At 44.6% G+C, this 487,267-nt stretch overlaps 2 protein-coding genes across 7 annotated transcripts; both read right to left on the bottom strand.

Annotated features, from left to right (window-relative positions):
• Positions 1-15,605: 15,605 nt before the first annotated feature.
• Positions 15,606-430,168, bottom strand: WDR33 (WD repeat domain 33). 6 transcript variants are annotated; one of them, XM_029615295.1, is made up of 23 exons: positions 429,955-430,166; positions 347,394-347,620; positions 307,685-307,753; positions 285,882-285,986; positions 285,417-285,512; positions 259,674-259,825; positions 257,982-258,079; positions 113,491-113,617; positions 112,751-112,905; positions 111,901-111,979; positions 111,315-111,425; positions 102,652-102,746; positions 101,160-101,246; positions 100,652-100,791; positions 79,663-79,815; positions 64,745-65,938; positions 59,412-59,523; positions 49,514-49,955; positions 48,963-49,064; positions 36,123-36,289; positions 35,937-36,029; positions 35,290-35,508; positions 15,610-17,948 (listed from the first exon to the last, which is right to left on the bottom strand). In XM_029615295.1, the coding sequence occupies exons 2-23, from the start codon at positions 347,595-347,597 to the stop codon at positions 17,719-17,721; spliced, it is 4,230 nt and encodes a 1,409-aa protein (XP_029471155.1). In that variant the 5' UTR covers positions 347,598-347,620; positions 429,955-430,166; the 3' UTR covers positions 15,610-17,718. The 6 variants fall into 6 exon arrangements, with proteins under 6 accessions (XP_029471157.1, XP_029471156.1, XP_029471155.1 ...); XM_029615296.1 differs by lacking the exon at positions 35,290-35,508 and having other exon boundaries at positions 15,608-17,948; positions 429,955-430,168; XM_029615297.1 differs by lacking the exons at positions 285,882-285,986; positions 307,685-307,753; positions 347,394-347,620; positions 429,955-430,166 and adding an exon at positions 269,735-269,935 and having other exon boundaries at positions 15,606-17,948.
• Positions 430,169-463,381: 33,213 nt separating this feature from the next.
• On the bottom strand, positions 463,382-486,629 carry POLR2D (RNA polymerase II subunit D). Its single transcript, XM_029616326.1, has 4 exons — positions 486,413-486,629; positions 485,473-485,653; positions 473,944-474,039; positions 463,382-464,416 (listed from the first exon to the last, which is right to left on the bottom strand). Exons 1-4 carry the CDS (start codon positions 486,483-486,485, stop codon positions 464,338-464,340), a joined length of 429 nt encoding a protein of 142 aa, XP_029472186.1. The 5' UTR covers positions 486,486-486,629; the 3' UTR covers positions 463,382-464,337.
• Positions 486,630-487,267: the final 638 nt, after the last annotated feature.

Raw genomic sequence — 487,267 nt, 5'->3', positions numbered from 1 at the left:
TAAGGAGGAACACATACTTGGTGAGCAAAGCTGCTGCCTAAAGTTGAAAAACATTGGCTATCTATGTGACTTATGAGTTTTTAAACTGAAAAGGAAATACAATGCAGCAATCAAAGTACGATGGCCTAGAATACTTTTTTTTTAAATAGAACTTTTTTTGTGGGAGTATCTGGGGTAACAGGACCCTGCCAACTCCCATAAATAATGGAAGTAGGGTTCCAGAACTTTTTTCTTGCATTTAGAATTTGCAAAATAACTTTTTAATACTTTAAAATGCTGATATTTGCTATTTTTAATGTAGGAAATTATTGCATGGACACTTAACATACAATTACAAGCATGAGAATGTCCCCAAGTTTGGATACACTAATTTATAAAGGGCATTTGGGGTTTAAAAGTCCAAACGCTCTTAACCCTTAAGCAGATTTAGCAAATCAATTCTTCAGGGATTGGCTAAAGAAAACACTCTTTTCAAACAAACCCTGGTTTTCCTGAATTAGCCAATATGTATTGATGAAAAAGTGGAGTAGAAACTGCACCATCCCAGAATTTTTCTGTATGGTACCATTCCTTTTTTATAGGCACTTTGTTTAACTTTATGCAGTGGTCAAACTCAAAGCTAACAGAGTAGTTAACTGCATGCCCACACACTCAGCCTGATTCAGGACTCTACCCCATCCCATTTTATATGAAAAAGTGGAGTAGAACAGGTAATCTGAAAAAATGTCTGAGTAAGGCCATGTGATGTGGGCCAGGCAAACATGAAAATTTGGGTGCATTAACAGATTCATCCTGAGGATAAGTATTACTACAATTTTGTCTTTTTTTAATTTTCTTTATTGAGAAGGCAAAGAACACAAGCCGTCTGTTTTATGGGCAGTGAAAAGGTGTTTAGAATAGAGAGTGTGTACTTTTGGAAGAAGCAGAGGTTAAGGGGCTTAATGTTTAGTTTTTCACTGACACTGTCAGAGGGGCAGGGCTTCTTTTGTCTGGCTGATGAACAGAGTATTCTATCTTAAACTTCCCAGGACAAAACTAGTTTCTAATCTCAAATGAGATTTTTGTACAGGTAGTACATAGAGCATAGCATATTAAGCAATTGTATGAGCTGCCTGTTTAGGACAGTAGCAAAAGCTTTGCTGAAACTGAAGCATATTCAGTCTGGCACATGTCCTTCATCTAATTCTTTGGTTGTCTAATTACAGAAATTAGGTTTGTTTGACACAAACTCCCTTTGGTAAAACCGGTGCTGCCTTAGATCCTGTAACCTACGAGATTCAAGATGCTTCATTATACTTTCCTTGCGTAGAGTCTCAATTAATTTATCCACCAAAAAGGAAAGGCTAATTGGTCTCTAGTTTCCAACCCCTTCCCTATTCCCAGTTCTGGGAAGAGGGAGAACCTCTGCACTTCTCCCCTCTCCAAAGATAATCGAAGAGATCCGTCAGCAGCCCCACCAGAACTTAGAAACAGAGAGAAAAAAAAATAGGATAGCACACAAAGCCCTTCTAGTCTGCCCAATTTCATGCCTGGTGCAGTTTCACAAATGCCACATGCTCTGTGGCTTTCAGCTCATGTCTTCTGGAATGTTTTACTCTTTTTGCCTCACCACTTTATCAGGGAGGCTATTCCATGCATCTACCACTCATTACGTGAAGAAATATTTCCTGATGTTGCTCCTCAGTCTAGCCTGTTAGAGACTTATACAGTGACCCCTTGTCCTAGAGCTTCTTAGATCACATCTCATTGTGCCTGCTGTGCTGCAGATCATTTGCAAAAAGGCAAGCCTAACCCCCTCCACAATATTCATCACAAACAGATTGAACTGAACCCGCTCCAGAAGATCCCTGAAGCACTCCACTAATCTCATGCTGTTTTTCTTTAGAGTAAATTTCATTTACAAACACCCTCTTTGTATCACTCAACCATTTACCAATTGAATTTACTAACCTGGGCCCACTCCCAGGCTGCACAGAATCCAAAGCTTTGCAGAAAGCCAAGAGTACCACACGACATGCCCCTGATGTAATCCTCTGGAACCAAATCAAAGAAATTGATTAGATTTGGCTAATATGATTTCTCTTTGTAAAACTATGCTGCATCTGATTCTGTTGGCTTAAAGATTATGGGATCTTATTGAACTAGCATTCAAATAATGTAAGCCACGTTGACCACAATCAATGATAAGTCTTTTCCGTTGGAAAGAAATCTGTTATGAAATGAAACTCCAGGGAGGACAATTCAGAATCATCGTCAGGAAATATTTCTTCACGGAGAGGGTGGTGGATGCCTAGAATACCCTTCCAGAGACGGTGGTGAAGACAAAACCAGTAAAAGATTTCAAAGGGGCATGGGATAAACACTGTGGATCCCTTAAGGCTAGAGGATGGGAATGAAGAAAAGTGCATGGGGGTAACTTGTTGCTGTGGTGGTTGCTACCCTTTACCAATAAGCCTTTATGCTGTTTCTGCAACTCCATTATTGCTCTCTGCTTTAATGGCAGTGGTAAAAGTGGAAAAGGGAAAATTTAGATTCAGACAGCAACAAACAAGGATATTGAATTGCACAGTCTGTGAAAACAAATAAGCATGGGAGTACCTTACTGATAGGGCAGTTCCCTGTACGTACCCGGATCAGTCCAGACTCCTGGGTTTTGCCTCCCCTCCAGCAGATGGAGACAGAGAAGTTTTGACAGACTCTGTCTTATATGCCAGGGTGCCACCTACAGTCCGTCAGTATTTCTCTGTCTCCAGCAGATGGTGGAGGTGCAAAACCTACAGTCTGTTATGGTTACTTAGCTTTATAATAGGTTACTTAAAAAAATAAATAAAAGAGAAGGATTAAAAGAAGATACTGGTCAGCCTCCCAGGGGGTTGCCAGGTTCTGAGAGGACCATCCCCCCTGGTTGCAGAGGCAGCTGCGACTAGGAGCTGAGAGCTCTATTAGTCTGTCAGTAGCAGCACTAGGAGTGAAACCGGGGAGCCCGGTTCACTCACCCCAGTCGGTTCAGGACCCTCAAGAGACCGGGCAAGTGTCATTTTCATCAATTTAATTACATTTATTTGTCTATTTAAAAAAAAAAAAAATAGTTTTATTCTTCTTTTGGACTCTCCTATGCCTTACGGTTTGGCAGGCTCGGGCCGCTTTCATTTTCGTTTTCGCCAGTGTTTTTAGCTTTTTTCTGGTTTATTGGAAAGGCATTTCATTTTTCTATTATTAAACATGACGCGGAGGTCAGCTTGCCGCGCGTGCGCGCCTCTCTAATGGCGGTTTGTGTTCAGTCTGCCTCCCGGGGGGGGGGGGGGGGGGGGGGGAAGGAACCTTCACTGCCCCCGGGAGGGTCGTCGTTTGGGTGCAGGCGTTCGCAGGAGCTCTCAGTCAGCTGGAGCCTATTTTGGTCCGTTCCCACTGAGCGTGGATACGGGCGCCATTTTGAATCCTGGCGCGCGCTGGCTGGGAACTCATTGGTGTTAGCTGCAGCGGGGGAGGGGAATCTCCTGCCACCTTTATCTCCCCAGTCTATAGTCCCTGAGGGGGACAAATCACTCATGCTACAGGGGACAGCTCCGAGGGGGATACGGACTCCTCAACTTCCTCCTCTTTGTTACATAAGGCTTTTAAAGCCAGAAGAGCGGGAAAAAAAGAGGGCAGCTGCTCCAGCATTGTTTCCGGGGCCCCTCACAAAAAGAAGAAGCGGTCTCGATGGGAGGGAAGCATTAAGCCCGATAAAGGAGGGCGTCCATTAAGATCAGAGGCACCTCTCCCAGGCACGGATTCATCTTCAAAGGCTTCTGACCTTGATGATCCAGAGCCTCCATCCCAGCCTCCGCAGGGGGTGGAATGGGATGAGGACCAGTCACATGGTGCTGAGCGGGGTCTCATGCAGTGCATGGCGATGACCCCAAGGTGGTGCATCTCTTCCTGAGGGAGGAGTTGGGGCCCCTTATTCCGGCTATCTTGGAAGAGTTGGGCATTGAAACCCCTCAGGTGAAGTGCTGGTTGGGGCATAGGATCCCTGTTATTGGGCCTGCGGGGCCCGCCTACTTTTTTTCCATTTCATTTTTCAGCCACGGATTTGTTGGTCCGGGAATGGGACATTCCGGATTTGGCACTGAAAGTCACTAAGTCAATGGACAAGCTATATCCTCTGCCAGAGGAGGCTTTGGAACTTCTTAGGGTTCCCAAGGTGTACGCAGCGATGTCAGCTGTTACTAAGACCATGATCCCGGTTACCGGATCAATAGCTCTCTAGGAGCTTCAGCTCAAAAAGATTTTTGAGGTCTCGGCTCTAAGAGTCAGAGCCGCGATGTGTCGCAATTTCTCGTTGAGAGTGGGACTTCATTGGGTTCAGCAACTACAGGCCAACGAGTCCCTATCTCAAGAGGAGATTCTTCAGGCAGGGCGCCTTGAAGCGTCGATCGCCTACAGTACCGATGCTCTGTATGATCTGTTGCGCACTTCTGCCAGGTCCATGGTTTCCATGGTGTCCACTCCGACTTTTATGGTTGAGCAACTGGGCTGCAGCTGTCTCCTCTAAGTCTCAGCTCGGTTTGTTACCTTTTCAAGGACATATTGCTGTTTGGAAAAGAGCTGGAGCACCTGATTCAGTCTCTCGGAGAAAATAAGGTGCACTGGCTACCGGAGGGGAAGACAGGCCAAGGCAAAGTGGAGCGTTTTCTGCTAGATCTTGTTTTCAGGGCAGTCGTAGATCTCGAGCGCTCCGTTCATCCGCTATCGCCTATAGACAAAATACTGGCAGACAACAGTATTGGTCTCAGTCCTTTCATGGCGACGGTTCTCCAGGTCTGGAACATCCCAGTCCGAGCAGGATGTTAAGCCTTCACAATGATTTATTTATTTTTATTTATTTAAAGTTTTTATATACCGGCAATCATGAGAACATATCTTGCTGGTTTACATGAAACGGGAGTGCATTAAATACATCAAACTAGAACTGAGGTGACCGAAGGTACAGTTACAATTAACAAGGGTAGCAAAACTTGGTGAAGAGGAAGAAATAGGAAAGAATAAATGGTTAAACGATATACAAGTCAAATTACAAGTTATGTGCAAATAGCATGATTAAGTCAATGATGTGGGGCCGGTCCTTTCCTCAGTTCCGATCATAGGGGGAAGTGTGTCTTTTTTGAGAGGAATGGACCAAAGTGACACCGGACTAGTGGGTCCTTTCAGTGATAAATAGTTACGCTTTTGATTTTGCATGTCGTCTCTGGCATAGTTTCTTTTTTCTAGTCTCGACGTGCGCCTGTGACACGAAGCGTCGGGTGGTACGAGAGACATTGCAGTGCCTCTTCGATCTCGGTGCAATCACACCTGTTCCCCAGGCAGAGCAGAGAAAGGGTCGTTACTCAAGTTATTATGTGGTGCCAAAGAAAGAAGGAACCTTCCGGCCCATTCTCGACCTAAAACGGGTCAACAGATATCTTCACATACCCCGCTTCCGCATGGAGACTTTGCGATCCCTCATTGCTTCCATTCGAAGCGGAGAGTTATTTAGTGTCGCTAGATCTGACAAGCATACCTGCACATCGGAGTTCGGGACGACCATCAGAAGTTCCTGAGGTTTGCCATTCTGGGACAGCATTACCAGTTTCCAGCTCTACTATTCAGGCTCGGTACTGCTCCCAAGACCTTCACTAAGATAATGGTGGTTGTGGCAGCACTGCTCTAGAGGGAAGGTTTGTTGGTGCATCCCTACCTGGACGACTGGCTGATTCAAGCAAAATCGGAGTCGCTTTGCCATATGTCGGTTAACCATGTGCTTCAGCTTTTGCGAGCGCTTGGCTGTGTGGTTAACCTTTCCAAGAGTCATCTCATGCCAATTCAGTCATTGGAATTCCTGGGAGCCCAGGTCAACCCACAGCAGGGCAGAGTGTTTCTTACAGCAGAATGCATTCTAAAGCTGCAGGGCCGGATTCAAGTGTTGTTGTCCAAACATCCTCCTCGAGTTTGGGATTACTTGAGAGTCCTCTGTTCTAGGATGTCTCCACTAGAGCTGGTCCAGTAGTCATTTTTAAAGATGGCGTCGGACATGGCCTGTTTTCTGAAAGGGGTGAAGCGCCTTCAACCACCCCTACGGTGGCAGATTCCCTTGTGGAATCTTAATCTACTATTAGAATTTTTGGCAGGGCCCTACTTTTGGCCGCTGTGCAATCTTTCCTTACTCAGTCTCATGAGCCAACAGGCAAGTTCCGTTCACCTCGCCCTTTAAACAGGAGAGCCACTACCTGGTCCTTCAAGGAGTTAAGGGTCAAACCTTTATTCAAGCTGTCCTGCAAAAATTCCAGGACCGCCCGAGGGGGGATGCTGCGTTCCTCGCACCAGGCCTCAAATACTCTCCAGACCCGCACATATGCTAGGGATGTAAAGAACTTCCAAGCGCGGAGTAAGGTTTTAATTATTGCCGCAGAATAGCTTCACTTCATCAGGTGAGCCCTCTCAAGGGCCAGACTGTAAAACAGAATCGAGTCAGATCATTGTGAAGGACCGGTCCCTGCTGTAACAGTCCCTATGTGGTGGGAGGCAGAGGAGGGGTCTCCACCAGGAGTCTCCGCATGTCCACATACCTCAGACGCCTGGGCCAATCTGGAGCAACTAGTAGGACTAATCCCCTATGTGAAAGACTCTGCCCAGCAGGGGCCACAAAGTGAAGGCGTATAGCAACTCTTCTTCCAGCCAGGTCTGAACAAAAGCATCGATCGCCAGGGCCACTGATCTTTTCTGTGACTGAAGAATCGGGGAACCTTCACATTGTGAGATGCGGCCAGCAGATCGATGGATGGGAGACCCCAGCAATCTACTATCAGCTGAAAGGCTTTGGCCAAACAACACCCTCTCTCCTGGATCCAGACTTTTACTGAGAAAGTCTGCTCTGACGTTGTCAGAGATCATCTGTAGATGTATTTCTGCCCATTCCATAAGGAGATCCATTTCCTGTGACACTTGCTGGCTCTTGGTTCCACCCTGGCGGTTGATGTAGGCTACTGTCATTGCGTTGTCAGACATTACACGGACTGCTTGATCATGGAGTCTGTGGCTGAATTGTAGACACGCCAATCTGACTGCCCGGGCTTTTAGGCAGTTGATGTTCCAGAGGGCCTCTTCCTCGGTTCAACGTCCTTGGACCATCAGTTCTAGACAGTGAGCTCCCCAGCCCCAGAGACTCACATCTGTTGTGAGGACCTTCCAGTTTGGAGAGGACAGGGGTACACCACTGCTCAAATGCACTTCCTGTATCCACCACTAGAGCCGAGAGCATACTCCCATCGATAAGTGGAGGCAAATCGAATAGTTTTGAGACTGTGGGTTCCAACTTGACAGTAGTGAGTGTTGAAGTGGTTGCATGTGTGCTTTCACCCAAGGCACTACCTCCAGGGTTGCGCCATCAAACTGAGAATTTGGAAATAGCTCCAAACTGTTGGACATATCATGCTCATCAACTTGGGACATCAACTTCCTTATCCGCATGGTTGGAAGGAAGGCCTTGCCCTACTTGGTGTTGAACCGGACTCCCAGATATTCCAAGGCCTGGGAGGGCTTGAGGCTGATTTTGTCCAGGTTTACGACCCAACTGAGTTCCTTAAGCAAGGTCACCCAGAGACTCTTTTCCATGGACTTGGCCCAGATTAACCAGTCGTCCAAGTACGGGTGCACCAGGATTCCCTCTTCTTTCAATACTGCCGCTACGACCACCATAATCTTGGAAAATGTCTGGGGGCAGTGGCTAAGCCAAAGAGCAGTGACTGGAACTGATAATGGCGACCCAGTACCGCAAAGCGTAGGAAACGTTGGTGTTCTTGATGGATTGGAATATGCAGGTAGGCCTTGGATAGGTCCAGGGAGGTTAAGAACTCTCCCGATTTGTAAGGCCATTATCATGGAGCATAGGGTTTCCATGCAGAAATGAATCAGTCATAAATGTTGGTTGATGCTCTTGAGGTCCAGGATGGGGCAGAAAGGAACCTTCCTTCTTGGGTATGATGAAATAGACTGAATAACTCTCCAAATTTTACTGGGGCACAGGTACTGGGATTATAGCCTTCATCCTGAGGAGCCTTAAAAAAAGTAGTCTCCACTGCCTGCTTCTTGTGCTGGGAGTGGCTAGGAGACATCATGAATATGTCCCGAGGAGTGCTGTGAAATTTCAGAGCATATCCTTCTCGTATGACCTCCATTACCCATTTGTCTGAAGTGATCTCAATCCACCTCTGGTAGAAGGACAGTCGACCCTCTATCTCCTCGTTCCAAGGGTGGGTTGGCAAATTTTCCTTAAGAGGTTTGGGATTAAGCTGAACCCGAGCCTGCCCCTCTCTTGGGCTGTCGACTACAAAAGGACTGAGCGCTCCCAAAGAGCCAAGACCTCTGAAATGTCGAGTTTCTGTAGAGGCAAAAGCGCTGGGAGCCCCTGGATCGACCTCTCATAGGCGAGAGGTGCTGTAACTGCTTTCTTTTATCTTCTTGTAGCCGGGAAAAGGAGATTCGCCCCATTAACTGGCCAGTTTTCCAATTCGTTTCCGAAAAGGAGTGATCCTTTAAAGGGTATCTTTGTAAGATTTTCCTTGGAGGTTGCATCTGCTGACCAATTCCGCAGCCATAGCTGTGTTCTGACCACCACCACTGAGGCCACTCCTCTGGCCGAAGTACGGACTAGATCCAAGTCCGCGTCAGCTACAAAGGTGGCGGCAGGTTCTATAACCACTCTGGAATTCATCCCCGAGTCATCCACCTCCTGAGAGAGAAGTAGGCATGAATGAGCTACCAGGGCACAACATAAGCAATCTGTAAGGTCATTGCTACTGTGTCGAAGGCCTGTTTAAGGATGGACTCCATCTGTCTATAGTGCGCATCTTTTAAGGCCGCTCCTCCTTCCACTGGGATAGTTTTCACTTAGAGACGGCACAGACCGGCACATTCACTTTAAGGAAATACAAATATTCTCTCACTGCCGGATCCAGTGGGTATAGAGCTTCTAACACTCATCCCCCTTTAAAGCTTGCTTCTGGAGCATCCCATTCCAGGTCAATCAACTCCTGGATGGCTTCCAGTACTGGAAAATATCAAGAGTCTTTCTGTAGGGAAATCAGAATAGGGTTCTTCTTTGGTTCCATTATAGAGTCTGACCCAGGAATTCCCAGCATCTTCAGGGTCAGGGAAACCAGGGCCGGCAATTCATCTCTATGGAAAAACTGTAATATGGTCCAATACAGTTCTAAACCAGGGGGAATTTCCCCATCTTCCAAGGAATCTGTATCCTCCTCTTTGTCCGTGCCATCCGGGTCACTGCCAGGGATACCCTTGGTGAGTCGAGGCATGCCTTGAGGTCTGCCGATAGGACAGGGAGAGAGAGGGCTTATCAGCTGAGGTTCCATCCAGACAGGGGAAAGTGAGGTAGCAGACTGCACTTGTACGAAGGTTTGAAGGACCTGAAAAAATTCCACCCAAGAGATGGCAGCCGGGTCCATGCCTAGCCCAGGAGGTATTTAGGATAGGTGCCTCTGAATTTCCCTCTCCCATGGATGACCCAGTCCCGGGGATACTCAAATCCAGGGTATTTCCAGTTAAGGCTATGGCTAACCCATCCTCTGAATGGGAGGAGCCGGGCTTAGCAACTCTCCCTGAGCTTCCTTACAGTGCTGACATAAGTTGGACTGTGAAGCCCTAATACAACAAGCAGCACAGAGAGAAAGGCACTAATGTTTCTTGGCTGCCGGAACCATTGGCGGCAGTAACTGTGTGTTCTGTTGGCTCGCACTTAAAATTTTATGCACACAGATTTCAGGCACATAGGCAGGACGCGGTGAGGTGCGCGCACAGCCCCCCATGTGCCTGGCTTTACCTGTATTCTGCGCTTAGTAGGTTATACGTGTATGTATGCATGTGACGTTATGTGTACAGTGCGTGCACAGAGCTGACGCACTGCGTGTATCGACATTCTATGGGGGGCAAAACGGCAAGCACAAAGACGTGCAAAATGGCGCTGCTGTGGCCTACCATGTGGTGTGCCGACTAAGCCTAAAGAGGGGCCTAGCCACCAGGAGGGGGCCGCCCAACCCACTCAGAAGTCCACTTCCCCTTACTCCAACGGGATTGGGAACAAAGTCTGTATGGCACGCCAAGCTAGGAGACCAGAGGAAGTCTTACTGAAACCCCTCCAAATGTCTATGAATCAGGAAGTAAATCTTCTTCTTTTTTTTTTTTCTTACCTGGGCTCAGTGCTTACTGGCTGAGTACATCACCACCGTGCTTGGCTTCCTGCACCCGCTGCCTTTCAGCTGCTTAGGCAGCAAAGTCCACACCAGAAACCGGCTAACGGACCAATGCACACTTCTGAGGATCTCGGAAATCGTCTCAGGAATTCTCAACTGGGGGAGGGACCTTTAGGAGGAGAGCAGGGCTCAATTTTTTCTCCAATTTAAACGTAGAATTTCTCCTTTCAAAAGTACAGCAATTCCCATAGGGAGAAGTATGTCCACCATCTGCTGGAGAAGGTGAAATACTGAAGGGCTGAGGTCACTACAGGGGTATATCTAGGGTGACATCAGCTTTGAAAACTGTCTCTATCTTCTGGCAGGGGAGCATAACCCATTGGTCCTGAGTCCATCTGGCTACATCCTAGGAAAGGGTCAATGTTATCCCTAATTTATGTAAATATACTCAAGCGGAGAGGAAAACCTTTCTAGAATAAAGGGTGCAGGGTGTAAGTGTGTGGTGGTGCTTCAGGGGAACAAATATGTTTTCTATGAGGCATCTCAATTAAAGGGATTTCTTTCTGAAAAATTACCTAAAGGTTTTCCAGGGAGTTAAATTGAATGCATACACATATAGAGTGTTAATTCAAATGAATCATTATTTTTGTTAACTTCTCAGTCTTTTGTCATTTTCCCCTCCAGTTCTGGATTTAAATCACATAGGGTGACCTCATTACATGCTTAAATTTGTTTCCTTACACTATTTCTAGTGTATGTATAGTAGTGTAATAACTATAAAAATGTTGTAGTTTTAAAACTTCATAAATAAAAGTTAAAAAAAACCCCAAACTTATAGTGTCACACCCAAAATCAAGCAACCTATCAAAAGTTTGTACATGATGTTACATATTACTTATAGGCTCTGAACAAACCTTGTCCATCTGTTTTTTTTTTGTATGGCTTTCCTGAGCAGGTCACCTTTATACAAGAGTTCATATTGTGCAAACCAAACAACTCAACAGGCAGTAAGCAAAGTTGCTTAGCAGTAAGAGATGTTCTCCATGAACATCAGGACAAACTAGCCACACACATGGGTGACATCACTGTATGGCGCTGTAACAGAATGTGCTCTCTCCAGAGCTCAGAAAGACCTAGAAGTCTTTGTGAGAATACATGGGTATTCTTGTGCAGATGCTGTTGCCCGAGCCTCCTCAGTCCCTTCACTAGCTAAGCTTCAACTCTAGGGGGAAGAAAGTGGGATTATGTAGCTGGATTGTGTTCTACGGTCCATGGCGAACACCTGTTACAGGTAAGCATCATTGCTTTCTCCTTAGACAAGTAGGCCAAATCCAATCACATAAGTGAGGCATACCAAGCTAAAGTCTGCAATGAAATATTTGAATTTTTGCTGGATACAGAGGAATTGCAGCCCCATAAAAAAAGAGAAAGGAGGGAGAGCTTAAGTTCTTAAAGAGGTTCTTTTAAAACTGCTGGGCCAAAACATTGCAACAATCTTCTTCAAGGCAGTAGTGTTTGGTGAAAGCATGTAGAGAGGACCAAGTGGCTGTTTTGCAGATATCGTGAACTGTGGCAGAACAGAAATGAGCTGTTGAAGTTGATGTTGCTCTCACTTGATAAGCTTTAACTTTGGCAGAAAGATGCTTTCCAGACTGTGCACAGCAACAGGAAATGCAGTCCGAGCCATGCATATAAGGTTTGCTTCTTAACCAGTAAGAGACAAATAGTTCTGGAGATTTTCTGAAAGGCTTGGATCTTTCTAAGTAAAACAACAAAACTCTTCTATAATTCTAAGGCATGAAGAATGAGTTTGGCTTTGCTGGAATGAGATTTCAGAAAAAAATGTGGGTAGTACAATTAAACAATTTTGGCAAAAATTTAGGGTGAGTCATCAAGACTACTTTATTTTAAAAAAATATATGTGTAAAGAATATGGATTACTACATCCTAAAAGCTCACTCACTTTACTTCATTGTCCATCTGAATTTGAATTACTGTTCAGTCATTTCTGGAAATGAGCAGAGCTTTAAGTATTGCTCTCAGCTGGACAAAGATTTATGTGGCAATGTTTCTCTTGAATAGTCCAAGTGCCTTATGAGCATGTTGCAATGAGAGGGAACCCTCGCTCTTTGTAGAAGCATCTGTTAACATCTGTTGCATCTGCAAAGGATGAAAATTCTGACCACAAAGAAGATTTGGTCCCAGGAACATAGGCATCAAATAAACAGTTTGGTGATCTTTATTCTGAAAGCCATTGGTTGGGTATGCCACTCGGCTTGTCTCACATGTAAGTGGACAAGGAGAACAACATAAACAGTGGATAACATATGTCCTAACATTTTCATGAAGATTTTGGCTGTCACTGACAGCTGGTTGGATAACTTGTGAACTATGTGATATAGGTTCTTCCTCTTTTATAGAGGAAGAACATTTTTCCCTTCTTTTGTGTTCAAGTAAGCTCCTATGAATTCCAGTTAATATACTAACGTTTACTAGAAATCCCAATGAGAAGGATATTGTGTGTAGGATGTGCTGGATATTAACCAATCATCTAGATATGGAAAGACTAATATATTGTTTTTTCTAACATGTGCTGCTACTACTGCTAGGCACTTGGTGAGTACTCTTAAAGCTGCTGCCGGCCAAATGGTAGGACTGATAGTGTTCTTCGTTTACTATGAAGCGTAGGTACCTCCTGTGATTCTTGTAAATGGTTATGTGCAGGTAAGCCTTCTTTAAAACTAGGGCTGTCTGCCAATCCCTAATTTCTAGATGAGGGAAAATTGTGCAAAGTGAATTCATCTTGGTTTGTTTTTTTTTGATGATTTTGTTTAGGTTCTGTAGATCTAGAATGGGATAAAGACCTCCTGACATTTTGGGGATCAGAAAGAATCTGGAATAGAATCCTTTTCCTCTTTCTGAGATTGGAACTAGTTTTATTTCATGTGCTGTAAACAGTGAGGCAAGTTCTTCTTTTGGTATTTGAACTTGATCTAGGGGTAGTGGATGATGATGTGGGGAATTGATTGGTGGTTGTTCTAGAAAATTTAGGTGCTAACTCTTGCAAATTGTCTTTAGAACGCAATGGTCTATGGCGATGAGTAACCATTAAACGTGAAAATGTTGCATTCTTCCCCCCACTGGACGAGACTGCAAAGAAAAAGAATGGTCATGACTAATAGACAAAACTAAAGACCATATTTTTGCGTGGACTGTTGGATAGGTTTCTACTGAGTCCTATCCTTGGGATGAGGTCTTGTTTGTCATTGTCGTATCTTTAGTTATTACGTACAATATATGTTAGGTTGATATCTTCTGCAAGATTAGTAATAGTGTTTTCTAAAAGGTTGATGTTAGAATTTTGTTTTGTGAAGATTGTTGCATAGTAGCTGCTGTTAATGTTTGCAAAGTGGAGCAATGGTCTTTAATTATATCTAAAGCTTCTTTTACTTTGTCACCGAAAAGTTTCCCTCCTATGTATGGGGCATCTGCTAATCTGCCATATACATCTTGTCTTAGGCCTGATATATTTAGACATGCAAGTCTTCTGGGTCCTATTGTTATGGCTAACGATCTGGATGAGATATCAAAGGCATCATAGATAAACTTATTTAAATGCTTTGTACACTCTTCGGCATCATTATGAAAGGTGTAAATCTATCTTGAATGTCAGACAACAGAGTTGCTAACATATCTTTCATTTTTTGTAAAATACTGTACAAATACTGAACCATCTGAAACTGATTTGCTGAAATCCAAGATTGCAACATCACTGATGGAACATCTTTTAACCTGCAATGTCCAATAATTTTGCATCTTTCCTAGGAGGTGTGCTGGAATGTTTTAGTCTTGTATGCTTTCTTTAAGGTCACTTAACATGACTACTGAGCCTATGTCCTGGAAGTACAGAACTTTATCCCTTAAGTCTTTTTTCTTATCTGTTGGTGTCATGTTGAGAGGGGCTTGTCAGTCTTTTGATTGAGGGTCTTGAAGTGTTTTGTATATGGGATTGGTAACTGTTTGTTTAGAAAGTTATATACATTTCAGCAGACCAGAAAACTCCTCCCTGGAGGCCTTTTCTTTTCCCAGTTAAATGGTATGGAATTTACCATCGTTTGAATACATGCTGTGTAAGACTTCATCTGGTGGAGTAGTATTTCTTATTGGCTCCAGTGATGGAGAAGATGGTAATTCTAAATAATTATGTATGTCTATTATTGTGTAAGGTTATTACAGCCTTCTGAATTTTGTACTTTTGGATTTTTATATTTGTACAGTTTTGATTGTTTTTGGAAATATGGTATATTAAAAAAATAATCTAATTTAAAAACCTTCAAGTATTGGAAGGAGTGTGCTTCAAATTATGAAACTGATTCTTTGACAGAATCCAGGATTAATACTGGAGCTTCTTTGGAAGACAGTTTGTCCTTTGATGTTGAACTATGAGGTTTCTTCTCCTGTATCTTTAAAGGCTTTTAGTAGAGAGGAACGGTTGACCAAGACTATATTTCAGTTGCAGACTTTTCCAAAATAGCCTCCATTAAAAAACATGTGAAAATGCAAAAAATACAATGGCAGCTGAGAGAGAGCAAAAAATGTTATTTTGCTTTGGTGGAAGAAAAAGGATTGAAGAGGTTTGAATGGCGGCGGCTGCACAGGAATATCTGAGCTCTAGAAAGAGTGCATTCCATGTTAGCACTGTGTGGTGATGTCACCAACTCTTGTGGCTGGATTCATCCTGCTTCTTGAAACACAAAACAGCACTCAACATCATGCATGTAAAATGCCAAATGAGTCCAGTGTTACCTTTTTTTGTCTTAAAAAAATGGGTATTACAGTTAATTTTGTAACCAAATGACAAAGTTGAGAAAGTTGACCACACGTTTTTGTGCAGGAGCCAAGACAGTCACATCCAAGTTCAAAGATTATCTATGACAACCAGCAAGGAAAAGAATCAGAGCAAGAAAATGTTGCTTTGGAAACGTTACTTCCTCCTAATATAAGCCATCTATGCCACATCCAAACTCACAGCAACCTTCAAAGGTTTATAGTACATTATTTTTCTTTTTTTGGCCTGGCAGTTTCCTCCTGCGCCTTTGATCTTCCAGCTCAATTGGAACCAGCCTGTTTTGGGCTATGGTGCCATGAGCCTTCATTCACAACTATCCAGGGATTTTTCCCCCTATTTCATATCCTCCCCCTATCAATTCACTTACGTCTAGTCACTGCAGTGACAAACCTTGGCCGGGGACCACACAGAGGACTCCTTCTGGAATTTTTCCATTACTGTCCCTAAGTTCATATATGATTGGGACTCCCTCCACCCTCCCTCCCTCTTGAAGTATCTTCATCGACCAGCCCAGGGAAGAGAAGATCTTCTGTATGGTAGCACACAGCTCTGCCACTAAGCTACCATGCCGGTCCAAAAAAGTTCATACTGTACTTTAACAAATAATTAAAATGGGGATTAAAATGTATCAAATTCCTGTGTAGAACTGTGAAGTCACCTTCTCTTATGATCAAAAATATTAGCAATTTTCATGATCTCCATCCCAGAGAATCAAAACCTGCTCAAGGTAAGTGGGGGTGTGATCACCTACTAATGGAAACTGGTGGCCAAATCGCTTTATATGGTTGTCAATGTCACAGGATTTCTGCCACACTGCTCCAATAACAATTTGCACGTCCCACATTCTCTTGCCAAATTTCTCTCACAAGAACATTCAGTTGTTGGCGTGAATGTCTAGAGATGGAGAGCCAAAGAAGTGAAAGAATTACTGTATTCACTGCAGTCCCCACCGCACCCATAAAAGCAAGTGCTTAATAGCACATATTTTCTACCAGTTTGAAATCTTGCATTTTATTGCTTCTACTATTCATTTTGGCACTTTATTTTGAATCCTCCTGCACCCATCAAATTCATTTTTAAAGAGAAATAGTGCAGGAACAGTTTGTTCAGTAAAACAGCCAAAGGCCCAGAGTTCCTGGCCACGTTTGAACAAAGGGCATAAACAACAACACAACTTTAAAAAAAGATTCAACACAACAAGACTATTCTAGCCAGAACAAAACTTACCCCTGAAATTTTCCCTTAGATCTCTAGGCTATGATCCTGCAAGTAGAATTGCTGAGATTGTGCCAGAAACAAACTTATTTAAGTATATCTTAGTTGACTATTGTTATGAAAAGTTTAAAATAAATTAATACACCTCAATGTTACAAAGATATAGAGAGAGAGAGTAGTACATGCCATGGTCAAAAATCTTACTGATATCGCAAACCTTACAATCAGAAAACAATAGCCCATGAAAGGTTTACTAGTTTTTCTTGTTTCAATCGTAAACTGGCATGGCATTAGAAGAGCCTGCTAAAATGTGCCATGTTAGGAAAAAGTCCATCATATGAAGCATTTTTCTCATACATTCAAAACATTTTAGTAACTCAGGGCAATTGTGTTTTAGGCAAATAGGTGGGAAAGGAAAATGTACCTGAGCTCGTATCTGCCTGCAATTTTATGCAAAGTCTGAAAGGTTCTCACCTCTCTGTCCAAGAGCTAGTCAAAGGCAAAAGAAGAAATAAAGACCTGAAGTGAACATAGGATTGGCTCATATTTACATGCCTGGTGAAAAATAAAAATTGTGGAGAGAGAGTCGGGACGCGGGCAGCTTTTTTGTTGTTTTTGTTAATTCTTACGCAAATTACATTCTGCATTTCATACAAAAACAAATAGAACATTTGACAACTGTACATAGAGAAAGCTCTCTCCCTCTGGAAACAAACTGAAATCTGTGAAGGTGTCAAGGTCTCATAACACTTATACCAAAAAAAAAAAAAAATCCAGACCCCCAAAAAAAATTCCAGCTTGCTCTCCACGAAACATAGTAATTGGAGAAAAATGACAGACACAAAAGCAGCCTGGATGTGGCAGCTAACAGCAGTCTCTTATCCTAGGAGATGACCTTATTATTAGGGCCACACCGGAAAAGCTCTGTAAAATTGCAAATTCCACAATTTTTAGCCTTCATGAAGATTTTCAGACTCTCTCAGTTTCTTGCAGTTTTCCATTTCTCTTTGTTGTTGTTTGCTAAGTTACATTTTTTGCTGCACGTGGCTCTGTTTGGCAGGTTCATAATATGTGACTAGTCCAGGTTGCAGTCACCTGCCCTCAGTATATAATGGGGTCAAACCCATGGCTATGAGGCCGCAGGAAGGAATGATTCTAGCCTTAAAGCAACAAAATTCCAGAAAAATACTGCAAGAAATGGGCCTGTATAAATCCTTGTAATTTTTATGAAAATTCTTCACAATTCCCTGGTGGCTCTGCTCACTAGTAATGTTATATGTTCACATTGCTGTTGGCCAGAGTCTAACATTGCAGTGTCACTGACTTCTTCTGTTTCTAGGAAGTTCTTCTCATTTTATGAGTTCACAATAGATATTCATTTAAATACTGTCCAATATGGACTGGAGTGAGGCCCAGTCCATACCTCTTCTATCGGCCTCTAGCAGTTCCACGGGCAGCTCCACGTCTTGGTTGGCCAGAGTTCATGTTGCCTCCCCTTCCCCAGTTGCCTCCACTCCTGCCTCCTCTAGAAGCATTACTATTCCCTGCATGTCCCCCATATCCTTCCTCTCGATGGGATCCGTCTTGGGGGTCTCCCTCCTGGGAACTGGAGCGGCTGGTCTTGGGTGGCCTTTGTGAGGATCCTGGACCTGTCCGACCTAACAAAACAAGAGTTGCAAGTTTGTATTAAAACCGTGTTCCAATCAATTAAAAACTAGCTCTAGAGACATCACAGTATAAATATGAACTGATGATTGGAATAGGGTTCTCACATGAGATGATATATTTAAAATAGATCAAAGGATGTTCCCTTGACAGGGCATGGATTTTCAGGACCTATTACATAAGCCAAGAAAGAATTTACATTTGCTAGATTTGTTCACCCTGACATTAAGGGTGGGAGTAACACTGACTTTTATAATGAATCCTTTAGATTGAGAGGGCATGCAGAGAGGAACCTTTTTAACTCTTCCTAATGCTACTTCATGGATTAGTTGTTTGTGAGAACTGATCCTCAACACAACAGCAGATACATGCAGCAAAGTTGCTTACCTGTGACAGGTGTTCTCTGAGGTCAGCAGAATGTCAGTCCTCACACACTGGATCCATAATCATGGAGTGGAGGAGTAGGAGTAGCCTAGTAGTTAGAGCAGTGGGCTATGAACCAGGAGACCAGGGTTCAAGTCCCACTGTTGCTCCTTGTGACCTTGGGCAAGTCACTTTACCCTCCACTGCCTCAGGTACAAACTTAGATTGTAGGGAAATACAGCAAAATTGCTTACCTGGGGGGTCACGGGGCTCAAATCGGGGGGTGGCTGTTAAAAAAATCAGCCCCCCAGCCCCAGCTGTTCCCGGGCTTTCCCAACCAGGGAACGGCCTGGCCAAGCTCTGGGGACTCGATCCCCGGGCTAAATTTGCCTGCCCTGCCGAGAAGGGACCTTCCCCACCCGGCAGGGAGGCAGAGCAGAGGCCCCCTCGCAAAAAACATGAAGGGGGCTGACACAGAAGAGGCAGGCGTCTGCAGAAAAAAAAAAAGAGGCAGGCTTCTGCAGAAAAATAAAGGTTGACAGACAGCCTACAGGCCCGGAGTGAAGCAGGGGAGAAACCTGCTGACTCCTGCCTGTCTGGCTGCCGGTTCAAGCCCTGAGAGAACCAAAAATAAAGAATATGGGTCTGCTGCTGTAGGTAAGTAATAAAAGTACTGGAAATACTTTTAAACTTAACCTGATTCCTTTGGCACTATGATGTAATTTTTTTTTTTTTTTACCAGACAACACAGCAGCGAAAAACTACGACCCCTCAGCAGCCAGAGGAGGGGGAGACGAGAACTGGACTACCAGACTCGGTCCCCACACCTGGAAGCGATAACTGACACAGGCTATGCACTGCACAAGGGGCAAAGCCCCCCTGAGTCCGGCAAGAGCTAGGAGACTGAGCCGTCTCCTGAAGAAAAATTCAAAATCTACAAACTTCCTGACTAACTTTTACTTTTATTTTGACAGGAAGAAAAACACAATATCCCTAAGGAATAAGTACTTGCTTGATCCCGGAAGAAATGAAGAAAGGAAGGCTGACTAGCCTAGAACAGGATACCGAAGGAAGACCTGCTGCACCTGCTGGAGACAGACAAATACTGAAGGGTTATAGGATAGGCTCTGTCCTCGTATAGGATATCCTTTCAGTTTTAGTCTGTCTCCACCTGCTGGAAAGGAGGCTCAACCCACACTCTGGACTGATCCGGGTATGTACAGGGAATAGGTGTTATCCCAGGACAGCAGCTTGTAGTCCTCACATATGGGTGACATCATCAGATGGAGCCCTGATACGGAAAACTTCTGTCAAAGTTTCTAGAAACTTTTGACTGGCACAGTGAGGCCACTGAGCATGCCCAGCATGCCATGATATTCTCAGCCACAGGGGTCTCCCTTCAGTCTCGTTTGTAGCAGTAAGCGGGAGCGAAAAAATAAGAAAAACGTATCGGACCCAACTCCGCGGGGTGGTGGGTGGGTTTCGTGAGGACTACATCCTGCTGTCCTGGGATAACACCTATTACAAGGTAAGCAATTTTGCTTTATCCCAGGACAAGCAGGATGATAGTCCTAACATACCGGTGATTAGCGAGCTACAGGCTGAGTCACTCTTGTATTGGACCAACAGCATACAACGTGTGCAACAAGTTGGAAAAAATGAGGCAGCCTGAAATCACAGTAGGATGGATGTAGAAGGAGTTGGTATTATATTGGAAATAAATTCTTTAAGACAGATTGTCCAAAGGCTGAATCTTGTCGTCCTTCCTTGTCCAAACAGTAATGTGCTGCAAAGGTGTGAAGTGATCTCCGTTGCAGCTTTACAGATATTAGCAATAGGCACAGAATGGTAGTGTGCTACTGAAGTAGACATAGCCCTTACTGAGTGCGCTTTTAATCGCCCCTGGAGAGGAATGCCTGCTTTTTTTATAGCAGTTGGAGAGAGTTTGTTTTCCCATTGCAACTCCTGGTTTACTTTTGTCAAAAGAAACAAAGAGTTGGGTGGATTTTCTATGGACAGCAGTGCGGTTCAGGTACAAGGCTAGCACACATTTACAATCTAAGGTGTGCAAAACTCTCGCCCTGGTGAGAGTGTGGTCTTGGAAAGAAAGTAGGCAAGGCTATGGATTGATTGAGGTGAAATTCCATTACCACTTTTGGTAGGAATTTGGGGTGAGTGCGAAGGACTACCTGGTTATGTAAGAATCTTGTGTAGGGTGAGTATGTGACAAGAGCTTGTAACTCACTGACCCTTCTAGCAGATGTAATGGCTACTAGGAAAAATACTTTCCATGTAAGAAATTTTTCATCACAGGAGTGCATAGGCTCAAAAGGGGATCGCATGAGTCTTGCTAGCACTAAATTTAGATCCCATTCAGTAACCGGTGGTTGAATGGGAGGCTGAAGGTGGAGTAAGCCTCTCATAAATTGACTTACTAGGGGTTGCGCTGGTATTGGTGCATCCCCTACTCCCTTGTGGTATACTGCTATGGCACTTAGGTGCACCCTTACAGAAGATGTCTGTAGACCAGAATCCGAAAGATGGCACAGGTAATCCAATAAAGCGGGAGTGGGGCAAGAAAAAGGGGCAAAACCATTTTGCGTGCACCACTTGGTAAATCTTGTCCATTTAAAGTGGTAAGATTTATATGTGGAAGGTTTTCGTGAAGCTACAATAACTTTAGAGGCTTGAGTTGAAAGATTAAGTGGTTGCAGAATTAAGCTTTCAACATCCAAGCCATTAGAGCAAGAGTTGGCAGGTTGGGATGAAGCAACGTGCCCTGATTCTGAGTTATGAGAGTGGGTGCTGTGCCCAGGCGAAAGTGTGATGGGTGATGAATGCAGGGGTATTGTGTTGAATTCCCGATTCAGTAAGGTTAATACCCATTGATCTTTGATGATAAGACTCCATTGATGTTTGAAATGGTGGAGTTGACCTCCTACTGGTAAGTGGGGTATAGGATTGGTGGAGAGGCTTCTGTTCTCTTGATGTATTTCAAAAACCAGCTGCTGGACCAGTTTGTGGAGGTGACTGGGTTTTTGTCTGCTTTGGTTGGCGTGTACATCCTCTTTGCGGTGGACAGTAAGAATGCGCTGAAGTAGCAGGTGGATAGTACTTTCCAGGTCTATAGAAAGGCCTCCTGGTATCTCTTCTGTTAGCTTTTCAGATGGAGGAAGGCTGATCAGATGGTAACTTGGAGAGCTGACGGGAGTGTCTCATGATGATCTTTGAGTTGTGAGACAGCATCCTGAATTTTTTCTCCGAAGAGATTGTCTCCATTACATGGGAGATCTGCCAGTCTCTCTTGGACTTCTAATCTGAGCTCCGAGGCCTTGAGCCAAGCCCACCTTCGTGCATTGATTCCAGCTGCTGATAGACAGGCGGATGTCTCAAATGAGTGGTAAGCTGCCCATACCTCGTGTTTGCCACATTCAAGGCCTTTGGCAATAAGAGTATTTAGTGCCTGTTGTTGTTGTTGTTGAGGAAGGTTATCAGCAATATCGAACTTGTTTCCACAAGTTTTTTTGATATTGCGTCATGTAAAGCTGGTATGCCGCAATTCTAGATACCAGGATGGATCCTTGAAAAAGCTTTTTTCCTAAGCCATCTAAGAACTACTGTTCTTTTCCTGGTGGGGTAGAAGAGTGTGGTTTTTGTTTCCTGGCGTTTTCTGAGCCGATTCAATGACCACTGAGTGGTGTGTCAATTGCCATTTTTGGAAACCTGGGGTATGTTGTACCAGGTATGTTGCGTCTGTTCTTCTGTTTACAGTCGGTACAGAGCAAGGATGTTCCCATAATCGATGCTGAAGTTCCAGAAGCACTTCATGAATGGGTATTGCCATCACCTCCTTTGGTGCATCCACAAATTGCAACACTTCAAGAGTCTTGTCTTGTATCCTCTTTGGTAAACAATTCAAAAGGAATTGTATCTGCCATTTCCTTTAAGAAATTTGCAATTGACAAATCCTCAGGAGGAGACTTCCTCCTCCCTTCTGGTGGAGAAGGCTCTGACTGTAAATCATCTGTGTCAGTGTCTACATCCTCCCAAGGACTGTATTGAGGTTGATAATGTGCCTCAGAAGGATCTGGTTTATGTTTTTGAAGGTGATGTTTTGTTTTAGAAGCAGACTTTGATGGTTGAGATGGAATCTGCTTTGGTATCAGAGGAGGCAGTAAAGGCATCGATGGGGAATTGAAAAGTCTCGATGGCATCGATGGCCAGCATCGCCCGATGGACAAGGTCGTGATGGTATCGATGGGTCCGGAAATGACATCAAAGGTAATGTCAGTGCCCGGAAGTGTTGAAGGCCCAATGGCCCCAGGACGGAATTAGTGTCTCTCCTGTCTTCCTCCGATGAGCCTGGGATTGGAATCGAAGGAATCATCGGTGGATGTTTTAGCATCGATGGTGTCTATGGACGCATCGGGGGAGCTGTCGGCGTAATCGGCGTCGGTGCAGGAAAAGCTCCGATTAATGCATCAATTTTATTCAGTAGGGGTTGAAAAATCGACGGTTCTGGTGTCGATGCCAGTGTCGGGATCGGTACCGGTGTTGGCATGGAAGGAGGCTGGAATTTTTGGAATGCCTCGACGATCGCTTGCTGGACCATGGAAGTCACTTCTTCCCTGGAGACTGGGACTGGGTCCACTGTCACAGGAGAAGGTAAAACTGGCACTCCTGGCTCTTCCATGACTGAACGTGGTGGCACAGTCTCTAACACCGATCCCAGTGGAGAGCGCCTCGGTATCTCGGGTACAGAGGGACGTGGTGGCTCTAGTACCGGGATACGCTTCGGCATCGGCTCTATGTCCTTCGGTGCCGATGTGGATGTCATTCCCTCCGATGGATTGGAGACGGAACGGTGTCGATGGCATCTTTTTTCACAATGTTCTCTAGTAGATGTCGATGAATATCCAGATGGGGTCGGTGACGGACGGTCATCGGCCCTTTTCTTACTTCGATGTTTTTCAACAGAGGCTGATAATTTCTTCGGTGACGATGTCAAAGATGACTATGGAGTGAGCTTTTTAAACAGCTCCTCCATTTTATCCAATCGGGCATGCCTGCCCTTCGGTGTCATCTGGGCACAAGATGTACAAGCCCGGACATTGTGGCCTGATCCCAGGCATAAAATGCAAACATTGTGCGGGTCAGTTATCGACATAGTTCGGTTACAATTTGGGCATTTTTTTAAGCCATGGTGAAAATAGGCCAGGTAACGGTCGATGGCCTGCGGGTACCGAATGAAGGTGACAGGAATTGACCAAAAAAATGATTCAAAAAAAGTACTCACCAATTACTATGTCGAAGGGAGACCCGAGTGATAAGTTTTTTGACTGAAAAGTTATATTTTCCGTGAGGAAAAAGTGAGGGAAAATGTCACAGAGCTCCTATTACGCGAGGCTTACAGCACCGCGGAAAAAAAGAGACTGAAGGGAGACTCCTGTGGCTGAGAATATCATGGCATGCTGGGCATGCTCAGTGGCCTTACTGTGCCAGTCAGCAAATGTTGCTTACCTGTAACAGATGTTCTCACAGGACAGCAGGATGTTAGTACTCACATATGGGTGACATCACAGGATGGAGCCCAATCACGGAAAACTTCTGTCAAAGTTTCCAAAACTTTGACTGGCCCCTACTGGGCATGCCCAGCATGGCACTAACCCTGCAGCCAGCAGGGGTTCCCCTTCAGTCTTATTTGAAAGCTACAGGCAGTGCCGAAAATAAAATAACAAAACGTTACGAACCCAACACCGCGGGGCGGCGGGCGGGTTTCATGAGGACTAACATCCTGCTGTCCTGTGAGAACACCTGTTACAGGTAAGCAACATTTGCTTTCTCACAGGACAAGCAGGATGGTAGTCCTCACATATCGGTGAGTACCGAGCTGAGGATGTCCGAACATGCACCAAATGTACCCAAAGGTGTGCAACAGGCACAATAACTGGGGTGGAATTTGGTAGAGGGCATCCTGAACCCCACCGGGCAGGCGGAAGGGTGTAGGTACGTCACGTTGTAAATAAATTACAAAGGACAGACTGACCGAAGATGGAATCTTGTCTTCCAGCTTTGTCTAAGCAATAGTGGGCTGCAAAGGTGTGGAGAGAACTCTAGGTTGCAGCCCTGCAAATGTCAGGAAGCGGCATCGATCATAGGTGTGCTACTGAAGTCACCATGGCCCTCACAGAGTATGCTTTAAAACGGTCTTGAAATGGAATGCCCGCTTGATGATAGCAGAAGGATATGCAGTCCGCCAACCAGGAGGAAAGAGTCTGCTTACCCACAGGCTTCCTCAAATTGTTAGGGTGAAAAGAAACAAACAATTGAGTGTTTTCCCTGTGGCAGCTGTACGGTCTAGGTAAAACGCTAGAGCCCGTTTACAGTCAAGGGTATGCAGAGCCTGGGAAAAAAGGTAGGTAGTATGATGGACTGATTGAGGTGAAAATCCGAAACTACCTTAGGCAAGAATTTAGGGTGAGTGCGGAGTACCGCCCGTCCTGCAGAAGTTTAGTGTAAGGCGGATAGGTAACTAGAGCCTGCAATTCACTAACTCTGCTAGCTGACGTGATAGCCAAAAGAAAAATCACTTTCATGTGAGATATCTAAGTTCACAAGAGTGAAGAGGCTCAAAAGGCGGTTTCATGAGCCGACCTAGAACCAGATTAAGGTCCCAAGAAGGGGCTGGAGGATGTAGTGGAGGCTTGATATGGAGCAAGCCCTTCAAAAAGCGTGTTACAAGGGGTTGTACTGATATAGGGACATCCCCGACACCTTTATGGAAGGCGGCTACCGCACTGACATGGATTCTGATGGAAGAAGTTTTTAGACCTGACTCTGATAAATGCCAGAGATACTCTAAAAACTTGGTAACTGGACAGGTAAAGGGGTCAAGGGACTGAGAAGAGCACCATGACTTAAACCTGTTCCATTTGTAAGAGTAGGCTTTTCTCGTGGAAGGCTTCCATGAAGCAATCAAGACACGGGAAACTGGTTCAGAAAGGTTAAGTGGTTGAAGGATTAACCTTTCAACATCCATGCCATCAGGGATAAGGCGTGAAGATTGGGATGGCGTAGGCTCCCGTCGTTCTGAGTGATCAGAAGCGGGTCCTTTCCCAAGGGAATGTGCCTGCGGTTGGAGAGATCCTGAAGTATTGGAAACCACACTTGGCGTGGCCAGTGAGGTGCTATCAGGATCATGGTTCCCTTGTCCTGAAGTAACTTCACGAGAGTCTTCGAGAGAAGTGGAAGTGGAGGGAATGCATAGAGCAGACCAGTTGTCCATGAAAGGGAGAATGCGTCTCTGGGTTGAGAGAGTGTGCTGCGAATGAGAGAGCAGTAGTTCTCCACTTTGCGGTTTTGTGGGGATGCAAAGAGGTCTATACGAGGATATCCCCATTGCTGAAAGAAGGAGTTTGCTACAGAGGGGTTGAGAGATCACTCGTGCGGTTGAAAGACGCGACTCAGCTTGTCTGACAGCACATTGTCCACTCCTGGCAACCAGGTTGCCCTGAGGTACATCAAATGGGAGAGAACTTCTTCCCAAATCTGCGCAGCTTCTTGACACAGAAGGAAGGAGCCTGTGCCTCCCTGCTTGTTGATGTACCACATTGCCACCTGGTTGTCCGTCTGAATCGGGATGACTTGATCTGAGAGGCGATCCTGAAAAGCCCTGAGAGCATATCTAATTGCTTGAAGCTCCAGGAAATTTATTTGGTGTTTGGCTTCCTCTGGAGACCAAGATCCTTGAGTCTGCAGATCGGCTACGTGGGCTCCCCAACCGAGATTGGAAGCATCGGTGGTGAGAGTGATTTGAAGATTTGGTACCTGGAAGGGCAAGCCTTGGAGGAGATTGGTCTGATTTTTCCACCAGGCGAGAGACAGACGGAGTGAGTCAGTGACGTGGACAACGGTCGACAGAGGCTGAATAGCTTGAGTCCATTGAGACCTCAGAGTCCAGTGCATGAGTCTCATGGCCAAGCGGGCCATTGGTGTGACATGGACTGAAGACGCCATGTGTCCCAGAAGGACGAGAAATTGGCGTGCAGTCGCGGAGTGCTGAGACTGCAGCTGGTGAGCAAGAGACACAAGAGTTAGTGCTCGTTGTCGAGGCAGGAAAGCCTTTGCCTGTAAGGTGTCCAAGTCTGCCCCAATGAACGATAAGGTTTGAGATGGGACTAAATAGGATTTGTCGTAATTGACGAGAAACCCTAACGAAATTAGCATGTGTAAGGTTAGATTGAGGAACGACAGAGCAGTTTGCTGAGTGGGAGCCCTTATTAACCAATCATCCAGATAGGGGTAGACGTGAACACCTTGCGTCCTGAGGAAGGCTGCGACAACTATGAGGCATTTTGTAAAGACTCGTGGTGCAGATGCTAGGCCGAATGGAAGTACTCGGTATTGATAGTGCTTGGGGCCTACTAGAAACCTCAGGTTCTTGCGATGAGCTGGAGTTATCGCAAAGTGGGCATATGCATCCTGGAGGTCCAGAGAGCAGAGCCAGTCTCCTCTTTGTAGAAGAGGTAGAAGCGATCCCAAGGTGACCATCTTGAACTTTTCTTGCTGGAGGTACTTGTTGAGGGCCCGTAGGTCTAGAATAGGACGGACGCCTCCCGATTTTTTGGGGATTAGAAAGTACCAGGAATAGAACCCTAGGCCTTGCTGAGAATATGGTACGGGTTTTATTGCTCTTGACTGGAGAAGGAGGGAAACCTCTTGATCCAGAAGAATGGAATGATCAGATGTTCTCCACGTCTGTAGAGGTGGGGAGTCCGTTGGCAGGGCGAGAAAATTGAGATGGTAACCCTGAGCAATGATTGCCAATACCCATTGGTCAGATGTGATTGAATGCCACATGTTGTGGAAGTGGCACAATCGACCTCCCACTGGGATGTGCGACAGAGGAATCTGGCTGCTGCTCTCTAAGTGGAAGTCAAAAACCAGAAGCAGGTCCTGGTTGAGGAACTGCCTGTGGTTTTGTTTACGGGCTTGACGAGACTGCGGTTTTTGATAAGGTCTCGTGGCACGGAATCTGGTTGGTGGCGGGTAAGACTTCTTCGGGCGGAAGAAAGACTTCTTAGAGTCTTTTCTGAAGGGTTGTTTTGAGGAGAAGTCGGAAGGCATCAAAGAGAGCTGTCTTAGGATCTCATGATGATCCTTTAATTCTGCCACTGTCCGTTGAATCTGTTCACCGAACAGATTATCTCCGATACAAGGCAGGTCGGATAACCGGTCTTGTACTTCTGGGCGTAGTCAGAAGACTTGAGCCAGGCCCACTGTCTCGCCAAAATAGCAGCTGCAGACACTCTAGTAGAGGTGTCAAAAATGTCATAAGATGTTCTAATCTCATGCTTGCCTGCCTCAAATCCCTTGTTTACTAGGGGTTGTAATTGTTCCTGAAATTGTTGCGGCAAGAGTCTGACAAGTCCTGCATCTGCTTAAAAATGACCCTGTTATATTGGGTCATATAAAGCTGATAGGCAGCAATTCGGGAGATAAGCATGGCTCCTTGGAATACTTGGCAACCAATGTTATCTAGGAACTTCAGTTCCTTTCCAGGAGGAACAGACGAGTGAGGCTTTGACCTTTTCGCCCTCTTTTGTGCAGACTCTACCACAACCGAGTGGTGATCAAGCTGTGATTTTTGAAAACCTGGGGCTGACTGTACCAAATAGGTAGTGTCAACTTTCCTATGTACTGGAGCAATTGATCCAGGATGTTCCCAGTTCTTCTTGAGGAGATCGAGAAGGACCTGATGAATGGGAATAGAGGTGATTACCTTAAGGGCATCCAGGAATTGGAGCAACTCCATCATCTGGTGCCTATCATCCTTTTCTGTCTGTAATTGGAAAGGAACCAATTCAGACATTTCCTTTACAAAATTTATAAAGGAAAGGTCCTTTGGGGAAGAACGCATTTTACTCTCAGTAGGTGAAGGTGGTGAAGGTAAATCATCGGTGTCTGTTGAAGTATCAACACCCCAGGTATCATAAGGATCCGCAGCCGTCCTTCTAGGAACTAGAGGGGGACAGGGTGGTTGTATACCTGAAGGACCCGGTCCAGGCTCCGAAGGAATCGGAGGAATTATCGGAGGCACCGATGATGGCATCGAAGGCACTGGTGCAGGCATTGAAGGCATCGATGGATGACTCGGTGGCGCCGACGGACGTATCGGCACCGATGGATGGGTCGGTGGCGAGGGGATGTATTGGCATCGATGGCTGAGGGAGAACCCCCGATGGAGGGATGCGAAACGGTGTTTCTCCTCCCGATGATGCTGTCAGTGGGGAGGGCATCGGAGCCATTGGAGACCCGGGATCCATCGATGGAAAAGCGGCCATAAGCGCTTCCATCCTGGATAGCAGCGGTGCCAGCGCTGCCGGAATCGGGTCGATGGTCGGTTCCAGAGGCGGTGCCGGTGTCGGAGGAACCTGAACACGTTGCATCACCTTCTCGATGGCCTCCTGAACCATTCGGTCCAGTTCTTTTTGGTGACCTGGAGCAAGGAGCCCCGGCTCCGGAACAAAAGGAGGAGGCAGAGGCATAGCCGGAGGGACCACCGTTAAAGGCGGAGTCATGGCTCCCGATCCCCGATCGGGTGAGGGTTGCCTCAGTGACCCGGTCGCAGGAATGGTCGGTGCCTTTCCTGGATGGGGTTTTTTCGACAGCGGCTCGGACGATGGCGAAATCGATGATTTCGCTCCCTCGATGGTCCGAGTCTTACGGTGTCGATGGCGATGTTTTTCCCTGCGATCCCCTCGATCCTGAGGGGGAGTAGAGGGTGTCGATGGCCATGAAGTCGTCGATGCCGGTCGGTCACCGGTCGGTGGTCGATGCTGGCGGGAAGTTGATGGTGCCGGTTCTGATGACGTTGATGCAATGGACGGAGTCTGGGTTTGAGCACGGAAGAGAAGTTCCATCTTCTCCATTCTGGCCTTGCGACCCTTCAGTGTAATTAAGGCACATTTGGTGCAGGTCAAGACATCCTGCTCACGTCCTAGACACATTACACAGACTTTATGGGGGTCTGTGATAGACATGGTGTGAGTACAGTCCGGGCACGACGAAACCCCGATGCCATAGCCATGGAAAAAATCGAGTTGCGGTACGGTCGACGGCCAGTAGGCTGCGAGGGCCAAACTCGACAGTAATTGACGGGAAACGGGTAAAAACTTACCGGAGTACCGCGGACTAAGAAAAGGTAGAGGAGGGACCCCTGTGGGGCAATTTAACTTTAAGTAATTCCGTGAGGAAAATTCCTGTCAGGAATCTCTGCAGAGCTCTTTTACCGCGAGGCTACTGCTGCGCAGAAAAAAGAAGACTGAAGGGGGACCCCTGCTGGCTGCAGGGTTAGTGCCATGCTGGGCCAGTCAAAGTTCTGGAAACTTTGACAGAAGTTTTCTGTGACTGGGCTCCATCCTGTGATGTCACCCATATGTGAGGACTACCATCCTGCTTGTCCTGTGAGAAACTTACAGTTCCTGTATGTAATCCGTTTTGAAGTTCCCAAAAATGCAGACTTGCATCGATATTCAAATGCCATTTAGACGGATAACTGAATATAGTTATCCGTCTAAATGGCTTACCCAGCTATATTCAACCTTTATCTGGCTAAATTCTAGCCAGCTAATAAAGGTAGGTGGCTAGAATTTAGCTGGTTAAGTTGGGGGCATTCCGGGGGTGTAATTGTGAGGAGTTGAGTTAGCTGGCTAAGTTAATCGGCCAACTTTAATAATCAGAGTTAGCCAGTTAACTTAGCCGGCTAAGTCTGGTCTGGGTCAAAGAGCTGTCCTAAAGTTAGCTGGCTAACTACTTAAGAGAGCCGGCTATTTCAATTGTCCGGCTGCACTATTGAATATGCCTCCAAAGTTAGCCAGATATGTTTATCCAGCTAACTTTGGAATCTGAACTGTTTCTGAATAAAGACTTCCAAATAAATAAATAAAACACTAGGGCCTGGAGTTCTCTGACCCTGTATGCTGAAGTGATGACCACCAAATATACAACCTTCCAGGTCAGGTACTTCAGCTCACAAAAGTCCAGTGACAAAGGGAGCTTTCAACAGCTGTGACCCATGTCATAGCAGGAAGCTTGGAGGGAGGCCTTCAATTGAAGCAAGCCTTGTGTGAAACTGACAACAAAATGCTGTACATGGTTTACCTTCCACATGGTGGTGATAGATGCCAATAGCACTGAAATGAACCCTAACTGAATTGCTCTTCAAACCAAACTCAGATAGATGTAGCAGGTAGTCAAATGGTTTTTGTATAGAACAGGAGAAAGTATCTAGGGTCTTTCCCTCATACACTTGTCAAACCTCTTCCACTTTAAACCATAGGATTTGCTTGAGGAATCCTTCCTGGAAGCTAGAAGACTATGAGACAAATCCTCAGATTGATTCAAGGGTTGCAGGGTTATCCTTTCAACATCTAGGCTGTGAAGGCTACAGACCTACTGTTAGGGTGATGCAACCTGATTGGATTCTGATGGACATCTCCTACAGAAGTGGAAACCGAATCTGATTCGGCCAAGAGGGAGCTATGAGGATCATAATTTCCCTGTCTCTTCTGAGTTTCAGCAAGGTCTTTGCCACTAAAGGATGCAAGTACCTTGCCCCCAATCTTATCCCTCCATCTAGAGCAAAGGCATTCAAGGCAGCCTTCTCCTGGGACAGAAATTTGGGACCTTTCTATTCAGAGGAGACACAGAATATTTGGTATGCTGCTCAAGGACCATTTGTGGCATTCCAGAACCCGACTCAGTCTGTCTACCAGGTCAGTCTGTCTATCAGGACAGTCTTCTCACCTGCCAAATATGTAGCTCTGAGAACCATTCCATGAAAAATGGCCCAGTACCCTATCTGGACATTTTCCTGATACAGGAACTATAATCCCGTTTCTTCCTGCATACTGATGTAGAATATAGCTACCTGATTGTCTGTTTGGATGAGGACAATTTTGTTGGAGAACCAATCCCTGAAAGTCTTTAGGGCATAGCGTTCTGCCCTTAGCTCAAGAAAATTTATCTGATGAAACTTTTCCTGAGTAGACCGGAGAACCTGTGTGCAGAGCTCCTCTATGAGATCGATTTTAAAAGTGTTGCAAAAATGCTCACATACACACATATGTAGAATGCACGCAAGCAACATGGATTTTAAAAATCCACAAATTATTCACGTATATGCCCATGCATGCGTGAAAAATAAGGGGGGTGAAAAAGAGGTGAGGCATTATGGGTGTATGCACACTCGTTTATATGTACTCTCCAGCCCAAGTTGGACACATTTATGGTTAGGATAATTTGCACCAAAGGAATTTGGAAGGGAATTCCCTGGGCCAGATTAGAATGATTAAGCCACCAGGACAGAGAGTCCCTTAGAAGCTGGTGGATGCTGTCCCAAAGACCCTGAATAGTTTGATTCGACTGAGATTTAAGGGTCCATTAGGCTTTTCTCATATGAAGATATGTCATAAGACTAATGTACACTGCTGAAGTAAGGAGGCCTAACAACATCAACATGTCCCAAGCTGACTTTTGCTGACTCGTTATCCTTTCCACAGCGAAAAGCAATGTGGCAATCCTTTCTCATGGAAGAAAGGCCTTTGCCCAAGTCGTATCTTTGCGGAATTCTTATAAATGACAATTGAGATAATGTGCTCAGGTATTTGGGAAACCTAAGGATGAACTCTAGTAACTCCAACATCCAGTTTTGTTCATTGATTCTGCAGCATCTCCTTGAGATGTGCTCTTGACCAGCCAATTGTCCAGGTAAGGAAATACATACATTCCCAATTTGGGTATATGTGCAGACATCAGTGCCACGCCAAAGGGCAAGACACAATATTGGAGGTGGTGTTTCCTTACTACAAATCTGAGATATCTTCTGTGTGCTGGAAATACCTCTATATACGTATAAGAACACTTTAGATTTACACAGCATAGCCAGCCCCCTTTTTCTAGAAAAGTGAAAGAGAAACCATTTTGAATTTTTCCCTTATCAGCTATCTGTTCAAAGCCCAGAGGTCTAGAATGTGATAGAGTTGAATCCCTACCCTCTTTCCTTTGGTGGAACAGGTTTGACTGCATTGGTCTCAAAAAGGGAGAAGATCTCCTTTCATAGTTAAGAGGCTGCCCAAGCGGTTCTTTGTGGGTGATTTGGAGGGGTCTCTAATAGATAATCAGTACTTTTGATTATGCTGAGAACCCAACTTCTGAATTTACAACAGGCCAATGGTTTACCGTAAAATCTCAGTCTCCCTTCAACAGGCAGGTTCTCTGGTGAGGATACTGGGATTCTGGCTATATTCGCACTGATCCAGAAACCCTATTCCAGATATTAGCTGGGATGCTGGTTGTGGCTTCTGGGCCCTCTGATGTCTGGGATGAGAGCAAGGTCCGTGTTGCTGATAGGGACAAAGGGGCAGGAGAAAGTGTCTCCTCTGAGAATAGATATGGTTCCTTGGCATCCCATCTGGGTACCTTTTGGATGAAGAGGACGGGTCTGGACTGGCAGTGAAGATAGTCTGAAGAGTTGCACAGTGGTCTTTTATTTAGGCCACCACTTCCTTGACCTTAACTCCAAATAGATTCTTCCCATTGTATGGACATCAACGAACCTATCCTGGATATCCTGTTACAGGAATGAGGTCCACAAGCATCAATACCTACTGCAGAAACTCTCAATGCTGTCTCACAAACATCAAAGATCGAACACACCATGTATTTTCTGCACTCTATTCCCTTGTCTAGCAGTGACTCCAGAGTGTTTTGCTGCTCGGGGGAGCTACTCTGACAATCTCTTGACATCCTTCAGAATGTCTTGCAAGTATTGGTACATAAAGAACTGGTAGAAGGTATATGAGTATTTACCTTAGCCTCTTGATAACCCTTCCTTTCAAGAAAGTCAAGGGTATGAGAATCCTTTCCCTGGGTCACTGAGGAATGGGTCCTATACCTCTTGGCCTTTTTGAGAGTGGCTTCAACTATCACTAACTGGTGCAGTAGCTGTTGCTTTCTGAATCTGGGCACAATAAATTGAATCAGACTTCTTGTTTACAAGATCCACAGAGAGAGAGGAACTCCCACATTCTAATCTGATTCTCCTAAAGGATTTCATGGACGGAAACTACCACACTATCTTTAGGGAGTCCACAAATTGGAGGATGTCATGCATTTTGGCCCTGGACTTCTGCAACTCCAATGGAATGGCATCCATCATTATTTTCATAAACTTGACAAAGGAGAAGACCTTGGGAGGAAATCTTCTCCTTTCCTGTGAAGAAGAAGGGTTAGATGGGAGCACCCTCCTGATTAAAGAAGTCTTTAGGCCCACAGTCATACCTCCAGGAATACTTCGAGTCCAATCCTGCTGGATTATTCAGGGGGGGGGGGTGTGGATTGAGATCTCACTAAACTAGCAGACAAAGCCTCAGAAAGGGGAGTACTTGTCTGTTGGGCCCTTGACCCTAATGAAATTCCTGTGCATCTGTGTTGCTTCCTCCCCTGATGTACTGAAATTGGGAACCACCACCACACCAATCCTAATGTCGATTCCCTTCTGGGAACCAGCAGTGGGTCTTTCCGCTGGGTGCTATCGTTTTCCAGTAGAGGCTGAATGCCAGTCTGCCAAAACACTAATAATGTTGATGTCCGTACACTGATTCTTCACATCTTACATTCCAAGTCTTCCTGGATCTTTCAATCCAGTCCTTCGTCAAAGATTGCCAATGCCAGCACAGACTGGGAGGGAGAAGGGGAGGCCATATGTTTCTGGGATACCAGAAATAACTTGATGGCTGACATTTGGATTCCTACAGACTGTCACAATTAGTTCTCCCTTGGATGATTTAAGGCAGCTGCCAAAATGTCCCTACTCCCAGCATTGCAAATTGACAGAGACCAATGTCAATACATCTTGACCTACATATGAGCTCCATGATGCCAGCACTGAAAAAGCAGAACCCTGTACTTTCTTCAAGTGGGAGAAGGTAAAGGACAGTCTATCTTTTTGTCTATCCTGATTCTTGATGTTGAAGGGTGGGGGGCGGGGGTCGATGCCTCCCTGATGTTGATGCACCACCAGTGCTTGGTGCAGTCCCTGGGGGTCCCTTGATGTTGTTGCTTCCAGTGCTGATGGGCTGAGCTTAAATCTCCTGAAGAGCTTTCCAATGAGCTCCAACCGAGAATGACATCCTCCTAGGGGGTCATAAATCCTGTCCAGGAAGCAGCTCAAAATATTGTGGTTAACCCCAGGCAAAAGATACATCTATCATGGAGATACATGATAGACATCATCCTTTCACACAGGGGTCACTTGTTGAGGTCACTGACCTTCTCCTTTAGGGGCATTGTGTGAAAAATTAATGCGGCAAAATCAAATTATTCTATATTTGACCAAAACTCCAAGTGATGCACTACTTGGCTGTTTAAAAATAAGAAAACGGAGGGTGAAATATAAGCACAAAGATCCACAAGAAGCAGCTCCTGTGAAAAAAAATGCATTCAACTGCAGCAACTGAGACAACCGCAACCTGCAGGCTCAGTGGAAAAGATGAGACTGGGACATGGTGATGTGGATTGGGCTGCACATGCCCAGTGGGGCATGACTAAAGCTTCTAGAAGCTTTGAAGTAGAATTTACATCCTGGACTCTATCTGATAATGTCACTCATGTGTAAAGACTGCTATCCTGCTTGACCTTGGAGAATAGCACCAACAGCTCCACAATACTTCTAATCCCCAGCACACAGCAGATACATCCCACTTCCCATCCTAGCACTGAAAGCAATACTCCACAGTATTCCCAGACCAAACCACAACAGGAGCTACCTCATTTCCCTATATCTGAAATCACTTCATGCCTTCATGTCTTTCCCTGCAAATGTCTGCTTTTATCTTCCTAAATGTGTTTTTCTTGCTGACACTAGAGTTTCTTGATGAAAATGTATCCAAAATTCAGGAATTCTCTTACTTTGCCCTCTCTCTTCAGGGGGTCCCCCAGGGGCATCCATTTCCCTTTGGTCTGGAGTCCCAGGTCCATCATGCCATGGTCTCTTGCGAGGTGGCAGAGAAGCCATGTCCATACCCTGTAAGGAAGAGGAGCGCTCTCTGCTGGCAGGAGAGTGACTATCATGAGGAGGTGGTGGTGGAGGGTGATCTGGACGAGGTCCATCACGGAAATGCTCTTGACCTAAAAAGGACGAGGCAAAAAGGCAGACTCAAACAATCTGCCCTGCTAACACTGTATGAGTGGTCCTTAACCTGGTCCTTGGGGATCCCCCAACCAGTCTCGTTTTAAGCATATCTACAATGAATCTGCATGATATATTTGCATACAACCATTAAGAAATTAATTTGTCATTATCTCATAGGTTTAACTTACAAGGCATATGGCTTGTCAAGGTCCTGTAAATTTTATCTTTATGGATCTGAGCTAGCCAGGATTCTATAGGATAAAAATGCACATTATTCATCACCTATAATTCTATAGGATTTACCCAAGAAGTATTAGATTAGCCAAAATCAGGCAAGTTTTGCCCATGGATCACTAGGCTGGCCAAGATTTTGTATATTTTATTGGAAAGACCAGTGGGTTTGTTTTAGCTTCTTGCTCCTCACCTGGTTCTTTCCCTCCGTCCCAAGAATCTGGTTTCCTTCCTCCTTCAAAGCGAGAGAATTCATCTGGAGTGGGAAGAAGGCCTTTCCGTCCCCCTGCAAGACCAGCAATATGGGGATTAACACATTTTGCTCACGAAAATAAATACTTTCCTAACATTGTCAATTACACAAAGAAAGGTATCTTACCTCGAGATGTACCTCGACTTCGCCCCCTTCCACCCACATCTCTTCCTCTTTTGCTCTCATCTTTTTGGTCAAACTTCTCCTCTGTCCCGAACTCTTCAGTATTAGGAAAACTGTCCCTTCCCCTGCGTCCCCGGCCGTCATGCCTCTGGGGGCCACCTCTTCTGAAACTACAAAGAAAAAACAAAGTGAGAATATGTGATCACTAGAGACACAGCTTTCCATTAACAATCTGATAAATCCTGGGAGAGCACATGCACTTAGCACATAGTGTCCCATGTGATATTGGAATTCTCTCCCTATGCAGCCTCAGCATCCTATTCAGTCCCTGCATATTAGGATGCTAAATGGAAAATTTGACTTAACTATCAATTCCTGTTCTATTAGTTCTCCATATTAATCTGAACAATAGGGTAATCTTCCCTCACCTCAAGTTCAAGCACAACAGAAGGTGTGAGATTTCAGTCAGGCACCACATTGTGGTCAACCTCTATTGCACTTCCAAGATTTAATACACTTCTATTGGAAACTAGCAGAAAAATTAATTATTAACCACGCTCAGCAAAAAGAATTGATAAATTATCCATTATCATCAAAGGGTGGGTTGATAGTCCAGGCTGGTTTGGAGAATTAACAGAACAGAAATTGACGGAGTTAAGTCAAAATTCTGTAGCTTTCTCCCCACCAGTGTGTACAACAGCGATCTAGCAAAGCAAGACCATATTAGGTGGGAAACAATGCAGCTTATATTACTCATTGCCCAAAGATTTCATCCACCTATGCTCATGTGTATATACTGTAATGCTTTGAGAATATAAGTAAGCTTCATGTTACCACTTTAGATTCACTTGACTGACACCACACCTTCTGTGCAAAAGAATTACATAATGCACTTGTAAAATGTGTTCTAATAAACTAAGAAATCCTCTTGTTCATAGCCTTTATTTAGATATGCAAAAATATTCTCTTTAGTTCTTTCTTGGGGATAATTTTCAAAACCATTTACGTGTGTAAAAGGGCTTTTTGAAAACTGCCATGAGGGCTGTATCCGTAAAAGTAATTTAGCGTGCACTTTAATGTATATTTGAAAGTGGCATTCACAGGAGCGGAGTTGGAGTGAGGAAACTATTTGTATGCATATTCTTGATTTAAAAAAATTATGCATGTAAATGTATGTGCACACATTTACAATTGTTCCCAAGCAGGTGTACACGTGTACCTGCTAATTTTCAAAGCGGACTTAAGTGTTCAAGTCTGCTTTGAAAATTAGGGCTGAAGTCTGTGTGCACTTTCTACATGCAGACTTCAGCTCCTCGTGGGTAGTTAAAAAATTATCCTCTTCAGGCCAGTACAGTAAAAATCGCGGGAGAGCTGGCATTCAGTGTTGAGCGCCCGCTCTTCCGACGCAAGCCCAGCCACTTCTCCTGGGCGTGTGATTCTTTATGTAAATGAGGGGTCACGCTAAGGAGGCACTAGGGACAATAGTGCGTCCCTAGCGCCTCCTTATTAGTGAAGAGGTGGCTGTCAGCGAGTCCCGACAACCAACGCTCTATTTTACCAGCGTTTGTTTTCAAACCCACTGACAGCCACGGGTTAGGAAAATGGACGCCGGTAAAATTGGGTGTCTGTTTTTCTCTGAGGATAAGCAGGATGGCAGTCCTCACAAGTGGGGAATCCCTAACTACAAGACTGCCATGAATGAATAAAAGGGAAGACAAGTCCCAATGACACAAAAACAATAGTTTTTGTTGGCAAAGGCCTTTTTATATTTTTCTTGTAAAGGGGCAGTCTGGAACAAAAACAATAGGTCTTAAAAGGGAGTGGAGTAGGGTTCTCTACCTCAGAGATTCCGCAGGACAGACCGGCCGAATCTACTATTGCATCAAGAGTCCCTGTACAAACAGTGTGTTGTGAATATCTGGAGCAAACTCGACATCACAGCTATGCAGATGATCTCAATAGAAACTGATCTTAGGTGGGCCACCGACACTGCCTGACACTAAGCCTTGACATGACCCAGTAGATTCAAGCCCATCTGGGCATAACAGAAGACAATGCAATCTGCTAGCCAACTAGATAAAGGCTGTTTGGCAACGGCAATCTCCAGTTTGTTAATGTCAACAGAAACAAAAAGCTGGGTGGACTTTCTGTAGCCTTCAGTCCGCTCCAGGTAGAAAACCAAGGCTCCTTTGCAGTACAAACTGTGCATTGCTTGTCACTTTAGTGGATATGTGGCCTGGGAAAAAAATGTTGGAAGGATAATTGACTAGTAAAGATTGAATTTCAGCACCATCTTAGGCAGAAACGTAAGATAGGTAGGCAGAACTACCCTATCATGATAAAATTTAGGGTAAGGTGGATTAGTTACTAGAGACTGGAGTTCACTGACCATGCATGCTGAAGTCATCTCCACCAAAAATATGATCTTCCTAATCCCATGGCCTTTAATATAGCAAATCTTTATATGGCTGAAATCAAAGAGAGGATTATTTATACCTCTCATTGGTGGCAACTGATTTCTAGATGGTAAAGATATAGAGAAGATGTCTTCACATTGTGGATAGGCACTATTGGGCAGCTTGACCAATTCCATCATTGGATACATTTGCAAGATTCAAATCTGAAATTTACTATTTCATGGCATCATGAACAAATTTTATTTTTGTATGTACTAGTGAAAAATTGCCATCTGAGATTTCAGACCACCACTTATAATAATTTTTTGCGATTTGAGAATCATAATCTGCATTTGTTCAAGGCATCATTGCCGGTAAATCAATTTTTCTGGTTTGAGAGAATCTGCTCTGATATTAATGAATTCAAATTACAAGCAGGTATACCCTTTCTCGGTGCTCAGAAAGGCATATAAAAGGGCATTGGTCTGAGAGACAAGCATTGTTGTAATATAAATCCAAGCCGATACTACAGAACACAGTGGTGTGTTTCAAAATACCAGACAAGGTGCCTGAGAATGCTACATCCATAAGGAGACACCAGCATGTACTAACCTTGTACCCAATTTTTAAAGAGATGCCAGTTATAGCTTTTTCTCTTGGCTTGTATATTTGCGATAAGGTTTACACGCAGTTACACTATTTAGATCCAGTTTGGAATCTAACATCATTCTCACATCGTGCCTGCCTGAATTGTGAATTTTGTGATAGTAACATCACGAGACTCATTTGGACACATCCAGTAACTAATTACAAGATTGTTTGTAGAGCTTTGACTGATTGTTCCTTGACATTTGTAGTATATGCTATTATTTGTTCCTGCTTTAAAATATATGTAGGCCGGACCAAGCTCAGGATCCGCACATGGCTTGCTGAACATAAAAATTGTCATAAAACAGGCAAAACTAGTGGCTAAACAATATACAGAATATCATCATGATTTTTCACAATTGCGATGGACAATTTTAGAGTGGATTTCCCCTCCTTTACATGGGAGGTGATAGGGAGACCCGCCTGAATGATCAGGAACGGTATTGGATATTCAAGCTATATACAATGTCACCTGATGGCTTCAATGATGAACCAGAATGGCATATGTTATGTTGAAGTTTCTTGTTATGGTCATATGACATGACATCATTAGCATACCTTTTCAGTGATTGCTTGTTTTTGGATCAGTAACCAGTGATTGGCTCCTCTATTTGTAGAGACTTATAAAGAACCAGAAGTTTGCTTGTGCCAACGCAAAAAAGATCATGAGCCAGCAGAGCAGTCCAAGGAGAAGCACTAATCCCTGATGTAGATTCATTAGCAAAACTCAGTCCATGTTGGGACTCTTTTGTACTATCAGTGGATGCATGCCGCCTACATAAGTTCACAACGTCAAATATATTTATTTATTTATTTTGGTTTTTTATATACCAGTCTTCTTGCATTAGATGCAAATCAAATCGGTTTACATTGAACAATTAAACTTGCTTGAAAGCATTATATGAACATAAAAACCTGTAGGAACAATAATAAAACATGGAGTTTGAAGTATTCATCTTAAACAGATGCCTTGCAGAAAACCAATGAGGAATTAAAAGTTAAAAATTAAATAACAGATGGATGTATCGAGAGAAATAGGGCTTGGGAGCAATGAGAGGATAATTAGAAGGGAGGATGTGGGGGTGAAAGGGAAGGGGGAAAAAGAAAAACAGAGGGACCAGAAAGGTGGATAAAAAAGGAGGGATTAGAGGGAGGAATTATACAAAAAGAACAAACAAATCATATTTGCCATGGTAAGTCTACTGTAAGTAATCAGGGAAATGCTAGACTAAATAGCCAAGTTTTCAGTTTTTTCTTGAAGGATTGCTGGCAGGGATCCTGTCTAAGGTCTGGTGGAAGTGAGTTCCAATGAGAAGGACCTGCCATGGAAAGATATATGATTTATAGTCACTGAGACTGAGCAACAAAAATATTTAAAAAACACGAACTGGAGGGTTGGAGGTAAATGATGACAATGTGATTCCTTATATACATCCAAGCTGCCTCCCAGCCAGCTAGTATTCTCTGACTCCAGCAGATGTAGACAGCATCCCATGCTATGGGCTGAGATTTGGACAGATGTTAAGGAATTTGAGAAAGGGATCCTCCCGAAGTGAAAGCCTAGCACTCTCCCTCAATTAAGCTTTTTCCTGAGTTTGGATTGATCTTCTGAAGTGAAAGACAAGTTCCTTCCTCCTTCAGTGGAGCAGTGCCACAACCGGGGGCTTTTGGATTTGGTTGTTGCCTTGGGGGTAAAGGAAAATTAGTTTCTTACCTGATAATTTTCGTTCCTGTAGTACCACGGATCAGTCCAGACACCTGAGTTGTGACTCCGCACCAGCAGGTGGAGACAGAGCAAAACTTGTCGGGCTTCCCTACATATAGTAAGGTGCCACCCACAGCCCCTCAGTCTTACGTAATGTCAAAGCAAATTTAACAACCAAGCTATCTAACTAGACCGCCCTAACCAGGGCCGGTTCAATAAACCCCCAGCTGGAACAGAACGTCCGTAACCAAGGGACAAGCGAACAATAACCCAACCTTAACAATTGAATCCACCGTGCGGACTCTCCGTTACTTCAGAACAAAACAGCTTCTCGGGCGGGATCCTGGACTGATCCGTGGTACTACAAGAACGAAAATTATCAGGTAAGAAACTAATTTTCCTTTCCCTGTACGTACCCGGATCAGTCCAGACACCTGGGATGTACCAGAGCCAAATTACTGAGGGTGGGAACCAGAGAGTCCCGCTCGGAGTACTCTCTCTCCAAAACCCCCCGAATCCGTCGCCCGGACATCCAACCGATAATGTCTAGTGAAAGTGTGTAATGACTTCCAAGTCGCCGCTCTGCAGATTTCCTGAGGCGACACTTGAGAGGACTCTGCCCAAGAGGCGGCAAGAGACCTTGTTGAGTGAGCCCAAAGGCCCACCGGGACCGGCTTCCCTCGTAGAATGTACGCCGAAGCAATAGCCTCCTTGAGCCAACGCGCAATAGTTGTCCGGGAAGCCGCACCACCCCTCTTTGGACCAGAACACAACACAAAGAGGTGGTCGGAGACTCGGAATGGATTCGTGACCTCCAGGTAACGAAGGAGGACCCTATGCACATCGAGTTTCCGTAGTTCCCTCATCTCTGGACTGCTCTCATGCGGGAAAGCGGGGAGCTCCACAGACTGATTTAAATGAAAGGCTGATACTACCTTAGGCAAAAAGGAGGGAACCGTCCTTAGAGAAACTCCTGAATCTGAGATCCGTAAGAACGGCTCCCTACATGATAGAGCCTGTAACTCTGAAACTCGTCTCGCCGACGCTATGGCCACGAGGAAGACCGCCTTCAGCGTAAGATCCTTTAGCGTCGTCCGCCTTATTGGTTCAAACGGTGACGAACATAAGGCGGAGAGAACCCAACTGAGGTTCCATGACGGACAAGGATGACGTAACGGAGGACGTAAATGCTTAGCTCCTCGAAGAAAACGAGCTATATCCGGGTGAAGGGCCAGGGACACCCCCTGCACCTTACCCCTGAGACAACCGAGAGCTGCCACCTGAACCCGAAGGGTACTACAAGATAGACCCTTAGAAAGGCCCATCTGAAGAAAGGCAAGCACATCAGACACGGATGCTAACATAGTGTCCACCCTACGATTTCTGCACCAGTCCTCAAACACCGCCCAAACCCGCACATAGGCTAAGGACGTAGACTGTTTCCTAGATCTCAACAAGGTGGCCACCACCGCATCCGAGTAGCCCTTTTTTAGCAAGGGCCTCCTCTCAAACGCCATGCCGCGAGACAGAAGTGATCCGCGTCCTCCAAACAAACGGGGCCTTGATGAAGGAGAGCCGCAGACCCCTGAAACCGCAGGGGAGGCTCCACCGCTAAGTGGAGCAGGTCCGCAAACCAAGGCCTCCGTGGCCAATCCGGCGCTACCATAATCACGTCCACCGGATGCAACTCTATCCGAAGGACCTTGCCTATTAGGGGCCAAGGAGGGAACACGTACAGCAAGACGTCTGTGGGCCAGGGGAGCACCAGCGCATCGACTCCTTCGGCCCTCGTTCTCTCCGTCGACTGTAAAAACGTGAAGCCTTCGTGTTCTGAGCGGTGGCCATCAGATCCATGTGTGGCAGACCCCACCTCTTGCAGATGAGGCAATATGCGACGTCCGCCAACTCCCATTCTCCGGGATCCAGATGATGGCGACTGAGGAAGTCCGCCTGGACATTGTCCACTCCGGCGATGTGAGACGCCGCAATGCTGCTGAGGTTCTGCTCCGCCTAGCCCATCAAGCGGTGCGCCTCCTCCGCCACTAGCTGGCTCCTTGTCCCTCCTTGGCAGTTGATGTACGCAACGGTTGTCGCATTGTCAGACAACACCCTGACCGTCTTCCCCCGGATCAGGGGAAGGAAGGATTGCAGCGCCAGCATTACTGCCCTGGTCTCCAGACGATTGATGGACCACCGTGACTGAGCTCTGGACCACTGTCCTTGTACCGAGCGGCCCAGGCAGATCGCTCCCCAGCCGGAGAGACTGGCATCCGTCGTGACCACCGTCCAGTTGGGCACGAGTAAGGAAATTCCACACGTCAGATGGTCGGGATGGAGCCACCAGTGAAGACTGTCCCTTGCCTTGTCCGTGAGCGGAAGCGGGAGATGAAATTCCTCTGACACCGGCTTCCAATGGGAGAGCAATGCTGATTGCAACGGACGCAGATGCGCAAACGCCCAAGGCACCAAAGCTAGCGTCGATGCCATAGAGCCTATCACCATCAGGTAATCGCGGACCAGGGGCATACGGAGGGACAGCAAATGTCTCACTTGACTCTGCAGCTTGTACACACGCTCCGTGGAAAGAGACACCTTGCCCTGTTTGGTATCGAACAGCGCCCCCAGATACTCCAAGGACTGAGTGGGGACCAACCGACTCTTGGCCAGATTGACCACCCATCCGAGGGAGCGCAAGAGCTGTAGGACTCTGCCGACCGCCTGCCGACACTGTACTTCGGACTTTGCTCGGATGAGCCAGTCGTCCAGATAAGGATGCTCTAGCAATCCTTCCCTCCGGAGCTGGGCTGCCACCACCACCATAACCTTGGTAAAGGTACGGGGAGCGGTGGCGAGACCGAAGGGGAGAGCTCTGAATTGGTAGTGCCTGCCCAACACACAAAACCTGAGGAACCTCTGATAGAACGGCTGAATGCCTATATGAAGATATGCTTCGGTGAGATCCAACGCCAGGAATTCCCCCGGTCGCACCGAGGCCACCACCGACCGGATCGTCTCCATTTTGAAACGTGGAATGCGAAGACACCTGTTCACCCCTTTCAAATCTAAAATTGGTCTGAACATGCTCTCTTTCTTTGGTACGATGAAATAAATGGAGTACTGGCCCTTTCGTTGCTGCTTGGGAGGCACGGGAGTTATTGCGCCCAGGGCATCCAGCCGCCGAAGAATTTCCCATACCGCTGCGCGCTTGATGTAGCCTTTGCACGGGGACACGAGAAACTTGTCTACAGGAACTCTTACAAAATCTAAGGCGTAACCTTGACTTATCACGCTGAGGACCCTCTGGTCCGATGTTATTTTGGTCCACTCCTCGGAAAACAATGCCAACCTGGCTCCTACATTCGGCACATTCGCCCGAATCTGGGCCGAGGAATGGACCGCCCTCGCTTCATTGGGGCCCCTTGGACCCTGCTCCCGCCGAGTGTCCACTCTGCCTCCCAAACTTTCTATTCTGAAAGGACTGAGGCCAAGAAGACGTTCTGGAGGAGGCGGGCCTGTAGGACGGACCGGACTATCTCTGCGGCCGCGATCTTCTATTCCCCCGAAATCGGGTCCGATTGGCAAAGGAAGTGCGAGCCCTGGGCCTGTCCTCCGGTAGTCGAAACGCCTTGTTTTCTCCGAGCGACTGCATCAGGTCATCTAGCTGTTTACCAAACAATAATCTTCCTTTAAAAGGCAGCGCGCCCAGGTGAGCTTTTGAAGAGCCATCCGCCGCCCAATTGCGAAACCAGAGGAATCGGCGAGCAGCAACCGCTGAAACCATGGACCTGGCCGAAGTGCGCAGCAGGTCATACAGAGCATCCGCACTGTACGCGATCACCGCCTCCAGGTGATCCGCCTGCGCCGATTCCTCTTCCGAGAGCCCCGCATTGGCCTGTAGTACCTGGGCCCAGCGAAGTTCCGCCCGCAGGGCAAAATTACTACAAATAGCCGCACAGACTCCCAGAGCCGAGACCTCAAAGACCTTTTTAAGCTGCAGTTCCAGCTTCCTGTCCTGGATATCCTTGAGTGCCGTGGCCCCTGTGACAGGAATCGTTGATCTCTTCGTCACCGCCGACACCGCTGCGTCCACTCTAAGAAGACGGAGGAGCTCCAACGTATCCTCTGGTAGTGGATACAGTCTGTCCATGGCTTTGCTCACCTTAAGGCCCAACTCTGGGGTATCCCATTCTCTGAAAAGAATATCGGATGCCGAAAAATGGAATGGAAAAGCCACTGCCGGACCTGATAGGCCCAACAGCACTGGGTCCATATTGGCCCCCTGCCGGGTCTCTACCGGCGGAGCCTCCACCCCCAGCTCCTGGAGAAGGGCCGGAATGAGCGGTGCTAGTTCCTCTTTTCGAAATAACCGGACCACCTTAGGATCGTCGCCGTCCACTGCCAGAGTTCCCTTTCCGGTGCCCGGCTGGCCTGGACCCTCTGCATCCGGTTCATCTGCCGCCCCCCCCCAGGGGCTGATCCGACGGATCCACTTCCTCCGAATCCGTAGACTCGCTGTCCGGGTCCTGAGGTGCGCCCCTCACCGGGCGCTTCCCCTTCGGTGGGTCCGATGTTCCTCTGGGTCTATCTCCAGCCTTCCTCTTCCGGGGCCCTGGATGGTCCTCCGAACCCCTCGACGCCTTCCTTCTGGAATGCTTACATTTTAAAACCTTGCGCAAGAGAAGCGCAAAATCCTCTGAAAAGGAAGCCTCCGACCCAGAGGACCCCTCGTCCGCACTGTCCTCCGCCGGCGATGCGGCCCCTCCTGGGGAGCCACCCCCGGATGGCCGCTGCTGCGGGGAAAGCGTAGGAGGCATGCTGCCATTACCGGCAGCTCTCCGCGTGGCTTCCTGTACTGCCCCCAAAATGGCCGCCGTTCCCGCGCTAAGCGGGAACGGTCAGCACTGCCTTCACCGCGCTGGATCCCTCGCGATGGCGATCGCGCCCTCCGAGATCGGCCCCCCGACCGACCTCGGACGGTCACTCGCCGCCCGAAACGCAGGAAGAGCACACCCCATTGCGCGACAAGAAGAGCCCCTAGGCATCCCCCCTGACACGCCAAAAACGAAAGAACGGCAGAAAAATTCAAATTAAAATTAAATTGAAACAAGACCTGCGACCCGCGGCGGGGATGGAAGGAACGGAGAGCCGGCGAGGTCAGAAAACGAAAATAAACTTTACACTTTTTTTTTTTTTTTTTTTTTACTTGCGCTGTCCCCGGTCCTGATGTCCTGCTCCCACGGGGGTGAGTGAACCGGGCTCCCCGGTGTCACCCCCGACGCTGCTGCCTGCAAAAGGCCGGGCCCTCGACCCTCAGCAGCGGCCTCGACCAGGGGAGGATGGTCCCCTCAGGACCTTACAACCCCCCTGGGAGGCGTCCAGGACGAGGGAGACTTCTGATCAATCTTCTGCCTTCTTTTTTTTTTCTAAGTTTCCAACAAAACCAAACAAAAAATCCCTGACTATCTAACTTCACCCAGGGATCCCAGAGGCTGTGAGTGACCCTGCCCCAACTGCTGGAGACAGAGAAAGACTGAGGGGCTGTGGGTGGCACCTTACTATATGTAGGGAAGCCCGACAAGTTTTGCTCTGTCTCCACCTGCTGGTGCGGAGTCACAACCCAGGTGTCTGGACTGATCCGGGTACGTACAGGGAAGGGTTATTTCCCTGCTTCTTTCCTCTCTTTGCCCCCCCCCACCCCACTCCCCTCCTGTATCTTTCAGCCTGGGAAGAACTTCTGCAAAACAAAATAAAAAGAAGTGTTTCTTTTGGCTCAGCTCACCTCAGCATTAATGTTATGTTCAAATTTTATTGAAATGTAAAACATACAATAACAAAACAGAGAGAGTGCAACAGTATTAATGTTAAAAAACAAACAAACAAACAAAACCCCAAAACAAAAGGACAAGCAGCTCGTCCAAAGCAGAAAACTCGAGTACAGGGCAGGACAGAGGAAGGCAGCCACTATTCTTGGATCCATTTTGTTGGATTCCTGAGTACTGCATGGTTGGGACCACAGTATGGCCTCTTCAGCCGACTGTAGGAAAGTCAAATCATGCGCTCTGCTCCTTTCATGGAACTAAGAGACTGCACAGGGGTATGGGGGGAAGCAGACAGGCTGTACTGCACTGTTGGCTGCAATGAGGAGTCCATTGGAGAGAGTCTACCGATGCTCCAGGGGAGAGGGGGTGCTGCAGGGAGCCCAGCCAAGTGTCCTTTCCTCAGTGGAGTCATGCCTTCCATGGAGATTCTGGTGGCCATTTTAGACAGCAGTGCTGTGCAATGGTAGCAGGGCCTCTTGCTGATCCCGCAGTCTGGGAGTCAGTGGGATATGAACGGGGTAGGATTTTAACAGCCCTGGGGTGGCACCACATTGGCTGACTGGATGAAGAGGAAACCTAAATTGCAGTCTCTCCTTTTGGAGGTATGGAGTTCCTGCTTAAGAGTATTTCCAGATGACAACCGTGCAGGATACAATTTAAAAAAAGTGATTCTAGTGTAAATGTTGATTAATACAGGACTAACAAACCCTTCTTTTCTTTTAAATTATACATTTCGTTGTGAGAATTTTATTGTATACTGTAGCCTGGCAATGAATGCTAATTCCAGTCCTGATCTATTTTGAGTGTATTTGTTTGTATGACTGGGGGAGAAAATGGGGGTAGAAGGTGATACCAGTGATTTCTTTGTATTTCTTTTTTATGTAATGTTTATTGCATATATTTGAACCAATATAACGGTATACATATGTCTACAAGAAGAATACGTCATAATCAACAACACATCAAACAAAGCATGCAAAGCAATGTACCATGAGCAGCTGTTAAATACAGATGGATAAATAAAGCAGGATGCACATCAAAATCGTTCACGTCGTCAGTGTGCATTTCCTATCACTGTTGTCCATTTCTTATATTAATTTCCTATATTAGGTTTTATATAGAAGTCATAGGGGCAATGCAAGAGTCTCTCTCCCTCCATTGAATGTATGGGTGCCATATCTGTTGGAATCTGAGTATATGTTGATGTTTTTGGGCTGTGATCTTGTACAAGGTGCACGATATCCAACTTATGAAGCAGTTCTTCCTTTGTTGACACCAGCACCTGTTTCCACGTTAGCGCTATTAAGCACCTTGCTCCTAATTGATTAATCAACAAATATTCATTTTTGGGGCCGTCCACTGGGACATTCAGAAGAACCTGTTCCGGGGATAACTCAATAGATCTGTGCAGCGTACATTGTATAATATCAGATACGTCCTTCCATATTCTCCTTACTTTTGGGCACTCCCACCACATGTGCATTAAGGTCCCAGATTGTCCACAGCCCTTCCAGCATAAATCATCATTACTAAGTTTGGCTCTATGTAGCATGTATGGCATGAGATGCCAGCATAATAGCACTTTATAACCATTTTCAGTGAGAGAGGCGTAAGATTTGTTTGTATTTTGAGCAGTTTGCTATGAAAATTGTTAATAAGGTTTGTTTTAAAGTTCTCTTGCTAGAGGGCAGTAGCCTGCCAGTCAGTGCAGGGATACTGAAGAGAAATTTAGTAGAAAAACCAGACAGATTAAAGTTAATTCTTGAGGGAATCTCACAACTAAATGTTCAAAGCACTGCACTACTCCATTTTAGAATAATTATTATCCATTCTATGAAAGATGTGTATGGTCATCAATATTTTTTAGATGTCATCTACTGATATAGCAACAGTGAAATGTACAGCAAGGGTGTTCTGCAGCACAGCAATACTTTGCTCCTGATCTCTTTTGCACCAAAAACGATTCTAATTTATTGCATCAGCATTTCTACCCCTCTGTACAAGCTGCTAGTCTGCATTATGGCCCTGATTCTTTCACTCTAAGGCTCCCTGAGATCTCAGCACTTCCATGGTTCTATGTAGATTCGCACTAAAGGAATACTTCAGAGTCAACTTTATCGGGTTAATGATTTTCTGTTAGATTTACTAAATATCTTCCTTGAATAAAATAAACTATCATTTTTTCCCCCAAAGGTGCAGGCATTGACATGGACATAGGCCGGATGACACTTCCAAAGCAATTAGAAACAGACAGGGAGAAGAAAATAAGACTCACGATGTTTCTTCAGTCTGTTCAAACTCCTGAGTCTGACGTCCGGCTGAACCACGACGAGTCTCCCTAGCCCGATCCCCTGGTGGCTCAAAGCCTCCCTCAAACCTAAAAGATTCAGAACAAAGGGAAATTTAAGCTGTAGAGGTATACATAACAAAATGACAATGCAGACGCGAATCACTAATAATCTGATCCCATAGCAATCTATTCCATTTAAATTCCTTTAATCATTATATGTGATATGTTGTGATGTTGTGCAACATTACCACTAAAACATAATAACTCAAGCTGCTGTAACAGTCTTGGAAATAACTAGACTCTTTGCAGGTCGAGATATCTTTTATTGGACCATGATAAGAATTATATAAAAATGATACTATCTGATATAAGAAGACAGGCAGGGACTGGTATGATCTCGAAAGCTATGTACATCATCATCTCTGGATACTTTTTCTGCTGGTCCAATAAAGGGTATGTGCCAAGGACTACTACTTTCTTTCGTCCTCTTTCATGTTCTCTGTCTACCATCTGATAAAAGAAAAATCAGTCTATACCTCTCTTCTGGTCGTCCCCGGAATCTCGCATCTTCGGAGTCTCGTGGATATCTCTCTTCAGAGTGTCGTCGTCCTTCCCAGCGGTTTGAGTTCCGGTTCTCACCTTCACTAAACTGATGATCAGGAGGAAAGGGAGGCCCAGGGCCACCTCGTCTCCATTTTTCGTCTTGTGGGGGAAGGCCCCCATGCCCCTCAAAGTCTCGCATGCGATGACCAAATCGGTCATCTGCATGAAAGTCATCTGGTCGCTCACAGTTTTCATTGAACTCTGCAGGCCGTCCTCGTCTGTCAGGGGGCCCTCGGTTTTCTCGTGAGTCACCCCACTCCTGGTTGTTCCGGAATGGTCTTCTTTCAGCATTGTGATCTGGACCCCTGGGACTCTGGTCATGTCTTCGTTCATGTGGAGGGCCCAGCTGATGGTTTGATGGCCCACGAGAGTCCCCTGTAAAACCATATTATGCATCAGGAAAAAAATTAATTTTAATTAAAATGAAGTATCCAATTTCAGTCATCTATTAATTAGGCATCAGAGTTGCTGGAATCAATAAGATGTTTTTAAATAAAAACAAAGGAAGCACTGGTGGGAAAAAAGAGTTTAATATTGGGGAGGCTACCCCCCCAAAAATAAATGTTTTCTAATCATTTGTTACAGCTTACTTGTCTTGGTTTATTAGCATTACAGATGGATTACTGAAGTGATCTGTAATATGGAGTAAAAGGAGACTATAAGCTGCATCTGTGACTTCTAGATCATAGCAGCTCAGTTCACAAATTAAAATTCAACTCTCTCTATGTAGAGGAATTGCACTAAACTAAAATCCAAATCTACATTTTTTTGTGACTAACAACAATGGGGTCCATTTTCAGCCTCCTGCCCACCTCCAGAATGCCCCAGATTTATGCAGCTAAATTCTAGCCACATAATTCATTTTGTGGCTAGAATTTAGCTGCATATGGCGAGGAATATCATCAGTAGCCATCCATCTAAATGGCTTTTGAATATCAACCTCATTATATTAAGGGCTTCTGATTTTCTATTTTATAAATTGTAAATTTAGTTTATTTTCCAGCTAATTAAGGGTTCTTTGAGGGCACTAAAAATCAGTGTTTAATCAGTGTTTTGTAGTGCAGGAACGTATTTTTCCAGTTGAATCAAATACATATATTTGTGCAACTGAGGCACCCATAGTGCGGAAAAGGCACAAAAACACAGTGGAGGATCTAGAGCAAGCAAGTAGAGAAGTGAGTGGGTACTAGGGGAATGGTTGGTTTTTTCATTGTTTTATCCAATAAACACCTATTTTATTTTGTTTTATTGCATTGGGGAAGGTGTGCAGGGATATCTCTGTTTTTGGGTTAAAACCTAAAATCGGAAGCTCTAATTATACTGTACAAGCAAATATGAACCTTTTAGAGAAAAGCAAAGACACTAATCCACAGTCCTCACTGTCATCATGCCTTTGCTCCATAGGAGTCACTTCCAAGGGCAGCCATTAAAACTTATGCACTTCTGCAGAATGTCAGCTAGTTGAGTGTGTGCTTGGTAATACTGTGAGAAGGGGAATTTTTCTTACTAATAAATCCTGTTCTATTAAATTCTATTGCTATCAGGACCTATGGGCACTACTACTTGGGCAGTGTAATGGAACCTAATAAGCTTCAAAATGGAAGTTACATTATGCCAGTTCCTATTCCACTTACCCATTCCTCTCTTCTTGCAGTAGTGCTTCTCTAGTAAATCATGATTTGAAATGTACATCTCAATAGTGTTGCTTAATGCCATGTATATATTAATCTATAATCAGAGGTGGGCAAACCTCTGCAGTGGTAATTTGAATCCTGACTCATGGTGGCAACAGCATATTACTTCTGCCCAGAAGTCACATCCACAAGGCTGGAAGTGATGTCATCACCACAGGCCAGATGAAACCAGTCCTACAAACCCTCCTCTCTTCTCAGACCTTCATAGGCATTCCCTCCAGGCAAGGCCATTAATATGCCTCTTGTGCAAAAATGTTTGTCCACATCTGATCTATATAACAAATCAACAGGTTCTGCATAGGTAAGTAGCACACAGAAAACGTTCATGGGAGGATCAAAATAGCAGTAAGAGTTAGTAAAACAAGAACTGACAACATATTGGGTGAAATTTAAATTTACTTGTCAGTTTCTTTCCTTTAATCCTGCCACATCAGTCCAGATAAGTGGGTTATGTCCCCATGGAGACAGAGAAAAAAAAGCTCAAAGCTGACCTCCCTATAGGGGTCTGGTGCTGCTTTCAACTCTTCAGTATCATACGTCAAAGACAAACAACTGAAGGCAATTGCTTGTTATAGTTTCCAAATCATTACCACAACCAAAACCTGATGCAGCCAAAAAAGTCATTCTATGGTCATTAACCCAGGAATAAGATAATCTCTACACCAAGGTCACGATTAGACCAGCTACCTTCCAAGTGGGCAACAATGTACTTGCTGTTAGTTTTCTGAACTTGTAAGACCAAGACCCTTTGATCTCAGTGGCTTCCCTAGGTGGGTTATGGACTGGTCTGGCAAGACTAAAGGAAAGGAAATTAACAGGTAAGTTTAATTTTCACCTTCAATATTATCCGTACCAAATCAGTCCAGACAAGTGGGATGTACCGAAGCTCCACACAGATTGGTTGGGAGGAAGCCTCTTCCCCTGTGAGGACTCCTGCCTGCTTGTCAAATGGGTTCACCAATCCTCTGGAACCTAAAAATTCCTACTGGTTTGGGCAGATTCCTCCAGAAATTGATGTCTTAGAAGTGATCACTTCAGACCCCCTGATCAAGTCCAAATCCAACATAGTACTTTTTAAATTATTTATTCATTTAGGCGTTTTATATACCGTCAATCCAAAAGCACAAATACACTATAGGAGACCAGGAGGCAATGCAGGGAAGAGCCTGTGCTACACTTTTTTAAAATTAAATTTACTGCCTCCCCATTGATCTCCACAATAGATGGAGAGAGTGCTGTCAGTAGCTCCTACTACCAGACCCATCAAGGGAACAAGGTCTCCAGGAACTACCTGGTACCTGACCCATAGGTGTAGAAACTCAGACTGCAACTGAGCCGGTTTCCAAGGGGAAAGGGAGACAAGTTCCATCAGGAATGTTGCCAGAGCACTCCCAAGACTCAGCCTGTGCTCCACGGGGAACCTGAGCCTACAGCCTTCCCAGGAGCAACTTACTCCTACCAATCCACATGTGTGCACCATCTGCTGGAGCCAGAGAAATATTGAAGCGTGGAAAGCAGAACCAGGTCCCTGGAGGGAGAGTGAAATCAGTTTTGAGCTTTTTTCTCTGTCTCCATCTGCTGGCAAGGGGGACATAACTCAATTGTGTGGACTGATCTGGCATGCACGAAAAGAAATTCCCATGTCAATCATTCACCTTAATGAGTAAAGGAGGACTTTTTAAAGACATTTTATAAATGCAAATAAAATTATTTAACGAAAAACAACAGTCTCAATGTCTTTGCAAAAAGCCCAACATGGCTGATGTTTTGCAAAAAATTGCTTCATCAGGGGCAATAGTGGTGGCCGAGGGGTAAGTGGCTGCCTCATTTGTGGTCTACCTGGTGCACGGTGAGGGGTCGCCCTACTAGCTGGAGGATAATACTTCCTCAGGTGGTAAAAGGGGCGCTTTGAGCTCTGCCGTGATGACTTTTTGCCAGTGGACTGAGGGTCCAAGGTGGTGGCAGACGGATGTTGGAGGCTTTCATGGTAATCCTTAAGCTGTGCTACCACCTCTTTGATCTTGTCTCCAAAGAGATTTTTGTACCTTTGGCCAGAGGTCCGAAGCCAGGCTTGCTGCAGTCACCCTCGCTGCCATTTCAAAGATATCATAGGCTAAACTGACCTCATGCTTGTCACATTTCAATCCTTGTGGGATGACTTTCAGGAAGTCTTCCTAAAACTGTTGGGGGAGGCGCTCCACCAGATCTTGAACTTGTTTTCAGAGGTTCCTGGAGTATTGGCTCATACAGAGCTGGTAACATGAAATTCAGGCTGCCAGCATGGACTCCTGGAAGACTTTCCTTCCTAAAGCATCCAGGGCCCTGTGATCACGACCTGGAGGAGCCGAAGCATGGGTCTGCGACCTCTTCACCTTCTTTAAGGCGGCTTCCACCACTACCGATTGGTGCAGAAGCTGTCGGTGTTCAAATCCCGTGGCAGGTTGTACCAGGTAGACCGCATCCGTTTTTTAGGTTACTGGAGGGATGTAAAGGGGATGCTCCCACAACCAGACGAACAGATCTTTGAAAATGTCGTGTACCAGATGACACCATGGGAAAGAGAGCGCAGCACGCGGTCGATACCTGACAGCTACCGGGGAATGGCACCTTCGGCAATAGACTACGAACAATGAAGCACTTACCGCGATGCTCAAAAAGTACCCTGAAGCGCAGAGGGACCCGACGGATCTCGGGATGGAAACAAAATGTTTTTCACAAACAGCAACGTGAGTTCCACAATTGACGCATTACCTTCACGGAAAAAGAGACTGAGGAGGGACCCCCACGTGAAAGCGTGGATAGTGGCATGCTGGACCGGGCTCCATCTGATGATGTCACCCATGTGTGAGAACTACCATCCTGCTTGTCCTAGGAGAAGCAGAGCTGCTTACCTGGAGTCAAGGGCAGCCACATGGCTTTGATTTGTAAATGTATATATGTGTATGTGTGTGTCTGTGTGTGTCTATGAGAGAAAGAAAGTTCACACCTGGCCCAGGTCTTGCCCCTTTACACAAGTCAAACCTGGCCTTGGCCCTGCCCATCTCACACCTTCCACAGTTCCACTTCCTTTCTATCTACAAATTAATTCCTGCTTTATGTAATGGACCTGTTGTTCTCTGTTTCCATATACGGGTAGAGGAGCATAAACCCATGCATCTGGAGTGGTCAGATGAAGAGGAATGAAAAAATTACTTACCTGATAATTTCGTTTTCCTTAGTGTAGACAGATGGACTCAGGACCAGTGGGTTATGTGCTCCTCTGCTAGCAGATGGGAGACAGAGTCAGATTTCAAAGCTGACATCACCCTAGATATACCCCTGCCGTCTTTGAAAATCCATTGTGGACATTTATATTGGCTAATTAAAACAGATTGATTAAAAACTGATTAAAACTTAATTAAAACTGGAGACCGCCAGTGCACTCAACCAACATAACACTGACACCCATTCTAATGTGGGCGCCCTGAACTATGGGTAGGGTAATGGCTTACCCGTATTTGGATAGCATCGAGGTTCACTTTCCAGGCTGTTCTTTGGTGCCGCTCCTGGGCAGCCGTGGGCGGGATGCTGAGTCCATCTGTCTACACTAAGGAAAATGAAATTATCAGCTAAGTAATTTCTCCATTTCCTAGCATGTAGCCAGATAGACTCAGGACCAGTGGGATGTACAAAAGCTACTCCCGGACGGGGCGGGAGGCTGCCCGTGGCCCACTTAATACAGCCCTTGCATAGGCTGTGTCTTCTCGAGCCTGGACATCCAGGTGGTAGAATCTGGAGAAGGTGTATAGGGAAGACCACGTCCACTTGACAGATGTCGGCCGGCGACAGTAGTTTGGCCTCTGCCCAGGATACTGCCTGGGCCCTAGTAGATTGAGCCTTAACCTGCAGGGGGTAAAGGCTTCCCTGCCTCTATATAAACTGCCTTGATTACTTCCTTGATACAGTGAGCTATAGTTGCTCGTGAGGCTGCTTTGCCTTGTTTCTTCCCGCTGTGAAGAACAAACAAGCGATCCATTTTGCGCACCAGTTCTGATTGTTCTAGGTATCGTACTAGGAGTTTGCCTACGTTTAGGTGGTGAAGAAGTCAGGAGAATTCTGAATCCTTATGTCCCTCTGGTGATGGTATGGAGATGGATTGATTCAAGTGAAACCCCGAGACCACTTTCGGTAGGAAGGAGAGGATGGTGCGAAGCTGTATCGCTCCTGGAGTAAAGCTGAGGAATGGGTCCCGCCAGGATAGTGCCTGTAGTTCCGAGATGCGACTGGCTGAGCATACTGTCACCAAGAAGACCGTCTTTAGCATTAAAAGGCATAGTGACAGACTGTGCATTGGCCTGAAGGAAGGTCCTGCTAAAAAGTCCAATACTAGGCTGAGTTTCCATAGGGGGATCGGCCACTTTAGGGGTGGTCGGAGTTGCTTAACCCCTTTTAGGAAACGGGCCAAGTCTGGGTGTGCTGACAGACGGTTTCTGTTTATTTCAGCTCTGAAGCAGGCGAGAGCTGCTGCCTGAACCTTGAGGGAGTTGAGTGACAACCCTTTCGTCATACCGTCCTGTAGGAATTCCAGAATCATGGAGATCTTGGCCGTTCGTGGGGGCACCCCGCGGTCCTCGCACCAGGCTTCAAATATTCTCCAGATCCTTATGTATGCCAGGGACGTTGAGACTTCCGCGTGTGGAGCAATGTGGCAATCACAGCCTTCAAGTAACCACGCTTCTTCAGGTGAGTCCTCTCAAGGGCCAGACTGTAAGAGAGAATCAAGACGGATCTTCGTGAAGGATCGGGCCCTGCTGGAGAAGGTCCCTGTGTGGAGGGAGGTGCAGAAGGCTCCCCGCAAGGAGTCTTTGCATGTCTGCCTACCACGGGCATCTGGGCCAGTCTGGAGCGACTAGTAGGATTAGCCCTTTGTGGTGTTCTATATTGCGAATGATCTTGCCCAGTAGAGGTCATGGAGGGAAGGCGTATAGTAAGTCCTTCTCTGGCCAGTTCTGGACGAAGGCATCGATCCCTTGGGAGTGCTGTAGTTGTCTGAGGCTGAAGAACTGGGGAACTTTGGCATTGCGAGATGTGGCCAGTAGGTCCATGGTTGGTCGGCCCCAGCGATTTACTATTAGCTGGAAGCCTCTGGTCGACAGCGTCCACTCCCCCGTGTCCAGACTCTCTCTGCTGAGGAAGTCCGCTGAGACGTTGTCTTTTCCTACAATGTGGGAGGCCGAGATCCCTTGTAGGTTTACCTCTGCCCATTCCATGAGGGGGTCTATCTCCAGAGACACCTGCTAGCTCCTGGTTCCTCCCTGGCGGTCGATCTAGGCGACTGTTATTGCGTTGTCTGACATCACTTGAATCGCTTGCCCTTGGAGCCTGTAGCTGAACTGCAGTCTGACTGTTCGAGCTTCCAAGTGGTTTATGTTCCATTTCGCCTCTTCCTTGGTCCATTTGTCCCTGGGCCGTCAGTTCCTGGTAGTGGGCTTCCCAGCCTCGGATGCTTGTGTCTGTAGTGAGTACGATCCAGCTCGGTGGGGATAGGCTTATGCCTCTGCTTAGGTGGTTCTCCTGCAGCCACCACTGGAGCCGGGAGCATACCTCCGTTGGTAGATGGAGACGAATCGAGTAATCCTGGGACAGTGGGGTCCAACGGGACAGTAAGGAGCATTGGAGTGGCCTCTTGTGAGCCCTTGCCTACGGTACTACTTCCAGAGTTGATGCCATGAGGCCTATACCTTGGGGCGTGTTCTGGTTATCAGTCGGCACACTTGTTCCATCAGTTTCCTCCTCCTCGGGGGGGGGGGGGGGGAGACCATGTTCTGCTTGGTGTCGAACCAGGCCCCCAGGTACTCTAAGGACTGAGAGGGCCGTAGGCTGCTCTTGTCCATGTTCACGACCCAACTGAGTTCCTGAAGGAGGGTCCTGACTCTGTTGGTCACCCGAAGGCTTTCTTCCGGTGACTTCGCCCGTATCAGTCAGTCGTCCAAGTAGGGGTGTATTAGGATCCCTTCTTTTCTCAGTGTTGCCACCACAACCACCATAATTTTGGAGAATGTTCTGGGGGTGGTTGCCAGGCCGAAAGGTAGAGCCCGGAACTGGTAATGGCGGCCCAGTACCGCAAAACGTAGACAACTCTGGTGGTCTTGATGGACTGGAATGTGAAGGTAGGATTTGGAGAGGTCCAGGGAGGTTAGGAACTCTCCCGGTTGCACTGCCATTATTATGGAACGGATAGTTTCCATGCAGAAGTGTAGTAATCGTAGATGACGATGCTCTTGAGGTCCAGGATGGGTCGGAACGACCCCTCCTTCTTGGGCACGATAAAATAGATGGAATAACACCCCGTATTTAGCTGGGGTGTAGGCACCGGTGATATAGCCTTCAGACTGAATAATCTTATCAGTGTGGATTCCACTGCCAGTCTCTTGAGGTGAGAGAGGCAGGGTGATATAAACTTGTCTCGAGGAACGCTGTGAAACTCCTTCTCGTATGATGTTTAGAACCCATTTGTCCGACGTGATCTCGACCCATCGTTGGTAGAAGAGGGCGAGTCGACCCCCTATTTCCTCTTCCTGTGGATGGGTCTGCCCATTCTCATTGGAAAGTTCGGGTTGAGCCCGCACCCGGAAACGTTCCTCTTTTGGGTTGTCGGTTGCAAAAAGACTGAGACCTCCCGGACGATCATGCTATCTGGAAGGACGGATTTCTCTAGGGCCGGAAGCGTTGGGAACCTCTGCCCCGTGTTCTACTGGGAGAGGGACGCTGGGATCTCTTTCCTGTCTTCTGTTAGAGGAGGCACTGGAGATTCGCCCCACTTACTGGCTAGTTTCTCCAATTCGCTTCCGAATAGGAGAGATCCCTTAAATGGCATTCTTGTGAGGTTCGCCTTAGAGGTCGCGTCTGCTGACCAGTTGCGCAACCATAATTGTCTTCTGGCCGCAACTACCAAGGCTACTCCTCTGGCTGAGGTACGCACTATGTCTGAGCTTGCATCTGCCAGGAAGGCTGCGGCCAGCTCGATCGCCTCTCCGGAACTCTCTGTCTCTCTCTCGAGAAGCAAGAAGGAGCGGGTCACCAGAACGCAGCAGGAAGCGATTTGCAGTGTCATTGCAGTCGAATGCTTGCTTAAGGATGGATTCTAATCATCTATCTTGAGCATCCTTTAATGCTGCCTCTCCCTCAATGGGAATGGTTGTTCGCTTCGAGATGGCACAGACCATGGCGCCCACTTTTGGGAAATGCAGGCATTCGTTGGTCGCGGGTTCCAGAGGGTACAAGGCTTCCAAGGCCTGTACTCTTTAAAGTTCGCCTCCGGGGCATTGGATGGCTTCCAGCATCGGAAAATAGCAAGAGGCCTTACGAAGGGATACCAGGATGGGGGTTCTTCTTTGGTTCCGCCATAGGGTCCGTGCCTGGGATCCCCAGAGTCTTCAGAGTCTGGGAGACAAGGGCTGGCAATTCATCCCTAAGGAAGAAGCAAAGCATGGTTCTTTATGGTTCCAGACCTGGAGGGATTTCCCCTTCTTCCAGTGAGCCCTCATCGTCATCTGTGATGTCTGAGTCCCTGTCAAGGATACTTTTGGTGAGAGGAGGCATATCTCGAGGCCCCCGGACAGGGCCAGGGGGATCAGGTGCCCCCGGCTGGGATCCCACCCGGGTCGTGACTGGGGTTGACTGCACCTGAACAAAGCGGGACTTGAACCCTGGTCTCCTGGTTCATAGCCCACTGTTCTAACCACTAGGCTACTCCTTCACTCTGCTTCTCTATACGTATCCCTTCAGCTGTTGTACTATAATTACCCATACTCTGAATTGTACCCCTACTGTGCTTTTCATATATTGTAGAAATATCTGCTATATGCTTGCAACATGCTTTGGACTCTTCTTTGAAGTGTGCCATAAACAATGATTGATTTGACAGGAAATGCTAAAATGCATTTTCCAGTTTAAAACTGCTGAACTCAATTACACTCCTCAAACAGTATTTATTTAAGCATTTAGTTTCTTGACTGTTGAGAAGTGTAATAGAACATGTTCAATGTCTCATCTTCACTGAAAGGTGTACCTGGTTATTTAATAAGAATGTTTCATGCCTGCTCTTTCATTGAGTTTTATCTGACAACATACTGCAGAAGTTGAATTCTTTAATTACCTTTATTTGGACCAGGTCCCTGCTGATTTTGGCTGAGCGGAGGGATGCGTCCTTGTGAGCCCTGCTGCCCTAGTCCTGGAAGCAGAGGTGGAGGACCCTGGTTTTGTCCTCCCTGCAAACAACAGATCAAGTGTTTGAGTTAGTCTGATTTCCTCAGCTCCTGCATTCAAGTCTAGGCATAGACATTTTGTCTACACAGATTCAAAATCTTGAACTTAAAGAGGAATATAACAGGCCCGACATATCCCAAAACCAATCACTTCCCTCTAATATTCAACTCATAAATGTAGATTTAAGGGAGTAATACAGTTAATAATACAACAGTATCAGTGAAAGACAGACAGCATAGTGTTCTGTAACAATAGGAAAACAAACATGATTACCTTGGTATAATGCAATTTACTATTGCTACTACTGAACACAATTCTTTGAGGCTGATGAAAATGTAAAACCAAATTTTAAAGTGTCTTTGAATGCATCTGTTGATATCTTCACATTGCTAACCTAGCTAGAAGAGCAGTCTGTTTGCCAACACTAATCTCCACAAATATGGCGTAAAAAGGCGAGGTAATGTGATGGGACAAAGATTTTTTTTTTCTCATTGATGGAAAAATGCCATAACGTAGTCATGTCGAACATCTGAATATAAAATCTGTTTTTTTCAACTACCCAATTCTATATGTAATATATGTAATAATCCAAAACATCCCATAAACTGTAATCAGCTTTGAGGCCATTCTTGGTAAAAGGCAATGTCTATAAATATATATCAAACAGAATAATTTGCCCCAAGTCATAATCCATATATAAAACTATACACCTACGGGTAGATTTTCAAAGGGGTACGCGCGTAGGATACGCGCGTACCCCCTGAAAACCTACCCCAAACCCCCCCCTGCGCGCGCCGAGTCTATTTTGCATAGGCTCGGCGGCACGCGCAAGCCCCGGGACGCGTGTAAGTCCCGGGGCTTGCATGGAGAGGTGTGCTGGGGGGGCGTGTCGGGGGGCGTGGCAGTCGTGACGCAGCGTTTCGGGGTGTGGCGCGGGTGACGCGATGTTTCGGGGGTGGCACCGCGGGCATGGTTTCGGCCCGGGGGCGTTCCAGGGGTGTGGCCGCGCCCTCCAGAACAGCCCCTGGGTCGGGTGATGGCGCGCCAGCAGCCTGCTGGCGTGCGCAGATTTACGTCTGCCTCCGGCAGGCGTAAATCCGGCGATAAAGGTAGGGGGGGGGGGTTTAGATAGGGCCGGGGGGGTGGGTTAGGTAGGGGAAGGGAGGGGAAGGTGAGGGGAGGGCGAAAGAAAGTTCCCTCCGAGGCCGCTCCGATTTCGGAGCGGCCTCGGAGGGAACGGAGGCAGGCTGCGCAGCTCGGCGCGTGCAGGCTGCCCAAAATCGGCAGCCTTGCGCGCGCCGATCCCGGATTTTAATGGATACGCGCATATCTATTGAAATCCCGCGTACTCTTGTTCGCGCCTGGTGCGCGAACAAAAGTACACGCTCGCACAAAATTATAAAATCTACCCCCTAGTGAACAAGGCTCTAATATGTATGCAAAATTATCTTATTCACAAAACAGTAACAGTTTTCTTTAACTGCAATTTATCTGATACTGTGAGACTGAATGTCAACAAATGATTATATTTTTAGTTCAACTTAGAGGCATTGCTAGATATTTAAAAGATTCAGGGCACTGGCCCAGAGATCCTTCCCATCCATATAACCCCCTCCATCCCCATCTCCCCAAAGTTTGATAATTAAACTGAAGATACAGTAAGTGGAATATAGGCTTTCTACTTCCTTACCCGACCCCCTCAATATCACTACTTTGTGACTCTTCCCTACCTTTCTTACATCTATCTTCCAGCCCAACTAACACATACCTCCCCAATCACCCAGTTCCCTCTGACCCCCCCAATGTTCACTCAAAGTTCCTGCTCTCCCCCCATTCTACTGCCCAAACCCCTGTTCTGTTTCTACTGGTGCACTTCTTATTTCAAAGCAGGAGGTGGCGTGGGGAGCAGCAGCAGTGGGCATGCTCAGAGTCCCGCCACCTGCACTGCAGTTACTGCTCCATGTCTGCGCTGCTGATAGAGCTGGAAAGTAGGCATCACAGAGTGCCTCTACCACTCTCTACCAAGCCAACCCTCCCCCCAGGGAAAGGAGGGGATCTGGTTCTGAGTGCAGTGCAGGTGACTCAGAGGAAAATCCTTTTTTTTTAGCCTGCGGCAGAAGAAAAATGGGGCACTGATCATCAAACTCCGGGCAGAGGCCCTGTAGCTCATAATTATTAACTTGTTATATGTACAACGTTACTTCTTCCCTTAGTTATCTTATACTAGTTCATAATTATTACTACCTTGTTCTATGTACAACGCTCTGACGCTTTGTTTTGTTTTCCTGTAAACCGACGCGATGTCCTAGGATGAACGGCGGTATATAAAAACCAATAAATAAATAAATAAATATCCCCAGATCTAACAATGCCTCTGGTTCAACTACTCATGGCTTATGAAATCTGCCATAACTTATGTAACGGATCATTTTTTAAAATTACAATGTAATGTATCTGGATTCTGTGTTAATAATCACTATTCTAAAATTTTAGATGTCAATATTCAAAGGTTTTGTCCAGTTAACTTTTGGAGTTGCCCAGACAATTCCTGAGATTTGAATTTACATCCCCACCCCCGCCACCAGTGAAATTTTACCAGGCTAAAATTTGTCTGGATGAAAAGAAGCACGACGTGGCTAAAATGTATCTGGTTAGTGCCCATTTTCAACATTAGTTGGATAAACAGGCAGGTCTGCCTGGTTGGAAAAAAATCAGCATCCTAGCATTGACTGGACAGCTTTAGCCAGGTAACTTTAGCTGGGTATATTCAGCGGCAGACTTACCCAGCTAAGTCCCACTGAATATCCAGGTATGTTTACTAGGGATGTGAATCGTTTTAGGACGATTAAAATTATCGTCCGATAATTTTAATATCGTCTTAAACCGTTATGGAACACAATACAATAGAGATTCTAACGATTATCGTTATAAATCGTTAGAATCGTGAGCCGGCACACTAAAACCCCCTAAAACCCACCCCCGACTCTTTAAATTAAATCCCCCACCCTCCCGAACCCCCCCCAAATGACTTAAATAACCTGCGGGTCCAGCGGCGGTCCGGAACGGCAGCGGTCCGGAACGGGCTCCTGCTCCTGAATCTTGTTGTCTTCAGCCGGCGCCATTTTCCAAAATGGCGCCGAAAAATGGCGGCGGCCATAGACGAACACGATTGGACGGCAGGAGGTCCTTCCGGACCCCCGCTGGACTTTTGGCAAGTCTCGTGGGGGTCAGGAGGCCCCCCACAAGCTGGCCAAAAGTTCCTGGAGGTCCAGCGGGGGTCAGGGAGCGATTTCCCGCCGCGAATCGTTTTCGTACGGAAAATGGCGCCGGCAGGAGATCGACTGCAGGAGGTTGTTCAGCGAGGCGCCGGAACCCTCGCTGAACGACCTCCTGCAGTCGATCTCCTGCCGGCGCCATTTTCCGTACGAAAACGATTCGCGGCGGGAAATCGCTCCCTGACCCCCGCTGGACCTCCAGGAACTTTTGGCCAGCTTGTGGGGGGCCTCCTGACCCCCACGAGACTTGCCAAAAGTCCAGCGGGGGTCCGGAAGGACCTCCTGCCGTCCAATCGTGTTCGTCTATGGCCGCCGCCATTTTTCGGCGCCATTTTGGAAAATGGCGCCGGCTGAAGACAACAAGATTCAGAAGCAGGAGCCCGTTCCGGACCGCTGCCGTTCCGGACCGCCGCTGGACCCGCAGGTTATTTAAGTCATTTGGGGGGGGTTCGGGAGGGTGGGGGATTTAATTTAAAGGGTCGGGGGTGGGTTTTAGGGGGTTTTAATGTGCCGGTTTTGCGATTTTTCACGATTTTTCACGATTTTTCACGATATTTTACCCCCCCAAACGGCAACAATACGATTCCCTCCCCCTCCCAGCCGAAATCGATCGTTAAGACGATCGAGGACACGATTCACATCCCTAATGTTTACTGCTTATCAGACCAATGAATATTGATCTCATATTGATCATCATCATCATCATCAATACAGTTTGTTTTGATTATTATGAGGGCAATCTCCGAAGCCAGTTACATGAATAAATAGCGATTTACAAATAAAAACTGGCTGCCCGAAAACCATCCTCCTTCAATACAGATAAAATTACTTTAGCTGAATTTAAGGGAGGCATTCCCAAGGGTTTAACACACACAGACTGAATTTTCAAGTCTAGATGTGTTATTTTCCATAAAAAATCTACCCACAATCAAAGCAAGTGCAAATATCCACAAGTATTTGGTACCAGCAGCAAGTTTCAAAGTGAAATGTACTCCCAAGGCATACAATTTGAAAACTGACCATGGACCCAGGACAGCATCACTCCCTGCCAACCAGGACATAAACTGCTCCAAAACAATGTTATATCCTGTCCAGTACCAAAACAGTGTCATACTGCCCAATACCACAGCAAGCAAATCCAAGGAAGTTTCATTGCCTATACTCATTGATTCAACTATATTTATATAACTGCCATGCTGCCTGTTATTAATAACATTTAAATCTAAAATACTGTTACTCCTGCTCATTAATTATATGGAGATCAAAATTCAAAAAATTGGTTTTTGTCCATATAACTCTTCCCCTTTAAAAATATGATTTCTTCCTCCAGTTAACTTTGTTTGTACAAAACGTTTATGCAGATAAAGCTACCCAGACAAAAAAAAAAGGGGGGCGGGCTTAAGGAGGTATGAGCTAACATATTTAGCTAGTTAGCACCATATTGAGAGCTAGCCAGCTAAATTTGTACAGGTAAGTTGGCTTGCACATATAGAAGGTGTAAAGTTATCCAGATGATGTTATCCGGATGGTTGGCAGAAAACCTATCTGGATAAATTCTGCCTGTCATTTGGATATTATCTGAATATCTTACCCACTTGCTCGCTCATTGAATCTAGACCTTATTAACTATAATTAGGATTCTCAACTTTATCCTCAAGAGTCACCAAATAAGTCCAATTTTCTGAGTAACCAAAATATGCAAATTAATCTAATTCTTAGAACAAGTGCATGTAAATACATCTGATGAATATTTATTCCAGACATCTGAAAACTAGGCCCACCTGTTCAGGACCAGAGTTGAGGACCACCCTCCCCATCGGATTCAGGTATCAGCTTATGTAATCAAAGCAAGTGTACCAAGTACCAATGAATGCCCCATATGCAAAAACTGCCCAGAAGAGCATCACTGCCTATCTGTTTTTGGAACAACAATTATACCCATACTCACCTGATTGAAAGGTGCTCGAGGTCCATCACCCAGCAAGGATGCTTTCTGTGGTTGAAAAGGAGCTGGACCTTGAGGAGGATGTGGCCCTCTTGGTGGATTCTGTTGTCCCTGAGGTCCTGTTGGCCCTTGCATGCTTCCTTGAGGAGGGGGTCCTGGTTGTCCCTGTGAACCTGGTGGTCCACGTATTTCCTGAGGGGGCCCTAAATTTGATCCTTGGGCAGGGGGTCCCTGATGCCCTCTCATGTCCTGTGGACCTTTTGTCTCCCCCCTCATTTCTTGAGGTCCTCTCATATCCTGTGGGGCCCTCATGCCTTGGGGGCCTCTCATATCTTGGGGTCCCCTCATGCCCTGTGGGCCTCTCATGTCCTGGGGACCCCTCATATCCTGGGGACCCCTCATATCCTGGGGACCTCTCATGTCCTGGGGACCCCTCATGTCCTGGGGACCCCTCATGTCCTGTGGGCCCCTCATGTCCTGGGGTCCATGCACCATCATTCCACCCTGGGGATGGGGTCCTCTCATGTCGGGTGCTGGGTGACCCATCATCATTCCTTGTGGAACAGGTCCCTGATTATCTCTGGGACCCATAGGCCCCTGCATCCCTCTAGGATTCATTCCCATTAAAGGTCCCTGAGATCCCATTGCACCCTGCATTCCATGAGGAGGAAATCCTTGCATCCCTCTAGGACCAGGTGGACCCTGTAGACCTTGGGGGCCAGGAGGCCCTTGAGGACCTAAGGGACCTTGGGGGCCAGAATTACCTTGGGGGCCTGGTGGCCCTTGAGGACCCATTGGTCCATGTGGTCCAGGGTGCCTCTGCATATTCTGATGCATATCTTGAGGCCTTTGCATGCCTTGTGGAGGCCCTTGTGGACCTGGTCCCATGAATCCCTGCGGTCCTGCAGAACCCTGAAGCATCGGAGGACCCTGAGGGCCCATCTGTCCTTGAGGTCTGAACTGTCCTTGTGGGCCTAGTGGCCCCATCTGTGGTATATTCATTGGCATCTGCTGTGGTGGAAGGGGCTGCTGAAATCCTTGAGGGTGTTGTGAAAGCGGTCCCTGCCCTGGAAAAGCTTGTGGTCCAAGATGAGGGCCTCCTTGCGGTGGGGGTTGAGACTGAGGCTGTTGTGGTGGTGCCTGCTGCTGTTGAACCTGTTCTGCTTGCTTCTGTGCAAGCCTCTCAATCTTCAGTTGCTGGAAAAATAAAGGATGTTTTGTAAGTGGGCTACACCTGAAATAATCTGAAACCAACAAGTGGTCAATGGCAGTTCAGCTCAGGATTTAGAGAACCAAACTAGGGTTCGGTTTCAATCTTCATATTCACTCACTGTGTGCCTTGGGCAAATTATTTAACCTTCCTAGGCTCAAATGGATTTTATACTCATTGTAACCAAACCAATTAACTCTTACAGTGCTGTATGGACAAATGGAACAATGTAAAAATATACAGTGAAAAAATAGGTTGGAGTGAAAAACTAAATGCTGTTATATTTATGTGTTTAGGGATTGTCCCATGATCATAGGACAATACAATATATTTACACTGGAGAAATTCTCAGTAGAATAAATTATACCTGTAAATCAAAAGGTATGTTTGTAATGCTTGTTATGCCAGTGTGGAAGTATAACTAAAGTTAAATATATGATAAGATTTATGGACATACACTTTTTAGCAATGATTAGTGTTATCAATGAATTGGAAATTAAAACATCTGATATCTACATATCAATGGATTATTGTAATGAGAAATAGATTGTGAATGGAGAAAACCGTGCACCATGATAAAAGTCAATCCAGCCTTTGCTAGAATATTTGAATATTCAAACACCTATTTGACAGGTATCCTAGGGCAGAGTTTCCCAACCAGTATGCATAGAAAAGTTACCACAATCTTATGCTCATGTCCAGACCAGCACCTGGGCTCCACTTTCAGCATCTTGCAAAAATAAGAGACACCAGCAGAGGTCCTTAAATGTGCAGGAACTCCTTTCTGAATACCCGTGTAGTCACGTATACCTCTTCTTCCTTAAGCTCTTAAGTATGGGAATTAACTAGCAGCATGCAGGGCACGGATAGCAAAAGCCCTGTTTTGTACAGCATACATTGCATACAGCACCTCTACCTTTGAATGTTCCACCCTCTGTCTTAACTCCAGACTGAATGAGATAGAAAGATCAGGCACTAAACACTAGATTGACTTGCTCTGAATGTTGGAAGCAGCAGCATTGGAGTAGCTCTGGCAGTCCTATGCAGCAGCCAAGGTAACTACCTGAGCCAACTGTCTGCACCATAAAAATTTCTGCTTTTTCCTGTATATAGAGGGACCTGGAGTTTGAGAGTGGGGAGATCTGTTCATGACGCAAAACTGAGGGGACAGGATAGAAAGAGGAGTTTGTGTGTAGTGAGGAACTTGGGGTAGGAAAGTAGCAGGAGACGACACTGTAGAGTAGAGGGAGCAGGAGCATCTGTAGGGTGAGGAGCTAGGATAGGTGAGTGATGTGCCTGGGCTTAAAGGCAGCTGAGGGTGGAGTGTGAAATAGCGAGCCCCAAGGCAAGACTCTTCTCTGCACAATGATGAAACCAAATTGTGGCTGAAGCCCAAGGAAGTGTTACTAAAAAATCCGCTGAAGAGATGAATAACCCATAAATGCTACTTGGACATCATCCTCCAAGTGCCAGAGGAGCCATGAAGATGGTGGAGAAAATTCAAGGATAATGACTGCAGAAACAAAACCAGCATCTTTTGAAAATTACTACAATATATGCCATTGAATTGTCTGCAGAATTTACTTGCTTATATGCACTTTACTCGAGGAAATGACTTTTGAAAATTGCTATGATAGAATGTAACATTTACATGCGTAACTCCTCAAAATTGACTTCCCTAGTGAAGTTAAATGAAGTTAAGCATATTCATATTCAAAAATTTTTAACAGGCATCTTTGTTTTTTAAATACTGTACAATCAACCCAGCACTCCTTGCAACATACAGTTGTTCTCATAAGTTTACATACCCCTGGTAGAATTTGTAAGATGTATAGCATTTTAAGAAAACATGAGTGAAGAGACAAAACACATCTGTTATTTTTAATGTGTTTTAAATTAAACTATTATGAATCACAGAAGAGTACAATCAGTAAACAAACCATAGCAATAAAGGAAATAATAAAGTGGTCCTGTTCAGAAGAAACACAGACACTTAGTGGTGAGTTGTGAATAATTTGGGACACCTTTTTTCATGACAAAATCACAGAGATTCACGATCATTATCCAGCTGAATTAAGTTTAATATCATTGGGAGAAGGAGATGACTGTGAAAAATGGGAGGTCCTGTATAGCCTGCATGGAGACCTCTTTTAAAATGGCATGAGGTCTCGTTACCCCCTCCCCTCTCGGCCAGAGCATCATCCTCAGCATCGGGATTTCTACTGGGCAATGGCCCTTCCCAATGATGTGGTTGATGGGGGGGAGGAGAGGGAATCGCCCCATGACATGATGGAAGGGTATCACGAGGGTTGACTCGTGCGACAGGGGATTTAAATTGCTAGGTGGTGGCAGCCGCCATATTTTCAGGTTTACTGCGATCCCACCCGCCTGCCCTGGATTAGCAGCAAGGTGTACCCAGGGTGGTAGGGACACGAGGACACATCTGTTGCAAGCGATATTGGTTAGTTAGTTAAATAGGTTAGTGAATTATCTCTGTTGTGTTCTGGGTATATGCTTTTGTCGCAGCTGGAGGGGAGCAGGGGTACTCGAGCCGGTAGGCATCTTAGGCGTGGGTTGGTGCCAAGGATTTCGGTGAACAACATGTCCTTTGGGGCAGTAGGGGCAGTTCCAGTTGGGCATAACTAGCCCGGATGTCAAGGCGTCATTGCATGGATTCTTGGGGTAGGGGTTTGTCAGTGGGCAGAGGCTGTCTTGCTTTGCCAAGGCAGATGGTGGTTCGATGCCGGTGTCATACAGTAATCATGGGTGGCTTGGGTACTGGGGGAGCAGTCTATGTCACTGGTCAATAAAGCTGCAGCCTGTTTTTTCCAACACAGTTTTCCTGGTATTATTGACTGTATTCCTGTGTTTACGGGGGTTGCATTAATGGCTAGGTAGGGGCATGGGGGAGCAAGGTTATGTGAGCTGCCAGTGTTAATGGGGAAACTTTACTGTGGTTACATGCAGCGAGATAACTCAGTTTATTGCTGCAATGAACAGCTCTTCCTGTCTGCTGCACCATTGTCTCACAGGAATCTTAAAAGCTATTAAGGATTGTTCTGGTTCAGACAAACATCCGAGTTTGCCATCCAGGCAGATAAACTTTCTTTCCAATCAGTCCTCAAGACAAAGATTCTTTAAGTTTGAAATTATTTATTGTACAGGTAGATTCTACTTACAATTGTTGCATCTCAAACGTAAGCCCCAAGGCAAAGCTCTTTGGTAACTGGGGACAGGGTAGCAGGAGGGAGAAGGAAGTCTCTTGAGTTGCAGGAGTTAGTTTATGGTGGAGGTAGGGAGCTTGAGGGATATGAGGCTGATTTAGTCTTCAGAAGAAGGCAGTAAAAAAGAAGGTAAAAACTCGATCGTTTCAGGAGTTTTACAGAGCGCTGCTGGCTCGGAAAGAAGTGTGGGGTGAACTGAACTCTCGTCGAGAGCTGCTGAAGGAAACGCCTCCACAAGCTGGGGGCAGGGAGCAAGGTCCAATGGCAGCGAGCCTAAGAACCATGTGATACAGGGGGGGGGGCATGAAGGGCAGTCTCTTGAGCCTATAAGGCACCTAGGAAGACTCAAGTTAGATTGAGGGGCATTCAAGCTCTTCCGATAGTGAGAGAAAGTGGAGGGGGGAGGGAGCTTCTCTTAAGGGCAAAGGCTCCTCTTAAAGGCAAGGCTCACAGACTTATCATGGGTTACAAAAAGTGTTTCAGTATCAAGAATCCTCAGAAGGGAAGACTGCACTAAACACAGTTAAACTATAGTATATACAGATACAAACATGTACCCACTGCTGGGGACAGAACAGGGATGATGTTGGTTTGTTCATCTCCAGAATTGTCACTTTATCACGCTCAAGGAGATGCCTTCCAGCCCAATTAAAATGCATAGTTGTTTGCCCAATCTTGAAAATTTAGATCGAGCACTTCCCTCTAATTATTGTCCAGTTTCCTCAATACCATTTCTAACAAAGGTAATTGAGGAAATGGTGCTAAAAAAGCTGCAGGAGTTTATAGACAACCTTGAAGTTTAAGATTGATATCAATTTGGCTTCCATCCAGCCCATAATACAGAGACTTTACTGTTGTCCAGTCTAGATGTATTTCAAAAAGGCTTTGATGAAGGAACGAGATAAGTATCAGTATTTCTAGATATTTCTGCTGCTTTCGATACTCTAAATCTTGATTTATTGTTGGCACCATTATCAGAATTGGGGATATATGATGCTGTGTTAAAGTGGTTTAAATTGAATTTGAGTGACTGCCTTCAGCAAGTAACGGTTCAAAATTCCACCTCCTTATGGATCCTCTTAGAAACAGGTGTCCCATAGATATCTACCTTGTGAGCGACCCTATTTAATATTCCTCTATGTCCCACCTGTAGACTGTTTAGCTGAATTAGAAATAGAATATATGTTATATATGAATTACATACAATAATTGATCTCTATGAAAACTACCCTCTCAGAGACAATAAGTAAGTGGCAAAATGCACCACAGTAATCAGGCAACGCATATGTGCAAATAAACTGGCTGTGAATGTGGAAAAAACTAAATTATTAGTGCTGGCCAGGACCATCAATACAGACATTCCTCCTTTATGGGTGGATGAATGGTGAGGACTCTAGGAATCATTTTTGATTCTGTGCCAATGCCCCTGCAAGTGAAAGCTGCAGTGAAGAGCAACTTTTCTCTACGGACAAGCACAACAAACAGCCACAGAAGATGGTGAGGTCACCCAACAGTGCCATTTTTATCTCAAAGCACAGAAAGTTTTACTTTGCCTTCTGAGAATGTACGGGTCTTTCAAAGCTAGCATCCTCATGTGTGATTGTTCCTCAGTCTACTTTCGCCTGCACAGTGAACGATCAGAAAAACGTTTTCTCACAGCATCACTATGTCAAGCTTCAGGAAAAGACATTTCTTATCAGAACGACTGGAGTCCTTTTAAGGAATGTAAAAAATTTGGATATAAAGTGTCCATATTGGATTTTCATTCACTTTGCCTTAAATGCTTTGGGCCAGACCATGATATAGCAAACTGTGGCATCTTTGGACGAATGTCCCTGAAAGCATTTAATTACAAGGAACGCCATTTAAAATATGAGCAACTGCGCTCATCTGACTGGAGTAAGCCAGAAAAAAAAAGTCAAAATTGACTGATCGTGAAACTCAACATAGGCGCTAGCCATCACCAATGCCAAAAGGTGATAAAACCTCAGCTCTGAAGCTGGGAATCTTCAGTACCAAAGAGGTACAGAGCCATTCTGTTGGTGGAAAAATCTAGGAGTCAATAACTACCGGTACCAAGGACACACAGCACTGAACCATCAGTGCCAAAACATCCTCGGAGCCAAGAATCACCTGCACTGAAAGAACAGAAGCATCAGCACTGAAACTTTGGTGCTGACATTCACAGTTGCCAAAAAGACAGCACTTAGAGCTGGAAACATAGCACCAACATGCCAGGAGAAAGCTCTTCAGAGCTGAGCTCTTTCTCAGAGCGAGTTAAGATGGGGAAAAACACCAACAAAACAAAGCATACACATTCAACAAATGGCATGTCTTCACCTCTGATATTAGAGCCTCAAATGGAATTGACAAAACATATCCTACTGCAACAACTAATACAGGAATGTCATGCATTCGTATAAATATAGACAAATTTCTTAAACACATATATGAAGGAAAAGCCTGCTAAACAGACGTGTTTCACAAAACCTATATTAAAAAGGTTCTAGCTTCTTGTTTTGCAAAAAAAAAAAAAAAAGGATGATGATAACGGAAGAAAAACAAGGAACAAAATAGCTTCTTTTATGCAGAGCATATAAGACGATTCACAGAGTTCATGTGATTCCATATTAATAGAATTATATATACCATCTCCAGATCTACTATCAGACTCGATACCAGAACAACCCATGAGTATAACTCCACCAGAGGATTTTACGTACCCATATTTCCTACAGAAAATGTCAGAAGCAATATCATTCAGCTTAGAAGACGATGCAGAAGAAATAAGCAATTTTCAAGGAGTCCTAAAAATCATCCAATCACTGAAACAATACAAAACGCTACCAATGCATGTCACTCCAATGAAAGTACAAACAAAAATCTGGAACACTCCATCCACCATACCATAGCAGCAAAAACATTAATACCCAGGACATAAAAAGGTACAATTACCTCATGACACCATTATTATTGAATTAGCAATGAAGAAAGCCAAGAAAAACAAAAACCTACTCAGATTCACCTGCAGAAAAGAAGCAAGAAATAATTTATTTATTTCAAATGGATTGAATTCAGGCACTATAGGTATTTCCCTATCCCACAGAGCTTAAAATCTAACCAGGAAATTTACTAAGCCACAATATCTTATCGCGAGAGGTGCAAAATATCATGTTTGCCCCTCCCCAAGAAATTGTCACAGCATTCACACAGCATGATTTTTTATCACAGGATAAAAGCACACTAAAAAAACTGCGTTGCAAGAGGGAGGAAGGGACGTCACCTTCAGAGATGGCAGCCTAATAGCAGAGTTCCTGACCTAATTTTATAATCAGCCGCCATCCCGACACTGAATTTGTTAACCTTGGCAGTACAGATACAGGAATGTTTAAGTATGAACTCCGTCAAGTCGCAACTGAAGAAAAAAATGGATTTGAAGGTTTTCCTTCGTCAGCTAGGATGTTTCTCAGGTTCTTGGCTCCGGCGAGGAGGAAGACATGACCGCTGTCGCACATGAGCCAGATGCAACAGAAGATGAGATCTGCCCTGGAGACGAGGCAGAGGGAATACCCTCGCGGGTGGACTTCCACTGATGGTTTGCTGAAATATGCCAGGACATGGTGCGTATTAAATAGGAGTTTGGCAACATGTTTGCAGAGCTGTGGTACGAAGTTGCAGACTTAGGTAATCACGTGGCGAAGATGGAATCGCGGGCGGAAGAGCAGGTCGCTGAAGTAGTTTGTGCCGGAAAGAAGTTGCAGGTCTTTCAAATTCATTGGTGGAGATGGAATAGCGTATGGAGGACCTAGAGAGAACAGGTCCAGGAGGTTGAACTTGCACTTTCGGGGTGTCCCTGAACTGCCTGCATTCAAAGATTGCTTTAAGGTAGTGAGCAGTATTTACACTGAAGTGCTGGACTCGGAAGATGTGGTTGCGCCTCTGCCTGATACCAAGCTTGAGAAAGCACACAGAGCTCTTGGCAAGCCCAGAGGTAACCTCCCTCGTGATACAATAGTCTGTTTTCATGACTTTATTCTGAAGGAGAAGGTGGCCATGATGGCCAGGAAAAAAGGCCAAATTACATGGAATGATCATCAGGTGGATATTTTTCAAGACCTCTCTCTAATTTCCATTCGTAAACGTAGAACCTTTTCGGACATTCTCACCATTTTGAAGCATGAGGACATCCATTACAGATGGACTTTTCCTTTTGACCTTCAGTTTATTGTTACAGACCAATCAGCTAAAGTGAAAACAGTGGAAGCTGCAGCGGATTTTTTTGTGTAAGGCTGGTATCTCTGTTCCTTGGGAAAGTCCACAGTGGCCGCTGGGCCTCATTTGGAAAAGAATGATCGGCCTAAATGGTAGAGGGTTCAAAGGTCTAGTCGGCATCTCAGGAGGCAGCCGGAATCACACTTGTCACCTGGAACTGAGATGTTGGATGAACATTCTTTATCAGGGACTTTTCATGTGTTTGGCCTAGTATCTATCTTACATCTTATGCTATGTTCTTTCTTATTCACAGGGGTGGGTGTAAGGTTATCATAGTAAGGGTGATATTTGGGGTGCACTGTTTTCAGTTTGAGTTCTTTAGCTCTGAATTGGGGTCTGGGGGCTAATGCCATGTTTGGCAGTGTCTTTCCTTCCAGGGAGGACTATGCACCTCATGGGGGTGAAGTGTAGAATAAGGTTTGGGGTTGGGTCTTCTTCCGGTGTTAGGATCCTCTTGTGTATCTAATGTCTTTGATCATCAGGTTATGCCTGTGGGTGTGTCTGGTGGCTGGTTTGGCAGTTGGTGGGGAAGTTTGGGGGTTGTCTTTTCGAAGCCTGTTGTTTATTTTCTTACTGATGGGGACTCTTAAGATTATGTCTTTAAATACTAAGGGTCTCAACTCTCCCATTAAACGAAAATTGTTGTTCAAGGAGGCGGAAGGTCTGGGAGCAAATGTGATTTTTTGCCAAGAAACTTATCTTAAGGCCAGATTTCTGTATCTCATGGTTTCCAAAAGATAGCCTTCAATTTTTTGCTCCAGCAACCAAAGATAATAAATATTGTGGGTTGAGGATCTTGTTCGCTCATAATTTAATTGTGGATGTGAAATCTGTTCTTCAAGATGTCAATGGTAGGTTATTGATTTTAAAGGTATCCATTAATAGGGAGCTGCTTACTTTGGAGAAGTATATGCCCCGAACGCTCAACAGGGAACCTTTTTTCGGAATCTAGTGGATACCTTACATGGCTGGGCAGAAGGTCACATTTTATTAGGGGGGGAGGGCGAGGATTTTAATCTCACTCGCTACCCTTTTTTGGATAACTCTCTGGTACTGGGGGTATCTCTCATTCTCAGCAATGCTATCTAAAATATTTGATCAATATTTGGGGATTACAAGACATTTGGAGGTTGAGGAACCCTTCTTCAAGAGATTATACTTTCTATTCGATGCCCTATGGATGGATTATACTTTCTATTCGGTGATCTATGTCAAAAAGACCCACAGAGAGCAGGAGTAACCCTGGGGATTTTGGTAATTTAATGTTGGTTATTTCAACCACGAGCTCTAATACCGTATCCCAATACCCAGAAACTTTAGGACAGGTCCACCAAACATGGAAAAAACTACCACAGTTTCCATATTTGCACCAACAGAGAGCAGAGGTCTCAGGATATATTTTAGCTAATTTAGCCAGGGTGAGGTACCACCTGTATAGTAATTTATAACCATTTTCCAAAATCAAAAAAGATACAGCGCTTTTCCCCAGCACCTTATAGCACATATCCCATTCCGCATCTTCCAAGGTTTCAGAAAGATTGTTCTCCCAAAGCAGAACATGTTTTAGTTTGGAATGAAGGTCCCCAATAAGTAAATTATAGCATTTAGAAATCATCTTTTCTAATTTAACTGCTCTAGCACGGAAGACTTCAAACATTAATTTATTACTACTACTGCAGTAATCCTCTTGGACCGGACAAAAGAGGCTAGTTGCAAATAATGGAATCTATTTTTCTCCTCCAGGGGAAAGGATTGACTCAATACAAGAAAAGAAATGATGGACCCAGCTCCCCAGACATGCTCCGGTCTCTCAATACCTAAGCACTTCCAGTAGGCTGCTGCAGAAAGTGATTCCCCTGGTGGAAAGTCCTTAGTATACAGGAAAGATGTAGTATGCCAGTAATGCTTGTCCACCACCAGCTGTGTGCGATACCTGCTCCAGACTCTCAGGGAGGGTGTAGTAAAAGGAGAACCCCTGCTATACTTCAGTTCTGATGTCCCTGCGCGCCACACAACTGTGTCTAATGGTGGCAGCCCGAATATACCTACCTTAAATCTACCCAAACCTTACTCTTACTTTTATAATGCCATTCCCAAATCGTTTTTAACTGAGCAGCTGCATATTGCGACTCCCAACCCGCCCTGGCTTTTAGGTCTAAACAATACTGCTCTTGTCACCCTAGGTGGCCTTCTCTTCCAGATGAAACACAGCAAAGCTTTCTGCCAATCTTTAAGTACCTGGAAGGGGACTGCCACTGCAATGTTTGAAAGAAATAACACAGACGCAGAAAAACATTCATAACAGCGGAAATTCTGCCAAACCAAGACAGCAAAAAATGATCCCACTTCTCCAAGTCTTGAAGGATTTTCTGAAATAGGGGAGAATAATTTAAGGCAAACAAAGTCGACAGGTCAGACCCCAGTCAGACCCTCAAATATGTTACATATCTGAATGTCCATTTAAAGGGGAGCAACTGACGTAAGCACTCTACCAGAACACCAGCTAGAAAGAGAGATTTAAAATCTCAGACTTGTCATTTACTTTAAACTCTGACACAGAACCAAAATGCCTCATGTCCCCAAGAAGGACCAAAAGGGAATTTTCAGGGTCTGTTAAAGTGAACAACAGATCATCGGCAAATAGAGTAATTTTATACTACTTCCCGACTACATTTACCCCTTGAACAGAGTAAGAAGTCATAACTTTCCACGCAAAAGGTTCCAGAGATAATGCAAACAAAAGAGGAGACAGTGGGCAGGTACCTGTCAGGTACCTCTGCCCACATCAAATAATCCTGAATATCTCCCATTAACCCTAACACAGGCTTTCAGTTGGTCATAAAGTGCACTAACCCACGTCAAAAAGGAGGATTCAGCCCAAACTTCTCAAGGACCTGGAAAAGATAAGCCCAATGTAACCGATCAAAGGCTTTCTCAGCATCTACCACTAAGACAGCAGCTGGGATATTAAGATGTTGAACCAACCAACTAAGATTTAGGAGCCTCCTAATATTTTCTGCGGCTAGCCTTCCTGGTACAAAACCCGACTGGTTCCCATGAATGAGTAAAGGAGCAATAAATCCCAAGCATGTAGCTAATAACTTCGCTAAGATCTTTAGATCCAAATTTATAAGGGGAATGAGTCAATAGGAACCGCAAAGTGCATGTTGCGCTGGAGGTGGACCCTTGGCCTTGTGCAGGATTGGTACAGCCCTCTGGTCGGACCCAGAGAGCGCCTGCCACCAGGAGGTGGAGCACACAAGGAAACAGAGGCTAGCTGGAGCTTCGCCAATAAGAGTCCGGGGTTTCCGCAGGTTGAGCCCTTGGGTACCCGGACCGCCTGGACTTAGGTGGGCCTCAGAGGGTCTCCCGGAGAGGTAGCGGATAGATGTGCCCACCACGAGCAAGGGTGCGTGGCTGATGCAGAGAGGATGGACCAGACCTGAACTGGAGACTCCAGAGACCTTAGGGAGGTAGTTCAGGAAGGCTCTCTGGATGGAACAGGCAGGGCCTGTAGGTCTGGTCAGATGAAGGCCGCGGTCAGAATCCAAGCAGGTCAATCTGGTGGTCACGGAAGGCAAGAAGAGAGTGTCCGAGTGAAGCGCAAGGGTCAAAGCCAGGGTATCCATCCAGAAGTGGTCAGTCAAAGCAGGGGTCAAATCCAAGGTCAGTCCAAGTGTAGTCAAGGCAAGCGAAGGTCAGTTCCAGGCAGCGGTCAATGTGGTCAGTCGGCAGGCAAAGGTCAGGTCCAGGCAGCAGTCAGTCTTAGTCAGGCAAGCAGAGGTCAGTACCAAGAATCAGTCCGAAGGGTACTACCAGGGAACATGAAGCAGGAACAAGACAGACGCTGAAGACACGGAGGACCACGGGAACACTGAAACTCTGGAACAAGGAGTCGCTGGAACAAGGAGTCACTGGAATACAGGATCAGGCATAGGAGCAAGGAACAGGCAAACTAGAAACACCGAGGTGACGACCCTCACCTTATATACTGTGGCTGTGTGATGTCATCAGCGTGCATCTGACCCGGGTTTCCCGCGCTTGGCCCTTTAAAGGGCGAGACGTCGGCCGCGTGCGTGCCTAGGGGTGGGGCTGAGGAGATGGAAGATGTGGAGTCCCTACGGGAGCTCTGCTGAGAGGTCTGTGGTGTGGAAGAGTCCGAGGACGCCTGGGGAGAGTGTCAGGGACGTCGGGAGCCAGCAGCTGTGGCAAGACCGGAACTGGTGGAGGGCAGCGCGAGGTGAGCAGGTCTGACCGCGGCACCAGCGCGGCCAGGACGTGCAACAGTGTAGGGTCTCGCCCACCTTTTGCCAGGACAGTAATACCTGTCACATTCGCCCCCATCGCCAAAGAGCCCCCTTCTCTAAGGAAATTAAACATACAAGTCAGGAGTCACAATAGCTGACTCGCAGACTTTATAAAACATGGCAGAATAACCATCAAGGCCAGGTGCCTTGTCTGGTTTCAGATTCAAAATAACATTGAATATCTCCTCCTCCAGTATAGGGGTGTTTAGGAGATCCTAGCATTATTCGGTAGACAAGGTAGAGATACAGACATAAGATATTTCAAGATGTCTGAATCAAGTATACCGCTATCAGATGCACAGCATTCCCCATAAAACTGAGCAAAGTAATGAGAAATCTGTTTATTATCATAGATCATATTGCATGCATTATCTTTGATTTTAAGGATCTGATTCTGCATGGATTGGGATTTAAGATGCCTGGCCAAGAGACATCCAGCCTTGTTAGAAATTCAAACAAATCGCTTCACTCTCAGCATTTGAGAAGCAATCTCTGCCAAGTCCAAAGCCTGCAACTTCGGTTGAGACATGGCTAGGGCCGTCTTAATATGAGTTTCCCTACTATGTTTATGTTGGACTTCCAGCTTACCTATATGGAGCATCAGATGCAACCTCCACTCTGCCTTCAGTTTTTTTTAAGGAAAGAGGCATGAGAGATAATTTTCCCCTTAATTACAGCTTTCATACTTTCCCATAGGGTTGCCGGGCTAACATCCCCTGTATCATTAAGTAAGAAATAATCCTCAATATCCGTTATAAAAGCTGCATTAAACTCCTTATTAGAAAGTAAGGAATCATTTAACCTCCAAAAATTGCTACCAAACTGCAATCGGTCCACCTGAATCTCTACCCAAATCAGTGCGAGATTGGACCACGTGATGTGTCAAATACCAGTAGCGTGAATATCTCCCACCAACCTTTTATCCAATAAAAGAATAATCAACCTGCTTGATGACCCTTCATTACATTTGATAGGTCTTTGTTAGTCACAGGAAAGCATATTCACTGTAGTGGGCCCAGTAATGTGGAATTTTTTTCCAGAGGCCCAAGGAGCAGAGACATGTGTCAAGAAATTTAGCAGCCAGTTAAAAGCAATGATGTTTTTGTAAATCAGCCTGGAGTCCTTATGATTGGACTGTATATAGGTTGAACATATAAATAAATAAATAAAAATGTCATTCAAGCATTTGTGTCATGATGGTACAGAGTTAATGTGTGTGGACGATTTTAGTTGCATTGGTGTTCGCAAAACACAGACATGTGTTTCCACTGGATCGTTTGCAGGTTTGTTTGGTTTTATGTGCATTAACATATTTATGTTTTATGAATGTTAATTTGTAATCCATGTGCTTTCTGTTCACAGGAGTTGCCCGAACTCCCTCTTTGCGCCTTTTATAACTGTTTTCAGCAATAATTAATTGTTAATTGTTTTTAAGTGTTTAAATTGTTTTAATTGTTCTATCTGTTCAATGTAAACCGCCATCTAGGCGATAGTTAGTTATTTCCTTGTAAACCGGAGTGATATGTATTTTATACAGGAACTTCCGGTATAGAAAAATCAAAAAATAAATAAATAAATAAATAATCCGCCTAGAATGGAAGATAATGTGGAAAATTATTTTTTCAAAATAAATAAAATAAGCAATAGTGTTCAGTTTTTTTTTAGTATCAGATAGTTTTTTTCTGTGTGTATTTAATATTGTGTAGTTGGTTATGCCTGATCCTTCCTTTTGCAGGTTGTTTTTTAGGTAACAGAAACAAACACAAAAATGTTCTCAGTCACTCAACCATGGACACTTATTTTGATTTCTAAATTTTCTCTGACAGGCAGAGTGAGGCCTATAGGTTCTTCTAATCTCTAAATATCATAAGATGTTGTGCTACAGTACATGTTCTCATCTCCTCTTACCTCTAGAAGCTGGGGATTGGTGTACTGCAGTGCTGCCATTTCCTGCTCAATCTCAGCCTGCGTCTTTTTCTTCTCATCCATTTTAATATCATCTTTCCGTTCAATCATTGGCTCAGGAGGGGGCATCATGGGAACCTTATTCTGCATCCAAGCCTGTAAGACAGAAAGATATCCTTTTCTCATTCTGAATGAGATTCTGATGTTCTAGGATAATCTTACGAGCAAAAATAATATATTTAGTTAAAAAAAATAAGATGGGAGAGAGAGATTATATGGTACTAGATGAAGATATTGACATAATAGGCATCTCACAGACCTAGTAAAAAAAGGACAATAAATGGGACATGGTGATACCAAGGTACAAAACATATCAAAATAACAGAGCACATAGAAGTGGTGGTGGCATGGCACTACATCAGGGATGGCCAAATCTGGTCCTCAAGAGCCGCAAACAGGTCCGGTTTTCAGGCTATCCACAATTAATATGCAAGAGATAGGATGCACTGCCTCCATTGTATGCCAATATATCTTATACATATTCATTATGGGCCAATTTGTGGCTCTTGAGGTTGGAGTTGGCTACCCCTGCATTATATGCTAAAGATTCCATAAAGTCAAATAAGATAAAAATGTCACTCTGCAATCTCTATGGATAGAAATTTCATGCATAACAGGGAGGAATTTACTATTGTCCACTGGACCAGGATTGTGAAACATAATGTGAATTGCTAACAGATATTAGGCAAGCTACTAAGTGTTGAAACACGATAATAATAGAAGATTTCAATTATCTCAATATTGACTGAGTGAACGTCTCCTCAGGGCATGTCCAGTAAGTTAAGTTTCTAGACACCATTCATGATCGCTTCATACAATCAATCAGGCCGATACAGTAAAATGTGCAGCCAAGCCGCACATTTTACTTTAAGAAAAGGTCAGTTTTACAAGCCATTATATTTTCCAAAATTGACTATTGTAATTCACTTCTTCACGGCCTGCCTGATGTCTCACTCAGGCCTCTCCAGCTTCTACAAAACGCCACTGCCAGGATCCTTACAAAATCCAAAAAGATGGACCATATAACTCCAATTTTAAAGAATCTACATTGGTTACCAATAAAGTTTAGAATCCTTCACAAACTACTAACAGTCACCCACAAAGCCATACACAACATCACTCCTCTAGATCTTTCAATACCTTTGCAACTCCACACCTCGGTCCGTCCAATCAGACTTGCCCAGAGAGGATCTCTTAAAACACCCACCATCAAGACCTCCTTCAGTAAGAGAGCTATATCCGCCTCAGGCCCCAAGCAATGGAACCTGCTCCCTCCTGATCTGAGGCTGGAACAATGTCCAATCTCCTTTAAGAAGAGACTGAAGACTTTGTTGTTTGAACAAGCCTTCCCATAACCACTCACTTCAGCCTTGGCTTTATCCGCACCTTAAGGACACTATCCAATTTTAGACCTTCATAGTGCTCCCCTATTTATTTCTACCCTGTTCACTGAGTTATCCAGGTTACTTCTACCCTGTTTATTGTAAAACAAGACTTTGTCTCTGTTATTTTTGCTGGTTGTAATGTAAACCGAAGTGATAATTAACTTTGTTAGTTGAACTCCGGTATATAAAAGTTATAAATAAATAAATAAAGAAAGAAATTAGCGCCTACCCAAAGGTAGGCATTAATTTCTGCCGGCGCCGGGGCGATATTAAGTCAGAGGCCCCAAAAGTTAAAAAAAAAGTTAAAAATTTAAAAAAAAAAATTTAAATGGGCCCGCGGGTTGAAAACCAGACGCTCAATTTTGCTGGCGTCCGGTTTCCGAACCCGTGGCTGTCAGCGGGTTTGAGAACCGACGCCAGCAAAATTGAGCGTCAGCTGTCAAACTCGCTGATAGCCACCGCTTCCGTCAAAAAAGAGGCGCTAGGGACGCGCTAGTGTCCCTAGTGCCTCTTTTTACCATGGGCCCTAATTTAAATAAATTAAGTTACTGAATCGCGCGCACAGGAAAGTGGCCTGGGAGAGCGTGCTGGGAGAGCGGGCTGGGCGCTCGCCCGCTCTCCCGCGTGGTTTACTGTATGAGAGGAGAGGGGATTACTTTAGATTTTATTCTTATTTGAATGCAGGATCTAGTGCAAAGGTGTAATTGTGGTAGATCTTTCTCAATAGTGATCATGGTGAAATCAAATTTGAGATAATCACTGGAGGGAAAATAATAAATAAAGCTACTGCAACAACATCTAACTTTAAAATTAGAGACTATGATAAGATGAGGAATCTATTATTTATTTATTTTTTAAAATCTTTCATTCTGCAACTTCCATGAAAAATGCTGTCCAGTGCGGATTACAGTTAAACAGTCATAAAATACAAAATTAAACAACATACAAACATTTACAAACAATAAAACTGAGCCATCACCCATATGCCTCTTTAAAAAACAAGGTCTTCGTCTGCTTCCTAAAAACTTTTAGGTCACTCTTTTCCCTTAGATGCACTGACAATAGGTTCTACAATGTTGGTGCCACTATTGAAAATGTTCTGGCTCATATTTGCTTATACTTGTAGGTTGAGTAGAAGGAACCTGCAAGAGCCTTGATCCTGCTAATCGTAAACATCTTGAAGGTATGTACCTGTCTATTTTACTCCTAACTGAACAATAATCCTCCAAATTCAGTAGTTTGATCACTGGGAGCCAGTATAATTGCTGAAGAGCCAGAGTGACATTATCTTGTCTAAACAACCCAAACAAAAATCAAGCAGTAGCATGTTGAACTAGTTACAAACCTCACAGTAACCTATTAGGAAGGCCTACACATAACAGGCCATCTTGATTATTGTGGTACAAGTTCTAAACAAGGTAGCAGGCAACAGTGGTCGTAATGGTTTTAGCATTTTCAGTTTATAAAATGTTATCTTTGAAACCTCACATCTGATATTTGGCTAAGTCAAAGTAGAGTCCAAAATTACTCCCAAGCTACTTACTTCCGATAAAATCGGTATTATAATACTCTCATAAAAAATTGAATCATTAGCTCCTCTTAAAAGACTCCTTCCTACCCTAAGAATTTTAGTTTTCTGGATGTTCAAAGATAACCCATGTTTATTCAACCAATTTTTAATCTGTGTTATACTATCACTAAAATGCTTTTCAGATAACACTCCAGTCTCATCACTATGAATATACAACTGGATATCTGCATATATAAAATATGACACACCCAATGCCTGGAGGACCACACTTAATGGAGCCAAATACAAATTAAATGGTGCAGAGGACAGCATGGATCCTTGAGGAACTCCTGAAGTCAAGCAAAACTAAGTACCAGCCTGGACCTGCTGCCCTCTGCCCTGTAGAACAACTCCTACTACCCCAATATATCAAAACTGTATCGGCCCGCTTGTTAGCACATTCAAAATATTTCTGGTGTGTCAGGTTCAACTGATGAGTGATTTCCTCAACATACAAGAAACACAATTTAGTCCTTTCTACCTCCAATTGTTTTGAATGGCTGGATCTAAAGATACTTTGTGTTGAAGTCAACAGTTGCGCCCTGATCTTTTTTCTTGTTCTTTCTTTTCACAGATCATGCTATCAGCTTATCTCTGACTACCACCTTAAGGTAGTCCAATCAGCTGAGGCATCATTTCTCCAGAGTCATTCAACTGCAAATATTTCATGATATCCCTCTCCATTTGTTGGCATATTTCATCGTCATTCAATAAATTGTTATTAATCCTCCAAAAATGTCTCCCTCTATCATTTTATTTAGGGTGAAAATCTATCCAAACAGGTGCATAATCAGATCATGTTATATTGTCTATTTCTCCATCTATCACATCTGAAACAAAAGATTTATCCACCAAGAAAAAATCAATTCTATAAGTATGAATTATGGGGTTTAGAGAAAAATGTGTAGTTATGATAAGAAGGGTTAAGCATCCACCAAATATTTACTAACTCCAATTTGGCCAGTAAATTTTTAAGTTTATCTATGCTGCCTGATCGCTAATTCTTCCCCAGAAGAATTATCTAGTGGTGGGGATCTAGTGATGTTGAAATCATCCCTTATAATCACATGGCCCTCCAAACACAAAATGTATTACTTTATATAATAAATAAAAAATGTAGCCCTAACTATAGTTCAGAACATACACATTCACAACTGTAAAATTTCAAAATTAATCTTCATTTTAACCACAATATATCTACTCATATAGTCCTTTCTAATTTTCCAAACATCCACTTTCAAATCCTTAGAGACTAGAACTCCTGCTCCCCCATATTTGCTTTTTTACAGTATTTGATGCAAAGCATATTATGGGAAAGAATTTACTCTTTAATAATCTTTCATCCTGTTTTTTTAGATATGTTTCTTGAAGCAAAAATAGAGGCTTTCATCTGTTGCTTTGCAGGCCTGCTGCACCACTACTCAGGTTTTTGGTTCTTCCTCCTCCTATCTCAGCCCTCAAGGTACACCTTAGGAGTTTTCAGCTACTCTTCTTGCTGCCTTGCTCTGCTCATATTGTTTCAGTTTTTAATCACCAGTGCCACTGCTGCCGCCGCCAAGTACTTCAGGGTGCCTTCCTCCTCTGTTCCAGTTGTCTTCGAAGTTCTTTCCAAATCTTTTTCCTATATGGTACTTGTCAACTTTTGCTCTTGCCCTGAGGAATAGTGCACATTTGCTGCACTACTCCTCAGGCTTTTGATATAATTCTCTCTCTACAGTGCTTGCCATCTCTTGGTCTTACCCTGGCTATCTGTTGCTTTGCATGCTTGCTGCACCACTTCTCGGGCCACTGTTGCCACCGCCACTCCAAGCCAGTCTTGGTACATTATGGTGTTTCTTCCACTGCTCTGAGCATGTGCAAGAAGCACTGTATTCTCATGAGGGCTTTGGTGAAAAGTAATTCATACTTGTCTATTCCCCTTGTTGAACATAGTTAGCTAAGATACCTAATCACTTCTTGTTCAACATTTATGTTTATATGATATGATATGATATGTTTAATGGAACAAAGTCAGCATGGCTTTACCCAGGGCAAGTCTTGCCTCACAAATCTGCTTCACTTTTTTGAAGGAGTTAATAAACATGTGGATAAAGGTGAACCGGTAGATATAGTATACTTGGATTTTCAGAAGGCGTTTGACAAAGTTCCTCATGAGAGGCTTCTAGGAAAAGTAAAAAGTCATGGGATAGGTGGCGATGTCCTTTTGTGGATTGCAAACTGGCTAAAAGACAGGAAACAAAGAGTAGGATTAAATGGGCAATTTTCTCAGTGGAAGGGAGTGGACAGTGGAGTGCCTCAGGGATCTGTATTGGGACCCTTACTGTTCAATATATTTATAAATGATCTGGAAAGAAATACGACGAGTGAGATAATCAAATTTGCAGATGACACAAAATTGTTCAGAGTAGTTAAATCACAAGCAGATTGTGATAAATTGCAGGAAGACCTTGTGAGACTGGAAAATTGGGCATCCAAATGGCAGATGAAATTTAATGTGGATAAGTGCAAGGTGATGCATATAGGGAAAAATAACCCATGCTATAAATACACGATGTTGGGTTCCATATTAGGTGCTACAACCCAAGAAAGAGATCTAGGTGTCATAGTGGATAACACATTGAAATCGTCGGTTCAGTGTGCTGCGGCAGTCAAAAAAGCAAACAGAATGTTGGGAATTATTAGAAAAGGAATGATGAATAAAACGGAAAATGTCATAATGCCTCTGTATCGCTCCATGGTGAGACCGCACCTTGAATACTGTGTACAATTCTGGTCGCCGCATCTCAAAAAAGATATAATTGCGATGGAGAAGGTACAGAGAAGGGCTACCAAAATGATAAGGGGAATGGAACAACTCCCCTATGAGGAAAGACTAAAGAGGTTAGGACTTTTCAGCTTGGAGAAGAGACGACTGAGGGGGGATATGATAGAGGTGTTTAAAATCATGAGAGGTCTAGAACGGGTAGATGTGAATCGGTTATTTACTCTTTCGGATAGTAGAAAGACTATGTGCCCCATGCTAACTCCATGAAGTTAGCATGGGGCACATTTAAAACTATTCGGAGAAAGTTCTTTTTTACTCAACGCACAATTAAACTCTGGAATTTGTTGCCAGAGAATGTGGTTCGTGCAGTTAGTATAGCTGTGTTTAAAAAAGGATTGGATAAGTTCTTGGAGGAGAAGTCCATTATCTGCTATTAAGTTCACTTAGAGAATAGCCACTGCCATTAGCAATGGTTACATGGAATAGACTTAGTTTTTGGGTACTTGCCAGGTTCTTATGGCCTGGATTGGCCACTGTTGGAAACAGGATGCTGGGCTTGATGGACCCTTGGTCTGACCCAGTATGGCATTTTCTTATGTTCTTATGTTCTTATGATACTCAGGGGCAATATGTTATGATTTTACGAACTCAGATTTCTGTCTGTTATCAGTGATCTCTTTCATCTAAGATTTTCAGAGGCATTATGTTATGATTATATTAGCCTTCTGCATTATGTTAATCTACTCAGATCTCTGTCTTGTTACCCATTAGCTTAGGTTATTTATTTTATGCATTGTTTGTTTTTATTTTGTGAATGTTTAATTGTACCGTGCCTCATTCATAATTTGTAAAGGTGAGTAAGAAATCAAATCAAATCAAATTCCCTTCTTTTATGGTACGCTCCAGTGTCAACCATTTTCAAGGCTAGTTGATTTGGCAGTTGAGTTAATACATACTCCTTAGTGGATTCAGATTTCAATGGCCACTGTTCTGCTGCCTATATTAACCAATACCTTTTCTGGGATCTAATGAGCGTCAGCATTGGGCGCCTTAACATAGCATTTGATTCATCCTGCAGCACCAGTGATGCTTACCAAAAGTGGACCACTAGGCACTCACATTCCATGCCCATTTTCAGGCCAACAAATTGGGCATCTTACAACTTTAGAGATCATTTCAGCCCCAAGACCTTTAATCATTCATTTTATCAGATAAAAATGGGACTTTCCGAGTGCCAGCTATCCTGAGAGAAACTTTGGACAGGACTAGTTATTAGATGATTCGCTTAGTCTTTTGCTTCTATACCTAGGCCAGATGACTGTTTTTCATGTCTGAACCATTACAGACCTCCATCAGTTTTCTCTGGCTTTGCCCTGCTCAGGCATAGTTTGCCATCTTTTGGGTCATATCATGCACACTCATGCTCCACCTGCTTGAAGGGATGGGCAAGATGGTCCAGTAGTGCGCCTGCAGCCAGAAGAGGCATGCTGGGCCTCACCTTCATTATGCCACAGGATTTTGGGAGGCCCTCCAACTAGCATGTGTGTTAGATTCGTTGGTCAGTGTTGGTCAGAGAGTTAGAGTTACTGCATACCCCTGACACCTAGCTCAGTCCACTTTGGTTAACAGTCACACCGGGAGTGGTGGGTACCATCCCTCTTAACCTTTGCCCCAGCCCCCTTACAAGGGGGATTCCAGAGGAGGGTGCAGTAGTGGACATCTTTCCCGGTCCCAGGGAAAATGACGATATTGCTGCACTAATCCTTGGGCTTTTGATGCCATTTTTCTTGAGCCTCAGACCTTGAGGTACACCTTAGGGGCTCTATGGCTATTCTTCCTACTGCATTGCTCTGCTCCTACCATTTCAATTTTTAACAATTGTCAGCGTGACTGCTGCCACCGCTGCCACTCCAAGCCAGTTTTAGTACCTTAGCATGCTTCCTCTGCTGCTGTTGCAATCTTCTTTCCAAATCCCTTTCCTGTACAGTACTTATTGACTTTTGTTCCTGCCCTGGACATCCATTGCTATGTATGCTTGCTGCACTATTCCATAGAATAATAACAGATTTCATGAGCCATTCGCAGTTTCACTGTACCAGCCAGATCTACTTAAAAAAGTGCATGGCTTGATCTTTAACAGAGGCATGTGCTACTGGATTAATAGATCAACGGAATAGGCATCCTCTGCTTCGGCTGCCTATGAGTTTCTTTCCTAATACTCTTCTCCTATGGTATGTGGTGGACTCTTGCTCTTACCCTGGCTAGGTGTTGCTTTACACACTTGCTGTACCCCTCATCAGGCCCTTCTTGCCACTCCAGATACCACTCGACCTTTACTATTTGACAGAAACATATGCTACTGGTAGATCAGCAAGGTAGCCACAGCTCTGACCAAGACAGGTATTCCGCACTCCAGCTGTCTATGAGGTACCTTCCCAATCCCCTTACTGACATTTGCCCTTGCCCTGGTCATCTTTTGCCCTATGTACTTGCTGTACCACTCCTTAGAACCATAACTGATTTCAAGAGCCATTTGCAGTTTCACTGTGCCAGCCGTGTGTACTTAAAGAAGCTATTTTAGCCAAAAGATCTTCATTCAAAAATTGGAAGAAGGATCCAACAGAAGAAAATAGGATAAAGCATAAACGTTGGCAAGTTAAATGTAAGACATTGATAAGACAGGCTAAGAGAGAATTTGAAAAGAAGTTGGCTGTAGAGGCAAAAACTCACAGTAAAAACTTTTTAAAATATATCCGAAGCAGAAAGCCTGTGAGGGAGTCAGTTGGACCGTTAGATGATCGAGGGGTTAAAGGGGCACTTAGAGAAGATAAGGCCATCGCGGAAAGATTAAATGATTTCTTTGCTTCGATGTTTACTGAAGAGGATGTTGGGGAGGTACCCATAATCGAGAAGGTTTTCATGGGCAATGATTCAGATGGACGGAATCAAGTCACGGTGAACCTAGAAGATGTGGTAGGCCTGATTGACAAACTGAAGAGTAGTAAATCACCTGGACCGGATGGTATACACCCCAGAGTTCTGAAGGAACTAAAAAATGAAATTTCAGACCTATTAGTAAAAATTTGTAACTTATCATTAAAATCATCCATTGTACCTGAAGACTGGAGGATAGCAAATGTAACCCCAATATTTAAAAAGGGCTCCAGGGGCGATCCGGGAAACTACAGACCGGTTAGCCTGACTTCAGTGCCAGGAAAAATAGTGGAAAGTGTTCTAAACATCAAAATCACAGAACATATAGAAAGACATGGTTTAATGGAACAAAGTCAGCATGGTTTTACCCAGGGCAAGTCTTGCCTCACAAATCTGCTTCACTTTTTTGAAGGAGTTAATAAACATGTGGATAAAGGTGAACCGGTAGATATAGTATACTTGGATTTTCAGAAGGCGTTTGACAAAATTCCTCATGAGAGGCTTCTAGGAAAAGTAAAAAGTCATGGGATAGGTGGCGATGTCCTTTCGTGGATTGCAAACTGGCTAAAAGACAGGAAACAGAGAGTAGGATTAAATGGGCAATTTTCTCAGTGGAAGGGAGTGGACAGTGGAGTGCCTCAGGGATCTGTATTGGGACCCTTACTTTTCAATATATTTATAAATGATCTGGAAAGAAATACGAGTATTCAGAGTAGTTAAATCACAAGCAGATTGTGATAAATTGCAGGAAGACCTTGTGAGACTGGAAAATTGGGCATCCAAATGGCAGATGAAATTTAATGTGGATAAGTGCAAGGTGATGCATATAGGGAAAAATAACCCATGCTATAATTACACAATGTTGGGTTCCATATTAGGTGCTACAACCCAAGGAAGAGATCTAGGTGTCATAGTGGATAACACATTGAAATCGTCGGTACAGTGTGCTGCGGCAGTCAAAAAAGCAAACAGAATGTTGGGAATTATTAGAAAGGGAATGGTGAATAAAATGGAAAATGTCATAATGCCTCTGTATCGCTCCATGGTGAGACCGCACCTTGAATACTGTGTACAATTCTGGTCGCCGCATCTCAAAAAAGATATAATTGCGATGGAGAAGGTACAGAAAAGGGCTACCAAAATGATAAGGGGAATGGAACAGCTCCCCTATGAGGAAAGACTAATATGGAACCCAACATTGTGTAATTATAGCATGGGTTATTTTTCCCTATATGCATCACCTTGCACTTATCCACATTAAATTTCATCTGCCATTTGGATGCCCAATTTTCCAGTCTCACAAGGTCTTCCTGCAATTTATCACAATCTGCTTGTAATTTAACTACTCTGAACAATTTTGTGTCATCTGCACTTTTGGTGCCACTATGTCTCTTGTGCTACATTTGAAGGTTTATGCCCCTGTTGTTGGTGCCTTCTTCTGAAGCCTTGGGATGCTCTCCTCTTGCTGCTTTTTGCTCATCTGCCAATGGCTTGGAGAGATCTTGCCACTGCTGGTACTCCTTTGCCCCTTTACAGTACCTTAGGCTATTCATGCCACTTTTGGTGCCAGTTTGCCACAGTCTAAGCACCTTGGAGTCCTTCCCCTTTGTGATAATGTCTTCTTTAGAACAGATGAGAAAGCCCCAATTTTGGAGCCCAAAAAAGGCTGCAGTCCTTCCCCCATTGACTTTAATGGCAAATGAATGAATAAATAAACCCAATGTTTTAGATTTTGAAACTATTTATTTATTTATTTAACACTTTTCTATACCGACCTTCATGGTGGAGACCATATCAAGTCTCCACTAGTGAAACAAATGAATGAAACAAACCAAGTTTTTTTCTTCTGTACATCCCTATCAGAAACCTCTCTGATTCTTATATTGTTCCTACAAGATCTGTTCTCTAAATCTTCCAATTTGTTAGACAAGTCAGCATTAGATTTTTCTAGCTCCTGAAACAATTTCTGCACATGCACCACTGTTTTGGCTTGCTCACCTATTTTTAGTTCGGCCTGTACACCTTTTGCCAACCTCAGTGATATCACATCTCAGGTCATTTACCATAACCAAGATCTCTTCCTTCACCGCCACTATATCTGGTTTCAATTACTGAACCAGGACTTAAGTTCAGCTGTAAGATATTTTCAACTTTACTCACAGCCACATTTTCCCCCATTACGTCAGGGCATACTCCTTTCTATTCCACTGGGCTCTCAGACACCATGCTCTTTTGGTCTGCACTAGAACACTGCTCCCCGCGAAAAAGGACTGTTTTAAATCAACTATCTTGCATCTTGTGGACATGGATAGATTCCAGAGGGAGGTAAATGTCTAATTATAAAATCAGAAGAAGAAGAAGAGGACCGGAAGGCTCATCTGCATACTGCTCCCAGCATCCCCCAGGAGAGGACTTCAGAGGTCACAGCGAGCGATCCAGGTTTCAAACTCTACAGCCCCAGCTTCCAGAGGTCCCGCAAACTTTGCAGTAGAAGAGGACCGGAAGGCTCATCTGCATACTGCTCCCAGCATTCCCCGGGAGAAGACTCCAGAGGTCACAGCGAGCAATCCAGGTTTTGAACTCTACAGCTCCAGCTTCCAGAGGCCCCATACCTTTGCAGTAGAAGAGGACCGGAAGCACATGCCTAGTAGCACGCGAATCTCAAACCTGTCAATCCTTTGAATGAAGATCAACTTAATGGTGGTTGAAAAGGATTGATAAGTACAGCCTTGGAAATTCTTAGGACTTGAAAAAGTTTGGAGAGAGGTTTAATAGTGGGATATATTTGTGTGTTTCTGAGATAATAAGCAAGCCAGAGGGAGTTAATTCTAGTGTCTGTCTTTCCCTCCCACCCACCCCTAGCTCAACCCTTGATTTTTAGGCAAAATCAAGTAAAAATCAATCAGGCTTTTTTTTAATCATATGCTTTGAACACCATCCAATCCACTAGTTGGCAACAGGACACTTATCAGCTGCTGAAAGAGCCAGCACGTACTCTCTGAAACAACAGCAGCAGGATAAAGCGCAACAGCAATCTTCATGTGCCACTGAGGTGGGCTATACATCTTTTCCTAAAAAGAGTCTTCTTTGAAATGTGATTGAGCTTTTCAATCTTATAATCCTGGACTTGAAATTCAGTAGCCTTCCTTTGCTGTGAGAACAGGTGGTTGATCAAGACATCTGACTGGAGATTATTTTTGCATGAGGTACTGCAGACCACCGCCCTAACGCAAAGCGCCGAGACCTCAAAAATCCTCTTAAGAAGGACTTCCAGCTTCCTATCCTAAACATCCTTAAGAGCGGCAGCCCCTGCAATCGGAATGGTCGTCCGCTTAGTGATGGCTGAAATGGCCGCGTCCACATTTGGGACCCTAAGGGCGGCCAAGGACTCATCTGGCAGTGGGTAGAGCTTCTCCATGGCTCGCCCCACCCAAAGGCTGGCCTCAGGAGCCTCCCATTCTCAGGTCACAAGCTGTAGTAGCATAGGGTGAAAAGGAAAAGCTTTAGGAGGGGCCCGAAGCCCCAAGAGAACGGGGTCCCCCCTTGGTAGCCTCCGAGCTCAGCTGCAGCGCCTCAATATCGAGCTCCATCAGAACATGAGGAATTAAATGATCAAGCTCCTCCCTCTGAAATAATCTGAGGTCATCCCCCTCAACTGGGGTGGGCTCATCAATATCCCCATCAATATCCATAAGGAGAGAGTCCAGCAAAGGGGGAACCGGTGGATCGGAGGCCGGGATCCCGGAGAGATCCAAATCCGCACGGCCCGTCCTCCCCCTGGAGGAATCGGAATCCCCAGAAAGCCTAGCCACCTTCGCAGGCGGAGGCTCCTCAGCCTGCAACTCAGCCTCGGCCTCCAAAAACACTTTGTACATTAAAAGCACAAATTTGGAAGAAAAGGGGTGCTGCCCCGTTAAGGCCCCCCAGTGGGGGTGTCAGAGCTCAGAAGGGAGGCAGGCACTGGGAGCCGCTATCTAACAGGGCTCAAATTTGGTGGGGAGAGCGGAGGAGGGATCTCCCCTCCCCCAGCATCCAGCCCTACACTGGAGCGTGGCGGAGGCAAAATGGCCGCCGTTCCCGCGCTAGACGGGGATGGGGCAGACCTAGGCCGGCAGAGGCACAAATTCCTCTCTGTGCCATGGGAGCATGCTGAAAATGACCCGCTGCGGCTCCCCGACGGTCCTTCCCCTCCTGGGAGGCACGGTGCACAAAGGCCATCAAGGGAGAGCCGCGCCACCGGCTCTCCGCATGCTAAACACGCCGAACCCCGCAGCATACCAGCAGAGAGGGAGTGAGCACGAGGGCGAAAAAACTGGCGAAAATCGCCCCTCCGGAGCTCCAGGAAACCTGTGCGCATGGTAGAAAAATAACTTTTTTTTTTTTTTTTTTTTTAAAGCTGACATGCAGCCACCCAGGGGAAAAAAAACGCCCCTGGGACCTCAATTGCGGCACAGGCAGCCCCCAAAGAATTATGCCGTCTCAGGGTGCAAGGGGGAGGGACCGGCCCACCAGTATATCCCCCTACTCACCGGTAGAAGAAGCGGCTCCGGGAAAACGGCTAAAGGAAAATTAGTTTCTTACCTGATAATTTTCGTTCCTGTAGTACCAAGGATCAGTCCAGGACACCTGGGTTGTGACTCCGCACCAGTAGATGGAGACAGAGCAAAACTTGTGGGCGGAGCATATATGCCCCTGTGCCAGTCACAGCCCCTCAGTCATACGTAATGTCAAAGTAGAAAATCCATAAGGCAACCATAGCTACCTACACAAACTTGCCAATGAAACGGAAATTCCAACACCCCTACAAGAACCAGACTCCCCAACCGAGAGAGCAAAGAAACAAGGGGCAGCTTACTAAAACCAACGATGAGCGGACTCTCTGTTACTTTAGCGTAGCACTGCGGGCGGGATCCTGGACTGATCCTTGGTACTACAGGAACGAAAATTATCAGGTAAGAAACTAATTTTCCTTTCCCTGTACGTACCAGGATCAGTCCAGGACACCTGGGATGTACCAGAGCTAACTTACCGAGGGTGGGAAGCAGAGAGTCCCGCTCGGAGTACCCTCTCTCCAAACCCTCCGGCCTCGGCAGCCTGAACATCCAACCGGTAATGTTGAATGAAGGTATGTAACGACTTCCAAGTAGCTGTCCTGCAAATCTCCTGAGGCGAAACCAGAGACGATTCCGCCCAAGACGCAGTGTGGGATCGTGACGAGTGAGCCCTGAGACCCACGGGAACAGGCTTTCCCTGCACTAAGTATGCTGAGCCAATGGCCTCCTTGAGGCAACGGGCGATCGGCGCCCGGGAAGCTGCGGCCCCTCTCTTGGGACCGGCGAACAGAACAAAGATGATCTGTCACTCGAAAAGGATTGGTACCCTCCAGATAGCGAAGGAGGGACCTCCGCACATCCTGCTTCCATAAGTCCTTCACTTTCGGGTCCGAGGAATCGCCTACCGGGAACTCGGGAAGCTCAATTGACTGATTTAAATGAAACGCCGACCCCACATTTGGCAAAAAAAAGAAAGGACTGTGCGCAAGGAGACTCCCGAGTCGGAAGTGCGCAAGAATGGCTCCCTACAGGCCAACGCCTGCAACTTCGAAACCCGCCGTGCCGAAGAAATGGCGACAAGGAATACAGTCTTCAACGTGAGATCGATAAGAGTCGACCGCTTCAAGGGCTCAAACGGTGCCGCGCAGCGGCAGAGGGAGGAGAAAACCCAAGTCCGATTCCAAGACGGGCACGGATGACGGAATGGAGGACGGAGATGTTTCGCCCCCCGAAGAAAAACGGGAGATATCCGGATGCAGGGCGAGGGAGGATCCATGAACCTTACCTCGCAAGCAAGGGCCGCAACCTGGACTCGGAGGGAACTGCACGCAAGTCCTGTGGCAAGACCAGCCGGAAGAAACGCCAGGATCTCGGGGATGGAAGCGGAAGAAGGGTCAGACTCGGACAAAACCAAGGACGTAGACTGCTTTCTGGACCTCCACAGCGTGGACCCGAGGAACCGGTTTTCTACAACCGATTTCTCTCAAAAGCCATGTCGCGAGACAAAAGTGATCCGCATCCTCCAAACAGACGGGGCCTTGGCGGAGGAGCCCCGCCAACCCCCGAAGGCGGAGTGGAGCATCCACTGATAACTGAATGAGGACCGCGAACCACGGCCGCCGCGGCCACTCCGGCGCCACCATGAACACGTTGGACGGGTGCAACTCCATGCGCCGAAGGACCTTGCCTAACATCGGCCATGAGGGAAAAACACGTAGAGCAACACCTCCGTCGGCCAGGGGAGCAATAACGCGTCGACTCCCTCGGCTCTCCTCTCCTGACGCCGACTGTAAAATCGCGGAGACTTCGCGTTGTGCCATGTGGCCATCAGATCCATTTGAGGCACTCCCCACGCGTCGCAGATGAGGAGAAACGCCTCGTCCGCCAGCTCCCACGCTCCGGGGTCCAGATGATGACGGCTGAGCAAACGTGCCTGGACTTTGTCGACCCCGGCAATGCGAGACGCTGCAATGTCGCTGAGATGTTGTACCGCCCAGGATACCAAGAGTTGCGCCTCTTCCGCCAGCAGTAGACTCTGTGTCCCGCCTTGGCGATTGATGTAGGCCATGGATGTCGCTTTGTCCAACAACACTCGGTCCGCCTTTCCCCGCATCAGCGGCAGAAAAAGACAGTAGCGCCAGGCGAGCCGCTCTGGACTCTAGCCTGGTGACGGACCATTGTGATTGAGCGTAAGACCACCGGGGTTACCACCGTCCAGTTGGGAACCAGGAGGGACCCTCCACAAATCAGGTGGTCCGGATCCAACCACCAGTGAAGACTGGACCTGGCCTGGGCCGTGAGTGGAAGCGGTAGGTGGAACTCTTCAGACACCAGCTGCCATCGGGAAAAGTAAGGCTGATTGTAATGGTCGTAGAAGCACAAAAAGCCCAGGGAACCACCTCGATCGTTGATGCCAGAGAGCCCAGAACAGGCAGAGAATCGCAAAACAGCGGCAGTCGAAGAGATAGGAACCGTCTCACTTGACACTGCCGCCTGCGCACACGGACTCCGGACCGGACCACTTCGCCCTGTTTTGTGTCGAACAGGGCTCCCAGGTACTCCAAGGACTGGGTGAAGACTCGCTGACTCATGTTGAAGTTGACGACCAAGCCCAGGGACTGCAAAAAAATGGAGGACTCTGGCGACCGCCTGACGACATCGATCCTCGGACTTGACCCGGATCAGCCAATCGTCCAGGGCGGGGTGCACCAGGAAACCCCGCTCGTCAAAGCCGAGCCGCCACTACCCCCATCACCTTCGTGAACATGCGAGGAGCCGTTGCGAGGCCGAAAAGGAGAGCTCGGAATTAATAATATCTGCTCAGAATGCAGGATGCCCACGTGGAAGTACGCTTCCGTGAGATCCAGAGAGGCCAGAAAATCGCCTGAAGCACCGAGGCAATCACAGACCGGATTGTTTCCATTGTGAAGTGTGAGATGCGAAGACATCTGTTTACCCCCTCCAGATCCAAAACTGGCCTTGACGTGCCGTCCTCCTTTGGCACGATGAAGCAAATGGAGTAACGGCCCTTGCCTCGCTGATCGGAAGGGACGGAGGAGATTGCTCCCAAGCTTTCCAGGCGTCGTAGGGTTTCTTGCACTGCCGTCCCTTTCTTTGGGCACTGGCAGGGTGACATCAGAAATATGTCTGCCGGACCGTAGCCGTGTCATATGACGCTGAGGACTCACCGATCCGACGTTATTTTGGCCCATTCCTTGAAGAACAACGTCAACCGCGCCTCTACGTTTGGGACGATGGCCTGAGGTTGATGCGAGGGATGAACCAACTGTATTTCAAAGGGAAGCCTTGGGCCCCGAGCCCGACAGGGCACCCCCTTGTCTACCGAATCTCTTCCCACAAAAGGACTGCTGCCACTGCGACCGGGAAGACGAGGACCGGTAGGAAGGCCCAGTAAACCCCTGGGGTGCGATCTTCCGTTTCCCCGAAAACGCGCCCTGCTAAGGAAAAAAAAAAAAAAGACAGAGTTCTGGGCATGTCCTTAGGCAGTTTAAAAACCCTGTTCTCCCCCAGGGACATCATTAAATCATCGAACTCCTTGCCAAACTGCCTCTAGAACGGCAGCGCTCCGAGGTGAGCCTTGAAGGATCCATTCGCCGCCCAATTGCGAAGCCAAAGAAGGCGGCGTGCGACCTAGCAGATGTACGAAGGAGATCGTGGAGGGCAACTGCTCCATAGGCTATCGCCGCCTCCAGCCGGTCTGCCTGCGTGGCTTCCTCCACTGCCAGATCTGCATTTGCTTGGAGGACCTGGGCCCAGCGTGGACTAACCCTCATGGCGAAGTTGCTACAGACGGGAGTACGGACCCCCAAGGCTGACACCTCAAAATCTTCGTAAGCTGTACCTCCAGCTTCCTATCCTGAATGTCTCTGAGAGCCGTGGCTCCCGCGACCGGGATCGTCGACCGCTTCGTCAATGCTGACACCGCCGCGTCCACCTTGGGGAGCCGTAGGAGCTCCAGGACGTCCTCCGGCAGCGGGTAGAGCTTATCCCTGGCCTTGCTGACCTTCAGACCTAACTCCAGTGAATCCCATTCGCGAAAACAGGATATCCAATGACGAAAAAATGGAATGGGAAGGCCACTGCTGGGTCAGTGAGACTTAAGAACACTGGGTCCATGTTGGTTCCTGGCTGGGAAATTACTGGTAGGGGCTCCACCCCCAGATCCTGAAGGATGGCCGGGATAAGAGGGGACAGCTCCTCTCCCCGGAACAGCCGAACACTTTCGGGGCATCCCCGTTGACGGCTTGTGTTCCTTCGCCCGCTCCGGGCTGGGCGGAACCATCCCCTGCTGTTCCTTTGGCCCCCCCCGGGGGCTCCTCGGTCGAATCCACCTCCTCCTGCGAGGAGGACTCTGTGTCCGTCCCCTGAGGGACTCCTCTCGGCGGCTGGGGAAAAGCCTGGGGCCTCCTTGTTTTCCTCTTCTTAGGTTTGCCTGCCACTTCCGCAGGAAAAAATTTTCTCCGCCCTGCGCCTGCGTCTCTTAGGCTTAAGAGCTTTGCGCAGCAACAGGGCAAAGTCAGAGGAAAATGAGGACCCAGAGTCCGAAGAAAGCTTCACCCGCACTGGCCTGCACAGGGAACTCAGCCCCCTTCTGGACCTCCACAGTCCCGGGGCGCCCCTTCTCGATGCCCTTCTCTGTGGAGAAAACGCGGGAGACATGGCGCTAGGCCCGGCGGCCTCCCGCGCGATTTCGCGGGCTGTCCTAAAATGGCCGCCACTCCTGCGCTACTCGGGAAGGGGTCAGCAGGCCTCTCAGAAACTGCAGCAACACGCGGCGGCGATCGAGCTGAGCGGGAACGGCACCCCCGACTCGTCCCGGACGGTCCCTCTCCGCCCGAGACACAGGAAGAATAGATGCAGTCCATAGAAAACCGCGCACGCGCCGAGCCGCATGACCGGCCGACCGACCCCCGCGGCATCTCGCACAAACGCGGCAAGAACACAGAAAATAAAACTGAAGAAAAAAATTAGATTCGGTCCCCCCGTCCAGCCGCTCCCCCCGAGAAACCCCTGAGACGGAGCGCAAAGAAAACGGAGAGCCGACAGAAATAAAATAAACACACTTTTTTTTTTTTTTTTTGTACTTGCCGTTGTCCTCGGTCCTGAGGTCCTACTCCAGCGGGGGTGAGTGAACCGGGCTCCCCGGTGTCACCCCCGACGCTGCCACTAGTTCAGCCGGGCCCTCAGCCCTGGCAGCGGCCTCAACCAGGGGGGGATAGTCCCCTCAGAACCTTCAAACCCCCCTGGGAGGCAGGACGGACCGGATTCCTTCAAACTTTCCAGACTAAAATAAAACTAACCAGCACTAAGAAAAAATCAACAACCACCCTGACTGACTAAAAAAAGAACCCAGGGCGGGAAGAGGCTGTGACCGCACCTGCACCACCTACTGGAGACAGAGTAAGACTGAGGGGCTGTGACTGGCACAGGGGCATATATGCTCCGCCCACAAGTTTTGCTCTGTCTCCATCTACTGGTGCGGAGTCACAACCCAGGTGTCCTGGACTGATCCTGGTACGTACAGGGAACAGGGTATCTAACCCCAGCCGTGCCTCAACCAAGGCACCAGGCTCGGGAGGACTGAGTCTGCTCACCTCCAGAAAAAAACTAACTACTTTATTTTTTTAAACAGCTTGATTTAGCCACTGGAAGAAACAAACACCCTTAGGTCTGATAATTTCTAGTTTGCTTTGTTTTCTTTTTAAAGGATCAGGACCGCAGGTTCTGTCACCCTCATCTGCTGGAGTCAGAGAAACACTGAAGGATCGCAGGTGGCACACCAGTGTAGGAGGGGGTGCCTTTCAGCTTTTTTCTCTGACTCCATCTGCTGGAAGGGAGACACAACCCAGCGTACCTGGACTGATCCTGGTACGTACAGGGAATGTGTATTAGTGACCTAGGGTACTGATTGATAGTTTGTAACTAAATGAAGATGGATGTATCCTAATGTTACTTACTGGGACTAGGTCATGACAGGTTTATCTTAAAATTACAAGATATGGTGCAGATCTAGATTTAACCATGTTAATGTAATGCATGGTTATTAATTATTATTATTAAAAACATTACTTGCTTGCTCCTCGGTTTGCAGTGGATTACATAAAAACATCCATAATAAAAGCAATCAAACAAAATTAAAAGCATAAAATAATTTGAAAATTAGGGCCATTTTTCCATTTTGACCTATTCATTATCCATTAAAACTGTTACATTCCCTTCGTCCACCCTTATCTAAAAGAAAAACTTCCAAATGTGCAGGCTCAAGAAAGACAAACTTATTCTTTTGGTAAATAATAATACATTTGCAAGGAAATTTGAGAAAGAAGGTGGCTCCAAGAGAAACCACCCTCTGTCTCATTGTTAGGAATTGTTTTCTTCTTGACTGCGTTGCCCTTGAGACGTCCGGAAAAACCTGTACTATTTGGCCACAAAATTTAAAGCCTCTATTTTTAAAATATTTCTGCATAACCAGATTTTTCTCTTGTTCCAACCCAAAAGCCACAATCAAAGTGGCTCTTGTTTGGATATCATCCTCAGATGTCTCCAAAAATTGTTTGAATTTTCCTAAGTTTTTTCTTATATTGGCTTCCCAGTTTGTGGACTTAAAAGTTGGTAAAACATATAATGAAAAATTTTCTTTATTGATTTGTAAAAGTTTTTGGTTTGTTTTCCAAAAATATTTCCTGTTATTTCTTTTTCATTGAAAATGTATTAAGAAATTGAATAAAGTATAAATTGAGAAAAAAAAAAGCATAAAATAATCATGATCAATCCAAAAGTATCTTATTTGATATAAACAAAGCAATAAAAACAAAAGCTGGTCAAATGTTTGTCCTATAAATTCGAATGCCAATCTATAAAAAATAATTAATATAACTACTAGCCTGATCAACTAAATTACCCTGCAATTCAAACACCTGCTTGAATACATCTTGTTTCTTATTTATCGCATTCAATGGCATTCAAATGGGCCGGAAGATAGTTCCAAAGAACTGGACCTGTGACTGAGAATGCCGTCTCATGAGCCTTGGTAAAATGCACTCATTTGGGTAGTACAGCCTCAAGAAGGTCTTGATTACTGGATCGAAATGTACAATAGGACCGGAAGAAATTTAAAACAGTGCTACAATATTAAGGGCTTTGTGTACAATAATCGTGATCTTGAATTTTATCCACCACACAATCGGGAGCAAATGAAGTGATTGCCTACGGGAGCTATGTGACCCTTGAGCCAGGCACCGGTCAAGATTCTAGCAGTCATATTCTGCACAATCTGAAGTGCCCTGACAGTACTTGCTGGAAAACCAATATAAATAGAATTACAATAATCCATACCCAACAGCACCAAGGACTGCAATACAATCCGGAAGTCATCAGGTTGTAAAAATGGTTTTAATCTGCCCAGGAGACAACTTGTAAAAAGAGATCTTCAGAATACTGCATGGTGACCTGTTGTAGCTAAGCTATAATGAGTCTGCCTTATGTTATTGGTTATATAACAGACCTGGCTTACAGTTGTGTGACCTGCAAAATCTAGATTGAAATAAACCTATCCTTATGTAACATGTAGTATGGATCTTTATTTATCCCCATGTTATTTTGTGCATGTTGCTGACCTGTCAGAACTAGGCTAGGATGGGTTTATCTTAGTGTTACTGGATGTGACATGCATTTAGCTATATGTTATTGTGTATATGTTCCTGACCTGCTGGAACTGGACTGGAATTGGCTTCGCATAGGGGACTTTTTTCTGGGGAACTTTCTTCTGGTCTTTTTGCATCACTTCCTCCATTCCCCAGTCTAGACCTGGAATGGTCATCTCCACTTCATTCACTTCCTCTTTGCCTGGAAATATGAAAACGAAAGTCATAAACATCAGGTGCTGCACTCAAAAATGAGTCGAGATAGGGCTTACACAGCACATATTCTACACATACTGGGAAAAAGAGTTGAGGGACCGTGCTCACAGAATGTGCTCTGCATATGAAAACTAGGGCTGAAAAACAGGACACAACTATCACATAAATCATCCATTTAGAGAATGTACTCAGCATGCACTCTGTTTTAAAGGCATGGACTGAAATGCAATACTCTATAGGCACAAACCCTCATATTTTCCTCTCTTGATCACAGATGCTGTTGTGAAGATTATCAGAAAACTATCACATATTTGTGGGTGTGGCTTCTATGTATGTACTCTCTTGCCCTCTTACCCATCTGCTCCTGCTCCATGGCTATCTTCAGCTGCTCAGGAATTCCCATACCAGGAATCACTGCTAAACTATTGGGTTCAAGGTCATCTGGGAAGAGAAAAACAATAACACAGATTGGTACTAGAGTAGCACAGATGCACAACCTGAGGAAAAAGGGTCAGGGATATTAAAATACTTGACCTAACTGTGAACCTTCAAGCTTTTATTTTTTACAGTGAATATTATTGCTGGTAAGTCATGCAGGACTTAAAAACATTGGAATATTAAGTGTTCTTTTACTGAAGTAGGAGAATTCAGTACATTTATTTTTTAATTTTACCTCCATATGGGAGTCCTGCAACAGTTATTTCTGCATTTTCAGGCATAATGTGGCCCCTTTGGTAGGAAGGCTGGATCCCTTCCTTTCTGACATAGGGCAGAATTGGATGGTTTTGTCCACATATAAACCAAATTTCACTCTTTTCCATTTATAGGGGCCAATTTTAAATCTGCCCACACTGGGACAAAGTCTGCGGGTACTTTTAATCCCATGGGCTTTGAAACCAGTTTTCAAAGGAAAAGTATACGTGTACTTTCCATGAATACAAAATATCCACAGACACTTGCAGTAGATTTTTGTACTGAGGCTTTTAATTTTTAATAGAAAATGCTATCTATGCATGCTATTTTCCTCCCCAGAAGTAAACACCTGTTTATAATGTAGATAAAAATTTATGACCATTTGTTGTCAAGAGGGACCATTGCACTTTATCCACTAACATTCTTGCTCAAGAATTTAGCAGTGATAAGAAATCAAAGATAATCTAATAGCCCTAAACCTAAGAGACTGAATAGTGTTATACTGTATGAACACTGCTTTACAGACAGAATCACAGAAGATATATACATTAGGGTACAAAAATGCATTTTATGGTCCAGTGCCATGACTTAGACCCAGCATTTCTCAAATGCAGTCACCCTAGATAAAGGAGGTGGCTAACCGAGTATTTTATGAAAAATGTTAATATGGCCCAACTAAGAGCTGGTGGCCACACTCAGACCACCAAAAAGTTTGTTGTGACAATGCCCAACTTAGGTCATAGCAGCTTTTGAGTGAACTGTTGGACACCGACACTAGGGCTCATTGCATACTGTGAAGGTTGATACACCTGAGCTCAAGGAGAGGGAAGACAGCTGTTGCTACTATGGCAGCCCCTGCTGGACCACAGAGTGATGCTGAGGGATGGACTCAAAAGAGACTTCCCTCCAGATTTCAGGGTAGCAAGTGTTTGTGAAAAAACTGGACATGTTGTCTGGGATGAGAGATGCAAATATAAGGGAAAAATAGTGGCAGTGATGATGGGTTAAGACATTTCATTTCAAACTCATGATTCCTTTCTCTTAAATTTTGAGCCAAACAAATAATATTAAAACAAATCAGAATGTAGGACTGTGAAATCAGAATCCTGCATGAAGGGAATTTTCCCAGAAAGTTTTACTCTTCAGGTCTCACCATATTCAACTCCATCTTCAGACATCCCTGGCAACAGATTCAAGTTGTAGCGGTCACGCATTTTATCTCCTGGTCGATTCCGAGTCCAGAATTTGCTTTCAAAATAAAAGAAAAGATTGGTATCACCTCCAACTTGCAGATCTCTAGCCAATAATATATATTCAAAATACCATCCAATTCCCAATTCCACAAGTACTGCAAGCTTTAGAAATGTTTGTGCCAGCACATATTCAACATCTTTGTTTAATTTAATTTTAGATTTATATTTCATCTTTCATGACTGGCCAGCCACTTCAAAGCAGATTACCATGTTTATTATCTTGTTTTTTCTATTGATTTTATTTGACATATATCACCTGGAGCCTTTAGGAAAGGCAGTTCAAAATGAAAATATATGAAGGCTGCAGAGTGAAAGTCTATTCTATTGCGTATAACTATTCCAACTGCTACATACAAAATCTATCATCTATAAAGAATCAAATCATGCACTATAATTATTGATATATCGTCCCTTCATAAATCCAACCTTGTCAGAATGAATTAAACTCTCCAACATTAAAGAGTGAAATAGGCCTATAATTTTGTACCAATAATGAGAAATTACTATTTAACAATTAATTTCCTTTTCTTTAGGACAGTCAGATGAATCCAGAACAAGTGGGTTATGCACCTCTACCAGCAGATGGAAATGGAGCAAACTGATGTCACAGGATATATACCCCTGCAGTGACATCAGTCTGCCAGTATTCTCTTCAAAAGCAACTGTGGACAAACTAGCAAAAAACTTCATTAAAAACAGATAACTATTTCAATACTCAGCCAACAGGCAACACTGAGCTCAGACAAGAATGTAATGACATTAGTCTAGGGACTGGACTAACATTTACCAGTAATCCCTGTAGTACGTAGGTACACAGGAGGATCATTATGCAATCATTTGGCAGCTAAGAGAGGGAAGCTGGATTCATTTGACTGTCCTAAAGAAAAGGTAATTATCAGGTAATTAGTAATTTCTCATTTCTTAGCGTCCAGTCAGATGAATCCAAAACAAGTGGGACATACACAAGCTACTCCCGAATAGAGCGGAAGGCTGCCCGCGGTCCAATCAAAACCAAACGTGCAAAGGCCTCATCCTCCTGGGCCTGAACATCCAGACGATAATACCTGGAAAAGGTGTGTAAGGAGGACCATGTCACAGCTCGACAAATGTCAACAGGAGACAACAATCTAACTTCTGCCCATGACATTGCCTGAGCCCTAGTGGAATGAGCCCTAACCTGACTATGTAATGGCTTCCCAGCATCCACGTATGCAACCTTTGACTACCTCCTTACTCCAGAGAGCTATTGTAGACCGTGAGACTGGCTCTCCCTGTCTAACACCACTGTGAAGGACAAACAGGTGATCCGACTTCCGCAAAGGCTCAGTAGCCTTTAGATACCTGACAATATGTCTCTTGACATCCAAGGGTCGAAACAAACGATACTCCTCTACATCACTCTCTCTGTCCAGAGACGGCAGGGAGATGGACCGATTCAAGAGAAACTCAGTGACCACCTTCGGGAAAAAGGAAGGAACAGTATGCAGCTGTAACACCCCTGGAGTCACCTGGAGGAAAGGCTCCCGGCAAGACAAGGCCTGCAGCTCAGAAACTCTCCACGCAGAACAAATTGCCACAAGGAACACCGTTTTCAAGGTCAGCAACCACAAGGACAGAGTACATAGTGGTCTAAACATAGGGCTGCCCAAAAAATCCAAAATCAAATTAAGAATCCATAGGGGCACCGCAAACCACAAAGCAGGATGAAGATATGTCACTCCTTTCAGAAAACAGGCCACATCAGGATCAGCTGGCAAGGATCCACCATTTACCTGACCCCTGAATCAGGCAAGAGCCGCTGCCTATACCTTTAAGGAATTGAGAGCCAAGCATTTATTCAATCCATCCTGCAAAAATTCCAAAATAAGCAGAATCATGACCAGGGAAGGAAAAGTAACCTGATCCTCACACCAGGCCTCAACACTCTCCAAACCTGCACACAGGCCAAGGAAGTAGAGAACTTTCTAGCTCTTAGCAAGGTGGAAATCACTACTGCAGAGTATCCATGTTTCAGAAAACAAGCCCTTTCAAGGGCCATACCATAAGACCAAATAAAGTTGGATCTTTGTGAAGAATAGGTCCCTGCTGCAACAAGTTCCTAAGCGCTGGAAGTCGAAGAGGAGAACCCATCAGGTACCTTCACATATCTCCATACCACAGTCTCCTGGGCCAATCTGGAGCAACTAAGAGCACCATCCCTCTGTGGCGTTCGATCCTTTGAATCAATGGAGGAAAGGTAAACAGCAACTTGTCTTCCAGCCACTCCTACACTAGGGGCATCGGATCTCTCCTGCAGCTGAGGAATCATGGAACATTCGCATTGCGCAAAGTCACCAACAGGTCTAGGAATGAGAGACCCAGTGATCCCAAATCAGCTGAAAAGCTTCCTCTGACAACGTCCACTCTCCTGGGTCCAGACTCTCCCTGCTGAGAAAGTCTGCTCTTACGTTGTCTTTGCCTGCAATGTGTGAGGCTGAGATCATCTGGAGATGCAACTCTGCCTATTCCATAAACTGATCTATTTCCTGTGACACTTGTTGGCTCTTGGTACCTCCCTGCCAATTGATGTAAGCTACAGTCGTTGCGTTGTCCAACATTATTTGCCCTGATCAACCCTGCAACCTGTCGCCAAACTGTAAACATGCCAACCGGACCACCCTGGCTTCCAGCCAATTGGTGTTCCAGAGAGACTCTTCTGCACTCCAATGCCCTTGTGCTGTCAGCTCCTGACAGAAAGCTCCTTAACCAAGGAGACTCGCATCTGTTGTCAGTACTAGCCAGTCTGGTGGGGTTAGGGAAACTCCCTTCTGTAGATGATCTAACAGCAGCCACCACTGCAGTTGGGAGGAGACCTCCATCGGCAGGTGGAGCCGAATCAAATAGTCCTGAGACTGCAGGTTCCACCGAGACAGCAGGGTGTGCTGAAGAGGACACATATGCAGCCTTGCCCATGGTACCTCTTCCAGGGTCACCACCATTAAGCCAAGTATCTGTAGGTAAGACCATATGGTCAAGCACAGAGTGTTCAACAATAGATGGAGTTGAGCTAGCAACTTCTGAATTCAAGCTTCTGTCAGAAACACCTTGTCCTGCTTCATGTCAAATTGAACCCCAAGGTATTCCAGCAACTGAGTAGGCTGAAGACTGCTCTTGGCTAGGTTCACCACCCAGCCGAGCTCCTGCAATAGGGAAATCATCTTGTGAATCACCAGGCGGCTCTCTTCCGGCAACTTGGCTTGAATCAGCCAGTCATTCAAATACGGGTGTATTAGGATTCCATCCTCTCTCAACTCTGCTGCAGCTACTCCCATTATCATCAAGCGCAGTTTCCATGCGAAAAAGTTTCACCCGCAGATAACAGTTGACACTTTTGAGGTCCAGAATCTCCATTGCCTGCTTCTTCTGCGGGGAGTGGCAGGGAGACTCCATGAACACGTCCCAAGGAACACTGAGAAACTCCATCGCATATCCTTCTCGCATCACTTCCAAGACCCACTGATCTGATGAGATTTCAACCCACCTTTGATAAAAGAGAGAGCGGCATCCCCTATCTCCTGTTTCCGGGAGTGGGTCAGCAAACATTCATTGGAAGGCTCGGGAAGTTGTACTACCTGAGCCTGCACCCCTTCTGGGTTGTCTAGGAGGAAAGGACTGAGACCTATCGAAAGGTCGAGTCCTCTGAAGGTCATTCCTCTATAGAGTCAAAAACACCTGGATCCTCAAGCACAACTTCTCATGTTAAAGGAACACTGTCTGCTTCTTATTCTCCAGTAAACGAGGAATCGAAAATTCGCCCCACTTACTGGCCAGTTTCTCCAACTCTCTCCCAAATAAAAATGAGCCGTTAAAGGTCAGTTTGATGAGATTAGCCTTGGAGGTCGCATTGGCCGACCATGCCTGGCTGCTACTGTAGAAGCCACTCCTCTGGCTGAAGTGAGGACCAAATCACAGCCCGCATCTGCCAAGAAGGCAGCAGCTGGTTCCATAACTGCCTTGGAGCTTAACCCAGAGTCATCAACCTCCTGGGAGAGAAGCAAACAAGAGTTAGCCACCAAGGAACAACAAGTAGCGATCAGCAAGGTCATTTGCACAGCTTCACATGCTTTCTTAAGGACAGACTCAATCTTTTTTATCATGAGCATTCTTCAAGGCCGCTCCTCCTTCCATGGGAATAGTCGTCCGCTTGGAGACTGCCCACATAAGTGTATCTATCTTCGGAAAATGTAAGCTCTCTCTTACCACTGGATCCAGAGGGGACAGGCCTTCCAAAACCCCTTTGAAATTAGCCTACTCAAGATCAATCAATTCTTGAATGGCCTCCATGTAAGCACTCTCTTACCACTGGATCCAGAGGGGACAGGCCTTCCAAAAACCCTTTGAAATTAGCCTACTCAAGATCAATCAATTCTTGAATGGCCTCCATCACAGGGAAAAAAAAAGAGGCTTTATGCAAGGAAACCAAAATTGTATTTCTCTTCGGCTAAGACCTGGAATCTGCCCCAGGAACCCCGAGCATTTCCAGGGTCTGAGAGATCAGAGCTGGCAGTTCATCTCTAGGAAAAAACTGTAGCATAGTTCTATATGGTTCTAATCCTGGAGGAATTTCACCATCAGGATCGGCATCATCATCCGTGCCATCCCGATCTCTATTAGATCCTACTGCCGGCACTTAGCAGAAGGTCCAGGCAAGGTTCCTATCTGCGCCTCTGCTCTGGGATCATTGGACAGGGTTGAAGACTGAGCCTGAAGAAAACATTGCAACCCCTGGAAAAATTCTACCCATGAAAAAGTAGAGGTGTCCAAACCAGGAGGCACCTGAAGCATACTCACTGAGCTACCATCCCCTGCTGAGGAACCAGATAGGGGAGTTCCAAATTCAGGCGCCCCACCTGAGTTATCTTTACTCAAACCTACGACCGGCTGGGAAGAACTAGGTTTAGTGAAATCAGAGGAAGATAATTCTCCCTGAGCCTCCAAATAGCGCTGGCACATGTTAGCAGGCACTCCTGGCTGAGATGCCCTAATATGACAGGCAGTGCAAAGAGAAAGGTGCTTAGGCTTCTTAGGTATAGGCAGCATTATGGCTGACAGTGCACTGAGCGGCTGGAGGCGTGCGTCTAGCTATTTTTTATATATATATATATATATATATATATATATATATATATATGTGTGTGTGTCCAACTTAGGCGCCCAAAAATTAGGTGCCTAACTTGGCGTCCAAGACTTAGGTGTCCCAAAGATAAACGCCGCCAAAGCAACTTAAGCGCACAGTACAACTTTTGCATGCAGGTAAGCATGTGGTCACTACAGCGCCATTTAACTTGGAAGTACAGACTATAAGACCTGACTGTGCATCCAAAAACAGGGGACAACCTGGATGCACAGCTAGATGCACATACCGAACTGACAATCCTGTAGAGGGCAGCCTGAGAAAGCATGCAAAATGCCATTGCAGCCTACCATGTGGCATGCAGCGAAAAAGCTTCAGAGCAGGTCCTAGCCTAAGGAGGCTGCTCAACCCACAAGGTTGCCCATGTCCCTTGACCTCCCATGGAGCGGAACGAATGGCGCAACAGTGCTCTGAGCATGGAGACCAGGGGAAGGAGGAAGCCCTACACAACAAAAGCCTTCTAAGTCTCTGTATATATATATTTTTTTAAACTTACCGGAGCTCAGCCTTTCCTGGCTAAGCACCAGTCTCCAGCTGCAGGGGGAGAGGGCATGTGCCATCACTGCCGTGCTCGGCTTCCTGCACCTGCTGCCTTTCAGCTGCTTAAGCAGCTAAGTCCACGCCAGCTGAAAACCAGCTACTGGACCAAGGCACTCATCTGAGGGACCACAGAATTCTCCTCAGGAATTCTCAGCTGTGGGAGGGACCATTTGGTATCACTGCAGGAGAGTGGGGCAAATTTATTTCCTTAATTCTCCATTCTCAAAATGAAGCAATCACTAGTAGAGAGATGCATGTCCACATCTGCTGGAGATGGAGAATACTGGCAAGCTGATATCAATGCAGGGGTATATATACTGAGATGTCAGTTTGCTCAGTCTCTATCTGCTGGTAGAGGTGCATAACCCACATGTTCTGGATTCATCTGACTGGACGCTAAGAAAAGTCTTTACCAGGTTTTTCCAATAACACCAGAAGTGCCTCAAAGAAATTACCATTAGCCATACTTAAATCATAAAAGGATTGATATACATCACTAAGTTTAGGAGCCAATAATGAATTAAAAGATCTATAGAATTCAACTGGAAATCCATCAGGCCCAGGGGCCTTGTGTTTAGGAAATTCAATCTCTTTCTCTGATAGGAGGAAATTAAAAAATCTTAATGCCCTCTGACAGAGCTTGATATTGCAGCTGCACTAGAAAGGCATCTCTAGCCACAAATGCATCTGGAATTTCAGAGGAGTATTCTCCTAACTGATGCAAAATTTCAGAATCCTGAGTAATAGTTAATGTTGGAATAACTTTAATAGCAGGGATCCAGGATCTATTTTTCTGCACAGCTAAGTATTTTGTCAACAACTTTTAAAGCATCTTGCCAGGTACTTGTGACCTGGATTGGCCCCTGTTGGAAACAGGATACTGAGCTTGATGGATCTTTGGTCTGACCCAGTGTGGCAAATCTTAACAACCTGCCAGATTTATTATTCTCAGAATAACAGCAAGCTTTTTCATAAAAATACTCTTTTCAGCCCTCTGACTTAGCAATGTGCTATACTGATATTTCAATTAATGAAGTTCCATGAGAATCATGCAAGAACAATCCCGGATATGCTCCAATTCCAAAAAAGCAATTTCTTTCTCAAGCTGATTTACTTATTGTAATATGCCATATAACCAATAATCTTTCCATGGCTAGTGGCTTTGAAAGCATCCCAAACAGGTGATGTAGACAAAGATGCAGATTCATTAATAGAGAAATATTCAGAAATAAGGACAGACATCCAAAAGTCTGATCGTCCAACAGGGATGAACTGAACCTCCATAAAAGAGAAATTGACTGGGGTTACCATAAGGAAATTGAAAGAGTAATGACAGCATGATCAGACACTAAAACGGGCAAAACTTCAGCCCTGTCTATCCTAGATAATAAAGATTTAGAAGTAAAAAAAAAAAATCCTGGAATAAGATTGGTGAGGGAAGGAAAAAAAAGTATATTCTTTCTCTGTGGGATGTAAAAGATGCCAAGAGCTACCAGGCCCTGTTCTGCCTGCAGTACTTTAAGAATAGTCAGTGCTTTGGTCAGCACAGGTTTACAAGTAGATTGCCAATCAAGTATGAAGTCTAAGGGCTGATTAGTCACTCCCCATTACAAGAGGGATATCCCCTTGCTCCAACTTTAGCTATCGCTTCAAAAAAGGCAGGAGAATCAACATTTAGTGCATAAACATCAAAGAACAGTTGCTATACCCCCTAATAACCTTACTGTCAATATGCACCTGCCCTCCAAATCAAATAACTGAGATAATATTTGATCCATCTGCTCTTTGGACTCCTACTACTGAAAAGGGGGGTACATATACCACTATAATTGCACAGGGAGGGCAATTTTGAAAAGGAATTTGTCTGGGTAACTATGCAATTATCTATGTAAATTCCCTAGACTACACAGTTTCACATTGAGTGTATTTTTAGCTGTGCAGAAAAGAGACGAGGCAGGGGAAGGAAAGTATACACAAGGATTTTATTTCGAAACTCCTGCATGTATTTTTTCACACCAAATTTGCTCCGGCAGGAAAGGAGGAGCAAAATCCATGGGTACAATTTTGCCAAACCCAATTTTCAAAGAAATGTAGTTTCCCTTTGAAAACTAGCTTGAAAAGTGTCCATAGACCTGCAAACTACCTACAGCATTGAAAAATTTCCCATGTTGTAGCAATTTCTAATGTAATGTTGACAACAATGGAGCAAATTCCACTAACCAAAGTAAATTGCTGCAGTGTTATGTCTATATATAGAGAGGGCAGTGTGGGAGAAAGTGGAAAATATAGGAGATCACACATAGTATCTTCCTAATGAGTCAGAGGAGATGGTCTGGAAGGATGAAAAGAAAGGGTTAAACATGTCACAAAGCTTCACACAATAAATGGAGTATGCAAGCAAAAAAAGAATGCAGGATACTGGTTAGTAGGTACCTCATCAGGCACTCTACGTACAGCAGACCAACAAAAAAGTGAACAGTAATCTTGGAATCGGAAAGAATTTCATGAAAGACATCATATTTCATTTGTATAGGAAACGTAAAAAGGTGGTTATAGTTATTCACAGGTGGCTTTTGAGTTTCAACAGGAACAGAAACTGCTGTACTGACAGGTCAAGGAAGGAACAGAAAAGGGTTAGGTACATACCAAAGAGTATTTGATGCACTCACCATACAGCATTAGAGATACTGGAATGGGCATGCATCAATCTGCCAGCAGCATTTCCCATAATACATCTGCACTGTTGTTGGGGGGTTTTTTTTTTTGGGGGGGGGTGTTTAGGAAGAATGGTACGCACTTGACTCAGTGGTCTCTAGCTTTGTTCTCCCTGTTCAATACAAGCTCTTATACCTGGTGTGATCGTTGGAGCCTGAACAAAGGATGTGCCCAAGAGGATGCCATGCCAGACTCCAAATCATTCCCTCGTGGGCTATCTCCATCCCACCAACCTCCTTCTCCACTCTGCAATATAACAGATAGAACTTATGAATTATGATTTACTGAGAATCACTGTGCACATAATACTACACATGATAAACCACATGGTTACATGACATCAGCTGTAAAAAATTTAAGTTTCAGTATAGAGGTTTACAGTGGAGATGAGACTGGAATCCAGGTCTCCATGTATTCCTGTGCTCCTACCTCTATCTTACAGGACTGGCACGAGTGTTTTGACACAAAGAAACCTTATCTATGTAATAGTATCAGTTATGTGTATGATGTTTTTAGTCCGGTATCATGGACTATTTTATGTTATGAATGTAGAGTGAATGAGTTTGATTTTATATAGTATTATGGTTGTTTTGCAAATTGTTAGAGACTCTCAATTAGTGTATTTGATATGATGCTCAGTAGCCTTTACTGATTCTACCTTTCCCTTTTTAGGTCGATATATGTGACAGGCTGATCTGAAAAAAAAGAAAATAGTGCTTACCCAACCTGCCAAAATAACAAAGACCCATCAGACCCTCCACTAGCGAACAGGCCTTCATGGACAGGATGCCAGGCCACAGCTGTAAGAACAAGACATACAAACTGTAAAGCTAATATGCTCATCTTCCCACACAGAGAGATAGGAAAACCAAACGATGCCAACATTTTTAACTACACACACTGAAACCAAAGTTCTCCACAGACACCAACAAGCTTACCCACCCAATGGCAAGATCCATAGCATCACACAATTAAACTAAACAATAAGGGGCGGATTTTCAGAGCCCTGCTCGCCTAAATCCGCCTAAATCCGGGCGGATTTAGGCAAGCAGGGCCCTGCGCGCCGGTGCGCCTATGTTCAAAAGGCCTACCGGCGCGCGCAGACCCCGGGACTCGCGTAAGTCCCGGGGTTTTCCGAGGGGGGCGTGTCGGGGGCGGGCCCAATCCGCGCGGCGTTTTCGGGGCGGGCCGTAGCTTTTCGGGGGCGGGCCCGGGGGCGTGGCCACGCCCTCCGGACCCGCTGGCGCGCGGGGATTTACGTCTCCCTCCGGGAGGCGTAAATCCCCCGACAAAGGTAAGGGGCGGCCTCGGAGGGAACAGAGGTAGGCTGCGCGGCTCGGCGCGCGCCGGCTATACAGAATCGATAGCCTTGCGCGCGCCGATCCTGGATTTTAGCGGATACGCGCGTATCTACTAAAATCCAGCGTACTTTGTTGGCGCCTGATGCGCCAACAAAAGTACGCCAAATCGCGCTATTTGAAAATCTACCCCTAAGATAGTAGCAGTGGGGCAGCACCGTGCCTCACAGTTCTGGTTATGTATGAGAAAAGAGTTGTGATGTGATCTTTCACCTGTGGCCTCTTTCTTGTGACCCCTAAAAACTTGGAGCTCCTCTTTTAGATTTCGAATGTCAAAAAGTTTGCAGAGGTGGTCCCGTGATGCTGTGAGAAGCCAATTGCCATTAAGGTTCCACTTGACCTCCATCACTGTGTTTTTGTGAGCATGTCTAAAAATATGGGATAAACAGAATAAGCAGCAAAACAAATCTTTAAGCAAAATATAAGGATTATATAACAAATAAGATAACAAACAAGATAATTATGAACTGTTTTGATGTTATGCTTAAATTAATCTTATTTGACTCCCTCTTGTACATTTATCCATCCTATTCAACAAACGTAAAAACCAAAATACTACAAACTGTTCACCAAATGCAAAACCAAAATGTTCAATATTACCCAAACACAATAGCAAACTATACAATCCTACTTGCAAAGTATTTGATCTTTCCTGTTAAAAATGTAGGACCATAATACTACAGCAAGCAAAAAATATGAACTATAGGCATTTTGGGTTGAATAAATGGTTTGAAATGTCACATTTACTTTATGCATGGTTAGCTGGAAAATAGCCTAGGTAAGGTAACGGTGTGAAGCTCCTCTTGTTCTGGAACTGGATGCTCTACCCTGACACACTCTCAATATCAACCAAAGAAATATACAAACTACAAGTCCAACCTGCGCACAGACCTCCATGAACGCCACTATATTAGCCCAGTATCAACAAGTGTTTTTAAATTACCAATACTTACAATGTTGCAAGACTTTGTCCTGTCTTCGGATCCCAGAACTTGATAGGCTGTTGACTGTCTTTGCTTCCGGAAACTACCAACCCTTTAGTTGGATGCCAATCCACACATTTCACATCAGCACCATGTCCTATTAGGTAAGATTACACTATACTGGTTACACAGGTTTCTGCTCTCTAAAGCAACAAACTAGAAAAATACAATTTACCTCTTTTTATTTATTGAATTTTAAATTTAAAAGCTTAAGACTTAACATCTCAATCAGAAAACAAACAGGACTAGACCATAATAAAATAAGAATAAAACATGAAAAAAAGGAAAAAATACTATTCTTCCAAATATCTTGTAAAGATAAGATCCACAGTTCTTTAAAAGTGGCAAATCACATGATGAGAAGAAAAAAGTTTTATTTATTTATTTATTATTTATTTAAACTCTCTTCTATACCGTCGTTAAGCCAGTAGCCATCACAATGGTTCACAATGAAGCACATAAATTAATGTTGCTTAAATGTGTTTTATTTTAACAACTAACAGGTGCCTGTAAGATACGGTACATAGTTTCGTAATAGATATTAATTGGTAAGTGAGGTAGTTTATGCTTAATTTTATCAGTAACGGCTTTAAAGTATATTAGAGTCTACATGTTATTCCTTACTGTTTGAAAAGAGTAAAACATACTCATATTGAGTAGGTGGAGCGTATTGATGTTCAAACTCATCGCTTTCTGCGTATCCCTGGATTCTATTCTCCATTCTCTTTGTGATATGCTTGTTCAAATAGCCATGTTTTTAGGCTTTTTCTGAATAGTTTAATGTCTCTTTGCAATCTGATTTCTGAGGGCATGGTGTTCCATAATATAGGTCCTGCTAAGGATAGGGCTCTGTCCCTAACTTGGGTTAGTCTTGCTGTTTTGACTGAGGGAGTAGTTAGTAGTGCTTTGTTTGCTGATCTCAGGTTCCTGTTGGGGACTTGTACTCAGAGTGCTGTGTTCAGCCAATCTGTTTTTTCGTCATAAATTAATTTATGTATGGTACATAGTGTTTTGTATTGTATTCTCTGCTCAATGGGTAACCAGTGTATTTCGATTAGGGTGTCCGTGATATGGTCTCTCTTACTTTTTCCAGTCAGAATTCTAGCTGCTGTGTTTTGCAGTATCTGGAGTGGTCTAATTGTTGTGTATGGTAAACCCAGTAGCAGGGCATTACAATAGTCAGTGCTCGCAAAAATTAAGGCTTGTAAAAATAACAGAAAAGAAGCAAAATCATGAAGGGATATATAGCCTAAAGACAACATAGTATTTTCCCCGATATATCAAAAGACAAATGATAAAAGGGATGGAATAGATCCCCCATGAAGAAAGGCTGCAAAGGTTAGGTTGGTTCAGCTTGAAGAAGGAATGGCTGAGTGGGGGATATGATAGAGATCTATAAAATCATGAGTGAAGCAGAAGGGATAAATGTGAATTGGTTATTTATTCTTTCAAATAATACAAAAACTAGGGGACACTCCATGAAGTAGCACATTTAAAACACATCTGAGAAAATATTTTTTCACTCGATGCAATATTAAGCTCTGAAATTTATTGCCAGAGGATGTGGTAAAAGCAGCTAGTGGAGCTGGGTTCAAAAAAGGTTTGGACAAGGTCTTGAAGAAGTCCATAAACTATTATTAACCAGAGAGACTTTGGAAAAGCCACTACTTGCCCCTAGGCATCAGCAGCATGGGCTCTATCTACTGTTTGGGATCCTGCCAGGTACTTTTGACCTGGATTGGCCACTGTTGGAAAAAGGATATTGGGTATGATGGACCCTCAGTATGACCCAGTATAGCAATTCTTATGCTCTAATTTCAGAAGAAAACATGCCCCAAGTTGTACAACTCTAGGTTATAATTTAAGAAAATTTTTCCTACTTTTCTGAGTCATTCATAAAACATCAGGGAAAATCAACACCAACATATTTCATATTTAAAAATAGATTATTCCTTAATTAGCTGTATTCATAAACAAAAGAAGCACAAAATGACTTAATAAGGACTTTGGCTTTCTCAACCTTTATCAGATATAGGCCATTTCAATTGCAAAGTTTTACCGTTTCATCATCTTTGGCATTCTCCTCCTCACCCCCTATTCTTTATTGAACTGTAATGATATATAGACAGCCTAAGACTAAGATAACATTGTACTATTTAAACACTATGTAAATATGATCTTTCTTCACTGACCTGATGAGAGGATAACTCTAGAAAGCTTGTTGCAGATGTATTAAAAGTTATCACTAATTCCATCCATCAAAAATAAAATGAGTTTAAAGCAAACCAACAAAGAAATTGGGTAGAGATGCACTTATTGGCTAACTTTAGCTGGATATTTTATTTGGCTAAAATTGAGCTGAATAATGTTGGAGCATTCCGGAAGCATTTCTTGGAGGAGTTAGCTAACTGGATAAGTTATCCAGCTAACTCTGATATTCAAATATAGCCAGATATCAGATCCAGATAACTCTGGTCGTGCCATAGAGCTATCCTAAAGTCAGCCAGATAAACGTATCCTGCTGTCTTTAAGATAGCCGTCTATATTCAATAGTGCACCATTTAATATCCCTTCAAAGTTAGCCAGATAAGTGTTACAAGGAGCAGTGGCCCCTAGCCGAGACGAGGTTGGTGCTACCTATAGGGGGGAGGCCCCGATAGGTCCTCGTTGTCGGGAGGCAGATGCCGGTGATGGAGACCCAACTGGAGCGTCACCTATACCAGCCCTCGTTCCCTACAGATTGAGTCCTTGGATGCCAGGGCCGGCAGAACTTAGGTGCAGGTCTCCGACAAAAATTATCCTAGAAGGCAGGAGGCAGAGGTGAAGTCAGGCGTTCCAGAGGTTAGGGCCGGTAACAGGCAGGAGAATCCAGGAACAGCCCAGAGATGGAGGCAGTCGGCTAGCAAGAAGAGTCGATGAGCAAGCAGATGGTCAGGGCAGGCGGCAGATGAAGCAGGATCCAGGGACGAATCAAGTCAAAACCAGAAGAACCAACCGAGGGAATGAGGAGCGGAGACCGGAGAGGGACCGGGACCAGACGAAGCAGGATCAGGACCAGACGAGGCAACCAGCAGCTCTGAGGAGCAACAAGACCTGTTGCTGAGGCGTTTACAGTTTGCCAGGGCCAGAATTAAATAGGCCCCTGGCTGACATGTCATCATTGAGGGCTGCAGACATTTCCTGCCGCTGGCCCTTTAATTGTGGGGAAGTGGTGTGCTCACGTGCCAAGGGGGCCCGGCACAGACCGTGCGTTGGACGGCGTCCCTGCCGTGATGTGGGGAGTTGCACGGCAGAAGCGGGACAGGAGGCCTCCAGAGAATGCCGGCAGGGATTCCCCGCCGCAATGAGAGAGCCCCAGGAGGTCCCTGGAATGGCAGTAGGCGGCGCCGGCCATCCGGCAGTGCGGCAGGTAACAATACGTTTATCTGGCTAACTCTGCAGTCTGGCCAGTGACTGAATATGGACCTCTATAAAGCTAACAAATGTTCAGAGATGCAAGCTTTTGGAACTACCTAAGTCCTTTTTCCACAGTCCAACTAATATGCAATAAGCTTTCATTAATATTTGAACTTCTATATATCAAAGTACAGAGAAATACAATATTGAGAAATGTGAATACAAAGAAATGATGATATAAAATGAGAATGCAATAACTGACATAAAAAACAAGTTGGGTTGGATAAAAAATAATATACAAGAAAAATACCAATCTCTGGCTGGGTTCAAATTGAACTTAGACAAAACGGAGGCCTTGGATCTTTCGGGGTCCTTAAAATCCACTTGGGCTGACTTTCTAGTCAAATGGGCGACCTTCACTGTCAAATATTTGGGTATTATTATCCATGCTGATCCTAAACAATGGTATAATCTTAATATACCCCCCACGATTACTAAGATGATGAACAAACTGACGGGCTGGAAGTCTCTACCATTATCTATCCAGGGATGTATAGCTGTGCTCAAAATAGTGACTGCGCTTCAATTGTTATATAAGCTTTTAATGCTGCCCTTCCTTATTCTCAAACAAGACCATCGTACTCTACAGAAAGCAGTGTGACAATTTCTATGGAAGGATAAGAAAGCCCAGCTTTCATACACCACTATGATGGCACCAAAATCCCATGGGGGATATGGTCTTCCAAATTTTCAACTATATTCATGGGCCGCTAATTTACGGTTTCTGGGGGACTGGATTTTAGGAACTTCTGAATACACGGACCCTCAGTTGATACGAGTCATGTGTGCCCCCGGTAGATCCTTGCTATATTCTCCATGCTACAACTCAATCCTACCAGAAGTTAATACTACCCTTCACCTTGTTGAAAACAATTAGGAAAGTGTGGAGGATCACTCGTACTCTCCTAGGCCTGTCCCCACACGTTTCCCCCCAATACCCTATGAGGGGATCGTCTTTAATGTCCTTATCCACACTTCCATCCCATCATCAGTTTACAGTAGTTCCAAACTGGCCCCTTTGTGATCTCATTGATTCTAACACAAGGCAGATCTACTCCTTCGCTCAATGCCAAACTCTCTTGGGTCTTCGCCCCCAACATGTTCTATTATATGGATATCTATGGGCATCTGTCCAGGAAGCATTAAGTGGTGCCGAGGGAAAGTTCGATAATTCCAACTACTCCGCCTTAATTGCATGTTTTCAGGCCCAAAAGGGCTCAATGTCTTGTTTGTATGCCTTCTACAATTCTGTACAATCTTTTCAAATCTTTAAGGGCTTACTTCCTAAGTGGTCTCGGGATTGTCAAGAAGAGCTGGAGGAACATATGCTCAAAAACTCTTATATGTCTATTAATCTAATCACTAACAATGTGGGACTGTGAAAACTGCAACAATGGATATTCCATCGCATCATCTACTCCCCTGCGCGTGCCTACAAGATGGGATTTATAGACTTGGACATCTGCCTCAAATGTTTAGGACCTTCTGCCTCCCTTATCCACTGCCTCTGGGAGTGCCCTGCCATAAACAATTTTTGGGACTCAATACGTCATTACTTAACTGGTCTTTTACATACTGATATTCAATGGTCATGTTCCCTTTGCATTCTAAACAACGATGTTAGGGATATCAGTCTTAATGTAGATAACTTGGGGTTTATGTCTAAAGCTTGCCTGATTGCAAAAAGTATATATCGCTTAAATGGCTTCACGCTGATCCCCCAACAAAGGATATGTGGTTAGCTCTCTTGACAGAATTATACCAATTGGAATACGGTTCTATGTACAAGCATTTTACCCCTCAGAAAAAACGTGTCTTTCATGAGATTTGGGCTTATTACTATGGGGCTCTATCCTAATCGGTTCATGATATTGCCCCTCTAGATGGACTGTAGATGAATCGTCCAAGATTCCGTATCAAGGATAACTGGTACATTCTTTTGCACTACATATGTTATATCTAATCTGGTATGATGGGTTCAGCAGCTGACCAATACTTCTCCTAGAGGTTCTCTACACGGGGAGGGTGGGGGATGGAGGAAAAAAACCTGGTGGTGTGTGTAATGTTTATTGTATCTCATAGTTGGTTTGACCTGTATAATGTTTCATACTCCAATAAAGATATTAGAAACAAAAAAAAAAAGACAGGCAGCTACTTAGCCACATACGTTTTAAAAGTGTTACTTATACAGCCAAGTCAGATAGTTGAATAAGTCTTAAATAGTTCTATCCCAAGCCTAATCCTTAGTATGCTTGACTTCAGCAAAACTCAATGCCTCCCACATGTTGATGCAACACCAGCATCTAGTGCAGCTCCTGGGCCTTTCAATGATGACAGATCAGACCTATCTAACTTGAAAAACTTTTCCAAGCGGGTCCTATGTCCTCTAGGAGTCATCTGTTTGCAGGGGCTGCAACCCGAAATGTTGTGCTTGTTCCTCAGGCATACCACACATATATTATGTGGGTCTGTAATAGACATAATTTGGCCACCTTCTCCTTCTGGGACAATGAACATAAAAAGGCCTAAGCAAAATCAAATGACTGAATTTCAACGAAAAGACAGGCAGATGCTTTTGATGCCCTAGTGCAGACAATTGACAGGCAAAAATTTAAGAAAACATTAAAGATGTTGAAAAGCCTACCCTAGGGGAAAAGCTCCCAACAGAGAGCACCGAAAAAAATCACTTTTCTGAGGAAATTTTCCCTCAAAGGAGGGAAAAAAACAGAGGTCTACAAAAGTTGACCATTGGAGAAAAAAAGAACAGGAGGGACCCCATGTGGACACCAGAGCACCGAAGTACCGCCCATGCTCAGTAGAATATGCTAAAGAGCTTTATATTATCAATTCCGAACCTGAGCTTCATCCGATGTCGTCACTCGTGTGTGAGGGCTATGTATCCTGCTTGTCTTTGGAGAAAATTCTATGTCAAAAATGACAGACTGAGCCATTGCTGGTTTTCCTCCACTATATGCATAAATATGCATTTCCAGTTTCCCTAACACCCCCCCCCCCCCCCCAGACCTCATCTCTATGTATGCTACTCACACTGTCACCACTTGTGACCTAGGGCAAATCGCTTCATCCTCCATTGCCACAAATACAAAATTTAAAGGGCAATATAAAAGTGTATGTTACCTGTGGCAGTGGGGGCTTTGAATATTGCCCAACCTGTCTGCAGATAAAGGTATGCATGTGCATTGTTGATTTCACATATTTTTACCTACAGATTATGGAATCTCTGAATGCTCACTGGAGTTCACAAACAGAGGGTCTAATTTACAAAGACTCTTTTTTTCGATAGTCACAGGATGGAAATCAGACCCAAAATATACCAAAAACTCATTTAATTATACAATCCTGCTCTAAATACAAAAGATGTATTTTCAGATTTACTCAGTAGCATACTATTTTATGTTTGCTTGCTGCCAGATAAAAAACATGGGAAGGACTGTCACCTAGAACCCTACTACTTAGGATGGCCTTCACTGTACTTTATGCTGCATTGACTGCAGTATGCTTTATGGAAGCCAGTCTTCTAAGCCAAAATGCACTAATTAGAGAGTAAATCTAAATTAATTTTGTCTATGGAAAAAATATATTGTGCCTGATAATACAAATGAATGGGTAGATGAGTATCTGATAAAATTGAAACTTCCTCATATATTCTCCATTAGGGTTACCAGAAGGTTCCAGGTCATTGAGAACAGGCTGAGTCAGTCTTGATTTTGCCCAGTTGCATGCATGGACTTGTAGTTCTGATTTTCCACTGCTTGATTTTCTTAAGAAAATCAGTCCTTGAATTTATTACTGTTTGTGGTACTTGGACCCTGTTTTCACTTTGAGAGTGAAATACCACTCTAAAGAGTGATTACTAGTGCTATTCCCTAGAGGTGAAGCAGCAGTGACTGACAGCTGATATGGGGGTAGGGGGGGGGGGGGGGGGGGATTTTAAAAAGTTCTTCCCTTTTTGAGCTTGCGGAAGATCACCAAGCCTTTTAGTCTGTCAGGTCTACTTTTGAGATCTGTTTTGATAAGTGTTCATTGTTTGTGGTTCTCTATGTATGTTGCATTGTAAGTTTGTTTATTTAGCAAAGATCGAGAAGAACAAGTTAATAGTTATGAATGGGATATGGCCATCCTGGGCTATAACCTGTTGAGGAAAGCTAGAGAGGGCAAAAAAGGAGGAGGGGTAGCTCTTTACATCAAAAACAATATCCTGGTAACTGAAATGCAGGGGGATGTGGGGGAAGAAAGAAGGACTGAGGGCTGTCTTAAAATTTTTTGATGGCACTTCCATTTACACTGGTGTGGTCTATAGGCCTCCGAATCAGACAGGACAGAGAACTGGCTGAAGACATCCAAAAGGTGGATAAAAAGGGAGAAGTGTTGCTCATTGGATATTTTAATTTGCCAGATATATTTGGATTGGAGTATCTCTGCTGCAGAATCTGTAAAGAATAGGGAGATTGTGGATGTTTTCAAGGGGCTCTGCTTAGACAAATGATGATAGAACCCACAAGAGGATGGATACTGGAGCTGTTGCTCACAATTTAAGATAGTATCTCTAATGTTCGGACAGGTGCTCACTTGAGCACCAGTGATCATCAGACGGTGTGGTTTGATATAGAAGTCACATAAAGATGAAAGTCATGGATTTATTATTTATTTATTTATTTATTTATAGTTTTTTATATACCGCCGCTCATCAAAGATATCACGTCGGTGTACAATGAACAGGAACTTACGCCGGAGCGTTATACATTTAACAGGATTAAATAAGATTTCAGAAATATAGACTTTGTTAAAATGGGGGATTATCTTAAGAAGGAGCTAGGAGGAGGAGATAAGAGAATTGGAACAACAGTGGGCTAAATTAAAAGGAGATATAACAAAGTCAACAAACCTTTTTGTAAAAAAAGTGAATACAAGTAAGAGGAAAAGGAAACCTACATGGTTCTCTAAAGAGGCGGCTGAAAAAATAAAGGCAAAAAGATCAGCTTTCAAAAAGTACAAAGAAACATTAAAAAAAAGGCTCACAAGAAGAGTGTCTGGTGAAGCTGAAAAAAAGTAATCAGGATGGCAAAAGCTTCAGTAGAAGAAAGGATCGCCAAAGAGGTAAAGCAAGGTGACAAAACATTTTTCAGTTATATCATGAAAGGAGTAAGGCCAGAAGTGATATTGTAATATTGAAACAAGACAAGGGACACTTTGTGGAGAAAGATGAAGAAAAGCAGAAGCATTAAAAAAATCACTTCATTTCAGTGTTTACTAAAGAAGACCTTGAAGAAGAATTGTTGTTGGTTGGTAAGAGCACGAATGAGAGTGCGGTAGATACCACTCTATTTATGGAAGAGAATGTTTGGGTGGAACTAACAAAACTGTAAGTGGACAAGGCCATGTGGCAGATGAGATACATCCCAGGGAACTGTAGAAGTTCAGGGAGGTGCTGGCAGGTCCACTGAAAGACCTATTCAATAGATCCATACAAATGGAAGAGGTGCTGCAATATTAGAGAAGGGCGGTGGTGGTCCTGCTTCACAAAAGTTGTAGCAGAGAGGATCTTCGAACTACAAGACGGTTAGCCTTTCCTTGGTGGTTGGAAAACTAATGGAGACGCTTCTAAAGGGAAGGGAAGGATAGCAAACTATCTGCAATGCAGTGGGTTGAATGATCTGCAACAGCATTGTTTTAACAGAGGGAGAGCAGGTCAGACAAATCTGATTGACTTTTTGATTGAGAAAACTAGAAAATTAGATCAAGGAAGAGCACTTGTGATTTATTTGGATTTCAGCAAAGCCTTTGATACTGTCAAGCAAAGGAGATTCATGAATACACTGAAAAGCCTGGAAGAGTCCTATGGTGGTGGAATGGATCAGAAATTGGTTGAGAGATGACAGCGATTCATCATAAATGAAACCTTCTCTGAGAAGGGAAGAGCAATAAGCAGCATGCCTCAGAGATCGGTTCTGGGACTGGTTCTGTTCACTATCTTTGTGAGTAATATTATAGACGGGTTAGACAGAAACATTTTGTCTTTTTGTGCATGACACTAAGATCTGCAACAAAGTGACCACATTTCAAGAAGTAGAGTGAATGAAAAGTGATCTAAGAAAAATTGAGGTATGGTTGAAGGATTGGCAGTTGAGAATCACCACCAAGAAGTGCAGAATCGTGCATTTTGGGTGCAGAAATCCAAAGGAACTGGAAGTCTGATGTGCATGGACTAGGGGAGAGATCTTGGGGTGATACTGTCTGACATAATATGAAATTCCAAGGGGATCAAGCCAGGACCAAGGTTTGGAAGTATTTCTTCACAGAAAGAGTGGTGGATGCAGGGAATGCCCTCCCAGAAGAGGTAGTGAGGACAAAGACAGTATTGGATTTCAAAAGGGCATGGGATAAACACAAAGGATTCTTATTCTTATTATTTATTGAATTTGATATACTGCAAGTAAAAGCAAATTATCCAAGTAATTTACATTAAAAATAAACATAGAATACATTCAAAATATAACAAATGTGAACAGCCATAAAATAGAGTTAATTAATAAAAATACAAATAAATATAAATAAAAACTGTCTCAATGTAACAAACTAGTGGCTAAATGATGGAGATAAAAAAAGGGTAACCAATGTTGTCTGGGATAACCTGCACAGAGCAACAATTACCCCAAGAATAAACCAAAAAAACAAAACCAAAAGATTGCTGGACAGATCACTTGGATCTTTTTCTGCCAATATTTACTGTTATTATGTAACAATATAGCAGCAGCAAAACTGGAGCTGACAGAAGCATCCTGTTTCCTTGGCTTCCGGGTTGAGAAGTAATGCTGTTTACTGAATAGCTAGGCATAGAAAGACATTGTGTGTGGAACTGGCTTATCATTGTTTCTCATTTTGTGCTCTAAGTATCAGGGTTATAATAAATATTTTAGTACCACTGGTTGGTCTCTTCCGTGTCTATATCCCACATGCTCTTTCTAGTAGTCAAGTTAGTGGCTGTAACAAAATGACATGACAGAAAACTGCCCTCTTCAAATGTAGCTAAACGTATGTGCAGCTTCATTTAGTCATTCCTGTGAATGCGTTTAGGTCGGGAGAATAAAACAGAACATGTATAGGCAGGGCTGGCATGTCCCAATAGGCAAACTAGGCGGTTGCTTAGGGCGCCAGCCATTAGGGGGCAGCAAAGAGCAAGCATATGGGGCCACAAGCAGAGCCCATCCCGCTCAAGGCCATGAGTGGCAGAGACTCGGCAGGCCACAAGTGACACCCATCCTGCTTGCAGCCAAGAAATACATACACTCGGCAGGCCAAGAGCAGCATCCATCCTGCTTGTGGCCCAGAGAAGAAGAGTCTCGGCGGGCCATGAGCGGCGCTTCTGTTTGTGTGTGTGTATGAGTGAGAGGGATTGTGTCTATACGAGAGAGCCATGATGTTAGTGAGAGAGAGAGGGAGGGAGGAAGTCTGTGTAAGGGTGTGAGTATGAATGGGACGAGGAACATAAGTGTGTGTAAGAGAGGGGGCCTTGAGTGAATAAGGTCAAGGCTGAAGCCAGGGCCCGGACAGGAAAGGGGGGGGGGGGGGGGGCAGGCGAAGGTACAAGGTCTGCCTACAACTCCTAATACCCTTGCAGTGGCTCGTGTGTACTATTTTGCTCCTACTTGGCCACTTGCACAAAACGCAGATATAGACTCTTAACATGCATACTTTGTGGCTGCTAATTTTCAAAGGGAAACACAGGTTTTTTTCTCTTTTAAAATCTGCATAAAATGTGTGTGTTAAAAGACCCCATAAAACTGAATTATATTACCATCAGAGGAATCAGGTAAGAAAAAGTGGATTACAAAGAGGAGAATTCTGCTTTTTATATAAACAATTTTGTTCATATATTTTTATTAAATGCACAAGAAGTTTTTATATATAATTTGAAAACAACATATTCAACTAGAAGTAGTCTAATACCCTATGAGGAAAGACTAAAGAGGTTAGGACTTTTCAGCTTGGAGAAGAGACGGCTGAGGGGGGATATAATAGAGGTGTTTAAAATCATGAGAGGTCTAGAAAGGGTAGATGTGAATAGGTTATTTCTCTTTCAGATAATAGAAAGACTAGGGGGCACTCCATGAGGTTAGCATGTGGCACATTTAAAACTAATCGGAGAAAGTTCTATTTCACTCAACGGACAATTAAACTCTGGAATTTGTTGCCAGAGGATGTGGCTAGTGCAGTTAGTATAGCTGTGTTTAAAAAAGGACTGGATAAGTTCTTGGAGAAGACCATTACCTGCTATTAAGTTGACTTAGAAAATAGCCACTGCTATTATTAGCAACAGTAACATAGAATAGACTTAGTTTTTGGGTACTTGCCAGGTTCTTATGGCCTGGATTAGCCACTGTTGGAAACAGGATGCTGGGCTTGATGGACCCTTGGATGACCCAGTATGGCATTATCTTATGTTCTTATCTAGGTAACCTTTTTTAAGTAATGTGAAAGATTTAAATTGGGGGTAGGCAACTCCAGTCTGAGTGCCACAAGCTGGTTGGGTTTTTCAGAATAGCTACAATGAATATGCATGAGATTCATTTAAATGCAGTGAGTGGTGGCAGTGAATGGAAATACATCTCATACATATTCTCTTCTCTTTATGGATATGTGTGACATTGATTCTTTTTAATAAAATTGGTATGGATGGACCTATACCAAAACAGCACTAGCTTCCAGTACTCAAACAGTAACAACCCTACAACACTGAAAATTATTATGCTAGGCCCTAAAAACACCAATACACCTCCTATTCAGAAAACAAAACAGTCAAGCTGCTATAGATCCCTACACAGAAACATCATGCACAGCTAGCTAGCTAGCTTAATACCTCACCTCAGTCTCACATACATACAACACAGACAAACCCTCATTAAATATAGAAAAAGTGACCATAAAGTTTGTGCAAATACTGAACTGAAAACTGCAACAAGCCAGACTGTGTGCACAATGCAACAATTTTAAAAACAAAAATACCACCATTTCTCATAAAACACCAAATGAAATCAATAAATATAAAAACATCAATTATAAAGTAAAACTATACTAATACAAAGAATAAATATTTCAAAACAGCTGATGAATGATTAACATTCAATAATTAAAAACACCAATAAAATATCTTTAAAAAAAGCAAATATCAAACACCCAATAATTAAAAATAAGGATAAAAACATCCCCTCCTCTACCTACCTGCAAGCTTCTGACTTCCAGTCACTGAGACTGTCAGATTTTCGTGTGTGTTTGTGTGTACGCACAAGCTTTCTCTGGCTCATTCACATAAATAGTTAGCCTTTAGTGCATGCCAGTTTCAGCCCCAACACACCTCCCTCCTCCCTTCTCCACATACAAAAAACAACACTCACCACCCCATCAAACTTCCCACTCCTTACACTACTTTACTCCCTTTCTAGCCCTATACCAACCTCCCTCTATTTTTACCCTTCCTGCCCCACCTCCACTCTCAAAATGTCACTTGCAACCCCAACCAATGCTCTCCTCTGCCCCCCCTCCCCTAGGTGCACTCTCCTTCTCAATATTCCCCTACTTCCCCTCAGTTAGGTTGAAGACCAACACTATTTTCCTTCTCCCCTCCTCACTACTAGTCCAAAGCCAGCACACTCTTCCTTTTCACCAGTGCTCTCTCTTCTCCCCACAGGTGTAAGCCCAACACTCTTCTCCTCCTCCTCCTCCCCAACACCCCCAGTCCAAACTCAGCACTCTCCTCTTTCTCCCCAATGCTCCCCCCTCTTCCCCAAAGTTCAATCTTCGGCTCAGCCCCTCTCCCCGCCCCCTCCCTTCATCAGGGAGGGGAAAGGCAGGGAGCATTACCTGCGTTTTCCTCAATTGATGCTGCAGTCAGTAGTGGGAGCAAGATCTGCTAGGGGTAGAGGAGTCCCAGGCTTCTGCTTCCACGTTCAGCGGGGCCTCTGATCGATCCCCTTCAGATTGGGTAGCAGCGGAGCTCTCCTGAAGTCTGCATTACTGGGGACTTACAAGTTCTGCAAACTGCAGCAAAACATGAGTGGGAACTGACCAGCCCAGTCTGGCATGTGTAGCTGGCTGCACACTATTTTAGCCTATCAGCAGGCAGTGTGGTGTGCTGGCAGCAAGCTATTGGTTGTTGGTCACCGGTGGGATGGAATACTACTGTTTGTGACAGGTACGAAATTTATGCTGCCAACATACAATTTTTCATTCGGTAAACCTCAACTTTGAATCTTTGAAACATCTTTACATCTGCATTTCCTCTATTAAACGATGGCTACACCAAAATAAACTATCACCTAATATGTCCAAACTAGAGTTTTTATTAATTCAGAGACGATATTCTACTTTTCATCAGGATTCTATTCTGATTGACAACTTAAGCTTTTCAATTAAAGCCTCCATTAAAAGCATAGGGTTCCTGATTGACTCTTCTCTTTCTTTTTCAGCCTCAAATTGAAACCATAATCAAATCTGGGTTAAGTTACGTGTACTAGCAGGATTAAGACATCTTCTGCATAATCATGATTTCCATACAGTTGTTCAAGCATCGATTTTTCCTCTCATTGAGTACTGTAATGGTCTGTATTTAGCTCTTCCGTTAAAATCCTTATATCCATTACAGCTGCTGCTAAATTCTGGTGCGAGACTGATCACTGGGACTAAGCGGCATGAACACATTACTCCTGCACTTAACAGTCTGCACTGGTTGCCAGTGCAACAGCAAATAGTCTATAATATCGGGATGACAATCTTTAAATTAACTCAAGTTCCTGTCCATGGTCCAATGAACCATCTCATCACTAAAGAAGACCCTGGAGAAGGACCATTGCTAGTTAACAAACTAGAGGGGAATGGAGTAGATGTAACTCCATTTACAGTAGAGAATGTATGGGAAGAGCTGAGGAAACTGAAAGGGGACAAAGCCATGGGGCCTGATGAGGTTCATCCCAGGATACTGAGGGAGCTCAGAGATGTGCTGGTGGGTCCGCTGTGTGATCTGTTCAAAAGATCCCTAGAAACAGGAGTGGTGCCGAGTGACTGGAGAAGAGCGGTGGTGATCCCGCTTCACAAGAGCGGAAACAGAGAAGAGGCTGGTAATTACAGACCGGTTAGCCTCACCTCGGTGGTGGGAAAAGTAATGGAGTTGCTGTTAAAAGAAGGAATAGTGAGCTATCTACAGTCGGAAGAATTGCTGGACCAGAGGCAGCATGGATTCACCAGGGGAAGATCCTGTCAGACAAATCTGATAGAATTTTTTGACTGGGTAATCAAGGAATTGGATCAAGGAAGAGCGCTCGATGTCATCTACTTGGACTTCAGCAAAGCTTTTGATACGGTTCCGCACAGGAGACTGGTGAATAAAATAAGAAGCTTAGGAGTGAGTGCCAAGGTGGTGACCTGGATTGCAAACTGGTTGACGGACAGAAGACAATGTGTGATGGTAAATGGAACTTACTCTGAAGAGAGAGCGGCGTTGAGCGGAGTGCCGCAAGGGTCGGTGTTGGGACCGGTCCTGTTCAATATCTTTGTGAGCGACATTGCGGACGGGATAGAAGGTAAGGTTTGTCTTTTTGCGGATGACACTAAGATCTGCAACAGAGTGGACACGCTGGAAGGAGTGGAGAGAATGAGACGGGATTTAAGGAAACTGGAAGAGTGGTTGAAGATATGGCAGTTGAGATTCAATGCCAAGAAGTGCAGAGTCATGCATATGGGGTGTGGAAATCCGGAAGAACTGTATTCGCTGGGGGGAGAAGGGCTGATGTGCATGGGGCAGGAGAGAGACCTTGGGGTGATAGTGTCTAATGATCTGAAGTCAGCGAAACAATGTGACAAGGCGATAGCTAAAGCCAGAAGAATGCTGGGCTGCATAGAGAGAGGAATATCGAGTAAGAAAAGGGAAGTGATTATCCCCTTGTACAGGTCCTTGGTGAGGCCTCACCTGGAGTACTGTGTTCAGTTCTGGAGACCGTATCTCCTAAGGGACAGAGACAGGATGGAGGCGGTCCAGAGAAGGGCGACCAAAAAGGTGGAGGGTCTTCATCGAATGACTTATGAGGAGAGATTGAAGAATCTAAATATGTACACCCTGGAGGAAAGGAGGAATAGGGGTGATATGATACAGACTTTCAGATACTTGAAAGGTTTTAATGATCCAAAGACATCAAACCTTTTCCATTGCAAAAAAATCAGAAGAACCAGGGGTCACGATTTAAAACTCCAGGGAGAAAGACTCAGAACCAATGTCAGGAAGTATTTCTTCACGGAGAGGGTGGTGGATGCCTGGAACGCCCTTCCAGAGAAAGTGGTGAAGACCAAAACTGTGAAGGATTTCAAAGGGGTGTGGGATAAATGCTGTGGATCCATAAAGTCTATAGGATGTGAATGAAGAGAAGAGGCATGGGGGTGGCTTGAGGGAATGATGGCTACTACCTGGAGATTTTATTTATTTATTTATTTATATGTCTTTTATATACCGAAGTATTGGTAGAGGCCTTCACTCCGGTTTACATTTATAACAACGCATACATTGAAAAATCAGGTGAACAGTTTAAACAGAGTTAAAGTTATAATGAATATATATAATATTTATATAGGTAAGTTAAAGGTCTAAATATTTCAGAATTGTTAAAAAACATAGATAACTTTATCATATTTATAATTACATCAGTAGATAGACAGGGAGAAGTAATAGCTCATGGGAGCAATACTGACGGAGGGTTAGAGATATATTATCAAGAGGAATGAAGGAAATATAAATATAAATATAAATATCCTTATTCAATAATGCAACTCCAAAATTGATCTATGCTTCAACGGCAAGAGGAAATGTGGAAAAAAGAATTTGCAACCACATAAAAGCAGGGAAGTAGCTGGCTTGTTACGGCGGTTACTACCCCAAACCAAAAAATACCTGATACTTCACTTTCAATGCAAATCCAGCATAGCTCTCTGCTTCAACGGCAGGGGAGGAAATTTGACAATTCACAAATGTAAAGCCTGTTGCTAAGTTCTGTTCTCTGTAAACCGATGAGATGTTCCCAACGTTCGTCGGTATATAAAAGATATTAAATAAATAAATAAATAAATATTCAGCATAGCCCTCTGCTTCAACGGCAGGGGAGGAAATTTTGACAATTCACGCATATCCAGCATAGCCCTCTGCTTCAATGGCAGGGGAGCAAGTCTGATATTTCACTTCAATGCAAAGCCAGCATAGCTCTCTGCTTCAACGGCAGGGGAGAATGAAGAAAGGTTGATCTATATTCAGGCAACAATCAACAAGGACTGAATTACACAGTCTGAATAAACAGATAAGCATGGGTGTAGCTTGCTTATTGCGGTGGTTAATACCCCTAACTAAATTAAGCTATTTCACTTAGATGCAGTTCCAACACTGCTCTCTACATTAATGGTGGGGGTGGAAGGGAAATAGAATAAAAAAAGGTTACTAAGAGCCAAGAGAAACAGATAAGTATGTGAGAGAAAAAAAAAAGTGCGAAAGCTTGCTGGGCAGACTGGATGGGCCGTTTGGTCTTCTTCTGCCATCATTTCTATGTTTCTATCAACTGAGATCTTACCAATGAGGACTGCTTGATGTGCTTTCGGTCAGACTTGCTCGCCTTATGACAACAAGGGAGTCTGCATTTTCGGTTGCAGCGCCTATATTTTGAAATTCTCTACCTATGGAGCTCAGAATGTCTGAATGCATAAAAAAAAGTTTTGACTCCTTTTAAAAAGTTTTTTGCTAAAACAGGCATTTGATTAAGAACTTCGGTATTGACCTTCCTGTATAATGTAGTGTCTCGAGATATTGTGATGATTTTATGTTTTTTATATATTTTTTATTATAAATGCTTTACCTTTTTGTACATTGCTTAGGCCATATGTGTTAAGCGATAAATTAATTTTAATAAATGAAAATGAAATGAAATGATCTTGGGATCAGGAAGCTCTAAAGCTCTATTGCACCATTGTTGCCATGCCAGAAAAATTATCTTGCATGTCGCTCATTGCACACATTCCATAGGTTGTTGATCCCTGTTGTATACAAATGTTTTGTAATTGCTAAAACTGAATCTTCCCAGAATAAACTATTAACTGTAAAATTACCCTAGAACAAACAACTGGCCCCAAGAGTTGCATTCAGAAGACCTGCTATTCAACCTTTTCTTCCCATAACCTGCATTACCCAGGAAGGATCTTACTTTCTTTTAATGTCTAAAAATACGGGCGGATTTTAAAAGCCCTGCTCGCGTAAATCCGCCCGGATTTACGCGAGCAGGGCCTTGCGTGCCGGCGCGCGCAGAGCCCCGGGACTCGCGTAGGTCCCAGGGTTTTTCGAAGGGGGCGTGTCGGGGGCGTGTCAGGGGCGGGACCGGATGATGCAGCGTTTCGGGGGCGGGGCCAGGGTGTGGTCCAGGCCTCCGGACCAGCCCCCGGGTCGGAAGACGGCACGCCAGCAGTCCGCTGGCGAGCGTAGATTTACGCCTGCTTCTCGCAGGAGTAAATCTAGGGACAAAGGTAAGGGGGGGTTTAGATAGGGCCGGGGGGGTGGGTTAGGTAGAGGAAGGGAGGGGAAGGTGAGGGGAGGGCGAAAGAGAGTTCCCTCCGAGGCCGCTCCGATTTCGGAGCGGCCTCGGAGGGAACGGAGGCAGGCTGCGCGGCTCGGCGCGCGCAGGCTGCCCAAAATCGGCAGCCTTGCGCGCGCCGATCCAGGATTTTAGAGGATACGCGCGGCTATGCACATATCTCATAAAATCCAGCGTACTTTTGTTTGCGCCTGCTGCGCAAACAAAAGTACGCGATCGCGCTTTTTAAAAAAAATCTACCCATAGTGATCAAACATGTTCGGGCGGATTTTAAAAGCCCTGCTCGCGTAAATCCGCCCAGATTTACGCGAGCAGGGCCTTGTGCGCCGAGCCCCGGGACGCGTGTAGGTCCCAGGGTTTTTCGAAGGGGGCGTGTCGGGGGCGGGACCGGATGACGCGGCGTTTCAGGGGCAGGGCGCTGGCCCGGGGGCGTGGTCCAGGCCTCCGGACCAGCACCCGGGTCGGAAGACGGCGCGCCAGCAGTCCGCTGGCGCGTGTAGATTTACGTCTGCTTCTCGCAGGCGTAAATCTAGGGACAAAGGTAAGGGGGGAGTTTAGATAGGGCCGGGGGGGTGGGTTAGGTAGAGGAAGGGAGGGGAAGGTGAGGGGAGGGCGAAAGAGAGTTCCCTCCGAGGCTGCTCCGATTTCGGAGCGGCCTCGGAGGGAACGGAGGCAGGCTGCGCGGCTCGGCGCGCACAGGCTGCCCAAAATCGGCAGCCTTGTGCGCGCCGATCCAGGATTTTAGAGGCTATGCGCGTATCTTATAAAATCCAGCGTACTTTTGTTTGCGCCTGCTGCGCAAACAAAAGTACGCGATCGCGCTTTTTTTTAAAATCTACCCCGTTATGCTTAACTCACCAAGACTCTTCTTTTAGTCCATGTCTATGGGAATAAATTGTGATAAATCAGGCCCTATATCAGGGGTAGGCAAATTCGGTCTTCAAGTGCTCAAGCTGGCTGGGTTTTCAAGATACCTATATTGAATATTCATGAGATGTGTTTACATGCATTGCCTCCACTGCATGCAAATTCATCTCATGCATATTCACTGTGGATATTCTGAAAACCTGACTGACTTGTCGCACTTGAGGACTAATGTTGCCTGTCCTTCCCCTACATGCTAGAAACAGTCCTTATAAAACTAATCACCTTCCTTTTCTCTTCCACTCATTCACCTTCCAGTTTCACTATCTCAATTATTCCAGACATTTTTTTTATCCCTCCCCTGTAAAATATCCATTCTTTCATTTAATTTTGTTCATTTTAACAAGCATACTATGTACACAGATCATTTCATACATACTTCCCTAAATCAATTCCACATCTTTCTTCACTACAAACTATTGCAAACTTCACACTGAGACTGAAGAACTCCTCTTAGATCCCAGTATTTTGACCCATCTTAGTGACTTACTACATTCAATGAATCCCTGTTAATGTTATAGATTTTTCATTATGTACCTCTAAGAATGTCCTAGATTAAACCTGAAGACTCCCCTATGCTATACCCCTTATATTATCTCTTAAGATCCATGCATATATAAGGTTACACTGGGAACCTATGTCCTTTATAATGGACATATTCTGCAGTGTAGGCCAGAAGTATGTACTATCTGTCCAACAGTTCCACTGGAGGTTGCTGCAATGGTCAAATCCAGTTTCTATATTAGTGAATAACCCCTAGTGGTTTTTATGGATTTTGGAGTTGGAATTTGAGAGAGTAGGAGTTTTTTGCCACCTCCTTCCCTACAAAAGTTTACTGAAAGCCAATTACCTTGATTTTGTATTTTGGCATTCTTTTAGAGAATAGCTGATAGCTCACAGCAAGGGACTAAGTCGCTCTTGTGCATTTTTGTTCTGGAAGGGATATTCCCATCCAATTCTCCCTAGGAGAGCGGAAAGAGATTGCCCAAGTCCTGGACAAAAGCTTCTGGACCTATAGGTTCCTAGTCCCTTGTGGGACAGAGAGCGCTGTTATTGGCGTGGTGAACGGGAAAAGCAACAAAGTGCTAGTCTATTTCATGTTCACCAGAGGGAGGAAGGGTTGTTTGCCTTCTTGCTTCAAGAGAATGAGAAAGAGTCTGCTAGTCCAGTGACCCAGGAGAAATTACTGACATCTGCATTGTCTGAGAAGTTTACACTTTGGAAGGGTATCCGTCTCATTTGGAAGAGGGAAGACTCGTATTTGAAGATCTTCAAAACTGCAGGCATTCAAGGAAAGTCTGTATTGCAAACTCTAATCTTCTCAAACCTAGACTACCATAACTCCTTACTAGTAGGTCTTCTGGCTACAACTTTACAAAATACCACAGCAGGATCCAGGAAATACGATCACATTACACTCTCACTAACGTCACTGCATTGGTGACCAATACAATCCAGAATCTACTATAAAACATTAACGATAATATCCAACATCATTCATGCCAATAACACCAGCTTGTTAGGATTGACACTACAACCGTACAATCCACAACAAACACTAAGATCTCAAAATAAAGGACTATTGACTATTCCAACCATACAGAGCACACACACAAATAAGAGATTGTGTATTTTCCATAGCGGGTCCAAAACTTTGGAATTCCTTGCCTGAGACGTTGCGTATTTTACCAGATAGAAAGAGATTTAAAGGTGAGCTAAAAACATGGCTATTCAAAAAGCATATAAATTAACTTAAAAAAACATCAGAATATACAGAACCACAAAGACAAGAAGGACAAAGGATAATAATCAAATCATGAAGAATAAATTAAACGAGAGAATGTAAGATTCTCAAAACAACTCACTAAGATGTGAAAACTTTCATTTCGTTTTAATTTTTTAAATACCCTTTCCTTAAGTACAAGATCCAGCATTAATATGTACTAGAAAATTTTGCTTGATAAATATTAATCCCTTTCTATGAATAACACATCTGTAACCAATCTCCCAAGCCTGGAGGATGGAAATGAAGAGAAGAGGTATGGGGGTGGCTTGCGGGTATGACGGCTACTACCTGTGATTAATACCCTTATTCAATAAACATTCACACAGTTAATGCAATTCTAACACTGCTCTATGCTTCAATGGCAAGAGGAAATGTGGAAAAGAGGATTTGCATTTAGGCAACAACCAACAAGGTAGCACAGTCTGGGTAAACAAATAAGCGAGGGGGTAGCTTGCTTGTTGCGGCGGATACTACCCTGAACCAATTAAACCTGTCACTTGGAAAGCATATCCAGCACATCTCACTGCTTCAACGGCAGGGGGAATGAAGAAAAGAGGATTTATATTCAGACTACAACCAACAAGGACTTAATTGCACAGTCTGGGTAAACAAATAAGCGTGGGAGTAGGTTGCTTATTGCGGCGGTTACTACCCTAACAAATTAAGCCTGATACTTCACTTTGAATGCATATCCAGCGCAGCTCACTGCTTCAACGGCAGGGGGGTGGGAATGAAGAAATAGGATTCACATCCAGCCAACATCTAACAAGGCATAGATCTGAGCAGTATGAGTATACAAACATCGGGGTAACTTGCTCAATACGATGGATACTACCCTCAAACATTAAGCCTTACACTTCACTTTGATACAGCACCAACACTGCTCTCTGCATCAATGGCAGGAGTGGAAGGAAATTAGAATCAAAAAGCTACCAATAAGGGCCCTGAACTCAGCGGTCAGAGTAACAGATAAGTATGAGAAAATAAGTGTGAAAGCTTGCTGGGAAGACTGGGTGGGCCTATTGTTCTTCTTCTGCCGTCATTTCTCTTTTTCTATGAGTTATAACTATGAATGTCTCTTTGTAAACCGTTGTGATCTATACATGGAACGATGGTATATAAAATGTCTAAATAAATAAATAAAGATATTTCTGGGTTGCCAAAAGAAGGAAGAGACCACAGGGACTCCCCCTTCCCCTACAAGGAGCAATCAGTGCAGATTGCTTTTTGTATATTCTGTTGGAACGTATTTTGTTTTGATGGAAGTTTGGAAGAGCAGATTTTTGTCAGTTTTTTTTACTTCAGTAAAACTTTTGTAAACAGAACAATAAATTTGGTGAGGTCAATTTGGGTTAGATACCTAATTTCGAGACTTAGGCTCCTAAATTGGCTATTTTGAAAATTTAAGATGGGATGTGTACCTAAGTTTAGGCACCTAGTTTGACTAGGTGTCTTAATTTAGGAGCATATAAAATGGGTGGTTACAGGGGTAGAGTTAGGGTGGGGAAAACATGTTAGCAGCTTAGCACTGATTTTCAGTACTAGGCACCTACCTTAGAATCCTAAATTTAAGGTTCTAAGTTTTATGCTTGTAAATTTAGGTGAATTTTCAATAGAAAACAGGGTGCTAAGTTTGGCTGAAAATAGGCACCTATCTTAGGTTCCCAACTTAGGTGCCTGAGTTTAGGAGCACAGAAATTTTTGAATATCAGCCTCAGTGTGTGAAAAGTATCTTTTTACAGGACTGTATCCTGTGTCCCAAGGTCCTGGAGTGATAGCTCCCCCCTCTGGGAGAACTCTACCAGGGCTGTGTTGAGATTTTGTAGGGGCTCAGAAGCACTCAAAGGTGTACCATTTTACCAGGGAAGACCCTATTAAAAGCAGTTATACATTCATTTTTACAAACCCTATAATGCAGAACATACGTTCATTCATATACAATCTCTACTACATCAGGGTTAAGCCCTTTTCTCCATATTCACAAACAACGCCACAGTCATTATTAAAACTCAAAAGCATTACATTGAAATCAAGAGATGTGTTACTAATAGTTGCATGAAACGTTGCTACTTTCTCAGGAATTCTCTGGAAGCCTTTACCCTTTGCATTTGCTTTTACTGTTAAATTCACATATACAGTAGCCCTTCTTAAAACACTGACACAGATTTTCAAGAAACATGAATGCACGAGTCATATTATCGCATACATAGGAAGCACATTTTTCAAATGATTTTCATATTACATAAAATTTAATGTATCTCTTCAGAATTTTCCAAATGCCTTGTTTTTCATTTATATGTGATGGGACTGGCAGGCTACATCTGATGATTTTAAGGAATGGCTTTTCCAATACTTCTTTAGAGTCAGAAGTAATTCCAAAGAACTAGAGACAAGTGGATGTGGTTCCTCTTCACAGAAGTGGAAGTAAGGAGGAGGCTGGGAACCATAGGCAAGTGAAAATAACTTCTGTGGTGAGTAAATTAATGGAATTGTTGCTAAAACAGAAAATAGTGCATTTTCTGGAATTCAATGGATTACAAGATCCAAGGCAGCATAGTTTTACGAGAGGTAGTTTCTGTCAAATCAATCGATCAATTTATTTTATTTATTTTCTAACTTTTGGGACTTCAGAGCAGATTACATTCAGTAACTGTAGGTATTTCCCTATACCCAGAGAGCTTAAAATCTAAGGGGCCTATTTATTAAAGGTCTTCCCCCATTTTGAGTCTATGGGAAAAATGCTTAGTATATAAGGTTCTAAGTTTGTACCTGCGGCACTGGAAAGAAAAGTGACTTGCCCAACCTCACAAGGAGCGTCAGTGGGATTTGACCCCTGGCTTCCCTGGTTTGCTCTAACCACTAGACTCTCTTCCACTCCTGACTGAATGACTAGTGAACTGAATCAGGGGATATTGTTATATGTAGCTTACTTTCAGTAAGGCCTTTGTCACAGGTCTGTATAGGTGACTTACAAATAAACTGAGCATCCTTGGTATAGGCCCTAAAGTGACTGACTGGGTTAGAAACTGGTAAATGCAACTCACTCCGAATGAAGGAGCGTTAAGTTCTTGGAGGAGACGTCCATTACCTGCTATTAATTAAGTAGACTTAGAAAATAGCCACTGCTATTACTAGCAACGGTAACATGGACTAGACTTAGTTTTTGGGTACTTGCCAGGTTCTTATGGCCTGATTGGCCACTGTTGGAAACAGGATGCTGGGCTTGATGGACCCTTGGTCTGACCCAGTATGGCATATTCTTATGTTATTATCGGTGTGCTGCAGGGATCAGTCCTTGGACCTGTTCTTTTCATCATTTTTGTAAATGATACTACAGAAGGACTATCAGGAAAGGTTTGTGTTTTTGTGGATGATACCAAAATCTGCAATAGGAAGACACCCAGGAAGGTGTGGAAAACATGATGAGGGATCTAATGAAGCTTAAGTAATGGTCTAGTGTCTGACAGCTAAGATATAATGCTAAAAAATGCAGACATGCTTTTGGGCTGCAATAACCCAAGAATGGTACAGATTAGGGGGTGAAATTCTACTATGCACGAAACAAAAGCATTATCTGGGGATTACTGTATTTGATGTTCTCAAGGTGGCCAATCAGATAGGTAAGGCAACAGCAAAAGCCAGACAGATGCTTGGCTGCATACAGAGGGGAATGGTCAGCAAAAGAAAGGTGGTGATACTGCCCTCTGTATAAGTCTCTAGTGCAGGGGTCGGGAAACTTTTTGGCTGAGAGAGCCATGAAGGCCACATATTTTAAAATGTAATTCCGTGAGAGCCATACTAACTACAACCCCCCACCCTCCTGACTCCCCCAAGACCTACCAAATTAATTTACTACAACCCCCCATCCTCCTACCCCCCCCCCCCCCAAGACCTGCCAAAAGTCCCTGGTGATCCAGCGGGGGTCCAGGGCTCGCAAACAAATCTTTAATAAAAAAGTAAAAATCTAACAAAACCCCCACCCTCCTGACCCCCCCAAGACCTGCCAAAAGTCCCTGGTGGTCCAGCGGGGATCCAGGAGCGATCTCTTGGACTTGGGCTGTCGGCTGCTAGTAGTCAAAATGGCACCGACGGCCCTTTGCCCTCACTATGTCACTGGGGTCGACCAATGGCGGCGGTAACCCCTGTGACATAGTAAGGGCAAAGGGCCATCGACGCCATTTTGATTACTGGCAGCCGACGACCCTTTGCCCTTACTATGTCACAGGGGCTACCGCCGCCATTGGTCGACCCCAGTGACATAGTGAGGGCAAAGGGCCGTCGGTGCCATTTTGACTACTGGCAGCCGACAGCCCAAGTCCAGGAGATCGCTCCCGGACCGCTCCTGGACCCCCGCTGGACCACCAGGGACTTTTGGCAGGTCTTGGGGGGGTCAGGAGGTCGGGGGTTGTAGTAAATTAATTTTGGAGATCTTGGGGGGCGTCAGGAGGGTGGGGGATTTTGTTAGATTTTTACTTTTTTATTAAAGATTTGTCTGCGAGCCAGATGCAGCCATCAAAAGAGCCATATCTGGCTCCCGAGCCATAGGTTCCTGACCCCTGCTCTAGTGTGATCTAATTTGAAATATTGTGTACAGTTCTGGAGTCTATACCTTCAAAAGGATATAAACCGGATGGAGTCGGTCCAGAGGGTTGCTACTAAAATGGCCAGTGGTCTTCACTGTAAAGCATATAGGGGGACAGACTTAAACATCTAAACATGTAGACTCTAAAGGAAAGCAGAGTTGCTTACCTGTAACAGGTGTTCTCCTAGGACAACAGGATGTTAGTCCTAATACATGGGTGACATCATCGGATGGAGCCCGGCACGGAAAACTTGTTAAAGTTTCTGGAACTTTGACTAGGCACACTGAGCATGCCCAGTATGCCCTAAATCACACTTCCATGTGGGGTCCCCCTTCAGTCGTATAACATAGAATATATATATAAATGAAATACAAGGAGAAACCCAACTCTGTGGGGTGGCGGGCGGATTTCACGAGTACTAACATCCTGCTGTCCTAGGAGAACATCTGTTACAAGTAAGCAGCTCTGCTTTCTCCTACGACAAACAGGAATGTAGTCCTCACACATGGGTGAATCCCTAGCTACAGGCTGTTCCCCCACACAAAAGGGGACCAACATGCACCAAGACCAACATGCACCAACCAGAGGTAACAGAGGAGGAGACAGGCTGAATCCAAACAATGGACCCTAGGCAGGGAGAGTTGGGTTCTATACCTCGAATAGATTCCTGAATCTACTGTCACATCGGCCATCCCTATTCTGACAGTAATGGGATGTGAATGTGTGGAGACAACTTCACATCACAGCCTTGCAGATCTCCTCTATGGGAGGTGGGCAGCCAACGCTGCCATGGCTCTGACAGAATGAGCCTTGACATGACTCAAGATGCAAACCCGCCTGGGCATAACAGAAAGAGATGCAATCTGCTAGTCAATTGGATAGTGTCTGTTTGGCAACGACAACTCCCAACTATTCCTATCAAAAGAAATAAAAAGCTGAGTGGATTGTCTATGGGCTTCTGTCTGCTCCAGATAGAAGGTTAGGGTTCTCTTGCAGTCCAAACTGTGCAGTGCTTGTCGCCTTGATGCGAATTGGGCCTGGGAAAGAATGTTGGCAGGATGATTTGACTAGTTAAGATGGAAATCCATCACCACCTTAGGCAGGAACACAAGACCACCCTGTCATGAAAAAACTTAGTTTAAAATGGATCAGTCACTAAGGCCTGGAACTCGCTGACCCTGCACGCTGAAGTGACCACCACCAAAAATATGACTTTCCAGGTCAGGTACTTCAGGTCACAGGAGTGCAGTAGCTCAACAGGAGCTTTCATCAGCTGAGTACCACATTGAGGTTCCAAGACACAGCAGGAGGCCTTAGGGGAGGCTTCAACTGAAGCAGGTCCCACATCAAACATATAACCATAGGCTTTATAGAGATGGGTGTACCATCTATACCATGGTGGTATGCACCAATTGCACTCAGATGATCTTTAACGGAGTTGGTTTTTAAGCCAGCCTCCGATAGGTGTAGAAGGTAATCAAGCAGTTTTGTTGTGGGCAGGAGAACAGATCTAGGCCTACTGCTCACAGCACACAGAAAACCTCTTCCACTTCAGTCCATAGGACTTTCCAGTGGAAGGCTTTCTGGAAGCCACAAGGATCCGAGACACATCCTCAGAGAGATCAAGGGGTTGCAGAATTAACCTCTGAACATCCAGGCTGTGAGCAACAGAGCCGGAGGGTTGGGATGTCGCAACCTGTCTCAGTCTTGCATGATGAGCTCTGGGGAAGTCCCCAGAGTGATCAGTTTCCAAATGGACAACTCCCGAAGGAGTGGAAACCAGACCTGTGTCGGCCAATGAGGGGCTTTGAGGATCATAGTCCTTCTGTCCTCGTGAAACTTCATGAGAGTCTTCGCCACTAAGTGAATTGGAGGATATGCATACAGAAGACCCTTGCCCCAATGGCAGGCAAAGGCGTTCGAGGCTCATCTGTTCTGTACAGGAAGCAGAACTGAGTCACCTTTCTTTTGCAGGGGGATGCAAACAGATCCACATCTGGGCTCCCCCAGAGGCGGAAGATCCTTTCTGCTATCCCATGATTCACTCATGGGGTCTGAAGGCACGACTCAGTTTGTCCACTATCATGTTCTCCGTTCCAGCAAGATATATGGCCTTGAGCACCATCCTGCAGGACAGGGCCCAGGACCAGGTCTGGACCACTTCCTGGCACAGGAGATACGATTCCATGCCTCCCTGCTTGTTGACATACCACATCGCTACTTGGTTGTCTGTCTGGATCAGGACAATTCTGTTGGACAGCAGATCTCTAAAAGCTCACAGTGTGTACCTGATCTCCTGGAGCTCCAGGGAGTTGATTTGCCATCGTGCTTCCTGGGCGGACCAGAGGCCCTGGGTGCGGAGCCCCTTTATATTAGCTCCCCACCCCAGGGTGGTTAGGGCAATCTGCGTAGGGGTACTTTGGAAGGATATTCTCTGTTTCAAATTGGAGAGTACCAGCAACTAGGACAAAGAGTCCCGGAGAGACGGAGTGATTCAGAAGTGATCTTGGAGGCTGTGTGTGGCCTGGTACCACTGCGACCTCAGGGTCCATTGGCTCTGTGCATGTGCAAATGTGCCAAGCGAGTAACATGGATGGTCGCAGCCATGTGGCCCAACAGCCTCAACACGTGCCGAGCTGGTACCTGCTGGCTCTGTTGAATCACCGCCACTATGGACATCCATCAAGGGGATAGCCCTGGATTGTGGCAGGAAGGCTTTTGCCTGAGCCATGTCTTGCAGGGATCCTATGAAGTCCAACTGAGGTGACGGGCTGAGATGGGACTTCAGGTAGTTGATGACGAACCCTAGTGAGTCCAACTACCTGAATGGACTGATCAAGTGCATGGATGATCAAGTGCATGGACTGAGTGGTCCCTGCCTGAGAAGCGCTCTTGACCAGTCAATCTCAAGGTAAGGGAAAACATGCACCCCCAGTCTGCAGAGGGGCACCCCCACCACAACCAGGCATTTTGTGAAGACATGTGGAGCCATTAGCCCGAATGGCAATACTCTGTACTGAAAGTGCTGTTTTCCCACCACAAATCAGAGATACTTCCTGTGACCTGGGAAGATCTCGATGTGAGTGTATGGGTGCTTCAAATCAAGGGAGCATTGCTAGTCCCTTTTTTGCAAGAGGAGAATCAGGGTGCCCAGGGAAACCATCCTGAATGTTTCCCTTTTTAGAAAATTGTTCAAGGTCTTAGGTCTAGGATGGGATGGAGTCCTCCTGATTTCTTTGGAATCAGGAAGTATCGGGAGTAGAATCCCTGCCCTCTTTGCCATGTTGAAACAGGTTTGACCGCTCTGGCAGTTAAGAGGGTGGAGAGCTCCCTTATCAGTACCTCTTGATGCACTATTGTTCTCCAAAATGGGCACGGAGGGCAATTAGGTGACATCCGACAAATTTAATTGGTACCCTTGACGGATGATGGACAGAGCCCAGTGGTCCAAGGTTATACTGGACCACTGATTCGCAAAGAACCGTAGCCTGCCCCCCAACTGGGGGATCCAACATCTCGGGTACAGGTGGCTGGCTCATGCTCCCTACAATCCAGTCAAAAGCCCGTCCCGTGATTTGACTGGGGCGCTGGCTGGGGCTTGGGAGCTCTCTACTGCCTGGGATAGCCTGGGAGCTCACCCACAGCAAACGGGAGTTAGAGGCCAGAGGAAAGTACTTCCTCTGGCGGTAGAAAAACTGCCTATGACCCTGTCTCACTGACCTTCTTGCTGAGGAGGGAGGGTCTCATGGTGGTCTTGTAACTGAGCCACTGTATCCTTCACCTTATCTCCAAAGAGATTCTCTCCCGAATAGGGCAGGTCAGCGAGCCTTTCCTATACCTCTGATCAGAGATCTGAAGCCTACAGCTATGCCATTCTGTGGGTGCCAATTCCCACTGCAAAGACTCTCGCAGTTTCAAAAATATTGTAGATTGTACAAACCTCATGTTTTCCACACTCCAGGCCCTTATCCACCAGTGGCATGAAGGTGTCTTGCTGCTGTTGAGGCAGCTGCTCGGCCACCTCCTGAACTTGCTTCTAGAACTTCCGTGAGTATTGGCTCATATAGAGCTGGTAGGAGGCAATGGGGGCAATAAGCATGACTTCCTGGAATACTTTTCTCCCAAGAGCGTCCATCACCCTGTGATCCTTCCTCAGGGTGCCAAGGTGTGGGTCCGAGAGCGCTTGGCCCTCTTGAGGACGGATTCGACCTCCAGCAACTGGTGTGACAGCTGACGTTTCTTGAATCCAGTAGCCTTCTGGATGAGGTAAGTCCCATCCACCTTCCTGTTTACACGAGGTACTGTGAGGGGGTGATCCCAGATCCTCAGTAACAACTCCTTAATCTCGTGTACCGGAACCACCACAATCTCCTTAGGAGCCTCCATGAACTGGAGGAATTTCCAGCATCTTGAGCCTGGCATCCTCCTCCATCAACAACTGAAAAGGGATGGCTTTGGCCATCACCCACATAAAACCTGTGAAGGTTAAGTCTTCTGGTAGAGACTTCCTTCTTTCCTCTGGAGGAGAAGGCTCTGAAGGGAGACCCTCCAAGTTCTCGGAGGAGGATTCTGCAGTGTCAACCCTCCACGGGTCATACAGAGCCTCATCCTCACTGTAATCCACAGGGTTATGGCCTTAGGTACTCGTCCTTTGTCCAGAGGCTTGGGCAAAGGTGGCACCAGTGCCGGCACCAGCAAAGCTAGACAATGAGCTGCAGGCCTCGGTGTCCCTGCCACCCTCGATGGAGCTTCCTCCTCAGAAGAACCAGTAATGAGAAACGTATCGGTTGGGGGAAGCAACCGTGCCTTGCTGGGAATCGATGGCCTCCCGGGAAATAACGCCAGTAGGATCGATAAAGCACCGATGAGTACATTGAGCTGTTCCACCAGTGGTTCCAGAACGAAGAGTGTGGGCATCGGCACCGTCAGTGCCACAGGCATGATGTCCTGCAGCGCTCGTTCCACTGCCAGCTGGACTCTCCACTTTAACATCTTCTCAAAAGTTGCTGATGCCAACACTGACTGGGAGGGTGGCCAGATCTTCCTCGGATCCCCGAGGTAGATCAGCAACTGGCACCAGGACTGATGGAGACCATCGTGAACCCCCGGCATTGATGGAGGATGGGCACTTTGGAGCATCACAGCATGAGCCAGTGACTTCCTGAGCCTGGCACCGTGCACTGAAGATTGACTGGTGCTGATGCTTCCTCGGCTTCCCTCTGTGCTCGGCCCGGTCTTTCCCCGGTTGATAACCGACGGTCCCACTAATGCCGATGTCATAGTATCCATCAGTGCGGTTCCAAGGTCCATCAGTACAGCTGCCACTGATGCCAAAGTTGATGGCTCAGACTTCCTCGACCCAAAGAGCTTCTCCATCTTATCGAGTTGAGCGTGATGTCCCTTAAGGGTCATCTGGGCACACATGCAGCAACCCTCGACATCATATGACAAATGAAAAGAAGGGAAAAGAACAAAAGCAGTGACAGCAGGCGGTCGAAGCCAGTGGGCACAGAGGCACCACTGCCACAGAGGAAACAGAAGCAAAAGTAAACTTACTGAAATGCCGAAAAACCTGACTAAGGAGTCTAAGGGAGGGAACAGAGAATGACCCAGCGTCGATGAAATGCGCAAAAACCCGAAAATCATTGGTGGAAGTTTTCTAAAGGCAATTTTCTGAAGAAAAAGCCAAGAGCTCACTTAATCGCGAGGCAAGAGCTCCGTGGAAAAAAAGAAACTGAAGAGGGACCTTGCATGGACACATCGTTTAGGGCATGCTCAGTGTGCCTAGTCAAAGTTCCAGAAACTTTGACATAAGTTTTCCATGCCAGGCTCCATCCGATGATGTCACCCATGTGCGAGGACTACCATCCTGCTTGTCCTAGGAGAGAGGAAAGAAAGGGAAGATATGATAGAGATATTTAAATATCTTAGAGGTATCAATGTACAGGATGCAGGTCTCTTTCAATGGAAAAGAAACTCTTGAACAAGTGGTCATGAGATGATAGTGAAAGATGGTAGACTATTTCTTTATAGAAAGAATGGTGGATGTATGGAACAGCCTATCAGTGGAGGTGGTGGAGGTAAGAATATGTAAATTCAAAAAACATGGGACAAGCACAGGGGATCTCTGAGGAAGTGATAGGGATTGTATAGCTGAGCAATTGTGTGGATGGGCACACTAGCTAGGCCGTATGTTCTTTTGCTGCCATCATGTTTCTATGTAAAACACCAAGCCTCCATAATAGCTGATCCCTATTGTTTGTCACCTTTAGACAGTACCCTCTGTTTCCTGCAGCAGATATTTCAAAATTCCTAGGGAAGTGTTAGCAATTATGTGGCAAAATTCTATAAATTTGCATATGTTTGCATATTGGGGGTTTTGTTTTGTTTTTTTTACATTTTTGTGTCCAGTTATTTGGGTCTTTATTAGAGGAAAAAGAAGCTTAGTGATTTGGGCTTGGGAGAAAGAAGGAAAGGGATCTGGAAATGGAGAGGGGAGGATCTCAGAGGTGGGAAATGAAGACAGGATCTTGGGCAGGAGGTGTAGATAAGAGATGGAGGAAGGCAGAAGCACACAGGGAGGGGAGGATATAGAAAGGGCATGAGAGGAGGCATCAAGAATGGGCAAGAGAAGGGAGGATCGGCATTTAGGTGGGAAAAAATGGAGGAGAGGAAAAAGAGGAGAATGGTATGGGGTGGAGGAAGAAAGATTGGGGATGGGGAGGAGAAGGAAGGAAGGAAGAAAGGTCAGGGATGGAGGCAGGTCCTCAGATCTTGAGGGGAGGGGTAAGGAGAACCAGCAAGAGGAGAACTAAAGTACTTACCCTGGCTCTCCCCTCACATCTCAACCTTGGGTTCCTACCTTCTCTCTCCCCCCCTCTCTATCACCCTTCCCACCCCATACTCTTTCCTCTCCTTCTTTTATAGTACCCCATCCCCCCTACCCATACACACACCAATCCTTCCCCAACTCCTCTTTTATATGAACTGTTTCAGCAGCCCATCACACACCTCATCTTTCCTAGTTGCACACCTTCTCCCAGCCTCTTTCCCATGACCCTCCAACCTCTCTATCACAATCCCCCCCATCTTCCCAGCTTCTTCTTTTTCACACAAACACACCCATCACCTAATTACCTTATCTCACCCTCCTGTGCCATTCCCCCTTTTTCCCTTTTATTTATTTGCATTTGTTACATCAAGTAACATAGTAACATAGAAATTATGGCATAAAAGAACCAAAATGGTCCATACACGTAGAAACTTCAACAAAGGAGATGGCGAGAGAGGTTGTATGTTCCAGAGTTTTCTTCTTTGCCTCACTTCCTTATTTTGTGGTTTCCTATTAAGCCAATGTTTTTTTCCTTGTTAAATTATTATAATTGTGAACCATTGTGATGGCAAAACTGAACGACGGTATATAAAACTCTATAAATAAATAAATGTTATATTATTCTCATTGGGGCGGATTTTCAAAGGGTTACACGCGTAACCCCGAGAATCCACTCATGCGTGCGCCGAGCCTATTTTGCATAGGCTGGGCGATGCGCGCAATCCCCAGGACGCGCGTATGTCCCGGGGCTTGAAAAAGGGGGCGGGGAGTGGGCGGGGCCAGAGCCTCCAGGCACAGCGGCCATTTGCCACTGTGCCCGGGATCGCGGCCGGCGTGCGTAACCTACGCCTGCCCAGAGGCAGGCGCAACTTATCAGATAAAGGTAAGGGAGGGTTTAGGTAGGGCTGGGGGGGGGGGGGGGGCGGAAGGAAAGTTCCCTCTGAGGGCGCTCCAATTTCGGCACAAGTGTGCACCCCTTTGCGAGCGCCGACCCCGGATTTTATAACATGTGCCCCTATATAGATACATGGAATATTGTGTACAATTCTAGAAACCGCACCTTCAAAAGGATATAAACAGGATGGTCAGTGATCTTTGGTCTAAAGCATATGGGGATAGACTTAAAGAGCTAAACATGTATATCCTAGTGGATAGGTGAGATATGATAGAAATATTTAAATATCACAAAGGTTTCCATGCCCAGGTGGGCCATTAACAATGGAAAGGAGGCTTTAGGATGAGGGGTCATGAGATGAGGCTGAACGGAGGTTAGAATCAGGAGTAATCTTAGGAAATTAATTTTTTTTTTTTTACAGAGAGGGTGTTGGATGTGTGGAACAGCCTCCCAGTGGAAGCAGTGGAGACAATAACAGCATCTGAATTCAAGAAAGCATGGGCTAAATACAGGGGATCTCTAAGGAAGTGATAATTATAATGCTAAATTAAATGGATGGATGGGCAGACTGGATACGCTATACAGTATTTTTCTGCTGTCATATTTCTATGTTTCTAAAACACAATTTTAAGCATGTAAATGCTTTTTAAAATCAGGCCCAAAGGTTCTTGGCAAGACTAGTTGGTTGACATTTAAAGTTAAATAATATATTGCACTTATCCGCAAGATTTACCCATAGACCTGGATTATTATGATGTGTTCTCCACATGTGTTCTTCACATTCAGGGCTCCTGGTCCCTCAAGGAACACACACTATATCTAAATCTGGCATTAGAAGCAACTCTTTCAGAAATCAGGTGGCCAACAAACTTGTCCAGATAAATAGTTCTGTTCTACCAGAACAAGCAGGGAGAAATGGGCCTTCACCTACTGTGTCAGAAAACAGGCAAGATATGAAACTGGGCCATCTCTCACAGAAAAACTTTCAAACTGAGAAGTGGTACTACAGGACTCCATTTTGTTTTTATGGTAAACTATTACACTTCACAGTTCCATTTTTTCCCCAAGGGAAGCGGATTGGCAACCAGTGTTACCCTGGCTCTAACACAAAGGGCTTTAACATATCTTTCTAAGGTCAATCCTGCTTGGCATGACAGAAGAAAATACAATCTTCTACCCAACAGGAAATGGTGTGCTTTGTTACAAATTGCCAAGTTTATTCAGGATAAAACAAAAGGTGGCAGGACTTTCTAAGGGCTCAAGTCTGTTCCAAATAGAAGGTGGCAGCTCTTCTGCAATTCAAAGTATGAAGCGTTGCATTATCCTTATGGGAATGTGGCCTATGGAAGAATAGTAGAAGGGCAATTGACTAAGGTGGAAATCTGACATTATCTTACATAGGAATTTGGAATGTATGAGAAGCACCACCCTAATGTAAGATGGTTAAGTCACTAGGGCCTGGTGTAACAGCCACTAAAAATGTAGCCTTCCTGAACAGGTACTTGATTTCATAAGCAGGGGTGTTAGAAGGAGTTGGCAAGATGGGTGACTGCTGGGGCACCAGGCCTAGGGTCACCAACATGCTTAGCCAGGGGGTAGGACACTGGTGCTACATACCACCACTATAGCAGCAAGAGCTCTTCCGAGTAACTGCCTGGGGAACTAACTGGCCTATTGATGGGCTTGCTTACAATTCAAAGGCTCAAAAGGGGGCTTACATCAGCTGGTTTAGAACCATCTTGATGTGGAAAGCTTGTTGAGAAACTTCAACTGAAGCAAATACTAAATAAATCTGACATCTAAAAGCTGTACATATATTTTTTCTTCTACTTGGTGGGGATAAGCACCAATTGCACCCTAACAGAATTGGTTTTGGGGCCAGACTAAGAGAGACATAGACGGTTCTCAATCAGATTTTTTTGTTGGACAAGAGGGATCAAGGACCCTGCCCTCACACCAGATCTCCTCTATTTGAAACTGCAAGACTTCCTAGTGAATCCCTTTCTAGATGCCAGATAGATTCAAGAAACCTCATCCAAAAAACGAGTGACTGAATTGTATCCCCTTGAAAGTTGGAGTACAGCAACACCCCTAGTTTTGGGTAATTAAGATTTTGGAAGGACCCAATATAATCTGTTTCCTGTGGGACAGTTCTTGCAGGAACGGAAACCAAATCAGTTTCTGATAAAAAAAAAAAAAAAAAAGTGCTATGAGTATCAGTGTTTCCTGGAATCTTGTGAGTTTTGTCAAGCTTTTGTTACTAGGAATATCGGAGGATATGCATACAGACTTAACCTGAATAGAATGAAGAAAGCATCTGCAGCTAGTCTGCCTTGTGATCTCTTGAAACAGACAATTAGTGCCCTCTTGTTTAGGACTGTTGCAGACAAATCCACTTCAGGTGTGCTCTACTGGAAGAAGATTTTGCTTGCCAAATCCTTGATTATAAGAACATAAGAACATAAGAAAATGCCATACTGGGTCAGACCAAGAGTCCATCAAGCCCAGCATCCTGTTTCCAACAGTGGCCAATCCAGGCCATAAGAACCTGGCAAGTACCCAAAAACTAAGTCTATTCCATTTTACCATTGCTAATGGCAGTGGCTATTCTCTAAGTGAACTTAATAGCAGGTAATGGACTTCTCCTCCAAGAACTTATCCAATCCTTTTTTAAACACAGCTACACTAACTGCACTAACCACATCCTCTGACAACAAATTCCAGATTTTAATTGTGCGTTGAGTAAAAAAGAACTTTCTCCGATTAGTTTTAAATGTGCCACATGCTAACTTCATGGAGTGCCCCCTAGTCTTTCTACTATCCGAAAGAGTAAATAACCGATTCACATCTACCTGTTCTAGACCTCTCATAATTTTAAACATCTCTATCATATCCCCCCTCCCGCCGTCTCTTCTCCAAGCTGAAAAGTCCTAACCTCTTTAGTTTTTCCTCATAGGGGAGCTGTTCCATTCCCCTTATCATTTTGGTAGCCCTTCTCTGTACCTTCTCCATTGCAATTATATCTTTTTTGAGATGCGGCGACCAGAACTGTACACAGTATTCAAGGTGTGGTCTCACCATGGAGCGATACAGAGGCATTATGACATTTTCAGTTTTATTCACCATTCCCTTTCTAATAATTCCCAACATTCTGTTTGATTTTTGACTGCCGCAGCACACTGGACCGACGATTTCAATGTGTTATCCACTATGACGCCTAGATCTCTTTCTTGGGTTGTAGCACCTAATATGGAACCCAACATTGTGTAATTATAGCATGGGTTATTTTTCCCTATATGCATCACCTTGCACTTATCCACATCCCTGAGGCACTCCACTGTTTACCCTTTTCCACTGAGAAAATTGACCATTTAGTCCTACTCTCTGTTTCCTGTCTTTTAACCAGTTTGTAATCCATGAAAGGACATCGCCTCCTATCCCATGACTTTTTACTTTTCCTAGAAGCCTCTCATGAGGAACTTTGTCAAACGCCTTCTGAAAATCCAAGTATACTACATCTACCGGTTCACCTTTATCCACGTGTTTATTAACTCCTTCAAAAAAGTGAAGCAGATTTGTGAGGCAAGACTTGCCCTGGGTAAAGCCATGCTGACTTTGTTCCATTAAACCATGTCTTTCTATATGTTCTGTGATTTTGATGTTTAGAACACTTTCCACTATTTTTCCTGGCACTGAAGTCAGGCTAACCGGTCTGTAGTTTCCCGGATCGCCCCTGGAGCCCTTTTTAAATATTGGGGTTACATTTGCTATCCTCCAGTCTTCAGGTACAATGGATGATTTTAATGATAGGTTACAAATTTTTACTAAAAGGTCTGAAATTTCATTTTTTAGTTCCTTCAGAACTCTGGGGTGTATACCATCCCGTCCAGGTGATTTACTACTCTTCAGTTTGTCAATCAGGTCTACCACATCTTCTAGGTTGACCGTGATTTGATTCAGTCCATCTGAATCATTACCCATGAAAACCTTCTCCATTACGGGTACCTCCCCAACATCCTCTTCAGTAAACACCGAAGCAAAGAAATCATTTAATCTTTCTGCGATGGCCTTATCTTCTCTAAGTGCCCCTTTAACCCCTCGATTATGGACCAGTCTTGGAATCCAAGTGATAACTTAGTCAGTCTACGAGGATGTATGTAGCTCTCAGGAACATTCTGTGAGAGATAGCCCAGTTTCATATTTTGCCTGTTTCCTGACACAGTAGGCGAAGGCCTATTTCTCCCTGCTTGTTCTGGTAGAACATAACTATTTGTCTGGACAAACTGGCCACCTGATTTCTGAAAGAGTTGCTTCTAATGCCAGATTTAGATATAGTGTTTTTTCCTTGAGGGACCAGGAGCCCTGAATGTGAAGCCTCTTCAAGTGGGCTCCCAGCCCAAGCTAGATGCATCCAGAGTAAAAACAATTTGGTAAGAGAAAATTTGGAAGAATAATCACTTTGTCACATTGAATGGGAAAGATATCAAAACAAAGTCTTTGAGCATCTCTGTAATATGGATGTGATCATAAAGATTTTGTGTAGCTTGATTCTACCAAGACTTTAAAGACCATTAGGCCTATCTCATATGGAGATATAACACAGGAGTAATGTACACTATGGAGAGCAATAGGTCCAGCATTCTCAATATGGACCAAGCTGATGTTTGTTAACTGTTCATTTTCTCTCCCTCTGTAGCCATATATTGTTGGCTCTGCTGGTTGGAAGAAAGGTTATGGCCTGAGTTGTTTCCAGCAGTGACCCAATAAATTCCAAATGAGATTGCAGGCTCTGATTAGACTTGGGGTAGCTAATGACAAAACCAGTGCCTATAACATCAGGATAGTAATTCAATAAATTCCAAATGAGATTGCGGGCTCTGATTAGACTTGGGGTAGCTGATGACAAAACCAGTGCCTAAAACATCTGGATGGAAACTCACACTGATTTTCTTGCCCTGAGGCAAACATTGGGTGAGTTGATTTGTCTATCCAAGGGGAAGAGAGCTTCTAGCAGAGTGAGACACTACCTGAGTGAGTTGCTGAGAGTTGAGCTACTGCAAGAAGTAAATTTGCTTAACATTTTCCCTATTACTAAATTTTATCATTTTACCATCCTATATTTTTGGGAAGAAAAAAAAGGGTATGTAATCTCAAAGGGATTACTTAATCCTATTAAAAAAGGGCTGGGGCCTAGCTGGTTGTATAAATTGAAATTTCCCTGTGAAAGCCCACTACTCGAGCAGCAAGCATTTCTAATATAGTGAGACAATAGTTGAGTAAACTGCTGAAAGTCAGGCTACCATGAGATTTGGGCTATAAGTAGAAGAGGCAGCTCAGGGGGTTAGGTACTAGGTTATTACGCCCAAGGGAGAAGCTAAGTCCTTATTAATAAATTCTTAACCTAAATCTCTAAGACTACACAGTTTACCATTTTAAGGAACTTAAATTTTCTTAAGCATCCCCATTCCTTTTAATAACTATATAAGAAAAATAAAGATGCAAACAGAAGTCTGGCAGCAGGATGAAGGTTATCCAGTCTTTTGCACTGACTAGTGACTACTACATGTACAATTATCTGACTGTTGAGGACAAAACGAGTATGATCTCTGGAGACCAGAGAGGCAGACTTGGAGGAACCTAGGCAGTCAGAGAGGGTATATAGAGGATCTCTTAAGGGACATAATAGTAGTCCCTTGTCCATTCAGGCAGCATCTATGTTTCTTGGGATAAAAAGTCACAAGGATGGAGATCAACACCTTGGAGACACAGAACATGACCTGTAGCTGTGAACTGCCTTCCGGGTGATGCGTTATCATCTTCTCCAAGGTTGCATCTCCAGGGGTTTGTGCCCAGGAAGGTAAGGATAGAATTGCTCTTGTTATTTATTTATAGACATTCAACATACTGCCTTTATCCATGAGTAGCCTCAAGATGGATTACAAAACAAGTTTTAACTCAGTTACAATACATTGCTTGAAGGTCATTTACAATCACAGATGAATCAAATTTACATGGACAGCACGGAGAGCACAGTGTGTATAATTTATAGTCCTTACTTGATAGTTCAGATAGATAGGTCGGAATTGATGATTTGATTAAGAATTTTGATAGCTGAGTGACAAGTGGCCATAAAGATTGCTTGGTAACTTGCCTGCTTGGTGTGAAGGTAGCATCTTCACACCAAGCAGGATTGTAGATAGGATTTTTGCACTTAGATGGGATTTTAGAATGCACTGGGGAGCCAGTTATCACTGGCCCATGTGGGTACCAATGACATAGAAAGATACAGGAGGGCGGTTCTGGAGGCCACATCTAGGCTTCTAGCTAGAAAATGGAAATCCAGAACCACCAGTGTAGCATTCTCAAAAATGTTTGTTGTTCCAGGCACATGACCTCTGAGACAAGCTGAGTTCAGGAGTAACAACATGTGGATGAGACAATGGTGCAGGAAGGAAGGCTTTAGGTTCATTAGGAACTGGGGAACCTTTTGGGAAAAATAATTCTATTCCTTCAGGAGGGGGTCCACCTTAACCAGAAAAGGCTTGGCTGCTGGCAGTAGTAATTAAAAAGGAGATAGTTTTCAAACTACTTCATGGGGGAAAGATGTCAAGTTGCTCAGCAGCAGATGATTCAGAGTGAAGTATCTTCAAAGAATACTGTTAAAACAGGAAAAAAAAAGTATCCTGATAGTAAGGCTGTGGGAAAAGTCAGGGTAGCTCAGGTGGATTTAAATGAACAGCAAACAAATATGAAGGATTCCAAATTATTTGAATCAATTGCTAATAAGTGAATTGTGACTAGGAATAAAAAATACATTTACATACAAATACCAGAGTCTATAAAAATAAAATTGGCACTATGGTGGCACCACCTCCATGGAATGGATTACTTATCTCCTGAAGAATAAGGTCACTCAGTATGATCGGATCTGGGAACCTTATGGACTTGGTGTAGATCTTTTGTGTGATTTATTTGGCTACTATTTAGGATCAACTGAACCAGTAGATCAGTATTTTGGTTTTTGAAATTTGAACACTTTACAGACACAAGTAACCTGGGCATTTTAACAGTTTGGTGGTGCCTGTAATAAAAAGTAAAAAAAAAAACAAAAAACGATCAGAGAGCTACAGAGTATGGTATCAAATAAAGATAAAGATATAATATGCATGCATAGGATCTAGTGAAAAGAGGATAATCAATAAGACACTGGGATACCAGGATACAAATGTATCAACATTGCAGTAGTAGTGGGGGGTTACGTGATTGGGGCTATTTTCAGACAGCCCACAGAGACATTGCCACCATAGGCTTGCAAGATTATTATCAAAGAGAAACTCCATGCAGGATTTCCCTTTAAGTTGAGCTGGTAGCAGGTAAAGGGCACTATTCTCAACACATACATATTCACCTGCTTTGAAGCATATACAAATGAACTCATAGGAAAGCAGGCATAGTGTTTTCAAAATGAAAGCCCTGCACGTAATTTGCCTCCCTTGACCTAGCCCTGCTTCTTTTCAACTATGGGTAGAAGAACCCAAGTTGTCATCAACATAGGCCCTTTTGCCCGCATTAAACAGCTCTTTACCCAGGGAAAAAGTTTGAAAAATTGCCATCCAAATGTTAAGAATGGCACAAAAGTAGGATAAAAGCTCTGCAGAAAGGAAACTGCATTCTGGAATCTCCATAAACAGATATTCTAGATGTCATGGAGAAGGTACAGCAGTGGGGAGTACACTACTGTCCATCTGATCAGGATGGTGAAACAGACTGAAATGAAAACAGATTAGACAAGCTAGTAAAAGTGGAAACAATAGTAATGAGAGATTTATTTTTATTTTACAAAATTCATACAAGCAGCAAGCATTTGCATTGTAATAATCAATTATTCCAAAAGAGAATATATAAGTAAAAAAAAGTAAAAAGAAATAAAAGGTTACCTTCTACTAGATAATTGCAACTAGTCTTCACTTATTGAGAAGGGGAAGAGAAAGAAGTTAATATAGGAAAAAAAGTGTCATTAAACCCTACATACTATAATATATATATCCTACAGAAACCTTATACTATCTAACACTGCCTGCCAAAATAGCAATATAAAGGAAGTTTTATTTAACCTCAATTTTTATCAATTAGAAATGTCTTAAATATAAAGGATCCATGATAACAAATAAGAAATAGCACACTTGTACTGGAACTTAAAAAAAAAAAAAAAAAAGGAAGCCCCAAATGTAATGGGAAAGTTCAATTACTCCAGTATTAATTATTTGGGTAGAAGTCTATGGAGGTAATCTTGATGTCATAAATTACTGCTTCAAGATGTTGTTGGTACTGGAAACAATGAGAGACAGAACTACTTTAGTTCTCAGGGGATTTGTATTTTCAATTTTATTTCTGACCTTTCCAAACCTGAAACCAAGGTGAGTTGCATTCAGGTGTAGTAGGTATTTACTTGCCCCGAGGGCTTACAATCTAAGGGCTTGATTTACTAACCTTTATCTCATAGTTACAGACTGGGAAAAAAAAGGCCTTAGTAAATGATGCCCTATGCTTGTACCTGAGGCACTGGAGAAAAAAAAAGTGACTTGCTCGAGGTCATAAAGAGCATCAATGAGAAGCAGGACTCAAACCCTGGCATCCCTGGTTCTCAGCCTGCTGCTCTAACCACTAGGCTCCTCTTCTGTGTGGGATCTGGTGCAAAGGTTAATGGTGATGAGAGCCAAGTAGCAATATAAATTATAAATTTTACATAATCACCTGAGGGAAAATAATAAAACAACTAAAGTAGCATTTGACTTTAAAAAAAGGACACTATTATCCTTTCCCCTGTGCGTTCTGATATAGTGCTCCTCCACACAGAATGACTCAGATGAGCATGTGTTCTAAATCATGATCATCATTTTTTCCCCTCCAACCAGCAAGAACATATCTTCTTCACAAACCCCCATTTTCCATACCACTACCTACTTCGGTATCTAATCTCTTGCTGCAGGACACTTGAGACTTTCTCACTTATACGTTATAATTTTTATGCTCAATAAGACCTGTCAACTTAATTGTTTAAGTCTTTTTTTTTTTTTTTTCTCCTTTATCTTTTGGTCATCAATGTTACAACGTTATTGTTAAATTTTGAACTTATGTACACTGTTCCAAGTTTCATAACCTTGTTCTATGTAATGCCTTTTGGCAATTTTCATGTTCTGTTTCAATGTAAACCGATGTGATCTTTATTTCATAACACCGGTATATAAAAATATAAAAATAAATAAATAAATAAAATCTACATACTATTTAATTATTCCTTTTACTATTCTTAGGCTTTTATCCTGCTTTTTTTCTTAGGGAACTGTAGGGTAAATTCCATCACCCTAAACAAGGATGTGCATCGTTGAACTTGAGGCCTGCTGCTATCCACACAGACTGAACCAAAACGAAGGATAAGCAACACAAAGATGGAATCTTCAGCCAAATGATAATCTTGGCAACTTCATATGAGACTGTGATTCACACAGAGGAGAATAAACTGTGATTGTTCTTCCATATCAAACATTTGTCAGCACCTCACAATGTGAGAAGAGAACCTTGGACAAGAACTGAATAAGTCCTTGGTGAAAACTTTGTATCTAGCCATGAGACCAGCTATGAATGGGTAATGTTCCACACATGCCTGATGATGAATTTCATGAAAATATTCATATGCATCTGGACTCAGACGACAATTTGCATTCCACCAATCCTGTGTCTACAGAAAGTGGTAATATTCAATCAAGATCAATATTGGATCATATGGAACTGAAAATGCAATGAGGTTCTGAACAGAGAAAATTACACAGACTGTGGATTATCCTGGAATGTTGTCCAAAAAGGATTTTATGCCCTAGAGCTGTGCTTCCAGAGCTTTGAATGCTGCAGTGCATTAGACCTACTAGAGTAAGACCTAAGTTTCATGCTCAGCAGCCTGCTCCATATCCAAGAAGCAAGTATTTTGCCAACTATCCCTTGAAAGGACTAAAGTTAAGAACTTCTTTACCCTATTCCTGCTGATATATCTCACAGAGAAGTCTGTGAGACCTTTGGGTTCTGTCATCCGCCACATGGGTTTGCTGGATTCATCCTGTGTTGTTCAGACATATCCTGGACTGCTATAGGAATTTGACCCACAACGGTTAAGGGTGAGATGAAACTGTCTTAATTACCTTTCAGCTGGGTTAACTGGTTTGGCAATTATGTTATTATCAAATGCAAAGTTGGGTTTGACAATACCGCATAAGTTCTGTTTATCTTTCATTACAGTGCTTTGCTCTGGGAAACTGTAAAACTAAAACCAAAAACAAAGAAGAGAAATATCTGTACCATATTAAACCTTGTATATTTATGCTACTACAATAAAACTGATTGCTTACCTCACAAAATGTATAAGCAACTGCTCCCTTAAAACTAATGAATTTGCATCAGCAGATTTGATGTAATTCTTTTAATCAATTGCAGTTATCCACCAGAGATATTTCTACAGAACTCAGTGGCTTACAAAATTTCAATACAACATACAATTTAAAAAAATACAATGCAAATTTTAAAAAATGAAAAAAAAAAAATAAAATAAAAACCAAACCATCCCAAAAACTGAAAAAATTTCCAATCTATTTCTCTCGCAGGACTGGAAACAGCTTAACCTACCAGGATCCCCAGCTGATGTTAAAAGTCCAGATCAGGCTACCTCAATGATCCCAAAATGGAATGCCCTCTTAGGATGGCCCCTTTGGAATATTACCATTTCTGGTGTTGAGAAACCTGGGGCAAATGTTCCAACAAATTCCTATCTCCTCCTCACCTCTACTTTTTTGCTATCCATGAGGAAGCTATAGCAAAAGCAATGTAGATGTCTTTGATCTAGCCTAAAATCTCTATGATCAACAAACTTGTGGTGAGTTTAAATAAATTAAACTTTCCTTTTATGAAGGTTGTATACACAAACATCTTCAATCCCTGCCCATGGCTGTTTAGTTCATTCTTGTTCTTCATGTTTAATGAGGACACTAAATATTTCTCACTTCTCTGAAATGTACCAGCTCCAATCAGACTTTTCCCTTAACTTTTTCTACTTCCCCATCCACTCTGTCAAATAATCCCAGAATAAATCAGCAGTTCCACATGTCCATATACCCTTCTTACACAGGACCGCAAACATATAATTGATATTTTGACCCACCCTTATATCCACCACATATTTATTCTTTTCAGTATTAAACTGATGGACAGAGAGAGAGAGAGAACAGAAGAAGTGTCATGCTGAGTCAGACCAGGTCCATCGAGCCCAGCATTCTGTCTCAGATAGGAATTAATATGAAAAGTCTTCCTGGATTCAACCTTGTGATCAATAACTAAAATGACTAGGTTATTGTACTGCTCTAATAACTGGAAGTCCTAGATTCCATCTTCAGGGCTACTGCAGTAATTGGCCTGCAATTATATCATTCAGAACCCAGAAATTAAAGTCAGATCAAGTCAGAATTTAATTACACTTTCAAGGGAAATAAGGTGTTAATAGCTCTATAGTGAACAGTAGTGAAACAATCCCCCAGAACAATACCAACTGCACTATTAACACCATTTTCTTTTTTTTTTCTTTTTTTTTTTTTTTAGAGGAAATGTGAAACCAAATTACTAACTGCTCTATGGACTTTACAGCACCATGTTACTTTTCACAAGTATAAAAATACTCCTCTCAATGTTAAGGCTACATTCCAGCATGGGTTGCGAGTTCTGTTCTACAATTTCCCTTGTAAAATTACCCTCACCAGAAAAATAAATCCTGTTTAATATAGTAACCAATGTATCTTTTCATAAATGCCACAGTGCTTTGCATAAAGCACTATGCACAGGACTGGCTCTAGATTAACAGGTGCCCTGTGCAAAAACTGAAATTGGCCCCCTGGCAGCAGCTCCGGGACAGCACTCCCTCCTTTGAAAGTATCAGTGGCTCCAGCACAGTATATCCATACTCCCCCTTACCCTCCTCTGCCAGCAACAGTATCCCCTCTGCCCTACTCTTCACAGTGCCCAACATCCCCCTCTCTCTCTTCCCAGCTTCCTTCTTTGTCCCTTCTCCTGCGCAGCAGAATCCCCCTCTTTTTCTCATTTCTCTTCCTCCCTTGCAAGCTTATCCCTCATCTACCACCACTTATGGAAGCTTCCTTCCTCCTGCAGTGTTCCTGAACCTCTCTGCTTGCAGACATTATATGCAAGGGTACAGGAAGAAGGGGGTGTGGCTGCACAGGTCCATCCCCCCCCCCCCCCCCAAAAAAAAAAAGCTAGCCCTGACTATACAAATTCTTGAACACCAATATAGGTAAAATAAGGGGAAAATGCCCAGGTAGTTATGAAGGCTTATGGTGCTCTGCCTGAAATGAAGACCCAAAGGAACAGAAGGAAAGTGCCATATCAAAAAAAAAAAAATAGTGCTGGAAGCAATTTAATGAAATGTTCAAATTATTTAATGGAATAAATTCTAATTTTTGCATATCAATATTTTAAAAATAAATAAAAGTGTCTATATTATTTCAGTTCTTCAGATTAGGGAATCCTATCCCTGGCAGAAATCAGCACAGTCTATAAGCAATAAATACATCACTTAATCCAAATCATAAATTAGGATAAATACTGAGACTTCCACAATAGAGAGGCTGCCCTCATGTTCCTCCCAGGGGCTCTTCAGAAAGAGGACGGCCTTAGGCCTAACAATAGAAAATAAGATTTTTTTCCCTCCATGCTAAAATGTGTCTCCACTCGTTTCTGTACCAGGAAGCAAATATACAGCTAACAGACAAAAACTGAAGCAAAAGCATACACTCATTGCAAATCTCATCCTTTATAGCCCTAACGGTCACTGCTGACATCACCAAGGCTTAAAGGTACAAGCATACTATACAGTCACCCTCTATTACTAAAACAAATGCAACCTATTGCTTTCTATGGGCAGAGGTTAAGTATGGTGGTAGTTAAGTACAGTTCTATATTTAGATCTGGAGGATCATGCATTTGGGACCAGGGTATACAGGAGAAGCAGCTTGAAATTATTTGCATGCCTTGATTATATTGCTATTTGTGTGGGTATTGTGTCATAAAGAGCATATGAGAAATGGTACAAATGTATGTGTCTGTGTCCTTATCAGTCTCCAACTGTGACTTTCTAATGCTGGTCAATTTTCATTCATGGCATGCTTATGTGGGCTTAAATGTGAGAATGGACATCATTTTGCTGCATCTAATAAAGCTCACATATGTGCATAATTTTCCAAAGCCAAGAAACTGGAAACAAAGTTGTGTGTGTAAATATCTACAGCACCTGAATGGAATCCTTTTTGAAGTGGCAAAAAGGTGAAACTAAATAAATAAATAGAAACAGGGAAGAGATGGAAATTGGCATCGACAGAAGAAATTCTCCACATACTGCAAAGAATGCCAAAAAAGAGGGGGGGGGGGTGGGTAATGGTGATGTCAGTATTACAAGACAGAAAATGGGAACCAGCATACAGATTAGAGTTGCTAAATGTCTAGCACGATGCCAAGTGCATGATGCCAGGATGTACCAGGCACCCCCCGCCGGTTCAGGAGAACGTATGTAGAAATAAAAACTATAATTTTCACCACTGTCCATACAGAAAAATGGATTCTTACATCACATTTGGACACTTGGCCTGTATGTCAGAGATGCTGGACTTCTGACAAAGCTGCAGTATGTGACTGACTTATTTCCTGTGCCAAGCACACTGTTTGTCTAAGCCCCTTTTTTCAGAATGAAATCTTCTCTCAGCAATTAGAAGAGGGACAAGACAATGCAGACCTGCTTTGTGTACATGACAGTAGACAGGCCTGAAGCTTCAGCCAAGCTCAGAAGTACCTGGCAACCCAGCCTCCAATCCAGAGAGGAAACTATCAGATCTAAGTCAACACCTAGGTTAGCTGCCATGCAGCAGAAGACAGGCCTTCTGGAAGGGGGGTAGCCAAGAGATCAAGCAGTCGAAGTGAAGAAAGGACCAAACAGAATTTTACTCTGTCCCTGTTTTTATAAGCATGAAGCTACTGAATATGCATATGCTAGCCCTTAAAATCACCTTGGAAGACGGGCTTGGCTAAGAAGATTCCATCCACACCATCAAAAAGGTATCCGAGGCATCATTTCCAGCCCCGCCCTGCAACTAAACTGCCAGACGAGATTCAGTGTCCTGTAACTCTGCATGTAAGAGCATCTCAAAATATGCTATTTTAGCCACAGTTAAACTTGCCTGATTCTTCTCAAGGAACTAGGTACATCCTCTGCCCTTCATCCAAATACAGAGATGCACATCCTGCTTCCTAATGACAGAGACAGTGTTCGGGACTTCCAGCTTCTCGCACAGCTCAAGGGACAAAAAGCTATAAAGTAGAAAGACTGAAGGGATTCAATTTCTGGGTTTTGTCTAAGGGCTAGTAAGTTAGAACTGTTTATGATTTATAAGCAAGTTCCAGCTAAAGTGATGTGTTATGTTTCTTCTGATTTATTCATACCTACCAAACTAATCACCATAAGTGTTAAGCATGTATTATAAATGTCTAAGATTGCTAAGTTGTTAGTGTTTGTTTTGGTAATCTAATGCCTTGAAATAAATCTTTATTCTGAGACAAACAAGTATGAGCTCCTGAGCTAATCTGATTGTATATAAAGATAAAATAAGTTAATTTCTGTGCACTGATAGTTCCCATAGGAAGAGGGAAGAGGGCAGTATCTAGATTGCAGTTTAGGCTTATAAATCCTTACAGGAAGGAGGAGACACCAAGCCTACCTGCAGGCGACGTTGGCAATCTGAGCTGGCCCATCGCTCCCTTTGATCCCAGCAAATTAAGTCAGGCATGGGGCTGACCACAGCACCAAACTGGCGCTCCATTCTCTGGCCCTCTCAGTCCATGCAGCCAATGTGACTTGCTTCTGGGTTCAGTGGGCCACACACCATGCCGGGAAGGGGCACACAACCAGCAAGATCACTTCCAGTTCATCCAAGTGTAATCCTCCTCCAACATGCCTGCCCCCCCCCCCCCCCCAGACAGACATACTTTGATGGCCCAGGGACTGATTAGGCCATTTTAAATAAAGCAGGGGAAGGTGGAAAATTATAGCATAGGATAAAGGTCAACTCATCGAAGAGACTTAATTGAGAGATTGAAGTATTAGTAATTAAATTTATTTTTTATGAGCTGATTTTCAGTGGAAATTGTGATGTTAACATATAAATCCCTCTGTGCAATGTAACAATTTCAGTGCTTTCGATTATGGGATAAAGGATGACATCCAGCCAGATCTTAGTTGGCCTCTTCCTCCTTGCTCCCACACCATGTTTCTACTCCAGCCTCAGACCGGTAATTTACTGCAGCAGGGCCCCAAATTCTTCCTGCTTGAGCACCAGGTAAGTCCATCCCCTTTTTGACTGCCTCTGCTTCCTTCCAAAAAATAAAAAAAACTTTATTAAATTTAAAACTATTGTACCAGGCCAGTGGGGCACCTTACAAAAAAAAGAGCTTCCCTTTTAAACCTCAGCTTTTACAGACTCTAGTTATCCACAGGCTTCTCAGAAAGGGAAATAAGGCACCCATGCCCAGTCAGTTCAAGCCAGTGACCCCAGCTTGCTGTGCACCTATCGGAGGAGGGGGCTATGTCCATCAGAGGTATTACCAGTGGCAGGATGAGCATGTTGACTCAGTTGCAAACCAGCATTACCCTCCCCTTTGTGTTTTCTGGTGAGATGGATGTGCAGAGCAGAGCTAGGAGTGCTCAGTGAGGAGTTAAGGCTGGATCCTGTACCATGGCAGCAGATGCACCCGGCAGGTGATTAGAGGAGGAATAGGCATACAGGGCAGGGCACTTTTTGCCTGCCCAATGTTTGCCAGTGCTAATAGTGGCTGCAGATATAGGAGCAGAGCATGGGCATGCCCACTTTGGTAGGGGAAGGTGGGGTAAGCCACTCAGTCAGTACATTCCTGCCTTTCAAATGAGGCAGTGAACTGCAGACAAATAAAGTGCATCCCATGGAGGACGATCCACCTATTGAGTTACAGGAAAAGGCTCAGCAGCCCTTTCAGCCCCCACAGGTGCCAGCTTGGGATCATTATGGGACAGGCCAGACTTTGTGGCTTATCCTTCAAGCTTTATGCCCCATCAGGGTGCACATGCAGGGCATGGGTACCTGGGAGCAGCTCAAGCAGGGTGGTTAGGCCCCAGATTCCTACCTCATAACCTATACTAGGGCAAGAGCAACCACTGGGCTTGGGTTATCAGCCTCAAGCGCAGGTTAGTACCTTTACAGAGCAATCACAACAGAATCTTCAAGTAGGTTCCCCAACCAGTCCAGCAGCCCAACCCTCATAGAGTGATGATCACTTCAACAGCAGCGACAACAGGACAGAGTAACTGGGCCATACCCAGTAGGAACCGGTTGATGGTGAGCTGAACACTGTATCTGGAACGCAGCCCTTATATAGGAGTCCATAGGTTGGACATGAGGTACAGGCATTGAAAGAAAGGCATAGTCACAGGAGTAGGAGTAGTTGCCATAGCTCAAGGTCCTTGAATGAGTAGAATTTCTTTTCCAGTGCCACTGGGTCTAGAGCGGGGGGGGGGGGGGGGGGGGGGGCGGGTGAACTCCAGTTCTCAAGAGTCACAAACAAATCTGATTTTCAGGATATCCACAATGCATACACATGAGGTATATTTGTATATAATGGAGGCAGTGTATGATTGTATATTCATTGCGGATATCCTGCAAACCAGATCAGGCTGTGGCTCTTGAGGATCAAAGTTGAACACATCTGCTCTAGAAGATCTTCAGTGACCAGAACGGAGACAGCTGTCACCATGGTGGCATCTGGCCTCCTAGTACAAGGCAGCACAAAGCAGGTTAAAGGAGGGTGGCAGAAACAAAAACAAAAAAGACAGCATCAGCTTCTTTTAAAGGGTAAGAAAGCCGCTAGGAGTATCAATTCATGGGTTAAGTCATTTACAAGGTTGGCACACATCCTCAGCAGGGCAGACCCTTCCCAACAATTGCTATGTGGTCCTAGTTAGATACCATTGTGTGCCCATTCCACTTATGATAAATTTGCTTTGCTCAACTATGAGGAGTGGAAAGAATGGCAGACAGACCAGGTATGTTTTGGGGTTCACATGATGTTGAGTTGTGGCTAACACAGATTTCTACTAGGCTAATAGGATATTGGTACCCCCAAACATGTGCCCAACTCCCGTGAACAGAAGAAAATGCCATGAGAAGCAGCTTGGCCACATTGGACGCATGTTGGTGTATCAAAAGAAGTAGGCACTTGGCCCAAGACTGCAAATACAAGCACATTTATACCTTTTGTACCACCCTTTATCCAGCCTCACAACGCTCCAAAAAAGTAGAAGGTGAAACAGGTAAATAGCAACCTCAGTTGTGGCTGGGATCCCTCTCTACGACAATAAGCAGCAATGAGTCCAGTTTTGCAGCTACTCCCAATAAGGGAGCTACTATTGCAGGAATACAAATATGGTTTCAGGATTCCTTTTACAGGACCCTGGTGTTCACCCCCTACCTTTAATGATCATTCGGCTTTATACTTTGAAAATGTCATTCACCAGAAGATGCTGACTGAGTTAAGATTAGATGTGTGGCACAATATTCATTAGGAAGCCTTTTCCACAGATGATCCTAGCTCTTGCAACAGTGATCCTGAAGAAAGCAGAGTTGCTTACCTGTAACAGGTGTTCTCCCAGGACAGCAGGATGTAGTCCTCACATGTGGGTGACGTCACTGGACAGAGCCCTATCAGGGAAAACTTTTCTGTTAAAGTTTCAAGAACTTTTGACTGGCACATTGAGCATGCCCAGAATGCCATGATCCCTGTAGCCACAGGGGTCTCCCTTCAGTCTTATTTGTAGTAAAAGGTGCGAGCAAAAAAATAAAATAGTAAAATGTTTCAGATCCAACTCCACGGGGTGGCGGGTGGGTTTCTTGAGGACTACATCCTGCTGTCCTGGGAGAACACCTGTTACAGGTAAGCAACTTTGCTTTCTCCCAAGCCAAGCAGACTGATAGTCCTCACATGTGGGTGATTAGCAAGCTACAGGCCGACTCATATTTGTTTGGACCAACAGTGTACAAACTTGTGCAACAGGCACAACAACTGGCATTCTGTTGGAAAAAATGAGGCAGCCTGAAAATCACAACAGATTGATGTGGAAGGAGTTGGGATTATACTAGAAATAAGTTCTTTAAGACGGATTGGCCAAAGGCAGAGGGGTAGATCTTAAAAAAATACGCGCGCGCGAACAAAAGTAAGCCAGATTTTAAAAGATTGTTCACATGAGCTCCCCAATCCAAGTTGGATGCATCTGTGGTTAAAGTTACTTGCGGAACTGGTTGCTGGAAAGGTAGACCTGTTAGCAAGTTGGTTTTGTTTGTCCACCAGAGAAGCAATAACCATAGTTAGTGGGTTACATGAATCTGGGATGAAAGAGGTTGAGTGGCCTTGGAGCTACTGAGATTTCAAAGTCCACTGAGTTATTCTCATGGCCGTCTGGCCATAGGAGTGACGTGGACCATGGAAGTCATGTGGCCCAGCAACGTTAGGAATTGATGGGCTGAGGCCGTTTGTTTTGTGTGCAGAAACGAAGTAAGCTTGGAGAGTGTGACTGCACGGTCGTTGGGCAGGAAGGCCTTTGCGACTGTGGTGTCCAAATCTGCTCCAATGAAGGTAAGGAGGTAAGATGGAGACAGGTGGGATTTTTGGTAGTTGATGAGAAATCTCAATTAGTGTAGCAGATTGATAGTGAGCTTGAGAGCATTGAGAGTCCCTTGCTTGGAATGGCTTTTGATCAGCCAGTCGTCCAGGTAAGGAAAGACGTGCATGCTGTTCTTTCGTAGATGGGCCGCAGCCATTGCTAGGCACTTTGTAAATACATGGGATGCAGAGGAAAGTCCGAAAGGCAGAACTAAAAATGTTGATGTCCCACTATGAAACGCAAGTATTTGCGGTGATGTGGGAATATTGGAATGTGAGCATAAGCATCCTGAAGATTCAGAGAACAGAGCTAATCTCCTGTTTGCAGAAGGGGAAGCATGGTGCCCAGGAATACCATTCTGAATTTTTCCTTCTGTAGAAATTTGTTGAGATTGCAGAGGTCTAGAATGGGGCGGAGACCGCCTGATTTCTTTGGAATGAGAAAGTAGCAGGAGTAGAACCCTCTGCCCTTCTGTGCCCGGTGAACGGCTTCCACAGCCCTGGTGCTCAGAAGGGTGGACAGTTCTGACTCTAGAAGGATAGTGTGATCTTTTTGCATCCACAGGGGACTGGGTGGTGAATCCGGGGATACCATGATGAAGTTTAGATGGTATCCCTGGGTTATGATGGATATAACCCATTGCTCTGTGGTAATGCTGAACCAGTTGGTTATGAAGTGGTTAATGTGACCTCCTACTGGCAAGTCTGGTTTTGGATTTGTGGAATGGCTGCTGTTCCCTGGATAGACTTCAAAATCCAGAGACTTGGAAGGTTTGCGGGGCTGGCTAAGGCCTGGATGGCTTGGGCTGTCGTGGATGCCCTCTCTGAGGTGGTTTGGTTTGTTTCACGCAAGATGTAGGTGGATAGTACCAGCGTGAGCGATAAAACAGTCTCCTGGGGTCCCTTCTTGTGGTTCTTCTTGCAGAGGAGGGAGCATCTGTAGTAACTGTGGACAGCTGACGCAGGATCTCGTGATGGTCTTTCAGTTGAGCCATTGCGTCCTGTATCTTGTCACCGAATAGATTTTTTCCAGTACAAGGCAGGTCAGCAAGTTTGTCTTGGACTTCAGTTCGTAAATCTGATGCTTTAAGCAAAGCCCACCTTCTGGCGCTGATTCCTGGTGCTGATAAACGAGAAGCAGTCTCAAAGGAATCATAAGCAGTCCTTACTTCATGCTTTCCCGCCTCAAGGCCTTTCCTTAGTATGGCATTGAGGTTATCTTGATGCTGTTGGGGAAGAGTATCAGCTATTCCCTGAACTTGCTTCCAGAGATTCCTCTGATATTGTATCATTTAGAGTTGATATGCAGCTATGCATGACACTAGAATAGACCCCTGAAAGATTTCTGACCTAAGATGTCTAGGAATTTTTGGTCTTTTCCAGGGGGAGATGAGGAGTGAGGGCGTAGTCTCCTGGTCTTTTTCTGCACGGATTCAACTACCACTGATTGATGGGGTAGTTGTGGCTTTTGGAATCCTGGAGTATGTTGGACAAGATACGTTGCATCTGTCTTCCTATTCACTGGTGGGACAGTGCAGGGATGCTCCCATAGACGATGTTGGAGGTCCAAGAGTACCTCGTGGATGGGAATAGCCATAATTTCTTTGGGAGCATCCATAAATTGGAGGACTTCCAATGTTTTATGACGTGTGTCTTCTTCTGTGACCAGATCAAAGTGGATTGTCTTTGACATTTCCTTTCTAAAATTTGCAAAGGAGAGGTCTTCTGGAGGAGATGGTTCTGATAGTATGTCCTTCGTAGAACTGTTGGTGTCAACATCCTCCCATGAGTCATATGGGTTCTCTGGCTGAGATCCAGAGGGAGGGAAAAAGGCTGGTACTGTAGGACGTGTTAATCGACGGATCCCTCAATGGAGGAAGCGGTGGCACCGATGAAGGTTTCAGCAGCATCGAAGGTATCGAGGGGAATCATGGGCGTCTCTGTCCCGAGAACCCCGACGAACCAGGAATCTGTTCCGTATCGGTGGATGCGGTGCTGGAAGAGGACTGGAGTCCGAACCTTCGTCTTCCGAGGACCCTGGAATGGGTATAGGGGGTTTCAGAGATTCAACAGGTTGTTTTGGCATCGATGGCCCAGGCTGTGTTGGAAGGGCACCGATGCAGTGTCGGCACTCCCGGTGCCGACACTGCATCGGCCTCGATAGCCATCGAGGCCGATGCAGTGTCGACACCGGGAGTGGAACTGCATCGGTGCCGGTGACTATGTTTCCCTCAGTGCTCGGTCCGGTCTTTCACCGGCACCGAGGAAGACGATGCCGATGCCTTAGATGGTGTCGGTGATGGATGGTCACTGCTGCCCTGGTGCTCCCGGCGAGGTTTATCGATGGATTTTTTCGATGTTCCTGCCAGTGACAAGTGGGTGGATGTCGATGGAGTTATCTTGATTTTAAAAAGGGACTCCATCTTGTCCAGGCGGGCCCGCCTGCCCTTCGGAGTCATTTGGACACAACTTGGGCAGCGATGAACGTCGTGTGATGAGCCGAGGCACAGAACACAGACATCATGCAGTCAGTAATTGACATGGTATGGGGACACTCCGGACATTTTAGAAAATCTGTTGCTATGATGGAGAAAAAATGAGGGCCGCAAAAACGGTCGACGGCCTGCGAACATGGAGGAAAGGGGAGTAGGAACCGACTGGAGATGGTGGATTTTTACTCACCAAGCGATGAAAAACAATATCGCGATGGGAGACCCCTATGAGGGAACTTTTTAATGAAGTAATCTTCAAGTTTTTTCCATGAGGAAATATTGTGAGAGAATTCTCACAGAGTTCCTAACCGCGAGGCAAACTGCAGCCCGGAAAAAAGAGACTGAAGGGAGACCCCTGTGGCTACAGGGATTATGGCATGCTGGGCATGCTCAATGTGCCAGTCAAAAGTTCTAGAAACTTTGACAGAAAAGTTTTCTGTGATAGGGCTCCATCCAGTGATGTCACCCACATGTGAGGACTACTATCCTGCTTGTCCTGGGAGAAAGAGTTGGGTAAGTATATATTGATCCACAATCTCTCTTACCTAGCTAGAATACGATAGATTTCAACAGTCTTAGAAATGAGCATCCCTACATTATATCTGGTGCAATATGAGCAAAACAGCGTTGTTGAGGAGCACACACAACATAGGTGGGATACAACAACCTTATTAAGCAATAACATAGAAACATATAGAAACGATGGCAGAAGACGACCAAATGGCCCATCCAGTCTGCCCAGCAAGCTTTCACACTTTTTTTTCTCTCTCTCTCTCCTTCTCTCATACTTATCTGTTACTCTTGGTATTTAGTAATCTTTTGGTTCTATTTCCCTTCCACCCCCGCCATTAATGTAGAGAGCAGTGCTGGAACTGCTTCTAAGTGAAGTATCTAGCTTAATTGGTTAGGGGTAGTAACTGCCGCAATAAGCAAGCTACTCCCATGCTTATTTGTTTACCCAGCCTTTGCAATTCAGTGAGACATCCTGATATTTTGGCACTATGGACAACATAGGGAGCAATGAAATATTGCTAACAAATTGTCAGTAGATGAAATAATATTGGATATATGCATGAAAAAGCATTTGGTTAAATTCACCTGAAATCTGGAGGAAATATTTGGGTTTTGCTGAACAACTCCCTTACACTAATTTTAAACACAAGCTGAAGCTCCATGCAAACTTTTAAAAGGACCACAGCTTCTTTTTCTGCTGGGGATTGTGGGTCACAGTGTTTAACCATTGCTTTGCCATATCCTAACAGTTATAATCTCATCTACAACATGTATCCCATCTCTCATTATCAAAGCCTACTTTTCTTTATGTTAACATTTTTACTACCTTTCTCTCTCATGCACACATCACACTTGCATTCTACCCTCCTTTTAAATGCAGTAAATTCATATCTTAGTAATGCTTGTAAATACTGGAGAATGCAAGGGATATATAAATCCACAATACTTCAGTTAATATAACCACTACTATATATGCTTGCAGTACTATGATACAAAATAATCCCACCAAGGGGTTCTTCAGGTAAATATTATACTCCTGGCAGCAATCAGTATTACATATCAAACTCAAGATCATCAGCTATCATGAGCACCTCTATCTATCACAATATAACACTCTTGGATTCATTTATAGATACATCATTATAGACTAAAGAACAAAACAAAAAAAAAATCTAACAAGATAATGCATAACAAAACATTTGTTTTTAATTCCAAAAACTCTTCAGAGTGAAAGTAGGAGACATCCTGCATATTGCTCATCTACTTGCTTCTGGTGGTCTAGGCGACTTCTGTTCCATTCTTGCTTCTTCCCTCTTGAACACAAGAATGCTATTCTATATGTGGAAAAGGAAAATAAATTCAGTTTCTACAAAAGAGTACTGAACATTCTTGAAATCAAACTATAATGGTAATTACATAAAATCTTATAATGTAGTAAGATGAGAGTAAGAGGCAGGGAATGGCAGAGAAGCTGAACATATAGTAACATTTTAACTGATAAACTATAAAGTCAAGCAAGAAACCCTGAAGTAAAGACCAAATGGATAGCTACCCTTCTTACAAAATCCTAGTGCATGACCGCCACATGCTGCACTAGAAGAGAACCAAACTTGAGATGCAACTACAAATAATTGTTATATACAAATACAAAGATTTTATGACTGCTATATGCACAATACCAACAAGCCCAGTTTAGTTCTCACCAGCAACGCTACTGTTAAATTCCTATTTGGGCTTACCTTGAGAGGCACTTTCAAAGATTCAAGTCCAGCACGTGCAAGACAGTTTCTTAGTCAAGTTGCACGGTGGTCAGGAGTTCTGGGTATCAATCTGAGAACAGGTGGCACGGGGCTCTGAAAATAGAAGGGATGGACTGTAGGGATTTGGGTGCTCCTGGAAACTTGTATACTAGTTACCAAAACATTGGTTCTGGATTCACAGGAATCAGGTATTCTGCAGTTGATGAGGATGAAAGACTCAGATCAAAGAACAGGTGTTACAGGATGAGGTTCCATGGCAAAGGAATACTTCTTGCTTCCCAGCCTACCTCATAACCATTCCCAAGGCCAATCCACTCTCTCAAGGGCACATTTTCTCTCTGGATGTCTGAATCTGGGTTTTCCCAGGCTTCTCAAGTGGTTCAGTGATTAAGACACAGGTCTCCTCTCAAAAGAAGCCCCCGATTCAAGTTCTGCCAGTGGCTGATCCTGACAGCAGCACAAATTTAGGCATAGAAATTGATCACAGCACTCAATCTTTCACTGAATTAAGTCAGAGAAAGACATAAAACATGAAAACCAAGTAGCATCCATACACATATAAAAAGCATGTAAGTATTTCAGAAAGGATTAAAGAAAAGTATTTGCCACTTTTGTCGACCAAGGGCATGGTGGATCCCAATCTCTCATGCAACCACACAGGTCTTCCAGTTGATTCTCTCTCTCTCTCTAGTGGAGAGAGGAGTTTCTGTTGAAGCCTCATAGTAACACTAGAGTGTTTCTTCATCTGTGTTTGAAAACATATGAAAAAACAAGACAATTTAACATATCATCACATTTATGACGTGACTACAAACAACTCAATTATGCATGTATTATTACTTCTCAAAGATAGGCCAAATCAACTATTTGTAAACTACTACTGCTATATAAAATGTTATGTATACATAAAATTATGGAAAGATGCTACTTACTGGTGTGGATAACAGTAGCTATCAGGAATCCATTCTTTGTTGGAGACAAAGCTGGGATGTGGGCTTTCACTATGGTCAGTCAGGCAATGGGAAAAACCACATGGTGTTTGGTTTTTATTATAGCACCGTGGCAGAAATGAATCAATGATCACAGTCTTGTAAAATACCAGTTCAGACAGCTACTTAGTCATTAAGTGATACTAACTGAAAGGAAGGGCTGTAATGCAAGTGTCACAGGTAGAGGGACATTATGTTTATACTAACTTACTTATTTAAACATTATTACATCTTCTATTTTAGATGTTTATAAATTGCAATTTATTTTCCAGCTAATTAGGAGTTCTTTGAAGGCACAAAAAATTAGTGCCATAACAAGCTGACAAAATAGTTGAAGCATGCTCAGTGTGCCGCCTCTGCCCAAGTTAAGATGCTGGCAAGATCAAGAGAGAGACTGCATTTCTAAAAAGGGATCATGCCTACTGTAATGAAGACTGTAATATATTAAAGGATGCAGCTTGCTGGCTCCTCTAAAAACCCATGTAGATGGGATTTATTGGCTTCCTGAGATATACGTCTCTAAGCTACAATTTTTTCTTTTGTTTTGCTTTAAATCAGTAGTTCCCAGCTAGTTGGGTTTTCAGGATATCCACAATGAATATGCATGAGAGAAAATTTGGGATTATTTTTAATTATCAAACTCACTGAGTATCATCTGGCCATAAGGCTTTCCAAAACCTGAATTTAGGTGAATCAAGTCCTAGATGCACACCTATAGCCACAGATTAATTTCTGGAACACTGAAATTTGCATCCTGTTTATCAATTTAAATTTCTTTGCTCCTGCCCAGACATTTTTTATATTGTATCAGTAAGAAATAATGCCCAGACATTTTTTATATTGTATCAGTAAGAAATATAATCACACCTGTTCTTATGACTGATATTCTAAACTCTTCAATAATTTTCTAGGTGTACAAACCTGGTCCTCAAGGCCCATAAACAGCTCTACTTTTCTGGGTATCATATGCCGACGTTGTGTGTGCAAGATGCTGGAGATGTGCATGCAGGCCTGCGCTTAGGGAGATGCGCGCAGCCGCTGTGTCCACAGGTTTATTTGTGCGCCCGGCACCGTTGGACGTGCCGCTGTACGCCCAGCACCGTTGTGCGCACGGCACAGATGCGCGTCGCTGTGCTCATGGCTCCGTTGTGCGGACAATATGGTAAAGGGGTGGGGGGGGGAGAGAAATGGCACCAACGACCACGAGGGCAAGATGGCAACCCCCTGGCGGGACTCCACGTGGAAGGACCCTCGCACCGGATCGGGGCCTAGCCTGGACGGGGCTGCTCAACCCGATGGAACAGACGCCGATGGCGATCTGTGCGGCTCACCAAGCCTCGGAGACCAGAGACTTAAATAAAGATTTCTACCTTACCTTGATTCGGCACTTCCCGGTTTCGTACCGGGCGGTCTCCGGCTGCGGGGGGAGGGGAATACTTTACTACCGCGCTCGGTATTGCACCCGCTGCCCCTCAGCCACTCCAGCTCCTGGCGGCTAAGTCCACGCTGGGAACAGACTACTGGACCGAGGTTTACCTCTGAGGGAAATCACCTCAGGAATTCTCAACTGGGGGAGGGACCCTTAGGTATCACCGCAGGAGAGTGGGGCTCGTCTTGTAGAGGTAAGATTTTTTTTTCTTTCTTCTTGGTTTGGTTTTTCTAACGCTGTGCAAGCTTGTGTAGAGTCCCAAACTGCTAAGGAAATGGAAAAATACTGAAGAGCAGTGCTTCCTGCACGGGTATATGTAGGCTGACGTCAGATTGAAATCTGACTCAGTCTCCAACTGCTATCAGGAGTACACTATACCCATCGATCCTGAGTCCATCTCCTACACGCTAGGAAATACAATTCGATAGCCAAGCAGAAAGTTTGTCTACTCACCGGATGACCCTGTTGGATACGATTAAGAGAGACATAACTGAGAAGTCTTTCTGTGATGTCTTGTTCTAAGTAGAGCAGCTCTTTCTTCTCCAAGCTGAAGAGTCCTAACCTCTTTAGCCTTTACTGTTAGAGGAATCCTTCCATCACCATTTTGGTCACCCTTCTCTGTAACTTTTCTAATTCTACTATATCTTTTTTGAGATGAGGTGACCAGTACCGCACACAATACTTAAGATAAGGACGCACCATGGAGCAATAAAGAGACATTATGATTATTCTCCGTTTTATTCTCCATTCCTTTCCTGATAATCCCTAGCATTCTATTTGCTTTCTTGACTGCTGCTGCTGCACACTGAGCAGAAGATTTCAATGTATTATCAACGATGACACAGAGTCTTTTCCTGAATGACGACTCCAAATATGGAATCTTGCACTGTGTAACTATAATTTGAGTTATTCTTTCATAAGCCCATCATTTTGAACTTGTCCACATTAAATTTCATTTTCCATTTGTATGCTCAGTTTCCTAGTTTTGCAAGATCCTCTTGTGATTTAACAATTTTAAATAATTTGGTGTCATCAGCAAATCTGATGACCTCACTTGTTCCCATTTCCAGGTCATTTATAAATATATTAAAAAGCAGTGGTCCTAGTAAAGATCCCTGGGGCACTTCACTATTAACCTTTCTCCACTGGGAAAAATCTACCAATTAGCCCTACTCTCAGTTTTCTGTCTTTTAACCAATTTGTAATCCACATAACAGGACACCATCCCCTATTCCATGATTTTTTAATTTCCTAAGTCTTCTTTCATGAGGGACTTTTTCAATGCTTTCTGGAAATACAGACACACTATATCAAATGACTCACCTTTATTCATGTTTATTTATGCCCTCAAAAAAACATAGCAGATTGGTGAGGCAAGATTTCCCTTGGCCAAATCCATGTTGGCTTTGTCCTATTAAACTATGCCAATCTATATGTTCAGCAATTTTCTTCTTTATGATAGTTTCTACCATTTTGCAGGCACAGATGTCAAATTCACTGGTCCATAGTTTCCTGATTGCCCCTTGATCCCTTTTTAAAATTGGTGTTATATTGGCAACTTAATTTTTCAGTTCTTTCAGCACTCTGCAATGTATACAATATGGTCCAGGTGATCTGCCACTCTAGTTTGTCAATTTGACTTAGTACATCTTCCAGATGTACTTAAGATTTGTTTCTGTTCCTCTGAATATCATGTTCCTTTGAATATCATTTTGGCATGGGTATCTCTCTTAACGTCTTCCTCAGTGAAGACTGAAGTGAAAAATTAATTTAGTCTCTCTGCTATAGTTTTGTCATCCCTAAGTGCCCCTTTTACCCCTTGATCATCTAATATTCCAAATGATTTCCTTCCAGGCTTTTTACTTCACATGTACCTGTAAAAGTCTTTATTATGAGTTTTTGCTTCCATGGCAAGCTTCTTTTCAAATTTCCTCTTTGCCTTCCTTATCGATGCTTTGCATCAGACTTATCAGTACTTATGTTTCCTGTTTTCTTCATTAGGCTCCCTTTTCCAATTCTTGAAAGATTTTCTTTTAGCTATTATAGACTCTCTCCCTTCACCATTTAATCATGCCGGTAGTCATTTAGCCTTCCTTCTACCTTTTCTAATGCGGGGAATATATCTGGTCTGAGCTTCCCAGATGGTATTTTTAAACAACATTCATACCTGATCTAAACTCTTAACCTTTGCAGTTGCACCTTGCAGGTTTTTCCTAACCATTTTTCTCATTTTATCAATCACATTTTTGAAAGTAAAATGCTATCACAATAGATTTCTTTTGTGTCCACCCTCCAATTAAGTCAAATTTGATCTCACTGTGATCACTATTGCCAAGTGGCTTTAACACTGCTACTTCTTGCACCAAATCATGTGTTCCAATAAGGACTAGATCTAAAATAGTTTCCCCTCCTGTTGGGTTTTTTTTTTTACCAGCCACTCCATGAAACAGTCATTTATTTCATCCAAGAACTTTACCTCTGTAGCATGTCCTCAGGGCCGGTGCTAGCCTTTTTGCTGCCCTGTGTGAACAATTATTGTGCTGTCCCCCCTCCCACTTTTTCATTTAGTCTCTGTCTTGAGCCCACCAAAAAAAGCCCAGCTGCTTCCAGCAACCTAAACTTTAAAAACCGTCACCCACCACCTCTGGGTCTTCACACCCTCTCCCAGAAACCATTGCCAGTGCAAGAGTATTAGGTGCCCTAGGTGAACCTTATACCCTTGCATCCCACCCCCACCCTCTCCATGCACAGTTAAGAATTATGCATTTATAACAGATTTTACATGAAAGAATATTCAAAGTACAGTCTTCTGAGATAAAAATCACATGTATTTTATATGTACATGCACTGCCATGGTGCCAACCAGATAACCCTACAAAATAAAGACACTTAGAACCCAGAAGGCATTAGGACTACTGTAACAAGTGTTGGGTGTAGGCTTGATCCTCAGAAAACCATTAATAAATTACAATTAAAATAATAAATCTCCCATACCAAAACAGCACTTACTTCCAGCATCTAAAAAGAACCCTATCAATGAAAAGGCAACACTTTAAATATTACACTAGGTTCTAAAACACCAATACACCTCCTATTAGGAAAACAGAACAAACAAAGCTGTTATAAATTCATAAATGCTAACCGAACACCTCTCCTTGGTCACACAGACAAACCCTCACCAAATACAGAAAAAAGAAGCCATAAAGTATAAATAGAAACATGCAGGCAAAAACTGAACTGGAAACCATAACAAATCACACTCTGTATGTAGTGCAACAATGGAAAAACAGAACCATCACCGATCCTCAGTCATTAAAGAATAAAATCAAGAAATATGATAAATACATAAATCATATTAGTATAAACATAATAAAAATAATTTTTCAAAACAGCTGATGAATGGAAGATCCAATAATTAAAAATAATTAAAATTTGTTTTAAATTGCTCAAATACCAATAAAATATTTAAAAACAGCAGACATCAAATAACACCCAAAAATTAAATCTACCATAATAACTAGAAAAGATAAGAATTCATGCTCTCCATACCTGGGAATTTTTTTATTTTCAGTCATCCTGGGATTGTCGTAGATTAGTAGGAGAGGAATGTGCAAGCTTTCTCCTCCCTTTCTCATAGATATAAATATCTATACATACATACATACATACATACTCTCTCATGAACATAATCCCTTCCACACACACACTCCTTCTTACAATCACACACACATACAAGATCTTTCATACCTACATGCTCAGACACACACACACACATGCTTACACATACTCCCTCTCATGTACACATGCTCAGACACACACATGCTCACAAAACATGATCCCTCTCACACACACATCCTCAGACACATACACACCCCCCCCCCCTCTCTCTCACACATATATGCTCAGACACACAGACTAAGAAAAGTGGCAGGCCTGGACTCCCACCCATTCAGAGAACACCTTATGCTTGGATACTACAATCTTTCCTGATATAAACTGCAGAATTTATTGTTCAAAAAGAGCTATTTAGACCTCTTATTCCATCATCCCTAGAGCTTGGTTTCTTCACCTGTCTCAATGCTCCCTTTCACACACAATACAATACACTCACACACACAGGCTCACTCTCACACACACGCCAGGGATTCTCTCGGCAGCCATGGACCCTCCTCTTCTTCACTTCTGCCGCGGGGCAGGTTGTGAATTGCCTCGCAGCTTTTTTTCTTCTGGCTGCTTGGCAGATTGGGACCACAGGGTGATCCTGCAACTCCTTTCTCTCGGCCATGCAGCAGGTTGGGACTGACAGGCAAACCCGCAATTTCTTCCTTTCGACCCTGCAGCTCCTTCCTCTCGGCTGCGTGGTGGGTTGGGAACTGCTGAGTGGCAATGGCCTCTTCCTGATCTTGGCCTCCTGGGTGGGGGGTCCAGTGATGTCGGTGTCAGCAGCATTTCCTCTCAGCCATGCAGTGGGTTGGAAACCACTGTCTTCTTGCCACATGGAAGGTTTGGGTCCGCCAGCTTGGCAGCAGCCTCTTCCTGATCTTGGCCTCCTGGTGGATTGGGGTCCAGTGGTGGTGACATCAATCACATTGCGTTCACCTTTAGGCTGCCTGTGGCTCCCTGGTCGCCTCCCCCTCCAGGCCGCCACCCTGTGCAAATGCACGGCTTGCACAGTGGGTTGCACCAGCCCTTCATGTCCTGATGCAACATTCATCCAGACACTACTGGGGTAATTGAAATCCCCCATTATTACTGTGCTACCCTCTCTAATTTCTTTTTAGAATTTCATTGCCTGTTTGCTCATTCTGTCTAGATGGATGGTAATATGGTAATACCCCCCCCCCCCCCCCCACCGCTATTTTATTCCCCTTTTCACCTGGAATTTCTATCAATAAAGATTCAACATTGCATTTTGTTTCTTGCAGAACTTTTATCCTGTTTGACTCAATGCCTTCTTCGCCAATTTGATCCACCCTATCATTTTGATATAATTTGTACCCTGATATCAGTGTCCCATTGGTTGGCCTCCTTCTACCATGTCTCTGAGATGCCAATTATATTTACCCCTTCATCCAGAACTATACACTCTCCCATTTTAGACTTCTAGCATTTTTGTAGTATGTTTTGTTTGTATTAACACTCTGCTTATCAGTTGACAAGGGTAATTTGGAATCTTTCTGCTCTGTTTACTCTTTACTTAAAGGTACCTGATCCACTTTAAAATTTACTGCAACCTTTTTACTAGGATGCCCTAGTTCCCCTGTTCTTTTAGTCCCCTTCAAAGATACATCATTGCAGTCCATGCACTTCTGAAAGACTGTTTTCCCCAATCACCTAGTTTAAAAGCTGTGCTATCTCCTTTTTAAAAGGTTAGTGCCAGCAACCTGGTTCCACTCTGATTAAGGTGTAAGCCCATCCTTTTGGAAAAGGTTCCCCCCTTGGATCACAACAAATTATCACTAAACATATCAAAAACAGAATTCCTAGTACTCTCCAGTCCTTACTCCCAGATATCACAGACCACTATTTCCATCAATACTGCAGCATTTACCATTAGTAAACAAATTAAAAGTTAAGGTGTTTTTCTAGATAGCACTCTGCCTTTCAAACCGCAAATTAAGTATGTCATCAAACAGGGTTTTTTCAGACTTCGGTTACTTGCTGGCTTAAAAAAACTTCTCTTCACTGCTGAATTTCATATTGTTTTCAAGCTTCTTTATTCCCAATTATTGACTACTGTAATGCTTTATATTGGTCTTCCTGCTGCGAATCTATGACCTATCAGACTCTTAATCAACTCGACTGCACGACCTCTGTCCGACACAAAACGCTCAGATCACATCACACCAACTCTAATTCATCTCCACTGACTATCCATATCTGAACGCATCAAATATAAACTGGGAACGATAATATATAATCTTCTGAATGACGTCTCTTGTCCATGGGCAACTCCTTACTCAAATTTTACCAACCCACTCGTTCTCTACGCTCATCACAACACCTCCTTCTCGAAGCCCCCTCGCCAAAAGCAGCACACGCAAATGCTCCTTCTCCATTGCTGGATCTATGTTCTGGAATCTGCTCCCACTCGAAATACGAAAATGTGACTCTAAAAGTTCAAAGGTCTTCTCAAGACCCATTTGTTGAAATCTGCCTATTTTTTAGTTTTATGATTTGAAACAATATTTTAATTTGCTATTCTTTTATGCTTTTTAATGTAATTTTGTTTTCTTTTTATTGTTAATTATTTTGTGTGTGTTTCATTGTTAATCGCCTAGACCATTCTGTGTTAGGCGGTCTATAAACCTAATAAATATAAATTTCTAACAATCCTAAAACCCTCTTCCTCACAACATCGCCTCATCCATGCATTGAGACTCTTGAGCTCTGCCTGCCTCTGGGGCTCTGCATGTGGAACGGGGAGTACGTCTGAGAATGCTACCTTGGAGGCTCTGGATTTCAACTTTTTACCTAAAATACTAAATTTAGCTTCCAGAACCTCCCTTTTGTACTTTGCTATGTCATTGGTATTCACATGTACCAAGATAGTTGGCTCCTCCCCAGCACTATCTAAAATCCTATGTGATTTATTTATTTTATTTATTTGTTTGTTTTTATATACCGAAGTAATAGTGTTGGCCTTCACTCCGGTTTACATTTGACCAACGTTATACATAAAAATCAGAACATTATACATAAAAATCATGAGAGGGTTGTAGTAACAGTGAACATTAGACTCAGAGGACAGCTGTAACAAGAGTTAACAATCCTAACAGAAATGTCAGATTAACAAAGGGAAAAAAACTGATATTATGAGAGAGAAACAGTTATTCTAGCAAGGTAAAGGTGGTGGCTTGAGTCGCATTGCTGGAGAGAGGGCATAAGTTGGAATTGTACGGTAAATAAAAGGGGGACATTGGGGAGCTTGTTCAGAGGGGAGGGGGGGGGGGCTGTGGTGATAGGTAAGGGAGTGAGTGCTGATGCGTGAGGTCCAAAACGTTTGCACCAGGCAGGCAAGTTACCATGCAACCCTCACATCCACCAGCCACCCACCTTCCTAATAATCAAATCACCAACTATAACGGCCATCCTAACCCTTCCCTCCTGGAGACATATCCTCTGTGTGAGAGGATACAGTTATCACCCTGAGGGCAGGTCCTAACTACAGGATTGTTTCCTGCCTCACTAAGGTGATGCTCTCCAGGTCTGCCACTCTAGCCTCCAGAGATTGGACTCGTTCTCTGAGGGCTAGGAGCTCTTTGCACCTAGTGCACATAGATGCTGACATCTAGTTTTTCTTTCCTTGCTCTCCAGATAATACTACCTCCTTAGGCTTACTAGTCATTTACTTAACCACCATCAAAAGTTGATTATCTTGTAATAAACTTTCCATGAATCTTGAAAAAACAAATTCCACATACTTAAGTAGAAACACTGAAAGTACTTTCACTTCATCATTCAGCTCTCAAGATAATGAAATTCCAATTGCCCAGCAAGTAAAATCTTGGAATCAGATTTATTATTTAAAGTACATATTAAATCTTTATTACAAAATTCATTCTGGAAGCTTAGGATGTTGCATAGGTTGAAACCCTACTTAGATTTACCCAATTTTGGAGGAGACAAAACTCACAACCTTGGGAAATGAGAAAATGTAGTACATATTAATGGAATATTATAAGAGATACAACATGCATGGCACAGCAGTTACAACCCTAAACACAAGGCACAGGGATAACCTGCACAGAACAGCAATTAAAAACCTTGCTGGGCTGACAAGATCCTGAGACAAAGTACCTCATGAGAAAGTACTGAGAAAATTAAAAAGTAATGGGATAGGAGGCAATGTCCTATTGTGGATCATGAATTGGTTAAAAGATAGGATACAGAGCAGGACTAAATGGTCAGTTTTCTCAATGGAGGAAAGTCAATAATGGTTTTCACAGTGGAAAAAGATAAACTGTGGAGTGCCTCATGGATCTGTATTTGGACCAGTGCTTTTTAATCAACCTAATAAATGAAGGTTGACCGACGTGCCGCAAATGCACAGTAGAGAGCAACTCTACTGCGCATGTGCGAGTACGTCGGTCACAGCAGAGCGTCAGCTGCTTGATAACATGGCGGCTGCAGCGGCAAGGTGCAGTGGTGGCGGCGGCATCGGCGAGGGGCAGCGGCGAGGGGCAGCGGCATCGACGAGGGGCAGTAGAGGCGGCGGCATCAGCGAGGAGCGGCGGCATCGGCAAGGTGCAGTGGCGGCGGTGAGGAGCTGTAGCGGCAGCGGTATCAGCGAGGGGCAGCGGCATCGGCGAGGGGCAGTAAGAGGTGGCGGCGAGCAGTAGCAGCGGCGGCGAGAAGCAGCGAACCCGGTGGTGAGGGAGGAGAGAGTGAGGAGGAGGGGAGAGAGTGAGGGGAGGGGTGAGAGTGAGGGGAGGGAGGGTGAGTGAGGGGAGGGGTGAGAGGGGAAGCGAGGGTGAGTGAGGGGGTGGGAGGGAGGAGGGTGAGAGTGAGTGGGGGGTGGGAGGGTCAGAGTAGCCCGTTGTTACGGGCTGTGAGCGTCAGCTGGATATCAACATGGCGGCGACGAGGAGCAGCGGCCAGTAGCGTCCGCGAGGAGCAGCGAACTCTGTGGGGAGGGAGGTGAATAGTGGGAGAGAGGAGAGTGGTGGGAGAGAGGGGAGGTAGGGGTGGGGGAGAGGGGAGAGGTGGGGAGGAGTGAGGGGAGAGGGAGAATGAGAGGGGAGAATGAGGGGGAGGTGAAAGACAGAGAAAAAGGGAGTGGAGGAGGGCTGAGGGAGAGGGGATGGGATTGAGAGAAGGTGGGGAGTGACTGAGGGAAGGGGAGGGAGGTGAGAGTGAGGGGAGGGAGGCAGTGGGAGACAGAGGGTGAGTAAGATTGAGTGGAGGAAAGGGGGTGAGTGAACGAGGGGAAGGGGGAGTGAGGGAGAAAAAGTGTAGAAGGGTGCTGTGTTCGAAAATGGACTGAAAAAAAAATTTAATGTTGCCCGTTTTAACGGGCTTAACGGCTTGTACATTTATAAATGATCTGGAAAGGGGTATGACGAGTGAGGTGATCAAATTTGCAGATTACACAAAATTATGCAGAGTAGTTAAATTTCAAGCGGATTGTGATGAATTGCAGGAGGACCTTGCGAGATTGGAAGATTGGGCTTCCAAATGGCAAATGAAACTTAATGTGGACAAGTGCAAAGTGATGCATATAGGGAAAAATAACCCATGCTATAGTTACACAATATTAGGTTCTATTTTAGGATTATCACCCAGGAAAGAGATCTAGGAGTCACAGCGGGATAATACATTGAAATCATCGGCCCAGTGTACTGTGGCGATCAAAAAAGCAAACAGAATGTTAGGAATTATTAAGATAGGAATAGCAAATAAAATGGTGGATGTCAATGCCTTTGTATCGCTCCATGGTGAGACCGCATCTTGAATCCTGTGTGCAATTCTGGTCGTCGCATCTCAAAAAAGATAAAGTTGTACTGCATAAAGTGCAGAGAAAGGCAACCAAAATAAGGGGCATGGAATGGCTGCCCTATGAGGTAAAGCTAAGGAAGTTAGGGCTGCTCAGTTTGAAGAAGAGATGACTAAGGGGGGGGGGGGGGGGGGATATGATAGAGGTCTACAAAATCATGAAAGGACTTGAAAAAAATGTAAATTTGTTATTTACTCTCTCAAATAATAGGACTAGGGGGCATTCCATGAAGTTAGCAAACAGCTCATTTAAAACAAATCAAAGAAAATTCTTTTTCACTCAGCGCATATTTAAGCTCTGGAATTCATTCCCAGAGGATGTGGTTACAGCAATTAGTGTAACTGAGTTTTAAAAAGGTTTGGATAAGTTCCTAGAGGAAAAATCCATAAAATGTTATTAATTAATAAGCAATGTAGCTTGAGACTTATTTAATGTTTGGGTACTTGCCAGGCACTTGTGACTTGGACTGGCCACTGTTGGACATAGGATTCTGGGTTTGATGGAGCCTTGCTCTGACAGTATGGCAATTCTTATGTTCTTATGTAATCGACTCTATGGAAAATACCACTTACAGTAAGCAAACTTGCTTTTTCTGTTAATAAGCAGGCCAAATTAGCCATACAAGTATGGAGTTCCAAGCTTAGGGTTGCAGCAGAGCATTTACAAAATAAGCAACCTGGATTCCACCATGGAGTGAAAACAGGTTAGCTAAACTGTTTGATTGAATATACTGTCAGTGCTCAAAAGACTATCCAGACAGTCATAGAATCTTAAGGTGTGAACTGATGAACATGCTGCAGCTTTGCAAAGGTCTCTGAAGGTACTTTTCAGAGATGAGCAATGGAAGGGGCCATAGCTCTAACTTGATGAGTTTTTACAGAGTCAGTAATCTGTGGATCTGCTGATGTGTAGCAGTGCTGAAAGCAGTTAGACAATATAAGCTTGATGACTGTTATGCCTAGTTTGTTAGGATCATAAGATATTCAGAACTGTGAAGATTGGCGATGTAGTTGTATTCTTTTCTTGAATTAGGCTGAGGATCTTTTACAATCCAAGGCATGAAGGGCTTTCTCGCCTTCATGTGCATGAGGTCTTGGAAAGTAGGCAATATGATTGACTGATATGTAAAGCTGACAACTTTTACTAGAAGCTTCAGGTGAGTGTGGAGAACCACTGTATTGTGGAAGAATTGCATATATGGTGGATAGTGAGTGAGAGCCTGGAGTTCATTGATTCTCCTGGCTGATGTCACTACTATAAGAAACAGTACATTCCATCTCAAAAATTTAAGGGAAGCTGATTCTAATAGGCCAAATGACTGTTTCATCTATTTAGAAAGGACAAAATTCAAGTCCCATGGTACTAGAGATTTCTGCACTGGCAGTTTAATATGCCAAAAGCCTTTCATAAATCTCGACATCAATAGATGGGTTGAGATGAGTTTATCATCAACTGAACCATGGTAAGCTGCTATGGCGCCAAGATGTACTCTTATTATGTAAGCAAGGAAGAGCAAGTAGGTTAGCAATTGTTTGGGCTCACCAGAAAATGGATCCACAGCATTTTGTTGACCCCACAAGGAAAATCTTTTCCACTTCAAGCTGTATGCTTTCTTAGTTGATGGCTTGCTGACTGAAAACTATTATGTCTTTAATCTTTCTGGGAAAAGAGAGATCAGCAGTTACTCAGTGTTCAACATCCAAGCTGTCAAACCTTCATCCTGAGTTAACAAAGCAGGGTCTGTCCCCAGATGAACTGGAGATCTGCTGGAAAGCTGCACAAGATATGTGAACCACATTTGTCTGGGCCATGCTGGAGCTAAGAGGATCAGCCAAGCTTGATCCTATAGAACTTTCTGCATTGTTTTGGCAATCAACTGTATCAGTGGAAAAAGCATACATGAGACCTGTGTCCAAACTGAGTAGGAAAGTGTTTTGAGCTACCTGGAGTTTGCTGGGCTGAATGGAGCAGAATTTCTCTAGCTTCTGGGTCTGTTCCATTGCAAATAAGCTGACCATTGATAGATCCCATAAGCCAAATAGTGTATCAGCTGTGGACTGTTGTACAGACCATGCATGTGGACAGAAATCTCTAAGATGATCCACCAGTGTGTTACAGATTCCTGTAACATAGATAGCAGCTTGTAGGACAGCTTGATTTCTGCTCGTCTATTGCCAGATCTTTAACACTTCCTTGCAGAAAGTCTATAACCATGTACTTCCCTGTTTTTTGACATAAAACATGGTGACCTAATTGTCTGCTTGAATCAAAATGCTTTTTCCTTGAAGAAGATACATGAAAGCATATCTAATTGCTCTTAGCTCCAGCAGATTAAGTTGAAAGTGGTTTTTTTCAAGGGATCAAATCCCTTGGGTCCAAAAATATTCCCCATTGACACCTCTCGAGGAAATTAAAGCATCATGGGATAAGAGGCAATCTACTGTGAATTGAGAACTGATTAAAAGATAGAAAACAGAAAGTAGGGCTAAATAGTCAATGTTCTTAACATGAAAGGTGAATAATGGAGTGCCTCACAGATCTGTACTAGGAATGCTGCTTTTTAACATATGCTTAAATGAGCTAATAACTCACATACCTTAGTCATTTTATCTTATGTTCTTTTTATTGCAAGTTGTATTGATCATTTAGGGGTTTGTTAATTCTTAACACTGTTAATTGGAACTGTTTCTTCTCTTTCTTTGTATTGTTATGCATTGTCACATCTCTAAATAAAGATATTTTAAAAATTACCTAGCGATGGGAATGAGTGAAGTGATCAAATCTGTTGATGATACAAAATTATTCAAAGTTGATAAATCATAAGAGGATTGTGACAAATGGCAAGAGGACATTGCAAGACTCAGCATTCAAATGTCAGATGGGATTTAATGCAGACAAGTGCAACATGATGCATGTAGGGAAGAGCAACCCAAATTATAGCTACACAATGCAAGGTTCCACACTGGGTATCACCACCTAGCAAAAGGATGTAGGCATCATCGTGAATATGTTGAAATCCTCTCCTCGGTGTCTGGCAGTGGCAGCCAAGAAAGCAAATAGAATGCTAGAAATTATTAGGAAAGGAATGGAGAATAAAACAGAGAATAACATAATGCCTCTGTATCGCTCCATGTTGCAACCACATCTTGAGAACTGTGTACAGTTCTAGTTACCGCATTTCAAAAAATATAGCAGAATTAGAAAAGGTACAGATTAGGGTGACCAAAATGATAAAGGGGATAGAACAATTCCCTTGTGAGGAAAGGCTAAAAAGGTTAGGGCTCTTCAGTCTGATGAAGATATGGCTGAAGGGAGATATGATAAAAGTATATAAAATAATGAGTAAAGTGGAACAGGTAAATGCAAATTGGTTTACTCTTTCAAAAAGTACAAAGACTAGAGGTCATGCAATGAAGTTACTAGGTGAAACATTTAAGACAAACAGAATTTTTTTTACTAAACACATAATTAAACTCTGGAATTCATTACCAGAGGATGTGATGAAAGCTGTTAGCGTAGCTAAGCTTAAACAAGGTTTAGACAAATTCCTGGAAGAAAAGTCCATAAACCATTATTAAGGTGGACTTGGGGAAATCCACTGCTTAACCCTGGAATAACCAGCAATGAAGCTATTGGGTTCCGGCCAGGTACTTGTAACCTGAACTGACCACTGTTCAAAACAGGATACTGGGCTTGATAGACCTTTGGTATGACCCAGAATGGCAAATCTTATGTTCTTGTGAAAGTGAACATTGCTAAGGTAACCTGATGGTGGAGAGCATGAAGCAGAGCTCCTTTGACGTTCACTGGGGCGTAACCACCAGCATATTTCCCTTTTCATTTCTCTGGAGTCTTGTATTGTGATGGTCAAAAGTTGAGTCAATTGGTCCTACTGGCACCACAGAACCCTCTGCAGGTGACAGATATGGAGGCAGATTAATGGAATTATATGAATGGATGCCACCACATAACCTAAGCCAAAATCGCTCAGGCTGTCAAGCGCTGTGGGTTCAGTAGCTTGTGAATGAGTGATCTCATACATTCGGTTGCTCTGACTAAAGAAAAGCCCTCTCCTATAGTGAATCTATCCATGTCCTGTTAAACTTTACTTTCTGGGTCAATTCCAGATTTGACTTGTCAAAATTTACCAGGAAGCCCAATCTCTGCAGATGCTGAATTGTCTTCTGCAGGGAGACTAATACACTATTTCAGGAGCTGACTATGACAAGCCAATCATCCAGGTATGGGAAGACATTGGCCCTCTGATGCTGTAAGTGCACAGCTACTACAGCCAGGCACTGTGATAAAGATTCTTGGAGCCATTGACAGGCCAATGGGAAGAATCCACCCTGAAGTGAAGGTAGCATTTGTAAGTGGGATGAATGGGTATTGTGAGCATAAGCACTCTTCAGGTTGAGAGTGCACATCCATTTCCCCCTCTGGATATAGGGTAGAATCGTGCTGAGGGAATTCATTTTGAATTTTTTCCTGGAGCAAGTGCGTGTTCAGGCCACTGAAATCCAAAATGGGTCTCAATCCCCCCTCCATCCCACGATTTTTAGGATGAGAAAATACTGGGTGTAGAATCCCTGTCCATGTTGGAGCACAGGGACTTTGTTCAATCGCTCGTTGTTGAAGAAACATAGAAGTGATCGCAGAAAAGGACCAAATGATCCATCCAGTCTGCCCAACAAACTTATGGTGGCATCTGCTGTGCCAAACAGGTCACTCCCATACTTCTCAGTTTCCCAGACCATCAAAGTCAGGGCCCTTGTTGATGCTGTCTGAGTCCAATTCCCTGTTACCTCTTGCCATTGAAGCAGAGAGCAATGCTGAAGGTGCATCAAATGTATCAGGCTTATTGGTCAAGGGTAGTAACAGCCATATCAGCAAGTTTCCGGACCCTTAAAGTTTCCTACCATCAAATGCAGCATTACTGAACATTTCCTATTAAACTGAAACAGTCTCTATCTACCAATCATTACAATGTTTTACTTCTCGTTAAACTTTTTATCTTTCCTCTAACTCTAATCCCAGTTAGAATGACCCCCGTTTTATTGTAACTTTTTTCTTCCATGCACTTGTTTTACTTTTTAATGTATACTCTTATGTTATTAGTTATTTACATTATAATGTATTTCTCACCCCTTGTTTTATGTAAACCGACATGATACGAACTCCGTGAATGCCGGTATAGAAAAATACAAATAAAATAAATAAAAGTTACCCCCCATGCTTATTAGTTTCCCAGACCATAAAATTCAATGTCCTTGTTGGTTGCTGTCAGAATCTAATTCCCCTTTGCCTCTTTTTCCCCTGCCATTGAAGCAGAGAGCAATAATAGAGTTGCATCAACAGTATGAAGACTTATTGGTTAAGGGTAGTAACCACCACACCAGTTACCCCTATGCACTTCTTTTCTTCATTTCCATCCTCTAGCTTTTAGGGATACACAGTGTTTATCCCATGCCATTTTGAAATCTTTCACTGTTTTTGTTTTCACCACCTCCTCCGGAAGGGCATTCCAGGCATCCACAACCCTTCTCCGTGAAGAAATATTTCCTGACATTGAGTCTGAGTAGTCCTCCATGGAGTTTCATTAGGTGACCCCTAGTTCTACTGATTTCTTTCCAATGAAAAACGTTTGTCAATTGTGCATCATTGAAACCTTTCAGGTATCTGAAGGTCTGTATCATATCTCCCCTGCACCTCCTCTCCTCCAGGGTATACATATTTAGGTCCTTCAACCTCTTCTCATAAGTCATTTGATGGAGACCCCCCCACCATTTTGGTCGCCCTTCTCTAGACTGCCTCCCTTCCTGTCTTTGTCCCTTTTGAGATATGGTCTCCAGAACTGAACACAGTACTCCAGGTGAGGCCTCACCAAGTGATTCCTTTTCCAGATGGAGCTGCATTAACTGAAGGCTGAACAACAAGGGAGAGATGGTAACCAAAGGAAGGGCAAACGTTATCCACATTCCACAATCTTGAGGATGCAGTGGTCCTTGGTTATATGGCACTACTCCTCCAGGAAGGCCTCCATGGGAAAGGGCAACTGCTAAACATTTGAAAGGATCAAATACTAGATCCAAGCTTTGGTTGGGCCTGTTGCATCGCCTTAGCTTGATGATGTTCACACGGACAAGCTCAAGCCAGAAGTAGCATTTATGTCAAACACAATATCAATGTGACAAAATGCAAGGGATGTGGGATAGGGAAGAATTGTTATTGGCTATCCTAAAAAAAAGGAGACGGTTCTTCCATTTACACTGGTGTGGTCTACAGGCCTCCAACCCAAACTGAAAACCTTTATTAAGATCTGGTCAAAGACATCCAAAATGTGGGAAGGAAGTGTGAAGTGTTGCTTGTTGGAGATTTTAATCTTTTGGATGTGGATTAGCGTATCCCTACTGCTGAATCCTCAAGTAGTAGAGAGACAGTGGATGCCTTTCAAGATGCTCTGCTAACACAAATTGTGATGGAACCCATGAGGAAGGGAATGATATTCGACCTAGTACTCGCAAACTGGGAAAATGTCTCTAATCTCAGAGTAGGTGCTCACTTGAGCACTAGCGATCATTGGAAAGTATAGTTTGATATCACAGCCAGGATAGAAAGAAATTACAAAAAGATGCAAGTTTTGAATTTCAAAAATACAGACTTTGATAAAATGGGGGGGAGGGGGGGGGGGAAGTACCTTGAGGAGGAACTAGAAATCTGCAAGACAATGAAATGGAACAACAGTGTACCAAATTAAAAGAAGCTATTTCAAAGGACACAAATCTCTATGTAAGAAAAGTAAACCAAGAATAAGAGGAAAAAGAAATCGATCCGGTTCTCGGAGTTGGCTAATAAAATAAAAGCAAAAAGAATGACATGCAAGAAGTACAAAGATTCTCAAAAAGGAACACAAGGAAGAATATCTGGTGAAGCTGAGGGAAACAAGAAAAGCAAAAGATCAGGATGTTGAGGAGATACCTATTTTGGAGACTGTTTTCTAGGGTGACAATTCAGATAAATTGACCCAAATCATGGTGAACCTGGATGATGTAGTAGGCCAGATTGTCAAACTGAAGAGTAGCAAATCACCTCTCAGATCTATTACAAGTAATTTATAATCCATCATGAAATCATCTGTTGTACCTGAAGACTGGAATGCGGCCAATGTAACCCTGATATATAAAAAGGGCTCCAGAGGTGATCCAGGAAACTAAAGATCAGTGAGCCTGACTTCAGTGCCGTGAAAAATAGTGGAAACTATTATAAACAATAAAATCACAGAACATATAGAAAGACATAATTTAATGGGAGATAGCCAGCATGGATTTACCCAAGGGAAGTCTTGCCTCACAAATCTGCTACATTTTTTTTGAAGGGAAGAATTAACATGTGGGTAAAGGCTAACTAGTAGATATAGTATATCTGAATTTTTGGAAGGCATTTGACAAAGTACCTCATAAGATGATTCTAAGGCAACTAAAAAGTATTGGGAGAGAAGGAGATGTCCTTTTGTAGATTGCAAAGTGGTTAAAAGACAGGCAACAGAGTAGGATTAAATGGTCTTGTTTTCATAGTGGAAAAAGGTAAAACTGTAGAATGCCTCAGGGATCTGTAATTGAATTGGTGCTTTTTAATATATTTATAAATGATCTAGAAATGGGTACGACGAGTGAGGTGATCAAAGTTGCAGATGACACAATATTATGCATGAAATTAGCAAGTAGCACATTTAAGACTAAGCGAAGAAAATTCTTTTTCACTCAACGCACAATTAAGCTCTGGAATTTGTTGCCAGAGGATGTGGTTAGTGCAGTTAGTGTAGCTGGGTTCAAAAAAGGTTTGGATAAGTTCTTGGAGGAGAAGTCCATTAACTGCTATTAATCAAGTTTACTTAGGGAATAGCCACTGCTATTAATTGCATCAGTAGCATGGGATCTTCTTGGTGTTTGGGTAATTGCCAGGTTCTTGTGGCCTGGTTTGGCCTCGTTTGGAAACAGGATGCTGGGCTTGATGGACCCTTGGTCTGACTCAGCATGGCAATTTCTTATGTTCTTATGCAGAGTAGTTAAATCACAAGCGGATTGAGATAAACTGCAGGAGTATCTTGCAAGACTAGAAGATTGGGCATCCATATGGCAGATGACATATAATGTGAACAAGTGCAAGGTAATGCATGTAGTGAAAAAAAACATGCTGTAGTTACACCAGCACATCTGAGACCATGAGTATGCTGGGATGTATTTATTTATTTTTATTTATTTAGCATTTTTCTATACCGACTTTCCAATAACAGAATTATTGATCAATTCGGTTTACATTCTCAACAATAACAATGACAAGTAAATGTCTTACAATGAACAGGTCGAATTAACTTGTCTTGTCTATTTCCAGTTTTCCTAGTTCCTAGTTCCAGTCAAATTACTTGTTCTTGTCTATTTCCAGTTTTCCTAGTTCTTCCCATACATTCGCTTCTGTTAACGGGGTTGAGTCTACGCCAATCCTCTTTAATGAACACTGAACTGACTTATTTGTTTAATATTTCTACTGTTTCATCATCTTTCTCCACACACAATGCTCCTTGTCTTCTTTCAGTTTTACTATACGACCTTGGATCTTCCTCCTTTCACTAATATATCTGAAAAATATTTTGTCACCTTGCTTTCTCTTCTTAGCAATCCTTTTGCATAAGAACATAGGAACATAAGATATACCATACTGGGTCAGACTAAGGGTCTATCAAGCCCAGTATCCTGTCTAACAGCGGCCAGTCCAAGTTACAAGTACCTGGCAAGTACCCATTCATTAAACAGATCCCATGCTACTAATGCCAGCAACAAGCAGTGGCTATTCCCTATCGATTAATAGCAGTTTATGGCCTTTTTCTCCAGGATCTTATCCAAACCTTTTTTAAACCCAGCTGCACTAACTGCTGTAACCAAATCCTCTGCAATGAATTCCAGAATATGCTAGAGTGAAAAAGAATTTTCTTCAATTTGTTTTAAATGAGCTACTTGTTAACTTCATGGAGTGCCCCCTAGACCTTGACCTGTTCAAGTCCTTTCATGATTTTGTAGACCTCTATCATATCCCCTCCTCAGTCATCTTTTCTCCAAGCTGGACAGCCCTAATCTCTTTAGCCTTTCCTCATAGGGGAGACATTACATCCCCTTTATCATTTTGGTTGCCCTTCTCTGTACTTTCTTCAGATGCAGCGACCAGAAATGCACACAGTATTCAAGGTGTGATCTTCACCATGGAATGATACAGAGACATTATGACATCCACCATTTTATTCGCCACTCCTTTCCTAATAATTCCTAACATTGCTTTTTTGACCATCACAGTACACTGAGCAGATGATTTCAAAGTAATATCCACTATGACACCTAGATCTCTTTCCTGAGTAGTAATTCCTAATGTGGAACCTAACATCGTGTAACCATAGCAAGGGTTATTTTTCCCTACGTGCTCACCTTGCACTTCTCCATATTAAATTTAAATCTGCCATTTGGACTTCCAGTCTCACAAGGTTCTACTGCAATTTATCACAATCCGCTTGAGATTTAACTACTCTGCATAATTTTGTGTCATCTACAAATTTAAGCACCTCGCTTGTAGTGTCCTTTTCCAGATCATTTATAAATATATTAAAAAGCACCGGTCCTAGTACAGATCCTTGAGGCACTCCACTGTTTACCAGACCATTTAACCCTATTCTGTTTCCTGTCTTTTAACCACAAAAGGACATTGCCTCCTCTCCCATGACTTTTTAGTTTTCTTAGAAGCCTTTTATGAGAGACTTTGTCGAACGCCTTCTGAAAATCCAAATACACATCTACCAGTTCACCTCTGTCCACATGTTTATTCATCCCTTCATAATAATGTAGGAGATTTGTGAGGCAAGACTTCCCTTGGGTAAATCCATGCTGGCTGTGCCCCATTAAACCATGGCTATCTAAATGTTTTGTGATTTTATTCTTTATAACAGTTTCCATGATTTTTCCAGGCACTGAAGTCAGACTCACTGGTCTATAGTTTCCTAGATCTCACCTGGAGCACATTTTAAATATCGGGTTACAATGGTCACCCTGCAGTCTTCGGGTACATTGGACGATTTTAATGATAGGTTACAAATATTTACTAATAGGTCTGAAATTTCATGTTTGAGTTCTTTCAGAACCCTAGGGAGTATATCATCTGGTCCAGGTGATTTACTATTCTTCAGTTTGTCAATCTGGCCTACTACATCTTCCAGGTTCACCATAATTTGGTTCAGTTCATCTGAATCATCACCTTTACCAGGTACTTGTGACTTGGATTGTCCACTGTTGGAAACAGGAAACTGAGTTTGATGGACCCTTGGTCTGGCATACCTTATGTTCTTATGTAGGAATAACCAGCAGGAAGAGGGAGGTGATAATTCCCTTGTAGAGGTCCTTGGTGAGGCCTCACCTGGAGTACTGTGTTCAGTTCTGGAGACCATATCTCAAAAAGGATAGAGACAGAATGGAAACAGCCAGAAGAAAGCAACCAGAATGGTGTGTGATCTGTTTTAGAAGACCTACAAGGAGAGGTTGAAAGATCTAAATATATATATATACTCTGGTGGAGAGGAAGTGCAGAGGAGATAAGGACTTTCAGATACCTGACAAGTATTAATGATGCATTTTGCTGGAAAGGAAACAGTAGAACTAAGGATCATAATGTTAAACTCCAAGGGGCAACTCATAACCAATATTAGGAAATACTTCTTCACTGAAAATGTAGTAGATGACTGGAATACCCTCCCAGAAGAGGTGGTGAAGACAAGAACAATAACTGATTTCAAAAGGGAATGGGACAAACACTGCAAATCTCTAAAGGCTTGAGGTTAGAAATGAAGAAAGGGGGTGGTGTAACATTTCTGCATGGGTAACCTGCACGGAGCGAAAATTACTCCCTTAACAGAATACACGAGGGTAATCTGCATGGAACAGCAGTTACTATCCTTAACAGAATGCATAGGGGTATCTTGCATGGAATAACAGTTACTAGAGATGTGAATCGGAACTGAAATCCGAACCGATTCTGGTTCCGATTCACATCTCTAATTGTCAGTTACTACCATAAGCATATTGCTGGGCAGACTGGATGGACCATTTGGTCTTTATCTGCCATCATTACTATGTTACTATATAGTTGTTGCTGAGCCAGAAGAGGACTCTTCAGTTTGGACAAGAGACGGCTGAGGAGAGATATGAATGATGAGTGAAATGGAACGAGTAAATGTTAATGAGTTGTTTATTGGCTCAGGAAGGATAACACCTGTGACCCACAGACACCCGTTCTTGACAGCTGTGCAGCCCACAAGTCTACCCCCCCCCCACCCCCCACTCACACAGGGCATTAAGGAACTAAAAAAACAACAGGATTGCAGTGGGCTCTGGTAGAATTAGACCTGTGATGTGGAGACACAAACTATATCAAGTGCAACAAGTACAAAAAGCCTTCTCTGTATTAAATACTGAAGAAGTTCTTGAGAAAAAGATTAAAGTGTTATCTGAAAAGAAAGAAGAAATCCAATGCATACAGAAATTCCAGATCAGTAATCAAAGGAAAAAGCTCATTGTGATGGATGACTGTCATCAGAGGCACTAATCTTTTCCTTTGTACAAATGCAAAGGGAAAGCTTGAAGTAGATAACAAAACTCAACTAAAGACACAAAAGGAGTCCAGGAAAAGCAGTAACCTGAACGAGAAAAGCTGGAAAGCTATGAGCACAAATGTTCATAGTTTGGGCAATAAAATCCCAGATCTGCAAGCCCTAATAGTGGAGGTGGTCTTGGACATTGTTGCTGTCACAGAGACGTGGTTCACGGAATCTCATGATTGAGATACGGCAATACCGGGCTATAACTTGTTAAGGAAGGACAGAGAGGATAGGAAAGGGGGAGGAGTGGCTCTTTATGTCAGAAACAATATCCAAGCATCTGAGCTGCAAGGAAGATGGGGCAATGAAGAAGCACTATGGGCCGACCTAAAAAAAGATGATGGGGCATCCATTTATATTGGAGTGGTTTACAGGCCTCCAAATCAAAAGGAAGAGCATGACAGAGATCTGGTTGAAGACATCCAAAAGATGGGAAAGAAGGGAGAAGTGGTGATCATTGGAGACTTTAATCTGCCAGATGTAGACTGGAGAATCCCTTTGCAGAATCTAACAATAATAGAGAAATAGTGGATGCCCTGCATGGGGCTTTGTTCAAACAAATGGTAATGGAACCCACGAGAGAGGGAGCTATACTCGATTTAGTGCTCACTAATGGAGATAATGTCTCTGATGTCCAGGTGGGCGCCCACCTCAGAACCAGTTATCATCAAACGGTATGGTTTCATAATCACACAAAAGATACGGAGAAGAAGCACGAAGACCCAAGTTTTGCAGTTCAAAAACACAGACTTTGATGAAATGGGGAAGTACCTGGAGGAAGAACTAGAAGGCTGGGAGAACAAGAGAGATGTGGAACAACAGTGGACCAAACTAAAAGGAGCAATTACCAAGGCAACTAATCTATACGTTAGAAAAGTAAAGAAAAGCAAAAGAAAAATGAAACCTATCTGGTTCTCAAAGGAGGTGGCGGACAAAATAAAGGCTAAAAGAACAGCGCTCAAGAAATATAAAGGATCCCAAAGGGAGGAACACAAAGAGGAATATCTGGTAGAACTGAGGGAGACAAAGAAAGTAATCAAGATGGCAAAAAGTCAAGCAGAAGAAAGGATTGCCAAAGAGGTAAAGAGAGATGACAAACATTTTTCAGATACATTTATTTATTTTATTTATTTAGAAACTTTTATATACCGGTATTTGTGGGGACATCATACCGGTTCACATAATAACTGCAAGCTTGGAATGTACATTTCAACAGGGAGAGTAACTGGGCAAGGGGATACATCAGAGAAAGGAGAAAAGTTCAAAGTGGTATAGTGAAATTGAAAGGTGAAAAGGATCAATGTGTGGAGAGAGACAAAGAAGTGGCAGAAATATTAAACAAATACTTCAGTTCAGTGTTCACTAAAGAGGACCCTGGAGAAGGACCGTCGCTAGTTAACAACAAACTGGAGGGGAGTGGAGTAGATGTAACTCCATTTACAGTAGAGAATGTATGGGAAGAGCTGGGGAAACTGAAAGTGGAAAAAGCCATGGGGCCTGATGAGGTTCATCCCAGGATACTGAGGGAGCTCAGAGATGTGCTGGCGGGTCCTCTGTGTGACCTGTTCAATAGATCCCTGGAAACGGGGGAGTGGTGCAGAGTGATTGGAGAAGAGCGGTGGTGGTCCCGCTTCACAAGAGTGGGAGCAGAGAGGAGGCTGGTAACTACAGACCAGTCAGCCTCACCTCGGTGGTGGGAAAAGTAATGGAGTCGCTGCTGAAAGAAAGAATAGTGAACTATCTACAGTCGGGAGAATTGCTGGACCAGAGGCAGCATGGATTCACCACGGGAAGATCCTGTCAAATCTGATTGACTTTTTTGACTACGTGACTAGGGAATTGGATCGAGGAAGAGTGCTCGATGTCATCTACTTGGATTTCAGCAAAGCTTTTGATACGGTCCTGCACAGGAGGCTGGTAAATAAAATGAGAAGCTTAGGAGTGAGTGCCGAGGTGATGGCCTGGATTGCAAACTGGTTGACGGACAGAAGACAATGTGTGATGGTAAATGGAACTTACTCTGAGCGGTGTTAAGCAGAGTGCCGCAAGGATCAATGTTTGGACTGGTCTTGTTCAATATCTACGTGAGCGACATAGCGGACGAGATAGAAGTTAAGGTTTGTCTTTTTGCGGAGGACACTAAGATCTGCAACAGAGTGGACACACCGGAAGGAGTGGAGAGAATGCGACAGGATTTAAGGAAGCTGGAAGAGTGGTCAAAGATATGGCAGCTGAGATTCAATGCCAAGAAGTGCAGAGTCATGTATATGGGGTGTGGAAATCTGAAAGAACTGTATTCGATAGGGGGTGAAGGGCTGATGTGCACAGAGCAGGAGAGAGACTTTGGGGTGATAGTGTCTAACGATCTGAAGTTGGGGAAACAATGTGACAAGGCGATAGCTAAAGCCAGAAGAATGCTGGGCTGCATAGAGAGAGGAATATCTAGTAAGAAAAGGGAAGTGATTATCCCCTTGTACAGGTCCTTGGTGAGGCCTCACCTGGAGTACTGTGCTCAATTCTGGAGACCGTATCTCCGAAGGGACAGAGACAGGACGGAGGCGGTCCAGAAAAGGGTGACCAAAAAGGTGGATGGTCTTCATCGAATGACTTATGAGGAGAGATTGAAGAATCTAAATATGTATACCCTGGAGGAAAGGAGGAGCAGAGGTGATAAGATACAGACTTTCAGATACATGAAAGGTTTTAATGATCCAAACTCAACGACAAACCTTTTCCGTTGGAAAAAAATCAGCAGAACCAGGGGTCACGATTTGAAGCTCCAGGGAGGAAGACTCAGAACCAATGTCAGGAAGTATTTCTTCACGGAGATGGTGGTGGATGCCTGGAATGCCCTTCCGGAGGAAGTGGTGAAGACCAAAACTGTGAAGTACTTCAAAGAGGCATGGGATAAACACTGTGGATCCATAAAGTCTAGAGGATGTGAATGAAGAAAGGGTGGCTTGCGGGAATGACGGCTACTACCTGGAGATAATACCCGTTTTCAATAAACATACACACGGTTAATGCAACTCCAACATTGCTCTATCCTTCAACGGCAAGAGGAAATGTGGAAAAAAGGGATTTGCATTCACAAAAAAGCGTGGAGTAGCTTGCTTGTTACGGCGGTTACTACCCCAAACCAAATAAGCCTGATACTTCACTTTCAATGCATATCCAGCGTAGCTCTCTGCTTCAACCACGGGGGGATGAAGAAAAGATGATTTATATTCAGATAACAACAAGGAGGACTGAATTACTAGTCTGGTTAACAAATAAGCATGGGTGTTGCTTGCTTATTGCGGAGGTTACTACCCCTAACCAATTAAGCTAGATACTTCACTTAGATGCAGCTCCAGCACTGCTCTCTACATTAATGGTGGGGGTGGAAGGGAAAAAGAACTAAGAGGTTTCTAAGGGCCAAGAGTAACAGATAAGTATGAGAAAAAAACAAGTGTGAAAGCTTGCTGGGCAGACTGGATGGGCCGTTTAGTCTTCTTCTGCTTTCATTTCTATGTTTCTTATTCTTTCAAAAAGTACAAAGACCAGGGGATACACAATGAAGTTATTGGGTAATACATTTAAAACTAATAAGAGAAAATATATATTTTTTTACTCAATGCATAATTAAACTCTGAAATTCATTTCCAGAGGATATGGTGAAAGCTATTAGTATAGCTGTATTTAAAAAAGGTTTGGATAACTTCCTGGAAGAAAAGTCCATTAACAATTATTAAGGTAGAGTAGCAAAAATCCACTGCTTATTCTTGGGATAGGCCGCTTAGAATCCCTCTACCCCTTGGGATCCTGCCAAGGACTTGTGAACTGGCCTGGCCACTGTTAGAAACAGGATACTGGACGTGATAGACTCTTTGTTTGACCCAGAATGGCAAGCCTTATGTTCTTATTTACCTTTGAAAAGGTAAATAAGGCTGTTGCGAAGTACAGCTTCTTGTATGAGCAGGAGCATATGGAAAAAGGCGGCTGCTCAGCTCCCTTTGAGAGAGACTGAACCACCACATTCTGCTCTGAGCTTCTCTCCAAAGACAAGCACCCCCAGACAAGGCAGATCTGCCCACTTTTCATGTTAGCTGTTGCAGATGCTGCTGGTTTGTAACCAGGCCACACGTAGTGCTTCCATGGAGGGAGTCAAGGTATATGAAATGGCTTCAAGCGATTCATAGACTGAGTGAAGGAGATGTTATATGTATTCTTCTACATCTAGGAATGGTTGAGGATAATGTTTCAGTTTTTGTATGCAGAGTCTGGTGAGCAGAGATAAGAATAGTTAGCACTGGGCTCAAATATTTTCATTACAAAGTTGTCAAGTAGCTTGAGATCTTTCCCTAGAGGTGAATGTGAATACCCCTTGTTTTTTTTGCCTTCTTTAGGGCATATTCAACAACTGAATGACAAGGTAATTGGACTAATCCAGGTGATTTCTGTAATCTATATTTGAGAACCAATTTCCTCACCATAGGAGCACAAGATATATGGTTTTTCCCATATTCTCATCTGTCATTGAAGCAGAATGTTGTGAACTAGAAGAGCCTCTGGTTCTGATGAACAATCCAGTATATGAAGACCACCTTGGTCTTTGGGTCTTTGTGCATATCAACTCAGAGTATTCTTCTATAAATTTGAAATGTGAGGTCTTTCAGGGGCGTAGTATGTTCCAAATCAGATGGTATTCCTCTTGAACCTTCTTTAGAATTCTAATCCAGGGCCCCAGTGATGAAGATGGTGAATCGGGGGTTCCTCCTGTCTGAGGGGAATAGCTATGATCTGCAACATCTAAACGGCTCGACTTTACTTCAACTGAGATAAAGAATCTCTTAGCAGAGGTTCCTATGTGTTCATATTAATTGGGAAAATGGGACTCTGACCTGTGGGACTGCCATAGCCTGGAGTGGAGACTATGCTAGGTACCTTCTGTTTCCTTAGTCAAAGAGGTAAAGAAACTTTTCACTCAATCCACTATTTGGTTGAGTGACTATCATGTCCTCTAACCTGGTGAAGGTGGTGAAACATCTTCCTCTAAGACAAAGATGGGCTTCTGCTCTTGAAGATGAGGCCTATTAGAAGTGGTACTATAGAACATATTGGTTCTGGTCTAGTGACAGGAGGGGACAGGGCAACATATAGCAAATGTTGCTTACCTGTAACAGGTGTTCTCACAGGAAAGCAGGATGTTAGTCCTCACATATGGGTGACATCATCAGGATGGAGCCCAATCACGGAAAACTTCTGTCAAAGTTTCCAGAACATTGACTGGCCCCTACTGGGCATGCCCAGCATGGCACTAACACTGCAGCCAGCAGGGGTCCCCGTTCAGTCTTATTTGAAAGCTACAGACAGTGCCGAAAACTAAAATAACAAAACGTTTCGAACCCAACACCGCAGGGCAGCGGGCGGGTTTCGTGAGGACTAACATCCTGCTGTCCTGTGAGAACACCTGTTACAGGTAAGCAACATTTGCTTTCTCACAGGACAAGCAGGATGGTAGTCCTCACATATGGGTGAGTACTGAGCTGAGGATGTCCGAACATGCACCAAATGTACCCAACGGCGTGCAACAGGCACAACAACTGGGGTGGAATTTGGTAGAGGGCATCCTGAACCCCACCGGGCAGGCGGAAGGGTGTAGGTACATTATGTTGGAAATAAGTTACGTAGGACAGACTGGCCAAAGATGGAATCTTGTCTTCCGGCTTTGTCCAAGCAATAGTGGGCTGCGAAAGTGTGGAGAGAACTCCAGGTGGCAGCCCTGCAAATGTCAGGAAGCGGCACCGATCGTAGGTGTGGTACTGAAGTCGCCATGGCCCTCACAGAGTGTGCTTTAGCACGGTATTGAAAAGGAATGTCTGCTTGCTGATAGCAAAAAGATATGCAGTCCGCCAACCAGGAGGAGAGAGTCTGCTTACCCACAGGTTGCCCTAATTTTTTGGGATGGAAAGAGACGAATAACTGAGTGCTCTTCCTGTGGGCAACTGTACGGTCTAGGTAGAACGCTAGAGCCCGTTTACAGTCAAGGGTATGCAGAGCCTGTTCCCCTGGATTGGAATGGGGCCTGGGAAAGAAGGTAGGTAGTGTGATGGATTGATTAATGTGAAACTCCGAAACTACCTTAAGTAAAAATTTAGGGTGAGTGCGGAGTACCGCCCGGTCCTGCAGGAGTTTAGTGTAGGGTGGATAGGTAACTAGGGCCTGTAACTCACTAACCCTGCGAGCTGAAGTGATAGCTAAAAGGAAAATCACTTTCCATGTGAGATATTTTAGGTCACAGGAGTGAAGAGGCTCGAATGGAGTTTTCATGAGCCGAACGAGAACCAATTAAGGTCCCAAGAAGGGGCCAGAGGATGTAAAGGTGGCTTGATATGGAGCAAGCCCTTTAGAAATCGTGTTACGAGGGGACATCCCCGACACCTTTATGGAAGGCGGCTACTGCACTGACATGCATTCTGATGGAAGAGGTTTTTAGACCTACCTCAGACAGATGCCAGAGATAGTCCAAAAACCTTGGGATTGGACAGGAAAAGGGATCAAGGGACTGCGAAGTGCACCATGATGTGTACCTTTTCCATTTAAAGGAATAAGATTTTCTCGTGGAAGGCTTCCGTGAAGCAATCAGAACACGAGAAACCGAATCTGAAAGGTTAAGTGGTTGAAGGATTAACCTTTCAACATCCATGCCAACAGAGACAAGGCCTGAAGATTGGGATGGCGCAGGCATCCGTTGTTTTGAGTGATCAGATGCGGGTCCGTTCCCAAGGGAATGTGCGTGTAGATGGAGAGATCCTGAAGTATTGGAAACCACACGGTGTGGCCAGTGAGGTGCTATCAGGATCATGGTTCCCTTGTCCTGACGTAACTTCACGAATCTTCGAGAGAAGAGGAAGTGGAGGGAATGCATAGAGCAGACCGGTTGCCCACGAGAGGGAGAATGCATCTCTGGGCAGAGAGCGCTCGCTCTGAATGAGGGAGCAGAAATTGTCGACTTTGTGGTTCTGAGGGGACGCAAAGAGGTCTATCTGGAGATAACCCCATTGATGGAAGATGAAATTCGCTACTGAGGGGTTGAGAGATCACTCGTGCGGTTGGAAGACACGACTCAGTTTGTCTGCCAAGACATTGTCCACTCCCAGTAAGTAGGTGGCCCTGAGGTACATCAAGTGGGAGAACGCTTCTGACCAAATCTGCGCAGCTTCCTGACACAGAAGGAAGGAGCCTGTGCCTCCCTGCTTGTTAATGTACCACATGGCCACCTGGTTGCCGTCTGAATCAGGATGACGTGATTTGACAGGTGTTCCTGAAAAGCCCTGAGAACATATCGCATTGCTCGAAGTTCTAGGAAGTTTATTTGATGTTTGGCTTCCCCTGGAGACCAAGACCCTTGTGTCTGTAGATTGTCCACGTGGGCTCCCCACCCGAGGTTGGAAGCGTTGGTGGTGAGAATGAGTTGAGGATCTGGCACTTGAAAGGGTAGTCCCTGGAGGAGATTGTTGTGATCTTTCCACCAGGCGAGAGACAGACTGAGTGAGTCTGTGATGTGGACAATGGTCGACAGAGGCTGAACAGCTTGAATCCATTGTGACCTCAGAGTCCAATGCATGAGCCTCATGGCCAGGCGGGCCATTGGTGTGACATGATCTGAGGACACCATGTGTCCTAAAAGGACAAGGAATTGGCGAGCTATTGCTGTATGCTGAGACTGCAACTGGTGAGCGAGAGACACGAGGGTTTGCGCTCGTTGTTGAGGTAGAAAGGCTTTTGCCTGCAAGGTGTCCAAGTCTGCCCCAATGAATGACAAGGTTTGAGATGGGACTAAATTGAACTTTTCGTAATTGACGGAGAAATCCTAGAGAAATTAGAGTGTGTAGGGTCAAATCGTGGGACGACCGAGCGGCTTGCTGGGTTGGAGCCCTGATTAACCAGTCGTCCAGATAGGGGTAGACGTGAATACCTTCTTTCCTGAGACAAGCTGCGACAACCACGAGACATTTGGTAAAGACTCGTGGTGCCGATGCTAGGCCGAACGGAAGCACGCGGTATTGGTAGTGCTTTGGGCCTACTAAAAACCTGAGGTACTTGCGATGAGCTGGAGCTATTGCAATGTGTGTGTATGCGTCCTGAAGGTCTAGAGAGCAGAGCCAGCCTCCTCTTTGCAGAAAAGGTAGAAGCGAGCCCAAGGTTACCATCTTGAACTTTTCTCGCTGTAGGTACTTGTTGAGAGCACGTAGGTCCAGGATTGGACGAACTCCCCCGGATTTTTTGGGGATCAAAAAGTACCGGGAACAGAACCCTAGGCCTTGCTGCGAGAGAGGGAAAGGTTCTATTGCTCTTAACTGGAGAAGAAGGGAAACCTCCTGCTCTAGAAGGACAGAATGGTCGGATACTCTCCATGTTTGCAGAGGTGGTGAGTCCGGTGGAAGAGCAAGAAAGTTTAGGTGGTAACCCTGAGCAATGATTGCTAGCACCCATTGGTCGGTTGTGATTGATTGCCACATGCTGTGGAAGTGGCACAATCGACCTCCCACTGGTATGCTTGGCAGAGAAATCAGGCTGCTGCTCTCCAAGTGAAAATCAAAAACCTGAAGCAGGCCCCGGCTGGGGAGCTGCTTGCGGCTTTTGTTTTCGGGCCTGGCGAGGCTGAGGTTTTTCAGAAGGTCTCGTAGTTCGGGACCTTGTTGGTGGAGGATAGTACTTCCTTGGACGGAAGAATGACTTCTTAGAGTCCTTCCTAAAGGGCTGTCTGGAGGGGAAGTCTGAAGGTATCGATGAGAGCTGTTTAAGGGTCTCATGATGGTCCTTTAATTCAGCCACTATTTGCTGAATCTGTTCACCGAACAGATTGTCTCCTACACATGGTAGGTCAGATAGCCTGTCTTGTACTTCTGGCCGAAAGTCAGAAGATTTGAGCCAGGCCCATCGTCTTGCTGAAATGGCAGCTGCAGACACTCTAGTAGAGGTGTCGAAGATATCGTAAGCTGTTCTTATCTCATCTTATCTCATGCTTTCCTGCCTCAAACCCTTTGTTGACAAGGATTTGAAGCTGTTGTTGGAATTGGTCAGGCAGGGTTTCAGAGAAGTCCTGTATCTGCTTGAAAATGACCCTATTGCATTGGGTCATATACAGCTGGTAAGCAGCAGTTCTGGAGATGAGCATGGCCCCTTGGAACACTCGTCAACCAATACTGTCTAGGAACTTGTGTTCCTTAACAGGAGGGGTAGATGAGTGAGGCTTCGTCCTTTTTGCTTTCTTTTGAGCCGATTCCACCACCACTGAGTGGTGGTCGAGCTGAGATTTTTGAAAGCCGAGGGCTGACTGTACTAAATAGGTAGTGTCAGCTTTTCTATGGACTGGGGCAATGGATCCTGGGTTTTCCCAGTTCTTTTTGAGGTCAAGAAAAACTCGATGAACGGGAATAGAAGTGATCACTTTAGGGGCATCCAGGAATTGGAGGAGCTCCATCATCTGGTGCCTATCATCCTGCTCCGTCTGAACCTGAAAAGGGACCAACTCAGACATTTCCTTCACAAAATTAATGAAAGAAAGATCCTCTGGAGGAAAACGCTTTCTACTTTCAGTAGGAGAGGGAGGTGAAGGTAAGTCATCGGTGTCTGTGGAAGTATCATCACCCCAGGTGTCATAAGGATCAGCAGACTGACCTGTAGGACGAGAGGGGGGTTGGATACCCGAAGGCCCCGGCTGAGGCTCCAAGAAAATCGAAGGAATCGCCGGGGGCACCGATGTGTGTATCGCTCCCGATGAATGAATCAGTGGCGAGGGACGAAATGGCATCGATGGCTGAGGCAATACTCCCGAAGGAGGAATGCGGAACGGTGTTTCTCCTCCCGATGAAGCTGTCAACGGGGAGCGCACCGGAGCCATCGGAAACCCGGGAATCACCGGTGGAAGGGCAGTCATGAGCGCCTCCATTCGGGATAGCAGCGGTGCCAGCGCTGCTGTCATCGGGTCAGTGACCGGTTCCACTCTCGGTGCCGGTGTCAGTGCCGGAGGAACCTGGAGCCGTTGCATCGCCTTGTCGATGGCCTCCTGGACCAGCTGATCCAGTTCTTCCCGGAGACTTGGAGCAAGCAGCCCCGGCTCTGTGACGGAAGAGGGAGGCGGAGGCACAGTCAGAGGGACCACCTTTACAGGCGGAATCGCGACTCCCAAACCCCGATCGGGTGAGGGTGGCCTCGATGTCCCGGTCGCAGGAATGGTCGGTGCCATTTCTGGACAGGGCTTCTTCGATGGTGGCTCGGACGGTGGCGAGGTCGATGATTTCGCTCCCTCGACGGTCCGAGACTTACGATGCCTATGGCGATGTTTCTCCCTACGATCCCCTCGATCTTGAGGGGGAGTAACGGGAGTCGATGGCCGTGAAGACGTCTATGGCAGACGGTCACCGGACGGAGGTCGATGCTGGTGTGACTTCGACGGTGCCGGTTCCGATGACATCAATGCGATGGATGGCGTTGGGGTGTGAGCATGGAAGAGGAGTCCCATCTTCTCCATTCTAGCTTTGCGACCTTTTGGTGTCAAGTCAGGACATCATGCTCACGGCCTAAACACATTACACAGACTCCATGAGGGTCTGTAATAGACATGGTACGAGTACAGTCTGGGCACCGACGAAACCCCGACGCCATGGCCATAGAAAAAAATCGAGCCGCGGTACGGTCGACGGCCAGTAGGCCGCGAGGGCCAAACTCAACTGTAGTCGACGAAAGACGGTCAAAAACTTATCAGAGTACCGCAGCCTGAGAAAAGTTAGAGGCGGGCCCCCTGTGGGGCAATTTAAGTTTAATTAACTCCGTGAGGAAAATTCCTGACAGGAATCTCTTCAGAGCTCCTAAACCGCGAGGCTACTGCTGCGTGGTTAAAAGAAGACTGAAGGGGGACCCCTGCTGGCTGCAGGGTTAGTGCCATGCTGGGCATGCCCAGTAGGAGCCAGTCAAAGTTCTGGAAACCTTGACAGACGTTTTCCGTGATTGGGCTCCATCCTGATGATGTCACCCATATGTGAGGACTACCATCCTGCTTGTCCTGTGAGAACACGCCGCACCTTATCTTGGTTGGTTGGCATAAAATTGTGTTGGTAACTCTGTATGATGCTTATGGTTTGGGGCTTAATGCATGAAATGATGCTGTTAGTTTCAACAGCGCAGGGGACTTGAGCTTCACCAGTGCCCGGAAGTCCTTGAAGTATGCTTCAAATGCATTGATGGAGTCAGTGTCGAGTGGGAGTGCATTGAGCATGCAGTGTAGACAGCATTGGAGTTGCTTGCATCAAAGGCACAGCAACACTGTGAGTCTGTGCACTGTGCAGCGAGGGGCCATGCACTGGCGATGACAATATACCATGTATTATTGGGATTCAATGCGCTGTATGATGAAAGGCAACAGTGCTGAAGAACTGTGCATTGAGGGTGCAGATGCGCTGTGTAACAGGAGACCAATGTACCATGTGTCAATGGTGCACTGTTTGGAAGACTTATGCTTTTTAGTGCAGGTTGCTCTGACGACCCTGTGGAGTGATCCTACTTCTTCTTTGATACAGGGTGGTCAGTACTACTCGACCCCGAGGTTTCAGCCTGGTTACCCAAAGGGGACGTTTTTGAGGAGCTACTGCTCAACTCATGTCTTGCCGAGGGAGATGCTGCTGCACTGTGGGTGGAGGACAGACTGCAATTCTTGAGAGATTTATGCAGTTCCTCCATTTTATAGGCTCTAAAACGCTGAGTGCACAAGAAGATCCTATCACAAACAATTTGCTTGATCAAGATTTGCACCCAAGCATCGGTAGCATAGTTTGTGCCAATCCATGAGGGACACTTCCATATCTCAGATGCAGTTTTTTAATCCATCTTACTATGGGCTTCCTTCTTGCCAAACCTTACGAGGTGGCAAATTTCCTTTTTTTTTTTTTTTTTTAGCCCTGAAAAGTGCTGTTGTGGGTGCTGCAGGGGCACCAAGGCAACTGGGAAAAAAAACCAGTATAAGTAAAGAATATTTGAAAAATTCAGAAAAAAATATATGGAGAAACTGAATACATGTTCAAGCTGTGATCAGACAAAAAATAACTGAGGAGGCTCATGATGTAACACCCACACACGAATTCCCACACATACTCAGTAAAGATAAAAACTCTACTAGCTAGGAGAGACGAGTCCATTTGGTATTGCCAGATGACATCACCCACATGTCATGGCTAATTGAGCCTGTTTATCGACAGAAAATGGAGAATAAAACACTGCCACTGATCCACTCTCTTCACCCACCACTGAACTTACCCAAGAGAAAAGTTATGCCTCATTAGTTTGCCTTCTCCTCCCACCAGTTATTATCCATTATTGACCCAGGCCCCAAAGGAAAACACATCCTGATCAGTGAGATATTTGGAGGAGGGGCTGTTTGAATAGAAGGATCAGGTGCAGGAGGTGTTTCAAGATTGGATCAGGTGGAGAGGGACTGGGTATGGAGGGTGAAAGAGGGGGGATGACAAGTCAACTGGGGCATGAGAGAGGATGGGATAAGAGAGGAATTGCCATAGAATCAGTCAGGGATTATAAGAAGGGAGAGAGGATCAGCTGGGGAGGATAAAAAAAAAAGGTCTGTTGACAGTGAGAGAGAGGGGATGAGCTGGAGAAGCAGAGGTTGAGAGATGAGGGCCTCTGGACAGGGTAGAAGCTGAGAGAAAGGAAAAGGTTGACTAGAAAAGGTGTCAGTTGAAAGAAGGGATCAGCTACAGAGTAGGGAATATGACAATGGAGTGATTGTTAGAGAGGGAACACCCCTGTGCTAATTTCTTTTGGACTTCCTCTGGGGTCATGTGAACTTTTTAAGTGCTAAATACAGGGTCATACTGACTAAATGTTTGGGAAATCGTGCTTTGAATGCTATCGCTGCAGAATCCCCAACCCTGGCTGGCCCAGGAAGAAGACGATCTGACTCATGAATCAAACCTAGGTCCTCTGCATAGCAGTGGATAGCAGCCTGGACCTCATAATTTATTAAATAGACCAGCAAACTAAAAATGAACCATTCTGTTTTCATAGGAACAAGATATAAATTGATTTGTACAAACATTTTGGCCCCAAGGACAGATTAATCTTAAACTTCAAGAATTCAAAGATTTGCTCCTTTTGCGTCATCCATTATGCATGTTTATCATATAGTTTGCCTTACTAGATCTCAATCTCCTATTCATATTGAAACCCTGTAATCTCTTCAAGTGCCCGTGTTTATTGTAAAGTTCTGCAGGGATTGCCTCAGATCCAGCATATCTATTTTAACATTTTTGTATTCTACTATTCTAAATGGATCACACCATAAATAAAGCAAAAATATTTAGCTAACAATAAAACTTATTGTTATATTAAGCTGGAGGAGTCGTGTTCCACTTTTACAGTCCTGCAGACATACTGAAAATAAAAAATGAAATATTTAGATGCTACAACTATCTTTAAAAAAAAAAAAAGGGGGGGGGGGGGGGAGAAGCTTTCAGCAAAATTCTCAACAGAATTTTCTTCTTATTACTAATTTTGGAATAACTTCAGCCTTCTACCAAAACTTGTCTGTTTGGCTGTTATTGTCCCATAGCATAGTGCCCAGTGCCCAACACAATATGATAAGATCTTATAGTGTTGTATAACACTGAACACTGTGCTTTTTTGCATACTTTATTAAGGGTAAGAAGTAGAATGAAATTTCCCAAACACAAAATTGGAAAATCCCTTCTGTACATCTAGACTTACATGCAGAGTATATGCATTTACTATTACAAGTGATCACTATTCTGTGAACCTATAATATGTAAACCTGAGGTTCTCCTGTTTAAAAGCTACATGATCAACTCAGATTTAAATTAACCTAACATAACTGTAATTAGATAATAATTGTGCATATACACAAATAGTATAAATTGTCTACTAGAATTCTCCATATCATGTCCCGACCAGTCTGGCAGTTTGTGCCTCTTTATGATAGATAATTTATAAAATCAATATAATATTCCAGTTTTTACAATAAAATCTTCCATATACTGTATGTGTATAATTTCAATATATTTCTTACACTACCTCAGTTTTTTGTTTTTAATATTTAAAGTCTCTTGTAACTGTTTTCTATCCCTTTTAAAGGACTACAGAGTGAGTAAAATGGTGCTATCACATACTTTTTAAAATTGAACTATCCAATAGTCAAAACTTACAGAATACTGCTGCTCAAGCCAGGTAACATAGCAGCTAACAAGAAACTGTCAGTTATGCAATGTCTGGCCTGCCCCATCTTCCTCAAGTAAAAATGCTTCTTGCTCCAATTGGGTTTTCTCTGGATGAACCTTATTTAAGCCAGGGACCCTACATGAGTCCATCTCCTCTGAGCACTAGGCTAGGCTTCTCATCTTAGTTAGAAGTCAGGAGTTCTGAACACTAAGCTGCGCAATGGATTAGGCTGCACAGGTCACCAAAGGACTACTCAAGGCATTTCTCTCACAGTGTTTCCTCAGGGATGGGTTAAGGTTTATGCCATAACACACAAGACCAAGTCACCTCAGAGAGGAAGATGCTGTGCAGTCGGTGGGACCAGAACTTAGGTTTCAGAAACTGGATTCTTCTGCCTGATGAATACAGATGGCACACTGGAAAGGAGCCCAAACTTCCAGGAATTTTTGGAATGGCTGCAGCTATTACTCTCACTTAGGAAGTTGTACAGCAACTCTCTGAAATTGTTTGATGTAAAATGTATTGGGTTGTTCTTTGATGCAAAACAAAATAGGAAAAGAACCCTTAGTTATCATCCCTCAGCTTTGGTATCAGCTCCCCCAATAAATCCTTTTTATTCTGGATCTTCTTTACTGTTCAGATGAAGAATATACAGAATCCACTAATGGAAATGGTTTGACAACTCTTGTCCTATATGAATTCTCACATGAGAAAAACGGTTGTGGCCTTCCTCTGGTGCTCCTAAAGTAGTACCTGACATCTTTCCTCTCATTCTCTCTGCAAATGCTGGAGGCAGTGTTTGCTATTGCCTCATTCTCTGACACTCACCTTTAGCAAATACTGTATGAAGAATTCACCAATCATTTAAGAACATAAGAACATAAGAAATTGCCATGCTGGGTCAGACCAAGGGTCCATCAAGCCCAGCATCCTGTTTCCAACAGAGGCCAAAACCAGGCCACAAGAACCTGGCAATTACCCAAACACTAAGAAGATCCCATGCTACTGATGCAATTAATAGCAGTGGCTATTCCCTAAGTAAAATTGATTAATAGCCATTAATGGACTTCTCCTCCAAGAACTTATCCAAACCTTTTTTGAACCCAGCTACACTAACTGCACTAACCACATCCTCTGGCAACAAATTCCAGAGCTTTATTGTGCGTTGAGTGAAAAATAATTTTCTCCGATTAGTCTTAAATGTGCTACTTGCTAACTTAATGGAATGCCCCCTAGTCCTTCTATTATTTACTATCTAAGCTTCAAGAAAATCTACATGTAGGCTTTCTCAATCACATTAATTCTATATACATCAATTCACAATATATATTTCATTTTTTCAGCATGCAATAATGATGTTTCTATATGGATCTCGTAACACTAGCACCAGGCACTTGACTTGATAGTCTTTGCAGTCTCATTCAAGCTAGATCAATATAACGGAGAAATTACTTACCTGATAATTTCGTTTTCCTTAGTGTAGACAGATGGACTCAGGACAATGTATACTGTGCTCTCCTGATAGCAGATGGAAGACGGAGTCAGATTTCAAAGCTGACGTCAGGCTACATATACCCGTGCAGCATACTTAGCTCTTCAGTATTCGCTTTGAAAAGCCAGTGTGGATATATGTTGCTTAATACTTGATTACACTTGATTAACCTTGAACTGGTTCAACTGATTATATATATATAAGAACTTTTTGGCACTGGAGGCCACCGGTGCACTGAAACAATAAACGCCGACACCTAGGTAACTGCGGGTGTCATAACATAGAGTTAGGCCGTGGCTTACCCGTACAGTCTCGAGATTGATATCAGAGGTTCTTTATTTCTGGAGCAGCCATGAGCGGGATGCTGAGTCCATCTGTCTACACTAAGGAAAACAAAATTATCAGGTAAGTAATTTCTCCATTTTCTAGCATGTAGCCAGATGGACTCAGGACCAATGGGATGTACAAAAGCTACTCCCCTACCGAGTGGGAGGCTGCCCATGGCCCACTTAGTGCTGCCCTTGCGAAGGCTGTATCCTCTCTGGCCTGGACATCCAGACAGTAGAACCAGGATGTGTGTAGGGAGGACTATGTTGCCACCCGACAGATCTCGGCTGGCGAAAGCAGCCTGGTTTCAGCCCAGGAGACTGCCTGGGCCCTTGTAGAATGCACCTTGAACTGTAGAGGTAGTGGTTTTCCTGCCTCTATGTAGGCTGCTTTAATTACTTCTTTGATCCAGCGGGCTATGGTCACCCACGAAGCCGCTTCCCCTTGTTTCTTCCGGCTGTGAAGAACGAACAGGTGATCAGTTTCGCACAAAGATTCCTCTCTCTTGAGGTATCTGACTAAGATTCTGCCAACATTCAGGTGGCGAAGGAGGTGTGAGTTTTCCGAATCCCTGTGTTCATCAGGTGATGGTAAGGATATGCTCTGGTTCATATGGAACTGGGAAACCACTTTCGGAAGGAAGGATGGTACCGTACCCAGCTGTATGGTGCCTGGGGTGAACCTGAGGAATGGTTCTTGACAGGATAATGCTTGAAGTTCGGAGAGGCGCAGAGTTGAGCATATTGCGATCAAGAATGCTGTCTTTAAGGTCAAGAGGCATAGAGGCAGACCGCTTGTTGGTCTGAAGGACTCCCCTGCTAGGAAGTCTAGTACTAGGTTGAGGTTCCATAGAGGCACCGGCCACTTTAGTGGTGGCCGGAGTTGTTTGACTCCTTTCAGGAAGCGAGACTCATCAGGATGAGCTGATAGCCTGATACCTTCCACTTAGGACCTCAAACAGGCCAGTGCTACAACTTGAACCTTGAGGGAGTTGAGAGAAAACCCCTTCTGCATGCCGCCCTGTAGGAATTCTAGGATCGTGAGAATATTGGCTGTCCTCGGAAGGAGGACACCAGGCTTCAAATACTCTCCAGATCCGTATGTAAGACAGAGATGTGGAGAACTTGCGTGCTCGGAGCATGGTGTCAATCACGGCTTTTGAGTAGCCGTACTTCTTTAGGTTAGTCCTCTCAAGGCCCATACCGTAAGAGAGAATCGAACCAGGTCTTCATGGGAGATCGGTCCCTGCTGAAGAAGGTCCCTGTATGGTGGTAGTTGCAGAATATTCCCCACCAATAGTCTTCGCATGTTCGCGTACCATGGTCTTCTTGGCCAATCCAGGGTGACTAGTAGGACTAGTCCCCTGTGGTGCTCTATCTTGTGAATGACCCTGCCCAATAACGGCCAGGGTGGGAAGGCGTACAGGAGGTCTTCCTCTGGCCAGTTCTGGACAAGAGTGTCGATTCCTTGAGACTGTGGTTCTCGTCTGCGGCTGCAAAATCTGGGGACTTGGACATTGTGACGAGTTGCTAGGAGGTCCATGGGTGGGGGACCCCATCGATTCACTATCAGCTGGAAGGCTGTGTCCGCCAGCAACCATTCCCCGGGTCTAGGCTCTCTCTGCAGAGATAATCCGCTGAGATGTTGTCTTTTCCCACGATGTGGGAGGCCAAAATCCCTTGCAGGTTTGTTTCTGCCCACTCCATGAGAGGGTCTATTTTCAGAGACACCTGCTGGCTCTTGGTTCCTCCCTGGCGGTTGATGTAGGCCACGGTTGTTGCGTTGTCTGACATGACTGACAACTCGCCTCTGAGTCTGTGGCTGAATCGCAAGCAGGCTAGTCTGACCGCTCAAGCTTCCAGGCGGTTTATGTTCCATTCCGCCTCTTCTTTGTTCCATTGTCCCTGAGCTGTTAGTTCCTGACAGTAGGCTCCCCACCCTCGCAGACTCGCGTCCTTGGTAAGCAAGATCCACTTTGGTGCGGATAGGTTTACGCCTCTGCTTAGGTGTTCTTCCTGTAGCCATCATTGAAACTGATGCCGAACATCTGTCGGTAGCTGGAGGCGAATTGAGTAGTTCTGGGACACTGGATTCCATCATGACAATAAGGTGCGTTGTAGTGGTCGCATATGGGCCCTTGCCCACGGAACAACTTCCAGAGTTGATGTCATGAGGCTGAGGACTTGAAGGTAGTCCCATACCTTGGGGCGAGCAGAGTTCAACAGGTTTTGCAATTGACCCATCGGTTTCCTTCTCCTTGGAGGGGGAAGGTAGACCTTGTCCAGCTTGGTATCGAACCGGACTCCCAGGTATTCTAGTGACTGGGAGGGCTGTAGGCAGCTCTTGGCTGTGTTCATGACCCACCCAAACTCTTGTAGTAGGTTCTTGACTCCGGAGACTTTGCTCTGATCGGCCAATTGTCCAAGTAATGATGTACCAGGACTCCTCCTTTCCTCAGTGCTGCCGCTACTACCACCATAATTTTGGTGAAGGTTCTGGGAGCAGTAGCTAGTCTGAAGGGTAGCGCTTGAAATTGGTAATGATTGCCCAGTATCGCAAAGCACAGGAAGCGCTGTTGGCCCCGATGGACCGGGATGTGAAGGTAGGCTTCGGATAGGTCCAGGGAGGTTAAGAATTCTCCCAGTTGTACCGCCATTATAATGGAGTGTAGGGTTTCCCTGCGGAAGTGTGGTACCTTCAGGTAACAGTTGACGGCCTTGAGGTCCAGGATGGGCCGGAATGTTCCTTCTTTCTTGGGAACGATAAAATAGATCGAATAGTGGCCAGTATTTTGTTGAGACGTGGGCACTGGAGCTATTGCCTTCAGGCTGAGTAGTCTTGCTAGTGTGGTTTCCACTGCCAGTCTCTTGGAGTTGGAGTGGCACGGTGATCTCATAAATTTGTCTGGGGGATGCTTTGGAATTCCAGGGAGTACCCTTCTCGAATGATAGTTAGGACCCATTGTCCAATGTTACTTTGGTAGAAGAGGGTAAGTCTGTCCCCTAAGTCTTCTTCCTGTGGATGGGTCTGCATCTTCTCATTGTGGGGCACGGCCGGAGCCTGTCCCTGAGCTTGCTCCTCTCTTAATGTGCTTGTTCCGAAAGGACTGAAACCCTCCTGAAGCACAAGGTGCTTGGGACTGTGTGTTCTTGTAAGGTTTAAAACGCTGCGATCCTCTACCCTTGGTTCTTCTGGGGGAGGAGTGCTGATATGTTCTTTTGCTCCTGTCTTCAGGTAATCGGGGTACTGGGGATTCGCCCCTTTTGTTGGCTAACTTCTCCAGTTCGCTCCCGAACAGGAGAGATCCTTTAAAAGGTATTTTTGTGAGGTTTGCCTTGGAAGTCGCGTCAGCCGACCAATTTCGGAGCCATAATTGTCTACTGGCCGCCACTGTGGTGGCGACACCCCTGGATGATATGCGCATGAAGTCTGCGGTAGCATCGGTGAAAAAGGAGACCGTAGGTTCCATCGCTTCTCTGGGTGTGGTAGCGTCTCTGGAGAGGATCAAACAGGAATGTGCCACCAAGGCGCAGCAGGAGGCAATTTGTAGCGTCATTGCTGAAACATCAAAGGACTGCTTAAGGATGGCTTCCAGCCTTCTGTCTTGGGCGTCCTTCAGTGCGCTCTTCCCTCCACAGGGATCGTGGTGTGTTTTGAGACAGCATAGATCATAGTGTCCACTTTAGGGAAGCGTAGAAGTTCCTTGGCCATGGGTTCCAGCGGGTATAGGGCTTCTAGTGCCTGTCCCCCTTTAAAACTGGCCACTGGAGCATTCCATTCCAGGTCAATCAGTTCCTTGATGGGCTCCAACATAGGAAAATAGCATGAGGCTTAACGGAGTTACACCAACATGGGATTCTTTTTTGGTTCCAATGTAGGGTCCGTGCCTGGGAGACCCAGTGTCTTTATAGTTTGGGACACGAGGGCTGGTAATTCGTCCTTGTGGAAGAATCAGAGCATGGTCCGGTATGGCTCCATCCCTGGGGGGATTTCCCCTTCTTCCAGGGAGTCTGTTTCTTCATCTGAGGTGTTTGCATCCCCATCCGGGATGCTCTTGGTTAGGAGAGGCATGTCTTGAAAGCCTCGGGAGGTGCTGGGAAGGACTTGTGCTTCCGGCGGAGTTTGAGGCAAGTGGACAGCTGGGGCTGGTTGCGCCTATACAAAGGTTTGCAGCCCTTTGAAAAATTCCACCCAGGAGAAGGTTCCTGGTTCCATGTTGATACCAGGAGGGATTGTAGTGGCAGCCCCGGAGGAACTTTCCTGTGGGGGCACCGGGTTGGACAGTTAGGTCCAGGGTGCCATCATCAGTGGTTCTGGATCCCGCTCCTGGTTGTGGGAGGTCTTGATTTGGTTCTCCATGGTTCTGTTCGCACTGCTGGCACAGGAGGGATTCTAAATCAGACTGCGCAGCTCTCAGTTGGCAGGCTGGGCAAAGGAAGGGTCCCTTGGCCTTCATGGATGGAAGTGCTATTGTTTATGCGCGTGTAGGGCTTCAAAAACTCGTCCGTGCGAGAGTTGTGCACGCAGATTCTCTTAGTTGTGCGCGTTGAGAGCGCAGAAGTTATGCGCAGTTCATGTGCACAAGTTGTGTGTGCAGGCGGCGGGCTTTGTGAGCGTGGCAGTTATGCACGTCGCGTCCCTATGGACGCACTCAAGTTAGGCACCTCGGGCTTCTGGCCTGCTCCGCGTGTACTGACGGCGAGGGGGAAAGATGGCGCCGACAACCCCGGCCACAAGATGGCAACCCCCAGAGGAAGGCTGCTCAACCCGATTTAAACCTCAACGGAGGAAGGTCAGTACGGCTGTTCGAGCCTTGGAGACCGGAGACTTGGAAGTAAAGGTTTCTACCTTACCTGGTCTCAGTGCTTACCGGTCGTGGGCTGGGCGGTCTCCAGCTGCGGGGTGAGGGAAATACCTTTACCACTGCACTCGAATCTGCACCTGCTGCCTTTCAGCCACCCTGGGGGCTACGTCCATACTGGGAATCGGCCGGCAGACTAAGGCTCACCTCTGAGGGATATCAAATCGATATCAGGAAAATCTTGACTGTGGGAGGGACCGTTAGGTTTCACCGCAGGAGAAGCGGGGCTCTCTTCTTAAAGGTAAATTTTCTTTTTTCTTGTAAATGTTACACTATTCTCTTTTTTATAGTGTCCGCATCTGCTATGGGAGACTGAGAAATACTGAAGAGCTAAGCATGCTGCACAGGTATATGTAAGGCTGACGTCAGCTTTGAAATCTGACTCCATCTCCCATCTGCTATCAGGAGAGTGCAATACCCATTGGTCCTGAGTCCATCTGGCTACAGGCTAGGAAAAGCAATTTTGCTTACTGTAAACAGTGTTTTCCATAGATAGCAGGATGAATTAGCCATTACATGTGGGCGGGACCAGATACTCATCTCTCCTAGTTAGTAGAGATTTGAGCACTTCTGAGCATATGCCTCGTGAGCCTTCTCAGTCTATATCAGAGCTAATTCTAGCTAGGTAGTCTACTTTTCATGGAGGTGGGTGAGTATTCCATGGCTAATTCATCCTACTATCTATGGCTACTATCTATGGAAAACAGTTTACAGTACTCAAAACCCAAAAATAAGCAATGGAAGAAGCCATAGTTCTTATTTGATGAGCTTTTCCAGAGTCTGTGACTTGCAAGCCTGCTAAGGTGAAGCAGTGCTGAATGTGCTCAGCCAAGCAGTTAGACAAAGTACACTTGGTGATCGCCTTGCTAGCTTGTTAGGCAGAGATAGATAGCAGAGTTGCTCACCTGTTACAGGTGTTCTCACAGGACAGCAGGATGTTAGTCCTCACATACGGGTGATATCATCAGGATGGAGCCCAATCACAGAACACTTTTGTCAAAGTTTCTAGAACTTTGACTGGCACCTACTAGGCATGCCCAGCATGGCACTAACCCTGCATCCAGCAGGGTCCCACTTCAGTCTCGTGTATAGCAAAAGTACGTGCGAAAAATAAAATAAATCGCAAGCGAAGCCAACTCCGCGGGGTGGCAGGCGGGTTTCGTGAAGACTAACATCCTGCTGTCCTGTGAGAACACTTGTTACAGGTAAGCAATTCTGCTTTCTCACAGGCAAGCAGGATGGTAGTCCTCACATAAGGGTGAGTAGCGAGCTGAGGATGCCCGAGCAATGCACCAAATGCACCCAAAGACGTGCAACAGGCACAACAACAGGGGTGAATTTGGTTAGGAGGGCATCCTGAAAACCCTGAATGGGTCGCTGGTAGGATGTTGGGTAGTTAAGCTGAGAATAAGTTGCATAGAACAGTCTGGCCAAAAACGGAATCTTGCCGGCCAGCCTCATCTAAGCAATAATGGGCTGCAAAGGTATGGAGAGTGCTCCAGGTCACAGCCTTACAAATATCAACAAGTGGCACCGACCGAAGGTGAGCTACTGAGGTTGCCACGGCCCTAACAGAGTGTGCTTTCACATGGTCTTGTAGCGGAATGCCTGCTTGCTGGTAGCAAAAAGAGATACAGTCCACCAACCAGGAGGAAAGGATCTGTTTTCCTTTCCTTCCTTACATCAATTCCTTTGATGTAATTGAGTGGACATTCTGTGGGCTGATGTACGCTCTAGATAAAAGGCTAGGGCACATTTGCAGTCCAGGGAATGTAGAGCCTTTTCTCCTGGGTTTGAATGGGGCCTTGGGAAGAAAGTAGGTAAGATGATGGATTCATTAAGATGAAATTCCAACACTACCTTTGGTAAAAACTTAGGGTGTGTACGGAGGACCGCTCTGTCATGTAGAATTTTAGTGTAAGTCGGGTAGGTGACTAATGCCTGTAACTCACTAACTCTACGAGCGGAAGTTATAGCGAGAAGAAAAATTACTTTCCAGGTGAGATAGCGGAGCTCACAGGAGTAGAGAGGCTCAAACAGAGGTTTCATGAGCCGCCCTAAGACCACATTAAGGTCCCAAGCGGAAGCTGGAGGGCACAATGGAGGTTTCAGGTGGAGAAAACCTCTCATGAAGTGTGTGACTAAGGGCTGTGTTGAAATAGAGACATCTCCTATTCCATTGTGGAAGGCGGCTACCGCACTGACATGCACTCTTAGAGGAAGTTTTCAGACCTGATTCTGACAGACGCCAGAGATGTTCCACTGCGAAGTTTCTGGACTAAGTGAAGGGAGTCTATGGACAGATGTGCACCAGACCATAAACCTTTTCCACTTGGAACGATAAGAGCGTCTCGTGGAAGGCTTTCGTGAAGCTACCAGGACTCAGGATACTGACTCCGAAAGGTTAAGGGGTTGAAGTATTAACCTTTCAACATCCAGGCCGTCAGCAACAAGGCCTGGAGATTGGGGTGGCACAGGCACCCATTGCTCTGAGTTATGAGAAGCGGATTTTTCCCTAGAGAGATGCGCTGGTGAACTGATTCTCGAGAATTGGGAACTAGACTTGGCGTGGCCAGTAAGGGGCTATCAGAATCATTAAGCCCTTGTCCCTTCGTAACTTCACGAGTCTTTGATATGAGTGGAAGTGGGGGTACGCATAGAAGAGGCCGCTGGACCACGAGAGGGCAAAAGCGTCCCTCGGCTGTGAGTGGTGGCTGCGAGTGAGGGAGCAGAAGTTCTCTACTTTGCGGTTGTGGATGGATGCAAAGAGGTCTGTTAGGGGATGCCCCCAATGTTGGAATATTGTGTCCGCTACCGTGGGGTTGAGAAACCATTCATGCGGATGGAAGGTCCGACTCAACCTGTCTGCCAGAACATTAACCACGCCCACCAAGTAGGTCACTCTGAGGTACATCGAGTGGGAAAGAGCCCACACCCATATCTGTGCAGCTTCCTGACACAGAAGGTAGGAGCCCGTTCCCCCTTGCTTGTTGATGTACCACCGCTACCTGGTTGTCGTTTTGAATCAGGATAGTCTTGTTTGAGAGGCAATCCTGAAAGACTCTGAGGGCATATCTGATCGCTCGAAGTTCCAAGAAATTTATCTGATGTTTGGCTTCCTCTGGAGACCAGGGATCCTGAGTCTGTAGGTCGCTGACATGAGCACCCCGACCTAGATTGGAGGCATCTGTCGTTAGGACAATTTGAGGCTCTGGAACCTGAAAGGGAAGTCCTTGAAGGAGGTTGGAGAGCTGCATCCACCAGGCCAGTGACAGGCGGAGCTGCTTGTTAACGTGGACAGTAGTGGACATTGGCCGGTAAGCCTGAGTCCACTGGGACTTTAGAGTCCACTGCATGACTTTCATTGCAAGGTGTCTCATTGGAGTGACATGTACAGTGGACGCCATGTGACCCAGCAAAATGAGAAAACGACGAGCTGTCAAATAATGCTGATTCTGAAGGCATTGTGCAAGGGATATGAGAGTACGAGCTCAGTCCTGAGGGAGGAATGCTCTTGCCTGCATGGTGTCCAGGTCGACTCCTATGTAGGAAGGGTTTGAGATGGAACTAGGCTGGACTTGGGGTAGTTGACCAGGAACCCAAGAGACAGCAACGCATGGATAGTGAGACATAAGGAGGCTAATGCATCCGTCTGAGTCGGAGCCCTTATCAGTCAATCGTCGAGATAAGGGTAGACATGGATGCCCTAACATCTCAGGTAGGCTGATACGACTACGAGGCACTTGGTGAAGACTCGAGGAGTGGATGATAGGCCGAATGGCAGTACCCGGTACTGAAAATGCCGGGGGCCGACCAGGAAACGAAGGAATTTGCGGTGGGACGGAGTGATCAAGATGTGTGTATACGCATCCTGAAGATCTAGAGAGCAAAGCCAATCTCCTCTTTGTAGAAGAGGCAGTAGAGAACCCAAGGTCGCCATCCTGAACTTCTCCCTCTGTAGATATTTGTTTAAGGCACGCAGGTCCAGTATTGGACGAATGCTGTCTGACTTTTTGGGGATAAGGAAATACCTGGAATAGAACCCCTGCCCTTGCTGCGAAAGGGGCACTGGTTCTATTGCCCGGGATTTCAGGAGGGTTGATACCTCCTCTTCCAGAAGAGATGAGTGGTCGGATAAACCCCTCATCGGCCAAGGTGGGGAGTCTGCTGGTACCGATAGGAAGTTGAGGTGGTAGCCTTGGGTCAGTACAGCAAGTACCCACTGGTCTGAAGTGATCGTGTGCCATATGTTGTTTAATGGCAGTGTCGACCGCTGACTGGTATGGACGGCAGAGGAGGTTGGCTTATGTTCTCCAACGAGAAGTCAAAATCCAGCAGCTGGACCCGGTTGAGGGGCTGGCTGGGTCTTCTGAGGTCAGGCTTGCCTGGGCTGACCCTTCTGGTAAGGCCTGGAAGGACAACCTCGAGCGGCAGGAGAATAATATCTCCGTGGCTTGAAAGACAGTCACTTAGAGTCCCTTCGGAAAGTCCTCTTAGAAGTGGATGGGAAATCAGAGGGTACTGAGGAAAGCTGGCACAGCATTTCATGGTGCCACTGTTTCCTGGATTTTGTCCCTGAAGAGATTATCTCCAGTTATCTCTGCTAACCGGTCCTGCACTTCTGGTCGTAGGTCTGAGGACGTCAGCCAGGCCCACCTTCTTGCACTAATCCCCCGCTGCAAACACTCTGGAGGCAGTGTCAAAAACATCATTGGCAGCGCGGACCTCGTGCTTGCCGGCATCTAGGCCTTTTTGAGCCAGAGCATTGAGTGGATCCTGAAATTGTTCTGGTAAAGATTCAGAGAAATCTTGGATCTTCTTGAACAGATCCCTGTTATACTGGGTCATGTATAACTGGTAGGAAGCAGTGCGAGAAATGAGTATTGAGCCATGGAAGACACACCAACCAAAAGCATCCAGGGACCTCTGTTCTTTCCCTGGAGGTATGATGTTTAGAACGTCGTGCCGTCTTCTGGGCTGACTCCACCACCACAGAATGGTGATCCTCTGTGTTCTTTGAAAGCCAGGGGCTGTCTGGACAAGGTAGATGGCATCTGTCTTTCGGTTGACAGGTGGTACAGAGCCTGGGTGCTCCCAATTCCTTTTCAGCAAGTCAATTAGGATTTCATGAATAGGAATAGACATGATTTCCTTTGGGGCATCAAGAAACTGGAGTACTTACAGCATCTTGTGCCTCGAGTCCTCTTCTGTTTGAAGCTAAAATGGAATAGTTTCAGACATTTCCTTTATGAAATTAATAAAGGAGAGATCCTCTGGAGGAGAGCGTCGTCTTTCCTCAGGGGGAGAGGGCTCTGAAGGGAAATCATTAGAATCCTGGGAAGAGTCATCGGTCCAAGGATATTAGGTTGATCCCCAGATCTCATAGGATCACCAGAGGGAAGAAATGGTGCTATTCCTGAAGGATCAGGCCTAGGTATTGATGGTATCGGAGGAGGTACCGATGGCGGCCACCGATGGAACCAGCGACATCGACGGGAGGGTCGGTGGCAAGATTCAAGACAGCAGTATGGGTATCTGTGTTTCCTCATCTTCCGATGACAAAGGTATCGGCATGGAAGGCGGTGGACATACCAATACTCTCAGTTCCACCGGTGGAAGAGCACCGATCAGCACATCCAGTCTGCCTAGCAGCGGTGCAAGCACCGTGGGCATTGGGTCGATGACTGGGGCTGGCATCGGTGTCGGTGCCAATAGAGGTTGGAAGCCCTGAAGTGCCTTACCGATGGCCTCTTGGATCATGCGATCCAATTCCTCACGGAAGCCTGGGGCATGTAACCCCAGCTAGGAGTAGGAGGCAATAAAGGCGTAGCCGAAGGGTCCACCAGTAAAATAGTGGAGTTGCAGCTCCCTGCACCGATGAAGGTGGGGGAACGCCTCGGTGACCCAGTCACAGAGGAGGATGAGGCCTTCTCTGGACGGGATTTCTTTGTCGGTGGCTGTCGACGCCGATGCCGGGGGCTTGCCTGGATCAGCGGACTGAGCCTTCCGATGCCGGTGTCATTGCTTTTCACGATGTTCTCCATGTTCCTTCTCCTGAGGCGATGAGGAAGAAGTCGACATCTTTGGAGTAGTCAATGCTGGTCGGGCAGCACCGTTGTCCCGCTGCTGGCGAGAGGTCGATGGCACCGGCTCAGACAAAGTTGAAGCGATCAATGGAGTTGGGGGTTTTGAATGAAAAAAACTCCATCTTCTCTAAGCGGGCCTTACGGCCCTTCAGCATCATTTGGGCACATTTGGTGCAAGTTAGGGTATCATAGTCTGACCCTTAGCACAATACACAAACTCAATGTGGGTCTGTGATGGACATTGTCCGATGACAATCGGGGTACCGACGAAAACCTGACGCCATGGCTTCAACAAAAATTTAGCTGCGGTGCAGTCGATGGCCAGTAGGCCCTGAAGGGAAAACTCAACGGGAATCAACCGCAAACGAGGGTAAAGCCTTACCTTTTGACCGTTGAGTACAGATATCAATAGGGGGACCCTTATGAGGTAGATTTTTTTGAAAATTTTTAAAGAAGTTCCGTGAGGAAAATTCCTGTCAGGAAACTCTAGAGAGCTCCTTAACCCGCGTGGCTACTGCTGTGCGGAAAGAAAAGAGACTGAAGGGGGACTCCTGCTGGATGGAGGGTTAGTGCCATGCTGGGCATGCCCAGTAGGTGCCAGTCAAAGTTCTAGAAACTTTGACAAAAGTGTTCCGTGATTGGGCTCCATCCTGATGATGTCACCCATATGCGAGGACTACCATCCTGCTTGTCCTGTGAGAAATAGGGTTTTTCCATCCCTAGGCACTGTTATTGCTGTCACGTAACATGGAGCAGGAGTTTCTAATGCACAGCCCCACAATTTGATGCGGCAGCTCAGGGGTAGATGCTTTGACAAAAATTGGACAATTCTGAAGCACATTGCCAAACATTTTCCCTCCTTTATAAAAATGTACTTAAATTATACAGATACAAAGTTGGATATTATTTTTTAATTGGATGAAGAAAAGGGATCTTAAGTACCAGTACAGGGGCAAGATCGCAGGCATGGGCAAACAAGAAGGAGAGAGTGAGAGGACCAGGGATGGAAAGGCGAAAGGAGGAATGGGATGAGAAGGTGAAAGGCCTGGGGCTAGGAGGGAGGAATAACTCCAGCCTACTCAGATCTAATGGGGTTTCCCAAATTTCAGTTTTCTTTTACAATTAGAGAAAAGTGTAATTAACATACAGTACCTATCTGTATAGTATTTCAGCCACTACCGCTACTTAGTTGGATATTCCAATGCTACTGTATAGAGAAGCACTAGGAGCAAAAATCAATAAAGACCATACTGACAGACAAGTTTATAGCTAAGGTTCCAATTAGTTCCAACTTCCTATGCAATAAAATGAATTTCTCAAATATTATGTGGCTATAGCCCAACTGATGAGTTGATTCAATTCATAAATGTATGTTTAATTCAAAGCTCAATGACTACTCCATTTGTAAGGTTTTGTTTTACTAAAAAAAAAAAAAAAAAAAAAAAAAAGAAAAGACTAGTTTGTCCTCCTCAACACCCACAGAAAAAAAATGAAATGGTGCCAGAGAAAAATGACTATACAAGCATCCCTTTCCATACTGGGAATACACAAAAAGATGCATTGAAAGACATGGCAATCTTGTACTTCTAAATGTAATTAGATGGAAATAGGGGAGTCCTGCACCCTCAATTGCTAGAACAGGGGTGTCAAATTGTAATTCTAGAGGGTCACAAACCAGATTTTTAGGATATTTCTAATGCACAGGATATATTTGCATGCATTACCTCCACTGTATTCAAATGTATCTCATGCATATTCATTAACAACATGCCATACTGGGTCAGACCAAGGGTCCATCAAGCCCATCATCCTGTTTCCAACAGTGGCCAATCCAGGCCATAAGAACCTGGCAAGTACCCAAAAAACTAAGTCTATTCCATGTTACTAAGTCTATTCCAGTGGCTATTTTCTAAGTCAACTCAATTAATAGCAGGTAATGGACTTTTCCTCCAAGAACTTATCCAATCCTTTTTTAAACACAGCTATACTAACTGCACTAACCACATCCTCTGGCAACAAATTCCAGAGTTTAATTGTGTGTTGAGTGAAAAAGAACTTTCTCCGATTAGTTTTAAATGTGCCACACGCTAACTTCATGGAGTGCCCCCTAGTCTTTCTATTATCCGAAAGATATCCTGCAAACAACTAGTCTGCAGTCCTCCAGGATTGTAGTTTGACACTCCTGAGTGAATCTATCACAGACCCCTGCCTACTAGATAGTGAAAAGAGAACTGCCAAGTGTTCTTGAATACCTATGTCAGGGGTGGCCAACTCCAGTACTGGAGAGCCACAAACAGGCCATGTTTTCAGGATATCCATAATGAATATGCATAAGATATGTTTGCAAGCATAGCCTCCATTGTATGCAAACCTATCTCAAGCATATTCATTATGGATGTCCTGAAAACCAGGTCTGTTTGGGCTCTCAAAGGCTAGAGTTGGCCAGCCCTGACCCATATGCTTATTAATCATTTGCTTTAAAAAAAAACTGGGGTGGGAAGGTGAGGAAGAGATAAATCAGCATATAAAAGATGTATTTGTATTTTTAAACTGAATTATGAATTGCTATGAAAAATTCACAAATGAAAAGCTAAAGCTGTAGCCTTGAAGATTGAAACTGGTGAGCAGTAGTATCAAACTTGTACTACGGTAATTCAACCTCTTTGTATGTCAGTTAACAAAATGAAAGGTTCTGAGAAATGTTCTGGTAAATGTGACAACTTTTAAAACACTAACTTAAATTTTGGTGAAAAAGCAATGTCAATAAAGAAAGGAGTCCAAATATAGTATGTCTGATAGAAGAGGGGTTCTGTAAATTAAAGGGCAAAGTATGTTTCAGTTAGAATCAGGACATTAGAAAACAAGAAATGCTACAGTCTGAGATCATAAAGGCAGATGTATCCTAATTCAGAACTCACAACTGTGTGATTAGGATCCTCTAAATTCGTTTTTCCCCAACCTTCTACTGGAGGCACACCTAACCAGTCTGGTTTTCAGGATATCCGTAATGCATAAGCAAGAAATAGATTTGCATACACTGGGGTCTGCAATATATGCAAATCTATCTCATGTATGTTTCATTGTGACAATCCTGAAAACCGAACTGGCTAGGTGTGTGTCCAGGAGAGGGCTGGGAAATACTGCTCTAAACTATAAAATGTCATGTATGTCTCAGAACTAGAGAATACCTTCATGAAACAGTAAATCTGTTTATAATAAGATAAGAGGCATGAAAGCTTGAACTGACAAAAACAAGTAATAGGATTAACAGGCTTCTGGCTCAGGACCAAAAGTTGTAACTGGAACATGTGATTAACAAGCAGAGAGAGGGCTTCTGGAGAGAGATGGAAGAGGAGATCTCAAAGATTAAAAAAAGTTTCCATTTAATATTATGCCTCTCCTGAAGTTCGTGGACTCTCAGGATGATGCTTTTACAGTCAAATCCAAGGTTCTGGTCTCTGTGTTTACTTGCTGCCAGTTTTACTATTGCCTTATACTGGAAATTCATTCCTCTTATTACACACTAAAGAAATCAAATTAAGAAAGTTGCCTTAATTGAAAAGCATTCTTATTGTTTAAAAGGGGAAGGGTTTTTAAGTTTGAACATATTTGGGGCACATTTTTATTTTTTTATAACTTACAATAACAACTCAAGAATATTGTGAGGCATTTCCCTGTGCTTTTGGTCTAAGAAATATCTACTTGAAACTTGGATGTATGTTTTCAATTTTGCTTTTACTTAATTTTGATTTTTAATGTCATTTTGTTCACACTTGCAATTTAAAAGACAAGCAGAGGAGGCCAGCCCAGTGGCTCCTGGTCGATCCTCAAGTTGGGTCTTTCTGCACAGCCTCACAGCTGAAGGGGCCAGATTTTGGGCCCATTATTGGTAGGGTGCTATAAGACATGCTGATCCAGAACTGTTTCTGTAATCAGACTTGGTGCATTAAAGGGGATTATAAGATAGCAGATAAATCCCTGGTAGTCATGAACAAAGGCTTATTTAGCACCAGGATCTGAGCCCTGGTTGCAATTGAGCTGGAGATCCAAAGAAGAAGAAACAAAGCTGAATCATATTAAAAAAAAAAAAGCATGCATAGAGGGGCTTTGCAATATTAAGTTCATTCTGACCTTTTATGGATGATTTAAGGCAGTGGTGCTCAAACCTGTCTCAGTGCAAATCTCTCGTGCATATTCATTAAGGATAGCCTGAAAGCCTGACTGGTTGAGGGTGGAGCCCCACAGACCAGTTTGTGGATCAATGATGTAAGGTTACCCAGAACTATATAAAGTTATTAGTAATGTAAGAATGCATGCATCTACCAAACACTCCACTCAATTTTGATGCTATTATAAAGTTATATATATATGTGTGTGTGTGTGTGTACACATTAAAGAATTTACATATATACCTTAGAATAGTGCATTTTGCAATTAATGTGCAAAATGCAATCTTTCCTCTCCTCCTTCCAGTCAGTCAGAAGACAGCAGAGCTTCATGTCACATCAAAACCCATTCATGATGCCATCCCAACATCTTGTAAGTAAGCAAATTGAATATTCTAGTTTTTGATCAGGTTGATAATTTTAGTTTTGTTTTGACCCTATGCTTACATTTGTCCACAAGTCAAAGTCATAGTAAAGAATGTATGTTATAAATTAAATATGCTTTGAAGGTTAAAGGCTTTTCTAGAATCTGCTGCTTTTCATTCAGCATTATAGGCCCTGGTTCTGTCTGGGTTAGATTATTGTAATAGCATACAAGCCTCAATCTCTGCATTACAATCTGGTTAAGAATGCTGCAGCAAGGGTTCTTATACGTGCAAGTTGGTAAGACCACATTTCCTCAGTCCTCTGCTGATTACATTGGCTACCGATAATATGGAGAAAGCACAGTTGCTTACCTGTAACAGGTGTTATCCCAGGACAGCAGGATGTAGTCCTCACATATGGGTGACATCACTGGACGGAGCCCTATCACGGAAAACTTTGTCAAAGTTTCTAGAAACTTTTTACTGGCACACTGAGCATGCCATTATCCCTTGAGCCACAGGGGTCTCCCTTCAGTCTCATCTGTAGCAATAAGTGCGTGCGAAAAATAAAATAAAACGTTTCGGACCCAACTCCGTGGGGTGCTGTCCTGGGATAATAACTGTTACAGGTAAGCAACTCTGCTTTATCCCAGGACAAGCAAGATGATAGTCCTCACATATGGGTGATTAGCAAGCTACAGGCTGACCATATTTATTTTGGTCCAACAGTGTACAACTTCTGCAATAGGCACAACAACTGGCATACTGTTGGGAAAAATGAGGCAGACTGAAATCACAGCAGGTTGGATGTGGAAGGAGTTAGGATTATACTGGAAATAAGTTCTTTAAGACAGATTGTCCGAAGGCTGAATCTTGTCATCCTTACTTGTCCAAGCAATAATGGGCTGCAAATGTGTGAAGAGAAGTCCATGTTGCAGCCTTACTAATCTCAGTAATCGGCACTGAACGGTAGTGTGCTACTGAGGTTGCCATTGCTCTTACTGAGTGAGCCTTTATTCATCCCTGGAGAGAAGGCCTGCTTTTCCATAGCAGAACTCTATACAATCTGCTAGCCAATTGGAGAGAGTTTGCCCACTGCTACACCCGGATTGTTTTTGTCAAAGGAAACAAACAGCAGGGTTGATGTCCTATGGACTGCAGTGCGGTCTAGGTAATATGCAAGTCCATGTTTACAGTTCAGAGTGTGTAAATTTCTCTCGCCCTGGTGAGAATGAGACCTTGGGAAAAAAGTGAGCAAGACAATAGACTGATTTAAGTGAAAATCAGAAACCACCTTTGGAAGGAATTTAGGGTGAGTAAGTAGGACCACTCAGTCATGTAGGAACCTGGTATAGGGTGAGTATGTGACAAGTGCTTGTAACTCACTAGCCCTTCGAGCAGATGTAATGGCTACTAGGAAGAGAACATTCCATGTAAGAAATTTAACATCACAGGAATCCATGGGCTCAAATGGGGAACGCATGAGCCTTAGTACTACGTTAAGGTCCCATTCAGTAACTGGTGGCTGTAGAGGGGGCTTAAGTTGAATTAAGCCCCTCATAAACCTACTCACAAGGGGTTGCGCTGTTATCGGGGCATCCCTGACTCCCTTATGGTAAGCTGAGATGGCACTCAGGTGTACCCTCACCGAAGAAGTCTGGAGACCAGAGTCTGAAAGGTGTCAAAGATAGTCTAATAGAGATGGCATGGGGCAGATAAAAGGGTTGATACGTTTCTGTGCGCACCACGTGGTAAATCTTTTCCACTTATGGTAACATTTCTTTGTGGAAGGCTTTCGTGAAGCCACAAGCACTTGAGAGACATTAGTTGAAAGGTTGAGTGGTTGGAGGATCAAGCTTTCAACATCCAGGCTGTGAGGGATAGGGTCTGAAGGTTTGGATGGCGTAACATGCCTTGGTTCTGAGTTATGAGAGTGGGCGCTGTGCCCAGGCAAATGGGTTCTCTGATTGAGAGGTCGAGAAGCATGGGAAACCACACTTGTCGAGGCCAGTACGGGGCTATGAGTTTTATTGACCCCTTATCCTGTTGTAGCTTTACGAGAGTTTTGGCTATTAGCAATATCGGGGGGATACGCATATAGGAGGCTGGAGTTCCAGGGACGAGCAAAGGCGTCCATGGCTAACTGATTTCTCTGCTTGTGTAGGGAGCAGAATCTGTCCACTTTGTGATTCAGTTTGGATGCAAAGAGGTCTATTGTTGGTTAACCCCAGCACTGAAATATCCTGGTTGTTACTAAGGGATCCAGGGACCACTCGTGGGGATGGAACTGACGACTGAGGCGATCTGCAACCACGTTGTGTATGCCTGCTAGATAACTGGCCCGGAGAAATATGGAATGTGTTAGGGCCCAATCCCAAATCTGTGCGGCTTCTTGGCAGAGGAGATAAGAGCCCGTGCCTCCTTGTTTGTTCAGGTACCACATGGCAACTGTGTTGTCTGTTTGTATTAGAACAGTCTTGTGTGAAAGGCAGTCCTTGAACGCATATAGAGCATAACGTATAGCTCGAAGCTCCAGGAAGTTGATTTTAAACGTTGCTTCGAGTCTTGTCCAAGTACCTTGAGTTTGAAGATTGTCCACATGCACTCCCCAACCGAAGGTGGATGCATCTGTGGTTAAGGTTACTTGCGGAACTGGTTGCTGGAAGGGTAGGCCTGTTAGTAAGTTGTTCGTGTCTGTCCACCAGAGGAGAGATAAACGTAACTGGTGGGTTATTTGAATTGGAGATGACAGTGGTTGAAAGGCTTGGAGCCACTGTGATCTCAAAGTCCACTGCATTATTCTCATGGCTAATCTGGACATAGGAGTGATGTGGACCGTGGAAGCCATGTGGCCCAGCAGGAATTGATGGGCTGAAGCTGTTTTCTTTGCACGCAGAGATGCAGCTAGTCTGGAGAGTGTGTCTGCGCGGTCATTGCGCAGGAAGGCCTTTGCTACAGTGGCATCCAACTCTGCTCCGATGAAATGCAGGAGGTGAGGTGGAGTCAGTTGGGATTTTTGGTAGTTGATGAGAAATCCCGAGTAAAGTAGATTGATAGTGAGATTGAAAGCATTTAGAGCTCCTTGTTTGGAGTGGTTCTTGATGAGCCAGTCGCCTAGGTAAGGAAAGACGTGTATGTGTTTCTTGCGTAGATGGGCCGCAGCTACTGCTAGGCACTTTGTAAAGTCTCAGGGTGCCGAGGCAAGTCCGAAAGGCAGGACCCGGTACTGAAAATGATTTCCCACTAGAAAGCGCAGGTATTTTAGGTGAGGTGGGAATATTGGAATGTGAGCGTAAGCATCTTGAAGATCCAGAGAACAGAGCCAATCTCTGTTTTGCAGAAGGGGAAGTATGGTGCCCAAGGACATCATTCTGAATGTTTCTTTCTGTAGAAATTTGTTGAGATTGCGAAGGTCTAAGATGGGGCGGAGGCCTTCTGCTTTCTTTGGAATGAGGAAATAGCGGGAGTAAAATCCTCTGCCCTGCTGAGGTCGGGGAACAGGTTCCATGGCCCTGGCTCTCAGGAGGGTGGATAATTCTGACTCTAGAAGAGTAGTGTGATCTTTGCGTACCCACACTGCGTTGGGTGGGGAATCTCTGGGTACAGTGAGAAAATTTAAATGGTAACCTTGAGTTATAATAGAAAGTACCCATTGATCTGTGGTGATGCTTATCCAATTGAGTAGAAACTGTTGAACCCGGCCTCCAAATGGTAAAGTTTAAATTGAATTTCTGGAGTTTGGGCTGCTGTTCTCTGGGAGTTCTTCAAAACCCAGATGCTTGGCCTGTTTGTGGAGGTGGCTGAGGTCTGGATGTTTTTGGTTGCCTAGGATGTCCTCTCTGAGTTGGTTTAGTAGTTCTTCTATGAGGAGCTGGTGGATAATACCTGCATGGTCGGTAGAATGGTTTTTTAGTGTCTTTCCTAAATGAGCGTCTTGCAGAAGAAGGGGTTTCTGCAGTGATCATGGACAGCTGACGCAGTGTTTCATTGTGATCTTTAAGTTGCGCTACTGCATCTTGCAATTTTTCTCCAAATAAGTTTGCGCCAGTGCAGGGCAAGTCAGCTAATTTATTTTGGACCTCAAGGCCTGAGGTCCGATGCTTTCAACCATGCCCATCTTCTGGCACTGATGCCGGTTGCTGCCATTCTGGAGGCCGTTTCAAACGAGTCGTAGCTGCACGTACCTCATGCTTGCCAGCCTCAAGGCCTTTACGTATGACGGTATTGAGGGTGTCCTGATGTTGCTGTGGAAGAGTTTCTGCTAGTTCTTGAACTTGTTTCCACAGGTTTCTTTGGTATTGTGTCATGTACAGTTGATATGAGGCAATTCTTAATAAGAGCATGGAGCCTTGGAACATTTTGAGTCCCAAATTGTCCAAAAATGTTTGCTCTTTGCCAGGAGGCATTGACGAATGTGGACAAATCCTCTGATTTCTTTTGTGCTGTCTCTACCTACCACAACAGATTGATGTGGGAGTTGAGGTTTTTGGAAACCGGGTATATATTACACCAAATAAGAGGCATCTGTTCTTCTGTTCACCGGAGGAACAGTGCAGGGATGTTCCCATAGTCAATGCTGCAAGTCAACTAGTACTTCGTGTACCGGTATAGACACTATCGCTTTTGGAGCGTCCACGAACTGGAGGACCTCCAATGTCCTATGTCTTGTATCCTCCTCTGTTAGTAGTTGAAAAGGGATTGTTTCTGACATTTCCCTTATGAAGTTTGAAAAAGAGAGGTCTTCAGGTGGTGACTTTCTCCTTTCTTCTGGTGGAGATCGGTCCGACGAGATATCTTTGGTAGAAGAATCAGTATCTACATCTTCCCAGGTATCTGACAAGGTATGTGGATGAGGACTTGAAGGAGGAATGAAGAATGGCATCGAAGGACGTACAATCATCGATGGATCCTTCGATGGTTTTGGTTGATGCTTCTGCGGCATAGATGGTAACTGTTGTGTCATCGATGGCACAGAGGGAAAACTCGGACGTCTCAATCCCGAGAGTCCGGATGGTCCCGGCATCGGCTAAGGCATCAGTGACTGTGGATCCGAGTTGGTGCCTTCTTCATCCGAAGACACGGGAATGGTTATGGGGTCTTTCGGAGGCTGTATCAGTTCCCCTGGGGATCGGTGGCCCAGGCTGCGTCAGTAGGGCACCGATCAACGTATCGAGTGAGAATCGAAGGCTCTGGCATCGGTGCTGGTATGGGAACCGGCATCGGTGGATGTAGTTCTCGGAGGGCCTCGATGACTGCCTGGCGGATAAATCCATCCAGTTCCTCCCGTATAGCTGATGAAGGCAAAGCAGCTATAGGGGGTGGTAGATTAGGCGGAACTGGCTCCTCCACAGGTCCCTGTGGGGGCGCAGTACCTGGCACCGATATTGGTAGGGATCGCCTTGGACGTTCCTGTGTCAAGGGCATAGTTGGCTCCTCTAACCTTGTCCTCTTTGAGGGTGGCTCAATAGCCATCGAAACCGCTCCAGACTCAGAGTCAGCACCGGGTGTGGATTCCCATCGATGCAGATGTTTTTCTCGGTGCTTGGTTTTTTTCTCTAGCGCCAAGGTAGATTTGGTCAATGACTTTGATGGTGTCAGAGATGGGTGGTCACCACTGCCTTCGTGTACCTGGCGGGTCTTTATTATCACTTTTTTTGATACCCCTGCTGGTGAAGATTATGTCAATGGAAGTAACTGTATTTTAAACAGAGTTTCCATTTTTTCCAGGTGGGCCCGCCTAACTTTGCCGTCATTTTGGTGCATTTAGGACAAGAAGAAACATTGTGTCCCACGCCAAGGCATAAGACGCACTCGTCATGGGAGTCAGTTATCGACATAGTATGAGGGCAGTTTGGGCACTTTTTAAATCCCGTTGCCATGACGACAAAAACTTGAGGCCTGACAGCCGTCGACGGCCTGCGGACACTGCGGGACAGTGAGAACAGTATCAACCGCAAGTAAGTATTTTACTCACTGAACCAGAGAAAAATGAATCTAAATGGGAGACCCCTATGAGGGGATATTTTTCTAAAGAATTATTGATATTTTTTCTGAGGAAAATTGTGTGAAAAATCATACAGGGCTCTTAACCGCAAGGCAAACTACAGTGCGGAAAAAAAAGAGACTGAAGGGAGACCCCTGTGGCTCGAGGGATAATGGCATGCTGGGCATGCTCGGTGGGCTCAGTGTGCCAATCAAAAGTTTCTAGAAACTTTGACAGAAAGTTTACCGTGACAGGGCTCCATCCGGTGACGTCACCCATGTGTGAGGACTATCATCCTGCTTGTCCTGGGATAATTCAATTTAAAATTGTGATATTGAAAGCTTTATTGACCAATGAGTCATCCCCAATTGCTATGATCCTCCATGAAATGTACAATCTGCTGCCCAAATGGTATTAGAGGTTCCATCTTTTCCCATATTTGATTGCAGTTCCTAGTTATGGAATGCATTTACCATTATCTCCAAGAACAGATTTATTGCTGAAGTCCTTTCGGAAAAAGCTTAAGGATATTATTTTTCTCAGGTCTTTGGGACTAGTCACACATGCAGTTTCTGAACACCTCTTTTTGATGCAGCCTGTTTAAAAGTAGATAGGCACGTTGCTCTAATATCTGAGTGTAATTGGGTATTTTCTGTCCTTATGTCGATTTTAGTTTTATTTTCTATTGAATATTATGATTTTATCTGGTTTTATTATTTTGATTTGTATTTTGTTCTTACGGTTATTTTATGAATGTTTTTTGTTCTTATGGTTGATGAATTAATATTTATTTTATGAACATCATTTTTAACCACCTAGAATGGTAGATTGGTAGAAAATAAATATTTAAAAAAAAAATAAATCTGTCAACTCTGCTGGCTGGCTTCACTCTGGTTCTTTATCAGTACCATGCATATTCAAACTTCAAAATCAAGGTGGCTGGTAAAGGAAGCAAGCACAAATAAGTGCTGCTCTCCACCTGCCAAAAGTGGGAAAGGGTGAAAAAAGTGTATAATGGGTGGAGTGAAAGAGGAATGTATGTGGGGGGTAGGGAAGGATATGTAAATAAGTGTGTGAGTGTGTAAGTGATCTTATGAAGGGGGACACAGAATTGAAAGTGGATCACATCAATAAGAGCACGGTTCAAAGTATCACAGGAAACAGATGAGAGCGAAGTCAAAAGTGTGCCATGAAATAAAGGTTGAGAAGCATTCTCCTCAATACTTAGGGGCCGATGAAATAAAGTGCGCCCAGCCTAATGCGTGGGTTTACATGTGGTTGGATGAACTAGACTAGCGAAGAATGCAGTAAGGAGATTAGCACGTCCAAAACATGTGCCCTAACAAACGCGACCCAGATAGCGCCTGTCAAATGTTAATTGCATATAGATGAGGTCATTAGCTATTACCCCCAATGCACACAACGTGGAAAATTTAGCTCCAGGCTCGAAGGTGAAATAAAGTCAGCTTGCAGTCAAGGGCTCATGAAAAACATTTTAAAAAATAGGGTTTTTTGTGTTGTGATAAGTGTGTCCTCCCCATTAGTATCATTGTGATACTAATTTACTGCTTTTGGTGGAGAAAAATAATCGTATATTTTCATTTCATGAACAAAACCCACATTTCTTATCGCCACAGTTTTGATATCCATAACAAGGGGTGCCTAATATTTTGCTGACATGAATTATAGCAAAAAAAAAAAAAAAGAAGCGGTATCAAAATGGTTGCTCGAATTGAGCGCTCGTTGCGATAAACTAATGAGTGCTACGGTCGCTCAATTCTCCATCAGCATGCCCTTTTTAATGCTGCCTAATTTAAATATTGCATCGGGCACTCAGGGGGTGCGCTTGTGCACACATTAGGAAAATGGGCACTAAGGAAGCTCTAAAAGGCAAGTGCCTTTTGCACCTAAGAGGTGTACCAACATTCTGTATTGCAATTCTTATGTAGTTAGTTAAAAAAAATATCTTATAATCACAACACATCACATTATTTTCAAAATTAAAATTTGTTTTAATTGCATGTTTTTAACAGACTCATAAGTTTTCATAGAGCAAAAAAGAACTGCTTTTAAAAAGCACTGCTAAAACTACTTTGACATTGGTTGATGTCTCAAATCTGACTACATTAGTTTTAACATATAAGCATATAATACATTCTGACTAATCACAAGGCTTGATTTTCTGTTATAAAGCATTTAATTGAGAACAAAATAGGGTTTAGTATTTAGTACATAGGCTCTTACATCTTGATCTGCTTTAAAAAAATGTATTTTAACAGAAGCAATTGACAAGTAATGTTGAAACACTACTGCAGATGTACAGAAACATGTTATAGGTATCTACATTCATTTATGAGTAAAAATGCAGTTGCTTACCTGTAAATTTGTAAATAATTGTTCTGACACAACAGTATAATGAGCTACATTGATGGGTCGCATGACCTACATCATGTGTTAGTCCAAGGATTCTTCCAAAATTCTCTAGGAAAACTTTTGAGTGTGTGTGAGGGTTTCTAGCACACCATTGGATCTGTTCTTCAGTTGCTTGTATATCTTAACTAGACATGCACAACTAGAGCAGCAACAGCTCCCAAGCAAGAAAGCAGATGGGCTATATGGCTTGTACTGATATTAGAGAATAATTGCCTTTTCTTGGATGAAAAATAGATACAATGTCCCATGCTGATGGCACAATTTAGCTAAGAGTTGTTTTCAAATAAAAAGGGGGAATACAAACAATGATTTTTTTTTTTTTTTTTTAAAGAAAACCCTAGTTTGTGTCTCCCCCTTCACTTTTTTTTTTTTTTTTTTTTTTTTTTTAATCTTGTCCACATACATTGGAAAAGGGTTTATATGGCAATTCAATCCATCTGTCTGGAGGTACAATGCTTTTCTTCCAAGTAGACCGAATAAAGTCAGTTTTGGGGTGAAGGCAGGACCCAGAATTTCAATAGAGTCACACTGAAAAGAATTGCAAAAATCATGCATATGGATACTTATCACTTCCTTGTTTTAACCATAAAACATGGAACACAATCATAAGATGATAACCCTGGAAACAGAAATGGCCACAGGAGAGTAGGGCCCTATTCTGCAACAGTCTCTGTAGAACAATTAATTCAGATCTGGAATCCCAACGGAAGATCTTATAAAGACAATAGAGACTAGTGAATATATAGACAGAGCTCCTTGTTATGGGTTTGCAAATCTCTTAGCAATTGTCCTATACCAATGAGAAATACAATCATTTACCCAATTAGCAATGCTATTTGTTATTTAGAGGTCTGGACTGTTGGGAGGTCAAAAGAAACAAATAGCTGGGTGGACTTTAACCCACTCTAAATAAAAGGCAACAGCTCTCCTGCAAAGCAGAGTTACTTAACTGTAGAAGGATATTCACTAACGATAGAAAGATGTCAGTCCTCAAATAGGTGACATCAAACTGGGCCCTGACAAGGAAAATGATCAGGCTTTCCCCGAAATTTCAGGGAAAATCGTTTTTCGGGTTAGTGCAGGGGGGGGGGAGAGGGGCACATTAAAAAAAACAAACAAACCCAAACCCACCCCAACCCTTCAAATTTACTTAATTACAACCCCCCCCCCCCACCACCACCACCACCATCCTGATCCCCCCCACCCAAGACTTACTGAAAGCCCTGGTGGTCCAACGGGGGTCCTGGGAGTGATCTTCCGCTCTCGGGCCTGCCAGAAATCAAAATGGTGCCAATGGCCCTTTGCCCTTACCATGTGACAGGGGCTACCAGTGCCATTGGTCAGCTCCTGTCACATGGTAGGAGCAATGGACGGCCGGCGTCATCTTAGAAAATGGCGCGGGCCATCCATTGCTCCTTCCATGTGTCAGGGGCTGACCATTGGCACTGGTAGACCCTGTCACATGGTAAGGGCAAAGGGCCACCGGCGCCATTTTGATTAGTGGCAGCTTGGCCCGAGAGGGAGAGATCACTCCCGGGACCCCGCTGGACCACCAGGGCTTTCAGTAAGTCTTGGGGGGGGGGGGGGTTGTAATTAAGTAAATTTGAAGGGTTGGGGTGGGATTTTTTTCCGTGGAAAATCGCCGGAAAAAAATAAGAGCCTCAGGAAAACATTTTCAATGAAGCGCCTGAACCGCAGCCTGACCCGAAAACCTTAAACGACGCACAACTCTACCAAATACTGCTTTTCTGTGGTTCCTCCTCTTTAGTATCATCTCGAAGCAGCATGGGAAAAAAAAATGTTGCCGGTGGTCATGTTAGGAAAACTGATGCCCACTGAGCACCCGTGGCTAGGGCACCACTTCTCCTGGGCCCCCGATGCCATGGAGATGCTAGGGATGCACAATTTATCCCTACCGTGTCCTTTTTAGCACTACCCCTCATTTAAATAATGCATCACACACCCAGGAGAGGTGGCTGGGCACACCTTAGGAGAGTGGGCGTTCAATCATAAGCATCCACATGATTGCGCATGCCATACTGCCACACATCCACAGGAGGACCCTTTCAGTCTATAATTTAGCTTAGACTTGGAGAAAAACTCCAAGGTGAGGTGAGCAGGTTTCATGAGGCTGACATTCTGCTGTTCTCAGGGAGAACCCTTGTTATAGGTAAGCAACTCTGCTTTTTCCGAGGACAGTCCTCACACATAGGGGAATTGCTAGCTACAAACTGCTCTGAACGAAAAAGGGGAAAAACCCAAACATTACCAATGGGCAAAAACTGTCTTTGATGGTAATAAGCCATTTTTGTAATTTGTCTTTTTTTTTTTTTTATAGGGGGAAGACTGGAACGAAAATAATGGGCTCTAAGAGGATGGAATTGGGTTCTACACCTCAGAGACTCTTCAGGACAGACTGGCCAACCCTGTTACGACAGAAATCCCTGTATAAGCAATGTGATGTGAATCTGTAGCGAGAAATCCACCATGGTTCTGACACTATGAGTCTTGACATGGCCAACCAAATTCAGGCCCACCTCATCATAACAGATGGAGATGCAATCTATCTGCTATTCAATTTGATAGAGCGAGTTTATCAATGGAAATCCCAGGTTCATTAGCATATTAAAGAATAAATAAATAGCTGGGTGGACTTTTAAGGCCTTCAGTCCACTTCAAATAGAAGTGGAAACTCTCTTGCAGTCCAAACTGTAGCAACTTTTTCATGTTTATGGACATGTGGCCTGGGAAAAAATGTTGGAAGGACTGGTTAAACTGAAGTCCAATGAAACTTTAGGCATGAACAGAACCACTATTGTGAAAAAAAACTTGGTATAAGATGGTTAAGTCACTAAAATCTGGAGCTTGCTGACTCTGCAAGTCAAAGTGACTGCTACCAAAAATATGATGTCCAGGTCAGGTACCTCAACTCATAGGAGGTTACAGGCTTAAGGAGAGCTTTCATCAACTGGGTCAATACCATGTTGAGGTCCCAAAACACAGCAAGAGACTCGATGGTAGATTTCAAGTAAAGTAAGACCTACATTAATCAAACAACTAAAGGCTGAACAAAAATGAGTCTACTAACTACATTAGAGGTCGGCAAAAATGTTTTTTGACTAAGGTTACATTATAGGGGCCAAGCAGGCCTGGGGTCCCACTAAAAGCGCTCTCTCACCCAGATACTTCTCACGCAGGCTCTTTTTCTCTCTCAGTCTTACACACAAATCCCCCTGCTCTCTCTAACATATGCATGCAGGGTCCTTCTCACCTCCAAACACAATGGGGCCTGCATTGGTGGCACTTATCTCCTCCAGGGCCCAACTGCTGTCACTGGATCACCAACGAGACTTCAAAAGAGCAGCGATATCTCTACATGACACAGGACTCCATATAGCCCTGTCTCTCTCTTTCTTCCTCCCCACGAAGACCACTCACCTTCCTCAGCAGCTAAACATCTTGGCCCTCCTAACCTCAAATCCCAGATCTAGTTTCACATGGGTCCTGACGACACTCCAAGCCTTGCTCTGATATAGCCGCAGGGTCTTGCCAGTCCTCCTACTCTTCACCCCTATTCTCAACTCCGTAGCTGAGGGGGAATGGCTTGGACCAGGAACAGCTCCTGGCATCAGTGACAGAAAGCTTCTGTGCTGCTGACTCTTCAGGCTTCCTCCTGCACCACACCTGGTCTGGGCTTTGCTGGCTTTTCAAATCAGGCAAGCTCCTCTACCCTCCTCCAGCAACCTGCTAGAGGCACAGCCTAACAATCAGCAATAATCCACATAATACACATCAGCACCTCAAATACAGGCCATTGCTGATAACCAAAGACTGCTCGGGCAGGCTGCTGGCGAACAGTGGCAGGCCAGAAAGATATAGGAGATAGGCTGATTATATCTCACAGGCCATAATTTGGTGAATGCTGAGTTGTTCTAAGACCTGACTCTGAAAGATGTATAAGGTAATCAAGCAGTTTGTGTGGAGCAGGAGAAAGATGTACAGCATTTACCTGATACCAAAAGGCAAACCTCCTCCACTCAGAACAGGTGTTTCTCATGGAACCCTTCCTGGAAGCCAGAAGAACAAGCTTCATCCTTAGACAAATTCAGAGGTTGTAGAGATACCTTTTAAACATTCAGGTTATGAGAGTCAGGGACCAGATACAGTAATGGTACAACAGCCTCTGCTCTTCAGTGATGCGAATTGGGTAATTCCCCTTCTTCACCAGATCTCTGATGGACTTTTCCTGCAGGAGTGTAAACCAAATCTGCCTCAGCCAAAACGGCACTATGAGAATCATGATTTCCCCATCTCTTCTGAGTTTCAACAAGATCACCGTAATGAAAAGAACTGGAGTATACAAGTACAGTAGACCCTGGTCCCAATTCAAAGCAAAGGCATCTGAAGCTAGATTGCCTTGACTCCCTTTGCTGAAGCATAACCTGATGCAGGGGGTGGGGGAAAGAGTAAATGGACATTAACAGATAGACTACTATGTTTCCCATTTATGGAATACCTAGTTTACTATCTCCCTACACCTTCCCATCCAGGGGCCATTCCTGGGGTTCCAGGAACTGATAGCCTATCCGCTAGGACATTCTCCTTGCCTGACAGATGTGTGACTCTGAGAAGCATTTTTAAGACATTTTTCTCCCACATCAGAACATTCTCTTGACACGGGATTTATGATCTCATTCCTACCTGCTTGCTGCTGTAGAAGAGTGGCACTTGACTGTCCATCTGGACAAGGATAACATTGTTGGTCAACTGAACTCTGAAAATGTGTACCAAATAACCCTTAGCTCTAGGAAGTTTATTTTATAAAGCTTTTCCAGAACTGACCAAAGGACCTGGTGAAGAGCCCCCTCTACATAGTCTTCCTATACTAGGCTGGATATACCCATTGTTAGGACAATTTGAACTGGAGGAAATTGGAAGGGCACAAGTTTGGCCAGACATTAATGGAACAGCCATCAGGAAAGGGAGTCCTTCAGAGGCTGGGTGATTATGATGCTGACCCAAAGATTCCAAGTGGTCTGAGCCCAGTGTGACTCATGGTCCATTGGGCTCTTAGGTGAAGATATGCCAAGGGAGTAACAGACCATTGATTTCATGTTGCCCAACATTCTCAATTTCAGTGGCCCTAGGCTGCAGAAGCAGATGTATCACGAGTCTACAGCAAGAGTCAGCAAATTGCATTGCAGATTTTCCAAACTTCTGCAACAATTCTGTAGAAAATTAGCATAATTCTGCATAATAAAAAGAATTTTTCCTCTTACATTATATAATTAATGTCATTTTCTGACACGTGTCCAGTTCATTTGATTCTTTATTACAAGAAAACATATCTTAGTGATTGGCATTAGGGACAAAGGAGGAGAAGGAATCAAGCAAGAGAGATAAGGGATGAAGTAAGGAGGGAGGAGCAGAGGGAAGGGAAGGAAAGAAAGAAAGAAGAGGGATCAGGAACAGGAGGATTTGGGATCAGAAGCGGAAGAAATGATCCACTCACATCACCCTCGCCCATCCTTGATTCTCTCAAAAACAGACTCTATACTCCCATCAATCCTCTCACATTCATTCTAATCCTCTCCCAAAACACTCTCCGATCCTTCACCTCCACCTAACAGTTCCTATATTCCTTCACTCACACTCCACAGCAAATCCAATCCCTCTCACCCCCTCCCCCTCGTTGCCGATCCCCTCACTCCTTCCCTACCCTCTGCACTTATCACTCTCTCTCTAGGGAAGGGGAATCTCAGGGAAAGGGGTAGAGGGATAGGAGATGGAAGATATGAGGGGAAGAGGGTTGAAGAGAGGAAAGGAAAAGTGGTTCAGAGAGGGGGGATCCTGGACCAGGATCATTCACATCCTTCCTACAGAAAATCCTTTTTCTCTCTCATAAGTCCCACACTCTTACTCACTCTCACAAACATTCCATGCCACCTTTAATCCCCCTTATGCCACACACTCCCCCACCTGATCATCCCCTTCCTCACTCACAAATATATTCCATATAAACACCTATCATCCCCCTCCCTCCCACAACCCTGATTCATTCACCCTACACTTCTAGTCCCTTTACTCACAGACATTCCATACATCTGATTTATTTAAAAGATTTAAATTCCATTATATGGACTAGCCACTCTATATAGATCCCCTTATTAGTCCACCATCCCATCCCACCCACAATCCCATCTTAACATTTACCCCAAGTCCCCCCCCCATCCACTTACTAGCAGCTAAACTGCAGAGAAATAAAGTGGTCTAACAGACAAACTGAAATCCTTTTTCCCTTCTCTCCCATGTATGCCAATTCCAAGCTCTTGATGTAGCATTTAACAGCCACAATGAGGCGCCCCGGACAGCTTCCTTTTCTTATGCAGCCTGGGATAGAGTGCCATGGTTTGAACCTTGAGGATTGCCATAGTGCAGGGTGACAGGTCCCAGATTGCACAGGAAGAGGAAGCAGGCCTGGGCACCATGTTGCTGCTGTTAAATCCTGTAGGAATAACCTGGGATCAGCGCACATGGGTGAGACAGAGAGGGAAGAGGAGCAGATAAGAAATGGCTGCTATATTTTTGGAACCTGATCTCCCACAGCTAATCCATGAAGATAAAGCAATTCTATGGGAAGTGCTGGATTTTGCAGCCCTTCCTATGGCTAAGGAATTGCAGGAGACCAGACCCTTGGCTCAACCTGTCCAATGCTGATACCTGCTAAGTCATTCGTATTCTCTCCTGGGGAGGAAAACATTCGCCCATGTCTAGCAGTAATCCTAAAAAATCCAAGTAAGATGGGTTTATGAGACTTGGGATAGTTGATGACAAACCCTATTAACTCCAACACCCAAATGGTTTTGCTCATTAATTCTATGGCACCACTTGAGACATGTTCTTAACCAGCTATCTGTCCAGCTAGGGGAACACATGTACCCCCAATCTATGTAAATGCACCTCAACTACTACCAGATACTTTGTGAAAAAACATGAGGCGGATGCCAGGCTGAAGGACAGTATACAATATTGGAGGTGGTGATCCCCTTTTCAGCACACTTGAGAGATTTTCTGTGGCCTAGAAATCTATGTGGGTGTAAGTAACTCTTAGATCTAGAGAGCACGGCTAGTCCTCTTGTTCAAAAAAGGGAATTAGAATAAATAGGGAAACCACCTTAAACTGTTCCATTTTTAGGAAACTGTTCAACACACATAGATTGAGAAAGGGACAAAGTCATCCCTGTTTCTTTGGAACCTGAAAATACTTAAGGGTAAAATCCCTTTGGCTCAAGCACATTGGCCTCTAAGAGGAAGGCTCTAGTTGTAGCAGTTTCTGCTACTGACACACCAACCAAGCAGGTTTTAGTGGGTTATTTGAAAGGATGTCCAGTAAGCAAAATCCATATCCTTTTTGTATTATGCTAAGGACCAAAGTGTCTGAAGTTATTCTGGGCCAACGGTTTATGTAAAACCTTAGCCTGCCTCTGACATAAGATCCTCAGGCATGGGTACTGTAATCTCAGCTATGCTCTCTATGAACCAGTGAAAAACCCATCCCAGGTTTTGGCAGAGTTGCTGGTTATGGCTTTGGGGTCCTCTGCTGCCAAGGGCGAGTACAAGGACCCTCTTCCTGCCGGCACCAAGAGAGTGAAGAAAAATCTCTCTTCAGTTGATAGAAATGCCTGTGGCATATCATTTGCGCTCTCCTGATTGACAAGTGTGGGTCTGGCATGGCAGTGGAGATGGTCTGAAGCTTCACACAGCAGTCTAATCTGAGCCACTGTTTCCTTGACCTTATCTCTAAAGAGATGCTCTCAATTGCATGGCACATCTACAAGTCTTACTGTACATCTGGTCAGAGGCCTGCAGCACGTCGAGCATGTGGACACAGTTATCCACTGTAGAGACTCTTGATGCCATCTCGAAAACAAAGGTTAATTGGACCATGTGTTTACCCACACTCTATGCTCTTGTCCACCAGTGCCTTGAAATTGTCACACTGCTTCTGTAGAAGTTGCTCTGCTGCTTTTTTCACCTTCATCAGAATATCCCACACTGGCTCCTAAAAAGCTGATAAGACACTATGTAGGCCCTAAGCATAGCCCCCCTGAAGAGTTTTTCTACCAAATGAGTCCAGGATATGACACAACCCTTCCCTGGGGGCACTGAAGAAGAGATTCTGGACCTCTTGGTTTTCTTGAAAGATGATTAGACTAACTGGTGACGGATAATCTGTTTTTTGAATCCTGGAGTCTTCTGGATGTTCGCCTTCATATTCATTGGAGCCACAGAGGGGACTCTCCCAAATCCTCATCTGTACCTTCTAAAGGATTTTATGGACTGGGACTGCCGTAGTCTACTTAGAAGGCTCAAAAAATTGGAAAATATCCAGCTTCTGTGTTCTGAATTCTTCCTCCTCCTGTAAGGTAAATAGAATGGCATCTGCAATTCTCTGGATAAAGCCAGCAAAAGAGAGGCCCTCAGGAAGGGAGGGGTCAGAGGGGAGACTTGTTGACCCCTCCTGATCAAAGAAGTGGTCAGATCCTTAGCCATACCCACAAGAATATTCCAAGTCTGACTAGTTGGTTGAGGATATGGACCGGAATCTTGTCTGGCTAGCAAACCTGGCCTAAGCGGGGAGTATTTATCTGCTATGCTCTAGCACCCATTGAGAAACCATCTCAAGGAAGATACCTCCCCCATGAGCTGGAAACTGCCAGAGCGTTAGTAGCTGATGTTGATTCCCTTTCAGGAACTGGTATCAGTACCATTCCACTGAGCATCAGCAGGAATTCCAGTATAGGCTAGACATCTGTTTGGAGGAACACAGATGTACTGCGTCTTTATTACTTATTGGCTGATTTTGTATACCGTCGTTCAGTGGGACCATCAAAACGGTTTTCAACATAATAAAAAGAAATATACATTACATAAGAACATAAATACAATGCATAGTAATAATAGATAAAATAATAATAAAAGTAGTAAAATGGTTATTAATAGTAGTCAGTAATAAATAAAATTGTAAATAATAAAAGAATTAAGATAATTAGAAACATCTTCTGGTTCAAAGCTTCCTGGATATTCCTATCCAGCTGAAGTTCTGCCAATACCATTGCAGACTAGAAGGCAAGAGGAAAGGGCACATATTCCTAGGATTCCAGAGGTATATCTGTGGCTGACACCTGAACCCTTGGACACTAGCATAATTCCTGGAATTGCAGATGACCTCTCAGCATGGGAATGCTTTGAAGGATGTCTGCCACTAGAATGTTCTGGCATTGTGCATCAATGGCGACTGATGCATATACTTCTTGTCAGACACCCGATGCATGTCATTGGAGCACATTGATGCCAAAACCAAAGAAGTTGAACAGTTTGCCCATTTCAAGTTCTTCCTGGCATTCATGTCAACAGAATTCAATTATCGATGCAGCTCTTGTGTCCTTCAATGTTGATATCGCCAATGTAAATACCGATGGTCTGGACTTACACATCCCAAAGTACTTTTCCATGAGGTCAAGCCAGGACAGATGGCCCCTTGGGGGTCATAGTCGCACAGAGGGGACACCCCCAGGCATCGGACACTGATTTTGGGGATCTGTGACAGAAACTATTGCATAGGGGCACTTATTTGAGTTGCTTGCCTTCTTCTCTGGTAAGGGCATTGGACAAAAAATAAGCATAGCAAAAATAAACTGACAAAAACTGCATCCACTGCCCCACACAACTGCAAAAAAAAGAACAAAAAATTATAAAATAGACCAATAAAACCTACTTAGGTGACTACAGGGGAAAATTAACACTGCAGGGTCCTGCAAGAAACATATTCCACATTCTCTGGAAGTCAAATGTTCTCCAACAGCCACAGAGTCAAAAAATCATGACTTGTGTGCTCCACAGAAAAGATGAAACCGAAGAGGCTTCTCTGTGGACATGCTCATTTGCAGCCCCACTTGTATATAATCCCTTCCCCTCACACCTTTCTCTTTTCCTCCCCTACTCAAATTTTTATCCTCTCCTTCCCTTGCCCCCCCTTATTCTCCCTTGACTCTGTTATAAATTGTAATGTTATAACTACTTTATATAATATTATCATTATATATCTACTTATATTTTATAAATTGTTTTGTTGTTGTTACATTTAACAGTTTTTAATGTAAAGTTTTCTCAGTTGATTTTCTTACTGTTTTATGTAAAACGCAATTGCGGATTTTGTTCTATGTACACCGACGTGATATCTCTGATAAGCGGCGGTATATAAAAACCAATAAATAAATAAATAAATAAATGTGGCACTATATCATGCGGAACATGCCCAGTAGAGCATGTTCAAAGTTTCTGGCAACTTTGAAATCAAATTTCCATGCTGGGCTCTCAGATGGTAACAAGATGTAGTCTGGACACTATCTTGGTTTCTCTGTCCTCTTATTTACGGGAAGCACAGAACATGGGTTTTCTTGAATCACCTTCATGATGTCCTAAAGAACATGGACAGGCATGGTCACCAACTCTTTAGATGCATCTAGGTATTACAAAAGACTAAAGAGGTTCCCTGGATACACGTGAGGCCTTTAAATCAAAATGGATGGCCATATCCATTTTCTGTTTAAAAAAAAAAAAGTCCTCCAGAAAACAAAGATTCTTTTAAAGTTCTGACATATTTCACCTTTATACCCTGCTTTTCTCCAACAAGACAACATAACTATAGCATACAATCAAGAAAAGATTCAATAAAATAATACAGTATCAACACTAATATGATCCTTATTCCAAACCCACCTTCACACAGATGGGCAACAAGAATCCTTGCTATTCCACTCACCAAACAGAAATCAAATTTCACTAAATCTCAACAGAATACTACATCTAACCATGCCTGACACAGAGGTTCCTTCGCTGAAGACTCAACAGTGGCGATCCTCTCTTGGAGCTGGGCCAGCTCTTCACCTTGTCCTGGATGCTCGCCGGAATCTCTGGCTACATCTGCCAGTGGAAACTGAGCTGAACTAGTTGCTCATATTGAGCAGTTCTTCTCCTCACTGTGGAGTTGGATACTGTTCTGGATCTCTGGCTACAGTTACTGGTAGAAGCTAACCAACTTGTCCAATTCCAAGCTGAATATCTCAAGTGACAAAATCAGGATAGAAGTCATACATGACTGGACTTCCACAAAAACTTAGTGGAGAAACTGCTCATTGCCTGTATCTTGGCCTTTGTCATGTGAGACCATGACAAACCAAGCTCAGAACAGAAAATTGGATGGTCATACAGGCATGGCTGCTTCAGAGCATAGGACACTTCAACCACAACCTAATCTTCCATGCCATGCAGTCATGGAGATGCTGACACTTCAACACTCGCTTGTTTCAACTTGTGAGCCAAATACTTTGAACCTAAGTGGTGGTACTGACTCAAGTCAGGGGAAGCAGGACTTGCTTCTTCTCTGAGACCTATCCTTGGACTGAGGAGTCAAAGTAGCAGAGGAACACTAGAATGTTTAGTCACCGAAATGATCATGGTTTGTTTCCTGGGCCTTTTAAAAAAAAAAGATCATCTTCAAGCTGGATTTACTAGCAGCACTCAGATACATTCAGAGCCTCTTCTACTGGACCAAAACTATTTATAGCAACATCTGGCATAAAAACTGTATACAAAAATTATTGTTGCCTTCACCGAAGCATTTGTAGTAAGACATAAGGGACAATATCTGGGGACACTCCGGGTATGTCTCAAAGTTGATAATCTACTTCTTAATCAAACACTAAAGAGGGTTCAACAGGGTCAAAACTCTAATAATGTTTAACCTGAGGTAGCAGCAATGTGAGTCAAAAAACTTGAAAAAAAGTGATAAAGCTTAACTAGTGTGACTACAAGGCTGAAAAACAAAACCTGATCAAAAAGATTTTCCAGAGTGCCAAAGCAGAAAATCTGAAAAATGACTGAGGTCTAAAATGACAGCAGTGGTGAAGCAAGACATCCTCTTCTGATAAATGAACATGAAACCTCTATGAATACTCAAAGGTACTCAAAAACCTCTAGAGCATGCCTCCAACATAACACATGCAACACAGGCCATGTAACTCATCAGTGTGGTTCTTTGCATCTGATCATGGAGGCCAAATGCTCTCTCTCCATAATTTATATTATACAATTATTTGAAAAGCAATTCCCATAGTTATCAGTATCAGTTTCCTAAAGCAAACATTGCTTACCTGTAACAGATGTTCTCACAGGACAGCAGGATGTTAGTCCTCACATATGGGTGACATCACAGGATGGAGCCCAAACACAGAGCACTTCTGTCAAAGTTTCCAGAATTTTTGACTGGCCCCTATTGGGCATGCCCAGCATGGCCCCAACCCTGCAGCCAGCAGGGGTCCCCCTTCAGTCTTGTTAAAAAGCTACAGGTAGTGCCGAAAAATAAAATAAGAAAATATTACAAACCCAAGACCACGGTGCGGCGGGCGGGTTTCGTGAGGACTAATATCCTGCTGTCCTGTGAGAACACCTGTTACAGGTAAGCAACATTTGCTTTCTCACAGAACAAGCAGGATGGTAGTCCTCACATATGGGTGAGTACCGAGCTGAGGATGTCCGAACATGCACCAAATGTACGCAGGCGTGCAAGGCACTAGGCCTGGGATAAAATTTGGCCGAGGACATCCTGAACCCTACCGGGCAGGCGGAAGGGTGTTGGTACGTCACGTTGTAATCAGGTTGCGCAACACAGACTGGCCAAAGATGGAATCCTGTCTTCCGGCTTTGTCTAAGCAATAATGGGCTGTAAAGGTATGGAGAGAACTCCAGGTGGCAGCCCTGCAAATGTCAGGAAGCGGCACTGATCGTAGGTGTGCTACTGAAGTCGCCATGGCCCTCACAGAGTGTGCTTTAACACGGTCTTGAAGTGGAATGCCCGATTGCTGATAGCAAAGGATATGCAGTCCGCCAACTAGGAAGAGAGAGTCTGCTTACCCACAGGCTGCCCCAATTTGATGGAATGGAAAGAGACAAACAATTGAGTGATTTTCCTGTGGGCAGCTGTACGGTCTATGTAGAACGCTAGAGCCCGTTTATAGTCAAGGGTATGCAGAGCCTGCTCTCCTGGATTGGAATGGGGCCTGGGAAAGACGGTAGGTAGTATAATGAATTGATTAATGTGAAACTCCGATACTACCTTAGGTAAGAACTTAGGGTGAGTGCGGAGTACTGCCCGGTCCTGCAGAAGTTTAGTGTAAGGCGGGTAGGTAACTAGAGCCTGTAACTCACTAACTCTGCGAGCCGAAGTGATTGCCAAAAGGAAAATCACTTTCCATGTGAGATAGCGAAGGTCACAGGATTGAAGAGGCTCAAATGGTGGTTTCATGAGCCAACCCAAAACTAGGTTGAGGTCCCAAGAAGGGGCCGGAGGATGCAAAGGAGGCTTGAGGTGAAGCAAGCCCTTCAAAAAACATGTTACAAGGGGTAGTACTGATATAGGAACATCCCCAACACCTTTATGGAAGGCAGCTACCGCACTGACATGCATTCTGATGGAGGAAGTTTTTCGACCTGACTCTGACAAATGCCAGAGATAGTCCAGAAACTTGGTGATTGGACAGGTAAAGGGGTCAAGGGATTGAGAAGAGCACCATGACGTGAACCTGGTCCATTTGTAAGAATATGATTTCCTCATGGAAGGCTTCCGTGAAGCAATCAGGACACGGGAGACTGGCTCAGAAAGGTTAAGTGGTTGAAGGATTAACCTTTCAACATCCATGCCGTCAGGGATAAGGCCTGAAGATTGGGGTGGCGTAGGCACCCGTCGTTTTGAGTGATTAGAAGCGGGACCTTTCCCAAGGGAATGTGCCTGCGAATGGAGAGATCCTGAAGTATTGGAAATCATACTTGGAGCGGCCAGTGGGGTGCTATCAGGATCATGGTTCCCTTGTCCTGACATAACTTCACGAGAGTCTTCGAGAGAAGTGGAAGTGAAGGGAATGCATATAAGAGACCGGTTGCCCATGATAGGGAGAACGCGTCTCTTGGCTGATGGTGTTGGCTGCGAGTGAGGGAGCAGAAGTTGTCTACTTTGCGATTTTGAGGTGACGCAAAGAGGTCTATTTGAGGATAACCCTATTGGTCGAAGATCTAGTTCGCTACTGAGGGGTTGAGAGACCACTCGTGTGGTTGAAAGGTGCGACTTAGCTTGTCTGCCAACACATTGTCCACCCCTGGCAAGTAGGTGGCCCTGAGGTACATCGAGTGGGAGAGGGCTTCCGCCCATATCTGCACAGCTTCCTGACACAGAAGGTAGGAGTCCGTCCCTCCCTGTTTGTTGATGTACCACATGGCCACCTGGTTGTGCGTCTGGATCAGGATGACTTGGTTGGAGAGGCGATCCTGAAATACCCTGAGAGCATAATCTGATTGCTCGAAGCTCCAGGAAATTTATTTGGTGTTTGGCTTCCTCTGGAGACCAAGATCTTTGTGTCTGCAGATCGGCCACGTGGGCTCCCCAGCCGAGGTTGGAAGCATCGGTGGTGAGAGTTAGAGGGTCTGGAGCCTGGAAGGACAAGCCCTGGAGGAGATTGACCTGATTTCTCCACCAGGCGAGAGACTGACGGAGTGAGTCTGTTACGTGGACAATGGTCGACAGGGGCTGAATGGATTGAGTCCACTGTGACCTTAGAGTCCACTGCATGACTCTCATGGCCAAAAGGGCCATTGGGGTGACCTGAACTGAGGACGCCATGTGACCCAGGAGGATGAGAAAGTGGTGTGCAGTCGTGGAGTGCTGAGTCTGCAGCTGGTGTGCAAGAGACACGAGCATGAGAGCTCGCTGTCGAGGCAGAAAAGCCTTTGCCTGCAAGGTGTCCAAGTCTGCCCCAATGAACGATAAGGTTTGAGATGGGACTAAGTAGGATTTGTCATAATTGACGAGAAATCCGAGCGAAATTAGAGTGTGTAAGGTTAGATGTAGGGACGACAGAGCAGCTTGCTGAGTGGGAGCCTTGATTAACCAATCGTCTAGATAGGGGTAGACGTGGACACCTTGAGTCCTGGGGAAGGCTGCAACTACGATGAGGCATTTTGTGAAGACTTGTGGTGCAGACGCAAGGCCGAATGGAAGCACTCGGTATTGGTAGTGCTTGGGGCCTACTAGAAACCTCAGGTATTTGCGATGAGATGGAATTATCTCGATATGAGTGTATGCGTCCTGGAGGTCTAGAGAGCAGAGCCAGTCTCCTCTTTGTAGAAGAGTAAGAAGAGAGCCCAAGGTTACCATTTTGAACTTCTCTCACTGGAGGTACTTGAGGGCACATAGATCCAGAATTGGACGAACGCCTCCTGATTTTTTTGGGGATTAGAAAGTACCGGGAATAGAACCCTAGGCCTTGTTGTGAGTATGGCACTGGTTCTATTGCTCTGGATTGGAGGAGGGGGGAGACCTCCTGCTCCAGGAGTAGCGAGCGGTCGGATGTTCTCCACATCAATAGAGGGGAGTCCGGTGGAATGGAGAGAAAGTTCAGACGATAACCTTGAGCAATTATCGCTAGGACCCACCGGTCTGAGGTGACTGAGTGCCACCTGTTGTTGAAATGGCACAATCGACCTCCCACTGGTATGTGGGGCAATGGAAACTGGCTGCTGCTCTCTATGCAGGAGTCAAAAACCGGAAGAAGGGCCCGGCTGAGGAGCTGCTTGCGGTTTTTGTTTTTGTGTCTGATGAGACTGAGCTTTTTGAAATGGTCTCGTAGAACGGGTTCTAGATGGTAACGGGTAGGACTTCTTCAGGCAGAAGAATGACTTCTTAGAGTCCTTCCAAAAAGGCTGTTTTGAAGAGTACTCAGAAGGCATCAGAGAGAGCTGTCTCAGGGACTCATGATGGTCCTTGAGTTCCGCTACCGTCCGTTGAATCTGCTCGCCAAACAGATTGTCTCCTACACAGGGCAGGTCGGACAATCTGTCCTGAACTTCAGGGCGAAGGTCGGAAGACTTGAGCCAAGCCCGTCTTGCCAAAATAGCAGCTGCAGATATCCTGGTAACAGTGTCAAAGATATCGTAAGATGATCTGATCTCATGCTTGCCTGCCTCAAAACCCTTGTTTACTAGGGTTTGGTGTTGATCTTGAAATTGCTGAGGCAGGGAGTCTGTTAAGTCTTGTATCTGCTTAAATAAGACCCTGTTGTATTGGGTCATATAGAGCTGATAAGAGGCAATTCTGGAGATGAGCATTGATCCCTGGAAAACACAGCAACCAATGGCATCTAGGAATTTCTGTTCCTTGCCTGGGGGAAAGGAAGTGTGAGGTTTTGATCTCCTTGCTCTTTTCTGGGCAGATTCGACAACCACAGATTGGTGATCCAATTGAGGTTTGCGAAAGCCTGGAGCTGACTGAATGAGATAGGTCGTGTCAGCTTTTCTATGTACTGGAGCAACCGAGCCAGGATGTTCCCAGTTCTTTTTGAGGAGAGCTAGAAGAACCTGGTGGATAGGGATGGAGGTTATTTCCTTGGGAGCATCCAGGAATTGTAACAGCGCCATCATTTGATAGCCTGCCATCTTGTTCAGTCTGCAATTGGAAGGGAACCAATTCAGACATTTCCTTCACAAAATTTATGAAGGAAAGGTCCTCTGGGGGAGAACGCTTTCTATTTTCAGTAGGTGAAGGTGGTGAAGGCAAATCATCGGTGTCTGGTGAAGAATCATCAGTCCAGGTGTCGTAGGGATCAGCACCTGGTCCTCTAGGGACTAGAGGAGGACAGGGCGGTGGAATCCCTGAAGGTCCTGGTCGAGGCTCCGAAGGACTTGAAGGAATAACTGGAGGCACCGATGAGGGCATCGAAGGCACCGGTGCAGACATCGAGGGCATCGATGGATGGCTCAGTGGTGCAGATGGATGCGTCGGCACCGGACGGATCGGCATCGACGGCTGAGGCATTGGCAGAAATCCTGAAGGAGGGATGCGGAACGGTGTTTCTCCTCCCAATGACAAAGCAAGCGGGGAGGACACCGGAGCCATCGGTGACCCTGGGTCCATCGGTGGAAAAGCAGCCATAAGCGTTTCCATCCTCGAGAGCAGCGGTGCAAACGCTGCTGGAATCGGGTCAATGGTCGGTTCCGCAATCAGTACCGGTGTCGGAGGAACCTAGAGTCGATGCATCGCCTTGTCGATGGCCTCCTGAACCATCCGGTCCAGTTCTTCTCGGAGACCTGGAGCAAGCAGCCCCAGCTCCGGAACAGAAGAAGGAGGCAGAGGCAAAGCTAGAGGACCACCGTTAAAGGCGGAGTCGTGGTTCCCGATACCCTGTCGGGTGAGGGTTGCCTCGGTGACCCGGTCGCCGAAAAGGTCGGTGTCTTTTCTGGATGGGGTTTCTTAGACGGCAGCTCAGACGATGGCGAGGTCGATGATTTCGCTCCCTCGATGGTCCGAGACTTTCGATACCAGTGGCGATGTTTATCTCTACGATCCCCTTGGTCCTGAAGGGGAGTAGAGGGTGACAAAGGCCGAGAAGTCGTCGATGCCGGACAGCCACCGGCTGGGGCCTGATGCTGCATGAAGTTGACAGTGCCGGTTCTGACGACGTCGATGCAATGGACTGAGTCGGGGTTTGAGCGCGGAAGAGAAGTTCCATCTTCTCCACTCTAGCCTTGCGACCTTTTGGTGTCATAAGGGCACATTTAGTGCAGGTTAGGACATCGTGCTCCCTTCTAAGACACATTACACAGACTTTGTGAAGGTCTGTGATGGACATGGTGCGATTACAGTCCGGGCACCGGTGGAACCGACACCATGGTCATGAAAAAATTGAGCCGCGGTACAGTCGACGGCCAGTAGGCCACAAGGGCCAAACTCGATGGTAATCGATGGAAAACGGGTAAAAAACTTACCGTAGTAGCGTGGCTTGAAAAAGTTGAAGGAGGAACCCCTGTGGGGTCAATTAAATTTCAGTAAATTCTGTGAGGAAAATTCCTGTCAGGAATCTCTGCAGAGCTCCTTATCCACGTGGCTACTGCTGCGCAGAAAAAAGAAGACTGAAGGGGGACCCCTGCTGGCTGCAGGGTTAGTGCCATGCTGGGCATGCCCAGTAGGGGCCAGTCAAAGTTCTGGAAACTTTGACAGAAGTGTTCCGTGATTGGGCTCCATCCTGTGATGTCCCCCATATGTGAGGACTACCATCCTGCTTGTCTTGTGAGAAACCTAGAGTCAAGCCAAGTTATAAAGCTAAAGTGCAAAATAAACCAATAGCACAATCCAATCTCAAATAAAAATAAAATCTAGGGTTTCTAAGACTTTTCCTTTAAAGAGAAAAGCACTGTGAAGCTTGTAGATATGCACTGGCTCAGTCCCTGTACTCACTGCCTGCTATTGATATTATTACTGATAGAGACATTTCATATGAGGTGGAGAAAAGGGGCTGGAGGTCCAAAGTAGGAAGAGAGAAGGGACTGGAGAAAGAGAAAGTGACTTTATGCCACTCTCCAGAACAGTGCACTTTTCCAATGTGTTTCTTACACATGTGGCTAGACAATGAAGAGTAATTTTGAATGTTTTTAATTGTATTTATATATGTAATAATTATATTGTATTTTATGCTGTGATTGTTTTGAAAATTGTTTTGCATGCTTTATAGAAGCAATTAAATAGAAATAAATGTTCTATGCATTTCCTTAATTTTACTTTCTATCTTCTGTTCTTTATCTCAATTTTCCTTCCATGCTTTTTTTCCTCCCATATTTTGACCAGTTTCTTTCACTTCATTCTCTTTTCCTTATCTGATTACCAGTACGTTTTCTTCCATCCACTCTCCCCTTCCTGCCTCAGCGTTAATTCTCACTTGCACTCCATTTCCTGACTTCCTTTTTCATTAAGCTCATCTAACTATCTCAATGATCTTTCCCCCTAACTTGTTATAAGATGCCACAACCACTCTCCAAAACGCTTCTACAGTTTGTCCCCTATTTTTCTTTCTATCCTCTCTTTCGCTTCTTTTGTCACCCCTCCCCTCACCCTCCATCCCCAACAATGCAAATTCTCTGCTTTGCCTCTCACTATTATAAGAACATAAGAAGTTCCCATACTGGGTCAGAACGAGGGTCCAACAAGCCCAGCATTGTTTCCAACAGTGGCCAATCCAGGATATAAGTACCTGGGCAAGTACCCAAACATACATACAAAAATACATCCCAAGCTACTAATGCTGGTAATAAGCAGCATTGGCCCATAAATTACTATTCTCCAAGTCAGCTTGATTTATAGTAGTTTATGGACTTCTCCGGGTACTTGTCCAAACCTTTTTTTTTTTTTTTTTTTTTTTTAATACCCAGCTAAGCTAACTGCCTTTACCACATCCTCTGGAAATGAATTGTAGAGGGTAACTGCACGTTGAATGAAAAAATGTTCTCCAATGTTTTAAATGTGCTACTTGCTGACTTTATGGACTGCCCCTTAGTCCTTGTATTATCTGAAAGAGTAGATAACCAATTCCCATATTCCCATTTACCCATTCTGATATTTGCATAATTTTATAAACCTCTATCATATCCCCCCATCTGACGTCTCTTCTCCAAACTGATTAACCCCAACCTCTTTAGCCTTTCTTCATAGGGGAGTCATTCCATCCCCTTTATCATTTTGCTCACCCTTCTCAGTACCTTTTCTAGTGCAAGTATATCTTTTTTTCAAAGCAGTGACCAGAATTGCACACAATACTCAAGGTGTGGTTTCATCATGAAGCAATACAAAGGCATTATGACATTCTCTGTTTTATTCTCTGATTTCTTTCCTAATAATTATTAACATTTTTTGCTTTTTTGAATGCTATAGCACACTGAGCCGACAATTTCAATGTACTGTCCACTAGGACGCCTAGATCTTTTTCCTGGATGGTAATTCCTATTATGGAACCTAACATTGTATAACTACAGCTTGCTTTCCCAATGTGATTTACTTTGCACATGTCCACAAATGTCATCTGCCATTTGAATGTCCAGTCTAATAATCTCAAAAGGTCTTCCTGCAATTTATCACAATCTGCTTGTGATTTAACAACTCTGAATAATTTTGAGTCATCTCTAAATTTGATCACTTCATTTGTTGTTCCCCTTTCCAGATCATTTATATATATATATATTGAAAAGCACCAGTCCAAGTATAGATCCCTTAGGTACTCCACTGTTTACCTTTCTCCACTGAGTAAACTATTTAATCCTATTCTGTTTCCTATCTTTTAACCAGTTTGCAATCCACAAAAGGACATTGCCTCCTATCCCATGACTTTTTAATTTTCTTAGGAGTCTTTATTGGGGGACTTTGTCAGATGCCTTCTGAAATTCCAAATGCATTACATCTAGCTGCTCACCTTTACTCCTTCAAAAAATGTAGATTTGTGATACAAGACTTCACTTTGGTAAATCCATGCTGGCTCTGTCCCATTAAATCATGTCTACCTATCTGTTCTGTGATTTTGTTTTTTAGAATAGTTTCCACAATTTTTCTCAGCACTGAAGTCAGACTCACTGGTCTATAGTTTCCCAGATCACCTCTGGTGCCCTTTTTAAATATGGGTCTACATTGGCTAGTCTCCAATCTTCAGGATCAATGGACAATTTTAATGATAGGTTACAACTTACTAATAATAGATCTGAAATTTTATTTTTGAGTTTTCAGAACTCTGTGTATACCATCTGGTCCAGGCGATTTGAACTCTTCAATCTAGCCTACTATATTTTCCAGGTTCACTGTGATTTGGTTTAGTTTATTTGAATTATCACCTTAAAAAAACGCTACCTAACCAGTATCTCACCAACATTCTCATTAGTAAATACTAAAGTAAAGAATTCAGTTAGTCTTTCTACAATCGTGTTATCTTCCCTAAGTGCCCCTTTAACCCCTCCTTCATCAAACAGTCCAACTGAATCCGTTGAGGCTTCCTGCTTCAGATATATATTTTAAAAGTTTTTATTAAGAGTTTGCTTCTACGGCCAGCTTCTTTTCAAATTCATTCTTAGCCTGTCTTATCAATGTTTTACATTTAACTTGCTAATGCTTATTCCTATTTTCTTCAGATGGCTCCTTCTTCCAGTTTTTGAATGAAGTTCTTTGATCCTTCTGTTGTCTACTGAACTGATTCTTATTTTGCAGCTGTGCTACTTTATCAGATTGGTTCCTGTGCTAGTCATGCCTGCCACTAGGCAGAGAATTCTACTCTGCTATAGCGTTCTATAGTGCTATACACCTATGTGAGTTGAAGTCAACTTTCCATTTGAATATTTGAAAGATGTTTTTATATGCTTGAGCAAATAGTTAATATCTACCATTAACTAAATAAGTTCATTATGTTTATATGCACTAAATATTAGGGATGTGCAGTCATTTTCAAACATAAGATCTATAGGTTTCAGATATAGAAAACAAAGGCTCCAACTTGGATCAATTGGGTGGCTATACCTTCCCAGTCATTGGTCCCTCAACTGCACCCTCCCCAGTAACTCAGGCTGGTTGCTGTCACCTGGCAACATAACATATGTAAAGGTACCGCCACTGAAAATGAAATAGTACTGACCCAGGTTGGCAGAAAAATGGATTCACCAGGACTATTCAGGAAAGCCCCATGGGACATTGGCTTGGGCCAGGACCACCAGCCTTAGTGGGCAGAGTGTGCAGACTCTCCTGCACCAAACGCCAAAAGCTGCTTGCCCACTGAGAACAAGACTTATGGCTACCAAAGAAGTGCATCCCACTTCCAGAGTAACCAAGGTGTTAACTGGCTAAAAGCATCTGCTGCTCCTCACTCCTGCCGGGGCAGAAAAATTGGAATCTCCCGGTCCATATAGGGAAGCCCCACAAAGTACCAGCTTGGGCCAGGGCCCTCTGACTTAGTGGGCAGAGTGTGCAAACTCTCCTACATCAAACACCACAAATCCTGGCCTGCCAAAGAGGTGCACCCCATTCACACAGGGGTTTAAAGGGGGTTTAGCTCTGGGGCATAATCCTTGCTCATTCAGAGTAGGTTCTGCTAGGAGAAGAATGTGGGTGAACATAAGTAAGATTTAATTGAAGGTGGATGTAAAACTCCAGGAAACAAATGAGCTAGGCTTTGAAACGACAGCATATCCTTACTAAATATAAAGAACTTATTCACACTAACATGGAAAAGTACCAAATGAGAAATTAATGGGTAGTAGGAGCTGCACTATTTTTTTTTTTTTTTAACTTCATCATAGCATGCTTAGGATTAGGTACTACTAAAAGGTGGGTAACAAAGAACTATCCAAAAAATTATTACCATATCCTAAGACTATGGTAACAAAAAACAATACTACACAGAAATAATTTCATACATAGCTATACATCACAGAGCTGGAAAAATGTAAGTGCCATGATTCACTACAGAGCAACACACCAGGTTTCTAATACAGAGTTTTCTTACAGACGTCTTTCACAAATAGAAATCTACTTTCCTACAAGGAGAAGGACAGGCAAAAGAAAATGTTTTGAAAGAAAGACTCTTGTGGAGGGGGAAAAAGAACTTTTTTTTCTCATTTATTTTGTTTTAAAAAGTACAAAGTATATAATGGAAGCTGGTTGCAGGTTCTCTGTACTAGTCAATGTAAAACCAGCACGAGGTCATAATCTACAAGCGTTTATACTCCAGAATATGCAACTCTGTACAAGCAATTATACCCTTGGATAAATACAACTAATCTAGGCACTGCAGAGCTCTATCTCCTGAATATATACAAATGGTGTGTGGGCTGCAGTACTATAGAGATTCTTTTCTTTCCTGGATAAAAGCAGGCATGATAAATGTGTGTCCGTGATGTATTATTTTCTCTCTCAGGATGCATACAGAATGCAATTGTTTGGGAGTGGAAATGAAAATGTTCTCAATTTATTGGGCTTTTACAATCGTGATCTGATAAATGCCACAGATGAGTAAAGAGCTGGATTCCAGATATTTTCTTATTGCAATCTTTCAACTGCTCGTTAGGTAGAACCTGCATTTCTCAGGGGTAGTGAGTTGCAGTGAGTTTGTTTTATGTATACTATGACAGGAGCAACCTCAGTATTAAGCTAGGTTATTTTGGGTATGATCTTAATCCTTTAAAGTTTACTTCTAGTGCTCTTAATACTTGCACTGCACCAAAGAGCTTCCTTCTAGAGTTCAAAGGGATATAATATATACAGGCAACTTATTAAGGTGCAATTGGAAATTATTTTCAATCAGTGCAGTGGCACTCAAAACAATTGAGCCTTTCTGTATCTTTCCTGTATGCCCAGAGCTGCAATCTACATGCTATCACACTCCAAAAGGTTAACCATCTTTCTTTTCACAAATGCATGTGTGATCTCAATGCTGTCTTACTCAAGTTGGTGCATTTTTCTTGTCTGCAGCTATATAAATATAATCTGCTACTACAGTCCAACAAGTGTATTCTCCTCTGAATTTATACAAAGAATGTATAAATCTACAGTTTCTTTAGTTTGTCAGATTATGAGACATGGATTCATTAGTATCTCATGAATAAATATGGCATATGTGGTTGTGGAACCCACCCACTCCAAATTCAGTTCTATTTCTTCAAGAACTCCTCGTTGTTATAAGAATTTATCTCACACTGATTGTATAAACTGAGTAAAACCAAATCAAGCAACTTATAAATAGAATGATGCCTGCAAATTAAAAAAAAAACTGCATATCTAGCTCAGAAAAGTAACACTTGTGGGTACAGGTGCCTCTTGTAGAACTCGAGGTGCACTGCATATATTAGAAAAGCAAAGTTAGAAGAAATGCATGGATTCAGTTATTTCCCAGTGTATAATGAGAACTGTGTGCAGTACCTAGGGCCTGCTTTAACATTGTATTCATTCGTAAAAGGAATGGAGACTTTTTGAACGAATGTGTGTACATGTGAGTTCTTCAAGCAGGTCAGCATATATAAAATCTACATATCAAATGCGTTGCACAATATTCTGTTTAGAAAAAGCATTACAGCATCTTCTCAGCAGAGCAGGGAGGTAGCATCTTATCAAGAAGATAGGCTGAAAGAAGGGGACTAGAAGATATTTTACTTCTGTCCCTCTCTCAAAAAACTGAGCTATCCATGGAGGCATGTTTCCTTTTGTGGTGCAGTCACCAGAAAGACTCCAGGATGGTGTCGCACAAGCAGAGAATGTAATCATGTTGGTAATGCTGAATTCTGATCACAAACATTATAAAGTTTAACCCTTTTCTCTACTAACCAAATCGGGAGGGTTCATTTGTCCACATACCTCGAAGTATTCTCTCCTCATGGCAACGCAGAAAGTCCCAGATTCTAACAGTGCCGTCGTCAGAGCATGTAGCAAATTTATTATCCGTGGGTGAGAAACTGTTACATGAAGACACATAGCAGGGGAAAGAAGTCAGCATTCAACATATTACCTACTCTCCTCAGACAGGGCAACACAAAACTGCAATGAATCTGGGGTCACGTGCTGCAGATAGTCAGAACATTGAGGAAATGGGTCATACATGATACCAAAAAGAGTTTCCATCATATGTTCCACAGCAAGGGCTTCTGTAGTTCATGGCACTCATGGTGCCACATCTGTCGGCTATGAGACTTGACCATAAAGGGGGTCAGAGGATCACAAAGTGCCATCCAAGGGGCTTTCAGTGTTAAGAACTGAACTGCATGCCAACAGGTAAACTATGCCACCAAAGCTGCTTCTAAGATGAGTTCTTTCCCATTCCTGCAGGGGAACATGTGGCCACCTTTGACAAAGCTGCAAAGTGAATTCCTGCTCTCCTCTCCTGCCACAACATAGGATCAGGATCAGGCAGTAATTGAATTAAGGACAACACACTGCTCAGCTGAACCAGCCAGGCTTTCCAATCTTTGCTGAGCAGGTTATCAGCCTTTCAAAAGGATCTCTGGTCACTGTCCAATTATCATACCAAATTATGAATACTTTATTCTACCTTTAGAGAAACTGAACTTTAAAGTTGGGTGGAATTTACTTATAGAAAATCACTATAACCCTGGGAATTGTTGAGATATAGGAAGTAGGGGGAACAAAGGAGAGAATGGAAAAATGAAGTTCAACCAATTTCAGTTTCTAATATTGTTTCATGCTGTTTGTTGAGATCCTGACTTGCAGTGGCAATACCCAAACCATTTCTCTGAGTTATGAACTGGGGTAGAAAAGCTTACGGGATGGGGAGATGTGGGAACAGTTGTTATATGAGCCCAAAGGGATGCTGCCAGAGCTTTATTTTTGGTCTTACAGCAGGGTGCCATGGAAGTCGGAACAACCCTTAATCAGAAAGGATAAATTCAGGTCCCAAACCCAAATCTTTGTCCTTTTTGCAGGAAATAGAGTGCATAAATCCTGTATATAGCGCACACACTGAATCAGTTATTCTGCTTAAACTTGCATACCCAGTTCAGCATTACAACATTACAGTCTTCTGCTTGCTGCAAGCTGTCTCGATGCCTTTCTTGCCAGCTTGGGCCAAGGCAGCCAAGCAGTTCTTCACTTTATTAAATTTTTATTTTGTGAGAACTCTGCACGCGCTTTGTTTCATTTTGTAAATATATATATATCTATATCTTTTTTTTTATTCAGCTTTTGGATTGTTAAAAAAAAAGGATTTCTTTATTTGGAATGAAAGATTTGCGGCATACACAGTGCAGATGAAAAGGAATACGAATTGTACATATTGTCACCACAGAGAAAAGAGAATACCAGTAAAAAATCCAGCACACAAATACATGGCTATCACATTGCAGAGGTTGATCCTGGGAAAACACTGCTGCACAAAATGAGGTGAAAACAAAGGTAAATACCACGCTGCTCCTAGAGTGAGGGACCTCTCCCTGGTGGGGAGGGACCACATGCATGCCAGCCCCCAGAATACACACAGATAACAGGCTACAAATGCCAATATCAACTACAGAAAAGGTTAGATTGGGTATAAACCTGGCCTCTCTAATCGCCTCCTTATGTGCCTGGAACATCTTGACGTTGTTCATGTTGGATTGCCAGTATTTTACGTATCCACCGTGGTCTGCTGTCAACATCCACATGTCATTGTGTGACCAAGTCATGGCTCTAACAGGGCTATCATGAGCCTGCAGGGGAAAGTTAGAGAAGGGGGAAAAACAACATTCAGAGAGAATTAGTAACATCTCAGTTGCTTCTTCCCTGTTCGCAGAAACACACAAACACAGCAACAGATCTAGTGGATAACCGAGTATTGCAAATAATAAATACTGGCTCATGAGTCAATGCAAAAAAGGTATCAAAAGCAAACATTGTAAAAGAAAACAGTACCCACCATGTACTGCACATTAAAAGGGAAGTGGAATAAAAAATATTTCAAGATTTAAGTGCCTTCTTGGTTCACCTAGAATCTATTTTATTTTTTTACTTTTTGTATTTTCGCTTTGTTAGAATCTAGCCAGTACAAGTGTTTTTGAGGTAGCTTTCTTTCTAACCTGTGAATCACCATCTTAGTTCTGTGTGTTACCTGATGCAAAGATTGCTGAGTAATGTCATCTCACACTGCTATGCAGAATGAATGCACCTATGAATACTTTGGCTTCACTGGGGAAGTCTCCTATAGATACAGGGCCAGTTGGTGAGAAGCCAGTGTCCATGAAGACTACTGGCAAAGAACATACATGCAAAGTAGGCAGCAGAGACCAGATCAAGGAAAAAAGCCAATAGCAATCAAGGAAGGCTGAAAGTGCTATGTATTTTACAGAGCCACGGCAATAGTAACCAGCAAGTAGGCGGAGGACTCAAAAAGCAGCATGAGGTAGGGGTAAAAGGTCCCAGAACTAGAAAAAGAAAGAGGAGAAGTGGTAACAGGATGGGCAAACTAGCATCAGTGGCAAAGAGCTGGGGGAAGAGAAAGAAGATGGAGGAGCTGAAGGCAAGGGAGAGGAGAGGTTGCAAAACTCTGATCAGTTAATATAATTATCATGAGTTTAAAGCAGAGGGCCCCTAACTCACTCAAGACCACAACCCACTCAGGATTTTAGGATTTCCACAATAAACATGCATGAGATCCATTTGCATGTATTGCCTTCACTATGCAAACAGAACTCATGCATATTCAATGTGGAAATCCTGAAAACATGAATGGGTTGGAGCCCTTAAGACCAAGTTTGTGGACTTCTGGTTTAAACTATCAGCAAGAGCAGATTAATATTTTCTGGCACTACAGTGAACTGTTCTGAACTACAGGATCTGTGAGGGACACAGTAGTGAAGCTGATAAAGCACTTACGAATTTTATGTTGTTGCCGTGGAGAAACCTTTATTGAAGCTGTTTTGGATTATTTTTACTGTTTTATTAGTGATCAATAAAAGTTATCTTATTTCACCAGTTTCTCCTGGGTGAGCAAAAGTCTAATTAAAACAGTAATACAAAAAGGGTTTCACATCAGCACTGCATTCTAATGAGGAGGAGGATATGACAGAGGTGCTGCAATGCTACTGTTTTCCTCTTTTTTTTTGAGTCACCAAAGGGTGAGTGAAGAGACTGGGGAGGGGGAGGGAGAGGGGCTGCAGAAGGGAAAGCGTGCCATCACACTGCCACCAAAGTTTTTGGGGGTTTTTTGTGGAGAAAGAGTGCAATGGAGAAATTACTTACCTGATAATTTTGTTTTCCTTAGTGTAGACAGATGAACTCAGGACATATGGGTATATGTACTCCTGATAGCAGCTAGAGACGGATCAGATTTCAATCTGACGTCAGCCCTAGTACATATACCCCTGCAGGAAGTGCAGCTCTTCAGTATTCTCCTCGAAAAGCATTGTGGATATACGCAAGACTGAATAATTTGAATAACTTGATTAACTTTATAACTTGGTTAACTTAATTAATTGAACCGGTTGAATTGGCTATAGCAGGAGACCGCCATGCCCTCAACCAAGAAGCGACGACACCCGGTAGGTTGGGTGTCCTAGATGAAGGAAAGCATGGCTTACCCGTGAATCACTCGCTCCCGGGGACGTCCCCCGAGAATTCCATGAGTAACGGCAGCTATGGGTGGGATGCTGAGTCCATCTGTCTACACTAAAGAAAACAAAATTATCAAGTAAGTAATTTCTCCATTTCCTAGCGTGTAGCAGATGGACTCATGACCAATGGGATGTATAAAAGCTACTCCCGAACCAGGTGGGAGGCTGCCTGTACCTCCCGAGCCTCAACATCCAGGCGGTAAAACCTGGAGGACATGTCGCCGCCTGACAGATCTCGGCGGGTGACAGCATCTTGGTTTCCGCCCAGGACACTGCCTGACCTCTAGTGGAATGGGCCTTGACTTGTAAAGGCAGTGGCTTGCCTGCTTCTACATAGGCTGCCTTGATAACTTCTTTGAACCAGCGGGCTATGGCCGCTCGTGAGGCCGCTTCCCCTTGCTTCTTCCCACTGTGAAGGACGAATAGATGGTCTGTCTTTCGTACGGATTCCGACCTTTCCAGGTATCGGACTAGGAGCCTGCCGACGTTGAGATGGCGTAGACTTCGAGCCTCTTCCGAATTCTTATGCTTATCTGGCGATGGTAGTGAGATGGTTTGGTTGAGATGGAAGAGAGACACCACTCTGGGGAGGAATGACGGAACTGTGCTTAACTGGATGGTTCCCAGGGTAGTCTGGGGAACAGCTCTCGGCAGGACAGTGCTTGTAGCTTGGATATACGATGGGCCGAACAGACTGCTAGCAGGAAGGCTGTCTTCAGTATTAATAGCCAGAGAGACAGGCCGTGGAGAGGTCTGAAGGAGGTTCCTGCTATGAAATCTAGGACCAGGCTGAGGTTCCAAAGAGGCATCGCCCACTTCAGTGGTGGTCGGATCTGCTTGACTCCTTTCAGGAAACAGGAGACATCCGGGTGAGAGGCTATGCTGCCGCTCTCACTCTTGGTTCCGTAGCACGACAATGTGGCCACCTGTACTTTGATGGAGTTGAGAGACAATCTATTCTGTAGGCCGTTCTGCAGGAATTCCAAAATCGCAGGAATTTTGACTGAGTGTGGTATGATGTCGTGGTCCTCGCACCAGGCTTCGAATACTCTCCAAATCCTTATGTATGTTAGGGATGTGGAGAACTTGCGTGCTCGGAGTAGGGTGTCAATTACTGCCCCCAAGTATCCGCTCTTCCTTAGGCGAGTCCTCTCAATGGCCAGACCATTAGAGAGAATCGAGCTGGATCCTCGTGGAGGATCGGTCCCTGCTGGAGCAGGTCTTTGTGTGGAGGTTGCGGAAGGGGGCTCCCTGTCAGCAGTCTTCGCATGTCTGCGTACAATGGTCTTCTTGGCCAGTCCGGGGCCACTAGACTTACTGGTCCCCTGTGGTGTTTTATCTTATGGATGATTGCACCCAATAGAGGCCACAGTGGGAAGGCATAAAACAGTCTCCTGTGGCCAGGTCTGTACCAGGGTATCGATTCCCTGGGACTGGGGTTCCTGTGGCTAAAGAAACTAGGCACTTGGGCGTTGGACCGGTTTGCCAGGAGGTCCATGGTTGGTGTTCCCCAACGGTTTACTATCAATTGGAATGCTGTGGTCAACAGCCTCCATTCTCCTGGATCTAGACTTTCTCTGCTGAGGTAATCTGCAGCGACGTTGTCTTTCCCGACGATGTGGACGGCCGAGATCTCTTGAAGATTCACTTCTGCCCATGATATTAGGAGGTCTATTTCCAGAGACACTGCTGACTTCTGGTTCCTCCCTGACATTGATATAAGCCACTGTTGTGGCGTTGCCCGACATTACTCTAACCGCTTTGTCTCGGAGTCTGTGACCGAACCTTAGGCAGGCTATTCTGATTGCCCGGGCTTCTAGGTGATTGATTTTCCATCTCGACTCTTCTTCATTCCATTGCCCTTGGGCGGTTAGCTCCTGGCAGTGTGCTCCCCATCCTTGTAGGCTGGCATCCGTGGTGAGTAGGATCCAGGTTGGTGAGGATAGTCTCGTTCCCTGGCTCAGATGGGCTTCTTGTAGCCACCATCGTAGTTGGGTCCGAACTCTGTCCGGGAGTTGAAGATGTACGGTGTGGTTCTGGGACACTAGATTCCATCGTGATAGTAGTGAGCGTTGTAGGTCTCCTGTGAGCTTCTGCCCATGGCACTACTTCCAGTGTGGATGCCATGAGGTCGAGGACTTGTAGGTAATCCCATACTGTGGGGCGAAGTTCGCTCAACAGGTTATCAGTTTTGATCTCCTTGTCGGTGTCAGGATGACCTTGTCTTGTTTGGTGTTGAACCAGACTCCCAAGTATTCTAGAGATTGGGAGGGCTGCAGGCAGCTCGTTTGTGTTGACCACCCACCCGAGGCTCTCCAGTAGTGTTTTGACTCTGTTGGTTGCCTGGTAGCTTTCCTCTGGGGATTTCAGGTGACGATTGACCGCCTTGAGGTCCAGGATAGGGACAATAAATACTAGACATTATTCCATCTATTTTATTTGTTGTGGAGGCACCGGTGTTATAGCCTCTAAGGCTAGCAATCTGGTCAGTGTAGCTTCCACTGCCATCCTTTTGGAAGGGTCGTGGCAGGGAGATTCCACAAAATTGTCCAAAGGGAAGTGGTGGAAATCCAGGTAATATCCCTCTTGAATAATGGATATGACCCACTTGTCCGAAGTTATCTCGATCCATCTTAGGTAGAATAGGGCAAGTCTGCCTCCTATGGCTTCTTCCTTTGGACGGGTCGGCTGATTTTCATTGTGGGGTGTGGCTGGGGCCTGAGCCCGCGCTGGCTCCCCTTTTGTTGTACTTGTTCCGAAAGGACTGGCTCCGGCCTGCGGGGCGGGCCGCTTCATATGTGATTCTATATGGGTTGAAGCGCTGTGATCCTCTGCCCCTGGAGGTTTGGGGGAAGAATCGCTGGTTTCTCTTATTCCTATCCTCTGGTAGCCGCGGCAGTGGGGACTTACCCCATTTGTTGGCTAGTTTCTCTAGTTCGCTTCCGAACAGGTGTGTTCCCTTGAAAGGCATCCTTGTAAGTCTCGTTTTGGAGGATGCGTCGGCCGACCAGTTTCGGAGCCAGATTTGTCTTCTGGCTGCCACGGTGGATGACACTCCTCTAGCTGCGGTGCGTACCAGATCAGAAGCAGCGTCCGCGAGGAATGATACTACTGGTTCCAGGGCCTCCCCAGGAGTGTTGTTCCTGTGCTAAGCAGGCACGTGTCACCACGGCACAGCAAGCCACGATCTGTAAAGACATAGCGGAGACGTCAAAGGACTGTTTGAGAATAGATTCCAGACGTCTTGAGCATCCTTGAATGCTGCTCCTCCCTCCACCTGGATAGTAGTGCGCTTTGAGATGGCACAGACCGTGACATCCACTTTTGGACATGCCAGGAGATCTTTGGCGGCTGGGTCCAGAGGGTACATGGCTGCCAGAGCCCGGCCCCCTTTGAACGTGGTTTCTGGGGCATCCCATTCCAGGTCAATTAGTTGCTGGATGGTTTGTAATAGTGGGAAATGGCAGGAGGTCTGACGGAGTCCATCTAGTAGTGGGTTCGTCTTAGGTTCCCCCGAGGCACTTTTGCCCATGATAGCAAGCTCTTTTAAGCTGTGTGTGACCAGGTCTGGAAGCTCGTCCTTGGTGAAGAAGCGTCTCATGGTTCAGTGGGGCTATGTCCCCGGAGGGAGTTCCCCTTTCTCCAGGGGTTCTGAATCCTCATCCGAGTTGTCCGTGTCCCCGAAGTTGTAGCTTCTGGGCAGTGGGATCACTTCCCTGGGCACAGAGGGTCCCGGGATGTTGATGTCCTCTGGTGGGACTTGTGGCCGTATTATAGGAGGCCCGCTTGCATGTGGACGAAGGTATGCAAACCTTTGAAGAATTCCACCCAGGAGATAGATGCTGGGTCTAGACTAAGGGGCACCATGTCCCTGGGGAGCCCCATTTGAGGGGGGTCCCGCTGTGCAATGCTAGGTCCAGCGTACCGCTCGAGAGGCTGGAACCCAGTACCGGCTGGGCCTCTTCGCACTGTATACACAGGGCAGTGGCCTCCTCGTGCTGTGCAGCTCTAATGTGGCATGCTGGGCAAAGGCCCTGAGCTTTGAGTTTCTTTTTCGGTGGTGCCATGGCTTGTGCCCGTAAGATACAGTTGTGCGCTTGGGTGCGAAGTTGTGCGCTTAGGTTTGGTGTGCGCTCAGAGAGATGTGCGCGCTGTTATGCACGTCACTAATGCGCACTGTTCTTGGGCGCGCGACGTTGTGCGCACAAGGTATTTGTGAGCATGGCTCGCCTCTGTGTGTACGGATCGGAACGGCGGACAGGGCGGCGAACAGATCAAAATGGTGACGGCGACCGCGCGGACAATATGGCGACCACCTCGGAGGATCTCCACGTGGGAGGACCCTCGGATCTGACCGGGGTCTAGCCCTGCTAGGGCAGATCAACCCGGTGGCACTGGTGCCGGCTGGTGACCTGTGCGATTCCTCGAGCTTCGGAGACCGGATATTTTTAAATAGATTTCTACCTTACCTTGTCTCGGCGCTTCCCGGTCTCGTTCTGGGCGGTCTCCGGCTGCGGGGGGGAGAGGGAAAATACCTTCACCGCCGCGCTCGAAGTTGCAACCGCTGCCTCTCAGCCTCACCTGATGTCGGAGGCTAGATCTTCGCCGAGAGTTGGCCGCCGGACCGAGGCTTACCTCCGAGGGATCGCGGAAATCACCTCGGGAATTCTCAACTGGGGAAGGGACCCAATGGGTGTCACCGCAGGAGAGCGGGGCTCGTCTGTAGAGGTAAGATTTCTTATTTTGGTTTTCTTTGGTAAAATTACTCTAACGCTGTGAGAGCGTGCATAGAGTCCCTAACAGCTATGGAGACGGAAAATACTGAAGAGCAGGGGTATATGTACTAGGGCTGACATCAGATTGAAATCTGATCCGTTTCCAACTGCTATCAGGAGTACATTATACCCATTGGTCCTGAGTCCATCTGCTACACGCTAGGAAATGCGCAATTTTAGTTGTGTTTATTAAAACTATCAGCTTTTTGTATAATGTCAAGGGACTTTATAGTTAAAATAACAAAGGACATTAAAATTCATCTTCTGAGTCCATCCTGGTCTCCTGCATGAATTTGGCCATGACTGGCCAAACATACAAGGGCCAAATTTTGTGGCCTTTATAGTGGCATTGTGGGAGACCAGACGCCCTGCCTGCAAGCACACTGATCTTGAGACGTAGAAACAAAGTAACATAAAACACCCAGCAAAAAAAAAAACAAAAAAAAACGAGCAAGTTGCTTACCTGTAACAGGTATTCTCCAAGGTCAGCAGCATGTCAGTCCTCACACATGGGTAATAAAAGATGACGCCTGGCACAGAAATTTCGTTTCAAAAATTCTAGAAACTTTGAGCACGCCCTACTGGAGAGGAGGGGCAGGGGTGATATGATACAGACTTTCAGATTCTTGATAGGTTTTAATGATCCATAGTCAACAACAAACCTTTTCCATTGGAAAAACAAATCAGTAGAACTAGGGGTCACGATTTGAAGCTCCAGGGAGGAAGACTCAGAACCAATGTCAGGAAGTATAACTTCACGGAGAGGGTGGTGGATGCCTGGAATGCCCTTCCGGAGGAAGTGGTGAAGACAAACTGAAGGATTTCAAAGGGGCATGGGATAAACACTGTGGATCCATAAAGGCTAGAGGATGGGAATGAAGATAAGAGCCATGGGGGTGGCTTGCTGGAATGGAGGCTACTACCTGGTGATTACTACCCTTACTCAATAAGCCTTCACATGGTTAATGCAACTCCAACATTGCTCTCTGCTTCAATGGCAAGGGGAAATGTGGAAAAGAGGATTTGCATTCAGACAACAACCAACAAGGACTGAACTACACAGTCTGGGTAAACAAATAAGCGTGGGCGTAGCTTGCTTATTGCAGCGGTTACTACCCCTAATTAGGCTTGATACTTCACTTTTATGCAGCTCCAGCACTACTTTCTACATCAATGGCAGGGGTGGAAGGAAAATTAGAACCAAAAAGTTACCAATAAGGGCCCTGACCGTCAGAGTAACAGATAAGTATGAGAAAAATAACTGTGAAAGCTTGCTGGGCAGACTGGATGGGCCGTATGGTCTTCTTCTGCCATCACTTCAATGTTTCTATATCATACTCAAAGTTTCTAGCAACTCTGAAATCAAATTTCCATGCCAGATTCCATCTGATGTCACTCATGTGCGAGGACTACCATCTTACTTGTCCTTTGAGAAAAATCCTGTTTGTAGCTTCCGCTAAGGGGCATAATATGTATAATCTGTGCCCCTTAATGTTTAATATTGCACATAGCCTGCAGACTATCATCATGAGCACTGAGATTCTCCCCAACCCTGGAGACAACAGATGACAGCAGCTTAGTAGAGGGTTAATATTCACTCTCCAAGTCAATACTAAATAAATACCCCAAAACATGATGTCAAGAGGCACTTTATCGAGCGTGCTGTCTTTTGTATGTGATGTTAAACTAAATTCTTATCTATTCACTTTTTACAATCGTACCAAGTTCTTGTCTATTCACTTTTTACAATCGCAGAGGCACGAATATATTCATTATGGCTAAATTGTAAAAAACTTTGCAATTACTATAGGTTGCTCTAGAAAAAACTCTAGAAGAATTCTATGTACATGGGACTAATACACAGACAGGTAAAAGAAGCAGGTTCAAACATAAGAATACCAGGATAAAGAACAAAGGGGGCATTCTATTTGTAGGTTATTTCAATCTACCAGATATGGAATAGATGCTACCTGCTGCGGAATTAGTTAAGAGTGGAGAAGTACTAGATGCCATAACAAAGGACATCTAAATGAACACACTCGAGGGATAGGAACAATGGATCTGGTACTGACAAATGGAAATAATCTCACTGACCTCATAGAAGAGGAAAAAATTAGGGTCTAGTGATCATCATACAATGTAGTTTGATATTAGGCTTAGACCTGAACTGACTATACTATGACTATGGTTTTAGACTTCAAGATGAGTGATGTGCTAAGGAAGCTCTATTAGGAATCAAAGATCTAGAGTACAAAGGAAAGGTGGGAGAATGCCTTAGACAGATTTGTTGCCTTCTGCAGATTAGCAAGAGCAAGAGGATATAAGACCAATAAAATTCCCTAAGGAAGTAACAGATGTAACTATGAGATCTTCAGTGAGGTATGGAAGCACCTACATGACAGTTCAGATTTGATCTTATACACCAAACTAAACTGAATGTGCAATATAGGGCTGAGTGGCATTTGTTCAATACTCCAGAAGGATATAAAAAGTTTATTTTAAATCTGAGAAAAGGTGGCAATGGGCATTGTGATGTGAATCGCCTGAGTGCACATGACTTCTTATTTAAAATTCAGCAGCAGGGAAAGATAACACAAGGAATAGATCTTCAGGTCAACAAAGATCATGAGATCCTACTTCATCTTCTACAACAGATGACTGGCCTGCTCATTTTGGATGTGCAAGATTTATGATCTCTGACTTTCAAAGTCTGCTGAAGAGAATTAAAAATGACAGTTAAAGTGATTTTCTCTACTCTTCTTGGGTCTCACTTTGGAAGAGTTTTTGGGGTTTTTTTGATTGCAGAGATGAAGTGAAAATTCTCTTTTCTGCAGAGATTAGTTTTTGGGGTTTTTTTTTTGTTTGATGAATTACTTTTTGTGTGCTTTCCCTGACTACATGCAGGCAGGGGTGATTAGTCCCAGAAAGAAATTGCTGTCATGCAAGAACACGGACTGTGAAATAAAGTTCCCACCATTTTCTTACAATATTTATAATGAAAAGTTCAGAAGAGTCGCCTAGTAGTTGGGGCAGTGGGCTGCGAACCAGGGAAGTCAGATTTCAAATTCTGCTTCTCCCACTGACATTCCTTGTGACCTCGGGCAAGTCATTTATCTCCCACTGCCTCAGGTATCTACTTAGAATGTAAGCTCTTTTGAGGCATGGACTTATGCCTGTACACTTTTCACCACTTATACCGCTGCATACAACCAGTAGCCCTATAAAAAATATTTACAGTATGGGGGACTTTTTCCATCTGACTTGTGTGCTGTCTTGTCTCTTCCTGTCCACGATTCCATCTAGCACTGAGGCAGACACCCGAAGGTCCTGAGGCGAACATCGGGGACTTAAGTGGCTGGACTGTGGTGCGCCGCTGCTAGCACACCAAAGACACGCATCTAAGGGGCACGCCCCTTCTAGGCCTTTTTTTGTGGATCTAGAATGGGGAAGAAAAAGAAAGTGAAGATAAATGTAATCCCCTCGGCATCAACACCCAATGACGGGCCCGATGGACCAACACTTCATTAGGTGCATTGTGCAACAGAAGAGTGTTTTGGGAGATACAGGTGAGGTATTCCTCAATGCAGGTGAGCATATTCCATCACCATTGCCCCAACCTGTAACTGAGGGAGAATTTGTACCCTAAATGAACACCATTGCTGCTGGACCTGTGACTTTTGAGTCAGTACAATGAGATTGTAAAAATGGAAGCCTTTCACAGCTTACTGACTTTTCTGTACCCTCAGTGCCTATGGGGGTCATCCTCCCTTTGCTCACAAAGGGAGCAACTAAGTGAAATGGGAGTATTGCCATAGGTCCTAATTCCATCTGCAGCAAGTTTAGCCTCTGATCAGAGAAACTCAATGATAGGAGTCATTGAAGAGCCAGTGAATATAACCCTTAGAGATATTTGGAAAGTGATCTCTAGGATGAAGTTTTCACTTTTTCAATCAGTCTCCCAATTGTGTGCTTTCTCAGTAGGCGTCGCCAGTAAGTTTTTGGACTTTGAACATATGTTAGCTGCCGTGGAAGGGCAAATGCTTGTTATCAGTAATTCAGTTTAAAAAAGTCAATCATTTGTGTTGTCTAATGTTAAGCGGATTCTTCAAACTCCACACCTTGAAGAGAATCAAACCTCTTCTTCATTCCTCTGACTTCCGCACAGTACTGCAAGCTATGATCCTATCCAAAATTGATTATTGCAACGCTATTCTCCTAGGCTTACCAAAAAGTACTCTACAACCACTACAGTTATTACAAAATGCTGCTGCACGCATCCTTACCAATACTCACCGTCATGAACACATCACTCCCGTCCTCCAATCACTACACTGGCTTCCTGTAACCTCCAGGATAGTATATAAAGTACTCACGCTCATACACAAAGCCATTCATAACCATGACATGCAATGGTTCCCAGAACATCTCCTGCTTCACACTCCGACCAGACCCACAAGAACGCATCACCAGGCCAAACTTCAGACTCCCTCTCCTAAGCTCATGAAACACACCACCTTCAGAGAGCGATCATTCATCATTACAGGCACTACCCACTGGAATAAAATGCCTTCCCAACTACGCCAGGAACCTTGCCACAAAAAATTCAAGCACAATCTTAAAACATGGCTGTTCAAACTAGCGTACCCGGACTAACGAATTGACTCCTTCCAAAGATGCGACATGACCTCCCGACTGACGCTTGCCCTTCCTACTTACTCTCCCCTCCTCCCACCCTCTGTGAATATTCTCCCCCTCCCCTCCCTTATCTCTTTCCCCTGCTAATTACCCTGATTACATTGATGAACGCCCTTGTAAAAAACTAACATGTATATATGTATATAATTCTCATATCATCTACTCCTGTCCATGTTTACCCCCTCCCTGTTAAAAAACGTTATTATTGTAAAGCCTGTTGCTCAGTTATGTTACATTGTGAACCGAGGTGATGTTTTGCAAACGTGCCTCGGTATATAAAAAACCCGTAAATAAATAAATAAATAAATAAGAATTGTCTATTCTCCATATAAAAATTTGTGAAGTTTTGAACTTCCTAAATCAAGATTCCTTTCAGCAGCTGAATTGTTTAAAAAATATGGGTTTTCCAGATTGCTCAGGATAAGAATGGAGAAATTACTTACCTGATAATTTTGTTTTCCTTAGTGTAGACAGATGGACTCAGGACCAGCAGATGGAGACTGAGTCAAATTTCAAAGCTGATGTCACCCTAGATATACCCCTGCAGTGACCTCAGCCCTCCAAGTATTCTCTTCAAAAGCTACTGTGGACATACCAGCGAAAAAACTTGATTAAAATATGATTAACAAACGGATAAGTGTAACTATACTCAACCAATCAAACACTGAACCCCAGTAATAATATACCCTGATCTAGGGACTGGATGAAGGCTTACCCGTAATGTCTTGGATTCGATATTCACTCCATGGGTGACTCCTTTGCACTGATCTTGAGCAGCAGAGGATGGGATGTAGTCCATCTGTCTACACTAAGGAAAACTAGATTATCAGGTAAGTAATTTTTCTATTTCCTAACGTGTAGCCAGATGGACTCAGAATCAATGGGATGCACAAAAGCTACTCCCCACATTGTGGTGGGAGGCCGCCCACAGTCCAATTAACACAGCCCTTGCAAAGGCTGCATCCTCATGGGCTTGAATGTCCAGACGATAGAACCTGGAGAAGGCATGGAAGAGGACCAAGTCGCCATTCAGCAGATTTCTGCGGGAGACAGTAGTCTAACTTCCACCCAAGAGGCCGCCTGATCCCTGATGGAATGAGCTTTAACCTGAGAAGGTAATGATTTTCCTGCCTCCAAATAGGCTCCCGTGACCACCTCCTTAATCCAGCAAGCTATGGTAGCCCACAAAGCTGGTTCACCATGTTTCCTTCCACCATGAAGGACAAACAGGTGGGCCATCTTTCGGACCAGTTCTGAAACTTCCTGATACCGCACCAAAAGTCTACGGACATTCAAATGATGGAGGGAGAGATATTTCTCCGCATCCTTGAATTTATCTAGGGATGGCAACGAAATGAACTGATTCAAATGAAACTCTGAGACTACCTTGGGCAAGAAGGATGGAATAGTATTAAGCTGAAATGCTCCTGGAGCCATCCTGGAGGAACAGTTTCCGAAACGACAATGCCTGAATTTCAGAGATGCAACACATCAAGCATATAACCACCAGGAACACAGTTTTCAAGGTTAATAAATGCAAGGAAAGACTGTGCAGCGGTCGAAAGGCAGGACCTGCCAAGAATTCAAACACTAGATTAAGATCCCACAAGGGAGCTGGCAACCATAGGGGAGGCCGAAAGTGTTTCACTCCCTTTAGAAAATGTATCATATCCGGGTGAGCCAACAGGGAGGCTTGGCTCAGCTCACCTCACCTCCTGAAACAGGAGAGAGCTGCTACCTGCACCTTCAAGGAGTAAAGGGCCAAACCTTCATTCAAGCAGTCCTGCAAAAATTCCAGAAAAAGTGGAGTTTTGACCATCTGAGGGGGGACACTGCATTCCTCACAACTGGCCTCCAATATTCTCCAGACCCGCACATATGCTAGGGACATGGAGAACTTCCGAGCACAAAGTAAGGTGACAATTACTGCCACAGGATATCCTCACTTCATCAGGCAAGCCCTCTGAAGGGCCAAACCATAAGACAGAAACAAGTCGGATCCTCGTAAAGGACCAGTCCCTGTTGCAGCAGGTCCCTGGTGCAGTGGGAGGCAACAGGGGCCATGGAGAGAAGGCATACAGTAGTTCCTCTTCCAGCCAGTGCTGAACAAGGGTGTCGATTCCCAGGGACAATGGATTTCTTCTGCAACTGAAGAATCAGGAAACCTTCACATTGTGAGATGCGGCCAGCAGGACGATGAACGGGAGACCCCAGCGATCTACTATCAGTTGAAATGCTTTGTCCGACAACCCCCACTCTCCAGGATCCAGGCTCTCCCTGCTTAGAAAGTATGCTCTGACGTTGTCTTTTCCTGCGATGTGGGAGGCCAATATCATCTGTAGATGCATTTCCGCCCACTCTATAAGGAGGTCTATCTCCTACAACACTCGCTGGCTCTTGGTTCCTCCCTGGAAGCTGATGTAGGCTACCGTTGTAGCATTGTCCGACATTACGCGGACCGCTCGTCCCTGGAGTCTGTGGCTGAATTGTAAGCACGCCAGCCTTACTGCCCAGGCCTCCAGGTGACTGATGTTCCAGAGGGCCTCTTCTTCCGTCCAACGGCCCTGGGCTGTGAGTTCCTGATAGTGAGCTCCCCAGCCTTGGAGACTCACATCTGTTGTGAGAATCAGCCAGTTCGGTGAGGACAAGGACACACCCCTGTTCAGATGAGCCTTCTGCAACCACCACTGGAGATGAGTCGAGACAAGACTCACACTGATAAGTGGAGCTGAATCGAATAGTCTTGAGACTGCGAATTCCAACGTGACAGCAGTGAGCGTTAAAGTGGGCGCATGTGTGCTATCGCCCACAGCACTACTTTCAAGGACTGAGAAACCCAATTGCGTTCCTGAAGCAAGGAAGTCACTCTGTTGGTCACCCGGAGGCTCTCTTCCATGGACTTGGCCCGGATCAACCAACCATCCAAGTACGGGTGTACCAGGATTCCTTTCTCTTCTAAACGCTGCTGCCATGACCACCATAATCTTGGAAAATGTTCTGGGGGAGGTAGCTAGGCCAAAGGGCAGCACCCGGAATGGATAATGATGACCCAGTACGGCAAAGCGTAGGAAGCATCAGTGTCCTTGATGGATTGGAATATGTAGGTAGACCTCGGATTGGTCCAGGGAGGTCAGCAATTCTCCCGGTTGTATGGTCATTATCACGGAGTGTAAGGTTTCCATATGGAAATGAATCACTTGTAGGTGACAGTTGACACTTTTGAGGTCCAAGATGGGGCAAAAGGAAACTTCCTTCTTGGGTACAATGAAATAGATGGAATAATGCCCAGGATTTTTCTGGGGAGTAGATACTGGGATTACAGCCCTCGTCCTGAGAAGCCTTAAAAGAGTAATCTCCACTGCCTGCTTTTTGTTCCGGGAGAGGCAAGGAGACATCCCGAATACGTCCAGAGGAGTGCTGCGAAATTCTAGCGCATATCCTTCTCTTATGCCTTCCAGTACCCACTTGTCCGAAGTGATCTCGACCCACCTTTGGTAAAAGGGAGACAGTCTACCCACCTTCTTTTCATTACGAAGATGGGTCAGTAAAATTTCATTGGGAGATTAGGGACAATCCTGAACCCGAACCTGCCCCTCTCTTGGGCTGTCCACTATGAAAGGACTGAGTTCTTCCAAAGGGCCGAAACATCTGAAATGTAGCTTCTGTAGGGGTGGAAACGTAGAGAGCCCCTGGAATGGCCCCTCATAGGCGAGGGGTGCTGCAACTGCTTCCTCTTATCTTTCAGTAGCTGGGGGACTGGAGATTCGCCCCATTTACTGGCCAGTTTTTCCAATTTATTTCCGAATAGCAATGATCCTTTAAAGGGCATCTTTGTAAGGCTGGCCTTGGAGGTTGCGTCGGTTGACCATAGCCAAAGCTGTCTTAAGAACATAAGAACATAAGAAAATGCCATACTGGGTCAGACCAAGGGTCCATCAAGCCCAGCATCCTGTTTCCAACAGTGGCCAATCCAGGCCATAAGAACCTGGCAAGTACCCAAAAACTAAGTCTATTCCATGTAACCATTGCTAATGGCAGTGGCTATTCTCTAAGTGAACTTAATAGCAGGTAATGGACTTCTGGCTGCTACCACTGAGGCCACTTCTCTGACTTAAGTATGGACCAAATCCGAGCCCACGTCTGCTAAAAAGGCAGTGGCGGGTTTCATAGCCACTCTGGGGTTCACCCCCAGAGCGGCTATGGAGACATCCACCTCCTGAGAGAGAAGTAGACACAAACACACTACTAGGGCATAACAAGAAGCAATCTGTAAGGTCACTGCTACTGCATCAAAGGCTTATTTAAGGATAGACACCAACTGTCTATCGTGCGCATCCTTTAAGGCCACTTCTCCCTCCACTGGGATAGTTGTTCACTTAGAAACAGCGCAAACTAGTGCATCCACTTTGGGGAAACGCAAACATTCTCTCACTACTGGATCCAGCGGGTATAGAGCTTCTAACACCTGGCCTCCTTTAAAACTTGCTTCTGGGACATCCCATTCCATGTCAATCAACTCCTGGATAGCTTCCAGTACTGGGAAGTAGCAAGAGGCTTTGTGCAAGAAAATCAGAATGGGATTCTTCTTTGGTTCCGTCACAGATTCCACTCTAGGAACTCCCAGCGTTTTCAGAGTCTGGGAAACCAAGGTCGGCAATTCATCTCTATGAAAGAACCGTAACATGGTTCAATACGGTTCTAATCCCAGGGGAATTTCCCCTTCTTCCAAGGGATCTTGCTCTTTGTCTGTGCCATCAGGGTCCCCAATAGGGATATCCTTGGTCAGGCGGGGCAAGCTTCAAGGTCTCCCAATAGGAATGGGAGAGGGAGAAGGGGTTGGCTGGGATTCCGTCCAGAAAGAGGCGAGGAAGCAGACTGCGCCTTTACAAAGGCCTGTAGTCCCTGGAAAAATTCCACCCAAGAAAAGGCCACCTGGTCCATGCCTAGCCCAAGGGGGAATGGGAGTGGGCCCAGCTGAGATTCCCTCTCCCATGGAAGACCCAGCCAAGGGGTTTCTCAGATCTGGAGTATTTCCTGTTAAAGCTGCCAATCCCTCATCTGAATGGGAGGAACCGGGCTCAGCAAACTCCAGGAGGTCAAAACCCCTTGGGCTTCCTTACAGTGCTGACAGGTTGGAATCCCTAATATGACAAGCAGCATAAAAAGCAAGCCGATTATGTTTCTTGGTTACCGGCGCCATTGGCAGCGATAACCGTGCGTTCAATCGGCTCACGCTTAAATATTTACGTGCACAAATTTTAAGCGCCTGAGTGGGGCGCAGCGAGGCGTATGCACAACCCATGCGCCCGGCTTTGCCTGTATCCTGCACGTACTTTATTGTGTGTGCACGTATGCGCATGACGTTATGCACACAGCACGTGCGCAGAGCTGACTCACAGCGCGTAATGACGTCCTAGGGCGGGCAATACGAGATGCACAAAGACGCACAAAAATGGCACCGCCACGGCCTACCATGCGGTATGCAGACCAAGTTAAAAGCGGGGCCTAGCCCACCAAGGGGCCGCTCAACCTGCTCGCAAGCCCACTTCCCTATGCCCCAACGGGATCAGAACGACGTCAGTGCAGCACACTGAGCAAAGAAACCAGAGGACGTCTTATCGAAATCCCGCTTCTCTGAAGGTAAATCATCTCCCCCCTCCCCCAACCCCCTTTTTTTTTTTTTTTTTTTTTTTTTTAAACTTACCTGGGCTCAGTGCTTACTAGCTAAGTACAGAGGCTGTTTCCGGATGCTGGGGAGAGAACTTTGCCCGTCACTGCTGCGCTCAGCTTCCTGTACCCGCTGTCTTTCAGCTGCTTCAGCAGCAAAGTCCATGCCGGGAACTGGCTACCGGACCAAGGCACACCTCAGAGATCTTGGAAATCACCTCAGGAATTCTCAACTAGGGGAGGGACCTTTAGGTATCACCACAGGAAAGCGGGGCTCAATCTTTTCTCCAATTTAAAAGTAAAATTCCTCCTTCCAAAAGTACAATCCCCATAGAGAGAGGTACGTCCACCATCTGCTAAAGACAGAGAAATACTGAAGGGCTGAGGTCACTGCAGAGGTGTCTCTAGGGTGACATCTGCTTTGAAATCTGACTCCATCTTCATCTGCTGGCAGGGGAGCATAACCCATTGGTCCTGAGTCCATCTGGCTAAACGCTAGGAAAATAAAGTTATCTAAGTGTTATCTACCTGAATTTAGAAGGGAGATCAGATTGGAAGGGAGCTTGAATTTACTTATACCTGTTAATAGTTCTAATTTATCTGAATTTCTCCAAGATTCCTAGGATGTTACATTAACAAGAACAACATTATTAGTTACTTTTATTTTGGACATGGATTAAAAAAACTAGTATTTAAGCAGTACTTTAAACATAAGGCTATGAGTTTTTGTGGGCAGTGTGCGCAAAGTCTTCCCCGATGTAACTCGTGAAACGCAACACAAGAAATTATTCTTAGCACTCAAGCCGTGTACTATTCACCTGGGGGCCACATTTTTCTTAAAGTTTCCCTCTAAGTGTATAGTATCTTCAGGGCAACACCTATGTGTTTTGGGATCCATCTGATCTGGAGAATTTCTTAATGATAAAGTACCAGGGGTATAAAGGTGGAAAGATTCTAAGAGTTATTACTGATGGCTGTGGAGTAATTATGTTATAATGTTGTATTTACAGATGATTGTTTCTTTTCTTACTTCAATATACTTCTTAAATACCCCCTTGATGTGGACTTTTACTTTGGTTAAATAAGTTTCTATTGATATTTTCTTGGGGTGGGTTATGTTTAACCTATGCATTGCTTTATTATACTCTGTTACATTATGGATATAATATATAATTTTCAAAATTTTATTTATTTATTTATTTAAAAGTATTTATATACCGCTTTTTAAAATAAAATTTTATCAAAACGGTTTACAACATGTTAAAATAAAGTAAAAATAAAATATAACTAAAATAAACTTAAAATACATAAATTTTAACTAAGTAGCTAGATAAATGCTAGCTAAAACAAATTATTAATTAAAAAAATAATAATAAAATGGTAACATGCCATGGGTGAAGAGGAGGGAGGGTAAAAAGGGATGGAGGGGGGGGGTAGCAACTTATCGAATTGTAATGTCCTAGAAAGAACACAGATGGGATGGTAGGGGAGAGAGGTTGAGGTAATATGTGTCTGATGAGAGAGAGAAATTTAGGAGATGAAGCTTCATTTTTGATCGGGGAGATGCTTAGTGGGGGTGTTAAATGCTTGTTGAAAAAAGAATGTTTTTAGAGCCTTTTTGAAATGAGGAGGATTTGATATTAAACGGAGAGGGTTGGGTAAAGAGTTCCAGAGAGATGGTCCTGCTACTGAAAAAGCTCTTTTCCTGGTGATGTCTAATCTAGCCTGTCGTGGTGATGGAATGTCTAAGAGATTTTGAGTAAGTGATCTTAAGTGTCGGGTGGGTTTGTAAAAATGTACAGTATTTATCTTGTATGCAAATACTAACATTTTTTAGCACATTTGGTTTACACTAGAATGTGTATTTAATAATCTGCAGTGAGAAAAGAATAAAGCAGAAGCACAAGCACTAACCAGCTTGGGATAGTAGTCATGATATATCTGTTTTTCTTGGGTGGTGCTCATGGTCGCTCTTCAGCAACTTCTATTGGTCAGATTCAGGATCCATGAACACTCATTCCAAAGGGATCTATAATGTGTAGTCATTAGTCAGGGTCCACTGTTGCAGTAACTGAACTAAAGTAAGTTTTTATTTTTGGCAGTTATTGGAATATACAGGGCCACCCTTACTACTCTGCCTGCACGGTATTAAAGGGGTACGTGAACTAAAACATGAGACAAAAGGGGTAATAAAAAAAAATTAATTTTGAAAACCCCTAGCCTAGCATAATCATCTTGAATGTCTCTCACATGAGATATCTATTCAAGGCCCTTAGCTCTGGGATGAAACTATATCCTCCATTTTTCTGGGAACAATAAAAATCTGTCCTCTCTCCCACGGGGACAAATCTGACCACCTGGGACAGTAAGAGGGAGCTTTCCAACCAAGTATGTCTTGGTATATTCTTACAATTCAACACTTCTGGAACTGTGATTTGGAGGGAGTTCTAATAAGCATAATTTGCAGCAATCTGAAACTATCCAAAGGACTCAACTATTAGAGCTAAAAGTTTGGTTTATTTCTTTGCATTCAGTCAAAAAACAATTCTTGTTTTTGACTGGTTACAGTGAGGCTTAGAGCTTCAGTTTTCATATTAGCCAAGCCTGAAGCCCTGTTGCTGTTAAGGCAAATAGGCCTCAATAATTGCTCTTCTCTGCTGAAAAAAAAATACTTTCAGGGTTCCTGTCTTCGGTAGACCCTGAAAGAGGATTGGAAAGGGTCTGAAGTGCTGTATGGCGGTCTTTTACTTCCTTTATAGCCTTTTTGATGTTAGCACTGAAGAGATTCCCTTCATTATACACCGGGACCTTCATTTGGAGGGGGGGGTTCCCCTAGGAATTTAAGGTTTATGACAATAACATAGGAAAAATAACAATGGAAATAAATTAACTCCAGGTAAATATCTGAGTATATTTTGGTGGACAGAGTCAGGACAGTAAAACAGAGCAGATTCTCCTACCCAACCAGTAGCATATCCCTTTCTATCCCATCCCCTGCCTAGCATATCCCTATTTTTCCCATGCCCCCACCAATAATCTCCCTCTCCCCTCCCCCCACTGCAACAGTATTCATCCTTACTGGTAGTGGCTCCTGGCTCCTCCTCCTTCCTTAAGCATATAAACAAGCGCTAAACCCATGTATATAAATTTTTAAGAGATGTATATTATAATCCTCGTCCCCCCCTCTTTTTCCTACTCCAAGTTTACACTCCCCTGTTATAATGTAACTTTATTCTCCTCAAATTGTCTCCACTGTTTGGTTGGTTATAGTTTCTACTTGTTCGATGTAAACCGAGCTGATTTGATTTGTATCAAGAAATTCGGTATATAAAAGCCTTTAATAAATAAATAATAAATAATAATATGCTTAGCTGTGGTTCCTGCACTCCCCAATTCTTTTGTGTGGGCCAAGGAGCCTGCTGAGAAGGGGGGGCAAGGAGCCTTCCGTGATGGGGGGGGGGGGGGGGGCAGTTCAAATGCTATATCAGCGGCACCAGAGAGAGATCACTTTGGCTAGTTTGAGATGGGGAAAGGAAGACAGGACTTGAAATGTTACATCAATGAGCAGGACTTGAAGTGTAGCATGTGCTCTGTATCGCACTGATTTCTTATCATCCAGCCTGTAATGCTTGGTAAAAGTATGCAGTGAAGACCAAGTCAACACTCAATAGATATATAGCAAAACTGGCATTCAGCCTAGGACACAGCTTGTGCACCAGAGGAATGAGATTGGAGGCCCTCTGGAACTGGGACACCGTTGCGTTTGTAAGCTGAAGCAATTGCCTCTTTTAACTATTAGGAAATGGTTGCCTACCACACCTTCTCCCCCTTACTATGCCTTCCATAAAGAACAAACAGATGAACTGTTTCATGAAAACTGTTGGTGTCCTCTAATTAATATAGTGTAAGGGAATGCAATATGCATCTAACAAATGCAGCTCCCGAGCATGAGGAATAGACTACCTCAAGTTGCCAAAGACAGATAATTATACTGACTGGTTACGATGAAACGTGGAGACCATCTTTGGCAAGAATAAAGGAACTGTGTGGAGAGATACCCCCACATCTGTGAACTGGAGACAAGGATCCCTGCATGACATCTGTAATTCAGAAATATGCATCGCTGCACAGATAGCCACCAAGACCATCTAAAGTGAGGTCCTTCATCGACAACCTCCTCAAGGGCTCAAAAATGCTTTACATAAAACCCACAGGAACAAATTAAGGATCCACAGTGGAACCACCGGTTTAACCAGGGGACACAAGAGCTTCATTCCTTTGAGGGAATGAACTATGTCTGGGTGTGACGCCAAGGATTTTTACAATAATTTTTTATTTACAGGTTTACAATAATTGTTTATTGTAAACCGAGGTGATGTTATTAACGTGCCGCGGTATATAAAAAATCACGAAATAAATAAATAAGGAGGAATTATATACCTTTGCTCTGTAACAAGCCAAGGCCGCTACTTGCACCTGAAGGGAACTCAAGGCCAAACCCTTTTTTCAGTCCCTTCTGCACAAAGGAAAAAATCCAAGGAATAGATACCTGAATTGGAGAGACCCCCTGCTCGAGACACCATTTCTCAAATACCTTCCAGACTTGTACATATGCCAACGAAGTTGAGACCCTCCTTGCCTGAAGTTGTAATCACCTCTTCTGAGTACCCTTTCGATCTTATCTGCCTCCACTTAAAAGCCATGCCATAAGACAAATGTGATGTGCCTGCCCCAAGTAAATTAGACCCTGTTGAAGCAATTCCTGTGAAGATGTCATTATCAATGGCCCATCCAACTTTAGATTTACTAAATCTTCAAACCACAGGTGCTGTGGCCATTCTGGAACCACCAGGATCATCTTTCCATGATGAATCTCTGTATGTCACAGGACTCTGCCTATCAGTGACCAAGGAGGAAACTTGTACAGCAGAAGCCCACACATCCATGGCTGAGACATAGCATTGAGGCTCTCTGCTCTCAACTCTTATCTGGGACTGAAAAATTGACAAACTTTGGTGTTGTCTCTTGACACCATCAAGTCCAGTTGAGGAACTCCCCACCTTGACTGAATGCCTCGTTCAAAAACTCCCACTCTGTAGGGTCCAGTGTATGCCTACTGAGAAAATTTGCGAAACAACGTCTGGGTCTCTAAGGACACCACCCGGCTCCTGGTGCCTCCTTGACAGTTGATGTAAGCCAACCAGACAGGACTGATTTTGGAATAATGGAAGAAAGACTAGCAGCGTCATCCAAATAGCTCTGGTTTCGAGAAAGTTGATGGACCAGGCCACTGCCCTCTCCAAACTGGTCCGTGAAAGCCACCAGGACAACCCTACCTGGTATCCCCAAGAAGGGGCAGACAACGCTTGAAATCCTCCGACTGAGGATTCCAGCATGACAGCAGTGCCTTGGATACATATGAGCAAATGCATTTGGCTAAGGGATAGGAGACAGAGTAGGACTGAATGGTCTGTTTTCTCAATGGAGGAAGATAAATAATGAAGTGTACTGGGACTTGTGCTTTTTAACATTTATAAATGATCTGGAAAAAGGAATGAGTGAAGAGATCAAGTTTACAGACAAAATTATTCTAAGTTGTTAAATCACAAGCAAATTCTGAAAGATTGTAGGATAACTTTGCGAGGCTGGGAATCTAAATGCCAGATGAAATTTAATGTGGACAAGTACAAAGTACGCACATAGGGCAAACAATCCAAACTGTGCATGTTAGGTTCCATATTGAGTCACCACCCAAGAGAAAAGGATCTAGGCATCATCATAGACAATATATTGAAATTCTCGGCTCAGTGTCCAGTAGCAGTCAAAAAAGCAAACAGAGTGAGACCCAAGATGGCAGCAACCTAAGTGATCATGGACTTTGCTTACTTTTTTAAGAATGCCGCATACCAAGAGTAAAGGGAAGTTGAAAAGGCAAACCTCAGCGGCTTCTGAAACCTTAGCCAAAGTTAGTGGAGTTCCTTACCTCAGCACCAACAATCGGGGCGAGTTCTGAAATAGCCAGTAAAGCTAGTTCTCCACTTCAACAAGATGAGAATGTTTCCTTGGGTCCCAGTGCACCTACAGTTCCCTTTGCCACCTCTTCTTGCAGTGCCTCGGAGCAGAGTGTCATGGCATTGCGGGATAAGCTGTGTTTGGAGTTAATGTCAACAACTTCTGGCAGTACGCTGGATTTGAGTCTCACGGATACTGAGCTTGATGGTATGAGTTTGATGCCCCCATGGAATGCAGTTGGTTTGGTAGGGCTACAATTGTTTACTTACCCTTTCATTTCCTCCAGCCAGGCTTCTACCAGGTACAGGAGATGAAGGGGTAAGCAACATGCAGTTATATGGAGGTGCTGCATATGTTCTTTCAATGAGTCACTGGGAAAAAAAAGTCCATCATCACACTTGATTCCGAATGGTCTATTCTGACTTCTTTTTTGTTGTTGTTGTTGTTTTTTAAGATCAGGCTGTTTCCTCATTAATTGCACTGACTTCAGATATTCATCAACGTACCTAACAAACTCTCCCTGGTTTCTCAAAGAACAAATGTGAACCATAGAGCAACAATTGAGACTATGTCCAATATTCAATTAAATTTAACCCAAGGAAGCTTGGTCCATGCAAAGACAATAGAAAACGTGAAAAATTTTGATAGACATTTGAATGTTTGAATTTTCACAAGTTACGCTCTTAATTTGTTTAAAAGATACTTTTTGGATGAGTTGAAAATACCAGCAGAGCTAGTCATCTATTGCCAAAGCCTGTTTTCTGTCTTAGGGATGCAAACTGGAGCATGAGTGTCTTTCTAAGGGAGTCATGCTATACCTGATAGTTTGGACTTGGCAGGTTTACTAGCTTGAGCAGGGGAAGAAGAGTTGCATAGGAGAACCTTTTTGAATCTTTGTTTTTTCTCAAGATCTGTATTTATAAGACAAAGTATGGATACTTCCAGATATTTCTAGAATTACTTAAGCGCATAGGAAAAAAATGTTGGTATTGTGTCAAAAGGCTTTGGCCCTTGGGGCACTGTTTGTTGTGCGGTTTCCTTGTAAATGCATACTGAGATTATATCAGGTTAGGTATATGTTTTTTAAACCATCACAGCTTAAGATTTTTCTTGATTCTAAAAAGTAGTTGATGTAGGGTTTATTATGTATGTAATGCAAATAGGATAGTTTGATGCCTGCCCCTCTAAAGATTTTCTTTTTTTTTTTTGCCTTCTACTCCATTGGGAGCTTATTCTTGGATTACTATATTACCTAGTTGACTTGAGGCAAGGAATGCCTTTATATATTACTTTGCTCTTTGCTTTCTGTATATGTATGACAGTCTTGTCTTGATTTTCTGCAACAAGTGATGCTTGTAAAAGTTGTAATTTAAAATCTTATAAAAAATTTCTTAAAAAAGCAAATAATGTTAGGAATTATTAGGAAAAGAATGGCGGATAAAACAAACAATATAATACCTCTGTGTCACTCATGGTGCAACTGCACCTAGAGTACTGTGTGCGGTTCTGGTTGTCGCATCTCTAAAAAAGATATAGCAAAACCAGAAAGTACAGAGAAGGGTGACAACTAATAAAGGGGATGAACAACTCCCCTATGATTAAGGGTCTTCAGCTCAGAGAAGAGACAGCTGAAAGGAGATATGATAAAAGGTCTATAAAATCATGGTGGAATGCAATGTGAAAATGCAAAGCAGTTGCTTGCTCTTTCAAAAGAGACTAGGGGACACTCCATGAAGTTAAAAAAGTAGCACATTTAAAACAAATTGGAGAAAATATTTTTCACTCAACACACAATTAAGCTCTGGAATTCAATGCCAGAAGATGTGATAAAGACAGAGAAGCTGGGTTTAAAATAAGGTTTGGAAAAGTTCACAGAGGGAAAGTCCATAAACGTATTAACCAGGTAGACTTGGGGAAAGTAACTGCTTAGCCCTGGGCATAAGCAACACGGATTCTATCTACTATTTGGGATCCTGCCAGATACATGTGACCTGGGCTTGGCCACTGTTGGAAACAGAATTCTGGGTTTGGTGGATCCTTAGTCTGACCCAGTATGGTGGTTCTTATGTTTTTATAAAGAACAAAAACAATAACTTAACAGTAAAAGTACAAATTATCCTCCTCTTATCCATCATCACTTATCAGAAATGTAGTATGATCAATATGGGAGGGGAAGAGAGGCACTGAAGAACAGTTAAGAACTAATGGCTTCTTTAACTATTGAGTACTATGGGCTTTTTTTTTTTTTAAATATATACACCTGTGTATTCTTTAGAAATATGGTACAGAACATAATGGGTGCACTTTTCTATATTTAACACTAGAAAATTGAAGAGGGGAGAAGGAAAATGAATTACTGAAAGTACCATGAGCAAATATTTAGATAACAGTGAGGCTGGTATTGGTGGAGGGGGACACCCAAGGGTGAATCTCTTAACCATAAAACAAAGAGAAGGGAGCAGACTGTGATGCATGCAGATTTAAAGACCCGCAGATGTAGAGATAGATTCTGGTCTAAATATATATTCATTGCTGGAAATTACCTGCAATATTGTTTCAAAATTGAAAGTGAGCCCATTCCACAAAGTGAACTCGCCACTTGAAGCTCCAGTGACTAAACGCCGTCCCTCAGGAGTCCACTGCAAGAAAAATGTGGAAGAAATTGTAAAAAAAACTGCAACATCTGGGGGCTACCCCAGTGTATCTGAGAAATGATACCCATTCCACCCTCCCTTCACAACCATTAGGATCAAGAATTTCATGCAAAGAGATGCACATTCAGCTCACTAACATCATCTCCATCTTCCATTCAAAAGCAGCCATGAATATAATAAAATTCTAAGACTGAAATGAGGTTTTTCAACAGCAATTAGAGAATTAGAAAAATTAAGTTTTTCGAACAGCAATCAGAAAATTCTTGCAAGGTTTATGGTCTGCTCGTCAGGTTTTATTTCTGCCGGTGAGCAAACCCTCAAAATTGACAGCTTACACCTTACTCCGATACTCACTCGGACAACAAACACTGGACACTTCACTTTATTGGTAGATGTCCTAACAAACTTGGTTGTAACAGCATTCATTGGGTTATTCAGCATTCCAACAGGAGGAACAAGCTGCAAGAGAGAAAGAGAGCCTCAATAGGACAGATATACGTACTGGGAAATAGCAATTTTCTTACCACAATTTCCTTTTAACTACAACAGTCAGAAGCTACATTTTAAAGGGAAAAGTTTCACAAAGAATATACAAATGACATTAAGAGCTAAAGCACCCCTGTTTTGCCACAGCCCTCCTGTATCGTGGTTGGTCTGCTGCACACACACAGAGTATATGCAACAGGGTTAATCCTGGAGGAAGCATGAACTGCTAACAGAGATAGTTGGTAGTCACAAAAGTTGACAGAGAAAGTGTGAACAGCTGAGAGCGCTATTGTGACAGAAAAAAAATAGGTTCACAGTCTCAGCTCTGTGAAACTATTGTGGATACTTTGCATCCAGGAAATCAGTAATCATGGTCTTAATTGATCTTATCAGGACCCTTCAGCTGACTGAGAAAGGTGCAGTGTCAAGCAGACAAGTTAAAATGTATGAGTTAGTATTACTATGGAATCCTTTTCTAGAGGAACTGAAACAAATGACTGTGAAAATGGAAATGTAATAGCACAAATTGACAAACTAAAGAGCAACAAATAACCAGGACCAAATGGTATTGCACAATAGCATAGTAAATGACAGCAGATAAAGACTAAATAGTCCTTCCAGTCTGCCCAGCAAGATGCTCAGGGTTTTAACTGCTGCTCCATGCAGGTTACCCATATTCAGAAAAGTAAAGTTACTCCAGTGCTTTATTTCTATTCACTTGCCACTAGACATCCTCTGTGTTTATCCCATACCCTTCTGAATTGTCACTGTTTTTGTATTCCTCATCTCCTCTGGGGTCATTCCACGCATTCACCAGGTTTCTGTGAAAAAATATTTATGAACATTGTTCCCGGAGTCTACCACCCTGGAGTTTCATACCAAAACCCCTAGTTCAACCGCTTCTTTTCCATTAGAAAAGGTTTGCCTATTGTGTATTTTTAATACTTTTCAGATATTTAAAAGTCTGGATCATATCCCCCGTCTCTTCCCTACAGTATATATATTTTATTCCTCAAGTCTCCTCTCATAAGTCTTCTGGTGTAGACCCTGTACCATTCTGGTTGCCTCTCTAGACAGCTTCTCTCCTCTCCCTATCCATTTTAAGATATGGCATTCAGAACTGAACACAGTACTCTAGGTGAGGCCTCATCAGTGACTGTACAGGGGCATAATCGCTTCCTTTTTCCTAGTTATGTCTCACTATGCAGCCAAGCATCCCTCTAGCTCCAATTATCATTCTGTCACATTGCAATACTTTCAGATAATCAGACACCATCAGTTCAAGGTCTCACTCTCAGTTCATGCTCATCAGGCTCTCACACATCACAAAAAGCTCCTTTGAATTTATGCACCCCAAATGCATGACTGCACTTTTTGGCTTTGAATCTTAATTGACAAGCCTTCGACCACTCTTCCAAGCTTCTTTAGATCACTTCTCATTCACTCAACTACTTCAGGGGTGTTTACTCTGTTACAGTTCTGATTGTTGTAGTTAAAAGGAAAGTGATGGTAAGAAAATTATTTTCTACTGACAAAGTTAAGCAGCAGGTGGCAGCATAACAGCACAGTGTTCTACTTCAGTGTTTCTCAACCTTTTGTATGCCAGAGATCCACCAGCTACCTTCCTTAAATTATATGGACCAAGAGGGTGGGAGGATTTAATTTTTATTTTAGTCTTTCATGATGCTTCAAAACAAAATTCTTTCAGGTACCTTAGGATATACGCTCTCCTCCACCTGGTCTTTAATCTCATGGGTCAGTCCTGCAGCTGGTCTGTTCTTATATAAAGGTAACTAGCCAATTTCAGAAAATTATTTAAAAAAAAAAAAAAAAAAAAAAACCCACCTCTCCCTCTTCCCTTTCCCAGCCAGCCACCAGTTATTTTCTTCAGAAAAGAAAAATATGCCTCCCCTTCCCTACAGGCCCTGAAAAAAAAATCCCTCTTTCCTATCCAGTCATTTTTTCAAATGACCAATTGGAAGCTAAGAAATCCCTTTCTCTCTCTCACCCCTGCCAGCTAGTAATACTAATGCTACCATTATCCCCATGGACTTTTTTGTCAGCCCAGCTGAGACTGGTCCTGAGGCCCAATCTCTGGGAGGGCAGCAACTGCAATTGAAAATTAATGGGCCTGAATCAGTGTCTGCTCCGTTCTCAGGAGCCCCAGTGTCCCCCCTTCCCAGCTATTGTATGGGAGGCAGGGCCTGAAAATGAAGCAGACTCATCTCATGCAGGCTCCTTAACATTCAGCTGCAGGTGCTCCCCTCCCAGAGATGGGGAGGGGCCTCAGGACTGACCCCCATATGGGGAGAAAAAAAAAAGGGTCCACAGGGCAGGAGAAGTGTGTTAGGAAAGGATTACTGGCTGTGGTGCAGGCTGCAGTGTTGTGTATGCAGCTGCAGTGTAAGTCTTGCTTCTTCATCCTTCTGCAATCTACCAATCCATGGAGTAACAATGAAATGCTGCCAAGGACCAATGGCTGAAAAACACTCTTCTACAGCACTAGTAGCTGGAGCCAAAGGGTTAATCCTGGAGGCAGAATGAGCTGCTAATATCAATCTGTGAGGTATAGAGATAGTTGAAAGTTACAGATATAATCTTCCTCTGGTAACCACAGGGCTGCCTCAGATCTTGCAACCCACTGGCAGACATGCCATTAATTTTCCCACCACTGAGCAAGGCTAATAAGCCCATAGTTAGCAACCTCTCTGTTACCACCTTTGTAAAGAGGGACCACAGCTGCTCTTCCTGCAGTACCACTCTCCTTCCTAAGGATCTATTTAACAGCTCCTTTAACAGAATCTTAACTCCCACAGTATCCTAACATGCAGCTCATCTGAATCCCATGGCTTTGTCCACTTTTAGTTTTGCCAGCTCCACACAATCACTTGGTACCCACCCCACTCATGTATATAGATATATGTATAACCTTTACCAACCAGAAATTGTCCTTCTCCAGGGTTTGCTTGAGTGTCATTCACTCAAGCTTTTTTTTAAATTTATTTTAGCATTTTTGCTCTTTGTTCATCTCTCTCCCCACATTGCTCGTTACCTTTCAATATTACAGTTCCACCTCTACCCTTCCTCCTCTCACATATCTGAAAAATGTTTCATGTTATTATCAATTTCTTTCTACTCTTGATTTTGCCATCCTGATTTTTTCCTTGCTTCTTTCAACTGTAGTAGATATTCTCTCTTGTGTTCCTCTTTTTGAGATCCTTTGCATTTTTTAAATGCTGACTTTTTTACCTTTATTTTTTCGGCCACCTCTTTGGTAAACCATATTGGTTTTTTCTTCTTACTTTTACTTTCTTTACAAAAAGATATTATATCTCCTTTTAATTTAGCCCACTGTTCTTCCACTTCACCTAACTCTTCCCAGCCTGTCAACTCCTCCTCAAGGTACAGCCCCATTTTAGCAGAGAGAGTATTTTTGAAATCCAAGAGTTTCATGTGAAACTCTACATCTTGGCCTTTATATCAAACCATGCCATCTGATGATCACTGGTGCTCAGGAAGGCTCCTAGCTAGACAACAAAGTTACTTACCTGTAACAGGTGTTCTCTGAGGACAGTAGGATGTTAATCCTCACTCATGGGAGACAACATCAGAAGGAGCCACGATGCGGAAAATGTATGTCAACGTTTCTAGCACTTTGACTAGGCACTCTATACCACACACCGACGCGGGATCCCTCTTCAGTCTCATAACAGAATTACGATTAAAATAAAAAAATAGGAGAAACCCAACTCCGTGGTGTGGTGGTGTAGTTTGAGGACAAGCATCCTGCTGTCCTCGAACACCTTACAGGTAAGCAACTCGGCTTTTTCTGAGGACAAGCAGGATGGTAATCCTCACACAGGGGTGAATCCCTAGCTACAAGGCTGCTCCCCATTACAAAAAAGGGGACCATTGGCACCTAACCAAGTACCAACAGGCACAACACCGGCGCTGTTGGTAATAGGGGGGAGACAGTCTGAACCCAAACAATGGGCCCTAGGTTGAGAGTTGGGTTCTACACCTCAACCAGGTTCCGAAGGACAGACTGGTCAAACCTTCTGTCACACTGGCCATGCCTATCCAGGCAGTAATGGGATGTGAATTTATAGAGAGAAATCGACTTCGCAGCCTTGCAGATCTGCTCCATGGGAACTGCTTGCAAGTGGGCCACCGATGATGCCATGGCTCTCACGGAATGGGCCTTGACATGGCCCCCAATATGCAGTCCCGCCTGGACATAACAGAAGGAGATGCAATCTGCTAGCCAACTGGATATTGTCTGTTTGGCAACAGCAATGCCCATCTTACAAAATAAACAAAAAGTTAGATGGACTGTCTATCGGCTTCTGTCCACTCCAGACAGAAGGCTAAGGCTCACTTGCAGTCCAAATTGTGTGGTGCTTGTTCGCCTTGGTGCAAATGAGGCCTGGGAAATAATATTGGCCGGACAATTGACTAGTTAAGATGGCAATCCGTCTCCCCTTAGGCAGGAACTTAGGGTGCATACGCAAGTCACTAAGGCCTGGAGCTCACTGACCTTGCACACTGAAGTGACTGCCACCAAAAATATGACCTTCCAGGTCAGGTACGTCAAGTCACAGGTGCACAGTGGCTCAAAAGGAGCTTTCATCAGCTAACACCACACTGAGCTTCCAAGACACAGCAGGAGGCCTTAGGGAAGGCTTCAATTGAAACAAGCCCCATATGAAATATACTATAGGCTGTACAGAGATGGGCGTACCATCTACACCATGGTGGTATGCACCAATTGCACTCAGACAGATGTAGAATGTACTCCGTTAGTTTTCAAGCCAGCCTCAGACAGATGTAGAATGTAATCAAGCAGTTTTTGTGGGGGGCAGGAGAACAGACCTAGGGCCTTCTGCTCACACCACACAGAAAACCTCCTCTACTTCAACCCATAAGTCTTTGTAGTGGAAGGTTTTCTAGAAGCCACCAGGACCCAAGACATATCTTCTGAAAGATCAAGTGGATGCAGAATTGACCTCTCAATATCTAGGCTGTAAGCAACAGGGCCTAGAAGTTGGGATGCTGCAGCCTGCCCTGATCTTGCATGGTGAGATATGGGGGAAGTCCCTAGACTGATCGGATCCCGGATGGACAATTCCTGCAGGAGTAGAAACCACCTGTCTCGGCCAACGAGGGGCTATGAGGATCTTAGTTCCTCTATTTTTGTAAAGCTTCAAGAGAGTCTTCGCCATTAAGGGAATCAGAGGATACGCATACAGAAGACCCTTGTCTCAATGACGGCAAGGGCATCCAAGGCTAGTTTGCCGTCTGACCTGTACAGGGAGCAGAACAGTGGCACCTTTCTGTTACAGGTGGACACAAACAGATCTATTCTAGGCTCCCCTAGAGACAGAATATCCGATTAGCTACCCCCTGGGTCTAGGGCCACTTGTGGGATCTGAAGGCTCGACTCAGCCTGTCCACTACCACGTTCATCATCACAGCCAGGAGTATGGCCCTGAGCACCATCCAGTGGGACAGGGTCCACGACCAGATCTGGACCACTTCCCGACACAGGAAATACGATCCCATGCCTCCCTGCTTATTGACATAACCACATGGCTACCTTGCTGTCGGTCTGGATCAGGACAACCTTTTGGACAGCCAATCGCTGAAAGCCCACAGAATGTAGAGTGTACCTGATCACCCGAAGCTCCAGGAAGTTGATTTGACAAGAACGTTCCTGAGCAGACCAAAGACCCTGGGTACCGAGCCCATCTATATGAGCTCCCCCACCCTAGGGTAGATGCATCCATGGTTAGGACAATTTGAATGAGGAGAGTCTGAAACGAGATCCCCTATTCCAGACTGGAAAGCACACACCACCAGGACAAGTCCCAGAGAGATAGGGTGACTCGGATGCAATCCTGGAGGCTCTGCATAGCTTCAAGATGTCCCACGAGAACTGGCTCATGTAGAGCTGGTAAGCAGCGATGCGGGCAATAAGCATGACGTCTTGGTATATGTTCCTCCCAAGAGAATCCTTCTTCGGGGTAGCTGAAGAATGGTTCCGAGAGTACTTGGCCCTCTTGAGAGCAGATTCGACCACCAACTGGCGAGGTGGCTGATGCTTATCGAATCTAGAAGTCGTCTGGACAAGGTAGACCCCATCCGCCTCTTGTTAACGGGAGGCACTGTGAGAGGGGTGTTCCCATATCCTCAGTAGCAACTGCTTAAGGATCTCAATACCGGGACTGCCACAATCTCCTTAGGAGGCTCCACAAACCGGAGGATCTCAAGTATTTTGTGCCTGGCATCCTCTTCTGTTAAAAACTGAAATGGGATGGCCTTTGCCATCACTCTCACAAACCCTGTGAAGGTAAAGTCCTCAGGCAGGGACTTCCTTCGTTCATCTGAAGGTGAAGGGTCTAATGGGAGACCATCAGATTCCTCTGAGGACTCCACTGGATCATCCCCCCAGGGGTCATAGGGACCATCATCCTCACTGTATGCTACAGGGGATGGGGCGCTAGGTGCTCGGCCATCGACCAGAGGTGCAGGCACTGGTAGAAATGGATTGGGGGGGGGGTGGTTACAGGCCTCGGCGTCTCTGCTGGCCTCGGTGGAGCTTCCTCCTCCTTGGAGGAACCAGCAACAACTACCGTATCGATAGGGGGAGGCCTTGGTGCCTTGTTGGGCACCAATGCTGTCCCAGGAACTGGTGCCAGCTGTGTAAATAACGCACCAATGAGCACGTTAGCTTCTCTAAAGGTACAAGGACAGGCGGCCTCGGGTCCAGTGCCGCCAGTGCCATAGGAGCAAATCCCTGCAGTGCTTGCTCCACTGCCAGCTAGACTTGGTGCTCTGGCTTCTCCTCAAACGCTGATGCCAACACCAGCTGGGAAGAATGAGAGGTGGCCAGATCTTCCTCGAACCCTCAAGGGGGATTAGAGACTGGCACCAGAACCCCCAGTAGACCCCCGGCACAGAGAGGATGGGCTCTCCTTGCCATGGGGTCGCTTCGGGGTCATCATTAGAAAAGACAGTGCATTCCCAGCGCATGGCACCATTCATCGACAGGGACCACTGCTGATGCTTCTTAGGCTTCCCTCGATGCTCGGCCTGGTCTTTCCCCGGTGCCAAGGTCGAAGACAACGAACCTGGCATCATCCCAGAGATCAACAACAGTCTGTCTCGGAGCTCCTATCCAGTGACGGTATCGACGGAACAGACGGTCCAACCAATGTCGATGGCGTGGAATTCATCAATGCGGCTCCAAGGTCCCTGAATGCCAATGCTGATTTGTATGGTTGTATGGCTCAGACTTCCTCGACCCAAAGAGCTGATTCCATCTTGTCGAGTCAAAGTCAATGTCCCTTCGGGGTCATCTGGGCACATAAGCAGACAGCCCGGACATTATGCGATGCCTCCAGGCAGAGGATACATACCTCATGAGGATCAGTGATAGACATGGTCCTCAGGCACCGGGCGTTCAGTGAAAACCGGACGTGGACATGACAGGGCGAAACAAAAGGTCTGCGAAGTCAAAAGCGATGGCAGACATTGATGGCCAGTGGGCACAGAGGGCAATGCTACCATGCGGAGAAATAGACTGTGAAAGGAAACTTACCCGAAAAGCTAAAAGCCCTGACTAGATACACTACGGGAAGGCACCAAGAGGGACCCAGCAACAGAATCGAAGGGAAAAAAAACACGAAAACAGAGCAAAACAGTTTTTCACAAGGCTAAACAGCCAAAGTGAGCTCAATCACACCGCGAGGCTTACAGCTCCATGGAAAAGAAAAGACTGAAGAGGGAGTCCGTGTGGATGTGTGGTATAGGGCAATTCAGTGTGCTTAGTCAAAGTTTTTAGAAACTGACATACGTTTTCCGAATCAGGGCTTCATCTGATGATGTCACCCATGTGTGAGGACTACCATCCTGCTTGTCCTTGGAAAAATACTGTCTCCATCTGTGAGTACCAAGTTCAGTATTGCCTCTCCCCTCCTGGGTTCCATCATTTGTTTGAGCAGAGTTCCTTGAAAGGCATCCATGTCTTTACTACTTGCCAATTGCGCAGGTGGGATACCATCAGTCCACATCTAGCACGTTAAAATTACCAACACACACCACCACCTTCTTTATTCCCATCTCTTAGATTTCCTCAGCCAGGTCTGTCTAATTCTTACATCTGAGATGGAAGTCTGCAAACCACACCTATATTTATGGATGTGCTTGCCTCTTCCTGAGATGGCACAGAATGCTCCCTCCCTTCCCCCCCACTTCCCATGCTTTTCAGTTGCTTTGATTTTTTGAACAGAGGGCTACTCCTCCCCATTTTCTGTCACCTCTTATCTTTTCAAAACAGTTTATAGTCTGATGTGACCATATCCCATTCATGAATCTCACTGAATTACGTTTTTGTAATAGCAACAATGTTTAAGTCCACCTCCATTAAGGCTTGCAAATCTGGAATTTTATTGCCTAGACTATAAGCATTTGTGCTCATAGCTTTTCCAGCTTCAATCAGTGGATTTCGATTTTATTTTCCCCACCGTCTGCATTTGTTTGTCGGTGATGACATCCCAATTCCATCAACTTCCAATTTAAACAGATATCGACATATACTCTGAATTTTTCACTTAGTATCCTTCTGGTCATTTTTAGCATATAAACTGTTCCACACATGGCCCTAGCCCCTAATCTATCTAAAATAATCTTTACACCAGGTTTTGAGCCACATACTTTAGTCATCTATGTTTCAATAAATATTTGACTACTTGGAATTAATGTTTCTCTGCTATTTAGTTGATTGTTTGAAACTTATTTTTGGACTTTTTCTACCTTGTCACAACACACCTTGCTGGGTTGATTAATAGTCTTTCCTTTCCCATCAACACTTAACATTTCTGAAAAGGCTATGGTCATAATGTGTCTAACCCCCTCCTAATTCTGAAAAATCCCTCTGTACTGCAGAGATGTTGGGGACCAATGAGCTGACTTGAAACAAGTGGATATCATTAGGTTTAGAGGCCTTACTTTCTTCTCTGAATATACCAACAATCTTATTAGCATTTTACTCCTGGGGGAATTCTGCATATAAAATTTTAAAATTCTGTGCACAAAAATTTAAATTTCTGCAAAATTCTGCATCAAAATTCTGGTCAAAATACATCAATCTTAAAGTAGTTAATTTAAAATGTTATACAGAAAAATTATTTAAAGATGCATTTTAAATATTCTGAGCAGAATTCCCCTAGAAGTACACTGTAAGAGTGTCCCTTCTACCCTCGCTCCCTACTCCCTTGGCCAGACCCCAACTCCTCTGCTCTCCACTAGCTCTCCTCTCCCCCTCCAGGCTCAACCCTTTCCACTATCTCCAATCCCTAGCCCTCTACTCCTAGAGTGTGACCTCTTTCATACAGCCCTTCAGACTCTGTCCTCCTCACACATACTCACATGCTCCCTCCCTCTCGTGCGCGCATACCCCCTCAACACAGGCTCCCTCTCTCATGCACACACACCCTCCCTCAACACAGGCTCCCTCTCTCGTGCACACCCCCCCCCTCAGTACAGGCTCCTCTCGTGCACACACACCCTCAACACAGGCACCCTCTCGCGCACAAACATAAACCCTCACAAACCCTCTCTCATGACATGCACACCTTATCACACACACTGGCTCTCTTGCATGCTCATTCAGGGTCTCTCTGACTTCTTCAGCTGGAAGAGGGATGGGCTCCACCTGCAGCTTCCCCAGGCCTCTCTCCTCCGGGTCTTTGACTACAGGCAGGATGGGCTCCACCCGTGGACCCACCAGGGGTAATCCGGCCACATGCAGGATGGGTTCCACTTGCACTCCTCCAGGCCTCTCTTCAAGTTCTATGCAAAATATGAAAATTCTGCACAGGAAGGGAATTCTGTGCTGCAAAGGTGTGCAAAATTCATCCAGGAGTAGCATTTCTGTTGGTTGAAGATCCTGGGAGGCACTTAACTTGTGTGATTCTCAATATGTGTTCCCAAGTTAATGCCTTTGATAAGAGTCATTCAGCAAAAAAGTTTCCTACTTTGAAGTTCTTTGAAAAGTACTTAGGTGTTTCTGTCTGCACTGAATGTCTTCTTTCGTTTCACATGCCACATCAGTATCCATTTCTGGAGTACCTTCATTTTCCAAATGCAGAAAAGACATTTTGTATGGGTATCATTTGGGAGCAATAAGGGGAGTACCTTAAGGAGGTATTGGCTGGATGGGATAAGTTAGCAGAAGTAGAAGAGCAGTGGTCAAAACTAAAATGAGATATTGTAAGGGCAACAAACCTTTTTGTTAGAAATGTAAATAAAGGTAAAAGGAAAGAGGCCACTGTGGTTTTCTAAGTCATGGCTGAAAAGGTAAGGGAAAAAAAGGTTAGCATGCATAAATTACACAAGATCACTTATAAAGAAAGACAGACAATATCTGGAAAAACTAAGAAGTTGGGGAAAAGAAATCAAGAGCAAAGATGCAAATGGAATTAAAAATAGCCACTATGGTAAAAAAGGGGGACAAGACTTAAGATATGTTAGTAAGGGAGGAAGCTGCAAGGTGAGGGACCTGTACCAGCAGTGAATGACGCCAGCAATAACCAATCAGCTCCTCAGGAGGGCTCAACTGTGCCGGGGACTTCTTTAAATTGAGGCACGCAGCAGCGCGCAACCAAAGCTGCACGACAAAGCTGCGCGCCCCTTCGAGCATTTCCTCCTGCTGTGAGTACATTCAACCTTCTAAAATGTTTTTCGATGGGAAAGAAGAGAAAGTGTGGGATCAGGCCCCTTCCATCTGGGACTGTTTCCTTTTCCATCCTTAATCTACCACAGATTTCGTTTTGTTTCTGGCCATAAAGGAATAAAGAGGCCATGAAGAGGGCTTGGAGATTCTTCTCCCTCCGCCCAAAATGAGACATTTGTATCTTAGTCCACCAGCTCGACAAGTTCCTCAGCCAAGAATGGATATTTCAACAGGATCTTTGGTTGTGGAGATAATGATCCAAAGTGTTCATGTGTCTACACCCACAGGTGGAGAACAACCTGTAGCTGAGGCAGCATCGGGATTGGTGAAAACGTCTACTCCAAAAACCCTTACAAATATCTGTTTCTCCTCCTGTTACACCACCTTTGATTACTCTTGAAACCTTATGAACAGCAATGTAGGATTACATAACTAGAATAGAAAATGTTTTGTCTTCAGTTAATGATCTCCCTAGAACTGTTGCCTCTCATTCTCAAAAACATACAGATTGTGAAAAGAAGATTCAAGAATTGTCAGGGTATATTAAGGAGGTTTGGGAGAATAATATGGTTTTAGTTAAGGATAAGGAGTATTCCCATCATAGAATGGAAAATTATGAGAATGCTAGAAGACAATTTGAGATTCATTAGCTTTCTGCAATCTTCCTTAATTTCTCCTTAGAATAGTTTAAAAAATATTATTCTGAAGTATTACAGATTCCAGCTGAGGCTTTTCCTCCTTTAACTAAGTTGTATTATCTTCCTACCATATTAGATTCTTAAATGGAGAATGTGGTGAGGGTGGACCACCAATCTGGAGAATTAGATGTGTCAGATTTTCTGCAAGATTCCAGTGTAGACTCCAGAGCAACACTCTTGGTAGTCTATGTTCTGGAATCGGATAGCAAATGTGTCCAACACATTTTTTCGTACACAAAATAAGATCTTTTTGGGCCACAGATTTTCCAGATGTTTCAAGAGTAACAGCACAAAAGGAATTTTTTTTTAAACTTTTAAAGAGAGGGTGATTGCTTTAGGTTATAGTTTTATATTAAGATTTCCTTGCAAAATGTTTACTTTAGGGTAAAAAAAATGTTATTACTGGACTTAACAGCTTGAAATATTTCTTCGAAAGTTCCTCCAAATTCTGTTCATGTTTCCAGGGACTCTTGAACTCCAGGAATCTGAGTAAAGTTTGACCATGTCTATATTTAGAATGATATATTAGCCTCAATCTTCCTCCCCCAGTGGAGGTTTAATGTAATATTTCCTATTATCTCAAGATATGTTTAGCATTTTTCTGATAATTTTTCTGTTTTTCTTGTGTCAAGTTTTTCTTGCTGTTTAATATTGAAAAATTCAATAAAGGGATATTTTTAAAAAGTGATCAGAGGAAATGCAAAAATGGGACTGTATAACTCAAAAGGTAAAGGAAGAGAATATGTAGCGGATGAGGAGAAAGCAGACGCGCTTAAATATTCTGTTCAGTGTTCACTGAGGAAGGACCATCGAAAACTGCCACAAAAAGGAACAGACATGAGACCTCAATTTTCAGAAGATGTTTGTGCAAGGCACTAACAAAACTAAAAATAGATAAGATAATGGGGCTTGATGAGATACATCCCAAAATATTAATGGAATTTGGGGAAGTTCTGGCAGCTCCGTTGCTGACATTTTCAATGCTTCTTTAGAGTTAAGTGCAGTTCCAAAGGACTGGAGAAAGGCAGAGGTAGTTCTTCATAAATGTCTGAAAACTTTGGGTTGAGTTAGTCTGACCTCAGTGATGAGTAAATTAATGGATTTGTTACTATATATTTATTTAATGGGTTTTATATACCGTCATTCGGAAAAATCAAAATAACGCCATCATAACGGTTTACAAAATAAGGTTACAGAGATAAGCATACTAAGAGAGAGGATAGCACAGCTTTTAGGATACAATGGATTACAGGATCCAAGGCAGCATGGTTTTTACCAGAGGTGGGCCTTGTCAGATTAATCAATTTCTTTGACTGGGTGACCAGCAAGTAGGATCAGAAAAAGCATAAAATGTAGTGTAATTTAATTTCAGCAAGGTATTTGACAGAGTTCCACATACGTAACTAATAAACAAAGAGCCCTAAAATGTCTTGTGTTAGAAACTGATTGAGCCCAAGGAGACAAAGAGTAATGGTAAATGAAGCTTATTCCAAGGAAAAGACGATTACCGGGAACTGGTCCACAATACAGTTCTGTTAACAATATTGTAAGCGATACTGCAGAAAGGTTATCTGAAAAATGTTTGCTGTTCTGTGAATAGAGACCAAAATTTACAAGAGGGTAGACACCCTGGAAGGTTTGGATAATATGAGAAGGAATCTAGTGAAACTTGAACAGAGTTTCACAGTTAAGACTTTTGCTAAAACAATGCAGGATCATGGAAACCACATAGTTGATGCAGAGGGCATCAACCACATAGTTGATGCAGAGGACAACTACTAAAATAATCAATGGTTATCATAAGGCATATGGGAACAAAGTTCTAAACGGTTCCATGTAAAGCTCCGCTCTCTGTTGAGCAGTTCTTCATTTTATGTAAACCGGAGTGATTTGTAGTCCCTACAAGAACTTCGGTATATAAAAATTAAAAATAAATAAATAAATAAAATAAATAAACATGTATATCCTGAAGAAAAGGAGGGAAAGAAGAGAGGATAGAGACATTTAAATATCTCCAACAAATAAATGCACAGGAGGCAGATCTCTTTCAAAAGACTACTTCCTTTCATGGGATGAGGGTGAAAGGAGGTAGACTTGAGAGTAATATTTCTTTACAGAAAGATAGTGGATACATGAAATAGCCTCCCTGGGGAGGTAATGGAGAGAAGAACAGTAAGGGAATACTTGAATGCATGGGAGAAGAATAGAGGATCTTGGAGGAAGAGAAAGGGACTATAAAAGCTGAGATGATGTAAAAGAGCTATATGATTTTTATATGCCATATCTTCTAAGTTTCCATAGGTTCAACCAGGACATGGCACAGAACTCAATACTTTGGTCTCCAGGAACTTATGCCAATGGCCCAGAGCTAGCTCCAGAAGCCAACTGGAATACCAAATTCTAAGAAGGTTACACCCCTGGCAAGGCAAACCTTTAACTGGTCCACAATAAAAACTTGTGATTTGAAGGTCTAAATCCCTTAACTCACAACTAAAAGAAGACCTGCTTGAGTTCCAGAAAGGCACAAAATGTCAGCTGTGAGTTTATCATCACACAATCTGTCTCACAAAATGGAGGGGGATCCACATGGAACTAAATGTACTGCTAACATGCTCCAAAACAAACTGCTAGCTCCATGAGGTTTCAATCTCAGCAGAGACCAAATATCACAATCATGCCACAGCTGGTAGGCATTTGGAGTTCTTAATTTCTTTGAAAAGGTAATAGTGAAGCAACTTCTACCAGAGCTTTTTCTGCCATGCCTTCAAACAAGATCAAAGATTTCAGAATGATGTGGCAAAGAGACAGATACTAAGAAGAAAGTCAAGCTAAATCCTGGTTTGCCTTGGCTGATCTATTATACTTTCCAAGGACCCAAATAGTTGGAATGTGTAATAAAATACAATGCAATACCTAAAGCTTATTATTAAATAAGACTCAATTGGCTAAACAGTCCATTTTGACATTTTAGTATCACCTTAATTTGTTTGTATGAACACTATTATAAAAATTATTAAAAAAAAAAAAAATCAAAATGGTCCACTACATATTATTGGTTCACTAAGGTCTGACAAATCTTGCTTAATACCAACAGAATTATTTTTGGATTCTGTGCGATATTTGTGTTGAGTACTTTATTGATTCCCATTCAGTTGGACTTGGGCTCTCTCTGCTCAGTTATTAAATAAAAGCAGGGACCCTGCTCACAAGTTCTACATATATCCAAATACTGATAAAAACAGAGTATTGCTGTACTGGTCCCCTCTCAGCCAGTACCGAAGAAACAGATTAACAGACAGTGACGTCACACTAAGTTGCAATTTATTGGAGAAATTACTTACCTGATAATTTCGTTTTCCTTAGTGTAGACAGATGGACTCAGGACAAATGGGTATAGTGTACTCCTGATAGCAGTTGGAGACGGATCAGATTTCAATCTGACGTCAGCCCTAGTACATATACCCCTGAAGGAAGTGCAGCTCTTGTGTATTCTCCTCGAAAAGCAATTGTGGATATATGTATGACTGAATAATTTGAATAACTTGATTAACTTTATAACTTGGTTAACTTGATTAATTTGAACTGGTTGAATTGGTTATAGCTGGAGACCGCCAGTGCCCTCAACAGAGAAACGTCGACACCCGGTAGGTGGATAAGTGCAAGGTGATGCATATAGGTGCAAGGTGATGCATATAGGGAAAAATAACCCATGCTATAATTACACAATGTTGTGTTCCATATTAGGTGCTACAACCCAAGAAAGAGATCTAGGCGTCATAGTGGATAACACACTGAAATCGTCGGTTCAGTGTGCTGCAGCAGTCAAAAAAGCAAACAGAATGCTGGGAATTATTAGAAAGTGAATGGTGAATAAAACGGAAAATGTCATAATGCCTCTGTATCGCTCCATGGTGAGACTGCACCTTGAATACTGTGTACAATTCTGGTCGCCGCATCTCAAAAAAGATATAATTGCGATTGAGAAGGTACAGAGAAGGGCTACCAAAATGATAAGGGGAATGGAACAGCTCCCCTATGAGGAAAGACTAAAGAGGTTAGGACTTTTCAGCTTGGAGAAGAGATGGCTGAGGGGGGATATGATAGAGATGTTTAAAATTATGAGATGTCTAGAACGGGTAGATGTGAATCGGTTATTTACTCTTTTGGATAGTAGAAAGACTAGGGGGCACTCCATGAAGTTAGCATGGGGCACATTTAAAACTAATCGGAGAAAGTTCTTTTTTACTCAACGCACAATTAAACTCTGGAATTTGTTGCCAGAGGATGTGGTTAGTGCAGTTAGTATAGTGGTGTTTAAAAAAGGATTGGATAAGTTCTTGGAGGAGACGTCCATCACCTGCTATTAAGTTCACTTAGAGAATAGCCACTGCCATTAGCAATGGTAACATGGAATAGACAGTTTTTGGGTACTTGCCACTTCCAACAGTGGCCTGGATTGGCCACTGTTGGAAACAGGATGCTCGGCTTGATGGACCCTTGGTCTGACCCAGTATGGCATTTTCTTATGTTCTTATGATGTAGTTGGAGGAAAGCATGGCTTACCCGTGAATCACTCGCTCTCGGGGATGTCACTCGACAATTTCACAAGTAACGGCAGCCGTGGGTGGGATGCTGAGTCCATCTGTCTTCACTAAGGAAAACGAAATTATCAGGTAAGTAATTTCTCCATTTCCTAGCGTGTAGCAGATGAACTCAGGACCAATGGGATGTATAAACTCTACTCCTGAATCGGGTGGGAGGCTGCCCGTGGCCCACTTAGTACTGCCCTGGCAAATGCTGTGTCCTCTCGAGCCTGAACATCCAGGCGGTAAAACCTGGAGAAGGTGTGGATGGAGGACCAAGTCGCCGCCCGACAGATCTCGGCGGGTGACAGTATCTTGTTTCCTCCCAGGACATTGCCTGGGTTCTAGTGGAATGGGCCTTGACTTGTAAAGGCTGTGGCTTGCCTGCTTCTACATAGGCCGCCTTGATGACTTCTTTGATCCAGCGGGCTATGGTTGCTCGCGAGGCCGCTTCCCCTTGCTTCTTCCCGCTGTGAAGGACGAATAGATGGTCCGTCTTTCGTACGGATTCCGACCTTTCCAGGTATCGGACTAGGAGTCTGCCGACACTGAGGTGGCGTAGATTGCGAGACTCTTCCAAATTCTTATGCTCATCTGGCGATGGTGGCGAGATGGTTTGGTTGAGATGGAAGTGAGAAACCACTTTGGGGAGGAAGGACGGGACTGTGCGTAACTGGATGGTTCCCGGGGTGAGTCTGAGGAACGGTTCCCGGCAGGACAGTGCTTGCAGCTCGGAGATACGACGGGCCGAACAGACTGCCACCAGGAAGGCTTTTTTCAATGTTAATAGTCGGAGAGACAGGCCGCAAAGAGGTCTGAAGGAGGCTCCTGCTAAGAAATCTAGGAACAGGTTGAGGTTCCATAGAGGCACCGGTCACTTTAGGGGTGGTCAGATGTGCTTGACTCCTTTCAGGAAGCGGGACACATCCGGGTGAAAGGCTAAGCTGCCGCTCTCGCTCTTGGTTCCGTAGCATGACAATGAGGCCACCTGTACCTTGATGGAGTTGAGAGGCAATCCCTTCTGTAATACGTTCTGCAGTAATTCCAAAATCGCAGGAATTTTGACTGAGCGTGGAACGATGTCATGGTCTTCACACCAGACTTCGAATACTCTCCAAATCCTTATGTATGTTAGGGATGTGGAAAACTTGCGTGTTCGGAGCAGGGTGTCAATTACTGCCCCCGAATACCCGCTCTTCCTTAGGCGAGTCCTCTCAATAGCCAGACTGTAAGAGAATAGAGCTGGATCCTCATGGAGGATCGGTCCTTGTTGGAGCAGGTCTCTGTGTGGAGGTAGCGGGAGGGGGCTCCCTGTCAGCAGCCTTCACATGTCTGCGTACCACAGTCTTCTTGGCCAGTCCGGGCCACTAGAAGTAATGGTCCCCTGTGGTGTTCTATCTTGTGGATGATTGCGCTCAATAGGGGCCATGGTGGCAAGGCATATAACAGAGTTTCCTGTGGCCAGTCTGTACCAGGGTATCGATTCCCTGGGACTGGGGTTCCCGCTTGTGGCTGAAGAAGCTGGGCACTGGATCGGTTTGCCAGGAGGTCCATGGTTGGTGTTCCCCAACGGTTTAATATCAATTGGAATGCTGTGGTCGACAGCCTCCATTCTCCTGGGTCTAGACTTTCTCTGCTGAGGTAATCCGCAGAGATGTTGTCTTTCCCCGCGATGTGGACGGCCGAGATCTCTTGAAGGTTCGCTTCCGCCCATAACATTAGGGGGTCTATTTCCAGAGACACCTGTTGGCTTCTGGTTCCTCCCTGATGGTTGATGTAGGCCACTGTTGTGGCATTGTCTGACTGATTTGTCTCGGAGTCTGTGACCGAACCGTAGGCAGGCTAGTCTGACTGCCCTGGCTTCTAGGCGATTGATGTTCCATCCTGACTCTTCTTTGTTCCATTGCCCCTGGGTGGTTAGCTCTTGGCAGTGTGCTCCCCATCCTCGTAGGCTGGCATCCATGGTGAGCAGGATCCAGGTTGGTGAGAATAGTCTCACTCCCTGCCTCAGATGGCCTTCTTGTAGCCACCATCATAGTTGGGTCCAAACTTTGTCCGGGAGCTGAAGACATACAGTGTAGTTCTGGGACAGCAGATTCCATCGTGATAGTAGTGAGCGCTAGTAGGGTGTCTCATGTGAGCTCTTGCCCATGGCACTACTTCCAGTGTGGATGCCATGAGGCCCAGGACTTGGAGATAGTCCCATGCCGTGGGGCGAAGCTCACTCAACAGGGTTCGCAACTGGGTCATCAGTTTTGATCTCCTTGTCGGTGTCAGGATGACCTTGTCTTGTTTGGTGTCGAACCAGATTCCCAAGTACTCTAGAGATTGGGAGGGCTGCAGACAGCTCTTGTTTGTGTTGACCACCCACCCGAGGTTCTCCAGTAGAGTTTTGACTCTGTTGGTCACCTGATGGCTTTCCTCTGGGGATTTCACCCTGATCAGCCAATCGTCTAGATAAGGGTGTACAAGGATTCCTTCCTTCCTCAGTGTTGCTGCCACTACCACCATGATTCTTGGTGAACGTCCTGGGTGCTATGGCTAACCCAAATGGTAGTACCCGGAACCGGTAGTGGTGGTCCAGGATCGTGAAGCGTAGAAAACGCTGATGCTCTTGATGGATCGGAATGTGTAGGTAGGCTTCCAACAGATCCAGGGATGAAAGGAACTCTCCTTGTTGTATCGCCCTTATTACCGAGTGTAGGGTTTCCATGTGGAAGCGAGCAATCTTCAAGTGACAGTTGACCGTCTTGAGGTCCAGGATGGGAACGATAAAATAGATGGAATAATGTCCAGTATTTATTTGTTGTGCGGGCACCAGTGTTATAGCCTCTAAGGCTTGCAATCTGGTCAGTGTAGCTTCCACTGCCATCTTCTTGGAAGGGTCGTGGCAGGGAGATTCCACAAACTTGTCCGGAGGGAAGTGGTGGAAATCCAGTAATACCCCTCTTGAATGATAGCTAGGACCAACTTGTCCGAATTTATCTCAACCCATCTTTGGTAGAATAGGGCAAGTCTGCCCCCTATGGCTTCTTCCTTTGGACGGGTCGGCTGATTTTCATTGCAGAGTGCGGCTGGGGCCTGGGCCCGAGCTGGCTCCCCCTTTTGTTGTGCTTGTTCCGAAAGGACTGGCTCCAGACTGCGGGGGCGAGCCGCTTGATATGTGCTTCTGTATGGGTTGAAGCGCTGTGATCCTCTGCCCCTGGAGGTTCGGGGGAAGGGTCACTGGTTTCTCTTATTCCTGTCCTCCGGTAGCCGCGGCAGTGGGGATTCGCCTCATTTGTTGGCTAGTTTCTCTAGTGTGCTTCCAAACAGGAGGATTCCCTTGAAAGGCATCCTTGTAAGTCTCGTTTTGGAGGATGCGTCGGCCGACCAGTTTCGGAGCCAGATTTGTCTGCTGGCTGCCACGGCTGATGACACTCCTCTAGCTGCGGTGCGCACCAGATCAGTAGCGGCATCCGTGAGGAGTGATACTGCTGGTTCCAGGGCTTCCCCAGGAGTGTTGTTCCTGGTCTGTGATAAGCAGGCGCATATCACCATGGCACAGTAGGCCGCGATCTGTAGAGACATAGCAGAGACGTCAAAAGACTGTTTGAGGATGGATTCCAGACATCTGTCTTGAGCATCCTTGAGTGCTGCTCCTCCTCCCTCCACTGGGATAGTAGTGCGCTTCGAAACCGCGCAGACCATGGCATCCACTTTCGGACATGCCAAGAGATCTTTGGCAGCTGGGTCCAGAGGGTACATGGCTGCCAGAGAACACCCCCTTTGAACGTAGTCTCCGGGGCATCCCATTCCAGGTCAATTAGCTGCTGAATGGCTTGTAATAGTGGGAAATGACGGGAGGTCTGACTGAGTCCCTCTAGTATGGGATTCATCTTAGGTTCCCCCGAGGCACTTGTGCCTGGGATAGCAAGCTCTTTCAAGCTGTGTGTGACCAGGTCTGGAAGCTTGTCTTTGGTGAAGAATCACCTCATGGTTCGGTGGGGCTCTGTCCCCGGAGTTCCCCTTCCTCCAGGGGTTCTGATTCCTCATTTGAGTTCTCCGTGTCCCTGAAGGTGGGGCTTCTGGGCGGTGGAATCACTTCCCTGGGCATAGAGGGTCCCGGGATGTTGAGGTCCTCTGGTGGGGGTTGTGGCTGTATTATCGGAGGCCCTGGTTGTATGTGGATGAAGGTATGCAGGCCTTTGAAGAATTCCACCCAGGAGATAGATGCTGGGTCTAAATTAAGAGACGCTGTGTTCCTGGGGAGCCCCGTTTGAGGGAGGGTCCCGCTGGGAGACGTTAGGTCCGGCGTACTGTTCGAGAACTGGAACCCGGCACCGGCTGGGGAGGGCCATGGGCTGGATCCCCCAGGGCCTCCTCGCACTGTATACAAAGAGCCGTGGCCCTCCTCGTGCTGTGCAGCTCTAATGTGGCATGCTGGGCAAAGGCCCTGAGCTTCTTTTCCAGTGGTGCCATGGCTTGTGCGCGTAAAATACAGTTATGTGCTCCGGTGCGTCGAAGTAGTGCGAGTAGGATTGGTACACGCTCAGGGAGATGTGCGCACACATCGAAGTTATGCACCCGGCACAGTAAGCGCGTGGCTTGTGCGCATAGTACTTGGGCGCACGACGTTGTGCGCACAAGGTATTTGTGCGCACAGCTCGCCTCTGCGTGCATGGATCGGGACAGCGGACAGATCAAAATGGTGACGGCACCACACAGACAATATGGCGACCACCTCAGAGGGTCTCCATGTGGGAGGACCCTAGGATCTGACCGAGGTCTAGCCCTGCTGGGGCAGTTCAACCCGGTGGCACTGGTCCCGGCTGGCGACCTGTGCGACTCCTTCAGCTTCGGAGACCAGAGACTTTTAAATAGATTTCTACCTTACCTTGTCTCAGCACTTCCCGGTCTCGTTCCGGGCGGTCTCCGGCTGCGGGGGGGAGAGGGAAAATACCTTCACCGCCGCGCTCGAAGTTGCACCCGCTGCCTCTCAGCCTCACCCGGTCAGGGGCTAGGTCCCCACCGAGGGTCGAACACTGGTCCAAGGCTTACCTCCAAGGGATCGCGGAAATCACCTTGGGAATTCTCAACTGGGGAAGGGACCCAATGGGTGTCACCGCAGGAGAGCAGGGCTTGTCTTTAGAGGTAAGATTTCTTCTTGTTTTGGTTTTCTTTGCTAAATTACTCTAACGCTGTGCTAGCGTGCATAGAGTCCCGAACTGCTATGGAGATGGAAAATACTGAAGAGCTGCACTTCCTGCAGGAGTATATGTACTAGGGCTGATGTCAGATTGAAATCTGATCCATCTCCAACTGCTAACAGGAGTACACTATACCCATTGGTCCTGAGTCCATCTGCTACACGCTAGGAAACAAAATATAAGCCAAGAGAGATCTCGCCTCCATATTCATCAATAGTTATGATCTTGAATTTTCAGTTGAATAGAAAAGAACCAATTTCACAATGCTGAAAAATAGTATACAAAATGCTCATGGAGGAATATCAATTACCGATAGTCAATAACGTAGCAAGTCAAACATACAGCATGATACAATTTTAAATCATTTTATAGAAATGGTTTCTTCTCCCCTGGAAAAAAAAATGGGAATTTTGGCACACAGTTAAGAAAGAGAATTCTAAGCGAGCACAGAAAGTTCACTGCTTACATCATTATAATATCCGGAATCAGGCTGGATGGCATGCATATCTTGCTGGTCTCGCTGCCAAACACGATTCTGGAAGAAATATATTTCAGTTAGTCTGAAGTTTCTCTCAGGAGATCTGACATACATACTGAATCTTTGGTATTACAGAATTTACAATAACTGAATGAAAAGGTGAAAGATCTAAAACTTTCATAGTCCAATAGCAGGCAAAAAATATGTATGGGTCCTATTGAGTATATATGTAAAAACACTAGCATTTTCTCTTATTAAAAGGCAATGTGGGTTTGCTGCAGTGGAAAAAAAAAAGTATTTTAAAGGCCCATATTGCTGACATAGAGAGAGGTTTGATTCAAGTCAGTTCACCATAAATGACTAAAAATAAAGCAGAAGCCATGAATTATTGAACTGATTGTAATTAAAATATATTTCATTTATATACACATTTAAGAACATTTCAAAATTTGAAAAGCACTACTAAATTTGGATGTGGCCATCTGTCTGTCACAGATGTGATCCAGATGATGGTGCAGCGACAAAGGCCCAAAAGCAGCACACAAGTACAACAGAATGATATAAGTTGCTTACCTTTAACAGGGATTCTCAGAGGTTACCATGCTAAATGGCCACACATAACAGGCATCCTCTCCCAGGAAATTCTGGAAAAGCCTGGAAAGGCTTCTCCAGGCATGCATGGGACTTTCTCAAAGCCCCCTCAGATCCATAATATAGCTTAGAAGAATAAAAAGGGGAGGAGAGAGTATCCACGAGACTGTTTATCCTACAATCCTCAGAAAACATTTTTCTCCAAGAACAGGCAGGATGAACAGTCACACACTTGGGATTTCCTAGCTAAGGGTTACCAATGATATATGGGCAGTCTAATATGGAGACTAATGCTAAGACTATTGCTCACTCAGCTCCCAGAATCCTTCATTGTCTGTAGCCTGCTTGCAACTAAAACCTTTAACTGACCTCAGATGCAAGACTTTGGAAGACATCTGGAATACATTTAGGCTCTGCAAAGCCTATGCTCAAAGGTCATGAGATTACAGATAGCAAATGGCTAAGGCCATATTCCAGACCACATTCTTGGATTATCTGTAATCAACTGAGAGGCTCAACTGATATCAGAGTTTCTCCCTGCCCCTGGAGATGAAATGATCGAGGACAAAGGACACTCAGAAAAAGCAGAACACGTCTGTCAAAAGCAAGGCTAAGAAACAGAGGGGCCTCAATGTGGGTGGGGAGTGTTTTCAGGTTAAAGTAGTTTATTTCACTGTCATATTGCGTAAGTGATTATCACCATTGGCTCACGGGCATTCTCTTTATGGTTTAAACCTATATAATACAGCTCTTACAAGATACTGGGAGAGACAGGCGTTAATGCCCTACCTGTGTTGAAGGTCTGGCTGTCTGTGTCTCCCAAGGATATACAATAATAAATTTATATTTGCTCCAACTAAATTCTGTATAGTATCCTTGTGTGTCCTGTAGCAGAGAAGTGTCTTACCAAAGTCAGATAATATATACACCTTCAACAACAAAACAAAAAAAAGGGGGGGGGGGGGCACAAGACCATCACCACGCAGGAAACATATGTAGAGAAACCCCCTTTTCTATTTTGTTTTTGAAGGGGAGATAGGGTACTTTTAGGAAGACAACACAAACAAAAATGGGTCCTGGGGAAAGGGAGTTGGACTGTACCTTTGAAGAAGCCTGGGAGAACAAACTTGGGGGCAACTTGCTCAATTACTGTTCAATATATTTATAAATGATCTGGAAAGAAATACGACGAGTGAGATAATCAAATTTGCAGATGACACAAAATTGTTCAGAGTAGTTAAATCACAAGCAGATTGTGATAAATTGCAGGAAGACCTTGTGAGACTGGAAAATTGGGCATCCAAATGGCAGATGAAATTTAATGTGGATAAGTGCAAGGTGATGCATATAGGGAAAAATAACCCATGCTATAATTACACGATGTTGGGTTCCATATTAGGTGCTACAACCCAAGAAAGAGATCTAGGTGTCATAGTGGATAACACATTGAAATCGTCGGTTCAGTGTGCTGCGGCAGTCAAAAAAGCAAACAGAATGTTGGGAATTATTAGAAAAGGAATGATGAATAAAACGGAAAATGTCATAATGCCTCTGTATCGCTCCATGGTGAGACCGCACCTTGAATACTGTGTACAATTCTGGTCGCCGCATCTCAAAAAAGATATAATTGCGATGGAGAAGGTACAGAGAAGGGCTACCAAAATGATAAGGGGAATGGAACAACTCCCCTATGAGGAAAGACTAAAGAGGTTAGGACTTTTCAGCTTGGAGAAGAGACGACTGAGGGGGGATATGATAGAGGTGTTTAAAATCATGAGAGGTCTAGAACGGGTAGATGTGAATCGGTTATTTACTCTTTCGGATAGTAGAAAGACTAGGGGACACTCCATGAAGTTAGCATGGGGCACATTTAAAACTAATCGGAGAAAGTTCTTTTTTACTCAACGCACAATTAAACTCTGGAATTTGTTGCCAGAGAATGTGGTTCGTGCAGTTAGTATAGCTGTGTTTAAAAAAGGATTGGATAAGTTCTTGGAGGAGAAGTCCATTACCTGCTATTAAGTTCACTTAGAGAATAGCCACTGCCATTAGCAATGGTAACATGGAATAGACTTAGTTTTTGGGTACTTGCCAGGTTCTTATGGCCTGGATTGGCCACTGTTGGAAACAGGATGCTGGGCTTGATGGACCCTTGGTCTGACCCAGTATGGCATTTTCTTATGTTCTTATGGGTGGGATTGTGTCTCTGCTTTACCTTGCTGTCTATGGAAAATATCTATTATAGATAAATCTATGCTTTCTCTGTGGACAAGCAGGAAAATCTTCCATACAAGTACGGATTCTCGAGCTGAGGGCTGCATGTATTTTATTTCAGCAAAGAACATGCAAACTGTGTTATACTGCTGAGTCAGAGGGAGAGTTGAAGGGATTAAATAAGCTTTTGAGAACTACTTAGCTGAAACTATCATCTTGGCGTGAAGAATTCTCTAGGCAGTAATTATTTATTTATTTATTTTAAAATGTTTATATACCGCTTTTACAATTCGGAGGAATTAATCAAAACGGTTCACAGCCAAACATACATAATAAGTAAACTTAACAAATAAAAACAAATTAAAACTAACAATTAAAATAATGACACAAACATTCAAGACCTGCGGCTTTTAAACAATAAAATTACAGGCGGCGTGAATGAAAAGAATTCTTATGGGTGTTGTATGAATTGAAAGAGATACTGCTGTTGTAATAGATGAATGAATGTTTATGTTATGAATTAGGAGATAAAGAGTATGCTTTCTGAAATAGATAAGTTTTAAGTGATTTTTTGAACTGTTGAGTAGAAGAAGTAAGACGAAGATGATCTGGGAGTGAATTCCATAAAACAGGACCTGCTACTGAAAATGCTCTTTTTCTGGTTAATTCAAATTTTGCCAATTTGACGGTGGGAACATCTAATAAATTTTTTGAAAAAGATCTAAGATGTCTGGAGGGTTTATATATACGGAGATTTGTGCATAGCCAAGTAGAAGAGGTGTTATAGATAAGAGAGTGAATGATTGATAATACTTTGAATTGAATTCGATACTTAATCGGTAACCAATGAAGAGAAAGTAAGACTGGTGTAATATGAGTTCTACGTGAGGTACCTACAAGCAACCGAGCGGCAGAATTCTGAATCAATTGTAAAGGGTATAAAGCAGAGTCAGATAATCCTAAGAATAAGGCATTACAATAATACATACCCGAAAAAATTAGGGACTGTAAAACTGTACGGTAATCGTTGAAAAAAAGAAGAGGTCGAATTCTTTTCAATAAATGCAATTTATAGAAAGATTTTTTTGTGATGTTAGAAATATGATTAGCCATAGAAAGGTTGGAGTTAATTGTAATACCTAGACTAACAGAAGAAGTACTGACAGGGATTAGAATATCTTTGAAGCTTAAATGAGGAGGGCCTATGGTAGATTCTGAAATAGATGAAAGATGTGTAATCATGGTTTTTGAAGGGTTCAATTTGTGACGGTGTGGACAAACAACTAAGAAGCAGCGTTGCAGTTATCTTCTATGTAAGCCGAGCGAAGATTAACTAAGGAAGCTATCACCCTGATCCAATGGGCTTTTATCTTATTCTCAAGTTATCCTGACAGAGCACAGCAGTAAGAAATGCAATCTGAAATCCATGTGGACAGTGCTTGGAAATGAATACCCCTGTTTGATTGGGTTTAAGGAGATAAACAATTGTGAAGACTGAGAGACTATTCTTTCCAAATAAACTAAAGTTCTTCTGCAGACCAAAATATGAAGAGCCTTTTCATCCTCATTTGGGTGTGGTCTTGGAAAAATATGCAGGCAACATAATGGATGGATTTGGAGGGAATCTGCAAGAACACTTTTGGAAGAAACAGAATGAGTTTTTGAAACTACTGTTGTAAAACTGAGAATAAGAAGCGTAAGAGACCAATGCTTGTAATTCGCTTATTCTGCAGGCAGAAGTTACTGCTATTAAAAACAAAACCTTCCAAGAATGGAATTTTAATATTGCTAGAGGCTCAAATCACGATTTCATGAGCCGAGAAAGAACTATATTTTGATTCTGAGGAGCAGGGAACCTTTAACTAGAGGTTTAAGATAGTTCAGGCTTTTCATGCCTCTGGCAACTGTAGGTTGCTGCAAAATGGGAATTTATTTTGAACTGTTATAATATGCTGCTCTAGCAGCAAGATGAAGTATGACTAAGCTACTTTTCAAAAGCGACTGTCGAAGAATATTGAAGAGGAATAGGACAGTTAAAGAGATCTTGATTTATTTGAGAATATCAGATCAAGAATCTTTTCCACTTAAAGTTGTAAAATCTTCTAGTAGCGCATTTTCCTGATGCTAGAACAATTTTCCTCGCTTCATCAGGTGACTACACAGAAGAGATTAATTGACCAACATTCATGCAGTCAGTGCTAAAGGTGGGATGAAAAAGATTCTTATTGCATTAACTGATCATGGCTGGGAATATATTTAATCTTATTGGCTTCTGAACCCATAAAAACTAAATTTGTTGAGGCCAAAAAGGGGCTATCAAAATCATTAGACCTTTGTTACCACTTCTACTGCTGTCCAGATAGATGTTCTGATCCAGTGAGGAACCAGTTCAAATATGTTTGCAGATCAACTCTCTCAGGAAACATTTGGCGGAACTCAGAGAGGAAGTGGTGAGACTGAGAAGCATCTGGGAGAATTAGGACTACACTGATGAAACACTTACAAAGGCATCCAAAATGGAGAAAGGAATGTGAAACTGGACCATGAGATGACAGCTGGACCCATTTTAGTTGGTTAGTGGCTTTCTTTTTCTCATTTCTATTGTAGGTCTAGTTTAGTACCTTAATTTTTATCCTACTTTTCTCTCTTCTGCTTAACTTATAACATGGCTGGTTCAGCTATTCCTATCTGGGTAAATAGCCTAAATTTTTACCTCAGCCACAGTCTTTTCAGCTTAGATGCCTTCAATTTATTCCTATTCAAAGTGTTCCGCATAAGTCCTCTGGTTCAGCAACTAGTTTACCCATTATTCTTAAAATGCCCGCAGTAATGAATTGATATCAGCAGTTAATTTTACCTTATGACTTAGATATTCTTTTTGTTACCAAAACCTAGCTTCAAGATGACAATACGGCCTGCCCAACAGGCCTGTCCATCTGTCTTTTCTTTTCTGCTCATGAATCGTACCTCAAAAAAAAGGTTGTGGTCTGACGATTATTTTTCACCAATCACTCCAGTTAAGAGTACTTCCTATATTGTCTACTTCATTCACTGAAGGGATTTTTCACCAATTTAACAAAATTTAACTGCTTACTTTTTACTCTCTTCCTGTCTCCAATTCCAGTTTAATGGAGCTAATTGACACCATTAATGATTGTTTCTTGAATAGTTATCTAATAGTTTTAGGTAATTTTGAAACTACATGCTGATGAATCTAAGACCACTGGAATCAAAATTTTTTGCTTCTATGTCTGATCTCTCACTAACTCTGCAGAAGGTTCCTGTGTGTTTTAATTTTCTTGTCACTGTGAATTCTAATTTTGGTGAGTATTTATTGAAATGCTATGACTGTTTCTATGTACATCACCCAGGATATGGGCGATTAATAAATTCAAATAAAAGATTAAAAAAAGATGATGAACTCAGTAGGTTGATCAACCAACTCACAGAGCGGGTCACTATTATTTATTACTTTCTTCAGAGCTTATCAAAGTTCCTAATAACACCATTCAAGTAATCTCTTTAGCTTGAATCGATCACTCCTTGATTCTATTTCCTATTAATTACATTTTACCTCATCAGCCTTCTTTTAATGAAAAGATAAGGTCCCTGGTAAAACCACCACCTCCATCTGATTTATCTGAATTTGATCAGATTTGTTCCTTTCTACCTAATTTTAGCGTCATAAGAACATAAGAAATGCAATACTGGGTCAGACCAATGGTCTATTAAGCCCAGTATCCTGTTTTCAACAGTGGCCAATCTAAGTCACAAACACCTGGCAAGTACCCAAACATTAGATAGATCACAAGCTACTATTGCTTATTAATTACCATAATAGCAGTTTATGGCTTTAACCTCTAGGAACTTATCCACACCTTTTTTAAATCCAGTAACACTAAATGCTGAAGCCACATCATCTGGCAATGAATTCCAGAGTTTAACTATGCACTGAGTGAAAAAGAATTTTCTTCTATTTGTTTTAAGCACCTTGCCTTTAGAGGACAAAATATTTACTTGGAAAATCTCCTTGCAGCAAGCTTATAATCTAATATCTCTCCCTTTTTATTGCTCTTATAAATCTAATGGTGACCCCTCTTGGTTCCATTCTGGTCTTAAAGTCATCAAATATCAAATTTGTCAGAACGAAAATGACACAAATGTAAAACACAAGCTGTCGAGCTTAAATTGAAGCTTATCTCGTTTTACTTAACCGATATTAAGAAAGCTATAAAAAAAAAAAAGGTTACTCTAGCAAATCCTTAAATAAGGCATAAAATAGACGCCATTATTTAAACTAGTATACCAATTCTCTGGCACAGTAACTCATGCCCCTACCTCTTGTCCATCTATATTATCAGTAAATGGTTTTGCCTCTGCTTTTCAGACAAAAATTAATACTATTCAGTCTAGTTTAGGCCCCAACCTTAACCAACCTATTAGTTCCATTTGCTTAGAGTCTTATAACAACTTGGAATGTTCCTCTGTTTGCACCAGTAAACCATCTGCTTTCAACGAGATTTCAGTGGCAGCATTATCTAACATCCTGAAGCAAATGAAGACTACTTCTACTTTGTCAATGGATCCTTTTACTCCTCCCTGTATTTAAAAACTCAGATCTTTAATCTAGATGATCATACTATGCTAGACACATTGCCAGCTGTCCAGAGTACTGATTTAAAAATAGACTTGGATGGAGAGCATATGGGGACTTGCATTTCCATTATTTGTAATTCCACAGAAAATGTTTTATTGCGAGAATTAGTTTTGCATTCTGCACAGAATAATCATTACACCAATACGAGCGAAAGGCATGAACAATAACTGACTCAGATAAATGTAGAAAGTGCTCTCTGCCAGCTGCCTCTAGTCCACTGTCTGCGGGAATGTTGATGGATCTAGTTGTTCTGAACATTACTAATTGTCTGACTGGATGGCTCAAAGAAAATTTCATTAGATGATGGTTTGGCTCTGTTGCATCATGTCTTCCATCGCAAGAATTTGAGAAGGATTCTTAAATATTTGCTCATTAAGGAGAGTTTAATAGCAAAACGATGTATCCTTCTAAAATGATTAGATTCGCACCCTCCTTAACTAGAGATGTGGTGCTCTCAATTGTTCGATTTGATGATTATGGAATATAGAACAGCGGACCTGAAAAGATCAAAAACCTTTATGTGGCAGTGTGGAAAACGTTTTGTCTTTAGATTCTGATGTGAGAAGAATATATAGTTTTCTGCAAATTTCATAACTACAGGCTCGCTGTTGGTTTATGTATGAGGAACCCAGCCAGCACTTCCCTTGCTTTACTTGTTTCATTTGTTCAGTTCATTCACTCTTTATTTCTATTGTCTCCATTGTATTGTTTTACAATGTATGGAAGGAATTGGGGAGGGGTGGATGGGAGGGGCAAAGATGAATATGAAAAAAACTGAAAACTGTTGAGATGTTTATGGTTATATATTTGTATAATGTCAATAAAATGTTTAACAGATCTTGTTCTCCTGCCATTTAGCTGAGATTATCAATTCTAGTCTAGAACAAAGCTTTCCTAGCCACCTTAAAACTGCTAAAGTGCATCCTTTACCAAACAAACATACCCTTGGATCCAGAGAGTATGAGAATTATAGACCAGTTTCAAATCTTTCATATCAAAAATCATTGAAAAAGTGGTCCTTCTCCAACTGTCTCCTTTCTTAGAGAATACATTTTTCCTCCACCCAAGACAATCAGGATTTTGTAAGGGCTACAGCACTGAAATAGTTATTACGGTATTTAACAAAATTAGTCTGGGTAAGGATAAAGCAAAATTTTTCTCATGATCCTACTGAATATGAGCGCAGCTTTTGACACAGTCGACCATTCCCTTTTAATCTCCTGTTTAATCGAGTTAGTTTCTCTCACACTTAGGACTTTTTCTGCAGTAGAATTCAAACATTTACATTTTGCACCATAACTCCTGTAGAGTTCCTCAAGAATCTATTTTATCACCTATATTATTCAATCTTTGTCACGGTTGGCAGCACTCATTCAAAGTTTAAGCTTCTCTTGCTGTCTGTATGCTGATGATATTCAGATCATTGCATCTACTGACACCAAGAATCAGGACTCTACTTCAATTTAACAACTGTCTTTCTAAAAAAAAGTCACAGATCAGCCTTCTGTAATCAGATTGAAAGTCAATCCTGACAAGTCAGAAGCCATTTGGTTTTCCAGGAAGATAGACACTTCTCTTCTGCCAGCTCCTACTATGTCAGGAATTCAAATTCAGGTTAAAAACAATAGTCTTCTTTAGGATTCCTACTGAACTCATCTCAATTTTGAACCGCAAATCTCCAAACTAATCCAAAAAGCATTTTTTTTGTATGTTTAATCTTTCAAGTTAGACCTTTTTTGAATACCACTGATCTGCAACCTTTAATTCATTCATTGAACCTCAATTGCCTAGACCACTGCAATTCATTATATCATTCTCTATCGTCCCATTCCATTCATAGATTACTAGTTCAAAATACTGCCTAATTTGTTTTCCAAAAATTAGTTTATCATGTAACCCTTCTTATGCGTGACCTCCATTTGCTACCCATTTCCCTCCGCATTCAGTTTAAGCTTGATTGTTTGGCTTTTACAGCCTTTCGTTCCGGTACCCCCTCCTATCTGGCCAATCTCTTAATCCTGTATGTTCTAGAACATGCTCTTCACAACATTATTTAGTTCGAATCCCCATTTTCAAAGAAGTTAATGAGGGCACCGGTGAAATGTCTTGTTTTTCTGGTCCCCACATTGTGGAATTCTTTACCTCTCACAATTCAACTTGAGAAACTATCTTAGATTTAGAAAACATTTGAAGACCTTTCTGTTTTGCAAGGCCTTTCCGGTTTCTTTTTTGTAAATTTTTATCCTGTTGAAGATCATTTGATGTGTATTTTACAGTATATTGTTTAGTTAATATTTCAAGTTTTATGTTTTAATTAGTGTTATGAATGTTTTGTTCATTTTGATTTTATTGTAAATTGCTTTGCTTTTTCTTAAGAAAGAAGTGATCCATCAAATGCATAAACTATTACTATGACTACTGAACCCTACACAACTGATCCCATTTCCTTTGAACTAAAGAACCAGTGTGCAGCTCTGGAAGTGGAGGAGACAATACCATCCAATGCGAGGGAGAAACCAAAACATGCAAACCCTAAAAACTGCAGACACAACCACCACTGCACCTAGGGATCGGAAGGAAGAGGTTACTGGTGAATTGCTTCTGAGGGGCGTGGAAGCATCCATCTGCTGACCAGACATGTCTCGGGAAGTGTGCAATCTAATCTGCCAGGTGCCAAAATCCAAGACATTACAGTGATTGCTGAATATCCTGAGCCCCGATTACTATCTGATGCTGTTTGTCTATGTTGGCACAATGATATTGCTAAGTACAAAACGCAACAGCTAGGATCCCTAACTGGCAGAAGAAAATATGATCTTACTCCAATATTAAGTTGCATTGGATACCAGTTAAATTCAGAATAGATTATAAAGTTCTTTGTTTATTACATAGGTTTATAATGAAAAAATAGAATGGCTAAATGCATCTATTCACCTCCATACCCCGCAACAGAACCTTAGGTCTGCAAATAAAGGTCTCTTACCCATCCCTTCGGTATAGACAGCACATCTAAGTGAGGTGAGAGAAAACCATATCCATTGCTAGACCTAAATTATGGAACTCACTCCCAGCTGAATTAAGATTGCAAAATTAATTTTTAACATCTTAGAAAAATCTGAAAACTTGGCTTTTTAAACAGGCATATGGTGGTACCAACAAATAAGGCATTAACTAAGCTTTTTCCAGATTCAAGAAATATGTTAGGAGTGGTATTATGAACAATTGAGGCTTGAATTTTATTTAGAATTTTATTTGAATTGTTTTATTTGATTTGATTTGATTTTAATTTTGTTTTTATTTAGAATTATTTGTTTTTTAAAAAATGAGTTAATTTAAATTTTTTTTATTTAATGTCTTAACAATTTAATGTATTTATATTTTACGAATTATGAGCATTTTATTTATTTTGTAAACAGATATGATTGTCTACAGAATAACTGTATATAATTAATAAAATAAACAACTACCATATAGATCCTATCAAAAGTGACTTAATGGCTGTGGGAGAGAAGGTAAAGCAGATAGCTGCACAGGTGGTATTCTCCTCCATTCTCCCAGTCAAGGATAAAGACCCAGGCTAAGGAGCTCACATTCAAGAGATGAATGGATGTGTAGATTGTGTTCAGATAAACATCATCAAAATGATCAGAGGTACATATATGTTAAAATAACATTTATTTCCACAATCACCTAACATTCTTATACAAACGGTTTTTTAAAGATCTTCTTTATACCCCCAACATGTGTTTTCAACAAACTATCCCACAATCTTAATGATTAAAACAATCATACTCCCCAATCGATACTCACACATTCCCAACCACTCATACCTTAATACACTCATTAATACATGTTTCATTATCCCAAATAAAATTACATGTAGTAAGAGAACAGACCCCACTACAGTAAATTGTGTCACATAATACAATAAGTTACCCAAAATCCACAATGAGGTTCAATAATTTATTTTATTTATGAACTTTTATATACCGGCATTCGTAGGACACATCACGTCGGTTTACAAGTAATTAGAAGAAGGAAATTACAATGAACGAGGATAGGGGGGCAGGCTAGAAAAAGGGGAGAAGTGGGCAGGGGGCGAGTAACACAGCTAAGAGAAGGAGGAAGGAACGAGAATAAGAAGAGAAGGTGAAAGATAACCAATTTAAATTACTAAAATCACAACAAGCAGAGTGCAAGTAATAACTGGATTAGCTGTATACAAATATGTACAAAAAACAACAGGCGCGTTCTAAGAAGATGGGGTGGAAAGGTTAGTACTGGGGGTAACGGACGGGGGGAGGCTAGGGAGCCAGGGCAATTCAAAGAAGAGCACTGTCTAGGTTTGGTTAGTATCCGGATAGGCCTGCTTGAAGAGCCATGTCGTGATACCTTTTTTGAATTGGTGTAAGGATGGTTCTAGACAGAGGTAAGCAGGGAGGGAGTTCCAGAGGGTGGGGCCAGCAATGGAGAAGGCCCTTTCTCTAGTGATGGTAAGGTGTGCAGTTTTGAGGGATGGGGTGTGAAGGCGCCTGCAAGGGAGGTTCTGGTAGGGCAGTTAGAGGAACGGAAACGTGGCATTTCCTCAAGCCAGGAGAGATTGTTTTTGTAGAGCGTGTTGTGTATGATGGTAAGTGTTTTGTATTGTGTACGGAAAGAGATGGGAAGCCAGTGCAGATATTTTAATACGGGAATGATGTGGTCCCTTTTACGGGTATTGGTTATAACTCTCGCCATGGTGTTCTGCAGGATTTGTAGGGGTTTTATGGTGGAGGCAGGGAGGCCTAGGAGAAGGGAGTTGCAGTAGTCCAGTTTAGATAGAATGGTCGTCTGCAGAACTGTGCGGAAATCCTGGGCATGGAGGAGGGGTTTGAGTTTAAGGATGTGGAGTTTGTAGAAACCCCCTTTAAAAGAGTTCATGTAGGGTTTGAAGTTTAGGTGTTGATCTAGGGAGACGCCTAGGTCTCTTACAGAGTGCAGTGGTGTATAAGTTAGTACAGTGTTATGAGAGGTGGGGTGGAATGTGTGGTCCGGTTGATAAGAAATGATGAGGATTTCTGTTTTTGATGCATTAAGTGCAAAGTGGAGGTTGGATAAAAGGGAGTTGATGGATACAAGGCATGATTCCCAGAATTGCATGGATTTCTTGAGGGATTTCTGAATGGGGGATAAGTATTTGCACATCAGCAGCATACAGGAGAAACTTCAGGCCTAGGTTAGAGAATAGATGGCAGAGTAGCAAAAGATAAATATTGAAGAGGGTGGAGGATAGGTAGGATCCTTGGGGGGACACCTTGTGTGAGGGGAATGTACGAGGATTCCGAGTTATCAATTTTTACTAAGTACTCTCTGTGGGTGAGGTAGGAGGAGAACCATGATAGGGCCGTGTCGGAGATACCTATTTCTGGATTTGGTGGTTGATAGTATCGAAGGCTGCCGAAATATCTAGGAGGGCAAGTAAATATGATTGACTGTGGTCCATGCCTTTGAGAACAGTATCCGTAATTGCAAGTAAGAGCTTTTCAGTATTGCGGTCTCTACGCAAACCAAATTGTGAAGGGAGTAGGATACTGTGGTCTTCGAGGAAGTCGGTGAGTTGCGTATTAATTACCTTTTCAAGAATTTTGGAGATGGGAGATGAACGGCAGGTTGGAGATAGGCCGGTAGTTTGCAGGGTAGTGTGGTCGAGGGTGGGTTTTGTTTTTTTTTTTAGAAGTGGCTTGACAACAGCAAGTTTAAGAGGGTCTGGGACTTTTCCATATGCGAGGGAGCAGTTAATTATGTCAGCTATGGGTTTTGCAATGGCTTTGGGAATAGATAGGAGAGTTTGAGGGGACTGTGTCTGCAATATGAGTAGCTGGTCTCATCTTTTTTAGGATGGATTCAATTCTCCATCATTGTAGTAAGGTCGAGGGACCCAAGATTGATTTTGTTGTTATTAGGGAGCAGATCAGTGGGGGAGGGCTTGGTAGGGAATCGAAGGAGGACGTTGGCGATTTTGTTCTTGAAGTACTTTGCTAGTTCTTCGCATTTATCATTGGCATTTTCCTCATGGGAGGAGGGGGGGGAGTGGGCTTTGTAAGTTCTGCAACATATGAGATTAGGGAGTTTGGGTTGAATTGATAATCATGAATTTTTAATGAGTAGAAATCTTGTTTGGCTTGGAGCGTGGCTTGATGGTAGGTATGCAGTGTATATTTGTAAGCTGCTTTGTGAGTGGGTGTCGGTTGTCTACGCCACGTGCGTTCTTTAGATCTAAGGTCTTGTTTTATCTTTTTTAGTTCAGTGGTGTACCATGGTTTTCTTTCTGTTTGTGAAAGGGGTATTACTTTGTGGACTATGGGGCAGATTTCATCGGCTACATTAGTGGTGAGCTTATTCCAGGAAAGTAGGGCGGCATCTGGATTAGTAAGGTCGAGGTTCTTGGATACTTTGTCAAACGCTAGAGTGAGGTCCTCTGAAGAACAGGATTTATGGAAAGAGATTGTCTCACTATGTGATTGTGAAATTGGAGAGGGGGTATTGGTTGTGAGATGGACGTTGATGAGGAAGTGGTCGGACCAAGGGATTGGGGTGGCTATAGGGGCATTGGGTGCTATTATGTGTGAATTGACAAAGAGAAGGTCGAGGGTATGATCTGCTTTATGTGTTGGCACAGAGATGAGCTGTCTGAAGCCCAAGGCCTTGAGAGTGTCAAGTAGGATCTCACAGGCAGGTGTGGCAGGGCGGACATCCACGTGGAGATTGAAATCTCCAAATATCACTGTGGGGGTGTCTGGTTTAACATTGTCTGCAATATATTCGATGATGGGGGAAGGGTCATGTTCAAGTAGGCCGGGGGGGGGGGCATAAATGAGGCAGACCAGCAGAGTTTTAGATTTAAAAAGCCCAATTTCTAATCTGGGGAGGGGGGGTGAGTAGTTTGGAGTTTGAGGTTAAGGTGTTTTTTGGCAGCCAGGAGTATCCCTCCTCCTCTTTTTTGGGTCTTGGGATAGAGAAGATGTCGTAGGTCTGTAGAGGGAGCTGGTTAATGAAGACATGGTCTGTGTTCTTTAGCCAGGACTCAGTAATGGCACAGATATCGGGATTGGAGTCTGAGCAGGTCATGGAGGATAGGGGCTTTTTTTTTTTTAGGATGGACTGAATAGGGATGGATTGAATAGGGAGATGGCTAGCGTGGCTAGGCCTAGAAATTGTGTAAGGGGTGAAATCATGATGGGTACTAGGGATTTGCAATGGAAGGGGGGATGTGGGTGTGCTGGGAGAGTTTTACGTAGGGAGGGGTGGTGTAAAATAGGTATAGTTGGGAGACACTTCAGTTAGGATGGAGCTGATTTAGGGCAGGGATGGTGGGAAGTGGGATGTGTAAGAGTTCTGCAGGGATGCAGATAGATTTAATAATGAACATGCAGATACTAGAGTTAAAATAACTATGAATGACAGAGGTAGGCAGGTAATAATGATAGCAGAGCTAAACAAAGAGTGAGCAAAAGGTACAGCTAATTAAGCAAGTAACTAAGTAAGCAATAACTATTAATAACAATGGCAATAAAAACAGTATCAGTAGATTGAATTCCCAACTTCAATTGGTATAACTCATACAGCTCCCAACGAGGACCCTTGTTTCACTCTCAACGGGCTTCTTCAGGGGACATTCATCAAAGTGAATTTCAGACAAAATCCCTCCAGAACTCCAATATTGTCTTCTAAATCAAAGCATCACTGTTTCACCAATCTTCCCACACCGATTCTTCCCGTCGTTCAAATCTTCTCTAAATATCTTCCTTAAATCTATAATATATATAATAAACCAACCAGTTTCCACCATCTTATTGGTTTTTAAAATACATCATCAGATGTAAACCAAACATACCAATCACTATCCAAAGGTTTTTGGCCTCATCCCAATTCCAAGTCATGCACTGCAGTATAAATACAGCATAACAGCGTGCTTAAAACACCTACAATACAAAAAAACGATTCTCAAATCTCCACAAAAGGCTTAAAAACAAATCAAACCAAAAGGTACTTGCCTATTACCGATTATAATCACAATCCTTTTCCACAGAACTTCACAACAGCATACTTTCATGGATGGTTAACGTCCTTGTCAACTTCTTAACGCGTGCACTTCACTGCGTCATCTTTATACTTCAGATCAGCCAATCCATGTACTGTACGGCACTACCTTTACTCATCTCTACCAATGAAAACTCAATTCAAAACCACTCTACATATTCTAAGACACACCCCAACATCTATCTCCTCCAATAGCAAAAAGCGCTCTAACAACCACAATGAAAACTCATACAATACCCATATTTGTAATGCTTGTAAATATACATCTCAAATTCGTATCCCCATTCAAGGACTCAGATATCACTCAACTTATTACTTGCTACATCCCAACATTCCATCCCCCAAAATTTCAAATCTCATATTATATTACAAAATCCTTACCACTCCTCGGCAAGCAGATCCTCGGAAGCACCTCATTACAGAGTTCACAAATATATCCAAAACCGGGTACAACCCCAAAAATATTACCGCTACCTTAATATCATATAAATAAAGAAATCAAATGAACTCAAAAAAGTTGAAAAAACAAAAGATAAAAATAAACAAGAAATATGGAAAAATAAAAAAGGAATACCCGTGGGTTTCCCCACACTGGGAATCGAACCCAGACCGCCTAAATTATTAGGTGATTGTGGAAATAGCAAATGTTGCTTACCTGATGTAACAGGTGCTCTCACAGGACGGCAGGATGTTAGTCCTCACAAATGGGTGACATCATCAGGATGGAGCCCAATCACGGAAAACTTGTCAAAGTTTCCAGAACTTTGACTGGCCCCTACTGGGCATGCCCAGCATGGCACCAACCCTGCAGCCAGCAGGGGTCCCCCTTCAGTCTTGTTTCAAAGCTACAGGCAGTGCCGAAAAACAACAATAAAAAACGAACCTAACACCGCGGGGGCGGCGGGCGGGTTTCGTGAGGACTAACATCCTGCTATCCTGTGAGAACACCTGTTACATCAGGTAAGCAACATTTGCTTTCTCACAGGACAAGCAGGATGGTAGTCCTCACAAATGGGTGAGTACCGAGCTGAGGATGTCTGAACGTGCACCAAATGTACCCAATGGCGTGCAACAGGCACAAGAACTGGGGTGGAATTTGGTGGAGGACATCCGCACCCCACCAGGTAGGCGGAAGGGTGTTGGTACATCAGGTTGGAAAAAGGTTACGCAGGACAGATTGGCCGAAGATGGAATCCTGTCTTCCGGCTTTGTCCAAGCAGTAGTGGGATGCAAATGTATGTAGAGAGCTCCAGGTAGCAGCCCTGCAAATGTCAGGGAGCGGCACCGATCGAAGGTGTGCTACTGAAGATGCCATGGCCCTCACAGTGTGTGCTTTGACACGGTCTTGAAAAGGAATGCCTGCTTGCTGATAGCAAAAAGAGATGCAGTCCGCCAACCAGGAGGAAAGAGCCTGCTTACCCACAGGTTGCCCTAACTTGTTAGGATGGAAAGAGACAAATAATTGAGTGCTCTTCCTGTGGGCAACTGTACGGTCTAGATAGAAAGCTAGAGCTCGTTTACAGTCGAGGGTTTGCAGAGTCTGTTCCCCTGAGTTGGAGTGGGGCCTGGGAAAGAAAATAGGTAGTATGATGGATTGATTAATATGAAACTCCAAAACTACCTTAGGTAAAAATTTAGGGTGAGTGCGAGTACCGCCCAGTCCTGCAGGAGTTTAGTGTAAGGCGGATAGGTGACTAGGGCCTGTAACTCACTAACTCTGCGAGCAGAAGTGATAGCTAGAAGGAATAACACTTTCCATGTGAGATATTTAAGGTCACAGGAATGAAGAGGTTCGAAAGGTGATTTCATGAGCCGGCCAAGAACCAGATTAAGGTCCCAAGATGGGGCTGGAGGACGTAAAGGTGGCTTGATATGGAGCAAGCCTTTAAGAAAACGTGTTACAAGGGGTTGTACCGAAATAGGGACATCCCCGATTCCTTTATGGAAGGCGGCCACCGCACTGACATGCATTCTAATGGAAGAGGTCTTTAGACCTGATTCCGATAAATGCCAAAAATAGTCCAAGTATTTAGGAATTGGACAGGAAAAGGGATCAAGGGACTGCGAAGTGCACCATGATGTGTACCTTTTCCATTTATAGGAATAGGATTTTCTTGTGGAAGGCTTTCGTGAAGCGATCAGGACACGAGAAAATGAATCTGAAAGGTTAAGTGGTTGAAGGATTAACCTTTCAACATCCATGCAGTCAGGGACAAGGCTTGGAGGTTGGGATGGAGGAGGCATCCATCGTTTTGAGTGATCAGATGCGGGTCCGTTCCCAAAGAAATGTACCTGCGGATGGAGAGATCCTGGAGAATGGGAAACCACACTTGGCATGGCCAGTGCGGTGCTATCAGGATCATGGTTCCCCTGTCCTGACGTAGCTTCACGAGAGTCTTCGACAGAAGAGGAAGTAGAGGGAATGCATAAAGCAGGCCGGTTGTCCACGAGAGGGAGAATGCATCTCTGGGCCGAGAATGCTGACTCCAAATGAGGGAGCAGTAATTGTCCACTTTGTGGTTCTGAGGGGAAGCAAAGAGGTCTATGTGGGGATAACCCCATTGCTGGAAAAGAGAGGTCGCTACCAGTGGGTTGAGCGACCACTCGTCTGGTTGGAAGACATGGCTCAGCTGGTCTGCCAAGACATTGTCCACCCCCAGCAAGTAGGTGACCCTGAGGTACATCGAACAGGAGAGGGCTTCTGCCCAAATCTGTACAGCTTCCTGACAGAGAAGGAAGGAGCCTGTGCCTCCCTGCTTGTTGATGTACCACATGGCTACCTGGTTGTCTGTCTGAATCAAGATTATGTGATTTGAGAGGTAATCTTGAAAAGCCCTGAGAGCGTATTGGATTGCTCGAAGCTCCAGGAAATTTATCTGGTGTTTGGCTTCCTCTGGAGACCAGAATCCTTGAGTTTGTAGACTGTGTACATGTGCTCCCCAGCCGACGTTGGAGGCGTCGGTGGTGAGAATTATTTGAGGATCTGGTGGGTGAAAGGGCAAGCCTTGAAGGAGGTTGGATTGATTTGTCCACCTGGCCAGGGACAAACGGAGTGCATCGGTGATGCGGACAATGGTCGACAGAGGCTGAGTGCCTTGAGTCCATTGTGATTTCAGAGTCCACTGCATGACTCTCATGGCCAGACGGGCCATTGGAGTCACATAAACTGAAGACGCCATGTGTCCCAGCAGAATCAGGAATTGACGAGCTGTTGCTGTGGGTTAAGTCTGCAACTGGCAAGCTAGGGACACAAGTGTTTGGACTCGATGAGGAAGGAAGGCTTTTGCCTGTAAAGTGTCCAAGTCTGCCCCCAATGAAGGATAAGGTTTGAGATGGGACTAAGTAGGATTTCTCGTAATTGACAAGAAACCCTAGAGAAATTAGAGTTTGAATGGTCAGGGTCAGGGAGGACCGAGCGATTTGCTGGGTGGGGAACCTGATTAACCAATCGTCCAAGTAGGGGTAGACGTGGACACCATCCTTTCTGAGAAACGCTGCAACCACCACGAGACATTTGGTGAAAACTCGTGGTGCGGATGCTAGGCCAAATGGGAGCACTCGATATTGATAGTGGTTTTGGCCTACTAGAAACCGGAGGTATTTGCGGTGAGCCTGAGCTATCGCAATGTGGGTATAAGCATCTTTTAAGTCTAGAGAGCAGAGCCAGTCCTCTCTTTGCAGCAGAGGGAGAAGCGAGCCCAGGGTTACCATCTTGAACTTCTCTCTGTGAAGGTACTTGTTGAGGGCCCGTAGGTCCAGGATTGAACGAAGTCCTCCTGACCTTTTTGGGATTAGAAAGTACCTGGAATAGAACCCCAGTCCTTGTTGAAAGAGAGGAACGGGTTCTATAGCATTTGACTGGAGGAGAAGGGAAACTTCCTGCTCTAGAAGAACAGAGTGATCGGTAAGTTTCCACGCTTGCAGAGGTGGAGAATCCGAAGGAAGAGTTAGGAAGTTTAGGTGGTAACCCTGTGCAATTATCGCTAGCACCCATTGATCTGTGGTGATGAGATGCCATTTTCCTGCAAAGTGGCTTAATCGACCTCCTACTGGTATGCTTGGTAGAGGGATTAGGCATCTGCTCTCTAAGTGGTAGTCAAAACCCTGAGGCAGGTCCTGGCTGTGGAGCTGCTGCGGGCTTTTGTTTTCGAGATTGGCGAAGCTGAGGTTTGTGATAAGGCCTCATTGACCTGGATTTAGTTGGTGGGGGATAATACTTCCGTGGACGGAAGAAGGACTTTTTAGTGTCCTTCTTAAATGGTTGTTTAGAAGGGAAGTCAGAAGGAATCGATGAGAGCTGTTTAAGGGTCTCATGATGATCCTTTAATTCAGCAACTATTTGCTGAATTTGCTCACCAAACAAATTATCCCCTAAACAGGGCAGGTCAGAGAGCCTGTCCTGAACTTCTGGACGAAGATCAGAAGACTTAAGCCAAGCCCAGCGTCTTGCTGAGATGGCCGTAGCAGACACCCTAGTAGAAGCATCTAAGATGTCATAAGCTGTTCTTATCTCATGCTTCCCGGCTTCAAATCCCTTAGTTACCAGGGCTTGAAGTTGTTGTTGGAATTGTTCTGGTAGGGTATCTGAAAAGTCCTGTATCTGCTTGAAAATGACCCTATTGTATTGAGTCATGCACAGCTGATAAGAAGCTATCCTGGAAATGAGCATGGCCCCTTGGTATACTCTTCTGCCTATACTATCTAGGAACTTGTTTTCCTTAGTATAGGAGGTATAGAGGAGTATGGCTTCATCCTTTTAGCTTTCTTTTGAGCTGACTACCACTACAGAGTGGTGGTCTAGCTGAGGTTTTTGAAAGCCAGGTGCTGACTGTACAAGGTAAGTAGAGTCAGCTTTTTTGTTTACTGGAGCATCAGATCCAGGAGTTTCCCAATTTTTCTTTAGAAAGTCCAGAAAAACCTGATAAATTGGAATGGAAGTGATGACTTTAGGGGCATCCAGAAATTGGAGTAGCTCCATCATCTGGTGCCTGTCATCTTGCTTCGACTGAAGCTGAAAAGGGACCAATTCCGACATTTCCTTCACAAAATTGATGAAAGAGAGGTCCTCTGGGGGAGAACGCTTTCTGCTTTCAGCAGGAGAGGGTGGTGAAGGTAAATCATCGGTGTCTGTGGAGGTATCATCACCCCAGGTGTCATAAGGATCAGGTAGCTGACCTGTAGAACCTCGAGGGGGTTGGATACCTGAAGGTCCCGGTTAAGGCTCCGAGAAACTCGAAGGAATCACCAGGGGCATCGAGAATACCTTCGGAGGCATCGGTGGAGCTGATGTGCGTATCGCCCCCGAGGAATGTATCGGTGGCGAGGGACGACTCGGCATCGGTGGAACAACTCCCGAAGGAGGAATTCGATACGGTGTTTCTCCACCAGATGAGATTGCCATCGGAGAGCGCATTGGTGCTGTCGGTGACCCAGGTATCACCGGTGGAAGGGCGGTCATGAGCGCTTCCATCCGGGCAAGCAGCGGTGCCAGCGCTGCTGGAATCGGGTCGGTGACCGGTTCCACTCTCGGTGCCGGAATCGGTGCCGAAGGAATCTGGAACCGTTGCATCACCTTGTCGATGGCCTCCTGGACCAGCCAGTCCAGTTCTTCCCGGAGACCTGGGGTAACAAGACCCGGCTCCGTGGAAGAGGGAGGCTGAGGCTGAGCCGGAGGGACCACCGTCACCGGTGGAATCGCGGCTCCCAAATCCCGATTGGGTGAGGGTTGCCTCGGTGTCTCAGAGAAAGAAGTGGACGGTGCCGCTTCTGATCGAGACTTCTTCGGTGGAGGCTCGGGCGGTACCGAGGTCGATGACTTCGATTCCTTGACGGCCCGAGACTTGCGATGTCCATGACTATGCTTTTCCCTCCGATCCCCTCGATCATCGGGGGAAGGGACGGGAGTCGATGGCCGTGGAGACGTCGATGGCAGGCGGTCACCGGGAGGTTGTCGACGATGGTGTGACTTCGACGGTGCCGGTTCCAAGGACGTCGATGCGATAGACGGCGGAGTGTGAGCATGGAAGGGGAGTCCCATCTTCTCCATTCTGGCTTTGCGACCTTTTGGTGTCATAAGGGCACATTTGGTGCAAGTCAGGACATCATGCTCACTGCCTAAACACATTACACAGACTCTATGAGGGTCTGTGATGGACATGGTGCGCGAACAGTCTGGGCACCGACGGAACCCCGACGCCATGGCCATTGACCAAAACTTTAGCCGCGGGACGGTCAACGGCCAGCAGGCCGCAAGGGCTAAAGTCGATGGTAATCAACGGAAAAAGACGGCAAAAGCCTACCGGACACCGCAGGCTAAACTTAGAGGAGGGACCCCTGTGGGGCGAATTTTACTTCAAAGAAGTCCGTGAAGAAATTCCTGTCAGGAATGTGGTAAGAGCTCCTTAACCGCGTGGCTACTGCTGCGCGGAAAAAAGAAAACTGAAGGGGGACCCCTGCTGGCTGCAGGGTTGGTGCCATGCTGGGCATGCCTAGTAAGGGCCAGTCAAAGTTCTGGAAAGTTTGACAGAAGTTTTCCGTGATTGGGCTCCATCCTGATGATGTCACCCATTTGTGAGGACTACCATCCTGCTTGCCATGTGAGAAATAACCGATTCACATCTACCCGTTCTAGACCTCTCATGATTTTAAACACCTCTATCATATCCCCCCTCAGTCATCTCTTCTCCAAGCTGAAAAGTCCTAACCTCTTTAGTCTTTCCTCATAGGGGAGTTGTTCCATTCCCCTTATTTTGGTAGCCCTTCTCTGTACCTTCTCCATCACAATTATATCTTTTTTGAGATACGGCGACCAGAATTGTACACAGTATTCAATAGTCAATGAGTGAGACCTCAGGCTAGAGCAGTGGTTCTCAACCTTTTTCCCATCGTGACACACCTGACAGACCATGTTCACGTGTGACACACTGCTCATTACAATTTACGGCGGAAATAAAAAATAAAGGTCCAGTATTATTTTTATTGTTAACCTTTTAGGTACCAACGTTCCACATTTTTTCATATACTTTTAATTACTTGCAAATTTGTTTATACCATATTTATACCACATTTGGGTCTAGTTAACTAAGATATGTAAAAAGGGGCATCAGGAAAAGCAAATGTTGCTTACCTGTAACAGGTGTTCTCACAGGACAGCAGGATGTTAGTCCTCACATATGGGTGACATCACAGAATGGAGCTCAATCACTGAACACTTCTGTCAAAGTTTCCAGAACTTTGACTGGCCCCTACTGGGCATGCCCAGCATGACACTAACCCTACAGCCAGCAGGGGACCCCTTTCAGTCTTGTTAAAAAGCTACAGGTAGTGCCGAAAATAAAATAAGAAAACGTTACGAACCCAACACCGCGGGGTGGCGGGCGGGTTCTTCGCACGAGGCCTCAAATACTCTCCAGACCCACACATACGCTAAAGATGTAGAGAACTTTCGCACGCGGTCTAAGGTGGTAATTACCGCCACAGAATATCCACAATTCAGCAGGCAAGCACTCTTAAGGGCCAAACCTTAAGACAGAATTGAGTCGGAGGCTCGTGAAGGACCAGTCCCTGCAGAAGCAGGTCTCTGTGCAGTGGGGGGCACACGGGGATCTCCACCACATGTCTGCATACAACAGATGCCTGAGCCAATCTGGAGCTACTAGTAGGACTAATCCCCTGTGGCACTCTATTCTGCAAATGACCATGACCAGCAGGGACCACAGAGGGAAGGCATATAAAGTTCTCTTCCAGCCAAGTCTGAACAAGTGCGTTGATCCCTAGGGACCACTGATCTCGTCTGCGACTGAAGAACCAGGGAACCTTCGCATTGTGAGATGCAGCTAACAGGTCGATGGACCGGGAGGCCCCAGCGATCTACCACCAGTTGAGAGGCTTTGGCCGACAATGCCGATTTCTCCTGGATCCAGACTCTCCCTGCTTAGAAAGTCTGCTCTGATGTTGTCTTTTTCTACGATGTGAGAGGCCCAGATCATCTGTAGATGTACTTCCGCCATTCCATAAGGCAATCTATCTCCTGTGACACTTGCTGGCTACTTGGTCCCCCCTCCCCTGGCAGTTGATGTAAGCTACTGTTGCGTTGTCCGACATTACGCAGACCACTTGATCCTGGGGTATATGGCTGAACTGTAGACATGCCAATCTGACTGCTGGGGCTTCCAGGCGGTTTATGTACAAGAGTGCATCTTCCTTGGTCCAACGCCCCTGTGCTGTCAGTTCCTGACAGTGAGTTTTCCAAGCCCCAGAGGCTCACGGCTGTCTTGAGGACCAGCCAGATCAGCGGAAACAGGGTTACACCCTTGCCCAGATGAGCTTTCTGCAGCCCCACTGGAACAGAGAACATACTTCCATCGGTAGGTGGAGGCAAATTGAATACTCTTGAGACAGCAGGTTCCAACATCAGGGAGCGTTGAAGTGGTCGCATGTGTGCCCTTACCCACGGTACTACATCCAGCGTTTATGCCATCAAAACAAGGACTGGAAGATAGCTCCACACCATCGGGCGGTATCGTGCTCGTCAACCGACCCATTTGGAATATCAACTTCCTTATCTGTGTGGACAGGAGGAAGACCTTGCCCTGCTTGGTGTTGAACCGGATTCCCAGATATTCTAGTGGTGGGAGGATTTGAGACTGCTTTTCTGCATGTTTACAACCCAACCAAATTCCTGAAGCAGGGAGGTGACCCTGCTGGTCACCCAGAGACTCTCTTCTACGGACTTTGCTCAGATCAACCAGTCATCCAGATATGGGTGCACCAGGATTCCCTCTTTTTTCAGTGCAGCCGCTACAGCCACCATAATCTTGGAAAATGCTCTGGGGGGTGGTGGCCAAGACAAAGGCCAGAACCGATAATGGCAGCCCAGTACCACAAAGCATAAGAAACTATGCTCTTGCCAGATTGGAATATGAAGGTAGACCTCGGAAGGGTCCAGGGAGATTAAAAATTCTCCAGGTTGCACAGCCATTATCACTGGAACGCAGAATTTCCATGCAGAAATGAATTACTTGTAGATGTCAGATGACACTTGAGGTCCAGGATGGGGCGAAAGGAACCTCCTTCTTGGGTACGATGAAATAGATGGAACACCACTCCGTATTATCCTGGGGCGCAGGCACTAGAATTATTGCCTTCAACCTGAGGAGCCTTACCAAGGTAGACTCCACTGTCTGCTTCCTGTCCTGGGAGTGGCAAGGAGACATCATGAACATGTCCCAAGGAGTGCTGCAGAATTCCAGCTCGTTCCCTTCTCGTATGACATCCAGTACCCATTTGTCTGAAGTGAACTCGCCCCACCGTTGGTAGAAGAGGGTCAGTCAACCCCCTATCGCCTCATTTCGAGAGTGGTTCTGCAAAACTTCATTGGGAGGTTCAGGACGAAACTGAACCTGCTTCTCTCTTGGGCTGTCGAATCCAAAAGGACCGATATCTCCCAAAGGACCAAGATCTCTGAAATGTCGAGTTTCTGTAGGGCCGAAAGCGTTGGGAGCCCCTGGAACAACCCCTCATGGGCGAGGGGCACTGTAACTGCTATAGAGAGCAGCATAACATGCGCAAGAGCACGCAAAAACAGCTACTGCAGCCTACCACGCAGCATGCAAGAAAAAAGCTTAAGTGCCCACTGGGTGGGGACTCAACCTGCCAGGCTGCCTAGTTCACCAATTCCAACGGAAGCAGGAACAAACGTCGGTACAGCGCACCAAGAACAGAGACCAGAGGAAGTCCTGAAATCCCTCTGTCTCCGATTCAGGTAAAGCTTTTTTTTTTTTTTTGTTTGTAATCCTTATGCAGAAAATGTGCAATAGAAGCTCTCTAACCTGCTTTTCCCTTTTAATTTTTAATAACATGATTTGATAGTTGTTTTGGTATACTTGTTTAAGAATTTTGTGTTTATTTTAAATTTTACTACTTTGGCATAATTTTTAACAGCTAATTTATTTTTGTGCTTCAAATATTTTTAGCTATTATCTTTTTTAAAAATCTATTGTATTTCTTATGATAAATTATAACCGTACACCGTTGTGAAGGCTACGGCTGATGTGACAGTTTAGAAAATCAATAAACTATATAATTTGCATACAAAGATATAACTGGTAGCATCATATCTCTCTACATATGACAGGGCCCAATATAGAAAACTAACATTGTGTAAGCTAGTCGGCCCACATGCTAGGCGGTAAGAAGTGTGTCAATGAATCAATAAATGCATAGTGATAACTCTAAGAAAACTCAGAACAAGATAACAGATTATTGTAACCATATTGCAACCAGAAAGTATCCCATCAAAACAAGAAGCCGGGACAAGGTAAATCTTTTCAGGCAAAGTATCTCACCTGCGAGTGTTTGCACCGGTGAACATGCCCACCAAGAACCTTAGAAGGCATATGACACCGGTGAGGTTAAGAGTTATATGAAACAGATAGAGAGATAACAGTAGTCATAGGCAAATATATACATACACCTTCTTACACCCCTTTCCATCCCCTAGCACCTTCCGCTTGGACTATAGCGACCAGGAAGAAAAGTCAGGTCTAGAGGTTAAGTCGCAGCCTCGGCGAGGCTCATTAAAGGCTTATAAGAATCATATAGTTCCCATGCAAAATGAGAGAAATCAGGCGTTAACCATAGATTGAACTCTAGGTGAGGTTAGAGGTTACTGGAGAGGGTAGTGAAGTAATGAATGTATTCCAAATGGCTTGGAAATGTTTCTGTTTACTCTTCGAATCAGAAAGCATGGATTTCCGTTCCAAAAGATATAAGTCCAGCATGGCGGTTTTCCATTCTGGTAAGAGGGGTGGAGAGGGGAGCAGCCAGTGTCGCATAATCAGTTGTAGCGTCACCAAGTGGCCCTTGTGCCATAGTAGGGAGGAAGAGCCACCTCTTGGGCCTTGCGCGTCCAGTATACCCAGTACACAAAACCGAGCATCCCAAGACATCGTCCCACCTCAGTATTATCAAGTTCCCAGGATATCTGCGACCATAAACTTTGAATAGGGATACAGTTCCAAAGACAGTGAGCTAAAGAAGCATGAGGCTGGGCACATTTAAGGCATTCGTGGGAACATAAGAACATAAGAAATTGCCATGCTGGGTGGTAGCTCCTAATATGGAACCCAACATCGTGTAACTACAGCAATGGTTATTTTTCCCTATATGCAACACCTTGCACTTGTCCACATTAAATTTCATCTGCCATTTGGATGCCCAATCTTCAAGTCTTGCAAGGTCCTCCTGCAATGATTCACAGTCTGCTTGTGATTTAACTAATCTGAATAATTTTGTATCATCCGCAAATTTGATAACCTCACTCGTCTTATTCCTTTCCAGATCATATATATATATATATATATATATATATATATATATATATATATTGAAAAGCACCGGTCCAAGTACAGATCCCTGAGGCACTCCACTGTTTACCCTTTTCCACTGAGAAAATTGACCATTTAATCCTACTCTCTGTTTCCTGTCTTTTAAGTCAGGAGGTGGAAATACCTGCTAAGTAAGCTTTGCGGGGCCAAAATACACTTTTATGCATTTATTTATTTATTTCAGAGCTTTTATATACAGACGTTTAGCAAAAAGCCTTCACCCCGGTTTACAGTAGAACAATTTGTTACATAGAACAGTACATGGAACATCGAATGGTATAAGTTACATCAAACTGTTAGGAGATTGACTTAGAACTAATCTTAAACACTTGAACAAGGTCGCGTCAAATTTAATAAAAAAAAACTTTAACAGCAATAAGGAACTGAGAAACGAGTTAGTAAGAACAAGACAATATGGCAAAGAGATATGCAAGAGATTAGGGTGGGAGGACGGAGGGGGAAAGAAAGGGGGTTGGATAGGGAGGGGAAAAAAGAAGGACGGTGGGAGCGGTGGAGGGGAGGGGGGAGCATTAGGAACTCTTAGTGCGCTTATCTTGCATGGGTGTTGTTGATGGTGGGGTTATGAAGTTTAGCCTACGCCATCTCTGAATGATTTGCTGAATAACCAGGTTTTCAGTTCTTTTTTAAAGGATTTGCTGTCGATTATTGAGCTTAGGTATTGTGGTAGGGAGTTCCATATGTTTGGTCCTGCAATTGAGAATACTCTGTTTCTCGTGCACGTGAGCTTAGCCGATGGAAGTGATGGAATGTCCAGGAGTAGTTTTGCTGGTAGTTCTGGTGTATCGCTGAGGTTTGTGTTGAAGGATCATGTTGTTGAGTGTGGTGTTTTCCGTTTTGTGTAAGGCATTGTGCACTAAAGTAAGGGTTTTGAATTTGATTCTCTGTTCGATTGGGAGCCAGTGAAGACTTCTTAAAACAGGAGTGACGTGTTCAGATTTTTTTTTTTTTTTTTTTTTTTTTTTTTTAACAGTTAGGACTCTGGCTGCGGCATTTTGCAGCGTTTGAAGTGGTTTTAGGGATGATTTGGGAAGGCCTAACATGAGCGAGACACAGTAGTCAAGGCTGTTGAAGATCAGCGATTGTAATACTGTACGGAATTCCTGATGGTGGAGAAGTGATTTTAGATGTTTCAAGACTTGCAGTTTGAAGAATCCTTCTTTGGTTTTGGATGCGATGCTCTTTTTTAAGTTGAGATCTTTGTCAATCCATATGCCGAGGTTCTTTGTATCGTTTTTTATCTTTTATTATTTTAAAGTGCAATTATCGTAATGTCATACTGATTGCAACTCAGTGATTCATTTGGTGAGACCTTCGTCTCACTAGATCACCCAACCAATTCACCGCCAATACCTTATATACCAAATATTGTGTATTAGTGTGTAGAAACTTGTAAGACAGAGATAGAGACAGCCCTCTTAGTACCCATATGTAGGAAACATTGAAATGGTCCATTTGTCAAGGACCTCTCAGTAGAAGCATGAAGGGAACCAATATAACTACAGATCTGTAAAAAGACTAAATAGTGCACGCTAGTAAAGCCAAGGTGTTGACAACTGTGGGCAAAGGAACATACCCTCCTAGATTGTAGGTTGATAAAGGAATTTAAATTAATAGTACCCCGAGCTGCTAAATCAGAATATTTTTTCCCAATGGAACCCGCTGGGAAGTCGGGGTTCCCTGCCAAGGGCAAACAGTAAGACATTTTCCAGGGTAAGTGCAAATGTCGCAAAAATCGCCAGCAACCCCTCATTGACGTAACCAAAATATTAGCTAATATATGAGAGGGGAGGGAGTTGCGGCATGCATGTAAAATATAAGCGGAGTTTCTGGGTTGCAAGAACTCCGCCTCTAAATATTTTGTATTTTTGTATTTATATTCCACTTTTCACAGCACTTCAAAGTGGATTATAGTCAGGTACTGTAGGCATTTCCCTATCCCCAGAGGGCTTACAATCTAACAGGTCGATCCAGTAAAGTCCGTGGGAGAGCGGACGAACGCCCGCTCTCCTGGCACACGCACCGGCCCTTGGCCGGTGCGAGCGATCCAGAATGCAAATGAGCTGACGCGGTGCAAACGAGGAAAAGGAGGCGCTAGGGACACTAGCGCGTCCCTAGCGCCTCCTTTTGGCCTGGAGCGGCGGCTGTCAGCGGGTTTGACAGCCGACGCTCAATTTTGCCGGCGTCGGTTCTCGAGCCCGCTGACAGCCACGGGCTCGGACGCCGGCAAAATTGAGCGTCCGGTTTTCGGCCCGACAGCCGCGGGCCGAATTCAAAAATTTTTTTTTTTTTTTTTTTTTTTTTTTACTTTTTTTTTACTTTTGGGGACCTCCGACTTAATATCGCTATGATATTAAGTCGGAGGGTGCACAGAAAAGCAGTTTTTACTGCTTTTCTGTGCACTTCCCTGGCGCCGGAAGAAATTAGCGCCGACCTTTGGGCGGCGCTAATTTCTTAGAGTAAAATGTGCGGCTTGGCTGCACATTTTACTTACTGGATCGCTCGGGCATACCTAATAGGGCCATCAACATGCATTTGCATGTTGAGGGCGCTATTAGGTGCCGCGGGTGGGCCGCGTGTTTTCCTCCCCTTACTGAATAAGGGGTAAGGGAAAACACGCGTCCAGAGCAGGGTGACAGTGCGCTCCGACGGAGCACACTTTACTGGATCGACCCGTAAGTTTGTACCTGAAGCAATGGAGAGTAAAGTGACTTGCCCAAGGTCACAAGGAGCAACAGTGGGACTTGAACCCTGATCTTCTGGTTTATAGCCCACTGCTCTAACCACTAGGCTACTCCTCCAGATAATCACTAGTTGTCCTTCACTCTGACCCGGTCTGGCATGTATTGTCACGAACATTGGACTCCGACACTTCCAGGCTAAAGCACCTTTTAAGCTTTTAACCCGTACGCTCCATGGTGACACTTTATATTTATTTCCTGCCTTATCTTCTTTCCAGCTTGTTGCAAGCTTCCAAGTTCTCTTTCCCTGTTGATTGTAACTTTGACTTATTCCTGCCCATTGTTATCTTTCGTTTACTTGAATTGTTACTTCAGTTATACCATTGTTAAATGTAAACCGATCCGATATGGTTATTTTCTATGAAGGTCGGTATAAAAAACTGTTAAATAACATAAATAAAATGTAATACTGAAGAGGAGCAGCTATAACCCAGCCATTCCTGCAATGCTGGTATCAAACATGCCATGTTATAGTATCGATTAGCTACTCCCATGCCTTCATCCCCTTTCAGCACAGTCAGCTTAGGAAATTTTAACCGGACCTTCTTGGAACACCAGAAAAATTTCCAAAATATTTTCTGTATATGTCGGATATCCTTAGTACGCAAGTAAAGTGGGGGGGGGGGGGGGTGGTTCATCTGTAAAATATATAACTACTTAGGTATCAACATCATTTGAACTAGCGCTATCCTTCCAGAGAGAATTAAAGGAAAGGGACTCCAGCTTATTAGCTTCTCCTGAAAAGTTTTCATCAAAGGAGGTATATTAGAGTCGTACCACTTCCGCGGGTCACTGTGTATCTTAATCCCTAGGTATTTAATGGACTCTCCTGCATACAATAAGGGAAAATCAGGCCACTGAGCCTGTAGGTGTCCATTAATACCCATAGCCTCCGATTTTGTTAAGTTCAACTTCAAACCAGAAAAGGTTCCAAAAGTATGAATAAGGTCAAATAAAATTGGCAGTGACTGGTTGGCCTTAGTTTTTTAAACCTGGCTTTTTAAACCTTACCTGAGCTCAGGGCTTACCGGCTGAATACAGAAATGGTCTCTGGCTGCAGGGGAAGAGGGCATCTGCTGTCACCACCGCACTTGGCCTCCTGCACCCGCTGCCTTTCAGCTGAACTAGCAGGTAAGTCCACACTGGGAAACCCAGCTACCGGACCAAGGCCCAGCTCTGAAGGACCACAGAAATCGCCTCAAGAATTCTCACTGGGGGAGGGACCTTTAGGTATCACCGCAGGAGAGTGGGGCTTTCTTTTCCTGAATTTATAATTTCAAATTTCTCCTTTCAAAAAGCTCAAAGCAATCCCCATAGGGAGATGTACGTCCACCATCTGCTGGAGACGGAGAATACTGGCAGGCTGGGGTCACTACAGGGTTATATATACTGTGACGTCAGCTTGCTCCATCTCCATCTGCTGGCAGGGGAATATAAACCCACTGGTCCTGAGTCCATCTATCTATACGTTAGGAAAATGTCAATTATACTTGATGAATATAATTTTGTTTAATTATATGATTATATTAATTATATTAATATATAATTGTATAAAACTGTTGTGAAGTCTGGTTTTTTTTTTCCAAACTGTTTTATGGGGCCTTAAATCTTTGTTAAATCAAGCAGAGTTTCGCCTTGAGGTCTGTGATAATAAAATGTATTAGGGCCATCTGTTTAGTGAAAATTCACCAAAAGGGGTCCAGGGGGCACTGCTTGCTTGTAAATTGAGGGCTTCTTTCAAACTGTCTCTCCTTAGATAAGTAGAAGAAATAATGTATCACTTTGTAGTCATAGTTTCCCAGGAAAAGAATCATAAATGTAGATCTTCAAGGTTGGTTAGTTTCCCAGGGCTCTGTGGAATGTTAGCAGTAAGCAAATGTTTCCTGTCACCTTGTAACTTTAAATCAAAGGAGTGTTGTTTTAATTACTATCCAAAACTGTATTTAAGAATGGCCAATTCAATCACAAATTAAGTCAGGCTCTTAGGCTTACGAGCTGACTTCCTTATGCGCATAAGAAATAAAGGCTTTGTTCATGAGAAATACACTGTCTGTTTTTCCTGTTGTCCTTTGCTAAACATTTTTCATTGCAGATGGTGCACTGTGCGGGAATCAAAAAGGGGAGTGCTGGCCTGGCCTGAACCGGGGAGAGGACGCCTACTGACCTGGGACAGGACACGCACAGCCATTCCCTCTCTTGATTCGAACAGAATACAGGACACAGGATCCCTGAAGGTATTTTTAATCTTTTTCTCTTTGTTTTTTGTGCAGTTTCATTTGCATTGCACTCACATGGAGACCTTTAAGGGAAATGTGTTTACTCAATTATTTTTGCACTGCTCTTAAGACTTGTGTATTCCTCTGAATATCAAAGCATTCAGCATTACAAAGGTATCTGACAAAGCGACAAAGCCAGTAGCTTAATTGATAGGGCAGTGACAGCCTGCAGCTTAACGGATAGGGCGCAAGGCTCCAGCCGGCAACTTAAGAAAAAGAAAAACCTGCTGCTTACATGACAGGGCGCTGGGCAGTAAAGCCAGCTGCTAACAAACAGGGCGCTAGGCTTCTGGATAAAAATACCGGGCCCGGTGAACTATAGGGAAGTAAAATCCCTAGATTTACAGCCTAAGGTTAATAGGCTGGGACAGTCTGGGCAATCCACAATCAGGGAGACGAATTCTCTGGGATTGTCTAGGACTGGGATACAGGGTAGTGAATTCCCTGGGTATTTAGCCTTGGAAACGGCTAGGATAAGTATGGGAAGTGCACCCCTGCTTATGAAAAAAAAAGTGTGAAAAAAGGGGATAGCAAAAAGAATCTTGATTTCTTGGGAACGCTTGCATACATGGAGTATTTGTGATATAAGAGGAAAGTGTCTGTAATCAGACAAAGGATTGCTACTTGAGAAAAAAAATGGGAGATTTACCCAGCAAAGAAATACCAGAACCAAGGGTCCCTTACAATTCATTTTCACCAAGCGCTGTAACAATCTAGAGGGGTTTTTTTCTATTAGATGGTTTGTTTAATCTCTGCATTAGCTACAACTCCTGCATACAGGGAAACTGTGTCTATTATGATGCAGGCTATTTTTGAGAACTGCTTATATATCCATTAGGAAAAGTGTTATGCAAGTGTTGCTGCCTATTAACCAAACTTCAAATCTCTGCTATGGTAGATTGGTTTGAAAGATTTCTTTTTGGTCAAATGCACTATTTCTTTTTATCTATTATGGGGACGCCCATTGTAGACTATTTTTACTTAAGGAGAACTTATTAAAAGTGATTGTGAATTATCTGTATATTTGTTAATAAATGTGTACTGGAAAAAACTATACAAGGAAATTTAACAACAGTGCCAGTTAGCCTATGGTTTAAAGCCCTTGCCCTGCTGGCGAGGTTGAGAGAGGAACATAAAAAAGGGAAAGTGTAGCTTGTACTCTGGTTTTTATTTATGTCTGATTTCTGCTGTAGTATAATGCATTACAATTGTTATGGCAATTTCAGCACTTGAAAGGGCACTGGGAGCTGGAGAGTTAACTAAGTTGGCAGGTAAAGCTCCAGGCGATTCATATGCACAGTAGGACATGGTGGGGAAAACTGGTTTACCTTACTTTTGAAAGATATAAGCAAACTGCCGAGGAATTAAAGTTGTGGGGAAAGGTTACAGTAAGTACTTTAATTTAGTAGATTCTTTCAGAAAGATTGGTTTCATCAGCCTTCTCTGCCTGGCTAACATGTGGTTAAAAGTTAATAAGCTATTGAGTTTGTAAACAATAAACTTAAAAAGACCTTACAATAGGCATAGGAGATATATTGCATTTTGTATTGAAAGCACCTAGTTTGGCTCTTGTTGATTTAAGTTATAAGATTGATTTATGGGTCTGAAGGATGGGCAGCGGCTGCTTCTCAGCATGACAATTTAACCCCAATAACTTATTTCTCTGGTACGTTTGGGTTTTCAAATTATGAATTAAGGATTGTGATATATGCAACAGCTATCTGTAAATTGCAAGCACAATTGCAAGGGATTTTAATTGTTTTAACCCCTAATAGGCAGAGATTTTTTATTTACAGATGAGTCCTGTACAAAATCAAACCCAGGATCTGCTGCTGCTTAGAGGTAAACAGTTCTCACTACCATCACAAATGTCTGCACAGGGAGCAGAATTCATGAATGATGCTCTAGTTCCCCTGACAGTTTTTACTGCTTCACATTATATATATACATATATTTTCATCTATTAATAAACACTTAAGACATTGGAATAGTAAAGGCTTTGTTTCAGCTACTGGAGAACCTCTTTTACATTTACAGACTTTGCAGCACAAGAGATTACTAAACAAGCTTGCCAATTAGCAACAAAGGAAAGCAGGATTGCAAACAGTACAGCAGATGCAGGAATTTATAGGGAACAGGAAAGCTGCAGGCTGTACCTTTAGTAAAAAGGCAAGCAGAGTAAATCCTACTGGAACTCTCTGTTATGCTTTAAAGGTTTTAGATTTGATATTTGATATTATATGAGCGATGCACAACCCATGTACCAGCATGTGGGTTCCAAACTTACAGACACCTTTTTCTTTGTGACCAGGTTTGAAATGTTTCTAAATATTTGTCATTATAGTGATTTGTATACGAAAGAAAAGAGTAAAGGAGCTGAAGATTTAATAAAGCTCCCAACTAAATTAGCATTAGAAGGATAAACTATGGCGTGGTAACGTAGTGTCTGTAATTAGAGTTAATCACACAAAAATGATTCAGAATTAACGACTTACAACATTTATAGTTTATAGTCCCATGCATTCTACCTCACCTGACAGTTATCCCAGAAGGTTAAGATACTTTAATTTGTTAATGTTCTTTTGTATTGTCTCACCTAATTTTGCCTAGGCCATACTGAAGTAGAGATGTGTTTCCCGCATTCATTAGATCTTAAAGTATTAAAAAATAAACTTCAAATGTGTCAATTATAAGTAAGATATTACGTTTTGTTTCACAGTTTTACATAATGCAAAGACTCAGGTAATCACATTGGAACGCATGACAAAGTATGAACTCCTTTTACAATCAGGGAATATTATCTTTCATCGCTGTTCTGCTCTCACCCCTGCTACCTTGTTATTAGAAATAATTGATTTATTAAAGATTCCAAACCATGATTATGCAGTACTAATGGAGTATGAATTGCAGCCCCAGAAAGGCTTAAAAAAAATATATCTTTCTAATGTTGCCGCAGTTTATTTTGTAGATGGATCTGTTCTCCATTGGATGTACTGTATGTATCCAGTGAGAAGTACTGGAGGCTGGACCTCTCGCCAGAGGAAAGGGATTATGTCTCATTTATGGGGCATTATGGAAAATGAGAGAATTTTTAAAGTTTTGCTAGAAGCTATCTTGTTGCCTCTCGGGCTGACAGTAGTAAAATGTGCAGGGCATAGCAAGGAAGATTCAATTGTAGCCAAAAAGGAAAAAAAAAAAAACTTGACAAGATAAAGCAGCCAAGCATGTAGCTCTGACTAAACAATACTGTGGGAATTGCAGGATGCCCTTTGCTAAAACACAGAGAAAACAAAGACTTTAATATTAAAACTTTGATACAGTGGCAGGCGCAAGATAAGAATTACTGGAAGTTGTGGGCAAAAGGAGGGGCCACAATCCACAATCAGGAACAAGATCAAATATGATTTGGCCCAAAATGACGAAGTAGTGGCCCTGCAGCTCCTACAGCATTAGTAATCACGTTTTTTCATCACTGGTGGGGACTGATTTCAGCAGTCAGGGCTCTGGCTACTACCATATGTTCTCAGTGCATGCAATGTAATTTGTACAAGGCCTCAAAGGGCTTGATCATCACTCCTGCTGGGCTCTTTCTTACAAATCCCGGTTGACTTTATTGAATTACCCCAATGCCAAACTTACAAGTATGTACTAACAATGATTTGCAGCTTCTCAGGATAAGAGGAAGCTTTTCCAGTAATAAAGGCAGACGCAATCTCTGTAGCTAAGATTTTACTGAAAGAATTTATTCCAAAATATGAAATCCCAGAATCAATTGATAGTGATCAGGGGACACACTTTGTGACTGACATAGCTGTGTCATTAAGTAAGACTTTAGGCATCTCTTTCAGGTTCCACACCCCTTACAGACCTCAAGCCTCTACCCTTATAGAAAACTTCAATGGCAGGCTAAAAACTAAGCTGGGCATTATCATGGCTGCAGCACACTTAACCTGGCTACGGGCTCTCCATTTAGCTCTAATGGCTTTGCGGGCATCACCCCATTCCAAGACAGGGCTTACCCTATTTGAGATAGCCACTGGACGACCAATGGCTATTGGTCTAATTCCAAAACCCTTCACTGCTCTTATATTTTCACAAGAAGTATATCTTAACCATTATTTGTTTATGTTGCAGAAAGTCTTGATTTCACACTGGCAGAAAGTACGAGCCTCTTTTCCCCCAGTGGACCCTGTGCCTACTGAGAGAGCATGAAACCAGCAATGATTTTGTTTTTTTATTGAAGATTTTCCCTATCAGGTACTTTTGACCTTACATTCTACAGTAAAATTAAAAGGACATCCTACCTGGGTACATCTTTCTCACTGTAAAAAGGCTTACAGTACTACAACAGCAGGAAGCTCCGGAACATAGAACTCTCTCACGAGGCTACTGGAACGGACATGACCCTGCTTTTGTTTCTCTGGGCAAACTGCACCGATACGATGACCGTTACCTACAAAAGGTTTACTATTGTGTGGTGAAATATCATCTGTCTGTCCGCACGATGGAACTTTGTGCATGAATGTTTTGACCTTGAACTAAACATGACTGCTCACCTGTATAAGGTTTACAACAAGATGGTGGCTCTCCCTGGGGCACATCCTTCATACTGCGTGGACTATAAGTATAAATGCCCCAGATATCCTCCATGCTTTAACAGGACTCTACCTCGTTGTGACCACAGCAAGAGCAGCCAGTCTATGTGATTCACCAACTGTGCCCTTTGGAAGCTGAGAAAAGGATTCAGGGAACCTGCCCTACTGGTTATGGATGCAACCTCAGGTGTACTGGGAACTATATTCATGATGAGTTCACCCCTTCGCTCATGCTTCTGCTTGCCAAGGCTTATATTGAAGAGCAAGGCTGCTCTGTGCTGGGCCTTCCTGTTGTAACTGGAAGGGAACATATCAAAAATCTACTTCACCACCTCTGAGGTAAAAGTGAATGACAGAAGACTATCAGTTTATAATACCTCAGGACTATGGTTCTTTGCACCGTGGGGAGCAGTAAAGACTATTTCCTTCAATACTACTGCTCAGTTTTCCTTTGGATACATTATACTAGTGTCTTCTTTCAACAGAACTGATTTGCCCCTAAGAGGAGGCGCAGGCCACCTACTCAATTTCCAGATGGACTGTGATCCTTTCATCATATTTTGAGGACTGTTTTTCCTGGTTTAAGAGTTTTTGAACTTGAAAGTGCTTTAAAAAATCTTTCTGCCACTGTGAAAGTCACATTGAACAAAACAACAAAGATTATGGGACTAATGCAATTAGAGATCAAATCTCTTAAAGAAGTAGTTTTAGATAATCGAATGGCATTAAGACATGCTGCTTGCTGACAAAGGAGGGGGTTTTCCAATTTATTAATTCTTCTTGTTGTTCCTATATTAATAATGATGGTAGTATTAGAAATCACATGCAAGCTATAGATAATTTACTGTCACACCTTTCTCACTATACTGACTCAGAAAACCCCTCCTGGGATGTTTTGTATGCACTATGAGTGAAAGCATAACTAATATTTAAGATAAGCATTGCCCCTGGACCAAAAGGAGGGACTGTGATAATAAAACTTATTAGGGCCATCTGTTTAGTGAAAATTCACCAAAAGGGGTCCAGGGGGCACTGCTTGCTTGTAAATTGAGGGCTTCTTTCAAACTGTCTCTCCTTAGATAAGTAGAAGAAATAATGTATCGCTTTGTAGTCAGTTTCCCAGGAAAAGAATCATAAAATGTAGATCTTCAAGGTTGGTTAGTTTCCCAGGGCTCTGTGGAATGTTAGAAGTAAGCAAATGTTTCCTGTCACCTTGTAACTTTAAATCAAAGGAGCGTTGTTTTAATTACTATCCAAAACTGTATTTAAGAATAGCCAATTCAATCACAAATTAAGTCAGGCTCTTAGGCTTACGAGCTGACTTCCTTATGTGCATAAGAAATAAAGGCTTTGTTCATGAGAAATACACTGTCTTTCCTGGTGCCCTGTGAAACATTTTTCATTGCAAGTCCAACCTTTTATACTACACGTTTGTTAGATTACTACAACTGTTTATACTAAACTTCCAGCTTTCACAAAATGCTGCTTCCTGATTGATTTCTGGGCACAGCATTAGAGGGCACATTATACCTATCCTTTTTGACTTACATTGACTGCCTGTAGTTTGGCAGGTGAAATAAAAACTTCTAGTACATAAACTTCTCTTTCAAATCTTTCCCCTGGGCCAATGCAATGCCTATTTACAATCCTGCTCCAGCGCTGCATTCATCTCAAAGAGGACTATTTGACATTCTTCTGTACATATGACATGACTGGCAGAGAACAGAAAGAGGGCTATTTCTGTTGCTGCACCCACATTTTGGTATTTGTTACCTATAGATCTATCTCATGACAAATTAAAACCTTCAAGTCATTGCTTAAGACCTTTCCTCTTTCAGCAGGCCTTTTCATGACGCGTCAGAATAGTCTAACTTTCATTTCTGTATGTTGGCTATTTTGTTTATATTTTTTGATTATATATGTTAATTTGTAAGTCGCCTAGAGTCTGGCAATTAGGTGACTAATAAATAAAATAAATAATTAAAAGATGGACTCCAACAGACAAAGAGAAGACAAAAGAACTGCAATATGCTGTTGCCTTGAGATTTCTTGCAGAAAGGACTGTCAGCAAGAGTTGTGTATACTGCGTTACTATTGTTCCTATTAGCTATATATGCATTTCTTATTGAATTATCATAACCAAGCTACATAATAAAACCAACTGTTTGTGGTCAATTTGTGGTTGTCCCTGAAGGGTAAGCGCGGGGCAATTGTGGCTCCCTTAGATATCCATTAAACTGCTTTGTGTGACAGTGAACTTCTATAAAGGATAAGCTGCTAGCTTCACTTGCTGGAAAGTGCTGAGCCCATTCAGGGGTCGATGCAATACTGAGCGCACTGTATAGCCTACAGTCAGACACGGGTTAAATAGGCGCTAATCCACCCCCCTAATGCAATAGGGGGATTAGCGCCTATTTAACGCACATCCCACGCAGAGTGAATGGGATACAAATGCATGTAAATGAGGCTATTACTCATTCACTCCAATGCAAAAAAATAAATGTGCTTCTCAGACGCACATTTATCACTCAGCTATTAACGCCTGCCTGGAGCAGGCGTTAATAGCTGAGCGCATTGAAAAGAAGTACAGAAAAGCAGAAAAAATGGCTTTTCTGTACTTCTTTTAAAAGTTTAAAATAAAAAAACAAAAAACTCAGCTGGCCGAATTGAAGACCGACGCCGATATGCTCAGCGTTTGTTTTCATAACCGGCCGGCTGCGTTATGAACACAGACGCCGATAAACTTGGTGTCAGTGTTCATAACCGGCAGAATGCCGGTAACCCCCTAATTACAACATAGCATGGTGCCCCCCCTTGCGGGCGCCATGCGCACATTAAGCAGGCACTAACTTTTCAGCGCCCACTTTCCGCGCTTTTTTTTTAATTTATTTATTTATTTATCAGCCCCTCAGTAGGCCATTTTAAACCTGAGAAACCACAAGAACCCTAATACACATAGATGGCTCTTCCCTAGTTTTCAATGAATTGGGTGGGGGAGTGGAAGGGGGACAGTAGAAGTGATGCACATGTGATGTCCCTGAAGTGTAGTCTCAGCTTGGGGACTCTTCCTGCTTCTACATATCTAATGACCAATGTCTACAAACGGGGTGAGCAGCACACCCCAGCAGACTGCTCTTACCGCCAAGTACTTAATTACAGAAGTATTATAATCTATTGTTTTCCGGTTCACAGCTTTTCTCATGCGCTTTCCATCAAAGGTAAGCTGCTGCATCGCCTGCTGCTGTGCAAAGTCCGGCCGCTTGTAGAATAGCTGGCGAGGCGCCTGATGCTGGAATCTCGGCATATGAAAGAAGCGCGGCGGGGAGCCAATCTCAGTTGCCATGGTGAAGTTTGATGTTTAGAACCCTGCAAACAAGAACACATCAACTTGTTAAGGATGCAGCCAGGGAAGTAGAAACATAAAAATCTGAGAGGCACAGGTAACAAGTTCATTTAATTAATAAATAAATACATCGACTCATTGAGAGCTGTGCGGCACAGGCAGAACACAGAATAACTGTTCCAGAGACAGTAATAGCATAAAACCTACAGAGAAGATGAGGGAAAGTGCATATTGGCAGGGAGTCGCACTTAGGGTCAATGAGGCCTGCCACTAGCAAAAAACAATACTGTCCTACATTTACTTTAATAAGGAATACAGAGAAAATTAAATAGAATGCTTTTATAATTTTGCAGTTTTACCCCAGCTTCTGGAAGGACAAGGACAAGGCCATGGGTGACCATCAGCCCCAACAGTATTCTGGGGCTATTTCTCCACTGGCTCAAAATAGTATCAGAATGCTCTGGGTCTAATCGACAAACCACAGGCAAAAGCAGGGAGCTGCAGTCAGAACACCACACACAAATGATCAAGTTTTAAACTTCTTGTGCCACTTATAAAAGTAAAGAGAAATTAAAGAAAGCAAGAGATATTGCAAAGTTTTTCAAAGTTCTACCTATATAGCCATTCTCAACATAGACTTGGGGCACTTAGATTCACCAACCCCCTCATTCCACACATGGATAGAGGGGCAGACTAGATAGCAGAATAAGACAGTACAGCCTATCACATTTCTACATTTCATTCAAGGCCTGTAACACTAAGAAGCTGATGTAATAGGACAGCAGTTAAAAAAAAAAAAATCAGCACTAATTTTTTTCATATTGTTTTAATGATCATATTAAATTTTAATTTTAAGATAAGATGAGAAAGAGCATACAATACAAGGAAAAAAGTGAGTTAAATCTGTTTGAGGTTATCCTTCAAGAAATCTGGCATGTCTACAAGAATTTTTTCATATGACATCTTTGTGGCATGCTACAGTGACACCTGCTGTATTCCTCTGTCTTTTTTGCATATATCATTTAGTTCAACTTTAACAGTGCCTGCTTCTTCCTCTCTTCCCTCTTTTGAGCCTGTGCACACACTGTGGCATTGTTGCTTTGTATGGTACTCTTTACATGGAACAGACACGCAGAAGCTATTTATGTTCTCCGAGCAGTCTTGGTCATTAGCCTCTGTTTTTTGGTTACTATGTATGTCCTCTTTCCTCTCTGCATTCTGTCTTTATATTCTTTGTTCATATTTCCTGTAACCCTTTTGGTATCTAAGTTTCTTCCACCTTCCCCACAACTAAACAAAGCACGTAGACTCTCAGAAAGATATCTTGTAGAGCAGGCATGCATGCCCTGGGTTTTGCTCAGATGCCCCTCACTGAAGATGTTAGTTAACATTCTTTACTGCTATTTATTTATTTAAAAGTGTTTATGTACCATCATTAAGTTATTTACCATCATAACGGTTTACAATAGAGCACATATAACAAAGAAATTATAGATCATACTTTACACAGAGGGTGCCATAATCATTCGGTAACAAAAACGACATTAAGTATAATATGGTTTATGACGTGGAATTTACATTCATGAAATTCTCATGGGGGATTATATGTTTTATTGCTATTCAACCTGTCAGTTTGACTACAATTATCAGAGGGATAAAATAATTTCCAGATGGTATCTGGAAATTGTGCGCTGGATGCTCTATGACCGCCTATCCTTATTTATTTATTTGTTTGTTTGCCTGCGTTGTTCTCTATCTTGAAGGCTTGTTTGAAAAGCCAGGTTTTGAGGTGTGTTTTGAAAAGTTTATGATTTCTCTGAAGTCTTAGATCAAGGGGCATAGTGTTCCATAATATGGGACCGGCCAGGGACAGTGCACGCTCCCTAACCTGGGTTAGTCTTGCTGTTTTCATAGATGGAATGGTTAACAGGGCTTTGTTTGCTGATCTTAAATTTCTATGTGGGACGTGTACTCGAAGTGCTGTGTTCAGCCATTCTGCTTTTTCGTCATGGATTAGTTTGTGTATTGTGCAAAGAGCTTTGAACTGCACTCTTTGTTCTATGGGTAGCCAATGTAGTACGGCAAGTGTATCTGTGATGTGATCTTTTTTACTTTTCCAGTGAGAATTCTAGCTGCGGAGTTTTGTAATATTTGCAGTGGTCTTATCGTAGTATAGGGTAGACCGAGTAGTAAAACATTACAGTAGTCAGCGCTTGCAAATATCAATGATTGGAGCACTGTGCGAAAGTTTGGCAGCGATAGTAATGGTTTAAGTTTTCTGAGTATCATGAGTTTAGCATATGTACCGTCAAGCCACACGAGACTTCTATGCTTCTAAAATTCACGATTATCAACTTAATCCTAACACCCTATTCCTCTTACGTTGCAGAACTCTCAAAGCCTGCCCTTCACTCCTTCCCATGAAGAAAATAAAGATAAATGCAAAGAACTAGCAACATACTTCAAGAACAAAATCGCCAATGTTCTCCTCCACTTCCCCTCCAAACCCTCTCCTACCGACCCACTCCCCAATAACAACAAAGTCAACCTTGGATCCTTTGAACTTACCACCACAAAGGAAATCGAATCCATCCTAAAAAAAGATGAGACCGGCCACCCATATCGCGGACACAATCCCATCAAAAACTCTCCTCGCCATCCCCACAGCCATTGCAAAACCTTTAGCTGACATAATAAACTGCTCCCTCACATTTGGAATAGTCCCAGACCCTCTTAAACTAGCCGTCGTCAAACCACTCCAAAAAAAACCTACCCTCGACCACACTGACCCTGCAAACTACAGGCCTATATCCAACCTGCCTTTCATTTCCAAAATTCTTGAGAAAGTAGTCAATTTGCAACTCACCAACTTCCTCGAAGACCACAACATCCTACACCCCTCACAGTATGGTTTTCGTAAAGATCGTAATACTGAAAAACTTTTAATCGCAATAACAGATACTGCCCTCAAAGGCATGGACCACGGCCAATCATACTTACTTGCACTCCTAGATATCTCAGCAGCCTTCAACACGGTCAACCACCAAATTCTAATTTCCCAACTGGCAGAAATAGGCATCTCCGACACAGCCCTATCTTGGTTCTCCTCATTCCTTACCCACAGAGAGTACTTAATAAAACTTGATAACTTCGAATCTTTGCACATGCCCCTCACACAAGGTGTCCCCCAAGGATCCTCTCTATCCTCCACCCTTTTCAATATATATCTACTACCACTCTGCCGTTTGCTATCTAATCTAGGCCTGAAATTCTTCCTGTACGCAGATGACGTACAAATACTGATCCCCCTTCAGAAATCCCTCAAGGAAACATTGCAATTCTGGGATACATGCCTTATATCTATTAACTCCCTTCTCTCCAACCTCCACCTTGCGCTCAATGCCTCAAAAACAGAAATCCTCATCCTTTCTAATCTACCAGACTATACTCTCCACCAAACCTTTCAAATCCAGACTCCTCTGCTCTCTGTAAGAGACCTAGGTGTCTCCCTAGACCAACACCTAAGCTTCAAACCCTACATTAAATCATAAGAACATAAGAAGAACATAAGAAAATGCCATACTGGATCAGACCAAGGGTCCATCAAGCCCAGCATCCTGTTTCCAACAGTGGCCAATCCAGGCCATAAGAACCTGGCAAGTACCCAAAAACTAAGTCTATTCCATGTAACCATTGCTAATGGCAGTGGCTATTCTCTAAGTGAACTTAATAGCAGGTAATGGACTTCTCCTCCAAGAACTTATCCAATCCTTTTTTAAACACAGCTATACTAACTGCACGAACCACATTCTCTGGCAACAAATTCCAGAGTTTAATTGTGTGTTGAGTAAAAAAGAACTTTCTCCGATTAGTTTTAAATGTGCCCCATGCTAACTTCATGGAGTGTCCCCTAGTCTTTCTACTATCCGAAAGAGTAAATAACCGATTCACATCTACCCGTTCTAGACCTCTCATGATTTTAAACACCTCTATCATATCCCCCCTCAGTCGTCTCTTCTCCAAGCTGAAAAGTCCTAACCTCTTTAGTCTTTCCTCATAGGGGAGTTGTTCCATTCCCCTTATCATTTTGGTAGCCCTTCTCTGTACCTTCTCCATCGCAATTATATCTTTTTTGAGATGCGGCGACCAGAATTGTACACAGTATTCAAGGTGCGGTCTCACCATGGAGCGATACAGAGGCATTATGACATTTTCCGTTTTATTCATCATTCCTTTTCTAATAATTCCCAACATTCTGTTTGCTTTTTTGACTGCCGCAGCACACTGAACCGACGATTTCAATGTGTTATCCACTATGACACCTAGATCTCTTTCTTGGGTTGTAGCACCTAATATGGAACCCAACATTGTGTAATTATAGCATGGGTTATTTTTCCCTATATGCATCACCTTGCACTTATCCACATTAAATTTCATCTGCCATTTGGATGCCCAATTTTCCAGTCTCACAAGGTCTTCCTGGAATTTATCACAATCTGCTTGTGATTTAACTACTCTGAACAATTTTGTGTCATCTGCAAATTTGATTATCTCACTCGTCGTATTTCTTTCCAGATCATTTATAAATATATTGAACAGTAAGGGTCCCAATACAGATCCCTGAGGCACTCCACTGTCCACTCCCTTCCACTGAGAAAATTGCCCATTTAATCCTACTCTCTGTTTCCTGTCTTTTAGCCAGTTTGCAATCCACGAAAGGACCTCGCCACCTATCCCATGACTTTTTACTTTTCCTAGAAGCCTCTCATGAGGAACTTTGTCAAACGCCTTCTGAAAATCCAAGTATACTATATCTACCGGTTCACCTTTATCCACATGTTTATTAACTCCTTCAAAAAAGTGAAGCAGATTTGTGAGGCAAGACTTGCCCTGGGTAAAGCCATGCTGACTTTGTTCCATTAAACCATGTCTTTCTATATGTTCTGTGATTTTGATGTTTAGAACACTTTCCACTATTTTTCCTGGCACTGAAGTCAGGCTAACCGGTCTGTAGTTTCCCGGATCGCCCCTGGAGCCCTTTTTAAATATTGGGGTTACATTTGCTATCCTCCAGTCTTCAGGTACAATGGATGATTTTAATGATAAGTTACAAATTTTTACTAATAGGTCTGAAATTTCATTTTTTAGTTCCTTCAGAACTCTGGGGTGTATACCATCCGGTCCAGGTGATTTACTACTCTTCAGTTTGTCAATCAGGCCTACCACATCTTCTAGGTTCACCGTGATTTGATTCAGTCCATCTGAATCATTACCCATGAAAACCTTCTCCATTACGGGTACCTCCCCAACATCCTCTTCAGTAAACACCGAAGCAAAGAAATCATTTAATCTTTCCGCGATGGCCTTATCTTCTCTAAGTGCCCCTTTAACCCCTCGATCATCTAACGGTCCAACTGACTCCCTCACAGGCTTTCTGCTTCGGATATATTTAAAAGTTTTTACTGTGAGTTTTTGCCTCTACAGCCAACTTCTTTTCAAATTCTCTCTTAGCCTGTCTTATCAATGTCTTACATTTAACTTGCCAATGTTTATGCTTTATCCTATTTTCTTCTGTTGGATCCTTCTTCCAATTTTTGAATGAAGATCTTTTGGCTAAAATAGCTTCTTTCACCTCCCCTTTTAACCATGCCGGTAATCGTTTTGCCTTCTTTCCACCTTTCTTAATGTGTGGAATACATCTGGACTGTGCTTCTAGAATGGTATTTTTTAACAATGACCACGCCCTTGGACATTTTTTACTTTTGTAGCTGCTCCTTTCAGTTTTTTTCTAACAATTTTTCTCATTTTATCAAAGTTTCCCTTTTGAAAGGGGGTTTCTACAAACTCCACATTCTTAAAAAGCTTAAACCCCTCCTCTACGCCCACGACTTCCGTACAGTTCTGCAGACAACCACCCTATCAAAACTGGACTACTGCAACTCCCTCCTCATAGGCCTCCCTGCTTCCACCATCAAACCCCTACAAATCCTGCAAAACGCCATGGCGAGAGTCATAACCAACACCCATAAAAGGGACCACATCACCCCCATACTAAAAGATCTGCACTGGCTCCCCATCTCTTTCCGCACCCAATACAAAGCACTTACCATCCTACACAACACACTTCACAAAAATAATTCCCCCTGGCTCGAAGAAATGCCACGCTTTAGATCCTCTAACCGCCCTACCAGAATCTTCCTTGCAGGTACCCTTCATACCCCATCAAAACTGCACGCCTCACTACCACCAGAGAAAGGGCCTTCTCCATTGCTGGCCCCATCCTCTGGAATTCCCTCCCTGCTGATCTCCATTTAGAACCTTCCCTAAACCGATTCAAAAAAGGAATCAAGACATGGCTGTTCAAACTGGCCTAACCTGACACTAATCAAACTCAAACAGTGATCTCCATTGAACCACCATAGCTCCTTTATCATCCCACCCCCCCTAGCACTTTCACCCCTGTATTACCCTCCCATTCAGCCATGCAAATTGCCTTTGCCTATACATAGGTTTATACTGTGTCGCCTTGACTGTTCATATTCTGCAATGTTTAACCCATTTGTGACATGCTTGTGATCTTTGTGACACAGTTTTCGATGTTGATTTAATAATTTTGGTTTTCCATCTCCCTCTTCACTCTTCCCCCCCCCCTCCATCCCCTAGTTCTCGTTCTTGCCCCCCCCCCCCCCCACCCTCCCCTTATAGCCAGCCCTTTATCTTCGTTCATTGTAATTTCCTCGTTCCCAGTTACTTGTAAACCGACATGATGTGTCCAACGAATGCCGGTATATAAAAGCTCATAAATAAATAAATAAAATAATAAATACCCTTCTTTAACTTTTAGTGTTATGTGTTGTTTAAGGTTTAGCTCTGTGTCAATTATAACTCCTAGGTTGCGTACTTTCTCGGCTAATTCAATTTTTTGGTTACTTTTCGGAATTATTGGAGTTTGTGTAATGTTCATGCTCTTTCTTTTTAAGTGTATGAATTCAGTTTTATCGATGTTAATTATTAGCTCCATTTGGTTTAGTAGTTGTTTTATTATGTCTAGATACATAATGGCTAAACTCATTGTTTTTTCAATAGTGTCTTCAATTGGTAGGATTAATTGAATGTCATCGACGTAAAAAGTGTATGATTCCTAGTCCTGCGAGGAGATGGCATAGTGAAAGTAGATATATGTTAAAAAGAGTAGCTGAGAGTGCTGACCCTTGTGGAACTCCAGTTTTTAGGGTAATTTTTTCAGATAGTGTGTTTTTAATTTGTACTTGAAATGTTCTGTTATTTAGATATGACCTGAACCATGTGATAGTTTTACCATGTAGTCCTATTTCCTCAAGCCTTTTTATTGGTATTTTGTGATTAACTGTGTCAAATGCTGCTGATAAATCCAGTAAAACCAGTATATAATGTTTTCCGCTGTCGAATCCTCTTAGTGCTATGCACCTGCTGCTTTGATTTGACTGGGAAATCAATTTTTCCCCTCTTTCAACCTTGCTCTGATATGCACATGCTCTCTCTCTAGGAGAAACAGGACATAACAGTGGTAGCATTGTCCTGGAGATAAAGCAGAGCTGCTTACCTGTAACACGTGTTCTCCAAGAACAGCAGGATGTTAGTCCTCAGACATGGTGACATTATCCAATGGAGCTTGGCACAGAAAACTTTTGTCAAAGTTTCTAGAAAGTCTGACTGGCACACTGAGCATGCCCAGCATGCCGTTAACCATGCATCCATGCAGGGTCCCTCTTCAGTCTTAAAACAGAGTATGCAAAAAATAAAACAAACCAAGAGAACCCAATTCTGCGGGGTGGCAGGCGGGTTTTGTGTAGTAATGGTTCTCCAAGGACATCCTGCTGTCCTTGGAGAACAATTACTACAGGTAAGCAACTCTTCTTTCTTCAAGAACAAGCAGGATGGTATCCTCACAAATGGGTGACTAAGTAGCTCCAGGCCACTCCGAACATGTGCAGCAAAGAACCAGTGCCAACATGCACAGCAACTAGAACTGTAACAACCATAGAAGCAGGCATGCACCCAAGAAAAGGGCCCACGGAGGGAGAGTTGGGTTTTCGTGGCTGGAAGAGATTACGGAGGACAATTGTCTGAATAGACTGTCTTGCCAGCCATCCTTGTCCATGAAATAATGTGAGGCGAACGTGTGGCAGAACTCCAGGTTGCTGCTCTGCAGATTTCGTGAACAGGGACTGCACACAAATGAGCCACCGAGGCCGGCATGGCTTACACTGAGTGAGCCCTGACATGGACTGTCAAGCTGCAGGTCTGCCTGTGCATAGCAGAAGGCAATGCAGTCTGCAATCCAATGGGATAAAGTCTGCTTGGAGACTGCACCCCCCCCCCCCCCCGCCCCCACTCTGTTCTTGTCAAAGGAGAGAAACAGCTGAGTGGAAAGGCACTGAGGCACTGTCCGCTCTAAGTAGAAAGCTAGCACTCTCTTGCAATCTAGAGTGTGGAGAGCCCGTTCATCCCGGTGAGTGTGAGGCCTTGGGAAAAAGGAAGGCAACACAATGGACTGGTTGAGATGGAACTCTGAAACCACCTTGGGAAGGAACTTTGGGTGTGTCCAGAGGACCACTCAGTCGTGACAGAATTTCGTATAAGGTGGATACGAAACTAGGGCTTGCAGTTCACTGAACCTGCGAGCAGATGTCACTGCGATCAAGAAGATAACCTTCCAGGAGAGGTACTTCAGGTCAAGTGAACGTAATGGTTCAAACTGATTTCATGAGTTGCGACAGGATGACGTAGAGATCCCAGGAAACTGATGGAGGGTGAGTGGGGGGCTTCAGTTGCAATAAGCCCCTCATGAACCGCCCCACAAGTGGGTGGGAGAAAATGGCAGAACCACCCACATCCCCAGTAAGCCCCTATGGCGCTAAGATGAACCCTCACCGATGTGGTTGAAGACTGGATTCGGAAAGGGAAAACAGATAGTACAAGAGTGCGGGAAGGGAGCAGGAGAAGGGGGTCCAGACTGTGCCCTTCACACCAAGCAGAAAACCTCTTCCATTTCATATTGTGAAATTTTCTGGTAGATGGTATTCTGGACTCCAGACTAACTCTCGATACCCCTTCCGAGAGGCCAAGGGCCTGCAGAGTCACCCGGTCAACATCCAAGCCATGAGGGCCAAGGCTTGCAGGCTGAGATGACAGAGCCTGCCCAGGTCCTGGGTAATTAGGTCTGAGGCCATCACCAGTCAGATCGGGGGCTGCGAGGCTAGATCCCGCAGGGTTGGAAACCAGGCCCGATGGGGCCAAAAGGGGGCAATCAGGATCATGGAAGCCTGAATCTGCTGAAGCTTCTGGAGTATTTTCGAGATGAGGGGAAGGGGCAGCTAAGCATACAGCAGCCCGGTGCCCCAGTGAATCGAGAATGTGCCCACCAACAATCCACTGCTCCTCTGGCCTCAGGAGCAGAAGCGGTTCACCTTCCTGTTTTCCAGAGAAGCGAACAGGTCTGTGTCTGGGGTCCCCCATGAGCGAAAGATCTTCTTCGCCACCTCTTGACTGAGTGACCACTCATGAGGTCTAAAGGCACGGCTCATGGAGTCCACCAGGGTGTTGTCCACCCCTGGGATATACACTGCTCTGAGGACGCCGCCGTTGTCAATGGCCCACAAACAAATGTGGACTGCCTCCTGACAGACGTTCCCCCATTTGTTCAGATACCACATAGCTACCTGATTGCCGGTCTGAACAAAAACTACTTTGTTCAGGAGCCGCTCTCTGAATACCTTGGAGTGCATAGTGAATCGCACACAGCTCCAGGAAGTTGATTTGAGGCTGTGATTCTTGAGCAGAACAAAGACCCTGGGTATGGAGACGCGCCAGGTGTGCACCCCATCCGAGACATGTTTGTGGTGAGAGTGACTTGGGGATGTGGACTCTAGAGGGGATTCCCTTTTCTAGGTAGGTGGGAGTTGCCCACCACCGAAGGGACTGACGTAGCTGTGTGGTGATTAGAACACGCACAGGTCTTGCGAAGCCTAGCACCATTGGAAGAGAAGTGTCCATTGTGCCCTGCGCATGTGCAGGCAAGCAAAGGAGATGACATGCACCGTCACTGCCATGTGGCTCAGCAAGCGGATGAACTGGTGCGCCAAGACATGAAAGCATGGAGCGACCGTTTGAGCAAGGCCATGAGGGTCTCTGCCCTGTCCCGAAGCAGGAAAATCTTTGCCTGGGAAGTGTCCAGCCGAGCCTCAATGAAATTCAGTTGCAAGGACAGTTTGAGATGGGATTTGGGATAGTTGATCAGAAATCCCAGGGTTTCCAAAATTTGGATCCAAGTGCGCAGGGCACTCTGTGCCCCCTATCCCTATCTTTTGATGACCCAGTCGTCAAGGAATGGGAAGACATGGATCCCCCTTCTCCGAAGATAATCACCTACAACTGCCAGACACTTGGTAAAGACTTGGGGTGCAGATGCCAGGCCAAAGGGTAGAATGGGATACTGGTAATGACTCCCGTCAACCAGGAATTGAAGGTATTGCCGATCTGTCAGAAAGATGGGTATATAGGCGTATGAGTCTTTTAGATCTAGGGAGCAGAGCCAGTCTCCCGCTTTCAGAAGGGTAATCAAGGTGCCCAGTGAGACCATTTTGAACTTCTCCTTTACCAAGAAACGTTTAGGGCCCTCAGGTCCAAAATGGGCCAGAGTACCCTCATCTTCTTGGGGATTAGAAAATACCTGCAGTAGAACCTTTGTCGTGCTGACTGGGTGGAACCGGTTCAACAGCCTGAGCCATTACGAGAGCAGAGAGCTCTACCCGAAGGATTTGGAGGTCCCCTGACTCTCCCCACCAAAGACACTGAGGTGAATGGGGTGGTACTCGTTGGAAGTGCAACCTGTACACCCCTGATGGATGATGGACAGGACCCAGAGGTCTGATGTTATGGGGAGTCATCAGTCTGTAAAGAGTTGGAGCACACCCTCGACTGCTGGGGGGAGTTCCTATGCCCACTGCAGTGGTCCTCATGGCTGTCTTGAAGATGTCATAAGCAGAGTGAACCACTGCTTATCACACTCCAAGTCCTGCTGGACAATTTTCTGGAAATTCTCCTGGAATTGTTGTGGCAGGCACTCACTAAATTCAAGGGCCTGTTTCCACAGGTTCCTGGAGTTCTGCCCCATGTACAATTGGTAGCAAGCAATCTGGGCAGTTAACATAATGCCCTGAAATACACGGTGTCCAAGGGCATCGACAGCCCTATGCTCCCACCCTGGGGGAGCCAAGGAATGTTTACGGATCCTCTTTGCCTTCTTCAAGGCTGACTACCAGCACCGATTGATGGGGGAGCTGATGGTGCTCAAACCCAGTGAACAGCTGAACTAGGTACACTGCATCCGTCTTACAGTTAACCAGTGGCACCTAGATAGGGTGTTCCCAAAGGCAGGTTACCAGCTCTTTGAAGATGTCAGACTGGCACCGCCACTATCTCTTTTGTAGCATCCATGAACTGCAGAATCTCAAGCAACTTGTGCCTGGTGTCCTCTTCTGTTAAAAGGGGGAAGGCACTGATTCTGCCAAGGTTTTTATGTATCCCACAAAGGAAAGATCCTCCAGAGATCAAACAAAAAATGCACTTTGAAATGTCTGTATGCCAATGCCAGAAATCTAAGACGTAAGATGGGAGAGTTAGAGTATTTAGCAGTGAATGATGAGAGACACATAATTGGCATCTCAGAGACCTGGCGGAAGGAGAATAACCAATGGGACAGTGCTCTATAAGGGTACAAATTATATCGCAATGATAGGGAGGATCAACTTGGTGGGGGTGTGGCACTTTATGTCAAGGAGGGTATAAAGTCCAACAGGATAAGATCATACAAGAAACTAAATGCCCCTTAGTGCGCCCCTTAATGCATCCCAGGACCCAGGGCAGGGGCCCCCCTCCACCATGCATCCATTTCCCAGCACTACAACATTCGGATTCTCTTCCAGCACTCATCCTCTACCAGCTCACCAGTTGACGGACTCCCTTCCAGCATTCATCCTCCGCCAGCTCCCCAGCTGACAGACTCCCTTCCAGCATTCATCCTCCACCAGCATTCATCCTCTTTCCTTCTTCACAACAAGAGAAACATGACACTAGGCTTCCCAATCCCCATTCTACACCACATAAGAACATAAGAAATTGCCATGCTGGGTCAGACCAAGGGTCCACCAAGCCCAACATCCTGTTTCCAACAGAGGCCAAAACCAGGCCACAAGAACCTGGCAATTACCAAAACACTAAGAACCACCCATGCTACTGATGCAATTAATAGCAGTGGCTATTCCCTAAGTATAATTGATTAATAGCCATTAATGGACTTCTCCAAGAACTTATCCAAACCTTTTTTGAACCCAGCTACACCAACTGCACTAACCACCTCCTCTGGCAACAAATTCCAGAGCTTTACTGCGCATTGAGTGAAAAAGAACTTTCTCCGATTAGTCTTAAATGTGTTACTTGCTAACTTCATGGAATGCCACCTAGTCCTTCCATTACTCGAAAGTGCAAATAACCGAGTCACATCTACTCGTTCAAGACCTCTCATGATCTCAAAGACCTCTATCATATCCCCCCTCAGCCGTCTCCTCTCCAAGCCGAACAGCCCCAACCTCTTCAGCCTTTTCCCACAGGGGAGCTGTTCCATCCCCCCCATCATCCTGGTTGCCCTTCTCTGTACCCTCTCCATCGCAACCACATCTCCTTTGAGATGCGGCGACCAGAACTGCACACAGCATTCAAGGCGCGGTCCCACCATGGAGCGATACAGAGGCACTACGACACCCTCCGTTCCATTAACCATTCCCTTCCTAACAATTCCCAACATTCTATTTGCCTTTTTCACTGCTGCAGCACACTGAGCCGACGATTCCAAAGTATTATCCACTATAATGCCCAGATCTCTTTCCAGGGTGGTAGCTCCTAATATGGAACCCAACATCGTGCAACTACAGCAAGGGCCATTTTTCCCCATATGCAACACCTTGCACTTGTCCACATTAAATTTCATCTGCCACTTGGATGCCCAATCCTCCAGTCCCGCAAGGTCCTCCTGCAATGTATCACAGTCTGCTTGTGATTTTTGTTATCATCCGCAAATTTGATAACCTCACTCGTCATATTCCTTTCCAGATCATTTATATATATATATTGAAAAGCACTGGTCCAAGTACAGATCCCTGAGGCACTCCACTGTTTACCCTTTCCACTGAGAAAATTGACCATCCAATCCTATTCTCTGTTTCCTGTCCCTTAACCAGTTTGTAATCTACGAAAGGACATCGCCTCCTATCCCATGACTTTTTAGTTTTCGTAGAAGCCTCTCATGAGGGACTTTGTCAAACGCCTTCTGAAAATCCAAATACACTACATCTCCTCACCACTGGAAAAACACCCTTGCAACCACAGTCATGCTCTACCAGGACTCTCATTCCAATCATGATCTCCCCCATTACTCAATTCCTAGGTCTTGCACTATTCTCCTTGACACTCTTCAATGCACAATCTCTCACTAAGAAATCGCATATCCTCAACGACTATCTCCTAAACTCAAAGCCAGACATCTGCGCTATAATGGAAACCTGGCTTAAACCAACAGATATAGCCTTGATAAATCAACTCCCCACACATCTTTACGACTTCTTCTCACTTCCCCCGACAAAAAAAAAAAAAAAAAAAAAAAAAGAGGCGGCGGCCTTCTTTTAGCTGCCAAAAAGAGCTGCGGCTAACCCTAATCCCAACCAAGTCTGCCTCTAAACTAGAATTAGGCCTTTTCAAAACTGACCAACTCCAAATCCTCCTCATATACGCTCCGCCAGGACTTCTTGACACAGATGCCTCTCCCATTGTAGAAATCATAGCAAAATATATAAACCTGGACTCCCCAGCTATGATCTTAGGGGATTTCAACCTCCACGTTGATTCAACCCCACTCACAACTAATTGTGAGGCATTTCTCACCTCCCTTACAGCCATGGGCTTCAAACAAATTATCAACAAGCCCACCCACAAAGCTGGCCACACCCTGGACCTTATTTTCATAAACTCTGGCCTCACACACTCATTCCCCCCCCACCCCCCCCCCCCCCCCCCCCCAAATTGCGTTCCTGTCCCCTGGTCTGACCACTCCCTGATCTCTGCCACCCTCACAATGAAAGAAAGCCCCACTACACACCCCCTTCAATCCACATTTCACTACAGGAGATCGTGCACTTCTGATGTCCTCAGCAATCACCTGGCCAAAGAACTTCCTCATCTAGATGTCTCAAACCCCAACTCAGCCCTACTCTCTTGGCACATCATCACAGAAGCGGTAGCTAACAAATTATGTCCGCTATCAACCAAAAAAATCAATCCTACCTTACACAGAAGACAACAGTGCTTCTCCAATGAGCTCCGAAAACCTTAGCAAAACCTCAGACAGAAAGAAAACAAATGGAGCAAGGCCCCCCTGCCCCAGCACACTAGCTGCCTACAAATCCACCCTCCACCTCTACAGGAACTCCACCCTACGGACAAAAATATTTTTACGCTCACAGAATTCACGACCTCGTATTAGACGCCAAGGCACTATTCTCCTACGTATCCGAACTCACACAAACCATCACCCCGCCCATTCCTGACGACCAAGCACAATCTAAAGCCAATGAACTTGCAACCTTCTCCCAAAGAAAAATCTCCAACCTCTTAACTCTCCTGCCCCCCAGCCCTACCTCATCTCCTAGTTCCTACTACTTCTCAAATAAGGGGATCTCACTTGAATCATTTGAACCTACCACCACCCTGGAGATTGAATCCCTAATAAAGAAAATGAAACCCTCTACCCATCCCTACGACCAAATCCCAACAAAACTACTCCTATTGGTACCAGACACTCTCTCCAAACCTCTGGCTGATATTATAAACTGCTCTCTATCACAAGGAACCTTCCCTGACGCCCTAAAACTCGCCTCTCTTAAACCTCTTCTCAAAAAAACGTACCTAGATCCAAGGGAACCCAACAATTTTCGCCCTATCTCCAACCTGCCTTTTGTAGCCAAGATTATGGAAAAACTAGTCAACACCCAACTTTCAGATTATCTTGAAGACCATAAAATACTGCACTCAACTCAATACGGATTCCGCAAATCACTAAGCACGAAACCCTCCTCATCTCTCTAACAGACCACCTCATCATGGGATTGGACAAAGGACACTCCTTCTTACTAGTACTTTTTGACATCTCGGTGGCTTTCAACACGGTAAACCATTCCATCCTCCTCAATCAACTATCTGACATTGGGATAACAGGAACCGCCTTCAGACGGTTCGAGTCCTTCCTCAGTAATAGAGGCTACAAAGTCAGAATCAACAATAAAGAGTCCCCTCGCATCAATTCCTCACTAGGAGTTCCTCAGGGCTCCTCCCTGTCCCCCACTCTCTTCAATATCTACCTCCTTCCCCTGTGCCAGCTGCTAACAAGCCTAAAACTAAAACTCTATCTTTACTCTGACGACGTACAAATCCTGATCCCCATAACCGAATCCATTGTAAAAACACAAGTACTGGGACAATTGCCTCCAAGAGATCAACCTCCTCCTCACTAACCTAAACCTGATACTCAACTCAGCTAAGACTGAACTCCTCCTCATTTCCCCAGACGACAGTGATACCCCTCAACTGACACACCCCAACACCCTTGTCACCCAAGCAAGAGATCTGGGAGTATTAATTGACAACCGTCTGAATTTTAAAAAATTCATCAATCACACAACCAAGAACTGCTTCTATAAACTGCAGGTACTAAAAAGAATTAAACCGCTTCTGCACTTTCACGATTTCAGAACTGTCCTCCAAGCCGTTCTAGTCTCCAAGATAAGACTACTGCAACTCAATTTTGCTAGGTCTCCCCGCCTCCTCCACCAAACCTCTTCAGATGCCTCAAAAAGCGGCGGCCAAAATCTTAACAATACCTGCAGAAGAGATCACCATCACGCCAGTCCTCAGAAATTTGCATTGGCTATCAATAAGTTTTAGAATTTTACACAAGTCCCTCACCATCATTCACAAAACCATTCACAACCAAGTCCCCATCGACCTTCAATTCCCTCTCAGACTCCACACCTCTTCAAGACCTATCAAAGGATCCCTGCACGGCCCCCTAACCAAATTCACCCATCATTTAGTCACTAGAGAACGGACCTTCTCTACAGCGGGACCAACCATATGGAATGCTATTCCCCCTGAGCTCAGACAGGAACCCTGCCTGTTGACGTTTAGAAAAAGACTCAAGACCTGGTTGTTTCAACAAGCCTTTCCTTAAGCGCTGGTCCGCCCTAACTACCATTACCTAACATTCAGCACACTGTAAATAATTTGTTATAGTCAACGAGTTACTTTCCGCTCTGGCTTCTTCCCCCAGTTCCATTACCCCTGTTTTATTGTAACCTTTGCCTTTCTTCGCTATGTTAATGTTATAACCCTGGTTCCTTGTAAACCGACATGATATGATCTGTATCAGGAATGCCGGTATAAAAAAAAGCACTAAATAAATAAATATATGGGTAGAAATCTCATGCGTGTTAGGTAAGAGTATAGTGTGATAGGAGTATACTACCGTCCACCTGGCCAAAATGGTCAGACAGATGATGAAATGTTAAGAGAAATCAAGGAAGCTAAACAATTTAGCAGTGCAGTAATAATGTGAGATTTCAATTACCCCACTATTGACTGGATAAATGTAACATCAGGACATCCTAGAGACAAAGCTCCTGGATGGAATAAATGACTGCTTCATGAAGCAATTGGTTCAGGAACCAACGAGAGAGGGAGCTATTTTAGATTTAATTCTTAGTGGAATGCAGGATTTGGTGAGAGAGGTAACGGTGGTGGGGCCACTTGGCAATAGTGATCACAACACGATCAAATTTGAACTAATAACTGGAAGGGGGACAATATATAAATCTACAACTAAATTTTCAAAAGGGAAACTGATAAAATGAGGAAAATAGAAAAATAGAAAAAAATGTAAAGGTGCAGCTGCAAAGGTTAAAAGTGTACAACAGGCATGGGCATTGTTTAAGAATATAATCTTTGAAGCGCAGTCCAGGTATATTCCACACATTAAGAAAGGTGGAAGGAAGGCAGGCAAAATGATTACCTGCATAGTTAAAAGGTGAGGTAAGAGGCTATTTTAGCCAAAAAAAATCCTTCAAAAATTGGGGAAAAAAGGATCCATCTGAAGAAAATAGGAAAAAGCATAAGCATTGTCAAGTTAAGTGTAAAACATTGGTACGGCAGGCTAAGAGAGAATATGAAATGAAGTTGGCTGTAGAGGCAAAAACTCAAATTTTTTTAAAAATATCAAATCATTTATAAATATTGAAAAGCACCAGTCCAAGTACAGATCCCTGAGGCATTCCACTATTTACCTTTTTCCACTGAGAAAATTGACCATTTAATCAGCGGCAATAATTTTAACCAATACTAGAAAGAATGAATATATAATATTGATATTGAAAGACCTGCACTGGTTACAGATCACTTTTCGCTCTCAATTTAAAGCATTATGCCTAATACATAAGACTCTGTACAATGATAAAATTGAATGGTTAACCACAGCTTTACATTTCCACACACTGCAAAGAAGAAAAAAAATCAGCAGAAACTGGTACTCTGATTCCTTCTCCTAAATCAGCCCATCTGAACTCAGTTAGAGAGTGAGCCCTATCCATTGCTGAGCCCCAACTCTGGAACTCACTGCCATAAGACCTCAGGGCTCGAAACAAGTATTAAGACATTTTTAAAAAAAACCTTAAAACATGGTTGTTTCAACAAGCCTTTCAATTATTAGGATAGTGTGTTTCTTTTATTATAACATTTCTTTCTGCTACTTTTAAATATTTTAGAATTTTTTTTTATACTTTTTATATGAATTTTATGTATTTACAACTATTTTATTCTTTGGAAATGCAAATGTTAATTTGTACATTTGATAATTGTAAACTGATGTGATATGTGTACACAAATGTCTGTATATAAAAATCAATCAATAAATAAAATAATCCTACTCTTTGTTTTCGGTCTTTCAAACAGTTTGTAATTCGAAGGACACTGCCTCCTATCCCATGACTTTAGTTTCCTTAGAAGCCTCTCTTGAGGGACTTTGTCAAATGCCTTCTGAAAATTCAAGTACACTACATCTACCTGTTCACCTTTATCCACATGCATATTCAACTCTTCAAAAAAAAGAAGATTTGTTAGGCAAAACTTCCCTTGGATAAATCCATGTTGACTGTTCCATTAAACCATGTCTTTCTATATGCTCTGTGATTTTGATCTTTAGAATAGTTTCCACTATTTTTCCTGGCACTGAAGTCAGGCTCACTGGTTTATAGTTTCCTGGATCACCCCTGGAGCCATTAAATCTAATATAAGCAGGAATCAAGTTAATCTATATTACAGATATTAATATATTGCTGAAGATCATGCTAAAAACAGCAAATACCATACATTTCTGTCCGTATCATTCTAAAGTCTGTCCATTCATTCAAATTGTTTTTTCATTCTTAAACCAAACAAAGGTTTCATTCACTAAGCATACAAAATCCCAAATGAGTCACTCTGCTTGGTATTCACCATTGTTCCAAATTAGATGAAAATTTACTTCACAATCAAAAGCAATTAGCTTGAATCCTCAAACCACAAAAAATGCAATTGATTGCTGTGCTTCAGCTACACGAGATGCTTCAGAGCCCTTAGTATGTTGTTATAGCTGTTTCACAACAGAGGGCAAAGCATATTAAGGATTTCTTCCCTTTTAGTAACTCTTGTTTCACTAGTCATCCCACCAGTCTGAACTTCAAGATTGGTCTCAAAAGCTGCAACGGAAGAGAGCCTAACACTCTGACATGAGCATTGTGCCACTCTTCCAGCTGAGAAAACTCCAAATCTTTAAGTGAAAAATACTAAAAATGGCAACTAGAAAAACAAACTTTCCTTAGTCCTAGAAACAATGGAATTCCCGAAGATTACCACCACTTCCAGGGTGGGTTGAGAGGTATGACAACTCCCATTCTACATCATTACTCTCTGTCTAAACCGCAGGGATACACCAAAGCAGTATCTTACTGAAGTGTTTCCCAACCAGTGTGCCTTCAGACCTGATCAGGTGTGCCATGATGGGGAATCACCATTGCCGCAACAAGACATACCAGCAGGGGCTCTTAAAAATGCAAGAGCTCCTTTTTGAGAACATGCAAAATCATGTATGCTGTCGCTACCTTCAGTGAGCTCCAGAATGTACTAATTAAAAGGCAATAAGGGCATGAATACTTGTCGGGCCCTGCTTTGTGCTGAACATAGCACCTCATCTTCCCCTTCCAGAATCTCCTTTGAATCCTTCCAGCCTTTCCCCAGGCTGAAAGACAGGGAGAGTGTGCACTCAATTCTTGAGTGTTGGGAGCGACTTAGTGGAGGAGCTGTGGCAGCCACAAATGGCAGACAAGGTAACTAACCAAGGGAACTGCTTACATCACACTGACTTCTCCCTTCTACTGCACTTGCAAATAGAGAACTGGTCCACTGTGATGGGTTCGTGTCTCCACCCCCTCTCCCCTTTGTTTTAAACTGAAAGATGCTGATGTTCTTTCAGTGCTTCAACTAGCTCTTCTTTTGGCCAAATGAATCCTCTCCATGTCCACACTATCTGTTCCATGGACCATACATGTTTGTATAGGTGTGCCTTGGGCTTGAAAAGGTTGGGAAACACTGCCTTACTGGACAGAAACAGTGCAGTTTCAAGTTCCTTCCTTCTGAAAGTCTGAGTCAGCCCACCTGTTTACTGTGTAGTTTCATAAATGTGTGCAATGAAAGTGATACCAGCATTTTGCATATCTGATCTACTGATGATTCTACTTTGTGAAGGAAAATTTGCTCTTATACAATGTGCCCTTGCACATTTTTTAACTTGTGTGTAAGCTTTGTGTGCCTCTGAAATACAGCTCTTTACCTATCTAGAAAGAATCAAGGCTCTGAAGCAGGAAAACCTTTTCACTTCCCATTATACAAACATCTGTTAAGCATTATTTTTATAAATAAAGACTGAATTGTTCTCTTTGGGGCAGGATAAAATACAGGTAAAAATATTTTTGTTTATACAAGATAGCAGCAATCTTTTGGAATAAAACTTGGAACATTTTAATCAGCATTTCCCTTGAACAGCACCAGTGCAAGGATATTATGCACCCTAAGCAAACCAACAACCCTGCACTATCCCCATTAACTTTCATGCCCACAGGCCCCCAACCGCACCCCTCCCCTCAGATTTTGATAAACTCAATCACGATAACCACACTACAATCCCCTCACAGAACAATCCTGTAAAAACAATTTGACACAGGCAAGACAATTTTCAAAAGTCTGTTATATGGGTAAATATTTACTTTGATAAAAAAAAAGGGATTTTTGAAAAATGTCCATCCTAGAAGCACCTAAAATTATATACAGTTCAAAGCTAGATATATTCTTACTTTTCCTTTGAGAATTGGTGCAAAGCTCATGTGTAAAGGTTTTGCACCAAAATGTACAGCTTAACAAGTTATCCCCCACAATGTTAAATATTTAACTTTGAGATTTTATATATATTTATATACATACACACACAACCCCTTTCAGAAATCTCTCTTGGTACCTTCTAAATTTGGCCAAAGTTTTTACCACCAGCAGTATCAGAGAATACACATATACAAGCCTCAGTTCCTAATGTATTAGAGAAGGCATCTGAAGCTAATCTGCTCTGATTTCCTACTACAGTAGAAATCTGATATAATTCTAATCTAAGCTGTCATGAACTGATCTGTCAGGAGATCTCCACCAAGCAAAGATGCTATTCCCCATACTCTGATTCAGGGATCACTCGTGACAATCTAACTAGTAACTCTGCCTCACTGCCCCATTTTGTGCCCTTACCAGATAAGCGTTGCATAGGGTCATCCTGCTTAAAATGACCGTGTCCCACAATCTGATAGCTTCCTGTCACAGAAAGGAACCTGTTCTCCCTGCTTGATCAAGTAGAACATGTCCATATTAGGTGCTACAACCCAAGAAAGAGATCTAGGTGTCATAGTGGATAACACATTGAAATCGTCGATTCAGTGTGCTGCGGCAGTCAAAAAAGCAAACAGAATGTTGGGAATTATTAGAAAGGGAATGGTGAATAAAACAGAAAATGTCATAATGCCTCTGTATCGCTCCATGGTGAGACTGCACCTTAAATACTGTGTACAATTCTGGTCGCCGCATCTCAAAAAAGATATAATTGCAATGGAGAAGGTACAGAGAAGGGCTACCAAAATGATAAGGGGAATGGAACAATTCCCCGATGAGGAAAGACTAAGGAGGTTAGGACTTTTCAGCTTGGAGAAGAGACTGCTGAGGGGGGATATGATAGAGATGTTTAAAATCATGAGAGGTCTAGAACGGGTAGATGTGAAACGGTTATTTACTCTTTCAGATAATAGAAAGACTAGGGGGCACTCCATGAAGTTAGCATGGGGCACATTTAAAACTAACCGGAGAAAGTTCTTTTTTACTCAACGCACAATTAAACTCTGGAATTTGTTGCCAGAGGATTTGGTTAGTGCAGTTAGTATAGCTGTGTTTAAAAAAGGATTGGATAAGTTCTTGGAGGAGAAGTCCATTACCTGGTATTAAGTTCACTTAGAGAATAGCCACTGCCATTAGCAGTGGTAACATGGAATAGACTTAGTTTTTGGGTACTTGCCAGGTTCTTATGGCCTGGATTGGCCACTGTTGGAAACAGGATGCTGAGCTTGATGGACCCTTGGTCTGACCCAGTATGGCATTTTCTTATGTTCTTATTGTCCATTGGAACTAGGACAGTTTGACTGGCCATCTGATTTCACAAAATCTTGAGGTTAACTACGTTAACAGAAGATTGATTTATAGTCTTCTTGGACGAACTACAAATCCATTTAGATGACTTTCTCAACCTAGGTTGGACACTCTTGTGGTTAGGACAATTAAGTGTGTCTGAATTTAAAAGGGTGTGCCCTTTGTCAAATTTCCTTGGCTTTTGATACGATAGATCATGCGATCCTTCTGGATCAATTAAGAGAAGCTGGCATTTTGGGTACTGTTTTGAAATGGTTCCAATCATATTTATATTACAGACAAAAAGCATGGATTTTTAATTTAATTTTTATATTCCACCTTTCAGACATTATGTACCTGTATGGGTGAAGCCTACTCTGATGGTATTCAATGCAAAATAGCGTGCCTCAAGTTTCTGCACTATCTGTGCAGTTATTTAACATCTCGTGCCAATTTGTCAACTTTTGATGGGCCTTTGTAAAGGGTTTCAGCTTTATGCTGACATATAATTCTAAATTACCTGCCATCCTCATGATCAGACATCCTCTATGATTTCAATATGCTTGTCTACCATCAATTGTTCTCACTCATAAGAACATAAGACATGCCATATTGGAATAGACCAAGGGCCCATCAAGCCCAACATCCTGTTTCCAACAGTGGCCAATCCAAGTCACAAGTACCTGGAAAGTACCAATACATTAAATAGATCACAAGCTACTATTACTTAATGATTAATAGTTTATGGACTTCACCTCTAGGAACTTATCCAAATCTTTTTTAAAACCCGGTTACACAAACTGCCATAATCACATCCTATGGCACTGAATTCCAGAGCTTAATTACGCGTTGAGTGAAAAACAATTCTCAGATTTGTTTTAAATGAGCTACTTGCTAACTTCTTGGAGTGCCCCCCTAGTCCTTTTACTGTCAGAGTGTAAATAACAGATTTACATCTACTCGTTCAAGCCCTTTTATGATCTTGTAGACCTCATAATAAACTGACTCTGAATTTACCATAAACTGAAATGTTGGTTATACAGTGCAGTGTGCCAGTACCACCACAGTTTTCTGTGAGGGGTGTATGATGCAGAACTATTCTCTGGCCTGAACTGCTTCTTGGAATGAGGAGACTTTGTCCTGAAAATCACTTCAGAGAAACCTAAAAGAGAAACTGAGCTGCAATAAGAATCAGAATCTTTGTAAAAACCCTCAGAGACTATGCTAGAATTAAAGAGTTCCGTATTGGTAATCCTCTATCACAAACTGCAGATATCTACAATGAGACTTTACTAACAGAATATGTAGATAAGCCATGTGTCCAGAGAACATTAATAAATCACCTGGCCTGACTGATTGTAGAATTACTGGTAATGATTCCATCTTGAAATTCATTTTTACAACAAATCTGTTTTGATTTTTCAGGTACAAGCCAAACAACTTTAAACTTCTGTAGTACTACAAAATATTTCGAGTCCCTCAACTTTCTTCAGCAGAAACTGAATGATCGTACTGAATTCGAACAGGTGAAAGACAAAGATAAGGGACATTTCCCTGGGCTACTTGAAATATTCAAAGAACCGAAGTTCCTGAAATTCTACCCAAAACCCATTTTGACTGCCAGTTAAGTTTCCAGTCTTGAAAACAAAGGAAAAAAAAAACCCCACACCTCAAACACAAAAACAGCTGAGGCATTGCACTTCCACTAAACCCCTACATGATGAAGGGCACTGCTTGCTAAGAATTACTGTTATTGAATGAGAGAAAAATGGGAACGTGGTTATGGTGGCCTGCTTGACATCCTATGAAACATCTGTAATAGCAGAACAGTCTCTAAAACAAACTTCATTTTGGAATGTTTCTTTGGAAGCAACTCTACCTGGTCTCTATTTTTCCCCAAGCCCACCAAATACACCTTGGCAAGAGATCAGTGGACCACTATTTCAACCAAATTGCATGTCATGGAGTAAAGAGGTCTTCTATTCTTCCTCCGGTGCAGTTTCTCCAGTTCAACTACTTAAATATGGAACTGGTGCACTAACATTTTCACCAATGCTGCAGCATTTTAACACAAACCGTGCCTATATCAGAGAAAATTCATTTTATTCCTCTTATTTCTTGCCCTGCTGGAGCTTCAAGAGAGTCTTCATTACCAGCAGAAGCAGAGGGTATGCATACAGAAGACCCTTGCCCCAATGGTGAGTGAAGGCATCCGAGGCTGGTAGTCTGTCTGCCCTGAACAGGGAGTTTTCAGAAGCTTTGGCATGCTCTAAGCCAGTGGTTCTCAACAGGTGTGTCGGGATACACTAGTGTGTCGCAAAGTCCCAGGAGGTGTGTCGCAGAGCCAGCAGAAGACTGATCTTTCCTCATCAGTCTGGGCAGGAGTTGTCTGACTTCTTTTATTGGGTATGACAGGAAAATGCTTTGATTTCTTCTTCTCTTCCTGGCCAGTGGGAGGTTGGTCCCTCCTTCACCCAGATCAGAGAGCAATATCACCAACTCCTGTTCATCTGGGCCCGGCAGGACCCCAACTTTATCTTTCTCTGCTAGGCATGGCAGTGAGGCTGCTGATGCTCTCTTCACCCCATGGGACCTGGATGTGAAAGCAGGAGTATAAGGAAGAAATGTGCGTGCTCTGTAGATCCACTGCTGCTGCCTCATCTTCCTCTCTTCAGTGCTTCTTGCCCTCATCTGCTGCTGATAAAGAGGTAGGGAGACTCTGGATTGGACTGAACTCTTTTCTGCTGGCTGGAAGCCAGGAATAGGGGGAAATATACTGGGCAGGAAGACATGGGAAGATAGGAGTTCAAGAGTCTGCTGGGCAGGAAGGTAAAGGGAGATAGGGAGTCCGGAGTCTGCAGGATAGGAAGGGATGGGAGAGAGGAGGTTGGGGGCCGCTGGACAGGGAAGAGAGATGAAGTGGAGAGAGATAGAGGGGTGGGGCTGCTGAGCAGGAAGGGGTAGGAAAGAGGTGGTCAGAGGTATTCCAGATAGGGAAGGGGAGAGTGAAGGGCAGGAAGTTGAGCAGGGGTGAGAGGGACCACGGGGAAGAGGATGTGGGGGTTGGGGGTGTTGGGAATGTTGGACAGGAATAGGTCCAACATGGGGCATGGAGGGGAGTGACTGGGTACAAGGACCATACCATGTCAGTTTTGAGAATATGCATTTCCTCTCTCTCAACTTTGTTTAGTATAGGAGGACATATATTGGTTTCTAGTCTCCAGTTTTGCACTGCATGCAGAAGGTGGTCTTGGGGTTTCCATTCCAGGTTTCGTTTCCACATTTGTAATTTGTATCTTTTATTCTAGATATGGGGAAGGCAGGTCTGTCTGTGTTCTGTGATGAGACTAAGATGAATTTCTTTACTAGAGGTTTATATCAGCCTTATCTGTTGTATTTTCTCAAAATTATATTGCACTGGGGGTGAACTGCTGTTTTCATGGGTAGGGCTATTGGTGTTTCATTTCTTGAAGTTGGTGCTGCTGAGGCATGATAGGTTTGATAAATGTGTACAGAGTAGGATTTGTTTGTATTATATTGCAATGCACCTGGTAATAGCTGGAGTTTGTAATGCTGTTAAGATGACACCAGAATCAGAATATCTTTTTTGTATAGTGAGATGTACAGTGAAATGTCTTAGTTCTGCTCTGTACCCATTGTTAGGAAGCGGGGCTCCTGTGATGGATGCAGAGCATATGTTTATGTTTAGTGCCATGATGGTCATGTGTTCAGTGAGTCACACATGTGAGCCTCATCTCACAGATGTGTCCTGATAGAAAAAAGGTTGAGAACCACTGCTCTCAGTATCATGCTGCTCTCAGTATCATGCTGCTCACCATCATGGATGTCATGCAGGGCCTACTTCAGTTTATTTAAAAAGGTAGAGCGCATAGGCGCCAACTTCAAGAGGAAGTAGGTATATTCCATGAGTACTTACATCCTGCTTGTCCTCTGAAAAAATAAAGCTTGTTAACTTCTAACAGGTGTTCTAAGGACAGTGGGATATTAAATCCCCACAGGTGGGGAGTCTAGCTACAAGCTGCCCTGAATGAAAAACCAAATGTTGCTTACCTGTAACAGGTGTTCTCACAGGACAGCAAGATGTTAGTCCTCACATATGGGTGAAATCACAAGATGGAGCCCAATCACAGAAAACGTCTGTCAAAGTTTCCAGAACATTGACTGGCCCCTACTGGGCATGCCCAGCATGGCACTAACCCTGCAGCCAGCAGGGGTCCCCCTTCAGTCTTATTTGAAAGCAACAGGCAGTGCCGAAAAATAAAACAACAAAACGTAATGAACCCAACACCGCAGGGCGGCGGGCGGGTTTCGTGAGGACTATGGGTGAGTACAGAGCTGAGGATGTCCAAACATGCACCAAATGTACCTAAAGGCGTGCAACAGGCACAACAACTAGGGTGGAATTTGGTAGAGGGCATCCTGAAACCCACTGGGCGGGCGGAAGGGTGTAGGTACGTCATGTTGTAAATAAGTTACGAAGGACAGACTAGCCTAAGATGGAATCTTGTCTTCCGGCTTTGCCCAAGCAATAGTGGGCTGCAAAGGTGTGGAGAGAACTCCAGGTTGCAGCCCTGCAAATGTCAGGAAGCGGCACCGATCGTAGGTGTGCTACTGAAGTCGCCATGGCCCTCACAGAGTGTGCTTTAACACGGTCTTGAAATGGAATGTCCACGTGCTGATAGCAGAAGGATATGCCAACCAGGAGGAGAGAGTCTGCTTACCCACAGGCTTCCCCAACTTGTTAGGGTGGAAAGAAACAAACAATTGAGTGTTTTCCCTGTGGGCAGCTGTACGGTCTAGGTAAAACGCTAGAGACGGTTTACAGTCAAGGGTATGCAGAGCCTGTTCTACTGGGTTGGCATGGGGCCTGGGAAAAAAGGTAGGTAGTATGATGGCTTGATTGAGGTGAAAATCTGAAACTACCTTAGGCAAGAATTTAGGGTGAGAGCGGAGTACCACCTGGTCCTGCAGAAATTTAGTGTAAGGCGGATAGGTAACTAGAGCCTGCAATTCACTAACTCTGCGAGCTGAAGTGATAGCCAAAAGAAAAATCACTTTCCATGTGAGATATCTAAGTTCACAAGAGTGAAGAGGCTCGAAAGGCGGTTTCATGAGCCGACCGAGAACCAGATTAAGGTCCCAAGAAGGGGTCGGAGGACGCAGTGGAGGCTTGATATGGAGCAAGCCCTTCAAAAAGCATGTTACAAGGGATTGTACTGATATAGGGACATCCCCGACACCTTTCCGGAAGGCGGCTACCACACTGACATGCATTCTGATGGAATAAGTTTTTAGACCTGACTGATAAATGCCAGAGATAGTCTAAAAACTTGGTAACTGGACAGGTAAAGGGATCAAGGGACTGAGAAGAGCACCATGACAAACCTGTTCCATCTGTAAGAGTAGGCTTTTCTCATGGAAGGCTTCCATGAAGCAATCACGACACTGGAAACTGGTTCAGAAAGGTTAAGTGGTTGAAGGATTAACCTTTCAACATCTATGCCTTCAGGGACAAGGCGTGAAGATTGGGATGACGTAGGCTCCCGTCGTTCTGAGTGATCAGAAGCGGGTCCTTTCCCAAGGGAATGTGCCTGCGGATGGAGAGATTCTGAAGTACTGGAAACCACACTTGGCGTGGCCAATGAGGTGCTATCAGGATCATGGTTCCCTTGTCCTGACGTAACTTCAAGAGAGTCTTCGAGAGAAGTGGAAGTGGAGGGAATGCGTAGAGCAGACCGGTTGCCCATGAAAGGGAGAATGCATCCTGCAAAAGAGAGAGCAGTAGTTCTCCACTTTGCGGTTTTGTGGGGACGCAAAGAGGTCTATCTGAGCATATCCCCATTGCTGAAAGATGGAGTTCACTACAGAGGGGTTGAGAGACCACCCGTGCGGTTGAAAGACGCGACTCAGCTTGTCTGCCAGCACACTGTCTACTCCTGGCAACCAGGTGGCCCTGAGGTACATCGAATGGGAGAGAGCTTCCTCCCAAATCTGTGCAGCTTCCTGACACAGAAGGAAGGAGCCTGTGCCTCCATGCTTGTTGATGTACCACATTGCCACTTGGTTGTCCGTCTGAATCAGGATGACTTGATCTGAGAGGCGATCCTGAAAAGCCCTGAGAGCATATCTGATTGCTCGGAGCTCCAGAAAATTTATTTGGTGTTTGGCTTCCTCTGGAGACCAAGATCCTTGCATCTGCAGACTGGCTAAGTGGGCTCCCCAATCGAGATTGGAAGCATCGGTGGTGAGAGTGATTTGATGATTTGGTACCTGGAAGGGCAAGCCTTGGAGGAGATTGGTCTGATTTTTCCACCAGGCGAGAGACAGACGGAGTGAGTCGGTGATGTGGACAATGGTCGACAGATGCTGAATAGCTTGAGTCCATTGAGACCTCGGAGTCCAGTGCATGAGTCTCATGGCCAAGCGGGCCATTGGTGTGACATGAACTGAGGACGCCATGTGTCCCAGAAGGACAAGAAATTGGCGTGCAGTCGCGGAGTGCTGAGACTGTAGCTGGTGAGCAAGAGACATGAGAGTTAGTGCTCATTGTTGAGGCAGGAAAGCCTTTGCCTGTAAGGTGTCCAAGTCTGCCCCAATGAACGATAAGGTTTGAGATGGGACTAAATAGGATTTATCGTAATTGTAAGGTTAGATTGAGGGACGACAGAGCATTTTGCTGAGTGGGAGCCCTTATTAACCAATCGTCCAGATAGGGGTAGACATGAACACCTTGGGTCCTGAGGAAGGCTGCGACGACTACGAGGCATTTTGTAAAGACTCGTGGTACAGATGCTAGGCCGAATGGAAGCACTCGGTACTGATAGCGCTTGGGGCCTACTAGAAACCTCAGGTACTTGCAATGAGCTGGAGTTATTGCAATGTGGGTGTATGCGTCCTGGAGGTCCAGACAGCAGAGCCAGTCTCCTCTTTGTAGAAGAGGTAGAAGCGATCCCAAGGTGACCATCTTGAACTTTTCTCGCTGGAGGTACTTGAGGGCCCTAGGTCCAGAATAGGACGGGCGCCTCCCGATTTTTTGGGGGATTAAAAAGTACCAGGAATAGAACCCTAGGCCTTGCTGAGAATATGGTACGGGTTCTATTGCTCTTGACTGGAGAAGGAGGGAGACCTCTTGATCCAGAAGAATGGAGTGATGGGATGTTCTCCACGTCTGTAGAAGTGGGGAATCCGGTGGCAGGGCGAGAAAGTTGAGATGGTAACCCTGAGCAATGATTGCCAATACCCATTGGTCGGATGTGATTGAATGCCACATGTTGTGGAAGTGGCACAATCGACCTCCCACTGGGATGTGCGACAGAGGAATCTGGCTGCTGCTCTCTAAGTAGAAGTCAAAAACCAGAAGCAGGTCCTGGTTGAAGAGCTGCCTGTGGTTTTTGTTTATGGGCTTGCCGAGACTGCGGTTTTTGATAAGGTCTCGTGGCACGGGATCTGGTTGGTGGCGGGTAAGACTTCTTCGGGCGGAAGAAAGACTTCTTAGAGTCTTTTCTGAAGGGTTGTTTTGAGGAGAAGTCGGAAGGCATCAAAGAGAGCTGTCTTAGGGTCTCATGATGATCCTTTAATTCTGCCACTGTCCGTTGAATCTGTTCACCGAACAGATTATCTCCGATACAAGGCAGGTCGGATAACGGTCTTGTACTTCTGGGTGTAGGTCAGAAGACTTGAGCCAAGCCCACCGACTCGCCGAAATAGCAGCGGCAGACACTCTAGTAGAGGTGTCAAAAATGTCAAAAGATGTTCTAATCTCATGCTTGCCTGCCTCAAACCCCTTGTTTACAAGGGGTTGTAACTGTTCTTAAAATTGTTGAGGCAAGGAGTCTGAGAAGTCCTGTATCTGCTTAAAAATGACCCTGTTATATTGGGTCATATAAAGTTGATAGGCAGCAATTCGGGAGATGAGCATGGCTCCTTGGAATACTCGGCGACCAATGTTATCTAGGAACTTCAGTTCCTTTCCAGGAGGAACAGATGAGTGAGGCTTTGACCTTTTCGCCCTCTTTTGTGCAGACTCTACCACAACAGAGTGATGATCAAGCTGTGATTTTTGAAAACCTGGGGCTGAATGTACCAAATAGGTAGTGTCAGCTTTCCTATGTACTGGAGCAATTGATCCAGGATGTTCCCAGCTCCTCTTGAGGAGATCGAGAAGGACCTGATGAATGGGAATAGAGGTGATTTCCTTAGGGGCATCCAGGAATTGGAGCAAATCCATCATCTGGTGCCTATCATCCTGTTCTGTCTGTAATTGGAAAGGAACCAATTCAGACATTTCCTTCACAAAATTTTTAAAGGAAAGTTCCTCTGGGGGAGAACGCTTTCTACTCTCAGGAGGTGAAGGTAAATCATCCATGTCTGTTGAGGTATCATCACCCCAGGTATCATAAGGATCCGCAGCCATCCCTCTAGGAACTAGAGAGGGACAGGGTGGTTGTATACCTGAAGGACCCAGTCTAGGCTCCGAAGGAATCAGAGAATTATCGGAAGCACCGATGATGGCATCGAAGGCACCGGTGCAGGAATCGAAGGCATCGATGGATGACTCTGGGGTGTCGACGGACGTATCGGCGGCAAGGGGCGTATTGGCATCGATGGCTGAGGCAGAACTCCCAATGGAGGGATGCGAAGCAGTGTTTCTCCTCCCGATGATGCTGTCAGTGGGGAGGGCATCGGAGCCATTGGAGACCCGGGACCCATCGGTGGAAAAGTGACCATAAGCGCTTCCATCCTGGATAGCAGCGGTGCCAGCGCTGCCGGAATCGGGTCGATGGTCGGTTCCAGAGGCGGTGCCGGTGTCTGTGCCGGAGGAACCTGAAGATGTTGCATCGCCTTGTCGATGGCCTCCTGAACCATCCGGTCCAGTTCTTCTCGGAGACCTGGAGCAAGGAGCCCCGGCTCCGGAACAGAAGAAGGAGGCAGAGGCATAGCCGGAGGGACCACCGTTAAAGGCGGAGTCACGGCTCCCGATCCCCAATCGGGTGAGGGTTGCCTCGGTGACCCGGTCGCAGGAATGGTCGGTATCTTTCCTGGACGGGGTTTTTTTTTTACAGCGGCTCGGACGATGATTTCGCTCCCTCCATGGTCCGAGTCTTACGGTGTCGATGGCGATGTTTTTCCCTGCAATCCCCTCGATCCTGAGGGGGAGTAGAGGGTGTTGATGGCCGAGAAGTCGTCGATGCCACCGGTCGATGTCACCGGTCGGTGGTCGATGCTGGCGCGAAGTTGACGATACCGGTTCTGACGACATCGATGCAATGGACGGAGTCCGGGTTTGAGCACGGAAGAGAAGTTTCATCTTCTCCATTCTGGCCTTGCGAGCCTTCGGTGTCATTAGGGCACAGTTGGTGCAGGTCAAGATATCGTGCTCACGTCCTAGACACATTACACAGACTTTATAGGGATCTGTGATAGACATGGTGCGGGTACAGTCCGGGCACAGACGAAACCCCGACGCCATGGCAAAAAATCGAGCCGCAGTACGGTCGATGGCCAGTAGGCCGCGAGGGCCAAACTTGACGGTAATCAACGGGAAACGGGTAAAAACTTACCGGAGTACCGCAGACTAAGAAAAGGTAGAGGAGGGACCCCCCTGTGGGGCAATTTAACTTTTAGTAATTCCATGAGGAAAATTCCTGTCAGGAATCTCTTCACAGCTCCTTAACGGCAAGGCTACTGCTGCGTGGAAAAAAGAAGACTGGAGAGGGACCCCTGCTGGCTGCAGGGTTAGTGCCATGCTGGGCATGCCCAGTAGGGGCCAAAGTTCTGGAAACTTTGACAGACGTTTTCCGTGATTGGGCTCCATCCTGTGATGTCACCCATATGCGAGGACTACCATCCTGCTTGTCCTGTGAGAAAAGGAAATACAACCAAAAAATAATGTCAAGTCATTTTTTGTCATTTTCTCTTTAAAAAAATAAAAAATTTAAAAACTAAATATTGGATTCTAAACCTCTAATAGATCCCATACAACAGACTGACCAAATCTGTCCTATCGAGAATCTTGATCTAAACAATAAAGAGATGTGAATGGGTGCACTGAACTCCCATGTCACAACCCTGCTAACCTCATCCATAGACGTCAATCTTAGGTGGGCCACCATCATCACCATGGATCTAACACCGTGTATGTGGACGTGCCCAGCACAGTTATACTATCTAACCATAAACCAATGTAATCTACTATCCAATTAGAAAAAGTGCGCTTGGTATCGGCAGTTCCAAGTTTATTAAGGTCAAACAAAACAAAAAAAATGGATGAACTTTAAGGGCTTCAGTCAGTTCCAGATAGAAGGCCAAGGCTCTAATGCAGTGGTTCTCAACCCTGTCCTGGGGACCCCCCCAGCCAGTCGGGTTTTCAGGATATCCACAATGAATATGCATGAGAGAAAATTTGCATACACTGCCTCCATAACATGCAAATTTTCTCTCATGCATATTCATTGTGGATATCCTGAAAACCCGACTGGCTGGGGGGGTCCCCAGGACAGGGTTGAGAACCACTGCTCTAATGCAATCCGAACTGTGCAAGGCTAGTCCACTTGTGTACATATGGCCTAGAAAAAAACGCTGGAAGGACTTCTGACTACTGTAAGTCCAACACTACTTTAGGAACTTAGGATATATGTGCAGAACCACCATATTAAAAAAAATTGGTATAAGAAAGATAAGTCATAAGGGCAGGAGTGGCCAACTCCAGCCCTCAAGAGCCACAAACAGGCCAGGTTTTCAGGATATAGCAGCGTTGCTGACCTGTAACAGGTGTTCTCACAGGACAGCAGGATGTTAGTCCTCACATATGGGTGACATCATCAGGATGGAGCCCAATCACAGAACACTTTTGTCAAAGTTTCTAGAACTTTGACTGGCACCTACTGGGCATGCCCAGCAATGCACTGACCCTGCATTCAGCAGGGGTCCCCCTTCAGTCTCGTCTTATAGTAAAAAGTATGTGCGAAAAATAAAATAAGAAAACGTAAACGAACCCAATTCCGTGGGGTGGCAGGTGGGTTTCGTGAGGACTAACATCCTGCTTTCCTCTGAGAACACCTGTTACAGGTAAGCAACTCTGCTTTCTCACAGGACAAGCAGGATGGTAGTCCTCACATATGGGTGAGTATCGAGCTGAGGATTCCCGAGCAATGCAGCAAATGCACACAAAGACGTGCAACAGGCACAACAACAGGGGTGGAAATTTGGTTAGGAGGGCATCCTCTGAATGGGTCGGGTGGAAGGATGTTGAGTAGTTAAACTGAAAACAAGTTGTATAGAACAGACTGGCCAAAGATGGAATCTTGCCTGCCAGCCTTATCTAAGCAACAATGTGCTGCGAATGTATGGAGAGAACTCCAGGTAGCAGCAAGCGGCACCAAATTTAGATGCGCTACTGATGTCGCCATGGCCCTGATAGAGTGTGGTTTTACATGTTCTTGCAGCGGAATGCCTGCTTGCTGGTAGCAAAAAGAAATGCAGTCCGCTAACCAGGAGGAGAGGGTCTGCTTTCCCACAGGATTTCCCAATTTGATGGAATCGAAAGACACAAACAATTGAGTGGATTTCCTGTGGCCGAAGTGGGGTCTAGTTAGAAGGCTAGAGCACATTTGCAGTCTAAAGAATGCAGCGCCTGTTCTCCTGGGTTTGCATGGGGCCTGGGAAAAAAGGTAGGTAGGATAATAAGATTGGTTAATATGAAATTCCAACACTACCTTCAGTAAGAATTTAGGGTGTGTGCGGTGCACTACCCTGTCATGCAGAATTTTAGTGTAAGGCGAGCACGTAACTAATGCCTGCAATTCACTAACTCTGCGAGCGGACGTGATAGCGAGAAGGAAAAGTATTTTCCATGTGAGATAACTGAGATCACAGGAGAGGAGAGGCTCAAACGGAGGTTTCATGAGCCGACCCAAAACTATATTAAGGTCCCAAGCAGGGGCTGGAGGGCACAGTGGAGGTTTTAAGTGGAGCAAGCCTCTCATAAAGCGCATTACTAAGGATTGTGTGGAAATAGGAAACATCCCTATGCCTTTATGAAACGCGGCTACCGCGCTGATATGCACCCTGATGGAAGTTTTCAGGCCTGCCTCCAACAGGTGCAAGTGAAGGGGTCTAAGGACATAGAGGTGCACCATAGTGTAAATCTCTTCCATTTGGAGCGGTAAGACCTTCTCGTGGAAGGCTTTCATGAAGCTACCAGGACTCGGGACACAGATTCTGAAAGGTTAAGAGGTTGGAGTGTTAACCTTTCAACATCCAGGCAGTAAGAGATAGGGCCTGGAGGTTGGGGTGGTGCAGGCATCCGTTGTTCTGAGTTATCAGAAGAGGATCCTTCCCAAGAGGAATGTGACAGCATACTGATAAATCCTGGAGGATTGGAAACCACACCTGGCGTGGCCAGCAAGGGGCTATCAGAATCATTACGCCCTTGTCCTTCCGTAACTTCACGAGAGTCTTTGATATGAGTGGAAGGGGAATGTATGCTTAGAGGAGACCGTTGGCCCACGAGAGAGCGAAAGCGTCTCTCGGTTACGAGTGGTGGCTGCGAGTGAGGGAGCAGAAGTTTTCCACTTTGCGGTTGTGGACTGACGCAAAGAGGTCTATGTGAGGGTAACCCCAACGTTGGAATATTGTGTTCGCTACTGTAGAGTTGAGAGACCACTCATGGGGAAGAAATGTGCGGCTTAACTTGCCCACCAATACATTGTCCTCGCCCGGCAAATAGGTGGCTGTGAGGTACATTGAGTGGGAAAGGGCCCATGCCCATATCTGTGCATCTTCCTGACACAGGAGGTAGGAGCCCGTTCCACCCTACTTGTTGATGTACCACATCGCCACCTGGTTGCCGGTTTGAATCAGGATCGTCTTTGTTTGAGAGGCAATCCTGAAGGACCCTGAGGGCATATCTGATTGCCCGAAGCTCCAGAAAATTTATTTGGCTTCCTCTGGAGACCAGGTTCCCGGAGTCTGCAGGTTGCCTACATGAGCACCCCACCCTAGGTTGGAGGCATCTGTTGTCAAGGTAATTTGAGGTTCTACAGCCTGAAATGGAATGCCTTGAGTTAGATTGGAGTGTTGTATCCACCAGGCCAGTGACAGTCGGAGCTGTGTGGTAACGTGAACAATGTTGGACATTGGCTGACAAGCTTGAAGCCACTGGGATTTTAGAGTCCACTGCATGACTCTCATAGCTAGGCGGGCCATCGGAGTGACTTGTACCGAGGATGCCATGTGACCTAGCAGTATGAGGAAGTGACGAGCAGTTGAGGGTACTCGAGTCTGTAAAAGATGTGCCAGAGAGGACAGGGTGAAAGCCCGATCCTGAGGGAGGAAGGTTTTCGCCTGTATTATGTCGAGGTCGGCCCCTATAAAAGATAGGGTTTGAGATGGAACTATCTTGGATTTAGGATAGTTGATTAAAAACCCTAGGGAGGTCAGTGAGACGCAAGGGGGCTAATGCGGCTTGTTGAGTCGGGGCCCTTATCAACCAATCGTCCAGATAAAGGTAGTCATGGACTCCTGACTCCTGAGAAAGGCTGCAACTACCATGAGGCACTTGGGGAATACTCGTGGAGCAGACACTAGGCCGAAAGGCAGTACACGGTACTGGAAGTGATGGGGGTAGACCAGGAATCGCAGGAATTTGCGATGAGATGGAAGAATTGAGATGTGTGTGTATGCGTCCTGGAGATCTAGAGAGCATAGCCAATCTCCTTTTTGAAGAAGAGGAAGTAGAGATCCCAAGGTTACCATCTTGAACTTCTCTCTTTGCAGATACTTGTTTAGTGCACGAAAGTCCAGGATTGGACGAACGTCACCTGACATTTTTGGGATGAGGAAATACTGGGAATAGAACCCCTGCCCTCAATGGGAGAGGGGCACTGGTTCTATTGCCTGGGTCCGGAGGAGGGTTTATACCTCCTGTTCCAGAAGAAGAGAGTGATCGGATGATCCCCACGTCAGCCGAGGTGGGGAGTCCGTCGGCAGTCAGGAAGTTAAGATGGTAACCCTGAGTGACTACTACAAGTACCCACTGATCGGTGGTGATTGTGTGCCAAGTGTTGGTGAAATGGCGCAACCGACCGCCGACTGGTACTGATGGAAAAGGAGCTTGGCCTATGCTCTCCAGGAAGGAGTCAAAACCCCAACGCTGGTCCTGGCTGAGGAGTAGGTTGGTTCTTCTGAGGTCGGGATTGCCTGGAATGACTTTTTTGACAAGGCTTAGAAGGGCAACCTCGGGAAGCCGGAGGATAATACATTCTTGGTTTGTAGGCCGGTCGCTTAGAGTCTCGCCTGAATGTCCTCTTGGAGGTAGACGAGAACTCAGCAGGCACTGAAGAAAGTTGACGCAGGGTTTGATGGTGGTCCTTGAGCTGCGCCACAGTCTCCTGAATTTTGTCTCTGAAGAGATTATCCCCAGCACATGCAGGTCAGCCAACCTGTCCTGTACCTCTGGTCTGAGGTCGGAGGATTTCAACCAGGCCCACCTTCGTGCACTAATCCCCGCTGCGGACACCCTAGAGGCAGTGTCAAATGTCATACTCAGCGCGGATCTCACGCTTACCAGCATCTAGGCCTTTCTGAGCTACAGCATTAAGGTAATTCTGGAACTGGTCAGGTAATGATTCAGAGAAATCCTGAATCTTCTTAAAAAGGTTTCTGTTATACTGGGTCATGTACAACTGGTAAGAAGCAATGCGAGATATAAGCATTGAACCATGAAAAGCCCGTCTGCCAAAAGAATCTAGAGATTTCTGTTCTTTTCCTGGAGGAATAGAGGAATGAGGTTTGGAACATTGTGCCTTTTTCTAGGCTGATTCCACAACCACAGAGTGATGATCCAGTTGTGACCTCTGAAACCCAGGAACTGACTGCATAAGATAGGTGGCATCTGTCTTGCAGTTGACAGGTGGAACTGAACCTGGGTGCTCCCAATTCCTCTTCAGCAGGTCAATGAGGATTTCATGAATGGAAATTAACATGATTTCCTTAGGAGCATCAAGAAACTGGAGTACTTCCAGCATCTTGTGCCTTGAATCCTCTTCTGTCTGAAGCTGAAATGGAATTGTTTCAGGCATTTCTTTAATGAAATTGATAAAGGACAGACCCTCTGGAGGAGAACGCCTTCTCTCTTCAGGAGAGGAGGGCTCTGAAGGCAGATCATCGGTATCCTAGGAAAATTCATCAGACCAAGGATCATAAGGTTGATCACCAGCTCCCTGAGGATCTTCAGAAGGGAGAAATGGTGCTAATCCCGAAGGACCAGGCCTAGGAACAGACGGCATCGATGGTGGCACCGATGGAAATGGCGACATCGATGGATGAGTCTGTGGCAGAATCCCAGATGGCGGTATGGGTATCTGTGTTTCTTCATCTTCTGATGAAAAAGGTATTGGCATCGAAGGAAGAGGACATATCTGTGTTTTCGGTTCCAGCGGTGGAAGGGCACCAAGCAATGCATTCAATCTGCCCAATAGCAGTGCGAGCACCATGGGAATCGAATCGGTGACCGGCTCGGGCACCGGTATCGATGGAGGCTAGAATCCTTGCAGTGCTTTACCGATGGCCTCTTGGATCATTCGATCCAATTCCTCATGGAAGCCTGGGGCAGGGAACCCCAGCACCGGAGTAGGAGGCAGCACTGGCGTAGCCAGAGGGTTCACTAGTGAAAGTGGAGTCACGGCTCCCAGCACAGATGGTGGGGAACGCCTCGGTGACACAGTCGCAGAGGATGGGGCATTCTCTGGATGGGATTTCTTGTCGGTGGCTCTGTCGACGCCGATGCCAAGGACTTGCCAGGTTCGGCGGTCTGAGCCTTCCGATGCCAGTGTCGACGCTTTTCACGATGTTCTCAGTCCAGTTCTTGAGGCGAAGAGGAGGAAGTCGACACCTTCAGAGTAATCGATGCCGATCGGACAGCACCAGTGACCCGTTGCTGACGAGAGGTCGATGGCACCGGCTCAGACAAAGTCGAAGCGGTCGATGGAGTCGAGAGTTTTGAATGAAAAAGAAACTCCATCATCTCCAAACGGGCTTTGCGGCCCTTCAGCATCATTTGGGCACATATGGTGCAAGTTAGGGTATCATGGTCGGACCCCAAGCACAAACACAAACTCTATGCAGATCTGTGATGGACATTGTCCGAGGACAATCGGGGCACCAAGAAAACGGGGCACCAAGAAAACGGTTTACATAAAACCTGAGCCACCTTCTGACAGGAAATTTTTAACATCTTATATTCCACGATTCCAAATGTTCCATGTAGATTACAGCACTACATTCATAAAATAAAACATACACCAGTTCTGCATTGATATCGGGATTTTGGCTATGCTTTCCTGGATGTAGTCAAAACTCGGTCCCAGGTTTTGGCTGGGATACTAGCTGTGGCTTTGGGGCCCTCTGCTTTCTAGAACAAAAGTGAGGTCCCTGCTGTTCACAAGGATTAGGAGCGGACAGAAGGTTCTCCTCAGTGTCCCACTCACATACTTCTTAACATTAGTAAGGCGGGTCTGGAGTGACAGTAGAAAGTCCGACAGGTAGCATAGTGGGCTATCATTTAAATAAATCTGTGTTGCACATCTAGTCTGAAGCCCGCAGTCATGTTAGCCTGCAAGTACCAATATTTAATTTAGAGACTCACGATGCTGTTTTGAACGCAGTCAACCAGTCCATGTATTTTCCACATGGCATAGCCCTGATTTTAAACACCTCTATCATATCCCCCCCTCAGCCATCTCTTCTCCAAGCTGAACAGTCCTAACCTCTAATCTTTCCTCATAGGGGAGCTATTGTATCCCCGTTATCATTTTGGTCGCCCTTCTCTGTACCTTCTCCATCGCAACTATATCTTTTTTGAGAAGTGGCGACCAGAAACGTACACAGTATTCAAGGTGCAGCCTCACCATGGAGCAATACAGAGGCATTATGACATTTTCTGTTTTATTCACCATTCCCTTGTTAATAATTCCTACCATTGTTTGCTTTTTTGACTGCCGCAGCACACCGAGCAGACGATTTCAATCTAAAATTAGACAATGTCTTACCTATTATCTGATTTATTTATTTATTTATTTAAGTTTTTTATATACCAACATTCAAGACGGTGGTCCCATCATGCTGGTTCACAAGAAACAGGGGTGAAACTTTACCATTTAACAAAAGTGCAGAAAAGCAGTTACATAAAACAAGGGAAAACAGTAACTTGGAATGAGAAGGGAAGTGAAGATTAGATAGTAAAATATAAGTATAAATAACATTTTGAAAGGTGATGATACCAGCTCTAAATTCCAAGCAAAGATCTGTTTAAAATAAGGACTTTATCCATACACAGTTGCCCAAATGGGGCCTGGCTGGGATACCCTAGCCCCTCACCACCACACATCCAACTCCAACCTACACCACATCCAGAGCAGCAATCAGTGCACACTTATAGGATCCACCCCTCCCTCCTCCAATCTTCCTGTAGGAAGGAAATTTGTGCTGAAAACCAGGGAATGCAAATGCATACTGACTCAGGCCCCATGTTCACTGCTACTGCCATCAGCATTTCCTTATTTTGGGTGAATGAAAGGGAAGGACTAAGTGAGAGAAGGGAGGTCTGCTATTTTATTTTGATTGTTGTCTGGGACTGTGTGAATTTTCAAGTACTAAATGGGGTCACAGACACTTGTGAACTGTTATCATAAAGGATCACTATAAAGCATCTTAAAAGTCCTACAGCCCTGATTGCCTATTTATTTTTATTTATTTTTAATTTTTATATACCGGAATTCCTGTATGCAATACAAATCAATCCGGATTACATGTAACGAGAAGGTTGCCCTGGTCTGGGAGGTTAGACCGGGGTTTTTTTACATAGAACATTGAACAATAACAATAAACCATTGAACATTATTACAAGGAACATAGAAAGTAACAATAATATTTAACCAAATAACAAATAACAAATAACCTTATTCGTGTATTGAATAGTATGTGTGTGTTCACCTTTTTTCAAGCAACTTTAGTAGCGTATATGGTCTACAGTAAGCGGTTATATAAAGGTGAATAAAGACTGTTAAATAGACATGCGAATAAGCAAGTACGGGAATGAAATTAAGTGTCAAGGTGTTAGTGACATCCTGCAATGGTTGGGTCTGAAAGTCAGGAGGAGGTGCCTAGTTACACTCTGGGAATTGGAACGCTTGCCTGAAGAGCCAAGTTTTTAACCTTTTTTTGAACTCTGGTAGATTGGGTTCGAGTCGTAGGTCTGGTGGGAGTGCATTCCATTGGTGTGGTCCCGCAGTGGAGAGAGCTGTTTTTCTTAGTGTTGATTTGGCAGGCGCTGCGACTAATGTGCCTTTGTAGGCGCTTCTGATGGGCATCAGAAGCGCCTATGGCATCAGAGGGATAAATTCTATGGAAAGGGTTAAAAAATCTTGCAGCTAAGACATTCTGCAGCTCATTTGCATAAATTAGTATTCATATAAAATGTGCACAAAAATTTGTATACAGAATCTTTGAACTTTCAAACATTTTCATTTAACAATAGTTTCTAATCTCATGTGTACTTGAATTGTCGTTTTTCATTCTTTACTGTTCCTGTATAAAACTTCTGGGGGGGTTTTCCCATCGCTGTCTTTTTTACTTTTACCTCCATCTTCCCAGTCTATCTCCTGCTTGCCTCACACCTTGTGCCAGATTCTTCGCTTATCCTGTACTCCCAGTTTTAACTCCTCTGCTTTTCAGTTTCTCCTTTCCTTGAGGTATCATCGCCTCTTCTCTTGTATCTTTCCTTCCACATGTTTCCTCTCATCTACTTTCCTACCCTCCACAAACGTCATACCACTTTGTAACACCCCCATCTGCTATAGCCATCACTTCAGCTGTAGATCATCCATGACCATGCCAGAAAAGCGAGGTCCCTGCTGTTCACAAGGATGAGGAGCGGACAGAAGGTTCTCCTCAGTGTCCCAAAAGTTTTAAAAAGTTAACCATGCAGTTGATACTGTGGAGAGGCAGAGTAGCACCCTTAGCAGTGAAAGAATGGAGAGGAATACCAGAAAGAAGGAACAGATGGCAGCAGTAATACTAGTGGTGGCCACCGCAATGAGAGGATTGCAAATGGCATCTTCAGGGAAGGAAAGGAGCACCAGTTCAAGAAGGCTGCAGGAGAGGTACAGTATGTATGTACATGATAGCTAGATAGTGTGTGAGTGTGATGGGTTCCTAGTTACTCAAATTCCATGCCAACAGGTTAATTTTGTGGCAATCACTGCAGAAGCAAAATCATGCCAAATGAGGGTCATGCCTACTACACAGGTCAGCAAATTTCATTGCACATGTACAGCTGTTGCAAAACCCAGAGAAATATTAGCCATTATCCTCCATGCACACACAGAATTTCTCCAACACAATTTCTGAAGTAATGATCTTACCTTCAAAAGTATTCAACATTTACATTCACAAGGATTACATTACAAAATACAAAAGCCATCTCTACTCATCTTTTATCAATTGCTGATTCAATTTATCCTGTCTTTATCATCTTATCCATACTTCCATAAAAAATTAACTTAACAGGTGTCTAAAAACTATGTACAAAACTTGTAGACTGCTCCCATAAGAGGGATAAGCAGCTTAGAATCTGTCTATCCTTTGGAATCCTGCCAGGTACTTGTGACCTGGACTGGCCACTGTTGGAAACAGGATACTGGGCTTGATGGACCTTTTGGTCTGACCCAGGATGGCAATCTTATATTCTTAAATGTTCTTATGAGGTATCCCATAATTGTTTACCTCAATTTAGTAATGCACTGATCAAATTACTCAATGTTTAAAATGTTTACCAAATTTCGAAAAATGAAATCCTGTGCATTTTACCCACTTAATTATGCAATAAAGGAGAAGCTGGAATTAAAGAGCAAAAGTGCAAAGTGTAAAATCAAAAAACTCACAAAAGAATATATTTTCTAGTAAGAGAAAGGAAGTGAGGAGCCCCTTGTACAGGGCCTTGGTGAGGCCTCACCTGGAGTACTGTGTTCAGTTCTGGAGAACGTATCTCCAAAGGGACAGAGACAGGATGGAGGCGGTCCAGAGAAGGGCAACCAAAAAGATGGATGGTCTTCATAAAATGACTTATGAGGAGAGATTGAAGAACCTAAATATGTATACCCTGGAGGAGAGGAGGAGCAGGAGTGATATGATACAGGCTTTCAGAAAATTGAAAGGTTTTAATGATCCAAGATCAAAAACCAGAGGTCACGATTTGAAGCTCCAGGGAGGAAGACTCAGAACCAATGTCAGAAAGTATTTCTTCATGGAGAGGGTGGATGCCTGGAATGCCCTTCCGGAGGAAGTGGTGAAGACAAACTGTGAAGGATTTCAAAGGGGCATGGGATAAACACTGTGGATTCATAAAGGCTAGAGGTTGGGAATGAAGAGAAGAGTCATGGGGGTGGATGCTACTACCTGGTGATTACTAACCTTACTCACAGGCCGATACAGTACAGTGCGCTCCAGCGGAGCGCACTGTTAACCCGCGATTGGATGCGCGTTTTTGACACGCTAGCGTTACCCCTTATTCAGTAAGGGGTCGAAAACGCGCGTCCAACCCCCGAACCTAATAGCGCCCACAACATGCAAATGCATGTTGATGGCCCTATTAGGTATTCCCACGTGATTCAGAAAGGAAAATGTGCAGCCAAGCCGCACATTTTACTTTCAGAAATTAGCGCCTACCCAAAAGGTAGGTGCTAATTTCTCCGGGCACCGGGAAAGTGCACAGAAAAGCAGTAAAAACTGCTTTTCTGTGCATCCTCTGACTTAATATCATGGCGATAGTAAGTCGGAGGTCCCAGCGCACGCACAGGCCACTCTCCTGTGTGCGTGATTCAGTTTTCAAATTAAGTCCGGTGGTAAAAAGAGGCGCTAGGGACACTAGCGAGTCCCTAATGCCTCTTTTTGGACAGGAGCGGCGGCTGTCAGCAGGTTTGACAGCTGATGCTCAATTTTGCCGGCGTCCGGTTTCCGAACCCGTGGCTATCAGCAGGCTCAAGAACAGATGCTGGCAAAATTGAGCGTCGGCTGTCAAACCCGCTGACAGCCGCCGCTCCTGTCCAAAAAGAGGGGCTAGGGACGCGCTAGTGGTCCCTAGCGCCTTTTTACCGCCGGGCCTAATATGAATACTGAATCGTGCGCGTTCACCCGCTCTCCCACGGACTTTACTGTATTGGCCCGTCAATAAGCCTTCGCAAGGTTAATGCAACTCCAACATTGCTCTCTGCTTCAATGACAAGGGGAAATGTAGAAAAGAGGATTTGCATTCAGATAACAACCAACAAGGACTGAACTTCACAATCTGGTAAACAAATAAGCGCGAGGGTAGCTTGCTTATTATGGTGGTTACTACCCTAAACCAATTAAGCCTGATACATCACGTTGAATGCATATACAGCGTTGCACTCTCTGCTTCAACGGCAGAATTCTCTTTCCATGAAGAAGATGAAAGAAAACAATACATGTTGAAGGACTCTTGGCTCCAGAAAACTGATTCAAACAGATGATCCACCACTGCCCGGATCCCCTGGGTTCAGACAGAGTCTGTGTCAGTGCCCCATCCTCTGGTGTAGGCATCCATTGCCAGTGTTATCTGATGAGGTAGAAGTCGAAGACTACCACTTATCTCCAGGATTTCTTTGCGGAAACCATAACAGTGCAACAAAGTTTGATCCCACTGGGCATGGAGACCCCACTGGAGAATTCAGGTTAAAATAGGTCATGGGGACAATGTGTACCACCACCACCACCACTATATATGCCTGAGCACAACCAGAGTTCATTGGGCCAGGACTGCTCCCGATGTAGCAAGTTCTGGATTAAGTGTTGAAGGCAGAATGCCAGATCCAATGGGAGGAAAATTTTCTCCTCTTAGAAAATCTATTCATGCCCCAATAACGATGCTTTCGGTAGAAATAAGGTTTAACTTGGAAAAGTTAAACTATTAACTCTAGCTATTAACTCTAGCAACTGAAGGAGCTAGACCATCTTCTGCAGGGAGTCCATCACCATTATATGGGAAGAAACTATCACTAGCTAGTCATCCAGTTAAGGAAAAACACAAAACCCCTGGCAATGGAAGGTTACAGTTGCTATGCTAGCCACTCTGTGAAGACTCTCAGGGCCACAAAGAGCCCAAAGGCTCTTTGTATTGAGAGGAATCCACCATGAATCTGAGATATTTTCAATTATATTGATGATAATATTAGCATACTCCTCTTTCATATCTAGGGCACATCCACTCTCCCACTTGAATGAAGGGCAGGATGGTGTGAAGCTCTGATCCTTCTAGCTGTGAGAAAGTATGCACACATGCAGATCATGAACCCCACTCAACATTAAAGCATAGCACACACAGGAAATTGGGATATTATTTACATTATACTAGCTCGTGGTGTACAAATCTGAACTTCTCATAAAAAGTTGCACAAAAATATTTTGTGCACAATCTTTCAAATTTGAGAACACACTTGTGTGGAAAGAGCTCCTTTTGAACTTCTAATTAACAAGCTCTTGTTCAGTCTTTGTAAACCCTGGATGGATCTCAATCCCCCTACCTTCTTGAGATAAGGAAACAGCAGAAGTAGAACCCCTTGCCAAGGTCTCTGGGAGGGACAGGTTCTACTGCCTGCTGACTGAAAAATGTCTACCTCCGGACAGAGTTGGGTCAAATGAGACAGATCCAGGCTGAAGACTAAACATTGGTGCAGTGCTGGAGGATGGAAGCAGTACAAACGATAACCAGATTCCACAGTCTCTCTTCCAGAAACAGGTGAATCCTCTTCTCCTACCAGAGGGGCCAAGACCTAAGAATCGAGACTGGTCAAACTAGATACAGATTTAGGATGGGCCTGTTGCAGAATTTTGTCTGATGTCTCTCATGCAAACGTGCGTGTGCTGGAAGCTGCTGTTGCGGCAGTGCGAGTGGTGTACAATACCACTGATATTAGTGGAAGGAGCATCTCTGGAAGAAGGAGCCCCTTCCAAGCAAAGAAAGGATGCCTAAAGGAAGAGGACTGCTCAGTTCCTGTCCATAGGGACTTAATCTGAACAACAGTTTCCCTGGCCTTGAAAGACTGTTCCCCAAACATTGGAGTCGACCAACTTGTCATGAACATTAAGAACTTAAGATTACCAAACTGGGTCAGACTAAAAGGTCCATCAAGCCCAGTATCATGTTTCCAACAGTGGCCAATCCAAGTCACAAGTATCTGGCAGGATCCCAAAGGGTAGATAGATTCCATGCTGCTTATCTCAGGGATAAGTAGTGGATTTCTGCAAGTTAACATTAATAATGATTTATGGACCTTTCCTCCAGAACTTGTCCAAATCTTTTTTAAATACATCTACACTATCAACTTTCACCATATCACCTGGCAAGGAATTCCATAGCTTATGTGTTGGCCTGGAATTCTTCCAGGCCCTCCGGCATGCTCCAATGGCTACCACAGAAGATTTTGCTGCAATATCAAACAAGTCATACACTAACTGAAGAAGATAGCATTCGCACTCTTCTGCATACAGAAGGGCCCATAGATAGCCTTCCTGCTCGCTGACAAGAGACTTTACCAGAAGCTTCAGCTTGTTGATATAATTGTGTAAGTATTGTATCATGTATAACTGGTGAGACGCAATATGGGTATTGAACATTGAGCTATAGAACAACATTTTCCCAGAACAGTCCAACAACCTAGAGTCCTGACCCAGAGGGGTGCTGGAGAAAGTTCTAGTCTTTTTAGCCCATTTTAATGCAGACTATTTTATTTCCACTAATTTCTATTCCACCTATATCAGGAACCCCTGCTACGTGGATTACAGTCAAGTACTACCACTGACTGGTGTGATTAGATGGACTACTCCAAATCCCTGTGCCTACTTCATTCCATGTAATTTCCTAGCTACTGTAGGACATGAGGTCATAATCCCAAATTCTCTTTTGTAAATCCTGCAAAACTGAAATAATCAGGATTTTAAAACTTTCTGTACCGCCCATACATTTAGGTCTAGGCAGTTTACACAAGTTAGCATACATCATAAAGCACTGACAAACAAATATAAAAATAATAAAAAAGTTAAAGTTAAAAAAAGATTAAAAGAAAAACATGCCTAAAATATAACTGAAAGAAACAGAAGAGCCAACACAATATGAAAATTTAAAAGGGACCTCAAAACGTGGCTTTTTCACAGGGCATATAACAAGCATGAACAAAACCAGTAAGACCAGAATAGATGAGCAGGACAATCAAATTTTGATTTCCTTTTTGTTCCATTCATTTTATTAAGTTCCTTATTATTGTATTTATGATTATTTTATGGTTTTCCGTCTTTTATACTAGAAGCTTCTATTATTTTTAAGACTTTTATGACTTGTTACTGATTATATGTGATTATTTTATTATTTTTAATTTATTATCTTGTAAACCGTTGTGATGGAATGTTTTCTAAACGACGGTATATAAAACCTGATAAATAAATAAATAATTAAGTTTGAGGTTCAGTGAAAATTAATGAAAACAGATAAGATTTAACAGCCTTTTTGAATTCCTTTTCATCACTGCAGGCGCAGGTGTTTCCAGAATCTGAAGTATCCCAAAGACCTGAAGGAGGGGAATCTTTGTCCTTATGGGTGCTGACTCCAATCATCTTGCACAGCTTGTCCAGAAATTTAGAGTATGAGAAGTCTTCTGGTGGAGACACATGCTCCAGCAGATCTGGTAAGGGGTCTGAGGGAATCCCTGGAGAACATTTCTCTGAACCAAAAGGCAAAGAGAAACCAACTTAGGTACCCAATGACAATGAAGGCAAAGAGGGTGGGGACACTGGTCATCCTGGAAGGGAATTCTCTCAGGCATGCTCCAGATGGTGGTGTCCCATTCTCCCTCCCTCAGACTGGCTAGACTTCTTCATAGAGAGAGATGACAGAGGGTCAGATTCCACTACTGGAACCATGATGGGTTCGGGACAAGACTCCCTCCACCCTCGCCTTGAGGGAACAAATGCAACTTTCTGGACAGGAGCGGTTGAAGGGTGTCCACCTTGTCACTTACTGACAATGAAGCAAAGAAAGTCTTCACCAATTCAGCTACCTGGTCTATGGACTGTTATGTCCTCTGATCTGAAGCTGGGGAAAAGATATCCTCCTCTGATACCAATAAAGAGTCGTTATCCTGTGAATCTCCTACTGGACTCTGGGAAGGGACCCCCACCTCCCCTCATGGATTAACCTCACTGATAGTCAAAGACCAAAGGCACAACAGAAGGTATTGGATCTGGAGCCTCCAACTGAAGTCCACAATCAAGGAAGTGGGATTTAAGATAAGGATATCAAAATGGAGGGAGGTAAGTGCAATGATTCACCTCCAAGTTGACTCCAAAGACTGTTCTTATACTGAGTGCATTGATAGGGCTCAGGGGCCACTGTGCTAATTATTCTGGGGCACAGAGATAACTGAGCTGGGTCCTATGCAATGCTGGCTTGGGTGGCACCAACTACACTGCCAACTCCAATGCATGGCACTTTGGCATTCATTGAGGGACTCACTAACTCCTGTTCTCAATACATTTGGTCTATATCCTGAACTATGGAGGATCCAGGAATTGGAGCTGTGTTTCTCTCTTGAAGACGCTCTGAGAAGGCTGAACTCTTTGGCTGGTAAAATTTTCATTATCTACTGCATAGTCAATTATAACAGGGTTAACCACTTTGAAAGAGGCTACTATGCACTTAGAATTTGGAGATCCAGTTTGTCTACTGAATCTGTTTAATATCTACTTCATAAGAACATGCTACACTGGGTCAGACCAAGGGTCCATCAAGCCCAGCATCCTGTTTCCAACAGTGGCCAATCCAGGCCATAAGAACCTGGCAAGTACCCAAAAAACTAAGTCTATTCCATGTTACCGTTGCTAGTAATAGCAGTGGCTATTTTCTAAGTCAACTTAATTAATAGCAGGTAATGGACTTCTCCTTCAAGAACTTATCCAATCCTTTTTTAAACACAGCTATACTAACTGCACTTACCACATCCTCTGGCAACAAATTCCAGAGTTTAACTGTGCATAGAATAAAAAAGAACTTTCTCCTATTAATTTTAAATGTGCCACATGCTAACTTCATGGAGTGCCCCCTAGTCTATTATCCGAAAGAGTAAATAACCAATTCACATCTACAGGTTCTAGACCTCTCATGATTTTAAAATCCTCTATCATATCCCCCCCTCAGCAGTCTCTTCTCCAAGCTGAAAAGTCCTAACCTCTTTAGTCTTTCCTCATAGGGGAGTTTGTTCCATTCCCCTTATTTTGGTAGCCCTTCTCTGTACCTTCTCCATTGCAATTATATCTTTTTTGAGATGCGGCGACCAGAATTGTACACAGTATTCAAGGTGCGGTCTTCACCATGGAGCGATACAGAGGCATTATGGCATTTTCCATTTTATTCACCATTCCCTTTCTAATAATTCCCAACATTCTGTTTGCTTTTTTGACTGCCGCAGCACACTGAACCGACGATTTCAATGTGTTATCCACTATGACGCCTAGATCTCTTTCTTGGGTTGTAGCACCTAATATGGAACCTAACATTGTGTAACTATAGCATGGGTTATTTTTCCCTACATGCATCACTTTGCACTTATCCACATTAAATTTCATCTGCCATGTTGATGCCCAATTTTCCAGTCTCACAAGGTCTTCCTGCAATTTATCACAATCTGCTTGTGATTTAACTACTCTGAACAATTTTGTATCATCTGCAAATTTGATTATTTCACTCGTCATATTTCTTTCCAGATCATTTATAAATATATTGAAAAGTAAGGGTCCCAATACAGATCCCTGAGGCACTCCACTGCCCACTCCCTTCCACTGAGAAAGGAGTCCATTTAATCCTACTCTCTGCTTCCTATCTTTTAGCCAGTCTGCAATCCACGAAAGGACATCGCCACCTATCCCATGACTTTTTACTTTTCCTAGAAGCCTCTTATGAGGAACTTTGTCAAACGCCTTCTGAAAATCCAAGTATACTACATCTACTGGTTCACCTTTATCCACATGTTTATTAACTCCTTCAAAAAAGTGAAGCAGATTTGTGAGGCAAGACTTGCCTTGGGTAAAGCCATGCTGACTTTGTTCCATTAAACCATGTCTTTCTATATGTTCTGTGATTTTGATGTTTAGAACACTTTCCACTATTTTTCCTGGCACTGAAGTCAGGCTAACCGGTCTGTAGTTTCCCGGATCATCCCTGGAACCCTTTTTAAATATTGGGGTTACATTTGCTATTCTCCAGTCTTCAGGTACAATGGATGATTTTAATGATAGGTTACAAATTTTTACTAATAGGTCTGAAATTTCATTTTTTAGTTCCTTCAGAACTCTGGGGTGTATACCATCTGGTCCAGGTGATTTACTACTCTTCAGTTTGTCAATCAGGTCTACCACATCTTCTAGGTTCACCGTGATTTGATTCAGTCCATCTGAATCATTACCCATGAAAACCTTCTCCAGTACAGGTACCTCCCCAACATCCTCTTCAGTAAACACCGAAGCAAAGAAATCACTTAATCTTTCGCAATGGCCCCACGATCACCTAAAGGTCCAACTGACTCCCTCACAGGCTTTCTGCTTCGGATATATTTAAAAAAGATGCAATGCCAACTGCTATTTGTTTCTGTTATGAAAGCTGTATCTCTTCTGACAGTTTTGTCAAGATATGGAATATATAGAGAAGGATAGTAATATCGATCCTATTTGCTTCTGTATTGTTTCCTTTTTCCATCGTGAAAAGCATTAAACATATAAAGACCCTGCAGAGTACACCTTCAGACTGAAGAACAAGCAAGAAATAGAGTTCTGATGATGCAGTCCCTTGAAGTACTTTATTTTTTGCGTGTTTGTCTGTGTTGTCTATTATTGAGTGCTATTGCTGATGTGAGTATATATGGGTATGAATGAGGGTGGGTGGGCTACATTCAGGATTATTTAAAAAGTTTTTTTTATTCACTTCAATTTTGTTTCTTCTCTTGAGTTATATTTCAAAGTTAGATGTCTATGCTTGGGGATACGCAGGCCTATGTAGGTGTGAGTTCTTAACACTTGGTTATGCATTTCAATTGATTTTCAGTGCCTTAAGTATTTTTTTCTCTCAATGTCAATAGTATCCACAGGAAAATTAGTTCTTACCTGTTAATTTTCATTCCTGTAGTACCACGGATCAGTCCAGAAAGTGGGTTGAGCCTCCTGTCCAGCAGATGGAGACAGTCCAAAACTGAAAGGGTATCCTATATCAGAACAGAGCCTACCCTGAAGCCCTTCAGTATAACCATTGTCAAAGCAGATTAAAGATAACCAGTTAAAGATCAAGCAAGTAACAAGAGAACTCAAACTAGTAATGAGAGAACTCAGAAAAAACAAGTGAAAACATTGAATGGACTTTGCATATGATCGCTCTTGCATAATTATCCATTATCATCAAAACAGATGCTTCTGGTGCCTTTAAGGATAATCACAGATGAAGGAAGAAAGCTTTGAGTAGACGGCAGAAAAAGTACAGGGAAGGGTGTCTGGACTGATCCGTGGTACTATAGGAATGAAAATTAACAGGTAAGAACTAATTTTCCTTTCCCTGTACGTACCCAGATCAGTCCAGACCGTGGGATGTACCAAAGCTTCCCTAGATAGGGTGGGACCGAGACAGTTCCGCTCGAATCACTTGCCTACCAAAGGAACCAAATACTGGTGCCTTACATCAAGATGGTAATGCCGAGCAAAGGTATGCAGGGACTTCCATATAGCAGCCCTGCATACTTCCTGCAGAGAGACCGACTGACTCTCCGCCCAAGAAGTAGCCTGAGAACGCAAGGAATGAGCTTTTAAGCCCTCCGGAACTGCTCGGCCTTGAGAGATATAGGCAGACGAGATCGCCTCCTTCAACCACCGAGCGATCGTGGCCTTAGAAACTTGTTTGCCCCTATTTGGACCGCTCCACAGGACGAAAAGATGATCCGAGACTCGGAAGTCATTGGTGACCTGAAGATAACGCAGTAAAACGCGCTTTACATAAAGGCAGCGAAGATCACCCCCAACCGTACTTGCTCTATCTTCGGGAGAGAACGCGGGGAGCTCCACAGATTGACATGAAAAGAAGAAACAACTTTCGGTAAGAAAGACAGGACAGTCTTAAGGGAGACTCCTGAAACAGAAAAGCACAGGAAGGGCTCTCTGCAAGACAACACTTGGATCTCAGGCACTCGTCTGGCGGAGCAGATAGAGACCAAGAAAACTGTCTTAAGCGTCAAATCCTTAAGAGTAGACAGACGGAGAGGTTCGAAAAGTGCCTAACAGAGAACCCGAAGGTCTAAATTAAGACTCCACGAAGGACAAGTGGGACGGATAGGCGGATTCAAATGCTTGGCGCCCTTGAGGAAACTAACATCTGGATGAGACGCAACCATCAATATTTCCCAAGAGGGAGTCAAGAGCAGACACCTGTACCCGAAGCGAACCAAACAAGAGGCCCTTGGAGAAACCCCTTTGAAGGAAAGAAAAAACCAGGGATACCGGGGCAGAATGCGCCGACAAGCCCAATTCTGCACAGACAGTTTCGAAAACCTTCCAGACCTGTACATAAGCAAGCGAAGTAGAAGTCTTGCTGGTACACAGGAAAGTGGATATAACTTCCTCCTTGTATCCCTTCTTTCTTAGTTTCCGCCATTCAAAAGCCAGGCCGCTAGACAAAAGCGATCCGCCTGGTCGAAAAATATGGACCCTGCCAGAGCAGGCGCAGAAAATGACTGAGACGGAGAGGACAGTCCGTCGCCAGGTTTACCAGATCCGCGAACCACAGTCTGCGGGGCCATTTGGGAACTACGAGGATGACCGGACCCCTGTGAAATTCTATTCTTCTGAGAACCTTTCCCACTAGGGGCCAAGGAGGGAACACATACAGGAGGACATCACGGGCCCAGGGAAGGACTAGTGCATCTACTCCTTCCAAGCAGTGCTCCCTCCAGCGGTTGAAAAAGCTGGGAGCTTTGGCATTGCCCAAGGTTGCCATCAGGCACAGGTGAGGAGGACCCCACCTGCTGACAATCAGTTCCATCACTCCGGACAACTCCCACTTGCCCGGATTGAGACGCTGGCGACTCAAGAAATCAGCTTGTACATTCTCCTTGCCCGCTAAGTGAGAAGCTGCTAGGTGCTCCGCCCAGGCGAAGAGCTTGCTGGCTTCTAGGGCCACCAGGTGACTCGGTGCCCCCCCCCCCCTCGACTGATAAGCCACCGTGGTGGAATTGTGGCAAGTTGGCAATCACCACAGAAGAACAAACACGCTTCAACAAGCGAGCCCTTTCAAGGGCCATACCATAAGACAAAATCAAGTCAGATCTTCATGAAGGACAGGCCCCTGCTGCAATAGATTCTTGTGCAGCAGAAGATGAAGGGCAGTCTCTATCACAAGTCTTCGCAGATCTGCATACCATGGTCTTCTCAGCCAATCCAGTGCCACCAGGAGCACCATCCCCTCTGGCTTTCGATCCTGCAAACTATTCTGCCCAACAGGGGCCCACAGGAGAAAGGCATATAGCAGCTTGTCTTCCGGCCAGGTTTATACGAGAGTATCGATACCCAAGGACTTCGAATATTCCTGTGACTGAAGACGCGAGGAACCTTCGCATTGCGAGAAGTCGCCAACAGGTCTCAGAATGGAAGGCCCCAGCAATCCACTATTAGCTGAAACGCCTCGTTCGGCAACACCCATTCTCCCAGGTCCAGACTCTCCTGACTGAGAATGTCTGGTCTTAACGTTGCCTTTTCCTGCAATGTAAAAGGCCAAGATCACCTGGAGATGCCCTTCCGCCCATTCTATAAGTTGGTCTATTTCCAGCAACACTTGCTGGTTCTTGGTCCCTCCCTGCCGATTGATGTAAGCCACTGTCATTGCATTTTCAGACATTATTCAGACCCCTTGACCCTGCAGTCTGTCACTGAACTGCAAGCACACACCAACTGGACCGCCCGGGCTTCCAAGTGATTGATGTTCCAGAGAGACTCTTCTGTGTTCCAGCGCCCTTGTGCAATTAGTTTTTGACAGTGCACTCCCCAACCCTTGGAGACTTTCATCTGTCTGTCTGAGTATCAACCATTCCCGCGATGTCAGGGAAACTCCTCTCTCAGGTGAACCCCCTGCAACTACCACTGCAGGTGACAGCAGATTTCCATCAGCAAGTGAAGCCAAACCAAATAGTCCTGCGACTCTTGGGTTCCAACGAGACAACAGGGAGTACTGAAAAGGACATATATGCCCTCTTGCCCACAGCACCACTTGCAGGGTTGCTGCCATCAAACCAAGTACCTGAAGATAGGACCACACTGTCAGGCGTATAGTGTTCACAAAAGATGCACCTGTGACAACTTCTGAATCCAAGTTTCTGGCAGGAAAACTTTGTCCTACCTTGTGTCGAACCAAACACCCAGGTACTCAAACAACTGAGAATGCTGAAGACTGCTCTTGGCTAGGTTCACTACCCAACAAACCTCCTGCAACAAGGAGATAACCTTGTGGGTCACCAAGCAGCTCTCTTTCAGAGACTTGGCTCGAATCAGCCAGTCATCCAAATATGGGTGTACTAGGATCCCAGCCTCTCTCAACTCTGCTGCAGTGGCTAGACCAAAAGGCATCGCCTGAAACTGATAATGGCACCCCAGCACCGCAAAACGCAGAAAACGTTGGTGCTCCCATCAGATGGGAATATGGAGGTAGGCCTTGGACAGATCCAGAGAGGGCAGATATTTATTTATTTTTATTTATTTATTTAAGGTTTTTATATACCGGCAATCATGAGGACATATCTTGCTGGTTTACATGAAACGGGGTGCATTAAATACATCAAACTAAAACTGTGGTGATCGAAGGAAACAGTTACAATTAACAAGGGTCACAGAACTTGGAGAAGAAGGAAGAGATAGGAAAGAATAACTGGTTAGACAAAATACAAATTAAATTAATTAAATACTATGTACAAATGGTATTGTTAATGGTTGAATGTTTTGGGGAGTCCTTGGATTGAGTCCTTAGATTGTGTCATTAGATTGTGTCATTAGATTGTGTCATTAGATTGTGTCATTAGATTGTGTCATTAGATTGTGTCATTAGATTGTGTCATTAGATTGTGTCTGATATTCCCCTGACTGCACAGACATATCACCAAGTGCAAGGTTTCCATGCGAAAATGAGTCACGCAAAAATGAGAGTTGACTCCTTTGAGATCCAGGATGGGACGAAAGGAGCCCTCCTTCTCGTGCCCAAAAAAATAAATAGAATATCGTCCCATACTTTCCTGAGACGTAGCCACTGAAACCACAGCCCTCAGAGTGAGGAGCCTTGACAGGGTAGATTACATTGCCTGCTTCTTTTGCGGAAAGTGGCAAGGAGACACCATGAACATATCCAAAGAACACTGTGAAATTCCAACACATATCCTTCTCATATCACCTCCACGACCCATTAATCCGGTTGTGATTTCGACCCACCTCTGATAAGAGAAACATCCCCCTCTCGCTTGTCTCCGGGGGTGGGTCAGCAAACCCTCATTGGGAGGATTCACCACCCAAGCCCACGCCTCTCTTGGGTTGACTGGGACGAAAGGAATGAGACCTGCCGAAAGATCGAATCCTCTGAAAGTTCAACCCTCTGGTGGGATGAAACCGCTTGGAACCCCTAAGACTATCCTCATACCAAAGGGGCTCTGCAACTGCTTCTTATCCTCCAGCAACCGAAGAACTGGGGATTCGCCCCACTTAATGGCCAGTTTCTCCAGCTTGCTCTCAAATAAGAGGGAACCTTTAAAGGGCAACTTCATAAGATTAGCTTTAAAGGTTGCATCAGCCAACCAATTACGCAGCCATAATTGATGTCTGGCCGCTATTACCGAAACTACTCACCTAACCAAAGTACGGATCAAATCACAGCCCGCATCTCCTAAAAAGGCGGTGGCAGGTTCCACAACTGCTCTGGAGTTCGTCCCAGAACCATCAACCTCTTCAGAGAGAAGCAGACAAGAGCGAGCCACCAGGGTACAACAGGAAGCTATTTACAATGTCTTTGCTACTGCTTCAAATGCAGGTTTGAGAATGGCCTCAATTCTCCTATCATGCACATCATTCAAGGCCGCTCCTCCCTCCACGGGAATGGTTGTCTGCTTAGAGATGGCACAGATCAGCGCATCCACTTTTGGAAAATGTAAACTCTCTCACTGCTGGATCCAGGGGGTACAGGCCTTCCAATGTCCAACCCCCTTTGAAATTTGCATCAAGATCAATCAATTCTTGAATGGCTTCCATAACAGGGAAAAAACTCCCCGGGGGTGTAACTTTTCTGAAATTTTAATCCGGAAGGAGCAGAAGTGGATCCACACTTTAAATAGTATGTCTCCATCTGGTTTGAACAACGAAATTGAGTGGAGTTTTTTTCACCTAAGTCTTGCTTGATCTGATTGGCTAACGTTTTCCTCATGGTTACTGACATTTGAGTGTTGCACTATTACTTGACAGTGTTCAAATTTTCTGTAGCATCTTATGTTTCTGTATTACGATGTGATTGGTTCATTCTGTCTTTTTCATTTTGATTATTCGTGCAATTTTTTGACAGCATTTGAAACCCCCTCTTATGCATAAGTCTTTGTGTTATGATATGATTGGTTAAAATCATTTTTGGTTGTTTTTTTTAATTTATAATTTTATTGAAACAAGACAATCATTGTACGTTTACAGCCATATTATCCATAAGGTCACAACTGTACAATGTTTCTCCAATTATATGCATAATTTTTATATCATTAACAAAAACTGAAAGGAACAATAATAATAGCAACAACTATAATGATTTAACCCCACCCCTTACCCCCCTCCCTCCCCCTTTGGACAGAGGATACGATTCTACCTGTACATCAGTTACAAGTGCAGAGATAACAAAATTGCTAGAAAAGTAATGCGCTAGCATGCATATAAACCAGCTATAAGCCTAGATTTCCCCAGATTCTTTTGAGTCAACCATCTCTCAAATGGTTGCCAGATCTTCAATATTCGTTGAGCATCACTGTGCTTGAGGGACCTCAAGGCCTGGTGGTACACCCATAATTTCTGTAGTCGCCTCTGAATGTGATCAATTGAGGGAACGCTATCCTATCTCCACACCATTGCTACTTCACATCTCGCTGCCATGATAATGTAAAAAGCATGTTTAGGTTGTATATCAAGAGATAGGTTCAATAAAGCGTTTTCTGGAGTTAATGTGACCTGTACTCCCACTATGGAACGTATGAAGTGATTTATTTCGTTCCAAAACAGTTACCCAGGGGCACGTCCACCACATGTGAAAATATGTACCTCTATGTCCGCACCCCTTCCAACAGCTCGGAGCCCATGTTGGGTCATATTTATGTATTTTGTCTGGTGTGCAGTAGCAGAGCAGCAAAGCCTTATACTTATTTTCGGCTAGTTGAGAATAGGCCCATCCCCTTTTTGTGTGGAGGAAGACAGAATCCCATTCTTCCACAGATAGTGTTTTACCTAGGTCCGCTTCCCATGCCATCATGTATGTTGGCTTCTCAGCCAGGTCTCTATTAATGAAATTGTATACCTGCGAAATTGCCCCCTTCAATCTATCTGCCTGGTCGCACCAATTTTCCATTTTATTTTTAATAGAGCTGGGTCATGACCTATTTGATTCACTTGAAGGAAATGTATTTGTAGATAGGGGAAAACGTCAGATGGGGGAAGTCGATATCTGTCCTGCAATGCTGGGAATGGTATCACAGTACCATTCTCCCAAAATTGCCCCAGGCTTCTATAATGCCCCTCTCCTGCCATATCCTAAAAGCTCTGGATTGGCCTCCCGCCGGGAATGAGGCAAGTAACTGGATATTAGAACTGTAAAAATAACTCCTAGTCCCAACCATATGATGTCGCCAGAGTGCCCAGATCTTCAAAGTGTTGTGTGTTGAGAGAGGGATGGGGCCCAAAGGCAGCCGCTTAGAATTGGGTTGCCAAATCAAGGAGTAGAGAGGTACCTGGCCTATCAATTCTTGCTCAATTAACACCCATTGTTTCTGTTCACTCCTCCTATTCCAGTCGAAGATGGCTCTTAATTGAGCAGCCATGAAGTACCAGCTTAAATTGGGCACTCCCAATCCTCCTCATTTTAGGCCTATACATGACAGTTCTCGATTCTCGAGGAAGTCTCCTCTTCCAAATATAGGAGAAAATGCGTTACTGCCAATTCTTAATTAGCGCTGTAGGTATATATATTGGTAGTGATTGAAACAGGTATCCTAGTCTGGGTAGGAAATTCATCTTAACTGAAGCTATTTTGCCAAACCATGATAAATATAACCCCAACATCTAACTCTCTAAAAATTGTTAGGGATAATTCAACTGATATAGATCAGCAGGGTTGTTACTCATTTAAACCCCCAAATATTTAATCTTACTTTTAGCCCATCGAAAAGGAAGCAAAGTTTTCAACTCCTTTAACTCTTCAGCTGATTTGGAGATGTTCAGAATCTCAGATTTCTCTACATTTAATTTGAACTATGAAACCGCACTAAAATGGCTCATAGTCTCGAGAGCGGTGTTCAAAGATAGTAAAGGGCAAGTCAAAGTGAACAAGATATCGTCAGCGAACAGACATCTTATAATCTCGCTCTCCAATATGGACCCCCCTAATTAATGCACTATGGCGTACTCGAATAGCCAAGGGCTCTAAAAATAGCGCAAATAGCAGCAGGGACAGAGGGCACCCCTGTCTCGTACCTCTGCGTATAGTAAAGGCCTTAGAGTATGTCTCATTTACCTTTTCTCGTGCCGTAGGAGAATTGTAAAGTTGGTATAGCCAATTGAGAAAGTTGTTGCCAAAGTTCATCTCCTCCAGGGTGCGGAACAGAAAGGCCAATGCACCATGTCAAAGGCCTTCTCTGCGTCCACCGATAGGAGTCCTTATGTGCATCTGGAGATGGCAGCGAGATGGTTTGGTTTAGATGGAAATGAGAGACCACCTTCGGAAGGAAAGAGGGGACAGTGCGAAGCTATATGGATCCCGGTGTGAACCTGAGGAACGGTTCCCCACAGGACAGCACTTGAAGCTCGGAGATGCGACGGGCTGAACATATTGCCACTAGGAATGTAGTCTTCAAGGTCAGGAGTCACAGTGACTGACCGCATGAAGGTCTGAAGGAAGCTCCCGCTAAGAAGTCTAGCACTAGATTGAGATTCCATAGGGGCACCAGCCACTTTAGTGGTGGTCGGATTTGCTTGACCCCTCTCAGGAAGCAGGAGACATCTGGATGGGATGATAGACTGATACCATCCACTTTGGCTCTGAAGCAGGCCAGAGCGGCCACCTGAACCTTGAGGGAGTTGAGAGACAACCCCTTTTTCAAGCTGTCCTGAAGAAATTCCAGGATTATGGGAATTTTGACTGGCCGCGGAAGGATGTTGCAGTCTTCACACCAGGCTTCGAAAATTCTCCATATTCGTATAATTCAGAGACGTGAAAAACTTGCGTGCTCGGAACAAGGTGTCAATCACTGCCTTAGAATATCCGCTCTTCATCAGGCGAGTCCTCTCGATGGCCAGACCATAAGCGAGAATCAAGTTGGATCTTCGTGGAGGATCGGTCCTTGCCGGAGGAGATCCCTGTGTAGAGGTAGACACATAGGGCTCCCCGCAAGAAGTCTTCGCATGTCTGCGTACCATGGCCTTCTTGGCCAGTCCGAGGTCCCTAGAAGTATTAGCTCCCTGTGATGTTCTATCTTGCGGATGATCCTGCCCAGTAGTGGCCATGGGGGAAAGGCATACAGCATGTCTTCCTGTGGCCAGGTCTGGACGAGGGCATCGATTCCCTGGGATTGCGGTTCTCGTCTGCAGCTGAAGAACTTGGAAAATTGGGCGTTGGACCGGGTTGCCAGTAGATCCATGGCTGGGGTTCCTCAGCGGTTTACTATCAACTGGAAGGCTGTGGTCGACAGAGTCCACTCCCCTGGGTCCAGACTCTCTCTGCTGAAGTAGTTCGTAGTGACATTGTCTTTTCCTGCGATGTGGGCAGCTGAGATCCCTTGCAGGTCTGTTTCCTCCTCCGCCATTAAGGGGTCTATTTCCAGGGAGACCTGTTGACTTCTGGTTCCTCCCTGGCAGTTGATTTAGGCAACTGTTGTGGCGTTGTCCGACATGACTGAGAGATTCGCCACGGAGTCTGTGACTGAACTGTAGGCAGGCTAGTCTGACCAATCGGGCTTCCAGCCGGTTTATGTTCCATCCTGATTCTTCCTTGTCCCATTGCCCCTGGGCCATCAGTTCCTGGCAGTGGACTCCCCACCCTTGCAGGTTCGCATCTGTGGTGAGCAGGATCCAGATCGGAGGTGTTAGTCTTACTCCCTTGCTCAGATGGTCTTCCTGTAGCCACCATTGGAGCTGTGTCCGGACCTCTACCAGAAGCTGGAGGCAAACAGAATAGTTATGGGACATCGGGTTCCACCATGACAGTAGGGAACGTGGTAGTGGGTGCATGTGGGCCCTTGCCCATGGGACAACTTCTAGGGTCGATGTCATGAGACCAAGGACTTGAAGGTAGTCCCATACCTTGGGGCAAGCATAGCTCAACAGTTTTCGCAACTGGTCCATCAATTTCCTTCTCCTTGTAGAGGGAAGAACAACCTTGTCCTGTGTTGAACCGGACTCCCAGGTACTCTAGTGCAGTGGTTCTCAACCTTTTTTCTGTCAGGACACACCTGACAGATAGTTCTCACATGCATGACACAGTGACCCATGATCGTCATAGGGCTAGATGTAAAAATACAGTTTGCATCCATGGGAACCCCCCTGACCCACAATAATGGATGTAAAGCAGAATTATGACATTCCCCATACAACTCACCCTACAAAAAAGATATTCTTGTTCTGGTGTCATCTCAGTAACAGCAACTCAAACTCCTTCTACTTCCAGGCTCAACAGCCCTACTTATGAAAAGACAGCAGTTTACCACCAATGCATGCCCTCTTGAGAAAACACAACAAATAAGACTGATACAAAGCTTACATGCTAGTAAAATATCTCATCTCAGTAACAGACACAGAACCGACCTAACATACTCCCAGGATCTGTAGTAATGCACATTATGGAATACACTCAAATAGGAGCAATCCTATCTATGAAAAGGCAACACTACAAATATTAAATCAGGCCCTAAAAACCAATACACCTCTTATTAGGAAAACAGAACTAGCAAGCAGCTATAGATCCACACACAGAAATAATTATAAAACTATACTAATAAGCAGAATAAATGTTACAAAACAGCTATGAACAGAATAACATCCAACAATTAAAAACTCATAAAAACTATTACAAATTCTCCAAACACCAATAAAATATTTCAAAAAAGCAGACATCACATATTAAATTATTTTTCTTGATTGACTGCCATTTAAATTAACTTAAAAAGCCACCTTTACTTACCCCCTCCAGCAGCTCTCCTACTCCTCTTCCATGGAGGCCGTAGCACACACCAGAAGCAGCAGTAGCGGCTAAGCTCTATACTCATGGACCTCTTCCTTAGGGCCCATGTCTCTCACATACACACCATACCAGTCATACCCTCATGACCAGTTTTTGTCTCTCACATACCAATCATCTCCCAAACAGTCTTTGACACACACACCAGTCACCTTCCTGAACAGTTTCTCTCATGCCATATACACACACAGGCTTCCCACTCCCGTGTTCTACTTACATATACGGGCTTCTCACTCTCATAATCACTTTGTCTCACACACACACACTCACCAGTCTCTCACTCCCATGTTTGTTCTCTCCACATGCACAGGCTTCTCATTCCCATAATCACTTTCTCTCTCACACACACACACAAACACACACCAGTCACCTGATCTCTCTCATGCATACACACACACACAGGCTTCCCACTCCCATGCTGTGTCACACACACACCCAGGTTTCTCACTCCCATGCTTATTCTCTTCACATACACAGGCTTCTCATTCCCATAATCACTTTCTCTCTGTTACACACACACACCAGTCTCTCTCTCATTTCCATGTTCGCTCTCCAAATATACAGGCTTCTCATTCTCTGAATCACATTCTCTCTCTCACATTCACACACACCGTCACCTTACCAACACATTTCTCTCTCTCACAAACACCGTCACCTTACCAACCAGTCTCTCTCATACATGCACACACACAGGCTTCCCACTCCCATGGTCTCTCTCACATAATCAGGCTTCTCACTCCCATGCTTTCTTTCATACACACCCCCACAACACCAAGCTTCTTACTCCCATGCTTTTTCACATACCCAGATTTCTCACTTCCATGCTTTTTCTCTCTCTCACACACACACATATATATATCAGTCACCTCCCTGACCAATGTCTCACACTCTCACATACACAGTCATCTCCCTGAGCAGTCACTTTCACTGCCTCTCTCACACACACACACACACACACATACCAGCTCTCTGACCAGTTTCTCTCAATCACACACATGCTCTCAATCAAATACATTCTCTCGCTTACACACAGGCTCTCAAATCACACACACATTATCTCACTTACAAACAGGCTGGCTGGCTGCTTCTCTCTCTCTCTCATTCACTCCCCCCCCCCCCAGCACAAATGGTAGCTGCAACAATCTCCTCCTCCAACCCCCGCAGGCCAAGAAAGGAAACTCCCATCGGCTGCGGGAGGCTCATGCTGCTGTCTCCTTTCCCGATTACCAGCTGCTTCGATTGCACAGAGGCCGATGCTGCTGCCGCCGCTACTTGTCAACGCAGCATGGCTCTTTCTCCTTCCCGCGCACCGCACTGTGTATCACTTCCTGTTCCAGGTCATGGGGGGGGGGGGCAGGTGCGGGAAGAAAAAAAGGCTAGCCGCAATTGCCACAGCTTCTTCTAGCACCGCTGCCATTCCCCACTGGGCTTGAACGTGCTGATAGCCCGGTGGCAACGGCAGCAGGGAAGGAAGAGCAGCAAGAGAGACCGGGAGCACGCAACACACTGGTGTGTCGCGACACACCGGCTGAGAAGCGCTGCTCTAGTGATTGGGAGGCTGCAGGTAACTCTTGGTTGGGTTGATGACCCACCCGAGATTCTGTAGTAGATTCTCGACTCTGGTGGTCGCCTGGTGACTTTCCTCTGGAGATTTTGCTCTGATCAGCCAATCGTCCAGATATGGGTGTACGAGGATGTCTTCTTTCTTCAGTGTCGCCGCAGCTACCACCATGATCTTGGTGAACGTCCAAGGGGCTGTAGCTAGTCTGAAAGGTAGCGCTCAGAACTGGTAATGATGGTCCAGTATCGCAAAGCGTAGGTAGTGCTGATAGGTGTGATGGACCGGGATGTGGAGATAGGCTTCTGATAGATCCAGAGAAATCAGTTGTACTGCCCTTATGACTGAACATAGGGTTTCCATGTGGAAGTGCGGTACCCTCAGATAGCGACTGACGGTCTTGTAGTCCAGGATGGGCCGGAACGTTCCCTCGTTCTTGAGAACGATAAAATAGATGGAAAAGTGACCAGTATTTTGTTGGTGCTTGGGCATCGAGGTTATCGCCTTTAGGCTGAGTAGCTTTGTCAGCGTGTTTTCCACTGCCGTCCTATTGGAGAGGGAGTGGCCCGGTGATCTCACAAATTTGTCTGGGGGGGATGCTGTGGAAGTCTAGATAGTATCCCTCTCAAATGATGATTAGGACCCACTTGTCTGACGTTATCTCGACCCATCTTTGATAGAAGAGGGTAAGTCTGCCCCCTATGGCTTCTTCCTGTGGATGGGTCTTCTGATTCTCATTGAGGGATGCAGCCAGGGCATGTACCTGAGCCAGCTCCCCTCTTGCTGTTTTTGTTTGTTACGAAACGACTGGCTCCTGCCAGCGGGGCGAGATGAATGGTATGAGTTTTTATACAGTCTAAAACACTGGGCTCCTCTGCCCTTGTTTCTTCGGGGAGAGGGACGTTTGTTTCTTTTGTTCCTGTCCTCCGGTAATCACAGGAAGCGATCTGCAGGGACCTTGCTGGGACATCAAATGATTGTTTAAGGATGGATTCCTGACGTCTGTCCTGCGCATCCCTGAGCGAAACTCCTCCTTCGACTGGAATGGTAGTGCGCTTTGAGACAGCGCAGACCATGGCGTCCATTTTCAGGAACCCTAGGAGTTCTTTAGCCGTGGGTTCCAGAGGATATAGGGCTTCCAGGGCCCGTCCTCCTTTGAAGCTAGCCTCCGGAGCATTCCATTCCAGGTCAATCAGCTGTTGTACGGCCTGTAGTATAGGGAAATAGCATGAGGCCTGACGGAACAGAACAAAACCGGGTTCGTCTTTGGCTCCCCTGAGGTACTTGTGCCAGGGATGGCCAGCGTTTTCAGACTCAGAGACACGAGATCTGGTAACTCGTCTTTGGAGAAAAATCGCATCATGGTTCGGTATGGTTCCATTCCTGGAGGGATTTCCTCCAGGGAGTCAGGTTCTTCTCCAGAGGTGTCTGTGTCCCCTAAGGGGAGGCATTTGCCTGGAAGGGGCGTGTCTCGGGGGATCCGAGAAGGGCTTGGAAGGTTTTGCTCTTCTGGTGGAGGCTATGGCACAGGTGGTACCGATTGCATCTGGACAAAGGTTTGCAGGCCTTTGAAGAATTCCACCCAGGAAAAGGTCCCTGGGTCCATATTGAATCCAGAGGAATTCCCCCGAGGTGCCCGGGATACAGAGGTCCGGTGTACTATCATTAGTGGAGGCGGACTCCTCTACTCTCTGAGGAGGGCCTTGCTTCGGGTCCTCTTGAGCCTCTTCGCACTACAGGCATAGGGCAGAGGCCACTTCTGACTCTGCAGCTTTCAGGTGGCAGGCAGGACAGAAAGCTTGTCCCTTTGCTTTCCTGGCCGGAGGTGACATGATTTGTGCGCATGGAGTGGCTCAAAGCTCATATGTGTGCATGCCGGGGAACTTAGTTGTGAGTGCAGGCCGCTATTTGTGCATTTAGTGGGGATGCGGGCGCCACTGTGCGCACAGGCCTATTTGTGTGCCCGGCACTGTTGTGTGCGCACTACAGCGCGCACAAGTCATTTGTGCGCCCGGCTCACCGCTGTGCGGACAATATGGCAATCAAGGGGGGGAAATGGCACAGACGACCACGTGGGCAAGATGGCGACCCCCCAAGGGTCTCCACTTGAGAGGACCCTCACACCGGATCGGGGTCTAGCCCGGTCGGGGCTGCTCAACCCGATTTAACAGATGCCGGGAGGACGATCTGTATGGCTATCCAAGCCTCGGAGACCGAAGACCTAAAGAAAGTTTTCTACCTTACCTTGTCTCAGCACTTCCCGGTCTCCAGCTGCGGGGGAAGAGGGAAAATACCTTCACCGCTGCGCTCGGTATTGCACCCACTGCCTCTCAGCCACTCTGGGCTAAGTTCACGCTCACCTCTGAGGGATCTCTGAAATCACCTCAGGAATTCTCGACTGGGGGAGGGACCCTTAGGTATCACCATAGGAGAGCGGGGCTCATCTCATAGAGGTAAGATTTTCTTTCTTCTTTGATTTGGATTTTCTAACGCTGTGTAAGCGTGTTTAGTGTCCCTAACTGCTTAGGAGACGGAGAAATACTGAAGAGCTTCCGGCACGGGTATATGTAGGCTGACATCAGATTGAAATCTGATTCAGTCTCCCAACTGCTATCAGGAGCACACTATACCCATTGGTCCTGAGTCCATCTGCTACATGCTAGGAAATTTCATTTTTCAGCTCTTTCAGCATTCTGGATTGTATACCATCTGGTCTAGATGATTTGCTATTCTTTTAGTTTATCAATTTGCCCTATTACATCTTCACTGAGATTTGTTTCTGCTCCTCTGAATCATCACCTTTAAATATCACTTCTGGCATGGGTATCTACCTTACAACTTCCTCAGTAAAGACCGAAGCAAAGAAATCATTTAGTCGCTCTGCTATGGCCTTGTGCTCCCTTAGTGTCCCCCTTTTATTCCTCAATCATTTAATGATTCAACTAAATCCCTCGCAGTCATTTTGCTTCAAATGTACCTGAAAGTTTTGCTTCCACAGCAAGCTTCAATTTCTGTCTTTGCCTTTCTTTTTTTTTTGTAATTAAGGTTTTTTATTGAAAGCGTGCAAAATATACACATATATAGCATGAACGAAAACAGCCATGAACAATAAAGTCAAAGTATCCGAACAATATACAGCGTTCCAATAACAGAGCAATGTGCAACAACTCTCTTATCTGCAATATCCCCTCCCACCCACCCCCCCTCCCACCCTACCATCTATTGAGGACCCATGAGGAAACCATGTGTAAAGGGGCACTGGCATATCTAGCAGGTATGCTGAGTGATAGGAGAGCAAGAAGGTCATAGGCCCTTGCGCATTTGCCAATCCCTATACGGCTGCCATACCCTCCGGGACGAGGCCATCTCACTGACCTGGAAGGATCCCACACTATCATGCAGCGTACTAAGAATCTGCAAGCGACCATGAATTTTCTCAAAAGCAATAGGGCCAGGTAATTTCCATTCTAAGGCGATCTGGCATTTAGCAGCTGAGACAATATAAGTAACCAGCTTTCCCTGTAGTACTGGCAAGTCCCACGGCATATTCAGTAACACCTGTTCAGGGGTAAGCACTAACTCACTCCCCAGCATCTCTCGAAGGAAGGAGGTCAAAGCAGTCCAAAATTGTGTTACATAGGGGCAGGTCCACCACATATGATAGAAAGTGCCGTCGTTCCCACACCCCTTCCAACAACGAATATCATAGTTAGATTTAAACTTGTGTATCTTAGCAGGTGTATAATACCAACGGAGTAGTATCTGTCTTTGCCTTTCTTAATGCTTTGCATTTAACTTGCCAGTGCTTATTTTGTTTCCTACTTTCTTCATTCAGATCTCTTTTCCATTATTTGAAAGATGTTTTTGTCTAAAATAGCCTATCTCACTTCACTTTTAATCATTCCAACAGTCATTTGGCCTTCCTTCCACCTTTTTTAATGCATGGAATACATTTGGTCTAGTCTTCCAAGACGGTATTTTTAAACAACATCAATAAATGATAAACTCTTAACCTTTGCAACTGCTCTTTTCAGTTATATCCTAACCATTTTCAGTCTCCTTTTTGAAAGTTAAACACTATCCCAGTAGATTTGCTTAGTGTCCTCTCTCCAATTATCAAGTCAAATCAGATCATTTTATGATCACTTTTGCCAAGTAGCCCAACATCGTTAGCACTCACACCAAAGTATATGTTCCACCAAGGATTAGGTCTAAAATAGCTCCCTTTCTAGTCTGTTCTTGTACCAGCCGTTCCATGAAGCAGTCACGTATTTCATCTAGAAAATTTACTTCCTTAGCATGGCCTATACTAGGGTACCTGAAATCACCCGTTATTACTATGTTGCAATTTTGTTAGCTTTTCATCCGTTCCCTGTTCATTCTGGCCGGGTGGTAGGGGTGTGCATTCGTTTTGACCGCATATGTAAAACGCAACTTTTTTTTTTTTTTTTAACTTAAAAAAGTGTTGAGGCGAAAACGATCGGATTTCCAACTTATTCAACATAGCTATGTTGAATACGTTGGAAATCGCGATTGTTGATCCTAAATAAAAATTTAAACCCCTCACCCTCCTTAATCCCCCCCCCCAAGACTTACCAAAACTCCCTGGTGGTCCAGCGGGGAGTCAGGACGCCATTTCTGTATTCCTTTGCGAGGAGCACGTGACGTCCTCGTCACGTCGGAGTGACGCGGACGTCACGTGATTCCCCGCGCGTTCGCTCCGGGACCCTCATTGGACACAACCGGAACTTTTGGTCAGCTTGGGGGGGTCAGGAATGGCGTCCTGACTCTCCGCTGGACCACCAGGGAGTTTTGGTAAGTCTTGGGGGGGATTAAGGAGGGTGAGGGGTTTAAATTTTTATTTAGGGAATCGGTGCACGTATGGACATAGACTCAACTTATGGAATTCTACATATGTCCATATTGACCGAAATTGACCCCCCCCCCTTTCGACTTATGGACTTATGAACATAAACTTTTGGTCTGCACATCCCTACCGGGTGGACTGTAGTACACAACAGCTTTCCTATTCCACTTCTCACATGGGATTTCTATCCATGAAAATTCTACGGTGCATTTTGTTTTCTGCAGAACTTTTATCCTGTATGACTTTATGCCCTCTTTAACATTAGGCACCATCCCTCCACCAATTTGATCCATCCTTTCATTGTGTTATAATTTGTACACTAGTATCACACTACCCCACTGGTTATGCTTCCACCAGGTCTCTGAGATGCCAAATTATCTCTCTCTCTCTTCATTCAGTGCTATACATTCTAACTCTCCCATCTTATTTTTCAGACTTCTAGCATTTGCATACAGATATGTCAAAGTATGATTCTTGTTTTGTATTAACAACCTGCTTATCAGTTAATAGGGGTAATTTGGAATCTTTCTGCCCTGCTCTTTACTTAAGAGTCACCTGGGCTAATTTAGCATTTATTGCAACCGCTATCAGGATGCTCCAAATTCCCTGTTTTATTAATATCCTTCAAAGATATATCATTCCAAACCATGTGCTTCTAAGTGATTGTCAGCTTTCTCCAATCATCTAGTTTAAAAATAACTCTACCTCCTTTTTAAAAGTTGGAACCAGCAGCCTGGTTCCACTCTAGTTAAGGTGGAGCGTATCCTAACAGAATAGGCTCCCCTTTCTCCAGAAAGTTCCCCGGTTCCTAAAAAATCTAAAACCCTCTTCTCTGCACCATCATCTCATCCATGCATTGAGATTTCGCAGCTCACCCTGCCTTTGGAGTCCTGCGCGTGGAATGGGGTACATTTACAAAAATGCAATCCTGGAGATCCTAAATTTAGTCTACAGAACCTCTCTCCTGCACCTTCCAATGGCATTGGTACCCACTTATACCACAACAGTCAGCTCCTCCCCAGCACTCTCTAAAATCTTATCTAGATAGTGAATGAGGTCCGCTACCTTCGCACCAGGCAGGCAAGTTACTAAGCGATCTTCATGCCCACCAACCACCCAGCTATCTACATTTCTAGTGATTGAACCATCCACTAAAACAGCTGTCTCAATCCTTCCCTTCTTGGGCACATGGCCCTTGAGACATACCCTCAGTGCGAGAGGATAAGGCATCACACATGGAGGACAGGTCCTAACTACAGGATCACTTCCTGCTACCCCAAAGTGATGGTCTCCTGCCAAGTGACTTTGCTCCTCCAAATCAGCACATAGATACACAGATAAGAAACATACATACCACATATCAAAAATAATATACAATAAGGAACATACATGGCACTTTTGGTGAAACCTTATCTATTCACTTATGCCACTGCTATCACACTGCTGGATAAGACTGAATGCTGCTTCCCCAATCAGTGGGAAGAAGGCCAGAAGAGCTAGGTGAATGGCTCTGGTTTCCAACCTGTTAAGACTAGCTTCCTGCTTTGACCACAGGCCTAGTGCCACCTGTTTGAGACACAGAGCCAACCCCCCTCCAAGCCTCTTTCACCGGTATCTGTTTTCACCACCATCTATGCTGGGAGTTTCAGACTCACAATTCTCATGTTGCCCTTGTCAAGCCACTACTGCAGAACTTCTGACCAGCTGCAGAAAGCGTAAGCACACCGCGAAACTGAGACATAGGAAATCAGCTCGATAGAAGGAAGTTCTTAATAGATTGCATATGTGCTCTAAAACCCAGTGCACCAATTCTAGGATTGCCACCATAGATCCCAAGACAGTCCCCACACCCAAGGGGAGCTTACCCACAATCTTCTCAATTGGAGATATATCCTGAACTTTCTCTCTTTTTCTTAAGAGCATGTCCCCACAGAGGTGATGAATCTTACTTCCAAAAAATCTCCAAGACTTGTATGGTGATTCAATCTGCTCTTTCAGGAATTCACCATCCAACTGAGCAATTGTAAAACTTGGGCTACTCTAGGGGTTTCTCATCAATTCTCTTCTTCTGATGGCTCTGACAGCAACGCCTTCTCTACGTAAAAAGATCACCATTACTACCATGACCTTGGAGACAGTTTGTAGAGTAGTGTCTCTGATAGCCCTACGTAAGGCAAAGGACATTGGTGGTTTCCTGCAGCCCACCACAACGGAATCCTTTAATTTGGGATTACAGGTCTACTGATCAGAAATCTTAAGGGATTTCAGCACTTCATAGGAGAATAACTCCTCTCTTTTAAACAGCCAGAGGACTCCTCACTTATCTGAGAAAATCTTCCCTTCCTCCTCTTTAGAGAACTCAGACTGGTCCTTCCCCCATTTTCAGGTGGACAGGTTAGAGGTAAGGATCTCATGGCGATCTTGAGTGAAGATCCTTCTCTCAAAGAACAATGTTTCTTCGCAAGGAGACTGATTCTCCAAGGAATGTCATTGCTTGGGTGGTCTTTTGTGAATCAGACAATCTTGAAACCCACAGTCCTGCCCTACACGAGAAAGGCCTTGGACAAAAAGTAGTAACTCCAGGGAAACAAGGACATCAAATCCAGACCTCCTTACAGGAAACATCCATAAGCCTTCAAGAGACCACTCTGGGGGCCCTCCTAAAGAAGCAGAGGGAGACTAAGCCAGGCTCTCCCTTTCTTGTGGCAGAATACAGCATATTCTGCCAAAAAAATAACCCAGGTGCTCCCCCTGCCATAACAGGCCAAGCTCTAACCCCATATCTCCAATACTGATGAATCTTGCCATATAGGCTGCTTTGTGCTTCCCCTGTCTCCAGCAGCTGCGTGCATGCATACTCCAGACTGCAGAGGAACTCCAGAGGCAGGCTCCATATTTGTGGCACTTTCTTCAGCCCTCCATGATTCCCTCTCCCCTGGATTTCCCAGAACAGCCGCAGCCACCACTGGAATCCAAGCCAATCCAAACAGCCTCCCCCACCCCCATATAACTTTTTCAGCTATCCTAATTAATGGGAAAGGGAGGAACAAGGCCTGATCCCATAATATGAAAGTGGCCAAGGAGGGGGGAGAAGAAGAAGTCAACAAGCCACAGCCCTAAGAGAATTTTGACCGCTAAGGGGGTTGGAGCCCTCAATCTCAGGAACCCTGAAACAACCCAAGTCTCTACTTCCTCACCCCTTGGGCTCTACTGGCAAGACCAGTACCACTTCAGTGTTCATATTTATTGCTTATGCTTTTTAAATCGAGTGTTTGTGTGTAGTGTGGATGCATGACTGATATATGGTTGAGAGCTGTTTTTACTGTATTATTTACATATGTTTAGCAAGTATTTGGGGGCACATTTTCAGGGTTTATTTGTATATTGTAATAAAATATATAAATTAGGTCTTTAAAATGTCTTTAATTATGTGAAAGTTTGTAATAAAATATTGTTTTAATTTTATTTCTGTTCTCTTTTGTTACATTTTCAATTGTATTTAGTTAGGGACTATAGTTTTGTACCGTCTTGATTTATCTACCTAAGTTAAACCATCTTTCTGAAATTATTTTTTGATACAAAACTATTTGCTGATTAACAGATTGAAAATAATAAAACTGAAAATGGCATGTGCAAAAATTTGGATATCCTTCCAGTTGATTTATTTCTATATATATATTTTTTTTTTAATGAATCAAATCAACTTTTTGAGCCTTATCAGATCTTCAATTAGTCAGACGAAGACAATTCCACGGTTGACCAAATACTCTGATTCATCTAACCTCTCAGGTTGTTGTTCTATCAACAACCATGGGTTCTTCTAAACAGCTTTCTGAGCATTTAAAAATGAAGATAATTTACACTCTTACAAAGCAGGGGAAGGCTATAAGCCAGGGCTTCCCAAACCTGTCCTCTGGACCCCAGAGCTAGGCAGATTTTTAGGATATCCACAATCAATATGCATGAGAAATTTGCATATACTGAGTCTCCATGACATGCAAATTATCTCAACTGGCTGTGGGGTCCCAGGACAGGTTTGGGAAGCTCTGCTAAAAACAAATCTCTAAACATTTCCAGCTTGCAATTTCAACTGTCAGAAACACTTAAGAAATGAAATAGAAATGTTGAAATCAAGGCAAGATCTGGAAGACCAAGACAAATCTACTACTGCTACTTAGCATTTCTATCGCACTATACAACACAAGCAGCGCTATACAAAACAGAAAAAAAAAAAAATACTCCCTGCTCAATAGAGCTTACAATCTAATAAATCTGACATAACTGCACAAAATCTAGTCAGATCTGCAAAACAGAACCATACATCACTGCAAAAGGCCTGCTGAAAAATGGGCAGATGCAAGACAGTGTACAGAGCACACTGTATAACCCGCAGTTGGACGCAGGTTGCATAGGCGCTAACGGAGAAATTACTTACCTGATAATTTCGTTTTCCTTAGTGTAGACAGATGGACTCAAACCAATGGGTAGAGTGTACTGATAGCAGTTCGAGACGGATCAGATTTCAATCTGACGTCAGCCCTAGTACATATACCCCTGCAGGAAGTGCAGCTCTTCAGTATTCTCCTCGAAAAGCAATTGTGGATATATGTGTGGCTGAATAACTTGGATAACTTGATTAACTTGAACTGGTTAAATTGGCTATAGCTGGAGACCGCCAGTGCCCTCAACCAGGAAACGTCGACACCCAGTAGGATGGGTGTCCTAATTGGAGGGAAAGCTTGGCTTACCCGTGAATAACTCGCTCTCGGGAATGTTGCCCGAGGATTCCATGAATGATGGCAGCCGTAGGTGGGATGTTGAGTCCATTTGTCTACACTAAGGAAAACGAAATTATCAGGTAAGTAATTTCTCCATTTCCTAGCGTGTAGCAGATGGATTCAGGACCAATGGGATGTATAAAAGCTACTCCCGAACCGGGTCGGAGGCTGCCCGAGGCCCACTTAGTACTGCCCTTGCAAATGCTGTGTCCTCTCGCACCTGAACATCCAGGCGGTAGAACCTGGAGAAGGTGTGAATGGATGACCATGTCGCCGCCCGACATATCTCGGCGGGTGATAGCATCTTGGTTTCTGCCCAGGACACTGCCTGTGCTCCAGTGGAATGGGCCTTGACTTGCAAAGGTGGCGGTTTGCCTGCTTCTACTTAGGCCACCTTGATATCTTCTTTGATCCAGCGGGCTATGGTTGCCCGCGAGGCTGCTTCCCCTTGCTTCTTCCTACTGTGAAGGACGAATAGATGGTGCGTCTTTCGTATGGATTCTGACCTTTCCAGTAATTGGACTAGGAGTCTGCCGACGTTGAGGTGGCACAGGTGGCGAGATTCTTCCTAATCCTTATGCTCATCTGGCGATGGTAGCGAGATGGTTTGGTTGAGATGGAAGTGAGAAACCACTTTGGGGAGGAAGGACGGGATCGTGCGTAACTGGATGGTTCCCGGAGTGAGTCTGAGGAACGGTTCCCAGCAGGACAGTGCTTGTAGCTCGGAGATATGACGGGCCGAACAGACTGCCACCAGGAAGACCAACCCGTTCCACCCTTCAAGGAATGCTCCGCACACCTTCGATCAAATCTACCAAACTCATCTCCACAACGAACAGAGCCTTTCCTCTGGCTGGCTCCACCCTATGGAATTCCATGCCTCCAGACTTACGTACTGAAACCTCCACACCTAAATTAAAAAAAAAAAAAAACTAAAAACTTGGCTGTTCCTACAAGCCTTTCCTTCAAATACCACCCACCTTTGTGAATAATTGCTGAAATTTTTGTAGTATAATTACTGAATAATTGTGAATAACTTCTGAAACTTGTCCTACATGATTTGATATTCCTGAATTTTGTGTACTTACTGCATGTTTTTGAATTTTGTGTAAATATCTCCCTTCTTATTCAGTATCTTAATGTCCCCTTACCTCAGCCTCTTGTTAACTTTATAACCAAGCCTCCTCTCTAAACACTTATCTCCTCGCTCAATTTTCCTCCTCAAATCTTTGTAATTAATTAACCTATACTTTAAATATTGTACCTAGTGATTCTGTTTACACTTTTAAAACCCTGTACCTAGTTAATTTGTCTTAAACGTTATCATATAGTTTTGTTCCCTGTAAAGGCTATGCCTAAGTGACAGCTACGCTGTCATAGTTCCAAGTTATATGTAAACCAATACGATGTGCAAACGGTTGTCGGTATATAAAAAAAAACTCTAAATAAATAAATAATAGTCGGAAGGACAGGCCGCGAAGAGGTCTGAAGGAGGCTCCTGCTAAGAAGTCTAGGACCAGGTTGAGGTTCCATAGAGGCACCGGCCACTTTAGGGGTAGTCGGATCTGCTTGACTCCCTTCAGGAAGCGGGAGACATCCGGGTGAGAAGCTAGGCTACCGTCCTCACTCTTGGTTCCGTAGCATGATGGAATTGAGAGGCAATCCCTTCTGTAGACCGTTCTGTAGGAATTTCAAAATTGCGGGAATTTTGACTAAACGTGGGATGATGTCGCTGTCCTCACACCAGGCTTCGAATACTCTCCAAATCCTTATGTATGTTAGGGATGTGGAGAACTTGCGTGCTCGGAGTAGGGTGTCAATTACTGCCCCAGAGTATCCACTTTTCCTCAGGCGAGTCCTCTCAATGGCCAGGCCGTAAGAAAGAATCAAGCTGGGTCCTCCTGGAGGATTGGCCCATGTTGGAGCAGATCCCTGTGTGGCGGTAGCGGAAGAGGGCTCCCTGTCAGTAGCCTTCGCATGTCTGCATACCACGGCCTTCTTGGCCAGTCCGGGGCCACCAGAAGTACTGGTCCCCTGTGGTGTTCTATCTTGTGAATGATTGCGCCCAATAGGGGCCACGGTGGGAAAGCGTATAATAAGAGTTTCCTGTAGCCAGGTCTGTACCAGGGCATCGATTCCCTGGGATTGAAGTTCCTGTCTGCGGCTGAAGAAGCTGGGCACTTGGGCGTTGGACCGGTTTGCCAAGAGGTCCATGGTTGGTTTTCCCCAACGGCTATCAACTGGAATGCTGTGGTCGACAGTCTCCATTCTCCTGGGTCTAGACTTTCTCTGCTGAGGTAATCCGCAGCAACGTTGTCTTTTCCTGCGATGTGGACGGCCGAGATCTCTCGAAGGTTCGCTTCCGCCCATGTTATTAGGGGGTCTATTTCAAGGGACATCTGTTGGCTTCTGGTTCCTCCTTGACAGTTTATGTAGGACACTGTTGTAGCGTTGTCAGACATGACTGACTGATTTGTCTCGGAGTGTGTGACCGAACCGCAGGCAGGCTAGTCTTACTGCCTGGGCTTCTAGACTATCGATATTCCATCCCGACTCTTCTTTGTTCCATTGCCCCTGGGCGGTTAGCTCCTGGCAGTGTGCTCCCCATCCCCGTAGGCTGGCGTCCGTGGTGAACAGGATCCAGGTCGGTGAGGACAGTCTCACTCCCTGGCTCCGATGGCCTTCTTGTAGCCACCATCGTAGTTGAGTCCGAAATCTGTCCGGGAGCTGGAGACAAACGGTGTAGTTCTGGGAAAGCGGGCTCCATCATGACAGAGAGCACTGTAGGGGTCTCATGAGAGCTCTTGCCCATGGCACTACTTCCAGTGTGGACTTGGAGGTAGTCCACACTGGAAGTAGTGCCATGGACTTGGAGGTAGTCCCATTCTGTTGGACGAAGCTCGCTCAACAAGGTTCGCAGCTGGGTCATCAGTTTTGATCTCCTTGTCGGTGTCAGGATGACCCTGTCTTGTTTGGTGTCAAACTGAACTCCCACGTATTCTAGGGATTGGGAGGGCTGCAAACAGCTCTTGTTTGTGTTGACCACCCACCCCAGGCTCTCCAGAAGAGTTTTGACTCAGTTGGTCGCCTGGTGACTCTCCTCTGGGGATTTCACCCTGATCAGCCAATCATCCAGATAGGGGTGTACGAGGATTCCTTCCTTCCTCAGTGTTGCTGCCACTACCACCATGATTTTGGTGAACGCCCCAGGTGCTGTGGCTAACCCGAATGGTAATGCCTGGAACTGGTAGTGATGGACCAGAATCGTGAAGCTTAGAAAACGGTGATGCTCTTGATGGACCAGAATGTGCAGGTAAGCTTCCGACAGATCCAGGGATGTAAGGAATTCTCCTGGTTGTATCGCCCTTATGACCAAGCGTAGGGTTTCCATTTGGAAGCAAGGAAATCTTCAGGTGGCGGTTGACAGACCTGAGGTCCAGGATGGGCCGGAATGTCCCTTCTTTCTTGGGAACAATAAAATAGATGGAATGGTGTCCAGTATTTATTTGTTGTGAGGGCACCGGTGTTATAGCCTCTAAGGTGAGTAATCTGGTCAGAGTAGCTTCCACTGCCGTCCTCTTGGAGGGGTCGTGGCAGGGGGATTCCACAAATTTGCCGGAGGGAATTGGTGGAAATCCAGATAATATCCCTCTCGAATGATGGCTAGGACCCACTTGTTCGAGGTTCTCTCGACCCATCTTTGGTAGAATAGGGCAAGTCTGCCCCTTATGGCTTCTTCCCTTGGATGGGTCAGCTGATTTTCATTGTGGGGTGCGGCTGGGACCTGGCCCCGAGCCGGCTCCCCTTTTATTGTGCTTGTTCCGAAAGGACTGGCTCCTGCCTGCGGGGCGAGCCGCTTGATATGTGCTTCCGTATGGGTTGAAGCGCTGTAATCCTCTGCCTCTAGAGATTCGGGGGAAGGGTCACTGGTTTCTCTTATTCCTGTCCTCCGGTAGCCGCGGCAGTGGGGATTCACCCCATTTGTTGGCTAGCTTTTCTAGTTCGCTCCTGAACAGGAGGGTTCCCTTGAATGACATCCTTGTGAGTCTCGTTTTGGAAGATGCGCCGGCCGACCAGCTTCGGAGCCAGAGTTGTCTTCTGGCCGCCACGGCGGATGATACGCCTCTAGCTGCGCTGCGCACTAGATCAGAAGCAGCATCCGTGAGGAATGATACTGCTGGCTCCAGGGCCTCCCCAGGAGTGTTGTTCCTTATCTGTGATAAGCAGGCGCATGTCACCACGGCACAGCAGGCCGTTATCTACAGAGACATAGCGGAGACTTCAAAAGACTGCTTGAGGATGAATTCCAGATGTCTGTCTTGGGCATCCTTGAGTGCTGCTCCTCCCTTGACTGGGATAGTAGTGCGCTTCGAGACCGCGCAGACCATGGCATCCACTTTTGGACATGCCAGGAGATTTTTGGCAGCGGGATCCAGAGGGTACATGGCTGCCAGGGCATGCTCGCCTTTGAACGTGGTCTCCGGGGCTACCCATTCCACGTCAATTAGCTGCTGGACGGCTTGTAATAGTGGGAAATGATGGGAGGTCTGACGGAGTCCCTCTAGGAGGGGGTTCATCTTAGGTTCCCCCAAAGTACTTGTGCCCGGATTAGCGAGCTCTTTCAAGCTGTGTGTGACTAGGTGTGGAGGCTCGTCTTTGGTGAAGAAACGCATCATGGTTCGGTGGGGTTTGGTCCCTGGGGGGGGTTCCCCTTCCTCCAGGAGTTCTGAATCTCTGTCTGAGATGTCTGTGTCCCCGAGGGTGGGGCTTCTGGGCGGTGGAGACACATCTCTGGGCCTCGAGGCTTCCGGGATGCGAGGTCCTCTGGCGGAGGCTGTGGCCGTGTTAAAGGTGACCCCTGCATGTGGACGAAGGTATGCAGGCCTTTGAAGAGTTCCACCCAGGAGATAGATGCTGGATCTATATTTATTTATTTATTTATTTAAAATCTTTTCTATACCGTCGCTAAGTTATACACCATCGCAACGGTTTACATGTAGGCACATATTTAATGTAAGTAAAAGTGTACTATAGTACATTCTAACAGGTGCCGTCAAAGGTTCGGTTACAATATATCATTAGACAAAATAATTTTTAGAGAAGTGGGTCATGACCGAGTGTACTGAAAGTACTTTTACGGGTAAATTTATTCTACATAGTGTTATCAATATGCTAGCTGTGATGTGGGGTTCATAGACTACTCTACTGTATTGTCATAAGTACTGTGTGTCGGTGTTTATCTGCTTATTCCTGAATAATTTCTATTCTCCCGTCTCCTTGTAAAATGCCTGTTTAAAAAGCCATGTTTTTAAACTTTTCTTAAGAGGCGCTGTGTCCCTGGGGAGCCCCGTTTGAGGGAGGCTCCCGCTGGGGGTCGTGAGGTCCGGCGTACTGTTAGAGGAGCTGGATCCCGGCACCGGCTGGGAAGGGCCATGGGCCGAATCCCCCAGGGCCTCCTCGCACAGCAGGTATACACAGGGCTGTGGCTTCCTCATGTGGCATGCTGGGCAAAGGCCCTGAGCCTTGAGCTTCTTTCTCCGGTGGAGCCATGGCTTGTGCATGTAAAAAATACAGGGACCAGGTGGCCTAGTTATGCGCTCCAGTGTGTCTAGGTTGTGCGCTCAATAAGATGCGCTCGCCGCTGTGCGCAAGGGCCCCACTTATGTGCCCGACACAGTATGCTTGTGGTTGTGCGCGTCACTATGAGCATGGCAATTATGCGCGTGCCGATGTGCGCACGGGTCGGGACAGCGAATAGGTCAAAATGGCAATGGCGACCACACAGCCAGTATGGCGACCACCTCGGAGGGTCTCCACGTGGGAGGACCCCCGAATCTGACCAGGGCCTAGCCCTGCTGGGGCTTATCAACCCGGTGGCACTGGCACCGGATGGCGACCTGTGCGACTCTTTGAACTTCGGAGACCGAAGACTTTAAAGACGTTTTCTACCTTACCTTGTCTTGGCGTTTCCCGGTCTCATTCCGGGTGGTCTCCGGCTGCGGTGGGAGAGGGAAAATACCTTCACCACCGCGCTCGAAGTTGCACCCGCTGCCTCTCAGCCTCACCCGTTGCCGGGGGCCAAGTCCATGCCGAGGGTCGGCTGCCAGACCGAGGCCAACCTCAGAGGGATCACGGAAATCACCTCGGGAATTCTCAACTGGGGGAGGGACCCAAGGGGTGTCACCACAGGAGAGCGGGGCTCATCTGTAGAGGTTAGATTTCTTCTTGTTTTGGGTTTCTTTAGTAAATTACTCTAACGCTGTGCAAGTGTGCATAGAGTTCCGAACTGCTATGGAGACGGAAAATACTGAAGAGCTGCACTTCCTGCAGGGCTATATGTACTAAGGCTGACGTCAGATTGAAATCTGATCCATCTCCAACTGCTATCAGGAGTACACTATACCCATTGGTCCTGAGTCCATCTGCTACAGGCTAGGAAAGCCCCTTACACAATAAGGTGATTAGCGTCTCTACAACACGCGTCCAACGCGGAGTGAATCTAATAGCACTCATCACATGCAAATGCATGTGAATGAGGTTATTAGCTATTCACTCCCAATGCAAAAAAAAAAAAAAAGTGTGTGTCTAGGACGCACATTTTAGCTATCAGAATTTAACACCTGCCCGGAGCATGCATTAATAGCTGAGCACTCCTAAAACTAGTACAGAAAAGCAGAAAAAATTGCTTTTCTGTACTGCTTCCTACTTAATATCGTTGTGACATTAAGTAGGAGGAAAAAATAAACTAAGTAAAAAAAAAAAAAAATGTCAGCAGTCGAGTGCAGGAAACGGACGCTCAATTGACAAGCATCTGTTTCTTGAACCCTTGGCTGTGCAGCATTTAGGAAAATCGACACCAATAAACTCAGCGTTGGTTTTCCTAACCGGCGAACAGTCCACACTCTCGGGCTCCCATTATCAAGAAGGAGCTAGGGGTGCGCAAGCGCCCTTAGTGCCTCCTTGACAACGCGACCCCTAACTTAAATATTGCATCAGCCCCAAAGTTTGGCTGACACTGGAGTAGTTATCCACAGGTACGAAGTCCAGCAATACTAACAATGATCTGCATGGGAAAGTTTTCAAACTTTCTATGACTTTGTCAAATGACAAATTACCTTATTCCATGTTAACCTCAGCTAAGCTCCCGCTTACACCTTTTAATTTATTGTTAAAATTTTTAGTTCATCTAAAGTTAATTCCATGTTTATCTGTAAAAAACTATAGGAAACATTAATGTTTCCAGCACCATGTATTTCCCTGTAAATAGATGTGATATGTCAGATCGAACGTTGGTATATAAAATAAATAGATACTAGAAAAACTTATTTAAATTCTTCACACCAAACTAATTTGATCTCCATCCATGTCCAAGACCCTTATTTCCTCTTTTCTTATCTCCTGAGAAAATCTGTGTCTCCTTCTAAAGGAAATGTGTCATCCCTTATGATGAAAGATGCTATCTGATTTGGGAAATCTCCTATTCCTGCCTTCAGGTCTTAACAGATATAAATATATGTTCAGTCAGTAATTTTCCTGTTGTACTGATAAGAGAAATTTCCTCAATACACATGTACATAAGAAACAAGCAGAAACAGAATATGACAAAAATCAAGGACAATAAGATCCATCAAATCTACATAATTTCCTTCCTGTCCCAATACCACAGACACCATCTGATCTTCAGCTGTCCCTTCACAACTAAGAATCCCATGCCTTCTTAAATTCTGTTACTGTTCCATGATTCCACTAACATTTCCATGAATAAATGTTACTTAGTCACTTTCTTTCAGGCCGATGCAATAAACTGTGTCCAAAATGGGCACCTATTTTTTTTTTAACTTGTGAATATCACCTCTCTTGGGACCCTGATGCAATATGTAAATGAACGCTAAAGATAAATTGTGCACCCTGAGCTCGTCCTTGGCATCAGACGCGCAGGAGACGTGGCTGTGTGCGGGTTACCAAAAAAAGGACACTCAATTTATGAACGCCTGTTTTATGCCATGGCAGCTAATTTAGCAGCACAATATACACAGCCTGCAGTGTATGTATTGTGTACCCAAAATTATTTTCTTCCCTCATACTTTTTTTGGTCAGGATGGTTTCTGTGGTTCCTTCTACCTGTATCGCAACAATCCTTGGAAGGAGGAACCACAGAAAAGCTGTATTTTTTGTTCTAAGTAGACCTCTTGATGCACAGCAGGCGTAAAATTTGATAGGAATTTACATATGATGAGCACTATTAGCTACACCTTTGTTTGGACTCATGTTTTGGAGGCACTGATCCACTTATTGCATCGGCAGTCATGGACACGCGTCCAACCACTTGTTAACTTATGTGCTAGGCTGGGCACACTTTATTGCATCGGCCTCAGAATCCTAGCATCTTTATACTGGTAAATACTGCAATTAAGTGCAAACAGAGTCCTCACTACTGTCCTCCATAATATAACAACAGGACCAAAGATAAGTTAATCCTTAAGCCGGTGGTTCTAAACTAGGGATATGTGGAAGCCTGCACAATCAGTCCACCTGTGCTTCCCGAACTGCAGGAGAGAACCATCTGCCACGGAAGAGTCAACTTCATTGCTCTCAGTGATCAAATGCCAACACCAATCTGAACACTCTTCTGCTACTGAGCTGACCTGTGGCATCTCCCAGGCTTGCCACAGCTGTCACCACTAACATGAGAGACACAGGAAAAGTGGTGACGCAGGGTTAAAGCAGAGGCAGCCAGAGCGCTATGCTTCATGTCCCTGCAGTTACTCTCTCCTTCTCTTACCTCCCCAATTAGAAATGAAGCCTGGACAAAAGTAGAAGAAAGAGGCAGCTGCTGAGCAAGAAACGCAGTTGTTTCACCATCCCATGCAGAGATGCAAGTTTCTCATGTTTCCTCCCTCTGAGGCTTGACCATCAGAAGAATAGTGGACTCTTGCAGATAAGTGCAACTGACACTTTATGACAAAACCTTTAAAAGAATCATTCATACCACCACAAGTGACCTCACTATAAGCGACCTACAGGCCGATACAGTAAAAGTCGCAGGAGAGCGATTCTGTATTCAAATGAGGGCCCGCGGCAAAAGAGGCGCTAGGGACACTAGCGCGTCCCTAGCGCCTCTTTTTGAACAGGAGCGGCGGCTGTCAGCAGGTTTGACAGCCGATGCTCAATTTTGCCGGCATCGGTTCTCAAACCCACTGACAGCCACGGGTTCGGAAACCGGATACCGGCAAAATTGAGCGTCCGGTTTTCAACCCGCGAGCCATGGGCTGATTTCAAATTTTATTTTTTATTTTTTTTTTAACTTTTAACTCTCGGGACCTAGGACTTAATATTGCCATGATAAGTCGGAGGGTGCACAGAAAAGCAGTTTTTACTGCTTTTCTGTGCACTTTCCCTTTGGGTAGGCGCTAATTTCTGAAAGTAAAATGTGCAGCTTGGCTGCACATTTTGCTTTCGGAATCGCGCAGGAATACCTAATAGGGCCATCAACATGCATTTGCATGTTGTGGGTGCTATTAGGTTTGGGGGGGTTGGACGCGTGTTTTTGACACGCTATTACCCCTTACTGAATAAGGGGTAAAGCTAGCGTGTCAAAAATGCGCGTCCAATTACGGGTTAACAGTGCGCTCCACCGGAGCGCACTGTTAACCCGTAATTGGACCCGTAATTAGCAGGCTGATACAGTACAGTGCGCTCCACCGGAGCGCACTGTACTGTAGGCCTACATAACAGGAAGTTATGTAGGCCTACTTTATCTATAAAGGTTTTATACTGTAATCTGTTAGGAAGAAATCGATTACAATAAATTAAATGACCTTTCCAAGCACTAACAGAAATAGCTGTCATTGTGTACATATTGAGAATAAATTCGACCGTAAAATGGTGCTTTTGCTGTCTTAGTTTTTCTTAAAACTATATTGGGGTGTATACACACCACTATACACGATTAGCCATCCAAGATATGCCTCTGCAACATCCTGTAGGCCCCAAGTAAAATAGATGTGTTGATTTTTTAAATATGGGTTACCTTACCTAAGGCAATGAAAAATCATTTAAAGGATTGATTTTGAGAAGACTAAAGAAAGGTAACCTGTGCACATCTAGGTCCCCGCTACCTCCTCTCTAAAAAGAGCAAACATACACAAGGTTGTGTGAAGGATGACGAACTGACCACGGAAATAACTCCGACTCTCAGTCCGGCACCATTCATCAGCCTTTACGCCCAGCCGGTATTTCCCAGACACTGTTTGGATAGAGGGAGGCAAGGATCCGAGGTGACCGAATAGGACCAATCTATAGTCCGGAAGAGAAACAAAAAAATAAACCCAACCCCTTCCCCTGTCTATCATCAAACCCTGAACCGGGCCCGAGCCCCTGCGGCCCATGCTCCTTTGCAGAGTTCCTGCCTCCTTCCACCCGGCTCATCCCCAGCCACGTCCCTTTATACACGGAGGGACCCAACTCTGCCGCCCACAGCTCCAGGCCATGCCGTCCCGGCGTGGCTCCCAGTGCCTGAGCCGCTCCAGGCCCACTCCCCGGGCTGATTTTTTCATTCTCGCACGCACATTAGCGGTTGGGACTGTAATGGCGGCTCCTCCGGTCCCGCAGTGCGGCCGCCGTTGCTCCAGGACACTCACCGCTCAGCTCTGTGTGTGCTGAAAGACACAACCTATGCCGCGCCAAAGCCGGAGTCGCTTTCTCCTTTTCCTCCTCCGGCCGCTAACTATTCCTTCGCCCTAAGCCACCGGGAAAACGCTGCGTCTCAATAAGCAGCGCCCGCCGCCATGTCTCTCTGCACCAGCAGCTCAACGTCATGACGCACTCACGTAACGCCGCTCGCGTACAGCGTAAGGACTCAGCCTGTACGGTGATCTCAGCGGAAAGAGCAGCGCTCACGAAACAAAAACAACAACAACCAAAAAAGAAAAGATCCACCCACACACCACCGAGCATGTAGCACCAGGAGAGACAGACACAAGCACGTGTCCTGTGCGTGCAGTACCAAGTCAAAACTACACAAGCTCCACCGACAGGAGCGCATGTGCCTACCTCTTAGCACCGCTACTGTTACTCCGTCCCGTCCCCACTCTCTACAAGTAATGCTGCTGCTGCTGCTGCTGCTGTTAATGGTACAGGTACAGATCGAAACTGCTGACTCCTATATCCCGCTTTCTTGCTCCCCTACCTATTGAGTGTACGCAGGCACAGGTTAGAAAACACAGATAATGAAAGGAAAGGAGGGGCTGCTGAGGGAGTGTGAACATCGCAAGCTCCACCGCAACCTGAGAAAGCAAAGTTGCTTAACCTGTAATGAGGATCAGCAGGTAACCTCTTCTGACGGTGCTGACACAGATCCAGATTTCACAGCTCAAAAGTGTTTCTGAACATACGTGGAAGCTCTTGTGGATAGCTGCTGCTTTTTGAAACCCTCTGGCCAATGCAATAAACAAGCCGATGCAATATTGGTGCGCGGAAAACGCATGACAGAGCGACCGCTCTCCAAACGTGCGCTGATGCACCTCTCTGGGACGCCTGATGTAATATTTAAATGTGCTGCCGTGGTAAAAAGGTGGTAGGGGAAATTGTGCGCCCCAGCGTCTCTTCGATAGCGGGCACCCAGGAGAGGTGGCCATCAGCGGATTAGGAAAAAATACACTCAATTTTATGAGCGTCCCTTTGCCTAACTTGTGCATGGCCACCAGATAGGAGATTGGACGCTTATTAATTGAGCGTCCCATTCCCTAACCTGACTGTGGTACACTTTTTTTTTTAAGGTTTTTCTTTTTTCGGTTCTTCTATCTTAATATCGCCACAGTATTAAGTCGGAGGAACTCAGAAAAGCAGTATTTTCTGCTTTTCTGTAAACCTTTTAGGCACCTCAAGAATTAACGCCTGATCTGTGGCAGGCATTAATTTTTTAGGGTAAAAATGTGCACCTCTGGTGCACATTTTTTGCATCAGGGGAAATAGCTAATAGCCTCATCAGCATGAATTTATCTGTGATGAGTGCTGTTAGCTAAGCGCTTAGACATGCATTTTGAATGCACTAACCCCATTTTGCATCGGAGGTTATGGACACGTGTCCAAAATGCGCGTCCAATTGTAGAGCCGTGCACTGCGGCCTGCGCATGTTATTGCATCAGCCTGTTAGTGTGCCCAGTCTAGCGCACAGGTTAACAAGCAGTTTTGGATGCAACAGACTAACCCCCAGTGCAATAAGAGGATCAGCACATCAAAAACGCACGTCCAAAGACATAGCTAATAGTGCTTATCACATGTAAATGCCATGTAGATGAGGTATTAGCTATTACCCCCAATGTAAAAAATTGTAGTATGCCCAATGCACTCTTTTTATCCTGTCAATTTTAATGCCTGCCCTGAGCTGGTGTAAAGTCTTGCCGCGCAACAAATGCTCAACTGGAAAAACAAAAATCATGAAAAAAAAAAAAGGCTTGACAGAAAAAAATATTTTGGGCACACAATATACACCCACAACATACACGTCCCAGGCCATGTATATTGTACCAGTAAATCAGCTGCTGCTGGATAAAACAGATGCTCGTATTGAGCGTACGTTTTTGTAACCTACACATAGCCACATCTCCTGGGCGCCTGATGCCAAGGATGCGGAAGGGACGCACAATTTATCCCTAGCGCATCCTTTTTAGTGCAGCAGCTCATTTGACTATTGCATCAGATGCCCAGGAGAGATGGATGCGCGCACGCATTGAAAAAATGGGCACCCAGTTTGGACGCACATTTTTGCATGCATGATATTGAATCGGCCCCTCAGTCTCTTCCAGAGCTTAAGCTGAGTGGTTGACTAACAAGAGAGGCAGGTAGGTAATAAGGGGTAGATTTTAAAAGACGCGCGAGCGCGCACACATGGATGCGGTGATTTTATATCAGTGCCCAGCATGCACATGTTATAAAATAAATGGGCCGTGTGCACATACGTGACGGATTTTATAATCCATGCACATATGTGTGGGCGGCACACAATGGGGGAGGATTTATGAAAACTTCGGGCAGCGACTCATTTTGGCCTCCCCAGTTCCCTCCCAGTCTGCTCCAATTAAAGAGCGGACTGGGAGGGAATTTCCCTACCCTAACCTCCCTTCCCCTTTCCCTTCCCTTCCCCTCTCCTCCCCAACCCCTAAATCCCACCTTTTTGCTTTAATTTTTCTTGTTTTCCAACTTACTTCAGGGCCTGACCTGAAGTAAGTTGCGCCCGCTGGCAGCTGGCCGGCGCACGAGGCTCCAGGACAGCGATCAATGGCGCTGTCCCGGCCCACTCCCTGCCCCCCGGCCCTTTCAGGAAGGCCAACACTTATGCGCGTGCCGGCCTTTACGCGCGTGGCAGGGCCTTTTGGAAATAGGCTCGGTGCACACGCACAGCCTACTTAAAATCTACCCGAAAATGTATGGCTGATTAAATGCAAAAGACTGATAAGAAAGACAAAGAAATAATTTAAAAAGAAGCTTGCCACAGAAGCAAAATCTCACAATAAAAACTTTTTCAGGTACATTCAAAGCAGAAAGCCTGGGAGGGAGTCATTTGGACCACTACATGATCAAGGGGTAAAAGGGGCACTTAGGGAAGACAAAGGTATAATGGAGAGACTAAATTACTTCTTTGCTTCAAACTTCACTGAGGAATATATAAGAGAGATATCCATTCCAGAAGTGTTATTTAAAGGTGACAATTCAGAATAACTGAAACAAATTTCAGTGAATCTAGATTCATGAGAGCGAGAGTAGTCAACTATTTATCTGACTTTAGGAGGGCCAGCCAATAGCTCAAGGTGAGGTGTTGGTGGGGGGTTTAGGGGCCAGTTTTACATGCAGAGTGAGACATACGAACAGCACAGTACACCTCGGTGAAGCTTTGAAGTCATTTGGAGTGAGGAAAGTCTCACAAAGATGAGATTTCTACTATGTTTTCTCAGCCTAACTTGATGGTGAAGATTTGAAGTCATTTGGAGTGAGGAAAGTCTCACAAAGATGATATTTCTACAATGTTCTCTCACCCTAGCTTGATGAACTCTATAACAGGATACTATCAAGCTAGGCTAAGAAAACATAGTAGAAATCTCATCTTTGTGAGACTTTCCTCACTCCAAATGACTTCAAGCTAGGCTAAGAAAACATAGTAGAAATCTCATCTTTGTGAGACTTTCCTCACTCCAAATGACTTCAAATCTTCACCGAGGTGTACTGTTCTGTTCGTACATCTCACTCTGCATGTAAAACTGGCCCCTAAACCACCACCAATACCTCACCTCGAGCAATTAGCTGGCCCTCCTATAGTCAGATAGATAGTTGAATACTATGAAGACCTCACCAAAGGCTCTCCCCCCCCCTCCCCCAGCCCAGAAATGGCTGAAATTTATCACAAATTGCATTATAGCTGTTTCAGGCATATCGCACAGCTTAATGCCAGGAAAAAAGGTGTAGTTATTTCCAGCGTTAAAACCATGCGAAAGCATTCATTATGCTATCACATGGTGTGATGTCACTGCTCATTTTCATTAATCTTACCCAAATCCCTCCCTAATCTCATCCCTTCAAAAAATTTGCATTCACGCCGTGCGATAGTACGATTATTGCATGTGTTATAACATTAACGCGTGCATTAACATCATAACGCATTTTGATAAGTTAAATTGACAAACTATAAAGTAGCAAATCACCTGGACCAGATGGTATACATCTCAAACTGTTGCAAGAACTGAAAAACAAAATTGTAGACATACTATTAGTAATTTGTAAACACTCTTTAGAATCATCTACAGTTCCTGAAGATTGAAAGATTGCCAACTGAACATAACACTAATTTTTTTAAATGGTTCCAAGGGTGATCCAGAAAACTACAGCCAGTGGGCCTGAATGTTAGTGCCAGGCAAAATGTTAGATAATATAAATAAAATTGCTTATATAGATAGTCAGATAGTCATAATTTAATGAGACAAAGCCAATAGAAATGTAATCAAGGGAAGTCTTGCTTTACCAATCTGCCATATTTTTTGAAGGTGTAAATTAACGTGGATAAAGGTGAGATAGTTGATACAGTGTTTCTGCCAAAAAGCATTTGACAAAGTCCCTCATGAGAAAATTAAAAAATTGTGAGATAGGAGAAAATGTTCTGTTGAGGATTGGGAACTGGTTAAAAGACAGAGAACAGGGGTTAGGGCTAAATGACTTCCGAAACCAAGAAGATCAAACGTGACCTAAAAACATGGTTATTTCAAAATGCCTATAACCTAACTTAAAATCACCTGAACACAGAGCATGTACCCTCAGGGACAAAGTAATTAAGAACCTATCTTCTGAACTAAATACCTTATCCCAAGTATGGGTCAATTTTTTAAATGTATGTTTGACCTCATTAAGTCAATGTATTTGTCGATATATAATATATACATCATGTTGTAAACCGTTGTGATCTTTATTTGGAATGATGGTGTATAAAATGGCTAAATAAAGAAAGAAAGAAAGAAAAGATCCATTTTCTCAGTGAAGACAGATGAATAGTGGAGTGCCCTGGGGTCTCTACTGGGAAACTGCTTTTTAACATATTTATAAATGACCTGGAAATGGGCAAAACAAGTGAGGTGATAAAGTTTGCAGATGACACAAAATGATTCAAAGTTATTAAATCACAAGAGGATTAAGAGAAATGGCAAGAGGACCTTGCAAGACTGGGCATACAAATGGCAGTTGACATTTAATGTGGATACGTGCAAATAAGGATGAGCCATCTAAATTACAGCTGCACAACGCAAGGTTCCACATTAGGAGTCACCAGGACTGAGGCGTCATCATATGTTGAAATCTTTGCTCAGTGAGCGGCAGCAGTCAAAAAAGCAAATAGAATGCTAGGAATTATTAGGAAAGGAAGGGCCCATATCTTGAGTATTGTGTATAATACTGCTCACCATATCTAAACAAAAAAAAAGCAGAATCAGAAAAGGTACAGAGAAGAGTGACCAAAATGATAAAAGGGATGAAACAATTCTCTTATGAGGAAAGGCTAAAGAGGTTAGCGCTCTTCAGTTTGGAGAAGAGACGGCTGAAGGGAGATATGATAGAAGTCTATGAAAGTAATAAGTGGAATGGAACAGGTAAACACATTATGAAAATAATAATGGAACGGGTAAACACAAATTGGTAGTTTTCTCTTTCAAAAATTTCAAAGACTAGGGGACATGCAATGAAGTTACTAAGCAGTACATTTAAAACAAACAGGAGAATTTTTTTTTTACTTAACGCATAATTTAGCTCTGGAATTTGTTGCCATAGAATGTGGTGAAAGTTGTTAGTGTACCTGGGTTTAAAAATGTTTCTGAAGGAAAAGTCTATAAACTATTATTAAGGTGTACTTGGGGAAATCCACTGTTTGTTCCTGTAATATTATTGTTATTATTATCATTAATTTTGATGAATCACATTTTCTAAATATGTATATCAATGTGATGTGTATACATAATAAACATATTGGAAAAATTACAAAACATTTAAAAAACACATAATCAACATGCATTAAGGATAACAGTAATTAAAATACATTTTTAAAAAAACAGGGTCATTAAACAATAATTAAGATAAAATATGAATAAGCAACATGGAATCTATCTACCCTTTGGGATCCTGCCAGGTATTTGTGACCTGGATTGGCCACTGTTGGAAACAGGATACTGGGCTTGATTAACCTTTGGTCTGACCAATTATGGCAAATCTTATCCCGCTGTCTGCAGAGAACCTTTGTTAAAGGTAAGTGACTTTGCTTTTTCTATCAGGAAGCAGGATTAAATCACCCATAACTAATGGGGAGTCCCAAGATGAGGGTTGCCTTGCAGAGCAACTATAGAGAACCTGGACTCTACTGAGTGTAGAGTGGACTGCTGGGTGAACAGGCCACACAGAACTGTTTGTCCAAAAGTATTTTTCTTCAGGACAAGCTATCTAGATAGTAGTGGATATGAAAGTATGAATTGACGACCAAGTATCAACTTTGCAAATGTCTTCATTAGAAGTGACACTCAAATGAACCACTGAGGTAGCCATGGCTGATGAGCCATGACAGAGTTTGTAATCTGTAAGCCAGCCAGCATGTAATAGTGTGCTATACAGTCCACTAGCCAATTACAAAAAGTTCTTTAGATAATTGCCTTTCCCAACCTGTTGGGATCAAAGAAACAGGAACAATTGAGAAACTTGATGGTAAGGTGGAGTCCTCTACAAGTTTACACTAGGGCTCTCTTATAGTCCAAGGAGTGAGGAACCTGTTCCCATTTGTGTGTATATGGTGTAGAAATAATACAGGCAGCATTATTGTTTGATGTGGAATGCAAATACTACTTTCGGAAGAAACTCAGGTGAGTACTGTTAGGATTTGTGGACCCTTGCTCCGAGGTGGGGTTGGCACTACCTGCGGGGTTGAGCCCCGCAGGTCCCCACTGTCGGGAGGAGAGGCTGGCCGGGAGCAGAGGCAGACAGGAACTTCACCAGTACTAGCCCTCGTTCCCCGCAGGTTGAGCCCTTGGGTGCCGGGACCAGCTGGTCTTAGGTGGGCCTCTGAGTAAGTGATCCCGAAGGGCACAGGCGGCTGGAAGCAGGGAGTGTCAGAGGGTTCAGATTCAGTCCAAGGTCCGAGAAACCCTCAAAGAGAGAGAGAGGAGGCTTCAAGTGATGAGATGATACCGCAGTTCCGGAGATAGTAGAGCAGGACCACGTGGGGCAAGCCTCCCCAGTGGGGAGGAAGTGCAGGAGCAAAAACCTGAGTAATAGTAAGTTGAAGCAAGCTCTGAGCAGGGAATCCGCTGTAACAGGTTCTAGCAGGGTAGAAGCACTGAGGCACTGCCTGAGGTGGGGCAGCGCAGTAGCAGGAACCTGTAAAGTAGAAGTGCTGAGAGATACCCCGAGGAGCGGGGACACCGAGACACAGTCCTGTAATGTAGAGGTGCTGAGCCAGATCCTGAGCAGGAGCGTAGCAACAGCGTCTCATGATGTAGAAGCCCTGACCCAGGCTCCGAGGGGCGGAAGCACCAAGACAGGGTCTTGTGATGTAACAGCGCTGAGCCAGGTCCCAGGAGCGAGAGCGCTGAGGCAGGTCCCAGATGTATAAGCGCTGAGGCAGGACCCTAGGCTCGGGAGCACAGAAGCAGGGTCCCAGATGTAGAAGCGCCGAGCCAGGCCCCGAGGAGTGGGAGGCCAAGGCAGGGTCCCAGATGTAGAAGCGCTGAGCCAGGCCCTGAGGAGCAGGGCGTTGAGGCAGGGTCCCAGATGTAGAAGCGCTGAGCCAGAACCCCGAGGAGCGGGGCGCTGAGGCAGGGTCCCAGATGTAGAAGCGCTGAGCCAGAACCCCGAGGAGCGGGGCGTTGAGCCAGAACCCTGAGGAGCGGGGCACTGAGGCAGGGTCCCAGATGTAGAAGCGCTGAGCCAGAACCCCGAGGAGCGGGGCACTGAGTCAGGGTCCCAGATGTAGAAGTGCTGAGCTAGGCTCCGAGGAGCAGGAGCGCAGAGTCAGGAATCCGAGGAGGAGAGCAGGGATCCGTAGAAAAGGAACAACAGGTCCAGAGAACTGGAACAAGCACAAGCTAGGAAGTAGAGAACTCGTTGCCAAGTCAGTTAGTGGTGGATGGAGGTAGTCCTTAAATATCCCGGGCCAGTGATGTCATCAGCCGGGGATGAGCCTGAAGTTCTCGCCTTAGGCCCTATAAAGGGAGAACAGATGGCGCGCGCGCACGCCTAGGGAAGCCCAGGGTCGGGGCGCTTGTCGGCGGCAGTGGCCGGCTGCGAGAGCACTGGGAGCAAGGGGCCAAGCATGACATGAGGTGAGTTGAGCCGGCTGCGGGTGGCTGCGGCCGGTGGGCGTAACAAATACATAGAACAACTCTGTTGTGAAAAAAAACGAAGGTATGGCGCATATGAGACCACAGTAGAGATAGTAGTATATGAATTAAAAGTATAAAGAGGAAAAAGAAAATTAATATAAATGTCTTAAATAAGAGCAAATAGAAGAAAAAATATAAACAATTATAAAACTAAAAAAGTAAGAACCGTAAGAATATTAATAAATAATAATAGTAGTACAAATATTATTAAGAAGGCATACTAAAATGTACATTCTAACAAATTTTAATAAAACTAACAAAGGGCCTGATTTACTAAGGTTTTTCACCCATTCTGTGTCTATGGGAAAATGCTTAGTAAATGAGGCCCAAAGTCCTTAAAACACAGTAACAAAGTAGAAAAACTGACATGGCCATGTTTCGGCTTGCAGCCTGCATCAGGAGTGCAAATAAATTCTGTACGAACACTGGTTAAGATGTCCTTTATGAGTGCCTTCTATGTAAGAAGAGGAGAGTAAAGAAGCTTCCTAATACAGTAGTTGTTGCGCGTTCCGTCCGCATTCAGCCCACGTCCGGGCCTGTTCACCTCACCAAGGCCTCCACGGGTCCCGGGCCGTCCTCCCCTGCTTCAGCGGCAAGCTCAGCCAGGCCTCGGCGTCCCGCGGCGGCTCCACCTCCAGCCAGGCCTCACAGCGGGGCTCGGCATCCTTTGTCGCATCGGCCCCGCCCCTAGGTGCTCGCACGCGGACCGCCCGGCTCCTTAAAGGGCCTGGGGCAGATCCCAGCTCTGTGGCGCGCCCTGATTGAACGCCTCTGAAAAGGAAGTGCCTGCCCGCACTTCCTTGCCTTGGCAATTGGGTCGATCACACTGTGATTTCTAGTTTGCCTCTGCATTTCCAGTGTCTGTTCTAGTCTTGTTCCAGCCTTGTTCCAGTCCTGTTCCAGTCTCGACCCAGTCCTGTTCCAGGGTCCTTCTGTTCCAGCGTCCTCCTGTTCCAGCGTCCATCTGTTCCTATGTCCTCCTATTCCTTAGTCTCCCCAGGAACTACCTCTCGGACTGTCTTCTCTGTACTGACCTCTGCCTGTTCTTGACTATGTTGATCGCCGCCTGGATTTGACCTTTGCCTGTTTCTTCGACCATGTCTGCTCGCCGCCTGGAACTGACCTCTCCCTGATCACTGACCATGTCTGCACGCTGCCTGGAACCGACCTCTGCCTGACCACTGACCACGACTGACTGCTACCTGGAACCTGACCCCTGCTTTGGCTGACTACCCACGGACTGACCACTGGTATTGACCCCTGCTTTGGCTGACTATCCATGAACTGACCACTGGTATTGACCCCCTTCTTTGGCTGACTATGGTACCTCGACTCTGGCCTTGATCCTTGCCATACATTCAGAGACTCTTTTCTGGCCTTCTCTGGCACCCCGGACTTCTAGCCTGAACATCGACCGCACACCCTTGATCGTGGTGGGCACACCTCTGAACTTTCTCTCAAGGAGATCCTGCAAGGCCCACCTAAGGTCAGGCGGCCCGGGTAACCAAGGGCTCAACCTGAGGGAACCCCGGGTTGCTATTGGTGAAGCTCCAGCGAGCCTCTGTCTCCTCTTGTGCTCCGCCTCCTGGTGGCAGGCGCTCTCTGGGTCCGACCAGGGAGCCTACCAATCCTGCACTAGGCCAAGGGTCCACCTCCAGGTGCAACAGTAGTCAGTGATCCCATGTCTCATAGACCTGCCTCACATGAGATAAAAAGCGCAATCCATTCCTTGGACTGAGAAAAATGGCACAGATGACCTAAATATTGGATGGACACTCAATGTTGTTATTAGCTGCTCCTGTATAAGTACATTAAGCCGCTCGTTATGTAGCCGCACTTTGTCTCCTCTTCAAATACACTTTCTTAAGTTCCATCTTTTGCTGCTAACAGAAAAAAGCAACTGTGTGGACAGTCACAGAAACAGAAATTGCTGTTCCTGCAAGCTCCGCATGATGGTTGTTTGAAAGAGCAGTTCTGGTGCCGTTTTTCTCAGACCAAGAAATACAATTGCCCCTTTTATATCATGTGAAGCTAGTCTTAACTTATGTTCGTACATAAATTGTTGGCACCCCTAATGCAAACTATTACTATTATTCATTTTAGCTTTTTAATTGTTTATATTTATATTTTTTATTCTTTTGTTTCTTCTATTTATTTTTATTTAATACATTTATGTTACTTTCCTTTTTCATTATACTTTTACTACATGTACTACTATCTCTGTTGTGAATTTATTTGTGGTCACTTGCCTCCTCTTTCATTTTGCATGGAGAATATGAGTCCAGAATCCGTAATTCACTCACTCTTTATGCCAAAGTGATAGCTACAAGAAACAACATTTTCCAGGTGATGAACTTCAGGTCCACCAACTTGAGAGGTTCAAAGGAAGGTTTCATGCGTTGAGCTAGGACTACACTGAAGTCCCACAGTATTGGTGGTTTATTAACTGGAGGTTTGGTATGCCACAGTCCCTTCATAAACTGACACTAAAGGGTGGCACTGAGATGTATGTTGACTGAAGAAGTGCTGAGGCCTGATGACAAGAGAACAGAGATCTTGAAAAAGGTTTCTTGGACCACAAGAGAGAAAGGGTCTAGATGACTAGATTCACACCAAGCAAAGAACCTCTTCTATTTGAAACTGAAACTGTAGGGCTTCCTTAAGGAAGATTTTATAGCTGAAATTAGAATGTCCTCCACCATCCTGGGAAGGAGTAAGGAGGATGTTACTGTGCACGCAACATTCATGTTGTGAGGGCCAAGAATGAAAGATTCAGGTGGCAGAATTTTCTGCACTCATTGGTGATGAGAGTCAGAGATGCCCACATCTGAATTGGAAGCTGAACTGATAGACAAAGGAGATAAGGATACTATCCTTGATATGGATTGTTGTGGGAGCACTAGGGAGTGCTTCCGATTCCGGGGAGATGTGTGCCCTTGGACCACAATGTGATTGCAGAGAGGAGCTCCGAGGAAGCGCCGTGGCAGACAAGACGTGTCCAAGCATGGGAGGAGCAGGCTGGCCACTGAGCTCTAACCTCTGCTGAACCTGTACGCACTGGTAGAGACCCAACAATGCAATGCTGGACTCTGGGGTAGCCTTCTGGCCACTCGATAGCCCTTTCGGACCTGTCACTGGGGAGCGGCAGATACAGCAGGATGGGCAGAGGTCGAGGACTGGCGATGGTACTGGAACTTGAAACAAGATGGGACCTTGGCCTTGGACTAGGCTGAAGACTTGAACAAGACGAGGAAGCTTGGAGGCTCAGATGAAACGAAGACATGTGGAGCTTGGAACTCAGACAAGACGAGGACACGAAGACTCAGGCGAGACGAGGATGCTTGGTACTTGGGAGCTCAGATGAGACGAAGACACTTGGTACTTGGGAGCTCAGACGAGATGAGGACATTTGAAGACTCAGGCAAGATGAGGTCGCTTGGTATTTGGAGAGTCAGACGAGTCGAGGACAAGAGGTAACTTGGAGCTCAGACGAGGTGAGGACAAGAGGTAGCTTGGAACTCAGACACGAGACACTCAGACGTAGATGAAGATCAGAGGTAGATTCTAGAGAGTCAGGCAAGGCTTCCGGATACTCCGATGAGGACTTGGAAGTGCGGAAGACTCAGACAAGGATAAGGACTCAGGATACTCAGACGAAGACAAAGGCTCAGGATCTGGGTTGAGGACAGGAGCAGGCATCCAGGGAGTGCTTGAGGAAGGATCCAACTGGAAGAGGGCTCTAGCCACCAGAAACGGACACCGGATAGAAACAGATTTACTCCCAGGGAAGGTTGGCTGGAGAAGAGGTCCAGGGTGAGGCGAAGCTGAACCCGGAGCCAGGAACTAATGGTACTTCAGGATTAGGACTCGGAACATCAGGGCTGGAACGTAGGACATCGGATACGAAAGGACACTGGTTCCTCGGAAAATCAGGACAACTAGGCGTCTGGACATCTATGGCATCTGGACATCAAGGACCTCTAGAGAGGAGGACCTCAAGGACGTCTGGAACATGACGGATGAAGACATCAGAAGACTGAGACATCTGGACATCCGAAGACAAGGGGACGTCAGGACATCCAGAGATAGGGAGATGTCTGGACATGGAGACACGGAGACATCAGGACATCTGAAGACAAGAGGACGGGATCCATCGAGAGACCAGGACATGGAATGAAGATGACAACAAAGGTTCAGGAACCATAGACGAAGACAAGGAGGACCAACGAGGAACAGAGTGCCTTGAAGAAGTGAAGAGGGATCATGGAGGACTCCTAGAATGAAGAGCTGGAACTTAAGATCCAGGAGAGGTCTGACTCCATGACCAACTCCTTGCGAAGGCGACGAGGAACTGAAGGCTGAGCCATTTTGTAGGGATGAAGAGGAAATGACTCGATGACATCATGAGGAGGAGCCAGGGACTTCACCCACCGCTGGCCCTTTAAATCTTGAGAGGAGGTGCGTCCCCGCGCCTAAGGAGGCAGGACCAGGGACAGCAGCTATGCTGTGCAGGAGAAGCAGGCCCGAGGTGGCTCTTGCCGCAGGAGAAGGCTGGGGTCGGCTCCAGCCGCTGAAGAGACACCGGTGGCAGCCTCCAGGCCTTGAAGAGGAGCTCCAGGGAGGCCCTCAGGGCCGCAAGAAGAGGAAGGTAGAGGCGGTTCCTGCCAAAGAGGAGGGCGCTGACGGTGGCGGCTCCCAGGCGAGAAGACCGAAGGCTTCGGTGGCTGCCTAGCCGAGAAGAGATGGCAGAGGCAGCGCCCAGACTGCGAAGAAGGCAGCGGTGATGGCGGCAGAAGCTTCAAGCCGCAACTTCGGCAGCGTCCCCCTTGTCACGAAGAGGAACGAGGGCAGCGGTCTCCTGCCACGGGAAGCAGCGAAACTGGCGTTGGCCTCCAGACCGCGAGAAGGCAGGCATTGGCGGCCTCCAGGCCGCACGGGGACTTTGGCGTCGGAAGGCTGGCAGAAGGAAGGAAGGTGAGAGGCTGCTTGTGGGCTAGTTCCCACAAGCAGAATCATAACATGGATAAGCCAGGGCTATGAGAATAACTCTTGCATTTCCTATATAATCTTCCGGACAGTCCTGGCGATGAATGGAATTGGAGGGTATGCATGCAGCAGACCGACGCACTAGTTTATTTATTTATTTAAAATAATTTGTATTCCACCAATCCACAAATCTTGGTGGACAACAACATTAGTTTAGCACAAAAGCATCAGGCTCTGATCTAGAGCTGCTCAGTAATCATGGAACAGAACTGCTTCCCCTTCCAGTTATCCTCCAACATGAACAGATCTGTCACCTGGATTGCACAATGGAGAAACAAATTGTCTGTGACCCTCTGATCTAGGGACCACTCGTGAGGCTGCAGTACTCTGCTAAGCCAGTTCACCAGCATATTTTGAACACCCAGAAAATGTCACCTGGAGGTAAGAGCTGTGAAAACAGACCCACAACCAGATCTGTAGGGCCTCTCTACTGAAGGTGTAAGAGTTCATACCCTCCTTGTTTGTTTATATAAAATATTGCTACCTGATTATCTGCTGGATCAAGATTCTTTTGTCTGAGAGCAGGTGAAAAAATGTTCTCAATGCATACCAGATGACCCACAGTTCCAGAAGGTTGATCTGCAGATGGTTTTCTGCTTTGAACCACACTCCTTGGGTCCACGAGGTGCCGGTGTATAGCCCCTAAACTCTGTGGAAGCTTCCATAGGCAGTACAGCCTGATGAACTGTGAAACACAATGGAAGTCCTAGGGCAAGAATGTTTGGGTCTATCCACCACTGCACTCAGGAGTCATGAATTTCTGATGAGATAACTGTTAGAGCATTTGATCCCATTTATACTGGAAGGCCCATTGAAGGCCCCACATTTGAAGGTGAGTCAGAGGAACCACATGGACCGCTATCACCAAGTGATCCAGCAAGGATCAACCTTGTTGTCATACGATCTTGTTGCAGGATAGACTTTGCAAGACCCATTAAATCCCCGGCCCTCTTGACTGGCAGGAAGGCTTTCTTCTGAATCAAGTCAATCCAGGCTCTGATGTAATGGATCCTCTGGGATGGGACCAAGTTGGACTTTGGGAAATTGATGATAAATCCCAGGGATTGAAGAAATTAAATCATTATGCAGAGGGACTCCAGGAAAACCTCTAGGGAGGAGTCTGCACCAACCAATCATCCAGCTCAGACCCCTGCTTCTGTAGCTGCAGCATTATGACCACTAGGTACTTTGTGAACTCTCTTAGAGTAGCCACGAGGCCAAATAGGATCACCTTGAACTGGCGTACACACCCTCCACTACAAACTTAGGAATCTTTGATAGGTGGGGTGAATAGAGATGTGAGCATATATGTACTTTAGTTCCAGAACGGCAGAACTGTTGAAAGCAAATCATCTTGAACCTCTCCCAGACCAATAACTTGTTCATTTTTCTGTTGATCCAGGATGGCCTTAGTCCACTCATCATCTTCTTGGGAATTAAGAAGTACCAGAAGTAAAACTCCATGCCGTACGCCCAAGGAGGTTCGCCATTTTTTGAAAAAAGTAATTGCAACGTGGAGCGGGCAGTTGGAAATTGGGCGATACAGGAACGGATAGGACTACAATCTTGCTTTTATTGAGCTGAGTTGCGTGGAGGGCAAGCGGTTTTCCCCTGATGACCTTCTTCAAAACTTGGCCAGGTTGGCTAACACGCTGCCGTGAACGGAGGACCGTTCAATGTGGACTAAGTTAAGTACAACTGGGAGGTGTGGGATATGGTATATGAGGTAAACGATTGAAAGCTCAGTTTAATGAAGAATGAAGAGTTCCTTTTTTGAGGCGGACTGTTCCATCTATTCTTTGACAGAAATTCATTTTTGACAAGATTTAATGAAGTTTAAATAAAAAAACAAAAAATGAGTAAAACTATTTTTGAATAAATAGTAAAAAATCAATACGGGGGGGGACGGTGGTTATTAGTGATTAAAAAAAACAGTAATAAAGTTAACCTGGATGGTAACTTTAAACTTTTATGAAACAACCGCTTTCCTCTTTAAAAAATGTTTTGGACCCATGCCTTCAATGTTATGATTGGACTCTAGTATACATGGATGTCTCAACTGGTTTGTCAGCCAGGCCTTGGGTAGGGGAAGGGGGGGGGGGGGAGGGGGGGTAAAGGGGGGTAGGGAGAAGCGGGACGGGGAGGTTTGGAGAGGGTGAGGGTTTGGGGATAAGCATACTGGACTCCTGTTCCTTCTTGTTTAAGCAGAGCTATCCCGCTATAGTTGTTCAATATGTCAGACTGGGGGAGGTATCAGAGTGCAGCCTCTCCTAGTTTGTTGGCGACATGAGTATTCTCTAGGGTGGCTCTAGAGATGTCTTAGACACAGTTATAGATATCTGGAAGGGGGAAAATTGAGGAGTGTTTCCTCATGGTTCTGTGATTTGTGTCATCAATATTGTTTGCTGTATTATGTTTGCTTGTCTGTTATCGGCAAAGTTTCATATTGTGTCTGAGGATCACTCAATAAAAATTGTATTCCAAAAAAAAAAAAAAAAAAATGTTTTGGTGTGAAAAAGTGGTTGCAGAAAAGAATTTCTATCTTCAATAGAGTATTGAATAAATGCTTGCAATTAGGTTGGAGATTTAAGATAAGAAGAAAGGAAAAGATATTAAAAAAATATATTTTTGTATGTGGGTTGGTATGTTGGTATTGAGAAAATTACTCACATTAGTGGATCTTGGAGTTGGCGTACTCCCAAGGAGAGCAGGCTCTGTGCCTTCTGATATAAAAGAGATGTTACTTCCAATTGTCATTAAGCCAGTTGAGTGGGGCTGGAACTGAAGATAAACATCTTACTGGTCTGGGGGAGGACATGAGAAGTGCAGGTGCTAGCCATACTCCACAGTTCTCAGGACTCCCTTATTCTTTTGTGATTAGGCCCTATTCCAGCAAAAAGGACTGGACCATTCCTCCTAATGGAAGGAGAAGGGGAAAGTGGGTATTAGGAGTGTTAACAACTCTTCCCAGGCTTGGGCTACAGTTGTAGCCTGCTTTCGTTCTCTCTGTCAACCTCTAGAGAGAAGTTGCTGAGGATGAGAAGGCAGGGCCTATTGTTTCTGGAAAGGGCAGAAGGACCTCCTCATAAAAAGGCTGCTCGTACAAGTAATAGGGATGCCTGGACGTATTGGGCTGGTCTCCCAACACTGTAGACATTGATTGCAGAGTGGACTGATGCTCCTTGATCAGTGCCACAATTTCCTTCTCCTTGTCCCCAAAAAGGTTATCTTCTGTGCATGGAACATCCACCAGACAATCATGAACCAACTTCCCAGATCCAGGCAAGCCTCCTAGCTCCAGTAGGCCTCATTCGTGGATCAGATTAGCTGTTTACCACATTTCTTAACGTCCACTAAGGCACACTGGATGTCGAGGTTCACCAGAGGTTTATATTTTTTAACTCACTTGTGCATGTAGAGCACCATGAAAAGCTGGTGGGGTCACAATCCTTATGCTTAGCATCCATCTCTGAAAGACTTTTTTTCCTGAAAGAATTAAAAGTCCTCTGGTCTTTCCCAAGAGGAGTGTTAGAATGCTCCCTAAAGCATTTTGCACACTTCAAGGCTGATTCCACTGCCAGACTATACTAAACTTTGTATGTCATGAGATCAATAGGCAGCTTGTATAAATTATTTTTTAATTTTGTTGTTTGTAAGTGGGGATGGGGTTTATGGGGTTTTTTTTTCTTGTGATTGTTTAGGGAGGTGGCAGTTATTTTTGTAATTTTTTAATATTAACAAATTTGTATGTATTTTTTATAAATTGCATAAAAATGTATGTATGGTGATGTTTAGATATATGAAAATGGTGATGCATTTGGTTTTCTTTATATACTGTATTTTTTGGGGTATAGGGCATGTTTTTTTTTACATCCAGCTTGGAGGGAATGACTTATACAAAGGGGCGACCTATTTAAGAAATTTACAAAAAGTATAATTGTCACATTTAAGAATTTTTGACGAACGGTGGATGGCAGGCAAGGCTTTGTCCCCGTATTCTAAAAACGTTGACTGATGAGCACTGCCCGGGACATAGTAGGCATGGCGCTGTATTGAGGATGCATAGGCGCCATATTTAAACGTGCAGACGGCGAGTGTTTTTAAGAGGATTCCTGACCGTAGCAAAGGCATTGGATTGTAAGTAAATTTTTGCGTTGTCGGCGGAGTGAGATTGATAAATGTTTGGCGGTATTGGAGCAAAGCTGATAAAAATATTTATTGATATTGGAGGAGCAAGGCTCATAAATGTTTGGTGGTATGGGGGAGCAAGGCTCATAGTTTGGCAGTATCGAGGGAATGAGACTGATAAGTGTTTGGCAGTATCGGAAGAGCGAGGCTGATAAATGTTTTTTCATTAACAATATTGGGTGTGTGTGCGCATGGTCGGGATGCGACCTATATTAAGCGGTGACTTATTTATCAATTTTACGCGATTTTTGCCATTTTTTCACTAATGCGACCTATACTCAGGAGCGATTTATAAGGAAAAACAACAGTAATTTTGTTTGTTAAATTTTCAAGAGATTTGGAAAGAAAATGTTTATTTCTCTGTAAATCTCTATGTAGCATCAGGACATGTATGCCCCACCCCACTAAGCCTGTGGCACTAGGACACACACACACATCCAGCTAAGAGTGCAGCATCAGGACAGAAACACCAAGAAAATGTGGCTCTAGGAGGGATGCACACACACTGCAGAACATGCAGCACCGATAAGCACATATGCCCGCCAAGCTTGTGGCACCAGGACACAAACAGTACCCACCCTTCTCAAATCCTCCCCTCCCCCAATTCCTGTTAAACATGTGGCATCCCTGCTGAGCATGTGGAACCAGACAGACACATATTACTAAGCTTGGGAAGATGACTTCTCCCTCTACTCCCCCAGAGTAAGAGCCCTTGTCATCAACGCACGCATAGCCTTCTCAGTTATTCCTTTTTAATTATCCTCTGTTTTGTCTCCCATTTTGCTGCACCTCCTTATTTACCCCCCCCCCCCTTTCTTTTCCCTATAGCAACCCTGCTAGTCTATATATACCGAAGTTGCCTTTCTGAACACATAATTTGTAATGTCATATATAGTGTCTCTTGTATGTACTAGTTAAAGAAAATGTATATTATTGTATAATACTTTTTGTTATTATTGTATATAATACTTTTTGGAGTGTATAAGTTATATACTTCAACTGTACATAGTCTCCCTCTTTTCTATTTTCTATTTGTTTTATACTTCATCTAGCTATGCCTTTCCCCCTCCCGCTCCCCATCCCCTTTTCCCACACCCCCCTACCCCTACCCCTCCCTCCCCCCCCATGCCCTGCCCCCCTGCCTATCCTCCCCCACCTCTCCCTCCCCCTTCCTCCCCCCTTTTTGTTATCGCTCCTTTGGTTCATTTTGTATTCTGAATTTTGTTTCTGTTATTAATGTTATATTGTTTTATTGTATTTCCCGCCTGAGTTCTTTGTAAACCGGCATGATGTGTTTCACGAATGTCGGTAAATAAAAAGTTAATAAATAAATAAATAAATAAATAAATAAATAAGGTTACCCACAGTGGATAAGTTTTACACACTGTCCCTTATTGAGTATATCATTTGCAATGCTATTTATTATGTTTCCTCGGTTGTTTTCCATCAGGTACTGTTCCTTTTTTCCTCTTCCTGTTTTTTCCCTCTCTTCTCTCGCCCCTTCTCTCTTCCTATCTGCTCCCTCTTCCCCCCACCCTGGTTTTTTGTAATTTCCTCCTTTCAGTTATATTGTAAACCGGCATGATGTACCCACGAATGTCGATATATAAAAGCAAATAAATAAATAAATAAAAATAATCTTTAGTCAATTATCAGAGCTTTTGGAAGGCTTTGGTGGTTTATTGGATAGGCAGTCAGATTTTAGATCTGGACATGGCACAGAACTGGTAATGATTTATTTATTTATGATTTTTATATACCGACATTCTCGATACAAATGATGATGTCCTTAGCAGGTGATGTCTTTCACTACCTTGATGCTGACCAGTCAGTATTTTTTGATCTTGCTGGATCTTTTCAGCAGGTTTGATCTGGGGAGATGTGAGCAGGTGGGCTTCAGTGGGACTGTGTTGTCATGGATTCCTTCCTTTTTGGAAGAAAGAACACAGCTGGTGCAGGTGGAAGGTGCATACTCACAACCAATGATTTTGCAGGCAGGGGTTCCTCAGGGCTCCTGCCTTTCACTCTTGTTGTTTAACATTTTTATGCATCTTGTAGCTGAGGTTTATCAGGAGCTGAATTTCACATCATATATTTATGGAGATGAGTTTCTGGTGCTTACTGATTCAAGCATAGCTGCAGCTGTTGATCTGGTTAGTAACTATTTGCCAAAGATCTCTTGTTGGATGAATGCAAGCAAACTGGTTTTGAATAAAGCCAAAACCGAAGTTGTTGTTTGATGGCTTGGAGAGCCGGATGGTATGGCCTGTATTGGATGACTGTGTGTTAGAGATTTTGGATAGTGTTAAAAACTTGGGGGTCACGTCAGACTCCAACTTCTTTTTGGTACCAATTGTTTCTCAGGTGGCTCAGCATACCTACTTGCAATTACAAATTGTTAGTCCTACTTAGATGATTTTACTTTCCAGACAGTGGTTTCATTTTTAATTTTTGGGGAATTATTGTAAATTGTGTTGATAGGGATGCCGATTGCTGTAATTCAGAAGCTCTAACTTATTCACAATAGTGTAGTTAGATTAATTTGCAGTAAGAGCAGAAATGAGAGTGCTGCTCCATTATTAGTTTACCTCCATTGGTTACCAGTATTGGAGAGAATAAAGTTTTAATTACTAACAGTCGGGCCGATACAGTAAAAGTCGGGGGAGAGCGGGCAAGTGCCCACTCTCCTATGCACGCGATTTAGTATCGGCCCGCATGCAAATGAGGGCCCGCGGTAAAAAGAGGCGCTAGGGACACTAGCGCATCCCTAGCGCCTCTTTTTTTACAGGAGCAGCAGCTGTCAGCGAGTTTGACAGCCGATGCTCAATTTTGCCGGCATCGGTTCTTAAACCCGCTGACAGCCATGGATTTGGAAACCGGACGCCGGCAAAATTGAGCATCCGGTTTTCAACTCGCAAGCCGATTTTACATTTTTTTTTTTATTTTTAATTATTTTTAATTTTTGGGACCTCCAACAATATTGCCATGATATTAAGTCGGAGGGTGTACAGTTTTTACTGCTTTTCTGTGCACTTTCCCGGTGCTGGCAGAAATTAATGCCTACCTTTGGGTAGGCGCTAATTTCTGAAAGTAAAATGTGCGGCTTGGCTGCACATTTTACTTACTGAATCGTGTGGGAATAACTAATAGGGCCATCAACATGCATTTGCATGCTGCAGACGCTATTAGTTTCAGGGGGGGGGTGGGGTTGGACGCACATTTTCGACTCGCTATTACCCCTTACTGAATAAGGGGTAAAGCTAGTGCATCGAAAACACGCGTCCAAACGCGGGCTAACAGTGCACTCCACCAGAGCGCACTGTACTGTATGGGCCTGAGTGTTTTTTCACCGTTTGCAGAGTAATGTTCTTGTTGTATCTGTGCACCCTTGGGCTGAGGTGAAGTTGACCCTGCAGGTTCCCATCATCGGCAGACAGACCCAGGCAAAGCAGAGACTGGTCAGGTCCTTCACCTACTCTAGCCCTCGAGTTGAGCCTTTGGGTGCCGGGGCCGGAGGAACATAAGTGGGGTCTCTGCTGATGGCAAAGTAGAAGATCCATGAAAGTTGGGTCATAGGTGGCAGTCAGATGTATCCGAGGTCCAAGCAGTGGTCAGAGGCAGGCAGCGGTCAATCATATCCAAGAAACAGGCAACAGTCAGTCATATCCGAGGTCAAACCAGGTATCCATCCGAGGGAGGAGCAGAGAAACGGATAGGCAGAGTGGGCAGATGAGGAAAATAGGCAGGCATTGTGAATGGTGCAGATGGGGTCAAAGAAAGAAAAAAAACTGAAGATAGCTAGAACGAAGACTGAAGACAAGGCTGGAACACTGGAAAGTAACACGCACTACTAGCAGTAGCTGGACCTGTTTCTGATGCGAGTTGCTTTCTGGGAGCTGCCCTTATATAGGGCTATATGGATAATGTCATCATTAGGGGCCACGGGGACTTTCCCACCGCGGTCCTTTTAAATACCTGAGAGTGGCGCACACACGCACCTAGGGGAAGGTGTGGCGCGAGCTGTCAGCAGCATCCTGTTGTGATGAAGAGCAATGTCCTGCCACGTGGCTGATCGGCAGCGTTTGCTACACTGTGGGGAGACAATGCCAGCCTGGCCAAGGGAAGTAAGTGCAGTGGTTCTCGGGAGTAGCTTGCTGACCGCCAAACGCAACAGTATATTCTTTCTTTTACTTTATAGGTGTGAAAATTGTCTTCTCTTTCCTCAATTGTTTGTTGGAAGAGGCCTATTTATCATTAGCTCCTCCAGTTGTTGACCATTAATTTTCCCTTCTTTTCTAGACAACATATGAAAATATGCCATTCTAAGCTTAAATTGTATAAATGAAAGAAAAACAAATCAGAAGCTTAACCTCAAAATCTTGAATTCCTATTGCCCCAAATGTGTTGCACTCAGGGGTGGACCCTTGTTCTGGGGCAGAGGTGGAACGCCTCCTGAAAGGGAACAGGAGGTAACTGCCCCCAGGGGCGGAGCACTGGAGGATTCAGAGGCTAGGAAGAGCTTCACCACTGGAAGTCCGCGGTCCCCCCGGGAGGACTGCTTGGATTTAGGTGGGCCTCGCAGTGTATCCTAGGAGAGTGAAAGTACAGCGTGCCCATGGAGACAGGGGGAGCGCGATCGGGTTCAAGAATGGCAACTGGTTCGTGCAGGGAGAACCAGAACAGAGTTGGTGATGACAAGGCGAGGAACAGAGCCAGAATCTGGAGACGAGGTCAGGCAAGCGAAAGGTCAATGTCCAGAGGTCAGTCCCAGAGTGGTCAGGCAAAGCAGGGGTCAGGCACTGGAGGTCAGACGAAGTCGAATGCAGGCTGAGGTCTAGAGGCAGGCGGCAGGCAGGCAGGTCAGGAACAGACTGAGGTCAGTACCAGTAAGACAGTTCGAGGGTACTACCTGGGTAGATAGACAGATGAACACAGGAACAAGCAGGAACAGGAACTAGGATGCAGGTACGAGTCAGGAACAGAACTGGAACAGAAGGATCCTGGATTGAGACTAGGACAAGCAAGCACAAGTACTAGCGCAGAGGCAATCTCAGAACAAACCGACCCGATTGCCAAGGCAAGGAAGTGAAGACAGGAACTTCCTTATATCAGGGGATCAATCAGGGCATGCCGCGGAGCTAGGACCCACCTTAGGCCCTACATGAGTCCGGGCAGTCCGCAAGCACGCGCGTATGGGCGTGGCCAAGATGGCCGAGGATGCCGAACCTCGTCGTGAGGACCAGCACGCGCTGGAAGGCCTGGCGACCGCTGCCACAGGTCGCTGGGGCCTGGCAACTACCGCGAGGGAGGTCGTCCCAGTGCCTGCTGTGGGGACCATGAAGGTGAGCAGGTCCCTGCGGGCGGGACGCGTAACAGTACCCCCCCCCCCCCCCTTCTAAGCCTTCCCCTACGCAGCTGTGGTTTTTCAGGGTGCAGTCTATGGAAAGTTTTCAGAAGATCCTTATCAAGGATATTTTGAGGTTCCCACGAATTCTCCTCGGCCCCATGGCCCTCCCAGGCTAAGAGATATTCCCACTTGCCTCAGCGTTGCCGGATGTCGAGGACCTCTCTTACCTGGAGAGAAGTGTTGTTCTGCAGAAACTCATGGAGCAGGAGGATCTTTGCGTGAGGGCCAGGTTTCAACAGGGACACGTGAAACATGTTGTGGATACCCAATGAACGAGGTAGCTGGAGTTGATAAGAGACCGCTCCCACTCTTCGGATCACGGGAAATGGTCCGATGTATTTCGGAGACAGACAGTGAGAGGGAAGTCTTAGTCGAATGTGTCGAACACTCAGCCACACTTTCTGATCAGGTCGAAACAGTGGAGCAGTTTGTGAAGATCAGAAGTGCGCTTGGCGCATTCAGCAGCTCGTGACAGTCGCTCTTTTACCCGGGCCCACACTTGGTGAATGGTTTGAGCCATGACTTGACCCGCTAGCGACGGAACGTCAAAGGAACAGAAAGAGGCAGTCAAGGCTGCTGTCCAAAGACTACTGCAAACAGGGATGTGTCGGTGACTGTTGCGACATGGGTATTGTGTGACAGTTCAGCCCAGGGGAGGAGATCCGACCAACTGTCTTGCTGGTCATTTACATATGAGCGTAAAAATGTCTTCAAGGTCCGATTGGTCCTTTCGGCCTGCCCATTAGCCTGGGGATGGTAGGCCGACGTATAACTCAAGGAAATGTTGAACTTTCGACACAAAGAACACCAGTATTTGGCGGCAAACTGTGGTCCCTGATCGGATACTATCTCCTTGGGGAGTCCGTGGAGGCGAAAGATATTCTTCAGGAAGAGCTTCGCCAGTTCCAGGGCTGAAGGAAGGCCCGGCAAAGGGATGAAATATCCCATTTTTGAGAAGCGGTCGATGATGACGCAAATCACCATGTTATTTTGGGAAGGAGGTAAGTCGGTAATAAAGTCCATCAAAATGCTGGACCATGGCTCCGTAGGTGCTGGGAGAGGCTGAAGCAAGCCCCAAGGCTTCCCTGTTGGCTTTTGTTGGGCGCAAATGGGACATGAGTCCACGTAGTTTCACAAATCTTGCACCATCATAGGCCACCAATAATGCCTTCGCAGCATTTCCAAGGTCCTGGCCTGACCCGGGTGGCCTGCCAGTTTAGAGTCATGAGCCCATTTTAAGACTCGTTCACACAGCCGTTGGGGAATGACGGTCTTCCCAACCGGGACGGTGGTAGTTGCAGCAAGGGAAATACAAGCAGGGTCGATGATGAAGCTAGGGGCTTCCGGAATGTCCTCAGGCTCGAATGACCTGGATAGCGCATCTGCGCGTAGGTTCTTGGAACCAGGACAAAAACACAGGTTGAAGTTAAACCTTTCAAAGAATAAGGCCCACTGGGCCTGACAGGGATTCAAAAGCTGGGCCTCTTTGAGATGTTCGAGGTTCTTGTGGTCAGTGAAGATGATAAACTTATGTTGCGCCCCTTCTAACCAAGGGCACCACTCTTGGAGCGCCAGCTTGACCGCTAGGAGTTCGCGGTCACCTACGGTGTAACGTTGTTACATGGGGGAAAACATAAAAATGACAGCAGAAGAAGACCAAACGGCCCATCCACTCTGCTCAGCAAGCTTCACACTTTTTTTTTTCCTCATACTTATCTGTTTCTCTTGGCTCTTAGTAACCTTTTGGTTCTATTTCCCTTCCACCCCCACCATTAATGTAGAGAGCAGTGTTGGAACTGCATTTAAGTGAAATATCTAGCTTAATTATTTAGGGGTAGTAACCGCCGCAATAAGCAAGCTACACCCATGCTTATTTGTTTACCCAGACTATGTAATTCAGTCCTTGTTGGTTGTTGTCTGTATATAGATCCACTTTTCTTCATTCCCCCTGCCGTTGAAGCAGAGAGCTATGCTGGATATGCATTGAAAGTGAAGTATCAAGCTTATTTGGTTTGGGATAGTAACCACCGTAACAAGCAAGCTACTCACCGCTTTTTTGTGAATGCAAATCCTTTTTTCCACCTTTCCTCTTGCCGTTGAAGCTTAGAGCAATGTTGGCCTCTTAGAGCAATGTTGGAGTCGCAGTAACCGTGTGTATGTTTATTGAATAAGGGTATTATCTCCAGGTAGTAGCCGTCATTCCCACGAGCCACCCACTCTTCATTCACATCATCTAGACATGGAGGGTAAAGTCACATCCTCTAGACCACAGTGTTTATCCCCCACCTCTTTGAAGTCCTTCACAGTTCTGGTCTTCACCACTTCCTCCAGAAGGGCATTCCAGGCATCCACCACCTTCTTTTTGAAGGACTTCGGGCTATTCCTTGTTTTTATTCCTCACGGCTTTTTTAGACCGTCTTCCTCTTTGTTTTTTGGGTACGACTACGAAGTTGTACAGGAGATCTCGGAAGATTTCATTCATGAGGTGTTGGAAGATGGCTGGAGCATTACATATCCCAAAAGGCATTACCACATATGTAGTGGCCGTCTCTGGTATTAAACGCCGTCTTCCAAATGTCATCAGGTTGGATGCGTACCAAGTTGTACGCACCTCTCAGGTCCAGTTTAGAGAAGATGCGTGCCCCTTCAAGGCGATTGAACAGTTCGCTGATGAGGGGTAGCGGATATCGATCCTTACGGGTTATCACATTGAGACCCTTGTAATCAATACAGGGATGTAGTTCAACGTCCTTTTTCTTCACAAAGAAGAACCTCGCTCCTGCGGGGGAATCAGATGGACGGATAAAGCCTTTCTCTAGATTCTCTTTAATATATTCCGACATGGCCTGAGTCTCAGGCTGAGACAATGGATATTTTCTGCCTTTGGGAGGCATAGTGCCCAGCAGGAGTTCAATAGGGCAATTGAACTTGCGTAACGGAGGCAAGGTATCCGCTTTCTGCTTAGAGAACAAATCGCTGAAGTCAGAATACTGCGGAGGTAATCCAGGAAGGGTATCAGATTTCAAGACGGGTATCACGGGGGATACTGGGTGCAGACAAGTCTTTTGGCATTTAGGGCCCCACTGTACTAACTGCAGGGACTGCCAATCGAACTGGGGTTCATGGACCTGGAGCCAGGGTAATCCCAGGATTATCGGATGGGTTGAGTGCTTTAGGACGTAGAAGGATGTCTCTTCCTCATGGAGGGTACCTACAGAGAGATGGATATCCACTGTCCATTACTTCTAGTAATGAGACCTGGAAGGTGTTTCCCCTTGAATGGAGGCAATCCGAAGACTCACCTCGAGGGGTTGGAGAGGGATCTTCAAGAGTTTGATGATATCGTCCGTAATGAAACTACCGCTCGCTCTAGTATCAAGAGCAGTGGTCGCAAAGGTGTGGGCCTTGATGCCCAGGGATACAGGAAGCAGAGGTTGAGGGCCAGAAACAGTTGCGCCCAAGCTCAGGACCCCCACCGAGCTCAGGCGTTGCAGTTTCCCGGACGGACGGGGCAAAACTGCAGATGATCACCAGAAGTGCCACAGTAAAGGCAAAGCCCCTCCTTTCATCGTTGGAGAATTTCAGTTGGAGACAATCGTCCACGATTCACCTCAATGGGTTCTACCATGGATGAAGGTGCTGGTAAGGAGTCTTCACTGGAGTGCTGGGTGCACTTGTGGGGCGTGGAGCCTTTACTTCTAGGCGTCTTTTGCCGGAGGCGATGGTCAATGGTCAGAACAGAATTGGTGATGACAAGGCGAGGAACAGAGCCAGAATCTGGAGACGAGGTCAGACAGGTGAAAGGTCAGAGATCAGTCCCAGAGTGGTCAGGCAAAGCAGGGGTCAGGCACTGGAGGGCAGACGAAGTCAAAGGCAGGCTGAGGTCTAGAGGCAGGCAGCTGGCAGGCAGGTCAGGAACAGACTGAGGTCAGTACCAGTAAGACAGTCCGAGGGTACTACCTGGGTAGACAGACAGACGCACACAGGAACAAGCAGGAACAGGAACTAGGATGTAGGTACGAGTCAGGAACAGAACTGGAACAGAAGGATCCTGGAATGAGACTAGGACAAGCAAGCACAAGTACTAGTGCAGAAGCAATCTCAGAACAAACCGACCCGATTGCCAAGGCAAGGAAGAGAAAACAGGAACTTCCTTATATCAGGGGATCAATCAGGGCATGCCACGGAGCTAGGACACGCCTTTGGCCCTACATGAGTCCGGGCAGTCCGCACGCGTGCACGTATGGGCATGGCCAAGATGGCCGAGGATGCCGAACCTCGGCGTGAGGCCCGGCGCGCAGTGGAAGGCCCAGTGACCGTCGCCGCGGGACACCGAGGCCTGGCAGGACTGGCAACTACCATGAGGGAGGCTGTCCCAGGGCCTGCTGTGGGACCATGAAGGTGAGCAGGTCCACGCGCGGGACAGTCATGGGCGAGGCGCGTATCAAAATGAATCTCTAAGTTAATTATCTATAATTGTAGTGTATGAACGGGCTAACCCTTATTGTAACCCCTCCTCCTCCCAGGTCTCCCAACTGGTTAACAGCTTAACCCTTAGTGGACCCCCACCTCTTAGGCTCTGTAACCTTGTACAAATAAATTATACGCTGTGAGAACCCTTTCCAATAACTCTATCAGCTTCGAGCTATCATTTACAAATAGGAATTCATCCAAAATGTATTAACAAAGTTCTCTAATTATAAAGTTATTACCCTAAAGTTGCTATCCCCATCTAAGATTTATATCACCTGAAGTTTAGCTACTTCAGAAGTCTGGCCAAATTAAAGTCGTGAGCAGGGCATGCTGCTGTGCTTACAGGAGGTGTACTACCAGCACTTTCTGCTAGTCTGTTGCGATTTTCTTGATATAGACATCTGTGCTGATGATTTTGCATGCAGTTATCATAGGTGGAACTTAGCTTGTCATCACCAGTATCTGGATCATAAGTTGCTGATGTCTAGTACTAGGCCTCTTTCATTGATTTTCCAGTTCATAGACCTCTCATTATTAGCCTTCTAGATATCTCATGAGCCTTATAATAATCAGAGGGACATTCTGCAATGTTAGCAAGTTGTTACCAACTGGCTAGAGATAATTTCAAATCTGATTGGATGGCAAGGTTGTCCATGTCATATCTTAATTGTATCCATCACAAAAAGGGGACCAACAAAAACCTCTATTTGTTTTCATATACAGTAAACATAAATCATGTGCATCACTCACAATCAATGACCTCATATAGGCAATTTTAAGTCGGAGCCTTCATGTTGGAGAGAATACCAACTGGTAAGTAGTATATATCGCACTACCACTCCATATATACTCCATATATATCCATGGCAACGTAAAAAATATGCTAAACCAAGGAGGGTGGCTTTCGCCACTTCAGATGACACTTCGTCGGGTTCTGATGAGGACTATTCGGCGACAAGTTCTACTAGAGGCAATTATCAAACAACGGAACAGTCCCGATATAACAACTTCAGATCTAACCGACGGCAGGGACGTCGTTTTTTTCGACACCGAGGTTCGGCATGGCCGGACATAGAGCATCGACCCCAGACACGGTCTCAGAGTGCCAGACCTCAATAGTTGTGAACTTATCTTCGGTTCAATTAACCCCTGCAGAATTATCTGTGTTGGAAAAAGGCTTATCATTTATCCCATATCACAAGTACGATTCTTTTCAAACGAGACGTGATTTGTATAAATTTTTTCGAAAAATTCAGATTGCACTATTTTTTTCCACATCACCTCCCCCATTGGATATCTCTATTGTTTTTGGGAAATCATCTTGGGTTCCCCCCGGTCCCATAGACTCACATGTCAAAACATTTATGGATTTGGTTTTGCAAGATGTACAACAGTTGGAATCTGTTCAAGATAAACCCCGTTTTAATTTAACCAAACCGCAGCATCAGGCTCTATTATCCTTGAAGAACAACTCTTCGATAATAGTAAAACCAGCTGACAAAGGGGGCGCTATTGTCCTACAGGACAGGGATGTATATATACGTACGGTAATGGAGCATGTGTCTATGGAGGACAATTATAGAACTTTATTACAAGACCCTGGCCCAGCCCTATATGAAGAAATCACTGAGATTGTTGAGGACGCTTTTATCACTGGTTTTTTGTCAACAAAAGAGAAGCAATTTTTGATAAATTCAACATATCGTGCTCCCACGATATACATGATTCCTAAAATTCACAAGGATTTGGTTCACCCCCCTGGGAGACCCATAGTTAGTACCATTGGATCGTTATTGGAACCTCTGTCGATTTTTATTGACAAATTTTTGCAGCCACAAATCCCAAAAATCAAGTCTTTTATTAGAGACACCAAAGCCATGTTGAATAAATTAAGTTCCATCCGTCCTGCTCCGGAGACCATTATGGTTACCTTGGATATAAGGGCTTTGTACACAAGTATCCCGCAAGATCAGGCTTTAAGAATTTTACAAATGGCATTAGATTCTAGAAGCCGTTCTCATCGGGTTCCAACTGAATTTTTGTTATCGATTGCCACCATCGCCCTACAGAAGAATTATTTTATCTTTGATGAGCGCTATTACCAGCAAATCCACGGCACTGCCATGGGTGCCACCATGGCCCCGAGTTTGGCGAATCTCTACATGGCGAATTTTGAGGAGACAGCATTGTATCACACGCCTATGTTTGAAAACATCACCCATTGGTGTCGATATATTGACGACATTTTTTTCTTGTGGCATGGAGAGGAGTCAGGTCTTACATCTTTTTTAACATGGATAAACTCTTTGGACTCGAATTTACATTTCACTATGCATTACAATAGAACAAGTATTAATTTTTTGGATATTTCAATTTCAATTTTGAATAATCAATTTATTACCACATTATACAAAAAACCTACGGATAAAAACGTCTTATTGGATTTTTCCAGCTTTCATCCTTACCATTTAAAGAACAATTTACCTGTCGGTCAATTTTTGAGATTACGCCGTATTTGTCATAATAGAGAGGAATATTGCACGCAAGCACAAGCATTAGCCATCAGATTGCTCAATAGGGGTTACCCTTCCAAGACCATCAAACAAGCATGTAAAAGAGGTTACAATGCTCAAAGAACATGGTTACTTTTAGAGAGAGATGACAACATTCAAGACCCAAAATTAGTATGCACATTAAGATATTCCATAAAAGCAAATTCAATTGCTTTCATCATCCGCAAATATTGGCACATTTTGCAATTTCATTTTGCTTTGAAGGAGTTGCCGATGATTTCATACAGTCGGGGAAAAAATCTTAGAGATTTATTAACGCACTCCTTCTTACGTTCTGATATTGAATATACTGATCAGCAAAATGGTGAACATACATCCTGTAAGAACTGTTCTTTATGCGCACAAACTATAAGCGGACCCACATGGACTGATCATGACGGTAATATTTATAGGGCTAAAACCAATACAAATTGTACATCTACCCATGTTGTATACCTAATTATTTGTCCGTGCAATAAATATTATGTGGGCAGAACAAAGAGAACTATACGCATTAGATTAATCGAGCATCGTAGTTGCTTGACTACAAAAAAACTGCAAGCTCCAATCGTAGCGCATTGTATGGAATTGAATCACGCATTTGTGGATCTTAAGTGGAGGGTCATTGATAAAATACTGATGACTAGCAGGGGGGGTGATCCACAATACCTATTGAACTTACATGAACAACGATGGATATATCAATTAAAATGTATTGCTCCAGCAGGATTAAACGCAGAGATAGACTGGTACTCATTGATCTAATTCATTAGATAGCATTTCGTTGTTCAAATTCACAGCTGATTGCCGCGCTGATGATTCTCTGACGTGGCAATTATCCATTGGTTGCTCTAATCCTTAAAAATGGCGCCCCGCCAAACAATTTTTCCTCGGGTGAAGAAACGCTAACAGCAGAGCACGGACATCTACTTTGAACAAAAAGTTCGTTAGTACCCTTGTGATAAAGGTAAAAGTTTTTACTTTCTAAGTTACATTTATTGACGGATATATCTTTGCAGATGGCCCTATGAAGAAGGTGAAAAACCGAAACACGGACCGTGTCGGGCATTTACTATCCTCACGGCACTGAGTCGAACGGTTTCTTCATACACGTCAAATATAAGCTAAGTAGCGATACGATAAAGAAATGATGCAAGTCTTATAACAATTTTATTAAGGTGAAATGACACAAGTTTAAGGTGATATCACAAAAAATATTTAAAAAATTTTTGAATGACCAATGATTATATATGGAGTGGTAGTGCGATATATACTACTTACCAGTTGGTATTCTCTCCAACATGAAGGCTCCGACTTAAAATTGCCTATATGAGGTCATTGATTGTGAGTGATGCACATGATTTATGTTTACTGTATATGAAGACAAATAGAGGTTTTTGTTGGTCCCTTTTTGTGATGGATAAGTATTGACTAATACCTCGAACAAATAATTTTGAGAAGTTCATCTATCTGTAAGTTACAATATCTTAATTGTAATCATGGCCTGTTTAGCAAAATGTCCACAGTACTTTCTTGAATTTATATTTGCAGTTACTTGTTTGGACATCTTGTGCTGTGCTGAAATCTTGCATAGGTCTCAGGTTCTCATTTGCTCTAAGCTAGCAAATCATATCTTGCTATCATTTTTGTGATATATAGAGAAGTTAAACTCAGATTCACTTTACTGACCCATTCTACCCCTCCCCTTCAATTTTCTGCTTTTGTTTCTAACTTCTAAGCTAGGAAATGTGTTCCTATTGCACATGATAGATCTGTAAGAGATGTTAATTGCCTGTCTTTATGAAATGGACTGTCGTCAGCTTAGAAAGGCAAAATAAAATATAGAGAAATAGAAGTATATATCCTGTGAAAGGTCCTTACAAGTATTCTTTACAGCATTATTTTCAAGTAATTTAATTTTATAACATAAATTGAGGTTCTCTCTCATCATGGATGCTTTCAAAGAATGCAGAGACATTTTATTATCAACACATCTCTAGAAATGTTCTTTATACTCATCAGGTTTTTGGTCTTCACCACTTAGTTTAGTTACTGTGTCCTTGGAGAAGTTGCAAAAAGTTGTTTGATGCTAACAGTAAGACTTCAGCTTGTACCACCACAGACCATTTCTCCAGCATTACATTTGGAGGTGCTAGTAGAGAAGAGGCCATTCCTAACCTGAGTGTAGATGGCATTTTTATTGCTTCCGAATGGCCAGAAGCTCAACACTTGCAGTTATGGGAGGATATATGTGCTTACCCTGCCGTGGAAATGAGTTTGCCTATCTTCTCCTCTATTTGAGGTGCTGAATTAACCCACACAAGCTGCCCAGAGGAGCTGGCCATATTCTCCTCTGATCCCTGATTCTGCTTATAGTCCCAACTCCAGGATAGTAAGCATGGCCTAGAGCTTTATGTTCCTTGGCACCAGTTGTGGTGGTGGAGGTAGGCCTCGATGGCTGGTGGCACAGAGTCCACTCCCACCCACTAACTCAGATTACCACCTATATGCCTCAGAATACATCACAAAAACATCCATTGGGCCTGGTGCTCATAGAGTAATTACCTTAAACTTTATTTTTTAACCTTTCACTTTCCTATGGTTTTGATAAAGAAACCTGATTAGAATTCATTAGAGATTTGGTGCAGAGCTCCCTTGGAGATCATATTCAGTGTGTTATTTTGCGCCTAATATTTTTTTTATTATAAATGCACATTTTGCAAGAGTTTGGAAGATGAAAATATACATTCTATGTGACTGAATTACCAATTTCAGACTTTGGTAATTCACTAAAGATGAAACTTTTAGTACGTCTCACTGCCAGGAATGCAGTTTCTCAGGCTCATGTTGAATATGCACATACTTTTCAGAGGGGGTAACAGTCCACTGTCACAGAATGCAAGTGCTTTTAGCTCTAGGGAAGAAAGACTATGTTCCAAAATGCAGTTTATGCACATACACACATTTCCCGTCTATGGGAAACATATAAAAGGTATTACTCATTTTAATTTTATTTCTCCTTTAATTACAATTTCTAAGGAACAATTTTGGGTGGGAGACTAAGAATAACCAGAATCAAACATAACTGCCCCAAAAAGCAGTGCAAATATACTCGTGTGACTAACAGGGTGACAAACTTAACAAAATTACATATATAAGAGAGAATAGAATATATATGCTTGCATAGATTGGAGTGTGATTGATGCCACAGAACCTGTGGCACTGCACAATGTCTTTTGGATAAACAATGGTGCCTAGACTTCACCTGACATGTTGGACTTTACATTCCCAGCTGTAGAGTCAGTATTTTATGGGGTTTTGGTATTCTAAACCATTGTATAATGTTGAGTTGCAATACAAATAAACAAAATTGTTTTCTCTTATGTTAGGTGTTATCCTTTAATCTTATCTGCCATGTGACAATGTGCCATGGTTATTGGTCCTGTTTCTTATCTACCAATATAGTTTGATTTTTTAGTTCAAGAACATGACCATACCAATATTGCAAAGGAAAATTGAAAAATGACCACATTTTATTTAGAGTTGTATAACAAGAGAAAGAATTATTTGTGAAGGAAAACAGAAGTAAACCTACTAAAATAAAATTAGATTCCACAGCACAAGCATTACAAACAGGACTGCATCCACCACTCATGAAAGCCTGAGAAGAAAATAAATGCAGTTAGGGGGAGGGGCGCAGGGGATTGAGAGTCCACAACAGAACAGGACAGGACAATAGTCTTGTCAATTGTTACACACATGCTCTTAGGAAATCTCTGCTATCATACACAGAACACACAGGAAGAGCTTCCCTGCTAAAAACAGTTGGGTCATGCACTGTGTTGGCTCTTGTATGCTCTGCTAAGGTGGTGGTTATTTGCTGAGTTGTACAACTGGGTAGTACTCTCTGGTTTGGAAGGGTTGTCGAAGCCTCTTTAATGTCATCATATTTATGGATAAGAATGTTTACTGAAATAAAACACGTGTGCTACAGAGGTTTCTCCATCTCCTAAAGCCTGCAGGCCCTGGAACTCACCGAGGATCTTCACAGCTCTGATCTGAAGAACGGAATTGAAAGGGCTGGGGAGGACTCTAGGCACACACTACCAATTTCTGTACTAAAACTGTAACATTTCTCTCAGCAAGCGGGCTTCAGAACACGGTTCTTTCCCAGCCCCATAAACATTCCTCCATCAAGACAGCAACGAGTTGGATTCTGCCCCCCACTAATTCAGCTTGGATTACCATTGAGGAAAGGACTGGATATGTGGGGGTTTCATAGCCTCTGAAACTCTCTGTGACCATATATCCCACATCTTCATCTCTGCTGGTCAGTGCCCTGTGTTCCATGTTTCTATGGACAGAGATCGCGAAAAGCTTTTGATGACTTTGTAAAGCACCAGACAGTCCTGATTAATATCAGGGTCTCAAGTTTTAGAGACAGACCAGCACTTTGTTCTAATATTGGAAACTTCGTTTTGTCTGAATGTCATCAAGTATCTGCTGCAATTCTTCATCCTCAAATCGTCCCTCCAGGCTGTCAAAGAAAAGTAGTGAGAATATGTTAAAAAGAGGACAGTAGAAATCAGCTACAGGGAACCAAAGAAGTGGGATTTAATCCTACTACTAGCCAGAAATTTAGGATGACCAGCTCACTTCTACACTTGCACAGAATGTGCCAATCTAAAATGCCTTCCAGCCTTGGCAGCAGCAATAAATGCAGCGACAGCTACTGCCCCTCCTTGCCCCCCATCCCCATTCCATTTCCCAGACAGCAAATTAGTGAGACCACATCAACCAGTTTTGGGTGAAAAAAGTCGCAGCCCGTTTTGTTACTAAATTTCACTATGACCCAAATTTTCTATCCTAGCATACCTGAGCTGGACTCCTGACATTATAATGTAGTTTGCCCCTATTTCTGCTGCCCGCGAGCAAGGTAGCCAGGGTGTTGACCTGAGCCCCTGCTGCACTGCCAAGCAAGGAGGCCCTTTACCATGTATTACTATGCCCACAATCAGGCCGATACAGTAAAGCGTGGCCGCGGTTACCCTGTTTCTAACCCGCTTTGGACGCACAATTTGGACGCGTAAGGCGAACCCGCGATTCAGTATCCGGTTTTACGCATCCTTACCGCTTGCCGAAATGGACGCGTATCTGTCTCCGCCCGCCCCATGTATATGATATGTTAATGATCCATTTAGCTAGTCCCTCCGATACAGTAACGTGCGTCCAGATTATCGCCTTTTTAACCAGCTTATTTGCCACGTCTTTAACCTGCATATTTGCCGCCTACCCTGACCCTGGCGTTAGTGTGGGGTTCAGTCAGCTTCCCGCTGCCTTGAGCGCCCGGCTGAAGCCCAGCAGCAATTCTCTGAATCCGTTCTGTCGCGCTGCAGTTTATGCCACCGCTCATCCAGCCGAAGAGCCATGACTACTGGTTGAGTTGCCCGTAGCAAAGAAAAAAAAAAAAAAAAAGCACATGCCAGCAACCAAGAGGACTGCTAGAGCTTAGCCGCCCAGTCCCAAACCAACCCAATCCACAGAAAAAAATGCTTCTCGCACAAGGGGGAAAAAAAAAAAGTAACCCAACCTGGCATCACCGCGCTTAACTTCAGAGTACTTCGGTTCCGTAGGGTTTAGTTTCTGTACGGAAGGAACGGACACCGTTTCCGGGGACTCCTCTGGCCTTCTCGTGGGTCTGGGCTCCTTGTCGCCACTGACTTGCCATGGGCATGAGCTCCTAACGCTGATAAGATGCTGCTGCGCTGGACCCGGCTGGTGCGTCGCTTCCCGAGTGCGGCCTGCATTGCAGGTTAGAGGTTAATAATGATCATTCGTGCAGTGGGCCTTCCCGCTGCCTTGAGCGCCCAGCTGGACGTCCAAGCCGGACGTCCGAGGTTGCGGCTTGGACGTCCAGCCGGGCGCTCAAGGCAGCGGGAAGGTCCATGAATGGACGCCGCGACCTGACCGGCCACGACAGTGGCAGCAAGCCCAGCAGCAACCGGACCAACAGCATCAGCATGGGCTATGGCCAGCGGCACGTCAGCCCCCGCTCCAGCTACTCGGACTCGCGCTACGGGGTCCCGGGCAACCCTGAAGCTGATGGCGCCGGCCCGCCGCAGGCCAGTCCACGCTCCAGCCTGTGAGGCCAGTCGGCCACCTTGGGCAACTGCGGCAACCCCTGCGTGCTGGAGGAGCCCGTCCCGCCCGACGTTGGGGACGCGTGCCGGCACAAGTCGCCGCCCCACATCCCGACTGAGGATCGGCCACGCTGCACAAGTTCCAGCTCCCCTACCAGGTGACTCCGTGCAGGGAGAGCGGACCCAGCCAGGTGGAGAGGAGGTTGGAAGCCTTGACCCTGGAACTGGAGAAGGAGCTGCATATGAAGAAAGAGTATTTCGGTGAGTAACTAGTGTGTGGTACTTGCTTTAGTGCGGACAGACCATGGGCCTTCTGCCTGCCTTGAGTGCCCGGCTGGACGTCCAAGCCGCGACCTCAGACGTCCAGCTTGGACGTCCAGCCGGGCGCTCAAGGCAGCGGGGTCTGTAGGAAAGAACCATCCACTTACCTGGTGGAATGACATTTCAAATGACAGGTACCAGCGCACCCTGGATACTGTATAGGCGCTGTATACAGTAAGATGGATTGCGCACGCCTATCGCTTCATGGGCGCACTTTGGACGCCGCTTGCATTTGCGTCTCATTTGAATACTGTATCGAGCGGTATGTGAACCAAATTGTGCGAGCGGCAAACAAGGGTGCGCCCGGCACTGCCGCACTATTTCTTACGCGTCCTTACTGTATCAGCCCGAATGTTTGCCACTAGCAGCTGAGAAGGCCCAATAAACATATGCCCAGCCATTAAAAAAAACAAAAAACCCCCCAAAAACTGTGCACTTGCTCAAGTATCCTGCCCCGCTACGACAATGATTAATAACAATGAACAAATAATTCAAGGAACTAGCTTAAAAAATGTCATCTATCTATGCATATTATTGCACAAATAATAAACGGGCATCCTCCCACCAATCCGATTGCAAAAATCTCCCATCACCCCTCTTAAAACACTCATATTTCTTAATATCTAAGGCAGATCCCTTGTACCAGGCACGAGGGGGATGCTGGCTCGGTGAAAAAGGGGGCTGGTAAATCATGCAGCAGCTTAAAATTCCCCCTCCCCCCAATGACATCATCAGAATGCACTGGGATCTCCCTTCCCACTGGCCGGGCATCCACAGCCACGTCATCAGCCTTGTCAGGAAATAGGGAGGGGGAGGGCCTGCCAGAGATAAGGGCAGCCTCCATTACTCACAGTGGGATAGGGAGAGGGGTGGAGCAGCGACCTAGCGTGCCACGCCAAGCTAGCTGTGGGCTCCAGGCAGCTAGCACAAGCCCGCATTATTTTGTGTTTCTAACAAGTGAAGTAACGAGTATGCAGATTTTGCTACACAGGATCATAGCTCAGTCAAAGATGCTATTCCCTTGATTTCGAGATTGATGGTTGAAAATTTGGTTCCAAGACCTCCACCATAAGAATTCAGCACTCACAATATCACACACTAACTACTGATTTTTTTCACTAATTAATCCTCTTTATTTTCTCAGTTCTGTACTCTCCAGGTCAGCCTAACACCTCTATTGGTTGATGCAATAATCTTAGAGCACCCTCACACTTCTGTCTACGTTATTGTCTGGCACTGCTCTACTTCTCAGATCTTTACAAATAGAGCAATATTTTCTTCTGGCATGTGACAGCAAATGCTCTGGATTGGCAGTTTGTTACAATTAGAAAGTGGTTAAATTACACAAAAGTATGTCTTCCTTCACTTCATTATGGGGCAGATTTTAAAAGCCTTACGCGCATAGGCACAGCGCACGTAAAGGAAAATTATGTTCTTACCTGATAATTTTCGTTCCTGTAGTACCAAGGATCAGTCCAGACTGCTGGGTTATGCCTCCCGTCCAGCAGATGGAGTCAGAGAGAAACTGAAAAGGCACCACTCATATACCCTGGTGCGCCCCCTGCGATCCTTCAGTATAATCCATAACAAAGCAGTATGAATTTAGGAACAATGGCATGGCAACTCTCTGTGACTAGATCAAGATAAATATGAACATGTGGAAAACGAGGAAACCAGGCAAAAGCCATGAAACATAACCATATGAAAAATAGAACAAGTGCTCGGAAAAAACAATGGAATCTGAAAAGGAAACACGACAGACGCGGGACTCTGCACTGACATGGGCGGGCGTCTGGACTGATCCTTGGTACTACAGGAACGAAAATTATCAGGTAAGAACATAATTTTCCTTTCCCTGTACGTACCAGGATCAGTCCAGACTGCTGGGAAGTACCCAAGCTGCCCTAAACGGGGTGGGATCCTGACAGTCCCGCACGAAGCACACCACTGCCAAACGAGTCTACCGGTGGAGCGCGGACGTCCAATCGGTAATGTCTAGCAAAAGTGTGCAACGACTTCCAAGTAGCCGCCCGGCAAATTTCCTGAGAGGAAATAAAACCACTCTCAGCCCAAGACGCCGCTTGGGAACGCAGAGAATGAGCCTTAAGACCGTCCGGAACGGCGCGACCTTGAGAAATGTAAGTAGAAACAATCGCCTCCTTCAACCAGCGGGCTATAGTAGCCTTGGAAGCTTTATTGCCTTTCTTTGGACCATTCCACAAGACAAAAAGATGATCAGACAACCGAAAAGGGTTGGTAATGTCCAGGTACCGTAAGAGTGTCCTTCGAACATCCAACCTGCGAAGCTCCGGGTGCCGAGACACCTCAGCACCATCCACCGCAAAGGCCGGTAGGTCCACAGTCTGGTTGACGTGAAAGGCGGAAACTACCTTAGGCAAAAAGGAAGGAACGGTACGCAGAGAAACCCCCGAGTCAGAAATACGGAGAAAAGGTTCTCTACAGGATAACGCCTGAAGTTCAGAGATTCTGCGAGCAGAACAAATAGCGACGAGAAAAACTGTTTTGAGAGTGAGATCTTTGAGAGTAGCCCTTCGTAGTGGTTCAAACGGAGAAGTACATAGACCCCGGAGAACCAAATTTAAACTCCAAGAAGGACAGATAGGGCGTACCGGAGGTCGCAAATGTTTAACTCCTTTTAAAAATCGTGCAACGTCCGGGTGCATGGCAATGGAAAGTCCGTCAAGTTTACCGTGGTAACAGCCTAAGGCTGCCACCTGCACACGAAGAGAATTATAGGACAAACCTTTCTTTAGACCTTCTTGCAAAAAAGCCAGAATATGAGAGACCGTAGCCTGCCGTGACGACACTTTCAAACCCTGGCACCAAGAGTCAAAAACTTTCCATACCCTGACATAAGCAACCGAGGTAGAGGGCTTCCGAGCCTGTAGAAGAGTAGTAATGACCGACTCAGAATATCCCCTCTTTCTCAATTGCCGCCTCTCATAAGCCAAGCCGCTAGACAAAAGCGATCGGCCTGGTCGAAAAATACTGGACCCTGCCGTAGGAGACGAGGCAGATGACCGAGACGCAAGGGGCCGTCCACCGCTAGGTTGATGAGGTCGGCGAACCATGGCCTCCTTGGCCACTCCGGAGCTACCAGAACGACGGGTCCTGCGTGGGATTCGATCCGACGCAATATTTTTCCCACCAATGGCCATGGTGGAAACACGTACAGAAGAACTTGCGCGGGCCAGGGAAGAACTAGCGCGTCCACGCCTTCCGACCCGTGTTCCCTTCTGCGACTGAAGAAGCGAACCGCCTTGGCATTCGAACGAGTCGCCATGAGGTCCAACCGGGGGGTCCCCCACCGGTGACAGATGAGTCTGAGTGCCTCAGGAGATAGTTCCCACTCTCCCGGATCTAATCGCTGCCGGCTGAGATAGTCTGCTTGAATGTTGTCGCCTCCGGCGATGTGCGACGCAGCAATCCGAGACAGGGGCTCCTCTGCCCAATCCATCAGTTGGCTGGCTTCGGTTGCTACCGGAAGACTCCTTGTACCGCCTTGCCGATTTATATACGCCACCGTGGTTGCATTGTCGGACAAAACCCGAACCGCTCTGTTCCGAATCAAAGGCAGGAAGTGCTGTAACGCTAGGCGAACCGCCCTGGTTTCCAAACGATTGATAGACCACTTGGCCTGAGAAAGCGTCCAACGTCCCTGAGCGGATTGAGACTGACAGACTGCTCCCCACCCCGTCAGACTGGCATCGGTCGTGACAATGATCCATTGGGGTGGTTCCAAATCAATGCCTTGGAGCAAGTGGACCGGATCCAACCACCATTGCAGACTGGTCCTTGCTGGGTGTAGGAGTGGCAAAGATATCTGAAACTCCTCTGATTTGGGATCCCAACGCGACAGAAGCGCCCTCTGTAGCGGCCGCATATGCGCAAAAGACCACGGAACCAAATCCAGGGTGGACGCCATATAACCAAGAACCTGTAAATAATCCCATACCACTGGCAAGGGAAGGGCTAGGAGACGACGAACGTGCGCCATCAGACGCTCCATCCTTGCCTGCGGCAGGAAAACTTTTCCCACTCTTGTATCGAACGAGGCGCCCAGAAATTCCAAACTCTGGGAGGGAATCAGTTGGCTCTTGGGATAATTGACTACCCAACCCAAGGAGTGTAGTCGGTGGAGTACTGTCTGAATTGCGACCTCGCAGAGACGACGCGATTTTGCCCGAATGAGCCAGTCGTCCAAATACGGGTGGACCAATACTCCGTCCCTCCGGAGGCTCGCTGCCACCACCACCATTACCTTGGTGAATACTCTCGGAGCGGTCGCCAGTCCGAACGGAAGGGCACAGAACTGGAAATGAGATCCCAGGACCATAAAGCGGAGAAATCGTTGATGGAACTCTTGTATTCCTATGTGCAAGTAAGCCTCTGTGAGATCTAAGGAAGCCAAATACTCTCCTTTGTGGACCGCAGCGATGACTGAGCGCAGGGTTTCCATCCGAAACCGCGGAATGCGCAATGCCTTGTTGACCCGCTTGAGATCCAGAATAGGGCAGAATGTGCCCTCCTTTTTGGGAACGATGAAATAGATGGAATAACGGCCTGTGCGTTGTTCGGCGGGCGGTACTGGCACTATGGCTCCCATCGCCTGCAACCGCTGCAGGGTTTGAGCAATCCGCTGTTGTTTTACCAGAGAACCGCTGGGAGAGATAAGGAACAAATCGCGCAGGGGCCGTGCAAAATCTAAGGCGTATCCGTGAGTTATAATGTCGAGGACCCATTGGTCGGTGGTAATTGCGGCCCATTCCTCCCGAAAGTAAGAGAGTCGTCCTCCGACCTCCGGGACGGAGGAATGGACCTGCGTCCCTTCATTGAGCCGCCTTAGAGGTGGCGAAGGTATGAGACGCCCCTGCGCGGGCTGGCCTTCTACCACGAAAGGAAGGAGTCCATGCTTGGGAACGCGTAGACGGCTGTCTTGAAGCGTAAGAGGAACCCCTCCCCGATCGAAAACGGCGCTGCCCGCGAAATCGCCCGCGAAAGTTACCCGAAGTACGAAAAAATCTCGGCTTGTCCTCTGGCAACTTGAACACCTTATTCTCCCCCAAAGATCGAATAAGGTCTTCTAACTCGGTGCCAAATAATAGTTTGCCCCGAAAAGGAAAGGAACCGAGTTGGGCCTTGGAGGAAGAGTCTGCTGCCCAGTGACGCAGCCAGAGTAACCGCCGTGCGGACACTGCTGAAGACATAGACCGTGCCGAAGTGCGGAGGAGATCATAGAAGGCATCCGCGGCGTAGGCCACCGCGGATTCTATGCGGTTTGCTTGCTCAGCTTCCCCCGGAGGCAGATCCTGAGATGTCAACATCTGTTGTACCCAGCGAAGGGTAGCCCTTTGTACCATACAACTGCAAACGGCCGCCCGTACTCCCAATGCTGAAACCTCAAAGATTCGCTTAAGCAACATCTCCAACTTCCGATCTTGAAGATCCTTAAGGGCCGTACCCCCAGTTACGGGGATGGTGGTATGTTTTGCCATGGCAGTGACCGCCGAATCCTCCTTTGGCACCCTAAGGAGCTCCAAAGAATCAGCAGGGAGTGGGTAAAGCTTATCCATAGCGCGGCTGACTCAGAGTAGCCTCCGGATTATCCCATTCCTTGGATACAAGCTGAAACAGTTTATTGTGAAAAGGAAAAGCATGTGAGGGTGTGCAAGCCCGTCTAACTCAAAATCCCCTGGCTGGGAATTCGTTTCAATCTGGGGTACCGGAATTCTTAGTTCTTGAAGAACATGAATGATCAAGGGATCTAATTCTTCTTTATGAAATAACCGAAGAATGAGAGGATCGTCCCCTTCAACTGGGTCAGCTGGGTCCGTACCCTCCACCTCCGTACCAGAATCCGGAACGGGTGGGTCCGGTGAAATAGGGTCCGGAGCTATATGCCGTAAAGGTTTAGGAGGAGGAGGAGGAGGGTCTGGATTTGGATCCCCTCCCAAGTTAGTAGAAATTTTGCCACATTTATCTGGGGCAGGAGCACCCTGCTCCCATTCAGCTTCGGCCTCCATATAGGCCTTATGGAGCAAAAGAACAAATTGTGAGGTAAATGGATGAGGTCTTTATAAAGAACCTCCCTTGGCTCCCATAGGTGGCAAATCTAGAAGCCCCGATAAACCGCGGGGTCTGTGGGGGCTAAGGTCCGGTGGGGACAGCGGTGGGAGGTCCTCTCCCTCCTCCGACGAAACGGCATCGCAATCAGGCCCTTCTAAAATGGCCGCCGAATTTTCCCTCATACCAGCAGCGAGGACTGCTGCCGGTATGAGGGACGCTGCCCGAGCCCCAAGTCGCTGCCCGAGCCCCAAGTCGCGGTGAGGGAGAGCTCCCGGCCACGGCTGGCCCCCGCGAGGAGCCCTCACCCCCGGGAAGGCACCGGGAGCAAAGGCCCTCGCGGGAGAGCCGGTGGCCCGGCTCCCCACATGCAGTACAAACTGACCCTCTGGGCATTTTTTTTTTTTTTTTTTTAAGAAGAAAAAACGGCGCGAAAAGGGGCCGGGTGACAAGCCACCCCTTCCGGAGACCACAGTGAGTAAGGCAGGCAGAGTAAAAATAAATTACCTCGTTTTTTGTTTTTTTTTTAAACGTGTATAGCGCTGCTACCGGCAGCTATGAAAAACCTCACAATTCAATTATACAATGGAGCCTGCAGAGGGTGTAGCATACCCATCTGACTAACTTCTCCGAGGAATTAAACTTCTCAGGAGGCGGAGAGGGAGAGTGACCGGCCCACCGATTAATTCTCCCCTCCTCTCACTGGGCAGGGCAGAGAGAAACTCCGGGAAAAGGCTGTAGGGCAGTGCCCTGCCTTGCCTGCTACTGCTCCTATTAACAGTGTTAAACTAGGCCTGTAATTAAATTGATCCAGTCACAGGATTCCTCAGAAAATCGTAAGTCAAACCTGATAGGGAAAACCCCCTCCCAATTTACAGGAGATCAGGACCGCAGGTTATGCTCTCTCATCTGCTGGAGTCAGAGATATACTGAAGGATCGCAGGGGGCGCACCAGGGTATATGAGTGGTGCCTTTTCAGTTTCTCTCTGACTCCATCTGCTGGACGGGAGGCATAACCCAGCAGTCTGGACTGATCCTGGTACGTACAGGGAACCCCCTATTTTCAAAAGGCCCGGCGGCGCACGTAAAACCTCGGGACACGTGCAAGTCCCAGAGCTTGAAACAATGGGCGGTCCGGGGGCGAGGCCAGAGGCTTCTGCAAGGCCGCTGGGCCTGGGGATCGCGCGCCCTCAGTCGGCTGGCAGGCGTAACTTGTGAAATAAAGGTACCGGGGGGGGGGGGGGGGGGGACGACGGACAGGTAGGGGAAAGCCAGCTGGTCTCCCCGAAGGCTCGGCGCGCGCAAGGTGCACTAGTGTGCACCCCCTTGCGCGCACCGACCCCATATTTTATTACATGCGGGCGTACATTTGTCGGCCGCGCGCGTACATTTTAAAATCTGCCCCTATATGCGTATGTCAGATTGCTCTTTGGTGCAACGCCTCCTTCTCCCAGTTCTATCAGTCAAATCAGGGTGTAACCTTATCATACAAAGTCACTTTAACCAAGTCTGAGCTCACCTGGGTATAAGAGCCTTAGCTTCCTCAGCTGTCTCAGGGCAGAGATTAGCCAAACATGCCAGCTCGAATTTATGGAGCTTCTTCTGGAGCAACAAACTGCATAAAAAAAAAAAAAAAGATGGCAAGAGGGTCAGAAGGCACCATGAGATTCTCATGTGACAACCTTGGAGAGGAGTGCACCACCAAGGTACATGTGCTCGAATGATGGCAAGAAGGTGGGGAAGGTGTGAGAGAGAGAGACAGCCAGAACTAGCAGCTACTGTGTGCGCAAGTGACAGCCAACAGGCCAATTATACGAATGTAACAAATGCCTCATCGGACTAAACTAAACAAAAGTCCAATCAGCCTTGCATCCAGTCTCTGACTGGGGCCAGCAGCAGGTGATTAGAAGAACTCTAAAAAAAACAAGATACGTGAAGAGTTGTCCAGCCGCTGTCATACCTTTCAAGTTTCCAGCAAAGTTTAGGAATACATTGAGAAAACAAAACGGAAGCAATGTAAACCACAAAAATAATCCAAGCGACAAAGACTGATCAATTATTATTTAAAAAAAAATATTTAGGGACTATCATGTATAATGCATGTTGATGAGCCTATTAGTCAGTCACCCGCAATACAGAAAGTAAAAAGTGTGACCAAGCCGCACAAAGGCAGGCGTTAATTTCAGACAGCACCGGGCAAGTGTACAGAAAAGTAGAAAAAACTGCTTTTCTGTACACTCTCCGACTTAATATCATAGCGATATTAAGTCGGAGGCCCCAAAAATTAAAAAACAAAAAAAAATCTGCCTGTGGGTTGGAAAATGGACGCTCAACTTTGCCGGCGTCCGTTTTCCAAGCACATGACTGTCGGCGGGTTCGACAACCGACGCCGGTAAAATTAAGCGTCAGCTGTCGGACCCGCTGACAGCCGCTGCTTCCACCAACAAGGAGGTGCTAGGGACGCGCGTCGGGACAGCAGGCGCTCGCTTCAGAGCGCCGGCTCTCCCACAAACTTTATTGAATGGGCCTGATTGTCTGCTGCCTCAGGTACAAAAACTTAGAGATACATTTTAAAAGCCCAACCCACACATTAATTAGGGGATGCGTGAAGAGGTCAGGCTTGTGCACAGCAAGTGGATTTTAAAAGCCGCTGAGATACGCAAGTATTTCCCACAGCGCACACATCTCGAAAGTTCTCAAAAAATAAGGGTGTGGGCGGGGCCTGGGCGTTTCAGGGCGTGAGCTAAGATGTGCGTGTAAATACTGATGGGACCTGGTGCGCTCCAAGGCCCCTTGCCACCTAACTTTACTTCTCTTCTGAATGTCGTGTAAGATAAACTGTAAAGAAAACTAGCCAGATCTGCGGGCTTTAGGGGGTCGGGGCTAACTGGAGGGAGTGAAGGCTATCAAACCAGGGGAGTTGGAAGACCTCTCTCTTAACTGGACAAACTGGTAGAACTGGGAATGGTGTCGGCGTGTGCCCCTTTTAAAATTCCCCGATTTACGTGGCAGAAGTGGGATTTGGCGTGCCCACTTACAATTTGGCACACACGTGCACACGGCTAGGCTACTTCATGCGCGCTTACGCACACACATATGTTAGAAAATGGCCGTGGAGCTGGACGCGAGCTGACGTACGTGTACAAATGTGCACATGCTCGCCGGTTTGAAAGTTACTGCCCCTGATTGTAAGCCCTCTGGGGGACTGGTATGTACCCAACAGTTCCTGCATGTAACGCACCTCAGCTATCAATGAAAGGCAGGAGAAAAATAAAAAGTATATAAATTTGCATATAATGAAAGCAGCGCATGCAAATCTCTCTCATGCAGATTTATTGTGGTTATCCTGAAAATCTGGCTGGCTAGGTGTGCCCTGAGGACTGAGTTTAACAACTCTGCTGTGCTTATACATTCATTAGCGTTATTTTGTTCATTTCATTTTGCTCTCCAAAATTAACCAAAAAGAAATTGCTGAAACACACAGCTTGTGCACAACTCCAATATAAAAATATATCAGAGAAAGTCTTCAGGTTAAAAATAAAAGTTTATTCCCAGAGGAGAAAAGCTCTCAAATTGCCTAATAAATTGTACGCATCCCAAGGCCGAGCAGCTCCCAAAATCCTAAACCAGGTTGCATTTTCTAACAGATTCTAGGTATCAGCGAGTCAAAACTGTATACAATTTGAAAATATATTGAATAAATGTTCTTTTAACTTTTCTATATCAGGTTTTTTGTCCTCTCCATCTCAGTTCCGTTTTTTAAATTTCTTTATTCCTAAAAATTTTCTTTTAGTCCTACTGTTTCCTATCATCTGTTCTCTCCTTGCCCTCTCATTTCTTATTTCCTGAACTATCCTCCCACAACATTTCTTCTTTTTCTTTCCTCCTCTCTGAAACCTCATTTTTCCCCACCCTCCCTCTCCTCTGCTAATCCCGTGGGTGAGGTAACGCCCTTTTCTCTGCCACCTTTCTGGACCCCTGCCCATATCTCAAGCTTTCCCTCTTCCTTTCTACCCTAGCCCCTCCTATTCAAATCCCCCGCACTTTGCCTTTTCCTTCTCCTCCCCACACTCTTAAGGGTACTCGCCTCCTCCTCCTCCCTCCTTTCTCCTATGTTCAGAGTCCTTTCTTCTGCATCCTCCCCCTCCACCCTAACACTATTGTTCCCCCCAACCTCTCTGTATCCTCTTCTCCCCCACCTGTAGTCAGAAGCGCACTTAACCTTCCACTTCTCCACCATCCTTCTACTAATGCAATCCTTTCCCCTCCTCTCTGCCGGGTACCAGTGCACTCATTCCTCCTCTTCCCTCCAGGTCTCGCTATACTCACTCCCCTTATGCTCCCCTCACTCCCACTCCCCCCCTTCTGGCCCAAACTCCTGCCCTCTCCCTCACATACTGTCCCCACTTATGTCTTTCCCACCTCACACACACACACACACACACCCTCTCTCACGCAGGTACTGGTGCACTCCCTCACTCCCTCTCCTCCAGATATCAGTACCGTGATGTCCCCTCCCCATCAATCCCCCCACACCTAATACTGATGCACTCATTCCCCCTTTGATCCAGCACACTCACTCCCGTTTAGGCCTCCACTATCCACCCCAGCACACTTAAACCTCCTCCTTTTACTTTTCGCAGCCACGGCAGATCTGTTTCTGGCAATGCAAAGACTCTTAACCACACTTCTGATAACCTGCAGCTGCTTCAATCCTTCCGCAAGCTTCCTGTTCAAAAAAAAAAAAAAAAAAAAAGAAAGAGTTGAAGCAACTGCAGGGACCAGAAGTGTAGCTTAGAGCCCCCCTGCTCCACCAGGGAAATGCGGGTAACACATTTTTTAAATAAATAAATCAGGAGGAAAGAGCCAGTAGCAGTGATGGAAGGGTTAGCTTGGCGGGGGAGGGGGAGAGCTAGGGGTGGTAGCAAGGGAAGAGGGAAATAAAAGTAGGATAGGTTTGGTACTGGATTGAAGGACAAAGAGTGGCCATCCCAGGCTGAGGGCTAGGGCGAACAGCAGAGGCCACCCTGAGCTGGGGGTGCAGGAGAACAGGTGCCTTCCCTGCGTTATTCAGAGAGTTTGTGTGGAAGGGGTTGGCAAGTCAAACTGTAAGGACAGCCACAACTGCTACTCCACCTTCTTTTTGTCAGGCTGCAGTATGGCGTAATAGTAAGTTTGTATCACAAAAAGAATGAAATTATTTCTCCTGCTGTGATGCGATACCAGGAAATTTGTAATCTATCATTAATGCATTAAAAAAAGTAACTGAAAGATCTACTTCAGTGTTGAAATGGACTCACCACCTCATCTCTACTTCATGAGATTTACTGCAATATTTTTGAATTTTGAGTTGACCACAAATTTTTTCACAAAATTGTTATTTACAATTGGATCAAATAATTACATCTCTGTAGTGCTGATCTTTGAGATATATTCTTTTTATATTTTTCTAGAAGATAGCCCCTGTTTCATACAATTGCTCAGTCAAGTATTTGAATTAATATTCTTAACATTAAAGATACTAAATCCCATGGGACATCCCTGTGGCTGATTTATCGTTCACAAATATGCTAATCTCTCTTTAAACCAGGATACACTATCAGCCTCTAGAATGCCATATGACAATGAGCTCTTTGGGTTAATGATGTGTTGTGGGAAGATGTACTTCATTTCATTTGCTTTTAACCTACTGCCTAATACACTGGGTGCCCTCTTGGTCTAATATAATGAGACAGTGAGTTTTCTATTTACTTTCTGTGCACCTTTCATAATTTGTTGCACCTCTGCAGGGCAGGAAAAATTCCAGAAGCCAGGTCACCTGGGTGCCTAAAATTCTGAAAAGCCAAAAAGAAAAATACCGGAAAAGAAAAAAAAAAAAAAAAGTGAAAAACTGACAAAACAGATAAAAGAGCAAATGAAGAGAAAGAAGTTCCACCTAGAACTAATGGAGCCTACTTTCTGGGATATGCAAATATACAAGTCTGCACATATGCCTGGATCCTCCCCCCTCAAAAAACACCCCTGTCAAAATCTTCATGTGCCCCCCCTGACATGTCCTGAAAATTTAGCATGAACAGGACACCAAACACAAAAGTTATTAAAGTTACACCTACCCCCTAAACAAAACAAGCAGCAAAACAGCAACAACAACAAAGAAATTATTCAGGAATAAGCAGATAAGCACCAACACACAATACTTAGGACAATACAGCAGAATAGTCTATGAACCCCACATCACAACTAGCATATTGATAACACTATGTATGATAAATTTACCCGTAAAAGTACTTTTAGTACACTCGGTCATGACCCACTTCTCTAAAAATTATTTTGTCTAATGATATATTGTAACTGAACCTTTGACGGCACCTGTTAGAATGTACTATTGTACGCTTTTACCCACATTAAATATGTGCCTACATGTAAACCGTTGCGATGGTGTATAACTTAGCGACGGTATAGAAAAGATTTTAAATAAATAAATAAGAGAGCAAAAAAGGGAGAAAACAAAGCAAGGAGCATTTTTTTTTTCTTTTACTGGCACTTAGGTATTGTCAATTTATTTCCAACCCTGAACCTCTGTCATATTTCTCCTTGTTTTCTCTTTTCCAAGCAGGCATAGACTGGTTTACCTTATTCATTTTTTGAAGGAGGCACCGTTGGTTAATTTGGAAAGAGGGAGGGGGACATCTATTTATATTAATATATTATACAGACCAAGGAGATGGACAGAGATTTAATGGAGAACGTTCACAAAATTGCTATGAAAGGGGAGGTGCTATTGTTAGGGGGATTTCAATCTGCCGGATGTTGACTGGGACATCTGAGCTGCAGTGTTTTACAGAAGCAGGGAGGATCCTGGATTCTCTGAAAGGAGAACCGTTCTGTAAACCGATAACAGAGTCCACGTGGAAGGGGGCAATACTGGACCTGGTGCTTACCAATGGAGACAGTGTCTCTGATATTGTACTGGACGACCATCTGGGATCCAGTGATCAGCAGATGTTGGGGTTCAGTATTAGAGCACAAGAGATGAAGGTTCATTCAAAGGCGAGGGTCCTAGACTTCACGAAAACTAGTTTTGTTAAAGGAGTCATTAGCTGGATGAGAAAATCTAGGGGAAGTAGAAGAGAGTGAGCAAAACTAAAAGGAGATATCATAAGGGCAACTTTAATTTTTTAATGGAAAGTAAATTAAGGAAAGAAAAAAAAAAAAAAAGGAGGTCAGTATGGTTTTCAAAAAAAGTAGCTGAAAAGTTTAGCATTCATAAACTACAAGAGATCACAGATCGTGGAAGATAGGCAACAATATCTGGAAAAACTAAGAGAAGCTGGGAAACAGGAATGTAAAAATTCAAATGGAAGAGAAAATAGCAAATACATTAAAACAGGGTGGCAAGACTTTTTTGTATGTGTTAGTGATAGAAGGAAGTGCAAAGGTGGCATTGTGAGACTCAGGTGAAAGGGAGGAATATGTAGAGACTGATGAGGACAAAGCAAAACTGCTTAACAAGCAGGACCACATAAATCAAACACAAATAAGATGAGAAGTGAGGTAAAACTCAATTGATTTTCAGAACAGGGTGTTTGTGAGGAGCTAACTAAATGTAAGGTAGATAAGGCAAAGGGGCCGGATGGGATACATCCAAGGGAACTGAGAGAACTTAGAGAAGTCCTTGCAGCTCCCATGGCTGACCTTTGCAATGCTTCTTTAGAGTCAGGAGTAGTTCTGGAAGACTGGAGAAGGGCAGATGTGGCTTCCTATGGATGAAGAAGAAGGCTGGGAATTATAGGCCTGTTAGTCTGATCTCTGTGGTAAACAAATTAATGGAATCGATTTTAAAACAGAAGAGCGTGCAATTCGGTGGATTCCAGAAACTGCACTATCTGAGGCAGTATAGTTTCACTAAAGGTAAAAATTGTCACATGAATCTGATACATTTCTTTGGTTGGGCAACAAGAGATTTGGATCAGGGCAGAGTGCTAGATGTAGTATACTTGGATTTCAGTAAGGCCTTCTGACATGGTTCCACACAGGAGACTTATAAATTGAGCTCCCTTGGTATAGAACCTAGAGTGACTAACTGGGTTAGAAACTGGCTGAGTGAGAGGCAACAAAGGATACTGGTAAATGGAGTTTACTCTGAGGAGGGGAGTGTTATTAGTAGTGTGCCTCAGGAATCATTCCTGGGACTGGCTCTTTCAACATTTTCATGAGCAATATATCAGGATTGTTGGGAAAGGTTTGTCTTTTTGCTGATATCAAAATCTGCAACAGGGTAGACAGCCAGAAAGGTTAGAAAACAAAGAGGGATCTAGCAAAGCTGGAGGAATGAATGGTCTGGAGTCTGGTAACTAAGATTTAATGCTATGAAATGTAAAGTAATGCATTCAGGCTCAAAAACCCAAGGAAGAGGTACATTATTGGAGGCGAAATTCTTCTATGCACAAAAGAAGAGCAGGATCTGGGGATGATGGTATCTGATGATCTTAAGGTGGCAAACAGTTAGATAAAGCAACAGCAAAAGCCAGAAAGCTGCTTGGTTGTATAGGGAGAGGAATGGTCAGCAGAAAAAGGGAGGGGATATTGCCCCATATAAGTTCCTGGTGAGATGTCAATTGGAATACTGTGTACAATTCTGGAGATTGTACCTTCGAAAGGCTATAAACCAGTTGGAGTCTGTCTAGAAGGTGGCTGCTAAAATTATCAGTGATCTTTGTTCTAAAGTATATGGGATAGACTTAAAGATCTAAAGAGGAGAGGCAAGATAGGGGAGATATGATAGAGATATTTAAATATCTCAGAGGTTTCCATGTACAGAAGGCACTAAAACAAGGGGTCATAGAATGAGGGTGAAAGGGGGTAGACTCAGGAGTAATCTTAGGAAATATTTATGTTGGATTCGTGGACCCTTGAGCCGGCTGAGACAGATGAAGACTCACTGTTGGAAGGCCCACAGTGGATGTCGTAGCCGAGAGGCGGCACTGAGCAGAAGATCGGAGGAATCTTCACCACTGGAAGCCCGAGGTCCCCCCAGGAGGAGCCCGTGAGGACCAGAGCCGCTTGGACTTACGTGCGATCTCCTATGAGCCGGTGTATGAAGAAGAGTTCCAGAGGATCGAGAAGAATAGAGCTGAAGCCAGGAGGCCAACTGGAACTTCACCACTGGAAGCCCGCAGTCCCCCCAGGAGGAGCCTGTGAGGACTCGAGTCGCTTGGACTTAGGAGAGGCCTCCTGGAAGCAAGCTGGAGTCAGAAGCCAGTAGTCGGAAGCCAGTAGAGAAAAAGCAGCAACTAATAGCTCTCAACAGAGAATGAACCTTGTTGCAAGGCTCTGCATAGGCCCAGCTGCAGGGTTACAATACCCCTGCAGCGTCTGACGTCATCTGTGGGCCATCCTGACTTTCCCGCGCTGGCCCCTTTAAGTTCTGAGCCCCCGTGCATGCCTAGGGGGTGGGACCAGGCACTGAAGATCGACAGCGTCTCCCTCAAGGAGGGAGCGCCGCGGCAGAGGCCGGGACGGGCCTTGCCGGCAGGAGAGGAGTGACAGTGGCCCGGGCCGGCCCCGAGGTAGGTGAAGGAACCGGGGCATGGCCCGAGACCATTTATTTATTTATTTTTATTTTTTCTATAACGACATTCCTGTAAAAATACAAATCATATCGGTTTACAATGAAACTTCAACATTCGCTCAGGGGCGGTACAAGGAACATTGGTGCCAGTTAACAGTGGAAACAGGTCAAAAACTCGTCTGAACATATCCTAAAAATCATATAACTCATCTTAACATGACATAAAAATAAAATCCTCTCTAATCATCTCAGAAACAGAAGAGATGGTAGCTAGAGCAAACAGAAGAACTGAGAAGTGGACTGAGGTGTCCAGCTGGAGTGTTCGTTTAAGAGAGAGAAGTAAAAGGCAAAGGGAGATTAGGTGTCCTGAAAGGCTTGGCTAAAAAGCCATGTTTTCAGTCTCTTTTTGAAGACAGAAGGGCAAGATTCTCATCTGAGGTCGGGGGTAATGCATTCCATTGATGTGGTCCAGCTGTCGATATGGCGTGTTTTCTAAGTGATGTTTTGGCTTGGGGAGCATACAAGGTGTCTTTGTAGGCACTCCTGATTGGTCTAGACGAGGTATGTGGTTTTAGTTGAGTGGACGTGTGGAGGGCAGTGAGGTTATGGATAGCTTTATGGATAATCGTGAGTACCTTGAAGAGGATCCTGAATTTGATGGGGAGCCAATGTAGGTTCTGAAGAGTAGGGGTGATGTGTTCCCTTTTTTTGGTATTGGTAAGTAGCCTGGCTGCGGAGTTCTGAACCATCTGAAGGGGTTTTAGGGAGTTGGCTGGGAGACCGAGTAGAAGGGAATTGCGATAGTCCAGTTTCGACAATATGACGGATTGAAGAACCAGTCTGAAATCTTGGAAGTGAAGGAGTGGTTTTAGGTTTCTGAGGACTTGGAGTTTGAAGAAGCACTCCTTAGTAGTGGTGTTCACGAACTTCTTGAGGTTAAGCTGGTTATCCAGAGTAACACCTAAGTCTCTGACAAAAGGAGAGTGTTTAAAAGTTGAATTGGCTGGTTGTGAGGCGGGCAGTAAAGTAGGGTGGGTGGTGAGGTTGTCATGAGAGATGATGAGAATCTCCTTCTTGTTGGTGTTCAAAACTAGGTTGAGAGAGGAGAGTAGGTGGTTAATTGCTTGAAGGCAGTTGTTCCAGTGGTTTAGGGTTTTTTGTAGGGATTCTGTGATAGGAATGATTATTTGGACGTCATCTGCATAAAGATAATGGGATAGATTTAGCTTTGTAAGGAGGTGGCATAGAGGAAGAAGGTAAATGTTGAAGAGAGTAGGTGAGAGGGAGGATCCCTGGGGAACACCCATGTTGGAGCGGACAGCGGGGGATTCTTTGTTATTAATCCTGACTTTATAGCACCTGTTGGACAAGAAGGATCTGAACCAGCTGAGCACAGATCCCTTGATGCCTATGTCTGTTAATCGATCTAAGAGAATTGCATGGTTCACCGTATCGAAGGCAGCAGATAGATCGAGTAGCACGAGTAGGTAAGTTTGACCTTTTTCCATGTTTATTAGGATGTTATCCGCAAGGGATATCAGAAGGGTTTCTGTGCTTAAAGTCTTCCGAAATCCATGTTGGGAGGGGGACAGAATGTGATGTTCCTCAAGGTATTCCGATAACTGTTGACAATTTTTTCCATGATTTTAGCAATCATAGGAAGGTTGGCTATTGGGCTATAGGTTGGTTGGAATTGGGTCGGCAGTGTACATCGCTGGTTTCAGCTTTTTGATGATGTTTTCAATTTCCATCGAAGATGTTGGTTCGAAAGCTTCTAGCATTGAGTTTTGTTGTAGAGGGGGGGGTGAGAGTGAGGGGAGAGGGAGATGCAGGAGGAGAGGTGAGTGCGGCGGTTAGGTCAGAGATTTTTTTCTCAAAGTAGATTGAAAGCTTTGTGGCTTTGTCGAGTGCTAAGTCATCTGGGATGATGGGGGGAGGGGGAAGGTTTGGTGAGTGCCGAGACATATGCGAATAAGGCTTTTGAGTCGAAGATGAAGTAGTGAATTTTCTTAGAGAAGAAGTCTTTCTTAATTCTGAGGATGGTGGTTCTGTAAGCGTTAAGAAGAGTTTTGTAGGCCGCTAATGAAGAAGTGGATGGTTTTTTCCTCCAGCTATGTTCCTTCTTTCTAAGGTCTTGTTTGAGTGCCTTAAGTTCTGGGGTGAACCATGGTTTCCTGTTATGTGACGGTTGGCGTAGAACTTTGGTGAAAGTAGGACATGTTTGCTCTGCAACTTTTGTGGCGACATTAATCCATGATGTGATGGCTGCATCTGCGTCTGAAAGGCTGAGGTGAGATAGTTCCTTGGTGAGGTGGGAGTTGAGGAGGTCAGAGGAGCAGGGTTTTCTGAATTATATTGTGGTTTTAGGGAATGAGAGGGGAGGATGATCCTTAACCTCAAGCCTGGTAGAGATGATCCGGTGGTCTGACCATGGGACAGGTGAGCTTGTAGGCTTGGCAGTGAGAGAAATACCATCGTTGATGAAAATGAGGTCTAAGGTGTGTCCGGCTTTGTGAGTAGGGCTGTTTACGATTTGAGAGAAACCTAGATAGTTAAGAGAGGATGGTAGAGTTTCGCAGTTATGTGATCGAGGGGAGGCGTCAACTTGCAAGTTAAAGTTGCCTAATATAATAGCAGGTTTGGCTGTGTTGATGTGTTTCGCTGTGAGTTCTATGATGGGGAGGGGTTGGAATCCCGGGTTCCAGGAGGGGCGTAGATTAAACAGATTTGAAGGTGGTTAGATTTGAAGAAGGCAGCTTCTATTTTGTAATAGGTGTTGGTAGATTGAAGGGTGAGGCCTAAGCCTTTTTTTGCTGCTAAGAGGCCTCCTCCTCTTTTTTTAGGTCTAGGTATGGAGAAAAAGTCATAGAGATGTGTAGGAAGTTGATTAGTGATCACCGTGTCTGTGGGTTTCAGCCATGTTTCCGTGATGGCACAGATGTCCGGGCTGGCTTCTGAGAGGTAGTTGTTAAGGATGTCTGGTTTTTTGGTGAGTAATTGGGCATTGAAGAGAGAGAGATTTACAGAGAGGCTAGTGAATACATGGAATGACCTCCCAGAGGAGGAAAAATGGTATATGAATTCAAGAAAGTCTGTGATAAATGCAAGGGATGTCTGAGGGAATGATAGCAATTTTAAGGGTTAGAATAATTGGATGGATGGGCAGACTAGATGGGCCATATAGTCTTTTTCTGCCGTAAAGTTTCTAATTTGTGTTTTAGGCATCTCCTCATAGAGAAATTGTTCCATACAGCTGATTGTCTTTGTTGCCCTTCTCTCTACCTTTTTTAAATCTCTTTTTTGAGATGGGGGTGACCAGAACTGCACCAGAGAGAAGTGGTAAGGAAACAGAAAGTAAATGAGATTGTGGAGGAATAGACCTGCTGATATCTCAGACTAGACAGATAAATAGTGATGAAAAAAGAAAATACCAAGTCACCACACCACATCCAAGAACAATCAACTCTACACAATTACCTGCGTACACTAGCAATGGTCTCACGATTCTTGAAGCGGCTAAAGCGAGCAGTGTAATTTAAGGTTTTCATGAAAACCTCAGAGAGTTCCTGCTCATCCTCAGCGCTCTCATTCTGCTGCTTACGATGTTCCAGCAACATGTGTACCTCAGAATTCAGAAGAGTTTCAGCATTTTCAAACTCTGCAGAGTCAAAAGAAATCATGAACATGAGAGAGAGGCAGACGCAGACATGGAGCAACAGGGAGCCAAGAAAGACACAAACTGAAGCACTTCTGCTTTAATCTTATTTATGTATTTGTATTTTTAAATCAACCTTTCCCCATATAAAAGGGGTAAGCCGAGGTAAATGTACATCGTGTAATGCAAATCAGAAGCTTGGGATTGGAAAATAAAAGGGCCGTTGCCCTCAACCCCTCTAGTCACCTCCCTGGATGTATACTAAAGATTAGGCGCTCTTTTTTAAATCCTCCAGAAGATAACTTCCTAGAGGTCCTGACACACAAACGCTCTGAGAACTAATTCACAAGACTGAACCCAGCAATCCATCTGTCAAAACTCTCCTTCCCCAGATACATAATTCACCAGGATACTGCTGAACAACAACCTTCCTCATAACAAGCTTTTGTTGCAACAAATTTACATTTGATCTCTACAGTGCATATGTTATGGTATTTGTTAGACAATCAAATTGAAACCAGCCTCTTCATAACAAATAGGTAAAACTATGCAGGCTCTTTAGCGTTTTAAAACACATTCTCATCTCCGCTGGCCTCATATCCTATTCCAACTCCCTTCCTCCAGGCCTTCCACTCACATATCGTCACAAAAAAATCCTTCTTCCTACCATCCTCCCAACATCATCTCCTCCATGATCTCCTTCTCGCCGATTCTCCCTTACATTGTTTATCTGTCTCCCAACCCCTCCCTTTCATGTGTCACCTTTGGGGAAGACAAGTTGCGATGCGTCCTCCTCCACGTCCCCGGTGCGAGGATCACTGCCTCCGGCCGCCATCCATTCAATTATCCCGTGCCCCAAACTGTACGCACGCCTCCCGCGGAAGCGGAAATTAAAGCGCCCCAGACAGGCAGACAAAAAGGGAGACAAAGACAACGTGTTCTTCAAAGCTGTAACTCTATGATCATAAAGCGGTCTGATAGCCGGAACTGAAAACTTACGGTGTCTCTATGGTCACGCCATCAGCTGCTCTTAAAGGGGCAGCAGGCGCAGCTGCCAGAATACTGCCTGAGAGTCGAGGACGAGATGCAAGTGTTGAGTTTAAGCTGTTGTCAGACCACCTCCCCCACTCCGACTGAGAACCTGTACACTAGAGAGCGGGGAATTAATGCCCTGGCAGCCAACTTCATAGGGGCCACAATGTAATAATCATTGCCAAAGCATAGCACCAGTTACATTTTTTTATTATAGAAAATCATACCCATCTCTTTAATGATGCATACACACAGAACATGAGAATGACTCCAAAGAACTTTTTTTCAATAGTGTAAAGACTAGTCAGTCCCTTAACTATTTAATTAAGACTGCTCCTCAGTAGATTACAAAAAATTTTAAATACATTCCGAGTATACCTCCGAACACCACACAGTAAAAATAATGATAAAATAAGAACAAATAATAAACTAAATCAGCAATGCTAAAATAGGTCCAATAAAAACCCTACCGAATAAGTCTAGTTAAGTAAGCTGTCTCTCAAACTTGCGTTAAAACAAGGCTTTTCAAATACCTCCTCTTTTAAATTCTAACTAGCTGAATAGGAATGTCTTCAATTGTTTCCA

This window comes from Rhinatrema bivittatum, chromosome 9 (genome assembly GCF_901001135.1).
Source record: "Rhinatrema bivittatum chromosome 9, aRhiBiv1.1, whole genome shotgun sequence".
NCBI lineage: Eukaryota > Metazoa > Chordata > Amphibia > Gymnophiona > Rhinatrematidae > Rhinatrema > Rhinatrema bivittatum.
The sequence above is the reverse complement of the archived record's forward strand: the minus strand, read 5'-3'. Positions and strand labels throughout refer to the sequence as shown.

Bases quoted from the DNA above. Each gene is read 5' to 3' on its own strand.
- WDR33 (XM_029615295.1), bottom strand. From the start codon at position 347,597: ATGGCAACTGAGATTGGCTCCCCGCCGCGCTTCTTTCATATGCCGAGA. The intron at 258,080-259,673 runs GTTTATACCCAA...TTCATGTAACAG, and splicing joins GAGGCGATTAGAGAGGCCAG to TTTCTCACCCACGGATAATA. The intron at 79,816-100,651 runs GTCAGGAACATA...TCTGTCTTACAG, and splicing joins TTCCAGTCCAGTTCCAGCAG to GCTTGGATGCAGAATAAGGT.
- POLR2D (XM_029616326.1), bottom strand. From the start codon at position 486,485: ATGGCGGCCGGAGGCAGTGATCCTCGCACCGGGGACGTGGAGGAGGAC. The intron at 485,654-486,412 runs GTGACACATGAA...TTGACTCTGCAG, and splicing joins GCAACTTGTCTTCCCCAAAG to AGTTTGAAAATGCTGAAACT. The intron at 474,040-485,472 runs GTAATTGTGTAG...TTTTTTATGCAG, and splicing joins ACCATTGCTAGTGTACGCAG to TTTGTTGCTCCAGAAGAAGC.